This window comes from Crocodylus siamensis, chromosome 4 (genome assembly GCF_052110815.1).
Source record: "Crocodylus siamensis isolate JL-2025a chromosome 4, ASM5211081v1, whole genome shotgun sequence".
In the NCBI taxonomy this organism is placed as follows: Eukaryota; Metazoa; Chordata; order Crocodylia; family Crocodylidae; genus Crocodylus; species Crocodylus siamensis.
The window spans coordinates 203,889,161-204,465,876 of record NC_143398.1 but is presented as its reverse complement, the minus strand read 5'-3'; the positions used below and the strand labels follow the sequence as shown (position 1 = coordinate 204,465,876).

Here is a 576,716-nt window from a genome sequence, read left to right as displayed (position 1 = left end):
AAATGGAAACTTGACATTACTTGACATTACTTTGCAGACATAGGCCTAAATCATATAAATTCAATATAAAACAGTAAAAATCAATACAAGCATAATAGGAACATAATATAATACAATATAAAACAGTAAAAATCAATACAAACATAATAGAACAGTATTTACAATATAAAAGGGGCTTGTTACTATGTGAGAGTATAAGAACTTAGCTTACCTAGCATTACTTGTAATCACTTATAAGGGATAGAGAGAGCAGAGAGAAAGTCAGAAATGGTTGGGGAAGAGGGGAATGTATTTTTAAATAATAAAAAAAGAAAAACTGCAGGCTTTACTACAACTTCATCACATGCTGTGGAAGGACAGCATAGAGGTGAGTCTAAAGTAGACTAAGTGACTAGAAGCGATTAGATAGGTGGGCAGCCACAAGAGTTGACCCCACGTAGACTTATTGGCATACAAAACAAGACCAAAAATTTGTTCTTCCCACCAATTTATAACATTAAAAAAATAGTGGGAAATAAAATAAAATAAAAATGTGTCCTTTCCACTTCAGGGCAACCCTCCTTGTCTTCCACAGCCAGTTAATCCCCCACACTGTCCTCTGAACCCATTCAGTGTCTTGCCCATTTCAGGTATTCCTCTGCAGCTTCCTTTTTCCTTTCCTTTCCTTTCCTTTCCTTTCCTTTTCTTCCCTTTCCCCGTATTCCCAAAGTACTTGTTTCTTTCCAGTGTCCTCATGTTTGTTAGAGATTACTGATAGACAATAGAGGGAGGTAGCAGCTAAGTTTATTAAGAGCAGCTTCACTTTCTCATTCAAATAGACTATGGGGAAATGGTGCCCATTTTGCTGGATTTAGCCTCACTGAGAGTAATAGAAGCCAAGTAGCCATTTTTGCTAAGGGAAAGTTTGCTTGGGGAAGGAATCAGCCTGTAATCATGTTTTCATGAAATCAGTAAGAAATACCCTCAACTCTATAATCATGAGGCAAAAACTGGAAGAGTTGACAATACCAAGCTGTGACTGCCAGGCCTCAAACACTCGGTCCTGTGCAGCCTTGGCTCAAGCACTGAGTGCTGCAGGCCTTGTGAATTTCTGCAAATCGCACCTGGACAAGGGAGAAGAGATTGATGTCATATATCTTGACTTCAAAAAAGCCTTTGATCTGGTATCCCATGATCACCTCTTGGCGAAACTGGCCAATTGTGGCCTTGGGTCCACCATGATCCTCTGGCTGGGAAATTGGCTCCATGGTCGGACTGAGAGGGTAGTAATTGATGGCAGTTGCTCATCATGGTGTCCTGTGACCAGTGGGGTCCCCCAAGGCTCTGTCCTTGGTCCCATATTGTTCAACATCTTCATTAATGATGTGGACATTGGAGTCAGGAGCAGACTGGCCAAGTTTGCCGATGACACCAAACTTTGAGGCAAAGCATCCACATCAGAAGACAGGCGGGTGATCCAGGCCAGTTGACCTGGACAGTTTCAGCAAATGGGCGGATGAGAACCTGATGGTGTTTAACACCAAAAAATGCAAGGTTCTCCACCTTGGGAAGAAAAACCTGCAGCATCCTTATAGGCCCCACAATTCAAAAAGGATGTGGAGAAGCTTCAGAGAGTCCAGAGAAGAGTCACATGCATGATCAGAGGTCAGGAAAACAGATCTTACGATGACAGGCTGAGAGCCATGGGGCTCTTTAGCCTGGAAAAGCTCAGGCTCGGGGTGATCTGATGGCCACCTATAAGTTTATCAGGGGTGACCACCAGTATCTGGGGGAATGTTTGTTCACCAGAGCGCCCCAAGGGATGACGAGGTCAAACGGTCATAAACTCCTGCAAGACCATTTCAGGCTGGACATAAGGAAGAATTTCTTTACTGTCCGAGCCCCCAAGGTTTGGAATACCCTGCCATCGGAGGTGGTTCAAGCACCTACACTGAATACCTTCAAGAGCAAATTGGATGCTTATCTTGCTGGGATCCTATGACCCCAGCTGACTTCCTGCCCTTTGGGCAGGGGGCTGGACTTGATGATCTTCTGAGGTCCCTTCCAGCCCTAATGTCTATGAAATCTATGAAATTGCCGAATAGGTGTTCCCTCCATGGGTAGTCTTCCCTTATCTCACCTTCCACAACTTTGAATGTTCCTCAGTGGGGGGTTGGCTACCTGGGGATCCTCTGCAGCACACGGTCTACCCTGCTCTGCCACCCCTACACCCTGTCCTCACGCCACCTTGGTGGATTGCTCGATCTTCGTAACCATGTGCCTCTTCTTACACCCCTGAGGAGCCTCTTGAGTTCCTTGCTGTCCTGGATGTTAGTCCCTGAGGCCGACTTTCTTACTCTGCCACGGGCTGTCCATGTTTGGGGTCCCACTCGTGGAACCTGTACTTGCCTTGGGTGTAGTCTTGCCCACAGGCCTTAATCAGATGCGAAGCCCTATGGGCCTTACCCCATCTATTCTACCTCTATGAACCCCTCCTGACTATCAACCCCTTCACACTGGGGAAACACAAAAGAAAAACATGGAAAAAAACCCACACGAGAACTCATCTGATGTACCACTAGGACTCAGGGCAACTCCCTTCCTCGGTCCCTTACACCAGGGCACTGTGTGCAATGTTCCTTATGGTCTAGCTAAGCATTGACCTATGTGCAGGGTTGCATCCTCGTGGCTGCCTGCTCGGGTTGTCTCTTCCACCTTCTTTTGACTTCTTTGGTGAGCCTGGTGTTGCCCCACTCCTCCTTCCAGAGCGTCCCACCTTGGGTATCTCGCCGTTCCCTGGTGTGTGGCTGGCTATTTTTTCCATTTGGGATCAGTATCCCACCTCTCCATGGCCCTTCTTGCTGCTCCTGCCGGGACTCTCCCAGCAGGGAGAATTCCTCCTCCTCCCCACTGTTCCCAATACTCCCACCTGTTGTGCTGAATGTCTTTACATGCCCGTCGCTGCCTCCCCTAGTGCTGCCACTCTCACAGATTGCAGGGGCTGTTTCTAGTTTGCCTCTGGCATTGGCAGTTTGCTCCTTGCCGCTGTTGCCATTGCTGGAGTCTGGAGCCTCTTCTGGCTCTTCCTCTGCTGCTTCTTCCTCCCTGGGAGAATCCCGGTGTGGTTCCAGCGTCCCCACACTCTCCAGGTCCACTTTCTCCCTCCTCTTTCCTCCTCTGCCACCCATTTTTATCGCTGCTGGCCAGCGATTGCCAGTGATGTCATTGGCCGGCTGCAGCTGAATAAAGATGCGGCTAATGAGCTGCGCAGGTTTCTCTCCCTGCTTCCGTGGCGTTGCAGCTCCAGCTAAGGATAAATAGTTTTTCCTTGTTTTAGCTTCTATGTTTGTTTGTTTCTCTTTCCCCTGTCCCTTCTGCCTCCTGTAACTTTCTTTTCTTGTTTGGGGTCCTTCCCCCCATTCTCTCCCAGGACACAAGCAAATAAGAATAATTTATTTAAACCATTTGAATTATTAAAGATAATACTTAAGAAACACATTTCTGCTGCCAACATTTTACAGAATGTAGTTCACAACTGAGTTAGCAAAAGTCACTAGCTAAGCACTTGGGACCAGATACCTGTTTAAGTGAGAAAGCAGCTTTGGACATCTATAGCCAATTCCTCAGGTACAGAATATTTTAATCTTTTCTTGTTAATTCATTCACTAATATGTTCATTTAAGTTAGGTACAGATGTTTAGGGAGATTAGACTATATTAAAATGGCTCCTAATCTAACTTAGTTTGTCCAGCTGTGAACCTTACACTTAGATTGACCTAGAGATCTAAATGTGAACTCTACAGAAGTTCAGGAAATGTAGATTGCTCTAAAATGGCCAACTCAGTCTAAGTTACTGTACCTCTGAGGTAGTCTAACTTAGATTGAATCAGGTGAGACTGATCTAAATGAACTTCTATATAGTTTCCAGTGCAGCCCTGAGGTTAGAAAAGCCTAACTGCCAGCTCCAGCACCAGGGCTATGCCCTTCCTATCCTTCCCCTGGCACCAAGCTATTTTTGAGCTTCCTGGTCACTTGCCCCTTTCCCAGATGGACAAATACCCCTCCATGGACCAGCCAGTCCACACCCAAGGCCGCCAAACTCCCCATTGTATAAGCCGCTCTTGGTGCCAGGAGCTGAACAAAATAATTTGGGATGCGAGGAGGGGTGAGAAGGAGTTGGAGGGAGGTAGGTTCAGTAGGAGGACTGTTCATCTGGGGGTGAGGGGATTTGGGGGTTAGTTCTTCCATTTCTCAAACCCCCCATAGCCCGCTAGCTCCCTTGATCCTGCCAAATCCTCCTGGACCCCACCAACCCCTCTTGTGGACCCTGCAATCCCCCTCTATACATCCAAACTGCCTGCAGACCCTGCTTGCCCCCCTATCCCACTAAACTCTCCTGGTCCCCACCAATTCCCCCCACAGACCCCATAGTCCCATAGCCCCTGATCCCCTCACAAAATCTACTTGCTCCCCTGATCCTCTTGAACCCAATGAAGACCCCACTTGCCCCCCTGATACTCCCTATCTCCCCAGAAGACCCACTTGTCCCTCTAATTTTCCCATATGGGCCCTGCTAACCACCCCAGTACCCCCAAGGCCCCTGTGGACCCTGCTTGCCCCCTCCACCCGATCCCAACAAACTTCCTGGTTCCCACTAACCCACCCTGCAGAACCAACTAGCCCGCTGATCCCTTCTACCTCCACCATCCTGACTTAGCTTAGATTGGGTGTCCATATTTTATTCTATCTAACCTCCCCATAACTTCCCTGAATGTCTGTACGTACCCTTAAGGGGTCTGTTTTCCTCAAGGTGTCAAAAAGTGAAATATGCTAGTTCTAAAATCTTGAAAGACAGATTGACAAGGAACAAGCAGTCCAATTCATTATTTAGACACAATACCTCTTCTCTTTCATACATTGATTTTAAATAGACTTTTAAAATATTTTTTATGCAGCCAATACATTTATGGTAGTTTTATTTAAATAATGAAATAACTTTAAAATGCTCATTTTCTGCAATTTACTTTAATTCCAATTTCCTTCCAAAAGCAGCTTGAAATGAATCAGGAGTAAAAATTAATAACCTAAGAAAAAAATGTCACCTGCCATTATCTAACAATAATTTAAAAATCGGATTAAATGTAAGTAATATAATTATTTTAATATTTATCTTCTTGATAGAAAAACCAAATTTGGTCAAAAATCTGTATTTAACTGTACATCAGCATGGTTTAATTTTTATCAACCAGTGAGATAAACTTGTCTTTAGGAAATTAACTAGGAAATAGAAATGCAAAACAAGATTAAAATCGATCATTTAAATCAAGGTTTTGTGCTACTTCTTTAATCATGATTAGAATAGGTGATTTAAAACACTTTGATTTAAATCAGTCCACTCTGATGAACAGTTTGCCTTACAGTTAAGACACCATCTTAAGAACTGCTTTTGAATCAAAGTTTCTAAAGGATGAGTAATTGCTTTGTTAGGAAAGTCATGTGCCAATAACTAATCATAATTAATTCTCTCTGATTTTTGTGAGACTGCACAACATTTTCAGCTTATCTGCTCCTTTACTGCTGTGATCTCATTACTTCTCTTGAATCTAAGCACCCCTGTCAGATGTGGAAGAAGCTCAGTTCCTTTTCTTTGAAGCTCACTGCTGCAGTAGCTCCTTCCAGCTGCTTAAGAAAATATTTCTTCTAACTGAACAAAGTTCTTGGTGTTGAAACATCATTTTCTCAGATCTCAGTTATTTTGTTTTTTTTAACTGCCTCTGTATTAAAGCTACTATTTGTCTTATTTGGATTTTAGCAGTTATTCAAGGTTTTAACGAGCACATCAAGTATTTGGACATTATAACACAATTTGGTTTTTGTTTGTACATAATATTGCATAATTTTATGTTCATAACTGAAAAATATATCTTATGCTTGGGGTTAAATTCTGGCCCATTAAAGTCAATTGCAAAAATACCACTGACGTCAGGAGAAGCAAGATTTTCCCCTTGAGCCAATTTTACTTCTGTTTCTTTTTCCCCTTTCTTTTAACTTAGAAATGGGTCTGTCTCTCAAATCTGATGTAATTTATTATTGTAGACTTTGGCAAAACCTCTGTTTTTGCTAAGCAAGTAGAGTAGAATATTCTATTAATACTAAAATCTGAGGGCTTGACTTAATTGAAGTCATAGGAAATCATTTATTTTAATGACTCGTGGGCCTCAGTTTAAATTCTTTATTTTACTTAGTCCTAAGAATGTGACCAAACTAATTTCAGCCTGAAACATGTAGAACAAATTTCCTCTAGACCTGGGATGTTTGTTGATTATATAAATCTCAAAATAAGTCTAAAAAGTAAACAAAATATCAGAATTACAAACTTTCGCACCAGTTCTCATCAGAGAGGGGCCTGACTTAGAAAGAGTTGTATATACATTCAAACTTCAAAAAAATGTGAAATTATTTAGATTCCAGGTTTTGTTTCAGACCAATATCTAATTCTTCATAAACTATGGAATTCTTTCTTGAACTTCTAAGCAATTGCTTGGTTTTTCTGTTTTGTGTATAAAGTTTTTTTTTCAATTTATACCCTGTCCTTCTAGTTTTCTAACTTCATATTTTACTTCCTAACCGTGCACCGACAGAAGTTGGAATAGTGTAGCATGTTAGTGCCTGCCCTCATGTCAATGGTATAATTTTGGCTGAAGAAACACAGGATGAGTCACAAGGCTTTTTTCTTCTTGTAAATGGAGGAAACAAAACAAATGCTGGTAAACTGGGAAAATGGAGCTATCTCCTTTTGATCTTTGTGTTCCCAGCTGTGATTCATTCTTTTTAAAAGTATTTTATCACTGAATTGGAATAATTACAAGATGTCTACTGCTAAATGAATGAAACACCCCATGCAGCAGACTCAGAATAATTCAGTTTGTGTTTTGATCTGATTCTTGGAAGTTCAAAGATTAACTTAACACCTGCTTCAATCGCAAAGAAACAGCTCCACCTCTTTAAATAAATGGGTGGAGTAGCTTTCCTTTCAGATCTGGAGGAGGAAATTATTCTGCCCTTATCTGTTCCTTAACAAATACATTAGTTCAGCTGCGGCTGTCATCACATTCTTTTTCCATTAATATATATATTTTAAAGTACACTCTTCTCTTTCTGGTGGAATGTGAAACCTGATTTTTCTGTGGTCTTTTTACCCTCCTGATGCTTGTGTCCCATTCTGTGTGTGTAATAAAGAGCTTCTAGCAGTGAAGTTGCAGGAGGTTCCTCTGGGAGATGGACTAAGTTTATCTATGTTTTTTTGCATATGCCTTTTGCTTTCCTGATATAAGGTTACACCTGGAGTTTGAATTGACTCTTAGATTTTTGTCTGCTCTGTGTAAATGTAAAGGTCAAAACCATACTTTTCATAAATATGGAGACTTACCTGGTGTCCTTGACCAACATTTTCCCTTTGAATTTTCCTAGCATCAGACATCATATGGCATGCCATCTGGCTGCCACATTTTACTCAGGTGGCAGCTTCCAAGGGTCAGTTTCGGATTTGTCATATGTAAGCAGTTTGTAAAGTATTTTGGTAGTTAAAATGCAGGTGTGTGTTCTCATTAATAGCCATAGGTATGTTAGCTAGAGCGAGGTGAGAACTGGATAGTCAATTGCATGAGAAATTCTATGATTTTGAAATTCATTCAGAGCTGGAATGGAACAAATCCAAAAAAACTTTCAGAATTCCCAGTGCACTAAAATTTGTTTTGGGATAGTTGAAAAGATTCAATAAACACCAAAATATTATAACTTGAGTTTGTTTATTGTATCAAACAAGTGTATCAGAATGGAAAATAGGAACCATTGTTTTTCCAAAGGAAGTTTTGTTGAAACTGGCTTATGAAACATCCTGCTTTTGATGAAACAGATTTTCTGACAAAAATATTACATCAGAAAATGTCTGACCTGCTCTAATAGTCGTACCGGATATTAGGGCTGTGCAAAATGGCGCCATTCGGTTTCTACTTGAGTTTTGAGGCTTCGATGGAACAATGTTTTGTTTTGAATTTCATTTTGATTCGAAACAGCTGTTTTGTTTTGGTTCGTTGAACCAGTGAGGCTGTTTTGACGTTTCACCCATTAGATATAATGGGGAAGCTCAAAACAGCCTCTCTCACCTGGATAAAATAGGTGGAGCTGTGGGCCCCCAATCTGCCTGCCAGATGAGGGAGGGAAGCCGGTGCTGCTGCCTGAGACTGGGGAAGGGAACTGAGTCTGAATGCACAGTTCCCCTCTGTCGCAGGGCACTTAGGTACCTGCTGCTAAAAGAGCAGAAACTGCTTGGGAAGAGCCCAAAGAGCCAGACAGGAGCCCAGGCGCACATTGCTATGGCAACCAGCTAATGAGGAAATTAGCCCTCATCTGCACCTGGTCAGCTGGCCTGAAGGGGCAGAACCCTGGGCCCATATAAATCCCAGGACAGGGACTAGGAGGCAGTTTTCTGCTGGTGGCCAAGAGAGAAGGAGCCCTCCTAGAGCAAATGAAGGGAAGAGGCCTGACTAAGTTCTGCTCTGGGTAATGTAAAGGGGCCAAGCATGCCTTTTGTAGTTTGTGTTATGTTACAGCCCAGGGGCTTATATTTTGTTTGCTGTTTTATAAGACTGGTGGTTTGGCTGAGGCTATTTGGGGAAGGAAGAGGCCTCACTGGGGGCCCACTGCAGTGTGGAGACCCCAGCACCAGAGAGGGTGCAGCATTTGGGGGACACAGACCCTGGTGGCAGAGAGGGCGCAGCATTTGGGGGCACAGACCCTGGCGCCAAGGGGTGCAGAGACAGGGCTGCAGAGAGCCCAGTGAGGACAAGGGGCTGAATTATAACAAGGCCTAGGCAAGACAATGCCAGTACTATCTGCAAGGTGTGGTAAAGGGGTGGTTGGAGCCACATATCTAGCCCGTAAGGCTAGAGTACCCTGAAACACCCATTGGAACATGCCCTGAAACAACTCATGGGATTCAGGGAGTCCATCAAACCATGTCCAAGAAGACTTAAAGGCAGCTTGCCTATTTTTATATTTTCCATCAAAGATGTGGCGGGCGAGAACTGAGGATGTCCATTGGGCCAAATTGGCATGGTCGAAGGGCCTTAGGAGATCAAGGTCATCCTTGAGGACCCCATCCCATGACACCCTCCCCAGTGCTAGGTTGGGTTGGGGATGGGAAGTCAGCCCAGCTGGTCTGAGTTCCCATCCCCAGTATGATCTAGCTGGGTATGGGAACTGAGTAACTGGGCTCAGTTCCTTTTCCCAGCCTGATTCCCTTGGGAGGGGAACTGAGCCTGGGCTTTTGAAATGTTTTGACTAGCCTCATTTTGTTTTGAGGCTGTTCTGAAGCCATTAGTTTCAATTCAATTTTGCTGTTTTGAGCTTGAAATGAGTTGAAACAATGTCAAATTTAAACAGCCAGTGAAATTTTGCACAGCCCTACTAGATATTGTAGTAATTTACAAAATATGAAGTCATCAACAGTTGTTCATAAGCTGCAGCTCTGCAGAAAGGACCTGGGGGTTACAGCGGACAATAAGCTGTATATGAGCCAACAGTGTGCCCTAGTTGTGAAGAAGGCTAACAGCATACTGGGCTGAATTAGTAGGACAGCAGAGTGACAGAAGTGATTCTTCCCCTCTATTTGGCACTGGTGAGTCCACATCGAGTTCAGTGTCCAGTTTTGGCCCCCCCACTACCCACTACAGAAAGGATGTGGACAAATTGGAGAAGGTCAAACAGAGGGTAATGAAAATGGTTAGAGGGCTGGGACACATGACTTATGAGGAAAGGCTAAGGGAACTAACTGGTCTTATTAAGTCTGGAGAAGAGAAGACTAGGGCAGGATTTAATAGCAGCCTTCAACTACCTGAAGGGGATTGAAAAGAGGATGGAGCTAGACTGTTGTCAGTGGTGGCAGATGACAGAACAAGGAGCAATTGTCTCAAGTTGCAGCAAGGGAAGTTTTAAGTTAGATATTAGGAAGAATTTTCTCACTAGGAGGACAGTGAGGTACTGGAACAGGTTACTCAGTAAGGTCATGGAATCTTCATCCTTGGAGGTTTTTAAGACCCAGCTGGACAAAGCCTTGGTTGGGACGATCTAGTTGGAGATGGTCCTAGTTTGAGCAGGGGGTTGGACTAGATGAGCTCCTGAAGTCCCTTCCAACCCTAATTTTCTGTAATTCTCTGATTATATGGTTTGACAAAGAGAACATGAAATTGTTTTCCTCACCTCTGAAGCTCTGCTATTTTTGAAGCACAATGTCAGTCAGCCTATGCCCCTTCCTCCAACAGGTGATGAGCTTAACTCAAAAGGCTTAGCCTGAAATGAGAGAGAAATGATTAAGTGATATGCAGCTTTTATCCAGTTCCTCAAGATCATGGTCCCACAGGTTAGAAGTGTTAGTTAGGGGCCTACCTAACTGGATTTCTGCTCCATGAGGACACTTCAAGTTGTTGCATGTGCAGTTATACCAATACTTATTTACAGAAATAGTGAAAGCATAATCTGAAACTTGGCTTTCATTTGTAGGAACTTCAGGAATCTTATGCAGGAGTGATAGATGTATAAGCAAAGTCTGGAAAGGAGATGCATAGTTGCAGAAGGATATGCATCAAAATTACAGAGCCATTTATACCAATAACACATACTTTTAAAATAAAGAATTTCAATGTGAAAAGCAGAGTCACAAAAGCATTGTTTTTATAGTAATTCCTAATTATATTTATGGAAAATAGGCCTTGTTACACTTCTATCACATTTTTTTGGTAAAGCTTATAAATTTAGTGTGGCATTTGACTTATTACATCTGTATTAATAAACTAGAATGACAGAAAATTAATATAGTGTACATTATATGAATTACAAATGAGTACAGACATTACACACAAACCAGTACAAGTGACCAAAAACCAGTCTACATATACAACAGAATAGGGATGGAGACAAAAGTGCAGTTCTGAGTTACAACAATCCCCTGGAACAAACAGAAGTTCACTGTTGGTTCTGCTGCCTGCAGCCCATTTCCCCTAGCAATGGCCCTTCATCACTATAGGGCTGCAAAGCGTTCAGAAAGGGGTGGGGGGAAGGAGCAGAGGGAGCTCATTCTAAGGGCTTTCTATACAGGGATGGAGGGTGGGTGGGTGGGTGAATTGGAGCCCCCCCACCACACCTGCCTGACCTTCCAGAGGGGACTGAAATCCCACCCAGACTTACCTTCCTCTGTTCCCTTTCCCTCCTCCCATTCTGAAAACAGGAATAGGCTGGCAGGCAGCACAGACAATTACAGAAGATGCTCTGTTTTCAAACATCTTTACATGCAATGAGGGGGTCAGATTTTCATCCAATAGGCCATTTTGAAGCTCTCTGCAGCCGGCACTTGTGTTTGGTCACAGCTGTAGACTGCTTTCTGTGGCTAGATCAGGCAAAAAATGTCACTTCTGTCTGTGCCCTAGAAATCTGAGACACAGACTGCGTTCTGCTATTTTTAAACCAGTTTAAGGTAGACCTGGATCAATGAAGTAGCAGACTTAATCAGTTTAGGTTAGACCAGTTTATCAAACTTTTGTACCAGATCCCCTATTGATTCAAGTTAGGTTGCTGTCTGCTGGTATCCCAGATACCTTTGCATCCCCCCTTCCCACTAGCGGCCCCTTGCAGCGGGGTGCACTAGCACTTGCTGGGTTTTTGGCTACAGGAGGCAGCATAGATGCAGGAAGTCAGAGGGTACAGGGTATGGGAAATGAGGCTCATATGGGGCAGCAGGGTCAGGGGCACTTTGTAGAGGAAGGATTGGGTTTCTTGGAAGCTCAGCAACAGTAGCAGCTGAGGGGTCCAATCCTTCCTTTTATAGAATACCCCTGTCCCCACTGCCTGTTGCAAGCCTCCTGGGCTGCTGGGTGCATGCTGCTGCTGCTGCTACTGCTGCTGAACTCCAAGGGGCCCAATTCTTCCTTCTATGAAGTATACCTGTCTGTGCTGCCCAGAACAAGCCTCCTGGGCTACTGAGTGTGTCCTGCTGGCTGCTGCTGGTGCCAAGCTTCTGACAGGGTGCTCCCAGCAGCCCAGGAGGGTTGAGTCAGATAGTGGGAACAGGGGCACCCCATAGAAGGGAGGATAGGGCATCTTGGAGCTCAGCACCAATGATCCTTCCTTCTACAGAGCACCCGGGCCAACTCTGATTGACAGCCAGGCACATCCCCCCAGCCCCCTGCTGTCATCATGATCCCTCCCCTGTGTCCAGCCTAGGCTTCCATGAGAGCCCCAGAGCACGTCATCATCACACACCCAGTAGCCTGACTGGTCTTTTTGAATGTCTGTACCTAGCCTATCAATCTCAAAGGTGCCACCCTGGCCTGCCTTCTGCCTGGCTAAACAATAGGTCTCAAGTGACCAAAAACCAGTCTACATATACAGCACAGAGCCTGGGCCGCTTGCAGCCTCCTAGCAGCCTGCTGGGAGCAAAATGGCCTTGTGTGCCATGCAGCCAAAATACATACAAAATGTATACAATATAATTTTGCTAAACTGCACCAAAACTTGGTGTTGATTACAACTGCTCCCCTTGAATAAAGATTTTCTGATACATAATGTGGGTTCCACACTGAAAACCTGCCATTTTGAAAAATACAGGCAGTCCTCAACTTACGTTTCGAGTCATAATGTTTTGCACTTACAGCGTTTCTAAATTGACACCCTATTTTAACTTTTTGATGTCTGTTTCAACTTTACAACACTTGATTCAATGCAACGCCACGCCAGCGAACAAGTCGCTGTGTCGCCCATTTCTCTGGAGAACATGTGTCCAAAATTCCTTGGACAGTTTCTTTAAGAAAGCAGACAAAACTCCAAAAAAAAAACCCTGCAGCCAAGACTCCTGAGAAGACTCCAGCTGAGAGCCCTTCAAAAAGTCCAACCAAGAGCCCTTCAAAAAATCCAGCAAAGTCTCCTCAAAGAAGTCCTTCCAAATCAATATGATTGCTATTTACACTATAATTACATTAATGTAGCTCTATTACTCATCTATAGTTGATTAAGTACAAATTTCTGGGTTATTTTTGGTGAAAACCGGGTATTGGGCCTTGGTTTAGGAACCAATCCCCTATTTATAACATTGTTTTCTATGGGGAAAATCAGTTCTGAGTTACAATGTTTCGACTTAAGACACTGTTTTCAGGAACCAATTGTGTTGCAAGTCTTAGGACTGCCTGTATACAGCAGCAATTATTACATAACATTAAAACTAAACTACAGTGGTCAAAATTAATTAATAATGCTTGTACAATTTATAATCCTTACACTTCTTTAGATTTCTTCACTTCAAATCTTCTGACTAGGTAGGTTGTTTTATGTTTCTCTTTCATCTGTGATTACGAAGGTTTTACCGAATGTCTTCACAGTCACATCCAGAAAGATAAGGGTAAAGTATAACAATAAATGACAACTGCTCACAAATGGCTTTGTCCTGTTCAAAGTGCCCCAGGGTGGTCTCTTCTGTGAGGATCTTAAAGAGTAAAAACTTGAAGAGGGAAAAACTCAAGATGTGTTGAGTGGCAGGTATCTTCTAATCTTGCATATTTATTGCATATAGTACCATATTAAGATGTAGAAAGCACTTGGCATGGGTGAATGTTTATTTTCTGTATTATCAATGTGGAACAAATAATAAACATCCTGATGATACTAACATGCAGCAGGGAAAAATAGAAGAAACTTTACTATACACACAGGTAAGTGGAACAGTCTTCCAAAGGAACCTTGTAGAATTGTGATTGTTAGACATAGTCTAGCCTTGACAGGGATCACTTTATTGCAGGGGTCAGTAACATTTTTGGGCAGAGTGCCAAAAACACCTACAACCTTCACTTCTAAGATTTTGGCGTGCTGGGGCAGATGGTGCAGGAGCTGCAAGGGGCCCAATCCTTATTGTGGCAGCACAGCCCCTGCCCCTTCCCTCCCATCTGCCCCGAGGCATGTGCGCCAAGCAAAATGCCTTTGCATGCCATGCTCTGGCACCCATGCTGGGGGATGTCTAGGCTTGCTTTGTGGCATTGGATCAAGCATAATGAAACCAGCCTGACCTAAGTTCAGGGCAACAGATCTGATATGTCAAAGAGGTTTTTTGAATCCACACACATGACTAGTGAGTGTGTGTATTGTATGTTCTCCAACTATGAAAAATACCCTTTGTTATCCAGAATCTTGTTCTAAAAAAGCAAGGTGTCAGTGTAAAGAAATATGACTTTTATTAAAAAAAAAAAAGTTATTACGTTAAAAGAAATAGGGAAATGGTATAGGAATGGTGGGAACTACCTTTGAAAAGTATTTGAAGAACTTTCACTTTTGAAAACAATTAGCTACAGACCTGTTTGCATAGTTGAGCCCTGTCCAACAAGAATTCCTGTCAAGTGAAACATTAACCCTGATGCTAAAGGAATGCAGTTTTATCAGGGCAATGATATCTTTGCCACAAATGAAACTTTAACACAGGGCTAAAATGACTATTTAAGAAACATTTATTCACACGAGGGACCTGCTCATTGGGGTTTGGAAGTGGGTTATGATATCTTTCAGTTCCAGTTCACTGGTTTGTATTTGGCTTGGGTCAGTAATGATAAAAAACCACTACTCAATGATAGTTGTGTTGTGGCCTAATATATAACATTTTGATTCCATCACTGTGATGTTTAACATGCATCTTGCGCAAATCACCATCACAGCTGGCAACTTTATAGGCAAACTTATACATGGGTGACTGGTGCCTCCCAAGTCTGTTGGGGCACCAGTGGCTGACCACTGATTGGTGGTGGTGGGGTCCCACAGAGGCCAATTGCTAACCAGGGGGGAGGTTCCTCCCAGTGGCCAATCACCAACTGGGGGGTATCCCCCAGCAGCTGATTGCTGACCTCGGAAGCGATGGTGGCAAAACCAGAAGTGCTGCCAGTGCTTCTCTTGGCACCCCCACTCTCCGGCTGGCAAGGGCCAATCTTGGGGGGGGGGGGCTGGGGTTGGGATGTGCCCTCCTTATGTGTCACCTATGACCTTATCTTTTCAACAGAGGAAAGTACAAGGAGCATTTCCTTCAATGCTTGTGTTGCTGCTCAAGAGTTAGAGCTTGGTTGGGAAGCAGAACAATTGACCAACAAATTTTGTCCCTGGCAGTGATATTTTCTCCACAAGAACATAATGACATGGGGCTGTGATCTCAACAAGGCAGAATGAGAAGCTGCAAGCCTATTCCCAAAGGGTGAATATAGGCAGCCCAGTGCCATCCCCTCAGTAGCCTATCCCTCCAGTTCTGCTGATCAATAGGGGCTATCCCCCTTCAGTTTATGATGGAGCCTGAAGAAGAATTTTTCCTAAATTGTGAGAATTCCAGCAGAACAGATCTTCCTTCTTTCTACATATTAGCAAAGAGGTGAGCCACCAAAACTCAATGTAAGCTTTAATATTCACAGAAAATGGGCATGTGTTTCATTCTTTCATAGATTCAAAAACATATTTTCCCCATTCTTAAGAACTTCCATAACTAAACTTATCCTAGTCACTCTCTAGGCTTACATATGCACAAATATAGTAGCTGATGTTTACTGAGGGCTACATTCATTGAGTTCTTTGGAAACCAACCTTGATGGGTTCTTCCTGGGGTGGGCTGCAGCTTCGGAGAACCCTGCTTTCCCCAGAAGTCTGAGGAAATCCAAATATACTAGCACAGTTCAACTAAAGGACCCCCTCTCCTAGGGATTCCTGTATTGTCAGAGATTTGGCAGTTAAAACCAAATAGCCTTATAATAAAATCAGACAAACAAACCAATCCCTACCCAGGGCTACCTGCTGTGGTTCTAGACTCTCCCTAAGGAGCAGTAAATTAAAACCAAACAGGCAAGTAAAACTCTTAGTCTCTTGGAGAGGCTCTCTGCAGCCCTAACTTCTTCCCCCAGGCTTCTGTTGGTCTGAGGTGAGGGTTTTTTATATTCTGACCTTTTCCCCAGTCCTCACTGGTGAAGCCTACAAATCCCAGCATCCTGAGAATCCACTTCTCAAAGTTCCCTGTGACTGATTGAGAGAGAAGTAAGCCTTGTCCCATTTTTATTTCAATGCTCAGGGTCTGGTCCCAAGCTTCAGCAGATCGAGTCCTTTCCAAGCCACAAATTTCCTCTGTCTGAGGGGTTTTTTTTCTTCACGGGCTTGCTTTTTTTGTTTGTTTGTTTTTTAAGTGGGTATAAAGTGTCCACATGGAATCTGACCTTGTTGAATCTCACATTATTATAGGGCCACTATAACTTCTTGCAAGAAGTTAATTTGCAACAGTATTAATTATTATTTCTAGGCCTGGGAAGAACTTTGCTGTCTTTCTTAGAGTAGAGCAGTTTTTAGAAATCTTGTCATGTGGTACTTAATCCTCTAGTTGGAACAAAAATCCCATTTGTAGAATCCTATCTTTTAGTCTCCTTTGAACATATTACACGCAGAGGTCAGATCCATGGGTTGGGTGAGAAGGTGGTGCCACTCTTCCAAGACCTGCTCATAACATCAGCTCCACTCTTATGAATTGCTAAAATTAGGCACAGCTCACCACAGATTATGCTTTTTTTTTTTTTTTTTTAAATCTGCACAAGTTTTGCACTATGGCTTCACTAGCTTTCTGGGGCTTAGCTCCTTGACAGGTGAACAAAATTATCTGGTGGTATCTCCCAAATTCCACCCACTTATAGAAACATAATGAGCCACTGCTTATGGTAAACCTTTCTTTCTGGTCTAACATGAAGAATGAAATAGTTAACAGTGGAGGCATTAAAGTTATGATCATTAGGTATCTGATGTAACCCATCAGGTGACTAGGACATGTTCCACCTCTCAGATTTATTTTTGCTGGCTCATGTCTGTTTTGGGTATACTTGGTGAATATCTTTCAGACATTTTTGTGACTAAGTGCAAGCAATTATTTTAGATGAAAGCTGAAATTCTGAAGCACATGGCAGAACCTTCTGGGAAGAACCAATTCAGGAGTTCACTAGCAGTTCTGAGACTTAATTAAATGTAGTTTGCTAAATGATTGTAATTAACCAACCATAGACTTCATAGGTACTTCAGCTAGTTTTGTGCCTTTATTAATTGCACAAAAAGTTTAATAATGTGGATTCTGTATAGTTTTGTGGGGGAAAAAAAATCAGAAGCAGACAACGCTTTGTCCTACTGAACATATACTGCAAAATATGGAAGAGCCTGAATTGTAGCTGGTTTCTTTAGGAAGCTTCTCAGAGAATTAATTGTGAAGTACCCTCTTTGAAAAATAATATAAAAAGCAAAGCAAAAGAGGGATTTGTAAATGCTTCCTTAATATAAGGGTCTGCTGAGCTATATGCAATTTGTATAGGATTTGATCTTCTAAGTTATGCAGACTATAGAAGACCCAGACCGGCTTTCATTGGGGTTAATGGCTAAATTCCCAGTAGCTCAAAAAAAGATACCATGGAGCCCATGTTCAAGGTACCTGTTATTATTTGTCATCTCTGCAAATGCAGTTGCTCCAGAAGCCTCAAGGAGCTCATGTCCCTATTGTACTAATCATTACTGTCAGACACTGTCAGTTACCTGGGTTAGGGACAGAAATGACACACAAACCATTATAAGTGATCAGAAACCAGTTTAAATCTGTAACACAACAGAACATCAGTGCACATAAACTGCTTTCAAAATGCCTAAAACTGGTTTAAGATAAACCTGGATAGATGTAGTATCAGACTTAACTGATGTAGGTTAAACCAGTCTATCAAACTTTTGTCTCAGATCCCTTCCAGACGCAAGTTAAGTCAAGGTTAGAGACAGACATTCAAAAAGCCTGAGTCTGACTTGATTCAATCTTTGCAGGTTAGTCTAACCTGGCTAGGCTAAACTGGTTCGTAAATGTACAGATAACCCTTCTGGACTGAAGAAATGCAGGCATGTATGTGCAGTGGCCTAAGTTTGGGGGGGTGCTAGAGCAGCCCCCCCTTCCCTTCCATAGCACTGAGCTGAGAGGTGGGGTCTGTGGCCAGGCCCCAGCAGGATGCACTGATTAGGGAGGGGTTCCCCACCTCCTTGCTCCTAACAAGCCCAGCAGGCAGCTGATAACACAGTATTTATTACCTGTAACTCAGTGTTTATGAGCTCATCAAGAAAACAAAGCCTTTCTCCATTACTTCTTAAACAACTTTTTCCAAGGAAGAAATAGAGAGACATTACCAGCTACCTGTTGATTGGCCCCCCAAAGCCCTAAACTGACACTGTCCTGACTGCCTTTGTCCTGTCTCCCACAGCACGGACCATAGCCACCATGTGGTATGCTAGCTAATGCTGAGAGGTTTCTGTATAAGGCAGAGGGGAGGGGAGGGGAGGAATCCCTGTTTGACCAGAGAGTGTGTGTGTGTGTGGGTGGGGGACGGGAAGAAGCCAGGCAGTACCTGCAGTTTCTGCCAGATCTGCAGCCAGGGAGCAGAGGGGAGGGGCCAGCCCTGTTTGGCTGAAGCACAGAGCAGAGCCCAGCCCAGAGTTGCAAAGCATCTGAGATGCTGGAGGACTCGAATTTAACTTAAACCAGGAAGGAGTCTGGGACAGACCTCGCATAAACTGGTTTGAGCCAAATCAATTAAGCCTGATACTGCATTCAACCAAGTTTGCCAAACCATTTTCAGCCATTTTCAAACTGGTTTATGTGCACTGAACTTCTGTTCTGTTACAGGTTTAAACTAGTTTCTGATCACTTAAATCAGTTTATGTGTAATGTCTGTCCCTAGCCACAGTGCCCCAGCTTTCTAAAATGCTTTGCACCTCCCCTACAAACCCTCCCTCACAAAGCAGGCAGGCCAGCCTTGGACCAAGTGGTCTGTTCCAGCAGATCAGGGAGGTGTGGTCTAGTGCCTCCTGGCTTCTGGTCTGGTCCACTGCAGGCATGTGGCTGCATTTCCAGAATCAAAAGTGAATGTCTGTTCACCTGCTTATTGGTTCAGTTTATGCAACTTAAACTAACCTGTGATGATTGAACTGATTCAGCTGTGGGCTTTTTGACTGTCTGTACTTAGCCCTGATGTTTGTATAGCACGTTGTACAATAGGATACAACTGGTCTAAGCCTCTGGATGCTACCACAAAATCAATAATAACAATTATTGAAAATTATCAGCCCCTGTCTCAAGGGCTTCATATGCAGATTCTTCTAAATGGAAAAGATATTCTCATCAGCAACTAGTGAACATTGGTAGCATATTTTAAAGAAATGGATAGAGTAGGCTCTTAGTTTTGCTTCTTTCATGCCAACTTATTTTTCCCCAGTCTGTAGGTTTTTGAAGTAAAGAGAACAGTTATACATAATCTAAATAATTTCTTGTAAATTTGCTTAGGTGTCCCCTGAAATTTGTAAATTTATCTGGTACCCTTAGGGGGCACTGAATATATGCACAATAAGCAAACCCAAGGAAATTACATTTCAGGGAAGATATTTCCTTGAGAGTTATAGAAATTGCATATTATTGCATATTGGTCTGTTTTGTATTCTACTGTAGATGTTTGTAGTACAAACAAAAATGCATTCTGGAGTTTGTTGTATGCCAATGGTTGCTCTTGTTAAGAACACATTTATATTTTGTTATGTTGGGCTATCTGCCACTTTATGTAAGCTGCACCAGCTGCTCTTGCACAGCAGATTACCGTATGCTTCACTTTATATTTTTCCTAAAGCACATAGTGCTGTGGAAAATCCAGATTACTAAATCTCTAGGAAGTGATTTTAAGTTATATTAAAAATGTGACAACTGAAAACGGAAATGGCTTTGAAGAATGTTACCTTAGCACTCTTAAGTGGCTTGCGATTATGGGTAGTTTGGTTTATACATATGTCTACTAACCTAATTTCTTTTAAGTTTTGCTTCTCTATTCTAAACCTTGTTATTAATAAAGGTAGAAACAGTAAAACCATCAGTTTGTAACAAACTGTGGTAAAAACTAGTGTTACATTAGTACTCAGCAAATGTTTCATTTAATTTATATTGCTTGAACTATAAGCAGATGTTTAATAAAATAGAGCCCAGAATACCTATTTGTTGCATTTCTGTGACTAATTTCATGCTCTGTTTCCTTGGCAGCAAGGAAAACAGTACTCAAGTTCAGTATTAGTAGGGGGAAGGGGTGGGAAATAGGCAAAATAAAATGATTTATAACATGATTTTACCTGACACCATGTATGTGGGAAGCCTGTCCAAGTAATTACTGAATTTAAAGTATGTTTGGCCAAAATGAAAACTTTGTTTAGGCTAGAGTTCATTTTTTATCTTATTTCTGTTATGGTTTGGACTTGCTTACACTGACTGGCAGTGGCAGTGCTCAGACACTGCTTAATGCTTACCTGTGGCAATTAAACCCTACTATTTAACAAAGTGTCAGAGCTTGGGCTGCTCATCAGTTCAAGGGTTCTGCAGGCACCTCTGCCACTGCAGGAAGAGGAGACTAAAAGGGACTTGGGAAGATCAGCATAGCATGTTAGTAGAGATGGTAAAATCCCAGCAGCATTACAGATACCTGCCAAATCTCCATCCTCACCACAGGGAGCACCTGCTGCTGCCAGAGAGTAAGGAAAACAGATGGCTGTTCCTCTTGAAGTCACTTCCACATTTATCTCTCTGCTTCTTTCCTCTTCCCTTATGTTCTTTTTAAGTTTTCAGCCCTTACCGTGACCCCATAGGCATGCACATTGGAAGGCAAACAAAATGGGGTAAGTAGAAGGTAAGAGTTTCTCTTTCAAATTGCCTGCATACGTTGGCAAATAGATACTAGGACTAGAAGTAGTGAGATGTGTGGCCATGCCAAGGATTTAATAGAAGACGTGTGGGACAGAGCCACCAGGGATATGGAGGAGGGTGCTGGTAGAGAGTTGGAGGTAGGAGAACATAGCATTTCCTAGGACTGACAGGAAAATGACAGAAGTATGAGAGATTAATGTGTATGTTTCCTATAGACTCCACCTACTCTGAAGCTTCATTACATTTTTTAAAGTTTCCAGTCTTTATAATATATTTGTATGCTGTCTGGATGACAAAAGGAAAAATGATGCAAAGGAAGACAAATCTGTCTCTGTGTAGTTTTTGGTTATGTTTTTAATTCTGCAGTTACAATATGTTATGCTTTTTTTAATGTCTCAGTGGAAGCAGGAGATAAGGTATAGGCTTCCATGAGTTGGTAATTCAATTATTTCTGTACTTCAAAACTGTATATAATATATAATAATAATTACAGATGATTGAAGTAATACCTGTGTAAAGGGACAACTTATCTCATGTGCAGGTTTCTCACTGTTGATCTCAAACAGGCGCTTCATTGGCCTAAATCAGAAACATCTGTTGGAATCATGAACGCATACGGAAGCTTTTCCTTCTCTCTGAGAGATAAATGTCAGCTGAAATGAGCAAAGTTTTTACCTGATCAACTGCCCAGAATCTTCTTTAAAAATGACTCACACAACACAACAGGGAAGGAGATTTGAAGGCAGCATTTCTTCCAAGGAGGCTTGTAGATTTCCTTCTTGTAAATTTTCTAATGGTTGACTTTTAAGCTTGTTCTAGCAGGCAAAGTTCTGACTGACTTGGCCAGGAGAGAGAGTTTAGTTTTTGGCAGAGTCATCTGGCAGAGTCAGGCAGTTCCTCTTGCAAAATGCATGTGTTTCTTTATTCTGCGGTAGGCTAGAATATCTGATAATAAGAGACTTGAGGCTTTGTTACTTGTGCCACCTTCTGGTTTTAATCATTCATCCATGTTTTTAAAAGACAATTTTCCAAAGGAAGGGGCCTGGCTTGTTGGTGCAAAATTGGGTATGATTCTGAAAAATATGGTAGTTGAATATAAGTATACTTAGGCCATTTTAGCAACCAAAAACTAGTACTTATTTATGTACCTGATTTAGCTACCTGATTTATGTAAGTAACTGTAGTAAATGTTCATATAAATGTAGCCATAAAACCAACACATGCATCTTTCTGTTGGCTTATACCTTCCGCTCTGTTTTTAACCTATCTTTATCATCATTTGTGTACTGTAAAAGCTAAAAGGAAAACAAATCCTTACATCTCCTGAAACCAACTCCTGTTAAAGTCAGTGGAAGCATTTCCCTTTATTTCAGTGGATGCTACAATGGAACCTAAATGTCTAGCTTTAAAATCAGTTTTTATTTATTTTTAATAAAACGGTAGGTTCAGTTAACTTTTGTTAGTCACAGAGGTTTTGTAGTACTTCACCAATTGCATAGATTTCATAGACATTAGGGGCTGGAAGGGACCTCAAAACATCACTGAGTCCAGCTGCCCTGCCATAGGCAGAAAGTGTGCGGGGAATCAAATGATCCCAGCAAGATAAACAAACATCCAAATGCCTTTTGAATGAGTCCAGAGTAGGTGCTTGCTTCACCTCCAAGGGGAGTCTGTTTCAGACCCTGGACACTCAGACTGTGAAGAGGTTTTTCTGTATGTTCAATCTATTGATGCAAAAATTTGTGGTTCGTTTCTTTTGGAGGCTCGCGAATAATAATTCCTCAGGCACACATTATTAGCAACACAAAAGGTATATTTGCAAATAGGGTTGGAGTGAAGACAAAGGACCACTCCGCCGGCCCTATATACTCTCCCTCCTGGGCACGTGTGCAGAAACAGGAACTCTTACAACTTATTTCCAGTTCATACAAACATATATGTAAATACGTCACTTCATACGTCGCATGTCCATTATAATTAACTACTTAAGTATGCGGGGCGGATAGGCATATATGCATTAGCTAATTATGCATGCTCAGAAAAGCCCTTAGGTCACCAAAAGTTGAAATTTTTCTCTCTTTCAAGGACATAGTCAATTGAATTACAACTTCTGTAATCTGCATGAGAATGTCAGGGGAGTGTGTGATTTAGAGTAGGAAAAAGATAGTAAATTAGCCAAGAGAGAAAGGGAGTGATACTTTAGCACAGAGGGTCCTTGGTGGTGTTTCTTTTTATCAGGTACGAGATACAAACTGTGCAGTTCTAACAACACTCTATTCATTATGCATTCCTAATACTATTTTTAACAATATCCCCCCTCAAGATGCTTTCTGCTCCTTATTTCATTTAGGCCAATCAAGATAATTACGAGGAATTTTTCTGAGGACCATGACTTTTGCTGCAGTCTGTGCTTTAAGGGGGACTGCTGCAACTTGCATCCCTTCTACTGTGGTGGTTATCAATCTAGTGAAACAAGGAATAAGGCAAGGGATAAAAATCAAACCAGTCAGAGCACACAAAAGCACAAACCCTACTTTTCTCCACCAGGATCCTCCAAATAATTTAAACCACCAGTCTTTACCCCATGTGTTTTCCCACGTTTGTATTGGTACATGGGCTATTTTTCTGATCTCTTTGGCAATCTCTAAGACTGCTTTCCCGTTGTCGTCTATTTGGAGGCAACAGTTAGAAAGGTTGAGCTTTCCGCAGACTCCGCCATCCTCTGCGAGTAAATAGTCTAAGGCCATCCGATTTTGGTATATGGCTGCTCTCATCTGAGAACTCTGTCGGGCCAGTAACTCGAGAGCAGTGGCAGTCTGGTTAGTAATTATTTCCAAGACTGCCTGCAACCGGATGATTCTATTTAGCATATATATTGGTGTCCGATATCCCCAACTCCCATCATTAATCCATGTAGCTGGTCCATAATATTCAATAATCCTTTGAGGAGGCCACTCATCCTCCTTCTATTTTTGAGAGCCACCCTGTGTCAAACTTACATCAATACTTCTCTTGGCCCTTTTCCAATCATCATACAAAGAGACTCCCAACTCATTTCCAACCTCTGATGGTAGCAAAAAGAAAGCTGGTACAATCACTCCAATATAGCAAGTTCCTGTCCACCCTTGTGGTAGTATCATATAGGCCCGTCGTCTGCAAATCCAATAGTATCCTCTTAAGGCCCTATTTTCTCTATTAGTGGCATTTGGAGGGGCCCAACCATAGGGCATCTCGGGAAACCCCAAGCCTCCTTCTGGACCCAAAGGACCAGCGGCTGCGAGGCCTCCTTTCATGGAACATTCCCATAGCCCATCCTGATTCTTGTCTGTACAATCTGTCCGAACATTACTTTGATTTGTGGCACTCCAATACCTATTAAACCACGCAATTGTTCCATTAGGATGCTGCCACACTAGCCGATTATACCCTGGGCTGTTAGGATAATAAAGCTGTTCTAATTTTGTAGGGTTCATCCATCTTACTTTTAAAGTCCATATGCAACGGCTATGTCCCAAGCTTTTTCCTGTACCATTATTACTGATGCAATACTCTCCCAATGCCACTTGGGAAAGTTCCCAGCTGTGGTTCTCATCCCATTTTTGACTAGTACTCTTAACATCTGCCTTACTACTCACTAGCCACTTTGGGGCCAAAGGAAAAGCCCTCCAAGGCCACTGGCCTCCGGCCTCTTGGAGCCCCCCACAGGCCCAGCAGTTGGTAAGATTAAAAGTACCTGCAATTCTTTCCATCAGGTCAACATACAAATTTGTCCCTGGGGAAGCAGTTGGGGAAAGCGGGGGTATAGGCCAGCGGCTAAGGCTACTCAATCCTGCTTCTTTCACTATACAGATAACAACAAGGCACATTAAGATTCCCACCATATTTTCCCTTTCATGAGATCAAACACAGCCTAAATGTTTCCCTTTTTACTTTCTTGTCCAATTTTCTGAACTTTGATTAAGCCGTCTCAGGCGCACTTGGAGATCACCAATAGGTTCACAGCTCCACTTGCTGGCTTCTTGTTCCGAAGACGACGCAGCTTCCAGAGTGAGCTCGTCTTGGGAGTTGATGTCCTCTGACGCTCGTGGATGTCGTTTCACACGGGTATGGTGTATCCAACGGTCATGGCCAGCAATCTTTACAGCGGTGTAGGTTGTTAGAAGTACCTGGAAAGGGCCACTCCACCTCTCAGTCAAAGGTTCCTTTTTTCACCGCTGCACCAAGACCCAGTCTCCTGGGGAGAAGTCATGTACCGGTACGTCTAAAGGCAGACGTTGAAAGGAGGCTGCATACCTGTGAAGAAAAGACAAGACAGACTGCAAAGCAATAACATACATATGAAGCTCACTATTACCTAATTCAAAAGTTACATTTTCTCGCATCCCAGGGGGTAAGACTCGAGGTGGTTTGCCAAACATAATTTCATATGGGGTCAATTTGAGGCCCCGTCGGGGAGTGTTTCGAATGCAAGTAAGAGCTAGCGACAATGCTTGAGGCCACTTAAGGCGTGTTTCAATACAGATCTTGGTAAGCAAAGTCTTTAAAGTCCTATTCATGCGTTCCACTTGTCCTGAACTCTGTGGTCTCCATGGTGTGTGTAGTTTCCAAGTGATCTTGAGAGTTTGCGTGACTTCTTGAACCACTTTTCCCACAAAGTGTTGTCCTTGATCCGACTCAATGGACTCAGGCAGGGAATACCGGGGAATGATCTCCTGCAACAAATACTTCACTACTGTAGCTGCAGTGGCAGTCCTGGTGGGCCAGGCCTCGACCCAACCAGAGAGCTGGTCTACCATGACAAGTAAAAACCTGTGATGTCCAGACCGTGGGAGCTCGGCAAAATCAATCTGCCATGCCTGTCCAGGGTACGCTGCCCAGGGTCTACCTCTCATTGGCACAGGGGGTTTCCTTCGAGGGTTTACTTTCTGGCATGTGATGCACTTGGTAGCAATGCACTGAGCTTCTACATATAGCCCTGGGGCTACTGCTTGGCAGATCACTAGATCACCCATAGCCAAGCCTCCCATATGGGAGCAGCACCTCCCGAAGCAATGGCCTGGGTATCATGACCTTTCCTCCCGGTACTATCTACCACCCCTGGGAGTTCTTTTCTGCACAAGCTTTCTGTGCAAATTTATCTTCTTCAGGGGAATACTGTGGGACTAAATCCTGGACGTATGGCCATATGACATGGGACATGGCCTGCCTGGATACCTCCTCCGCTTCTCCCCCAATAAATGCGGCTTCCTTTGCTGCTGCATCAGCCTTTGCATTTCCAAGCTTATGCTTTTCCTCAGCAGCCTTCCCATGGGCCCGCACATGAATGACTGCTACCTCTTTAAGCTGATGGAGTGCCTCTAGTAGCTTGACAATCTGGGGGCCATTAGCAATTTTATTCCCAGAGGCCGTAATGAAACCCCTTTCTTTCCACAATAGTCCGTGCGCATGGACCGTAGAAAAAGCATAGCGAGAGTCAGTGTATATATTAACCCGCTGGTCTGTCCCCAGCTGTAATGCTCGGGTGAGCGCAGTGAGTTCCGCGGCTTGTGCCGACCATGAGCTCGGCAATGACTCTCCTCCATACTACCTTATCCAAGGTTACCACCGCACATCCTGTTCGTCTTTTTCCATCGATGACAGAGCTGGAGCCGTCTACGAAGTATTCAGCATCTGGGTCTTCAATTGGGTCCTCAGCAAGATCAGGCCGCACCTGTGTGGTTTGATTCAGGACCTCAAGGCAGTCATGCGTCGGTTTCCCTGGCTCCGGCAGCAAGGTTGCAGGGTTTAAGGCTGTAGTATGTTTGAAAGTAAGTCCTGGATTAGAGAGCAAGAATATCTCATACCGTGATTGTCTGGAGGGGTTAAGAAACTTTCCTCCCTCAGTCCCTAGAATCTGGGGAACTGCATGAGGGGTGAGTATTTCCATATCTGCACCCATGACTATCTTCTGGGCTTCTTCAACAACCACTGCTGTGGCTGCCACAGCCCAAAGACAGGCTGCCACCCGAGTGCAACTGGATCTAGAACCTTTGAGTAATATCCCACAGGTCTCCAGGTTGGGCCCGATGGCTGTGTCAGCACCCCTGATGCGACCCCTCGATTCTCATGAACATACAGTCGATATGGCTTTTTACTATTTGGGATGGCCAGGGCAGGGGGCTGGATTAATGCTGCCTTAAGCAGATCAAAGGCATGCTGCATTTCTTTATTCCATTTCCATTTAGTGAGACTCTCCTTAGTCAGTGAGTCATACAGTGGTCTAGCCTTCCCACCATAATCTGGTATCCATAGTCGACAGAACCCAGTTAGCCCTAGGAATGCCCGCAGCTTGGGTGACTTAGGTAGGGTTAGACCTTGGATTGCCTGTATGCGATCTGCACTCAGGGCTCTGACTCCTTTTGAGAGCTTATATCCCAAAAATGTGACTTGAGGCTGACATATTTGGGCTTTCTCTCTAGAGACTTTATATCCTTTTTTCCCCAGAGTGTTTAGCAGTGACCTGGTGGCTTCCTCGCAGAGCTGCAAGTTTGGGATTGCAACTAGCAGGTCATCCACATACTGGAGGAGAGTCACTGCGGGGTGCGATCCCTTCCACTCCTCCAAGTCCTTCTGAAGGGCAAGTCTGAAAATATGGGGGGCTGCTATGAATCCTTGTGGAAGAACTGTCCACATGACAGTTGGCCCACATGGGGGGCTTTATGGAAAGTATCTGGATCCTCCCATTCAAAAGCAAACAATTTTTGACTCTCTCGGTGAAGGGGAATGGAGAAGAAAGCATCTTTCAAATCTAGCACTGAAAATATTTCAGCTTCCCCCGGTACTTGTGTCAAAATCGTGTGAGGGTTTGGGACTACAGGATGGTCTGAAAGGACCTTCTTATTTACTGCTCATAGATTTTGGACCAGTCTGTATGAGAGCCCATCTGCCTTCGACACTCCAAGAATGGGGGTGTTATAGGGTGAGGACCCTTCCACTAGCCATCCACACCTCTTGTATTTCTCTATTAACGGCTTGAGTCCAGCTCTGGCTGCTCGGCTGAGTGGGTACTGTTTTACCCGAACGGGCCCCTCCCCATCCTTGAGTATGATCCTTACCGGGGAGACCGACTTAGCTCGTGCAGGGGTTCCATCAGCCCATACCGAAGGGTCTACTCCAGTCATGTGACCTTCCGAACTTACTGCAGGACGTCAGTCCTCCAGGAGAGCCATCTGATAATTCGAGCTCTGCTTGACAGGTAGCTGGACCACCATCTGATTGTCTCTGAAAAAGATCTCAGCTTGCAATTTTGTGAGTAAGTCCCGCCCAAGGAGTGCAACCGGGCAACTTGGAGAATATACAAAGGAATGCTCGAGCAAATGGTCCCCCACTTTGGTGAGGAGTGGTTTACAAACAGGGAGTCGGGATTGCGTTCCCTCAATCCCTTCCACAAGTACATGCTGTTCACTAGTTCCTGCACAGGGGGGGTTTTCTGGAATCATTGAAAATGTAGCCCCAGTATCCACCAAGGCTTCAAAGTTTTTGCCACCAACCCTAATGGTTACCATGGGATCTTCTCGGGCTCCAACCCAAAGGGTAGTGGTCTTAGATCCCCATCCCCTTCATTCTGTGTCCTCACCCTTTTCTTCTGCCCGCATGAGGTGACCTCTCGGTTCCCCCTCTCTCTTCTCCTTCAACTTTGGGCATTCCCTCTTCCAGTGTCCTTTCTCTTTGCAATAAGCACAAACGTCTGCTCCCACTCTTTCTCCTTTCCCCTTCTGTATCCCAGCCTTTCCAGGGTTACCTCTAGTTATAGCAGCTGCCAGTGCTGCCATCTGTCGCTGAGCCTTTTTATCCTCCTTGCGCTCCTGCACTTGCTCACGATTCCCATATACCTTATATGCAATTTCCACCAGCTCTGAAATCGGTTTCCCAGCACCTCCCTCAGTTTTCTGTAACTTCTTACGAATATCAGCAGCGGATTGACCAATAAACATAAGATTTACCATGCGTTGATTATCTGGGGCTTCTGGATCTAGGTCCGAAAACCTGTGAAACGCCTCATACAGCCTCCCGAGGAAAGCTGAGGGATCCTCCTCTCTTTCCTGTCTCACTTCATACAACTTAGACAGATTAGTAACCTGAGGCACTGCCTTCCCCATTGCTTCCACTATAATCCCCAGATACCGTGCACTCAGCTCTCTTCCTTCTGCAGTATGATTATCCCATCTCGGTTCCTCAACAGGACAGGTATCACGCAGGGTATGACCGGCAGCTCCCTCTGCCTCTACTCTGGCTACTGCAATACGTTCTGCTGTTCCCAACACTAATCTCCTTTCCTCCGGGGTCAGGAGGGTCTGGAGCGTCATCTGGACATCAGCCCAAGTGGGTCGATGAGTCTGCCCAATAGATCGAAACAAGTCCCTCATCTTTTCAGGGTCTTCACGAAAAGAGGGGCTCTGATTCTTCCAGTTAAATAAATCTGAAGTACTAAATAGGGTGTAGACAAAAGTTGCATTGCCCCCCTCTCTGATAACCTCTCGCATCGGGCAGTTCAGCACCGGCTGTGACTCTACAGGCTTGTGCAAATAATAACCCTTATTCCCTGATTCAGATGGGGCACTTGGCTGAGGCTCACGCTCTAAATCATTAGGTATGCTTTGATACGCCGGTGGTGGTCTCCCTGAGGGAGGGAGCGGTGGTGCAGAGGGACTGGATTCCGAGGAGGTGTCTGACAGGGGCAACCGGAGAGCGGGTCCGATACTCAGCCAATTCAGAATCCCCCCCCCTCATTAGACTCAGGGAGTACAGGCGGTCCTCCTCGAGTCTTTCCTTTAACAACCATCACATGAGACTTTACTAAGCATTTTTTAATCCAAGGTGGTTGATTTTGAACCACCCACAACCAACAATCAATATAAGGAAACTGATTCCAATACCCATTCTGCATAACTATTTCATGGATAGCTATCACTTCTTTTACTACAAAGGATCCTTTCGGGGTCCAGTGGACCCCAAATGTTGGCCACTCGAGTTGACAAAACTTAATTAAATCATTTTTTTTCATCTTCACTCCATAATCTGCCGGCTTTGCAAACTTATTAAAATGACATAACATGAATTTTAAGGGCGTATCCGGAATTTCTACACGGGAGCGACCCATACCCATTTGCCGACAAGAGTGCGCCCAAGGCATACCAAATACCAAAAGACCCTTAACAACAGATGGTTTACGATGAAAGCTGAGCCAAAAGTTCCTCAGCGGTCATTTACACCCTTTGTTTTGGATCCATTCACCAGATTGGGCAAAGGGAATTCGTATACTCACTCAGATACCCCAGAGATCTCTATCAGAATACCGGAATGTGTGCCTGGTGACTCCAAGAACTAAAAATTTGCACAGGAGCCTTTAACGTCCCGAATATCCTGACTCACGTCTCAGACCTTAGGGCGAGCCCAAAAAGTCGGCTCGGTGCGCACTCCCCGTCGTACCGGAGGCGATTTGTCGCTGGATTTCGGGGTCGTCCAAAAGATCTCTTGGCTGGCTCGCCAGAATCTGATGCAAAAATTTGCGGTTTGTTTCTTTTGGAGGCTCGCGAATAATAATTCCTCAGGCACACATTATTAGCAACACAAAAGGTATATTTGCAAATAGGGTTGGAGTGAAGACAAAAGGACCACTCCGCCCCTGAGGAAACCTCTCAGCCGGCTCTATATACTCTCCCTCCTGGGCACGTGTGCAGAAACAGGAACTCTTACAACTTATTTCCGGTTCATACAAACATATATGTAAATACGTCACTTCATACGTCGCATGTCCATTATAATTAACTACTTAAGTATGCGGGGTGGATAGGCATATATGCATTAGCTAATTACGCATGCTCAGAAAAGCCCTTAGGTCACCAAAAGTTGAAATTTTTCTCTCTTTCAAGGACATAGTCAATTGAATTACAACTTCTGTAATCTGCATGAGAATGTCAGGGGAGTGTGTGATTTAGAGTAGGAAAAAGATAGTAAGTTAGCCAAGAGAGAAAGGGAGTGATACTTTAGCACAGAGGGTCCTTGGTGGTGTTTCTTTTTATCAGGTATGAGATACAAACTGTGCAGTTCTAACAACACTCTATTCATTACGCATTCCTAATAATATTTCTAACAACTGCACTCCCCTCTGCACTCTCGCTGCCCCTCTGCACTCTCGGGGCTCCTCACCGCCCCTCTGCACTCTTGGGGCTCCTCTGCACTCTCGGGGCTCCTTGTCGCCCCTCTGCACTCTCGCCACCCCTCTGCACTCCCCTCTGCACTCTCGCTGCCCCTCTGCACTCTCGGGGCTCCTCACTGCTCCTCTGCACTCTCGGGGCTCCTCTGCACTCTCGGGGCTCCTTGCCACCCCTCTGCACTCTCCTTTGCACTCTTGGGGCTCCTCTGCATTCTCAGGCTAGGCCAATGCACCCCGCAACATACTGTGCCTTCTCCAGCCCCAGGAACCCCCCACCCCACTACTGGGGAGTCCCTATGAGGCCTTCTGCACCCCTAATAGCTTCACCTGGTCCTCCGGTTAAACAGTAAACACAAAACACAAAGCCCCCGGGCTATAACATAAAGCTAAACCGTCTGGTCAGACAACAGTTAATCCCTACCAGGCAAAAATACTCCAGCTCATGGCAGCAACCCGTGGATACTTGTGCAGCCAAACCTTGGCCTTCTCTCCACACTGGCTGAGCTCTTCACTCCTTGGCTGTCAGAGGAGGAACTGCCACCCTAGCCTGGGTTTAAGAAAGGCTAAACCCTGCCCTTCCCTATCAGGGGGTTTCTCTGGTTGCCCCGGCAACCAGCACCTGTATTGCCCTGGTGACTGGTGGCTGCACCTCCCCCTTCTCACTGCTAGGGAATTCTCTGGAGCCATCCCTGTTCTCAGGCACAGGGCACCTAAGTGCTCTGTGACACCCTCCTCTAGACTCTCTCAAGCTTTTTCCACATCCTTTCTAAAGTGTGTAGCCCAGAATTGGATGCAGTACTCAGCTGCAGCCTCACCCAGGCTAAGTAAAAGAGGAAGATGACTTCTTGGGTCTTGTTTGAGATGCATCGGTAGGTGCAAGCCAGGTATTTATTTGCTTTGCCAGCTGCGACATCACTCTGGTGGCTAATGTTTATCTTGTGGTCAATCATGATCCCCAAGCCTCTTTCAGTCATGGTGCAGTGAGCGTAGCACTGCTAATCTAATAAGTATGATGTGGGTTTTTTTCTCCTGAGGTGGAGCACCATGTATTTTCCTTCCCGGGGCTTGTCCGAGGCCTCCACCCAGACGGAGCCCTCGGGGGGGCTGCCGTCCTCCAACCCCCTGGCCTGCGGGAACTGCCCAGCAAGCTCTGGGGGGGCAGGGACTGGGGACTCCTGCACCTGTCCTGTAGGTATCCGCCTTAGGACCCTGGAGGAGCGGGTGCAGGAGCTCCTGGAGGAGGTTAGCAGGCTGAGGGGAATCCGTGAGGCAGAGGAGGAAATTGATAGGTATTTTCTTTCTCTGCAGGGTGGTACGACAGAGGAGAGGGCAGCCCGGGATGAGCCCTCCACTGCTGAGTGGCAGACGGTCTCCCACGCCAGGGCTATTAACCATGTTGCGGCACCAGTTCCTCCTGTCCATCTGGAGAACAGATATGAGGCCCTGGCAGCCCTGGAGGAGGAGGGAACAGTGGAAGATTCCAGGGAGGAGACTCTGCGCACACAATGTCCTGTGCAGGCGGCGGGAGTCAAGAGGCCTAAGAGGAGGAAGCGTCGCGTCATCGTGATTGGTGACTCCATCCTGAGAGGTACGGAGGGCCCCATCTGTCGCCAGGATCCCTCAGCACGTGAGGTCTACTGCCTGCCCGGAGCGAAGATTCAGGATGTGAAGGGGATGCTCCAGTCCATCATCCAGCCCACCGATTATTACCCCATGGTCCTCGTCCATGTGGGTACTAAGGATGCGGCCAGGAGAGCCCCTGATCGCCTGATGGAGGACTACCATGCTCTGGGAGGCGTGCTGAGGGAGATGGGCGCACAGGCGGTCTTCTCTTCCATCCTGCCAGTGAGCGGTCGAGGCAGACGTCACGAGATGTGCATAGCGGAGACCAACTGGAGGCTACAGGAATGGTGCTTTGAGGCGGGCTTTGGCTTCCTCAGCCATGACCGGCACATCGTGATGAGAGACATGCTGGGATGGGATGGGCTCCACCTTTCCCCTAAAGGTAAGTGTGTGTTCTCTTCCAGGTTGGTGAACCTCCTTCGGCGGGCTTTAAACTAGGCTCGTCGGGGGAGGGGGAAGATGAGGGCGGAGGAGATGATGAACTACCAGGCCCAGCAACAGCCAGCGAGCCCAGACCAATGGTCAAAAGGGAGAAACAGGTAAGTGATGGGGGACGGGGCATTGCTGAGACTAGGGGGTCAGTGGGCACAACCGTTGGAGGCCTCAAATGCCTCTACACGAATGCTCGAAGTATGGGGAAGAAGCAGGAGGAACTCGCCCTCCTCCTAGCTGTCACCAGCCCTGACATAGTAGGGATCACAGAAACGTGGTGGGACTCATCGCATGACTGGGCGGTGAGTGTCAAGGGCTATAGGCTGTACAGGAGGGACAGGATAGGAAGGAAAGGTGGAGGAGTAGCACTCTACATCAAGGAGGAATATACTTCCTCGTTAATTAGCAAGGGGGTAGAGGGGGGGCACTCTGAGGTGCTCTGGGTTAGAGTAAAAGGCAGTCCAGGGGAGAGAGACTTAACGGTGGGAGTCTACTATAGACCTCCCAACCAGGGAGAAGAGCTCGACCAGGAATTCTTAGGTCAGCTCACAGAGGCAGTGAGGGCTAAGGATGTGGTCATCATGGGGGACCTGAACTTCCCAGACATCTGCTGGGAGGAGCAGTCAGCCAAGTCTGATCGCTCACGTCGGTTCTTAGCCAGAATGCAGGACCTCCATCTAACCCAGGAGGTGCACAGTCCCACCAGGGGAGACGCCTTGTTGGACCTGGTGCTGGCCACGGGTGATGACCTGGTGAGGGGGCTGCGGGTGATGGGCCACCTGGGAGACAGTGATCATCGCTTGCTGGAATTCACCATCCAGCGTAAGGTGGCAAAGGGCTGCAGCAAGGCAACAGCCCTAGACTTTAGGAGGGCTGACTTCAACAAGCTAAGGAGGATCGTTGGGGAAGCGCTGAGGACCCAGAGGGGAAGGGAATCAGATGTCGAAGGTGAGTGGTTGCTCCTTAAGGAGACGATCCTCCATGCCCAAAGGGAGGTAATCCCAACAAGGGTCAAAGGGAGCAGGAGGGCACATAAACCCCCATGGCTCACTAAGAGCATCCGGGAATGTCTCCTTGCTAAAAGGGAGGCATATACCCAATGGAGAGATGGGGTCATCACCAAGAAGGACTATGTTACAGTCGCCCGAGGATGTAGGGGGGCAGTCAGGAGGGCCAAGGCAGAGATGGAGATAGGACTAGCTTCCCGGATTAAGGACAATAAGAAGTCCTTCTTCAAATACATAGGGGGTAAAAAGAGGGTCCCGGGTAATGTGGGGCCCCTGCAGGACACGATGGGCAACTTAGTCATCACGCCAGATGATAAAGCTAACATATTTAACGATTTCTTTGCCTCTGTCTTCCTAAGTAGGGACCAGTTCAGCCACCTCCCTGCTGGGCCCCCCTCGGGCCCCGGGAGAGACACGCCTGGGCCAGGGGTTAGCGAGGAGTTAGTTAGGGTACTTCTGGAGAGGCTGGACGTGTTCAAGTCCGCTGGTCCGGATGATCTTCACCCTAGGGTTCTACAGGAACTGGCCGAGGTCATTGCGGGACCCCTGGCGCGGCTCTATGAGCACTCGTGGTGCTCTGGCGAGGTGCCGGAGGACTGGAAGAGGGCCAATGTGGTCCCTATCTTCAAAAAGGGAAAAAAAGAGGACCCGGGAAATTACAGGCCAGTTAGTCTTACCTCAATCCCGGGTAAGCTCTTTGAAAAAATTATCCTGGCACACATCCAGGAGGGCCTTGCGGGGGAATGCATGCTCAGGGGCAACCAACATGGGTTCATCAGTGGCAGGTCTTGTCAGACCAACCTGGTGGCCTTTTACGATCAGGTCACCAAATCATTAGACGCAGGGGTTGCTGTGGATGTAGTCTTTCTGGACTTCCGGAAGGCTTTCGACACTGTCTCTCACCCTGTCCTCATCAAAAAGCTGGGAGACTGTGGTGTCGATGCCCACACGGTCAAATGGGTCGCCAACTGGTTGGAGGGCCGCACCCAGAGGGTGGTAGTGGATGGGTTCTTCTCGACCTGGAAGGACGTGGGCAGTGGGGTTCCGCAGGGCTCGGTCCTCGGGCCCGCACTGTTCAACATCTTCATCAGTGACTTGGATGAGGGGGTAGAAAGCACCCTGTTCAAGTTTGCTGATGACACTAAGATGTGGGGGGATGTGGGTGCACTAGAAGGGTGCAATAGGCTACAAGCTGACCTTGACAGGTTGCAACGGTGGGCGGATGAGAATAGGATGGGGTTTAACACTGATAAGTGCAAGGTGTTGCACATGGGGAGGAAGAACCGGCACCACACTTACAGGTTGGGGAACTCCCCTCTTGCCAGCACGGAGACGGAAAAGGATCTTGGAGTCGTCATTGACTCCACGATGAACATGGGCCGGCAGTGTGGGGAGGCAGTCAAGAAGGCCAACCGTACCCTGTCATGCATCCACAGATGCATCTCGAGCAGGTCCAGGGAGGTGATCCTCCCCCTCTATGCGGCACTGGTCAGGCCGCAGCTGGAGTACTGCGTCCAGTTCTGGGCGCCACACTTCAAGAGGGACGTGGACGATATGGAAAGAGTTCAGAGGAGGGCCACTCGTATGATTAAGGGTCAGCAGGGCAGGCCTTATGAGGAGAGGCTACGGGACCTGAACCTGTTTAGCCTCCACAAGAGAAGGTTAAGGGGGGACCTTGTGGCCTGCTACAAACTGGTCAGGGGGGATCAGCAGGTATTGGGGGAGTCCCTGTTCCCCCGTGCGCTGCCAGGAGTGACCAGGAATAACGGTCACAAGCTGGCGGAGGGTAAGTTTAGATTAGATATTAGGAGGCGCTACTTCACAGTCAGGGCGGCTAGGGCCTGGAACCAGCTTCCAGGGGAAGTGGTGCAGGCTCCTAGCCTGGGGATTTTTAAAAGGAAGTTAGATGAGCACCTTGCCGGGGTCATCTGACCCCGGTGCTCTTTCCTGCCAAGGCAGGGGGTCGGACTAGATGATCTACCTAGGTCCCTTCCGACTCTAGCTACTATGAAACTATGAAACTATGTTGAATGTCATCAGGTTTTGATAAAACCACCTTGTAAGCCTGTCCAGGTTGGCCTGAATTGCCAGCCCATCCTCTAGCGTGACTGTACTTCCCCATTATTTAGTGTTGTCTGTGAACTTAGCCATTTTGGTTCTGACATCCAAATCCACATGATTTATGACTGTATTAAAGAGTACTGTTCCAAATACTGAGCCCTGGGGGATGGCACTGGTCACCATGCGCCACGTTGACTCGGTTCCATCAACTATCACTCTCTGGGTCCGACCATGGAGCCAGTTCCCCAGCCACTGTAACATTGCTGAGGCCGCAGTTCCCCAGTTTTACCACGAGGACATCATGGGAGACCAAGTCAAAGGGTTTTTTTGAAATCTAAATATATGACATCAATCTCTTCTTCTTTGTCCAGGTGATGCATCATCTGGTCATAGAAGGAAATGAGCTTGGCCAAGTAATTGGAGTTGGAGGCACCACATGACCAGGACATCTGGTCCAAGCAACCTTTGTGTTACCTAATGGCTCTGAGGTAATGGCGGCAGCAGTAATACTTAAAGAGGGACCAAGCTTACTGGGACTTAATGTACTAAGACAGCAGTCTGCCCTTCAGTGAGAGAATTGGCAGTTTAGGTGCACAGTGCCTCACCAAGAACCAGATGAAACAGCTATAATAGCTGTAACTTGATGTAACATGCTCCCACTAACCCTGCCTCCCATGAAAGTACACAGACCCCAGTATCGAACTCACCCCGAGCCCACACAACCTATCCAGTGTATTATCAGCCAGCAGTTGGAGGACGGGACTATTATCCGACCCCACTCTCCATATAACAATCCAGTGTGGCCAGTACATAAGCCAAATGGAGGGTGTCGGCTTACTATTGACTTTTGAGTGCTAATACCGACCCCTTGACGGCTGCTGTCCCATTACTACCAGCCTTGACAGAAAGCATCTGGTGTTATGTACCTGCATGGATGGGATCCATTGATATCGAGGACATGTTTTTTGCTATTCCCATCCATGAGTCACTGGCCAGTATTTGCTTTCACATGGATAGGGCAGCAGCATCTCTACACTGTGTTGCCCCGGGGTGGATACACAACCCCACCCTGGCTCATGGGGTTCTAGCTACTGTAGTTCATGAAGTCCAAGAAAAGTACCCTGATGTATGCATGTGGCAATGTATAGATGATGTCATGGTAGGCAGTCAAGACAAAGAAGCTGCCACCAAGGCCTTTGAATCATTAAAAGAAAAAGTGCGTACCTTCGTGCTGTCTGATCAGAAAATCCAAGAAGTAGGGCCCCAGGGTGAATTTCTAGGAAAAGAATGGCAGAATGGGGGCCCACAATACCAAGTGAAGGGCTGTGGGGTACAGTGGAGACCCCAACTCCCACTGATGTGAAAGAACTGCAGGCCCAATTGGGAGCACTCAATTTTTTGTGTATACATGTTCCTGAGTTTAGTGTATTAGCTTGTCCCTTGTATAACCTGCATAAGAAGAGGACTAAATGAGAATGGGATCCTGAGCATGAATATGCCTTATGGGCCCTTAAAGAAGCAGTAACTGTTCATGCTTCCCTAGCAGCACGACATTCTGAAGGACAGCTTTGGCTAAGAAGGTGTCTCAGAAAGAGGACCATGCTGGAGCCTGTGGCAGAAGGAGTCCTCAGAAACAGAAGGAAAACCCCTTGGATTCTGGAGCCAAGGCTGGAGAGGGGCGGAAGCAAGGTATACTCTCTTAGAACAGATGTGTGCAGCAACAGTGGCCCTGAAGGCCACAGAAGCACTGAGGGGGGAATTACCTACAGTTATCACTACTCTGATACATATTCTTGGAATGGCTGTGTCAGACCACCAGCTGCCACCTGGGGGAAGAGCCCAAGACACCACAGTCCAAAGGTGAATTTATTACATCTTGAGCCAGGTCCAACAAGTAACCCCAAAGGGACACCCTGCATTAATTGAAAAAGTCACAGAAAGTACAATTAACGTTTATCCTGACCCAACAAGCTGTAGTGAACCTTCACCCATCAAAGAATCACCTCCTTTCTTGCCTGAAATGGAGACCTCAGCTGATGTTGAAGTCTGGTTTACAGATGGGTCTGCTCAAAGTCGTACCTGGAGAGTAGCTGCCTTGAGGATTTGAGATGGCAAGCAAGTAGTATTGCAAGGCCTTGGGAAAAGCGCACAGTATGCCAAGCTCAAAGCGTGCTCAGCATGACTGTGTGGGAATTAGTAGAAGGTCCACATCCTGTAAAACTCATTTATATTTATAGCAACTCTTAAATGGTGGTGGAAGGATGTACTAAATGGCTACCCCTATGGAACAAGGAAAACTTTAAAAGACAAGGACAAGACATTTGGCGCCATGAAGAATGGGAGCCCAAGATGAGCTCCCCCTACACATTTGACATGTGAGTGCAGCACATGGAAATAAGGCAGGAGAAGGCCCAGAGGCAAAGTGGAATAGGCGAGTTGATCAGCTAACAAGAGAAGAGGGTGCTGAAACCTTGTATGTTAAAGAAGAAAATAAAGCAGTTAGTCCATCATTGCCCAATTCCTCCTTCCACTGTACACCTGGGAACTGAGCCGTAGAATGGCTACATCGACAACACAGGCACCCCGGGCATGATGGAACTGGCTGCATCTTGGGGCATTCATGTAACTAAGAAAGAGGCACAAGAAATAGTTAATGCTTTCATCACCTGCCAAGATGTAACTAAAACCTTGCACAACAGTCCCATTGTCACTACATGAGGGAAAGGTAGCGTGGCAAGTATGGCAATGTGATTTCATAGGGCCCCTCCTTCGAACTTCCCAGAAGTGATAGTACGTGTTTGTAGCTGTAGAAGTTGTCACAGGAATAACGTTCACCTGCACCTCAGTGAGTGCTACAGCCCAGGACACTTGTGCAGCACTGGAAACCCTACTAGCCATGTACCCACCACCCACAGAACTACAGAGTGATAATGGCCCTCACTTCTGCAATCATCTTGTGTATAACTGGACTGTGAAACATGGCATGTTATGTACATATCATATCCCATACCATCCTCAGTCTAACGGATTGGTAGAGCGAGCCAATGGCATCCTCAAATGCAACTTGCAGTTGGCCGCTGGTCCAGCTCTTAAGGACTGGGACTCGCACCTGGATCGAGCCATCAATTGGGCCAATAACTGACCCCAACCTGGAGGTATCCCTATGCAACAGGCCTTTAGATTGGGTGGTCCCTGCGAGCCAGAAGTAGAGCGACCTAGGGGTGGTGACCCGGGAAAGCTGCAGACAGGAGATCAGGTAGTAGTGAAGCATCCTCAGGGAGGTAAATGAAAAGGGACACTGTTGGCAAAAGGTACACCTCCCACAGTGCTTATGCACCTGCTTTGATCCCTTCAATTGGAGAGGGGGTACCTCTTGGAGTACTGCCCGTGTTACATTTTGGGGGCTCGTCCGGGATTCCCACATAGCGGGTGCTAGAATATTATTCAAGCGCTGTGTACCCCTGGAGAGAGAGAGAGAGAGAGGGAGAGAGCCACCAGGAGACATGTCCAATGCTGACCAGTTTGCCGTACCCTCTGGGAGTGATGGGACTGTGCAGGGGGGAGCGGGGCAAACTGCTGGTACTGAAGGTACCCTGGAATGGGTGGGGGTTTTCCAGCAGATTCTGCGGAAGGTAACCCATTTCTCCAGTGACCAGGCAGCCTATAAGAGACTCCAGAGTTTCTCAGGAACTCTGCCAGTCCCTCCAGGGGAGGAAGGATTTTTCTCTTGGCTCTCCCATATTCAAGAGACTTTACTGACTTGGCAAATACCTGATGAGGATAAGCGACACTGTCTGCTGGAGGTCCTGAGGGAGCCTGCCTTTGGGGTTATAAGGACTGCCAAACTCCAGAACCCTGCTATGACCACCCAGCAATGCATGCAGGTCCTTCAGGATGCTTTTGGCCAACCCACAGGGAGTGGGAGGGGGCATACTACGAATTGCTGGGAACTTTTCAGTGCAAGGGTGAGATTCTTTCAGCATATGTCCTTCGCTTAGAGCCCATGCTACAATGCCTGGTGACCCAAGGAGCACTTAGTGTCACTGATGCCCATCAGATATGGCTCTGGCAAATTTGTATTGGGGCATAGTATAGCTCGGACTTACTCTGGAACCTCAACATAGCAGGGAGCAGGAGTAGCCTACCTGACTTCAGTCACCTCCTCCTAGAGATTTGTGAAAAGGAAGAGATATCCAGACTCCAAGAGACTATGTGGGTCCCAGAGGATCTTTCCCCCCAGAGAGGACCCATGAGTTGGGTGCTAACTGTGGCTCCCCATGAGGACACCTTGTTGGGAGTGGAGGAGCAGCCTGTGGCTCCAGCACTAGCATGCCATGTCCAGAACCCGCCCCCCCAGGGGTCAGCCCTTGCCCCATTCTCATGCCTCAGGAAGACCTCGGCCCCATATCCGCTCTAGGGCCCCAGGGTTTTGCTATAGATGTGGGGAGTCAGGGCACATGGCTCAGGAGTGCCAGGCCTCTGTGAAGTATGTAGGACATCTTGTATCTCAGGAAGGGGTCAGCACTGATTCGGAGAAAGTAAATGCCGTGACCACCTGGCCTTGACCCAAGAACTTCAGGGAATTGAAAAGATTCCTGGGATTTGTGGGTTTCTATCGGTGATTCATTAAAGTCTATGCTACAATAACTGGACCTTTAAATGCCCTAACTCGCAGACACCAAGTGGGAAGGTCGCCCCACAAGAAGGGGTGAAACAATGGCTTAAATGGGCTTCCTGTGACATGAAGCCGCACAGAGCCTTTTGGTCCCCAGTGGGACTCGCAGTGTGAAGATGCCTTCCAGGAGGTGATCCAGTGGTTGACTCAGGCACCTGTGCTGGCATATGTGCTGGAAACCACCCTTTTATTTTGCACACAGATGCTAGCCTGTCAGGACTGGGGGCTGTACTGTACCAGGAACATGAGGGATACCAGTGACCAGTGGCTTTTGCCAGTAGGGGATTGTCACCCAGTGAGATGCGCTACCCAGTACATAAGCTTGAATTCCTGGCCCTCAAGTGGGCCATCACTGAGAAATTCCGGGACTATCTGTATGGGACTACCTTCCAGGTGAACAGACAATAATCCCCTTACTTATGTGCTCATTAGCACTAAGTTGGAAGTGACCGGCCAACACTGGATTGCGGCACTAGCCAACTATACCTTCAGCCTGCACTATCGAGTGGGACAAAAGAATGTGGATGCTGATGCCCTGTCTCGACAACTCTCCAGCAACCCCGGGAATGTTTGGAACCCCGAGACAGTGAAGACCATTTGCGACCTGCAGATACAAGAACCTGTGGGGAGAGGGAAAGTGCTGTTTCCATGGCTGAGGTGTTGGGGTTTCCCCCTGAGGGGATCCCACAGGCCTGGGTTCAGTACACCATGCTGACTCCCTCTTCATTGCCCCAGGTCACGGCCACAGAATGGCGGACGGTGCAAGAACAAGACCCAGACGTGCGAGAGGTGCTGCGTGCCCGGAGATCAGGGAACACCTGCCCCGCGGCCCTTAATAATGCTACCCCAGCATCCCACCTCCTGTTGAGGGAGTGGGAAAGGCTTTGCTTGTTTGATGGAGTGCTACATTGGGAGGTGCAGGACCCAGAAGGATGGAAATATTGGCAGCTGGTCCTCCCTCGGAAGTATAAGGCCCTTGCGTTACGGGCCCTGAATGATGACTTTGGGCACATGGGGATGGAGTGCACCCTGGTGCTAGCCCATGAGCAGTTCTTTTGGCCCAAAATGGCTGAAAACGTAAGGACTAAATGCTCCAACTGAGATCGGTGTGTACGGAGGAAGACCCTGCCCACTCGAACTGCCTATCTACACACCGTCCAGAGCTCAAAACCCATGGAGCTTGTGTGCATGAATTTCCTAGCCATAGAAGGGGAGGGGCACCTAAAGGGGAATGTGCTGGTTGTGACAGACCACTTCACCATTCATGGTCAATATGCACAACAGCTTCGGGACCATCTCCGTCATGCGTATTGACTGGCAGCTGAAACTGCTGGAAGAAACCAGCAGCACCATAAGCAGCTTTATGATGCTCGCATGCATGAGCAAGGGTTACAAGGAGGAACCCGGATGCTGCTGCGAAACCTGGGGCTAACAGGCAGACACAAAATTGCTGATTGGTGGTGGGCTGAACCCTATACAGTGGTGTGACAACTGGGAGACCTCCCAGTATATCAAATCTCCCCTGAGTCTGGACCGGCTCGAAGTCGTGTGGTCCACCAGAATCTCCTGCTGCCTATCAGCGAATTGGTGGGGGCCCCCTCCACCTGAGATAGAGCCACGAGAAGAGAGGCCTCACGCCACCCAGCTGGCAGTTGTACCTGCAGCTCCCCGGGAGGACTCGGACTCTGACTGGTGGTACCCTGCTGACTTTCACCTGAGCTTAGGACCTGCCACTCCTCAGGGCAAAGGGGAAACGGGGACTGCTGCTTCTGGGGCCCTGCCTGGAGAGACTGAAGGAGAAAACAACCCCACGCCTTTACCTGCCAGTGGGGCAGACTCCTACAGTGAGAGGGAACCTGAGCCGCCGGGGCCGTCATGGAGTCCTGCCCCAGACTACACCCCACGACCAAGGTGGGAGCTTTGGCCAGTCCATTGCTTCACCTACGATGCCCTGGGGGTGCTGGGGGAGGTCCCCATTGCTGCCCCTTGGGTCCAGCAGTCCCCCAGGCTGAGGCCTTTGCTTCACCAGGGATGGTGAAGGGTTCCACGGTGGAGGATGTGATGGGCTAGCTGGCAGTGACTTGGCCCAGGGCTTTTGAAGAGGCAAAAGATGATTGGAGGACTTGGGATTCCCTTTCCGCATCAATCAGGCCCCAGAGACTCACCCCCCTCCCCCGTGTCCCGATTGGCTCCTTGGGTCACCTGGAGGGGGAAAAAAGGGGCAGCGTGGGCTGACTCAGGGAAGAGACCAGTGGGGGACAACAAGGAAGGAACTTCACAGAGCAGGCAAGAGCTTAGCCAGCAGGGCCAGAGCAGAGCCTGAAAGAGCAGGACCTGCAGGCAGCAGTGGGACCCTCAGCAGCGCAGCATGTGGCTGGCAGGAGAGGTTCCCCACTGGGCTCCAGGATCCCCTGGGAGAGGCTGCAGCCACCAGGAGAGGCTCTCTCTGCTCCACGAAGGATCTGAGCAGTGACCTGAGGGGTTGCCAGCTCTGTTTCCAGCTCCTCCAATCAGAGGCCAGGCAGCTCAACATGAAGCTGGAGCTCCGGGAAGGTCAAGACCCCTAGCAGGCTAGAGCAGTGCCATCAGTGGTGGCTGTGTGGCAGTGTTCCTTCTGACCACATGGGAGGTCTGGGTTCAAGTCCCAGCTGAGCTGACTTAGTGTGAGTGAGATAACAAGAAGCAAGTCTTCTTGCAGTGGAAAGGGGCCATTGTGTTCCCCCGCCCTTTCTCCTCCTCTAGGTACCAAGGCCCTATATTTCCTTGTCATTTTGCATTTTGTACCTTTTTTATATTTTACCAACCTGTATTGTTTGTTCTGCTGTTTGTGTTTTATATTTTGTTAATCCTGTTTTTTTTGTCAATGATTGTAAGTGTCTAACCTTTGTTGAATCCTGCCCCCTTGGGGCATTGTAGTGCCCACTATACAGTCTGATTTATACAGTTATGTTCCCAGTGTTAAAAGGTATATGGTTAAGTCCCCATTAATGGTCTGGCTCTGCTCTGTAGGGGGAGGAGAGTCTTTACACCTCCCACAGTGCTTATGTACCTGCTTTGATCCCTTCAATTGGAGAGGGGGTACCTCTTGGAGTACTGCCTGAGTTACACACTGAAGACCTGGCCAGGATTGCTCCGAGCCTTGTCATTCATGCCCACATGGATGAGGAACATGGGGTAGTGTTTCGAGGGCTGCATGACTTTAGGAATCCTCTCTGCCACATTCCAGATATGGGACCCTGGGAGGGAGCACACCTCATGGGCCAATCTTCTGTATCCTGGTCATTTTAAGCTGAATATGAGAGAGAGACAGATTTGTAAATCAGATTGACAAGCCCTGGACAGTTTTGAAAAAAGCTGTTGAGTGTAGACAAGATGTGTAAATAATCTTCAAACAGGAGTAGATACATTTTTCATTACAAGTATGTGGATCTATTTTATGTTCCTTTTCATTCATCTGTGACAGCATAGTTTATCATTCTGTTTTAGCCTATGAGCTGGTTTATCAACCTCCTGTGGGAAAGCTAAATTTAGCATAAAATAGTTATAGTACATTAAATCACTAAAGAAAAAAAGCTCATTAACAAATCCTATTGAAATAGGATTTATAACTCATTGCGTAGGTATTTACTACCATATATCACCATTTTTATTATTACTGTAGTTCATGAGCCATCAAACTATCTGTAAGTGTACCTATAGATACTTATAAAACCTATAAACACTTGTAAAAGTTATTTGGAATTGAAAGGACCATTTTGTAAAATTCGTAACTTTTCTGCAGAAGGTCATAATTCAATTTAGAGTTTCAGTCTACATATGGCATATAGTCACTGGTAGCTCTGGCTAACCACAACTTCCCAGCATTCTTTGAACCTGTAAGTCACTTGTATGAGTTCTGACATGGAGTTCAAAACCTTAATGACCTCCTGAAAACAAGTGGCTTAAGTACTGTTATTTCATAAATATTAAGACCACTGCAGAGAAATAGCATATTTTTGTTTTTTTTTGTTTCTGTAATTACCTGGATTGCATTGTATCCATCTCTTGTTCACTTTAGCAAAAATAGGAAAATTGTCTCTCTTTTTTCCATTGAAAATGTTATTGGTATTACACATAAGAAACCCATCTTTATCTGGAGAAAGGTACTATATGCCCTATAACTATGTATATTGTATTAAAAGCCAAAGATCAAAATAGTACTGAACCAAGCCAAACTTACCAACCAAACCAAAACTATCCAAACCCCGGACCAACCAATCAACCAAATACAATTTTTACTTGGGCCTTTCGTATTTGAAAGGACTTATTTTGTTACCTTCTAATTTTAATAGACTTTGGAAATCCCTGACATTGTACTCTTACTGGACTTATTTTTGAGTGGAAAACAGGCCTGCCCTGTTTCCTTAATTCCCTACCTTATGTCTTGAATTCACTTGTGTGTGTGATTAGCTAAGCTGTGTCCTGAAGAGAAAATATCAGACATCCAAAGCTCTCTATAGAAAAGCTGTTCCTTTACCTGTCCTGTTTTTGAAACTAAAGTCACGAGTTGTGTTCTCATTACTCTCTATGTGGTGTGGAATGTGGTATAGAGTCGCATCTTTGTCTTGGTGCATGCAGCATGCATTTTGTATCATTGGTACAAAATGGTATGGTTTGCCTCTAGAGAAGCTTCTGACTTGTCTAGAGCAATTTAAGTTCAGCTTCTTGTTTGTAAATGAATCAACACTTCATGAACAAAACCTCTAACAAGAAATGCAGTATGATGTACTAATATTCTGCTTAGGCAAAGTATTATTACTTGGATGAAAACTGTATGGCAGGAAGGCAATGAGAGGACAGTACGAATTCCCCTTATTTCCATGATCCCCCTCCTGGTAGAAGATGTCTTCTGTTGGGCCTGTGCCTATGAGCCCTATGCAACTCAGGTGATGTTTAATTTATCTAAAGCAGGGATGCTTAACCTTTTTGCCCCATGGGCCAGTTAGGTAGTACCCAGTCTGTCCGTGGACCAGATCTAGGTTGTGGCTGGATCCAATCCAGAGCATGGGGCAGGTACAGTGGGGCCCATCTGGCCATGTGGAGTGGTGCGGGACAGCCTAGCCCTGAACCGACCATGCAGGGGCAGGCAGTGTGGCCCAGCCCCAATCCAGCCATGCGGGGGGCTGGGGAGTGTGGCCTGGCCCTGATCTGGATGTGCAAGGCATGGGAATTTTGGCAGTGGGTGAGCAGTATTAATTGCCATTGCTCCTTTCCTGCCAAATTTCCCGACCAATGGGGATCCCCTTGGGCCAGATGCCATGGCTCTGCAGGCCACATTTGCATTGTGCGCCAGGGTTTGAGTAACCCTTATTTAATGGTTTAGAAAGAGGGTTGCAAGATGCAAAAAAGACATTAGAAGAGGTTGTTTTGGTGTTTTTTGTGGGGGAGGTTGAACTTCTAAAAATGTGGGACATAATATCTGACTGTGACGTAAACTCACTGACTTGAGTCTGGGATATGAGAATTTTCTCACAGCTGCAGGATTTAGTAATCCCTTGGCTGGAACATTTGAACTGAATATACACACACTGATAGATTCTGTAGGCTCTAATGATGTGGGATTATGAAGATAACTGTGTGCTCTAATAAAATGTAACTGGGATTTGAGCAGAGTGATCTATTTATAGTATGCCGGCACAAGGACTGGCCACAATAATTAAATATGCAGCTCCCAAGTACTACTGAGGAATGAACTGACCATCTGAATTTGCAAGAGGAGAGGAAGAAAAATAAGATTGTAACAGATGCTTAAAACCAATTTATAAAAACCCTGTGTACATTGCATAGGCCTTTAACATACTAGTTTGGTGCCTTGTGAAGAGAGCAAATACTTTTCTATTTTAACCTTTCCTGTTTGTAAAATGGGATATTCCTGGATTAGAATGGGGAGGGGAATATGGCATACTTGTATTTCCTCCAGTCTCCTGTAGCAGGCTTGTCTTTTGGAGCTTGGGTTGAGTCCCAGGCTTGAAATCTTGCTGTTTTGATTGGTGGAGCCCATCAACCAATCAGGAAGCAGCAAGAGGAGTTAATTCATGCCCCTTTCCTGACGGGAGGCGAGAGGAGTTCTCCCCTTCCCCCTCCCCCTCCCCCCGGACCTGATTGAAGACTGCAACACTGAGGTCTGGAAGATTTTGGGGCGGAGCCCTGGAGCATATAAAAGGAGCTGCATGCCCAGCATGAGGGGAACACATCCAGGACAGAGAAGATAGAAAAGTGGGGCTTAGAAGAGTTGAGGAGAGCTGCTCAGCAGGGCGAAGCAGTAGCCCAGAAGCACCCCTGAAGACTTCCATCAGAAGGGAATGGCGGACAGCTCCAGCAGCTAGGCTCTTGGTGTGCAGCATATTGTCCAGACCCTGGGAGCTGCGTCAGGTGGCTCGGGTCTGCAACTTCTGACATGTGGCCAGAGACACGCTGCACAAGCTGGTGCACAGAGTAGGACCTTTGGAGCACTTGGGCGGCTAAGGTCCTCAACCCCCAGAACAAGGCTGGGAACTTGATGGAGGAGGCACTGCACGGAGGGTCCAGGAGTGGACCGAGCTTTTTGCTGCACGAGGCAGCCCAGGCTTCCGACCCATAGTAGAAGGTTGAGTCCAGGGAACCAGATGGTGTTCTGGCTACTGAGCCAGCCAGCAGGCCTGAGCCAGAGGGCCCAGAAGCCCTGCACAGAGGAGTCCTGTTCCAGGGGACAGTGACCCTGAGGTCTGGAATAGCTTGAAAGGTCTGGAATAGCCTGCCACTGGAGGTGGTTCAAACACCTACATTGAACACCTTCAAGAGAAAATTGGATGCTTATCTTGCTGGGATCTTATCACCCCAGCTGACTTCCTGCCCTTTGAGCAGGGGGCTGGACTCTATGATCTGCCAAGGTCCCTTCCAGCCCTAAAGTCTATGAAATCTGTGAAATCTATGACTCCCCTGAAGCACACTGCAAGCAAGAGATCAGCTTGGCGCAAAGGACGAGGGTCACCCTCCAGGCCTGGGAGCTGTGAGTTGCAGGGAAAAGAGGATTCCCACAGGGTAGGGGGAGTCCCCTCTGGTTAGTTAAGGGCTCCTGAAAGTGGAGGTCCCACCGGGGGGGAGGGGGCTAAAGTTACCAGCTTCCTTGTAGGGCTTGGGAAAAGCCCAAGGGCATTGGGGTTTCCCCTTGGGATTATGTTTATTATGGGGTTTATCTGTTTCAGATCAGATACTGTGACTTACCTGTATCTGGAGCACTGATATAAGGTCTTATGGCATTTACCCAGAGGGTATTGTTTATGTTATTTGTTTATATATCTTCTAAACATATATTGTACATATGTTTACATCTGTGTTTCTTTTCCTTGTGACAAGTTAATGTAAATAAATGTGTATATCGTTAAGTCCCCTGACTGTCCTGGCCTGGTTCTATAGGGATGGAGGGAAAGTGAGCAGTCTGCAGTTCCCCCACAGCACACTTGCCAGCTAACAATCCCCTTCAATTGGAGAAGGGGAGTATATACCTGAGTTACGTGGCTACACTCCCATTTCATGCTCAGGAATATAAACTTATCTCTTCTTCCCCTCCCCTGGCTCTCTTTTTTTTTTTAAGAATGAAACATTCTTTTTCTTTTGCTCATGAAGAAAACCTTCAAAATGTGAACCAATGATAGGAGATACAGTGATGCCTGAAATGCTAAATCTGCCCTAGAGCAACACACTCATAGTTGTCTGAATTTCCATGGTTTGAACTTCCTCTTTGAACTACACTACAGCGTACTTCATTGCTCCAGTGACTTCCTGTCGGTTTGAATGACTGGTTATCTCAATTTTGCAAATAAGTTATCCAAACAAGTTCACTGTCCCTGTGGCAGTCCTACTGTACAGTACCTTATACAGGAGTGCCTTAGGAGTGCCAGTTTTTTCAATAAAGATCTAATGTTCATCATTCAGTGGCGAGGCCCTTTTTAAAACTGGGCTACTTGGTGCTTGGACTTGTACCTTTATTACTATCTTTAAATGTTGGCAAGTAGACACAGACCCAGGTATACACATACATTTGCTCCATTGCCACAGCAGGAGACTAGAAGAGGCCTGAACACATACTTCTTTATATAATTAGTTAAAATTATTAATTCATCTAAAGAGTCTTCCTTTTGACACCCTCTTCCAAAATCCTGGAGCTGGTCTTGCCTATACATAGTTTAATCAAAGTGCATAGGTTTTGGTTCTGGCTGGGTGTAACAGGGAGCCTTAACCCTGTTACTAAGAGACAGGGTCATCCCTTTAAGTCCAGAACCTTCCAGTCATGGCCGGTTGGTCAAGTAGGGGTTAAGGCTCAAGCCCTGCCAGCCGGTCAGGTGACAGGAAGAGGACCCTACAAATGGCAAGTGGAGAAGGCCAGAGGGACAGCAGGGAATTGGACTCCCAAAGACCATGGTGGTGTGGCTGCAGTCTCTCTTGGAAGACTACGCCATGCCCTGAGCCATCCTCATGATCATCTGAAGTAAGCAGGCACGTTGCCTTTTTGTTTCTATATTATCATTTTTCCATTATATGGCCTTAGAAACCTATGTTAAGTTATAGCCCAGGGGCTTATGTTTTGTTTGTAGTTTTATAAGATCAGTGGTTTGGGTGAGGCTATTTAGGGAAGGAGGAGGGTCCACTGCAGTGTGGGGACCCCAGCACCAGAGAGGGTGCAATATTTAGGGGTGAGCTGACCCTAGCATCAGAGAGGGCACAGTACTTGGGAGTGAGTTGACCATAGTGCTAGAGAGGGTGCAGTATTTGGGGGTGAGTTGACCACAGCATCACAGAGGGGCAGGAGCCTGAGTGAGGGGTTTTTTGAGAGCTAGAGCCTGGGAGTCAAACCCTGATTAGTGGGGGTTTTTTTTTGACTGACAGGCCTAGCTAGAGAGAAAAGGGGTAGGCCCACAGTGAACGAGACCCCCAACATAAAGAGGATTTACAAATACCACCTGCAAGTTTTGAGCTGCGGTGTAGGGGAGGAATGGAGCTGCAGATAGTGCCCCCTGGCATTGGGGCATACAATGGGCAGCCTCCTGCTTAATTAACAACAATTAATTAACAGCAAGGTGTGGCAGGAGGGCAGTTGGCCCATAACAGGTGAGCGGGGCCACCAGTAGACAGACTCCAAACAGGCCCCCCCGTTACACTGGGGTATATGTATATAAATGGACTGAAGCATAATTACATTTGATACCAAACAACCTATAGATGATGACCATTTTCAATCATTGATTTCCTGGACTTGAATTAAATAAGTGATTGACTAGATCTACATGCCATCCTTCCCAGATCATAGGGTTTAAAAGTTTTGTAGCTCTTAGTCACATTGTGTACTAGAAACTTGGAAAAGGTATATGGTACTAGCAAGGAGGTAAAAGACAAAATGTGAACCTTGTTGGTCTGTCCTAAGGTTTTAAAAGGAAAAAGTTGTACATCTCTGAACTACAAGGTTAAGTACAGACAGTCAAAAAGGCCGAGGCTGAATTGATTCAGTCTTTTAAGATTAGTCTAAGATGCAGAAATTAAATTGAAACAGAACTGAATAGACATTTACCTTTGATTCAGGAATTGCAGCCTCATGCCTGCAGTGGCTCAGGCCAGAAGCCTGGAGGTGCTTAGGGTTGCCAGCCTTTTAGGATTGCCCTGGAGTCTCCAGGAATTAGGTATAATCTGCAGGAGGCTGGTGAGAGTCATCTGGGAGATAAATGATAGGGTATTAATTAAAATATACTAAATATAACATACTAAATGTTGAATCCAATTTATACAGTAGTCCAGTGGGTTTTTAAAATGTCATAGTAATGTACATTTGCCTTCCTGAGCACAGTACAGTAGATCAGTCATTAATGTCATTGCATCATGTGACGAAACCTTCCGGAATAGATTCAAACAGAGTTGGCAACCCTAGGGGTGCTAGAGCATGGCTATCTGGCACATAGCCAGCATGGGCTGTATTCACTTCCTCTTTCTCCTACTCCTGAGGTCTCTGGGATTTGCAGTCCAAAATCACAACTACAGGACTCTGCAGGGTTGCTCATCACTTCCTGCTTCCAGGTGCCTCTTGGATTTGTAGGTTTGAGTAGGGGAAGGTGTATTTAACCCCCCTCTCTGGCCACAGACCCAAGCTGAGGTTTCCCTGGGGGGACAGTACCCCCACTGCAGACTGGGCTGCATCCCCATCTGGGCTTGCCCCTCTCCACCCTCTTGTCAGCCAGCCCTCACTGCTCCAGCTAGGAAGCAGAGGGGCAGGGCCAGCTCTACTCTCTGGAGCAGATAGCACAGCCCAGCCCAGGACTGCAAAACATGCCGGGGGGCTGATTTAACTTGAAACAGGATGGGGTCTGGGACAGAAGTTTCATAAACTGGTTTGACCCAAATCAGTTAAACTGGTTAAATGTAGTATCAGACTTATCTTAAACCAGTTTCAACCATTTTGAAACTGGTTTATGTGCACTGAGCTTCTGTTCTGTTACAGGTTTAAACTAGTTTCTGATCACTTGAACTGGTTTATGTGTAACTTCTGTCGCTAGCCCAAGAGTGATTTAAAACACATGATATTTTCTTATTCCTTTTCAAAGCACATGTTCATCTGAACATCACTTCTTGCAGAGAAAAATTACAAAGTGATCCAACCCCATCCTACCTAGGTGTGACACTCGACTACACCTTAACCTTTTGTAATCATCTCTGAAAAATAGCTACGAAAACCAAGAGTTGGGGGAACACAATGTGAAAACTTGCCTGAACAAGCTGAGGTGCCACTGTGAGAGTACTGAGCACCTCTGCTATGGGACTGGTCTTCTCAACAGCCAAGTAACTGCGCACCTGTCTGGGCTGCTAGCACTCATACCAAATATGTGGATGTCCAGTTAAATTCTGCAGTGTGTGCTATCACTGGAGCCCTGAAATCTACACTGATTCAATGGTTACTGGTGCTGGCTAATATTGCTCCTCCAGACATTTGCCATGATGATGCTACATACAGAGAGGTCGTTCACATGAATGACAACTCAGACCTCCCCATCCATAGAGATTTAAAGAACCTCCCAGCTCACTTGGTCTCCCAGAAACCTTTATAGTGACATGTACAAGCTCTTGTAGGACATGATAGTGCAGCAGCTTGAAGAAAAGCATAGGATGAAACCACCATTCAGAATAAACTTCTAATCTCTGACCCAACAATAAAACCTCCTGGTTTTGACCTTCTGTAAGAATGTGGAAGGTTCTAAATTGGATCTGAACCAGGCATGGCTGCTGCAGTCACTTAATGCACAAATGGTGTATTAAGAGTTCTGCAAAATGTGATTGTGGCAATCCTGATCAAACTGCGGACCACATAACAGCACTTTGCAGATTTGACAGTTTCATTGCAGAGAGACATTCCCTTTCTTCAAGAGCATTCGACTGGTTAACTAACCTTAAACCTTAAACTAGACTTATAATTGTTGCTTCAAGTCAGCCATATGAAAGAAGTTTTCTTTTCCTATACCTTTTAAACCGTGTATGCAAGGAATACCCTTCCAGATCCTGTCCATCAAGCCACTATCACCTTAAAAAATTGGTTATAACTCAGGGAATATCCTACTCTGTAAGCACAACAGGCCCTAATGTGTATCTGGTGGATCTGTCTTACTAAAAAATACAGAACGAGGCCTTGAGGCACAATAAAAAGATGAGAATCATTGATCTAGCTGGTGCCTCTTAAAGGCAGCAGAGGCAGAACTTCATCCTTCTGTGCCTTTGCTCTTTCCACTGTCTGCCCTCTCCTGATACCTGGTTTGTACCCTGTGGGGCAAGAGCAGCCCTCCCCCGAGGCTGTACCTGCAGGGTCTCACCACCCCTGTGGCCCTTCCTGCTGGTTTCAGGAGTGTGGGAGGAGTGAAGGGGAACAGTTGGGTTGCAAAGTGTGGCTCTGATTGTCTCCCTGCCTCCTTTTTGCATGAGAGTATACTGCTTGGGAGCTTGGTGGGTGGCCAACACATGGGCTGCTTGGGGGCAGGGAAGGGCAAGGGAAGGCGGCAGCAGCAGCAGCAGAGGAGCAGCTGCAGGTGCTGCTGGAATAGTTGGTGCAGGGTGGCAGACAAGGGAAAAGATCATTTATCTCCTCACACAAGGGGATCTTGCAGCACACTTCCATTGCTTTAACAGCACACCCTTTGGGAATCACTGCATTAAGGCTTTCCACATGTGTCACAGCATGTATCAGAGTGTGGGTGCTATTGTAATATAACCAGCAATAAGAAAAATATTTTTCCATGATATCCACAAACTAACTGGGCTTCCCAAGAGCATCATTTTATCTTGGGATACAGAATTTGGGGCAGGAAATCCCCATTTGTATCCTATATACATGGCAAGCAAGTTTTACAACATGTGATGGACAATAAAACATTGAATCATTCCACTCATTTTGCTTATATATCTTTCTGTGATCTTTATGTTTGTCATGTGCACACGCTCTTCTGTGTGGATATAAATACTGTTTTCTTCCCAGGTCAGGCTTCTGTTGCATAGGTTATTGTAATCATATTCTAATTCAGGGGCAGGCAATTATTTTGTGCAGAGTTCTGGCAAGCCATCAAGGGCCACATGACAGGCAGCCCAGGGCAGATTAATATTAATTTTCTAAATTTTTTTAGGGGCCCATGGGCTGGGTAGAATGGCCCAGCAGGCAGCATCTGGTCACTGGGCTGCATTTTGCCCACCCCTGTTCTAATTGGTCTTCCATGAGGTACATTATCCTATTTACATCTGGATTTGAATGGGATCATATGTATTATTTACAAGGAATACAGAAAAAAAAATCCTAAGCAATGGGCAAGCTTTCAGAAAAGGCTGTGTTTTGATTCTGTGTTTTGTATCTGGCTTAGCTCACTACTCATTTTTTGGATTGTTTACCATTATTTTCATTTCATTCACGGCTTGTGCAGGCAACTATTCTAGTGACTACACAGCTGCTGCTGACCCCTGCAGTAGAATCTGGAAAAGTGCTTGGAGGGATAGTATAGTATGAGAAAATCCAGCAATAGCAGATGTCTCCTAGTGCTAACAAATACACTTTTATACTACACGTTCACTGCATCCTGTCCATACCTAATGAAGAAATGTGTATTATACTGTTAAAGGAGTTCAGCATTATGTACTGCAGCTGTAAAATTCTTTGCAAAAGTAAGGGTAAGCATCTATCTTTGATTTACTCCATTTTTTTAAATTGAGAGTTTGGTTTTATTACCCAATCTTTTATGACACATGCACAAAAACTTAGGATTCTTAGTGGAAGAGAATCTCAGCATTTTAGAATGTAGGTTTTAGTTTACCACCTGGATATTAAGATATTTTTCTGAACTTTTAAGCTAAATACAAACAGTCAAAAAGCCCAAGGCTGAATCAGTTCAGTCTTCACAGGTTGCTAGAGCATGCCTCCCTGCTGGGCTGGACCAGACAGCTTGGGCCAATGCTAGCCTGCCCACACTGCAAGGCAGGGGGAGTTACAGGGGAGGTGGAAAGCTTCCTGGGATGCTGAGGGACTGTGAGTTAATTTGAATCTGGAGGGGATGTGGGACAGAAGTTGAATAAACTGATTTAACCTAGATCAGTTAAGTCTGATACTACATCCATCCAGGTTTATTTTAAAGAAGTTTTAGAAATTTTGAAAATGATTTATGTGAACTGAACTTCTGTTATGTTACAGATTTGACCCAGTTTCCCATCTCTTATACCAGTTAATGTGTAACTTCTGTCCTTAGTTCTATAGTGTTTACAACACTGGGCTGCAAGTTGTACACCAAGGGTGCCTGTAGACGCACTGCGGGGATGCTCCAATGAGCTGCAATTACAGCACATCAGAATAGACTTGATTAATCGAGACTGCTGGGGCATGTTAATTGCCATGGTTCAGCCAGCCTCCATGTCTCATGTATTAGAGTCCCCACGCTTTAAAATGGCAGTGGGGGCCCTTGAATTTAAGGTCGTTGAATTAGCAATTTTGAAGTGCAGGGACGCTAAACATGAGATGCTGCGGCACTTTAGTTAGAGAGGCTTCTGGAGAAACTTGGCATGTCTGGTTTTGGCCAGCTTTCAAATTTGTTTCTAAAGTTGGTGAAGATTTAATGGAAGATTTTTTTTTTTTTAATTTAAATTTTATTTTGATTTGCTATTTTTGTCTAAATTTATCTGGGCCTATGGTATTCTGATCTCCTGCAAAATATCTTTCTCCATTAATTCCCTGCTTGCATAGGCAATCAGCATAAGTCTGTGAGGCACTGAGTGTGTCCAACTTCTAGTAAAATTTTGTGCCTTATTGAGCTCTCAGTTGCTGGGTGATTTGTCTCATGGGTGGGCATGGTCAAAACCATTGTTTTTAAACTCATGAAAATTTCAAACATTTCATTTGGTTGCTTCTCTAAATCAACACTTTCTTTCCCTTTTAAAGATTGTGATTTTTTGAGAATGACTTGTCAATTTTTAAAAAATTGAATAATGAAATAATTTTAGACTCTTTTTTTTTTTACATAATTTTTTTTTCTGGCTTAAGCTATCTGCCATTGGTGTTAACCTAGTGGAGAAAAACTTGATAGAGGATTCCTTTTGTATACACTATTTTTTTCTTCCTGTAAAGTTACTTGTATACCCTAATTAAGGTACCTCTCAGTTTTTTTACTTTAAAAAGTAAACAGGTTGAGGTTTTAAAGTATTTCACTATACTCAATTGGAGTACTGAGTCCAGATCTGGGCACTGCACTTTAAGAAGGATGTGGCCTGCCTTGAGAGGGTTCAGAGGAGGGCCACCCGCTTGGTTGGAGGGCAACAGGGCAGGCCCTATGAACCTGTTCAGCCTCAGCAAGTGGAGGCTGAAGGAGGATTTGGTGTCTGCCTACGAACTCATTAGAGGAGATCAGAAGCAAATAGAAAGGGTCCTGTTCCCCGCAGCAGCACCTGGGATGATGAGGAACAAAGGCTGGAGATTAGGAGGCACTATTTCACTGTTAGGGTGGCTAGGATCCGGAACCAACTTCCTAGGGAAGTGGTCCTCACTTCTACCTTGGGTAAATTCAAAAAGAGGTTGGATGAACATCTGTCTGAGGTTGTGTGATCCCAGCGTATACTCCAGCCAGTGGCAGGGGGTTAGTCTACATGATCTATTTAGGTCCCTTCTGACCCCTAACTACTATGAAACTATAAAGTATTCAAATATTTCTACAGCCTTCAAATAATTTTTTTGTCTTTCTCAACTTTTCAAAATCTTTTAAAAATGCAAGTATCTATCCTGGACAAAGTGTTACAGTAATGGTACCAATATAGCACCAACGTTATATACAGAGATAAAATCACTCTTTTACTCATTGCTCATCTGCTCCCTTTTCATATATCCTAGTATCACATCAGTACTTTTGCCACAGCATTTCATTAGGACCTTATGTTGATTTGCTTTTATACTTATGTTGTATTACCTAAATCCTTTACATAGTCCTTGTTTTGCAGGATACAGCCCCCCGGCCCCATTCAGATAGTATCTTTGTAATCTTGATTTCTAGAATGTAACTTTGCATTTAGCTACATTAAAATGCATTTTGTACATGAAAGTTGCTTGTTAAGAGGTTTATAAGACAGCAGTGTGGGGATGCAGTCAGGAAGGCCAACTGTACCTTGTCATGCATCCACAGATGCATCTCAAGCAGGTCCAAGGAGGTGATCCTCCTCCTCTATGCGACACTGGTCAGGCAGCAGCTGGAGTACTGCGTCCAGTTCTGGGTGCCGCACTTCAAGAGGGATGTGGACAACATGGAGCGGATCCAGAGGAGGGTCACTCGCATGATCAGGGGGCAGCAGGGCAGGCCTTATGAGGACAGGCTACGGGACCTGAACCTGTTCAGCCTCCACAAGAAAAGGCTGAGGGGGGATCTAGTGGCCTGTTACCAACTAGTCAGAGGGGACCAGCAGGTATTGGGGGAGTCCTTGTTCCCCCGACCGTTACCAGGAGTGACTAGAAATAACAGTCACAAGCTGGCAGAGGGGAAATTCAGACTAGACATCAGGAGGCGCTACTTCACTGTCAGGGCGGCTAGGGTCTGGAATCAACTTCCAAGAGAAGTGGTGCAGGCTCCTACCCTGGGGGTCTTTAAGAGGAGGCTGGATGAATACTTTGCTGGGGTCGTTTGACCCCAGTACTCTTTCCTGCCATGGCAGGGGGTCAGACTAGATGATCTACTCAGGTCCCTTCCGACCCTAGAAACTATGAAAACATATTTTAGTTCCTTTTTCATTTTTCTCAGATAGGAAAATAAAAATATTATATAGTTTTATAATACTTTTTGCCAAGCATCTCATAACAATATTAATTGGTTACCATTTACAAAGGGTTAGGCCAGAGGTCTGTTTTTATTTTAGTAAGGTGCTCAGTTTCAAGGAAATTGAACAACTGTTATTTATGCCATTTACCTAGCATGTCCAGTCACAGTCTCAGCTGTTAGTCTGTGTGACTGAGTGCACACAAGCCATTGCAAAGCTCAGGGAAAGTTGTCTTTCCTGGAGTTACAACAAAACAACATATTTTTGCAAATTTGCACATTAAAAAGAGCTCTGCAGAGGTTTTGGGGAGAACAGGTGGTCAAAACTGAGAGGTAATTGCTCTTTTTGAGTAATAATAGTAATAATAATCTCTAATGAAATGTGTACATTCCAAAGCTCTTGGTAGGAGTACAAAGTTGCACCCAGAATGTAGTATATAAGATGGGCACGTAATAGAGAAGCCATGTTCTGACAGCATGTCTCTGCTTTCAGAATTACATCAGTCTACCAGACTGTTTAGAGCCAAGCCAGGCCTATATAACTACATGTGCAGTGGACAGCCACCTGCTGCTATATATATTTCAGCAGAATCAGATGCTTACAATCTAAAGTGGCCCTTGTGATTGCATTTTTATCTTTTTACACAGATTTAAGGGATATGTTGCCTGCCATTCCTCTACTATACACAATATACTGTGAAATAAATAGGCCTTTGCTGAATGTTTCTTCTGAAAAAGTGTAGACATAAACCATATAGAAAACAATTATGCATCCCTATATCCTCATCTCATCCCACAACTTAAAGTTTAAGTTTAACTCTGAAAAAATTGATTAGTGTGATTGAACAGCTTAGGGCACTAGAGTTACTTCACATGGTAGTGGTCATGGACAATTTTGCGAAATTTAGAATGATAGTCATTACGGCACCTGTTGTTGGTTGTGGTCTACTTTTATTTGTGTAAGAGAAGGATGGTGTGCATGTGTACACGCAAACATTTGTGAAGATTTTTTTCAGGAAGAATCCCCAGTTTCTTAGTTCAGGTTCTGTTCTTGACATTAAGTTCCTTATCACAGTTATTCTGTAATTTCAGGTAAGATTTTTCTCTTTGATCAGTTTAGCTGAGCTATTGAGGAGACAAGATTGACAAATAAATTTGTCATAAGCCTTCATGTAATTTACATGAACATCTCTGATATGGTTAATGCTTTATAGCCATTACTTGAGTTTGTAAGGTGAGCGTAGCCTCTCTATATCTTGGAATTCTTTACTTGATCCTTCATCAGGACAGAATAGTTCTAAGGATGTTTCCTTTATATACTTCTCTAAAATTTTCTACCCTTTCCTCTGCATGCTGACTTATCATTTAGTTGTTTATATGTATTATTATCTTTCTTGTGCTTTTATTCACTCACTATCTCAAGCACCCTTGCTCTCAGAAACACACAAAGCCAATGTTCTCGTGACAGGTGGGCAGCACTTCTTGTGCAAATGAATTCATTTGCATGTGAATGTGTTAATTTGCACACAAATACCTGTATTCAGATGAATAAAAGGCTTTAATCCAGTTGCGACACTTGGGGAAACAAAAACAGGGTTCATGAATGTATAGAGAAAATGGGGGAAAGGTTATGTCTTCCTGAGAACTGGAATTTTGTTAATATGTTCATGAGTAACTTTTACCTCCATTAACTATCTTAGAAAACTGCAAGTTGTAGACTTGTAATCTCTTTGGGATGGAATCTGTCTTTTCACTATTTGTATGTACTGTTCCTGGCAGAATAGGTCCCAAATCCCTAACTGAAGCCACTAGGAATAGGTGCAGTATGCATAGTTAGTATATTAAAATTTCACTTGACCAGAATGAAACAATTTCCATTTAGGCAAATACAAGAGGCCCAGAAACCTTTTAAATAATTATGAGAGATGTACTGAATCACTGTCGTGAAGCCTGTACAGCAGTGGGCTTATCTGTCAAAAATGTCCCATTTCATGGGCAGAGGCCTCATTTATAGAGCTTCTGTAGGTTGGATGATGACTATATAGTTGTCCACAAATAACTTCCATAAGTATCTTTGCTCTGATAATACTTTGTGCCATAGAGTTCTCATAGGGTCATCATTACCATATAAAATATTCTACCTCCCTACACAATAAGAGTTAAGTATGTGCGTTATTTTTCTACAAGGAACTGCTAGTTCAGTTGTTAACAGTTTAATGTATTATCACTCCAAATACTTCTAGTGTTCCCATCAATCAGCAAGGAATTAACAGGTGAAAAGAATCAGTTGCTGACTGATAAGATGCCTGGCACCTTTCCTTTCTTGTTCAGTTTACATATTTATGGATCTCTCTGAGGAAAAGAACAACACAGCAATGAGGTGTGCATTTCTTTATGTTTTGAAGCCTCCTTTGTTTAATTGGTGGAAGGCCAATGCAAAGAAATACATTCTTACTTTTTTTTTTAAAAGAATGTGACTCGAATCCTATTTTACCCCCAGGAATCTCTTACAGATAAAATATCTACCCTCACACCAGAAAGTACTGTCTCAGGCTCCAAGATCCATAGCAAAGGTCTGAAAGGATTCTGCAGTAGAACTGTACACAAAGAGAGGTTCATCCTTGAATTTAGGACTTTGCAGATTAAGAATAAGACTTTACTATTGTTCCAGTGTTGAACTGGGAAGCAATGCAGAGTAAGGATTACATTGTTGTATCAACATGTTCCTGCATGTTCCAAGACTTCATGTTGTAATGACTGAAGGATGTACTCCTTTTTATTCTGAAGTAGGAGGCCTTGCAGCAGCACTGGGGTTGCAGACCTAGAGTGTTTATCTATTATCTGGTTTCCTATAAACTGCAGTATGCTTATGTGTAACATCCATCCTTCAAACCTTGATTGGTTTAGGATTCAGAGTGAGTTTAGATTGGTTATCATGATTTAGTTTGTGATTATCATACCCAGAGTGTAGTTGGGATTATGACAGCATTCAGTAGAGATTCCATAGCTGAAATAAAAAGAAATGCTCTGGATATGGAAGCCTTGCAGCAAGAGACTGTCAAAACAGGAGACAAATTGTAGAACAAGTCATCAGAAATGGTTTGACTTTTCACCCTGTTGAGTTCGGTGAGAGAGGAAACAACTCATCAGGTACAAAGTAATGTTCTGAGGTGACCAAAACCCAGTGAATTAATAAGATTTCCAATATTTAAATGTTTGCAAAAGTTGCAGTGAGAGAAGGCCTAGTAAAATGAGTTTGTGTCCTTGCTTCGATGCGTCAAACCCTCTCATAGGCACCTAGCAGCAGCACAGAGGAGCTCTAACACTTTTATAAATCCAACACGTTGACTGGATAATTTATAGTCATTACAGTCAATATGTGTTTCAAAAAAGTGAGAAAAGAATAGGACAGGGGTTATTCCTGGCCAGTGTTTGGAAAGATGAAATAGAAATAACAGGAAGATGTTTCACAGGTTTTTCAGAACCACAACTCAAAGGAATCATTACAAAGTGAAGAAGTAAAGGCCAGTGTCGCCGCCTTGCACAGAAGGATCTAAAAACTTTTTGTATTTTCTATCTCTGATTTCATTACTCCTAATAACTCGTTTCCTGATGGAAGGTAAAGAGGTACCTGAAATACAGATTCGAGTCCTTTTAGTTAAACCTTTATCTCTTTGTCATAGCGGGTTTTTTTTCTTCTGTAGTTCCATTCATCTGCTCTACTGGAACTTTCAGTCGCGCTGTGTTAAAATATGGCTGTTCTAAGCTAATATGCATTAACTTTTTAGAAACTGTTTTATACATAACCTATTGTATTAATATAAAACGTTAAGGCCATTTTTTCGTTTCCTGGGAATGGCCCATTACATTGTGAGCAATCTACTCTTGCTTTTTTAAAAAAGACTTTGAACTCAATACAAAAGGAAAATATAATCATGTACAACTATAAAGACCGCTTTTTTCCCTTTTGTGCAGTGTAACAGAGGTGGATGAGTAGCATGGTAATGAAGAGATGGACCGTCTTTATTAGCACGCTCAGTGAAAAGGTTCTTTTCAGAACTTCAACTTTTCTTATCTTCTTAGTTTTCATGGTGTCTATTGGGACTCTTTCCTTTTCTTGACTTACTTTTAAATACGGCTAGCTGACTGGCAGAGCCAAGCCAGTTCATCCTTTTCCAACAAGGGATAGACACATAAGGTCTAGAGACTTGGATGCTTCCATAAAAGTTTTCTTATATTTAGATGTATAATGCCACTGGATTTGACTATGTACTGGTATTACATGTATTGTGTAGTAATTCTTTAATATCTATAACAACAAACCCAGTAATAGCTGCAGTAAGACACATTTATACGGTAGTTAATGATGGCTAATGATATAGGAAGTTTTTTTGAATACTAAAATAAGACTAGTAATGCTACTTAACCTTCTGCTCTAGAAATTGTTTAATATGGCAGATTTGCTAAGGACTGTTTGATCCCTAGTCCTCTTCTGCAGTTTTCTCCTACAACCCTTTTAATATTTCTCTGCTCCTCCTCCATGCTCCTTATTTTTTTCTGTGTTCCTCCCACCCTTTCTGCTTCTACATTCATTCTTTGTTGCACAGGGAATTCACTTTTAATCTTTCTCATTTTAAAAAACCCACAACTTAAAAGGAAGTGATCGTGTGATTTTTATGGGTCCCCTATAGGCAATTGAACAAAAGAAAAACATGCTTTCCAGTGCTTTCCACTTCCATTGTGATGCAGAGTAAAATATTCTACCATCACTACACTGAGCAGTAGGGTAGGCCTTGCAAACAGGATCACCAAGGGTTTAATTTTTGGTGGTGAAAGACTTGCAGCCTCACTTTGATTATGAGTGTGTAGTTACTATATTATTATACATTATTACATTTACATTATTTACATATATATACAACATTGTAGAATTGTGATGGGTTGTTTTGTAGGACTACTCTTGTTACATTACTGGGGCAAAGTGAAAAAGAAAAATTTCCAGTTGAGAAGTGCTGTTATTCCTGACACGTCTTTAAGACTTTAGATGTCTTAGTTGACTGGGACCTTCTTGGAAACGGTGTCCTTACGTTTATTAAAGCACAGAATAAAACTGCAAATAAAAAGCTATAGAGTGCTTTGAATGAAGACAGTGGTGTAGATCTGGATCATATATGGGCTTGAATTTAGAGCCAACTTTGATCAATCAGCTGTGTTTCTTAAAGTACTAAACACAATCAATTTTGTTTTAGGAATCCTGGACTTGAAAGAGGCTGTTTTCCTGACCTGTAAAATCCAACACAGTATTCATATAGAGTCAGTATAGCCACATATTGTACTTCTGCTTGTAAATAAAAGTTGACTGTCCTAACAGTGACACAAACTATTCAGAGAATTCTGCTCCGAAAGTCAAAATCCATTGCTCATTTATAAAATCAACTATTATGCCAGAAATGTAAGTTTTTCTTCATGAATATGGAAGATTTCCCATGCTTGTGAGCATTTGGTAAACCTTTTGAGTATTTAAGTGCTTTAGGATCTTCTGATGAAAACTTCTAACAGTATTATTACTGAAGACATCATTGGTTCCTTGTAGATTACAGCAGTACTACCTGGTGTTTTGCTGGCCAATATGTAAAGAATCAAACTGAACTAGATAAAGGACAGCTAATACTTTTTATTGTGCTTCATTATTATTTTGAACTCAAATTTGAGTATTTTGCTTGACTATTTTGTATATAAATAATTTTTTTAGTAGAAACAAATGCCTGAAAAAAAGAGAAGCACTAGAAGGAGACATGTTTGTCAAATCTCCTGATTTATTTTTATTTTTTGGTAATATGCATGATGTAGAATGTTACTGTTTTAGGAGAATGACATTTAGCTAATGAACCTCCAAATTCTGTATTGTAAATATGTTGCAAATTGATTCTGGGATATTTACATTCAGAACACATATAAAGAGATTGCTTCTTTTTTCCTTGGCACTTTCAGTTATTTCTAAGTCATCATAGTTGTAAAAGTTATTCTGTACCTAAGGCTGCTCAAATAGTAACTGGCAGTAACAGGATGTAACTTAAATACAAATGGAATATATGTGCATTGTAGCCTGACAGCCCCTGACAGGCTGTAGCATAACCTTGTTTGCAAGACTACCAAAATCATCTTTTCCTGGTTCCAATTTCCACTAATCATTCAAGTTATTTAAGAGCAAGTACATTTTTGTGATGGAGTAACTTTGATTTTCTGTGCAAGTGCATATTTTGTTTAAGGCATTATTAGCTATTACAAAAATCTGGAATCATTTTATTTTGCTGACACTTTCTAATATTATAAGATCTTCTATATGGCAGTTAGATGAATATATGTTTATGTGCATTGTGTTCTGGAATATCCATTTTTGTTAAGATGCAGGTGTGTTGAGGAACGGCTTTAAGGGATGCAGAGGAAAATTTGGAATTGCCTCAAGTTCATATGTTAGAAGATATAATTAAATAGGTATTATTTTTTGGTAGGAGAAGGGTATGGAAAAGAGTTCACCATCCCTTCCAAATGCTATTGGTAAACCACTCTTTGAAAATGTACTTGGATATATCAAGTCTTTCTTGATTTCACTGTATCAGTTATATCCTCTGAGGCTTGCATTTTTTGAATGCCTCTACAGGAATGACTGTTACCTTGTGCAGCCAGAACTGTTGTAACCATCAGAAAGTCAAAATACTGTGAAGTATAAGTACAGTAATCAAGTATATGAAGTTGGTTTAGTTATGCTCGTGTAAACTGGAGTAACACAGTGGTGAAACAGTTCTGTGCTACAAAAAGATGTAGTCTGTTTTGATAGACTTCTCATCATAGTCAACCCTGATATACTAGCTTGAGTTTAAAAGCAGTAACAGCATCTTTGCTAGGTTCTAAGTTGTGTTATTAATGGCCTTATCTAAGAATATTAAAAAACACTTTCTATTGTAAAAAACCAAGAAAAACCCTGAGACTTACAAGCTCCTGCAGGAGCCTTGGTGAATCGAGGGCCCCCCCACATGGCATGGGGCAGTGAGAGGCAGCGGGGATCACCCCCTGCTGGGCAGGAATGAGTCTGGGGGGGTGGGGGTTGTTTTTCTTAAAGGGCTGGAGCTGGGGTGGGCGGGGCAGCCATGGGGGGGGAACTGGGGGAGCAGGGGGGAGGTCAGGGGTCTTGTACAGAGCCCCCCACACATCATGGGCCAGCAGGGGGCAGCGGGGATTTCCCCTTGCCCTACAGTACCTGGTGAGTCAGGGCTTTTTTATTCAAAGAGCCAGGAGCTGGGGCGGGCAGGACAGCCATTGCTGGGGCTGGGAGAGCGCGCAGGGGATGGGCCTGGGTGATTCAGAGATTTGGTAGCAGCCAAATCTCCAAATCAGATTTGGCTGAATCAATTTGGGACAGTGATTTAAATCACTGAATCGAATCACTGTCCCCTGGATTGACTGAATCCGAATCTGAAGCGAAAATTTAACACAGGCCTGCTGGTTGCCAGTTGGAAAATTCTCTGAAAAGCTCTGAAATAAAAATATTACTGGAAATTTTATTATTCCATTACCTAAATCCATGATACTCTCTCCTCTGGAATATTTTATTTACTTCAGAGAAAGAATGTAACCGGAAGTAAAAAAATGTTACGACTGCCATATGAAAACTTTGGAAAGACCGAAACTAATTTTACAGAAGACTGGAGGAAAGTAATATAATAGAGGTCTACAAAATAATGAATGGTTTTGAGATGGTAAATCAGTTGCTCCTAATTACTTCTCACAGTAGAAAAATGAGGCATATGAGTGAAACTGTCAGGCACCACATTCAACCTTGATAAAAGAGAGTATTTTTCAGAGAGCATAATTAACCTGTATCCTTCATTAGTACAAGATATTATTAAGGCTGAGAGCTCAATAGGAATAAAAAGTATGATTTAATTTAACGGATAATGAGAAAGTCCACAATTACTCATGTGGAAAAAAATAAATAGAGGCACAAATCCTAACTGATGGGGCTAGGTTAAAGCTACTCTTTATGGACTGGCTATCTCTTGTTATTTTCCCTTTCCCTTTTAAAGCATCTGGTACCACCTGCTGTCCAAGGCTGGATACCAGACTAAAGGGGTCCCTGATCAGACTAACCATGGCAGCTCTTAAATTCTTGTTCTAAAGAGACCATCAAGTTGTTTATTCAACACATTTGGTATTAACATTTCCTGTTGAGACTGAAGACAAACACAGCCTTTCTCAGAAAATGTTTTAGTTTTAGAAATGGGTAACTCCACTACTTATTTCATGAGGCCACCAACTAACAGTTTTCATTATTACACAGATGAGCTGAATTTGGACCAGTCATACATTGGAATGTCATGTACCATGCTAAAACTCAAAGATAAATGGGGAAGTAAGGGCAGGGCATGTTTTACACTCCTTCTGAGGGGACTGGGCATGTCTACATGTATATTTAAGTGTGCCTAAACTTAATGCACCTTTGCTTAAGATTCATTAAGGTGCTTTAGGAATGTGTCTACACGTAGACATGCTAATGTGGATTAAGGCCCCCTTAATTAAGCCATGCATCTTTCTGTCTATATCATTTTGGGTAAATGTTGTATTACCCATTATCCTGGTTCTCTGGGTTTTTCTACAATTTCACTAACTGTTGGGTTGATAGAAAGATCTTTTAGTGCATGCAAAGAAAAAGACCCAGCCACTAAAACACTGGCAGTTAATGCATTACATTTTGACATTACATACTGCAGAAAGTAGTCCAGCAGACTCGGAAAAGGATTGGAGTGGCACTCAGGAAGGGTATGGGGCTAATTTGTGGCATGCCTACGGAAAAGGTTGGTCCCACTGAAGTAAAGTATGTCTCAGTGGGTGCCTCTACATGTTATGTTTACAGTGCAGTAGACTAACTGGCTGCACAGTAAACACTGCATGTCTACACATGTGCCCCTATTAAACTGGAATAAACTAATTTATTCTGCAGCAGGATAGTACTTGTAAATACTATCCTGCAGCGGATTAAAAAACTCCACAGCAGCACAGGTGCAGATGCTGCCCTGGCTGGCTGGGGCATGAGGGTGCATTAGTGCGGGGGTTGCCTGCTTGCTAGCCTGGGCACTAAAGCACCATTTTGCCCCAGCCAGCCCCTCTGCAGCACATTGAAGTTAGGTGCACTAAGCACTGGAGTTTATTGCAGTGCATTAATATGCATGTGTAGACATGCCCAATGTTTCCTTTTCTGACCTTGAGGTCATAGAGTATGGAAGGGGCTCAGCACTTCTGAAGCTCAGAACCTTGAAACTGATGTGTGTCATATTAGAAAGAACTTTCCAAACAATAGCTGCAAGTATTCCAACAAAAGCACATTCCACATCATGTCTCCTTTTGCTACTTAACTACCATCTTATTAGTCAAGCATCCTTTCTTGTTGCATTATAAAGCTTGCTGATAAAACTTTAACATATCCCTGCCCTTTCCTCAGGACCAGGTGGCTAGTGGCAAGGCATAGGGGGTGCGTGCCTGTGCATGTGCACCCCCTGAGTATGGCGGTGCATCCCCTATGGAAAGGCACTGTTGACAATATTGGTGGCACCTGCAAACTGTCACCACTTGCTGCCCCTGCTGCTGACACTGCCGGCGGTGTCTGTGTGTGGTCAGTGATCACCGCTGGCCACTGACAACGCTGCTGGTGATGTCTGCAGGTAGTCACTGACTCCTGGTCGGCACTCACCACCTCTCTTCCCCCTCCCCACCACTGCTGACAGTGCTGGCAATGTTGGTAGGAGCTCCCCAGCTTACCATTGCCGTGCTCCCGCCACTGTGCTCCCACCACCACCAGCACCACCATGCTCCGGCAGCCATAGGGGGCACACATTGTTCATGCAGGTGGCAGACTTCCCTTCCTTCTACTGAATGGTTTTTGACTAGTGCAGCATCCTTGTCTTTTTCCCTTTACGTGAAAATTAGAAGATTAAGAGGTAACTTGATTGAAATCTGTAAGAACCTTGATGAAGATTACTGACAGTAGAAGACTTCTTAATCTAGCATATGGAGGCATAACAATATCCAGAAGCTGGAGGCAGAACTAGGTAAATTCAGACTGGGACAGACATTCAAAAAACCTGAGCCTGAATTGATTCAATCTTTGCAGGTTAGTCTAACCTCGCTAGGCTGTACTGGTTTGAAAGTAGACAGACATTCTCTCTAGACTGAGAAAATTCAGGCACATGCCTTCAGTGGCTCAGACTAGAAGCTGGGTGGGGGGCATGGCCAGGCCCTGGCTGGACTCCCTCATTAAGGAGGTCTGCCCAGGCTTTTCCCCAGTGGCTGCTCAAGGGGCAGGAGTGTTGCCAGCCCCCATCCTTGGGCTAGTACTCTGAGGCAAGTGGGGGGAGGGGGTGCAGTGTATGCATCTGTTGATGATAGGCAGTAGAAACCAGCAGCACTCTTATAAAATGGGAAACGCCCTTCTTGAGAGCATGGAGGCAGAAAGGGATCTTGGCGTCATTATTGACTCCAAGATGAACATGGGCCAACAATGCGAGGTCACGGTTGGCAGGGCTAACCGGATCTTGTCATGCATCCACAGGTGCATCTCAGGTAGAGCCAGGGAGGTGATCCTCCCCCTCTGTGCAATGCTGGTCAGGCCACAGCTGGAGTACTGCGTCCAGTTCTGTGCGCCCCATTTCAGGAGGGATGTGGACAACATTGAAAGGGTCCAGAGAAGGGCCACACGCATGATCCGGGGTCTACAGGGCAGACCCTACATTGAAAGACTGCGGGACCTAAACCTGTTCAGCCTTGACAAGAGAAGGCTGAGGGGGGACCTGGTGACTGTCTATAAACTCACTAGGGGGGACCAGAAGGGTTTGGGGGAGATGCTGTTTCCCCTAGCGCCCCCTGGCATGACAAGGAACAACGGACACAAATTATTAGAGTAGGTTTAGATTAGACATCCACAAGAACTACTTCACAGTTAGGGTGGCTAGGAGCTGGAACCAACTTCCAAGGGAAGTGGTGCTGGCTCCTACCCTGGGGATCTTTAAGAAGAGGCTTGATGCCTACCTGGCTGGACTCATTTGAGTCCAGTTTTTTTTCTCCCACCCAGGTGGGGGGGTTGGACTTGAAGATGTACAAGGTCCTTTCTGAACTTATTTCTATGATTCTATGATATAGAACTTTTCAGTCCCCTTCCCTGCTTCATCATACTGCCTGCAGCAAACTGACAGGAAAGCAAGCCAGTGCTAGTGATAACAGTCTTTAGCACCTGAAGGCGTGTGCCTGAATTTTCTCAGTCTAGAGAGAATGTCTGTCTACTTTCAAACCAGTACAGCCTAGCGAGGTTAGACTAACCTGCAAAGATTGAATCAATTCAGGCTCAGGTTTTTTGAATGTCTGTCCCAGTCTGAATTTACCTAGTTCTGCCTCCAGCTTCTGGATATTGTTATGCCTCCATATGCTAGATTAAGAAGTCTTCTACTGTCAGTAATCTTCATCAAGGTTCTTACAGATTTCAATCAAGTTACAGTGCCAGGGCTGCTAGTGATAACAGTCTTTAGCACCTGATTAGCAAAAAGTGGCCTCTCTTCATTACTTCAAATGTCTTAAACAGTTTACCAGCTGACCTGTTGGTTAGCTCCAAATGGCCCTAAGCAATCACTGTTCTGCTGCCTTCCCCAGTGAAATTGAAGAGAAACACATACACAGACACCTCTTGGCATTAGCTAGCATACCACATGTCTAGGGTCCATGGGGCTGGGGTCCATGTTGTGGGAGATGGGATAGAGGGAGTGGGGGATTTCTTTCATGAGTGAGGAGGTGGTGGGGAGAGCAGGGGGAATCCAGGCAGACCCTGCTGTGTCTGCAGTCTCTGCTGGAGCCTTACACAGCACTACACATGCTGTGTCAGAGAGGAGGAAGGGATCCCTGCTTAAGTAGTGAGTGGTCAGGGCGCAGGAGGAGTGGGGCAGGGGAAGCCAGCAGACCATGCTATTATTGCAGTCTCTGCTGGAGCTCTGGCCAGGGAGCAGAGGGGTGGGGCCAGCTCTGCTGTGCAGCAGAGAGCTCCATCCAGCCCAGACAGCATGCCAGGATGCTGGGGGACTCTGGTTTAACTTAAACTAGGAAGGGGTCTGGGACAGATATTGCATAAACCAGTTTGAGCCAAATCAGTTAAGTCTGATACTACATTCAACCAGCTTTACCTCAAACTAGTTTCAGACATTTTCAAACTTGTTTATGTGCACTGAACATCTGTTCTGTTACAGGTTTAAACCAGTTTCTGATCACTTAAACCAGTTTATGTGTAGTGTCTGTCCCTAGCCCAAATGGAGTGCAGATGTGAACAATGAGGGCAGTTCACCATTGAATGAACTTATGGGATGTGGTGGATTCTCCATCACTGTGTCAAAGAGACGATTTAGCTCAGGACTGTCCAACTTCAAAGTAGCCAGGGGCCACATACATGAAGGCTGCACTGGTGTGAGCCATGAGCATTCTCTGCTGCACTGCACCGCACTGCACCACACCTCACAACACCATTTCCTGTCCCCACCCTGCATTATACAGGAGGTCAGAGTAGGTTGGCAAAGGTCCCTTCTGGCTTCAAAATCTATGAGTTTGTGAAATTTTCCCTTATAGATAGTGTATAGTTTTTTTATCTTTTCTGATTAAACTTGTGAGACAGGTGCTTTTATAGTTGTATTTGCCTTCTTGACCTGTTATATTTTCTCAGCTGAACTAACCTCTTGTGTACAGGACCTTGTAAAGGATAAGATAGCAGAATCCTACAGCATTTTACTTCTTAAGGATATCTAGTCAATATCCAGAGCAGGTATGTCTGGAGGTGTATTGAGCATGTTAATTTTTTGCTGAAGCTTTGGGAGGTGCCAACCCCAACTGGGAATGTACTAAGTACAGTGGTCAGAAGATTAGTTCATAGATTTCATACACATTAGGGCTGGACAGGACCTTGGAAATCATCGAGTCCAGCCCCCTGCCTAGGGCAGGAAGTCAGCAGGGATCATAGGATCACAGCAAGATAAACATCCAAATGTATTTTGAAGGTGTTCAGAGTAGGTGCTTGAACCACTTCCAGTGGCAATCTATTCCAAACCTTGGGGGCTCAGACAGTAAAGAAGTTCTTCCTTATGTCCAGCCTGAAACGGTCATGGAGGAGTTTGTGAACATTTGACCTTGTCATCCCTTGGGGTGCTCTGATGAACAGACATTTCCCCCAGATCCTGGTAAACACCCTGATGAACTTATATGTGGCCACCAGATCACCCCGAGATCCTTTTTGAACTGTGGAGCCTAAAACTAGACGCAGTACTCTAGCTGCGGCCTCACCAAGGGCTGATGACATCCTGGAATTTACTGTGGATGCAAGCAAGTGTTCTGATTGTTTTACTACCTGCAGTATCACATTGCAGACATTCATGTTCATCTTGTGGTCAATCATGACCCCCAAATCCCTTTCGTCCGTAGTGCTAGCCAGGAAGGAAATGAGATTGGTCAAGCAAGACCTACCCACAACAAACCTGGCTATCCCTCAGGATGTTGCCATCGGCCAGTCTGTTAAGAATGACTTCTTTGATAATCTTTTCTAAGACCTTCCCTGGGATAGAGGTCAGGCTGATGGGCCTATAGTTTGCTGGATCCACTTTCCTTCCTTTCTTGAAGATAAGCACCACATTGGCCTTCCAATCATCGGGCCCTTCACCAGAGCACCAGGAGCTCTCGAAGATCCGTGCCAGGGGCTGGGCTATGATGCTCACCAGCTCCTTGAGTACCCTGGGGTGTAGATTGTCAGGGCCGGCTGACTTGAAGGTGTCCAGCCTCTCAAGGTGTTCCTTCATGAGGTCAGCATTGATGGAGGGCAGGGGATCTCCTTCACCTGGGCCTCCCTGTCCCATAGTGGGCAAGGGTGTCCCCTGGGACTGATGAAAGACAGATGCAAATTACCCATTTAGCAAGTTGGCTTTTTCCTGGGCGTCAGTTGTCAGTTGTCCCATCTGGTTTAGCAGGGGTCCAATGTTGCCCTTGCTTTTCCTCCAGCTCCCCACATATCTAAAAAAGGACTTTTTATTGTCCTTGATATTTATAGCTAGCTGGAGTTCTGTTGCAGCCTTGGCTTTCCTGGTTTGCTCCCTGCAGGTCCGGACCAGTGCAGAGTATTCCTCCTTGGAGGTGGATCTAGTCCTCCATCCTTTGTAGGTCTGTCTATGTTAACCCAACTGATGTTGTAATTGTCTTACTCCCATCCCTCCCTCTTTAAATGAAATAGACATAGTAGAATATATTGAAAACCTGAGTAGCTGGAAACCTTTGCTCTCCAAACTATTCCTTTTGAATAATCATGAATCTCTGATATATCCACACATATTAGTAGCAAACTCATAATTAAATTAACTCAGCACCAGTTCTTGTTGATGATCTACTTAGAGACAGATAAAGCACCTATAACCTGACAGCTAAAACATTTGGGTCACAATAATGCTCTTTACAGTTTAGCTACACTGAATGACTGGGTTGCACTGGATATGAACAAGAGCAGGTTAAGAACAACTTTGTTTGTTCAAGACTTTAGAGGCAGTTGTGCTGTTTGTTTTGTTACAGTGAATTTGCCTCTATTATACACTGAAAAGTATACTTTCCCAGAACAAATTTCAGTTTGAAACTAAGATACTGTTTATTTTTAAAATAGAACCTCCCCCAACCCCCAAAAAACAACCCAACACATGCACACAAAAACAAAAACTCTAATTTTAACTCAAAGCATTGAGGAATGTGAGCAATACTGCACATAAACTGCCAAGAGATTTCAGCTGCCATTTTTTGCCCTAGTCAAAGCAATTAATCCAGAAGTTAAAATCATATATTAAAATGGCTGGAGTTGACAGTCAACACTTAGTTTGTAGAACAAAATATGATATGTTTGAGAAATTTAAATTGGCCTGCATATGATTTGAAAATTATTTATATAAGACATAAATCTTTAATTTACATTCCATTATATTAGAATAGATAATTTTGTAGATTACTGAACTACAAGAGAACTAGCACAAATCTAGATGTCCTGTAGGGCAATCCTACGAGCTACACTCATATTTCAGTGGGAATTAGATGCTTTGTTTTATGCTATATCTTGTCTAGGTTTTTGTGTGCTAACCGATCATCTTTGCGGTATCTGCTCAGCAGTTCAGTACACCTTATTTTAAATGAAGAAGTCTATAGTAGTTTTGTTAAATTGTAAATTAATCTAAATTTTAAAGACTCTGTGAACTCTAACACCTTTAACTGGATTTAAACAAAAATCTAGAATTGATGCCATTTATTTGTAGGTTTCCCTTTCCCCCCTTTATATAATATGATTTTTATTATATTTTTACATTACATACTCTTAAGTTACAATTGTATTAAATTCTTGGTTCAGAGCAAATTAGGACTGCACACAAATACTTTTTTCTTTTAAAAATATTGTAAAAATGATTACTGATTTTAAAAATAAACACAACAATTGTAGGTTTAAAGTAATCTGAGCATATTCCTTAGATGTGTGCATTTCGGGGGTGTTAGGATACAAAATGCATGTGGTTAGCTCAGAAGAATCTTCAGAGAGCTTATCAAAGGAACTGCAAAAGAAATATTTGTGATTTTGTTCCCTCCCTTTCTGAAATCAGTAAGAAAGTTTCCATTAGCTATGGAGGGAATTGCACTGGGCCCATAAAATTCCAGTCCTGCAAGCTGCTTTTCATAGGCAGAAATTGAAACCTGTGTGGGTCACAGATGAAATCCATGAGACTCCAAATTGGCACAAATACCCACCACCTCTCTGATTACAGTCAGGGCCAGAGTTTGAAAAGAGATTATCCTACTGTGATACCATCTGAAGGCCTTCTTCTTAAGATTTTTAAGAGCTTGCTTGCTTGCTAAATTTCAGACCGACAGCATCTGAATTCTGATCCACATTGACAATAAAACTTAACATTGCATTGCATTTAAAATGTTTGTTCTAAGGATGTTTGAGACATTCCCAAGCTATTACTAGAAGCACAGGAGAGAATATCAAAGTGCTTCTTGGTTTATTTTTTGCTTTTAGTTCTAGTATGTTACTAGCAAAACCAGACAAAAGGATGAATTATCCTCAAAATATCTAGATATCAACTTGAGAGAACATTTTTCCAAGCAGAGCAGACAAGGTGATTCTAGGGCACATACTTGAACCTTTTAGTATTCCCTGGTGCGACATTTGCCTGCCTATCAATTTTTCTTCTTTACAGTTCTGATTCCAAGCAGTTCAATCATTTTTAGGCATTTAGCAGCATTTTCCTGTGTATTTCTATTGCTTTCATGAAAATATACTTTTTATATAGTTTAAAGGGAATTTTAATGCCTGTGCACTTGCTGTTTGTAATAAATGTGATGCAGAGAGAGAATATTTCCTCAGTACTGAGGAATTCATAATACTTTCCTCACAAATCCTGATTGCTGACAGTGTGACATATTTGACATTTTATTCAGAATTTCTAATCAGTGAGTAAAATTTAACACAAGCATTGATTTGGCATTTCATAAGTCTCCCACACCCTTAGGCCAGCAGAAGTGATTTGAGAAGGACACAAGATATATTTATTATTGTTACCTCTTTTGGACACAAGTGGTCGTCCAAAGGTTGTTTCTGTTTTGGAGATGAAACTGATCACAGAGTCAGTATCTTTGTTGCAATCCTGTTTTATTTGTAAAAGGCTATATCAGGTCCTTGCACACAGGAAAAATCAAAGCAACAGGAGATAATTTTTACACACTTCTCCCATGATTATTTCAGTTGGTTCTTAGCTCCAAAAGTGTGCTCCTTATATTTTGGTCAGTCTGGGCCATGCCCCTGGTCCTTGGCCAAGATGTATCTTATGCTTCTGTCACTGCTTCTGTCTGCATCTCTGGTATTTCTGGCTTCTGGTACAAAGATCACAGAGATTCTTCCCAATGTGGCATTTCTGGCCATAAGCCCCATGCTCAAAGGGAGATTTCAGGGATTGGTCCTACCTCCTGAGATTAGTTTTCTGTCTCAGTATCACAAGTACTTCTCATTCAGACTTCAGGGCTTGTCCCTAGGACAGAAAAAATATTTTGATTCCTGATCTTAACCTGCTCTTTTCCTTCTTCCTCTTCTTTTTCCACCCTCCCCAATAAAGAAGTTGTCCCTCCTTTAGCACCATTGATGATTAACTCCAGGTTAATTCAGGACCTCATGAAGTGTTTTTTTAATGGAGAAGGCTGAAGAGTCAACACAAAGCTTGTAGACACTTTGCAATGATCTGTGACTAGCAAGTTCAACCCCTATGTGAGTAAGGCAATAATTGATCTAACCAGAATTGTATGGTGCTTGATAGCCCCCTCTGCCTGACTACAAATAGTTGGTAAGTGATATCTGGAGTCTCTGGCCCACCTGGAGGTAGGTCTTAGAGTTCTATATAAGTGGAGGACTGCTCTAATTGCCTCTACAGTGGCATAGTGTTTGGAGCTCCCAGATGGATGCTCTTCAAGGGCATGTCCAGATAACCATGCATGTACGTTCCCTGGGGACAAAAAGCAATGGCACATAGTTGTGCTGCTGCTGCTTGTCCCTGGGGAATACTTGTGCACATCCCCTCTGGCACATGGCAAGTCCCCTAGGTGGGATAGGGAAGGCTGGTGCCAGCATCTTGTTTAGCCCTAGCAGACTTACTTGAGCTCCTGGGTGGAGAGTGTGTGGTGGGGGTGCTTCCTGTGGCTCCAGCAGCAGTGTGGCTCTAGCCAGCCAGGCTCTGGTTTTGGGCGGCACATGCTGTTGACACATGCACAGCCTCGCTTTTTTCAGATGCTGTTTTTTTTTTGGCATTGGGATCTTGTGGTGTCAAAATCTCCCCACAATGCTGCAAATAAGCACTATGGTGAGTGCACATGCATGCTTGTTTGGACATGGACATGCCCCAGGTTTCTGGCACACTGACATTACAAAGAAAGGCCACCAAAGTTGCTTGGGCCCTAATCACTGCTGGTGGTTCCATTATTGTAATTTTGTGGACATATCTTCACAGCCCAAGATCTAATTAGACATCTACACAGAGATCGCTATGCTGTTTGGTTCTCAAGCTACAGAAATAAGAGCTGAGGAGGTCTCTGGATACACCTGGTGTAAGTAGTTGGCTTAGGCAGTTGGCTTCTGCAGAAGGGCTTTACTCCCTGAGGAGCTCCTCAGCCAGTCCTCCCAAATAAAACAATCTTTTAAACAAACATAACAAGCAAAACAAAATCCTGATGTTCTCTCCTGGACACTGGTGAAGAATTCCTTTGGCTCTGGCCCCAGCACAGTAGCCTGGTCCCTCTGGGCAGCAAGCTGTTCAGCCCCTAGCTTGCTTCCTTCTGCTTATCCAAGTGCTCTGCAGCTAGGCTCTCTCAACAGGTCTAACTTAGAGACAGACTACCCTTACACTTGGGTGGGCGTGTCCACACATGCAAGCATGTGCGCTTGCAGCAGCTCAGGTAGAAGCAGTGCAACTTTGAGCTGGGGATTTTTGTCTCAACAGCACATGCTTGGACATGCACTTTGTTGTAGAGCAAATTGTGCCACTTGGGACAAAATAATCCTGCCTGGGTTCTCCTGGATCTGCAGCCAGGGGGAGGTAGAACCCAAGGCCAGCACCTGTGCTGTCCCCATCCATACAAAAAGCTGCCCTGTCAAGTAGCTCAGGGCTACTCGTTCTCTGGAGCTTCTCAGGCCCAGCCAATTGGTACTGGGGGATGCTACCCTTTGTGCCAGCTGGACTGCTGAAGCAGCCCTGAGAGTTCCCTGCACTCTCTACCTACTGCAGCAGCCTGGCAGTGGGGACTGCTGCCTGGCTGTGACCTGCTGCCCACTTGCCAGACCTGAATGAGGCATCTGTCCCTCTGGGCCAGCTGCCAGTAGGCTGTGGGTGCAGAGTTGGCCTTTGTGCGGCACTACTGCTATGTATGCCCCCTGTCCAGCCATCTGGGCAGTTATTGCCTAGAAGGTTGGGGAACTCCCCTCTTATCAGCACGGAGGCAGAAAGGGATCTGGGGGTCATCATTGACTCCAAGATGAACATGGGCCAGCAGTGTGGAGAGGCAGTCAGGAAGGCCAACTTCACCTTGGCATGCATCCACAGATGCATCTTGAGCAGGTCCAAGGAGGTGATCCTCTCCCTCTATGCGGCACTGGTCAGGCCGCAGCTGGAGTGCTGCATCCAATTCTGGGCGCCGCACTTCAAGAGGGATGTCGACAGCATGGAGAGGGTCCAGAGGAGGGCCACTTGCATGATCAGGGGGCAGCAGGGCAGGCCCTATGAGGACAGGCTGCGGGACCTGAACCTGTTCAGCCTCCAAAAGAGAAGGTTGAGGGGGGATCTTGTGGCCTGTTATAAACTAGTCAGGGGGGATCAGCAGGCATTGGGGAAGTCACTGTTTCCTCGAGCACCGCCCGCCAGGAGTGACCAGGAATAACGGTCACAAGCTGGCAGAGGGTAGGTTTAGGTTAGATATCAGGAGGCGCTACTTCACGGTCAGGGCGGCTAGGGTCTGGAACCAGCTTCCAAGAGAAGTGGTGCAGGCTCCTACCCTGGGGGTGTTTAAGAGGAGGTTAGATGAACATCTTGCTGGGGTCATTTGACCCCAGTATGCTTTCCTGCCATGGCAGGGGGTCGGACTAGATGATCTGCTCAGGTCCCTTCTGACCCTACAAACTATGAAACTAAGATGTTCTGGGTGTGGTGGCATGCTTTGAATTGTCAAAGTATGTCCTCCTGGCCCCAACTGGGGACAGAAGGTCAGCCTTAGCCATCTGGGTCCAAGGGCCAGCTCTGAGCAGGCAGGGTCCTGCCACTGGCCCCCCTAACAGGAATTCTGGTGTTCCCTATTGGAAAACTGAAAAATCTCTAATAAAAGAATTCCAAAGTCACTCTGTGAAATACCCCCAAATCCATGTTCCTCCACAATTAAAACAAAAGACCGCTAGAGAGAGAGAGAAACAGAGACAGTGATCAGTTGGGCAATGTTTTATTGATATATCTACAGTGTTAAAGCAATTTGGAAGACTACCAGTGTCTCTATCATCATAATAAAGTGAATTCTAAATACATGTTTCATGGATTCATGAATACATGAATATGTTTTGCTGCCCCCCCACAGGGGCCACAGCCCCCCCAGGGCCATGGTCCCCCGCCAACAGGGGCCACATACCCCACCCCCACTTGCTCCCCCAGTCGCCTGGATTGTTGCCCTGCCTGGCCCCATCCCGTGCTGGCTCCTGCAGTCCCCCTCAAAGGCTTCCCCACCCAGCCCCAGCCCGCACTTGCACCCCCAGCCCTCCATTGCTGCCCCCCCACCCTAGCCTCCAGCACTGAAAAAAAAAAAAAGCCTCTACTCACTGAGCAGGGGCTCTGGGGCCTCCTGGCAGAGTCCCCCTGGGCAGCACAGGGAAGTGGGGGGCAGCAGGGCCTGGGCTGGGGCGTCTGGGGCTGTCACCCTGAGCCGCACTGTGTGGTGGTGGAGGGAAGGGCTAGTGATCCTGATGGCAGCTGGGACTGCTGGTAAGTGCTGAGGTTTTTTTGTTTGTTTGTTTGTTTGATCCCCCCCCAGGATGCTGGGGTGGGGGGCAGGGCTCAGGGGGCAGGCAGGGGGTGGGGCCAAGCAGGGCAGGGATCAGAGGGGCTGGGAGAAGCAGGGATTCAGGGGGGCTGGGGGACCAGGCAGGGCCAGCAGGGTTCCCCACCATGGTCCCCTCTCCCCTCCTCCGGCCCCTCCCAACCACTTACTTACCTGCAGTGGAGCCTGGGTCTAGCTCCCTGCAGCTGGCAGGCAACGTGCTTCAGCACCAGGGTGAGGGCTAACCATAGAGACACTCTGGCAGCCTCTGTGGACGACCCAGCCTCTGGTTGCCAGTCCTGCTTTTTTTCTCTGCGGGGTTTTTTGACCCCTGGATATCCAGGGGTCTAATTTTGCCCCTGTGCTGCAAATTTGCAGTGCAGGGAACATTTTCTCATTCCTGCACATGCCTCTTGCAATGTCTCAAAGGGGCTTGAGATGTGGCATTAAGCACATGAAGGCTCATCTGGATGCACCCTCCCACAGGAAGAATTGGAAAATTTGATTCTTTCCATAGTTTGCACATTATTTGCAGAGTGGTAAAAGGAAGATGCTATTGATGAAGGATGTTTCATTTTGGGAAATTATTGGCACTTCCTTCAGGTGTCTGTAGGGGAATATAACAGGGGAGCTTCCTCAGGGCCAGTCTACCAATGGCCTGCCCACCTGTTTCTAAGCTAACCACCCACTTTCTTGTCTGCCATGCCTTGATGATATATAATTATGATATTAATTAGGTGGGGGGCCGCCCATTTCTTGCCCCAATGCCAGGAGGCACTATCTGCAGCTCCATTCCTCCTCTACACTGCAGCCCAAGCCTCACGGATGGCATTCACAGGTCTTATCACCGGCCCCACACTGGGCCATAGAATCCTCCAATCCAGACCCAGCTGGATCCCTGCAATCAGACAGCCTACTTTGCCCTCATTTGGGGCTGCCTAGTTTCCTGAATTCTTTCTCCTCTCAGGCGTGGTCCTCCCAGGATCTTTGGCCACACAGGTCCTGGCCTCACCTCCAAGGCCAGTCGGAAACCTCAGGACCTCAGCTCTGGGTGTCCCTCACAGTGGGCTCCTGGCCCTTTTGACCCTTCTGGTCCTGGCCCCAGCATTGACCAGTCGAGGGTATTCTAAGTCAGGCTTCTGAGTCTATAGCCTACTCTGTAACCTGGGTCTGCCTTCTTGACCCTGCTGTGGGTTAACCCACCCAGTTGTGGGAGCTGGGGTTATTAAAGCACCCTGACTTGTCTTTCACCAGGGCGGTAACTGGCATGGAATTTCCTGGAGGCTTCCGCACTACTGAGAGCCCCACCAAGCCACCCACTCCCGGCAGGGTGCAGTTTTAGGTCATGCCGAGGACCAGGAGCCTCCAAACCATCCCCTTAAGCTCCTGCCCTTACTTCCAGGGATGTTGCATACAGCCTTGCAGCCAGACAGTGTTACTGCCTGGCCTGCCAGCAGCAAACTGTTCTGTTTATATAGGCTGCCAGAGATCTAAAATGAGCACTGCAATCAAGCAACTGCTGGCTGCGTGGCTCAGCCCTTAAAGTGGCAGGCACCAACAGTGCCCTGCCATAGGGAGTTTGTGAAGGGTTAAGAGGTGTTTCTGGTAGAGTTTGATTTCTGCTTCCACTTTTGTAGAAAATGAAGGGTGGCCCTGGAGCCTTTGGTAGATTGGGCTCTGTATTCAGTCTCCAAGCTGATTCTACTCTTTGCTGGAGGAGAAAAAAGTGAACGGCCTGTAATTGCACATCCCAACCTTCTTCCTTGGAATCTTCCTTGGAATCTCTTGCTGGGTGGAAACTGAGGAATGGGAAGAGTATACCACACTTTAGACCTTCAGCAGGAGAACAGGTAGGATGCACACATTATACTGCTATACAGTGGAATATAGACAATACATCTCAAAATCAAGTTATTAGTTGTAGCTTCCCTTTGTTGCTTTATTCTCTTCCTTGTATTACTAGTCCAGTGTCTCGATGTTTAGTTCTGTAGCTCCTGTTGAGGCAAATCTTGTCGACTTCAGTGGGCTTTTTGCCTGAGCAAGGACTTCAAGTTACTGTTGCAAAGCCACATCTGTAGCATAAAGTCCTGAATATTCTTCTTCTTTACTGCTGGGTAACTGTGTTACAGTGAAAAGCTTTTAACTAAAAAATCTTACTGAATTGCTCAATCCCCACAGGAGACATTCCTGAAACATGAATTCCGGTCTGGCATGCTGAATGTGCTGTTCCCACAGCTGGTGCGATTACTGACTGGATCATCTGTAGGAAGATGAGAGCACTTTTAAGACCATGGTGAATAGGCATGTTGGAAAGGGAGAGGGGGAGAAATACTGCTGCTAGAATGTTCAGCAGCTATGAATTGAAACAGGACCTTCAACTTTTTCTTATTAATGCAAGAAGTAGTGGAAGTATGTATCTTTTTATATACAAAATAATCTGTTGTATAGGCTTGCACACAGTTATGATTATGGTCCTCTTCAGTGTGTATAAATTCTACTTGCATTGCTGTTCAACTTGAGAATAAAAAGGGCTTTTTTCAATTTGCTTATTTCCAAAATAGAATTAGTTTCTACTACATACCATAACTACTGTTATTCTTACAATGGTGACTATTTGTATACTGAAAAACAGCTTTGTCTCACCACTATCTGATACATGAATTAAGCACTAGGAAATTACACTGGGCAAAGATGGATATTACAAAGTAATTTGAGCTCTGGACCCTGTTTTAATTTTATGTTTGCTTTTTAAATTAAAGTATAATGCATATTTTAATAATAAGCTTCTCCTGTATACATTAGATGAAAGAATAGGGAAAGAACAAAAGACATGGACAGAATGTAAGGCTATGTCTCCGTTACTAATTTACTATGCAAGATGGCACTATGCTGAAACTTTCCACGTTGATCTGCTTCCATTAGCTCACAAACTGGAAGTAGCATAATCACATTAATTTCTTTGCTTCTGATGCAAGTTAGCAGGGTTTCAGTTTTCAGTGTGTTTTCTCAATTTTGGCAGGTTTGGGGGTGTTGTTTTTTTGACATTATAGTTCCTTATTTAGTAGTAACAGTTGGCTCACATGTGATGTTTAAATGTTTTCCAGTTGTATTTTTTGTACTTTTTTGTACTTTTTGTACTTTCACCTTGTACTTTCCTTGCACTTTCCTCCTAAGTGTCTGGTTCCGGTCTCTGTCTAGATACAGGATTCTGGACAACATGTTTGTTCCAGTATAGGAATTGTTCTGTTTGTACCTTCTGTGTGCCAGCATGTTTGCGTGAGTCATCCTTTCTTCTGCTCAGGGGAAAGCTAATGTATAAATAATTAAAAAGCTGGGTGTGGAGAGATTTTCCCTTGTGGTAATATGACTAATCTGTGTCAGTCAGAGGATGAAGGTGAACAGCAGAAATGCTTTTGCAGCACAGTGCACTATAAAACGAATGCCTTCTTTCTGTAAGAGTCAAAGAGCAGAAAAGAAGAACAAACTCAAAAGTATTTGACAGTGTCCTTTGAACAACTAATGTCAAATGAGAGGGTGCTTAGTGATAGATGTTATTCTGTGCTCCGTAAGGTGATTTAGGCATAGGATTTCTGCAGTGGTGAGTTGGAATGTAAGGGAGAACAGCCAGTTTTAGCATATACTCACAAGGCATGTGGCTGCAGGGCATTAAGGCTTAATTGGTGCAAGCAGGGGCATAAGGAGCAGGGTTTGTGCCCTGGGTAAACCCTGCTGGAGAGTGTGTTGTGGGGGAAGGTGCTGCTGAATGCCAGATGGGAGGGGGCACCCAGAGCAGGGACCAGGGGAGTGATTGGAGTCTTACCTTCTCCTAGGGTTTACAAAACATCTCTGGCTGCTGCTGGTACAGCGTGCTCTGCCTGCCCCAGCTGTTGCTGCCATCTGCATGCACCTAGCTACTACTGCAATAGCAATGCCATAGCGGTGCTTCTGCAGAGTAACTGGGAAGCAGAGGAGGGGATGGAAGGGGCACCATTATGGTGCCCCCACTTGAGAGGTACCCATAGCTGGTGACTTCTCGCTCTCCTCCAAGTTATGCTACTGGGGCAGTTTCCAGTCAATGGAGCCTGCTTTGGTGGCCTGCCAGACTAACTGAAGAAATAGGCAAAAGCAATACTTTTCATATAGGCCATATTGGAAATACAGTAAAAGCTCTGTTATCTGGCATCTCCTGGGAATGGGGGATGGTGGATAACAAAATATGCTGGTTAACTGAGCGGCCCAGGCCGCTGTTTTGCTCACTGCCTGGAGCATCCTGCCACTCCTCCCATGGCATTGCCGCCCCTCCTGCTGCATCGCTGCTCCTCCCACGGACCCTGCCAGCTTCAAGAAATACAGCTTCCAGGTTGTAGCTGTATTGATCTAGAGGAAAAAGGCAATCAGGACTTGTCATAGAGATGATATCTTTTATTAGACCAACAAGATTTTTGCATGAACTTTTTCTGTCTATTGACTCCTCTGTGAAATCCTGTGAAATGTGAACTTTCATTTCTACGTAGGAGAACTTTTACTATCTTTTCTCGAATGCCTGATGAAGGGTACTTGTGCCCAAAAGCTTGCAATTAAAGTTTTTTTTTTCCAAAAGTTTTGTTGGTCTAATAAAAGATATCATCTCTACTATGAGTCCTGACTGCCTACCTTCAAGAAAGCTGTTCATCACTATATAGCACTGCTTACAAGCTCCCAAAGAAAGAGACCTGGGGCCCAGTCAGACCTATAAGGCAATTAGCTATTGGCATAGACTGGGTTTTGTGCCTTGATCCTACCCTAACCTGGGAATATTTTTCACAGGTGTGAAACTCTTCATTTGGTTAGATTTTTGAAAAAAAAAAGGAAGCTTCTGGAAGGATTAAAATCACTCATTGAATGTGCTGCCTTTGGGAAGAGCTGAAATATGCCTAGTTTGTTTTGTTTTTCCTTTTATTCAGTGGGTTGAGGATTTATTTACCAGGATATAAGCTGGCTCTTAGATTTCTTTGCATTTCTTTGGTTGTATCATTGTCTTGAGGGCTGACCTCTGTTCCTCTCTCCTCTATGCACTTTTCAGACTGTTGTAGTTTTCAGGGAAGCAAAGAATCTCCTGGCTGAGGGAGTTATTCCTCCCAGGAGCTCAAGGGCTTTCCTAGTGTACCTGTAGGTTTTGGTGAGCAGGAGAGGATGCTTGTTGGCCTGCATTCATCTTCAGAAAAGCTGCTCCCAATGGGGAGAGCAAAGGGTTTGGGAGAGCTTTATGCTTCCAATCTTTCTATTTTCTGTTTTCTTTTCTTTTATATGCAACATATACAACAACTCGGAAAGCTTCTGTTTTGTTGGCAGGTCTCTGTCTGAACTCAGCCAAGAAGAACCTTATTTATTGTCTGCTTTTGCTGAAACTCTCTGCCTATAATACTTTCTGTGGGATTTCAGAACTGACACTTCTCTTGGTTGCACGCAAACTGCATGTGCAGTAATGTAAATAAAAGGGCAGAAGAGGACAGGGTGTCTTGCTCAAATTCTAAGTCTCCTAACTGGGAAACCCTATAGTGATGTCATGTAATAACTTTTCAGTTATGACTAGGGCATACTAGTGTGTGTGTGGTCCCAGGTTAGGATTAATTATAAATTGAGGATACTTATAATATCCCTATCATGATTTTTACCTTAAAACATTGAGAGATACTTTTCATTCCTGTCTTAATAGTTTACAACTGGAAATCTTGCATTTTAGACATTAATACCTTTTATGTAAATTAGAAATATTTTGAGGGTTCAGAGGAGGGCCACCCGCTTGGTGAGAGGGCAGTAGGACAGGCCCTATGAGGAGAGACTGAGGGACCTGAACCTGAGGGGGGACCTGGTGGCTGCCTACAAACTCACCAGGGGAGATCAACAGCAAATAGGTAGAGCCCTTTTCTCCCCAGCACCACCTGGGGTGATGAGGAACAATGGTAATAAGCTGATGGAGAATAGGTTTAGGTTAGAGATCAGATGGCAATATTTTACAGTTAGGGTAGCTAATATCTGGAACCAACTTCCCAGGGAAGTGGTCCTCACCTTTACCTTGGGCAAATTCAAGAGGAGGTTGGATGATCACCTGTCTGGGGTCTTGTGAACCCAGCATTCATTCCTGCCTGTGGCAGGGGGGTCAAGCTAGATGATCTGTTCAGGTCCCTCCTGACCCTAGCTACTATGAAACTATGATTCCTTATCTTAACCTGCTCTTTTCCTTTTATGTAAATTAAGTCCCAAAATGTTATAACATGATATATCTAATGCATTTAAAATCATGCATTATTTTCATCGGATATCAATACTTTTATTGAGATGAAATTTTCAAAAGTGGATAAATCATTAGAAGTGAAATCCCACTGGGTTTTAACTTCCTAAGGTTCTAAGCCATTTAGCTATTTTGATAATTTTACTCAAACCTTTAAAGTGATATTCATTAATTTGCTAGGGGTACTTGATTGACTTGATTGACTAAATAAACTCATCAATGAGTTGAAACCCAAAAAGGAATCTTACAGAAAATAAAAACTTGGCCATGTTGTTGAGTATGCATGTAAGAAAACAGCATGGGCTTACAGAGTAAAAATCAGAATTGAGTATGGCTAGCAAGGGACATATAAGTCATGTATACTTCAAGAGGAAAGTGTAGATCCCTTACTGAATGGGGACAGCAATCTAAGAATGGATGATGTGGAGATATTTCATACCTTTTTCTCTTTTCTTTTCTTTTTTATGTCAGTCTTTACCTCAGATAAGGTCAGCTATCAGATGATAAGCATAGCTGGCACCAAGGATATGGGAGGAGATAATCAAACAAGCATAGGGAAAGAACAGGTTAGAAATTACATAGTGAAGCTGGATGTTTTTAAGTCTTCAGGGCCAGACAAAATTCATCCTAGAGTACTCCAGAAATTGGTTGAGGTAACTGCAGAACCATTGGCTAGTCTCTGATAATTTCATGGAGGTCAGTTGCCATTCTAGATAACTGGGAAATGGCAAATATAGTGTTCCTTTTTAGAAAGTAGAGGAGGAGGATCCAGGGATTGCAGGCCAGTAAGGCTGTCCCTGATACCTGGAAAAATTATAGAGTATCTAATCAAGGAATCTAAAGTACCTAAAGTATAATAAGGTTATCAAGGACAGCCATCATAGATTTGTCAACACTAAGTCATGCTTGGCCAACCTCATTTCTTTTTACAACAAGGTGGTGGGTTTTATGGATGGGGGATAGCAGTGGATGTTTCATAGTTTCATAGTTTCATAGTAGCTAGAGTCGGAAGGGACCTAGGTAGATCATCTAGTCCGACCCCCTGCCTTAGCAGGAAAGAGCACCGGGGTCAGATGACCCCGGCAAGGTGCTCATCTAACTTCCTTTTAAAAATCCCCAGGCTAGGAGCCTGCACCACTTCCCCTGGAAGCTGGTTCCAGGCCCTAGCCGCCCTGACTGTGAAGTAGCGCCTCCTGATATCTAATCTAAACTTACCCTCCGCCAGTTTGTGACCGTTATTCCTGGTCACTCCTGGCAGCGCACGGGGGAACAGGGACTCCCCCAATACCTGCTGATCCCCCCTGACCAGTTTGTAGCAGGCCACAAGGTCCCCCCTTAACCTTCTCTTGTGGAGGCTAAACAGGTTCAGGTCCCGTAGCCTATCCTCATAAGGCCTGCCCTGCTGACCCCTGATCAGACGAGTGGCCCTCCTCTGAACTCTTTCCATATTGTCCACGTCCCTCTTGAAGTGTGGCGCCCAGAACTGGACGCAGTACTCCAGCTGCGGCCTGACCAGTGCCGCATAGAGGGGGAGGATCACCTCCCTGGACCTGCTCGAGATGCATCTGTGGATGCATGACAGGGTACGATTGGCCTTCTTGACTGCCTCCCCACACTGCCGGCCCATGTTCATCGTGGAGTCAATGACGACTCCAAGATCCTTTTCCGTCTCCGTGCTGGCAAGAGGGGAGTTCCCCAACCTGTAAGTGTGGTGCCGGTTCTTCCTCCCCATGTGCAACACCTTGCACTTATCAGTGTTAAACCCCATCCTATTCTCATCCGCCCACCGTTGCAACCTGTCAAGGTCAGTTTGTAGCCTATTGCACCCTTCTAGTGCACCCACGTCCCCCCACATCTTAGTGTCATCAGCAAACTTGAACAGGGTGCTTTCTACCCCCTCATCCAAGTCACTGATGAAGATGTTGAACAGTGCGGGCCCGAGGACCGAGCCCTGCGGAACCCCACTGCCCACGTCCTTCCAGGTCGAGAAGAACCCATCCACTACCACCCTCTGGGTGCGGCCCTCCAACCAGTTGGCGACCCATTTGACCGTGTGGGCATCGACACCACAGTCTCCCAGCTTTTTGATGAGGACAGGGTGAGAGACAGTGTCGAAAGCCTTCCGGAAGTCCAGAAAGACTACATCCACAGCAACCCCTGCGTCTAATGATTTGGTGACCTGATCGTAAAAGGCCACCAGGTTGGTCTGACAAGACCTGCCACTGATGAACCCATGTTGGTTGCCCCTGAGCATGCATTCCCCCGCAAGGCCCTCCTGGATGTGTGCCAGGATAATTTTTTCAAAGAGCTTACCCGGGATTGAGGTCAGACTAACTGGCCTGTAATTTCCCGGGTCCTCTTTTTTTCCCTTTTTGAAGATAGGGACCACATTGGCCCTCTTCCAGTCCTCCGGCACCTCGCCAGAGCACCACGAGTGCTCATAGAGCTGTGCCAGGGGTCCCGCAATGACCTCAGCCAGTTCCTGTAGAACCCTAGGGTGAAGATCGTCCGGACCAGCGGACTTGAACACGTCCAGCCTCTCCAGAAGTACCCTAACTAACTCCTCGCTAACCCCTGGCCCAGGCGTGTCTCTCCCAGGGCCCGAGGGGGGCCCAGCAGGGAGGTGGCTGAACTGGTCCCTACTTAGGAAGACAGAGGCAAAGAAATCGTTAAATATGTTAGCTTTGTCATCTGGCGTGATGACTAAGTTGCCCATCGTGTCCTGCAGGGGCCCCACATTACCCGGGACCCTCTTTTTACCCCCTATGTATTTGAAGAAGGACTTCTTATTGTCCTTAATCCGGGAAGCTAGTCCTATCTCCAACTCTGCCTTGGCCCTCCTGACTGCCCCCCTACATCCTCGGGCGACTATAACATAGTCCTTCTTGGCGATGACCCCATCTCTCCATTGGGTATATGCCTCCCTTTTAGCAAGGAGACATTCCCGGATGCTCTTAGTGAGCCATGGGGGTTTATGTGCCCTCCTGCTCCCTTTGACCCTTGTTGGGATTACCTCCCTTTGGGCATGGAGGATCGTCTCCTTAAGGAGCAACCACTCACCTTCGACATCTGATTCCCTTCCCCTCTGGGTTGTGATAGATCTCAACTTTAGCAAGACTTTCAGCAGTCTTCCGTGACTGTTAGGAAACTAAGAAAATACAGTTTAGTTGAAACTACTAGCTGGATCATTGTGCTCAAAGAGTAGTTATTGCTTAATTTTAATTGGGAGGAGGTACAAAGTGGAGTTCCTCAGGGCTTTGTCATATGTCTGAGATCACCTGGTAGCATTGGCAATGCATAAGGGGTGCATGGGGGTGCATGTGCACCCTGTGAGATTGGCCGTGTCCCCCCGAGAGAAGCACTGGCAGCACTTCCACTGGCGGTGGGGATTGGTTGCTGGGAGCGGTGGTGGGGAGGGCTAATGAGGTTCAGCTCCCCTAAATGCCAGGGCAACCCGGCCACAGGCTGCTGTAGTGCGGGGGTGGAGGGACATGCACTAGACTCACAGCCAGCCCAGCACAACAGGCAGGTAGGTAAGTTTTCTTCTTCCTTTAGTTTCTGGGATGGGGGGGAGGAGATCAAGACCACCACAGTGCAGGAGGGAGCGGGACTCTGTCTGCTTTGCACCTTGCTGCAGCCTTTGAAAGTGGTGTGGCACAGTGCCATGTGCCTTGCAGCTGAGTCTGCCCAGTGGTGGGACATACCTGGTGGCATGCTGCTTTCAAAGTCTGCAGCAAGGTGCAGAGGCATAGAGCACACAGAGCCAAGCTCACTTTGCAGCTGCAGCCTGCCCTTGCCCCATGCAAAGATCAGCAGGGGGCATGTGGCCCTGGTGCCATGACTCTGCAGGAGCCACTGGGCTCTTCCTGGGGACAACTTAGATGGAGTGGGCATGGGGGTCCCGGGGGCTCCATTTCCTCTGGCACAGTGGCACAGCTGAGGCTGGGCCCACACCAGCTCTGGCTCCCCCAGGGCAGTGTGGGGCTGGGGCTGGACTGGGGCTGGTGAGGGGAGGCAGCTTGTGCCAGTGCAGGGCTGAGGAGTGGTGGATGTCAGCACTGGGCAATGACCCCTGGTATAGGGGAAGGGCAGGTGCATGGTTGTGGTGGACCCTAGTCCCAAGCCCGTTCCCTGCCCAGTGCCAGCCCCAGCCTTACTCCCTCCCCCTGCCCCTTCCCCTGCAGACTTTCATGTAGGGGGGTGGGCAAGTGCATGAGTGCATATGCTCAGTCCCCCCCACCCCCAATTTTTTCTCCCTCTGCCCCCATCCCCCAGTCAGTGATTGGCCACTGGGGATCCTCCCCCCCAGTTGGTGATTGGCTGTTTGTGCCCCCCCAGTATTAGGAGGCACCAGTTGTCCATGCTTGATGGCATTGACATGAGTATATGTCAGGCTGATAACCTATGGCCTGTAGGCTAAATATAGACTATGGAGCTATTTTATCTGGTCCGCAAAGTCAGAGGGATTCAGCAATGGGAAGCTTCAGCACTGAGAGACTTTGCTTGTGTGGTGACTGAGCAGCAGGTAAAAGTGGCAGCAGTGGCATTGCTTGGGTGAGAGGGGAAGATAGTGATGACTATGGTGTTAGTACAGGCCAAGATGGAAGTAGTCTGTGCCTGGAGCTAAACTCCATTAAAGCAGCATCCACTTTCCCCTGCCCCCCTCAAAAAAAAAACTTTGCTAAGCTTTACTCTAGGTTAGTGATGCTCAACCTATGACAGCCACGAGACAGATCCCATACACAGGGCCAGCCTGCAGATGTGATCTAGATCCAGCTGCAGAGCAATCCCATGTCCTGGCCTGACTTGGCCTGTAGAGCCATCTAACCAGCTTGTGGAGGTCCCCACAGGTCCAGAAATTTGGGGGCAGGGAACAATGGCAGTGTTAATTGCTAAGGCTCTAAGTACCATGGCAATTAATGTTGCCACCAATCCCCTGCTGCCAAATCTCCAGACCTGCAGGAAGCCCCATAGGCTGGATGCCACAGTAGATTGAGCTCTACTGGTACAGTTAAGTGAAAAAACGCCATCTAGACCTTAATTTCAGGCCTCTAGATAAACAATTGTATTCATTTTCCCAATGATTATATTTATTTTAATTTCCCCCACTTCTATTCCCTTCCCACTTTATCCTGTGAAGTGAGTATTAAGGACTGGGACAAAGGCAGCTATGAACTTGAAGGACAGGACATAATGGGGCCACTAAAGCAGAGGGAGCCAGGGAGAACCTGGCTGGTTTCAGCCCCCTGAAGGAACTGGTAGTGGCAGAGGACCAGCAGATGCTGTCAGTGATTGACAAGCTTGGCATGGAAGTAGTGGGTCAGGGAGGGAATTATAAAAGCCTTATTAAATCAGGACTGTGGCTGAGGCCTCAGGGGAGATGGGCCTTAACTGGCCAAGGAGGAAGAACTCCAGACTGTTGAGAGCTGCAAGGAAGCCCCTGCACCACCAGGAAGCAGAGCTAAGTATTTTGCCTTTGTGTTGTAGCTTGTTGCTACAGTGTGACATTGACCCAAGGTTGGGGGTACCTTTGGTTTGGGAGCAGATGCTTGTATTTTTGGTTGTGTTGAAGTTAAACTGGAGGAATGGGTTGTGGATGTAGGGAAGAAAGAGAAGGCTACCAAGAAGGGTGCCAGTCCCTAAATTCTTCAAAAGGGGGCAGGCAGCATAGTGAGCTAAGGCTGAGGGTGCCAAGGCCCAGGCACAAGTCCAAAGAAGCTTGGAGACTGCAAGCTCGGGGGTGGCTTGGTCTCTCCAAGGCCTGACCTACTACACAAGGCCAGGAGGCATTATCAGGTACCAAGTCAAAAAGTCCAGAGACAGAAGCTGGACTAACTTTAAAATAAGATGCTGAGGAGTGCAAGGCAGAATAACTGAGCCAGAGGCAGAGACCAGGGTGGTAGGCAACGCCAGAAGTCAGAGTTCAGCTGCCAGTGTCCAAAGGCCCAGGGGTCAAGAGCCAGCAGCAGAAACCAGGCTGCCAGGCAGGGAACTACGCAGAACCAGGCACTAGGACAGTAATAGGGTCAAGTAGACAAGGCTTAGGAGACAGTCAGAGACCAGGTACGATTTCAGGTTTATGAGTAGGGCCTGATTAAATTTTGGGACCAGATCATGGCACAGTAGCTTCTTTAATCTTGGAGTTTTTCCTGAGTGCCCCCTTGCTGCTGATTGGCGGCGGGGCCCTGTTGGCCCTGTCCCTTGCCACTTGCTTTTGATGGCCAGGAGGCAAAAACTGCCTTAATTTGTCTCTCTTCTTAATGCCACATATAAGGTCCTATGGATTAGCAAAATACAACTGGCCAAGTAAATCTAGACAATTTAGTTAAAAATACAGACATTAGATACAACATGTTTCAGAGTCATGAATAACCCAAGTGATATTTTCAAGCTGCTTAGCTAAGATGTAAAATAATTTATTTAAAAAATAGGGAACTTTATGTTAAAAATAAGTGGGAAGAGTTAGTCTAACAAACACCACTTATCTTGTTTTCAAGTGATGCCATTTGGATTTAAAAATAACCAGGCAATTTAAAATACATGTTGCATAAGAGACTGAGAAGTATTGCTAGTTACAGCTCCTATGAATTTTTCAATTACTTTAATATAACATGGGAGTGTACTTTTTAAGTAGGGGGTGAGGAGGAACCAAAATGGTCCTGTGAATGAGACAAAGTAATGTGACACCAAGCATTCTGATATTTTTTTGAAATATGTAATGTATTTTAATACACAGATAGTTTTGTGGACTTACTCCCTTTGTGTTTGTTATCCAATAGCATCCTTGAGGCTATGTTTATATATATATATATTTCTTATATGACCAAGTAAGATGACAGAAATATTTAATGTATTTTAGATTTATTTTAATTATGGTTAGTATCTTAAACTTATAATTAAGAGAGCATACATGAGGAAGGGGTGTCTCATGGTATCAATGGACATGACGAGCACATGCTTGGGATAGATCCTTTTTCAACATACATGATTGGCTAAGGCATGCAGAGATGCCAGAGACTAATCAGAAGATAAAAACCCTTATTAAAACTCATGGCTTTTCTTTTTGGGACTGAAGGTCCTTAACAATACAGTGTGGGAAAGCTCTGTAGACTGTGCCAAAGCTGTTTATGAAAAAATAAAGTATTTTAGCCTTCTAGTCTTTAGTCAACCCACACAGTGGTATAACTGGGGTAGAGGGAGCATTAGGGGCAACTGCTATGGGTGCGAACATGGTGGGGAGCCATAAAAAAAAAAAAAGGCAGTTGCTGCTGGCAGCTGTGCATTTGCATTCGTGATTTCATAGCAACCCTAAGTCACCACTTCTACTTTACCTTGGGTGCCCTGCCATGTCCCTACACTGCATAATGCAAGCCCTTTCACCAGCTTTTAATTCCCTAAAAAAATTAAAGAAGACTTTGAAAAAAACCATTCTGTTCCAACAAAATAGGGCATAGATCAATGGAATGGATCGCTTGTCCCAGAAACATCATTAGTTGCTTTTTAAACAGTCAAAAGTTACAATTTTGCTTTTTATGGAATGAGAGGGAAAGTTACACCACTCTTGAAAAGAGTTAATTATTCATGTTATCCTGCAGGTAGCATTACAGCAGAGACATCTGAATTAGCTTTAAACCACCTCAAGTATGAATAGTAGGGGTGTGTGAAATGGGCAATATCCAATTCGGATTCGCCCCGATTCAGGGGACAGTGATTTGATTTGCTGATTTGGATCATTGTCCCAATTCTGTTCGGCCGTATCTGAAGATTCAGTACGATTCGGAGAACTAGTGATTTGGCCATAAACACAGCTTTGTGTGTTTTTTCTACTTACCTTGAGGTACCAGGTACAGCTTGTGAATGCCGAGATGGTGCGGCGGATGAAGCGTCCCACAGGAGTGTTGGTGGCAGACCCAGAGCCGGACCAGAAGTACTTTCAGTCTACTTCCGGTCATCTGCCAACCATGTGGGGGACCCCCCTGACCTGGTGATCAGCCACGGGGGGACCCCAGGTGCTCCCCCAGACCCAGGAGGCACCAGTTTCTGAGCCAGGGTATGGGGGGTCCCCCATATGCTTGGCGGCAGAGCCTGAAGTGGACTGGAAGTAATTGTGGCAGACAAAGTACTTTTGGTCCACTTTTGGGTCTGCCACCAAGCACAGGGGACCCCCCCTACCCTCCTGTGGGATGCTCCATCTGTCTCACCATCTCTGCATTCACAAGCCATGCCTGGTACCTCAAGGTACATAGAAAAAACATATAAAGCTGTGTCTATGGCAGAATTGTTGAATTTCTCCAAATCGAATTGGAGGCTTCTGATTCAAATTAGAGAAATGAATGGGTCTCCTGATTCAATTCGGGTTTGGAGATTTGGCCGCTGAATCAGACTGAATCTCTCTGAATCGAATCAGCCTTAATGAATAGTTCTGTAGCTACAACAACATGGAGGTTAGATTCAAGCTGCCGTGACTAAGTTGCTACCAGTACACAAGCTGTCTTCTTTATAGTTACTTATCTTATGTGTCTCGGCTATTTTGTGTCTCGGATGTCAGATGCAGTGTGCAGTAGTGTTCCTTTGGGCCCCAGAAAACACCAGCATTAGTACATTGTTGTTCAATAGATTCCACTGAATTGCTATTAGTTTCCAAATCAAGTTCTGATTTCATAGTCCTAAATTTTAAGACTCTTTCCTATAAGGACTTTAATAGCATAGAAGTTTGTGGGCATAAAACAACTGTGATCAACAGGGACACTGACAGAGCCCAGAGTGAAACTTCTAGGACATGGTGGCAGAGTATTCTTGGTGGAGGGCTGCCAGCTGTGGAACTTCTTATCACAGAAGATCAGCAATACTACAGATTTTAGACAAATAGTTTTTTTTTAACATGATGCGAATTCCAGCTTTTTCTGAACAAGACTTCTTCGAGATGTGAAAATTTGAGAACATATCAACATCTTGTATTGATGATGATAGAAAAAATAAATAAGCAAACACCTCCTAAGTAACAAAGTACTTTTCCTAAGTAAAAATCAATGACTGGTACAAAATGGGTCTTTTATAGGCATATTTGGTGGCATAATGTTGTAGTTGGTGCTGTGTGCCACTGTGGTGTCTGCCACTACTAACTACAACAGGTGTCTCCTTGGAAAAGATGAACTTGTCAGAGGTATTGCTGCAGCTACATGCTCATCTTTACCTAGAAGTGTGCCAAGAAAATAATCTCACTTGCATTTGCAGCACTGAATCAGTATGTTGTTTCCCAACAATGAGTATCCTAAATATTCTGTCACTTGTTAAACAGAAAATTACTAATGGCATGTTTCCATGCTAGTATGTTGTATAGACTATTAATAAGAAATGGTAAGCTTAGCCTAGGTATGAACTGGTGATCATCAACATCAACATCATGTTCTGACAAACAATTAAGAAAAAGCAACCAGAATTTCACCAATGATATGTTATCAACTATGTTCTGCACTAGAAGACCTTGGGCAAGGACAGAGTAAGTCTGCCATGCATAGTACTGACTGAAAAAACTACTTGCGTGACTTGCTCAAAACTATCCCTATATGCCACCCCCAAATATTGAATAACAGCTGTTAGGCAACCACAGGAGTTAGACATGGAGAAACTAAACAGCAAAGACAATTGTAAGAAGCTGTGTGTGAAATTAACTGCTCTTCTGTCTGTTGCTGACACCCATTCTTATGAGGTCAGGATTTAGCAGGAACAGCAAACCTTCAGCAATATCTCATCCTTTGTCTGAGCAAACTGTTTGGTATCTAGATGACACCAAGACTGGTGGGAGGGATGACAATGATGCAGACATTCATCTTCCATTTGAATAAAAAACAATGCACACATCAAAATGTGCTGGCTCATTTGGATTCAACTGCTGACAGTCTGGCTTACAGAAAGGCTTGCCATTAAATGCAAATCCAGTTATATCAGAAAGATCTGTGATGGAACTGAAGGGCAGATTAATTGTAGGCATGTTTCAATAGGCAGCAGCAGCAGCTACAGGTGGTTTATGAACCCTTGTGGGATGTGATGATGGCAGTCTAGAGCAAGGATGAAAATGTGTTGATCAGCAATTGTAAAGACACAAAGCAGCACTGGGCTGAGCACTTCAATATCTGCTTAGTGTCAGACTTTCTGTCAATAGAAATGCATTGGACTACATCATACATGAGAAGCGCAGCATCACCTTGGACAAAGTTAACACTGCTTTCTGGACCAGCTGTTTTAACATCCTTGCTGAAATCGGCTAAATCCACTGCAAGCTCTTGATCCTAATCACTCCTAGATTTTTCACTGAATTTAGGATTGTCCTTTAGAACAATTATCAAGTTTGTGAAGGGCAAAGGGAAGAAATCTGAGTAGAATAATTACTACAGAGGGGCTTGTCTATCAGTTACTGCTGCCAGATTCTCCTCAACTAACTGTTGATCCTTGTAGAGAAGAAGCTTACAGAATCACACTGCAGGTGCCAGGCTAAATGTAGAGTGGTTAACATGGTTTGCTGTTGGCCTTATTCCTGTTGTCCTTGACAGGATGGTACATGTGACAGTAAAGGTCAAGGCTTGACCTTTTTGTTGTGACAGGTGATGTAAAACAAGGATTCACCTGAGGACCAATTCTCTTTGCAGTACAGTGGTGTTAGGTAAGGTAACTTGTAACCTTTAGACATCAGGTTTCATTTCTCAGCTGCAGGGGTATTGTTTAACCTTCCCAGACTGCTTGATAGGATTAGAGTTATCAAATGGTTTTTAAAAATTCTTGTCTGCTAATGTCTGTGCACAGGTGGCCTGGTGGGGAGAGGGGAAACCTGTAGACTGTTTTCTTGTCCACATCTGTGAACTAACTATCAATTTGAGGAGAACTGAGGTTATTCAACAATAATGCTGAAAGAAAGTATATTGCTTTTTCTATATTAATTGGTGGAACTGAACTTCCAGTTTTTTGTGAGTTCATTTACCTTAAAATCATTTAAAATGGTTCAACCAGTATGGTGAAGATATAGCTTTCTTTATGCAAAAGACTAGCATGGCTTGTGGCAGGTTCACAAAGTAAGCATGGATCAAGCTCCCTACCAAGTTTAAGGTGTACAGATCTGTTCTGTTTACTGCACTGTTGTATGGGAACAAGAATTGGGCATTATATAAAATATAGATCTGACAATTAGAGAAGTTCCACCAGAGACCCCATTGCATGTTACTCTGAGCAACAGAGAATACCAAAGTCGTGTAGTGTACCGATTCATGTTCAATGAGGCATTAACAATGAAAATTTAGCTATAATGGGTGGCGCAGATGAAAGATGGATGCCAAAGCAGCTTTTGCATAAAGAACTGGAGTGCAGGAAAAGGAAGCATGATTGCTGAAGGAAGACATCCTGAAGGTACACTTTATCAGATGCTACCTATATTTCTCCTCTTCTGAGCTCCTAACTGTAAATAGGCAGCAATAGAGTACCAAGGTAAGGCAAGGTCAAGTGTATAAGATGCATGATGTAGCAGCAAAAGCAATGGCCACAGGCCAGCTCACAGGTTGAATGGTTCTGAAAAATATGCAACAAAAGGTGGTTATTGTAGAGAGGCCTGCAGAATCATCTAGGTACTCCCTGCATGTGATTTAACCACTCTTACTGTGGCACTGACAACCCCGGCTACACAGAATTCACAATGAACACTAATATTTTGGTGCATTTTGCTGAGTTTTAACTACTGTTAAATTTGTATGCCCTTTGCTAAGTCTGCTGATTTCAAATTTATAATTGTCACACTGACTTCTGTGGGCATATATAGGCATTACATTTAGATCACCCAAACCAAAGTTAAGGTGATCTAAATGCCCATGTGTGCAAGACTTTGCAGGGCTTAGGATGCCCTAAAATGGGGTGCTTAGTCTAAAGTTTGTTCTCTTTAGATAGGCAGGGAATTAACTCAACATAGTGAGGGTTAACCTGGCCTAACAAACACTTGTGTGTGTCCACAGCATAGCCCTGGGGCTAGGAAAACCCAGCCTCTCTCCAGAGCCCTGGGGCTGTGCTGTTTTTAGCCCTCTAGTCACTGATCAGGTTATTTTGCCCCCTGTCTAGACTCCCCTTAGACCTTCAACTTACTTGCATCCAGCTGCCTGTGCCGCCTCCTGGCAAGTGGGGAATGCTTGCACTTGGTAACAGGTTTAAGTGGCTTAAATTAAGCCACCTAAACCTGACTTGGGTCCTATGAAAGCTTGTTCATATGTGAGACTACTTTCCTGCTCTACCTTACTGGAATCTTTGGGTGCCTATACATGAGCACAGAGGCTGCTCCAGAGGCTCTTGGAGCTGCTATAATTAAAGCTCCTCCCTCCCCACACATTCCCAGAGACCTTGTAAAAGTGCCCATAAGTGCTAAATAAAATCAAATGGTATTTGGGGGAAGAAGGGTCTGTATAGAAAATGAAATAGTTGTTTATTTCCATCAAACATGCGCCTTTCCCCCTCATTTTTTACCAAAATATTTGCAAAGTCTGTCTGCAAATAGACTTGCAGACCCTGTTTGGTCTGGCTATTGCCAATTTAATAATAATGGTAGAATTGGAAGGATCTATCTCTCTCCTCTTAGTAGTGTTCGGTTTGTAAATAATTATGCAGAGAAATCAAAATAAATTGGAAATAACATTATGAAAAGAATATGAATGAAGGCCTTAATCCTTGTGCAAAGACTTGAGCATATCTGTAATTTATTATAGCTGTATAACTAAGGCAGGGCAACAGCGGTAACCACCCCAGCCACTGATGGGGATGAAGAGTGGGGTGTGGGAGTTTGAAAAAGCTGGTATTGCTGCAGCTCTGCTGCAGTGACTGTGGTGGCAGCGACAATTGGAAATCGCTGCTGCCCTGGTGTGCGGCAGCTACCCCAGGTACATAGCCACATTGTTACAGTGCTGTTTACTACTTGATTTCACTGAAGTTCACAAGACATAAGTATGTGATGTTACTTGTGTATATGCAGAAGTGGAGCATAAGAATTCAATTACAGTCTAGCTATCTTCCTTGTCAAATAGTGCATCTTCACTGAGAGTATGTTTTAATCCAGCTAATATTTTTTGGTTCAAAATAATTCAGAATACATATTTTTATATAGTTTCATATATTCCTGGATGGTGTTTCTTCTAGGTTTAGATCCTTTAAACTGTTTCCCTTGCCTGTAGTCTGATTTCTAAAGCATCATATTTTTCTAACCATAGTCATTCTCTGGTGATTAGTGGATCCCATTTAATGCCATTAGATATTAGCCAGTTGCATCCATTATCTCAATAGACTCCTAATTCATTGGCTTTGGGGTCTTTCATATTGTTTCATTTTCAGTAAAGGCTGCTTTTTAGTTTTACTTTTTCTATTATCAGCTACTCAAAATCTAATTCTGTTAGTCTAATAGTATTTGCCATTTTGTATCAGACTACTAAGGCAAGAGAATAATTTTTGAATATTTTGTTTTTGAAGGGCATTTGTGTGATTTCCACGTGTTCCCTCACCCTTCAAGAACATTTCAACACATGCATTCAATCACTGACTGGGGATTTTAAATGGTCTTTTCATTTTAACTTTATAAATAGCTGTGCAATTCTCCTTTTAAAATATCTACTTCTACATCTACTCTTTCAGAGGCTGAATTTAATTATATTCATAGAATGGGAAATAAAAGCATGGAACATGGCATTTATTCACAGGTGACTCTGATTCACTTTATGCATTGTTTTTATGATAACTTGGTGAATAATGTAGGAAAGGTTTACTTTGCAATGGCCCAGACAGATGCTGGCTCAAATGAAGAATAGTTCTTTTTCTTCCATTGGAATATTAAACAGCCATAAACATAGTTGAGAAAAATAACTTACTAATCTTTCTACTAAGTGGTACTACGGACATAAGAGGTCATTTGGCTATTTTTCTGCAGAACAATTCATATTCACTTCATCTTTATGAGAAGCCATTTTTAGATCGTAGTGCACATAGGATTTTTATGCAAGGAGAAGAGTAGTTGCCTTTAAAATTGGAGTTGGGATGATCAGAAATATATAAAACAAAGAGGCAAGGATTTAAATATCTGAACTGAAGCATTTAAAGTTCTGGAGAAAGCAGAAGGGAAGTTTTAGCATAGATACAAATCTGGTCAACTTTTTACAAGTTAAGATAAATTTCAGAAACATGGTACCATTAGTATTTAATCCCTCTGATGTATTTTGTTATGACCGAGATGTCAGCTATGGCATAAAGTATTCTGCAGGAAAATGAACATTGTTTTTACAAATGGTTCTACTAAAATAATAGAATATGAATAACCACAAAGATGACAAATGAAATTGTGTTTTTAAATGTATCAAAACTCATGGAAGAGGTGATATCTTTTATTAGACCAATTAGATATTTGCAAACAAATTATCTAGTTGATCTAATAAAATATATCATCTCTTCTACGAGTTTTGATTCCTATTGCCTCTAGACCAATACAGCTACAACCTTGATACCTATTTTTAAATGTTGCATATCTGAAAGTTCCATTTAATTGTAGATTAATGAATTACTATGAAAGCTGCACAGCTATCTCCAAGTCTGGAATTCCTTAAACTTTGAGAGTTTGACTTCACGAATTAACAACATTATTCATATTAACATACCAAAAATACATTTTTAAATATACAAACGTGTACAGCACTAAAGTGGTTCTCAAAAGAGAAAATGCTTGAAAAGGCATGTAGTTTCTTTCCCTAGTAGCACAGATTCTCTTAACATTAGGAGTCTATTAGCCTGTTTTGCCAAATTCAGATTCTAAATAACCTATTTTAATTACATGTTTCCTTTGCGCTGTTGACACTTTTTGAAGAGTGTAAAATAAATCTTATAGGATTAATGGGTTGGGTCATAAAGATACAAATAGCACCTTCCTGAAACAGCATGGTCTTGTATGTCCTTGATTAGAATTATGCTAAAAACAGGAGTACTGCCCTGATGCTGCTATTGCCACTTTCTGGGTTTTCTGGGATAGACCTAGTCATTCCTGGGTGGGAATGACCAAATATTAATATAGGTCTTATTTAGATCTTGTAAGAATGTGAGTGCAAAGCTCTGGTTTGCATGGGCAAGATTCACCCTAATACAGAGAGCAACATTTCATTCTGGTGTTAAGGGCCAAGTCCTAGTCCTATAAAAGACAATGGGAGTTATTGCTATCTATTTCAGTGGAACATTTGTGAAGCTATCTATGTGCATAGTTTGAATCTTGTATGCTGAAACTAATGGGAAAACTATAGATGCACACATCAGTGGTACAGAAATACCCAGCATGCAGTTTGGAGGGGAAAATATATTTTGGCAAAACAAACTACTAGGTTCCTAAAGTTAAAACAAATCTGTGACACTGAGTAAAGAAACTACATGTCCTTTCAGCGTTTCCTCTTTTGAAAACGCCTCTAGCACTGTACATGTACATGTATTTATATTTAAACATATGTTTTGGTATGTTACTATAAAAGAATGCTTTTAAGTTATAAAGGCAAGAAAGCACTCAAAGTTAAGAAATGTCAGACTTGGAGATGTTGGTGAAACCTTAATTTTGTTATCTTCACATGTGCAGTATGACACAGCCAGTAATTCATTTTCACATCCTGTTTTTTCCACAGGCCTGTCTCATTCTATGCACAGATGAACAGTGCTTCATTAATGAGCACCCATTCATTATTTTTGGCTTCACTTTCTCGTTCAGGCCTTATGACTTATTTTTTGCACTGTATTCAAAGCCTTCTCTGATGACTTCATCACTGAAATCCTGATGAGATTTTTTTGTACTGGCCATTACTGTAGTTGCTGAGTGTTTCACAAATATTACTACCTTCATTTTCAAATTGTCCCTCGGAGATGAGAGAGTGTTACTATTACGTGGCAGATGGAGAATAGGTGTATGAAAATATGAGGTAAAAAGGTTCCTGCTAATTCTGGGAACTCAGTTAGAGAGACCTAGGACCTGATTTTCAGACCTCTTAGCTCTGTATACTACATTATAGGTTCATAGCACATCCCCTATTAACTTAATTTGCAGCTACAAGGGTGGCTTAGCATGTGTGCAAATCAGACCCCAGCATCTCAAGGCAAGCAATCAAAGACTGAAGACTACACAGCTAGTGACCATAACTCTGTGTCTCGTTCCTATGGCACCAGGGTTCAAACTGCACTTTGACTCTTGTGGGTTCTGCAAAAAAAATTGGCCGGGGTCCAGGCTGTGCACACAAGTCCCTATCAGTACTGTAGGCCTGGGGCCAGCAGCAGTGGCAGCCAAAGGGAGCCTCTGCTCCTGCTTGGGCTTCTTAGAAAGGTGTGGGGTCGTCTGGGGGCTTTGTGCGATGGCACATGGGCTGTTGTGGGGGCAGGGGAAGGGGTGCTGACTGGCCTGGGGGGGGCTCTCATTTCTTATGGGGGGGGTCCCTCCTCCCCAAGCTCCCCCCAAAATTCAAGTCCTGTACGGCACCTTTAATTGAATGTATGGCCAGGTGTGCCCCTGTGGCTGGGAGCCCAGATCAGCTGAGGGGGCTCCCAGCTATGGGATCCTAATACTTGCTGTGCATGTATAGCATGGCAGGAAGTGGGATTCTGTGGATTCTGCATTCAGATCCTATAATGCCTTTACCTGTACATCTGGAGGGGCCCATAGGAACATTCAGGCAAAGGCAGTGGTAACATCTGGTTCCACAGGCCAGCATTTAACTGCCTGAACTATGACACTATTGTATCTCCTCCTGAAATCTCTTGCCTTATAAGGCCAGCTCTTTATCCAGTCTTTCTCTCTCTTTCCAGGCTCCCCACGCTTGTCTTCCAATCACTCTCTTCTTTCCTCCTCCAGTCCTTATCCCAGATTCCTCCATCTTGGGCTTTTTGCTCCAGTATATTTACTGAACCAGTTTCAAGTTTTCTTTCTATGTCCTGTCTTGTCAGATCTGTATGGGAGAAACTGAATTCTTTCTCTTAGTTTCAGTATCCAGTCCAAAGAAGCAATTAGTTCCTGGGAAAGTGATTTTTTACCAATCTGGACAAATCTGGGTGGACTGTGAGTTATCATACATCTGGGTTTTCCTGGACATTTCCTGTTTTTGACTGTTCACATAGGTTCCTAGCTGAGATACAGGACCTCCATCTAACCCAGGAGGTGCACAGCCGCACCAAGTGAGACATCTTGTTGAATCTAGTCCTGGCCGCAGGCGATGACCTGATGAGGGGTCTGTGGGTGCTTGACCACTGAGGCGACAGTGACCATTGCCTGCTGAAATTCACCATCCAGTGCAAGGTGGCAAAGGCCTGCAGCAAGGCAGCAGCCCTAGACTTTAGGAGGGCGGATTTCAAAGAGGTAAGGAGAATAGCTGGGGAGGCACTGAGGTCCCAGAGGGGAGAGGAGTCAGATGTCCAAGAAGAGTAGTCATTCCTTAAGGAGATGATCCTCCAAGCCCAAAGGGAGGTAATCCCAACACGGATCAAAGGGGGCAAGAGGGCACAAAAAGCATATGGAAATGTCTCCTAGCTAAAAAAGAGGCATACACCCAATGGAAGGGAGGGGCCATCACCAGGGAGGACTATACCTTGGCTGCTCGGGGCTGTAGGGGGGCGGTCAGGAAGGCTAAGGCAGAGATGGAACTGGAACTAGTCACCTGGATCAAGGACAACAAGAAGTCCTTTTTTAAATGGGGGTAAAAAGAAGGTACTGGCTTACTTTGATCCTAGGCAAGCTGTTCAAGAAAATTATGCTGGCACACATCCAGGAGGGGCCAGCAGGGGACTGCATGCTTAGGGGCAACCAACACGGGTTCATCAGTGGCAGGTCCTGTCAGACCAACCTGGTGGCCTTCTATGATCAGATCACCAAATCATTAGATGCAGGGGTAGCAGTGGACATAGTCTTCCTGGACTTTTGGAAGGCCTTTGACACTGTCTTTCACCCTGCTCTTATTAAGAAACTGGGGGACTGTGGTGTTGACACCCACACAGTCTACTGGGTCGCCAACTGCCTGGAGGGCCGCACCTAGAGAGTGGTGGTGGATGGGTCATTTTCAACCTGGAGAGATGTGTGCAGTGGGGTCCTCCAGGGCTTGGTCCTCGGGCCTGCACTGTTCAACATCTTCATCAACGATTTGGACGAGGGGGTAAAAAGCACCGTGTTCAAATTTGCTGATGATACTAAGATGTGGGGGGATGTGGGCACACTAGAAGGGAGCAACAGCCTACAATCGGACCTAAACGGGTTACAAGGGTGGGTGGAGGAGAATAGGATGGGATTCAACACTGACAAGTGCAAAGTGATGCACCTCGGGAGGAACAACTGGCACCATACCTACAGGTTGGGGAACTCCCTTCTTGTCAGCACAGAGGCAGAAAAGGATCTTGGAGTCATCATTGACTCCAAGATGAACATGGGCCAGCAGTGTGGGGATGCAGTCAGGAAGGCCAACTGTATGCTGTCATGCATCCACAGATGCATCTCGAGCAGGTCCAAGAAGGTGATCCTTCCCTTCCATGCGGCACTGGTCAGGCAGCAGCTGGAGTACTGCATCCAGTTCTGGGTGCCGCACTTCAAGAGAGATATGGACAACATGGAGAGGGTTCAGAGGAGGGCCACTCACATGATCAGGGGGCAGCAGGGCAGGCCTTATGAGGACAGGCTACGGGACCTGAACCTGTTCAGCCTCCACAAGAGAAGGCTGAGGGGGGATATAGTGGCCTGTTACAAACTAGTCAGGGGGGATCAGCAGGCACTGGGGAAGTCCCTGTTCCCTCGAACCCTGCAAGGAGTGACCAGGAATAACGGTCACAAGCTGGTAGAGGGAAAATTTAGGCTAGACATCAGGAGGCGCTACTTCACAGTCAGGGCAGCTAAGATCTGGAACCAATTTCCAAGAGAAATGGTGCTGGCTCCTACCCTGGGGGTCTTTAAGAGGAGGTTAGATGAACATCTTGCTGGGGTCTTTTGACCCCAGTACTCTTTCCTGCCATGGAAGGGGGTCAGACTAGATGATCTACTCAGGTCCCTTCTGACCCTAGAAACTATGAAACTATGGCTAATGTGGGGCCTCTGCAAGACATGCTAGGAATTCTGGTCGTCACACCAAATGACAAAACTAACCTATTTAACAATTTCTTTGCCTCCATTTTTCTGAGCAGGGTCTGGGTCACCCCCCCCCCACCGGGACCCCTGTGGGCCCCAGGGGAGGCGCACCCAGGCCTAGGGTCAGAGAGGACCTAGTCAGGGAACTTCTGGAGGGACTGGACATATTTAAATCAGCTGGTTCTGACGATCTCCACCCCAGAGTGCTGAGGGAATTAGCAGAGGTCATTGCAGGGCCCCTGGCATGGCTTTACGAGCACTCATGGTGCTCTTGAGCGTTGCCAGAGGACTGGAAAAGGGCCAATATGGTTCCCATTTTCAAAAAAGGGAGGAAGGAGGACCCAGGAAACTATAGGCCAGTTAGTCTTACCTTAATCCCGAGCAAGCTTTTTGAGAGAATTATTCTGGCACATGTCCACGAGGGGCCAGCAGGGTAGATTATGCTTAGGGGCAACCAACATGGGTTCATTAGAGGCAGGTCTTGTCAGACCAACCTGGTGGCCTTCTATGACCAGGTCACAAAACCCTTAGATGCAGGGGTAGCAGTGGACATAGTCTTTCTGGACTTTAGGAAGGCCTTCGACACTGTCTCTTACCCCATTCTCATTAAAAAACTAGGGGACTGTGACATTGACACCTACACAGTCAAATGGGTCATAACTGGCTGGAGGGCCACACCCAGAGAGCGGTGGTGGATGGGTCATTTTCGACCTGGAGGGATGTGGGCAGTGGGGTCCCCCAGGGCTTGATCCTTGGGCCTACACTGTTCAACATCTTCATCAGCAACTTGGACAAGGGGGTAAAAAGCACCCTGTTCAAATTTGCAGATGACACTAAGATGTGGGGAGAAGTGGGCATGCTAGAAGGGAGGAATAGGCTGCAATTGGACCTAGATAGGTTACAGGGGTGGGCGGATGAGAACAGGATGAGTTTCAACACTAACAAGTACAAGGAGCTGCACATGGGAGGGCAAGAACCAGCAGCATACCTACAGGCTGGGGGACTTCCTTCTCATCAGTGCAGAGGTAGAAAAGGATCTTGGAGTCATTATTGATGCCAAAATGAACATAGGCTGACAGTGTGGGGGCGCGGTCAGGAAGGCCAACTGTATGTTGTCATGCATCCACAGATGCATCTCAAGCAGGTCCAAGGAGGTGATCCTCCCCCTCTATGCGGCACTGGTCAGGCTGCAGCTGGAGTACTGTGTCCAGTCCTGGGTGCTGCACTTCAGGAGGGATGTAGACAACATGGAGAGGGTCCAGAGGAGGCCACTCGCATGATCGGGGGCAGCAGGGCAGGCCCTACGAGGAGAGGCTAAGAACCTGTTCAGCCTCCACAAGAGAAGGCTGAGGGGGGAATCTAGTAGCTGTTTTCTCTACCTTATTACTACTCTCTATGGCATTAGCTGGCAGAGGGTAGATTCAGATTAGACATTCGGAGGCATTTCCTGCTGGCTGCCATATAGGCAGAACAGGAAACTGATGCCTTCTCTCACCAGGAGCTTGCGCTGCCTGCCTGAAGACATAGCTTTTCCACTATGATGTTCTTGTGTAAGCCACAGGCTGTGGGCTACTGAAGCCTATTCCAGTGAGTCCAGTTTCTGCTCTCTGCTGTTCTTCCTGCACTTCCAGTTTCAGGAGTGTTTCCCATCCTTCTCCAGGCCAGGAAGGGGCTCCACTGAGCCCCCCGCAAATAATCATTATCATTATGCAATAATGGGCCTGCCTGATCTAGGTCTTACAGGATGGGAGAAGATGGAGGAGTGGTAGTATCTGCACTGGCATTCTCCATCATCCATCCATGTGAGGCATGCTGGGTTATCAGAGCGAGGAGGGAGAGCTGCTGCCTCCTGAGTAGTAGGCTTACCATACACCTGGGTTTTCCCAGACATGTACTCTTTTTTGGGCCCCTTGTAGAAGCAGCTTGGATGCTTAGGGCTGGGAGCAGAGGGCAAGGTGATTGGCTGTTGGGGGTTACATGTTCTGCACGTGGGCCTGGCAACTGTGTGTGTGTGTGTATGCGTGCGTGTGTGCGTGTGCAGGAACTGTGTGGGCAGCAGGGCTGGAGGGACAGGGGTCTCTGGGTTGGTAGTGAAGGGCACTGGCCGTGCTGGGGGGTGGGTAGGGGGCTTTGGGTTGGGAGTGAGGGGCACTGGCAGGGCTGGGGGCCAGGGGCTTAGGAATGAGGGGCAGAGGTAGCACATAGGTGTATCACTGCCCTCCCCTCCCTCCAATCATGCCCTTCCCCCAGCTCTGTGCTACTCCCCCCCGCCCACAAGTGTCCTCTTTTTTGATCCTGGAAATATAGTAACCCTCGGAGTGTCACAGGAATGTCATAGGGCACTTCCCTGACACAGATGTTACTCTTCTTATGAATTTCAAGTCCTTATTTCAAAGCGAGGGCACTGCAGCTGTTCGAAGAACAGAGCAGCAGAATACTTTTAATTGACAAAACAACACATATCTTCCAAGCCTCATTCTTGGAGTGAGTGAACCTGTCCAACAAAATTCAACTTGAAAAAAGATTCCTGAATGGAATGGAAATTTTTAGGCTGAAAGTTTAAAGTTATGAAGTATATAAAGCTATACAGTTATAAAGTATCTGAAAATGGTCTTATCTTGAGAAATGTAAGGCAAACAATATTTATTGCTACTAGTCCAGCCTATACTTTTAAAGAGTAGTCAAGCTGCTGGAAAGTAGAGAATAAAAGCTGGCTCCTTATTTATACCCTTGGGTTTCATCATTTTCTCATCTTCCTGTTTTCTCTGGGTGTTCCAAATATTAAGTCACCATGTCCACGCTCTCTAGGAATAATAATATAAATGACCTAATCATAGTGCCCTCTTTTTTGGAAGAGTATAAAAAAAATGTTACTGAATTTTGCCACCACCTTGGAAAGGGAATTCTTCCCCCTTTAATTGTGGACTGTGCATTAAAAGGCTTTGTGTGAGATTCAGACTTGGAATAGTGTAAGCATTTAGTATTTCTTTTTAGTTTAAGGAAGTCATGTCAATTATCTAGACAATCCATTCCTGCTTTGGGCCTCTGAAGATAACCTGACTCTCTCTACCCTCTCTCTACTTTGAAAAGCAGGTTTCTGTTTCAATAAAATAATACAAATATCAAAATGACAGAAAATGGGAACAGGGAAAAATATCCTGTCAGAGCTGTATTATGATAGGATCGTACAGAATGCTGAGAATGATAAAATAATCTTCAGCAATACCACTGTCACTTATCAGTCTAGTCACTTTTCATAAATGCTTTCAACTACTACATAGGTAAGGACCAAAAGAGCAGTCAGAAGAGACTTTCATGATCAAACCTTTTCTTGGTACTACTTCTGAAAGTCAAACTTCTGCTTCTGTTAAAGCAATGTCTAAGAAATAAGATTAGCTTTGTTTTCCCCCCCGCCAAATATTGCTTTTTACCTTGATCTAACTAACATTTTGTTAAATTAGACAGTCACTTTCTTGTCCTTGAGTAATGTAGGTACTGAACACATTAGGCTTTAATGAATTTCTGCACAGTCTGATCCAGCCATTTCTTTTCTTTTCAGTGTAGTGCTCCATCTTTTTTTTTTACCTTCCCCTTTGGCCTGCCCCTCATGCCTTCTTTCCTACGATTTTTCAGTCTGCCCAGCCCACCTTACCCCCGTTTTCCTTCTTTGTCTATGAAAATATCCATTAGATAAATGGACATTTTTAGACAATTGAAAAGCTATTGTCAAGGATGACTCTTGTTAATTTCAGAGGACAAGGGAGAATTTGAAATGGAAAGAATCTAACATCAGGAAAATAAGAGAAGACTGAAGATAACAGAAGGCATCTGAAGAAATTGGTTTAACATGGTATTGTCTCATTTTGAAGCTTGTAGATTTATTCACATACCTTTCTCTATTGCTAATGGGAATTATGCATGGAAATCTCCATGCTGTATCATTTCTTTTGTAATGTGTTATCACCAGTTCATTCAGGACTCCTCCCATAGCTTTTGCAAGCAGGTAGCACCTGCTGGTTAGTTTGAGACAGGGCTGCTAGTGATGGGTTTGCTATCGCACAACAGCACTTTACGGTCTGTTTGCTACAAATAAATGCCATCTGTCTGCATCAGCCAGAACCAAGCCCAGAGCTATAGCTGTTTCTTTAGTATATATCAAGCAGATCACCTTTGTTCTTCTCAGCAAGAACATTTCCCCCCAGGGTTGCCTGTACTCTCTGCTGTTCACTGCTTAGTCATTCAGACTGACCATAAAATAAATGATTTGTATGTACAAAGCATGTTTGTAAGACAGTTTACTTTAAAGCATGTTTGTAAGACAGTTAAAAGAAGCTATACGTATTACATTTCAAAATTATTTTTAAGTCTAGTGTACACGGTGCGTTATTTTATTAGATAAAAGGTTTTGTTTGTTTCTTTAGTTTGTTTGCTAAGTTTCACTCAGTGTCTTTGCAAATGTGCGTTGGTGCCCCCAGCAGGCTCGGAGAGAAACAAAGCCACTGGTTTTGAAAACAACCTAGAACTGCAGAAAGAAATAACTTATGACATTGCACTGCGATGACAAGGGAGTTGCACTGTATTTGTATGAAATCACATGGTAAATTCAGTGTTATATGAAGGAAATATGGCTAGTGAAATGCCTACTCTTTACCTGTAATAAGGTTATATTACAATATGTAAGTGTAAATTTTTGTTTTCAGTACAGTAACTCAGTTCTGTGATTTATTATGAATTACAGCCCCGCTTTTCTTAATATATTGAAAAATAATAAATTAAAACATGTCTAGAAAATACTTATCTGATTTAAGATACAATCTGTCAGATGTTGAAGGCTTTTAATTCTTGTTGAGACAACATCTGAGATTCTTCAGTTTTTTAGTTGGTCCCTATTTGCAGAGGTGACCTGAGCAGGATGTGGGGCCTGGGGCAAATCAGCCCATGCAAGGCCCTGCCCTCACTCTGATCCCACAGGCCACAGACCCAAAGAAGCTGCACCACCATCAGCGAGTGGGCAGCAAGGGGCTGGATGCGGAGCCGCCGCTCTGCCAGGCTCTGTGCTGCTGCTGCTCCATGGGGCCCCCAAAGTGTGGGGCCCAGGGTGATCACCCCAATTTGCTCCCCCCTATGGACAGCCCTGCCTATTTGGGAAGAAATTGTATTAAAATCACTGTGCAGGTTTTGTCCTAATAGATACTGAACTTCAGAATCAGATTCAGCAGAAGTTAAAGATATTGTGTTTACTCAAATACAGAATGAGGTTTTTTTCCTCCAAACAGCATGAGGGAAAAAAACTCCTAATTTTATATTCTCATACAAGGAAATCTCATCAAATACAGTGATTATCATTAAACTACTGTCAAGAGCAGCATGTACTCAGTTATGGAAACCACCTCTGTAGTTGATTTAAATGCGGCCAACACTGAGCATGACTATAAAACATATGGCCTGTATGGGGCAAAAATGCTAATGGGGACCTTCTAAATAAAGTTTGTAAAAACAAACAAACAAAAAAACCCCTCCCTTACACACCCAAGAAACACACATCATTCTATATTTACAAAGCTTCACACATTAAGCATCCTTGATTTACCAAAATTTCATATTGCAAAAGTTACATATCCAAAAATATATAACTGCTAGGGCTGTGTGAAGCTTTGGGTGGTGATTTGATTCGGAGGAGATTCAGCCCAATTTGGTGACTGAATCTCTGAAAGTGAATCAAATCAGGGGACCAGTTAAAAGGTCCGAATTGATTCAAAGCTCTTGAAAAAGATTCTGAGAGCTCTGATTATTCGAGCTTTGATTATTTGGGCAGGGAGCTGCAGCCAACTCCGATCTGGTAAGCACTAGGGGCGGGGGAGGGAGGACTGGGGGAGGGGGGAGAGGACCATAGGGTGACCCCTGCCAGCCCCCGACCCCCCCCACTCCCTCAGCCCCCCCATCCCCCCACGGCTGCCCTGCCCACACCAGCTCCCAGCATTTACAAAAAAATCCCCAATGCTCACTGGGTGCTGCAGGGTGGGGGGAGGCAATCCCCGCTGCCCCCCACCTTTCCCCCATACTGCATGGGGGGCTCTCCATGAGCCCCCCAACCCTCCCTCACTCCCCCAGCCCCTCCACGGGTGCCCTGCCTGGGCCAGCTCTGACCCTTTAAGAAAAAAACCCCAAGAAAAGCCCCGGGACTCACCACTCCTTCAGCAGCCTCAGACTTTCGGAGGCTTGTGCAGAGCTCCCCATGTGGCGCAGGGCAGCGGGGGCAGTGGGGATCACCCCCTTCCAGCAGGAGCGGTGAGTCTGGGGTCTTCTTGGTTTTTTTTTCTTGAAGGGCTGGAGCTGGCCTGGGCGGGGCAGCCATGAGGGGGCTGGGGGAGAGAGGGGGGGTCAGGGGGCTCATGCAGAGCCCCCCATGCAGTGGGGGGCAGAGGGATCACCCCCCACCTGGCAATACCCGGTTAGCACTGGGGCTTTTTTTTCCCAAAGAGCTGACAGCTGGGGCGGGAGAACAGCCATTGCCAGGCTGGAGGGGGATGGGCCTGGGCGATTCGGAGATTCAGCAGGAGCCAAATCTCCAAATCAGATTCAGCTGAATTGATTCGGGACAGCGATTCAAATCACCAAATTGAATCACTGTCCCCTGAATCGGGCGAATCTGAATCCAAAGTGAATACTAGCTGCTTCACACAGGCCTAATAACGGCTTATATTAAACAACATAATTAACTTCCCACCAAAGAACCCCTTACTGAGCTCTTTCTTCATATAGAAACCCATGAAAAACTATTACCTCAGAAACCATCTGAAACTCTCTGCCCCACCAGCCAGGCCTCTCTGTTGGTTTAGTGAAACAAGTGTCCAGTCCTTTTTCTTCCAGTTCTTCTCTGCTTCTTCTCCGATCTCTTTCTTCCTTGTCACGATTGATATAGTGTTTCAGCTCATGAAGCCCCAGATTAAAGCTCTCTCTTTCAGTGAAAGCCAACCCCTTTAAAAAACAGAGGTTCCTTACTTTCTATAAATTAGATTTAAAGCATGATAGTAAAGTCCTTAAAAACATTTCCTCTGGTCTCTTTTGTATGAGTCCACATAGTACAATCTCCTGAGCTAACAACAGGTTTACTCAGAAAGTGGCAGACCCTCTCCCACACTCCTTTTGCATATATACACTCCCAAAACATGTCCCACTGTTTCTTCTTCCCCACACTTCTCCCTTGATGAGCTCATTAAGTCCCATCTGTGTTGTACTTCTCTCATCAGCAAGACATTTCTTACAACCATCAATGCTAACTCAGCATGTTCCTGTTTTAGCTGTTTCCTTGCCAGCACTCTTTATACCTTTACTTGTCCTCCTGTGAAGTTTTCCACCAACACCATCCTCTCTCTCCCTCACTACTGTCATCAGTTTCTTATGATTCTTCAAGACCTCCAGCCCTTATACCTCTGCAAGAAACCTTCCATCTTGATGTAATGAATTGGCAGTTGCCATGCCCATTGACTCTTCAAAGCGGTCTGATATACTGCCCACTTCCTCACAATTGCAGCTGCATGAAATTGAGTGATATGTGTTGCTTTCCTCATTCCCTCTGTGCCTTCCATACTGTGTTTACATATTTTGCATAGATGAACAATCCCAAGTCTGGTAGCCCCCATCCCCGCCAGCTTTCTCAGTTTGTACAGTTCAGGTCTGTCTAACTGTCTAACTTTTTTGGTGTATGTCTCTAGAATAACACACATTTCCCTTTGTACTTTTGCTAACTACTGCCATGTTGGTAGGAATACATTTCTTCTATATTAAATAATCAGCTATAGCACAGCCTTAACCACTGTCACTTTTCTGGCAAAGGACAGTGTCCTTCTGGACCATAACCAAAGTATAAGCCATATCCTTGCCATCATCTTTTCCCGTGCTGTACTACCTTTTTCCCACAGTGTCCATTGGGATCCCTAGCATGCTGATTTCACTATCTCTTATTTGAAGGCCCAACTTCAAGTCCCTCCAGTCCCGTTATGGTTCTTTTAGTTCTATTTAGTTTAGCCTTCATTGCTTCTCCATACTGTGAGGTATGCTTTAGCATCCTTTCCATCAAAAGTATATCTATAACTACTACATTTATATCATCCATGTATAGTACTTCTTTCACCTCTCCTCCTTCTGGTATCTTTACTCTGCTTTTGAACTTGTCTTTTATTCTTTGTGCTAACAGTTCCAAGCTGCACACAAATCATAGTGCTGACAGGGGGCACCCTTGCCTCACTCCTGTATGGATTTTAAAGGCCCTGCTTAGGTGCACATTAATTTGGACTTTACTCCCCACTTCTCTATAAAATAGCTTTATCCAACTTATACATTTTTCTGGGAAATGTATTTTCTCATTTTTGCTAACACTTTGAATATGTAATCATGATCTAGTCTATCACATGCTTCTTCTAAATTTAGGTTTGTTTTCCTGTCTTGGATGTGTTTGTAAGTTTGTCTTCCTGTGTTTGTTTTCCTATCTTGGATGTGGGAGAGTGTATCCTGGATGACTGTGAGTACATATTAAGAAGTATAACTGGTCTCCAGTTTGTCAGGAGTTCTTTCTCTCTTTTCTTGAAGAATAAGATCACAATGTTTGTAAAATCATCCCCTGCTTCCCCTGTTTCCACTATTTCCTTGAAAATTCCTTCCACCATATCCCTCCCTACCCATGCCCAAAACTTCCCATAAAATTCCCTAGGAGCAGTCTGTCTGCTCCTGGTGATTTCTTTCTTCTGAAGGTTTTTAAACATTCCTCGACTTTCTTTAAGCTTATCTTTTCTTCTGTCTTCTTTGCTTCCCTTTCCTTTACTTTCTCTTTAATCTCTTCCAGCAAATCCTTCATCTTCTTCCTATGTCCTTCCTCTGATACAGCTCTTCATAAAATCTTCTCATTGCCTCCAATACCTCCTGCTGTTCTTCAATCTATGTACCACCATATTCCCATACTGCTTTTAATTCTCCTTTCACTGTCTTGACTCCAGCTGAAAAGTAACAGGACCACACTTTGTTCACTCAGAAACCCTCTGTCACCCCCTCTTTCAGTCTGGCACATATAATTAGTGTGGCCTACCCTCCATGAAATGGAGCCAACCAGGTTGCCCTGCACCTTATCAGCATATAAATTTTTGGAGTGTCCCAGGACTTGTGACAACAACACCCAGTTGCAGTCATGAGTGGGGCCTAATTTAGCACATGGATCCTTTGTGGCGTACACATAAATACTGAGCAGTGCCCAGCTGTGGGGTCACCATGCCTTGAAACACTAATGACTCTGGTGGCGGCCCAGCCCAATGAACTATATGATAATTTGACTTCGGGCAAATATTATGCATAATTTGGTAAGTTGCAGCTTCAAGAATGTAATGTATATCAATTCTGGATGAACTACGTCTATCAGTCCAATATGCAAATTACTACAGGCATATTTATTACAAGGTCAGTATTTTCAGATTTGCACCTCACTTCCATGTGCTTAGAGAGAGCAAGGTTTGACAATAAAGAGAGGAGGAAGGGACTGCAGAGGGAAAAAAATTGGGGGGAGAGGAGAGAAAGAGGGTACCTGACCCCTAGATTTTTCCCCCTACTATAGTAATGGGTGAGGGACAAATTCAAGGCCAGCTTCCAGTAATTAGATTCTATACCTAGAAAATTATAACAAATTTATAAAATTTTGCATATATAGAATCAAATTGTTGCGGGGAGGGGCAGGGTGCATGTGTCTTATATTCAGGATCATCTTCTATTTGAGTAAATATGGTAATTAGCATATCACAGCACTGGCCCTAGTCACAGATTTTCATAATAGATCTTAAAATATTATTTGCTAAAAGTTATTGAAACTTTTTCTGTTTTTAAAAGTAGTGCAGGCCATCATGTCTAATGCTAATCAATTAAGTAGGACTTTTCAAAGTGCCTTAAAGCATTAATTATTACAGTTTCTGTGTGATGAATTCTTTAATGAGGTTGTATTGCAACATATAGGTGATTAGCTTAGAACACTAGTCTTGGGATGGGATGCACAATTCTATTGGCTCCCAGGTTCTTAAGCATAATAAAAATCTTCTCTCCACCATCTAATCATAGTTAATGGCTATAGTTCCTACTGCAGCCAGGTTAGGGCCAGATCCTACAATTGGCTCTGCATTGGTCTACCCATTTAATTGTAGTATTGGGCATTGGGTCTGTACTAGCAGCATAATTAAGGCAGGGTGACTGAGTCAGTAGCCACTTAGGTGCCAGTGGAAAAATAACATCTGTTGCCACAGCTGAGTATCCATTCTTGTGACACTGGCAGCTGGAAGTTTCTACTACCCCTACCTTACTGGTGCCCTGCTGCTCTTTTACATTGCTGGTATGCACAGTGAGGATGGATTTATGTAGAGCTCTGGAAGGCACAGAAAAAGAAATGGTTAGATCAATACTGTCCTGGAATCCATCAAATGATCAATGGATACACCCCAGCAGAAGAAATTTTATTTATCCAGTAAATTATATATATTGCTGCTAAAGCTAAGGACTTTTGTCCAGTTGAAAGCTGCAGTAACAGCAGCACAATCTGGCCTATCAATCTATTATGCTAAGACTGGTTTACAGACATTTGGTTCACAGATGTATGAATCTATTCATAGTTTCTAGGGTCGGAAGGGACCTGAACAGATCATCTAGTCCGACCCCCTGCCATGGCAGGAAAGAATACTGGGGTCAAATGACCCCAGCAAGATGTTCATCCAACCTCCTCTTAAACACCCCCAGGGTAGAAGCCTGCACCACTTCTCTTGGAAGCTGGTTCCAGACCCTAGCTGCCCTGACCGTGAAGTAGCGCCTATATTTAACCTAAACCTCTGCCAGCTTGTGACCGTTATTCCTTGTCACTCCTGGCGGTGCTCGGGGGAACAGGGACTCCCCCAATGCCCGTTGATCCTCCCTGACTAGTTTATAACAGGCCACTAGATCCCCCCTCAGCCTTCTCTTTTGGAGGCTGAACAGGTTCAGGTCCCGCAGCCTGTCCTCATAGGACCTGCCCTGTTGTCCCCTGATCATGCGAGTGGCCCTCCTCTGGACCCTCTCCATGCTGTCGACATCCTTCTTGAAGTCTGGCGCCCAGAACTGGACGCAGTACTCCAGCTGCGGCCTAACCGGTGCTGCATAGAGGGGGAGGATCACCTCTTTGGACCTGCTCGAGATGCGTCTGTGGATGCATGCCAAGGTGAAGTTGGCTTTCCTGACTGCATCCCCACACTGCCGGCCCATGTTCATCTTGGAGTCAATGATGACCCCCAGATCCTTTCCCGCCTCCGTGCTGACAGGAGGGGAGTTCCCTAACCTGTAGGTATGGTGCCGGTGTTCCTCCCGAGGTGCATCACCTTGCACTTGTCTGTGTTGAAACCCATCCTATTCTCATCCGCCCACCCTTGTAACCTGTCTAGGTCTGATTGTAGCCTGTTGCATCCTTCCAGTGTGTCCACGTCCCCCCACATCTTAGTGTCATCAGCAAATTTGAACACGGTGCTTTTTACCCCCTCGTCCAAATCGTTGATGAAGATGTTGAACAGCGCGGGCCCGAGGACCAAGCCCTGTGCAACCCCACTGCCCACGTCCTTCCAAGTTGAGAAGGACCCATCCACTACCACCCTCTGGGTGCGGCCCTCCAGCCAGTTGGCGACCCGTTTGACTGTGTGGGTGTCTACACCACAGCCCCCCAGTTTCTTAATGAGAATGGGGTGAGAGACAGTGTCGAAAGCCTTCCGGAAGTCCAGGAAGACTATGTCCCCTGCTACCCCTGTATCTAATGATCTGGTGATCTGATCGTAAAGGCCACCAGGTTGGTCTGACAGGACCTGCCACTGATGAACCCGTGTTGGTTGCCCCTAAGCATGCAGTCCCCTGCTGGCCCCTCCTGGATGTGTGCCAGCATAATTTTCTCGAACAGCTTGCCTAGGATCGAGGTAAGACTAACCGGCCTATAGTTTCCCGGGTCCTCCTTCCTGCCTTTTTTGAAGATGGGGACCACGTTGGCCCTCTTCCAGTCCTCCGGTACCTCACCAGAGCACCACGAGTGCTCGTAAAATTGTGCCAGGGGACTTGCAATGACCTCGGCCAGTTCCTTTAGAACTCTAGGGTGGAGATCATCCGGACCGGCTGACTTGAATACGTCCAACCCCTCCAGAAGCTCCCTAACTAAATCCTTGCTAACCCGTGGCCCAGGTGTGCCTCCCCCAGGGCCTGAGGGGGGCCCAGCAGGGAGGTGGCTGTTCTAGCCCCTACTTAGGAAGATGGAGGCAAAGAAATCATTAAAGAAATCGTATTGTCCTGCTTCAGGTGAAGTATGTGGAATAAAATGTGCTAACACTTCCAAATCTCCTTGCTTGTTTCCCAGGGTCTGTGCATTTGTGTACCTGAGGTAACTAGCCAATTGCCCTACTTTCTTAGGAAGAACAAGAAGGCCTCCCATATTTGTCCCTCCTGCTTGGGTTTCGTCCAGGTCACCTGCTTCCCACTTACCTCAGGGCTTTGGCTTCCATTCCCTGGAGAACCTAGTTTAAAGCCTCCCTTGCTAGGTAAGCAAGCCTGCCTACGAAGATGCTCTTCCTTCTCTTTGTCAGGTGGATCCCCTCTCTTCCTGGCAATCCTTCGTCTTGGAACAGCATCCCATGGTTGAAGAAGCCCTGTTGGTGACACTAACTGCGGAGCCATGCGTTGATCTGCAGGATATGTCTGCTCCTGTCTGTCCTTTTCCTTTGACCAGAAGGATCGAGAACATTAGCTGAGCCCCCATCCCCTTCACCATTGCACTCAGAGCCCTGTAGTCACTGTTGATCTGGTCAGGGACCCCTGGTCAGTAATACCCTGGCAGTATTACTGGTGCCCACATAGAGCTGGAAGAGTCAGAGATCGAGATGAGTCTTGGTAATCCTCCTGTGATATATTGGATCCAGGCAAGCAGCAGAACTCCTGAGACAACAGGTCAGGCCAGTAGATGGATAACTCTATCCCCCATGGAAGAAAGTCTCCAAACATCACCACCCATTGCTTCCTCTTGGCAGTAGTGATCTGGATCCTCCCAACCTTTGGGATGCTTGGCCTGACTTCTACCAGTGGAATATGGTCTTTCTCCTCTGTTGCTAGCGCTCCATATTTGTTCTCTGGGCAGGTGGAGGTGAAGAAATTGCTTGCTGCTGGAGGTCACAAGCTTCCAGCTTCCACCTTCCTGGGAGTCCATGTTCTTTTCTTTCTTTAGCACTGCCTCTGGCAGTTCTTCCTCCACAGTTCCAGAGGTCTCCTTTGGCATTAAATCAATGAAGTCCTCACGGCAGAGGATGTCTCAGAGCCTCCCCACCTCCTTCTGTAGTTCTCTTGCCTGCTCCCTGAGGAACATTACTAGGAGGCACCACTGACATCACAGCCACTCCTCCACTTGGCTGTTACTGGAAGGAACCTGAAAGCCACAGTCTCCACAGTGCCAAACCAGGGCCTCGGTAGAAACCTCAGTGGTGACCAGCCCTGCCTGGACAGACACCTCACAGCTGCAAGCAGAGAAAGAGCTGGCAGTGGCAGTGGCTTTGGCACCTTGGCATCCTCTAGCCATTTCTCTGGGTTTCTTTATCTGCTGCCTCTCTCTTCCTGCCCCTCTTTCCAAGCAGACTGTACCAAACTCCACTGGAAGCTGGCCTATTCACTGCTCCATGGTTCTGAAAGATTCTCTTTTCCCTGCTTCCTCTCACCAAGCTTACAGTAAAGGAAGAAGAGAGAGAGTTTCCATGCAAAATCTCTAGTGAACTTCTTTCACTCAGGACACTAGTTAAGCAATGGGCTTAAGTATTGGTCTAAGTCAGGGGTGGGCAATTATTTTGGGCGGAGGGCCGCTTACCCAGTTTTGGCAGGCTGTTGAGGGCCACATGGGTAGCCCCACCCCTTGACAGGTCACCACAGAGGCTGGTAGTGGGGCTGGGCTACAAGGTGGTGCTGAGTGCAGCAGGGGGAAAAGTGGCCCCTCACCTGCCCCATGGCTGGCACCCCATGCTGGTGTGGGAGGGCCACTTTCCTCTGCACTGGGAAGGAGCAGGGAAGGAGCCCGGGGAGAAACTGAATGTGGGGGGGGGGGGAAGCAGCTCCTCCCCTGCCCCATGGCCAGCACTCCCTGCTGCAGCCAATTGTAGCCTGCGCGGGGCTGTCCAGAGCAGGCAAAGGCAGCCCCATGAGGGCTGTGAACAGCTGTAGCGTGGGTTGCTGGCCACAGGACGGGCAAGGGGCAGCTTTTCCCCCCTGCCGCACTCAGCTTTCCCTGGTCCACTTTTCCCTGGGCTCCTTCCCTGCCCAGGGTCCTTCCTTTCTCTTCCCCCCCCACAACCTCTTCCCCCTTACTTGAGGTTCCGGCGTGGGGCAGCCGCATGGTCCCAGACCAGAAGCCCCAGCTGGGGCTTCCAGCTTCGGGGGCAGGTCCAGGTGGGTTCTGCTGTTGTGGGAGCCCACCGGGGCTTCCCTTGGGTCCTACTGCCCTTGGTTCCTAGGATTTTTGACAGAAAACAAGGGCAGAGAAATATTAATTTTCTAAATGTTTTAGGGGCCCCATGGGCTGGATAGAATGGCCTCATGGTCTGGACCCAGCCTGTGGGCGGTATGTTGCCCACCGCCGGTCTAAGTGCTTAGTTTTAGCTACTTATACATATATGTAGGCTATCTACTTTTAATTAAATAAACAGCTTACTTTAAAGGCTCCCCTTTAAAGAAGGGGGCAGCAAACTGATCTGTGAACTGGTTTGCAAACTGCCCTGTTTAGTGCCCCTGTTTGCTCACTCCCTGGTTGTTCAGGAAGAATTCTCCATTGATACCTTCCTGGGCCTGTTATTGGCTTTGTCCCCTTGTTAGACTTTTGACAGACACAGGCAGCAATCACCCAGCTAGCAGCACTCCCAGCTGCTCAGAGCACACTCAAATAAACAGCCCACCAAACAAACACTCAGCAAGCCAAACACGCAGGCAGCCCTAGCTCACTTACCTTCCTGGACCAGGATCTGGTGCCTGGTACCTGACTTCTCTTCCTTTTCCTCCTCTTGCTCCCAGTGAATTGCTGCAAACTGCCCTGTTTACTGCCCTGATTGCTTGCTTGGCCATAGCAACACACTTGGACCTCCTGTTTAGCTGGCTAGACCCTCAAGTCCCTTTCAGTCACCATTTCCAAGGATGTTGTCCTACTTATTGCCTATAATCTTTGTTCATTGTAATTATATACTACTCCAGTCATTGTGTCATTATGCTTGTCATTATACTTGTAAATTATTACCTATAACCTTATAAATAATGATTTTGTTTTCTTCTGGCTCATTACTTAAAATTTTATCAATCACCAAAAACCCAGTACCTGCAGAATCCTTAGAAAAACACCTGCTTGAAGAAGAGTCCATGGCTGCGCCCCCACAAGCAGGACTGTGCACTTTGCAGCACCTCAAAGGCTTTTGAGGCACTGCAAAACACGCACAGCACACATGAATTGGTTGGCTGTGCTGCATATTTGCAGTACAGTGGCAAAATTAGGTACTTGGAAAACCCGGTATCTAAAAAACTTAGAGAAAAAGGTGTGGTGCATATGGTAGCAGTGTGTACCACCCAAAACCAGCGCCTGGCTGGCCAGAGTCATGCTTCAGCTGCCAGCCAGGTTCTGTGCACCTAGATCACCACCACTGCAGCCCCAGGAGGTCTCCAGAACCCCAGGCAATGTTGCTGGGGCCAGTCCAGGTGCTGGCCCCAGCCTCCTCTATCCCTCCCCTCCCCTACCCACCAAAGCACACATGTGGTGGTGTGCAGGGGCAACACAAATATGTGCTGCTGTTAGTTGTCCCTGGGGAAATGCACGTGTGCTCATGAGGATGTGCCCCATGAGTACTATTAGAGTTTGAAACCTAACTGTAGGCAGGTTGTAAGCCATCTAATACAGTGGTTCTCAGCCTTTGGTACCTGCTGATCGATGTGGCAAAAGCAAAACCAGAAGTCCCACCTTGGCACTTCTGGTTTCGCTGATGCAAGGTGAGTCCCACTTTTTCCACCACAGCCCGGGGCAAAGCAGCCTGCATGGGTGGGGTCTCCCGCCCTATCCCACAGCACGCTGACACTGGGGAGTGAAAGCCCTAGTGCACTGGACACGGTGGGAGGGGCAGTGGCTGGAATTTCTGGCCCGAGCAGGCAAAGAACAAAATGCAGCACTCATGTACCCCCTGCCCATGTCTCCAGGTTGAGAAACACTGATCTAATATATGCCATGTTGATAATGTAATGGTGTGTAAAGGTAAATGTGCAACTCAGCTGGTATTCAAGCTGCTGTAAATTGTGCCTGGGTACCTAACTAGCACTCAGCTGTTATATGATTGGTGTATACAAAGATGACTTAATGTCTCCCTGGTACATTTTTCTCTTAGTCACTCTATATTACTGTCAGCTGTTCAGCTGTAAGTTTAGAATATGCACTTCAACATTTTTTCAGTACCTTTTGTTTGGTGCTTACTGGTTTGTTTTCATGAATTAGGTGCTCAGGTGGTGTCAGAATCTTTCTCATACTTTACTTTGTAATTTCCAGAGTTTATGATGTTTTCTCATTTTGGTTTTGATATTTTGTTCTTTTTATATCTACGTTCAAATTTCTTGCACTTATTTAGGAAACTTTACCGGAACTCTAAAATGATTTCCTTTATTTTGGAGCATATACTTAACGCGTGCCTTATTCTTTGGTTACAGTACATTGTTAAACAGTAAAAGACTGCATGTGTCTATTTGGTATGAATCTCTGCTCTTTCAGAATACAAATAAATGTTAAGATTTTGTTCTTACCTACTAATAATATGCTATAATATGTGCTTACCTGCCACATCCAAAGATCCTGATCTTGCAAACCTTACTTAAAAGGGAAGAGAAGACCCAGAATACAAACAATCACTCAATTTTTATGCAGCATTATATAGAGCTATACTGCTTACTAACAGTTGTGATGACTTAGGAACTATCTGTATTATTGTTTATGAGTATGGCACATACCTCTTAGTGATTGTTTATGATGGGTTGCTTATTATGGAGCTAAATTAAAAAGTGCAGTACGGCTTTCAATTAATCACAATTAATGTGTTTAATTTAATGTTTTAATTTTTTTAATGTGCCTGGGCTCCGCTTCACCAGTGTCACCACCAACTCTGAGCTGCCCAACAGGACAGCAGTGGCACTACAGAGGACCACAGGGCAGCCCGGGCATGGGCTCTGGGCTGCTGCATCAGGAAGTCAAGGAGGAGCATGCACACAGACCCACACATGAGTAGCCACAGAATGCTTGCAGCCAGGAGCACAGCCTGGTGGTGTGTAGAGCAGTGCCCACCAGGTAAGTCTGTGAAGAGGAAGGGGCAGGGGGAGAGGGAACAGGTGGGGAGGGGTAGAGATTGAGGCCTCCACAGTGAGGGAGGAAGTGGGGCAAGGGACTTCATTGGTAGTTGAGATTTCAGTGGGCTCTTGTATGTTTTTGCATTGTTAAATTATGTGATAAGCTGAAATGACTATGACATGCAACATGAGACAAGGGAATGGTTTAAGAGTATGTAGTCTTATAGGCTTTATACAATAGGATTATTACTATGGAATTCAATTGTGCTTTTGTATGTCACACATCATCAAGTATTTTGTGTTCCTTGCAGCAAGTATTCCTGTATTTATGCTGAGTCCTAATTCTCCCTCTGAAGTCAATGGGAGTTAAATGTGAGCAAATGATGAAAGAATTCAGTTGAAGAGGCTTTAGGGTAGAACCTTAGCCATGCTAAACCAAGCATGTGTGGTGCTAAACCTGCATCATAGTTTTGAGTCTGCTGATGTTGTTCAAAATTTTGCTTTAAGGAACATTTAAGTGATGTCCAAATACAAACCATTTTTTGAGTTGAAGGCTATTGGTCAGTACCAAGCTTACACAAGTTTACTTGGCTTCATTCATTCAGCACAAAGGAGTCTCTAAATAAGTGACCAGCTGTGGATTTCCCTATGGAAAGGTGAATGTTTAGTAAAGCCAACTCTTCCTGATTCCATCTCCCAGTGTAGGGAGCATAATGGAGCAAAAGGACAATGGCTAGAGACCCGCTGTACATTATTTATTCCCAGCTTCCACAACAGCACCTGGAGAAACCAGCATTGCTGGAATAAGTTAGAATACCCTGAAGCTAAACATTCCCTCAACAAACATAGGAATCAGAGAAATGCAGCAGTGGCTCATAGGCAACTTTGTTTTTCTTTGGAAACACAGTTAGGCTCCAGGAGTGGTGAGAAATGCATGGGTGCCAGCCAGTCACGCCCCCACACCCCAAAGCCCGCCAGCAACTCCCAGCGTCCACGGAGCACCCTGCCAACTCCCAGCACAGTTGGAGGTAAGTGGGGCCCATGGTGAGAGGGACATAGCCCAGCTGCGAGGCAGCTGAGTGGAGCTGAGGAGGGTCTCGCCCCACCCCGACTCCTACTTGGCCCAGCTCCCCAGGGAGTCAAGCAAACAGGATGCTCAAACAGGTGCGCTTCTGGGCCCAGCACATGAGTTAGCATGGGAGTTTGCACAGGAGGGTGAGTGGGAGGGCCCACGGCCCTGCCAGTGAGCCCCAGGGAAGGTAGTCCCTTTAGTAGCTGGACCACCAACAGCACAATGTGGATGGGCACACGCCACAGCCTGAGGGTCCCCTCAGAGTCTGCGGCCTCCCACTCTGGCACCTTAGAGGCTTCCACCAAGACGGAGCCCATGGTTCCATGCTCCATGTAGACGGAGCCTCTGGCTCTCGGCTGCGGGAGCTGCCTGGCATGTTCCCAGGCTCCTGGGACCAGGAGCAAGGCCACCTCTCCTTGCGAGGTTTTATCAACTTCAGAGTCTATGGGGTGCCAGATAGAGGAACTCAAAGCCACAGTCCAGAGACTGCATGCCATCAGGGATGGCGAGCAGGTGATAGACTCCTACTGCCAGACCCTTCACCCCCTGGAGATGAAGCATTGACCACAGTCACCCTCCAGGACAAGGGAGGACTCGGGGACCTCCCATACTGTCCAGCCAGAGGGTTGGACCAAGGTGGTCAAGGGCCCCAAGGCCCACTGCACTAAGGTCCCCTCCCCTCTGGGGCTTTGCAACAGGTATGAACCTCTTGCAGCCCCAGTTGAGCCTGCAGAGATGCCAGGTCCTGCAGGCAAGGGAGGATCACCCACCCCTACTCTCCCCAAGAAGAAACGCAGAGGGGTCATTGTGGGAGGCTCCTTCCTGAGGGGGACTGAGGGGGCAATCTGCTGCCCCGACCCTCTAGCCCAGGAGGTCTGCTACTTCCCAGGGGCCTGCATCCAGGACATAGCAGAGATGATCCCAAAGATTATCTAGCCATCTGACCACTACCTTCTGCTCCTTATCCATGTGGGCATGAATGACACAGCCCAGAACAATCCCAGCCAGGTCATGAGAGACTACAAGGCTCTGGGAGTGGGGCTAAGGGGGTTGGGGGTGCAGGTGGTCTTTTCCTCACTCCTCCCAGTTGTGGGTCGTGGGCTGAGGAGGGAGAGATGGGGCAAGGTAGTCAACCAAGCTTCAGCTTCCATGATCACAGTTCACTCTTTGGTGAGAGAGGCAGTGGCCTGCTGGGGAGACACGGCCTCCATCTCACTCCTCTAGGGAGGAGGCTCTTTTCAGCCACACTGGCTGGCCTGCTCAACCAGGTTTTAAACTAAGCCCGCTGGGGGTTGGTGGGATTACCACCACTACAAGCCCACTAGGCAACCTTTGTAAATCCAGCAGGCTAAGGCACTTCATGGAACCCACCCCTACCCTACCCTTGGAATAATTTCATAGTTTCATAGTTTCTAGGGTCAGAAGGGACCTGAGTAGATCATTTAGTCTGACCCCCTGACATGGCAGGAAAGAGTACTGGGGTCAAACAACCCCAGCAACGTGTTCATCTAACCTCCTCTTAAAGACCCCCAGGGTAGGAGCCTGCACCACTTCTCTTGGAAGTTGGTTCCAGATCCTAGCCACCCTGACAGTGAAGTAGCGCCTCCTGATATCTAACCTAAACCTACCCTCTGCCAGCTTGTGACCGTTATTCCTGGTCACTCCTGGCGGTGCTCGGGGGAACAGGGACTTCCCCAATGCCTGCTGATCCCCCCTGACTAGTTTGTTACAGGCCACTAGATCCCCCCTCAGCCTTCTCTTGTGGAGGCTGAACAGGTTCAGGTCCCGTAGCCTCTCCTCGTAGGGCCTGCCCTGCTGCCTCCTGATCATGCGAGTAATGATCTGTAGGGAAGGCAAGGGCCCCCAGTTGGACACTTACCTGCCTGTACACCAATGCCAGGAGTTTGAGGAATAAACAGGAGGAACTGGTCCTCCTGCTAAACAAGAATGACTATGACCTTATAGGGATAATGGAGACCTGGTGGGACTCCACCTATGACTGGGCCACAGGTTATACCCTGTATAGGAGCGATTGTACCAGTAAAAGGGGTGGGGGTGTAACTTTCTGTGTCAAAGACAGCTACACATCCCTGAAAATTGACACTGGCACCCAGGAAGGATGACTGGAGTTTCTCTGGGTTAAAATACATGGGGAACATGGCACAGGGGACATCATAGTGGGAGTCTACTACAGACTTCCTAACCAGAAACAAGAGCTGGACCAGGAATTCACCAGGGAACTGGCTGAGGCTGCAAGCTCTAAGTGTATGGTTGTCATGGGAGACTTTAACTACCCAGACATCTAATGGGAAGAGCACTCAGCCAAATCTAGTTGGTCACAAAGCTTTCTCACATGCATGGATGAGCGCTACCTGACTCAAGAAGTCTATGGGCCGACAAAAGGTAAAGCGTTGCTGGACCTGGTACTGGCCAAATGGGAATAATCTAGTCAGTGACCTAAGAACTGATGGAAAGCTGGGTGATAGTGAACATGAGCTGATCAACTTTACTATCGATCACAAAGCTGGCAAATCAGTCAGCAATACAGAAGTCCTCAACTTCAGGAAAGCTGACTTTGACAAGCTCAGGAGGCTCATTGTTGAAGCCCTAAGGGACCATGACTTGACAGGAAAAGGAGTTCAATAGGAGTGGTTGCTCTTCAAGGGAGCGATCCTGGCAGCACAAGGGGTGGCCATTTCATCTCAGAGGAAGGGTAGCAAAAGGACACAGCAACCCCCTTGGCTCAGCAGGGAACCTGAGGACCTCCTACACCTCAAAAGAGAGACTTATAAAGGATGGAAGGCTGGAATTACCACCAAGGAGGAGTACTCAGCACTGGTCCACAGCTTCAGGGAGCAGATCAGGAAAGTCAAGGCTGCAACCGAGCTCCATCTGGCTTCACATATCAAGGATAACAAAAAGTCCTTTTTCAGATATGTAGGGAGTTGGAAAAAAAGCAAGAGTAACTATCAGTTTACTCTTGAAGGTGTTCAATGTAGGTGCTTGAACCACCTCCACTGGCAGACTGTTCCAGACCTTGGGGGCTTGGACAGTAAAGAAAATCTTCTTTATGTCCAGCCTGAAACGGTCTTGCAGGAGTTTGTGACTGTTCGACCTCGTCATCCCTTGGGGCGCTCTGGTGAACAGACGTTCCCCCAGATCCTGGTGTTCACCCCTGATAAACTTATAGGTGGCCATCAGATCACCCCTGAGCCTGCGGTTTTCCAGGCTAAAGAGTCCCGTGGCTCTCAGCCTGTCATCATAAGATCTGTTTTCCTGACCTCTGATCATGCACGTGGCTCTCCTCTGGACTCTCTCAAGCTTCTCCACATCCTTTTTGAATTGTGGAGCCCAAAACTGGACGCAGTACTCCAGCTGTGGCCTCACCAAGGCCGAGTACAAGGGGAGAATGACGTCCCGGGATTTGCTCGAGAAGCATCTATGGATGCACGCCAGCATTTTGGTCGCTTTATTAGCCGCAGCATCGCATTGCAGGCTGATGTTCATCTTGTGGTCAATGATGACCCCCAAGTCTCTTTCTTCAGTAGTGCTATCCAACGTAGTACTGCCGAGCCTATACGGGTGCTGCAGGTTTTTCCTCCCAAGGTGGAGAACCTTGCATTTTTCGGTGTTAAACACCATGAGGTTCTCATCTGCCCATTTGCTGAGCTTGTCCAGGTCAGCCTGGATCACCCGCCTGTCTTCTGGCGTGGATGCTTTGCCCCAAAGTTTGGTGTCATCGGCGAACTTGGCCAGTCCACTCCTAACTCCAATGTCCACATCGTTAATGAAGATGTTGAACAGTATGGGTCCCAGGACAGAGCCTTGAGGGACCCCACTGGTCACAGGGCACCATGATGAGTGACTGCCATCAATCACAACCCTCTGGGTCCGACCACGAAGCCAATTTCCCAGCCAGCGGATCGTGGTGGAGCCAAGGCCACAACTGGGCAGTTTGGCCAAGAGGTGATCATGGGATACCAAATCAAAAGCTTTTTTGAAGTCAAGATATATGACATCAATCTCTTCTCCCCTGTCCAGGTGATAGGTCACCTGGTCATAGAAGGAAATGAGATTGGTCAAACAAGACCTACCCGCAACAAACCCATGCTGGCTGTCCCTTAGAATGTTAGCCTGGGCCAGTCCCTCAAGGATGGCCTCCTTAATAAACTTTTCTAAGATCTTCCCCAGGATAGAAGTCAGGCTAATGGGCCTGTAGTTAGCCGGATCCACTCTCCTCCCTTTCTTGAAGATCAGCACCACATTGGCCTTCTTCCAGTCTTCGGGCACTACACCAGAGCGCCAGGAGTTTTCAAAGATCCGTGCCAGGGGCTGGGCTATGACGCTCGCCAGCTCCTTGAGTACCCTGGGGTGCAGGTTGTCAGGGCCGGCTGACTTGAAGGTATCCAGCTTCTCAAGGTGTTCCTTCATGAGGTCAGCATTGATGGAGGGTAGGGGATCCCCCTCACCCAGATTTCCCTGTCCCATAGCAGGCATGGGCATCCCGTGTGACTGATGAAAGACCATCTTCAAGAAAGGGCGGAAAGTAGATCCCAGGAATTACAGGCCAATCAGCTTGATCTCAATCCCCAGTAAGATTCTGGGAGACCCTTCTGGATAAGCTGGTTGAGGGCAACATCCTGAGGGATAGCCAGAATGGGTTTGTCATAGCTAGGTCTTGCCTGACCAATCTCATCTCCTTCTATGACCAGGTGACATATCACTTGGACAAGGGAGAAGAGATTAATGTCATATATCTGGACTTTAAAAAAGATTTTGATCTGCTGTCCCATGACCTCATGGAAAAATTGGCCAACTGTGGCCTCGGCTACATCACAGTCTGATGGATGGGATATTGGCTCTGAGGTCAGACCCAGAGTGTAGTGGTCGAAGGTGGTGAATTATTTTGGTGCTCCGTGACCAGTGGCATCCAGCTCTGACCTTGGACTGGTTCTCTTTAACATCTTTATCAATGATGTGGACATTGGTGTCAGAAGTGCACTGGCTAACTTCACTGGTGACACTAAACTTTGGGGCATAGCGTGCACACCTGAGGACAGGCTAGTGATCCAGGCTGATTTGGATAAACTTAGTAAGTGGGCAGATACAACCCTAATGACATTCAAAATAGATAAATGTAAGGTACTCCACCTCGGGGGAAACCCCCCCCCGCAGCATGCTTATAGGCTCGGCAGTGCTGCGTTTGCTAGCACCACTGCTGAAAGAGACTTGGGGATCATGATTGACCACAAGATAAACATGAGCCACCAGTGTGACACTGCAGCTGGTAAAGCAAACAATACTCTGGCTTCCATCCGTAGGTGCTTCTCAAGTAAATTTCAAAATGCCATCTTCCAGCTGTACTCAGCCTCAGTGAGGCCGCAGCTGGAGTACTGCATCCAATTCTGGGCTCTGCAATTCAAGAAGGATGTCGAGAAGCTTGAGAGAGTCCAGAGGAGAGCCACATGCATGATCAGAGGGCAAGAGAGTAGGTCTTATGAAGAGAGGCTTAGAGCCATGGGACTCTTCAGTCTAGAAAAGCGCAGGCTCAGGGGGGACCTGGTGGCTGCTTATAAGTACATAAAGGGCGTACATCAGGATCTGGGAGACTGTCTGTTCACCAGAGCACCCCGAAACAAGGACTAACCACTCCAAGACCATTTTAGGCTGGACATAAGAAAAAATGTCTTTACTGTCCGAATCCCCAAGACCTGGAATCGACTCCCTCCAGAAGTGGTGCAGGCATTTACTCTGGACTCATTCAAGAAACAATTGAATGCTTATCCTGCTGGGATCCTTTGACCCTAGCTGACTTCCTGCCCCTGGGACAGGGGGCTGGACCTGATGATCTTCGAGGTCCCTTCCAGCCCTAATGTCTAGAAAATCTATGAAATCTATGAAACACTTATTTGGAAGTGCCTTCTAAAAATAATATTGTTAATACATTTCCACAGTAATGCTTTTTTATGTAAATTTAGTGTGATAACAGACAACCTATGTGTTTGTAACAGTTTTTTTTTAAGCTCTAGGAACTGTCAAACTCATTTTTTGGAATCAAAATTTTGTCTGGTGCCTAGTTAAAGGGTCTTTTTCTGGAACATTGCAGGAAAAGGGCATTTTAATTGCCCTAATTTAAATAGGCTAATCGCAAATGAATCCTTTGCAAACTGCAGCAGCTTAAAAGGCCATTTGACCTTTCATGAACTCAAGTTGGTAAATTTCCATTTCCCACCAGCTTTAGAAGCAACTACTATCCCATTTTTTTGGCTGTATAGCCAAATTTTATAATTCTGATTATCATAACTCCCATTGCTCTCCCTTTTTGGAGAGACACAAAATACAAAATAATATTAAGAATTTTCACCAGTGCTGAAAAGGAGGAATCTGCTTTTGAAATAACACATCAAGATCAGCAGCCATTTTAATAAAGTACAATCCTTCCGATTTTTTTGAAAGTTACCTTGTAAAAGCTCTAGTAGAAAGCGCATGTTGGTGCAAGGAAAGTTGAGCACTTAACATGGTCTCTTTCAGTAAATAGTAGGAAGCCTGAAGTATCCTTGTATATCTCTTATCTGCAAACATGCAGTGTAGAAGTGGTGAGAAATTAGCAGAATGGTCATAATGGGAATTCATGGGGAGATATGGCCTACTCATGGATTTCATAATTATCTATGTGTTAATTTCCAGCATACTCTTGTCAATAGGCAGAGGAAACCTGCAGCTGCTTGCATAAATGTGAGCCCAGGGCTGCTAAATATCATATTTTTCGTAGGCATGGTGTGGACAGAATTTTTAAGTGTCAAATTTTGGAGGACATTTTTTCATTTTATCTTATTATGACTCCTCATCCAGATATCCTGTAGACTAGGGGAAGATACTTTGAGGCAGAAGTCAGGAATTCTGGTCTCACTTCTGCTGATTGCTACTATTTGTGTGCTGTTACGAACACTTGAAAAAGACAGCAATGAAAGTTAAGACATGCAACAACCTCCTTATAAACTGGTTGGGTCATTGTGGGTTGCAAGAACCTCAACCCTAAGGATGTCAGTTCTTGCCATCTTGCACTCTGCAGCAGAGTACTGCACATCAGTCTGAAATTGGTCTTTACACACCAAACTCATTGATGTGCAGCTACATTTGAAGATGCGCATTATCTCGGGAACTCTTGGACTGACCCCTCTACCTCCCAGTCCTGAGCAATGTCTGACAGGAAGTTGCAACTAGCAAGCTGCTGGAGAGGATTTATGACTGCCACTGTACAATGATCTCTTAAATCCACCTGCTGCACATCTACCATCATGGACCACTGTGGTCCAAACTGCTGCACCAGGACCTCACAGCAGAGACCTTCTGGTGTGAGGAATAGAGACTGACATCACCACCAAACAAATTCCTTATCACAGATCCTACAGTCTGCCCATCTGGCTTCAACCTGCCATGCTGCCAGTGGGCCTCGCTGAATAGGTTCTGGACAGGGCAAGAACTGTGTGCAGTCATTCTCCATCATTGGGGTCTTTGTGACAACCCAGACTGTAGCTGTGGCAAAACACACACCATGTCACATACTGTCAATGAATGCCTACTAAGATCCAGCAACTGCACATGCCCATTGAGGCAATTATGCACACACTGGCTCAGCAATTACATACATGCTGACAGACCAGGCAATTTTATGTTACTATGATATGCTGAACAAGAATTAAGAGCAATGTTCTCAATTTGCAGCAGAGGAAATTTAGGTTGGAGGTTAGGAGGAACTTTCTGAGTCTGAGGGCGGTCAAGCATTGGAACAGGCTACCTGTTCCAAGTTGTGGAATCTCCATCCCTGGAAATTTTCTCTACATCACTCCTAACAGATGTGAACAAAATCTAGGTCTTTATTACAGCAAATCCAAGTCTTAACCAGTTACATTGTCTTTCTGAATCAAACACTGTATCTTTGTTTTGTCCTGTTTCTAATCAGTGTTGTAAACTTAGACCACATTCCCTTTGTACAACCTCATGCCTGGACTTCTGCTTTCTAACATATAGTTGTATAACCCACTGCAAACTGAATTTAAGTGCCACTATAGTGGCTGCTCCAGAACAAGTGTATCTTCACTGAAGAGTTATCCCAGGTCTGAATATGGTAACTTGTCCAGCATTCATACTTAAGTCCTGCTTTTTCCTGCATCCACAGGGTGATTGCATGAATCCAGCTGAGACATTAGGATAGGTACGGACATATCTCATGGTTTTTTGGGTGTTTTTTTTCATTAACACACTGGCTCAGGAAAATAACTTACTTCCAGGTTGGCATTTTCTCTACTTCTGTCCATAACTGGTGGTAGTAAGGCATGGATCTGACTCAGAATCATGACCTATTCCAACTTTTGTATTAGTGTAACTATTATTTCAGAAACAGTGACTTGATAAGGCTGCATATACGCATGGAAGAAGGGAGATCCCTGATGCAAGTTGTAATAATTGTGGGTCCCTCCTGTGCTGACTGGTGTTTCTGGAGCAAGACCACAAGTGTGAAGTGGTGGGACTGCATCACTAGGCAGATTTAAGATTACCAGCAATAGCTCCATAACATTTGCTGAAGAACTTTACATTCCAGGAGCCCTGGTGAGGAGCTTACTTTGGCTCTTGAATGCCAAAAAACACAAAGTTATCCTAACCCTTTAGATGATGGTGCCTAATCACTTGGTTGTTGGCAAGTTTGGGGGTCTGCAATGTACTCATTACTGTGGAGAGTTGAAGACCACTGTGTCCCTCATCAGTAATCTGGATATAAATGAGGTGACTATGCCCACATATTTTAGTGACCATAGTCTATTCACTGTGCTGGTTCAGGAAGTCGTACTCAAATATGAGAGGATCTGGCAAAAGGAAAGTCCTTGGACAGGTAATTGGACAGCGAGCAGTTGCAGGGTAGTGGTGAAATGTGCAGTTGGCTGACAGGAAGACAAGATGGTGTTGTTGAAAAAACTATTTGAGTGCTTATATATATAAAATGAGCAGAGAGAGATAGTCAGCCATATTAATCTAAGGTCAGGCAGAAGGCAGGGTAGTTTTGCACCGTATAGAATTAATCAGAAATAAATGCTATATATAAAATGTGTGTGTGTTTATTTCCCCTTTTCCTCACAGCACACCCCAACCATACAATGCGAGGGGAAAGGGAAACCTTTTGCTAGTGATTGGCTGATGTGTATGTTAGTTTATAGGCCTGAACCAGAAAGTGTACTTCTGATAACTGGGGTTGTGTCCAGGACAGTGAGGGCAGTAAGAGCTAAATCATTCCTTTGGAGGAAGAATTATAATAATGTGGAATAATGTAAATAAGGTAGCATAATGTGAGCACAAAACAAGTGTGGTGTATTCACTTATATTTATTTTGAACTTCCTGACTCTCTTCTGTTTTCCAGCCACTCACACCAAGAGACTGAAACACAAAATAAGTTTTAAAAAGCACAATCTTCTTTATATTAAAGAGAAGGTATCACCAAACCAAAACATAAAATTAAGAAGAATAATATTCCATGTAATGGAATTGTGCATTATAAGCATGCCTTTGCTCTAGCCATGTTTGCTGGGAACTAGACACATTTTCTGTTCACAGAGTGCATTGACTGGTTCATTCCCCAACCAGAATTGTCTATGGGTTATCACCCAGAGGAGAATATTGCAGCAGATGAGGGCAGGGGCTGTGGACTGTGTTGTCATGTTCTGCTACTAAGCTGCAGCCATTGGCACTGCTCCTTCATTGCATGGTCATGGTTCTTCAGCATCCTCTCAGCTTCAGCTTGGTTCTGTCTGTCCTGTCACTGAATTTGTATTCCAACCTGTCAGCAATGTCCTAAGGTGTCTCCTGAAGCAAATTGCTCCTGACCTTTCTTTACCCTGGGGGGTCTCAACACTCTCACTGAAAGCCACTGCCATCATGGCTAGGCACCTTTCCCTCACCTAGATAGCCCTGAAATGCAATGCCAGAGCATATTATTTTTCTGGTAAGAGGGCAAAAAGGAAAGTTGCTCCTCTTTAACTTTGGGACAGAGCAAGGGAAATGTTGCAACTTTTATCTCATTGGCATTCAGTGCTCCCCATTTCTCTGCTCATCAGCTGCTTATCAATGAGTTATCATCAGTTCAATTTATTTTGACAAGAGTAGGAAGTGCTTTAATTTATTTTTAATTGGCATTTGTGGGATTGCATTCGTGTGGGAGAAAGAGCAGAACTGTTACTAATTATGCTCTTCTGCTCTGGAGTCTTTCTGGCCCTAGTCCAATATAAGTACTACCTGGGTTAGCCCAAGAGAATCTGTATTTGCATCAGTGCTGAACACCTGGTCCACCTTTCCAACAGAACGGGCACATCCTTGAGGAATTGCCAGACTTGGAGTTGCAGCCCTTAGCCTTCCATTGTGTGCTTGTTAATGGTTTCTATTTCCTTCCCTACTGAGTTCTTGCCAGTGAATCCCTTTCTCTGTTACTTTTACAAAGACATTTGTAAAAAGCTGTACCTGAAATCTGCATTTTCACAGATTTTTGGGTCTTCCTGGCCTCACAGCCAAGGTCTACCAGGACTTTCATGCCAGCATTTGGCCAGCTGGCAGCTGAGCTCCTACATCCTTGTCAGTGCCTCGGTTTCAGTGACATTGAAACATTGAACTGGTGAGTATGAACAGATAATCTTTTCTAGGAGAAAAGATTAGAGAAGGGGGAACAAAAATGCACTCCAGGACCAATGATGGGAAAGCAGCGAGAACTACCAGCGAATTTAACTTGTGTCCTCGCTGCAGTGTGAGTGCGCTGTCCGCTGCCAAAAGCCTGCACCCCCCGCTCAGTCAGCTCGTCCAAACCTGGGGGTTTCTGGGTACGTCCCACGGCAGCACTCGGGTGGGAGCCCAGGTGCTCCCTGCTGTGGATCCACACCCACGTGAGACTGCCCTTGCCTCCCGTGGGGGCAGCGTGGCTGCCGCTGACTGACCCCGGGAGCCCGCACACTGGCACAGGCTAAAAGGTGTCTGCCGGCTCAGGACCCAGCTCCTGCCAGCTCCCAGCAGCTTCCTCCTCCCGCTTGGCTTAATGAGCTCTCCCTGCAGCAGGCAGCTCGTGCCAGTGGCGCAGGCTCCTGCCCCGGCGGCGGGCTGGGTTAGGACCCTGGAGAGTTACTCAGAGACGCAGGAACTTCTTTTTCGACTTGAGCCACCCCCCTCCCCCACACATGCCCCCAGCCGGCTCAAGGCGCCGGCCCTCAGGGCAGCTCCCCTCGGCCGGAGAGGCCAGTCGCAGCACCTGCCTAGGGCTCCGTGCGAGGAGCCCCGAGGGCGTGGGGCGCTCCCCGCCGCCCTGCCTCGGGCTCCCGCGCGGGCGGGGGCGGGGGCGGCAGGTGCGCGGGGCCGGGGAGGGGGAGCGCGGCCAGGTGGCCCTGCCCACGGCACGGGCGGAGGCGGCGGGGCCTGGACGAGCCCATTCGGTGCAGGGAGGCGGGGAGAGGAGCCGCCGCCGCCGCCGCCGCCCGGGCACGCAGCGAGCCGGCTGCAGGCAGACATGGTGGCTGCTCACGCGTCCCATCCGGCGTCCTCCGGCGAGTGGATCGCCTGCCTGGACAAGAGGTACCGGCCCCTGCAGCGCGGGGCGCGGGGCGCGGGACGGGGGCACCGCCGCTCGGCCCCTGCCTCCCGCAGCCGCGGGCGGGAGGGGTGGATGGAGGTGCCGGTGCCGGTGCCGCCGGGGGGGTCCCGGCCCCATCCTGCACGCGTCGGCTGGGGCAGGCGGGTCCCCGTGCCGGGGGCTGCCGTGCGCCGTGCGGAGGCACGGGGGGCTCCGGCTCTCCGCGGGCATCCGCAGGAGGAGCAACGGGCGGCACGTGACGACGGGACCGGCGGGGTGGGGGTTAGGATGCTCCCTTGGCGCAGAGAGCGGGGGGGAGGGGATGCCGGAACAGCCCCAGAGACGGGGCCTCCCCTCCCGTGCTGGGCTTGGGAGCGCTGCATGGCGCGCACCCGCCGGGCCCCCCGAGCCCTGCCTTGCTGCAGGCGGCATCTAGCCGCTGGCGGGGGCTGGTCTCCGTTGCTGCGTCCACAGGCCCAGTCTCCTCGGGAGATTTTGGATTTGCCTGAAGAAACCTCGTGGAAATCTTGAGCATGGGCCCCTTTCCCTCCCTCCCTCCCACAGCGGATGCTTGCCTGCCTTCATCCAAGTGTGGGGAGGGAGGAGAAGAGAGAATCACAGAAAGTTTGGGTTGGAAGAGACCTCAGGAGGTCACATCTAGTCCAACCCCCTGCTCAAAGCAGGACCAGCCCCAGCCAAGGCTTGGTCTAACTGGGTCTTAAACACCTTCAAAGATGGAGAGTCCACCACCTCTCTGGGTAACCTGTTCCAGCACTTGACTACCCTCTTTGTGGGAAAGCTTTTCCTAATATCTAACCTAAACTTCCCTTGCTGCAACTTGAGACCATTGCTCCTTGTCCTGTCATCTGCCACCACTGAGAACGGTCCAGCTCCATCCTCTTTTGAACCCCCCTTCAGGTACTTGAAGGCTGCTATTGAGTCTCCCCTCTCAGTCTCCTCTTTTATAGACTAAATAAGCCCAGTCCCCTCAGTCTTTCCTCATGCAGAAGTAATATCCCTCAGCCCCCTAACCATTGCTATTGCCATCTGCTGGACTATCTCCAATTTGTCCACATCCTTTCTGTAGTGGGGGCCCAAAACCAAACATAGTACTCCAGATGTGGCCTCACCAGTTCCAAATAGGAGGGAATAATCACTTCCTTCAATCTGTTGGCAATGCTTCTATTAATGCAGTCCAGTATGCCATTAGCCTCCTTGGCAACAAGGCCACACTGTTGGCTCATACTCAGTTTGCTGTCCACTGTAGCTCCCGTGTCCTTTTCTGCAGAGCTGCTCCCCAAACAGCCCTGAGCCTGTGCTCCAGTCTGTACCCAGATCCCCCATCCACTCATCCCAGCCACCAGGTTGGAAAAAAAATATGGTTCTTGCCACACTGTGCTTGCCTTACTCCCTCCCCCCACCAAAAAAAAAAAAAAAACCAAAATGCTGGTTACAAGTTTACTTTGCCAACTCTGAAGTGTGCGCTATGTGCATCAGGGATGGCAGTTGTTCCAAAACACTGACAGGAAAATTTTCTGTTGGATCAGATTGTAGGTTTAGCAGTAAACATTACACAGTGCTAGTAATTATAGCTTATTAACACTGATTAAAAGGTGATATGTTAACTTAAAATGCAGATAGTAAGGACGTGGTTGTTTAAAACAAGAAAACACTTTAGGATGTTTTATCCTGGGTGTTAGTGGGAAAAGAATAAAACCTATATCATTCTGTCAGCAGCAGCATGGTGTCTCTGGCTTCATGGTAGGTATGTAACATTGCATACATTATTTACTATTTATCATACTTAAAGAATACAATCATTGTAATTTTAATCTTAATACTGAATTCATAGGACATTTGTATTTCTAAAATAAAGATTCTTAACAAAGAACAAGGTCAGCAGTGCTTCAACTAGAGGCAGTTACACACGTGTCAGAAATGTAATTGCTTATGTGTGTGAGTCTTACAGAAGTGTGGCTCATAACTGGAAGCAACTAGAAACAGTTTAGGAACCACTGAATTAGACTGTAAATATCTGTATGCGTTGCATGCTTTAAACATTAAAGAGATCTGGGAGATAATGCACTTTACTTCAAGGTAAGACATCCTGGTAAATGTCATCAGTGTAAGTTTTTGACAGGTGGTGCCATGTTGAGGGTATTGTATTTGGCCTTTTGCGTAGACACAAAAGAGCTTCTTCTTGTCCCTTTTACCAATGCAGGTGCCAGCCAGTCTTTTGGGGACCAGTGTCGTAATGTAACTCCAACCTTGTCTTCTTCAGTAGTGTTGGCTGCAGGTGGTCAGTGGAGCACTCAATCCAGTATAGGCCTAGTACCCTACAGGGTTTCTGGTTGAAAACAGCTTCCCTGATTTCCCAGACGAATAAAAGGCAGACTGTGACTTCATAGCTAGTAGCTGTAAATACTAGAAATTATTACAAGAAAGAAATACAAACAAAACTGAAGTAGAAAGGTTACACACATTATATCATGAACTACTTAAATCATGTTAAGTGTCTTTTCTAGGTTTTATTAAAGCATAAAATACACAGCGGAATGTCTGTTTAATGAATATAGCACAATTCTATAACTTATATGTCCTATGTAAGGAGCTAAAGTAATTTAAACCAGATATAATTTAGCTTATCTTGTATAAGATAAAAAAGAGAGATTTGAATTTTAAATCAAGATAAGCAAAACATATAAAATAAAATAACTTTAAGATATGATTCTGAGATCTTCGGTTTCTTTCCCAAGGCATCTAGCAGCTAGAATCATTAGAAATCTAAAATGAGAGAATATTTACAAGAGAATACCAAAATTTTGTATTACTTTGTGTGGCTGTGTGTGCTAATGTTACAAACACACAGTCTTAATGAAGTTACTGACCACAGAAGCCAAAAATATGCACATAAAAATGAAACGTGGAATACAATTATATATCTAATGTAATAAAGACGGGACAAGCATGTGACACAGAAAGATAAAGGTCCTAAAATCCCACTGCGTCAAGAACTGTTCATCATTCTAGGAGAGAACAACAGGTCAACAACAGGTGAACAACATACGTCCTTGCTATGTCAGAAAACTAAGTCATTTTTCTATTGATCCCTCTCATCTCTCCTCACTGGTGAAATTAATGTGAGTAGAAGCAGGCCTAATCTCTTAATGTTTTTCTACCTTGTTTGCATAAGATAGTAGCAGAACTCTTACATTGGCTTGATACAGCTCAAGAACTGTGAGTTAGAGCTTTGTTCTGTGCTTGTGCCAAAGGTTGCCATCAGTAGACTCAGCCTTCAGGGGCTTATTCAGAAAGGGGAGTCAAAGGTGGCTGGATGACTCACTTGTGTGCCACTGGCCACAGAAACTGCTGTGCCATAAACATGCTAGTTCAATGAGCCACTAGGCTTAAGTGGTCTCTGAATTTACTAGCATATGCATGAGTGGAAGGTTGTTAGTTTGTTCAAGTGTGTGTATTCAGCCTAGGAATAATACCATAATCTTAATAATAAGAAATTCATAATCTTATTCCTTATGTTTTATTTTCAGCAATGTGTATCTATGGAAGAGATGTCTATATTTATAATTTTCAGGCCTTAGTGGTTTTGTTTTAATAAATATATGGTCAGGGCTTATGACAGGCTAAGCATCTTTTACAGAAATCTGTCATTTCCTAAAACCATAGTATAGCTTTATATTCAACTCAGGTTTTTAATTTGATTCACAGATCGGCTTTTTTAGATGGTGTGCAATGCTTACAATAATCAGATAAACCAAAGATTTCAACTCTATCCATTATATTTCTGTGCTTTCCTCTGTATTAAATATAACCTGGAGTGCCTTAGCTGACTAGAAGAGCAGATCACAGAGCAAAGCATGTAACTTTGCTATCCTGGTGTGCCAAGAATGTTATGATCTTTGCTAAGCTGTTTATGAATAATTTAAATATGAATGGGTATATTGAGGACATATTGTACATAGTTTTATGTTTTTATTTCCCTGCTAGACCATAGGTTTCCATTATCTAGGCCTAACAAGAATAACGTTATGCACATGGGACAGTGATCTTGCAATCCTTAATCAAAAAAAGTTTCCATTGATGTCAATGAGATTTTAGACCAGACTGCAGGTCACAACATTTTTTTTAGCTCATTGATATATTTAAGACTTAAACAGCAATTTATACTTCTGATGGTAGATACAAGCTGGAGTTTTTTCTGGTTGTGCAGGTAATTTTGGGTTAAAAAGTGGGATTTTGAAAGGTGGAACCATGATGATAGAAAGAAGGTAGTAAGTGAAGCATTATCTGTCTCCCAGATTTCCATCTTGTACAATATATCATTACTTCAAGGAAGAAATAATGTAATTAGCTCTTATTTAGGCAATGGTGTGGTTACCAGGCTTGTTGTGACATTCTATATTAGACTAAGGAAGTACCCACTGGTTTCTATATATTTTTAAATTTTTGGTTTTGTTTTATATTTACAATAAATCCGTTGAGGGAACATCAAAATATTTAACTTAGTATTCTTAGGCATGAAGAGGCCTACTCCTCTCCTAAATGTTTGGGTTTCCTTTTTACAGTTGACCTCCAAGGGGTGTGAGCTCAAGTCTTCATTGTCAGACTAGTCTGTCAAAAAGGAAAAAGTCTATCCATCAGGTTATCTACTCTCCCTTCCCAGCTTTGATTTACCTTGGGGTTATCTGATCCTTGAATGATCCAGTTGTTAGCTTCTCTGACTTTAATTCACCTCTTCAGGCTAATTAGCATCCAACCTAATAACTAACAACCAATCTCTATGGCTGTCTCATCACCATGGTTCTGGTTTTCTCTGATTTGAAAAAATCCCCAATTTTCAGTTTAAAAAAAGTAACCCAAAATGCACATTTTTCTGGGAGTAAAGTGAAACACCACTAATTAAAATGAAACCCGCCCTCCCACCTCCCCACACACACAATCCCCAATTTTTGGTTTAAAAAAAATAACCTGAAATGTCCACATTTTTCCATTATGTAGAAAACGTTATGTATGTAACAGAAAAATATGAACATTTTGGGTTATATTTTTAAACTGAAAATTAGGGATTTTTTAAAATCGGAGAAAACCAGGATCCCTGCTTATTGGTAGGTTAGGAGGGCTCGTGTCCTGATTGGAGAGTGGCCAGCCACTCGGCTAACTTTTCCTTTGGTGGTGGCAGTAAGGCTTGCATAGATATCATCACAGACTTCTCTTCTCTGAAAGGTAGGGAGCAGCACTTGCAAAAGCCATTTCTTCCCCCTACCATTGGAGAAGCCTGCATTCTTGTGCCATCTTTCTGTTCTGTGTTCAATTGAAAAGAAGTATGGCTGTAAACTGAGGACCAGCCCATGATTCAAATTTTTGTCTCCTGTTACCAGATCAAAGTGATTCCTGACTAGATAATACCAAAGAGCTTCTATTGCACACTTAACTGTAATAGTGTAGGGCTTTGATGTAGGAATATCTTTATGCTAAGGTATAATATCAACTTTTCCTTGCTTCCTCAGCTCTTGAAGAATGTTGCTCTAATGCATACTCCTGCAGAATAACCTGCTTCATGAAATCTACTGTTCCTTGCAATGGCTCTTTATACAGGGGACTTTTTTGATCTTCTGGAAAGCTGTTTGATTTTGACATGATTTGCATTTTGAAAGGCTGCTGTCCTTCTGCTGATTTCCATGAAGGATGCAACAAGTTCTGAAATATGGGAACAGATTTACAATACTACCCTGCAGGGCACAGGAAAGACCAGATCAGCTTCTTTGTTGTAGGGATAGAAAATTATCTCAAGACAAATTTTATCTACTATGAGGTAGACATATCTGGTAAAATCTATCTACCAAAGTTTCCTTCTTTCCAACAGCATATTTTGATAGTTCTGTTGTTAGATTAGCTTTTCTAAGGGTATCTAATATCTTTCTGATTATATGTGATCTGTCCAATTAGGGTGAAACATTGCTTTATTTTGAACAGTTAAAAGGTTGCTCCTTTCTGTGTGCGGCAGGGGACATGCCCCTGAACTTCCAGTCCACAGGGACTGAAGAAGGCAGTTTATGTCCTTAAGTGGTGGGGTGAATGTTATTTAGTAATGTCCCTTTCTTATACATATATATGGGTTTGTGCTTGACTTGATTCTGTTATTTGAGGAGTTCCAGCAGCCCTACATATAGGTAGATGATGCATCAAATTTAGAATATATCTTTTGCCTCTCAAGTCAGTGAAAAGCCTTATTGACTCTTCATAGCCTCAGTAATTCTCTCTGAAAGATGTTTGGCCCTAACTGTATATATTGCTCCTCAGGTCACCCAGCATAGAAGGTTTTTCTGAAGCTTCAGGGAGATAACTTTTTAAGTTCAGTTTGCTCACCCTGCTGTCCATGCTTACTAAGCTTCCCTTGTACATATTGTGCAAACACTCTTATGTTGTTTGTGAAGGTTGATATATGAGTAGTGAAATATCTTTAAACTTACTGGGCTTTTCTCCCTTGCTGCCATGCCAAGGGATTTTGGAAAGATCTGGGCAAATTCTAATCATAGATTGGGTTGCCAACCCAAGAATTTTTTTTACTGACAATCTGCACCCTTTTTACTGACAACCAAGCTTTTCTTCTGACATATATTTTTACTAACATATGTTTTACATAATTTAACTGTAACCCTTCTGCTAGGCGCTGGATGGCAGTAGCAAGAGTCATGTTCAAAAGTAGGGGTTTAGTACCAACTATAGTAAAAAAAAAGTTTAGTTGTCAGCCAAGTTTGCAGGTTGTCAGTAATTTTTTTTTTGAAGTTGGCAATCTTGCTTGACTGCAACAGTGGTTTTACACCATGCTGGCCCCATACCAGGGGTCCCCTACCTCCCCCCACCACATGCTGATACCCCTAACTTTACCCTGAACCATGCCGCATGCCCTCCCAGTCCAACCTTCAGCCTTATACCCAGTGGCCCCACTGTCCCATCCTGGCATGGACCCTCCCCCCCCCCCCACTCTTTGTCTCTCTTGACTCCTAGCCCTGCAGTTCCATCCAGGCTGCATCACCCCCTCCCCGTCCTGCCTGCTTGTTAGGTGAGAAGCGCTACAGGCAGGTGACAGGATGCAGCAGCAGCAACATATGGTTTGGTGGGAACTGTGGAGTACAGAGGGTCCCCAGCAGCCAGGGGCCAATGCCTCCATTTATGCCCCTTCCCCCAGGATGATCTGAGCAGGGTGTGGGGCTGACGAAAATCAGCCTGTGCAGGGCCCTGCCTCCCAGTCCACAGTACATTTGCAGCACATCAGGGCAGACCAGCCATGGGGGGAGGGGTGCTCATTGGAATTTCCAGCCAGAAGGGCAGAACAAAGCCACAACCCTCTGGGTGGGCAGGTGAACCACACAGCAAATGTGACAGGTTCTCCAGCCAGTGCCCCCCACTCCCCAGCTAGCACCCGGGGACCATGGCCCCCTACTCCTCCCCTGTTGGTATGCCACTGGGTGGAAAAGAGGGCTACAAGGCCCTGACAGAGCTCCCTACTCAGTGCTTCACTCCCACCCAGACACCAGGTAGTGCTGCTCTTCTCTGCTCTGTCAGTCCTTCAACATCCAGCCTTGTTTAAAGGAGGGATCTTCAGTCAGGCTTACAGCTGCTTAGTTCTGTATGGGCATCTCCATTTTTAACGGACTTGATGGACAGGGTTTTTAGCCTTTTTTTTAACATACTGTCCATAAATTTACAGACAGTTGGGACTCTTGATTGTAGCCTACTAAGCATTATGCCTTCTTGAATGGCTGGCACTATTGTCATTTGGTTTTGTGGCCTTGCATTATGCTACTGAAAGTTTATCATTTGAAAATGGGAAGATCATCCTTTAGAACCTTCTCTGGTGCACAGCTCTTCTAGTAATTAGATTTATCAGAATGCTATTCAAGAGTTATGTACTATATCCCTGTATAGACAGTTAAATGATCTTATCCTCACTACATGCCTATCCTCAGAGACTACAAGCACCTGAGGTAGAGACTCTTGTCTCCACAAGCAAGAGGGTGTTCTTCTGCCAACTTTGGGTCTGGACTCATAATTGCACTCCATTTGTAAGCAAATATGATCAAGCCACCTCCCTATGAAAACAAGCAAAGATTTCCAGATAGCACGTGCAAGGCACTCACCATTCATATAAGTTCCCAAGGCTGTGGGGCTTGAAGGCATATGGATGTACATCTGTGAAAGTAGGAGATTTTGTGGTAGTTTCTAACATCTCTTAAGAGAGGGAGGACTGGGAGGGGCAGGGTGGGTAGTGGCAGTGCTGGGAGCGGGGGGTTATGGGGTGGGCTGCAGCCACTGCAGATCCCCCCTCCCAGTGCCGCTGCTGCCCACTCCGCCCCTGCCGGCCCTGAGCACAGCCTGGGCCCAGTCCCCGCATTGGGAAGAGGCTGGTGTAGCCTCTGGCCCTGAGCACACAGCACCAGCATTTCTTCACCCTGTGCACAGATCTTGGGGGCACATGCCCCCCATGCCTCCCCTGGGGGTGTGCACAGTGGCAGGCGCTGCTCTCCCACCCCACCCCCCACACTCCCTGGATGAGTCATGGCTCTGTCTCTTGTCCCATCCCGCCCCGGCTGTGCAGTGCCTGCTCCTGTCCCTTTCTTTCCCCAGCTCCACTCCCTCCCTCACCATGGGGGCCTCAGGCTGTCCTTCCCATCCCCAATGCCCCTTTCTCTCACAGACTTGCTGGCCAAATGCTGCTCTTCAAGCTACTGGGCTGCATATTGGCAATCAGCTCTGTATTGACCAATTGGCCAGCAGTATCAGCCCAGAAAAATCTATTGGTGCACCCCTAGCTATTACTCCTTCAGCCTAGCTGACTTCAGTTTACCTCTCTGGCTATCCAACATTTAGGTTACCTGGCTTCCAGAATAATTACCTCTGCCTGCCTCCCTGGCTCTCTTTATTCTCACCATAGGATTTGTGCTCTGGGTTGGGCCAGCTGCCTAATTAACTCTTCCTTAGCTGGGGCTGAATGAGACTTAAGATCATTTACAGTTCTCCAGTTTCCCTTTTAACAATAGAATCCCCTGATAGTGAAGAAAGTCTTTTGACTTCTTAATGTTCCCTTAATCTGTTTTAAAATAATTATTATATCATAAGCTTGTAAACCTTTACATCTCATAGGGTTCACTACATGAGAACAGCTTACATCAAAAGCAAGAGTGCAAGGTATGCCAAGTATAGTATTTTAAGTAAATTTAAGCTGATTTGTTTTCTGTCATGAAAGGTTTAGGGCTTTCTGTTCCATCAACTTCCATTTTACACAGTGCTACAGTTCTGAACTTGGTCTTGTCTGTGTATGTGTATATAAAAAGGGAGAATATCCAGGTACTCAAAATGGTTGCACAAGCACAGATCTTGTCATTTCCCGCAAGAGGGCAATTGTCTTTACACATTTGTAGTAGGACATTACCAATACAAGTCTATTTGAGCTGGGCAGGTGTGTGATGTCCTCTTCTCCAGTATTAGAATTTCATTTTTTTTGGAGGCAGTTGGTCACCTGTAGTTGACACTTGTAGGTGCTTGCATTGTTTTTCCTATATTGGAGTTGGCCAGTGAAGTCTTAGATTCTAACTAGAAGTCTACATAGTTTTCTTATCAGAACAATGGGTAATTTTGGTTGTAAAATAAACTTTATTCTCCACTTTTTTGTCTATAGTGCAGGATGGCCAAACAGCCAAATATCCAAAACCTAAATAACATTTTGTTTTTCATTGAAAATCTAAATATTTTCCTCTAAAATTATTTTGATGAAAAATTATCAGTTTGGCCAAAATCCCAAAGGGCGCATCTCTGGAAGTGGCAAAAGGCCACTCTGCACTCTGATGCAGTCCTGGAGCTGGGGCCATCAGTCTTTGATTGTGGATGTGGAGTCAGGTGAGCAGCTGCTTGTCAGCCCCAGCACTGGGAATGCAATGCAATGGAGTGATTTGGCTTTTCCCACAGTCTCCAGGGCATGTATCTGAAAGTAGGGAAAGTTGAGGGTTCTTTGCTGGCAGAGATGTGCTCCTGGCATCTCTTAGAGACTGCCAGGGGCACATCTCTGGAAGTGGGGAACACATTGCCTGTTGTCCTGCAAGATCAATGGGAGGAACAGAAGGGACATGTGTTTTGCTCAGTAAAGTGGGTCAGATGTGCCAGGATATATCCCAGCACAGCTGATATGCTTCATTTGGCTATGTCTATTTCTAGCCAAAAGTAATCATAATTTTTGCTTCTGCATCTTAATATCTGTTGAACATTGTGACTCATCCTTATAGGACAGTCCTGTTATCCTCTGAATTGTATTTTGCATTATAACAATTCTTACTATTTGTGCTACTTTTTCAGTCATTTTAATACACTTTAATTTTGTCTTCACTGGAGGTTTGAATGCAGCAGCTGTCTAAATTTATATATGACAGTGTGATTTCCATGAAATTTACTTCATAGTTGCATTAAATTTAAAATATTTTTTGATATAACAATAGTGACTCTAAATTGAAAGTGTAATTACGATAGAATGGTATTGTATTCATGAATCACTATGGCTGGAATTTATTTAAAAATATTTCATCACATGTATATTATTCTGTTGCACATTTCAAACAAAGTTTATCTCAGAGGAAGTCTTCACTTTAAAATGTAGTCACTATCTAATATAAAACAGCAATGCCAGTTAATGTGATTTCATCTAGATATACTTGAATTGGAAAGAATATCAAGTGTTCTCCTGAACTCCAGTTCATTTTTAGGAGAGCTTATGTGTTTAATTCAATGAGATTTGATCTGTAGTTATATTGTAAATTATACATTGTATAGAAAGAATATTTCCGCTAAAGAAGCAGACAGATTGCCTTGTAACTTTAATCTTTACATAAGGGTATTTGCTTTTTTCAAAAAGATAATATTTTGAAAAAATAAAACAGATTTCTTTTTTTCTTAAAATTGGAATTATTTCATGTAACAGTTGAATTGTTCAGATAATGAATTTCTATGTGGTGATAAATCTGCAGGAATGTCATTACTCAACAAAGGTATTTTTCTCTTAAAAGCCTACAGTTTTTATAGATCTTAATGGCCATTGGGGTGGAATGGTTTGTTATTCAGCAACGTTGCTTGAATATATGTTGCACTTGTCTCCATGCTGAATGCTTTTCAAGGGAAACTGCCAAGAAGTTTAAAGGAAAATGTAGGCGTTTTAAAGCAAATTTGAAAAATCTAATGTACTTATTAGAATGCTATTATTATTTCTCTGTTCCTATGCACCGTTGCAAATGCCAACACTGTAGTCCTATTCAAAGCACCAATATTATGGTTCTATTTTGCTCAGTTTTTCCATTTGACTGATGCACAGTACATCTGTAAGTAATACTGTGCATGGTAAAAAGGTATTTTAGAAGGCATAATCACTAGTCCAACCATCTTGCACTTGTTTTTATTACAAGTGTCTGATAATTGGGTTTGGTTTTTTTGTTTTGTTATTAAAAAACCCCTGTAACTATGGAGTCATGTGATTATCTAAACATTTTAGTTTTTTATTTATTTATTTTTTAAGTTTCTATTCAGTTTTTCTGGGAAAACTTGAAATCATGAATACTAAGGTCTGCAAATAAAAATAATTATTATTGTCTAAAAAATATCTCATAATTTTGGCCTGGCTCATGGATTTTTAATATTTGGGATTGGATCAAGAACCCTCCATTCTTTTCTCTTGACACAATACAATATAACCTCATTAATCCAGTTTTCAAAATTCTGGAATTCTCAAAAATCTGGCTCTTTAAAAAAAATATACTACATCAGGGAGTAATGGCAGCTGGTCCCGGAGCAGCGGCCACATGCAGAGTAGCACTGCAGGGTGGTGGATGGCTGCAGCAGCCACTGTATGCAAGCTTCTCCCTCCGCATTGGGGTGGGTGGGGCAGTAGTGGCGGCTGGTCTCAGAGCAGTGGCTTCATGCTGTTTCAAAAATCCGGAATTTCCGGTAGGTGCTAGGTCCCAAGGATGCTGGATTTATGAGGTTATACTATATCAGATTTAAAAAGACTTCTCATATAATTTCTTTATATAGCTCCCTCTTTAAACATTTATATCGGTGGTTTCAACCTTTTTAGACTCAAAGCACCATTCCTTAGATTCAGGGCACCCCTTAGAAAATGCCAGCTTAGTTTTGACTCAGTTTTTTACTACAAAATATAATAAAGCAATTCTTCTGTTTCAAACAACTCAGCAGACCACAAGAAGTCAGAATAATTTAATACTATGCATTCCTATTTATAATCTCCAGGTTTTCCTTGTGAATCATGTTTGCACACCTTACAGTACTAAACTTGAACATCACCCCATGGTACCCTGGAAAAAATGTCACCGTATTTGAGAATCGCTGATTTATATTATATCTTGAACAGCCAAAACAAGAAATTGGCAGCCAGTCAATGACCCCAAGAGATGCTTCACTCTTCTCCTGCTACCACAGAACATTTTTCTGGTGCTGTGATCCTTTTGTTTTGTCCTCACTAGTCCCCCTTTCAGAAAGGTGCAGAGTGGCATGCTGAGGAATAATCTAGTGAATATGCTTCCTCCTCCCACTCTACTACCCTTTGCTGCTACTTCTAAGCAAAACATACCTCAAAATGCAATTAACTGGTATGTACCCCTTTCCTTCTATGTCCTTGAAATAGTTATTCTGGGTTAGCCTGTAGAAGGACTGATTGCATTTGTGAAATATGTACCATGTGGTGCTGTACTTTCTACTGCAGATGGCCTCTCTGAGGGGAAGCCTGATGTCATGTCTATTCCCCTTGTGTTGGCTTTTCACTGCTGTTTAAGGTGCATTATTGCTATTCAAGTGTTTAAAAGAACAAGAAAAGGAAACTGACCATAATCATTTTGTACTCATTTAGAGCAGAAATCATATGTGTAAACAGACTTTATACAAATACACTTTTTAAAAACCTGAATATTAGGAGTAGCTTGAAAAAGAATCTCAAACAAGACTTTTACTTTTCTTCTGGGGAATCAGTTGTCAGGAAAAAATGGAGGCAAGAAATGTTCTAAACTATGATGTCAGAGCAAATAATATTTTTTTCCAATGTTTTTGTACTTGGGGTCCACCACTGTATTTTATATTTCTTTTATCAGTTTAACAGATTGCAAACCATGGAGGACAGAAGATCTGACTTTTGTGTTATGTGGCATTAAGCAAAATTAAAATAACTAAAAATAACACCACATACAGAATATTAAAATCAAAGCAGCAATTCTCTCTTTTGTGTTTTTAAACCTTATATATGAATTTATTATTTTTAAATATATAAGATTGTCCTGAAACTGTGCTGTGTTAATGTCTTCTACTATATAAGCTTGTTTGTCAAAAGGAAAGTTGTCAGATAAATTGATTTTTAATTAAATAAATGGCTGGTAACCTGGAAACCAGTAAATCAAGGATAAAATATCCTTTAGAGGAGAGAGATTGACATACTTGAACAGGAATATGGTATTAGTAATTCTGCCATCACTTGTACATGCCTGCTGTGAAGTGGTAATGACATCTATATCTATATCTGTATAAATAAAACCAGGCAAGAAACTGTGGGGAGAGAAATAAGATGGAAGATGTATCTTATGTGAAAACATTACTGTTGGATAGGACTGTGCCATTCCTCTGAAGCATCAAATCAGCAATACAAATGTGTAGCTTAATTAAATGTTGAGTAGATAGACAGGGTAAGAGAGGCTGTATAAAAGTCATGGGGAAAAAACTGAATGCCGTTAATTCACAGTTTACTCCTTTCGACTTTCATTCTCTAGTAATTCAGGAATTTTATTTTTTTAACACTGTCCATATTGAGAGAAGGCAAAAGGCATGAATGATTTAGAGGTAGCATCTGACCTCCTCTGAAAATATATTTTCAGATTTTCTCCTTTTGCTTCTATCTTCAGGATCTTATTCATGAAAGAAGGACATCAAGGAAGTCTAGATAGAGATTTCTGTACAAGCCTGTAACATTGATTCAGAGAAGTATTGAAGGATGGCAGAAGGCACTTTGATTTCTTAGCCATCCAGGACCCAGAGCAAAAGAACCAAACCCAAATTTCGTATCCTAAATGGGGAACCATGCCCATGTTGGTGTATTACTGCATGATCAGTTGACTGATTTCAAGATATTCTTCTTGGTACAATCATACAATTCTGTCTTCTGGCATTGAACAATATCAGTCTCATTTGCCTATTTGGGGCTGTGAGGCCACTCATTGTCACATCGATACCATCTGTGCTGTGTTGCTGCAGAAGCTATAAAACTTTACTGCATTGTTACTAGGGCTGTGTGAAGCTTCAGTTGCTGATTCAATTTGGAGGAGATTTGGCCTGATTGTCTGGGAGCTGGGCCCAGTGGGGCTGACCACTGCCAGGCTCTAGATGACTGCTGGAGACTCCCCAGCTCCCAGACAGTGCACAGTGCCCTGTCTAGCCACGCTGCACCCATACCATGAAGCAGCTGCTGCACGGGTGCCAGGCAGGGGGTGATCCATGCTGACCCCCACTGCCCTGTGCATCGTGGGGGGGGCTCTGTCACAAGACTTCAGAGGCCCTGATCCCTGCTGCTGGAGCCAGTCAGTAAAGGGCTTTTTTTTTTTTTTTGATTCTCAGACTGCTGGGGATGAGTGGGGGGCCATTGGGGCAGGGCTGGGTGGTGGTGGGGGGATATGGGAGTGGGAGCTGTGCAGGGGTGTTGGGGGGGCTGTACCATATGGCCTCACAGCCCCTGCTGCAGCTGGTGAGTGTGGGGCTTTAAAAAAAAAAAAAGGTGTTGGGAGGTTGGGCCAAGCAGGGGGTGGGGCCGGGCAGGGCAGCCATGAGGGCTTCTCTCACAGCTCCCCCTGCCTGGGGAGAGGCAGATGCAGCCAGAGGAGCCATGGCAGAATCTGTAGCTACCTGGCTGTTCCTGTCTCTCCCCAGCCAATCTGAATCTGCAAATCAGCGCCAAATCTCCTATTCTGATTTGGCCGAATCAAATGGGGACAGTGATGCGAATTGCTGAATCAAATCACTGTCCTCTGAATTGAACGAATCCAAATCTGAATTGAATACTTCCCTATTTGCACGAGCCTAGTTGTTACCCACAAACTAGAGCAGTTTCTTCCACAGAAATGCTTCAGTTCAGAGAACAAAAGTGATTCTGGAAAGCCAACATGATGAAGACAAATTTTTCCATTTCTTCATTTATTTCTTTAAATGTTATTTATTTATTTATTTATTCAGAGTGGGGGAGCAGGTCAGTTGTCCTACTTACAGAATTGCCATTGCACCTATATTCTGCCAGAAGAATTTCTTGGAGACAGAATTAGAAGTGCTTACTAGCATCTTTAAAATGAAACATTAAGGCCCATGGTTTATTGTTTTTTTATTTTGCACAGACAATTGGGCAAAGGTATAAAGAAGTAGATGGTAATAATAGGCAAGCTACTAAGACCACTAAGGTTTAAAAAAATTAATTGCTGAAATGCCTGAGAAAGCTTCAACTAAATGTATCAGTTGAAGGTATGTCTGAATCAGCTATGGCTTAAAGTTTATTTTTAAGTGAAATCTTGTGTCAAAATCCTTTTATAGTATTTATGAGTAACCCAGGGTGAAATCAGAATTTAAAGGGTGAAAAAGTACTCCAATCAATACTTAAATTCAATTTTAAATGTCAAAGATAACCTCCCTGTTATGAATCTTAATTACTTGTACAAATTTACACATATCCCTTCCCTTCCAACAGACATGCCAAAAATTGGCTGAGAAATACTGTGTTTAAATATAATTTCTATTTGCAGTCTTTATCCTCACGCTATAAAACCAGGCTGCTGTTGGAAAATACTGTATGAAGAACAATACTTTTTCAGTTCCAATGTCTTTTCATAGAAATGCGTTGTGGTCATTACTAGCTTATGTTTATTGATACAAATTCTCTTTCATAGATTTAGCCAAGTTTTACTCTAGTTATATTTATTTTTTCGGGTAGTAATCTGCTATCTATACCATCCATTTATCTTCAAGCGGTGAGGCTTTTGATAACTTTAGTCCACTTCAGACCTCTTTTAAGGTTTCCAGAATTTTATTTGGCCAAATAATATAAGAAATGTTTTTCTGAATTTTGTGTGGTTGCTGTATTTCTTTTGTGATAAAAGTTCTTTGGTATAAACAGGGCTGACTTATCCTATCCTGTGGAACCTGTGGCCACAGAGGGCCCCATAGCCAAGGGGCCATGCGTTGCTTGTCCCCCTGCTGCATGTGTCATGTTTAAATGGCATGATGCAGGCAGGGAGCTCCTTCCCGGCCAAGTGGGGGAGGAGATCCTGGCTCCAGCCTTGGCTTTGGCCCCAGGGAGGGAACACAGGCATTCCCAGCTTGTGCTGTCCCCACCCCGTGCCCTCCACAGTGCTGCCCATGTGTGCGCAACCCAATGGTGACTATTTTATTTTAGTGAGTTTATATCGCAATTAACTGCAATTTTGATTTTTCAATGGATCAGGGAACCTCAAAACTATTTCTTGGGCAAATACAAACATAGCTGGCAGAGTTTCAAACATGGAGAAAATTACTGTCCAGTGCCAAGTGACATGTATAAATAAAAGCATTGGAGGTGTAAGTAATGAGTTATATTGAAAAATGTAAAGTTCAGCATCCTAGGGAAGGAAGGAAGCATCATGCAAAAAGGAGACTATACAACCAAGAGACTGAGACACTTAAATTTCATTGTGATAAGCGTGGTTTAAAATCTTAGGACAGCAATACTTTTTCCAATGCAGCAAGCTTATTTTCATAGTATTGCCATAATACCATTTTAATCTATATTTTAATATGATTAAGGGTCAAAGATCTCTCAGGGAAGGGATGAAATAGCAATGCATAGGGGGAGGACTATTTGAGAGGAAGACTTACTTGACTGAATATTTTAATTGATTTTATGATTTTATAATCTGCATTACAGAGACCCTCACCTAGTAATATCTGCATCAAAATGTGAGATCTGTTTAAGCTATTGTACATCTTCTGGAAAAGCATCTGTTCTCAATTTGAACACTTTAGAAGACGGAAAATCATTGTGTCCCTTGGAAGTTGTTCCCATGGCTAATTATCCACAGTTAAAAATTGGCCCCATTTTCTAGTCCAGATTTTTCTAGGAACTTCTAAATTGTATGCTTTTTTCAGTGAGATTAAGGAGTAATTTATTTTGTACTTTTCATATTGCTTCCATAATACCATCCTATTTACACCTTTGTGTAATTAGACTCCATAGTTACCTCAAGGAAGGCCTATATCATGTCTACTCTGTCTCCTAGATGAATGAAAGCTGAATTGTTGTTACTTAGCAGTTGTTTCATATAGGGATAAATTGTGAACAGACAAAACTGTTTGTGTGAATCACCTGAAGTGATGTAGGTTCCTCCCTCCTATTTTTAACTGTGTATGGTTGTTTCGTCTGTCTATATCCTGAGACAGTTTTTAGATTCAAATTAATTTTGGGCGTTTTACATCAATTGGGCTAGAAGTGACAAGAAAAATAATTAATTTATAAAGTTATAAAAATAGTATAATATACATTTATAAATAGGTGAAGAGTTTGTTACATATGTCTCTGTTTATAACTGTAGTAATATGGGACACCTGAACAACCTGGACTGTGGTCAGCTTGGTAGTGTATCTGTTGCTACCCTTGTGTCTTCCCCCACCCCCCGAGTTGGTGCCCCAGTCACACTCCTTTTCATTATATTAAGTACGACGCTGGTGATGTTTACTAAAATGCTGTTTATAGCTTCTGACATCAATATTATTTGCCTGTTAATGGCACTGTCTTCAATAGAGAAGGAAACACATTTCCTCTTCAGCAGTGAAAGAATGTCAGTGACACAGAACACAACTAAGTTGACAATGTTCTTGCTTAGCTTAATACCGGAGACCTGCACTCAAAACAAAATGCTATGCCTGATCACAGCTTTTCTAATTACAGGTTAAATTATTCACTTTTTGAAGACTTGTTTTAATGTAAGCTAGGCCCCAAATTTACAACACGCTTAATAATAAGATAGTCTCTGGATACATTTAGATATATTTATATGATAGCTGCATTAAGAAAAGAAGCCAGTTTATTATCTACTGTATTCATATTGATCCTTGCTAAGTAGATTGTACTTAGAAAATAGATTTGATATCACAAATAGATTGTTATATTAATTTGTCATTGATTGTCTTATTAAAAGATTGGTATTAGTGCAAGTGGCCAAACCTGAACTGCACAGGTGCTTGAAGAAATAATTAATTGATAATATGGTACTTAATTAGCTCTTTCTCTACTAAGTCAAACAACTCTTGTTTTGAAAACTAGAGTGGTTGTTGCAGTTTGTAAATGCTCAACACACATTTACTTCAGTTGCATTGCTATTGGACTAAAATCTGCACTTTTACCCAGGCAGAGCTCCATGTCCATATAGGCTAGGGACAAACATTACGTATAACACTGGTTTAAGTGCTCAGAAACTGGTTTAAACCTGTAACAGACCAGATGTTCAGTACACCTACACCAGTTTGAAAATGGCTGAAACTGGTTTGAGATGAACCTGATTGAATGTAGTATCACACTTAACTGATTTGGGTCAAACTGGATTATGCAATGTCTGTCCCAGACCTTTTGCTGGTTTAAGCTAAACCAGATGCCCCCAGCACCCCTGAATGCTCTCTGGGCTGGGCGGAGCTCCTGTTCCACAGCAGAGCTGGCCCTCCCCTCTGCTCTTCCCCATGTGCCCCCCCAATCACTCGCTGATTAAGCAGCTATCCCTTCCTCATCTCTCCAACAGCATGGACTGTAGCCAGCATGTGGTCTGCTAGCTAATGCTGTGTAAGGCAGATAGGGCAGTGTTTGCTTAGGGCTTGTTGGAAGTAATCAACAGCTGAACTGGTAATGTCCTTGCATTCTTTCCTTTGCAAAAAGCTGTTTAAGAAGAACTTGTAATGAGTGAGGCTTTGTTTTCTGATAGGATGCTAAATGCTGATAACAGAGCTGATAAATGCTCTGTTATCAAGGGGTGGGAGGAACCCCTTCCTAATCACAGTGTCCTGTTGGGGCCTGGCCATGCCCCCCTCAGCTCCCTGCAGAAGGGAAGGGAGGGCTGCTCTAGCACCATGTGGCATCTACCCTGTGCACTGCAGGCATGTGCTTGCATTTCTGGGATGTCTGTCTGGGTTGCAAATTGATTTAGCCTAGCTAGCAGGGCCCGCCTTGCGGGGAGGTGAATCCGGGCAACTGCCCTGGACCCTGCACTTTGGGGGGCCCCATGGAGCTCGGCTGGCTTCACGTCTGGCCACTTGGCATCCGCGCCTCCCCCCGCCTCTGCCACTGCTGCTGCATCTGGGCTCCACACCCTGCTATGGTTATCTCTGTTGCCTAGGTTAGACTAACCTGCAAAGATTGAATCAATTCAGGTTCAGGCTTTTTGAATGTCTGTCCCTAGCCATAAAGGGTAAAGGCAATACACAGAGAGGAACCTCTCCACCTAAAGTTGAACTTGGGTACAACTAGGGTACCTAAGTACCAAACTTATTTTGAAAACCTCCACTTTGCTGTCACTAAATCTTCAGGGCTCCTAAATTCTATGGGTACCTTAGTTTTTATGATTAAAGTCTCCAGGCACTTAAAGTTTTCCTCCTACTCCTACAAGAAACATGTTTGTCTTGAGAGAGCCAAGCAGCAGCATTTTCCTGACACCATAAACTTTCTCTGCTTATTTCCCCTAAGAATCAGTTGGTATTTTCAGAGTGTACATACCAAGATCAGGCTCTGTACAACACTATTGGCAGTTGCTGCTTTCTTTCCCTGATTTTCTCTGTCATTAGTATAGCCATCAAAGATGTAGGAGACTCTGGTTGAATTACTTTGTATGCCTGAGGGGATTCAATCACACATCTACCACGCTTTGCAAGAGTGCTTTAAGGGTGAAGTTTCACATGATATTTAGACTGTACTAAATCTTAGAATGTTAGCCAGTGTTAGAATGTGGTGCGAACACAGCTCTGACAGGGTTGTGGCTAGGAGTCAGGACACCTGGGGTCTATCCCTGCTCTGGGTGGGGGTGTGGCTGGGAACAGTGCATTCTGGGATGCTGGAGGACTGCAACTTCCTCATTGTATCTCCATGGAGCAGACTGAAGTGACCCTAACAAGAGAGACGTAGCACAGCCCAGAGTTAACCCTTGCCTGAAGTGGCATAATTTAAAGATGCTCAGAGTGCACTTAGTATGAGTTAGTGAACTTTAACCTGGAGCTTCTGGCATTTTAAGTCTCTTTAGTATGGTCCAAGTGTAACATGTAACTTTACCCTAGCCCTCAGGCTGTAGGCCTGAGAAAGGGCTGAGAACACTCATTTCCTTCTGTTAAAACTGCTCCACATTGTATAAAAGTATATAAAAGAGCTAAAAGGGTAGTGCTGTCTGCTATAGAGCACCAGACCAGTAGGATGAGGTGGATGAGGCATTCTTCAGCAAGCTAGTATAAGTTTCCTGATCACAGGCCCTGGTTCTCAAGGGGGACTTCAGTCACCCTGATATCTTCTGGGTGGGTAACACAGCAGTGCACAGGCAATGCAGGAAGTTTTTGAAGAGTGCTGGGGACACCTTCCTGGTGCAAGTGTTGGAGAGGCCAGCTAGGGTCTATGCTCTTCTTGACCTGCTGCTCACACACAGGGAAGAATTGGTGAGGAATGTAGTAGTGGATGGCAACTTGGGCAGCAGTGACCATGAGATGACTGAGTTCAGGATCCTGAGGGAAGGAAGGAAAGAAGGAAAGTAACAGAGTAAGGACCCTGGACTTCAAAAAAGCAGACTTTGACTCACAGAGGGAACTGATGGGCAGGATGCCCTGGGACACCAGTGTGAGGGGGGAAAGAGTCCAGAGGAGCTGGTTGGATTTTAAAGAAAATTTACTGAGGATGCAGGAATTAACTATCCCAATGCGCAGGAAGACCAGCAATTGTAACAGAAGACCACCTTGGCTTAACAGGAAGTTCTTCAGTGAGCTAAAACACAAAAAGGAAGCTTACACAAACTGTAAATTTGGACAAACAACTATGAAAGAGTATAAGAGTATTGCTTGGGTATGCAGAGATGAAATCAGAAATGGCTGAGGGAGTTGGCCAAAGTGATTTCAGAGCTGCTGGACATTATCTTTAAAAACTCATGGTGATCAGGAGAGGTCCCAGTTGATTGGAAAGGGGCAAATATAGTGCCCATCTTTTAGAAAGGGAAGAAGGAGGATCCAGGGAACTACAGATTGGTTATCCTCACCTCACTCTCTGGAAAAACAGTGGAGCAGGTCCTCAAGGAATCCATTTCTAAGCACTTGGAGAAGGTGATTAGGAACAGTCGGCATGGATTCACCAAGGGCAAGTCATGCCTGACCAACCTGATTGCTGACTCTGATGAGATAACTGGATGTGAGAAAAACAGTGGACTTGATGTACCTTGACTTTAGCAAGGCTTTTGATATAGTCTCCTGCAACATTCCTGCAACCAATCTAAGGAAGCGTGGGTTGGTTAAAGGGACTGTAAGGTGGATGAAAACTGGTTGGATGGTCAGGCTCAAAGGGTAGTAATCAATGGCCCAATGTCTGCTTGGCAGCCAGTATCAAGTGGAGTTCACTGGGGGTTGGTCCTGAGGCTGGTTTTGTTCAATATCTTCATCAATGACCTGGAAGATGTGATGTTATGCACCCTCAGCAAGTTTGCAGATAACACGAAACTGAGGGGAGGAGTAGATACACTGGAGGGCAGGGCTAGGATTCATAAAGACCTCAACAAATTGAAGTATTGGACCAAAAGAATTCTCATGAGCTTCAATAAGAAGAATTACAAAGTTCTGCACTTAGGACAAAACAATCCCATGGACAGGCTGGGGACCAATTGGCTAAGCAACAGCTCTGGAGAAAAAGACCTGGGGGTTACAGTGGACAATAAGTTGAATATGAGTAGGGACCTACTTAAATCACGGTTTCCATGAAAAACGGCATTTCCTGCAATTTTGTGCGGAATCTCCTGAAATAAAAAAAAAAGCTTATTGGAATACAAATAAAGCACAGCAACCAGAGAGCACATGGCTTGAAAGAGAACTACTGAAAGGCTGAGTTAGTGACATAGACTCAATGAAGGTACTGGTCAGGAAAGCGCCATCTTTTAAGAAGTCAGATGTAATGCTCCAGCAATGCTGCAGTCTGAAGATAATTAAAATGAAATCCAAAAAAACTAAATGCATTTTAGCTCAAGATTGTGCAAGTCCATTCCTTGTATGAATCTTACATGAAGATGGTTGTAAATTGTTTTATTCATTGTGCAATGTGATTCTGAATGTATCAAGGAAAAACAGCATTGATTGGCATTTAGAGACCAAATTGCATACAAGGGAAAAGACTGTTGTAGAGGCTGAAGGTCAGAGCAAGAAACAAGCAACTATATCCTTAATCTTTAAAAGAACCACTGAAAGCACTCTGACAAGACAAGAGGCTTTGTTCATACTAGTGGAGTCATTCATGGCCACCAAGATTCCTCTGAAGAAAATTGACAAACCTAAATTAAGGGACTACTTGAACAAACACGTGCCAAATGCTGGCAGTTTCCCATGTGTGAACAAGCTTCTCCAAGATTATTTACCAGTAATTGCTTCACATGTTCAGTCTGCAAAATCTGCAATGGTAGAATATGACTGAAGCAGACAAAGCCACATGTGCCCAAGATAACTATGTTCTGCACTTTTTAGTGCACTGATAAGAGATTTTTTTTGGCCAATACTGATAGCCAATTATTCACCAAGCATATTGGTTCCAGCCCTTGCCCCACTCCCTCCCTCACTGTGGGGACCTAGATCTGCCCCCACCCCACCTATTCCCTCCACCATGCCTCTTCCAATCCATAGACCTATCTGCAGGGCACTTCTCGCCACGCTGCACACATGCATGCGACATCCAGGAGACCCAGCCAGAAGGCATTTTATATTTATTGGTACATTATCAGCTACACCAGCCAAAAAAAGGTGATAGTCAATAATGTTAATTTTCCTTCTATCAGTGCCAATCTGATATGGCACTGATATGTCGGTGTACCTCTAGCACTTTTAATTTGTACCTAGGAGTTGGACAGAGCAGACTGTATCCTGCCTGTTTTTCAAACAGAGCTGGTTCACCCTGCATCGGTCAATTTTTCTACCATGGCACAAGGTGTAGTGAAAGCTGTTGTAAATACAGCTTAGAATTTAGGATCTCAGCATTTCTGTCTAATAACACAATGTATATGTACAAATCTTTTTCTGTTGTGTTCCATGGAATGATGCCCAACACAATTCATGTCAATTTCTTTAGTAAGAAAAATCTGGTGCACACGTTTTCATGATGTGGATAGTCTGGTTTCCTCTTTCAAAAAAGCATTCAAACATTTTCCAGGCCATACGCTTTGATACAGGTAGTACACTGCCAATAAAAGTGGGGGATCTACAGGAGACTGTCACTTCCACCAGAGCTAGCGCTTACAAGGTGAAATTTGTGGTTTTACGTAGTTTGTTACCACACAAAGAATGTGATAGTGCCACACAGTACTATCAGTACTTTGTTTGTGAGGAGCTTGAAATCACACCTAGCACACAGTGCATGCTTAAACTACTCAGTCTCTTAAGACAGAGCAACATTGAAGATCCAGTGAAGTTTGTGGCTGAATGTGGTCTGGTTCCTGGAGCTTCTAACCAGTTGGTTTGAAAATTGGCAGGCTTTGATTCACCAAGTACGCAACAAGCTGATGGATTTGATAAATTGGGTTGAAGACGTGGCAGCACAACTTCCAAACTGTCAGTGTGAAAACCAGTGGAGACAAGTCCTGTTCTAGGCAATAGCTGCAAAATTGAATCAGTACTACAAGTACAATTGGTCACTACACCATAGGTTAAACAACTGACTGTCTCCTCTTTTTAGTGCTGTTCGCATTTTACCCCAATCAGTTACCTTTTCTGAGTTTTGACCCTCAGTTACTGAAATCAACCCCTGAATGGCAGAAAGCATGACAAGGAATGTAAAGCTTACATGAACCTTGTCAAAGAGTGCCAGGTGCCTTTGTGACTGTGTTTTAGGAGTTTGTTTCTGATTGGTTTCCACATCTCTACAACTTGGCAAAACATTGCCTTACAATACCAACCAATTCAGTGGACACAGAACATGCGATCTCAGTGTATGGACAAGTGTTCACACCACAGAGACAAATAATGTCAGCTGCAACTGCCAGGGTGGCTAGGATCTGGAACCAACTTCCAAGAGAAGTGGTGCTAGCTCCTACCCTGGGGGTCTTTAAGACAAGACTAGGCAATCACCTTGATGGGGTTGTTTGACCCCAGTACTCTTTCCTGCCATGGCAGGTTGTTGGATTTGATGATCTGCTCAGGTCCCTTCCGACCCTACTAACTATGAAACTATGGAGCTGGACTGTTTTCAGTTTTGGCAGATGGCAGAAGAAGGAGCAAGTTGCAGCAAGGGAAGTTTAGGCTAGCTATTAGGAAAAACTTTTTCACAAGGAAGGTAGTAAAGCACTGGAACAGGCTGCCCAAAGTGGTTGAGGAATCTCCATCTTGGACATTTTTAAGACCCAGCTAGCTAAAGCCATGGCTGAGATGATATAAATTGGGGATGGCCCTGGTTTGATCAGGGGGTGGACTAGATGACCTCCTGAAGTCCCTTCCAACCCTAATTTTCTATGATTCTATGGAAAGAGTTCAAGAGTTGTTGATGGGGGGAGGGAAGAGAGCACACAAAAGTGAGCAATGACTTCCTAGCCTTTTGGTTAGGGCTCTTCTCTAAGAGAGGAGAGTCCTGAGTTCCTGTCCTGCTGATGTTCATAAGCAGTAGTTAGACGCACATCCCATCCCACAGCTGAATGCCTTAACTAAGTAAGACAGTCATACTCAATCTTCTCTTTATGACCTGGTGACTCTTGAATGCTTCTATGAGGAGTGAGATAGCTTCAACAAGAGGAATTGAAAGCATTTTCAATCCTGCCCTGCACCAGCTTTCAGTCTGGTTGTTAGGGTACTCTTTTAAGAGGGTGGAGGTATGAGTTTAAATGCCTCTGAGGCAGAGGAGGGAAGTCTTCCCCATTCTGCTTCAGTGTTGGGTAAATGGGAGTGACAGGCAACTTCTCCATACATCTTTTATAGTTTCATAGTTGGTAGGGTCGGAAGGGACCTGAGCAGATCATCAAGTCTAACCCCCTGCCATGGCAGGAAAAAGTACTGGGGTCAAATGACCCCAGCAAGGTGTTTGTCTAGCCTCCTCTTAAAGAGCCCCAGGGTAGAAGCCAGCACCACTTTGCTTGAAAGTTGGTTCCAGATCCTAGCTGCCCTGACAGTGCAGTAGCGCATCCTGATGTCTAGTCTGAATCTACCCTCTGCCAGCTTGTGACCGTTATTTCTAGTCACTCCTGGTAGTGCTCGGGGGAACAGGGACTCCCTCAATGCCTGCTGGTCCCTTCTGACTAGTTTGTAACAGGCCACTAGATCCCTCCTCAGCCTTCTCTTGTGGAGGCTGAATGGGTTCAGGTCCCGTAGCCTGTCCTCATAGGGTCTGCCCCGCTGCCCCCTGATCATGTGAGTGGCCCTCCTCTGGACCCTCTCCATGTTGTCCACATCCCTCCTGAAGTGTGGCGCCCAGAACTGGATGCAGTACTCCAGCTGCGGCCTGACCAGTGCTGCATAGAGAGGGAGGATCACCTCCTTGGACCTGCTTGAGATGCATCTGTGGATGCATGACAAGCTATGGTTGGCCTTCCTGACTGCATCCCCACACTGCCGGCCTGTGTTCATTTTGGCATCAATAATGACTCCAAGATCCTTTTCTGCCTCTGCACTGATGAGAAGGGAGTTCCCCAGCCTGTAGGTATGGTGCTGGTTCTTCCTCCCCAGGTGCATCACCTTGCACTTGTCAGTGTTGAAATCCATCCTGTTCTCATCTACCCACCCCTGTAACCTGTCTAGGTCCAATTGCAGCCTATTCCTCCTGTCTAGCGTTCCCACCTCCCCCCACATCTTAGTGTTGTCTGCGAATTTGAACAGGGTGTTTTTTACCCCCTCGTCCAAGTTGCTGATGAAGATGTTAAACAGCACGGGCCCAAGGACCAAGCCCTGGGGGACCCCACTGCCCACATCCCTCCATGTTGAAAATGACCCATCCACCACCACTTTCTGGATGTGGCCCTCCAGCCAGTTAGCGACCCATTTGACTGTGTAGGGGACTGTGGCATTGACACCTAGTTTTTTAATGAGAATGAGGTGAGACAGTGTCGAAGGCCTTCCTAAAGTACAGAAAGACTACGTCCACTGCTACACCTGCGTATAAGGATTTTGTGACCTGGTCATAGAAGGCCACTAAGTTGGTCTGACAGGACCTGCCTCTAATGAACCTGTGTTGGTTGCCTCTAAGCATAACCTCCCCTGCTGGCCCCTCGTGGACATGCGCCAGGATAATTCTCTCAAAAAGCTTACCCAGGATCGAGGTAAGACTAACTGGCCTATAGTTTCCTGGGTCCTCCTTCCTCCCTTTTTTGAAAATGGGAACCACATTGGCCCTTTTCCAGTCTTCTGACACCACACCAGAGCACCACGGGTCCTTGTAAAGCCATACCAGGGGTCCCGCAATGACCTCTGCTAATTCCCTCAGCACTCTGGGGTAGAGGTTGTCAGAATCAGGGCTGTCCAGCTTCTGAGTGACTCGGGGCTGCATGGGCCATGTAGAGTCCCTGATTCAGGGGTGGGGGATGGAAGCAGAAGCTGGAGGAGGGAGGGGGAGCTTGGAGACTGGCAGCAGAGGGAACAGTGGGGGGGAGTGGCAGCTGGGTGGGAGCTGCAAGTTGCAGGTAACACAGCTTGTTGACTATGAGTTGGACAGCCCCAGTTTAACGAAAGAGTGTTCCTTATTTGTTTTTTAAAGAAGGGGCATAGACACTTACCTTTAGGAGAGGGTATAACTTTGTGTGTCCTGGACAGAGGGAGGTGCCTCCTTGAAGCACAGAATAACATTTAGGTGGTTTCTTTCTTTGTTTGCTCTGTTTTGCCCCAAACATGGGACACCATTGTGAGGTGGCCCATGCTCCCCATGAGGGAACAGAAGCCTAATTCAGAGATCTGGATTACACTTTGGGGTTCAGGAACCTAAAAGTCCAGAGTAGAAGTGTTTAAGGCTACACTGTGTTTTCTGTACATTGAAGTAGGTAAAATAAAGCAGTGATGGAACAAATTAAGAGCCATAAAAAAGGTAGAATGTGCTTGGTCTGGCATGCTTCCTCTTGTCTCAGTACAAGAGGCACACTAGAAAAATGTGGGCAATGGAGTGATTTTTACCTGTGCATGGGTGAGCCTGATAGTGGAATACTGCATAGAATTCTAGTATCTGCTTACTGAAAAATTGGGGACACTGCAGAAAAGACCTACCAAATCATTTGAGGGTTGGAAAAAGAGAAACTTTCAGAACTCAGTCTGTATAGTTTATCAAAAAGAAGACTGACTGACTTGATTACAGTACATAAGTAACTTAACAGGACACTGAATGTCTTTCTGGAAGACGTGTTTTAGTCTAGCACAAGTTATGTAGCTGAAAAAGTGTAATTTGGGAAATGACCTGTCATATACAGGAACTCAAATGAGATGATCTGATGGTCCCAAGGCAGTTGTAATGGATATTTAGCCTTGTTTCTCAATAAGAAAAATAAAATTTAGAACCCCATATTTCTCCTCATCTCAAATTCCAGTACAAAAAACATTATATTCTGCAAACATTTATATCACTTTTTTTTCCTAATTTGAGCAGTAGCCAGTGGGTTAGGGTGAAGTTTATATCAGACACTGAATTAACTCTGTCCTTTTCTTAGTGGGGAATTTTTAAGTACCTGTGATAACAAAGCTGCCTTCAAAAAACCCTGTAAAATCTGAGATTGGTCATTAGAAATTTGATAGGATGTTTTGCTGTTTGGTTGATATTAAGAATGATAATTTCTTTTTCTTCCTTGGTGGTCCAAAGAAGCTAAAACTTTAAAGTCATTGTATAGTAATAAATATGAAGCAGTGTGTAAAATAAGTGAATTATGGTCAGATAGGTGTGTCCTTTTAAAATGGAACATAAGGAGCCAGTCTGTCAAGCGGGATGAGCTACTGGTAATCTTACCACTAGTCTAACGGTATTGTAAATGTATTAGATTCTCTTTTTATAAGTCTTATGCTCTGGTTCTGTGATATCTTTACAAACTGTCTGCTTGCAACGCATACGCTACATGCATATAAACAGATTTTTCATGCTTTTTATTGCAGCTAGTTGAAGGGATGGTAATTATGCCCGTTGAAGGGAGGGCATTATGCCCGGGAATCCTTAACAAAATAGTTGGGCAGACAAAAGAAAATAGTTCAAGTTTTGGCAAAATGAATTAAAAGCAATGAATTCCTATTTCAGAATCCCTCCAGTGATAGGCTTTGCTGATTCCAATATAGGTAAAGAATTAGTTACTTTACCAATATTGAATAGTTCTACATAGTCCACAACAATCTCTCCAATTCAGTGAATATTACATGAGCATTTTTTAATCAATTTTTCTGAGACTTTGTATGTAGTCAATCTTACACCGTTCCTTGAGAAATAGGGATCTTGGGTTTCACTGATAACCTGTGAAGTAATCTGTAACTCATTTGAAGTGCAATGCATGGATTTTCATAAGCAATGCTAGATACTGTATTTACTTGAATAGAAGATGCCCCTGATTATAAGACAACTCCCCATAATTAGATTCTATATATGGAAAATGTATAAATATGTTATAATTTTCCACGTATCAGCTATAATTATTAGAGGTTTGTTGAAGTTGTCTGCCTACCACTGCTACAGCAGGGAAGATAAGTCTGGGGCATGGGGTAGCTTTTTGCTCTGCTTGCCCCTAACTTTTTCCCCTGGCAGCAACTTCTCCCTCCCATAACTGTCAGACCGTGCTTTCCCTGCACATGTGGAAGTAAGAGCAAATCTGAAAACAATAACCTTGAAATTAAAGATGGTGGTTATAGCAATCTGCATATAGTACTCATATACTCAGTTCATGCAGAATTGATGCATATTGCCTTTTTAAAAAACTGCTGCAAGATTTAGCACAAGTGTTTCATAAACACTTTTGAGCAGCACTTTGGTACCTGCTGCTCAGTATGTGTGTATACCCTAGATGCCCCTCACAAAGGATCCATGTGCTAATTAACCCCCACTCATGAGTGGAACTGGGTATTCTTGTATGTCCTGCTCCAAAAAATTATGTGAAGATCAGGTGCAGGGCAACCTGGTCTGGCTTCACTTCATGGAGGGCAGGGCTGCATTAATCATGTGCATCAGGCTGAGAGAAGCCACAACGGATGGATTCTGGGTGAACTACAGGCAATATCATGGCTCAGCATGACTTGAAGAAGAGCTGGCAGTGAGGGGGCTTGTACTTAATGGGCACTACCATATATCGTATTCAGATAGATTGCACTAACCTATCTTTGTGGTAGGCTTCCATTAGTATGTTTGCCCAGTGTGGACCATGTGTTTTATAGCCATGCTCAGTGTTGGCCACGTTTGATTAAATTCATAGTTGGTTTCCATTGCTGAGCACATGCTGCTTTTGGTAGCAGTTTAATGATAGACAGTGTACTTAGTGAGATTTCCTTGTATGCAATTATAAGATGAGGGGGAAAACACCAGCTGGGGGCAAAAAATATTGTCTTGTAGTCAAGTAAATACAGCAGTTCACAAGAAACAAAAATGACGTAGTTTCTTTCTGAATTGGGTAGAAATGAAGATTTACTAAATATCTAGGGGACAAAATCTGCCCTCAGTGACATTCATGTAATTCCACCATCAGAGTGGAACTAATTAAACCTCAATTCCTAAATTAATTTATCAACTATATTGGGATAATGAGTAATAAGATTGCTTAAACATTGCTAACGAAAGGAGGCCAGATTTTTTTCAACTGATATCACTCAGCATGGTCCCTGTAGGATGTCAGAGTCCCGGGGTGGCCATGGCACCCCCTGGTGGCTCTACAACTGTGCCCTGCTCCTCCCCTAGGGTGCCTTCACTTCTAGCCTGCCACACCTTGAAGGAATACTAATACTAATAATAATAGGGAGGCTGCCCACAGGGCTTCACTTGGCCCCAATCTAACTGGCCCCTCACTGGGCAGCCCTTATTCCAGGTCTCTTGTTGGGCCACTCAGGCCAATTGTGCCCTGAAGAGCACCCAAAGCCTTAGGGGCTAGTTGCGTGGCTCCAGTCCTCCTCTATACCATGCCCCAAACCTCATATTGGTGTTATACTATTGGGGCTTTGGCCTTGTTGGCTTCCATCCCTTTATTCTCGGCTAGGCCTTCAAGCCTGGGCCCACTGTTCTGGACCTGGCTTTGAGGCACTAGCTCAGGTTCATCCCTTCCGGTCACCAGGTCCTTCACCCCTTTCTGCTGGGCCCTATGCCCCTGCCTGCTTGTGTGCCTTTCAGGTGATGGGCCCCTGGCCCCTGTCTGGCTCTGTGATCTTTCACTTTGCCCCTCTCTGGGCTCAACAGCTGCTTGTGACTTGAGCCTGCCCCTGGCAGGGCTCAAGGTGATCATGTGTAATGTGGGGCCCTTGCAGGACGCGATGGGAAACTTGGTCGTCACACCAGATGGCAAAGCTAACATGTTCAACGATTTCTTCGCCTCCATCTTCCTGAGTAGGGACCAGAACAGCCACCTCCCTGCTGGGCCCCCCTCAGGCCCCGGGGGAGGCACACCTGGGCCACGGGTTAGCAAGGATTTAGTTAGGGAGCTTCTGGAGGGGTTGGACGTATTCAAGTCAGCTGGTCCGGATGATCTCCACTCTAGAGTTCTAAAGGAACTGGCCGAGGTCATTGCAAGTCCCCTGGCACAACTTTACAAGCACTCGTGGTGCTCTGGTGAGGTACCAGAGGACTGGAAGAGGGCCAATGTGGTCCCCATCTTCAAAAAAGGCAGGAAGGAGGACCCGGGAAACTATAGGCCGGTTAATCTTACCTCGATCCTAGGCAAGCTGTTCGAGAAAAGTATGCTGGCACACATCCAGGAGGGGCCAGCAGGGGACTGCATGCTTAGGGGCAACCAACATGGGTTCATCAGTGGCAGGTCCTGTCAGACCAACCTGGTGGCCTTTTATGATCAGCTCACCGGATCATTAGATGCAGGGGTAGCAGTGGATATAGTCTTCCTGCACTTCCGGAAGGCTTTTGACACTGTCTCTCACCCCGTTCTCATTAAGAAACTGGGGGGCTGTGGTGTAGACACCCACATAGTCAAATGGGTCGCCAACTGGCTGGTGGGCCGCACCCAGAGGGTGGTAGTGGATGGGTCCTTCTCAACCTGGAAGGACGTGGGCAGCAGGGTTCCGCAGGGCTTGGTCCTCGGGCCCGCACTGTTCAACATCTTCATCAGTGATTTGGACGAGGGGGTAAAAAGCACCCTGTTCAAATTTGCTGATGACACTAAGATGTGGGGGGACGTGGGCACACTGGAAGGATGCAACAGGCTACAATCAGACCTAGACAGGTTACATGGGTGGGCGGACAAGAATAGGATGGTTTTCAACACAGACAAGCGCAAGTGGGGTCCCTCAAGGCTCTGTCCTGGGACCCATACTGTTCAACATATTCATTAACGATGTGGACATTGGAGTCAGGAGTGGACTGGCCAAGTTCGCCGATGACACCAAACTTTGGGGCAAAGCATCCACGCCAGAAGATAGGTGGGTGATCCAGGCTGACCTGGACAAGCTCAGCAAATGGGCAGACGAGAACCTCATGGTGTTTAACACCGAAAAATGCAAGGTTCTCCACCTTGGGAGGAAAAACCTGCAGCACCCTTATAGGCTCAGCAGTGCTACGTTGGTTAGCACTACAGAAGAAAAAGACTTGGGGGTCATCATTGACCACAAGATGAACATGAGCCTCCAATGCAATGCTGCGGCTAGTAAAGCAACCAAAATGCTGGCGTGCATCCATAGATGCTTCTCGAGCAAATCCCGGGACGTCATTCTCCCCTTGTACTCGGCCTTGGTGAGGCCGCAGCTGGAGTACTGCGTCCAGTTTTGGGCTCCACAATTCAAAAAGGATGTGGAGAAGCTTGAGAGAGTCCAGAGGAGAGCCACGCGCATGATCAGAGGTCAGGAAAACAGATCTTACGATGACAGGCTGAGAGCCATGGGACTCTTTAGCCTGGAAAAGCGCAGGCTCAGGGGTGATCTGATGGCCACCTACAAGTTTATCAGGGGTGACCACCAGGATCTGGGGGAACATCTGTTCACCAGAGCGCCCCAAGGGATGACGAGGTCGAACGGTCACAAACTCCTGCAAGACCGTTTCAGGCTGGACATAAGGAATAATTTCTTTACTGTCCGAGCCCCCAAGGTCTGGAACAGTCTGCCAGTGGAGGTGGTTCAAGCGCCTACATTGAACACCTTCAAGAGTAAATTGGATGCTTATCTTGCTGGGATCCTATGACCCCAGCTGACTTCCTGCCCTTTGGACAGGGGGCTGGACTCGATGATCTCCCGAGGTCCCTTCCAGCCCTAATGTCTATGAAATCTATGAAATCTATGAAAGGTGATGCACCTCGGGAGGAACACCGGCACCATACCTGCAGGTTAGGGAACCCCCATCTTGTCAGCACAGAGGCGGAAAAGGATCTGGGAGTCATCATTGACTCCAAGATGAACATGGGCCGGCAGTGTGGAGAGGCAGTTAGGAAGGCCAACTGCACCTTGGCATGCATCCACAGATGCATCTCGAGCAGGTCCAAAGAGGTGATCCTCCCCCTCTATGCGGCACTGGTCAGGCCGCAGCTGGAGTATTCCGTCCAGTTCTGGGCGCCACACTTCAAGAGGGATGTCGACAGCATGGAGAGGGTCCAGAGGAGGGCCACTCATATGATCAGGGGACAACAGGGCAGGCCCTATGAGGACAGGCTACGGGACCTGAACTTGTTCAGCCTTCAAAAAGAGAAGGCTGAGGGGAGATCCTGTGGCCTGTTATAAACTAGTCAGGGGGGATCAGCAGGCATTGGGGGAGTTCCTGTTCCCCCGAGCACCGCCAGGAGTGACCAGGAATAATGGTCACAAGATCAGGAGGCACTACTTCATGGTCAGGGCAACTAGGGTCTGGAACCAACTTCCAAGAGAAGTGGTGCAGGCTTCTACCCTGGGGGTGTTTAAGAGGAGGTTAGATGAACACCTTGCTGGGGTCGTTTGACCCCAATACTCTTTCCTGCCATGGCAGGGGGTCGGACTAGATGATCTGCTCAGGTCCCTTCCAACCCTAGAAACTATGAAACTATGTGCTACACAGGCACCAATGGGACCTGCATATACTGTCCCTATAATTCCAACCCAAACTGCTGGTATAACTGAAACATAACATAAACCCCTGGGCTATAACATAAACAACAACAGAGGAAGCAGCTCTCTGCCCCTTTAAGAGGGCAAACCTTCCCTCACCCATACTTCCCAGCCTGGGCTCCTTGTGATCTCCCTGAGCCTCACTGTTTCTGCAGGCAGCAGTGCAATCCATCTAGCATTCCTGGGTTGCTGAAGCTCCTAGGCAGGAGTTCCTAACTCTGCAGCTGACAGGGCTAGACTGGATTGCCAGTTCAAACCCCAGGCTTATATCCTCCCAGGGCCCTGCCCACTTGCAGTCAGCAGGCTGCCTTCAGGTGCCTGCTAATTGCCTCATTTGCCTTGTTGCCCTAGCAACCGGCAACTGGTGCACTCTATCTAGCTTTCTCTGCTCCCTGGCTGGGCTGCTTTCATCTTAAAGGAACAGAGAGCCCCAGGCTCTATGTTACAGTCCCACTGATGTCAGTGAAACTATGTGAGTTTACATCAGCAATGACTACAGTGATCACACATTTCTAGTTGGGGAGGACAGTTCTGAAATGTAAACATGAAGTCCTGGTCCTGGGCTCAATGACTTTGGCACAGCATTTGTCCTGGATTTCCCTCAACACAGTCAAACTATAGCAATTATCATCCCAGTGTCTTGTGCAGGGATCCGAGTTTTTTGTTTGCCACTTGCGTTTTGGGGGGCTTGCAGGAGCTGCTTGCAGCTGTGGGGAGACATGTGGCCAGCACTACAGCTAGGCAGTGGTGGAGAGCAGCTCCTTCAGCTGCCTGCATGTAAGTCTATGCAGGAGAGGGGGCATAGGTGATGTGGAGGAGGGGTGGAGATTGAAGCCCCCCAGGTGAGGGAGGGAGTGAGGCAGGGTTGGTGGCTGGGACTCGGGCTGGGGGTGGTGCCCAGCTGGGGTGGTGCATGGGCTCAGGGTCAGGGTGGAACGTGCAGCTGCAGTGCCCAGCTGAGGAGTGGGACGGAGCCATAGACAGCTCATTTTGGGGGTTATGGAGGGGCTGGCTCCCTGCCATTGTGTGCACTCCTGGAAACCAGGGGATTCTGGGGGGTGGGGGTATGCCCCCAGATTTTTCCACAGGGCGGGGGCACATGCAGGCTGCCTGCTGTGGGCTCAGAGTTCCCCACTCTGCTGCCCTCCCTCTGGGGCCCCCGGTTCCCAGTGGGTAGGACCCAGCACATGAGGGTGGAGTGAGGTGGGGAGACTCAGTGTTCTGCTTTTGCATTTTGAAAGGGTGGTCACCATAGCTATGACTGTGGTCCATGGGAACTACTCTGTATACTTACATCAGCGCATCACATTTGATAATCTGTGATATTGCTTGGGTATCTCTATTTTATTATCTTTGCTTACACAGCACACTATAGCAACTAACAACTTGCCTTTTTAAAGATGCTGTACTGCACGTTCAAGCAATATAAAATTCCAGTGTCTTTTGAAGACAGCCTCTTGAAATGTTAGTTAGCAATAAATGTATATTGAAATATTAATGAATGTTTTTCTATGAAAGTATCTCTTTCTATGTATTACTACAAATATTTCTATTAGATTTCATTTATTTGATGTTTTTAATATTTTAGTATATCTAGTTAGACAATTATAATACTTTTAAATATATAATAGTTTTCTTCAGTATTTAGACATGTTTTAATTTATCAGAATTCATTTGGTCAGACAATATGATCTATCTCTGCTTTTTAAAGTGTAGTCTGAAAAATGTTCCCATATAATTTTATAATCATAAAAATTATCTTACATGTTGTGTATAAACCTGTCGTATATCACTATATCAGTCAACCTACGTATCTGTTGATTTTGCATCTTACTTGTGCCTTTAAGGCTGGTTGATTTCCAAAATAAAATCAAGTGGATTTGGGAATTGGCTACAGCCTCCCTTAATGAATACTGGAAACATCATTTATTTTAAGAGTTGCATACAAGGTATTTCACAATCTGCTTGCACAGATTAGTCATCTGAGTTTCACAGATTCATAGATTGTTAGGGGCTGGAAGGGATCTTGCAAGATCATCGGGTCCAGCCCTCCTACACTAAGCAGGAAGACAACTGGGGTCAGGTGAACCCAGCGAGGTGATCGTCCAGTCTCCTCTTGAAGATTTCCAGGTTAGGTGATTGCACAACCTCTGGAGGGAGTTTATTCCAGTCTGGATACTCTGACTGTGAAGAAGTTTTTCCTAGTGTTGAGCCTGAAACAGTCTTCCAGGAGTTTGTGGCCATTACTCCTGGGTTTCCCCAAGGGTGCCCTGGTGAACAGCTGTTCACCAAGTCCTTGATGTTTTCCCCTGATATAGCAGTAAGCTGCTACCAAGTCCCCTCTCAGCCTTCTCTTTTTTAGGCTAAAGAGACTTAAGTCCTTCAGCTTCTCGTCGTATGGCTTGCCTTGCAAGTTTCTGATCATATGGATGGCTTTTCTCTGGACTCGCAAGCTTTTTCACATCCTTGTCAAAGTGTGGAGCCCAGAACTGCCACATACTTCAACCAACAGAGCCTGATTTGCTTCGCAGCATGGCTCTGAACTCTTCATCTAGCCTGTGAGGCCAGATAAATTCGATTCCCTTGACACAAACCAAATGATAGGAGAGACTTCATTTGGCCTTACTATTGCTGATTGACAAAAATAAAAAGATATAGCAGAAATAATGTTTGACAGATTAAGTAAGGGATCATTCTTGTTTAATGATTTAGTGTAGAGCAAAATCTTGTGCTATTGTCAGGGAATGGTCTAAGAAAAGTGTCATTATCCTAAGGCCTGTGGACTGGATTCAGCCCACAAAAATATGTGATCCAACCCTCAACTATTATATATTTTGATCAGGTCCACAGCAGCTTATGGGGAGATTGTCAGCATGTGGTGGCATTTTGTGGTGGGCAGGATTGGTGTCACATAGGCTAGGGACAGACATTACACATAAACCAGTTTAAACCTTCATTTTTCCGGTCCAGAGGGGATGTCTGTGGGGTTACAAACTGGTTTAGCCTAGCCAGGTTAGACTAACCTGCAAAGATTGAATCAATTCAGGCTCAGACTTTTTGAATGTCTGTCCCTAGCCACAGTGGCTAGAATCAGTGACTAATAGCATAGCAAGGAGTGGACAGACAAGTAGGGTGCCAGAATAGAGACCTTCCAAGGAGTCTGCCCTGCTCTACTGCAATTACTGCTTTTATCTCTGCCAAATCCACCATTGCCCATTGTTGTCAGTGTTTGGAGGCAATTGACAGTGGCTGCAGTAGGGACGTGCAAAATTACTCACCAGGTTTGGGGAATGCTGGCTCAGTGTGCAAGCCTTACTAGTTACACCTCTGTCAGAGACATTCATTGCAGCAGTAGTGGGACAGGAGAATAGAGGCATGGGGTCTGTCTTAGGGCTGAACCATTTTGCCCCAGCCTGCTGTTTGTAAAAGGTTGCTAATCCCTGATTTTAGTATATAGCCACGTTAAGATAAAAAAGTTAATGTTTTAATATATTGTGGCACATGTGATGGCAAACACCAGTTTGCAAATCCTAGTGTTAGCTGGACCAGGTTGTTTAAAATGAGTTAGCTGTCTGAAATGAAGCAGAAGTCAGGGCAGAAAGAAATTATTCAGTCAACATCAGAAAATCCTCACTGACCATGCCCCTCTGCTGGAGGAGAGAGAGAGAGATTTCTATTGTTTGCATTTCAACAAAAGGCAGAGATGATAAATTGATGGTAAGCTTTATAAACTCTTAAGTAGCTAGTTTGTTAACCCTGCCTCCTGGCATGCTGTTCCTTTGCACCAAACAACAAAAAAAGTGCTGAGGCCTTATGCCTGCAAGTCATTGCATGCAAACAATCTGCTAGGGTCCATGAGAGCCCAAATGGACCTCAGAGGGGTTCTTCTTGGATGCAGCAGTACACTTGTGTATTACAAATTACATCATCAGGGCTTTAAAGATTTTAATTTATGGTGCCTTTCCTAGCCTGCGCTGGTACCATCTGTGTGAGTATAGCACAGGAAGTTCAGAATACATTTATTTGATTTTTTTTTTTCAAGCACATTTACTTTGATACGGTGCATATTCTTTTGTAGTAGCATAATGTTCCAGCATTTCCAACATGGCTGTTTGCAGTTGAAGGAGAATGACAGTGAAAAGGAAAACAACTGAAGGCAACATGACACAGATTTATTTTAAAAACTTGAAGAATTAAGTTTGACATAACCAATGTAGGGCTTCTATCAGAAAAAAGGTTGGGCTGAGAACTATTACCATCCCCTTCTGTTTCTTTGTCAACCTTTGCTGTTAAGTTTAAGGGTACATGAAATAACTGAGTTAGTGTTCAAAGTGTCAGCATCATTTAGATAGGGATATAGTATAAATGGATTTTAATTTTGTTTTCAAGCTGCACCACCTAATCTTCTTAAAAGCATTTTGACAAGAGAATTAATACTTACTAATAACTGGCAGCTAGTGCACAGTTTAAAAAAAGAAATAGGGAGGATGAAAATCTTTGCTTGAAAGATTTCAAAAGGGAACAGTTGTAATTTGATTGTAGTTTGAAGTAGGTAAAGGATATCCCTAAGGTGCGAGGTAAGAGGATATGATGAAGAAACAACTGTATACACCAGAGAATTATTACTCTCATCTGTAGCTAATAAGCGTAAATTAGAGCGCAAATGAGGATAGAGATTTAATGCCTTCAGGGCGCAATTTACTTAGAAGTTGAGGACAAGAGGCTCAATGTGAGAGGGATATAGTGTTCCTCATTGGGCCAGAGATTATGATCCCAAAGTTTATGGATGACCAAAGAGAAATCACCAGAAATCTCTTGGCAGGAAAAGCACTCAAATGGAGAATATCATATATGGATGCAAATGATAAATAAGTGTAACATTAACTTAAACTTTGTCTACTTCCATGTACATCATTTTGAGGTTTTTTTTAAAGATAGTATCTACTGGATAAATTGCCATCTTGGTCAGTTAAATTAACTGAAATGTGGCAGCACTAGGTCCAGTGGGTACTCCTACAGTGCACTGATAATTATATAACTCCTCCTAGCCTCTTTTGTATATGAATAATTTCAGAACATGGATTTCTAGGGTAAAGTAGTAGGACATTAACACTGATTAGCAGAGGAAGCTAGTGGTCTTTCAGTTGCAGTGTCTCAAATCTACTGCTTGTCAACTCCATGCTTCAAAAGAAGGTACAGAAGCTCTATTTTAGACCATTATGGAAGATTCTTCCTAATGCTGTCAGTTAGAGGCTTGCTTATATGTTGGCTCACACAATTTTTTAACCACATTGTTTAAAGTCTCTCCCGCTTGGAACACCTCTACTCATTTTTATCAGTCTTCACATACCTCTTTATGTCTTTTTAGAGAAACTTAGATCTCTTTTCTTTTAAAGCTGTGGTTCATATCCAGCTTGCAACATTTCATTTTCCAAATGCAAAGAAAGGGAGAGAACCAGTGGGGAAAAAGAATAGATTGGTTGGAATTCTTTGTATTAATGCCTATGTGCAGAAAACAGAGCAGAGGATGCAGCCAAGTAAAATGCAGAAGACAGTGGTGGCTGCACTAGTTTGGAGCATGCTCATTAGCTTTTCTTAGTCAAATAGAAATCTTCCACTTTGGACAAATTCTAGTAGCCTCCTATATCTTCAGCCATAAAGCCTGGCTTTGAAACCTAAAAATCTATGTTTACTCTTTTTTCCTCACTTGTTTTTTAAAAACTGTAAGCTCTTTAAGGCAGAGATGATGTCTTTATATATGCTTATGCAGTGCTGGATACAATAGGACTTTAATGCCTAATGGGATCTTCAGCCAGTAACCTAAAAACAGATGACAATGATGACAACAACATTTCAAGTGGTGGTTAGGTGTTGCAATTATTTGGAATGGGTTTAGAGTTATTGTACACACTTATAGCCTATGTTTAGTTGGCTTACAAATGCTAACATTTTTAAACTGTGCCTTTTTATCTTTCCAGGCCACTGGAACGTTCCAGTGAAGATGTAGATATAATATTCACGCGACTGAAAGAAGTTAAAGCTTTTGAAAAATTTCATCCAAACCTTCTTCAGCAGATATGTCTCTGTGGTTATTATGAAAATCTGGAAAAGGGAATCACATGTAAGATACTTTTCATGATGAGATATATTTAGAGTACTTCAAGGACTAACCTAGGATTCTCTCCTAGGGACAGATAAGGAAATTTAATTTATGGGGTATCGTGCTTACATTCTAGAGTTACTTTAGGGGTGACTAAAGTGCTGTGGGAGATGCAATTCAGCTAATGGTGTTTTATCATAAGTCAGGGGAAGCCATGCTCCTACTGGATGCAATGCTGTGACCCTCCTGGACTCTGCCACTAGTATGCTAGGTGATCTTGACCAAGTAATTTTACCTCCCAGTGTTTCAATTTCCACATCTGTAAAATGATGATATCTATCTATTTTTAAAGTGCCTTAAGAAGTAAGGATTAAAAGGTGTTATGTAAGAGCTTGGTATTAGTAGTAGCACGTGATCTGCAGTCACCCTTGATACAAAAGCCCTCATTTTTGTGGTAAGTTTCCTTTGCAACCCTTGCATGTGCAGGCTTTGGGGCTTGGAAGAGTGATAAGAAGTCTGGTGCTGTATAATCATCAGGGATCTGGGTTTTCCATTTGCTGCAGAAAAATGCAGATTTTCTTCTTTAAAGTAGAAAACTGTGGGAAATGGTGGATTTCACCTTGCAAGGGGCTGCTTGGGGCTGAGGGGAGCAGGGAGAGGTTGGCTGGAGTGTCCTCACATGCATGTGACTGGCATACAGCCAGGCAGGATGGTGGGAGAAGCCTCAGCAGCTGGATACAGGTAAGTCTATGGGTGGGGGGGGGGAGTTGGAGGTCCAGGGGTTAGGGACTGTCCAGATCCGGGTGGGCGGATGCCTACCAACACTGGGGGAAGGAGTCCAGGTGCCCAGCTGAGCTGAGCTTCCCACCCCAGTGCTATGATCAGGTTGGGGAAGGCAGGCCTAGTCTCCATCCCACCCACAGTGGCTGGAGCAACACCCACTTGTGGGGGTGTTGACGGAGCCTGATCTCTCAGTTCCCCTCCCCAGTGCTTGAATTGGGTTGGCGAAGGGAAATGAGCCCAGCTGAGCTGAGTGCCCCTTCCTAGTGCTATGATTGGGCTGGGGAAGGCAGCCCTAGTCTCCATCCCACCCACAGTGGCTGGAGCAACTCCCACTTGTGTGGATGGTGACAGGGCAAATCTGGCCCAAGCATGGGCTGGAAGTAAGAGGAGGGATGCCTGTTTCACCCTTTGCCTCAGGCTGAGGCTCCCACACAATGCCAGGCAGCCTGGCCACAGCCCCCTCCGCCCTGGACAGCATCTTCTGGTTGCATGCAGCCACCCCTGTCCCTAAGAGCATTGGCACTTGTCTCTGGTGACCCATCTACCCAGCTTCCCACTGCTCCCAAAGGACCTGCCCACCTCCTTCCCCCACTGGAGACCTGTGAGTTGGCATGGGGCCAGGTGGGGTGGGAGGCAACTGGGGCCCCCCCTCTAGAAGGGCTGGGTGGGACAAAGGGCTGTGGCTCAGGAGTGAGGGGCACCAGCAAGGCCAGGGGCCTGCAGGTCAGGAGTGAGGGGCACCAGCAGGGACAGTTGATGGTGGATCAGAAATGAAGGTCACCAGTAGTAGGGCTGGGAGGTGTTGGGGGCTGTAGGTTGGGAGTGAGGGGCATTGGCAAAGCCAGGGGGCTGTGGGTGGGGAGTGAGGGGCACTGGCAGGGCCAGGGGATTGTGGGTCAGGAGTGAGGGGCACTGGGAATGAGTTGCTAAAACCTGGTCGGGGCAGGGCACTAGCATATCAGAGCTGCTCAGGACCACAAAGCAGCAGGGGAGGACAGCTGCAGCTGGACCCACATCCTGGTGAGTGAAGGAAGCAGGGAGAACTCTGATTTGTCATGATAAAAAAACAAAATCAAATGCCAAAATATTTAGGTATTTAGAATTTATTCTAATATAATAAAGGGCTTAGTCCATCTGTCTGTCTGTAATGCTCTTGGAGCACTCTGATTGGTTACTGAAACAATCAATCAGAGTGCTCCAAGAGCATTACGGACAGGAGGCAGCATTGGCATGCCCCATGATGGCAGGGACAAAGTGGCAGGGGGCAAGGCCAGTGGCACTGGTCTCGCATCCCGTCCCCCGCCTCCCCACAGCCCTTTTCCTTGGAGGCAGCAGCACATGGTGCTGGCACAGGAGGACACAAAGGATGGCAGGGAAAGCTTCCCCCCAACCCTACTCCTAGCAGGTGACAGTGGCATGAGGGGATTAGGGTTAGCAAGCTTCCCCACCCTCCGTCCCTGCTCCCCCCATCATTCTTGACAAGCAATTTACTAGTTTTAATATAATGACTGAGGCACTGGTAGCTTCCAAACTGCTTTAAAATTGTAAATATTTCAATAAAACATAGAAAACATAGTGTTCAACTGATACCTCTCTCTCTCTTTCTGTATATATTTTTCATAGATTTTCATAGACATTAGGGCTGGAAGGGACCTCGGGAGATCATCGAGTCCAGCCCCCTACCCAAAGGGCAGGAAGTCAGCTGGGGTCATAGGATCCCAGCAAGATAAGCATCCAATTTACTTTTGAAGGTGTTCAGTGTAGGTGCTTGAACCACCTCCACTGGCAGACTGTTCCAGACCTTGGGGGCTCGGACAGTAAAGAAATTCTTCCTTATGTCCAGCCTGAAATGGTCTTGCAGGAGTTCGTGACCATTCGACCTCGTCATCCCTCGGGGTGCTCTGGTGAACAGACGTTCCCCCAGATCCTGGTGGTCACCCCTGATAAACTTATAGGTGGCCATCAGATCACCCCTGAGCCTACGCTTTTCCAGGCTAAAGAGTCCCATGGCTCTCAGCCTGTCATCGTAAGATCTGTTTTCCTGACCTCTGATCATGCGCGTGGCTCTCCTCTGGACTCTCTCAAGCTTCTCCACATCCTTTTTGAATTGTGGAGCCCAAAACCGGACGCAGTACTCCAGCTGCGGCCTCACCAAGGCCGAGTACAAGGGGAGAACGACGTCCCGGGATTTGCTCGAGAAGCATCTATGGATGCACGCCAGCGTTTTGGTCACTTTACTAGCCGCAGCATCGCATTGCAGACTGATGTTCATCTTGTGGTCAATGATGACCCCCAAGTCTCTTTCTTCTGTAGTGCTATCCAACATAGGACTGCCGAGCCTATAAGGATGCTGCAGGTTTTTCCTCCCAAGGTGGAGAACCTTACATTTTTCGGTGTTAAGTGGCATTTCATTTTAATTGTGGAATAACACAGATATTGGGGATTTTTATTAGAGAATTTGTGATTTTTAAATGGAGAAAACCAGGATCCCTGGTAATCACACAAGTGCCAATGTTTTAATAGCCAAATGCTGCAGTTCTCGCACAGCCAAAACTGTGACTGACTGTAGTGGGCATTTTATTTGAGCTAGGACTGAAAGATTTGGCCCAGATGAAGTAAAAAAAAAAAAAAGATGATATGCAAAGCCAGCAAAAACATACAGTGATAATAAACTTTGTCTAAATAAGGTAGATATATAATGCATATATAACATGAACATAATTTTGATTTGATGTTATTGATGTTAATAAAAATGGGGGAGGGTGGGGGGGTAGCACAGAATTTTTCCACAGACATATTGGCCAATTTTTTTTAAAGATTTGTGTGCCTTCCCTTCTTTTTCCATTCATAAAGTGGATTTGATTTTTTTTGTATATGCATATCGAATATACTTATTCATTTTCTTATGTATATGTTGTAAATTATTGTAAGCCAGCTATAGAAACAATATCAGTCTCTTTAAGCAGCTGTAACAAGTGATTAGCCATTTAAGGTGTCTCTTAACCATTTATTAATAGAACCTTAACATAAAGTGTGACTGATCTTTCTGGAAAGGGAAATCAACAAGTGCTTTAAAGGTCTAAGGTACATAGAAATTAGGCCTGTGGGAAGTGGCTAGTATTCACTTCAGATTTGGATTTGGCCAATTCGGGGGATAGTGATTCGATTTGGTGATTCAAATCACTGTCACAAATTGGCAGAATCTCTGAATCAAACAGGCCCCATCCCCTCCCTGTCTGCTCTCCCAGGCCTGTCAATGGCTGCCTCTCCTGGCCCCAGTGTCCTGGCTCTTAAAAGGAAAAAAAAAAAGGTCCCACTACTAGCTCTTGCCAGGTGTGTGTGTGTGTGTGTGTGTGTGTGCGTGTGGGGTGGGGGTCGGGGGGGGCAATCCCTGCTGTCCCCAACTGCCCTGCACTGTGTGGGGGGCTCTGCCATGGGCCCCCAACCCCTGCCCGCTCTCCTGGCCCTGTCAATGTCTGCCCTGCCCTGGGATTAAAGCGCTGGGACACTAGAGTCAGGTGGGGGTTGGGGGCTTATGGAAGAGTGCCCCCACACAGCACAGGGCAGTGGGGTGCCATGGGGATTGCCTCCCCCCCAACCTGGGGGCAGTTCAGAATTGACTTGGAGGTGTCGAATTGATTCATACCTTTATTGGTCTCCCAATTCAATTCAGAGGTTTGGGCACCAAATCTCCTCCAAATTGAATCAGTACCCAAAGCTTCGCACAGCCCTAATAGAAATGCAAATTCAGAAGGTCTCTGCCATTATGTGACAGGATATTTGGTAAGATGGACTTATTGTCTGACCCAGTAGATGGCAGGTCTTATGTTCTTTAGTTCCACTTAATTAGAAGAGCAATAAAAAGGGAAACAAAGCAGAAGGATGGCTAAAACAATGTTTTTTACTACTTTTGTACCAATGTCCTGTGCATAGATATTCTGAAATCATATGCTGTAGTGTCATGAGTATTTTGTCTGTCTATAATATGATATAGTATAGCAAGTCCTGTGGTGCTAATTATCACTGCAGTAATACAGCAGTGTGGGCAGGGGGAGGGGAGGAACTTGTTGCTCTTGTTAGTTATTCTTACAGAACATTTTTTTACTTATATTTTGCTTTTCTAGTATTTCGTCAGGGTGATATTGGAACAAATTGGTATGCTGTTTTGACAGGATCGCTGGATGTTAAAGTTTCAGATACAAGCAACCACCAGGTAAAAATGTTTCTTTAAAACAAGCCAGTTGTAAGGTGACAAGAAATGTTTTGAATTCTTTAAAGACTTGGGTAATGATGGCTTAGTTTTCATTGGTACTTTTTTTTTCTCCATCGCAAGCGTGTTGATTGTGTTAATGTTTCTCTCTTTTGTTCCCTTTGTCCTTTAGCCTTGTTGGAAGGAACCATGTTACTGATTTCAGGAAACTTAAAATTACTACTATGAAAAGTGTTCCGATTCTGAATATCAAACATGAGTCACTATGTTCTTTCATATGGTGATTTTTCATGGTATACAGGAACTTCATTATCTGAATTCCCTAGAAATCTTTATTTCCCAGCTAAAAAGGTTTTAACTGTAGCCGCAGTCAGTAATCCTAATAGTATAACTGCAGCCCTCACTTCAGAATAAGAACTCTCTTGTAGTCGCATCAAAATGTTGGCATTGCTGGTGAGCTAGGCCTGAAACCGAGGAATAAAATATTTATAAGACAAGGAAGTAGGAGAGAAAGGAAAAAACTACTGCACTTAGTAAAATGTTAATAATTTGACATCCCTGGAAATTATTTTCAGTACATATACAAATGCGCTTGTTTTCCAGGAGGATGATTCACCAGAATGAGTTTTCTGCAGATTATGTCAAATGTTGTTGTAAAGGAGATGGTAGTCAGTTGGTCTGCATCTTCACTTGGAATAGAACAAGAAGAAATCAGCTAAATTTGCAAAAAGGAAGACTGAGGTTGGATATTGGGGAAAACTTTCTAATTATAGTGAAGCATTGGATCAATCTTTCTAAGAAGGCTGTAGAACCACTGTTAGGTATAGTCTAAGCATACACAATCCTGCCTCAGTGCAGAGGGGGCATGACTTTTCCATTTCCATTTCCATTTCCATTTTGGCCCTAAATTTTTATGGCCTTATACAGATACTCAGTTTCTCTTGGGGAAGTTATGAGTGTACAGACATTCAGGCTTTTTCTCCCAGAATAAAAATGGCCCATCCAGTAGAAAAATAACCTGGGAACAACCCATGTTAAGTCAATCTCAGGGGAGTTTATCCTGGGATAGTGAATGTCTGTACATGCCATATGATTCCAGGATCATAGCAGTTATGATTTGGTATTGATGTTGTTCTCATTTCTGTTATTATCTTTAAAGGTGAACTGGAAAGCTGGTTAAAAACAAGCCAGTTTTTATAATGGCAGATCATTAATAGCATATGCACGTTAATATCAGCTATCTTGCTTTAAAATGCGATAATCAGTTAAATTTTACTTGGGGGTTGTCTACATGGCGCAGATAGTGTGCAGTGATCTTGGGTTTTAATTTGCAGTACCCTAGCTACTTTCCATTAACTGTTCCTGGGCACTTTAAGTGTGCACTAAAAAGGCCTTTGGTGTAAGATAATTTATTCTACTTTTAAGTCGGTAAGTTACCTTGCACTTAGTGTACTCCACAAGTTTTTGTGTCAGAAAATAATGCTGACTAGCCAGTGGGCTGTAAATTCACACCCTAACTTACAGTTTACTGTCTTTCCATAGTGACAAGTCCTTAGCTGCTACCAACTGAGCAAGTTTTACTATTTCTGTAATAATGATTGACCAAATGAGCATGCCGCCCTCTCACACTGTTGAAATACATTGTTCTTTGCTATATTTATAATATCAAATATTCTCCAGGTTGACTTAGTTTTAGTGAAATCACTGTTACAAGAGAGACCAATTTAAGATTCGATAGGTAAAATTTCTTTTCCCTTGTCTTGTGTAAATTGCTGTTTTACTACTTGCAAAACTATAATCTGTCACAAGAGGGCAGTACAAGAATACATAAGAAAGAAGATGGCTAATTTGAAAAGCTCATTCAGGTATTTAATCTGTCAGTTTCTGGAGTTTTGATTGGAACAGATTCCTCTATTACTGGTAGTTCTGTTCCTGTGGGAGACAGACTTACACTAACTACTCTGAACCTCAGCAGCAATTTTACTTGCCATTAAAATGGGGTAAAAAATTACAATTCAGAGAAATTACAGTATTATGTCTCCAGTATATTTTGAGGGTGTATGGGCTGCTTTACACCAGTTGCTTAAGCACTATCTGTGTAAGTAAAGAAGGATAAACTGAAGAAGACATTGTTTGTGTTTCAATAGTAAATATAGCACCCTAGAAGGCACACAGGTGATCCTTTCTGTTCTCATTACTTACTTTTCTTTTTGGACGAAATAGTTGGAAATACCACATAGGTATTGTATGTGGGGTTTGAACATGGAGCTCAGTGAACGGTAAACAGAGACTTTCTTCGTTTGTGTCTAGTAGAATGAAAAAATTTAGATGACATTATGAAGCACACAAAAGGGAAGGGTTTCAAAGAGGAGAAAAATCCCAGGGTTGATTTTTTTCCTGGTGTTTCGGTAGCATTGACATGCTACATGTTTAAGAAAGAGCTACTATTTTGGAATGAAGAATGTGTTTACATTGCAAGCTGCCATATAGCACTGAGATACGCAATCTAGGCTAGTTTGGGTGACAGCGGTGGTCTATCTGTGACAGCTCCCAAGCTCAGCATAGGCTAGTTTACTATGTTGAGAAGCAGGGTAAATCAGCCCACGCTGAACAATTTGTTGCTGTGCTTTGACTGCTCCTGGTACCTCCTCTAGCACAGGTACACCACAGTCCGTAGTGTCAGAAGAACCTTGGAGAAAATATGGATGTAATTTCTGTTAAACATAGATTATTCTGTCATTTGTAGATGCTTACAGTTACGTGCATTGTCTTTTGAACTTAACGTGCTGTCATGGAGCGGGGTCCTAGGAGCAGCCATTATCTCCCCTACCACCCCGTACCATGCCAAGTTTCCTTCAAACACTCTCAAAATTTTGCCCACCATGTCTTAAATATTAAAGGGAGGCTGCTTTTCATCCTCTTGGACATGGTTTTCTCCTGCTGGCACTCATCTTGTTCTTACAATGGGTTTCGGTGCACCCCAGCCTTATGGGCAATGCATGGCTCCAACCACCCCTGTACCACATCGCAAGCCTTGCTGATGTACCAGACGTTGTTTGGTCTGTCTTGCTCTCTGCACCCTCTCTCTGGCACTCGGGCCCTCCCCATCCCTTGTCTCTCACCACACCCTCTGGCACTCTGGCTTTCCACAGCCTTGTCTCGCAACTGCACCCCACAGGCGCCCTTGTCTCGCTGCCCCCTTGACTCTGGGGCTTATCTCACTGTCCCTTGGCTCTGGGTCTTCTCACTCTCAGGTGGGCTCAGGTGGCCATAGCCATGCCTAGCCCCAACTCTCCTCCTCGGGGTCTCGAGCCCCCGCAGGGCTCAGGCAGCCTTGGCCACACCTGGCCTCCAACTTTTCACTCCTCTTCTCTGGGGGCCGGGGTCAGTGCACCCCAAAATGCTGTGCCCTCTCTGGTGCCAGGGTACCTGCGCTACCATAGGTCCCCAGTGAGGCCTCCTCCAACCCTTAATAGCCTCACCCAAACCACCAGGTGTAAACAGCAAACATAAACTCAAGCCTCTTGGCTACAACATAAATTCAAGCCGCTTGGCTATAATATTAGTCCCACCACATCAGGGGTGCTCTATCCTTCCCCCAGTCTCACAGCTATACCTGCAGTCTAGTCTCTCCTCTTTAGTCAGCCTGGCAGAGCTCCTTCCTCTACAGCTGCTAGCAGGAAACTCCCTGCTTGGCCTCAGCCTTGGGGTTTATATAGGGGCCAGGCCCTGCCCCTTCCTGTCAGCTGACTTTTACTGGTTGCGCTGGCAACCTGCAGCTGGGCTCCTTACTTGCTGTTCCACAAGTAGTAGGCATCTCAATGCCTTGCTAGACACCTCCCCTCTTTATAGGAGGAGAGCACCGAGGTGCTTTGCGACACATGCATGTGAATTTCATATGCTTAAGCAGTGTGAAATATCAAAAACTGTCTCTGTAAGCCATCTGAGATTGGAACAAATGATTATGTACTTTGATGTATATTTTGCATAGGCTCCTGTGGCATATATGGAAGTAACCTAATTGCTGGGATTTGTATATAATTTAATTAGAAGCTAGAAAAGAAATAGTGCTTCTAAGAAAGGTATCTTAAACCAGATTACCTAGTCTAATATAAAGAGGCTAATCTCGACTGTTATTCATAATGGCCATATAGTATCAAATTGTAATTCTAATGTGGAGAATTACTGCCACTGTAGGTTGCCTGGAGAGACCTTTTTCTGTAGAAGTTTACATTTATTCTTGTGTGGATGGTATTATAGAAAAACTGCTTCATAATGAGAATGCTTTTCCTTAACTTTTGTCCTTCGGTTTCTCTGATATTAAAGTCTTGGCAGCAGATAAACTGAACTACCTGAAATAGTCCGTAAGCCATTGTGTTTACAACATGTAACCTTTTCAAACACACACTTATTTATTTTTCAGAATGGATGTAAGAGTGATACACAGGCTGACCACATGGAAATCCTGGAAATCTGGGGCACCATCTGGGAAAACAGGGACACTGCCCCCACCCCTGCCCCCATTGCCTCCCCTTCCCTCCCCTCCCACTGTGCTCTTGCAAATCAGTGGGGGTAGGGCTGAATGCCTGCAAGGTGCTATGGACCTCTCCAGCTCCTGTCCAGACTGCATCCCATGCCCTTGCATTTCCAAGGTGCCCATTATAATTCTTAACAGCCGGCCAGGACTAGCTTCTGAAATCCAGAGCTGTCCAGGACATATAGTCACCTTAGTGATGTAGAGTATCCAGAAGGGGTAGATGTGGAATTAAGATACAAGGGGTAGAGAAATGATTTTTTTTTTTTTAACTCAAGGCATCCAAAATCACTTTTAGGTGCGAAAACGTTGAATAAATCCAACACATTAAGCAAAAATGCCCAGACCCTTAAAACTATTTCTGTTTTCTTTTTTTGTCTCATCTCCTCTATGTTTTTATCATTATCCTGAGTCCTCTGGGATTTTAAAAGATTCCATGGGATTGTTCACAAAGCAAAGGTGTACTCACAGGAATAAAGCAATGCATTAGTTTGGACCCCATAAGGGAATTAATAAAACACTTTTATCTTGTGTGACATTCCCACTAGGATGGGTACATGTTGACTGTACAAGTGCCCAGGAGACCTCCCTCGACTCACCTGCCATACCTTTTATCTTAAAAAAAAACAACTAAGGAGGGTTCAAAGATGATATGGGTGTCTCCATGAGCATACTCATGTAGTGGTGGGATCTTCCTGGGGCTCCTCCTCCCTTATATTCCGTCCACATGCCAACCTCTGGTATAAAGATGATGGCGATCTGGAACTCAGTTGAATACTGTCAGTTACCCAAAGATCCCAAACTGTTTGGATGATGTTGTATCATGACTCAAGCACCTCACCTGCACTGTCAGATCACTGCTGGCTACTGCTGGGATGCTGTTGCTCAAGAAGAGTAAATTAATGGCATTCCAATTCTGGAACAGAGTAGTCTTTTCAATATAATGCAGGAAAATAAAACACAGTCAATCAGTTCAGCGGAAAAAAAAAAAGAAATCGTTAGTGTTAAAAAATTCATTTCCCCTTTCAAGAAAGTATCTGGGCACTGTTAATACCCGATGTGGCAAGTCCAGTCCCCTGAACTGGGGTCACCTTCTGAGTTTTGGCCACAGTCCGTGCCACCAGTTAATTCCCTAGAAACATTACACTCTCAAGAGCAGGAAAAAAAAGAAAAAAAAAAACCTCAATAAAAGCAAACTACTCCTGAAAGTCCTTACTCCAGACCAAAGCCTTATGGTTCTGGCAGCCCTTCTTTTAGAACTTCTCCTTCCAGGGTATGAATGTTGGGTGACACAGGTCTTCCTTACCCTGGAAGATTTGCATTGATGTGAGGCTGAAGACCCTTCCGATTCTCCAAGGGTCTTTATACAGGCCACAAAATTGGCTTTTAAAGTGGCTTGAATACCCTTTTGCACTGCTTTAATGGTGCGACAGATTACACTGTTGGAAGCCCAGTGGCAACCCATGCAGGCAGGCTCCACTGAAAGAAAAAAAAAGTGGCGAACCTGATCTTTGTTTTTCTCTCTTTCTGGAGCCTGCCTGCCTGCCTGAGCTGCACAGGGGCTCGGTGCTTCCTTCCATGGCTGGGGAGGGGGGCGGTGCTTCCCTCTGTAGCTGCAGTGACCTCTGGGACTGCTGGGCTGGGTGCTTGTGGGCGGGTGCTGCCTGGGGGGCAGTGCCGCCACCTTAGAGGTAAGCACTGGGCCCTCCACAGCCCAGGGACCACTCGGCCCGCTGGTAGCTTGCCCTTCCCCTCCTCCCCCTGCCACCAGAGAGGCAGGTAAGGACCGGGCTTGACCCTTGTGTACATGCCACAGGGGTTTATGTTGACCTAAATTGAAGTGGTGATTTTAAAAACCCACCACTTTAATTTAGGGAGAATTAAACAAAAGTAAATCCCTGTGGTGTGTACAAGCAGCCCAGGATGGAGAAACAAACCTCTTGTGTGCTGGATCCAATGCTGTCTGGGCTACACTGCCTCTCTCCCTCTGGCCATCTCGACTTCTACTTTTATGATGCTGCTACATTGCAGCAGTGTGATGCCAGCTTCTGTGTGCCCCCAGCTCCGCAGGGAGCACAGTTTGATAAACTGCTGCAGCAGCACAGTGGGCTGCTCTGGTTCCCATGGCTCTCTGCCTGCAGGTGAGTTACTGGGGAAGAGACCAACCTTACTCTAGCTGCCCACTCTGATTCTGAGGGCTCTCCCCAGCTGGGATTGTCTTGGTCCTGTGCTACATCCTGTGTATATGAAACTGCCTCTCCTTGGTTACAAAAACTGTACAGCCATATTTTGAAAACGTAAAATTTCACAAGTGGGGGAGGAGCGTACATTGAGTATATCTGTTGTGAGATGGTTGAAGTTTGATCCTGAAGAGTTCTACAGAATGTTATTACAGCTCTCCAATAAACTTTTCCTTTAAACAGCAGCTATTCCATCTCATACATATTGAACCTGTAGTGAATCTAAATATGCAAGCAATTTATATCTGAACTCTCTACCATTTCACAATGATTGCAGAGAATGTACAACAATAGAAACAAATCTTTTCAAGTCCTTAATGCATTGCTTTAAATAACTGTGACCCTTAGCTGGTTCCCAGCAGCTAGGACCCCCGCTGCTTCAGGGATTCAGAGGGGAACAGCAGCTTGAACAGATAGACACCAGTAGTCCTCGTAAAGGTAGTCTGCATTGAACAGCAGGAGATCCTTGAATATAAGGTTAACACACCTAATAGGAAACACACACCTGATTCCCCAGATGGGAGATATATAAACAGGGAGCAGAAAGAAAATAGGACTATAAAGTCTTGAAGGAATAAAATGGGTTTGCCCCCTAACTGGCTGACAGAAACTGCACCTGGGGGAAAAGAAAGGATGGCTGGAAAAAAGTGTGAAAAAGCTTTCCCTGGATAGAAGCATGGACTTTTCTTTAATGAACCAAAGATCACTCAAGCTCCTTGACCTAAAAACCCATAGTGTTAATTTATTTCTGCAATTGAAAAGTCTCTTAGAAAGTGATTCCTTAACAAACACATTTCCCTTTTTAATCTTCATCTGTTCTCTTTTTAAAAATACTTTTTGTGTGTGTGTTAAAAAGCAAAAGTGAGGTGGGGAGTGGGGAAAGAAAGTAATAAATGTCAAATCTGCTCAATATTTGTCTCATTGGAAAATTTCAATTTCTTCCATAGTGTGAATTTATTTTTTTCAATCAGCATAGAACAGAGATCATGTATCTAATAAATCAGGATGAGAATAATGTATCATAAGCCTTGAGATCAAAATGTGGTTGATCAATGAGGGCATTTTTTTGTAGCCCATTTGAGTGCTTTCCATGGTAACAGTAGAATATTTACTGGTTTTAAGTACAGATTTGTCTAGACAACCTTGTCTCTGGGTATGTTGTTGCCGTGCATACACTCATATGCTTCTTTTGTTTCAAACTGTGCCTACCCACATTTGCCTCCCTGTAGAAATTTATTACTGCCAGTTGTTAAATTCTTCCTAGATCCTTAATTCTTTTCCAAGACATTATTGATTTTATTTTCCTGAACACATAATTTTATATGGTAATATCTGTGCTAAAGCAATTTGCCATGGTTCAGAGAACTATACTATTATGGACATTTGTCTTTGTAATGTGATTACAAAGCTACTAACTTGATCTTAATAACATTTGCCTATTATCACGTATTAGATGCATGAAAGGAAAACAATGCCATTCTAAGTACAGAAAATGATGCTGAAATATGCTGGTGCATCTCTGCTGGTTTATCAGCTGTGAGCAAATAGTAGAGGGGATGACAGAAATTGTTGCTTTTATGTTTGTGGCCATATTATGAATCTCAAATTTTAGAATGAAACCAAGTCATATTGCTAATGTTGTAGAAAGTTAAATGAGGTTATGTTTTCTGTGTCCTTATGAATTTTTCAGAGTAAATTACAATACATATATGTTTATTATCAGATTATTGCATTTCTGTCAAATTCCCTATACATATCACATAAAAATTCATTTGTGCTCTTACTGTTTTTAATGATTATTTTAAAAATGACTCCAGAACAAAGTCAGTAATTAAGGCCCCAATCAGGAAGATATTTAAGCATATGTTCAACTATAAGTGTTTGAGTAGTCATTGAATTAATTAGCTGTGCGCTCAAAGTTAGGCTGGTATTTAGGTACATAGCTGAATCAAAGTTTTAATATCTAGTAGTCTTCTTTTGTTTTCCTGCAGTAGAATATAACTTATTTCAGAACTGTCTTAGAGGAAATGATAGATAAGGGGATTAGATTATCAATGCCTTTCACCATAAGGCCCTGATGCTACAGTGAGATCCGTTTGAGTGGATCCTGATAGTTATGTGGAACCTACTGAAGTGGAACTTGCTGCAAGTGGGGATCATAATTATTATTCTCAATCCATTCCAAGTTGTTCTTAATTTAAGGGAGTTACCTCTAAAATGCCTGATCTGTGTGAAATGATTTTATGCTTTTAGTCCAGTTCTTCATGGACAAGCATTCATTAACAATTGACAGCTTTCCTAGCAGTCTTAATAGAAATACCAAGAATTGATTTGGATTAGAGAATGCAATGCATTCAGACCTTGAGTAGATGACATATATTAAAACCAAAAGGATACAAAACCTTTGTTATTGAAAAGTGACTTTATTCAGAAAAAATAGCTGGCAAATTTTCCTTCTGTTCACAGCAGCCTATAAATAGGGCAGAATTTATATTCTAAGATTGTCTTTCCTCCGCCAGTTATTATCTGATCATCCCTGTCATTTGTAAAGGATCTCAATGTTCAACACCTTTAAAAGATACATGGCCAGAGGTCAGGACTTCCTTCTAAAGGTGGCAGTGACTCCTGTTCTCTCTACTGTATAGCAAGGCTGACAAAAGAGAAAAACAGAAATTCTAACTCATTCCCATATTTATGATCTCTATGCTACTAGACTAGCAGTAATTGAAAAATCAGTACCAAAAAAAGAGTGAAAATCTTCATCTTAAAGTCTTAAGTGTCTTTAAGGCTGTGGCATGTTTAATGGTTATGTGCCACAAAATTACAGATCACTACAAAATCCAAATACTTAATATAATCTTTTTATTCTTTTATTCAAAGGATGCTGTGACGATATGTACATTGGGGATAGGAACTGCTTTTGGGGAGTCCATTCTTGATAACACACCTCGCCATGCTACTATTGTTACCAGGGAGTATAGTGAGCTCCTTCGAATTGAGCAGAAGGACTTCAAAACACTTTGGGAGGTAAAGTCAAAAGATTTATTAAACAATTAACATAATTAGATAAATGTATAAGTGAACTTGTAGTACAATGACACTATAATTGAGTGTGAACAAATTCAGTGTTAGCAGAGTTACAAAATGTCATTGTTTTTAATTATTCTGGAGAGTTAGTGCATTCTGGAGGGGTTTTTTTACTATTTTATTGTCCACAAGATTGTACAACATCGTTATTTTTCTTAAAAGGCCTTTTTTTATCTTGAGAACTTTGCATGAGAGCTTACTTCATAAAAGCATAATTCTGGAACAAATAACTTTCTGACATTTGTTTTGAAATTGACCTTATTTAGTTGTTTACTTGCTCACTTATTTACTAAAATAAAAACAATTCAGATTAAATTTATTTATTTGTGTCCAGATGTTGTTTTGTTAGCTTTTTACTAGCTTTTGATACCAGCTATTCAAGAAGAGCCTCATCTCACTGACCTTTTATATTTTCCATTACAGGTAATCCCTGCTTAATGCTGTTTCACTTAGTGCTATTTCTTTATAATGCTCATTTTAAATTGATACCTGATTCCACTTAGTGCACAACGATTTTTATTATAATGCTTGCGGTTGCCATCTTGAGTCATTAAAAACACTTGCAGTCGCTGTCTTGGATCATCAAAAACTTTTGGTTTTGCTTAATGCTTGTTTCACTTAACACTTGGTTTTTCAGGAACCAATTAAGAGTGCTAAGCAGGGTTGCCTGTATTTCATTCAGTGGGAAATAGAATTAAAATAATCTAAAAGTAACTTCATAATTTGGCATATTTATTACACGTGCCAAGTTCCCCAAAGCTTTCCTTCTGGTCGAATGTACTGTTAAGTTGGTTAAGGCAGTATTCTGCTGTGTCATTCATTTATTACTATTCATAGCTGGCAGGCTTTTACTAGAAGCAAGAAAGATTTGCACTTTACAGACCAACTAAATCAGAGATGTGTAGCATAATTTTTGTGAGCCCAAGCTTACCTCATCAGATGCTGTGAATCTTATCAGAGTTTTATCTATCATACCTGAATTTTTGTAAGATTTGAAAGTTGACTTGAAAAATATGGGCATTTGGAAAGTCCTATTTAGATTTTGTCCACACTGTAGCCTGTGGACAAGTGACCTATAAAAGTGATTCATATGAGGAACTCCTGTTGTGTTAACTGGGATCTATGTAGGATATCAGAATGAATCCTAAAGATCTACTAGTAATATTTTAGGCAATGGTTGCTGTTTGTAGTCTCCTTGACAGGGGAAGTGGGGAATGAGGAGTTGGGTTTTGGGGAGTTTCTTTTTCCCCCAAGATCCATGTTAACCAAGCACTTGTTGTCTTGCAGAGAGATGCCTGACATTATGTCTGATGGCATTTGTTATAAATAGGTTTTCAGAAAAATTCACCAATGAAATTGCAAACTATTAATCTTACATAAATACTGTGCCCTAAGCCCTAAGCAGGGTTTCTATTGTAGCAGCAGGGCCAAGGAGTATCCAGGGAACCTATTGAAATTTGTTGAATATGCTGATAGCGGTAGATTTTTTTTCATTAGTTGTCCTGCCATAACTCAGAGCAGGTTTTAGCCCAATGTGTATGGCTCAAATAGAGTCGAGGTAAAACTGTAAGCTTTGGCTATGCTGTAAGTTTCTTCTCCCCTACAGTTAAAATTTCATGCCTGAATATGATGGTGTCCCAGTCATGTCATAACTGCTGATTTAATCTGGCAAAAGCAAAAGGAAAATCTTGTGTAAAATGTAAATGGAACCTTAGATACTAATGAAGAAAGGGAACAGATCTAACCTTAGGTTTTGTCTGTTAAAAATCCTTTTATTTCACCTTTAACTAGGGGCAGAGGGGGTTGTCTCTAGTAATTTCCCTGCTATACTCGCACAGACATTTTTCTCTTTTTTCAGAACAATGAAAAAGAAATCTTTAGCATGTGTTTCCTTTTTGCTTCCTGAATGTTCCATAATTTTTAATGTATACTTTTGTATCTGAAGGTGCATACACCAGAAAATTATGAAGTTGCTTTTAACTATTTTCCCCTCCGTCTATACTTGCCTAAATGGTTACATTGTCTACAACCAAGTTGTTTGTAAAAAGAAAACTGTTTCAGTAACAGCCATTCAATAATGTGTGGTAACTACCATAAAGGAAGAAGTGTCTTGGGAGTTCCTGCACACACTTTTCAGTGTTTTTCTGTCTTTATGAAATTTTACATTGAAGCATATTGAACATACTGCAGGTGTCAGTAAGAGACTATAAGCTTGACTTTGAGGTATTTGCTTGCTGTGCACTTTGCAACCAGCTTCATCCTGAATCTTTCTGAAATCTCTCTTGGGGGAAAACATTTCTGAACTTTTAACAATGATGTTGAAAAAAACTTAGCAGTAGCTTTGATGGCTAATTCAGGTTGCATTAGCCAGGCTAGAATAGAGTATTTGGTTTCTGCAAGGCAGCTTCTGTTTTTTTGCACTTTGCACATATGTAACACCTAAAGCATAGAAATATTCTTTAGAAAAAGTTTAGAGTCAAAAGAGACAGCTTAATTATGAAAATTCTCAGGAAACCTATGGAGAGAAGTAATATTATATTACTATTATAGTGGACATACACATATCTTTAATAAGTTGCAGGATATATGTTGCTGGGACCTTTTTTTCCTTAAGATCAGTCAAGATTTGCTTGGTGAAAGCAGACTTAGGAAAATCTGTTTTGACAGAATATAAACCATACCATTCACTTAGTTTTCATCTCTGTTTTTATTAAATATAGCCAAGAATGGCCCACAGGGATTAATTTTCAGTGGTATCCTGGGGAAGAAAAGAAGAGATGACAATGTCCACATCATTACAACAAATGTATGCAGGAAATTAATATTAAAACCCATAACCTACAATTTTCAGCTCTCCAGATAATGAGAATTTAAATCCAGCATAACTCGTAGGTTTTCACACAAATAATTCCAAAACGATATAGCTCTGCAGGTTTAGGACAAAACTAAATCCAACTACACATTTAGGAATCTTAAAACTGTTACTGTTTGTTCTCAGCTTGATTATTTCTGATTAATAACAGCTGTAAAAATAGAATTTATATATGGCTACTGTTCAGTTAATGGGAAGATCACTCTTAACACCTGCTCTCAGCAGAGTTCCTATGAGACTTCCGAGATCCTGTGATTGATAATTTTTTAGCTTGGAATCTAGTGAAATCCTTGAGACTTAAAGTCCTCTTTGCTTTTATGGTCGTGGACCTTATTTTGATAAATGAACCAGTGCCATGTCAATATTTGGTGTCTAAAGTTAGTCTGAAGAGTAATGCTGAGAGCTGTAGACTGTAGGCTTTTTGCTTTCCAGTGGCTTGTTAAGTCTGAAACTTACAGTTTGAAAGTGTAAGTTTGGGAGCAAAATATGAAAAATCATTTTTCTTCAACATCAGAGACACAGGCAGTCTTGTTTCAAGTAAAGACTATTACATTTTCCATTAATACTTTTCATGAAATTTTCAGTATGAATAATAAAGCTAAATTGTAGGGATAGGATGAAAGAAGTTAGAACTACATACTCTTTTTAACAAGTTCAAGAAAGAATTGTAAAATCTTTATAAGGTCACTCTCTGGTGCCAGTTTTGAACTGCAATCAGGACTACCTTCTTAGACTTCTCTTTGCATATTGTTTAAATCATATTGTAAATTAGTTATAAACTCGTATAAAGTAGCATGACTGAAGGAAACAAAATTATTGATATTTTATAATCTGTGTTTGTATCCCAGAAGACGCATCATTTGGTAAAATATTTTATATATACTTGAGTCAATAAAACTTCTTAAGTTGTATACTGTAGACCCTGCAAATTTACCCCTGGGGGAAAAAAAGAAATTGCTACTTCTATGTAGCCTCTTTTCTTTTATTCTCTTTTTTCCTCCCTGAATTTTATAGATTTTGTGTATGTGATAACACTGTGGTTCAACTACCTATGCTTAGACAGAAGCAGGTTATTGCATTCCTTGTGAAAAATATTCTTTGAGAAAAATAAGATATTTGCTCTGCCATTTACATAGGGATAGGCTTTTCTGTGACCTCCATTTTTAACATTCAAGGAAAAAGCGAGTCAAAACAAATGATATTGTCCTGATAACAGCAATTACCAGTGAAAATGGTCTAGTCTTTTCCCTAATGACTATGTCTGTTGAAGCAGCACCCTGTTCATGAACATCTGCTCGGCCTCAGAGAGTGCTCATCCTTGGAGATATCTAGTTTTACCCCACCAGCTGCTGTAGCAGATTGCAGAAGATGAAATCTCTGTTTAAGTTCTTTGTCAGGGAATAATGCACAGTTCCCTGTGAGAAGCTCTATAACAAGACAGAAATCACTAGTGTATCTTGCCTTTATGCACTGAATTATCTTTGGCTTTACTCTCCAAAGTATATTAATGCAGTGTAAATTCTGCATTTGATAACATATTAGTCACTTCATAGCACCATAGACTTGTGTGGTGCTTTATAAACATATAGTAGGACATATTCCCTGTGTCAAAAAGAATTCGATTTTCTTTTTTTTTTTTGGCATCAGGAAGTTAAAACAGAGCTGACTGCATGACCCCGAAAACTGTTTTAAAGGACCAAGAAAACCACACTGAAAAATAACATAAAAACAGAGATTGTGTACTAGGAACTCTGGTCATGCACATCCTGTTGGTCACTAGCACACCTCCCCCTGCACTGTTCTGACTCTTTTAAACAGACTACGAGAGAAATAAATTCATTTGTTTAGTGTATCTGTCATATGAGCTCTCGCAATTTTATCCTTAATCTTTGTCTTTTCATGCGGTTGTAAACCCAGACAGGAAAAGAGTGAATCTGCAGGGAGGTGACTTATTTTTAGAGGTTTTCCTTTCTATGGTGGATTGCTCAAGCTTCCTTGGATAACATACAAACAACCAGTTTCCTCCTCTGTGGATAAGATAATGTTACTAGTCACTATACATGTCCTGAGAAGCATTTGATCATAACAAAATGAAGAGCAGATCTTACTTTGGTGTGCAGTGAGAGAGAGACCTGGCCTCAACAAGGTCAGGATGAATATTTGTTTTATATATAATGAACTAGTAAAAAATAGAACCTCTGTGAAAATATGGGAGTTTGCAAATACCTGCAGTGGTAGTTTGTTTAAGAAATATAAATACTAACTTGTTCAGTGACTTCAGTGTTGTATAGCAATAGATGTGAACTTCTTGAAAGTGTTGTTTAGATTCTTAATCAGATTAAATGCTGTTGCTCTCAGTGCATATGTACATAATTTCTGTCTGTCTTTCCTAAGGCATTTTAATGTGCTATACATCTTAGCATGTAGGTGTCAGTGCTTATAACAGAATACTTTTTTTTTACCACCTGATCAACAAGGCAATGGTCCTGACTGTTATCCATTTGATCATGTGTCTTAAATTAAATAGTTATCAAAGAAGCACTGTGCTATTAAATTGCCTGTATGCATTTTAGAATGAAATACAGTAGACAGCATTTCTGAGAGGTAGGATTTTGCTTTCCTCTGGATAAATGGACAGCATACATTACATATTAGTATAGAAGAAACTCCTTTTTTTTCTCTCTGAATACTGCTACTTGTATAAGGAGTATGAAGAATCTCATGTCAGTGTCAGCACTTTCTAGTTCACCTTTTCACCATTGAGTCTTGCATACTAGGAATGTCTTGCAGTTTATTTGAGCGAAAGATTAAACTTGATACAAGAAATGAAATGCTGAAATAAAAATTCAAGAGAAAAATCAGTTTCTAGTACAACCACCTATATTATATAATTGGTTTATGGTATACTGCTTTGTCCATTTATCACTCAGTAATCAATTGCAGAAATCTTTGCTATGATTTACTTAGTTTTCCCTGAAGAAGAACAGTGATGATATAAAACTGTATAGTTAATAAAGTGAAGAATATTTAGCTTTATGGGATGATCATATGATTTGACATACTATAGTGTTTTGAGACCCACAGAAGTAAAAAATATGGTTATGGAATATTCAGCTGTCTGTAATTACTTAATGTCATACTCTTCACTGACTCCTCAAACTGGACCTATGTAGATCTTATCTCTAATGTAGTTTTATTTGAGAAATATAAAGGGGAACTGGTTATAATAGCTTGCCTTTAGAACTGAAGCTGAAATACTCTACTTATATTAAGCTATCTGAATATAATCATGTTGTTAGACAGAAGAAGAAATGTTCACTATTACAACGCAGAAAGCATGGTACAGAAGAACAAAAAAACAGAAACACAGGTATGTGGAATCTATTGCCTCATGCAGTCTGGAAATACGCGCTTGGCAATGAGATGTGAGTGTGAAGGAACAGGGCTAGTGAGAGATGTTGAGAAATATAGCAGATAGGATACTTCTTGCTGAAGTAACATATGAAAGAAGAAATTCAGAGCATACACTAAGTATGTAAGTAAGTAAGTAAGTAAGATGACAGTAAACACAGATTTGGCAGAAAGTTGCAAAGCTTCTTAAGCAGCCAACATCCTACCTTCATATCCCATGCTTTACTCATTTTCATGCTTTACCAACATTTACAGGGAAAGCTTCTAAACTACTTATTTACTGTTAAATATGACAGGGTCTGCTCTTAATTATGCTGATGTAAATCCAACACAACTCCAGCAATTACACAGTATTTACAGAGGTGTATCTGTGATCAGAAACTTGTCTTTGGTGGGGGGTGACATTATACTGGTTTTGCCTGTCCTTGCAGTATGTTTTTAGTTATTTGTTTTTTCTTAGTTTCAAACAAAAGTTTTGCATATTGATAAATAATTCTGTGTCTGGTAAAACATATAAATTAATATAGAACATACTTCTAGTTCTCATAGGCAAACTAAAGATTCCAGCCAAAAAACAACCGCAACAAACTGCTCACCCCTGCCCCTGAGTTGCGCTTTTCCAACCCCTCACCATGGGCTATTTTTAGCTTCCCTGACCTCTCCTCCCACCCCCAGACAGATAATCCCCCCGCAGACCAATTGGCCCCTCCAAATTGGCCCCAAACCTCCACCCCTGAGCCCGCAAACCATCCCCAGTGCTGGTTTTACAGGTGTTCACTAGTGCTGGGAGTCTGATTGAAGTAAGTTGGGATGGGGGTTGGTCTGCAGGGGGATTTGTTCATCTGGGGGTAGGGTGGGGTTGGGGAGCTAAGAATAGCCCCTGGCTGGGGGGTAGAGAACCCCCTGATCCCACCAACAGCGCCCCCAGGCCCCACCAAACCCCCTGAGAAGCCACTAGCTCTGATCCTGTCAACCCCCCTGCAAACCCTGCTGGTCTGCCAATTCTGCCCTCCATGGTGCCACTAGCCCCCTGATTTCTTTTTTATCCTTCCCCTTCCTCTGACTTATCTTAGATGGGGCTCCTGGCACGTATTTAATTACTGGGTTAGATGGAACCACCATTTTTGACCTGATCTAACCTTCTGAACTTGTAAGTGTAATGTCTGTATGCACTGTAACAGGAAGCCTGGGGCTTCTGTTATTTTAAGAGGTAGAAGCAGTGATAGACAGTGCTTGGAGAGACAAACAAAGGCTAGCTGAAAAGAAATAAGCAGCTAGAGGCTAGAAGCTGAGAGTGCCCATTGATGTGCTGGTAGCACAACAATTGTACAATAGGGCAGAGTACAGCTGCAAGTTACCTGAATGAAGTAGGCAGAGTTGGAGCAGCATATAAGCCAAGGCTTGAGCCAGGGAAGCTAGACTGGCTTTGCAAGCCAGAGGGGGAAGAACTCTGCAGCAAGCCAGCTGTGACTGAACTACTGCCTAGGATCCTGCTATGCTTGGGAACAACACATATGAAGCTGAGAGCTTGCAGGGAATGGGACCCAGGATGAGTAGGGTTTTGTTAAATAACCAGTGTGTTGAGAGTCTTAGTTGTGACCAGAGTGTTTACACTTTTCATTCAGGTTATAGCCAGTGGGTTTGCTCTTTCATTATCATTAGAACTGGTGATGAGTGGGATAGGCTTAAGGCACAGAAACAGGGCTAGAGAGCCACAGCTGAGACAGGAGCAGAGCTTGGAGCCCGGGGCTTGGAACCCGGTGGGGCAGAGATAAGAGCCTAATATGATGGTAGAACAAGTCTGCAGCTGAAGAAGCCAGGCCCAGTGTAGTGGGCCTAGGCCTAAGGGACCAGCCAGAGCAGTGGGGAAGGGGCCAGAAAAGCTGAAGCCCCAACAAGGGAGTGGAGGCCTAAGGTGGTCTGGGGTGTGACAGCTCTCCCTGGTGCACTGGCCTGCTTCCAGCACCCATAGTTTTCTTAGAGTTCATAAAAACTGTGTGAAGGCTTGCCTCATGCACTACTATGAATATATTTACAGTTATTTTGCTTGAGAACTGGTCTGGCATTCTCTCTCACTGTCTTTTACTTTAGTTACATTTTACGTGTTTAGTTTTTGTTCACAGTCATGAACCTGCCATTTTGTCATATCTTATTAACAAACTGAAGTGAGGTCTGATGAGTTCTTGAATGGGAGACATTTCAGGAAATGCTACCATGCGTTCCAAAGTGGTTCAAGAATTTTCCCCTATGAGATGTTAGCAAGCTAGTAGTGTATTATAGTAAGGGGGCCCAAACCCAAACTACTGTCATTAAAACTCACTTGGGACTTTTGAAAGAATGGGCAAATAGTATTCAGTCCATCCTGCTATTTTCATTATGATGTATGCCTCACATGTAAGAAAACAGCTGTGTTTCACATAAAACACTTTTTTATGACACCGTACCTTCCTCTATGAGGACCTTTACTGATCATTAATGATAAGTGAGACCACTGATTTAGAATTTCTACTGCAGTGATTCAGTTGAAATTTTTTATTGGCTGATAGTGTAAGACTGTATTCTAAACTAGCTTTGTAGATGCTTCCAATATTTACCAAGATCCGTTAGTTTCCAGATAATGGCATTAAGTTCAATAAGGTCATAATCTGTAGTTTGCTCTGTTTCAGTTAATATGCTGTGTCCTTGTGTATGATATCCAATGTTGTTATGCAAATGCAATTTATTAAAAAAACAAGCTCCAGCTGCTTTAAATCCACTGAATTTCTCTTCCTTTATTCAGGGTTGCTTCATTTCTGGCAGTGGTGCTCAATAAGTCTGTGCAAAGCAGCAAGCATTCAATTCGGCTTCGGATACGGCTGATTCAGAGGGCTAGTGATTCGATTTGGTAATTCAAATCACTGTCCTGATCTGATTTGGCCAATTCAGATTCAGAGATTTGGCCACCGAATTGGGCTGAATCTCCTCTGAATTGAACAGGCTGCAGCAGCAGTGTCAGCGGTAGGGGCATGGCAGCAGCAAGTGGGGCCCCACTCCCTGCCTGCTCCCCCAGCCCCACCCCCATGGATGACCTGCCCAGCCCCAGCATCCCGGCACTTAAAAAAAAAAAAAAAAAGCCTTACACTCAACCGACTGGAGTAGCAGCAGTCAGGGCCTCTGAGGACTCATGGCAGAGCCCCCCTGCACAGCCATGCTGCATCTGTATGATGCGACAGCTGCCACGTGGGTGCCAGGCAGTGGGGAGATGTGATCCCTGCTGACCCATGCTGCGCGGGGGGTGCTCTGCCACATGCCCCTAGAGACCCCAATCACCACTGCTGCAGCCAGTGAGTGTGGGGCTATTTTTATTTTTTTTTAAGTGCTAGGATTATTGGGCCGAGTGGGGCAGCCATAGGGGTGGGTGGGGGAGTGAATGGAGGTGGGGCTGGGTGGGGGGAGCACTCAGAGGGGCTGGGGGAGCCAGCAGGGTATGGGGCTGGGCAGGGGTCCCCACATCGTTCCTTCCCCTCTCCTCCGGCCCCCCACTCCCTACTTACTGGAACAGAGTCTGGGTCCAGCTCCCTGTGGCAGTGAGCGGAGACCACCCAAATCTGCGAATTGATTTGGAGACTTCTAATTAGATTCGGACCTTTTAACGGGTCTCCCAATTAATGGGTCTTCTGATTTGATTCAGATTCAGAGATTTGGCCCCCAAATCAGGCCGAATCGCCTCTGAATCAAATCGGCTACTGAACATTAATACAGCTCTAGTGCTCAACCTTATGATTCTGGAACCTGGATATGTGGTGTGGGGCCAATCCAGAGGCTGGATCCTGTGGATTACCCTGACATCAACTGGGAGGAGCAGTCGGCCAGGTCTAGCCACTCACGAAGGTTCCTGACATCTGTACAGGACCTACACCTCATGCAGGAGGTACACGTCCCCACTAGAGAAAATGCCATACTGGATCTGGTGTTAGCCTATGGGGACGACCTGGTGGGGGAGTGTACCAGGATGCGGTTCAACGGGGCAAGAGCCCCAATTGTGGGAAGCCCCAGTGGGGTGTAGGACCCGGAAAGGGGGTCTGGGGGCCAGGTAAGGCCGAGGCCACCTGAGCCCCAATTGAGGAAAGCCCCAGTGGGGTATAGGACCCGGAAAGGGGTCTGGGGGCCAGGCACGGCTACAGCCACCTGAGCTCCGATTGCGGGAGTCATGAGGCAAGGCCTCAGTGAGGGTGTGAGCGTGAGTAAGAGGGCGAGCACTGAGAGAAGCCCCGGAGGGGGCGTCTAGGAATACAAAGGCCCAGGTAGGGTGAGCACATAGAGGGAAGCCCAGGAGAGGGCGAGGTTGCGGAGAAGGGCCCAGTGTGGGTCACTAGGCGAAGACAGGCCCGGAGAGTGTCTGTGAGGGCGCGGGCACTAATAACTGACTCAACAACGTCCGGTACCTCTGAGAGGCTTGGGGCGTGGTATAAGGGGAGGTAGGAGCCACGCATAGCCCATAAGGCTGAGTGCACCAAATCAATCTAGGGAAGCAAGGGCCAGGATAAATAAGAGCACCGTGTCCAAGGGGACAGAAGGCAGCCTCCCTTATAAAATATAATATCATCAAAGACGTGGTGGGCGAGAACGAGGGTGCTTGATTGCCAACTTGGCATGGTAGGGGGCTCCAGGAGAGATCACGGCCACTCCTGGGCCCCGCCCTGTGACGGGGAGGTACTAATACAGGGAGGCTGGGGGACAGTGATAATGAAATGATCCAGTTTGCTATTCAGAGAAAGGTGGGGAGGGTAACTAGCACAGCGCAAATGCTTGACTTTAGGAAAGCCAACTTTGATGTGCTCAGTGCAGTAGTCAGAGAGGCACTCGGAGCCCAGGGTGTAGCTAGTATGGGGGTCCAGGAAAGGTAGTCCTTCCTCAAGGACGCTATCCTTGGGATGCAGCAGGATGTAGTTCCTCTGCGCAGGAAGGCAGGAAAAGGGTCCAAGAAACCTTCATGGCTGAGCGCAGATATCCAGGCTGGCCTGAGGGCAAAGAAAAAAGCATACTGGCGGTGGAAGCAGGGGGCAGGGACCAAGGAGGAGTACACCTCCCTGACCCAAGCTTGTAGGGATTTGGTAAGGAGGGCTAATGCAGCACTGGAGCTTAGATTAGCCTTTAGGATTAAGGATAACAAAAAGTCCTTTTTCAAGTATATAGGTAGCAAGAGGTGATGTTGAGAGGTAACCACCATGGGTTCGTGCCAGGCCGATCCTGCCTGACCAACCTGGTCTCTTTCTATGACCAGGTAACAAAGAGCTTAGATGTGAAGGAGGAAGTCGATGTCATCTTCTTGGACTTCCAGAAGGCCTTTGACACAGTGTCCCACCCAATTCTGGTGGGCAAGCTGAGGGACTGATGAATGTACAGTCGCATGGGTGGCAAACTGGCTTCAGGGGTGCACCCAGAGGGTGGTGGTGGACGGGTCGATGTCGACCTGGGAGGGTATGGGCAGCAGAGTCCCCCAGGGCTCGGTCCTTGGGCTGGTGCTCTTCAATACCCTCATTAGTGACCTGGACGAGGGTGTGGAGTGCACCCTGTTCAAGTTTGCTGATGACACCAAGCTGTGGGTAACGTGAATACACTGGCAGGCAGGGACTGCATCCAGGCAGACCTGGATAAGTTAGAGAAATGGGGGGATCTGAACAGGATGTGGTTCAACGAGGCAAGTGCAGAGTGCTGCACCTGGGGAGAGGGAACCAGCATTATGGTTATAGGCTAGGGGCTGACCCTCTCAGCGGCAGAGAGGAATCTTGGAGTCATGATTGACTCCAAGATAAATATGAGTCGCCAATACGACGAAGCAATAGGCAGAGCCAACTGCATCCTGTCATGCATCAACAGGGGCATCACTAACATAGAATCATAGAAAATCAGGGTTGGAAGGGACCTCAGGTGGTCATCTAGTCCAATCCCCTGCTTAAAGCAGGACCATCCAACTAGAGCATTCCAGCTAGGGCTTTGTCAAGCCGGACCTTAAAAACCTTCAAGGATGGAGAGTCCACCTCCTTTCTAGGTGACCTGCTCCAGCCCTCACCACCTTCCTAGTGAAAAAGTTTTTCTGAATATTTAACCTAAACTTACCTTGCTGCAACATGAGACCATTGCTCCCTATTCTGTCATCTGCCACCACTGAGAACAGTCTAGCTCAGGGGCGGGCAATTATTTTGGGTGGAGAGCTGCTTACCAAGTTGTGGCAAGCCATCGAGGGCCACATGGATAGCCCTACCCCTTGACAGGTGCCCCACCCCCTGGTCACCACCTTGGGACCAGAAGTCCTGCCCTCTAACCCTTGCCACCAGAAGTCCCTCCCCTTTTCCCCTGGGAGTACTCTTTTCAGCAAGGGGGTTTGCCATCTCAGAACCAGAAAAATACCAAATTATATTTTCTAAAAATCAAACATACTACAACATTCATTATTTTCATTTAAAAAAATATTTTTGTCTCAATTTACATGTGTTTGTGTAGTCTACATAGAGGTTATAGTATAATAGCTCAAAATGAAGTCTTACTCTTGTATATTGTGGGAGGGTGTGGGTGGGTGGGATTTGTGGGAGTGTGGATAGGCATGGCGGTGTGAGGGGGTATGTGGTTTGTGGGGGCTGTGAGTGTATGAGGGTCCTGACAAGTCTTGCTCCCCCTCTATGCAGCACTGGTCAGGCCGCAGCTGGAGTACTGTGTCCAGTTCTGGGCGCCACACTTCAAGAAGGGACGTGGAAAACCTGGAGAGGGTCCAGAGGAGGGCCACTCACATGGTTGAGGGCCTCCGTGGCCAGCCCTATAAGGAGAGGCTGAGGGACCTGAATCTCTTCAGGCTCTGCAACAGGAGACTGAGGGGGGATCTTGTGGCTGCCTACAACCTTATCAGGGGCCAGCAGCAGGGTCTTGAGGAAAGTCTGGTCACCAGGGCCCCCCTTGGAGTTACCAGGAACAATGGCCACAAGCTGAGGGAGGATAGGTTTAGGTTAGATATTAGGAAGAACTACTTCACTGTAAGGGTGGCCAGAGCCTGGAATAGGCTTCCCAGAGAGGTGGTGCTCTCACCTTCCCTGGAGATCTTCTTCAAGAGGAGACTGGATAGGCACCTGGCTGGGGTCTTATGACCCCTCCCATCCCCAGTGCTCCTTCCTGCCCATGGTAGGGGGTCGGACTCAATGATCTGTCTAGGTCCCTTTCGACTCATTGATTCTATGATTCTATTCTATATGTGGTCAGTCTGTGGTCCAGATACAGTGTGTGGTCAGCATGTGGGGCTCATCTGCAGGTGCAATCCAGTGCACCAGCCCAGCCCCTGTGCAGAACTGGCTTGGCCCTGGGCACTTCCCCAAGTAGTGCACTGTAGCAGATCCAGGCATGGAGCAAGCCTGCATATCAGTGCAGTCTTCAGCATGTAGCCATGTCATGTGGCCTGTGGGGCTCCTCATGTCTCTGGAAATGTGATGGTGGGGGAAGTGCAGCAATTTATGCTGCTACTGTTCCCTTGCTCATAGGCAATGTGTAGGGGTGGGCATGGAGAGCCCTCCAAAATGGGCTCCATGACCAGCATGTCAGTGGCAGGAGTGCTGCATGAGGAAGTTCTGACACTTCTGCCACCACCAACTCAGGAGGTACCAGTCGCCCAAATTTCTATATCACTGGGGAGCCCCAGAGGCAGGATGACATGACCCCCATGGGCCAGATTCAGCCTGCCAACTGCTTATATTCAGAATTGCAGCTGCCCCCGCAACACTCTACATGGGGCTGAGCCCAGCCTGCTTCTTTCTGGTGTGGCCTGTGCCATGTTCCTGTCTGTACCCACCCTGGCCAGCATGAAAAGCTTCCTGGCAGGGTTACTCCTACTGCTGCTCCTGCAGCCACCTGGGTACTGCTCAGCTCTGCCCACCTCCAGCATCTCCTCCTCCTCCTCCACCTGCTGCACTGCTCCAGGCAGCAGGTGGCATGCGGACTAGCAGCCTAGCCAGGCGGAGGGAAGCTGCAACTGGGTGGCTCCTGTCCCTGCATTTGGGGCTCCAACTCCCAGCCTCCCAGCCACTTATCACCCATCCATTCAGTGTCTCAGCAGGGGCAGAAGGAGGAGGAGGAACCACTGGAAGTGGTGGGAGCGAAGCAGTACCCAGGCAGTTGCAGCAGCATCAAGAGCAGATCTACCAGGAAGCTGTGCACGCTGGCTGGGACCAAGGTGGTGGGTGGGTGTGGGTTGGAGTGTGGCTGTTCCAGGCAGGAGTGGGCAGGGTTTAGCAGAGCACTGCAGGGCCAGACACAGGCTGGATGGCGGGGGTGGACTGGACTGCACCTGTACCTGTACCTGCACCATACTGCAAAGCCCAAGCGATCTCTGCTGCACACGGCTCTACCCACCCTCTTCCCTGTCCCCCTCCCCACACCTGTGCCCAGCTCCTGGGAACTAGTGTGTGGTTATCCCCTTCCCAACACATGCATACACCCACACCCCTACTCTATGACCCCTAACATATAACCATCCTACCCCCCGACACTCTGTTACACATCCAGCCCCCTGTGGCCCCATACACACACCCAACCCCTCCAGACACAATATACAAGAGTAAGACTTTATTTTGAGCTATTATATAATCATCTCTGTGCAACTCCAAACATAAATCAGGACAAAAATATTTTTTGAAATAAAATTAATATACATCATAGTAGATGTTTGATATTTAGTATATAAATATTTTTTTGATCTATAATTTGCTAAAATGGCATCTTCTGAAAGATTTTGTGTGTGCAGCTCTTGACATCTCACCGAAGCTCATTAAATAGTCCACCAGCTGAAATAATTGCCTGCCACTGGGCTAGAGGTGGAGCATCACAGATTTAAGATGACAGACATAGAGCATTAGGAATCTCCTTAAGAATTTAAATGGGTGGCAAGTTTTCCTGAAACACAGTCATTCCTGAAGATTCTCTAAGACTTACAGGGTGCATCTACATATTCATTAATATGCTTTAGGTAGTGCACATTAAATTTTGTACCTCCAGGAGGTACTAGAAAAATATGCATTAGTCTATTTTAATGTGCATTAGTGAAAGATCACCATGTTTGTGACACTGTAATGCACATTAAAATAGGCCAATGCACATTAAAGCGCATGTGTAGACATGCCCACAGTGAATCACCCCATTCCTCCTCTCCCTGCCAAATTGACCAGTGCCTTTCAGGTACAATTTAGCCTAATATATGTTATATTAACAAAATCTTGTTCCTTACATTACTGATCACCACATAGGTGTAGCCTGAGACTTGGAGGGATGAGTTACCTTCTCCTGTCACAAAATCAGCATTGTGTTTCCTTTTTTTTTTTTTTGGACATAATTTTCTGTGTACAGTGTTACAGAGATGCCCACACCAGAACTGAGAACTTGGACCCCATTGTGCTAACCCATTGTCCTGTCCCAGAAGCTTACATTCCAATTACATATTTCTTTACATTTTTTGCTCTACTACATTTGAGATACCTTAGTATCTCAAAAGAAATGCAGTTCTTGTGGAAACCTGAAGAATTTTCTAAGACTGATACTTGGATAGTATTCATAGAAACACCCAGTAACCCTTTTGGAATCTCCTATATAAAAGAATACTTCTGTTTTTAACCACTATACCACATAACTAAAGACAAACATTGTGATATTCAGTAAAATAAGCAACCACCTAGTTTGCAATACAGTCAGTGACTTTGATTAATTATACAAAAGCATCAGATGATTTGAAATATATTTTAAAAACTGAAGGCTGCTATTTATCTTGTAAATTGTGCTATGAAACTTGCATTTTATCCAAATAACTTTTTTTGTTTTCTTTTTTAAAATAATGGTAAAAGTTTTGTCTTTCTCAGGTAGGTCTTATTTTTAAATGTGGCATCTCTTTCCTTTTATCATTTTTTTCTAATTAACAAATTCTGCAAAACACAACTGAAGTTCTACAAATGACACTTCAAGGAGCATGGGCTTGGACTTTCATTAAATGCTTTCTGCAAGACTTGCAAAAGACTTCTCAGCCTCACAAAACAGCCATTCTTTTTCATGCCAAACACACCTTTCATATAAAAATGTCTCTTTCTCTCTCTTACTCTTGTATATATTTTTGTTTCTTTAACAACTAATGCAATATCACTTAACAAAACATGTAGTATTAAATTATAATAAATCTTGTCCTGATTTTGTGTTAAATTGATAGGAGCTTTGGTTCTAGCTGGATTTATATTTGGCAGGGGATTTCATTGCCTTAGAATGGATTCCAAAGTAATCAACTGCATGAAGCTTTACTTACAACTCTGCACTTCACACAGTTTATCCGTTCTTCTCCTAAACCTGTGGTCATATACGCATGCGGTTATTTTGGAGATTGACCCTTTCTAATCTCCCGTCAATGTGGCTATCTCAGTTCTTGGTGTCTTTTCAAATGAATTTCTTTTTCATCCTCACACAAAAGCTTCATCTGTTATCCACCCCAGAGGCAGTTCAATTCCTCCAGGTTCTCAAGTAAAATACAGCCATCCCTTAGTTAGAGGCTTCCTTTTAGTAATGAGATATATTGTTGTTTTATATAACTTTATAGTGCTGAGTGTTACAGTGTGCTCCTCAAAAGTATTACTTAGAGTACATACTACATCTATATGTGTGCTCATTTTTCAAGCTGTATAATGGACAGGGCAAATAACATTTAATTTACTAGCTCAGTACGCATTTTAAAATCTGTCTCCTTAAAACCTTTTGGGATTGTTTGTTTTTAAATTTTAAAGAGACCCTTGATAATGAATTTTGAGGACTGGTGAGCAGGAAAGCAGAGATAGTACATTAGATTGAACCCAGGACATTTTGGACAAATGCAGTTTAGTTTTTGAAAGATTTTTATTCATTTTCTTAAATAACAAGTACAATATAACTTGCAGAACCCATTTATTATCACTCTGAAGTTTCCTCCTCCCTAGAGGTTTGAGGAGCCTACACCTAAACAAATCAAACTAGCTTCAGTGAAAATCTTCTTGAAGTGTACAATGTAAGAAATGGTCTAATAAAAATTTATTTTACCTTTGTATAATAGGATGTGTAATAGGGCATGTGTAGACTAAACGAGGGCCCTAAACTGAAGTGGTGAGTTTTTAAAAACACTACGTCAATTTAGGGCCCTTTAAACCCCTGTGTCATGCACACACCCTGCTGATTTACCTGCCTCCCCAGAGATGAGGAGGGGAGCGCAATCTGCCAGCAGGCAGAGCAGTCCCTAGGCTGTGGGGGGTGTTTCCCTTCAAAGCAGCGGCAGCCCTCCCCACAGGCAGCACCTGCCAGCAGGCATCCGGCTCAGGCAGTTGCAGGGGACACCGCAGCTGCAGAGGACAGCACCAGGCTCCCACGCAGCTCAGGCAGGCATACAGCCTCCAAGGGAAAAAAAAAGAAAAAGATCAAGCTCTCTGCTTTTCTTGAGTGAAGCTGCTTTCCCGGGCTACTGTTAGGCTGCCTGCAGACCTTCCTGCAGAGCCCCTGAGCTGCAATGAGCTCGGTGCTTTGCTCTGTGGCTATAGGGGGACAAACTAAGTCATTTAAGGTTCATTATGCTGCCAAATCTGCTACAATGGCTGTAATTAATGTGCGATACACTGCCAGCACACAAAAACACTGACACCATTAAAGTGGTACAAAAGCATTTAGCCCACTTTAAAGTGTCGTGTACACATGCCCCTTGTTTCATCTACACACGGGTATAGTTCTAATAATTTGCCTTTCCTTTTTTCAGGGTATTTTCGGCTTTTCAAAACAGAAGTTCTCTCCTTCTAGGAGCCATGTAAAAAGACAGCATTTGTCCTCCTTGAGTTTGGCCACTCCCCAATAAGGATGAAGTCCTTACCTTTTTAAAATAAGTGGGAATTTGCCATTGATTGTAATGTGGCCAGAATTTCAATGCAGGTTATCACTAATTATTTCTTCTTCCTTTTATGACCTGCAGCTCAGACCACTCACAGGTTACTGACACCTGGTCAATTCTATCCATCCTCCAAGCTCTCTTTGCTTCTAGACTTTTATACAACTCATATGAAATGAAAGGGTTGGGATTGGACTACTGCAACAGGTTTGAGACCCTGTGATTCACATGCAAATTAAGGTACTTTTTCCTGAAAGCTTGTCTAACATCTCTCACAATTATACAGTTGCTTCAAGAAAAGAAAAACAAATGGACAGAAGAAGCCCCTTGATGCTTGTTTCAAGCTAGCCCTGTATGTCAGCAGTACTGGGTCCCTGAATCGGCCAGAACTGGGGAACTCTTAAATTCTAGGCCTGCGCAAAGTGGCTAGTATTCGCTTTGGATTCGGCTGATTCAGGGGACAGTTATTCGATTTGGTGATTCAAATCGCTGTCCTGATGTTGCACAAACAGTGGTTCGTTCCCTGGAGGCGCGCAGAGATCACAGACACACAGACATCAGTCGGCACTTAAGGGTCTATTTGCTTGCAAGCAAGGCCAGAGCAGAGCTAGATGCTCAAATTAACTCTGACCCTTGATTGTGTTTGCATTTATCTTCTCAAATCTCCTGGGCGCGTGCGCAGGCACAGAAGTTCTTGCAGCTTACTTCCGTTTCATACAAACATACATGTAACTACATCATCACATACATCGCATGTATAGTATAATTAGTTATTTGAGTAGGGGGGGCAGAGAGGTAAATATGCAACAGCTAATTAAGCATGCTTAATACCACAAGAGTTCATCAACAGTTCATTCCCCAAGGCTATGCAGTTAAATTCCAGTTTCTGTAATCAGCATGTGAAAGAGTAAGGAGGAAAGGGAGAAACCTTGGGCAGCATTCTTTTCTTATCAAGAGCAAGATGCAAGCTGTGTAATTCTAACACCAAATTGATATGGCCAAATCTAATTCAGAGATTTGGCTCCTGCCGAATCTTTGAATCTCTGAATTAGCCAGGCCCATCTGCCCCCAGACTGGCAATGACTGCCCTGTCTGCCCCAGCTCCCGGCTCTTTGGGGGAAAAAAAGCTCCTGCTCACGGGGTGCTGCCAGGCAGGGGGTGGTGACCCCTGCTGCCCCCACTACCTCATGCTACATGGGTGGCTCGGCACAAGCCCCCCAACCCCTCCCCTTGCTCCCCCAGCTCCCTCACGGGTGCCCCACTGGGGCCAGCTCTGGCTGTTTAAGAAAAAAAAAACAAAATGAGAAAATCCCCACACTCACCGTTCCTGCTGGTGGCGGGGGGACGACCCCCTGCTGCCCTCCCGCTGCCCCATGCCATGCGGAGGACTCTGCATGAGCCTCCCGAAGCCTCAAGACTGCACCAGGAGCAAGTCCTAGGGCATTCCTGGTTTTTTTCCTTAAAGGGCTGGAGCTGGCCTGGGTGGGGCACCTGTGTGGGGACTGCAGGATTGAGGGTGGTGGGCTCATGGCAGAGACTTCCCCATGCAGCATGGGGCAGTGGGAGAGAGCAGGGATCGTCCCCCACCTGGCAGCACCCAGTGAGCACTGGGGCTTTTTTTCAAAATGCCGGGAGCTGTTATGGGTGTGGCAGCCATGGGTGGCGGGGCTGGGGGAGCTGGGGAGAGCAGGGGGCTGGCAGGGGTCCCCCCATGGTCCCCTCCTCCTTTCCCCAGCAGCCCCTCCCCCATCTCCAGTACTTACCAGCTCGGAGTCTGGCTGCTGCTTCCTGCTGCAGCCACCAGGGACTGTCCGAATCATTAAAGCTCTCCGAATCTTTTCTGAAGATTTGGAGAGCTTTGAATCAATTTGGACCTTTAAATTGGTCCCCTGATTCAATTCAGATTCCAAGATTTAGCCACCGAATCAGGCTGAATCTCCTCTGAATCGAATCACCACCCATAACTTCATACAGCCCTGTTAAATATGTATTTCCCACAGGTGATGGTAGGTGATGCACAATAGGGAATTCTGGAGAGGTATGTCATAGAAAAATTTCTTAATATTCTTTGCAGAGCCTATGATCCTATGCAGCCCTCTAGACACAAGTCTCAGAATTCCCCTGAAGTGGAAATGGGAGCTTGCCTTTAAAACTAACATGCCCTGTTAATCTCTGTAATGGAGAGTTATAGCATAGACTACTTAGAGGAAAGTTTCTAATACAAGGCTGAAGTGATTGCATATGCCATGAGCTGAGTATTTGTATTCCTAATTTTCATATCTTATCTAGTGTAAGTGAATGTTCACATTACCTATATAAATCATCTCTTGTCTCTGAATGCTCACTAAAATTGATAATAGTGTATATGCTAACAGGACACATGGATTCACTCAGTCCACTCTGACACTCAGCTGTGTTCTGATATATTTTCTTTGAGGCCTGCCTATCCCAACTTCTAAATCACTTAAAATGCAGATATTGGGGTCAAATAAGTCAAACCTACCCAGCCAATTTTTCATATGCTGAATAACTTCTGACTAAATCTTTCCAATCTCTGTACGTTTCCAACTTCTTCTGATAGAATCCCTGGTCTCTGGCGTTTAGCACCAACTCTGAATTAGTGTTACACATCATTTATTTGAAGGAGATATGTAAACTGTTTAAACTTTAAAAAATGTCATTCTACATTTAGTAGTTGATATAAATTCAGTCTCCTTATAATATCAACCTCAAATTCTTCCCTGAGTAATTTCTATTACATTTTGTATTCTATCCCTATGACCTTTAAAACTATTTTCTTAACTTGCAGTCAAAAAAATCTTCTTGGAATATTGATCATTCCATTTCCCCAGATATAGTGTTATAGATATATATAGATATAAATTACTTGATTTAGTTCATTTAAAAATCTATTCAAATATTGTCTAAAATTGACTAGACCATCCTTTTTTTTAATCATCAAAAAAGATACTTAGATCCCCTCTCATGTTACAGATATGGGTGCACCGATACAGATTTTGGAGGCGATACCGACAGCCAATATTTAAGGAGGCATATTAGCCAATACCTATCTGATATCCGATACAGCTGCCTCCAAGTCTGTTGTGGTGGAAGGGGAGGGGGGAGGAAAGAGCACGGGCAGGGCAGATCAATGCCCCCTGTGGTGAGAGAGCTGACAGGGCTCCTAGCCACAGGGGTGCAACCCCCGAGGAGATGCAGGGGGAGCCCAGGATTGGGCTCCTCTTAAACTGGCAGTAAGGTGCAATTGGTTCGAATGCATGATCCCAAAATTGTAATTCCTGCCCTGCTCATATGGCATGGAAGGAGGCATAGTTGTGTGGATCACACATTAGATCCAATCACACCTTTACCTGCAAGTGTAGAAAACATTTTTATAATATCTAGTTGGGGTTTTGGGGTATGTGTGTATATGTTTGTGTGAATAATACATATTTCAGTGATGTCTTTGGAAAATCCTCTGTATCAGTTGGAAGGACAGAAGAACAAATGCCAGAGTTCTGGCTCAAGCAAACGTCACAAATATTGAAACCATACGTATACATACAACTCTGAATAGGACATGCTCCCGAAACAGGTCCCAGCTCGCCAGTAGTGGCCATTCTAGAGGTGGGCAAAAGAAGAGATTCGAGGACCTCTTGAAGTCCAATCTGAAGAAACGTGATATTAGCATCAATACCTGGGAGTATCAAGCAGTGTATTGCGCATTAATTCCAGCTGCTGTTGGAAATTTGGTGGCGTAATGCACCTTAAATGACTTGGGGTGCAGCAAACTAAAATGCCTTCAAGGAGTTTTAGTTTGCTGCCCCATCAGCCATGGAGCAAAGCACCGGGCTCCGTGTCGCCCTATGGCTCTGCAGGAAGCCCTGTAGGCAGCTGGCAGCAGCCCAGGGAAAGTAGGCTCCGCTCAAGAGAAGCAGAGAGCCTGATCTCTGCCCCCCACTCCGGGAGCCTGCCTGCCTGCCTGGGCTGCGCAGGGGCTGATGCTTCCCTCTGCAGCAACGATGCCCGGGACTGCCCGACTGCATGACTCTGGGCAGGTGCCACCTGGGGGGAGAGCTGCTGCTGCTGCTGCAGGAAGCACCAGCCCTCCCCCACAGCCCAGGAACTGCTCCGCCCACCGGCAGCTCACCCTTCCTTCCCCTCTGGAAAGGCACATAAGTTAGCGGTGTATGTGCACAACATGGGGGTTTAATCAGACCTAAATTGAAGCTGTGTTTTTTAAAACCCACTGCTTCAATTTACAGCCGCTGTTTCATCTCCACACACCCCTTGATACCATTCTCATGAGAGACAGTCATTTACTTTTTTCTGTTCTGTGCTCATTCTTCTGTACACGTTTGCAGAGGCTTATTTTATACTATGCAATATGCCTTTTATCTCAACTAGCCTTTGAAAAACCAGAACCAAAAGATTTCGCTATTGTCCTTAAAAACTGAGTTTTGGAGACTTTGGTTGACTAACCTATGTGTTTTTGCTTAATTATCTCTGAAGGCAATTCATAGAATCATAGAAAATTAGGGTTGGAAGGGACCTCAGGCGGTCATCTAGTCCAAGCGCCTGCTCAAAACAGGACCATCCCCAGCTAGATCATCCCAGCCAAGGTTTTGTCTAGCTGGATCTTAAGAACCTCCAGAGATGGAGATTCCATAACCTCATGGTGTAACCTGTTTCAGTGCTTTACTACCTTTCTCGTGAGAAAATTTTTCTAATGTCTAACACTGTCTGTTTCCTTAATGTCTATGTCTATGAGAATAGACGTGTCTGAATATGTCTGAAGATTTTACTGGTGTATCTCTCTCCACCAAATGCAAGCTTTGATTTTTGACTTGACATTTGTCATTTTTTATCCTGCCAGATTTTTGCATCACCTTTAACAGGTCTCCGGTCACAGGCCCAGGCCCAGGCAGGGGATGGGTTAGCCCTCTTCTTGGGGGCTGTGCCTCATTACACCTGTCTCTCTGTGGCTCTAAGGACCTTTCTAGCAGGAAGAAAGCTTAGGAAATTAGTGCCACTGAGTTCCATGAGAACTGCTGTGACTTCAATGAGACCAGGGTTAATGCTTAAGCTTTCTTAGCTTTACTGGCTATGCAGGGGTAATAGGGGTAAAATGTAGTGAAAGCATAGTTAGTTAATTAAGTACATATGATGCTTAAGAAGGAGCAGATTTGATTATTTAGAAGGTACCATTTTATATAGTTATTTGTCAATGTAGAAACACAAGTTAAACTGGGCCATAATGTCTTTATTACCTATACACAGCTGAGTTCAGCGTTTACAAGTTTAATCTACCTCAAACGCAGCACCAAAACTATGTAATAAAACCAGATTTTATTCTATAAATCTGACTGAAGTTTACCAGTAAATGTTGACACCGTGTATATAACAGCTCCATTTTTTCTATATGGATGTGACCTCGTTCTAAAATATATTTCAGATGTATATCACTGAGTGTTATTTTTGAAGCAGTTAGTGCCTGAGGTATAGTTGTTTAAAAGATTAGATAGTATGAGATGATGGTAAGGAATTTGCACTGAAATGCTGATCTTAGCATGGTATTTCTGTCAGATGCGGTTATATTCATTTGCTATTTGGAGTTGCCTTATGGGTACCTAATTTAGAAGTTAAAAAATATTGTAGTTAGAATTATCCTATGCCAAGGCATGAGCTCTTTTATTGTTCTAAAAAAGATAAAGGGTTTTCTGCCTTTTAGTCTTTCTAGTGAATAATGCAATGAGGCTTTAGGAAGTGACACATGCTACCGTCAGGCATAAGTATGTGTATTCTGACTAAATTGTGTGCAGTGTTGTGTTCTCAAATCACATTTATTTCTGTGAAGATGAGGATGTAGGAAATCCTGATAATATTTCAGTACTTTTACTATCAGTGTTATTTTTAGATAATTATATAAGAAACTATGATATTTTGTTCATGAATGCACCTGTGGTACACCCATTCCATATGTAAGTGTCTGAGGGTTAAAAGAATTATTTTTGTTGGTGTCTATTAATTGGACTATGGCTTTAGGCAACATTGTCAGTTAATCTGCCTTGAGTAAGTTGTAAAATATAGTTGTGTTGCCCAGAAACTGACAAGGACCATATGGTCCCTCCTGCTTGCTCCAAGAGGGAATATAACATATTGCTGATAGTACCAGTAGCTGCACTGACTGGTGGATTGGACTGGTTGAGGATAGCAGACCAACATAAACTGTACTCCCTCCTTTGCACTGATACCAGCAATAGAAGGCATCTTCAGAGGGGAGCCTTCTCTGCATGGCATGTACGGCAGCTACAGCCTTCAGGACATCCTTGGGGTAATCCTTATCCTTCAGAATGTAATGTGTATATTCTGTGCACACAAAAATGAAATAGGTGACTGTGTACAATGTGGGTTGTGACAATGATTAGACGCTTAACATTTGTCAGCTGTCTCTCAAATAATGATTGTTTATGTCTAGGGTTACCATATGTCCGGGTTTTCCCAGACATGTCTTCTTTTTGGGTTCTCCCATCTCTGTCCAGGTGTTGTTGTTTTTTAAATATCAGAAAATGTCTGGGGTTTTGCTCTGCCCCTTCTTTCCCACCTTTGCCTTGTGTGCCAGCTGCAGGTGAGACACTTGCTTTTGCTACCTGGCTTGGACAGTGGCTGCTTGCCCCTCTTGACCCCAGCCCCTTCCCATGCCTCCCTCCCAGCTGCAGGGAGCGGGGCTCCTCCCACCCATTGCACTAGCCCCATGGTGGGGGAGACATGACAACCAGGCCCTGCGGTGACATAGGTATGGGTGGCAACCATCCACTGGGGCATCGTTGTGGTGACCTCTGCAGTTCCTCTGCCTTCTCCTCCTCCTCTTCTGCTTGGGATGGCTACTGACATGGTAGGGAAGGAAACGGCTGCCGTGGCTCTCACCTGGCACTATCGTTCTTGCGCTCAGCCAGGACCCTATGGACATTGGTACCCATGTGCCCACTGGGCTGGGCCATGGAGGGGAGAGGAGGAGACTGCACTGGGAAAGTTTGAGGCGGGTGCCCAGCAGTGCAGAGTGCCAGGCAGGGCAGGAGAACCCCAGGTGCCTGCTCCAGCAGTTTGCAGGAGTTGTGGGAGCCTCTGCACTGTCCTATCTGTGCCTCAGCTTTGCAGGGAGCTGGAGCTGCTCAGCAGCAGTGCTCAGACTGAGGCAGGGGCATAGGGGTAGATAAATATCAAATTATATTCTAAAACTCAAACATCTACAACATTCATTAATTTGATTTCAAAAAATATTTTTGTCCTGATTTTCATTTGTGTATGTAGTGTACATAGAGGTGATTGTATAATAGCTTAAAATGAAGTCTTATTCTTGTATATTGTGGGGGAGATGTAGGGGGTATGGGTGGTTGGGTATAGGTTTGTGGGGGCTGTGGGTGTGTGGGTATGTGGAGTGTGGGGGAGGGTGTGGGGGAGTTTGTGAGGACACAGATAGGTGTAGGGGTGTATGGGGTTGGTGGTGTGGGTGTGTAGGTGGGGTGAAGGATCATGTGGGTATATGTGTGTGCATATGTGGAGTGTGGGTGGTTATGTGGTTTGTGGGGGGTTGTGAGTGGGTGGGATGGAGGGTGGCTGGGGAGGGTTGTAGTGTGTGTGGAGGGTGAAGGTGACCCTCTCTCTCTCATTGACTGGAATTTTGGGGGGATGATATCTTTTATTGGACCAACTGCATGGTTGGAATAAAGTTAGACAAATTTTCAAATATAGCATGGATTATTTATGTCATTTTTAAATTTCCTTACTTTGTGGAATTTCACTGGAGTAGAAGTCAGAGCACCAGTCATAAGAAGTAAGCTTGAGCTGGTTTTGATTTTTTTTTTTCAGTGGAATAGCTTCTGCAAAAAATTTATTTTGAGAATTTCAACCTTTTTGTGGAGGGTGAAGCTAGCACCCGTAGTAGTGCTGGTCCTAGAATGAGGAGCAAAGGCCCAGTCATCATCTTTAAATATCAAGGGGTTGACATATAAACTTTAAACTTTCAAAAGGTCAAATTCTCAAATACACATGAGCAGGCTTCAGTTGTATTCAGTGAATCAAATATAATTGTACTTACATAAACCAGTGGTAGATTTGGCCCAGTGAGAGCAGTTCACTTTGTTCAAAGCAGCACTTAATCCAAAAGTCCATGGTGTGAGGCTGCTTTTTATAAATTCCTATGATTAATTTATTTGGAAAAAAGGCAGCATATTGTAGGGAAGCTAATTTATCCATTTCTATTTTGGATAAAATTTTACCAGTTGAGTGATTAAATAGATCCTTTTCATTTGTCTCTTAAAACTGTAGCACAATTCCATGGTTATACAACTCAAGTGTCTAGGTTAAAATGATCAGAAAATCCTGTAAGTTCAAGTATTTCTATCTAAATTGTTGCATACTTTATTCATGAAAAGGACAGGTGAGGCAACAAATGACTAATAAAGCTATTACTACATTGCATAAGTGGAGTGTAAAACATTTAGTGTCCGATCAGAAAAGATTTTACTATAAAGAAAATGTAAATCCTGTTTTGGAAACTGTTAAAGTAGTAATGAATGGTGTCTTTATTTAAAATATGGTCCTTTTAAGTAGTCACCTTTGAATAGTTTTCTTTGTATAAGAATAATTTACTGTAATAGGAAACTAAGCATGTGATACTCCCCAAATCAGGCTGTCTTTGCATGACAAAAATAAATATATAGAGAATCTTTTGATGTCATTCAGCAGAAAATGTCCTATTAGTGCTGGTTAGTTTAATTTTCATATTGAATGCAAGGATTCTGCTAGGTTACAAGGTTTTGAATCTAGTACATCTTGGCAGTTCTGCAGTGGGACCTAGCTTGTACTTTTCACTGCCATATTGGTGTTCCTTTTTTATACTTGGCATGAATCAAAGACTTCTCCAGGTGGGAAAGTGGGACAGAAATTCTTATATTTTAAGTTACTGTGAGTGGCAAGTTAAAGAACAGCAGCAACATTCATGAATCCCAGGTTTTGTTAGTTTAAACTGGCCTAAGTTTAGCAATTGGCATCAGTAATATATTTGTAAAAAAATAGGGTGACAATCTTAACATGCAGCCATACAATCTTATTGCTTTAATGGTGACTGGTGATGTCACTAAGGGTAGAATTGGAGTTGCAGAATTCACCATATCATCTCAACTCCATCTAATCCATGTCCTGTCTCCAGCTGTGAACAATACCAGACATTTCAGAAGAGGCTGTGTAAAAAAGCTTTTAATGAACTCAGCCCTGTGTGTGATGCTAAACATAGAGGAAAGCAACATGCTGAGAATCCTTGAATTAGATAAATAAAAAGCCTGGCATGTTTCCTCTCTTAGCCCTCAGGACTAGGATTGAATCCACCCCTTCTTTTAGAACTAGAATACATTTTTGTTTAATCAGGCTTTAATTAATTTCTAGGATCCTTGCACCAAAGAGAGGCACTTTCCATTTCTGTTAAATCATGTTCTCCATGTTGCTGTCAGAGCAGCACTGTTTCCCTTAGTAAACTTGCTAGTGTTTTATCTAGCCTAATTTGAAGTATCCTGTGTGTGGAGGGGTCTTCACTTGGGAGAATATTCTAGAGGCAAATCCATCTTACAGTACTAAGAAATGCACTTTGATGTTCCAGTTGAATTTTTCTCTTTTTAAAACTTCATCCCATTATTATTGTTATCTATATTGCGATCGGCCACTTATACTATTCTTCTCTGGTCTCAGTATTTGCATCCATCAGATATTTGTATATCATAATAGTATCTCTTACATCATCTTTCAGCCAAGTAGATGTAGTTCTCGTAAATTTTCCTTAAAGACCAATTACTCCAGCTACAGATAATTTTGTTGATACTGCAATTCATAGGCCAAAAAATTATTTGGGGCTGCTGAATGCATGCATGCACGCATGTGACCTCCAGGAGGTAAGTCTGTGGGGAAAGGGTGGGGAGAAGGCAAAGGGCCATGGGGGGCAGATTGAGGTCCCAGCAGTGAGGGAGGGATCGTGGCATAAACAGTGAGGCACGGGCTGGGCTGAATGGGGCCCTGTGCCTCCACTTGTCCCACCACCCAGCCCAGCCAGGGCTCCACTAACTCTAGCCCCTTCTCTTGTTTGTGTTCCACTCCCTCCCTCACTGCTTGGGCCTCAATCTTTCCCCCACCTCCACAGTGGTGAAGGAAGTTGTGGGACTGGAGCAGGAGCAGGCCCTGCACAGCCATGAGTGGCTTGTCTGGGCGGGGGTGCCCGGCGTGAGGAGTGAGTGGCAGCTCCAACAACTGCACAAACCCCAAGAGGACATGGAGGCCATGTGCCCGGGATCTGTTCATGGGCTGAGGGCAGGCTGGGCTTTTCCCAGCAGGAGTTGGTCTTCACTGTGCTCAGGGCAGGTGGTGGGAGAGGGGGTTGGGGGGCTACCGTCAATTTTGGGTGCTGCAGCCTCCCTGTGAGCCTCCCTGCTGCAGCCTGGCCTAGCCCCCATGCTGGGAAGAATCCAGCACAGCTCGGCCCCTGCCCCGCACAGATTTGAGGCACATGCCCAACCCCATGCCTCCCGGGGTGCATGTATCAGCAGGACTCATGCCCCCCAGATGAGCCACTCATGGCTCAGTCCCATGCCCCATCCCAGCTGTGCAGTGCCTGCCCCAGCCCCAGCCCCACTCTTTTTCACTGGTGTGCACGCACCCCTCCCCACCTGCTGCAGCTGCCAGAAGACTGTGGATGGGCTACCTTGTGGCCCTACTGCTGCCCTGCAGTTGGGTGGGAGGTTAAGGTCTGTTATCCCTTCCCTTCCACCACCTATGCTGCAATTTGTCATTGTCTTTCTGTTAATGTAGTACCTAGAAGTTGACACAACATTCTAGATGTGGTTCTAGAGACAGAGAATTTATTACCTTCCTCCTCTGCAAGATGGCGACTTTTTATATAGTAGAAAATGTTATTAGTTTTTTTGCAACTGAAACATATCTTATTTTCTGTCCACTGTTACTGCAAAAATGACTGCCATTAAAAAGTAATTATTTGTCAGTAGTTAGCATTCACTAATGTTTAATATAACAGCATTTTGCCCTTATTCCTTATAACTATGACACTATATGGTATCTGATAGCAAAAGCAGACATTTTAATGTTCATCAGTATACTTTAGGTCTTTTTCTGCCTTTCTGTTGCTCAAGTTTCTTCCTCCCTTTGAGAATCCTTTTTGCAGATTGTTTCCCTGGCGCTTAGGGTTTTTTCATGTTGAACCTCATGTTGTTGTTTTTCTGAGTTATTTAATCACCTCAGGTATCTTTGTATTTTTCCTTTTGTCCTGACAGATGCTCTTCCCAATTTAGTATCCTTGATGTATTTCATTAATATGTTGTTTACTATATTTAGATAACATTAATGAAATAGTTAACTAAGACAGAATCTGGAACCAATCCCAGTAGTGTTGTCTTAGACACCTCCCCTTCCTTTCTCCGGATATATAAGTTGCCATTTTTAATTCCATTTTGCTTATGATCAGTTATCCAGGTTTTAATCCATGTGACAGTGTTCTTATCCAAGTAATTTTCAGGTAATACTTAGATGCTATCTTATGACATTTAGTATTACTTACTTTAGTGATTTTTTATTGATTTATTTTGTTGGTTTATGAATTACTGTATTTAACTATAAGATGATCCTGATTATCATCTTATAGTTAAATACCAGCGAGCTGCTGGGAAGAGATGGCCTCCACCTCTCTTCCCTTGGGAGGAGGCTCTTCTCAGCCAGGCTGGCTGACCTGCTCCACCGGGCTTTAAACTAGATGGCTGAGCGGCCCTTGCAAAGCCAGCAGACCAAGGCACTTAAGGGAGCCCACCCCTGCCCCAGCCCTGGCACAATCTGTGGGCAAGGCAAGAGTCCCCAAGGGCACACTTGCCTGCCTGTACACTAATGCCAGGAGCCTGGGTAACAAGCAGGACGAGCTCGTCCTCCTGCTCAGTGCAAAGAATTATGATGTCGCTGGGATAACGGAGACCTGGTGGGACTCCACCCATGACTGGACCACAGGTATAGAGTGCTATACCCTGTACAGGAGGGATCGTGTTGACAAAAGGGGTGGGGATGTAGCTCTCTATGTGAAGGAAAGCTACATGTCCCTGCAAGCTGATGTTGGCGACCAGCATGGACAGCTAGAGACCCTCTGGGTAAAAATTCGTGGGGAATATGGCACAGAGGACACAACAGTGGGAGTCTACTACAGACCTCCCACTCAAAGTCCTGAGCTTGACCAGGAGTTTGCCCGGGAACTGACTGAGGCCGCTTGCTCCAGGACCTTGGTTGTCATGGGGGACTTCAATTACCCGGACATCTTGTGGGAAGATCACTCAGCAAAATCCGAGCGGTCGCAAAGCTTTCTCTCGTGCGTGGATGACCTCTACCTGACTCAAGAAGTCTATGGGCCAACGAGAGGCAAAGTGCTGCTCGACCTGGTACTGGCTACGGGGGATGACCTAATTGGCGACCTAGTGATCGATGGGAAGCTGGGTGACAGTGACCACGAGCTGATCACCTTCACCATCCACCGTAAAGCTGGCAAGTCAGTCAGCAACACAGAAGTCCTTGACTTCAGAAAAGCCGACTTTGACAAGCTCAAGAGGCTTGTTGGTCAGACCGTTAGGGACCATGACCCCAGGGAGATGGGAGTTCAAGAAGAGTGGTTGCTTCTCAAGGAAGCGATCCTCAATGCACAAGCTAAATCTATTCCAACAAGGAGGAAAGGCAGCAAGAAGGCACAGCAGCCCTCCTGGCTCTCCAGGGACCTAGCAGACCTCCTGCGGCTAAAAAGGAAAGCCTGCAAAGGATGGAGGATGGGATTCACCTCCAAGGAGGATTATTCTGCGCTGGTCCGGTCCTGCAGGGAGCAAACCAGGAAAGCCAAGGCTGCAACTGAACACCAACTAGCTTCAAGGATCAAGGACAACAAAAAGTCCTTTTTCAGATATGTGGGGAGCCAGAGGAAAAGCAAGGGCAATGTTGGACCCCTGCTAAACCAGATGGGGCAACTGACAACTGACGCCCAGGAAAAAGCCAACCTATTAAATAGGTACTTTGCATCAGTCTTTCATCAGTCCGAAGGGACGCCCATGCCTGCTATGGGACAGGGAGATCCGGGTGATGGGGATCCCCTACCCTCCATAAATGCTGACCTTGTGAAGGAACACCTTGAGAAGCTGGATACCTTCAAATCAGCCGGCCCTGACAGTCTGCACCCCAGTGTACTCAAGGAGCTGGTGAGTGTCATAGCCCAGCCCCTGGCACGGATCTTTGAAAACTCCTGGCACTCTGGTGTAGTGCCCAAAGACTGGAAGAAGGCCAATGTGGTGCCAATCTTCAAGAAAGGGAGGAGAGTGGATCCGGCTAACTACAGGCCCATTAGCCTGACTTCTATCCTGGGGAAGATCTTAGAAAAGTTTATTAAGGAGGCCATCCTTGAGGGACTGGCCCAGGCTAACATTCTAAGGGACAGCCAGCACGGGTTTGTGGCGGGTAGGTCTTGTTTGACCAATCTCATTTCCTTCTACGACCAGGTGACCTATCACCTGGACGAGGGAGAAGAGATTGATGTCATATATCTTGACTTCAAAAAAGCTTTTGATCTGGTATCCCATGATCACCTCTTGGCCAAACTGGCCAGTTGTGGCCTTGGCTCCACCATGATCCACTGGCTGGGAAATTGGCTTCGTGGTTGGACCCAGAGGGTTGTAATTGATGGCAGTCACTCATCGTGGTGCCCTGTGACCAGTGGGGTCCCTCAAGGCTCTGTCCTGGGACCCATACTGTTCAACATCTTCATTAATGATGTGGACATTAGAGTCAGGAGTGGACTGGCCAAGTTTGCCGATGACACCAAACTTTGGGGCAAAGCATCCACGCCAGAAGATAGGCGGGTGATCCAGGCTGACCTGGACAAGCTCAGCAAATGGGAAGATGAGAACCTGATGGTGTTTAACACCGAAAAATGCAAGGTTCTCCACCTTGGGAGGAAAAACCTGCATCTTCCTTATAGGCTCGGCAGTGCTACGTTGGGTAGCATTACAGAAGAGACTTGGGGGTCATCATTGACCACAAGATGAACATGAGCCTGCAATGCGATGCTGTGGCTAGTAAAGCGACCAAAACTCTGGCTTGCATCCATAGATGCTTCTCGAGCAAATCCCGGGACGTCATTCTCCCCTTGTACTCGGCCTTGGTGAGGCCGCAGCTGGAGTACTGCGTCCAGTTTTGGGCTCCACAATTCAAAAAGGATGTGGAGAAGCTTGAGAGAGTCCAGAGGAGAGCCACGTGCATGATCAGAGGTCAGGAAAACAGATCTTACGATGACAGGCTGAGAGCCATGGGACCCTTTAGCCTGGAAAAGCGCAGGCTCAGCGGTGATCTGATGGCCACCTGTAAGTTTATCAAGGGTGACCACCAGGATCTGGGGGAACGTCTGTTCACCAGAGTGCCCCGAGGGATGACGAGGTCGAACGGTCACAAACTCCTGCAAGACCGTTTCAGGCTGGACATAAGGAAGAATTTCTTTACTGTCCGAGCCCCCAAGGTCTGGAACAGTCTGCCAGCGGAGGTGGTTCAAGCACCTACATTGAACACCTTCAAGAGTTAATTGGATGCTTATCTTGCTGCGATCTTATGACCCCAGCTGACTTCCTGCCCTTTGGGCAGGGGGCTGGACTCGATGATCTCCCGAGGTTCCTTCCAGCCCTAATGTCTATGAAATCTATTATAAGATATCTCCTCCCAATAATTAGATTTTCTATGTAGAAAATGTATAAATTTGTTATAATTTTCTGGGTATAGAATCTACTTATTGGAGATTTTACCTGAATCTGTCCTCCTCCCACTGCTACAGTAAAGAAAATAAATTTGTGGGCTTAGGTAGCCTCTTACCCTCTGCTTCCCTGTACATCCCATTCCTCTCTTCTTACTATTAGACCCTACTTTCCCTGAACATATGGAAGTGAGGAACAAATTTGAAAACAACAATCTTGAAATTAAACATAACTATAGTAATTTGCATATGATACCTATAGATTTTAGTTCATCCAGAATCAGTGCACATTACCTGTTTTTTAAACTGCTGCAAATTTTGGCACAGGTACTCCATAAACATGCTTTTGAGAAGCACTTTGGTACCTACAAACTATGCATTATACTAGCCCAAAGCCAAAAAGTCATGATTTACTATATAGCTCATTGGACTGGGTCCCATCAAAGTCAACAGGATTTCAAGCCAGGGTGACCCCACAGCTAAGCATTGCTCAGTATGTGTGTGTACTCCTGATACCCTCCACAAAATATCTTGTGCTAATTAGCCCTCTACTCATAACTGGAACTGGGTGTTCTTGTCATGAGTCCTGCAATGCTCCAAAAAATGATATGCAGATGAGTTACAGGGCAGGCTAGTCCAGCTTCACCTCATGGAGGGTGGGACCACACTAATTGTATATGATAGGCTGAGGGGCCAACAGGGGGGCTCTGAGTGAACTGTTTGGGGCCCCATTTGGTGTTGTTTGTCACACATTGAAGGCTGGTAATAATTGGAAATGGGAGAGAAAAAGCACAGCTCAAGTTTGGGAGTGAGGAGGTAGTGAGAGTGTATTCAGCATAGTGGCTCACCATGACGTGAAAAAGTCAGCACTGAGGGACTGCGCTTAATGGGCAATATTATATATTGTTCAGACAGGCTGCATTAATCTGTCCTTGTAGTAAGTTCCCATCAGACTGTGGGCCATGTGCTTTAGTCATACATAGTGTTGGCTACATTTAATCAACTTCATATTTTGTTTCCATTATTGAGCACATACTGCTTTTGGTAGCAGTTTAATGATAGGCTAATGATAGTATTCAATGAGCTTTTCTTGTATGCAAATTTTAAGATGAGGAAAGGAAAAAACCCTCATCTTGTATTTGAGTAAATATGGCAGTTACCCCCAAGGGGAGTTGGATTTTTAGTCTTAAACAGTTGTATTTATTGCTTCACCTATTAGATAAGTATTTTCTTGTTCATTTTTATATTAATTGTGAGGTACCTAGTCACCTGAGTCCAAATGCAGTCCAGAATGAGTTGCTGAGTTTCCATGGAAATTTGGAAAACAAATGCTTTAGTAGCATAAATCCCATCATGCCTTGAAGATGCTGAATAAGTGGGTATCTGGTAAAAGAGTGGAATCAGCATTAACACTGCATTGGTACTCAAAAGCAAAGACCTGTAACATCATGCGTTTACTTTAGTGTGCGTCATTGTTACACTAATATACATGCAGAGTAGATAAATAAGGTATAGCCTTATATTTGTATAATTTACTGCAACCTGGTGTAGAATTATTCCAGAAAGAAGTGGGGTAAAACTTCTAATTTAAAATAGCTATTGGTTTAGTGCACTTTAGTCAAACTTAAAGCCTGCAGCTTGGATCTAGTCTGTAGAGCTAAGTCATGTGGCCTGTGGAGCCCGTAGAGGGGCCAGCAATTTGTGGGGCAGGGCAAACAGAGGTGGACCCCCTGATGAAAACCAGGGCATGAAACTGTTGGCAATGAGAGGGGCAAATGATGGCTGCGTTAATCCCTGCTGCTACTTACCCCATCCAGCCACGTCTAGATCTAGCACATGAGGACCCCCACAGTCTGTATCCAGTCCATGGGACAGAGTGAGTTCGACATCCTTGGTTTAGTGCAAACAAGCTCTTTTTGTGCAAACCAGCCACCTTGTGGCACGGTGCTGACAAATTGCAACTTCTAGAGAGCTCGCTGTCTGTCCACTTGAGGCACTAGTATAATTGTCATTGGTGATGGAAGTAACTGTGGTGTTTGTTAATGTGTTGTATGTTTAGACCCTAAGTGCCTCTTCAACAATCAGGAAGCATAAGAGGAAAAGTATAATAGAAACAGCTATTGATATAAAGCAGCCCCATTTGTCCCTTCCCCCTCCACCTTACTTTATTCTTATCTTTTCCCTGTGTTGCTCCCAAGGCCAGACTGATGCAACTTTCATTCCGTTCTTCTTTTGCACACCCACTGAGTTCTTAATTAAAGCAAGTTACATTCTTATGATGCTTTAACTCGTTTCTCTACAACTTTACATTATCATTGTTTCTCTGCTGAATTTAACCCTTTGATAGTAAGTGTGCCAGCAAGTTTTTGAATAAATCAACCAAATTAAATTTGCCAACTGATCTGCTGTGGCAGTGGATTCCATAGGATATGTGTGGGGTGCATAATGAAAACCTATTTTCTCTCTATACAGATGCATTGCCCTTCTATTTCATTGTCCTCTTCTACAGAAAAAGGTAAAAAGGAAGGAATGATCACTTTCCAGTATTATTCTTCTTTTGGCATGACCCCAAGTTCACCTCAAAGTTTCCCTTTTTGCTACTTTCCAGATTTTGTTCTGCTGTTGAAAATTTGTCTTACTGTGGCAAATAGGAAGCAATTTCAGGGCAGAAATACAGCAAGGGCAGAAATACAATAATTATAGCCTTTACATTGGAGAAGCTATGATTTTTCAATGCATACACAGTAAATTTGAGTGAATAGCTGAAATTATTTCTAAGAATATTCATTCACTAAAAACACATTAAATTCTATCCTCTTTTGTGTTGGATTTCTATGAATATTCAAGTAAAAATGTACTAAACAGGGCTGTTTGCTGAAACAAAGTGAAGTTTGAACTCACAAGCAGGAATATTCTCTCCAGAAGCCTGATTATCAATGTTATGCTTATTGGACTCAACTGTTGATGCAGCTGGAAGAAGCAAGTCCATCTAGTTTGTCCCAACTTGAGGGCTTTCCTCACGTTCATTGTTCCAGCCTGAGGAATTTCCAAGGGTGTAGTAAACTACTGCTTCAAAATGTCTTTGACTTCCTAAAAGCAAAAAATAAAAATAAAAAAAGGCACCATAAATCAGGAAACCCCTTAATTGTTTTCTAGTATCATTATGATATTGACAGCTCAAGCTGTAAGATGAGGAACAGAGTCAGACTAAAGAAGAACTGAAGGTCTGGAGCCATATAGTTTTAACAACCCTATAACAGGGTAGTCTATCCTTTTTTAAAGCCCTGTTGAGAGAGCCCAGCTGCAGGGAATTTGGATAATGGGGGTGTATCCCACTGAGAGTTTAAAAACCCAGGCAAAAGAACAGAAGGGTAAGCAAGCTGTAGGCTGAAATACTTACTGCAGGGAGGATCTAGGCTGCTGTACCCAGAGGGGCTCTATTATTAGTGTCTGGAACAGAATGGCAGGGTTTTGTTTTGCTTGTGTTATTTGTTTTAAAGGCTATGTTTTATCTGGGAGGACTAGCTGAAGTGCTTCTCAGGGAGCAAAGCTTGCAGAAGCCAGCAGGTGAGGCTACTCAGAAGCTGTTAGGTAGCATGAGGTATAAATATTAGGCCTGTGCAAGTAGGCAGGTATTCAGTCCGGCTCCGAAATCTGTCCGCTTCAGATGCAAGTGATCCAATCCAGAGCTCTGGATCGATTTGGTGCTTTGATCTGGCTGAAGTAGCTCTGAAGCTTTGGAGCCGCCTCGGAGATCCAGCCATAGGGTATAATGGGGGATCAATGAAATATCTATAACTTTGTTTTTTCTCCAATTTTGATGAAACTTGCAGGAGTGGTAGCTTCTGCTGAGAGCATGAAGCCTGCCAAGTGTCAAGAAGATAGGTGTAGGGGTTTGGGGAAAACTGCACCCCAAATTTATGAAAGCAAAACTCATGTCATATATGTTACACCACAAGGGAGTAAAAACTATGGGGTGGTGGCCCCTGCTGAGGCCACAAAGCATGCCAAGTTTCAAGAAGATAGGTGCAGGGGTTTGGGGGGAACTGCACCTCAAGCTGCTGACAGGCAAAACTCGTGACATGGATGATCGTGTGTGTGTGTGTGTGTGTGTGTGTGTGTGTGTTAAGGTGCAGCGGGCTGAAAACCGCAGGGGTGGTGGCCCCTGCTGAGGCCACAACACCTGCCAGCTGTGTGCATCTTACTGGGGGAGTCTGTCTTCTGGGGCCCTGCACCTAAAGCTGCTGATGGGCACAACTTGTGATGTGGGTAGGTGACACCATGTGTGTGTTAAGGTGCGCCCTTCCTTGCTCTGGGGCCTCTGCACAACACGGCTTCTGCGCAGCCCAACTCTGAAAAGTGGTTTGTACAGTCTAACAAGCACCTAACCTCATCACCAGAACTGAAGCCTACTTCCTACAGCTCAAAACACAAAACCTGCCAACTGTCTCCAGTACCCCCACAAACTGCACACCAGAATCTATCAAAGACAACAAAACACAACTACCTGTGGGGGCAAATTCCTCACCAAAAAAACACTCTGCATCCAGTTTCTCAGGCCTGATCCTGAGAGGGAACAAAATACAATGCAAACCACTTTTCAGAGCTGGGCCTATGAACTGCACTTCATCAGCCTCCTAGGTAGTAGGTGCAGAAACTCATGGACTCCATATACACGGTGGAATTCTGGCACACTGCGACCTGCCAGACATCTGACACCCCAGGCACCTCTGCACTTTTACATCCCCACTCAAAAATGGAAATTGTTGCAGATGGAGTGAGGAGGGTGGCACTCAGTCCATCTGCAGGTGGAGCTTGGGGAACCCCAGCTGCAGGAGGTTCATCTTTAGGAACACCAGCTGCTCCACCAATGTAGGATCCAAGCAGGTGCAGTGGGGTGTCACAACATCCCCAGCAATGCTGAACACCCTGTCACTTGGAACGCTGGTTGGTGGACAGGACAGGCGTTGCTGGGCAACCGTTGCCAGATCCTGCCACATCTGGCTGTGGTTTGTGCAGTAGGCCAAGGGGTTACAGTCCAGTGGCTCCACATTCTCAGCAACATAGGTAGCCACTGAAGCCTTGGCGCTACCTGCCTGAGACTGGCTTCTGGTGTGTTTGGATGCCAGCATTGAAGCCATGCCCATGGCCCACATTGGCAGTGGCTAGCATGGAGGAGACTGGCTGGCGCTGATACTGGTGCTGGGAGTGCTGTGGGAGTGGATCCTACTCTTCCACATCCCCTCACTTCTGCACTTCAGCCTCCCTGACTTTGTTGACCAGCACCTGCGTCCAGTGATTGAGGGTTTTGGTGCTGCCAGTACACATGCTCCCCTTCACCCTCGGGTGGCACGTGCCCACCATCATGTGGACTGTACTGGATCGCAAGGGATCCAGCCGTCTCCTGATGCCCTCCTTCAGCCACCGTACCAGTGCTTGCACATCTCGTGACAGTGGCCTGCCCCAGCCAGGAACATTGATCCCCTGGAACTTCTCCATTTGGTTTTCCAGTTCCCTCGCTAGGGGGAATCACCTGGCTGAGGAAGGCATCACCAGCACTAAAGGTCTTGGTGGCCTCGAGAAAGGGCTTGAGGACCACCAAGATCTGGGAGATGGTACCCCACTCAGCTCTGTTCAGGGGGCCACTGATCCCAATCTCATGGATGGCCTTCTGTTGCTCCATCAATTTTTCAAGCATCAGGTATGTGGAGTTCCACCAAGTCTCCATGTTAGCATGTGTGGAATACCTCCTCTATCCTTGTGTTTCCCGCCTTCCACGATTTAGATCTTAAAGAAATTAAATTGGGAGGAAGTGATTATTACCAAAGGAAGTATCTGCTGGAAGTACCATACTGAAATAACTTGGTTTTGTTTCATTCTGCTTTTAGTCAGTGGTTTGCTGGTTTACAGGGATATCCCCTCTCAGAGGAGAGGGGAATCACCGTCCTAAGGGTTAACCCCAGGGTCTCCGCTGGGTCACCCTTTGTATTTGGCAGAGGATCTCCATCCCCAGCCCTGCAAAAGGGAGTCTCTGGGCTTCTCAGTCATGCCTGAGTCTTAGCCTGCTCCCATTCCCCTAATTGACAGAGAGAAAAAAAAAGTTTCTGTTTGTTCTATTAAGCCACTAATTGGCTAATTAGTGGCTTGTTACCACTGCTGCCTGTTTCCTTTTATCGTGGGGCTTCAGCGAACAGGCTCCATGGCTCTCCCGCTGTTGGGGCTTGCTCTCTCAGCCCTTAGTGTCCCTTTTCCTGGAGTTCCTGAAGTCCCCCAGTGTCTTCAGGGATCGGGGCGAGGTCTTCCCACCCGCTGCCCCTCCAGCTCAACAGAGTGTCCCTGATTCTTAATGCCGAGTGCAGCTCCGCTTCTCCCGGCACTCACCGTCACTCCCGTGGACTCAAGGTAAGGTCCGATGAGATCTGGATCCCGAGATCCCTCCAATCCGGTGCCAGGGTCCCTCTCACAGCTCCTCTCTCTCTTTCCTCCTGTAGTACCCAAAGGTACCTTTCCTCATCTTCCTCTCTTTTTTATCCTCAGGGTTTAGCTGCCATTGGCACCTGAGGGCTGGGGCCCGCCCTCTTCATGGTCTCATTATTTTCAGCTGTCCCCTTTTCCTTAAGAACAGGGTCTCAAGAAGAACCCTGTTACATTCCACATCCTGCATGATTTTGTGCTGCAGCATGCTCAGCTTTGCCTGTTTCTCCCACAACATCTTGTCCCCCCTTGATGCTGCGGTGGAAGTAGCCCACCACCTTTCTTCATTTCAAAATCAGCTGGCTTGTAGCAGTAGTGGTGGCAGTGCTGTCACCGGTAGCCCTGTCCCCCTCCAAGGCATCCCTCACTATTAGGTGCAGCCTGTGTGCCACACAGTGGGTGCTAACAAAGTTGGCATCAAAGAGAGCCTTCACTCTATTGGCCCCGTTGTCGGTTACCATGAACCAGCGGGTGAGCTCAGCCTGCCCAACAAGCCAACCCTGTACCATGTGGTTCGTGGCCACCATGATCTCCCTTGCCGTGTGGGACTCATCCAGCACCTTGGCTTGTAGTAGAGCCTGCTGATGGCCTAATTGATCACACCACTGCCCTGTGAGGGAGAGGTAGGCGTGATCACCACCCTGGCTGCTCCAGATGTTGGAGGTGAAGTGCAAGGCTATCTGCAGCCCTGCCTTGCGCAGCTTCTCCTTCAAGAACTCTCTGTATGTGTCATACAGGGAGGGCACCACTGCCCTGCTAAAGGTGGTGCATGCAGGCACTTTGTAAAATGGGGCTAGAAGTGCTATGAACCACTTGAACCCTGGCCACTCAACTAGGGAGAAGGGCTGGCTATCCAGAGCAAGCATCTCCCCAGTGCTCTGGGTGATCTCACTCGCCTTGGGAATGCGCCCCCTTTTCTGTCCACCTTTCCCCCACTGGTCCAGGGTGGCCTGACTCTGCTTTGGGGGGAAGGGGCTTTGGAGCAAGTGCAGGACTTCCCTTTCAGCTCACACGCACTGGTGCTAGGCTGAGCAGGAAGAAGGGCAAGGGGTTGCTGCCTCCTCCAATGCAGCAGCATCACCATGGTGGAAAAGTGTCTCACATCCTTGCCATGGCTTGTGCCTTCGGCAGTGCTAGCAGATGGCAAACCTGGAATCATCTGCCAGCTCAAAATGCTCCCATACTACACTGCTCTCCTGCTTCTGGGTTGAAGCTGAGGATCCTGCCTTATCGCACCCCTCAGCAGGCTGAGGCTCAACAGCAGGAGGAGCTGCCTCAGCTGAGCCACTTCCCTCCACAACCTCAGCCTCCTCCGAGGTGTTGCTTTCCAGAGGAGACCTGGGTCTAGGGGAAATTTGAGGGCTGTGGAGCACAAACTCTGATTTCCCCGCAGTCCCCAGAATTGCTTGAGTCAGTGTGCTCAGCATCCCTGGTTCCAGCTCCAGCTCCTCCTCTGGCAGTGGGAGGCTCATGGTAAAAGATTACATTGGGGTGGAGGAGACAGTGATTCCACTGTTGATGCCTACTTCTGTGCTGAGGGGAGGTGGTGCAGGTGCAGAGACATCAGGTGCAGACACTGCTCCCACCTCCTTGCTTCCACAGGCAGCACTGATGTCATGGCTGCTTGGGAAGAGAATGTGTCTGTGTTTGGGGGTGGGAGGCGGGTGGGGGGGCTTGCAGCTCTAGCTCTCCCCTTACACCCTCTCCCCCCCTCCCCAGAAGACCTGGCACCTGCCTTTCCAGCACACTTCATATTAATCTTTCCTGTGCTGCAAAAGGTGTGTGTGTCACTCCTTTTGTGTTGCGTGTATTATTCCCTCTGTTGCGTGTGTGTACTGGACTCTTCTTTGATTGTTTGCTTCAGTGTTAAGAGCTATGTAAAAATTCTGTGCTATCTGTCTTCTCCTATGACTATCTGATTTTTCTTCTTTATATTGTGTGTGTGTGTGTGTATGTGTGTGCACATGTGTGCAATCTGTGTGCCTCCCTGCACAATGATGGATCATGCTGGCAGGGAAAACACAGCTTTCTTTTTTCAAAGTTTGCAACAAAAAAAAGAGCAAATATAAATTAAAAGAAATGAATTGAATAGTACTAAGAGGTGCTAAGATAAATCCTATCCAATTCTTTCTAACAACAAAAAGGAGCAGGCAAGTTCAACTACTGAGTAAAGTAACCAAGGTGAGATGCCTGAGTCTGCTACAGTACCTTTCTCACACAGTTCCTGAGAGAGAACAAGCTAGCAAAAGGCATAGCACACCTCCAAACAGAAGCTTTTATGCTGTTTTTAAGTCCCTCCTCCCAGACGCTGTCATTGGAAAGGCAGTCAGAGAGAAATCCTTCTCACTGGCCACCTACATATGTCAGTCTTCCCCTCCCCCTCTCTGCCTTGTTCTCCCTCTCTCTTCTAACTTTCACTTTCAGCATCTGAAGCATCCAAAGCTTCAGATGAAGCTTTTCCGAAGCACTTTGGAAGCTCTGAACTGCTTCAGTCAGCTTGAATGAGCCCGCACTTCGGATCCAGGGCTGCTTCCGAAGCCTTGCATAGCCCTAATAAACACCCTTATATTTGATTCACAACAGCATTTATAACTCTGGTGGGATTGTCCCTCATAACTGGTAGATGAAAGTGTTCAGTGAAGCCAGAATCCAACCCTCATTTGAGTTTCTTCCTTTCACCTGAAGAGTATCCCTTATCATGCCTTTTGCAACATACCTCCTTGATAGGGACCTACCAAATTTGCAATTATATGACTTTTTTTCAGACACCATGAATTTGGTAGGTTCCCCCATGAAAAAGTCTAGTCCTCACAAAAAAAGAAGTGGGGACTATAAAAAAGCTGGAACAGGCCAGCAAGTGGGGAAAGAAGAGGAAAAAAAGGAGTTAAAACAGAGGTGGGAAGTCCTGGTGTCCTGAAACACTAGGAGAAGGAAGTGGGAGGGAGGGGAGGGAGATTTTTGTGGTAGAGCATGGTGCCCCCCTGCCCCGCAATTGGCTGAGGGGCCCTGGAAGTCCCGCCTCTCCCTGGAGATTGACAGGTGGCCATCTGTCAATTTCTGGGGAGGGGTAGGACTTCTGGGGCCTCTTGGCCAACCAGAGGCATGGGGAGGGTCTGCCATGCTCCACCACCAAAATGGTGACTAGCACTGTGCTGGGACCATAAAATCAGGGGAAGTCCCTGTAAATTAGGTCAGTCCCTACTCCTTGAGAGAGAAGACTTTTATCCAGGCCTTCTGGAATACAGGTTTAGCAGCCAGAAATATTTTACCCTTCAGCATTTCTTTTTAAGAGGTGCTAAAAGGAGTTGCCTTTTCTAGTCACAGGTAGAGTGCCAATTCCACAGGCACCATTAGATCTCTCAGTAAAAACAAAATTTCTTTAAAATGGCAAGAAAAGCAGAAAGAACTGATTGCATAATTAGATTTAAATATACAATAAGCTAAACTGTATAGAAAGTCTTAGCATAGTTATAGAACAAAGGCAGCCTTATATATCCAGAGAGTAGTTCTTGGCAACCACCTGCCTATTAGAGTCCCAGTCCTACTATTCCATGTGGCGGGGGGGCGGGAATCCTTTGTGCTATGTCCAGAGATGTCTTCTGCTACACCCCTCTTTCCTACCTGGTTTAGTTGGCAGATCCTTCATCTAGGGCAGCACTCCCAATCTCCAAACTAGTTTTTTCCAGTAGTTTTAATCCCTTTGTTTTCTCTAAGACTTTGTTAGAAAAGGCCTAATTAAGGGACTTTTAATATGAAGTTTCACAGGTTTGATATGCTGTCTCACAGGCCGCATTTCAAATAGAAATCTGTTCTGATGTCTCATGGGCCAGGCTCTTCATCCACTGAGGTAAGTTGTTTCACTTACCTGGGGGAAAGTTAAACTCACCTCCTGCGGTGATTAAATATAAATGTAATGATAAACTACATTCCATCTGTCACAAAGTGTTTAAGGGAAATTTGGGGGGAAAGCCATTTAAATCGTGATACCCTGTGTTGTGATATATCGTAACAATTTGCAACAGTCATGTTGCTTTTATCTAATCTTCAACCTTTGACCTGCATTGGTGCAACCTTATTTGTAGGAGGTAAAAAAGGATATGTTCACAAAAGTGCCATTAAGTCATAAACAGAAGTATAGAACAATTTTTAGAAATGTGAGGCTATCAACATGGGTTATACTTCTGTTATTTTAAGAAAAAAAATTCAGGGTCCATGCTAGCTATCCAGAGAGGTAAAGCCAAGAATAAGAGCAGAATGAAGTCATCAAATATTATAGCTTCTGTAGTAGTTTTGTCTCATTCTTTTGCCACAGCTGGCTTATATAGTCCATATGGCAGCAACATATTAGCTTTCCTGTTTTGTTCTTGCTTGATCCTTGGTGCCTACAGAGCTACCTTTGTGGCTTGTGCCGTCTGCTGCTGCTAGACTTCCTTGATTTTCTGGGGAGCTCTGCATTTCAAGGCTAATCTCATCTTCCATTTAGAAAAAAGTTTCCTGCCATTTTCCATGCAGAGAAAGCCTTGAAATGTAAACTGGATCCCTGGGGTTGAAATGTTGTTACTGATTTATTTCCCTTAAACATCATTGATTATTCAATCTTCCCAGAGTCATTGAGGCAAGGTTTATACTTAAAAGTTTTTTGGCATGCCGTAAGAAAAAAATCACATTAACTGACTTAGCAGTGCTGGCAAAAAGCCTTATCATGAACACATTTAAACTGACAAAAAATCCTTTTGTTAGTATAGCTTCTGTTCTGAACACTGGTATAATCTACTTTTCCACTAGGGCTCAGGACAGAAGTTACACTAAACCAATTTAAGTGATCAGACACTGGTTTAAACCTGTAACAGAAAAGAAATCACTTTGAAAATGGACAAAACTGGTTTAAGATAAATCGGGTTGAATGTAGCATTTGACTTAATTGCTTTAGGTCAAACCAGTTTACGGAACTTCTGTCCTAAATCCCCTTGTGATTAAACTTAACACACAATCCTCCAGCATCCCCGGATGCTGTGCAGCCCTCAGCTATGCTCTCTGCTCCATAGATACATAGACATTAGGGCTGAAAGCGACTTTGCAAGATCATTGGATCCAGCCCCCTGCCCAAAAGGTAAGCAGTCAGCAGGGGTCAAATGATCCCAGCAAGATAGGCATCCAAGTGTTTCTTAACACTTCATTCAGAATAGGTGCCTGCACCACCTCTTGGGGAGTCTATTCCAGGCCCTGGGGACTTGGATGGTAAAGAAGTTTTTCCTTACGGCCAGCCTAAAACAGTCTTCCCACAGTTTGTGACTGTTGGACCTAGTCTTCCCATGGGGTGCTCTGGTGACCAGATGTTCTCCCAGTTCCTAGTGCGCACCCCTTATACTCCCTATATACTTATAGGCTGAAACTCACCCCTGAGTGCTCCCTATATACTTATAGGCTGAAACTCTGTGCTTTTCCAGGCTGAAGAGTCCGATGTCTCTCAGCCTCTCCTTATAAGGCCTGCTTTCTTGTCCTCTAATCATTCATGTGGCTCTCCTCCAGACTCTCTCAAGCTTCTCTACATCCTTTCTGAATTGTGGAGCACAGAACTGGACACGGTATTCCAGCTGTGGTCTCACCCAGGCCGAGTACAGTGGGAGGATGACTTCCTGGGTCTTGTTTGAGATGCATCAGAAGATGCAGGCTAGAGTTTTGTTTGCTTTGCTGGCTGCAGCATCACACTAGTGGCTCATGTTAATCTTGTGGTCAATCATGACCCCCAAGTCTCTTTCAGCTGTGGTGCTAGCTAAGTGTGGTGTGGGTTCTTTCTCCCAAGGTGGAGCACCTTGTATTTCTCAGTGTTGAATGCCATCAGGTTTTGATCCACCCACCTTGTAAGCCTGTCAGGATGGCCTGGATTTCCAGCCTATCCTCTAGGGTGACTGCACTTTCTCATAGTTTGGTGTCATCAGCAAACTTAGCTGTTAGTGATTATCTGCCCATCCCCCAGCAAACTTCATTTAAAGCCCAGTAAAGCAGGTCAGCCAATCTGGCTGAGAAGAACTTCTTTCCTGTGCGAGTGAGATGGAGGCTGTCCCTTCCCAATAACTCACTGGCTCTCCCTCTGAAATGTGGATTGTGGTCGTAGAAGCTGAAGCCTTCATAATGGCACCAGCGCTGCAGTCTCCTGTTTACTTCCTGAATTCTTCTCACCCTCCTGTACCAGTGGACATGTAATGGGAAGGATCGAGGAAAAACCCACCTGCGCCCCAAACCCTTTGAGCCCCACTCCTAGAGTCCTGTAGTCATTCATGACCTGGCTGGGATTGTTCTGAGCCATGTCATCTGTGCCCACATGGATAAGGAGCACAGGGTAGTGGTCAGAGGGCCAGGTAAGTTTTGGGATCCTCTCAGCTACATCCTGATTATGGGCCCCTGGGAGGCTGCAGACCTCACAGACGGAGCGGGGCAGCCCTGCCCCCAGCTGTAAGATCCCAGGCAGCCCAAAGCCGAGCAGATTCTCCCAGACCTCCACCTCCTTCACAGGGGGAATTGGCTTGGCTCCAGGCTGGGGTGGAAGTAAACCCCCCACTGCAGGCTTCCCTACAGCTGAGGGGTCCAGAGTTGGGGGGGGGGGGGGCATTCCCCCCATTCTCGCCAGCCTGCTGGCTCAGGAAGGGGTGTGGCTGGGTGATTGCCCTGGCTCCCAGCTTGGGTGGGGGCAGTAAAGACCCCACTGCAGGATCCACACACCGCTCTGCACTGGGCACAGCCTGGCTGGGGACCAGGCATAGCGGGAGGGGGAGGGGGAGAGCAGCTGTTTCCCCCCCTCCAGCTCCCTCCTAAGGCCACCCAGTGGACAGGGAGAGGCATGGTTAGCTCCCAGTGCTCAGCTCAGGTTGGGGGAGTAAAGCCCCCACTTCAGGCTTCCCCCACCCTGCACCAGGCACAGCCCACCTGGAGGTCCAGAGCCAAATAAGAGGGCCCTTTCCTCCCTTACTCCCCCCTCAGCTCATCTGCTGGCCAAGGAGGGAGCATGGCCAGGTGATCAACCCAGTTCCCCGCTGCAGGGAAGCCTGCAGTGGAGGCTTCACTTCCCCTGCCCAAGCTGGGAACTAGGGAGACCACCTGGCCATGCCCCCTCCTCAGCCAGCATACCAGCTGAAGAGGGAGTGGAGGAGGGAAAAGCAGCCTCTGCTGCAAGCTTCTCTCCCACCCTGCACTCAGCAGAGCTTGGCTAGGGGTCTGGAGCTGGGGAGGGGAGCGTTTTCCCTCCACTTCCACCTTAGCCAACCAAGGAGGGGGCATGGCTGGGTGACTGACCCAGATCAAGCTCTAGGTGAGAGGGTGTGGAGGGAGAGAAGGAGAAACCCTGTGTGCGGCTTCCCCTTTTCCCCCTTACCCTTGCACAGGGGAGACCCCAACTGGGAGTCAGTGCAGGATGGGGGGTTCCCCTCACACCCCGTCTTCAGCTGGCCCAGGCTGAGGAGGGGGCATGGCTAGGGGAACCAGCTCCAAGCATGGGGGAGAAAGGGAGAAACATCCCACTGGGGGTTCCCCCTCCCCTTTCCCCAGGCCAAGGAAACCCCAGCTGGGGGTCTGGTGGGGGTGTTTCCCCTGCACACCCTCTCCTCACCAGGCTGGAGGCTGAAGAGGGGCATGGCTGGGTGAATCGCCCATCTCCTGGCTTTCTGCTGTGGCTGTCAGGCTGGGAGATGTGCACAGCAGGGGTCTGGCTGCCTTTCAGGTTGGAAAAGTTAACATCAGTTCACTTTCTAATCGGTTCAATCTAGGCAGTTTACAGAAACCTGCAAAGATTGAATTAATTCAGTCTCAGAGTTTTTGACTGTCTGTATTTAGCCTAGGAGGATTTGCTGCTTTGTTGTATAGATAAAGGTCTAAGCTGGTCTGTGGACCAAGGGAAACCAATTATTATAGTCCCTTGAATTTTCAAGGTGGCCTGAACCAGTTTATGGCTGTGTTAGGTGGTGGTGCTTGGTCTGTCATTGTGGTAGGTTCCTGGTAAATCTGGTCACATTGTGATCCCTGGCCACAAGGATGGAGGTTGTCTAATCTGGCTATGATAATGGCCACCCTCTGTGACCTTTGATGAGATTAATTCACTTTCCTTCCTTACTTTCTCAATTTTTAAAAGGAAGACAATAATACGTATCTGTTTCCAAGAGGTGTTTTGATGATTTTTTAATATTTGCAAGCACTGCATAGGCATTTACATTCACCATATGCCATTGCACACCTTGTGAACAATATATAAACTCTCATCATAAATGGAAAGTTGTGTGGAACACTTTTTAAATGTTGGCCCCTTGATCCCATGCAAAAAAAGCATCAGGGTCCCTTTTCTGTGGTAGGAATCTGTGTGACCTATAGACTTGATTGTCATATTTAAAAAAACTAAATCTACATTTTGAAGAAAGAATTATGTTGCTTATCCCTGCACACCGAAACTCCTCCTTGTCTGTCTTAGTCTAATATTATGATATTTTTCAGAAGCCTATTACTTTGATAATGGAGCACCATACTATTTTAAAGTTTGCCTTAAGGCTCTACAGATTTTCCTCAATATGTTTTTTTGTTTCAAATCTTCGTGATAAACAAATCTGATTATAAAAGGTTTTATGAATAAAGTTGGACAACTTGGAAATAAGTTTGTGTGGAGCTTTTTACTTTCCTTTTTCATTCAATTCTTTTCTTTTTTAAAATATTGTCCATCTTCCTCTATTGCAAGTTTTAAATTTTTTCTTTTTCAGTAGAGGAGTCATGTTTAATTAAAACTTATTGCATGTTTTCAATTACAGATGATAATTTGTTTGACTTTACACTTTAAATTGCCTTGAGTAATTTCCTGTGGAAGTACATATAACGATTTGTATGTTTGAAGTATTAGTGTGTCATTAGCATAGTTTGTATGTAACACTTAAGCTAAGTACTGGGGCTTAGAAAGGGCCCATAGTACGTTCTGTGACAAATGGCAATACGATGGTCTTTCTGTTTCCTGTTAAATTTCTTTTGGGCCTGAATTTGTTTATCCAGCTGGAAGTGATACAGTCAAACCAAAAATTCATTGAAAAAAATCAAAGCCTTCAAAGGTCACTTCAATAAGTACATAGGAATTAGGAAAATAGGGGACTGGAAATATTATGCACATCTTGTCACTCATTCATCAGCCCATATGCAAGTTAATGTGACTCAGTTATTTCTATCTGATGTCTTATCCTTGACAATATCTGCAGAGGTAAAAAGGTAGGTATTTAAGATGTATTGATTAGTGTATACTGAAATGCTAATATAGACAAGGCAATTGTAAATGTTAGCTGGTTGAGATAAACTCTGTTGAGAAGCCTAGAATTACTTCCATAACTTTGCCTACTGGCTCCTGATGACACCTTCATGGAATACTGCATATACTTTTGTTTATGCATGTTTCCGACAGTGAACTTAGACTAGAAAAGGTATGGAGAAGAGCTTTAAAACACGCAGGTAGTCATGCAGCCTACGTTAGCTTGGGTAGAGTGTGTAGGAAGTTTCAGACCAACACTATAGAAAGAAGGGGAAGGCAAGTTCTTGTTTACAGTAATCGCATCAGTGAGAGCTGCCAGGTTGTAAGACATAGACAGTGGATTTTAGCACACATTATACAGTTGCTGGGTTGGTGAACATTTAACGGTATTAAACAGTCTATGATGATTGTGGGGGCATTTCAGTCTGTCCCCTTGGTCTTGCTTCTGGCAGGTGGTCTTGGCTGGCTTTCTGCATAAAGGTGATAGCCGGTAATATGCTCAAAGTAGATGTCCCTTGACTGTTGCACAGTTTTGGATACCATGAGGCATCTCATCAGTTTTGAGTAGTGGTGGGGTATTCTGCAGGTTTGCAAGATATTCTCATTGCTCAACCCCAGAGATCTGCAGAGGAAGATCTAACGGCCTGTACTTGAACAGCTTTTGCTTCCAGGCTTCAGCAAAAGTCTAGTACTGGTTCTGCACTAATGGAGCCCTCCCACCCCCCCCAACCAAAAAAAAAATTGACAAAACCCTAATTGCTTTTTAAGATTGACCTTTGTCAGTTTATGCAAAGAAATATATGATGTGATGTCTTGTTTGTGACTTAGAGGCTCCTTCCATTCTCACGTTCCTGCAATAATATTTCAATGTAGATTGGCCAACACATTTTTTTTTTCCTAGCGTGGACTTTACCTATATGAGATTAGGGTCCTTGTTACACATAAATTTTAGGAAGCTGCTGAAGCTCTTAGCTCCTGGATTGTTTGCACATTAATATCTGAAACTTGTTTTAAGCACACTTTAGGTGGCTTAAAGTTATACCGCTCCAGGAGAGGTTTATCTCTGATCCTTGTTACCCAGCTCATATTCCATTAATGTGTGGCTGCTCTCCAGTGATGAGCCACCCAAGTTGCAGTCCTTCAGCATCCCATGATGCAGTATCCCTTCCCCCACCCTCTTATTCTCTGCAGACAAACATCCCACTCCAGAAATGCTACTGCCCAGGGGCAGTTCTGGCATCAAGCCAACTCCCCTCCACCCCCAAGGGGTGCAGGCCCATGCAAACAGCCTGCATAGCACATGCTAACTTGTGAGGTTGCAGACCACAGACAGATCCAGGAGGGGACCTAGGAGCAAAAAGATAGGGGGCTAGATGGGTCCCCTTTAGCTGGGGCTTCCTTCTCAAGGCAGGGGAAATAGCTCCCCCAAAAGCACCTAAGGTTCAAATGCTTCAAACTTGAACTAGTACTAAGACCAGTCAACATATGAGCAGCAAAAAGTGCAATGCGTAACAAGGCTTTAGGTGGACTAAGTCTTATTCCAGTTTCTGGTGAAATGGTGTCCACATCATTAATGCTGTCATTGTAACTGGCAGCACTTAGCACTCTTGTTGACTGCATCATACTAAGGACATAATGCACCTTGTGACTGAATTATGTTATTCTCCAAAGTGGTAATTTCTTCAGGGCATATTGGGGCATGGGTTGTCATGAGGGAAGGCAGGAAAGATTTAAAGGCAAATCCAAGTGCATACTATTTCCTTTGTCTGGTCCTTGGCTAAATGTGCTGATTTTTGGATTCCATTATGGGCGCACCGCACCTAGAAGTTAGTTACTGCAGTATCTAAAATTTAGGGACTAAATCCTTTACTGGGTCTGGTCCTAACAGACTACATTTCTGTTAGGTAAAGGTGCACTTTTTATAAAACACCTTCATCCCAAAGGTTCTGCAAGAGCTTTATCATAGTTCTACAAGTAGAAACACTTCATGTACTCTTGCATTTGTGTGAGAGACATTGTACTGGTTTTGGGAATCCTTCTGAAACAACACTGGACCGTTGTCTCCAGTGGCTAAGAGTGCTTACCTGGAGAGTGCCATCTTTCAAGGGAAGGAGCTTCCATTTACTTGTGGCCATTAAAAATCCCATAGTATCTCTTTGTAAGAGCATTCTGGTATCCAGACTTTAAATGACTACATTGTTCTGATCTGAAATTCAGTTAGGTTTAGGGTTATTCATTATTTTCTGGACTAGTGTTTTATGTAAGTACTACTGTGTTCTTTTTAAATCATTTCCACACTTCCACATTTAAAAAAAATACTCATGTGTATATATAAAATCTAAAGCACTTTGTGATTAAAGCTGCTGAATTTTTAATTACTATGATTATTTATGGAATTTCAGGTATGAGAATAAAATAGCAGCTTGTTGTGTTCTGTTTTAGAGTGTATCATGAAACGGTAAATTAATACAACCCTTCCTTATTTGGCAATATCATGCTTAGCCTAAAAAAACTCCACATAACCTACTTAAAATTAATGCTAGTCATGATCAGGGAGTAGGACTCCATGAGTCTTGTCTGCTATTCAAATACTCCCAGTGTTCCAGTGACATAAGTGACTTGTTTATTTAATAATATTCAAGAATCATTTTCATTTCTTAAAGGCAGAGAAGAATACTAATCTTTTTGTGTAGTCAGAAAGGGATAAAAGGAATAGTGTGATATGATTGATTTAGACAGTAACCAAACTAATCTGGATGTTCAGAATTTTCCAAGAATAAATGTTGTCAGACATTCATTTTTCCCTAAATGTTTTAATGGTTCTTATAATTAAATATTATACCTCGTCATTTCTTGGGCAGAAAGTTTTATGAATTAAAAATAGGGTTTTACTGCTAAGATATTGCTTTTTTATTGGAAAGACAAAACAGTAACAAAAGTTTATTCAGTTTCTTCTTACTACATTTTATATCCAAGTACGCTGATTTGACCAGTTTCATAGTGTAAAATACTTCTGCTCTGCTGAAAAAGAGGCAGTTTGTTCTAGCACATAGGAAGCAATGTAGAGAAATATTGTTTAAGCAAATGGGTGCTAAGTTCTTTTACCTCCTAACTGCAAACATGCCTGATTTTTATTAATTTCTTAGTTAAATTTCATGTTGACCACTTATTTGCTATAAACTAGATTTCTCTGTGCATGTATAGTATCTTTGTCTTATAAATAGTGTATATCCCATGTTTCTCGCTGAAAAGTCAGCGTATTGCCTGCCTGGGGCTATCTGCACAAAAGTATAATCCTTTTAACAGAATAACTCATAAAAAGACCTTTGAACTATAGCAGTCTTTTGGACCCATTCTTCTGTATCTGACTAACATTCTCAGCGTGGATATTGAAAAAGAAGTTCAATAGATTAAATAGTGGTATTCTTGTTTGAGACCACGTAGCAATTGTTTTACAGGAAAAGAAATCTGTGCTACCTTGCTGGCTCTTTAATTTAGATTGCCAATGATATTGCAGAGCCTACTGTCAAAGAAGGTAGGATGCAGAAGCAGGAACATTAGTGCTAATCTGCTGCAAAAAGACTAGATAAATCAGCACAGCTCTCATACATCACTAAGAGAGAAGCTGATTGCAACTTGACCATGTGCCTGAATAGTCACATCAGCAGCAAGAACAGAGCACGGATAAAAAAACTAAAATGTACCCTTAGGGCTTCTTGCTCTGCTGGACCTATGATAACACATCATTGTAAGTTTAAGCTTTCTTTATTTTTGTTTCTGTGTTGTAATTACATCATTGGGGATGTTGTTTACAAGCCTGTGTTTTCAGTGTGCGCAAATTTAGGGTGAATGTAATGAAGTGTAATACTAAGTAGATAATAGTTTGATACAGTGTATGTTTGTGAATGATCTGTATTTTTGGGTTACTATCAGGTTCAGCATACTGCTATATTAGGGATAATTTAAATATTTTACATTTACAGCTTTATTTTTTCTTACAATAAAGCATTTAGGTGGGGGGGGTTATCTCATTTCACCACTATAGTCTCACATTTTAAAAACAACTCAATGTGTAAGCAAGATGCCTTATTCTACTTTTACTGTGTGAGTATTTGTATTGTTTTATTCTTGCTTTCAGGAAAAATGATCATAAAGGATGTTTTCTGTGGACCTTTTTATATACTAGAATTAAGTGAAGATGGTAATTTTCCTCTAGTTTTTAAAATTTGTGCAATTGTTTAATTTAACATCACTTGAGCATCTGCAGAGAAAGAAGATGGAGATGACATGGAAACTGAATAAGCATTGATTGCTAGTCTGAAAATTACATTTAAAAAGTTTTTATAGCAAATCTGATTTCAGTTCATTTTTTACAAAATTAGATTATCATATTTAAATACTGGGGCTAAAACATTACAAACAAGTGTGTGAAACCATCCTGGATAGCCTACATTTCCTGCTTTTCCAAATTATAAAGCTGTTGTTGATTGTTGGTCCAAGGAAAAGCCTAATGCTAGAATTCAGAGCAGCATGTTTAAATAATGCATGTAGAATTGAAAAGGGAAGATGGAATTTTACTGTTCAGATGCTGCGACTGTGTTTTTGTTTAAAGATAGAGGTATCAACTCTAAAATGTCCAGAAATATAAACTCAGTTTCCAATATGATTTTTGGGAAAGTTGGTATAAAGTACACAATTTTATGAGCCCTAAAAAGGGAAGGTTTGGACATGTTTTTATTTAAAAAAAAAGAAAAAGAAAAAAGTGATTTATTGTAATATTCCACTGGGGGCTTCAGGGAAACCAAGGCACAGAATAGAATAAATGGAACTGTGGGTACAATACTTCTGAGTCAGGATCCAGTTGAAATGAATTATCTTTTAAAAAGTGGATTATCTTTTATTAATATAAATTATTGTTTCTGTGACTTAAAAAATGATAAACCTCGATCAGTTACAGTGCACCCTGTACCTTTTGTCTTTGCATCTGTGCACTAATGAAAGCCTAATCTTTAGAACTGTTGATAAAATAGATATTAATTGGATATACAAAAGTATCTATTTGTTTTATAATTGATAAGACTACTGCTAAGTATAACACATGAGGAAATGCAGAAACAGAAAGAGTCTAACTCTGTTACCTAAGACTGGCTGGCTGCTTTTTGAAGCAAGTAAAAAGTTATGGATAGTTATGCAGCTGTTGTCCTCTTCACTTTCAGCACCTACACTATGGAATTTCATGTTGGCCCCCTATTACCCATACTAGGAAACAGAGTATTTTGTTTTGGCTAAGCACTAGGCCAAGTAAAGATGCTGCTTTTGTCAGTGCCTTTATCCAAACTAAAGACAAGAATAGACAAAAGGGAAGTGACATTCTGTAACGCAGTGGTAGCTCACTTGTCTTCCCAGAAGGATAAATGGCCAACAGGGCTAAATGTCAGATCAGGTATAGGTCAGTTTTTGGCAGTTTGTCTTTACATCCTTATATTACACACAGAGTTATCCTTGAGTCCTGAGGAGGATTGTGGGAGGACAGTAGCTTGAACAATAGGCGTGTGTAATTATAAATAAACAGTACAATAAAGTCTAACTCTGCACAAGGAAAAAAACAATGACAATAGGAAATGCAGCAGTTCATCAGTTGTTCTGACCCTTTGTTACTCTCATTCAGTTGCCTCAAGTGAGAAGTATTAAATTGTAAACTCTGTGAGTCATGGTACTATATTTTTCTTTGTTGTGTGAGCTAACATATAAACCTATGAAATGGTATAAGAAAGCATATTTTTATCACCAAGTAAGAAGAAAAATTAAGAGCTATTTGAAAATTTTGTAGCGAATATTCTGCAGTGCCAATTTGGCTTTTGATTAAATAAACTATTTTGTGAAGAATTTATTCTTTCTTGGAAAATAATTGTTTTGTTTTGGTTGATGTCTGCAAACCATCCCCATGAGCATGTAGTATGATTGACACAAGGTTAATAGGAGTTTGAGCCCCTCAGTGGCTTTACAATAGAAATAGAAATAGTTTGGTTTTTAGCTAAAATATTACAATTAAATATTGAATTTTGTTACTGAGTGTTGAATTTTTACATCAAAATGTCAGAATTTTATTTGAGAGTTGGAGGTAGGGGATACTTTCTAATCAGCTATGGGCAGCATTGCCCCAGAATCTTTTGCATTTAGTTCAGAACTGGGGTGAAACAAAGGACACATTTTACCTGTGTTTTAGAAATATGACTTTCTATCAGTTTTGACTTACGATATCAATATACAGTGTATAGAATATATAGCACTGCTGTTGAAAAAGGAGGAAGCCTTATTAGGAGGCATTTCAATACACCCCTTTCCCAAGCTAGTATAATCAGTCCTGATTTATATTAATGGAGCTGGACTTCTAGTGGTAAAATAAAGCGATCCTACTTCCTGTGACCTGTATTCACTTAAACTTCCAGAGATTATTTTGGATGCTAAAAAGACTGCAACAATTAGAAGCTTTCATCATTTTTTTTGTATAACCAGACAAAACTTGTTTAATTTCTATCAGAATTTATTTTGAATAGCAACACTGTATACTCCAACACAGTATACAGTTGTATTCACAATGAGGTTTTAAGACAAATATTTGCCACTGAATGTTTCTAGTAAGTCTTATAACACAAGAAGACTTAAATTAGAGTCACTAAATCTGCTGCTTTGAACAAAAATATGAATAGCTGATAGAACATTTCCTTTGCAGATTTCATGTGCTTCATTTTCTCATCCAAGAGATAGAAAGAGGTTCAGCATTATCAGGAACTTGTGTGTTAGCCAAATTTGACCCTGTAATGAGAGATGCAGCTCCCTTAATCAATGAGAGGTACATCTTTTTCCTTCAGAGCTACATCTGGTCTATGCCTTTTATTATGCTGAGTATTTGACTGTAAACATTAGGCTATCTCGCTAGATTTGCACATGCCTTCATTTCCACTTCCATTTTCAGTCAATACTTAAATGCTTACTCTAAATACAGTTTTGCATACTTTTTATAAAGGTGTGCTAATGGACATTATTTATTGCACTTTGAGTGACTCATCAGTGCCAGTTTTAGTGTATTAAATTTTCTTTTAATTTGGTATTCAGCCAAATGGTTTACAAGGCATTCCTGCTCCCATTAAGTTTAATGGAAAAACTCCCCTTGACTACTGAATCACTAGGCTTGGGTCCAGAACCTTAGAGGAACCTGTGCCCCACACAATATCTCATGTCAGCAAAAGACTTTAGAGAAAAATGTACATTAGTAAACCCTGGAATTTTGGAACCCATTTTGGTTACATAGCATTTCACATACATTTCTATGTATAAAAACGCAACAATTTTACTTTGAAATGCAAAAAAGTTCCAAATTGTTGCATCTAGGCCTTGTACTTTATAGGGACTGGTACAAAAAGGTCCCCTGGGGATCTGCCTCTTTGAGTTCCTGAGTCCTAACAGGAAGTGTGCACACTACGGTATTGCTTTGAGTGCATCATAATTCTTTTGATATCCAACCAGCCAACCAACTCTGCTAACTAGCAAGGTGGTTGGTAGCAACATGGCTTTGCCTAATTACGACCTCTTTTTTTTGGCACTAGACACTCCCAATGTACTCTTAGGCTAGGGACAGGCATTCAAAAAGCCTGAATTGATTCAATCTTTGCAGATGATAGTTTCATAGTTGGTTGGGTTGGAAGGGACCTGAGCAGATCATCAAGTCCATTAGTCTGACTTGCCTAGGCTGAATCAGTATGTAACCACACAGACATCACCTCTGGACTGAAAAAAATGCAGGTACAGGCTAGAAGCCAGGGGACGCTAGAGCAGCCTTCCCTTCCACAGTGCTGAGCTGAGAGGGGTGTGGTCAGGCCCCATCCAGAAACTCTGATTAGGGAGGGGTTATGTTCTCTCTACTGATAATAGAGCATTTATCTGCTCTGTTAACAGCATTTAGCACCCCATCAGAAAACAAAGCCTCACTCATTATTTCAAGCTTTTCTTAAACAGCTTTTTCCAAAGGAATAATGCAGGGGCATTACCAGCTAACCTGTTGATTAGCTCCAAAAAGCCCTAAAAAGCCACTGTCCTGTCTGCTATACACAGACAACTCTTAGCATTAGCTAGTGTACCACATGCTGGCTACAGTCTGTGCTGTGGGAGAGAGGAGGATCCCTGCTTAAGCAGCAACAGGAGGTGGAGAGGGAAATGGGGCACAGGGAAGCCAGACAGACCCAGCTGTGCCTGCAAGTCTCTGCTGGAGCTTCAGCCAGGGAGCAGAGTGGAGGGGTCCACCTAGCCCAGAGAGCATGCCAGGATGCTGGGGGAATCTGATTTACCTTAAACCAGGAAGGGGTCTGGAACAGACATTGCATAAACTGGTTTGACACAAATCAGCTAAGTCTGATACTACATTCAACCAGGTTTATCTCAAACTAGTTTCAGCCATTTTCAAACTGGTTTATGTGCACTGAATATCTATTCTGTTACAGGTTTAAACTGGTTTCTGATCACTTGAATTGGTTTATGTGTAACATCTGTCCCTAGCTTTATAGGAGAGAGAGAAAGACTACAAGTCTTCCCAGTCATTACAACTTGAAGTTGTGGGAAACCTCCTTACTGATTCCTCTTTCCTGTCCCTCTCCATGCATTTATATGTAAGAGGCCCAGTAGGGGTCAACATTTTTGGCAGGCATGCCACACATTAGCACCCCATTCTCAAGTGCTACTTTAATCCCCTTCCCCCTGCCCAGCCTGCTGCTCTGCTTTTTGTTCCTTGCCCCTGTGCTTCCTTCTTGAAATGCTGCTTTGCTTTCTGTTTCTTGCCATGTGCTTCTTGCCCAGTCTGCTGCTTTGCTTTCAGATCTCAGCCTTGCCTGAACCCTCCATGATCTGCAATATGCCACAAGCAGAGGCTTTCAATGCTACATGTGGCACATGTGCTGCAGGTTGGTCACCCCTGGTCTTGTTGTTGTCAGCAGTCCCTCATAGTTGAGGATGGTCACTACAACCAGTTAAGTAAAGGGTGTAAATGAAAAAGAGTCTATTGATGGCTAAGAAGGCTGATCCTAGAGCTGCAGATTCTTTGGCAAATGCCACAGATGGTGCTTAAAGGGAGGATCAGACCAAGGTTATGGATATTGGTGAATTGTGCTATATGCTGGAATCAGTGGGAGAAGATTTGTTTTATGTATGAGGCTATTGCACATCAGCAACCATACGGATCTTAGTGGAAGAGAAAACAGAAGATCCAAGATGACTGGGGTTACTCTTCCACTGCAGAGGATGAGGAGTCTCTTCTGCTATAGACCACGTCTATTTCCTATGTGTCTGTGCAGTGCTTGTCTCCACACTGTACAATGCTAAGATAAAATACCTGAGAAACTGGGAAAATTAATGCCCAGGCAGAGCTCCATGCAAACATGACTACACTATTTTTAGTACCTGAGGTAGGTCAGGCATTTCTGAATTGTAAGCTAAAATATAACAGGTAGATGAGAAAAAAGAAGGACAAGGAGACAATAAAGGAAGGTAGTTGTCATGCATTAAGGAGAAAACTTAACTCACTACCTGTCACAGTGATTTGAGTTTGTTAAACTTCAGGGCATGATGCAAGTCCATCAATTCTGGAGATATGTGTTGGATAAGGCTGATTAATGTTGCTGTGTCTAAGTACCGGTATTGGGGTTGCATTTTTTTTCCAGTGCTTTACATTGTGAGAGAATGCAGTGTGACTCGGAGTTGTAAATTTCAACACTAGCCCACTTAAGTACACAACTGAGGACTTTGGGAACAGTATAAGGTAAAACATCTTCACTGTACTACCATTGCACAGTTTAAAAAGCACCCACAGATAGCTGCATATATTGTATTGCTGACCATGATGAGTCTCTTAGGAAAAGAGAATAGACCCAAGATGAGGGCCCTTGATACAGAAGTTCAAGTTTGAAAGATTTCCCAGAAGTCAATATAAACGTTTCTTTTTTTAACTTCTTGCGATAACAAAGGCTAAGGAACAGTCTGGCAACATTGTCCCTGGGGAGAGCAATGAAGGAGGAGGAAGTTGGGCTTGTGGGGAGAGGAAGGAAAAGAGAAAGAGAGAAACTTTTTTTAAACTTTTGAATCCTTTATTATAAAAATAAGAAAAAAATAAAAGTGCAAAAGTGTGTGGTTCTCCCAGGGGCCAAGCATGAAACACTTATCAGTAATGAAAACACTCGTAAGACCAGAGATTGAAACCTACTTCCTGCAGCAACGTTTATGGAGTTATACATTTAGGACTAACTGTCCATCTTCCATCTTGCATAGTGCCTCCTCTGTGGCCAAGCAGGAAACAAATTGGTACACATTTTGTTGTAAGGCAAAGTTTCCAAATTCAAATGTGATTCACAGCTGGACCAAGAAGCAGGGCTTCATCAGTGTTGGTTCCTGCAAGGTTGTTTCTGTGGCTTTTCAGGGTTGCCATCTTGGCCTGGAAGGAAACTGGCGAGGCAGATCATACTCCCTTCTGCTGCTCGGTACAGTATAGAGAAATTGTACACAGTCTTAGGGAAGTCCAAATCCAGTGTGCCAGAAAGGATGCTGAGGCAGCAAAGAGTGGCCACAGTCAGGAACATGGAAGAACATCTTCTCTACCTCTTCCCCAAAGAAAGGGTAGATTGCTGATGCTGCCAGGTCTATGTGGTGGATAAAGATCCTGTGGCCAAGGCCTCATGCAACATCAGCCATTCAAGGTCACCTGTTTTCTTGGTGATGGGAAGTTTGTACGGAGAATGCTAAACAGGTTGGGATTCCTCTAGTGTCACTACTAGGCACTGTCTCCAGGTCATGTCAGGGTTGCATTTTGATTGTCTGTGTGTACACTGGCTTCCTAGACAGAATCTCAGAGCAGATCCCACCACTGTTCTCACAGGGCAGGGGAGAGAGAGAAAAAAGAAGTGTGATCAGGGAGAAGAACAAGGAAAATATAACCTCTGAGTAATGATGGAAAAATTGAGGGAGTGGTGAGTACTGCTGTTATGGACAATTCTCTTGCAATTTATGTTTGGTGCCAGTCTACTTCTTTGAGCAGCACATTAGCAATACATGAGAACAAGAGAGAGAGCCTTGTATAGCCAGTATTGGGCCATTTCGCACTTCTATATGAGATGCTAGAAGCGCAATAGACTAATTCTACTGCACACTAGTGCATCACAGCAAAAGCCATGCTAATGCCCTGATGTGCACTAGAATTAGTCTCCTGTGCATTAGCATCACCTAAAAGACATGCTCTGGCGCTACTACGCTGTAGTACCGATTACAATGCATTAAGTTAGTACCTGTTGTTATAGGTCCAGTACTCAATACACCATCATTATGGTGCATTAAGGCACATGTAGATGTGCTTACTGCGGCATTAATATATCATTGAAATAACTCAATAGAAATCTGGACAGTATGTTAAATCCTAAACCTTTTTTTCTTTTCTTATGAGCTATAAAGTACCTGTTTATTGAAACAAGAAAGAGTTAAATGTTTTTAGCAGAGGCATTTTTTATCTGCTACTGAAATTGGAGAAACACCTAGGTGGCAAACTTTTCCTCAGACTGGCTAGTTTACTATTTTATATTGGAGCTTAAAAAATCGACTAAATAGGAATGTGTGTCATTTGAGCTTTTGTTGTTTCTGATGGGAAGGAAGTTAGCCATTCCAGTAACATCCACTCCACATTAAAAAAACAAACAAACCCTACAGACAGTGCCCAGCTCAGGAAACTGATAATTGCACACAAATGCATAATTTCCCTGGGCCCCAATAAGCAGCAGTAGAATTGGTAAATTCATTTTACACTGGGATAATAGACCACTGCAGATCTATGTCTTTAATATTAAAGTAATCTGTGGACAGTTTATACGTATTTATATCTGTTACTGCTCTTTGGTGCAATACATGCATAACACTGATTATTATAGCCAATAAAAAAAGTATCATCTAATTGTTGAAACTGTGTCTTGAAAGAGTTGCCAAGTAAAATACCCTTTTCAGTATTTTTCAAGTGCACCTGAGTAACAGAATATTCAGCCACAGAAGGCCAAAATTATGTAGATATGTGTGCACAACTCTTGGGACTTCCAGGTATGTATCTGTGGCTAGGTACAGAAATTACACATAAACCAGTATAAATGATCAAAAACTGGTCTAAATCTGGAACAGAGCAGAAGTCCAGTGCACACAGATCAGTTTCAAAATGATGGAACCTGATTTAAGATAGACCTGGATGGATGTAGTATCAGACTTAACTACTCACGGGACTGGAGGACTGCTGCAGGAGAGATCCCACCACCAAGGGGGTGGAGGGGCTGTGGAGATCCTGACCAGTGTGGCGTCTCTCCTCAGCCCTACCCACTGACAGGTGGCCACTGGGGGGTGGGGCTTGGGAGAGGGTTGGGCTAGACAATTGCGGGTGGCCTGGCTGCTGGGAGGTGTCCTTTAGCACCCTCAGCCTTCTGGCCTCAGTCAGTGCAGTCACCCTGCTTCCCCACACCAGGGAAGGTCAAATTATCTGTTTTGTTTTCTCCCAAACTAACCTAGGACACTGAATAAAGCGTGAAACAGAGCGCTTCCCCTTTAGGTTTTGAACCTCTGTACTTGGCCTCGGTATAGAACTTGGTCCAATATGTTTTATGATTCAGCAAACAATCTGGAATTGTACACGCACATCATCACTGAGTCTGCTTTTTTAAATAGATTATGGAAGCAGCATTTTAAATTGCTTATACATGTGCTTTATTGAGGACTAGATGATGATAATGAGTATTTAAATACAAAAGTGCACTTCAGCTTTCTGTTGACTGCATGCAGTCTTTCCCTCTCATTTGTTGCTGGTCTTTGCAAGAATTACCAGATTGAGTCCTAATCAAATAGACTGTTTTTCAGGATAGTCACTTTCTTGGAAAGAGAATATCCAGGGGCTGGATCTGAAGGGTTGTTTTTTTTTGTAATATAAGTAAACAAACATGAGAATAACAGCCAAGAATTTAGGAAGAGCTAATTGCCAAAGTCAGTGAGGAATGATGTGCTGTCATATCCACAAGGCCACTGGTGAAAACTTGCAATATGAGTATAATAGGTGGAGAATAAGAAATCATACTGTGAAAATACCATGTCCAGGACCAAAAGAATTAACCAATATTTCTTTTAAAATTAAGCCCAGAAACTGTTAGTACATATACAGCAATTGTTACAATGCAGATTTTCTTTTGAATTAAACATTTATGGCTGCTTTTGAGCAGCCATCAGTGTAGCTGTGATGGTAGTGGTGGCAGCCGGAAATATTTTGAAACAATGAGATTGAGGTCAATGTGAACCATCCAGTTTCAAGAGTAGAAACACTGAAAGAATAGAAAGCTGTTAATGCAATATTTCTCCCATTTCAACTACTTAGAGCGAGTGATCAAAAGCATGGGTTTATTTGAGTTTGTTCCAAATCTAAGAGCATTTTTTCTCATTGACTGCATAATCCCTAGGGCACTGATACTGTCTTCTACCTAAATATTATGTTCCCAACTCACTGGGGTTTTATGCACATGTACACCATCACCCAATTAAAAAAAAGTCTCTGAAGAAAAGGTTATTATTTATTTATTTATTATTGATGCAAAGTAGATTAGGACATCTCCTAGGATTAACGAGCAGCTGGGAGGAGTTGACTGCCTAAGGCACAGCCAAGGGATATTAATTCAACCAGTCATTAATCCCAAGTGATGCTCCCATGCTATGCCTGTGCTAACATCATTGTTATTATAAGGCAATTGGAAAAACTAACAGGTTTATAGAATTTGATGAGTGATGTTGTTCTTATGATGATTACACACATTTCTAACTGCCCATCTCTATAGTGTTTAATACAGTTTCAGCTCATGTGCTTGGTGCATGTCTAGAGTGTTAAAAGCCCTATACATTACCCATTTAGAAGGTCTGAATGACATTTAATATTCCATTCCATTCTAGACTTTTAAGAAACCTTGCAGAATATTCCATCCTATCTGAAGGATGTCTGTTGTTGTCACTCCTGAGCAAACCCCCCCCCCCCCCCCCCCCCCCCCCCACCCCCCCCCCCCCCCCCAGTTTGATAGCAGTAGCCTGTAAAGGTAAATATACCACACCAGCGAATTGCCTGTCAAGAATGACCGGGGAAGCAGGTGGGAACTGAGGATCGTCCTCCATCATCCTGCACTGCCTTCACTTCCCAGGAGCACGAGGCAGAGAGCTTGCATGCAGTGGCCGCCAGTGCCCCGCCACCCCACGCTCCCGCTGCTCTGCGTTGGGCCGTGCACCACCACCCACTGCCCTGTGCTGCCACTGCTCTGTGTCCAGCCCTGCTTTATCCTCAGAGCGGCCACAGCATGGGGCAGAGGGGGGTGGCATTGGCCACCGTGTTCAAGTTTCCCTGGGAGCAGGGGAGGGAGAAAGTTTGTACATGATAGCGGCTGCCGCTGCCACCCACCACCCCACACTGCCACTGCTCCGCATCCAGATCTGCGCCACCCCCCATCCCTGCCATTGTTATATGGCTTTGCCCCCCCACTCTGTCCCCTCTGTCTCCCTTGTCTTACTCCCCGTGCCACTGCTGCCTCCAAGGAGTTTGGAGATTGGTTGGGAATCTACTGGAATTGGCATCAATCTCCTGGTGAACTATTGAAAACAATCAAGAAGAGTGATATTGTGAATGGGTTGAATAGTACAATTAATCACATTACATCTTGGTGGGGAAAAAAATCTCCCAGAATAGCCTTAGTCAGAGTTGCCAACCCTAGGCTCTGACTCTTAGCCCTAAGCCTGGATAAGGGCTAGAGCCAGACCCAAAGCAGCTGCCTGTCCCCTGCTTCACTTGCCCTTTGCAACTCTTGCTCCCTTACTGTCAGTACAGCTCAGTCGAGCTTGGGCTGAACTCTGTCTTGGGCCCAGAGCAAAGAGAAGCTCCATCCCTTGCCTGGCCATTCAGCAGTGCACTGCTGTATGGCTGGAGTGGCTGCTCTTCCACATGCTGTACTCTGGGATGAAACAGAGACTGAGCAGCATCTGACAGTAAGGGAGAAGGGATGGAAAGAGAAAGAGAATGTGAGGAGCGGAGGGAAGGAAGGAGCAAAGATTGTGGTGGGGGGGGAGGGGCAGAGGCTGTGGGAAGTTGGAGAGGAGGGGAAGAATCCAGATTCTATACCTGGAAAATGATATAAAAATAATCTTTTTTCCATATATAGAATCTAATTATGGGGGGGGAGTCTTAAATTTGGGGCTTACTTAGATTTGCGTAAATGCAAGGACCATTTAAGCGCAAAAGACAGATAACCCCTATGGGAGTTGTTTCCAGGGAGTCAAAAACACTTCCCCATGGCTTAAGTTGCTTCTCCAGAAAAGGCATAATAATTCTTCTGTCTTAGCATCTTTTATGGGCTCTGGCATATATACCTGAGATTCACAGTGGGAAGAGTGATTGATTGATTAATGTTTGAATATCATTTTGAAAATGCAGTGAGGCTAAGTATTATTAGTGCTTATGTTATCCACAACTGAAATGCAACCACCTCTGGGGTGAAATATGACATCTGTTTGAGACCACAAAACCACAGAACAGTACTGTACAATAATTCAGTGCAGGAAGTGTAATATACTATATTCAGCTGAGGATGTTGAGTTAACCAAGCTAGAATTAGTCTGGGACACACAGTAAACCATTCTGAAAAGAGAAAATTGAAGAGGGTAGCCACAGTTATAATATATAATCCCCATTGGTGGTCAGGACATAGTTTATATATCTGAGTTGAAAAATTCACCTTCAGCACTATGCTGACCACTAAAACCATGATTAGGTTGTTTCAGTGCTGATTTAGAAGAAAGGGTTTTACCCAGTCAACCACTTCCTACTATGCTCTGATGATTCATTGCTACCCAGTGGGACAGTGTTTAGCTTATGAGATCAAAGTGCATCAAAACAGAGGGTGTTACATCTGCAAGTTTAAGAACAAATCCTCAGGCAAGCATTTAGGTACAACAGTGATAGAAGAGATGTCATGATAGGCTGAGCTGGACACAAACATCGTCTAAAATATCTTTACAAGTGGATTGCTACTTAGAATTTGACAATTCTTGGGGTATGGATGGAAGTACATTTATGCTTCTTGTTGCTGCAGATGGAAATCCCATTTTCATTAGTGATGTCTCCCTATGCCTAAGCCTAAAACTAAGCATAGAGCTTGTCAACTAGGGCCAAGCTACAGAAAAATATTTTGAATGCTGTCTAGAAAGGTCAGTTTTAGAAAACTCTGCTCTTAATTTAGTATACCTTGCAAACATAAGGTTGTATCTTAGCATTACAGGTCTTTCTTTGGTAAAATTTAGAGTTTTCTAAAGTAGATTTATCTAGAATATATTAAAATATTTATTCCATATTTGGGGAATGCTTTACTACAGTTTCCATGTTTCAATAATGTTTAAATCCTAGGGAAGCTAATGAAGCATAAATCCAGTAAACTAATATCTACGACTAATCCATTAAACTATTTATGTGCAGAACCAGGACAGTATAGGGAGAGTTTTTTTATTTTTAGAGAATATTTGGGGTGAGATTTTGAGAAGAGCTCAGCATTAGCCTAACTGCTGTCACTGAAATCAGTTCAAGATTGTTCAGAATCATAATGTGGAAAATAGAAGATCAAGAATTTATTTAGCATTCCTGAAGTCATATTTTCCCCTCCATTCTTCCTTTTTCCAGTTCCTTTTCCATTCCAGAAAGGCCAGTACTATGTGTAAACCTGCTGTCTTCCATTCACTCATGCCTGCTTTGTACTTGGGCTGCTCCAGACTTGTCTCAAAGTTGGACATCAGATGAGAGTGTAAAAAAGTAAATGACACCTAGACAGGGATGTGTTGGGGCCTGGGTCAGGCTCATCATTGTAGAAGAGGTGGAGTTTAGTGTATTGGATTCACAAGCAGTTTGAAGTGCTAGTAACCAAAGTGTCACTGAACAACTGTTTTAGATCAACCTAAGGATGATAGTGACCCCGAGCTTCATGTTTTCTGTGTTCTACAGAGGCACTAGTACCTATATTTCCAAAACAACAGATCACTTCAGTTTTGAATGTTGATTTATTATTGTTTTAATATGCCTGGTTTGAGTTTCCTCTTTCTTTGAAAGGATTTTTTTTTCCAAATATTTTTTTTAAAACTTCCTTCCTGATGTTTGTCTTTTTTCCAGATTCCAAAATTAGAACAAGTCACATTTCCTCATGGGACTTCTGGTGCCAGGAGATACTGAGCTTTTGCAGCCCCTAGTCTGAAGGTGCCTGCGCCGGTGGATGACCTGCGCTGTCACACATGCCAGCTGTCCCTAAATTTGACAATGGCAAACTTTAAAAAGCTAATGCATGTCCTGCCTCTACCATCCCACCTCCCCCCCAAATTGCCATGTATACATTTTGAATCTTGCTAAATATTGATGAATCTTATTTGTTTAAGATTTGCTTAATCCATAACTTGCTTGCTGTTTATTTATTTAGCATGCTAACTGTTAAATCAAGCAAAGGCTTTCAAAGAATGGGTTTGTCAAAGTGAACATATCTTCCTCCAAGGGTTCTAAGGATCAGTGTTTGATTAAAAAGTGACAGCAGCATTAAAATGGGTGATCTGTGTCTGTCTTTTTGTAAAAGACAATCTGATGAACTTGTAGGTGTCCTAGGTTTTAACTGGTGAGTTGTTTTGTGGCTGTTGCAGGGGGTTCCTGGGAAGAACGGGGAATTATTTGATCATTTAATAAATTGGTTATTATTTCTCTAAAGATGATGTCAAGATTACAAAGACTCAAATATTTAAATTTGGGGGAAAGTACGTTTGACCCATGCACAGTTTGATTTAAAAATGTATCCCTATTCATGGCAAAAACCCAGACATTGGCTTAGAATCCCAGTTCCTAAGCAGGACAGGCCAACATCAAAAACAGGATGCTGGGTGAGTGCCGATTTTAGTTATGAATGTACACATGATATAAGCATACAGATATTGCATCATCCCTCTGCTCTGTTTGCCTGCTCTTTTCTTTATGAACTCCTGTGTACTGAAACTGATAAAATCTACTCTCAAAAGAGCTCAAAGACCAAAATTCCTGTCTGCTTTAATACTTTGATGGCTCACAAGGACAGAGCAGCCTTACAGAGAACCCTAACATAGATTGCACAGCCAAGGAAAATGGTAGGTTATATTGTTGGCTTCTATTTGCATGCTCTTCCAGCCTTCTAGAGAGACTGATGGTGGTATGGATTTAGATGCCAGGGCACTAAAACAAAAGTCTAATTAGAATCTATTCACCTCCATTTAACTTGTATATCCGATTAGTATTAATAGTTTGTGTGTGTGTGTGTGTGTGTGTGTGTGTGTGTGTATTATATTTATGCACACATAATATATATGGGCCCTGTTTTACTATTCTGGCTCATGCATGTAATCCTGGCTTAATGAAGTTAAAATTACTTGGAGGAGTAAATGTTAAGAAGTGAGCCCGACAGTTGTATTGTGTGATAGAGCCGGTCAGTTTGGGGCTCATCAGCCTTCCAAGTGTCTTTTGGGTCATTTTCTTTCCTGACTATATTCCTACTCTTGACTTGATAATTGATAGAAATCAAAGTGGATGATCTAAAGCTGAAGAACAGCTGCCATTTCTTCAATGGTCATGTTTCAAAACTGAAGTGCTTCATGGAAGTGACTTCTTTAATCTCTGGGAAGAAAGGAGACAATCTACATTCCTTATACATGCCCCACGAGGAGGCCAAGGAATGATGATACCAGCTGCAGTTTGAGACACTTATGTTTTCTGTGAGCTGGAGGATAGGACAATGGGACACAGATGACTAAGTTTGGGCATTCATGTGTATAAATTCAGTGAAAACGAGACATTTCATGCATATTCAAAGTGTACAGGAGAATCAACTATTTCCTTTGCTATTCTATCAGTGGCAAAATAGATTTTCTTCTAATAGAATGAAAGATCATTCAATCAGCAAATTATTGTTTAAATTGAGTAACAGTCACCAACTCCATCTTGCAGCCCTGGAATTACTTTTTCTTTTCCTGGCTTTTACTAATTAAATTGTTTCAATGAGATACTCTGCAATGCTACATGCTGCAGAAGAGACCTGCTTTTTAAGACCTGGGTAACAGAGAACTATTTAGCTTTCTGCAGCATTTTTGGCACTGAAAAAATGTTCGTGTGAATAGTAGTTTACATGTTGTAAAAAACAAAACAACCCTCCCACACACACGCACACATATAACACAAGAGCACTAAACTAGATTGTGTTACCATATACTATTTTTGAAAACATTATATGTTGCGTTTGTTAATTACCCAGCAGTGTACATACATACACAGTTCTACATGAAAGTAAGACAGTGGGCAAATTCAGAGGTAGTCTGTAAGGACACTGTAGGGAGATACAAGGGAGTTTTAGTTTGTACTTTCTATTGTTCTTTCTCTATATAAATCACCCCTGTTAAGACTCTAAGAGCAACTTACCAGTGTTGCACATCAGTACTGAATTTGTCCAACTTCCCCATTGCAAAGAGTTTTCAGGCTAAGTTAAGAAATGGTAAGTTAATGGGTGATAAGCTTTGAGGGGAGGGAGGACTGAATGCAAGTGTTAGTAATTGCATAGCTGGTCAGTTACTAACATTTGAAGGGTAAGCAAGGTTTGTTTTTCTCAAACTGTATCTGAAAGGAAACAAAGAGTTTGGAAGTTTTACTGGAGAAGCCCCCCTCTGTGGTGGGGATGGAGGTATTTTTGCAAATTAACTTATATTTTCTTTTCAGGTTTTGTTGCTAGGAGGTTCTAATTGTTAGACTTCTTAAATAATCTATTAACTATTGTAACGACCTTCTCTAGCTAACAGTCTGTATACAATGTCCAAGCATTTGTCCCAGAGCAGTCAGTCTCCTAGATGCACCCCCCCGAATCTAACCAGCAGCCCCTGATGCTCTTACACCTTGTAATGCACACCTACATAGAGCCAGTATGTTTTCTAGCAATGCTTTCAAGGTTTGCTTGAAACTTATCTAGAGGTTGGCAAAAAGTCTTTTAATCTGAGGTTACTTTAGTGTTAGTAACAAAATCCCAAACCAGGTAAGTTGAGTTTCCTTATTTCTGAAATAGATTTTGGTCCTCCTGGAAATTTCAAGGGTTGGCTTTTATGCTGTTGAATTAAAGCCAGATATACAACAGGGTGTCTAGTGATGTGAAGCACTGATCATTTTAGTTCATCCTTGCTAGCAGATGAGATGTACTTTTGTAATGTTGGAAAATATATAAACCCAGGTTTTGAAATACAGGTGGCTCGAAGGTAAGAAACACCCCTCCCCCCCCCATGAGGCAAGAGCCCCCAGCCCACCCTGCGCTTTTCTAAGCAGCTCAGGTGGCAGCTCCTTTTGGTTTCCACCACCGCAGACCCTGCCCCAAGAGTTGGAATGTAATTCAAACCCTGATTAACTCACTGACAAAACTCACTGAAAGTATATTTGGAATAAAATACACTGTAGAATAAAGTATAGCAGTGCAGTTGGGAAGGAACAAAATGGCCTGAAAGCACTGGCTTAGGAATCTGGATAGAGTTAGTTTTCCATCAGGATGGAGTCATCACATACGGTAAGATGTAGCACCTCCTTAATGTTCTTGGGCAGACTTGCCTCTGTGTGCAGAACTTTTGAACCTAGATTTGCAGCCAGTCATATCAGTTTTCTCTGACTTTACTGGGTAAACTGCAGTGATAGGAAAAGTCTCCCCGACTGAAAACCCTAGCTGTCTCCTGCTTTCAAGAGTTCCTGAGGTTTGCTTCCTACTTTTCTTCAGAGGGTCAGTTTGCCTTTAAATCATTCTCTTATTTCCCAAAGTGATAATTGTTTAGTAGATGAGAATCAGAATGAAGATACAGCTATCCTTTATGGTCCAGGTTGGGGTGGAGGGGTGGGTTTTGTTTGTTTGAATTCTCAGATTTGGGTCAGCTTTACTACTCCCTTTGGTTTCTGGATGTTGACCATTTTGCAAATTTCAAAATCACATCTAGTAAGATTTTCAAAAAAGGTCTAGGCCCGATTTTCAATGTCTAATGGTGCCTTATGAACGATGAAGCAGCTGGCAACAGTGACAGATTGCCCCCTGTTGGTTACTCACAAGATTACTAACAGAAGATCCAAGCAGTGAATCCCCAGGTGTTTTAAGCATCAGTAAATGAGTAACAGCCCAGCTTAGCCCTTTAAGTTCTAGGTCTCTGGGCACATTCCCAGAATAAAGAATGTCTGTGTTGCACTTCCTCTTGCGTGCTGGTACACACTGTGTCACTGTTTTCCCTAAGACTCCTCCACCTCTGACCCTTTCCCAGAATCCCTCTGAATCTCCTGCTCCAGTTTGCCTGATCAAGAGGCCAATGATAGTAATAAGCAAACAGATATACAGAGATACAGTGGACTTTACACACAGTTTCTGAAAGCAACATTGTTTTACTTATCAGACAAGGAAGTTATAGTTAACTGAAAAAAAATGGAAAAAAATCCACCCCCCACACACCCCTTTCTCTACCTTGCCTTGCTCATGGGAGTTTCTAGATTGGCAGTGGGATAGGAGGGGAACCTATGTTCTGGCTATCAGGGGCTGGGGGGTTACCTTTGCCTGACTGGGCTGCTTCAGCTCTGCAGGCAGTTTCACCTCTGCTTGAAGACTAAAAATGGCTGAAAGGTCTCACTTGATCAGCCCCATCAAGTGGTTACAGACTGCTGCAAGCTGGTACATGCTGTGCTTATACTCATCTGCCTGTTTAGGATATTTATATTTGGAGAGAGGACTATCTCTGTTTAACAGTCTTCTGAGATAAGTACAGGTAGTCAAAAACCCTGAGGCTTTGGCTGACAGTAAAAAACCCTGAGGCTTTGCAGGTTAGTCTAAGCTGCACAAATTAAATTGAAACAGAAGTGAACAGACATTTACCTTTGATTCAAGAAATGCAGCCACATCCATGCAGTGGCTCAGGCCAGAACCGGGGGATGCCAGAGCATGGCTTTCTTGCTGTGTGTTCACTTCCTCTTCCTGCTGCCCCCAAGGTCTCTGTGATTTGCAGTCCGTCTGGGCGCCACACTTCAAGAGGGATGTTGACAGCATGGAGAGGGTCCAGAGGAGGGCCACTCATATGATCAGGGGACAACAGGGCAGGCCCTATGAGGAGAAGCTACGGGACCTGAACCTGTTCAGCCTCCAAAAGAGAAGGCTGAGGGGGGATCTAGTGGCCTGTTATAAACTAGTCAGGGGGGATCAGTGGGCATTGGGGGAGTCACTGTTCCCCCGAGCACCACCAGGAGTGACCAGGAATAACGGTCACAAGCTGGCAGAGGGCAGGTTTAGGTTAGATATCAGGAGGCGCTACTTCACGGTCAGGGCGGCTAGGGTCTGGAACCAGCTTCCAAGAGAAGTGGTGCAGGCTCCTACCCCGGGGGTGTTTAAGAGGAGGTTAGATGCTCATCTTGCTGGGGTCGTTTGACCCCAGTACTCTTTCCTGCCATGGCAGGGGGTTGGACTAGATGATCTGCTCAGGTCCCTTCTGACCCTAGAAACTATGAAACTATAATTACAGCAACAGGACAGGGTTGCTCATCACTTCTTTCTGCTTCCACAAATGAAATCCTCCCAGGAATCCTCTGGGATTTGTAGTCCACAGTTGCAGCCAGCAGCAAGTTTGAGCAGGCGAAGGGGTGTGTAACCTCTTTCTCTGGCCTCAACCCCAGTCACGGTTTACCTGGGGGGGTGGGGGCAGTCCCTCCCTTGTAGACTGGACTGCATCCCTTGCCGGACTTGCCCACTGCCATCCCTTTGACAGCCAGCCCTCACTGCTCCAGCTAGAAAGCAGAGGGGCACGGCCAGCCCTGCTATCTGGAGCAGACAGCACAGCCCAGCCCAAGGCTAGAAAGCATGCTGGAATGCTGGGGGACTGTGATTTAACTTGAACAAGGAAGGGGTCTGGGAAGTTTCATAAACTGGTTTGACCCAAATCAGTTCAGTCTGATACTACATACAACCAGGTTTATCTTAAACCAGTTTCAGCCATTTTGAAACCAGTTTATGTGTAACTTCTGTCCCCAGGTCTATTGTTCAGTCTATGCTACCGCCTTTCAGAGTTTCAGGCCAAGGAGGAGATGAAAACAAGAAGCTAATAGATGAGGATTCTCAACCAGGGTGCCACAGTACCCTTGGGGGCTGTGAGATTCTTTGATGCATGCCACAGGAGGTGTGAAGAGATAAGCAGATAAGAGCAGGCTCAAGTTCTCCCTTCCTGGCTACTTTCCCAGTCCCCTGAAGGTAAGCACTGTAATAAAGAAATTAGTTTTTGAAATGGGGTGCTGCTCAGTTCACAGAAGTTGCGGAGCAGCACCTGGAGTCTAAAAATATTGAGAGCCACTGTAATATATTGAACACCCAAAATAGATCTGACAGCTCCCTCCCACAGAATTCATAAGTTACATAGACAGATTCCCCAGATTGTCACGAGTACTTTTTTTCCAGGCATTTTCAATAATGCTTGGGAAATAATAGTTTCTGCAAATGCCCAAGTACATTAGAAAAACTGATGCTAAATGAGTTAGGGTATATTTCTACCTCATTGCCAGGGAACAGATGCTTGCAAGTAAGCCATACCCACCTGCACCTCCTTGCATGTGTCAAACCCCAAAACACAGCTGTAAAGCTGCGCTGCAATTGGAGTTAGTGAGCTGGACAGTGGTCCCAGAGCATGTCCCTCAGCGGCTTCAGTGCCATTTTCTTAGAATTGGTGCATGCAAGTGGGAGAGGGTGGATGGGTGGAGGGTTGAGTATCAGACATGTAGATGTCTCCCAAGTACCTACATCAGTTTTGAAAATGGGCTTATGTTCCTAAATCATTCAAGTGCTTTGGGAGCCTTTACCTTTTGTGATTGTTAGTTAGTTACATGTGGAAGATTATTTTGTGGCAAATTATTTTTGTGTGGCCTGTTACTCAGAATATTTGCATTAGGATGCATGAACTCCTTCCAGATTTCTCGACATTTTGCATTTAATGCAGAGAAGCAGATTGAGGCTAATCATTCAGTGTTTGATGGAAAGCCCCATCACTCAGTGCCCTGTATCTATACAGCAATCAAATCCCACACACTGTATTATATTCTCTGCTAACCTTTCATCTAATATTTAAGGTTTTATAGCAGTGCTGCAGAGCCTTTTCCATATAGAAGGATTTTCAGCTATTTTTTCTGCTCCTCTGATAGGATTTAGTTTTCTCTACAGTGCCAGATGTTGTAGGTAAAACAGAAAATTATATAGTGTCATCTTGCTTATTTTGCAGGGAAAAAAGAATCCCACTTTTGAAACCTGGCTGGACAAGGGATAAATTTAAGGAGGCAGGTGAAGTATGTGAGATAGGAACAGTTAAAACAAAGCTTTCCTAAATATGGCAATGAATACAAATACAAATTGAATTAAAGTCAGTACATTGTATACATTAAAGTGAATGCACTGAATTTATAATCATATAGATAAATATGGTTTTTTTATTGTAAGATGACTACCTCTCTTTTACATACATCCACTGCCACTGATCTGTATCTTGGTGGAGTTCTAATGATGTATATTTAAAGAGATATCATTTCAGTTATGTATTAGAGTGTCTTCTTGTCTGTTCCTTAAGAAATGCAGTTTAGAATTAGCCCTTTACCCAAAGATTTTGGAGGACTTTACTTATAGAAGAATTAAGTCCAAGGTAACGATAAAGAGTCAGGCTTTCATCAAGCATTTGTTCCATTTGAAGTCCTCAGTGGAAGAACTTATGATGTGTTAAGGGAAATACAAGGAGGAGGAACGCTGTTCATTGTCTGTTTTGGGAAGGTTATTTTAATCAGACAACTTCATTGCAGTGTAAAACCATTTAAATCAGTGGCATTGTACTGGGATGTATTTAGCCTGATACATTTCTTAGTTTCAGCTTGTGTCGTGAACCCAGGTCACAGGCACAGAAAATCATAAATCCAATTAAACACTTAATTCACAGAGCTTTTATACACTGACTGTGGAACTAGAACCCAAGGGAGGCCTACCTCTCATCCATCCATTCTAACTAGGAAACACAATTCCCCTGTATCTGGCACAAGAGGAGAACCTAGATATTACGTGTCTGGTATGTGGATTACATTCTTACTAGTGAACAAAATATAGCAAGGATTATTGAGAATCTACTAAGTATAAAGCCTTATTAGCTCTGAGACTACCTGATGAACTACCTGATGAACCTGTAGGATGGGAGGTTTTTGGAGGACTTTAGCTATCTTTAACAATGAAACTGGGTTTTTTGTGTGTGTGTGTGTACATTAGTTTTGCTAAGATGTGTGCAGTTTAGGCTTATGTTAGCTACAATACTATGTGGCAAGCATTTCTGACATGATCAGTTTTTCTTTAAAGTAGAAGCTGAAGAAACATTCTAATAATTTATTTCTTCCTCAATTAAAAACTGCCTTCAGATGTGATACTCATAAAAAGTGCTTACAAGTATCTTAAATTAAGATAAGCTCCAGTTCATCCTCTTACATAAGTTTTCTTTTTCTTAAACATAGTCAAGGGAACACAGGAACACTTTACAGAGCTATGATATGTAAAAAGAGGGATAGATATATATATATATTCTAATATTATAAAAGCCTAAGTCTGTCTTTCTGTAATGCTTTATTCATGCTCTGATTGGCTGACAAACAAGAAGCGGTCTAACAGAAGGCAGCCTGCTGCCATGTTGGTGGGGACACAGGGGATGGAGTGGGGGGCTGCTCCCTGGAGGCGGCAGCGGCAACAGAGCAGACAGAAGTGTGGGGGGGGGGGCAAACAGCAGGCCCGGACCCAGGCCCAATATGGCGGGAGTGGGGGTGGAGTAGGCCTGAGCTCTGGCCTGCCGTAGCAGAGGGGAGAACAGAGAATCCAGCATGACATGGCCGCAGCAACAGCTGGGGGAGGGAAGGAGGAGGCCTTCTCCCCCCATCGGGTCTGGGCCCATTCTTCCCTTACCCCGCTTCCCTGCTTCAGCCCTGAGCCTGCTCCTCCCATCCCCAAGTGGGCCTGATGCGGGGAGGAACAGGCACATCTTAGCGTCAGCAGTGACAGTGAGGCCAAAGGAGGAGTGGGTCTGGGCCCGATGGGGTTGGGGGTGGGACGAGTCCGAGCCAGGGGAAAAGCTGGCCTGCCATGGCAGTGGGGGGAGCGGGCCCAGACCCCAAGGAGCAGGAGGGAGGGGGCAGTGGGATTCGACAGGGGGGCGGGGATCCATCCCCACCTGCTCCCCCTACCCGTCATTCTTGGTGGGCCATTGGCGTGTGTGTGTGTGTGTGTGTGTGTGTGTGTGTGTATCTATATATAATGTCAGGGCTCTTTTATTATCCATTGCTTAGTTCCATGGTTCCTAGGTCTTTTATTTAAATTTCTAAATAAAATAGTTCAATGAAATATAAGGATTAAGCATCCATTTAGTGTCACTAGAACTGCTGCTCCAACAAAGAAGCACGGATCTACATAATTCAGTCCAATGTCTTGATATTGATTCTATTTAGTTGCTTAGAACAGTTTCTCTACCCATCACCATGTCCCTCTCTTACCATTACACTCTTCAGAGGAACACCTTCCCTTCCAAACGGAAGGCTCATTTGCTATAATTGGGCTGACCTATCAATGGCTTCATTCACCTTTCTGTTATTCAAAGTGTATGTTACTGGCTCTGCTGACAAGAAGTAATGGTGATATAAACTACAGTAACACACCAGTAAGTCAGGCCCTTATTTTCTACCATCTGGTGAGCAGGCTTGTTCTGGTAATTTAGGTTGTACTGTTTGATTTATTTAATTTCCATCACTTTTCAGTGATCACTGCTTTGTTGAAGTAGCAGCAATTTCATTTTTTCATAAGACGACTTGTTTTTATCCTTGCTGCTGTTAACAAGTTGTTTGCAATACAACACCTGACTGCACCACCACCTTGTCAAAATGCCATCCTTACTCACTACCTATTTATCTTCATTTAAATGAACAGGCATAGCTAAGCTGATGTCCCTGGCACTCAGGTCAGTCAGTAACATCTTTCATAAATAAGTAAACCTCCCAATTTATTGTGGTCTTACATTCTTAATACCTACTGGGTTGTTTAAGCTTTGCTCACCTATTAATGATGCTAAAATCCTTGTGATTCAGCCACCAGGCCAGGGAGGGCATTCCAAGTGCCTTTGTGGGAGGCATACTGGAACACAGCTTTCTGCTCTATCCCAGTGCCTAGCTGGTTGGGCTGTATGAAACTTCAGTTCCTGATTTGATTTGGCAGAGATTCAGCTACCAAACTCAGCTGAATCTTTGAATCTGAATCAAATCAGAGGACCCTTGCTTCCGGGAAACCAAAGTCTTTGGGTTCCGGGGGGACTATGGTTGCAAAGCTGAAACTTAAAGGAATTGACAGAAGGGCACCACCAGGAGTGGAGCCTGCGGCTTAATTTGACTCAACACGGGAAACCTCACCCAGCCCAGACACGGAAAGGATTCCGAATCAAACCGGAACCCTCTGAATCAATTCGGAGAGATATGGAAAGGTTAAGCGATTTGGACATAGACATAACTTTAAATGTTTTTTCTACATACCTCTAGGTAGCAGTCAGCTGTGACTGCTGCGATGCGGGGGTGCATGGAGTGTCCCACAAAAGTGTAGGGGGCTCCCTAGCTCACTCGTCAGCAGACCCGGAAGTGGACCAGAAGCACTTCCAGTCCACTTCCAGGTCTGCCTGGGAGCGCACTGGGGGGTGCCCTGCACCTCTGCCCGGCTCAGTGACCGGTGCCTCCTGGATCGGGGGGAGCACCCAGGGTCCCTTCTCAGCTGATTGCCAAGCCCATGGGGCCCCGGGGGCCCCTGTGTGTGCTCCCCAGCAGACCTGGAAGTGGACTGGAAGTACTTCTGGTTTACTTCTGGGTTCACCACTGAGCATGTGGGGCCGCCTCCCCACACACACACACTCCTGTGGGACGCTCCATGCACTACAGCATTGCAGCGTTCACAAGCTGCACTGGTGTTTCAAGGTATGTAGAAAAAACATCTAAAACTGTGTCTATGTCTCAGTGATCTGAATTGAATCAGGGACAGCTATCCAAATCAAAGAATTGAATCACTGTCCCCATTTTAGGCTGAATCCGAATCAAATAGGGTCCACTTTGCATACCACTACTAATCAGTTTCATGATGCAGGTATCAAATTTATGCTCAATTCAGTGTAAGTTGCCATATTTACTGCACAGTACAGGCATGCACATGTAGACTCATGCCCATATGTAGCAGGACACTAAGGTGCCTGCTGCTCTCAGATCAGAGGCACAGGTGCGGGGTGCTAGAGCAACCACTGGGGAGTCAGCTTACTGGAAGGGGCAGGGCCTGGCACATATAAACCCCAGGGCTGAGGCCAGGAGGGCAGTTCTCCACTAGCAGTTGAGGGAGAAAGAACTCTGCCAGAGCAAGAGGAGTGGAGAAGCCTGACGGCACGAGTAACTCCTGTTTGCTGTTACGGGGTGGAGAATCCCTGGTAGGGATTGAATGATGTTTAGCCGGATGGCTTAGGTTTTATGTTATAGCCCAGGGGCTTGAGTCTTCTGTATACTGTTTATGACCGGTGGTTTGGGTGAGGCTGTTAGGGGTTGGAGGAGGCCTCATAGGGGATCTCCAGTGGCATGGGGACCCCAGTGCCAGAGAGAGCTCAGCATTTTGGGATGGACTGACCCCAGCCCCAGAGAGAGGGGGCAGCAAGAAGCCCAAAGGAAGGGGGCGGCGAGATGCCCCAGAGAGAGGGGGCAGTAAGAAACCACACAGAGAGGGGGAAGCAGAGCTCCAGGAAGGCGCAGAATGAGACAGAGTGAGACAGGGCTGTGGAAAGCCCAGGGAAGACAAGGGGAGGGCCAAATTACAACAAGGTCCAGATCAAACCATGTCAGTATCATCTGCGAGGCTTGGGCTGCAGTGGAGGGGAGGAAAAGGAGACACAGATAGTACCCCTGGCACCAGGGCAAATAAATGGGCAGCCTCCCGCTGATTAACATTCATTAATTAATTAAGATTAAGGTATGACAGGCGAGAAGTCAGGTGGTTGGCCCATAACAGGAGGGGTGGAGGCATTCCTGTCATACCATACTGTGCAGTAATTTTGGTTACTGTGCAGTAAATGTGCATGTATAGATGTGCTCACTGTGATCATTTAAATTACTGAAGAGTTCATAGAATCACGGAGAAGTAAGACTGAAAGAGACCTCCAGAGATCATCCAGTCCAACCCTCTGCCTGATTCAGGATCATCCCTATCCAAACCATCCTATACAATCCATAATCAAAACTTCTACATAAGACTACCATGAGTCCTAACACAACACAGACCTAACACTCAAACTTGCCACAGGTAAAGCAGGGGAACCACGGCAGCCAATTTTCTGCTTCTATGAAATGTTGTCAACATATGTTCAAGAGATCCCAGATAGAGGGTCATGCCCTCTGCTACACAGGAAAGGGAAAACCCACATAGTTCATACCAGTCTGACCAAGGGGTAAAATTTCTTCCTGACTCCAAATATAGTGATTGGTCTGACCCTGAGCACAGAGGCAAGACCCTCTAGTTAGGAACCTCTGGTCTTGGTCCCAGGAGGACCATTGGCACATCCCAGTCAAAAGTTCCCAGCCTTAGCTATGGCCAACACCCATTGCCTTTGAGGAAGGTTTAGATATATAGCAGAAAAAGGGGGGCAACCAGCAAAGCCTAGAAGCATGGGAAATAACCCATGGTAGAAAATAGGCATAGCTACACCTAGATCATCTCCAACCAGTGGCTATCCAATTTCTTGAACACCTCCAGTGATGGAGATTCCACAACTTCCGTAGGCAGTTTATTACACTGCCTCACTGTTCTAACAGTGAAAAAGTTTTTCCTGGATATCCAGTCTAAGCTTACTTTACTTCAACTTCAAGCCGCTGATCCATATCCTTCTCTCTGCAGTAAAAGAGAAAAGGTGCTTTCCCTCTTCTTTATGGCAACCCTTCAAGTATTTGAAGACTGCTGTCATGTCCCCTGTTAAGTACCTTTTCTGCAAGCTGAACATGCTGAGCTCCTTCAGCCTCTCTTCATATAATTTGCCTCCCAAGCCCTTGATCATCTTTGTTGCCCGCATCTGGACTTCCTCTAACTTCTCCGTGTTGTTTTTAAATGTGGAGTCCAGAATTGCGCACAGTACTATGGATGAGGCCAAACCAGTGTGAAGTAGAGAGGCACTATCACCTCCGGGACTATTACCTCCTATGTCTTCCATCTAATGCTTCTATTGATGCATCCCAAAACCACATTCATGTTTGTGCAGCTGCATCATATTGCAGACTCGTATTAAGTCTGTGAACTAGCAGGACTCCAAAGTCCTTTTTAATAGTTCTGCCATCCAGCTAGGTGTCACTCATTTATATTTTTGTTTTTTAATTATTCCTTCCAAGTTTATCACCTTGCATTTGTCTGCATTGAATATCATCCCGTTAGCTCTAGTCCAGCTTTCCAATCTATTGAGATACTTCTGAATTGTACTTATGTCTATCAATGTGTTCATAATAATTCCCAGTTTCATGTTGTTTGCAAACTTACTCAAGAAGCTTTCTATGTCAGCATCCAAATTGTTAATAAACAGGCCCTGGACAGACCCCAGTAGGACTTCCCTTGAAGCCTCCTGCCATTCTGACATGGACCTGTTAATAATTACCCTTTGTTTGCTGCTATTGAGCCAGTTATCTATCCGCCTTGTAGAATTTTTATCTAGCCCACATGTCTCTCATTTATTGATAAGAAGGTCATGCAGGACCTTGTCAAAAACCTTGCTGAAGTCTAGATACAGAATTAGCAGAGATGACAATAATTTCTGACATTTTTATGTAGTGCCTTTCTTCTAGAACAGAGGACTGTGCAGTACTGAAATAAAAAGCTCTTTCCACAGAAGTGAATGAAAAAAAAGAAATAACTGGCCAGGGAAAAGAAGGATTAGGCTACTAAAACAGGATTTAGGTGGACTGTAATCAAAACTGTGCATCTAATCCCTCTGCTCAGTGGCCGCCTATACCTAGTGGTGCCTAATTCACTAGAGAGCTTTCTCTTTGACCTGAAAAGTTCTCCATGTATGTCCAGTTCTGTCTATAGAACTGGTGTGGGTTAAGCAACTAAGTGCCTAACTCCTGCCATTGATGGGTGCATGTGCACCCTCTGAGATTGGTCATGCAACCCCTGGAAGTGCCAGCCGTGAAACTGGAAGTCCCAGCGGAAGTGCACTTTCAGTTTCACTGGTTTTGCTGCTGGTGGTTCCTGGCTTGGCGATTGGCTGCTGCCCCCCCCACCCCCGGTGGCAATCTGGTGCCCCCCCGACTCAGGAGGCACCAGTCACCCATGGCTTCTGCCTATGTCACACTAGGATCCAGAAACTAAGTTAAAGTAGCAATAAGTTCTCTGATGAGCCCAGTGCAGAGGCATTGGCAGTCTAGTGGTAATCTGCTGTTCTGAAATTTTTGAGGTGATCTCAAATTTTGGCATTGCCCCCCTTCCCCCAAATCCCTGAAATGGAGTTATATGTCTTCAGTAAGAGGAGTGAAGATTATCTCCTCAGACAAATCAAGCCTAAGGCTGGGAAATTAGGCAGTCTCCTGGGAGGTGGGAGATTTAGATTAGCCATGGGGCTCTTTAGCCTGGAAAAGCATGATCGGGGTGATCTGATGGCCACCTATAAGTTTATCGGGGTGACCACCAGTTTCTGGGAGAACGTTTGTTCACCAGAGCGCCCCAAGGGATGACGTGGTCGAACCGTTATAAACTACTGCAAGACTGTTTCAGGCTGGACATAAGGAAGAATTTCTTTACTGTCCGAGCCCCCAAGATCTGGAACAGCCTGCCATTGGAGGTGGTTCAAGCACCTACATTGAACACCTTCAAGAGTAAATTGGATGCTTATCTTGCTGGGATCCTATGACCCCTCCTGACTTCCTGCCCTTCAGGCAGGGTGCTGGACTCAATGATCTTCTGAGGTCCCTTTCAGCCCTAATGTCTATGAAATCTAGATTTGACTCCCCTTCAGGGTGAGGAGAGCAGTGAATGTGCCTACTCTAACCACTAGGTTAATATATACAGGCTGACGACACTGTTTTTGCCCAGTCTGGTAGCATTTTAAAGATAAAAGTGAGACTTGCTCGATTTTTTCCAAGAATGGTCATAGATACCCAGGAACAGATCCAGGTGGTTAAGCAGTGCAGTTGCATCCTCGCCCCCCCCCCCCCCCCACCCTTTGATTCCTGCTCCGCACAAACTTTACCCAACTGTCTGGAAAGGGCAGTGGCATTTCTGTTTGGGCAACAAACAGTAAGAGAGTCAATTGGCTTCATGACTCATTGTAATCAACCAGTTTCCTGATGAGCTCGCTGCACTCCACAGGTGTTAACCACCCTCTCTCATTTTTAATGGTCTTGATTACTCCACTATTCAGATTATCCTCTCTTCTGCAATTTTGTTCCCTGTTAGCCATTCCTGGTAATATATCTCTTCTATTTCACAGCCCTGCATCTGTTTTTTGCTTTAGCTAAAAACCTAAACTCAGGCGTGGTAATATTAACTCAGATGTTGAAATGACTGACAGTGAAGAATTGGAGGCCATGTCACGATGCTTGAGAAGACCAGATATTGTTTTACAAACCTGTATAAGGGATATACATTTAACTGCAACAACTACAAGACTAATAAAATCACATCTTTTGACTGCTGGTTTTCTTTTGGGGGGGAGGGGTGCCTAATCTGTTGTGTTTATTAAATTTAATATATAATCTATCATTTAGTACTAGATAATATTATAGTTGTTTTTGCTTTGATCTGAAACTAAATAATATAGTGCTAGGCCCTAGCGTATTAATAAATAAGAGCATATAGAACTTCTAGCTTTTCTTTAAGTGGAGAAAAGTATATGCTGCTTTATACGTGGTGATGCACCACACCATCTGCACCTCCCCTTTCCAAAATCTTAGGTCTGCCTATGTAGGTGCCTAAGTTCAAGCGTGGATACAGAGCTCTGGTCCAGGTGGACAGAGGAACCTGCTGGCACCTTTGATTCAGACATGTTGAAGGGCTCAATCCTCAATTGCTATAAATGGAGTTTGTTCTATTGATTGGATGTTAAGGCAGAAAAATTATGTATTGGATCAGATTGAAACCAACTTTCTGTTGTACCTAAAACTATCATGCCAACTGTTTTCAGGAAACCCTGAAAGTCATTGCTGCAAAATGCTAAAGAAGTGAAGAGATTGTGCTGTAATAAAATTGTATTTTACATTAAAGTTCAATGATCAAACAGCTAAAACTATGGCAAAAAAGCCCAACAGTGAGTATATTCTAAATGGAATCTCTAATTAAATATGATCTAATTAAATATATGTATATTCTTAAAGCTTTTTTTAAACATGACATTGCACTCCCATCAAAAGAGATGCACTTCAGCTGAAAAGCAGTTACCATGAATGTATACCTCCAAAAAGCACCTTTCAAATTTATGACAATCCAAATGTTTCTTACCTGATTTTCACTGGTAGGTTTAACTATAATACATATTATAAAATTTGTTCCTAATACAGATTAAAATGATGAGTTTTACTGGGAAAGCAATTATGCCAGAGAGTTTTAAAAATTAAGGGGGGATTTTGGCTCTGTTTATGAAACTTTCTCTGAGGCCATTTTATAATTACACTTGTGTCTTGGTGAAGAATGTCACTTTCTCACATGGAAGTCATTTGACTCCTCTTATGCCTTATAACACAAAAATCATGGATGCTTGTGATGTGACTCATGCTGTAGTTTATTTTACTGCATATTCTATATAAAGACTTTCTTTGAACAGTGAGTGGATCCTCTATTTCAAAATCTCTTAGCTTTCTCTGCCTGTCCTAGTTCACTACAGAGAAGAAAGAAAACAAAGAAATAGATTGGCATTTAGCTTATTTGAAATTGAACCAGTATTTCTATCAAGAAGTATTCTCAAGTATCAAGTAGTGTATTGTCATTGGGTTCATTTTGTCTTTTAGTTGGAAGAAAATTCTTATCTCATTTGTACCAATGCATTTGTTGGAAGAATTAAAGAAAATAGTAATTTCTTTTTTCCTATTTTTTATCTTGGAAAAAGAGTAAATTACATTTGATTACCTCACTGATGGACAATATGGGCATGGACAGGTGAATGCTCATCCTGGTATAATTTACATCAGTGTATGCTGCTATAAATCTCACTGGGATCAGGAATGTAGTTTACCTAGTAAGTGGCTACTAATATGCTTTGCCTCTAGTCAACAGATGTGGACAAAGATATATAATAGCCTGCAGTACCTTTAGCAAATGGTTAGAAATTGAAGAAATGACACCTATAGTACAGTATCTGAAACTGGTAAGGTTTTATGTTTGATCCTTTCATAAGTAATTCTCCACTGGATTGGGTAAAGTTATCTATGGAATTATTGCCTTGGTTCAACTCAGCTGCATTCTGTATAAAACCAAAAGAGGTAAGGGGTAACAATGGTGACTGTACACCATCCTTAAACCCAACTCAACTTTCAACTGACTGTGAGCCAGCTGAGTACCTAATGCAAGAACAGCTCCAGGGCTGCTTTAAGTTATCTGTAGTTGCAACTGCTTCAATGGTAGCAGTGTTATTGTTGTTTCATCTTTCCCCAACTAATCTGCTTATGCTAGAGGTTTGACAGGTCTAATATAGGGCTGACCATCCTACAGCTCTGTCAGTGAATGATTTATCTTTTTGAAGGGAATGATGGCAAGTCACTTAAGTTCGCTTTAGCTCTTCCTTACAATATTGAACCATTGCAGATATAATGGACCTAGATCTGGCCATATATTTTTAGCTGTGTTGAAACATTACTTTTGTTCCCTGAAATGCATTATTTTTTTAAATCTCTTTATTAACCAGAACAAAATTAGTTATTAGGGCTATACAAAATTTCACAGAGTGTTTCATTTTGAAGCTGTTTCAACAAAATCAAAGCAAAACAAAAAGCTTCAAAACAGCTTAGAAACGAAATGAGGGCACTTGAAATGTTTCAAAAGTTTTGAAGCAGCCCAGTGGTGGGAGGCAGTGGAGAGCCAGGGCTTCACTGACCGGCTCCACAGCCCCATGAAACTCAGCTCGGCAATGGGAAGCAGAGCACAGCCCTGGCTCTCTCCACCTCCCATCACTGGGCCGAGCTCCATGGGGCTGTGGAGGTAGTTGGAGCGAAGCCCTGGCTTTCCCCACCTCTGACTACTGGCCTGCACTTTGAGTAGCTCCGCAGTCCCGTGGAGCTCAGCCCAGTGGCTGAGGCAGAACGCAGCCCTGGCTCTCCCCGCCTCCTGCCACCAGGCTGCGCTCTGACTTGCTCCACAGCCCCGTGGACCTCAGCCCAGTGGCAGGAGGCAGAACACAGCCCTGGTTCTGCCCGCTTCCTCCTGCTGAAGCCCCATGTAGCTCAGCCCAGTGGAGGGAGGTAGAGCACAGCCCTGGCTCTACCCACCTCCCACTACCAGGCTGAGCTCCATGAGGCTGGTGGAGCCGATTGGAGTGCAGCCCTCATTCTGCCTGCCGCTGGAGGTGAGGGTACTGAGCAGTATTCAGGTGGATGCAGCCACCCCAGGAGCAGCCCTGCGGAGAAGCTGTGTACAGGTGGGAGCATGGTACAGGCTACCCCAGGTGGGAGTGGTTGAGGGTCAACCCCATGTGGAGTAGACCTGTGTGAATAGGGAACTATTTGATTCAGGTTGAGATTCAGCCGATTCAGATGCCAGCAATTTGATTTGGAGCTCTGAATTGGTTTCCCGCTTCGATTCGGCCAAATTGGCTCCAAAGCTTCAGAGCTGATTTGGAGATTTGGCCATAGGGTATAATGGGGAATCAATGAAATAGCTATAACTTTGTTGTTTTTTGTCCAATTTGGATGAATCTTGCAGGGTTGGTAGCCTCTGATGAGAGCATAAAGCTTACCAATTGTCAAGGAGATAGGTGCAGGGGTTCAGGGAAAACTGCACCCCAAATTTTTGAAAGCAAAACTCATGTCACGTGTATGTGTTACACCATGGTGGGGTGAGGCATGAAAACTGCAGGGGTAGTAGCCCCTGCTGAGGCCACAGAGTTTCAAGGAGATAGGTGCAGGGGTTTGGGGAAAACTGTACCTCAAGCTGCAGACAAGCAAAACTCGTGACATGCGTGACATTGTGTGTGTTAAGGCGCAGTAGGGTGAAAGCTGCAGGCCTGCTAGCCCCTGCTGAGGCCATAAAGCCTGCCAGCTATCAAGGAGATAGGTGTAGGGCTTCTGGATTCTGGGGCCCTGCACCCCTAGCTGCTGACAGACATAACTTGTGGCATGGGTGCTTGTGCAACTGTGTCTGTCTTGGGGCACAGGGGTGGGGGGAAACTACTGCAGGCTTGGCTGCTAAGCCCTGCTGAGGCCCCTAAGCCTGCCAGCTGTTAAGAAAATAGGTGCAGGCTCTTAGGCCTTAAACGCCTAAAGCTTCAATTCGGATTTGTAGATTCATCATCCAAATCAGCTCCGAATCTGAATCATGATCTGAAGCTTTGTACAGCACTAATGTGGAGTGCCTTGGGGGCAGCTGCAGGCTAGATCTAATCAATTGGTGGGTGCCAGCCTGGAGGTCAGATCCAATCAGTTGGCAGGCTGGATTTGGCTTGCAGGCCATATTTTACCCACCCCTGCTCTAGACCATGTTATGTATCTATAATATTAAATACAAAGAGGATTTTTTAGTTAAGATACTGCACTGCATCTCTTGCTATCAGGGTTTGGTTCCAGGTTCTGTTAATGGTGTTCTGTGTTCTCTTAGGCAAATCAGTGAGCCAGATTTGCATAGGTCTGTACGTACCTAAAGAAGTAGACAGATTTTTCTAAAGCTCCTACATATGAAACTTGCATTCGAATCAGTGGTATTGGTGTCTAGATGCTTTTGAAACATTCAACTAAGTGCTGCCGATCTTCTTAGGCACCTTTAAAAATATGGAATAACATTTGCAAAAGCAGCCAGTGATTCCTCATTATCCACAGCTTCAGTATAAATCTGTATGACCCCTGGGTTCTCTGACAATCAGGTCCCAGGTATTCCAGATAAAAATTGAATCAGTATTTGAGATGCACCAAATCGATGGTCAGCTTTAAAAATGGTACGTCTACAGTGCTGTGCCTCAGTTCCTAATTAGTTAAGCAAAGATTACAATACAGTTCTACCGCAGAGATATTGTGAGGATACATTTATTAAGTTTCTTTTAAAATAGGTTTTTCTACCATGAATCTAATTAACCTTCAATTTACAAAACCCCTCTTTTTTGTTTCTTTTACTTCAACCTGTGTCTTCCAGCCTCTGAGTTTTCTTTATTGAACATTTTTTTTATTGAATATCTAGAAGGTCTGGAGGATGTTATGGCTATGATCATACAATAAATGATAATTAGCATTTGGTTAGCTCCAATGGTAATAAGGTCATGGAATCATAGAAAAATAGGGCTGGCAGGGATCTCAGGACAAGACAGGATCTAGGCAAATATCTGTCTAATCTTTTCTTAAAAACTTTCAAGAATGGAAATTCCATAACTTTTCTAGTTTTTCTGTTCCAGTGCTTAGCTATCCTTGCATTTAGAAATCTCTTCCTTATTTCAAACCTACATATCCCTTTTTGCAATTTAAAATAGTTATTTCATATAATCATAGAATAAAATAATAGAAAAGTAGGGTTGGAAGAGACCTCAGGAGGTCATCTAGTCCAGTCCCTTGCTCATCCTAGCCAATGCTTTGTCTAGCCAGGTCTTAAAAAACTCCAAGGATGGTGCATCTCTCTGAGCAGTCTGTTCCAGTGCTTTACTACCCTCGTTGTGAGAGCTTTTCTAATATCTAACTTAAATTTCCCATTCTGCAACTTGAGACCATTGTTCCTTGTTCTGTTATCTGCCACCACTGAGAACAGTCCAGCTCCATCCTTTCTGGAACCACCCTTCAGGTAGTTGAAGGCTGCTGTTAAACCCTTCCTCAGTCTTCGCTTCTGTAGCACCACGGCAGGCACAGCAGTGGCCCATCCAGTTGTGTGGATGGAAATGGGAGGTAAGGGGCAGCCCAACTCCAATCTAGCCATTCCACAGGCCACAGGTTGAGCACCCCAGCTCTAGATGGTTGGGGTGTGCAAAGTAGGCCCTATTTGAGTCAGATTCATCCTGAATCAGGGACAGTGATTCAGTTCACTGTCCCTGATTCAATTCATCCAAATCCAAATCTGAAGATTTGATGCTGGTTTGGAGAATCCGCAATTTTGGACATAGACACAGCTTTAAATGTTTTTTCTACATACCTCAAGGTACGAGCATGGCTCATGAATGCTGCAGAAGTGCTTCTGGTCCACTTCCAGGTCTGTTGCCGAGCATGCTGGGGACTACCCCCCCCATACTTCTGGGGATACTCCATGCACCCCAGCATTGCAGCACTCATGAGCCCCTGCTACCTAGAGGCATGTAGAAAAAACATTTAAAGCTGTGTCTGTGTCTATGAATCTCTAAATCTTTCTGATTCAATTTGTAGGGTTCTAATTTGATTTGGAGAGATTAAAGGGTCCTCAGCTTCGATTCAGATTTGGAGATTTGGCCACCGAATTAGGACAAAGCTCTGCCGAACTGAATCAGGGACTGAAGCTTCGCACAACCCTACTAGATGGGTGAACACATGGCAAAAGCCCAAAATAATATTTTCTAATCCTAGCCCACTCTTCTCTAGTCTAGCAGTTACCAACACTTTTTCAAAATCCAGTGCACCCTTTGCATGTGTACTTCCACATGCTCTTAGAATATCAAACATAAGAACACAGAAAACCAAACTCAGTAATGCAATTGTAATGTCTCCATGGCACATCAACCAGCTACCTAATAATAGTCTCCCTTCTGATAGGCCAGTACTTGAGCAGCCGTCTAAATTGCTTCTTACATTGTTGATTTCAGGTCTGCCTCTTACACAAACTGATTTGCAAAGCTATTTTGTTGTCACACACACAATACACTACTGAATGAAAATGGTCAGTCTTGTGGTCTAAATGGACAGTTACACATCCATATTTTCTCTCTGTATCTCCCTTTCCCTGTCTCTGGCTGTAGTCCCTCTTTTCTGCCTTTAGTGCCCTCCTTGGTGCACCAGATATATATTTCTCCAAGATTTTGCAGGTTTTTCTGTCCTGTTCTGGGCAGCTAAGTGGAGCATAATCTACTGGACCAATTTCTGCTGAGCCAGGCCAAGATGGTGATCCTGAAGAGCTGCTGGAACCAACTCATGGGGGCTGCCTCTGACAGTGCACTCCCCTTCTTTCAGTTCCTGGTCTGGGCATGTCTCTTCTTTGATTTTGGGTGCTGTACCCTGCAACAGAATATAAATGAACTTGTATCAGTCTGGGCCACTAAGGGGGCCCTCTGTATGGTGGAAGATGGCTGACTAGCCCAAAAAGTGTGACCTCATGAATGGCAAGGAGGTTTCAATCTCTAGTTATAATGTAACTTTGATGGATGCTTTCATACCTACCCCCCACCCCACAGGGCCATGTATATTTTTAGCCTTTGTTTTTAATGCTTTTATAATAAAGGTGTAAAATGTCAATGTCTGCCTGTCATTTTAGAGAGTTATTCTTTTTCCCATCACTGTTGCATCTGAACTTCTGCCATGTAAAATCAATAGAAACGTTCTGAATGAACTTCAGTGAGTTGCTGGCACTTCTTCCTTTTCAGAGTCAAAACTGTGGTTTGGGGTAGGGTTTTTAAAATGTTATTTTCTTTATTTCTTTTATTAAAATGTGTTATTAAAACTTTTATTATGCATTGTATATAGTGTAAGACGATAATAATACTGTTATTTTATGTCACATTATATTGTTTATTATTAATTATTTATTATTAAAACTTTTTTTCCTTATTTCTACACTTTAGCAGTTAGCGGAGGTGTAGGAAGGGGGTCAGTGTTATAAACATCAATTTTGATGTTGGAAAGGCTTTTTCAGTGTTTTCTAAAAGTGATCAAACTCTGGATTCATTTGATTTCCTCTGAGCATTTGTTCCAGAGCTTGTTGCATTTGACCAAGAATACTTTGTTCCTGGGTTTCATATACTTCACCCTGAGATTTCTGTTTAAAACAAAAATAATAAAGAACTATGATGCTTTCAGATTTCTTACTTAGCTGATTTATGGCAGGTGTATTCTTATTGCTGCCCTTTCTGCCTGCCCCCACCCTCTAGACTAGGGACAGACATTCAAAAAGCCTGAGCCTGAACTGATTCAATCTTTGCAGGTTAGTTTAACCAGTTTGGAGGTGGATAGACATTCCCTTTTCATCCTAGAAATGCAGGCACATACCTGCAGTGGCTCAGGCTAGAAGCCAGGGAGGGGACGGGGGGGGGCGATACAGCAGCCCTCCCTTGCTTCACAGTGCTGAGCTGAGGGGGATGTGGCCAGGCCCTGGGAGGATGCTCTGATTATTTCCCCCCTCTCCTGAGTAGCCCAGCAGGGAATGTTTATCAGTCCAAACTCAGTGTTTATCAACCCATTAATAAAACAAATCCTCTCTCCAAGCTCCTCTTAAACGGCTTTTCCAAGGAAGGACATTGAGCTACCTGTTGATTAGCTCCAAAAAGCCTGCCTGCTTTTGTTGTCTCCCATAGCATGGACTGTAGCCAGCATGTGGCCTGCTGAGGTATCTGCATAAGGCAGAGGGGTGGGAATAATCCCTGCTTAGCAGGGAGAAGCCAGGCAGATGCTCTATGCCTGCAAGTCTCTGCCGAAGCTCCAGCTCAGGAACAGAGGGGAGGGGCCAGCCCTGCTGTGGAGCAGAGAGCTCTGCCCAGCCCAGACAGCATGCTGGGATGGTAAGGGAGTCTGGTATATCTTAAACCAGCAATGGGTATGGGACAGACATTGCATCAACTGGTTCAACCCAAATCAGTTAAGTCTGATACTACATTCAACCAGGTTTATCTCAAACTTGTTGCAGACATTTTCAAACCGGTTTATGTGAACTGAACATCTATTCTGTTACAGGTTTAAACCAGTTTCTGATCACTTAAACCGGTTTATGTGTAATGTCTGTCCCTAGCCCTACAGTTTGTGTTCCACACCTTATTCCTATATACAGTAAAAGCTCTTTGGAGTACGACATGCCTTTTATTCTTTGTGTGGAGGTTGGTACAATGGGGGCTTGGTCCTGACTGTGGCTCCTAAGTGCCACTGCTGGTTGGAAGTATGTCATATGCTTCCCCTTCATCCCTCACATCACTTTCTCCATTAGTTATCTCTTCTTATTAAATTTAGTTTATTTTGTGCCATTTTAAGATGTGTTTGGACATGTATTACAAATTAAAAACAAATGAGTTTTTTTCTCCTTTATTACTAATTGTCTTGTAAATTGTTTTCTTTTTGTCTATTTTAGGCTACATTTAGATTCAGCTTTAATTTCCTTTTTCCCTCTTTTTTCTCTCTTAAGAAATCTGCAGTGTGTTCTCATTATTGTGACCATCTGCTTATCCCATAGCAGATCATAGTGAGAATGAAGGCTGATAACAACAAGTGAAAAATGGAGCAACCTTTTCTAATTATATAATGTAGTGTGATAGGAAACACTCATTATAGGAAAAGCAGAGAACATCTTAATTCAGAATTCCTGCCGAGGCTGAAGTATCACCCCTAGCTACATGGTCAACAAGTATTGTCAATTACAGTCAGGGTAGGTGACGTTTTCACTGAGATAGCCAGCAAGGTTTGGCATTCTCAGCTGAAATTAAACTTTGAGAAACAATGGTTTTAGAATGTCTGTGAGTGTCAGACATTTCAGACGGCTATGCTTAACAGTCCTGGGTTCTGCATATTTGTTCTCTAGTTGCCAACTGCCTGTTTTCCCTGCCTCATCTTGTGCAGAAGGAGCACCTGTATGTTTGCTTCCCACAGTAGCAGCATCAGGGACAGATGACAGACCTATTCCTCTGCTCCACATTTTGTAAGATATCCCATACTACTTTTTTTTCTCCCCTCCATAATGTCCCTAAATTCCATTCACCCTTCACAGTAACCATTTTTTTACACAACTAATAGGGTCCCTTTACACAGACACTCCTTCCATTTCAGCTGTTAATCCTAGAGACTTCCATAGTGTCCCTAGCTAGCCTGGTTAAAGTTTTTAAAATAAATTAGGTTTGCATAGTGACACTTCCAGTTGACTATTTTCTATTTATCTTCTTTCCCAAGTAGAGAAGATTTTGTTTGGGGTATATATTCCTCTACACCTCACTGAGACATTTCCACTTGTTTTCTATACCCGTCTCCAAGCCCTTCTCTACAAACTTTGCATCAATGAGATCTCCCTCTTCATAGAATCATAGAAAATTAGGCTAGGAGGTCATCTAGTCCAAACTTCTGCTCAAAGCATGACCAGCCTCAGTCATACTATCCCAGCCAAGGCTTTGTCTAGTCAGGTCTTAACCTCCAAGGATGGAGATTCCACATACTGTTCCAAAAGCCTGTCTTCCTTTTTGCACCTTCTCATGATGAGAATAAAGATTTGCGTCTGGGGTGGGTGGAGAAATGAATGACGAAACAACAAACCCCTTAAATTAGGCTAAGAAGGCCTCAGCAAGACAGATGTTTCTGAAGTGTTGCACTGAGTGCAACAGCTTTTGGAGCTGTAATGGGGAATTGAAGGATAAATAAAATGGTGACAGTCTGAAGAATTTACCAGGGTGGCCTTGGAACAGAAGTATAAAACTTGGTACTCTCCCATCCAAATTGGTATTTGTTAGTTACCTTGTAGGTTATAATACAATTTGCCCTGTCCACACATTACAACTTTGTTGAGCTATAACTGCAAAATGTAGTCATCCTTGTTAATCTTAGTTGCTTTGTAGTCAAAATAATGTCTAGCATTTATACACAACTTTATATTTGTAAATAGGGCATAGTTGCAAACAACTGTGTTAGCAGAAACTGTGCTTCGGAATTCTCTCATCAAAGCTTTAAAGCAGAGCTCTAACAAGGCTCCTAACGGCATATAGATACAAGCCATAGTACAACTTCTGGCTTATATGTGGTAAAAAATAGTTTTAAATATGGAGATCTGTGAGTGCTATTATGAAAACTTATTGAATGGCCCTAATTACCCTAGATCAGTGGTTCTCAATCCTTTCTGTACCAGGTCCCATTTGTAAACATTGATGGCCAGTCCTGACTTGGTGCCCCTCATTCCCAACCCACTGCTCCCCGTGCATAAGCCCCTGGCACCTCCCCAGTGTGTGGGGCAGGGGAGAGGGGATGAAACATTGGAGGGGTCCAAGCAGCCCCTTGCACACTACAGCTCTGCCAGCCTGTGAAGGAAACCCATGGTTTCCCCACATTTTTCTTCTTTAAAGGTGAATTAATTTTTAAATTTGTTTGATCCAGTTATAAAGTTTATTCAGGACCCTTTCATATATTCTTGCGACCCACTTTTGGGTCACAACCCAGAGGTTGAGAAGTGCTGCCCTAGAATCTATAAAACCTATAAAAGAAGTGATTCTGAACCACTCTGTTAGCTAACTTTAATGGTACTCTAACAATGACTCTGTATTTTTGGTTTTGGACACAAACATTTTAAGGTCATCTGAAATACGTAGGGCTTGGCCTGCAGGCCCTTAACCATACGAGTGGCCCTTCTCTGTACCCTCTCCAGGTTATCCGCATCCTTCTTGAAGTGCGGCGCCCAGAATTGCACGCAGTACTCCAGCTGCGGTCTGACCAGCGCCCGATAGAGGGGAAGTATCACCTCCTTGGACCTATTTGTCATGCATCTGCTGATGCACGATAAAGTGCCATTGGCTTTTCTGATGGTTTCGTCACACTGCCGACTCATGTTCATCTTGGAGTCCACTAGGACTCCAAGATCCCTTTCCACTTCCGTGCCACCCAGCAGGTCATTTCCTAGGCTGTAGGTGTGCTGGACATTTTTCCTCCCTAGATGCAGCACTTTGCATTTCTCCTTGTTGAACTGCATTCTGTTGTTTTCTGCCCACTTGTCTAACCTGTCCAGGTCTGCTTGCAGCTGTTCCCTGCCCTCCGGCGTGTCCACTTCGCCCCATAGCTTAGTGTCATCTGCAAACTTGGACAGAGTACATTTCACCCCCTCGTCCAAGTCGCTGATGAAGACATTAAAGAGTATCGGTCCAAGCACCGAGCCCTGCGGGACCCCACTGCCCACACTCTTCCAGGTTGAAACCGACCCATCCACCACAACTCTCTGGGTTCGACCCTCCAGCCAATTCTCCACCCACCGGACTGTGCAGTAATCCAAGTCACAGCCCCTTAACTTGTTCACCAGTATGGGGTGGGATACCGTATCAAAGGCCTTCCTGAAGTCCAAGTATACGACATCCACCCCTCCTCCTGCGTCGAGGCGTTTTGTGACCTGGTCATAAAAAGAGACTAGATTGGTCAGGCACGATCTACCTGCCACGAACCCGTGCTGGTTTCCCCTCAGCATAATTTGTCCTGCCGGGCTCTCACAAATGTGAGCCTTGATGATTTTCTCAAAGATTTTGCCAAGGATGGAGGTGAGACTGACTGGCCTATAGTTACCCGGGTCCTCCTTCCTCCCCTTCTTGAAAATGGGAACCACATTGGCCCTTTTCCAGTCCTCCGGGACTTGACCCGTGCGCCACGAGCATTCAAATATTCCCGCCAGTGGCTCTGCAATGATGTCGGCCAGTGCCTTCAGTACCCTCGGATGGAGCTCATCCGGGCCTGCCGACTTAAAGGCATCCAGTTCCTCCAAGTGACCCTGCACCACCTCAGGGTCCACGCATGGAAGTCTGGTGCCTTGCTGCTGCCTCCCTACACTCCCAGTGAGAGACTTGTCATGCCTCTCACTTAGGAACACTGAGGCGAAGAACTCGTTGAGGAGTTCAGCCTTGTCCCCTCTGTCCGTCACCAATTGTTTCTGCCCATTTAGCAGGGGTCCTATTCCTCCCTGGGCCTTCCTTTTACTCCCTATATATCTAAAAAACAATTTCTTATTGTCTTTTACTTGGGTTGCCATCCTCAGCTCCATGGTAGCTTTGGCCTGTCTAACTGCCTCCCTACAAGCACGAGCAGAAGAGGTATATTCCTCTTTGGTGATCTCTCCCTGTTTCCACTTTTTATGTGCTCCCCTTTTGGCCCTTAGTCTGCCCTGGATTTCTCTGGTCAGCCAGGGAAGCCTCCTGGCCCCTTTCCCTCTTTTACCTCGCACGGGGATCGTCTCGCTTTGTGCGAGAAGGATAGCTTCCTTAAGGCACAGCCACCCTTCTTGGGCTCCCATCATTTCAAAACTACTACTCTGCAGTGCATCCTTCACTAATCGCCTGAGTTCGCTGAAATCAGCTTTCCTAAAGTCCAGCACGTTCACCCTACTGGTTACCTTACCCACTCGACGCCTTATGTTGAATTGTACTTTTAGGTGATCACTGTCCCCCAGATGGCTACCGATCTGTAGGTCCCCTACTATGTCATCCCCCGTTGCCAATACCAGATCCAGTAAGGCATTCCCCCTAGTGGGACCATGTACCTCCTGCGTCAGGTGGAGGTCCTGTACACAGGTTAGAAACCTGCGTGAGCGGTGGGACTTTGCTGTCTGTGTCTCCCAGCAGATGTCCGGGTAGTTTAGGTCCCCCATGACCACCGCCTCTTTAGCTTTTATGGTCTCTGAGAGTTGCCTCAGGAGCCCCAAATCTATTTCTTCCCCTTGATGTGGGGGTCTGTAGCAGACCCCTACCACCAAATCCTTTTCTCCTTGCCCTCCATGTAGCCTAACCCACAGTCCTTCTACTTCCTCATCCTTTGATTCTGTCTTGATGAGGGTTGATGTATATTGCTCCTTAACATAGAGCGCAACCCCTCCCCCCCTTTTCCCCACTCTGTCCTTTCTGTACAATCTATAGCCCTCAATATGTACCGCCCAGTCGTGGGATGGATCCCACCAGGTTTCCGTCAGCCCCACTATATTAATAAGAATTATTTCTGGTGCTACATCAAAACACACTATTTTTCATACATTGTACCAATCAGGGTATGCACAGTTCCAATCCAGAAATTAGAATATTATTGTACAATTTGTGCTTTTTTGCTTTCATTTTATATTGTATTTGCTATTTTCTTGCATACAGTAATGCTAAGGTGTCTGTACAAGCTTATATTAAATTTGCTAGCACTGTAATCAAAATAATACTTTTAATATATTACTTTGGGAGGAAAGGCCTTCTGTTATATAGATTTACTTGCACTTACCAGAAAACCTTATTTTTGTTGGCTATAATTATCATAGAAACATTTTCTTTTTGTGGGGATTACCCATAAAAAGAGCTGATTTAATGTTATAAATGTTTCAGGAGCTTTTTGGCACATAGGGTTATTAGAAGTAAAGGCACAAAGCCAAAGCTGGAGCTGTTGAATTCATCAAGGAGTCTTTGATTTTTGTGTTTAGCATTTAACCCATAGCTTCTTTCCCTTTGAAAACAAACTTGTAGAAGAACACACTTTCCTGCTTGCTAGCTGTAAATATAAACACTAGAATTTATTAGAATTTATGATCAGCTCATCATACTGGGTTTTTTAATAGTTATAATCTCCCTTTTTAAAGAACCTGAGTAAGTGGAAGGCAAAGTAGTTCTGTTTCTGCATAAAGGATGAAATTGGTCACCATACAGAATACTGTGCACAAGGCATATGCACCATTTAAATCTTACTTAAGTTCTATTTTTAGGACTTAAGTGCTGCATGGACCTTGTGGTGACCTTATAAAATTTCATCATATAAAGGCAACACAACTCACACCTACTGCTTCAGCATGGTTTATACCAGATGCTCTGCGGCTCTGTATCAATAACTTGAGTCTAATTACTTCACATTTTTGTTCAAACTCTGCATGTTCATGATAGTCAGGTAAAGCCATATTAAGTATGTATATCTCACCTAACACAATTAGAAAAGAGCATTGTCTTGGTGGAACAAAAGCTTTTTCAGAGAACGCTGTCATCTTCACCAATTCAAACACTATACCTTTTTCACTTGCTATGTGTGAGGATCTGATGTTTGTGCAGTAGTAATACTTAGCATGTATCCTGAGCACTTTACAAAGCATGGGCTTCAGTGGCCTGTGCCTACTTACCTGGGTTGAGAATCTGCTCTAGCAGCTACTAAAGATCAGTTCAGAGAAGGGCTCCATGATATATGGTAAACATAATGTCCCTGGCAGCAGTACTCCTAGGCATGCTGCCTGTATATGGTGCTTAGGGTAGGCAATGCCACCCATTCATGACATTGTAACCCATTCATGCTATTTTAGATGCAATTATACTTCTTCTGGTTTAGAAAGCAGCTCACCCAAAACAATGCTGCATGCTTGAGGTTTTGTTGCCAGGGACAGTAAAGTTCAACATACAGCCTATGTGTAAGAGGTGGTGTAGAAGAAGATGTGTTGGTATATATTCTAATATTGTAAAAGCCTAAGTCTGCCTAAGTCTGTCTGTCTGTCTGCCCACGACGCTTTATTTGCACTCCGATTGGTGACAAACAGCCAATCAGAGTGCAAAGAAGCAGTCTGACAGAAGGCAGCCTGCTGCCATGATGGTGGGGACACGGGATGGAGTGGGCAGGCCTCGACCCCTCCTTCACCCCGCTCCCTGCAGGTAACGGGGGGTGGGGGGGAAGAAGATGGGGAGTGGGCCCGGACCCAATGCTGGGTGGGGGGGAACAGGCCCGGGCCCAACGCGGGGTTGGGGGGAGTGGGCCTGGACCCCAAGCAGCAGGAGGGAAGGGGGAGTGGGCCCGGATGGGGGAGGGCAGGGGCTGGGGCTCCATCCCTACCCACTCCCTTCTGCTGTCATTCTTGACGGGCAATTGGCTAGCCAATCACAGTGCTCCAAGCGTGGGGGCACGCTGCCATGATTCCAAAGCTGCACTGAGGACCGGACAGAGGGTGGGGGACCCCACTCCCTGCAAGCAGTGCCGAGGACCAGACGGGGTGGGGGAGCCGGAGCCTGCAGCGCTGGCCCCGGCTCTCTCACCTCACTCCCTACAAGAGGCAGAACAGTGGCAGCATGGGGCATTAGGTGGTGGCACTCTATCCCATTCTTGACAGGCAATTGGCGTGTGTGTGTGTATGCACAGAACACCCATACAAAAGTAGCCTGTACTCTGTCTGATCATCACTAAAGAACAGTAGTTGGGGTAGAAATAGAAGGCAAGCCTGGCTGAAGTTGAAGAAAACTCTTTTGTACCCAATACACTGAGAAACTTGTTGTAGAAAAAATACCCCTAAAAAACTCATGACTGTTGTAATGTGAGATTCAGCAAGATATCAAGTGTTCTCCTAAGTACCATCAATATAACTGACCTGGTTGTCACAGTCAGAAAGACGTAATTGTTTTGCTGAATTTAGATGTTATATCTGTTGACATCATCATTAAAAATGTGTGGTTACAATTTTTAGCCCTGAAAAAAGCATGAGGAAGGAGACAGATGCACTCTGCTATGTACATTACCCTAAAAAATGAGACTCTTTGCTACAAGTGATAATGGGAGAAGCAGAAAGAAAACAGCTTGATTTTCAGATTCCGGGTTGAGTTTGCAAGATTGGCACTTAAGAGAAATTATCTGATTTGTAAAGAAACCAAGTCCAGTACAGTGATCACTGAGAACAAATAAACATGGAATCCCATCATGCTATTTTTATATAGTAATATTTTTGCCTGAATAATAGTATAAAATATTTGAATAGTTGTACCTTATCTGGTATAATTGACACATGCCACAATTTCAGAGATTTTACAAAGGAGAACATATAGGCCATTTGTTTTCCTTTATGTATTTTTCTCTGCTGTCTCTTCAAGTTTTTACAAACCCTCCTCGATATATTTCCTGAGTAGATTACTTTAGGAGACAGAATCAGAAAGCTGCATGATGTCATTTCTATATTTAAATGAGAGAGAACAGAATTGGCCTGAGTAATTTGTTTAATCATTGTTCATATATTAATTTCCTCAGATCTGATTTTCTTTTTCTTTTTTACAATGCAGTCTTATCATTGGATAAACCATGCCAACTATCTGGCATGGTTTCAATAAACTGGGCACATTTTTCTTCTTAACTGAAACCTAAGGAGATTCTGTGATCAAGCAGACTTTGTGCCTGAAGTTTTTTAAGAACAGTAAATTAATTCAAACAGTAGGAATGTGACAGCAAATAAATCTGCCTCCAAAACCAGGAAATGAAATAAAATCTAAAGCAAATTTGATTAAAACCACGCTGAAAACATTTTGGAAATTTGTAAATAGGCAACCAAATTGTATACAAATTGCACTGGATATACCTAGTACAGTATTACAGTATACCAAACTTGTACTGGTTGTTTTCTTACCATATCTGCTCCAATATAATCATGTAAGTAGAGTGGAACTCCAGTATTAGAGTTTCCAGCCTTGTCTACCTCATTTTAATCATAAGACTGATTAGCACTGATGTGTATTTAGAGTATTTTTTAAACAGCCAGTGTCTGCTTTGTAACAGTGTAATAATATTGTAGCATCTCTTTTTATTTGTTCTCTTACAACATTTCACAAAAAATGTCTAAGATTTTATGTTATGTTCAAAGGTGTAACAGGGTAGCTCCACATCTTGGACAGCCATGGCACATGGGGCTGAGCTGGCTACCATGGTGCTCATGACAGCAGCAAGGTCAGTTGCTGCTGCAATAGCTATATTTGCACTTCTCCCTTCCCCCACAACTGAGTTATATTATTCACATTATATTTATTATCCTTCCTTCACCTTTTTTAAAGAAGTTAACACTTGGATAAAGTTGTTTTGCTTAACACAATGGAACAAGTGCTAAATAGATAGAAATACATAGAATATTTAAAAACAATGTACAGTGGGTGTATCAGCATGTGCCCCTGATTGCCCATTGGTACTATGCAGTCATTTAGTACTTGCTTTAGTACTTAAGCAAGTACTAAATACTGTACAATACCCACTGGTACTGCGCAGTACCAGAGGCACATGGTTATTTTTAGATGCTATGTCACTAGCGACGAGCTACAGTGTCATAGCATCTCATGTAGATGCATCTAGAATGTATGTATGTAGTTTATGCATGGGGCTTCTTTTAGTACTGGGAAGAGAATACACCTGAGTATCCCTGTATGCTTCATGATTTAAGATTAAAAATAAGATGTATTGGTATGCAGTATGGTGAAACAAGTATAGTACACTAATATTTGTCTTTATCTTGTTACCTTCTAGTAGCTGGTTTGTATTTGTGAACAAAGTTCAAACCATTTTCCTGTGATTCTCAATACAGCAAGGCACATGAATATTGGCCAGTATAACCAGAGATGAAATTCTCATTACTCAGTTGACTTTCTTCCATGGCACTTGCCATTTAATACATCACTGAAAGTTAATGGCATAAAATCATGGAAAATTAGGGCTGAAAGGAGCTTCAGGAGGTCATCTAGTCCAATCCTTGCTCCAAGCAGTACTGTACCCAACTAGATCATCTCAGCCAAGATTTTATCTAGCCAGGTCTAAAAACCTCCAAGGATGAGATTCCACAACCTGGCTGGGTAACCTGTTTCAGTGCTTTACTACCCTCCTTGTGGGAAAGTTTTTTCCTTTTAGCTAACCTAAACTTTACTTGCCTCAATGCGAGACAGTTGCTTTTTATTCTGTTATCTGCCACCACTAAGAACATTCCAGCTCCATCCTCTTTGTAACCACCCTTCAGGTAACTGAAGGCTGCTATTAAATGCCCCCTCAGTCTTCTCTTCTCCAGACTAAATAAGCCCAGTTCCCTTAGCCTCTCCTCAAAAATCATGTACCCCAGCCCCCTAACCATTATTGTTGCTCTCCACAGGACTCTCTCCAATTTTTCTACATCCTTTTTGTATTGGAGGGCCCAAGACTGGACATAGTACTCTAGATGAGGTTGCCTCACCAGTGCTGAATAGAGCGTAAGAATCACTTCCTCAGTCTTCTGACAAGGCTCCTACTAATGCAGCCCAATATGCTGTTAGCCTTCTTCACAACAAGAGTACACTGTTGACTTATATCCAGCTTATTGTCCACTGTAACCCCCAGGTCCTTCTCTGCAAAGCTGCTGCTTAGCTAGTCAGCCCTCAACCTATACCAGTGTATAGGATTGTTCCATCCTAAGGGCAGGACTTTTCATTCCCCTTATTGAACCTCATGAGTTTTCTTTTGGTACAATCCTTCAATTTGTTGAGGTCTTTCTGAATTCTAGCCCTAACCTCCAGTGTATCTATTCTCTCCACCTTGGTGTCATCTTCAAACTTGCTGAAAATGTATTTCATCCCATCTTCCAAGATATTGAATAAAACTGGCCCCAGGACTGACCCCTGGAGCTCTCCATTTGATACCAGCTGCCAACCAAACACTGAGCCATTGATTAATACTCTCTAAGTCCAACCTTCGAGCCAGTGTTCTACCCACCTTACTGACCATTCATCCAACTCAGACTTCCTTAGCTTGCTTGTGAGAATGTTGTGGAAGACTACATGAAAGCCTTGCTAAAATCAAGGTATATCATGTCCACTGCTTTTCCTGTATCCAGGTTGGTCAGGCATGACTTGCCCTTGGTGAATTCATGCTGACTGTTCCTAATCACTTTCTTCTCCTCCAGGTGATTAGAAATGGATCTTCACCATGATTTTTTCAGGGACTGAGGTGAAGCTGACCAGTCTGTAGTTGCCTGGATCCTCCTTCTTCCCTTTCTAAAAGATGGGCACTATATTTGCCCTTTTCTAATTATCTAGGACCTCTCCCAATTGCCATGGGTTTTCAAAGATAATGTCCAGTGTCTCTGCAATCATGTTGGCCAACCCTCTCAGCATGCTTGTGTGCATCACGTCTGGCCCCAGGGCCATGGGCTTATACACATCCAGCTTTTCTAAATAGTTCCTAACCTGTTCTTTTGCCACTGTTGGCTGCTCATCTCCTCCCCAAACTGTGCTGACAGCTTCAGTAGTCTGGGAACTGACCTTTCCTTTGAAGACTGAAGGAAAGAAGGCATTGAGAACTTCAGCCTTTTCTGTCTCATCTGTCACTAGGTTGCCTCCCCCATTTAGTAAAGGACCCACACTTTCCTCAATCTTTCTGTTGTTGCTGACGTACTTGTAGAAACCCTTTTTACCTTTCACATCCCTTGCTAGCTGCAATTCCAGTTGTGGTTTGGTCTTCCTGATTTCATCCTTGCATGCCTGAGCAACACTTTTATACTCCTCCCTAGTCATTTGTCCAAGTTTCCACTTCTTTTAAGCTTCCTTTTGTGTTTTAGCTCATTGATGAGTTCCCTGCTAAGCCAAAGTGGTCTCCTGCCACAATTGCTAGTATTCCTGTGCATTGGAATAGTTTTTTTTTTTTTAAATACAACCAGCTCTCCTGGACTCCTTTTCCCCTCAGACTGGTCTTCCAGGGGATCCTGCCCATCAGTTCCCTGAATGAGTCAGAGTCATCTTTTTTTTTTTTTTTTTTTAAGTCCAGGGCCCTCACTCTGCTGCTCTTCTTCATTCCTTCCCTCAAGATCATGAACTCAATCATCTCATGGTCACTGTTACCCAAGTTGTGATCCACTACTGTATTCCCCGTCAAATTTTCCCTGTTTGTGAGCAGCAGGTCAAGAACAGCATGGCCTGTAGTTGGCCTAGTTGATGCTGGAGCAGCACTTGAACCAGGAAGTTGTCCCTAACACTCTCCAAAAACTTCCTGGATTGCCTGTACATTACTGTGTTGTATGACTGTGCCTGCCTTGGTAAAGACTCCTGCGGGGAGGAATCATACTGGCACCCCATCTAAGCTGGTGCCCAAGGCTGGTGCCCCAATCACCCTCTCTAGTTATACTACAGGATTGACACACAAGGTTCTCCAAACATTTCTCCCTATTACTTACATGCCCGTGTTCAGGGACATTCAAGTGCCGTGGTAAAGAACTGTGGAATCTGTGGGGTAGATAAGTAAATCATTTATTCAGGAGGTTAAGTTTGAAGAGTTGATGCTGAACAACTGGATATACTGCACTTTCTGGAAGTTTGCTTGTTTCTGAATATTTTTTCTGTTGCTTATCAGTACTCTAACTTAGAGTTAACGTGTGATTTGATTATAGCAGTAAGTAGTCATGCTGGTATTGCAACCTCCAACAAGGATTTGCTATCCAATAACAAATAGCCCTAAGGCAGGTCCTTTCTATGACCTTCAGTTAAGTGGCATTGACCTGCAATGTGTGAGGTTTTTCTATTTGACCTTGCCTAGGAGCAGTAGACTTCTTAATTATCCTGCTGAGCTGGCAATATCCTAAATTAGAAACATGGCAGCAAGTTTTCTGCAAGTCTCAGAACATAATGCTGTATATGTAAGGATTATCATATAAGTTTTTTCTTTGGTAATATAAGCATGGTGTCAATCTGTAATAACCAGCAGATTTTTGAAAAAGCTATGCAAAAATATTAGGCAGTGTGATTTCACAAGATGCAGAAATGTTGAGCAGTCAAGTTTTAGGACTGCTGATAGTGGCCTTTGCAACGTGAAGGATGGTAATCATGTGGTAACAAGTCTGGAGTTCAGAAGAATAATTTCTGCTTGGTGTTGTGACAGCAAGAGGGACTTGATACATCTCCTTTGACACTCACTTGATATGATGTTTTAAGAGGACAGACAAAGCAGGACGTACAAACACTCAGAAGATCAGGCATTTTATTTCGTTGAAGTGGTATGACAAGTAGGACTGTCACTGGGCCAATATCACCACATGTGGTAAATCCCACTGTGCAGATTATTCCTAGCCTTTGATTGGGTGACCTGGCTCATTCCCTCCTTCAGGGCAGGCTATTCCTGTCCTCACTGAGTTTCACCTGCCATGACTTTGATGGAGAAATTACTGGAAGAATGTTCTGACTGAGAATAGCCAATCCCTGAGTGGGAAAGAGTATCAGGAAAATACCACCAGTCCTGCTCAACACTGTATCTTGCAGGACCAATTTAGGGGCCAAATTTTGGAGCTCCTCCAACCTCTACATTCCCACCTCATTCCTCTGCTGTTATAATTACTCGCAGCTTTGTTTGCACCCAGCCTCATAGCTGGAAGCACCTGGTTTGACTCCCGGTATACCCCCGAGTCTGTTCCTTATAAGTATAATTAAAGGTGAGCAGCTTGGACATCTGGTGATTGGCATGCTCTGTCTCTTGCCTGCTGCTGCGCCTCAGTTCCTGAGGCTTTTTGCTTCCTGCTGGTTTTTGGCTCCAATCAGCTGTTGCTTCACTGTGCAGTGGGGGCTTGCATTTCCTGCTGAGAGAAGGACCAGCTCTTGATTAATTGGCTCTCTGCTCAACAGTAGAGCCAGCATGGGGCTCTGGTTCTGCCCCCAACCAGGAAGCCTGCTCGTGCCAGCATATGCCTCTGGCATCAATCTCTGGCCCCATGAGTCATCCCCATGCAGTTGGGGATGATTAAGGAACTTGCCCTGGCTCTCCTCACTTTGTTCTGGTTTCAGCATCCAGTTACATCCCAGGCACTCAGGCAGTTGTGACAGGGGTGCAAGTGGGGCTTTTCTCTCCTTTGCCCCTCCGGTTTTGCCACTAGGACCAACTCTCAGAAAAAAAACTGTTAACAATAGAAATATTGTTAATATTGATTAAATATTTAACATCTTGAGAAATAGAAAGCTTGAGCCAGAATTTTAAGTAGGTTCTAAGTCAACAGTTCTCAAACTTTTTAGACTCAAGGCAGCCCTAGGGAAAATGCCAGCTCCCAGATTTTACTTGTTTTTTACTACAGAAAAACATAGAGCAATTCTTCTGTTGCAAAGGACTCCAAAGACCACAACAAGTCTGAGTGTTTTTGACACTGGAATCCCATCTGGGCTTATTTTGTGATAATAGTGCTAATATTTTGTGACATCCCCTGCCATCTTTAAAAGGATCTCGTGGCACTCCAGGGTTTGAGAACCACTCCCTGGTTTGAAATTCTAGGTGTTCTATATTGTTTAAGTGTACTATTTAACCAGATTCTAACTGCAAGTATCCAGGATGGAATTCCCTTTATGAAGGGGACATAAAACTGCCAGAGCCTGTTCCTTCACCAATCAGTTCATATATGTAGATGTTTCATAGATATTAGGGCTGGAAGGGACCTTGAAGATCATCAAGTCCATCCCCCTGCCAAGGGGCAGGAAGTCAGCTAGGGTCAAAGGATACCAGCAAGATAAGCATCCAAATGTTTCTTGAACAAGTCCAGAGTAGGTGCCTGCACTACTTCTGGAGGGGGTCGATTCCAAGTCTTGGAGGCTTGGACAGTAAAGAAATTTTTCCTTATGTCCAGCCAAAAATGGTCTTGGAGGAGTTTATAACCATTGGTCCTTGCTTTTCCTTGGGGCAGTCTGGTGAACAGACATTCTCCCAGATCCTCATGTACACCCATTATGTATTTATAAGCAGCTACCAGGTCCCCCCTGAGCCTGTGCTTTTCCAGGCTGAAGAGTCCCATGGCTCTCAGCCTATCTTCATAAGGCCTATTCTCTTGCCCTCTGATCATGCGCGTGTCTCTCCTCTGGACTCTCTCAAGCTTCTCAACATCCTTCTTGAATTGTGGAGCCCAGAATTGGATGCAGTACTCCAGCTGCGGCCTCACCAAGGCCCAGTACAGCAGGAGGATAACATCCTGAGATTTACTTGAGAAGCATCTATGGATGCAAGCCAGAGTTTGGTTTGCTTTACCAGCTGTGACATCGCATTGCTGGCTCATGTTCATTTTGTGGTCAATCATGACCCCTGAGTCTCTTTCAGCAGTGGTGCTAGCAAGCATAGCACTGCCAAGCCTATAAGTATGCTGTGTGTTTTTTTCCCCCAAGGTGGAGTACCTTACATTTACTGGTATTGAACATCATCAGGTTTGTATCTGCTCACTTACTAAGGTTATCCGAGTCAGCCTGGATCACTAGCCTGTCCTCGGGTGTGGATGCTCCCTTGTCCAGGTGGTATGTCACTTGGTCATAGAAGGAGATGAGATTGGTCAGGCAAGACCTACCTGTGACAAACCCGTGCTGGCTATCCGTCAGGATGTTGCCCTCAGCCATCTTATCAAGAAGAGTCTCCTTGATAATTTTCTCCAGAATCTTACCAGGGATTGAGGTCGAGCTGATTGGGCTGTAATTTCCGGGATCTGCTTTCCGCCCTTTCTTGAAGATGGGTACCACATTGGCCTTCTTCCATTCTTTAGGTACTTTACCTGAGCACCGTAAGTATTTGGATATTTTTGTCAATGGTTGGGCTATGACATCTGCCAGCTCCTTGAGTACTCTAGGGTGTATACCAATGCTGGGTATAAATACACCCCCACCCTGACTGTCCCGCATCATGCTAGGTAGGGCAGTCCCATTGGGTAATGAAAGACGGATGTGAAGTACCCATTAAGCAGATTGGCCTTTTCCTGGGTGTCAGTTATCAGTTGTCCTGCTTGGTTCAGCAGGGGTCCAATATGACCCTTTCTTTTTTTCTGACTCCCTACATATCTGAAAAAGGACTTCTTTTGTTATGTGATGCCAGATGGAGCTCAGTTACACCCTTGGCTTTCCTGATCTGCTCCCTGCAGGTACGGACCAGTGCTGAGTGCTCCTCCTTAGTGGTAACTCCAGCCTTCCACCCTTTATAACTCTCTTTTTTAGGCATAGGAGGTCCTCATGTTCCTTGCTGAGCCAAGGTGGTTTCTGTGCCCTTTTGCTACCCTTTCTTCAAGATGGGATGGCTATCCCTTGTGCTGTCAGGATCGTCCCCTTGAAGAGCAACCACTCCTCTTGGACTCCTCTTCCTGTCGAATTGTGGTCCCTTAGGGCCTCAATAGTGAGCTTCCTGAGTTTGTCAAAGTCAGCTTTCCTGAAGTCAAGGACTTTTGTATTGCTGACTGATTTGCTAGCTTTGCAATGGATAGTAAAGGTGATCAGCTCGTGGTCACTATCACCCAGCTTTCCAACGATTCTTAGGTCACTGACTAGGTCATCCCCTTTGCCCAGTACCAGGTCCAACAGTGACCTCTTGTCAGCCCATAGACTTCTTGAGTCAGATAGAGGTCGTCCATGCAGGTGAGGAAGCTTTGCGACCAATTGGATTTGGCCGAGTGCTCTTCTCATGAGATGTCTGGGTAGTTAAAGTCTTCCATGGCAACCATGCACCAAGAGTGTGCAGCCTCAGCCAGTTCCCTGGTTAATTCCTGGTCCAGCTCTTGTTTCTGGTTAGGAGGTTTGTAGCAGACTCCTACCATGATGTCCCTTCTGCCATGTTCCCCATGTGCTTTAACCCAGAGGGACTCCAGTCATCTTTCCTGAGTGCCAATGTCAATTTGCAGGGATGTGTTGCTGTTCTTGAAATAGAGAGCTACACTCTACCCCTTTTATCTGCATGATCTCTCCTGTAGAGGGTATAGCCATCTATACCTGTGGCCCAGTCATAGATGGAGTTCACCAAATGCTGGTACAGAGTTCCATGAATCTCTCATTGGCTAAGACTAATTGCTTGGCTGCTTCAACTGGACTAGGGAGAGGAGCACTAGCACAGTTTGATCTTAAAGATCCAGGAGCTGTAACCAACTTTTGATGCTTGTCTGCATACATCTGAGGGGTGTAAAGCAAAGGTGAAAATGTCATAGACTAACAGAGATTTTGTTGAGGATTTGGTCTTTTGTTCCTCAACCTATATGATGAAACTTTGACTATTAATGGGTGACTCTCTGTCTCCGTCTCTCTCTCCCTCTCGTGTACACTTGCATGCAATTCCAGGGAAGTATTCCACTACTAGTGCCATATATGAATAGCTTCATTTCTGTTGTATCCTTTTCTGTCCACCAGAGAAGGTGGTGCAGGGTCTGAAAAACTTAATTAACGATGATGACTTGATTATGATTAATGAGAAATACCTCACCTAAACTCCATAGATACTGACCGTGTGCAGAAAAGCACTGTATCTATGATCATCGCAAGGACTACTATAGCTGTCTCAGTAGCTGTCAGCTTCTGTTTGATAACTGAACTCTGTTATTCTCCCCATCTATTGAAGTACAGTAAGAGTAATGTTTCTTCATTTTGGTGAGTAAGCCTGTACTGGTATATAGAACTTGCCAAGCAGACTTGCTGATCCCCAGTTCCATTTCTTCCCCTATAATTAGGGACCTACTTAAATCATAGTTTTGCAATTTTTGTGGAAACCATGAAAAACAGCAGTTTTCACAATCACCACAAAAATGGCGTTTTCCACAATTTTGCATGGAATCCCTCCTCCCCGCCACCCCCCCAAAAAAGAAGCTCACCAGAATACAAAGAAAGCAAAGCAATCCCTGCAGCTATAGAGCATGTGGTTTGAGAGAAAGCTACTGAGAGGCTGTGCTAGTAAGGTAGCCTCGAGAAGGCACCAGTCAGGAAAGCTAAAGGGTTTTGACACCATCTTTTAAAGAAGCCAGATGCAATGCTGCAGCAATGCTGCAGTATGAAGATGAGTGATTGGCCCTTCAGCCAATCAGTGGTGAGGGAGGGCCCACTGTGCAAAGACTGTGATATCAACTGTGCACTGCAAGCAGCCTATGACAACCTTTTATTTCGCTGCAATGTAGATAGGCCCCTACCTATAATGCCCGTCTTGGTTAGAGTTGAGCTGCTTCATTGCTCTGTGGGTGTAACAGTGAAGTTTACATACAGTAGAATTTAGCATTAATGTGACTTCTTTCCACTGAATTGTGGTGGTTTTGCTCTCTTTTATATAATAAAAAAAAGGCATCTAAATAGGCACATTTTTTACAGTAGATGCTTTCCATTTCCTGACGCTGTATATTTTAGGTTTTAAAATATTTGCCACAGTGTATTTTATACTGTAGATAGGCTGAAAAAAATCAGGATGGGCTTGTAAGTAGTTATTGTAATCAAAATAAGGAAGCCTCCTTTTTGAAGCTGTTATGTAAGACTGTTTGCAAATTATGTTAATGTTGTGAAAGAAAATCTACTTGCAATTCTAGTTATGGATGAGACCAGCAGCCAAGTTACAATAAGCACAATCTGCATAGAAGTGTGTGTCTTTAAAAATTGCACATTTCTGAAAATTTTCCAGCAATGCATCGCTGTTCTGGGGGACTTGTCCTTTGTATGTGTCTTGCCTGCTGTTGGCACTTAAAACTCCCATTTGCTTTAGGCTATAGAAACAAGTGAAAATGTCATGTTAATTCTCACAACTGCATAGATCCTATAGGAATGCTGTTGTTACAAACAGGAAGAAATGGCATTTCTATTATCGATGCTGACCAGCGGGGCTCTGAATTGGTAGATCTGATGCAAGGTGAGTGTAATCTTTAGGGTACTGCATCTTGGAGCTTGTATATTGGTAGATTTAAAAGGCTTTGTGCAGATACAAAGAATAGGGCACTGTGTTTAGGTTCAACATGGATTGGCAGTTTAATGGTTCCTAGTACTCATTAAGCTTTTGATGATTTGAGCTATTGTTGCTGTTTGTAAGGAGCTTCTTTAGAGGACCTATACCACAATAGGATATATGCTAACATTGTTATAACTATATTTCCTTTTATCTGTAGGATTGCTTGAAATGTCACCTACCAGAACAATTTTGTTTGTTGCATTTTATTTACAGACATTACAGTAACAAGCTTGGAACTTCATGACCCTTCTGTGGTCTTTTAGCGCACATACTCTCCCCACATGAGATAATCTGTCCCCTACTGGCTGCCTCTGACATTAATCTATCTAAAGAAACACAATTTTAGCTATTTGAGCCATATTCAACCAAGCCAGCAGAATGAGGTACAAATTGCACCTGTGTTTGCCAACCTGCAACTCATAGGAAATTATCCTCACAGAATAGCATGTGATGGCTCTAATGTATGCTTTTCACCAAGATTTCTACTCATGGATAGAAGTTTTCATTTCTACTGAGGTCTCCATAGGTGACCCAACAACAAACTGATTGCTAAGGGCAGAGGCGGGCAATTTTCTCAGGCAAAGAGCTGCTTCCCAAGTTTTGGCAAGCTGTCGAGGGTCGCATGGGTAGCCCCACCCCTTGATAGGTGCCCCCCCCGGTCACCACCTTGTGACTGGAAGTCCCACCCTCTAACTCCTGACCTTTGCCACCAGAGGTCCCACCCCTTGCCCCCAGAAGTACTCCTTTCAGCAAGGGGTATTGCTATCTCAGAACGAAAAAAGTACCAAATTATATTCTAAAGAGGGAACATCTAAAACATGCATTAATTTGATTTAAAAAAACATGTTGGCCCTGGTTTACCTGTGTTTGTGTAGTGTATGTAGAGGTGATTGTATATAATAGCTTAAAATGAAGCCTTATTCTTATATATTGGGGGTGGGAATAGGTTTGTGGGAAGCTGTGGATGTGTGGGTATATAGGGTGTGGGTGTGTCTGTGGAGGGGATAGCTGTGGGGGGTGTGGGTGTGGGGTGAGAGAGCATGTGGGTGTAGATATGTGGGTGGGTAATGTGGTTTATGGGGGGACTGTGTGTGTGGGGGAGGGTGGCTGGGGTGTGTGTGAGGGTGTGGATGTCTGTGTGTATGGCAGTGCAAGGCAGGGTGTGGGTGCATGTGTATGGTGGGGTGGGTGCATGTGTATGGTGGGGTGTGCATGTGGGACTCACCCTACGAACACACACACACACACACACACACACAAACACACACACACACACTCTCTCTCTCTCTCTCTCTCTCTCTCTCTCTCTCTCTCTCTCTCTCTCCTGGGTACCGGCACAGCCCTGTGCTTCCTGATCCAGCAATTCAGCCAGGAGCCACATGGTGTGCTGGAGCAGTGCACAGCAGGAAGGCAGGGAAATGGCTGGAGGTGGGGCAGAGCTGGACTGCTGCATCCTGCTGCTGGCTCTCCCGGGTCCTACTGCCTCTGGTGCCTGCTATCTTTGACAGGCACCCAGGAGCACATATGTATTAATTTTCTAATTTTTTTAGGGGGCCCTGCAGGCCAGCTAGAATGGCCTGGCAGGCTGAATCTGACCCGCAGGCCATATTTTGCCCACCCCTTGCTAAGGGGGTGTGCTGAATCCTAGTTGTCCTGGTAGCACTGTTACACTGTAACATTCCTAGTAACATCATCGAGCAATGTCCTTTAGTCATGATGAGGTTTCCTAGATTGCACTCATCCTATAGGAACAGTAGGAGTTTTCAGGGGAAGAACTTCTGTGTTAGGTCCCTGTGCCAACATTTTAACTGATTTCCACTGGTGTAACCCTTGGCTGAGTATCGTCACATAGAAAGATAAGATCCATTTCCAACCTTAACATAGTTGGACATGACTCTTGAAGTTTGGGGGAAATTGAAATCTTTATCCTTAGTTTGGGGGACTTAAAGCTGAGATTATTTACTTTTTAAACAATGGCAGGATTCTACAATATTGCATAGGAAGCCCTAACATATCAACTTTCCATTGTGTTATCACTGTGGCATGTGCTGTGCCACTTTTTTTGTAGCATTTTTTCCCTTTGCTACCAGGGTTTCCTGATAACAAATTTTGCACCTGTGCTACAAATTTGCAGCATGGGGCGCATTTTAAAGTGCCAAGCATGCAGTTTGTGATGCCACAAAGAGGTTTGTGGAACCACAAACTGCACTTGCCTGCACGTCTGGATCCAGCCTTTGTGGCTAATTCTAGATCTTGAGGTCTAGTTACATATCATAGCAAGAAGAGTTCTTCTTTAGAAGTGTGGGAATTTGCACTCTTGGGGCATGCCCCCATGAGCAGGAAAGCGCATTCCCCAGGAACAACTACCAGCGGTACATATTTGTACTGCTGATAGTTGTCCCTGGGGAATGCCCCTGCACATGTGCTCTGGCATGTGGCAAATTGCTCTGGGTTGTGTAGGAGAGGCTGGGGCCAGCAGCCTTACCTGAGACCCTCCCAGGGCTCCAGTAGCAGCAAACTGGGCATGCAGAGCCTGGCCAGCAGCTGGAGCATGGCTCTGGCCGGTCAGGCTTTGGTTTCAAGCAGCACACACTGCCACTCGTGCCACCCTGCTTTTTTCTGGTGCAGGTTTCTCTGACATCGGCATCCCCGGATGTGAAAATAACTTGCCATGTTATAAATTAGCAGCACAGCAAGTGCCTGCATATGTGGTGTGTGCAGTTTGCAACGCCGCAGATAGGTCTGCAGTGCCACAAATTGCATGTGTGTGCTCACCGGAACATGCCTTTGATGTTGTCGGTTCTGGGTTCATGTTCTGCTGCTGTTGTTTATGCCCTTTTCATTACACTTTTAAGACTTCTGTTTTTATTTTTCACTGAGTTACTCCTCAAACCATCTTAGAAATGATGTTGTATCTGTTTCCTTTTATGAGAAGAGTATTCAGCAATCTTGTTAAGCATTAACTAGAGAATAAACTGCAGTGCTGTATGACAGTGATGAACATGGCGTGATAATGTTCATTTTTAAAACTTAGGAGAAATTCTCTCACATTAATCATTTATTCACAGAAAAAAATCCAATTTTAGGGCACCTAAAACTATTTGACAAATTCAACTGGAGTGAGAAAATAAAAAAATTCAAAAAAGTAAAAACGTACGCTTTTTACATTTCCTAGAATAAAGTGTTTCAATAGTTTATTTCTGCACCATGTTTCAAAGCCAAATTTAGCTAAATTTCATTTTAAATGTGTCACGGGTAGGGCCTGAGGGCGGCCGTGAACCCACTAGCGCCCCTCCTGCCGTGCCAATTAGGTAATTCCAGCACCCTCTTATCCTCGCCCGCCACGTCTTTGATGGTAATTGGTTCAATTAGGGAGACTGCCTTTATCTCCTAATACACAGCGTAAGTTGACCTACCCCTAATCCGTATGGGGTGCCTCGGTGCACCCCCACCTTAAGGGCTAATGTGTGCCTCCAAACCTCCCCTTTAGCACGCCCCAAGCCTTGCAGCTGTACCGGCCGTTCTCTTGTCATATATTCACCCTTCCTGGGCTCTGTCGAGCTCTGTCGATCTAGCCCCTACCTGGATGTCAGCCCCTCTCTGGGCTTATGCCGCGTGCCTGCCCCTCTCCGGGATGTATACCGCGTGCCCGCCCTTCTCCAGGGCTTCGTGCTGGTCAGAGACTAATTGCTCACTCTGGAGCCTCTTGTTCTGATCGGCCCTCTCTGGGGTCTGTGCTGCGCTGCTCGCGCTTCCCTTGCCCTCTCTGGGGCCTGTGCCGCGCTGCTCGTGCGACGCTCGCCCTTTTTGGGGCTCCCGCCCTCTCTGGGGCCTATGCTGTGCTTCCTGCGCTTCTCGCCCTTACTCGGGCTTCTCAAAGTTGGGCTCAGGTGGCCCTTTCCCCGCCTGGCCCCAGACCCACCTTCTCGGGCCTAGCTCGCGCGCCTCTCGTGTTTGATGCCCCCTCTGGGGCCTATGCCACGCCTCTCGCACCTTGGGGCTCAGGTGGCGCATAGCCATGCCTGGCCCCCTGCCCTTCTTCGGGTCACTTGCCCCACTGGGCAAAATACCGCCCTCACGGGCTGGGGTCCGAAACCCCGCACACCGTGCCTCTCCGGCGCTCACTCGCCGTGCCGACTCTGGCACTAACCACTGTGCCCTTACTGGGCACCAGGAACCCCCTGGATTATTGGGGAGCCCCGCTGAGGCCTCCTCACACCCCTACAGCCTTACTCGGTCCTCCGGTGTAACACTAATCAAACTAAACCATAAGCCTGCTGGCCGTAACATAACAATAAGCCTCCTGGCTAAAGCATCTATTCTAGGCCCACTAGGCCCTCTCACAAGGCCTTTTAATCAGGGTCCCCTCGCCATGGTGCAGCCCCTTGGTGGTCAGGGTGCACCACTCGCCTTTGCTCCACTGGACTCTCCTGCAGAGCTCCTGCACCTCAAGCTGTCGGACAGGAACTGCTAGCTAGGCTTTGGCGTAGCTGTTTATAAAGGCCTGGCCCTGCCCCTTTTTGGTCATGTGACCAGCCTGGTTGCCCCAGCAACCCACATCTGTGCTGTTTCAGGGAGCTTCAGCAGCCCTATTCCTACTGCTAGTAGCAGGCACCCTGGTGTCCTGCTACAAAATGCATTTAAAATTAAAACCAAAATTTAATTTTTCCTTAGACCTAAAACAAGGTTTTCTTTAACTTTTATTTTTGTACTGGCATCAGCCCAAATAATGCTTTTTAGTTTTATATATTCATTTATTTGGCAACCCCACTGTGAGAGAAGTTATTTGTCAACAACACTTAGAAAAGTCAGTGAACTTTTCTTGCACAGAACAAAAGTGGAACATGGGATGCAGAAGAATGCACAGTAAGGGAATGGGAGAAGAGATTTTTGCTGTGAAACTGAAAAGTATGTAGAGTTCATTATAATATACTTTTTTATATTTGCAAACATTTTGCTCCAAAGAGTTTACATCTGGATTATGGCTTAAATAACATATTACTAAGCTTTTAGCATCTAATGTTTGTCTTAAAAAACATGGTTGGATTATTAAGATTAATATACAGTATGTAGCTTTTGTTGGTGTTTAGATTATAAAGCATTCATTCTTCAGGGTCAGAGTTAATGACATTTTTATATCCATTTCCACAGAGGATAGCTGTTGAAGAAGAAATTCAAGCTTCTGCTAAAATCCAGCAGACAGCATATTTAAAGTGAATGCATTAAACCAGTCCCACAGGGCAAAGGATAAACCTTTTTAATTAAAATTGTATTATAAGAGAAATTTTGCAGTTCAATTATTTGTATACTTAGTTGTCACCTACATGAATTCAAACCAGTTATTTGTTCAAGCTCAGCTACTACAGTGCTAGACTAAAATCTAAAAGATGAATCTTCCCTTATTGATTAGTATTCCCTCTTGTACAAGCTTGTTGCCTGCCAGCTCAAAGGAGTTTTATACCTGTTTATCCTGAAGTATGTCAGAAGTATGATAGTATTAAAACCAAAAAATGTCACATTTATTTGCTATGTGTTTTTTATTAGGTAAGATGTATTGAGTGTATTTTCAGTAGTGTTATTTCCTAGGTAGTTGAAAAGTTACTTAGACCCTAGACAGAGAGAGATATGAACTTTGAGCTTCATTGATCATGTTTCCATTTTGCTACTATTTACTGAACAACAATGTCAATTACTGTACACCAGCCACAGATATATAGTTTACAGTGATATGAAGACATTATTTTATCAATACAAGGTTCAGCCTGATAGTACCATTTAAATATGTATGTGAAATTGTGTATTAATATGGTTAGTATGTTTATTTGTGGGGTTTGGAAATATCTGCTTGTTTAATGTGATAGAATAAATAGTTCAGAATTTTGATCCTAAATTCACATTTTCTAGAACATATATTTCACTTTGTCTAGCCCAGAAATTATAGACAAGATGATAATATCTAATGTTACATCCATTCATGCAGGAATTCAAGATTATACATTCTGGATACACCAGGAACCAAGATATATGGAGAACCATTAGACCTTTTTAGAGTCAGTACAGTGTATACAGATCAACAAGCAAGGAATTGTTTAAAATGGTATTGTGTTTATTATAGCATTAAAGTTTGAAAGGGCACATCTTACTAGCTTGATAATGCAAAGTTTAGGTGTATTTGAAGTAAAAAACCTTATGCATGTAACCATGACATCATCCAGTTAATGGAGCATGTATTTGTATCTTAGTGAATTTGTCACTGTCTTTCAGAAATATCGACAATATATGTCAGGACTTCTGGCTCCTCCTTATGGTGTTATGGAAACTGGCTCCAACAATGACAGTAAGTAAAAGTTATTAGTAATAAGTAAATAAATCAGTAAATAGGTTCCTCCTCCTCAGATTCTGAAGTTTTGTTTTTTTTTTAAGGGAAGTGGATTCTTTACACAGAAAACATTTTCCCACACAGTAATAAAGGAAAAGTGATGGGTATGCAGTAGGGTTGTCAATTAATGACAGTTAACTTATGTGATTAACGCAAAAACAACTAAACACGTTAATTTTTTTAATTGAATTAATCATGCACATCATTTGACCAGCGGAGTGGACCAGGTCCAGACCAGCCAGAACCTGTGCACATAGCCCCCAACCCCAGCCTGCCCCAGGCCTGCTCCAGATACACCTGACCACACTGAGAAGCAGCAGCAGTGGCAGCAGCTGGGCAGAAGCTGCAACTTGGCACAGGGGAAAAGTGGCCATTCCCCTCACCACTGCCAGGCCCTTCTTGCTGCAGCCACCCAAAGCCTGTGCCCAGGCTGCTCTGTGGCTCCTCTCTGCTGCTGTCAGTGCCACCTCTGGGCCACCCTGGGGGGGCAGCAGTGGCAGTGCAGGGGAGCCTCAGGGCAACCTGGGTACAGGCTCCAAGTGGCTGCAGCAAGGGGGAGGGGCCGCTTTTCCTCCATCCTGAGCAGCAGTTTCTGCCTTGCCATTGCTGCTGCTCAGTGTGGGCAGGTAAGTCTGGTGCAGGCACAGGGTTGGGGGGGTTGGGCTGTGCATGTAGGTTCCAGGTGGTCCACTCCTGCTGGGGCATGTCCAGAGCAGGTACAGTGTGTGCTGGGGCTGTACACTGTTGGTGGTGGCAGGGAGGAGCCACAGGGTGCATAAGCTCTGGATTGTTGAGTGGGGGCATGCTGACTATTGTTTAACTGTATGTTTAAAATGCAACTCCTTTTTTTTAATCTCACAATTAATTGTGATTAATTTTTTTAATGGTTTATGAGCCCTAGTATGCAGCAAGAAGTGGAGGAATAGAATGAATTGGTCATCATGTATCTACTGTTCAATTCACGAACTGCATTCAGCAGTTATATGAAGTTCCTTTAAAACTCATATGACTAGTAAATTACATATGGGCAACTATAAACTTACCATGCCAGACAGTAGTTCCCTATAACACATTGTGCTGTTAGCCCACTCAGTACCACACAAAGCCACCTTGCTTCTGGTTCAGGATTAACTTAAGTGGAGCAGCACTGCTTAACATAGTTTGTGGTGACATGCCCAAAGTTACACTTGGCATATATCTACACTGCATTCCATATGTTTCCTCGAAAATATAAGATATTAGATGATATCAGATGTCTCATTAAGACTAAGACATTTTGAGCTCAGATGTCGGGTGAATTTAATGGAATGCAGCAATGAGCACTGCAGATAAAATATATGCAACAAAAACATGGAATTAAATTGATAAAACTTTCCCAATTCAACATCACTGAATGAGTCCTTTGGTATTTAGAGAATGCAGTATGCTGTATTGATGTAATCTCTATTTTCTTTTAGGGATGCCTGACAAGGAAAATATGTCTAGCAATGCTCTTTGTCCAGTATCCAAAAACTGTAATAAGGTAAAATCACAACTCATTCTAACTTACTTTGTGCAAACATTTTTTTTAAATAAATGGGAAGGATTTGGAAAAAAAGAGAAAAATAGTAAAAGCAGAAAGATATGCCAATCCTTAAATGTAAAATTATTGGTGAGTTTATTTACAAGATAAAGTGACAAATTACACGTGTAATTTAGTGGTTTCAGGATCAGAAACAACATAAACAGTAGCTGAAGTATCATCCAGTATCAGCATGTAAGAGTGTTCCAAAGATACTCAGTTACTGTTGAATTTGGCAGAAGTATATGTAAAAATCTGAATTTCACATAACAAAGCTACTGAGATGAAAGTGTATGACTGAAATGATTCCCTGTGAGAGGTCCAGCACATAGCCAATGTACCATTTAACTCCTAAGTAAGCTCTATTGTTATGGCTTAAGTGGGTCTTAAATGATGCATAAGTACTGTACTGGACCTTTGGATGGTGGGGAGGGGGGAAGAATTTTCCCCTGTCTTCATAGAATAGACAATGCCAATTCCCATTTAGAAAATGCTTCTGTGCCTTCAATCTAACCACATCAGAATGTACATAAAATAATCTGTGAGTAATGCTGTTCTGGGTTTAAAATAACCACAATACTAGGAAGAAATAACATTAGTATCAGTCAGTTAAGGGCCACTGCTGCCATGGTTGGCAGCAGTGGGGAATTTACAGTAATCCATAGTGTTGCTTGGATGCTTTTCTTTCTGGACATAGTAATTTAATATGTTGCATTTATTTTCTGTCTTTGGGAGGCTAAAGAAGTGTTTGCGTTGACATGGAAACATCATTTGACTGCAGATACAGAAAATGAATATGAAAATAACTTCTGCTTCTCCCTGTCTGTCTGTCCTGCTTCCTTCAGGATACTGACCTCTCTTAATCGTCGGGTTTAGCCTTTATTAAGTTTATGGACATTACTGTCTTCAGTTCCTTTTCCCTCAGTTTTATTCACTAACAGAATGACACTTCCTGACCCACCCTTATCCTGCAGGAAAATAGACGCTTTTCCGTTAACTTAGTAATAACAGTACTAAGCCCAGCAATACCGCTTTCCACTTGTCACTGTTCTACAAACATTGCTGATCAAGTCTTACCACCTGAGGCATAACCCTATGCAGCCAAAAATTAAGAAACTGAAGCACAGAGAGGATTATTGATTTGCTTGGAATTGATGGTGTGTGCCAGATGGGGGTAATGAGCAGGGTATAGATCACTACATATACACCTGGTTCAATGTTTTCCCTCTAAAGCCTCCCTTTCTGCCACACAGAATACTGGGCTAGATGGGCCATTGGTCTGACCCAGTATTGCATTTCTTATGTTCTTATGTAAACTATGCAGGAAGTCAGTAGAAGAACTAGGAATAGAATCCTTGGAATAAAATACTCTTGCCTTGCTTGAAAGAGGGAGCAGGTGTTGAGGGTACTGTACGAAAATGGTCCAAGTATTTCCTGGAGGGAGTATGGGTGCTTCCTGCATGCAGTTTCCAAGGGTCAGTTCTCTCCCATTCAACTAGCAGATGTGCTAGTCATCTGACATGGACTTAAATGCTAGCAATATGCTGCAACAACCAGCTATCCTTCAGCACATGTTTGCATGAGATCAGCTTCTGGATAAAGAACAGGTGGCTGATGCTGAACCTGAGCAAGACAGATGTTAGACTGGTGGACAGGAAAAAATTGAAGCATATGTTGCAGGGGTGCAGTCACCTTGTGGTGAAGATATGTGCTTGGTGCCTTCAGTGCATAACTTTCTATTACTCTTGGATTCCTCACTAGCATCAACATCTCATGTAACACAGCTGCTTCAAGTTATGTTCTCTATCACATCTAGTTGATAAGGAGACTCCATTCACTCTGTTAAATTGCATCCTGGCCTCAGTTATTCACACATTTGCCTCCTCCTGGCTGTATAAGAAGAATACAACCTATCTGTCCATGAAGATTTTGGCACTTAGAAACTCCATATGGTACAGAAAGCTGAAGTGAACTTGCTCAACGAAAGAAGCTATCATTAAATATATTAAACCTGCCCTCTCTACACTGCTGTCTCATAGAGTATCAAATCCATAGCTCAGTCTTCATCTTCACTGCAGTCAATGAACTGGGTACCTAAAAATTAACTAGAGCTCTGGGGGGGGAAGACTAAGAGCCTCACTCTTGTACAATGAAACTATTTGCAATGAGCATAAAACTCACTAATGCAGAAGAGAGAGTGTTTTCAGGCCCAGGTAGAAAGAACTCTGACAGAAATTAAGGACCATCAGAAACCTCACTGTGTTATTATGTGTACTATATATACTATTATATACGTGTTCAAAACCAAAACACGGTACTGCAAACACTGGTCCTGCTGGGGAGAGGATGAGAGACCAAGCATATGACAGACTGTCATACTTTTTGAATGGTCTATTCATTTTTTTTCAAAGACTAGAGTGATGAAAATGGTATAAGAATCTAAAACAAATTCAGCACAAGACTCTCAGTCGTATGCTTTCTGCACAAAAGAGTACTTCTCTTTAGTTGGCTTGAGTGTAAACGCACCAAGGAGTAGTTTAAGATTTAGTTTATGATGCTGTATTTATTTATGCATTTATAAATTGTACTAAATTCCCTAATACTTGAGCAACTTGAACTATCCTCCTACCTGTTGTCAATTATAGATGGATTTAATGGGGAGAATACTGTATTATACTTGCAGGACCAGATTCTTATATATGTGGACTAGCTTTGTGTTGATCTGGGGCAGAAAGTTGTCCAAAAGGCCATACAGACAACCAGTGGAGGATTTCCTTTGTGTATGTATAGGACCAGAAATGAGCTGAGTGCTGAATTGTTGAGGTATATAGAGAAAGTCCTTGAAGTCACTGAATGTATGTAGTAAAGACAATGTCTAGCTTATAGAGGAATTAAATGAGCAATATAATGCCATCATTTTATTTAATTCTAATTATACTGATTTATTTACTAATGAATATATTTGTGTTACTGCTTGCAAAGAACTTGATTGTTTTAATTTTGCATTTAAATGATTCCCCCACATGTTCAACTGGCTCCCAATAAGCTTGCTTCTAAAAAGAACATACATCCTATTCTTAAAATATGATCTGCATTAATTTCTTTCTTAGTTTGTTTTGATTCTTTTACAAGTTCTAGATATGATTATTTTCCATATTTTGGTGGGGTTTTTTGTTTGATGTTCGTAGTTTATTTTTTTCTCCTGCCACCTTTTTGTCTTGTGATGAGTAACATAAGATTTTTTTCCTCTAATATCTGTCTTGCATGTTTCTTGCCATATGGTAGTGTTTGGTACTGCTAGTTCATTAATAGCCATCAAAATAGTGTTTCTATGTGAAGAAAGCTGCAAAGAGATTTCAATTTACCAAACTTGAATTCATTTGCATTCAGGATTAATTTAGTGCATATTATAAAATAACTGAAAGAAAATATGAAATGATTGTGTTCATATCTTCAGTTGCGTTTTAGAGAAGAGATACAAACTTGGTTTTAGGCATCTTAACAATCATCTGTAATATCATTTGGAAAATGTTGCTGAAGAGTATTAAGGACTCGGGGACTCCTAGCTTTGTATGTGCATGTTCAGAATGTATGGAATATAAGTTACAGATATAGCTGGAAGCAATACACATATATAAGGTTGCCTGATATTTCCCATTGTAAGGACCTGTTTTCATTTATTTATTACTTTAACAGCCTTTGTGACAGTTTCCATGGCAACTAATTTTTTTTTAGGGGAGGAAGGTTTGATCTAAAATGATTCAGCCATTTCAGAGAATGAGATCAAGGACAAATAAAGAATTTGTTCAAAAAATTCTCACAACTTTTTCTCATCTAGAAAAAGTGGAGCATTTCTGAGCTTTACAAGCAGGAATTTGAAATTTGGGCAGAGGATTTTCCTGGTATTTCCTGGATGTGACTTTTTCCACACCCCCCACCTTTAACAATACCCAGATTTTAAATTCTTGATGAATCTCAGTGTGCACATGCTTAGCCAAGACTTGTTAGAGTTAGAAAGCCAAATTCCAGGGATTTTCTGCACTCAGCATAGGGGTTGACTTAAGAACAGAAGTGTAAGGGACCAGGACTAACGGAGCACATCTACACATTCATTAATATGCTTTTGCTAATGCACATTAAATTTAGTACCTCCATTGTGAGGTACTAGAAAATGGTGCTTCAGCCTATTTTAATGTGCATTAGTGAAAGCACACTTTTCAAGCTTTAATGTGCATTAAAATAGGCTAATGCATGTTAAAGTGCACATGTAGATGTGCCCGGGTTGAACAGGAGCAGAAGACAGACCCAGGCTAAAACACAGGTTCTATAATGACTCCTCAACCAAAAGTAGAACTGTACCTGAGTCTTCAGTCTCTATATTTTAATCCTGCCAGAAAATATATGTGCAGAACACTGGTAACATATGCTCTGATTGATCCACATAAAAGATAGCCACCTACGAGTAATTACATTTATTGAGGTGTTGGTTGAAGGTCTGTGGTGCAGCTCTGAAAGTCCTCATCTGCTTATGACCCAGTTAGGGGTGCAGTCTGGTTTTCTATTTGGGCACATCCAGGAGAGGAGTGAGGGTGTGGCCATATCCCTTCTGCTTGTACTATGCATACACATGAGCAATTTGATGTCTGAGTTCCCTGCTGTCTGTGCAGGCTCTTGTGGGAGCTCTGCCTGTGTAGGGAGCTATTTGAGCTCATTGGTTGGTTGGTACATGTGTAGACAGGGATGTGACTGCACCACTGCACCCTTTTGGATCCACCCCTGATTTCTTACAATAAAATTTCTTAATTTCTGGGACAGAAGTTTTTTCATTTTTAAAAAATGAAAATTACCAAAAAACATGTGTTGATAGAAAGTCAAGAATTCAAAAGTTGAGAAAGGTCAAAATGAAGCTTGCCTCGGCAACCATGACATACCCCTTTGTTTTATGAGGGTCTTTAGTTATATGTGTATATGCCATATTTTCCAAGAGTACCCAGATCATGATAATGACATATGGTTTATGTTTTGCCCTAATCCCTCTACCTTTCATAGAAAAATCATTCAATTATGTATCCCTTGCATGAAAAAAATATAAACACTAAATGCATGAACGTTATTCTTCTTTTTCTTTCTCCTTGTATGCTGAGGGAATCTTATACATAGTATTATTGTCATGATTTTTTGCAAGAAAATACAGCGCATCTTGATAGGAGGTGCAGAATACACTCTGTTTGAAATTTCTAATTTTTATATTCTGTTTTTATTTTCCCATCCATTCTATTTCTATTATGAGAAAAGAGTAGCTTGAGCTCCCTCTGGTGATCGCATTAATACTTCAGCTATCCATTATTTTCAGGCAATGTCTGTCCTGCACAGTGTTTGAAGTGCCAGATTTGTGTTTTAGAGGTAATGAGTTCAAATCCTGCTAAACTGTAAATTAGCTAGATTTTTTAGTTTTATTTTAGGATTTTTTTCTTAGCAAAACCTTTACTAGATTTGCTGGTATGCCTTTTGGGGAGTTATTTCTTTGTTTTTTCTCTTTTCTAATTACTTTGATTTAATGGTGTTGATATAAAGTTCCATGAAACTTCTCACATAGTTAAAGTTAGGCATATACTTAAGTGTCATGTTGAATTTGGACCCTAAATTAGTGTAACTGAGAACAGAATTTAGCCTATTCATATAACTGATGTAACAAAGGATACAAAAGCCATATTTGGTATTTTGTTATACATTTAATAAAAATATCAAAAATATCTTTCAGTTAAAAGAAGAAAAACTCAAAATGTTAATCTATAGCTTGCTGGCATTTTCAATATTACAAGCCAAATAAATATTCATTTATTTTGATTTTCAAGCACTTACTGTAGAAACTTTAAAATATACTGTTTAAAAAAGCTTACCTTAAAATTCAAAAGAAGCAGTATGTAACAGCTTTCACAGCATTGCAAGGATAATCATACTGGTCTACTATATTAGCCACAGTGATAAATTTACCTCTGGCCACATTACATTACAATTTATTCCTGGACTCCTCATCTTTTATCTGATCCACTAGATTAAGAAATCTGGGTTTGACAGATCAATTCTAATATTATAAAGATCTAAGTCTGTCTGTCTGTCCATAATGCTATATTCACACTGATTGGCTGACAGAAACAGCCAATCAGAGTGCTTCAAGCATGAGGGAGCACCACCATGATTCCAAAGCCATGCTGAGGACCAGACAGAGGGCGTGGGACTGGACAGGGGGTGGGGGAGGTGAGGTGGCCTCAGCTCCCCCACCCTGTTCCCTGCAAGAGGCAGAACAGCGGCAACATGGGCCATTAGGTGGCGGCACTCCATCTCAGCCCCCTCCCGCCCCACCTCCCATCATTCTTGACAGGCAATTGGCTAGTGGTGAAATATTTACTAAAAAATTTAACATTGCTAAGAAATGCCTGGCCCTGACGTAAGAAGGAGATAGTATGAGGGATTGTAGGAAGATTATAGATAAGATGACAAAGTGTTCTTTTGGAAAGTGGTCACTTTGCTGTGGCACTTAAAGGAAAATGTGTATTGCAGTTCATTTTCTATGTGAGAGTTTTGTCTATGTGCCTGTCAAGTGTGTATGCACTGGTATAAGTCCCAATCCTTTTTGGGCTGTGTGCCAGTCTGTTTTCCTAATCTTAGCATAGGATAGTAATAGTAATAATTTTCCTTTTTCTGTTAAATGCACTTTATAGAAAGACTTCTTAACAACATTATGTAGCTTTAACTATACTAGCACCAGTTGGTGACTGCTATAATATTTTGGCACTGATTATCAACTATATTATAGCATAATATGATTTGCTTAAATATCTGTTCAAGCTTCTTATGTTGCAGTGTGAAGAAATGCTCTGCCTTAGCAGATCCTTTAGCAGTTTGGCTGGTCTGGAGGCTGTGCGTGTGTGTGAGTATTGTCACTGGCAGTGAGTCACACTGGTGGCAGAATGTGGTGGGAGAGATAGTAGATACTGCAGTGTGAGATGTGGAGGAGTTTATTACATCAGTAATAAACTTAGACTTCAAAAACACACGGGTCTTTATATGTCACCAGTACTCTTTTAAAGTAAGTGGAATTGTTAGAAAGACTGCAGTTTTATGTAAGCTTGTTTTACATAAGCTAAATTGTTAGAAGTCACTTCAAGAGATTCTGAGATCAGGATGGAAATGCCAGTAGTATATCCATGGTAATTTGTATAAGAAAATGATTTTAAAGCCTAATGCAAAACAATACTTCTGCCTTTGAATGAAAACAGATGGAAACACCAGGAAATGAATCAATCATTTCTTGTATGTCCTCAGAAACCACAGCAGAAGACTAATATAATCATACAAAACAAGGATCCCAAGCTTCTTAATAGGGCTGACCACTAACATAGTGTTTTGTGGCCACCTCCCTGACCATTCATATATGCATGTGAAACTTCCCTGTGGCTGCTTCAGCAAATGGAAAAGTAACTTTGGGAAAGCATTACCAGAGTTTAAGCTGTCTTCAATGCATTGACCTTTTGAAAGCAAGGGCTGTCAGTGAATACTAGAATTGGACAGTCAGTGGGAAACTGCCTGGTGCCTCTGTGCTAGGCTAAGCCCATGCAGCCTGGTTGGAACAGGGAAAGAGCAACTCTGGAATAATCCCTACTAGGCCTGTGTGCAGCAGTGAGTATTCCCTTTAGATCTGGATTCAGCCAATTTGGAGGGACAGTGACTTGATTCTGTGATTCAAATCACTGTCCCAATTCAATTCAGCGCTGATTCAGAGATTCGGCTGTAGACTATAATGGGGAATCACTAAAATACCTATAACTTCGTCATTTTTTTGCAGATTCAGATGAAATCAGCAGGGATGGTAGCCCCTTCTAAGGGCATGAAGCCTGCCAAGTTTCAAGGAGATAGGTGTACGGGTTTCTGTGAAAATGTACCTCAAACTGTTGGAAGCAAAATTGTATCACTCGAGTGTGTTAAGGCAGAGTGGGATAAAAACAGCAGAGATGGCCCCTGCTGATGGTAGAGAACTCAGAGAAAGATCACAGTCACTGGCCTATTACAGGTGTCAACACCAGAGCAATCAATTCAGATCTTTTAATGGGTCTCCCAATTCGATTTGGAGATTTGGCCACTGAATCAGGCCAAACCTCCTCCGAATTGAATTGGCTGCCAAAGATTTTTTTGCACAGCCCTATTCCCTACCCCCAGTTCAGGCAGGGATAGCTGTAGCAGCAGGTAGGGGAGAGGGAAAATGGGACAGAAGGGGAGGGGACATGCTGCTGAGCATGGGGGGAAAGGAAGGGGGAACGAATTCTTACCTGATCTGGAGTCTTAAAAAAGTACCTGGTTGCTGCTCCTGCAGCATGGCCTGAAAGGGTGGTGGAACTATATGCACCCCCTTGTTTAGCACTAGATTGTAAACTCTTTGGAATTGTCTCTTTACTGTGTGTTTGTATAATGCTTGTCACAATAAAGCCCTGATTTCATACAAATCCTCTGGTAAAGAGGTTCTACAATTACAAGCCTGTGAGAGCTCAAAAAATCAGCAAACAGAACAAAAAACCTTTCATGATTGATTTTCTGTTTTAACTATCATGGTTACTGGGTTCTGACTTAAAATATTTGAACTTTTGGCACTGGTACTACTGAGTATAATGCACACTGAAAATGCTCAACTGTTGTGTATGCATGCATGTGCACGTGCAAGCGCGTGCATGCACACACACACGCGCACGCACACACACACACCGTCTATCAATCTATCTGTGTGGTAGATGTGACTTTGCCCTGTAGAAGTTATGGTGTGGTAGCACTGGGGAGTTCCTTAAATCTAAAAATAATTTACTATCACTCTCTTTTCAAGCTGAATAAGAAAAGACAGCGTGCTGCCATTACTTGCCATTGCTATTGAGGGGTAAATCTGATAAGATGTACTTTAGAATTGCATTTGATAACTCTTGATCCTTTATCATGTATTGCATGCAGTTCCTTCACAACCCATAAAGACACGCACATCCATTTATCACTTGCATTTGAAAGGCAGGAAAAGAGAGTGGGTAATTACACTGAGAAAGGGGTAGTTCTTTTCAAGGTTCAAGGTTCACTTCTTCAGACAAGTCAAGTGTACACAAGTAACACATTTGGCACTTATATTTGAAACAGCAAAGTGAATTTCTTGAATCTTGTAATTATTTTCTCATATGGCAGAAAAATTGAATCAGGGATCTTAAAATCAGATTTCTCATTGTCAGTCATATCATCTTTACCTGAGTATTTTGAGTCTGTCCTACATGTAATATACTTGCATTCTGGAAACTGGTATTCCATAAAGTCAAATAGAGTCCTAAGCCAGTGTGAAACGATCAGTGCGATGTAATAACTATTGAGACTCTCTTGTATCTATGCAGTGCACCAAGGACAAAAACCTGGGTGGGTACTAAATAACAGGATATATTATTGGCACTATTTATTTTTGTCTATAATTTGTGTATATTATTTACTTATACTGTCAAGGAACAGGATGCTGGCCTGCTGTACAAAAGCACGACAGCAGAAAAAGAATGATTTCTCTGTGACTTTTTTTTTTTTAAATTGTGTATTAGAAGCTCCAAATTTTGAGACAGAAGCAGCAGATATAGTTAAATACATGGTTGGCCCATTTAGTCTAGTGATGGCAAAATGCAATGCTGTACAAGTATTTAAAGATTTATGATTTGTGGCTTTTTCATTATTGATTCTTTTTGTAATTTTCCTTCTAGAATAAAGTTTGGAGTGAGAGCCTTAATGTGTTTGATCTCCGAGTCACTGCATCTTAATCATTGATGCAGATGTATTAAATATGTGTTAGTGAGGAAACACAAATACATCTCCATAAGTTTACAAGTATAAAAGTGAAAGGAATACATTGTTTCAGTTCTAGAACAAAAGGAAAAAAGGAAGAAGTCATGTTTCCAACTCCCAAGACTATTTTCCTACCTGGCTGTCACTATATTTTCATATTAGATTTTCAGCTCAGAGAAGTATTGTGTTTAAAAAACTGCAATACAGTTCTGCAAGAGGAACTTGGACCTCTGGAAGTTCAGGCCCTACTTAAAGTTGTATCATGACCATAAACTACACATCGGGAAAGGGAGAGCAACTTAGAGGGATGGCCAAGGACTAAACCTGAAATAATACTTAAGATTTTGCCTTAGTTTTTGAAGCTGCTAATAAGAAGGGTACAGGTTTCCCTCGCTTTATGCAGGTTCTGTATGTGCAAATTCTCTCTTATGCAATGACCCTTTTTAAACCAAAAATTCATTATATGCAAGGTAAATCCACTCTTATGCAATCAGTGTGGTGGAAGCCCACAGTCCGCTGCTTTGTGTGGTGCACTGTGGGAGTGATGCACACCAAAATATAGTCTCCTGTGTGGATCTGTGCTCCTTGCTCATTGTCTCCGATACATGTTTCTGTAGTTGCCATCCCCCTTATGGTACCATTCACCACCACCTTGTGCTTGTGTGTACTGTCTGCTGTTGCTGAGTACTAAATTGTCTTGTAAAAGGGGGTAGGGGGTTAACCCCTTAGTGAGTGGGAGGAGGCAGCTGAGTGGAGCTGGGCCAGGTCTCGCCCTGCCCAAGCCCCTACTTGGCCCAGCCCCCCAGGGAGAGATGGGGGGTACTCACCAGTCCCCCTCCAGTAGGGCAGGGCCCCCCAAATCCTGGGCAGGGCCCCCCCTTGCCCAAGATCAGCTTCCCTGATGGCAGGCCCACTGCGCATGCATGCAATTTAAAGGGGCCCGCCAACAGCAAAAAAGCCCTAGTGAGGCTCCGGAGTGGCAAGAGACACACGAGTGAAAGCCCGCCATGCCCCCACTCCCCCAAAGCCCCCCAGAGACCCCCCCCAGCAGCTGCAGAGCCCCCCGCAGACCCCCAGCACAGCTGGAGGTAAGCGGGGCCCATGGTGGGAGGGGGTTAACCCCTTAGTGAGTGGGAGGAGGTGGCTGAGTGCAGCTGGGCTGGGCCCTGCCCCGCCCAGGCCCCCACTTCGCCCAGCCCCCTAGGGAGCCATGCGACCAGAGCCACGCGAACAGCTGCAGAAACAGGCATGCTTGTCTGCCACCGTGTGAGTTAGCACAGAGTTCATGCAGGAGGGTGCACGGGAGGGCCTTAGACAGATGCAGGCTCAGCCTGCCTACCAGCAGCATACTGCAGATGGGCATGCGCCGCACCCCGAGGGTCCCCTCGGGCTTTGCGGCCCGCCCTGGCACCTCAAAGACGGCCACCCAGACAGACCCCATGGTTCCAGGCTCCATGCAGACGGAGCCTCTGGCTCTCGGCTGTGGGGGCTGCCTGTCCCTTTTTCAGGCTCTGGGGCCTGGGAGCATGGCTACCTCCCCTTGTGGGGTCTTCTCCCTTTTGGGGTCTCTGGTGTGCCAGCTGGAGGAACTCCAGGCCACAGTCCAGAGACTGCATACCATCAGGGACTGTGAGCAGGAGATAGATTCCTACTGCCAGGCCCTTCTCCCCCGGGAGCTGGAGGGTAGACCACAGTCTCCCTCCAGGACAAAGGAGGACTCCGGGACCTCCCACTCTGTCCAGTCAGGGACATGGACCAAGGTGGTCAAGGGCCCTAAGGCCCGCCGCACCAAGGCGCACATCTTGCTGCTCCAGCAGAGCCTGCTGAGTTGCCAGCACACAGCAACACAGCAACACAGGCTCAATTGCAGCTACCGCCCCGCTCTCCCCAAGACAAAATGTAAGGTGTTTGTTGTTGGAGATTCCATCCTGAGGGGGACTGAGGGGGTAATTTGCCTCCCCAACCCCTTAGCCCGGGAAGTCTCCTGCTTCCTGGGGGTCCCGCATCCGGGACATTGCGGAGAGGATCCCTAAGCTCCTCCAGCCCACAAACCACTATCCCATGCTCCTTATTCATGTGGGCACCAATGACATGGCTCAGAGTGCTCCCAGCTGGGTCATGAGGTGCTACAGGGATTTGGGAGCGGGGCTAAAGGTCTGGGGCCACAGGTGGTGTTTTCGTCGATCCTCCCAGTCTTGGGCTATGGGCTGAGGAAGGAGAGGAGGATTCACATAGTTAACCAAAGACTGCACTACTGGTGTCATCAGGAAGACTTTGGCTTCCATGACCACAGCCTGCTCTTTGGTGAGAGAGGCAGCGAGCTGCTGGGAAGAGATGGCCTCCACCTTTCTCCCCTGGGGAGGAGGCTCTTCTCCGCCAGACTGGCTGACCTGCTCCACTGGGCTTTAAACTGAGCCTGCTGGGGGACAAGGGGGACTACCACCACTGCTGGCCCACTGAGCAACCCTTGCAAAGCCAGCAGGCCAAGGCACTTAAAGGGAGCCCACCCCTGCCCCAGCCCTGGTACAATCTGTGGGCAACTTGTACACAAATGCCAGGAGCTTGGGGAATAAGCAGAAGGAGCTCGTCCTCCTGCTTAATGCAAATAATTATGACTTCATAGGGATAACAGAGACCTGGTGGGACTCCAGCCATAACTGGACCACGGGTATAGATGGCTATACCCTGTATAGGAGGGATTGTGTAAGTAAAAGGGGCGGGGGTGTAGCTCTCTATGTTAAGGAAAGCTACATGTCCCTGCAAGCTGATATTGGTGACCAGGGTGGATGACTGGAGACCCTCTGGGTTAAAATCAGTGGGGAACACGGCACAGGGGACACAACAGTGGGAGTCTACTACAGACCTCCCACCCAAAGTTAAGATTTTGACCAGGAGTTCTCCCAGGAACTGGCTGAGGCCACATGCTCCAGGACCATGGTTGTCATGGGTGACTTCAATTACCCGGACATCTCATGGGAGGATCACTCAGAAAATCTGAGCAGTCGCAAAGCTTCCTCACATGCGTGGATGACCTCTACCTGACTCAAGACATCTATGGGCCTATGAGAGGTAAAGCACTGCTCAACCTGGTACTGGCTACTGGGGATGACCTAATCAGTGACCTAGTGATTGATGTGAAGCTGGGTGACAGTGACCATGAGCTGATCACCTTCACCATCCCCCGTAAAGCTCGTAAATCAGTCAGCAACATGGAAGTCCTTGACTTCAGGAAAGCTGACTTTGACAAGCTCAGGAGGCTTGTCAGTGAGGCCCTAAGGGACCACAACCCCAGGAAGAGGGGAGTTCAAGAAGAGTGGCTGCTCCTCAAGGGAGCGATCCTCAATGCATAAGCTAATTCAATTCCATCTCGGAAGAAAGACAGCAAGAGGGCACAGGAGCCTCCCTGGCTCTCCAGGGATCTAGCAGACCTCCTGAGGCTAAAAAGAAAGGCCTACAAAGGATGGAGGATGAGATTACCTCCAAGAAGGATTATTCTACACTGGTCTGGTCCTGCAGGGAGCAAACCAGGAAAGCCAAGGCTGCAACTGAACTCCAACTAGCTTTGAGCATCGAGGACAATAAAAAGTCCTTTTTCAGATATGTGGGGAGCTGGAGGAAAAGCAAGGACAACATTGGACCCCTGCTGAACCAGATGGGGCAACTGACATCAAGGAAAAAGCCAACCTATTAATTGGGTACTTTGCATTGGTCTTTCATCAGTCTCATGGCATACCCATGCCCGCTACAGGACAGGGAAGTCCGGGTGAGGGAGATCCCCTGCCCTCCATTAATACTGACCTCGTGAAGGGACACCTTGAGAAGCTGGATACCTTCAAGTCAGCTGGCCCTGACAATCTACATCCCAGGGTACTCAAGGAGCTGGCAAGCATTATAGCTCAGCCTCTGGCACGGATCTTTGAAAACTCCTGGCCTCTGGTGTAGTGCCCGAAGGCTGGAAGAAGGCCAATGTGGTGCTTATCTTCAAGAAAGGGAGGAAAGTGGATCTGGCTAACTATAGGCCCATCAGCCTGACTTCTATCCTGGGGAAGATCTTAGAAAAGTTTATTAAAGAGGCCATCCTTAATGGACTGGCCGACGCCAACATCCTAAGGGATAGCCAGCATGGGTTTATTGCAGGTAGGTCTTGCTTGACCAATCTCACTTCCTTCTACGACCAGGTGTCAACTTATTACCTGGACAAGAGTCAAGAGATTGATGTCTTATATCTTGACTTCAAAAAAGCCTTCAATCTGGTATCCCATGATCACCACTTGGTGAAACTGGCCAATTGCGACCTTGGGTCCACCACGATCCGCTGGCTGGGAAATTGGCTCTGTGGTCAGACCCAGAGGGTAGTAATTGATGGAAATCAATCATCGTGGTGCCCTGTGGACAGTGGGGTCCCCCAAGGCTCTGTCCTTGGACCCGTGTTGTTCAACATCTTCATTAATGATGTGGACATTGGAATCAGGAGCGGACTGGGCAAGTTTGCTGATGACACCAAACTTTGGGGTGATCCAGGCTGACCTGGACAGGCTCAGCGAATGGTCGGACGAGAACCTGATGGTGTTTAACACTGAAAAATGCAAGGTTCTCCACCTTGGGAAGAAAAACCTGCAGCATCCTTATAGGCCCAGCAGTGCTATGCTGGTTAGCACTACGGAAGAAAGAGACTTGGGGGTCATCATTGATCACAGAATATGAGCCTGCAATGCGATGCTGCAGCTGTGGGACTACAGGCAAAGTTTAGAGAGCTGCATACTGCATCATAGTGGAGTTTAGGTTGGAGTTAGGTACCAAGGTGATTGAGTTGAATCATTTCTTACCATTCTCAGAAGCCTATTGTAGGCGCCTAGGCTAGGGACATTACACACACACTGGTTAAAGTGATCAGAAACTGGTTTAAACCTGTAATAGAACAGATGCTCAGTGCACATAAACCAGTTTGAAAATGACTAAAACCAGTTTGGGATAAATCTGGTTGAATGCAGTATATCAAACTTAACTGATTTGGCTCAAACCAGTTTATGCAATATCTGTCCCAGACCCCTTGCTGGTTTAAGATAAACCAGACCCCCCAGCATCCCAGCATGCTCCCTCCACAGCAGAGCTGGCGTCTCCCCTCTGCTTCCTGGCTGGAGCTCTGGCACAGACTTGTAGGCACAGCGAGCACAGCTGGCTTCCCCGTGGCCCTCCCTTGCTGCTTGCTGATTAGGCAGGAATCCCCGTCTCCCTTCCATCTCCCACAGCATGGACCCCAGCCCCATGGCCCCAAGGTACATGGTATGCCAGCTAATGCTGAGGTGTCTGTGTGTGTGTCTCTCTACAATTTCACTGGGGCAGGCAAACAGAACATTGACTGCTTAGGACTATTTGGAAATAATCAACAGGTCAGGGGGTAAGCTGTTTAAGAAGGGTTTGAAGTAATGGAGAAAGCCTATTGTTTTGCTGATGAGGTGATAATCACTGTTATCAGCCCCCTGCTGGCTTACTTGCCTGTCAGTTTTCTGCAGCTATCAAGAAGTAAGGAGGGGGATTGAAAAGCTCCATATCATCAGCAGTTGTATGCACTGTACACCCCCCCTTGCCTCAGAGTGCAGGGGGATGAGGGCTGGCAACACTTCTACCCCTTGAGCAGCGAGCAGGGAAAAGCCTGGGATTGTGCAGACAGATCTCCCTAATCAGAGGTCCTGCAGGGGCCTGGCCATGCACCCCATCAGCTCAGTACTGTGCAAGGGAAGGGAGGGCTGCTCTAGTGCCCCTTGGCTTCTAGGCTGAGACACTGCAGGCATGTGCCTGAATTTCCTCAGTCCAGAATGAATGTCTGTCCAGTTACAAACTGGTTCAGCCTAGCCAGGTTAGACTAACCTGCAAAGATTGAATCAATGCAGGCTCAGGCTTTTTGTATGTCTGTCCCTAGCCCTGGGGAACTTTGCAGGCCAAATGGAGGTGCCAAATTAATTTAAGCATGTATTCTGTTGGTGTCTGCTACAGCGTGGCCCGTATGGATTCCGCCTGGGGACTTAGGCACCTAAGTTCAAGTAGCCCTGTTTAACTTTATATAGAACCAATCTTCCCCTTTATACAATCAGTGCAAGGTGCTATACATCATCTTCATATCTCATATCTCCTACCAGTATGTATTGTTAGATCTTACCCATTGGTGTATGCATGACCACATAAACTTTGGGCAAAAAAAAAATGATGACATTGAAGAAAAGTTGCACAGAAGATGCACATTAGCTGTATTTTGTAGCCAACTGTCCTCTCTTTGCATCAGATCTGACCATTCATAAAATAGTATTTAATGGTTTGCTGTGCTCTGACCATCAGATTATTTTTCATTATATTTATCATAATAATATACTATAATAATATAATAATAGCAACAATGATGCTGCTGATAATTATTATAATAAGTATTATAGTAGTGCATAGAAGAAGCCCCTTTATGCTAAGCTTCATACAGACACAAAAGATAAATTTGGTCCTCGCCCCACAAATCATTCAATATAAGTATAAGAGAAGAGGCAATGGATACATGTAGACAAATGAAAAACTACAAGGAAATGGTGAGACAATATTCATCGGTATGAGAGCCAGTGGTCTCACAACAGCCTAAACCTTATCAGGTATTTTGTCGGCATCATTGAAAAGGTGAGGTGTAAGGAAGTGTCTGAAGAAGAATAGTGAGCTAGTTTTGTGGATGTTCATCAGGAGCAAAAGAGTTGTTTTTATCAGTGACATCTAGAAAAAATATGTAAATTAAGTGGAAAATGTTTGAATGGCCTTAGATTTATGATGCAAGAATTGAAGCCATTGTACTAGAAGAAAAGTACTTTTCTAATGAAAAATCAGACCTGGCTAAAAGGAGAAAGTATTTGTGTTTCCTCCAAAATGGGGTCAAGTCAGGTCATTGGTAAAATATTGATTTAATCTGTTTACACCAGCATTCCATGCTAATAATTTTCCTGCTTATGGAAACATTTTCTATATCTATGGAAAATTCCTACATTCTACCAAAAGGTATAATATAAGGTCTCTGAGTATATATTATTAGACCTAGATTCCTTTTAGGGTTAATTTTCAAGAGGATTGTTTTCTATTAAGAAAATTTACTTGCAAGAGAGATGAAAAGTTTGCCTTTGACAGAGGAGAAGAATGAAGAGTAAATAGGATGGCTGGAATATGAAGCAGATGTGTTAACAACACCCAAATTATACTGTCTCTCTTTTTAATACTCTTTATGTTATACATCTGGGCAAAGGGACACTTGGCAAAATGCTTTGGGGATCAGGAGTTTGGATTCACTGAAAGTGGTGCAAGGTGATTCAAATTAAGTTTGTTGCACTACTGTTGCCTTGCTTGGTAAGGGAGACATTTATTGTGAAGATGGCAGACACTGTTGCTAGTACTGCCAGGGGATTGGTAGGATGTCTTTCTAACCCAGGGGTCTGCTTCACTTTGATGCTTAGTGATAAATCCTGGCCCCACTGAAATAAACTTTAATCATTTCACTTTGAGTAGTTAACAATGATTCCCATCCCTACATCTCAGCACTTTAAAAATGGGTATCATGATCTACATTTTACAGGTGGAGAGGTTGAGGAACACAATGGTAAAGTGACTTGCCAAGTTCACATAGCATGGTGGTGGCAGTATTCAGGAAACAAACATGGTTTTGCATTACCTTTATGAAATCCTGGTTCCACTGAAATTAATGTAAGTTTTGCTATTGATTTCAATTATGCCAGAATTTCACACCATGACCCCACCGCTCCCCAGCCTTGGCATAAAACTGCTCTAACTCTTGATCAAATGCTTGTGTCTCAAGGGGCAGGTCTGGCACAGGTACATGCCAAGGTATAATGGTATTCTACCTAGAGGTGTGCAAAGTGGGCCCTATTTGATTAGGATTTGACCCAAATCTGGGACAATGATTTGATTTGTTGATTTGGATCACTGTCCCTGATTCATTTCAGCCAAGTCCGAATCTGAAGATTTGATGCTGATTCAGAGAATCAGCGATTCAGCCATAGACACAGCTTTAAATGTTTTTTCTTGAGTGGTTCATGAATGCTACGATGGTGGGACAGATGGAGCATCCCACAGGAAATACTTCCAATCCATTTCCAGGTCCGAAACTGAGTACACAGCGCCCCCCCTCCATACCCCCTCCATTTGGCGATCAGCCATGGAGGAACCCCCAGATGCCCCCCCCCGACCCAGGAGACACCAATCGCCCAGCCAGGGGAGGGGCACGGGGGAAGGGCCCTCAGCACACTCCCTGGTGGACCCAGAAGTGGACTGGAAGTGCTTCTGGCCCAATTCTGGGCCTGCTGCTGAGTGTGCTGAGGAGCCCCCTGCACTCCTGTGGGATACTCCATGTGCCCCGGCATTGCAGCGTTCACAAGCCACCTGCTACCTGGAGGCATGTAGAAAAAACATTTAAAGCTGTGTCTGAATCACTGAATTGATTCAGAAGGCTCTGATTGGATTCGGAGAGATTCAAGGGTCCCTTGATTCGATTTGGATTTGGAGTTTCAGCCACCAAAGTGGGCTGAATCTCCACCAAATCAAATCAGGGACCCTAGTTCTTTCTATGTACTCTTACCCTATAGACCTGAGGTCTATAAAATCATGAAGAATGTGGACGAAGTGAACGGGGAACTGTTATTCATCAAGTCCCAGAATCCTAAATCTAGAGGTCACTCACTGAAATTAGGAGATCGGTTTAAAACCAACAAGAGGAAGGACTGTTTTACACAGCATGTAGTTAACTGGTGGACCTCATTACCATGGTAATGACGATAAAGCAAGTTTTGCCACACTCGTATGTTGGAAGCATGAGGCCAGAAAGCCAACAACGGGTAGAATGGTCAATGTCAATAATACCGTAGGCCCCTGAAGGAGGGCATTCATAGATGATGTGGTTGGCCATGAGTTTGAACACCACAGCTACAGTCAGCATTGTTGGAGATGCCCCAAGAGTACATGCTCATAAGCAGTTATAAAGCTAGATAGTATAGCTAGTCCAAAAAAGGAACTAGGCATATTCACAAATGATACATCCCCGGCTGTTATATTTAATAACTATTCATAGATCTATCTCCTGACATCTCTAGTCAAATGATGGTGGATGCCAGCAAGGGTGTGATGGGATATATTACTGCAGTTGTACTGTGCTCATATGCTCTCCCTCTGAAGCAGGCTGTCCAACTGGCAGCTCATATGCAACCCATGCTGTCTCAGGCCCCTGCAGCCACCTCTCCCACTGTCTCTGGTACAGGGCTGTCTAAAGAATGCCTTCCAGCAGCTGGTTAAAACCCAGTATATTAATTTAACTGGGAAAATCTTTATAATATTTGCTATGAAATACCAAAGCATGTTTGGGCAGTAGTTCTGTAAAAAAAAACCTCACAGCTTTATTTATGACTAACCTTTCATCTTCAGCATCATATATTGCTTTTGGAGATGTAAATTATGTCAGGTAAACCAATCTACCATTACTAATACTACAGAGGTCAAGAAAACATAGCAATTGTAGTGTGATACAATAGAAAAAAGTTTCATTATTCTTTCTGAGGCTAAGAGAATGCTTTGGCACACAAACCAATCACATCCACTAGCTGAGATTGCCTATGACAACTATACTCATACCTCTATCAGAGTATGGAGCATTCTTAGTGGAGTTAGCATTTAGGGACATTTTATTCAGTGCATTCAGTGTAGTTATAGCAGCTGTTTCATTGTGGCAGGGAAGTAGAAAAATGACAGGAAAATAAGACATCATTAGCCATGTACTAGGGTTTTTTGTGAGCTGGTCATAGTCTGCTTCAATATTCTTTTTCCCTCTGACATTTGCAGTGAAGTATCATTTTTGGTAATGGCTGAATCATTTTGTGTTAAAAGGAAGGATGTTTACACTTTGTTGAAGAGACATTGTACAAATGGCTAAATAATTCAGGTCTGATTTAACATTCTAATATGTTTGCCACACTGATTGCACTTTGAAGATTTAAAAGGACAAATGTTCCTATGCAAACTATTAATAAACTTAGATTATTAGGTTAGAAACAATAGTTAACATTCACTTCTCACTATTTATACTGTTTACCTTTTGCATTTTATTAAGATTAAACAATAAAAATCACAATAGTTGTCAACTCTGTAAAATGTATTAGAAATGATGGATGAACAAGGTGTTACATAAATACTAAGGACAACTGTTCTTACTTTAAGATCTGAGTTGACAAATATTGTGATCCCTCTATGAAAACCATAGAAACTGAGGCACAGAGAGGTTAAGTGATTTGTATATAGCAGCAGAATGAATTAACGTCAGAGATGAGAAATAAATTCAGGTTTCCTGATTCCAAGTTATTACAATTTCATTTAGTCAATTTCATTTTGTTCAGCTGGCATCTGGATGGTTATCCCTTCTGGGTGTTATGCGCTGCTCTATTTGGATTACAAACACAGCAGGAAATGTGTATGTGAAATAACTTATGGTCCAGAAGGCTTCTGTGAGGTGTAATTTTGCTATCTCAGTGCCACTGCCTTAGGCGTGTAGAAATAATGTGTGTGAAGTTATATCAGAACTTGTATCAGAATGTGTTTCCTACCAATATTCCAGTCTTCTTCTGTCCCACTTTTGCTGTTACAGGTCACTTTCTGAGAGCATGGGCAGGCTATGTGGGCCTGATCTACATGAAAAGGTGCCTTCACAGGTGTCTATAGCTATACAGAATGGCTGAAGGTGTCCATGAAGTCTTTTTTTTCCCCTTGGACTTTTAGTCATATAATAGGTTGTCTTTACACACACTGCAGGGTGGGGGTGCTTTAATTGGAGCAGCTCCAAAAGCCACTCTAAGTAGAGTCCCTACTGTGTCTCGTGTATCCAATGTCCCGTGGTTCAAAATGGTAGCAGGAGTGCTTTAACTAAAGATCATTGGATGAGCTTTAGTTAAAACATCCGTGCCGCCATTTTGAAGCATGGGGATGCTGAATACATGAGACACAGAGGTTGCTGGAATGCACTAATTACCATGTTCCAGCAAACTCATTTAATTGAGTCTGCTCCGATGCACTGTAATTACATTGAATTGGAGCAGTGTCCCTGCACATCTACAGATGCCATCATTCTCAGTTACTTAGTTTCGGGTTTTGGCAGGGTCCAAAATTTTTGAGGGCAGATGGATAGAGATCAAGTGTTGATATTACATCAGGAGTATATATTCAACCTTTTTTAATAAGTGTACCCCCAGCGACTGGACACGGGGGGATGGGGGGACACATGGCCATACCTGGGGGGGGGGGGGAGGGGGGGGGAGAGGGGAGAATGGCGTGCGGCCAGAGGCAAAGTTGGAGGAGGGGGAGATGGTGCATGGCTGGATGTGGAGCGATGGCAGCACAGGGTGGTGGGTAGCAGCAGCAGCCGCTACATGCGAGCTTCCTCCTCCTGCATCCAGCCAGCCAGGTGGCACCTGTGTAGCCTGCAGAAGAGCAGTGCTGCCCTTGCCCTTCCCTGGCCCTGCTCCTGGGAAGCGGTGGTACGGGGTGGTAACAGCGGTCTGTCCCTGCCCACCTGCACATACCCCCTAGGATCTTCTCAAGTACCCACAGGGGTATATGTACCCCTGGTTGACTACCCCTGATCTAGGTGATGCATATAAATCATTCTGTTCATTTCTTGCTGAGAAAACATAGCAAGCAGTGTTGTTCTTTAACTCCACGGGTTCTCTCAAGTAGGTAATGTCATGTCATCTGTCTTATTTAATATGCTTGTATAGCCATTAAGAGAGTTAGTGGGAAGAAGCTGGTGGATGTGATTTATTCATGCTGATGATGCACAGCTGTTTTGTCTCATCAGGAAAAATGAAGTTTTGAGTCTCTGAATGTGTAGATAGAATTGAGGAACTGGTTGCAGTTGGATGAGACTTGGTTCTGATATATACTGTAATAAACTCAGGCATGAGAAAAGCAGTCAAAAGTCTTTTTCAGTATAGTATAGTTCTAATATTTATTAATGAGTCCATCATAACCTGATTAGAGACCCAGGCTTTTTTTGATGACAGAATTTCAACAGTTAACAGAGAAGCTTTTTTCCACTTGCATTTGGCAAAAAGCTTCAGACTTCTTTGTGCTTCAATTGACAAAAAATTAACAAAAATAGTATTAATGTTTCCTGAAAGGTAAATATATTTGATTTAATTTTTTTCTAGTCCAGCTCTATTTGTCAAGTGAGGTATTTTACCAGGAACATGCTACTAGTATTACATCACCAGGTGCTTGTACTGGAGAACCCTTAGTTTCTATCAGGGGGAGCTATGAGGCAAAGCAGCCCTCACTATAAACTCTCAATTTTGGCATTCCTTTGGTCTGAAATACCCTGGCAGCCCTCAGGCTGGGTCCTGACAAGTGCGGACGTTTGGTTCCCTGGGGACAACTAACAGCAGGACACCAAATTACATTGCTGCTTGTTCCCAGGGAATGCCCATGCCATGCACCCTCTAGCACACCGCAGGTTACCCTGGGTGAGGTAGGGGAGGCTAGGGTCACAACTGTGCTGGCCCCAGCAGCCTTACGTTGAGCCCTAGGGGGTGGGGAACCTGCAGCCACATCATGCCTGCAGCAGGGAACCTGGCCCACAATTCTCTGGCTGGCCAGACTCCTGTTTGGGGCAGTGTGCACTCCCCACTGTTTTTCTGCATGTTTTTTTTGACTCCTGGGATTTCCTGGAGTCAAAGTCTCTCTCTCCCACACTACAAGGTAGCAGCACAGGAAGCACCTGAATGTGCATATTGTCTGGATGCAGCCCCAGAATGCATTGTAAAAGGCATCAGTTTTGAAGGAATTTGAAAAAGGTTAAGGAAAGAGTTCTTGGAGTACTGAGAAATGGAGATTTCTGTTTTTTTGCAGGTTTTCAGGTCTGTTGCTGTTTTTCTGTTGTTTTTGGTTGCATCCCATGGGCCTGGTTATGTTTATCGTGGTTTGATGTGGAGCCTGGCACAGCAGGTTGTTGTATACCTGAAATTAAAATTAAAAATGAATAGAATTTTGAGAGGCTGGTATTGGCTTTTCATTGTCTCTGCTGTTGTCTCCGTATACAGGTGGAACACTGATAGGCTTTGAAAATGCTTATTGAATGGTTTAAAGGCTCAGTTCTGCAAAGTGCTTGGCATCCTCAAGTCCCACTGGAATCAGTGAGAGGTGAGCACGCTCAGTAACACTTAACATCTTGAAGAACTGAACAAGGAGCCTGAACTAAAGCCTATTGAAATCAACAGCAGACTTTTTATGGACCTCTGTGGGATTTGAATTAGGCCGTAATTCATCATCAGTAGTAAGGATTCAGGGTGTAAAACAAGTCTCCTGTTGTAGCAGCTACTGCCGCCACCATGACTGCCACCACAATTCAATATGTGTGGTTTTTGGCTTTTGTTTCCCTGCAATCCACTGTTAGCCAGCAGGGAAACAGATGCCAATTGCAATTCTTTTCAATGTCCTGTGGGGAAGCAAGGACCAGCAGTGGCTCATGGGTTTGTGTGTCCCCTTGGTAACCTCACATGCCATGCTTAACTGATAAATACAACAAGTTGTTTTCTTTTAAAAATGAACTATATGAGGTCATGGGAAAATCATGATTCAGTGACTTTTATTTTATTTCTTCCTAGTCCTTTGGAATATGTGTTGCTGACCTTGACAACTGAGAGTATAAGTTATAGTTCCTGTGCCATTCCTTCATTTGTTTTGGCCTTGTACTGCTGAAGTTCCAAAATCTTAATTCCCTCAAAATGACTCAGAAAAGTTCTCCTTTCCAGTTCTTTAGAAAGAGAAAATGGGAGGAAAAGGGTTTTGTTTAATATATCAAAACAATTTGACACCACAGAGCATGTGTCACATCTCCAATTATTAACACTGATATTATTGGTTTAGTGCATACGGTGTACTTAGTGATGCAATAAGCACAGAAAAAAAGAGAATCCTATCCCAAAGAGCTCAAGTTTATGGAGATTTAAATATGTTCACTATATTACGTACATTGAAATCTGTGGTGCTGCTCATATGCGTATATGTTTGAATTGTTATCAGACTGGAGTCTAGAATTGTAACTTCTCATGTTTAATAAGGACAGGCACCTTGTCAAGCTTGCCCAATAACTTCCTGCCCATGGCAGGGGACCAGACTTGTTGATCTTACAGGTCCCATCCAGTCCTATGGTTCTATGATTCTAATATTTTTTATTAGTTAACTGTTGGATAGATGGAGGATGGAGAGTTTCTTCAGGTGGCCTTAGTACTGTATCTGTAGACTAGATCACATTTATGGTTATTAAGCTGATTAAATTTAAACACAGAAAGCCTACTATGACAACTGGATGGAGGCTGGCAACTCAGAGGAGTTTGTTATGACCCCTTTCTGTTCTCTCCATCTAACTCAGGGATGTCTAGCTGGTGATCTGCAGACTGCATCAGGCCCACAAGGAGTTGATGTGTGGCCTCTGGGCTCCCACCAGGCCACCACTGCCCCTATTACTCTGGCTGCTGTGGCAGTGGCAGCTGCAGGTTCTGGGGTAGGGCAGCATGGAAGGAGACTTGCTATGACAGCAGCAGTGGGAGGTTCATGGTGGGGGTGGGATATAGTTCACCTGTGTAGTGGTGGTGGTGAGGGGGCTCACATGGTGGGAGGAGGCTCATGCTGCTTGCATACCATAGGTGGGGGAACAAGGAGACTCACCCATGCAATGGTGGTGGCAGGGGGCCTCAGGAGGAGGCTTGCTCTGCTCATGCAGTTGTGGCAGGAGTAGGGGGGGGCGGGGAAGGGAGGAGGAAGGGACTTGTACTCTGTGTGGCAGGAGTTGATGAAGGGGGAACCCAGGGAGGCTAACCACAACAGACCTGTGACAGAACTGTTAGCAGGCCTGCAGCCTGCTGCCCCAGGTGGAACTAACTAGGGCAGCTGCTCTCCCCAGCAGCTGGTCAAGAAGCTCTAAAAGTAGCCATTTGATTTTTATCAGCTAGTGTTGGGCTGCCAGCTATAGGCTAAGGAAGGTTTGGCCACCTAAGTAATTAGTCCTGACTAGGCTAACTGTTAGGGCCCTTGATAGTATCCCCCTCCTCCCATATGGGGCCATGTTCCAGGCAGCCCATATCCTTCCCATACTCCAACCAGGGGCAGAGCTAGGGTGGGGGCTGGTGCAGTAGTGCAGTCACACCCCCACTTTGATTCCTACACCACTCAGAGTTTAAAACCAACTGCCTGTCAGTGGCAGCCACACTTCTATTCAGGCAGCAGCAAGGGAGTCAATTGATGTCATATTCCATTATAACCTACTTGATTCCTTCTAAACTCTTCATTCTACAGGTGTTAACAACCTTCTTTCTTTCTTAAAGATTTTTAATGGTTCCAAGCTACTACTCAAACTAGCCTTTCTTCTGCAATTCTGCTGTATGTTAGCTATTCCTGGTAGCATAGTTCCCATTTCACAGACCTGTAGACTATTTTTTAGCTCTAGCTAGAAACATGAGTTCAGGTCTGGAAATGTTAACTCAGATGAACAGTAGCTCAAGTGTTGAAATACCTTTCAGTGAAACATTTGATGCACTGCTAGATTTTGTTTTATGATTCTGAACAAGTAATTATAATAACTACAGGACTAATGAAACAACATCTTTTGATTATTTTTGCCTAGTTTGTTATGTTTTTATATATGATATAGCAGATTATTAATATATCAATAATATATTAATATATATTAATAATATTAATATATAAATACATTCCAGTTACTTTTTTCCGTGTTTTTTTTAATAAAATCCCATGAAACAATCATAAGTTATTAAGAGGAATACAGGCTGCATCTACACAAGTGACAGACTGCACAGTTGTTTCTGCTCAGTCATTTAGTACTTGCTTATACCACTAAGAGCCTGAAGCAGGTTTGGCTCTTGCTTATGCATGTACTAGATGACTGTGCAGTAACCAGCATTACTGCACAGTATCTTCCCCACATGTTGTTTTCCTGACACGACTGCACAGTAGTGTTGCGTCGTGGCTAGTGCCTGGCAACACTACCGCGTGGTAGCAGCAAGCTACAGTGCAGTAGCATCTCATGTAGATGTGCTTACAGAATATGAAGAGGCATACCTGATCCTTTATTCCCAGAATAATGGAGGCAGCTTTTCTCTTGGTATGATCCAAAAGAGAAAGGATTAAGAAATCATGTTCTGTACTTTACTTATTTTGTCAGTGACTATTTCCTTATGATATCCTTTCTAAGGGAACCCAGATTTTTCTTAGAAATCTAGCTGTTATAGGAACAGTACTTTGTAATTCAAATCAGTAGTAGTATCTAATACTAGTCTAATCACTACTAGTAGTATCTAACTTGTTAAATGTTCCTTTGAAACTTGAATGTCTTTTTCTAGCCAACTTAATCTGAGCTTTTTGGTAACATTTATTACATTCAGTTCTGCTACCAAAACAGTGATAGGATACATCCGGATGAGCAGGGGCATGCGCTTGCAGCAGCACAAATAATAGCAACACAAATTAGTGCTGCTATTTTGTGCCGCAGTGCACACCCCTGCACATGCATTTTGTTCAGGGACAGACTGTCCTGCTTTGGACAAAGTGCCTGTGCCCAGCTCCTCCCGGCTCCCAGCTAGACTTCATGTGCTGCAGGGAGGGCTGGCTGGGGCACAGGGTGCAAGACTAGCCATCAGGCAGCTGCCCCACTGAGGCATTCTGCACCCCAGCCAGCAAGGGAATGGCATGTGCTCTCGACTGTCTGCTCCTGCATCTCCATGTTTGTCTGGGCACACGCTACTTTCGCATGCTTTAGCCCACTTTTTTTTGGGGACTTTTTTTCCTACAGTAAAATCCTGGTGGCCAATTTTGCCACTGCACTACAAATTAGCAGTGTGGTGCATGGTTTAACATGCAACGCATGTCCTTTGGGGCACCACAAGGTGGTTTGTCACACCACAAACTGCACATGCCTGCATGTGTGGATGTGGCCATAGAATTAACTGAGGCATCTTTGAATGACCAATTCTTTCCTGGAGACCTGGTTTTTGGAATATGTCTTCTTGGCAGCAGCACAGTGTCTTGATAGTTTCTTGTGATATGAAGCTTTTTCCTTCCTCTGAAGTACATGAAGGAAGTTCATGAGTAGCTGCTTTGCTTCCCGAGACCCAGCTCCACTCTGCTTCTGAGTGATGTTCTGGGGCTTTGAGTACTGGTCCTGAGTGACTTTCTCTATATGTGGGTTCTTTTGGTTGTATTAGTACAAATTAGAGCTTTAAAGACCGCATAATATCCTGGTGCTGGGAGTGGACTTTTCTCCTAGGATTTCTAATGGCTGAGTCAATTTCTTTTATTGAGAATCATCCTCTGTGTTTACTTTGAAGAGAAATGCCACAGGGAAATTCTTAAAAAATTATTTTAATGGTCTTGAATGTTAAGAATTTTTGTGCTTTTTTTGTTGTAACTTTATGAGAATTCTTTCTGAACGCTGTAAACACTCATTAATTTTTTACCATGCTTTTCCTGTAGAAATCCTTTAGATGTATTCATCTCATGATATCTCCTTCATTATGTGTCTTTAAAATTAGAATTAAAATCCAGAATGAAGCTGAATATGCTATGTCGTGTAGACACACAACTTCTATGAATTTTACATTGAGAAAGACCTTTCAGAGATATTATTTTAGTAAATCATTTAAACATCTTCACTGTGAGCATCCATGTAGATACCATTGAATCCAATGAGATGAAGGCTTAGGCTCGCTGTAAACTGCCATAAATTCCTTTCTGAGTTCTTTGCTGAGTTATATTCTTTGTTGAATATTAATATAATGTACATGAAATACCAAATGAGATCTATAAAATAGAAATTGATGTATGTAAAGTCTTGTAGTAGCCTTAATGTGATTACCAAAAAAAATAAACAAAATCAATTTAGTTTTTGAATCTTTTTCAAATTTCTTGGGAAGAGGGGGGTATTAACACAGTCTAACTCAGGGGTGGGCAAAATGCGGCCCCAGGGCCAGATGTGGCCCGCCAGGCCATTTAATCCAGCCTGCAGGGCCCCTAAAAATGTAGAAAATTAATATTTATCTGCCCTGGGCTGCCTGTCATGCAGCTTGCCAAAATTCACTAAGCGGCCCTCTGCCCAAAATAATTGCCCACCCCTGTTCTAACTCTTTCAGTAGTCTAAACACCTGTTTAAAGCATTCAGTCAATGGACTAGTCTAGGGTAGAAATGTTTTCTTACCAGTACTGACAGCTGAATGTGCTTCATGGAAAGTGTACACCAGGACTAAAGCAAGCTCAGCATTGTTTCAGAAACTAACATTCATTCCATAGATATGTCTTTACCGGGGAAATTTACCAAAAGTTCAAACTGGTTTTAAAAATGGTTGGCGTCAAGGTAGTTTACACAAACCTCCCGGATTAGAACCAGCTGGCCATTCAAAGATGCCGCAGTCTGCGCTATGGTTGCTTTGGTAAGCAGAACTGAATGTAATAAATGCTGCCAAAGGGTTTGGGTTAAGTTTAAAAAACAGCTTGAATTCCCAGGAAAATTTCTCCAAGAGTAGATAGACAACGCCATCATTTTCAATGTGAACCATCATGTGGTGTGATCCAGTCTATAAAGGCAGGTAAACCATTTGTAACATTAGTTAAATTTTACTTGCCAGCAGTAACAATTAAATTCTTACTATAGATACAGTATTATCATGGCCCAACTTCTTTGACATAGGGCAGGGGTGTCCAAATGGCAGCCTGTAGGACAAAGGGTTAAACTGTAGCCCATATGACTGCACAACACAGGGGGTGAACACTGCTGCTGCTCTTCTCTTCCCCGGTCCCCCATCCCCTTGAGTTTACCAGTCACTGCTGATGACTTAAATTAGCAGCAGGAGAAAAGAGGGGAAATTGGCAGCAGTGTTTACTACTTGGGTTCTATAAATTCTGAGTTTCCACACATTTTGGCTCTTTGTAATGCTACCAAGATGGCAAATCCACCAGAAAAATTACTCATACAGAAACTGCTTTGTAGTGATGTGTTCTGTAATGCTACATGTAACGTGCATAGTTAAATATGGCACTACAGGAGACATTGTGGCCCCCTCAGGATCCCAGACTGTTTTGCTGTTCTTTGAGAGAGGAAGAACGACTGATTCCCTGCCAGGCGGTGGTGAGTTGTTCTGCCAACTAGCTGAGCTGCTTCTGATCAGCTGCTGAAAGGAGTGACTTTGTCACAGTGTAGCAGGTCCAGTGCTGGGGCAGCCAAGTCACCTCCTAGCTGTCACCTGGGTCCTGCCTTGCTTGCCCCCTCTGGCCTCTTCGGACTCCAACCTGTTGCCTCACCTGCCATGCTATGATGTTATTGTTGCAAAAAGCGGTTCGTTTCTCTGGAGGCTCGCAAAAATCACAGACACACAGTCATCAGTCGGCACAAAAGGTTGTATTTGTTTGCAAACAAGGTCAGAGTGGGGCATTGATGCCCAAATCAGCTTCTGACCAACTAATTGTGTTTGCAAGCGGAATTTATCTTCTCTCTCCTGAGCACGTGTGCAGACACCGGAACTCTTACAGCTACTTCTGTTTCATATAAGCATACATGTAGTTACATCATTACATACATCGCATATATAGTATAATTAGCTACTTAAGTATGCGGGGCGGAGGGGTAAATATGCATCAGCTCATTAAGCATGCCCAGAAACTACAACAGTTCGCCAAAAGTTCATACCCCAAGGCCACAGTCAATTGAATTCCAGCTTCTGTATCAGCATGAAAAAGGCTAAGGCGGGTGAGGGGGAGAAATGAGCCTTGGGAAGTATTTCTTTCTTATCAGGTCCAAGATGCAAGCTGCGCATTTCTAACAATATTCCATTTCTAACATTATGAATGGACAGGGAAGCAGCCCCTGGGGAGGAGGGGTTCCTTTGGGCTTTATGCTCTTTTCTGGGCTGAAGCCCCCTGACCTTGGCCCACTTTACTCTAGCTTGGTCCCTTTCCCTGCGGTCCATTGTACTAGGACCCTAGGCTCTCAGCCCCTGGACTTGCCCTCTGCAGGCTTGCTTTGGGCCCCAGTCTTTGCTGTTTGATACCAGAGTCCTTGTGCCAACAGCACTCCCCAGCTGTTGAAACTGGGGTGCCCTTGGCACCCTTCTCAGTGACCTCCTCCACCCCTACAGCCACAATCTGATCCTCCAGTCTTTAAATGCAAATGACAAAATATAAGCATCTGCTCTCAAACAAAAGGTCCCCCAAACTTGCGTCAACATCACCCCATGGCAGTGTGCAACACAGGCTCAGAACACTTATCTGCTGCTGCCTGGTGGTACAGGGGTTTCCTTTCAGTTCCCGGACAGTCTGGAGCCCTTCCTTCTTGGTCAGCCCAGCCCTGCTCCTCCCCAAAGCTCCACCTTCCACAGCATGTAGGGCCAGACTGCCTCCTTGCCTCAGGCCCTGGGGCACTAGTTCTGCCCCAGGCCTGTCAAACAGGCTGCACTGTGCTGACTGCACCTGGGACACACTGCCTTTTTATTAAAGGGCCCTCTGCCCCTATCAATTCCACCAGGGGCTGGAGCCAGCCAGTGACTCCCTGGCTTCCTCTTGGCTCCAGTAGTGGTTGATTTGCTGATTGGCAAAGGGGCTCAGTCACAGCTGCCATGGCCAGCTACAGTGTCTGTGTTATTTCCCTTCTCTGCCATAGAGGGATAGGAGCCAAAAAGCAGCTATCACCCCTTGCTAGAGATGGTCCCTTTAGGGTGACTTTGTTTTGCTTCAGCCAGTGGATTGTGCACATAGCACTGAGGCACTTTGTAGTGCTGCAGAAATAACATGCGTCTAAGGCCTGGGTGTGACAGGGTGAAAGAAATGCTGTTGAGGTATGAAACAACTAAGAAAGAATTTACTCTAAATTTTAATTTGAAAAATTTCCATGAAGCTTAATCAGATTAAACGGAAATGAGGCTATAGCAAATATCTTTGATTTTATATATATTAGGGAAGCTTTATAACTTGATGTAGCAAATATTTTTGTTTTTATTAAGAAAAAAATATGCAAGCTCAGTTTAATTTTTTAATATACTTTGGCAGCGGCGTGTTATAAGATCTAACCGTAATGAAAGTGAACTTCCAATATCTTTCACATACTACGTGGGCCTGCATGGCAAGATCATCTCATTTCTGTTAGCTTCCAGTCATATTTTCTAGACCATGGCAGACTTGCTTTCTCCTCCAGTGGTCCTCCAGCTCCTACTACTCCCCAATCGCTAACATGACTTAACCTCCTACGTAGGTGACAAGATTCCTGCTTGTTGGGACTTAACAAATGCAACACACAAGCAAAACAGATAGAGAATGTCTACATCATGTGATATGGTGCTGTGCAATGATATCCGAATGGGCTAGTGTGAGTAGTACTGAAGTAAGCTAGGGCAGTGCTTCTACCAGGCAAATAATTGTCTTTATCATATATCAATTTAGGGCTAATGCAGTCATGTTGATGTCAAATTACCCTATTCAGAGCTAATTTGGATCTCTTCATTGTATTGCATGGTGCTGTATAGATATATCCACTCTGTCCCCAGTTTTCTCCCCAGTGGAGCTGAGCTGGCACAGGAAGATTACTAATTTGGTGACAGTATAAATCAATATCAAATTATCACCCTTTGTGGAGCAAAGGGGAAGCAGGATGTGACCCTGGAATGGCACTGAGCTACTCTTCCTGTGTGCTGTGGTCTAGGAGTAAAATCCAGCCCTCAAACTTATACAGAATGTTGGCCAAGCAGATTTCCAATATGACTTCAGACAATTTAAACAAGAGTTAGTTTGCTTGTGCCATGTAACTATCTATCCTTGCAAAACAATTTTTTCTATCACTTTGAGGAGACTGCTGGTCTCTTTCTCTTTTTTTAATCTCTCCTCTTTCACATTTTCTTGACCAGGTAGCTTTCTCCTTTTTTTCTGCAGTGTTTCATTTTTCATTCTTATCTATCTTTCTCCCTTCTTGGCAATTCTTTTCAGGCCTTTCTCTTATTTTTCTCCTTCCCTTCTCTGTTTCTCCTAATACTTACTTCTTCTCTTTTTTCCAGAGCTACTTCTGTCTTGCTTTTTTCTTTCTTCTTTTCCTTTTGCATCTCTGAACCTTTACTTAAATTCTTACCAGAAGAAACTATTTATTGGTGTGAGCTCCCTTTGCGTACCTGGGAAGCTGAAAACCCTTGTGGAAAGTTGAAAAAGGTGTGCTTGTTGAGCAATCTGTTCTCTGAATGTCCTTCTACACGGAGGATGTATCATTTTTGCTATTTCCACTTCTCATTCCATCTTACAGGAGTTAATCAGAGAAATGGACTGATTGAAAATTCAGAATTTTGGAATCGGAATGTGGCTTTATTTGTTTCTACACAGCCAGGGCTGTGAGCTGAGGGCTGAGATGTAGAGGTAGCAGCATGGAGTAGTCTTGCACCTTCTGGGGAACACCAAATGCAGGCCTAGATTCATTATAGTAGTTTGGATTGGTGCCTAGTTTATCTGTTAAGCTTTTAGTAAGTCTACTGTGATGTTGAATATTGAGTTCTTTATTACCATTTTTAAAACCTTAAATGCCCAGTAATGGTTTACACATCTTCATATTTCATTTTATTCTAAGAACTAAATACCAAGTGTTGGGATGCTATATGTGGTTGCCTATCCAAGGGCACAATTTGGTCTTGTATAATTCTTTAATTTATTCAATTTTTTTGTTTAAGCATATACATTCCTTTTTTTAAATCAAAATTATGTTTAATTTATTTTAATGCATCTTTTAAAATACATTTCATTTACATTTTATTTTTCAGACACCTCTCATTGAACCTCACATCCCTCTTCGTCCTCGTAAAACCATTACACAGGTAATGGGACATAAATATGTTGTAGAGTTTGGCCACTGTATAAACTGAAACAATTTATTAGTTGTTTTCCAGTATGGACACTATCTCATACAGTATTTATGCTTTGGTTTAGATCTTTAATGGGCATTTCTACATGTGCAAATACTGTGGGGTGGATATACTGTAGAGTAATTTACCCACCCCAGGCAGGCGTCTACAAGTGTGGAGATGCAGAAGCAGATCTGTTACAGGCAGCTGTCTGCTATCACCCCCTCCAACCCTGGACCAGCTTCCTGCAGGAACCAAGGGGAGTTCTAGGCTCCCCCTGGGTGCTAGCCCAGTGCCTGGCAGGGAGCCAGGAGACAGCTGTCTCCTTGTAGGGGCTGGGAAATTGCTCCTTGCCCCTGGGAGCTGCCTGCTGTCAAGGCAGGCTCTACCACTGGAGCCTGGGCGAGGACAGTGTCCCCCTGACCTGTCAGCAGGGAGATCCTGGCCCCAGCTCCCCAGCTGGGGGCTTGCTGCTAGCTGCCCCATGAGCAAATCTAGGCAGGGGCCTGAGACCTGCCCCTTCCCTGCAGCTCTTTCCAAGCCCCATGACTTGATTGCCCAATCAGGCGTGGGGCTGGGACCTGCCCCTGATAGGGACAGTTCCCAGGCCATGCAGGGAAGTCTGCACGTGCAGCCCAGAGCTGGCTGGGGACTACCCAAAATGGATAGTCTGGAGCCACCTCCAAGCTGCTCATTCAGATTTCCCCATGCAGCTCAGAGCTCGCCAGGAACTGTTCCAGTCAGGGCAGGTCCCAGTCAGCTCCAGGCTGCGTGGGGAACTCTCACTGGTAGCTTGTTCCCAATCACAGAGCAGGGGCTGGGAGATGATTGTTCCCAGCCCCCACTCTGTGATAATGGAGCTGGGGCTTGGAACAGTCATCTCCCAGGTCCCACTCCACGATTGTGGGAGCTCCCTGCTGCTGCGACAGGGGGACACTGTCCCTACTCAGGGTCTGGTGGTGGACCCCTCCCCAGCAGCAGGCAGTTCCTGGGGTTAAGAAACAATCTCCTGCCCCCTGCTGCCTGCTAACCAGGAACAAATTTGGTCCCAGTCAGCTTTCTGAACATGCCATGCTTCACAGTAACTACTCCCAAGTAAATTTGCTACTTGTATTTACAGGTAGCAAATTTACTCGTGATTAGAAGAAATTCCTGTGTATTAAGTGTCTGCATATGTAGACAATGACACTTATTGTGCAGTAATTTGCTCTAATCTTAAGTAAAGCATCTCATGTAGACATGCCCAATAAATACCTTGGACTTACAATAAGCCAAACTTGAAGTCTACAATATGTTATGATACTTTGCACAGGTGAGCATCTGTTCAAGAGATTATATATTATAGATGGGAGAGTTTATTGTGTTTTGTCTTTCAGAATATGCTACAGTTACAGATTAAAGGAAGTTTGAAATCTGTTCATTTTTTTCTCTTATTTCTCTTCATCACCAAGGTTCCATCTGAAAAGATCCTTAGAGCTGGAAAGATTTTACGGAATGCAATTCTCTCCAGAGCACCTCACATGATAAGAGATCGTAAATATCATCTGAAGACTTACAGGTGCTGTGAATTGATTGTACAGACGTTTTTGAATTTTGATACATACCATTCTGTGACTTGTGATTTATGCCTTGCCATGCCTACAGGTCTCAAAAGGTCGGAAGTTATTCTGTGATGCTATTTGTGTCTGGACGTTATGCAGTCTTTAATGTGCCTAGTAAATTCTTTCTGAAGTTATTTGACTAGAGATTGAGTCCATGATTGTATATAAAGTATACATATGAAAAACTCTCAAAAGTTAAAATCACAGTTACTACTGCAATACTTTATACAATATCAAGTTAAACATATGAGAGGAGGCTCATTAATACATTATGCTAGCATATCAGTCTTTTAAAGAGAGTTGCAACCATGTTGTTTAATGCAGAGATCTGGAAGTTCACACTTTGTGCACTTTAGTGAAAAGCACTTCTCATGTTGTACAAGCCTCCTCTACATGTTTCATAGATTTCATAGACATTAGGGCTGGAAGGGACCTCGGGAGATCATCGAGTCCAGCCCCCTGCCCAAAGGGCAGGAAGTCAGCTGGGGTCATAGGATCCCAGCAAGATAAGCATCCAATTTACTCTGTATCCATGTTACAAGTATCACACAATTAACTGGTTAATTGCACAATTACCTTAAGACCAGCTACATGTGCAAAGTCATTCTCATATGAGAAAAAGCTCCAACCAGCTACAAAGTTAGACTTTGAAAATGTGTACTAACTTTATAGCTGGTTGCTATCAAGCTTTAATTTTCATGTGCAGCAGGATCCTCCTTGCGGCTGGGAGCCCCATCAATGGACAGGGCTCCCAGCAACAGAGGTACAACATCTGAGTTCTAAGGATTGCACTGCCATGATCCCCAAGGCTCAGGAGTACATGAAACCCCAGGACCCACACAGGGTTCTTAGTCCTGTCTGCACCTCACCCACAGCTGGGACTGAGAGACCCCACAGCTGATAGGGCTTTGGATCCCCGCTACGTATGAGGTGCAGCTGGTACCCAGGGCCCCATCAGTTGCAGGATTTTAGCTGCATGTGGCCCCTGTGGCTGGGAGCCCCCAGAGCAAATGAGGCTCCCAGCTGTAAGTGCCTGCTTTTTGTCAAACCAAGGGGAGCCCATGATTCCCCCCCCTCCCCCTTCTCTTACACATCCAATAAGATGTGATTGGATCTAATATGCAATCCCACAATCATGCCTCCTGGCATGCACATGTGGTATGGCAGGAGGCACGATTGTGTGGATCATGCATTAGATCCAGTTATACCTTTGGAACTTTGAAAACTCCTGGCACTCTGGTGTAGTGCCCGAAGACTAGAAGAAGGCCAATGTGGTGCCTATCTTCAAGAAAGGGTGGAAAGTGGATCCAGCTAACTATAGGCCCATCAGTCTGACTTCTATCCCGGGGAAGATCTTAGAAAAGTTTATTAAAGAAGCCATCCTTAATGGACTGGCCGATGCCAACATCCTAAGGGATAGCCAGCATGGGTTTATTGCGGGTAGGTCTTGCTTGACCAATCTTACTTCCTTCTATGACCAGGTGACCTATCACCTGGACAAGGGAGAAGAGATTGATGTCATATATCTTTACTTCAAAAAAAACTTTGATCTGGTATCCCATGATCACCTCTTGGCAAAACTGGCCAATTGTGGCCTTGGGTCCACCATGATCCGCTGGCTGGGAAATTGGCTCCATGGTAGGACCCAGAGGGTAGTAATTGATGGCAGTCACTCATTATGGTGTCCTGTGACCAGTGGGGTCCCCCAAGGCTCTGTCTTTGGACCCATATTGTTCAACATCTTCATTAATGATGTGGACATTGGAGTCAGGAGCGGACTGGCCAAGTTTTCCGATCCTATGACCCCAGCTGACTTCCTGCCCTTTGGGCGGGGGGCTAGACTCTGATCTTCCAAGGTCCCTTCCAGCCGAAATCTATGAAATCTTTACCTACACATGTAGAGGGGGCCATCAATTCTCAGTTCTGTTTGTGAACTGTAATTTCAGTCAGCCTTTCTGATCTCCTTGCTGGTGGTAATGGGACATTGTGATGAATGATGAAATGGGACATTGTGGCACAGGCAAAAGAGGTGTTTAATATCAGAGACTCTATAACAAGGGTGTCAAACTCATCCAGACCCACAGATTGGCCATAAATTCCAGTGCATGGTCTGGAGTGGCCAGAGTACCTTGTGCATCCTGGTCTTGCTCTGGCTGTTCCAGGAGTATGCTGTGCAGCTACAGACCTACTGCTGCAACTACAGCTGCCCCCATTGCTGGGCTCCTTCTGGAGCCTTGCAGCTGCTGTCAGGCTGTATTCCATGGTACCAGAGCTGCAGCTGCATGCAGCATAGCTCTGGAGTGGTATGTGGTCACATAAGGACCGTACTGCACGTGGCAACTGCTCCACTGCTTCTGCATGCGAGCTGGAGCAGATGCACTGGACCCATCAAGTGCTCCTCACATGTTACCTGTGGGTCACTCTGAGACCTATAGGCAGCAGTGGGGACCAGATATTGATATTGACACTTCTGCTCTATGCAACTCTGCATCTTACTAAATCGTGTTGGTTTAAGAAATAATAAAGTAGTTATGTTGTTTAATATTTGAATCAAATGATTAATGTATGATTCTGAGTATACAAAAACTGGCTTACACTCTCCAAATATTTACACCCTTGCTAGTAAATCAGAGTATTGCTGATCCACTTTCAAAAGAGACATAGCGCAGCCTCTTTATAACAAATGCTACAGGACCAGGAGAAAAGTTTATTAAAGGAAAGGGTCTACTATAATAGACAATTTGCTGCATTGTAATAATGAAAAACTTAGTTCATGTTATTAGGATTGTTAAAAGTTGGGGTTGTTATAACCAGGGTTTATTATAATGAAATTATACTGTATATTCTGTAACTTAAACAGTATAAGCCAGGAAAAACTTTGGAACATTTGTATTTCTATCAGTGTTCGGCTCAATATACACTGATGAGGTTATTTTTCTTCTTTTTTCCCCCTAGATTATTTAGAAAAAAGTAGGAGTGATACTCTGGAGGCACATGTAGTACATGCATGCCAGTGCTGTGCCAATCTACCTTAAAGATGACCTGCAAAAGCTGTTCTGTTCTTTGGGTTCAGCTCTTGAATAAATGAAGCCAGTGCTATGCAGCTATGCAAAACTGTGTGTCACTGGTCCTGAAGGGAAATCTCTGGAGTAGACCAAGTGGTAGAGAAATTCTGTTATGTGATTAAAGTGAGGCTTTAAGCAGGTCTCTAAAAGTGAGACTTTGTCTAACTTAAAAATTAGTATTTCAACAGCACCTGCCAAGTTAGTATCTAAAAACTATGCATGAATTGTAGAATAGGGAGAAGTCTGGTCTGGATGAACCAGGCACTTCTGCATTATATCTGCTATGTATAGACTTTCCTGTCTCTTCAGACTGCTGGATTTTCTTCTGTTCTAATGGTTAATGAAATGTTAGACAAAGACAAAGAGAAAGGTCCTTACAGTGTGACCTAAAGACAGCAAATATCAGGCTCTTTTTGATCTCCTTAGGGAGGTTATTCCAGAGCCTTGGGTCTGCTATTGAGAAGGGTTTACCTCTGACACAAGAGATTGTGCATGGAATGTGTCAGTCATGATCTGTCAAATAATTGCAGCTAGCATGGAAGAGTCCTAGAAGATTGTAAGCTGAAATTCCCTTAAGGGCTTTGTAAATTAATACCAGGAAATCCGGTAATGGTTAGAGAATTAAAGCAGGTTGTGGGCCTCCACTGTAGGATCTGTTACTTAGCATAGTGCTTGAGGCATAATGTGTCTGTCTTTACTGGGGCTCTTGCAAAATGCAGCACAGGCACCATACGACAAAGGTAGGATAATGCTGACAAAATTATTTTATCTTTTACCTACCCAGCAATAAGCTGGCTATGTTTGAGATCTGCTGCGGTCAGCAATGTTTTCCCTACTGGTAGTTGTAGCAAGCTTTCTTGGAGTTTGTACACATGGAATTTAGGACCAATTCTACTTAGGCCTTGAAATGTAAAGCTGATATTAAGTTTGTTAAAACAAATAAGATTATCTACCATAGCAGTTGGCAACCTTTTTTGACTGCTGGCTAGAATGACCTAGTTCAGGACAAAGGTGGGTAGATATTAGGACTCAGCCACTGCCACTGCTTCTGCATGCAGCAGCACAGGGAAATCTGCTACCACGTCTTCTCTCCATAGTGACACAGGGATAGCTCCCAGCTCCCACTTCTCTCCACAGCAAAGTGACAGGAAGGGTAAGTCCCCTGCCATCAAATGCTGCCAAAGCCCCATGTCCCTAGGCCAAATCTGGCCCACTTAGGAGGCTAGCCCCTGTCCTATTGTGTACGTTTAATCTGTGTAACTTCCTCACAAGAAACATTCAAGTGAGCATAAAAATGGTTTCCAAGGATCTTTGGGTGAATCTGATATATCTTTTATTAGACCAACTTAAATAGTTGGGGAAAAAAAATTCTTATCATGCTTTCATAAGGCTGAGGAAGCCTCTGCAGTTGGTGTGTGCTCTTTCTGGATGGAATGAATAGTAAAGAAGCCAGAGGCTGGTATGCACACAACACAGGTAGTCAGTGAAGATGTAAATTGAGGAGTCAGTGGGTGAGAGACAGGCTGGGTGGTTGGGGAGAGAGAAGGGGGATGACTGTAGCAGGTAAATAGTGGCAAGGTACCTGGGGAGTCAGATGTCAGGCAGGTTGTAATGTGTCATAAATCCAATGTCTATATTTAGTCCATGAATTTTTGTATCCAGGAGGTTGATTACGTGAAGTTCATAGGCTCCTCTGTGAAAACATTTTGTAAATTCCCTTTGAGTATTAGAACTGAGAGATTGAAGAGAGAGTGGTTTTCTCGTGAGAAATGTGCCCCCACTGGTACCCTTGTCTTTGATAGATTTCTGGTGCGCATTCATTCTGGTACGTAGTTGTTGTTTGGTTTCTCCGTATTTTCCATCAGGGCATTTGGTGCACTGGATGAGATATATTACATCTCTGGAGGTGCAGTTGTAAGATGCTGGGATACTGATGGCTCTGTTGTGGGGTATAGTAATTGTGGGGGTGATGGAGATGTGTTGGCAGGTTTTGCATTTCTTGTCATGGCATGGTCTGGATACATTCGATGTGTTTTAGGCCTTACGAAGTTTGCTTCCGGTGATGAGGTTAGCGAGGTTCGGTGCTTGTTTGAAGGCTAGGATGGGTGGTTCTGGGAAGATCTCGTTAAAAGAATAGGGGCTCCTTCTAGTATGGGTTGCAATTGTTGGAGGATTTTCCATATAGATTCGAGGGAGGGGTGATATGTCATAACCAACTGTGTACGATTCTTGGGTTAAAAAAGGTTTCTACATTTAAAGATACATGAACTAAGGTAAAAAGTACTATAGTTCATAGTTCTTTCCAGCAACAAAAAAGATACTGTCTTTTACCAGTCCAATATAAAAATTATTACTTCTCAGCATTGTTGCAAACTCCAATCACCAACTGAAGCCACCATTTGATTACTAGATCATTTAAGGTTCCCTTGAAATGTGGAGCGGAGGATTATGCGGCCCAGTTTGTCACAGGGTAGCTCTTATGTTCCATTTTCCACTAGGCTTGATTGTTTTTTGCTTAAATAGTTCCCTCAAAAATGAATATTTTGACAGGTCTTTCAAATATATTTAAAAAGCTGAGAGTGAATGCTTCAATTTGTTTGTTCTATAATGGAGCCTGACTGCAGAGTTCATCGATACTGTTCCTCATAACAAGTCCTTTAAGCACTTTCTCTATCTACTGACCTGGTTTAATTTGATTTTGGTTCCTCAGACAATGCTGTGTAGGAACAGAACTGGTAGACTGGATGATGCAACAGAGTCCATGTGTTCATTCACGTACCCAAGCAGTTGGCATGTGGCAGGTACTTCTGGAAGAAGGAGTTCTTAACCATGGTAAGATAAATTTAATCAGATGCTGACTAAACCCAGGGAAATGCATCATATCAAAGTCTCTACAGATCCCCTCCATGAAAAAAGAGGATTATGGTCACAGGAAGAATACAGGAGAAAATCCTCTTCAGCCATCAGCATAGTATTGATTGCCACATTCTAATACTATTATACTTTTATAACTCAAAGAATGTTGAAAAATAAATGAAATTGCAGTATAATGGTGACATTTCTAACTATATCTATTAGTCTGTGTTCATGGTTCATTGATACTATCTATGATTATACTGCTACCACTATATAGCAATTGGGAAAAAAAACCAAGAGATGTGTTGCCACAATGTCTTCATTACGCTTACAGATTTTGAATAGAAGTTGGCTTGGGCTGCAGCATTTGGAATGGTGTCGGGGGGAATGTTATAAAGATTAGTCGTAGAATTCAGGTATGGATCTCAGATATCGCAGTGTCCATTTGTATTCAGGTCTGAGATTTTTATTTGGGTTCCTATTTGATTTTGACATTGCTTTTATGTTTACACTCAGTGAACCTTCTGGGAAAATAGATATTATAGCCTCCAAATGGGTCTTCTTTAATGTCACATACTGTTTAAAACAGTTTCTGTGTAAAAGTTTGGTTTCCTTGCATCACACCCTGCCCTGCTCTGAGAGGAAGGAACAGTTTTATTTCTAATAAGATCTCTGCAGAGCACCTAGGGTGGAGGCTGCTGTACAGATGCATTGGATCAGCACACATGTAACCACCATGGGTAGGCCCCACATTAAGCCAGTATTGTTGCCATTTCAGGCAGCCCCACCTCCTTGCTTGGAGAGAATCTCATGGTTGTTTTGTCTTGCCATAACTTGGTCTTGGCAAGTTTTCTGCTCCTGGAGGTCTTCTACTACGGCCCTACTGTTAGACACAGTTGCCTCAGGAGTTTTTTTTATAGCTTCAAGAGTCTCTCAGGAGGAGTTTAGATACTTCTCAAGGTAAAGGGATCAGGTGAGAGAGTCTTGCTGGGAACAAACATGTTTATATGTAGTTGTTTGCTAGCACAGTTACTAACCCAGTATTGACAGCCCCATTTTAAAAAGTAAAAAACATTGTGTGTGGGAAAACTACTAAGTATAGAAATCTTTTAAAGAGCATTTGTACTGTAAAATTAGAAGGAAAAACTCCATTATGTAGCTTTGTGCAGACAAATAGCATGCATGAGAAATTACAAGGATGTTTCACACTCTTGATATTTCTCTACCATTTTACCTCACTTGTTAAACAATTATGTATGAGCCACATATTGTATATGTGTGTGTGTGTGTGTGTGTATACACATACACCCTTCCATTTCTAAGAAGCTAAAGTTTCTTTGAGCTGAATTTAATATTGATATCTTATATCAATAATGTTGTTTTCAGTGGATCAAGAACACCATTTCCAAGACAAATACTTGTTTTATCGATTTTTGGATGATGAACAGGAAGATGCCCCAATGCCAACGGAGGAAGAGAAGAAGGAGTGTGATGAAGAGCTGCAGGATACTCTGCTTTTGCTGTCCCAGATTGGCCCAGATGCCCATATGAGGATGATTCTCAGAAAACCGTACGCAAATTAATATTATGCATGGGACTGGCTACTGCTAACTTTTGCAGGGGGGAGGGAGAGGTCAAAATTGTGGCCTAAATATATTTCAAATATATTTGTGCTTCATGTTTCTGGCTTCTGAAAAAAAAGTTTACATTCTGCAAGCTTTTTGCTCTATCTAATAAGGGCAACCCTGGTGCTCAGCCTCCAGCCCATGGGCCAGATCAGGCTCACAGAGCTATGTCATCTGGTCCATGGAATTTCCTAGGGATCTAGAAATTTTGTGGCAGGGGAGTAGCAGGATTATTAATTACTCCCAGAGCTGTGACAATTAATGCTGCCACTCTTACCCTGCTACCAAATGTCTAGACTTGGTGGGAGGAGCCCCTTGGTCTAGATCATATAGTTCCACATGCCAGATCACACTGGCACGTGGTCACACCGCAGCCAAATCTGGTGTATGGGGTTGCACCGTAGATAGACCCGCTATGCAAGGTTGTGCTGACGCACTGGATCCAACCCACAGACTGACCCCACACAGTATCCGGCCTGCAGACCAAGCCCATGCCACTCATCCAGAGAGGTGGAGCATCACTGCTCTAAGGGATCTGTCACATGTTGATAGACTTCTTTCTGGCTGATCGTTCCTTTTCAATGTCAGATGAGTTATGCCACAGCCCCAGGAGTGTTGGCAGAGTGCTCAGCAGGTGGGGAGCTGCTCTGGGACCAGGATCCTGCAGCAGTGACAGTGTGGTCTGGATCTGGGGCAGAGCTGTGATCCACTGACAGCACGCTCTGGGTAAGGGTGTGCAGGCAGCAGATCACAGCTCTGCCCCAGCTCTGGACCATGCTATCACCACTGCAAGATCTCAGGCCAAGCCCCACAGCAGCTCCCCACCAAGGGTTGCCAACTCTGACTGAAGCTATTCCAGGAGATTTCTTCCCCCCCCCGCAACATAATGTAATATCATTAATTAGGGGTGAACTAATAGAGATTTTTTGGGCCAATGCTAACGAGCAATTTTTAACAACTCATATTGGCCGATACCTGTCCGATTGCTGATATGCAGCCAGGCAGCTTGGAGGGCAGCATCTGGCTGGTAAGTCTGTTGTGGGGGAAGCGGGAGGGAAGGGGTATGGGAGGGGCAGAACAAGGCCCCAGTGGTGAGAGAGGGAGTTGGGCTGTGGCAGGAGCAGGAGCTGCACGGCTGGGATGGAGTGTAGGACGGAGCTGTGAGCAGCTTGTCTGGGGGCATGGGGTGGGGGGAGGGACGGGACTCCCACCACTATACACACGGAGGGCATGGGGGGCATGTGCCCCCAGATCTGTGCACAGGGCAAGGGTAGGCTGCCAATCTGGGCTGGGGTCGGGGCAGTGCCAGCTCTTCCTGGTGGGGGGCTGGGCAGAGCTGGGCTGCATTTAGGACAGGTGGCAGCAGTGCTAGGAGGGGGACTGTGGGGGGGCTGTAGCCACCCCAAAAATCACTGTAGCCCCACTCCCAGCAGTGGCACTGCCTGCTTTGAGTGCAGCCCTGAACCAACCACACCACCAGAAAGAACCCAGCACCACCCCCGGCCCCAACCCACAGCAGTAGCCCACCCTTGCTCCATGTGCAGGTATGGGGGCACATCCACCATCCCCTCCCAGGGTGCGTGCAGCAGCGGTGGGAGGTACCCCCTCCCTGTACCCCCCAGATGAGCTACTTGCAGCTCCATCCCACACCCTGCCCTGGCTCTGCAGCATCAGCCCCACTCCCTCCCTCACCACCTGATCTACCCCACCCGCCCCCCGTGCCCCTTCCCTCACAGCAGACTTACCAACTGGACCCTGCTACTCTCCATGCTGTGGGGCTGTGCTCCTTGCCTCCTGAGTGCTGCTTTGCACGGGGCATTTATCAGTTACATTATCAGCCACATAAGCCAAAAAAACCCATTTGCCTATACTGTCAATTTTCCTTATATCAGTGCTGATCTGATATGGGACTAATGTATTGATGCACCTCTAGTCATTAATTATACTATTCAACCCATTCACAGTATCAAACTCCCAGATTGCTTTCAGTAGTTGCTGAGAGACTGATGCTAATTCTGGTAGATGCCTGGCCAATCCAGGAGGGTTGACAACCTTCTCCCTCCCTAGACACAAGCCCTGCCAGTGCTGCTAGGGCTGGTCTCCATGAAAACCCTGGCCCCACACTGTTATGGCTCCACTGCTCCTGGAGTCTCCATGGAATCCAGTAGCAGCGACATGGGCAAGGGCTGCTGGGACCAGCAGCCAGATCCTCCATTTTGCCTACTCCTGATCTACAGTCAATAAGTTCATGTCTTAAGTGACCATTTCATAGTGGCTGCAAAGATACTAGGTTTGTTTAACCCTAAATTAGAGACCCCCCTCTTTATTTGGCAAATAATTTCTTTGGTTGGCACTTAAGGCACATTTCATTGGGATTTACATGGTAAATGGAATTTAACAAATTATTTCAATGAATTTTACTAATTGTGGAAAGGTCATAAGGATCAGTTCAAGAAACATATGTATACAGGACCAATCACACTTCTTTGAGGTCATTAGCAAAATTCCTTTTTTAGTTTGTTGTGAGAACAGGATTAAACCGCAAAGTGAAATGAAAGATTTCCCACTACAAAGGTGCACTAGACTGCAGTAGAACAGGGGTTCAGACATAAGGTCTGTGGGCCATTCTGGCCCATGGTGCTGCTTTATCTGGCCTGGCGGGCTACCAGTAGGCTGTGGAATTTGGGGGCAGGGCTAGTGGGGGATGGGGTCTACTGTAGAATTCAGGGTTAAACATGGCCCTCAGCAGCAGGAGGGGAGGGAGGACTGTGCCAACACAGCCTGGCTCACCCTGAAGCTGCTTGTCCCGTAGCCACCTCTGCCACAGTAATCAGATGCCTAACCTGTGGCTGCTTGCCCTATTGCCATTGCCATGGTTGCTGCCACTGCATGGATGTCACCACTCCCTCTGCTGTTGCTGCTGCACTTACTACCACAGTGGTTTTCACCACTGCTTTCTTCAGTACTACTGCCATGGTTTCCGCCATCATACTTCCTGTCACCACCATGTCACCAGCCCTGTGGATCCAGCTCACCCAAGAGCCCTGCAGTCTGGATCTGACCCAGGGCACAAAGTGAGTTTGACACCCCTGCAGCAGAACAGGAGATCTCTTGAACTTTCCCTTTCTTCTTTTGGCATTTCCTGAGCAACACCATGGTCAGAGGGGCACCACATACACACACACACACACACACACACACACACATGCACACACACATGTGCACCCCCCCCCCCCAAGAAGTCAGTGCCACTGCTGGAAGCAGAAGCAGGCAGGCAGGAGCATAGGGCACAGTCTGGCAAGGAGGTGGAGCCACCTGCACTGCCCAGCTCCCCTCCCCACTCTCCCTCCCCCCACCTCTAGCCACTGCTCTGGAGGAGCCAAGCTAAGCAGTGTGGGTGGCTCCACCTCCTCGCTGGTCCCCTGCCTGCTTGCTACTGCCTGCACCACTGACCTGGGGGAAGGGCACTACGGAGGGGGCACCAAAATACAGGTTCACCCAGGGCACTATTTCCCTAAGGCCAGCTCTGCATTTCCTTTATGTGAAGCACTTGACAATGTAAAATAATAAAAATAATGATTATGGTGATGCTGAACCCAAGAGAAATGGGTTACCTGAGAGATGTGGCATCCAGAGCTGTCTGTTTAGCAGACCTGTGCTTTTGCAGACCTGTGATGTCCTTGCCCTTCACCACTAAATGGCAGCATGCTTCCTGTTGGTTCCATGGTTTATGGTTCGTGGTTCCTGCTCTCATCAGCAATAATCTCAGCACTGTTCACTTAACCTTTCTTCACATGGTGGCTTTCAGTGCAGGACATCTAATATAAATGAATGCTGACCTGATCAATGTGGATTATCATCCAGATTCTTTGCAGAGAGTTACAAGGGGAAGGGAACAATGCTGTGAAAGGAGCCTGTTGAAATATTCGTGGGGGATTTTTCATGAGATATGGGCAACCTCTGAAGATTACCATAGTACTGGAACATCTTCTGTATCCTTCTCTTCTGGACATGCTGCTTTTTACTGTCCAGTGCTCATGAAAGCAAATTCATAGAATGTGATACCATATTAACAAGTGTTATGATCCTTACTTTATAGTATATGACTGTAAGTGCTGAGCCTTTTCAAGATCACTGGATCCTCTAAGGCCTGGCAATTTTGAGTAGACACCATTCTGGCTGATAAGTTCAAGGAGGTGGCTCTCATTGACCGAAGCAGGATCCACAATTTTCAAACCAGCACAGCTGCATTTTATAATAGTCACTATTTTCTGAGAGGTTGAAGAACTCATATAATTACCCTGAAAGAAATAAGACAATATTCTTTGATGAGAAGATTACTTTGAGAATTTGATTGTATAATGAAGCTGTTGCTTTGAAAGGTACTTTCTATTGTTCGAAATCTGAAACTGGCTAGCAAAAAGTGTCACTTGTTTTGACAGCCGACTTAAAAAAATTCTCTGTTTATTACATTAACTGCAGCATTTTAACTGTCAAACTATGAAAGAATGTTCTATAGTTTAAAAAACAGAATAGAGCTTCAGGGAATTTTTTGGCAGGCTCTTGTTGCTATTGGTATCTAAAAAACACACATACATTGTGAATGTGAAATTAGCTTTTCGTGAAGCAGCAAACACAGCCCCCTGTGTCTGCTATTGCAGGTGCAGACCTGTAGTATGTTCTTGGAAAAATATTCTAGAACTAAAACAGCTCTAACTTGTTGGCCTTTCAGTCCTCCAGCATAGGAGTGACAACTGGAAAATTAATTTTTATTTTTTAATTTGTATTTAATGTACTTAGCTGTAACATGAATGAGAGTGGGCCATAATTCAATGTTATGGCATAATATAAAGCCAAACACCATAATGACAAAAGTCGACCTAAAAGAGAAAAATCTGCATGACACACGCTGTTTAATCTTGAAGGTGCTACTGTAATATATTCTCTTTTGACAGTTTTGTACTGCACTCTGCACTAAGTCAACAGTATGATTCTTAAAGCCAGGGGTGTCAGACTCACTTGGCACCCTGGGCTGGATCTGGACTGTAGGACTCATGGCAGGTCAAATACTGCCTAAAGCAGGTGCCCTTCACTGGAGCCAGCCTTCTGCTCTATGCCACATGCTTCACAGCAGTTCTAGCTCTGGCGTGGGACGTGCAGCATGTCCAGCATGGGTAAAGTGTCTAAAGGGCAACCAAGGCTGTATCAGCTTTTGCATACCCTCATGCCACCAATTGCCATGTCTACTGGGGCCCAAAGGCAGTGGATTCTCTGGCAGGCCATGCTCACCCAGTCACACCCCACTCAACTTCCAGTAGGCCACCAGTAACCCAGCAGGCCAGATAAAGTGGTACATTTGACACCCTTGCTTAAAGCAATAATTAAAGCTACAAATTTATAGTGATGTTACGATATGTCTACATTGTCTCCCTGGTGTTTCTGGGGAGGGGAACACCTGAGCCCACCGTACCCACCCACTCCTGCTCCTACTTGCCATCCCCTGTGGCTTTTCTCAAGCACACCAGAGACTGAGGTCTCAAGAGCAACCTTGGGGATCCCTGGAGTGGCTTTACATCTGCATTTCTGGGTTTGGCACATAAAAGTGGGAGTGTGGTGCACTGGGGAGCATCTCTTCCTGAACACAGCAAGGACATGTAGCCTGGTGAAAATTGTCACTTCCGTCTGCACCCCAAGTTACCGCGAATTTGTAGCCTAAAGACCTTGTTGCATGGTAATTTTGGGCAGTTCCTGGAGCTCTTAACACCTGGATTGTCCACAAATTAACACCTGAAACTAGTTTTAAGTACTCATTGGGCGTGTTTACATGGGGTGCTTTACTGTGAAGTAGAGTAGTTATGGAACAATAAGCATGTGCATCTACACGGGTATATGCTTACTGCACAGTAAACCTCACTAATTGTAACTAAATTTGCTACCTGCAAATGCAAGTAGCAAATCTTCTCACAATTAGTAATGGTGCAGCAGCACTTGTGTAGATCCCTGACAGGGAGCAAATCTATTCCCAGTCAGCCGGCCACCAGGGGGCAGGAGATTGCTTATGGAGCTGAGTGGGGAACAAGCTCCCAGCCTGTTTCCCACACAACTCCATGCTCACGGATCAGAGCAAGGAACATGTTCCCTGGCCTGCACCCCACAATCGTGGAGCAGGGTTTGGGAACTGTTCTGGCCAGGGGCAGGTCCCAGCCCTGTGCCCCAATCAGGTGATTGAGGCATGGGGCTTGGAAAAAGCTGCAGGGATGGGTAGGTCCTAGCCCCCTGCACTGATCTGCCACTGGGGTAGCTAGCAGCAAGCTAGTTGCTAGTTGCCTCACTGGCAGATCAGGGCTGGGGGCTGGGATCTGCCCCCCCCCCCCCCCCAGCAGCTCTTTTCAAACCCCCTGCCCCTGACTGGGGAGACAGGGCCAGGAGCTCCCTGCTGCCAGTGTAGGGGGATATTGTCACCAGCGGCAGGGTGTAATGTCCCAGCCCCAGCCAGGAGACAGTTGTCTCCTGGCCCAGTGTGACCTAGCACCCAAGGGGAACCTAGAGCTTCCCCTGGTGTTGGCAGAGGCCTATTGCAGGGCCCCAGGAAGTGAAAGCAGTTTGCTGCGAATAGCAACAATTCTTCTCCCACTTCCCTGCATGTGTAGACACCTGCCCAGGAGTGTTTACTTGTGAGTAGTTTACAAATGCATCAAATGCATGTGTAGACGTGCCAATTATGCAGCTCAAACTAGAATTATCTCAAGGGTAGGATTATCTCTAGTGCATGCTAACAAGCTTGTGTTACGCTATGGTGTAGCCACTGTATAACACCTTAGTGTGAATACTCCATACTCTCTCTCCCCTGCTGGCCTGGATCAGGGCCATGGTCCCACCCTCCCCAGCACCCCAGGTCCCCGCTCACTGCCTCTCCCCTTGCTTGTGGTGGCTGCCTGCACTATCTATTCTAGGGGAGCAGGCAGAGAAGGGTTAATCTGCCTGCCCAGCTCCTGTGCCAGGTGGAGATTAACTCTTTCCTGCCTGTTCCCCTAGGCCAGACAGCCAGGCAGCTGGGGTGGAGGGGTAGGAGAGAACCCTGAGAGGCACGGGGCGAGCCCCAAGGGTGGGGAGGGGAACCAAGGGGACATGGGGGATTCTGGGGGAAGGGGGAAAGCCCAGAAAGGAGGGTGGGGAGAGTGGATTCTTACCTTTTAATCCTCCAGGCCCCTGTTGGCCTGAAGTGTGACTGCTCCAAACTCCAGCTAGCAGTAACATAGATCAACATTTGTGTGCCTCACAGTATAAGGTGTAATTCTTTTCTCAGTATTCATAAATACATTGTTATACCTGTGCTGACTATCAAATATCATTGTTACTGGGACTTTACCTTGGGTGGTGTATATCAATTCATGAAAAGGAAAATACAAGCAAAATATATTAAACATAGGAAGATAGTACAGTATGTAATATATACTGAAATAAGTGCCGCTGTTGCCAGCACCCACTTTATGTAGCACCATGAGTATACATAAAAACCCCAAGTAAAGACTCTTCACTCCTGAAAATTTTCAGTTCTAATGCCAAATTTGACCCCTTGTAAATGAGGACAGTTACACTGAATTGTTCCCTAAAAACCATATTCTGGTTTTCTACATGCATCTGTGAGGGTTTTCACTGCTACATTCTAAGAAATCAAGGGTTACTGGTAACACATGAAGTAAAGAATGCACTTCAGAATGTACTGTTTCTCCATTTCTTGGTGTTGATGTCTGCTTAATATTACATGTGGTATATGGACTTTAAGAAATTTGTCTAAAAGCCCTGAAACAAGGAGACAGATTTGGATTGTTTGCTTCAATACCAGGAATATAACAAGCAATTTCTGTGCCCCTTCTTATCCGCTGTTAGTTATACTACCATTCAGTGCTAAGTCAGAAAACACACACATGCACACAGGCAGAAAAGGAAAGGCATGCACACACACACACAAACAATACACAAACAATGTAGTGACAGCTAAATCGATTCTTTTTCCTGCTTTCCTTTCATAGCACTGGTAAATAGGGTTTTTACAAACTTTGGTGGAAAGATATGAACCTTTGTGATAAATGCACTTATTTTAGCTGTCACTGCAATGTATACAATATTATCAGGCCTTTGGGTGCTCTCACAGCTTTTATTGTCCTAAAGTTTTGTGGTCAGCAGTATAATAAAGATAGTCAGTGATATGGCAGCAGGTATGTGGTTCCTTGATAGTTAAGTAAATTCTGTATTTTGTCCACATTCTAGTAACAAAGAAGTTCAGTGTCTCTGACCTTGATAAATTCCCCAAGCAGTGAACAGTATTTATCGATCACTTAATATCACTTGAGTTCTCCCATCTATTAATGTGTATCATGATTCTCTATCTATCCCCATTTATTATCCTGTATATAACCAGACATTGCAGTGAGAATGTCCCCTGCAGAAACTAGGTCTTTACACAGCAGGATCCTACAAATCTACATCAGTGGGGCACCATATAAGTTTTACAGAAGCAGTGATGCCTGATGTCTCTCCATGTGACATCTGGAGAAGCAGAAGTGAAAACTAGGTACATCCATTACAAACACCAATGTGGTGTGCTGTGCCATTACTAACACTAATGGGAGACCCATGAGCACATTGACAGAAGAATATATCTGTTTGTTTCTCAAAAAAAAAACACTACCAAAGAAAAATTAATGCAATCAGATGGTATCCCTTTATACTTTAAATTTTATGTAAGAGGGTTTTTATGTTAATGTCAGTGTATTTTTCTACTTAACCTATACAGGCTGCTTTGCAAACATCATTGATGCTCTTGCTTATGAAAATAATATGTCAAGTTTAACTGTTAAAGCTTTACTGCCTGTTGTCTTATTGCAGCAAAAGGTAATATAGTGAAAGGTATAATGGGTTGGTATGGATAGGGAGGTTGTTTTATTGAGCAGGGTACAGTGGACCGAATTCTGCACCTCCCTCCCCAACTGAGATCACTGGGGTCTTCAGCCTTATAATGGACAACAGAATTTTAAAACCATTTCTTTGAGCAATAGCAAAATGAGTGAACATTTTTAGTCACTAGAGGGCATAGCAGTACCAAAGCAATTTCTGTTTTTCCTTGTACAAATTATTTCATTCTCTGTAAGCAAAGCATAATTCCAACCATGTTACTTTTATCCTAAGTTGGCCTTTCATCTGTGCAATAATAAGTACATGCCATTGGTAATAGCAGAACAGAAGAAAAAATTAGCTCACTTGGCAGACATGAGAGGTCAGTATACCTTATATTTAACATGACCTCTCTACTCTGACTTTTATCCAAAAGAAGTCTCCATCCAACTCCTTTTTGGAAAAGATGAAATACTGTAACTCCAGAGTAAAAAAATTGCTAGGCACTACAGCAAATCTCTCCCTTCTTTCTCTTTTGTGATTTATGCAGTCTGTGGAACTGACAGGTGATTAGACAGAGAACCTGTAGAGCAATATATTCATTTCTAATATGACTCTCCTGACCCTCTAGATACTGGCATCTCCTGTTGTATGATTTATTTATTTTAGTAGGTTTTTAGTTTTTACCAAAAAGGACCATTGTTACATATCTTTGAGGACTGTCAAAATATTCAACTACATTATTAATGCTTTGGACTTCATACACAGCAGAAAGTAAGAGTTTAGAAATCTGAACTAAACTTTTTTAAAAATAGGTGTGTGAGCCTCTTCCACTGCAGTTCCTGCTTTCTTTTGGTGTCTCTCTGCCTGATTCCCCTGCCTCCATTTTCCAAGCCTTACCTTGAAATGTTCTTTTCTCCCTTATGTCTCTGAATTACAGTCCCCTCTCTTTTTAGCCTTCCTGTTGAACCTCATCTAGAATCTATGCTGCGACACCTAAATAAGCGCAAACATTACACATTCCAAAAATAATGGAGTTAGTCTCTCAAAATATGAATAGAAAAGCATAGATCTTTGTATATCAGCTTTAAATACAATGGAAATCACTTAAATGGGAAATTTGTTTAAATAGGTCCTCTGTCAAGGAACTGGTTCAAAATTATTACAGTGTCTGCTGTTTAATTTCTTTCTGGTGATTTAGTAGTGGTTCAGTCTTTGTGCTTCAATCTCAAGCCAAAATCATTGTTCTGTCCATGAGCTGATATACAGACATATAGGTATATCACTGTGTGTGGTGTAATAGTACAGCAATGTAAGGCACAAGGCAACTAGGAGTAGTTGCGCAAGTTTTGAATTGGAAGAAGTGTAGCCACATTCATGTAGTGCTGCACACAGTCTGCTGCAGAGCTAACTGATCTGCATGCGGCCTTACACAAATGTAGCTGTACAGTTTCTTGCTCAGGAGCTGATCGGGACAACATAGTAAAGTGTGGCACTACCTTGAGCCCTATGTTTATACATCTTATGGGAATGCCAAGGCTGCAAAAATCACACTGTAAAGCTCTGAAGATGCATAAAGAAGGTGTGCAAAGTAAAAACATTTAAGAGCTTTATTATTTTCTTTGACCATTGCCCTACCAGACTTCTCGCAGCTACCTCTACCAGCACAGTTGAGCAGGTGGCAGTCCATCATTGATGTGCCACATTCGAAAAGTAGGATAGTTTTCAGCTAGCTTAGGATCCACTATGATCCTAGCTGTTGGTTCAGCTGTCATGTATGTATCCAGGGCCCTGGGCAGGCTGGTACCACCTACAGTGCAGCTGCTGCTACAAGCTCATTACTATAAAGCTAATTCAGGTTATCTCTGTGCAAACTGTAGTCACACCTCTGGATTATAGACATGCCCAGTGTTACTTCCAGTCCAGATGTAGTGATATGGGAACCTGATCGGTAATAGGATGAGTTCAGAGTAGCTCTGTAAGGGTATTGTTAAACTCAACAAGTGTCTTTATTTATATGGAACTTTCACATAATTGGGTAAAAACCTTTGGTATGAAGAACTTTGGACCTAGAGGATGTACATGAACAGCAGCTGCCACTGCTGCTCGCCCAGCTGCTGCAGCTATTGCTGTCAGCCCATTACTTGCCACCGCCCCTGCCACTGCCCCTGTCGCTGCCACTGTTGCCTAGGCTGTTGTGCTTCTGATAAAAAATGTTCACTCAGAATCCCTATCAAGTAGATTCTACTGTACTGTAAAGTAGATTCTGCTGGGGGGGGTTTCAGCTATAACTGCCGTGTGCTTATTTTTGGTATCTATTAACAGACTTTTCAAATCTTTTATTGTATCAAAAATATGCAAGACACATCTTTCACATCCTGGCCTAATTTTGTTTCTGCATTCTAGTCATCCTATATATAAACCTTACTGTATATCCAACTTTGAACGCAACACCCTATTTCTAGGATTCCTTTTTGGAAAAAGAATCAGTTCTGCTTTTCTAGCACTTGTACCTAGTACAGATGAAGTAGCTATTAATATATGACGCCTGTGCAGTTTTTCTTGCACTGAATGTCTAGGGAGTGGTCACTAGGCATTGACTGACATTGCTCTGATATTTCAGACTTTGAATAGTGAAGGAATTGAGTTAAACTTATAACTGTGTATCCCAGGGCAGATCCAAAGGGTTGCAGTGGCACATGACAGGAGCCACAACCAGGGATTTTTTAAAGTCCCTGAATCAGGTAAGAATTCTCCCTCCCCCACACCTCTGTGCTGAGCAGCACATCCCCTCTCCTCTCCTTGCATTCCCCCCTCCCCTGTCTGCTATCACTACTGTCCTCATTGCCTCAGGCTGCCCTGGGGGTGTGGAGAGCCCCAGAGCCACTCCACCCCTACTCCAGCTATGCTGTGTGGGCAATGGGGCTCAGCTTGGGAAAGCAACAGCAGCAGTGGGCAGGTTCTTCCTCTGCCCAGTTCCCTGGAGTGTTCTTAATTCTTCTTAGTAATTTTTAACAGCAAATAATTGAGACAATAATTGAGTCAGCAAAGTGAAGCCGCTTTCCCTTGGTTGTTCTTAAATTCTCTGAGAGCAATATAGAATTTTGTTGAATGAATTCATTGATCAAATAATTTGGCATCTATTTCTTAATCTGTAAAACATTTATGAAATGCTTGTTGTAGGCTTTTACGTTTCAAAACTCAAAAAGTCTCCATTGGTTCTGACTGGACACTCAGATCATGTGATAATTTTGGTTCCTTGGTAGAAGATCATAACACACAGAATCAGGTTTCTAGTGTAAATAGTCATGTTTACTCATTCAAATTTCACTAAATTCCAAGTACATGCTTCCTACAAATTAGTACACTGGAATGTCCATACAGGTACAAAGCCAGCCAAATAAATTACATTTCTTATTCAAGTCAACATTCACAGGTTATTGTTGTGGTTCTCTTCTATCTCTAATCAGCAACACTATTGGGAGGATGACTTTCAGATCTGAAGCATATTCAATATTCCTCTTCTTTTTATTCATTTTGTTTTCCTTTAATAAGAGAAATTTTATTTTCAGTATTTACTTTAGAGTTTATGGTATAAAGTTTACCAAGGGACCATTTATTTTAATAGTTCACAAATTTCTAGCCACTTAGTTGGACCTCAGTCTCATTCTGAAGACAGTCGGCACAATTTTGCACTGCCTTACACTTTCATTTGGTTTTTATTTGGTTGTTTGGTTTGGTTTTTATTTCTCTGTTTTTTGGATTGTCCTTTTATCTTTTCTTTGTAGACCTGGCCAGAGAACTGTAGATGATCTAGAAATTATATATGAAGAACTTATTCACATTAAGGCCCTATCTCATCTTTCTACCACAGTAAGTACTTTTTAATATGACTCAATACCAAAAAAAGAAGTTGAAGTATTGCAGGCTCTTGCTGGCTGCAAAAGAGATGGAAGTTGAGAGCCCATAGAGCCTTCTCATCTAGCTCCACCCAAGCAAAGAAGCCATCCATGCTTGAGACACAGGGCCGCAGAACTATTATGATGGTGGTGCCTCTAGGCAGGTTGGCTGGAGGCTTTTGGCTTATAAAATTCTTGTAAGGATTCCAAATTGTGCACAGTGCTTTCTCACCTCTGTCTATTGTAACTGATGACTTAAAGCCATTATCTGGGTGCATAAATAAACATATGTGGAGCCTTAACCTGTTCCCCTTGGAAGCTCTTTCTTTGTCCTCAGTAGTATGGAAAGTGTACATTCAAGAGACTCTAGTATGAGCTAGTTGCATCTGCATCTGCAGAGGTTCATGTTACACGGCTTTGGTCACCTCAAACTCAACGGAGAATGAAGCAGACTTTTATCAGAATTGTTAGCTGCAGGTGATTATGGAACAACAATTTATGCCAGAAAGAAGACTAATGAAAAACACTCAGAATGAAGGAATGGAGCAACCAAAAGCCAGGCCAAAGCTCAAACTCTCTGAATCTGTGCCCTTTAGAAAGTTATGATGGAGAGTTTAAAGACATTAATTATTCTGATCATTACAGAACAACATACATGGGAGCAGAAAGGTGCCCACTGCTATATTACATCATACGAAATTAACTGTAAAAATCAATTACATAAAAAAACTATCATTCTTTTCTCTTTGTTTTAAGGTAAAACGAGAATTAGCGGGTGTTCTGATCTTTGAGTCGCATCCCAAAGCAGGAACTGTCTGTAAGTAAAAGGGATCATGTCATATTTTAATCCCCCTTTCATTGCATATAACAGGTTAGTATTGAAAGTATAACTGCAACACCTGGATATGTACTTTGAACTATGCAAAGCTAAATGTTTTGAGCCTGGGTGTTGGCTATTGATTTGGCTTTTTATTTAATTCAGGAGCCTGTTGCAAACATAGTTCTTAATATCTGTTTGAATGTCTACTCCCCTTTAGTATTTGGGTGTTCTTAATGTTGGGTTTAGCTTTTGACCTATCTCTGACTACAGTTAATTGTGATTATTTTCTATTTTGCATTCAGAAGCCCAGATTTCTATGTAAAATAGTATTTAAAATATAATGATTGTAGTGACCTTTGTAGGTGGAAAAACAGTAGCTAATGTAGTGTTTTATCACATACGGTGCATCCAGGAGTAAGATACACACTTTGGTTTTGAAAGGCAGGCTGAATAAAAAATGATCTTCCCTTGTAGTAAGTAACCAAGTAGTAGCAGCTAGGGAGCCAAGTATGCTCACTGTTCTGTAGGAATGGGCAAAACAGGCCATATTCGATTCAGATTCACCCCAATCCAAGACAGTGAGTCAACTGGTTGATTCAGATCGGTGTCCCCGATTTGATTCGGCCGAATCCGAATCTGAAGATTTGATGCTGATTCAGAGAATCAGAGATTCAGCCATTGACACAGCTTTAAATGTTTTTTCTATATACCAGACGTGGCTTGTGAATGCTGCAATGGTGGGGTGGATGGAGCTTCCCACAGAAGCACAGAAGTACTTCTGGTCCACTTCCAGGTCCACTGCTGAACGCGCAGGGGACCCACCCACACCCCTCTGGCTCAGTGATTAGCTGGGAGGGGGACCTGGGAGGCACCAGTTGCTGAGCTGGAGGGGTGCAGGGTCCTGTGCACTCCCCAGAGGACCCAGAATTGGATCGGAAGTGCTTTAGGCTTTATTCCAGGTCTGCTGCCAAGTGCACTGGGAGCCGTCCGCACTCCTGTGGGACACTCTATCTACGCCAGCATCTCAGCATTCACAAGCCACCTGGTACCTTGAGATATGTAGAAAAAACATTTAAAGCTTCATCTATTTCCAGATCGTCAAATCTTTCTGAATCGATTCAGAAGGTTCCAATGCAATTTGGAGATATTAGAGGGTATCCTGATTTGTTTCGGAGATTTGGCCACTGATTCGGGCTGAATCTCTGCCAAACTGAATCAGGGACTGAAGCTTTGCACTACTGTTCTGCATCCTGTATATTCTGTGCAGACTTCACTTTTTACTTTTGCCTGGCTAGTAGTAGAAACTGCTTTAACTATATATTCTCAAGTATAATGCACACTGCAGTTTCTAGGAGCTGTTTTTTGGGGAAAAGTTGTGTGTTATATGGGAGAAACTATGGTAAAAGTTAGGTTCTCTGCACATGAAAGATTAGGTTAGAATGTTCATCACCTTTCAGAGTCCAAATGAATGCTGCTGGTGTTATAAAATCCATGCCAATATTATAAAAGGGTTAGCATTCCTTTTCCAAATCAAAAGGAAATTAATCATTATATAACTTTTTCAAGTTAATAAGACTTACTTAAATGACTACAGTAGTTTTTCTGGAATTATACTGTGGGCAAAATCTGGCCTACTTATGCTATTAATAACGGTATTCTCCCCATACTTTTTTCTCTCTCTTTTTTTCTAGTATTTAATCAGGGAGAAGAAGGTACTTCTTGGTACATTATCCTAAAGGGATCAGTAAATGTAGTCATTTATGGAAAGGTATGTTTTTATGAAGACTTTTTAATGTTCCTTTTATTAGTAGAATTGCTGTCTTAAACTTTAGAAGAAAAGACATTAATTAACAGCAAGTCAGAATCGGCTGGGGAAATAAGGTAAATATTATTTCTCATTTCTATGTTTGCAGTTGATTTATACATAATTGCAAGATACACCACAGACTATTCTTATATAATAAAGGGCTTAGTCAATCTGTGTGTCTATCCGTAACACTCTTGGAGCACTCTGATTTTTTAGTGAAACAACCAATCAGAATGCGGAGGGCCACCATGATGGTGGGGATGGAGTGGGGGTGTGAGGCCAGTGCCACTATCTCCCCCTCCACTACGGCTGTGCTCCTCGGAGGCAATGGAGTGTCACCATGACAGAGGAGATAGAGAGGGAGGGCTGAGGCCAGCACTGCTGGCCTTGCCCCCAGCTCCCTCCCCTCTGTCATGGTGGCATTGCATCATCTCCGAGGAGCTGAGCTGGGGAGGGGGAGGGGGCGAGGCCAGTGGTGGTAGAGGTAGCATGGGGTGCTGTCAAAGGGGGATGGAGGGGACAATGGGACAAGCTGTCCACCCCCGCTCCTGGGAGGCAGCAGCAGCATGGGGTGATGGGTGGTGATACTTCATCCCTGCCCACCCCACCGTCATTCTTAATGAGCAGTTGGCTAGTCTGTTTATATATTGGTGTAATTATATCCATAGTTGTAGTACAGAGTAGGCCTGTGTGAAGCAGCTAGTATTTGCTTTGGATACAGATGCAGCCTATTCAGGGGACAGTGATTCAATTTGGTGATTCAAATCACTTCGGCTAAATCTGATTCGGCAAGGGGCAATCCCTGCTGCCATCCACTGCCCCACACTGTGCGGGGGGGCTCTGTCACAATCCCCCAGAAGCCCCAAGGCTGCTGCAGGACCTGGTGAGTCCAGGGGTGATTTTTTTTTAAGGGTCAGGAGCTGGGGCGGGCAGGGCAGCCACAGGGGGGGCTGGAAGAGGAGGCAGGGTTCAGGGGGTTCATGACAGAGTCCCCCACATGGCATGGGGCAGTGGGGGCCATCAGGGATCACCTCCCCACCCAGCAGCAGGCAGTGACTGTGGGCTTTTTTTTTTTCCAAAGAGCTGGGAGCTGGGGCAGACAGGACTGAAAGAGTGGGTGGGGAATGGGGCCTATATGATTTGGAGATTTGGCTGATTCAGCCAAATGGATTGAAGACAGTGATTTGAATTACCGAATCAAATCACTGTCCCCCAAATTAGCTGAATCCAAAATGAATACTAGTTGCTTCGCACAGGCCTACTCTGTACTACCACTGGCAGCAGCCCTTGAGTAGGGGCTTTTTTTTAAACAACCTGGAGCTGAGGTGGGCAGGGCAGCCAAGGGTGGGTCTGGGAGAATGGGTGGGGGGGTGCTCAGGGGGCTGGGGGATCATGCAGGGGATGGGGGATCCATCCATGGTCCTCTCCCTTCTCCTCCAGCCTTCCCTCCCCCACCCCCTACTTACCAGCACGGAGTCCGGGTCCAGCTCCCTGCTGCAGCCAGTGGGGAACTGCCCAAGTCATTGAAGCTCTCCGAATCTATTCAGAGAGTTTTGAATAGATTCAGACCTTTTCATTGGTCTCCTGATTCAATTCGTATTTGGAGATTCAGCCACCGAATCAGGTTGAATCTCCTCTGAATCGAATCAGCACCCAAAGCTTCACATAGCCCTAGTATAGAGTAATTTAAAATTAAAAAATAGGCATATTGCCATAATCTACCTTCTGCAGGACATTCAGTGACTCCTCAACTAAATAGATCCCACATATACATTTAATATAAGGAATAGTTGCAAGTTTATTTACAGCAGTACTTGGCACACTAGAATGAAAGTTTCTTAATATAACTTTGTTTTTTATTCACTGATAACCAACTAAAAAATTGGTCCAGGATACAAAAGCATAACACCTGTACAGATACTTTCAACACATCAAACCACCACCCAAATTTTACACATAGTCCTTTTGAATTTGCTAGCTATAGCTAAGTACTGTTACCCTAGGCCAAGGTGGAATGTTCCTGTCAGATGCATGCCCTTCTGGATCTTTTTCTAATGTTATACCTGGGCTCATTTCCCCATGATTTATAGCTTAAACTTTATGCTTGACTGCTTGGCTGACAATGGTTCCAACTTTTATAGTCAGGCACTCTGGTGCCTCTAACTCTGACGGTGAAGTGACTCGTTTTTATTCTAATTAGAACACAGAGCAGACTTGATAGAACACAAATGAGCACATCTATAGGCAGCAATGCATGAGTATCTATTGTATGGAAGAAGGGGAGAATAAGTTACACAGACGTCCATTTCTGATGAAAAGAATGTTGCTCTGAATACAGCCTTCAGCAAACTTGAACTTCATTTTTCATGGTTTCTCTCCATCTCTCTTTTTTTTTTTAAATCAACAACTTGCTGTCATCAGCAGGGCCAGAAGAACCCTTCACTCTGAATCTAATTTCAGAGAGCAAGCCAATTCTGTTCTAATCTTTCCTTTCTCTAGTAATAGTAATAACCAGCTATCAAGTATTGTTTCGTAGTCATTATTTTGGCTGTTGATTTCCTGCCAAATACATTTGTTTTACTATTTGATTTTGAAGTCCAGTATTTGCACATGGATTTTCAATGGAATGGACTATAATGATGGTTTCTGTGTATAAATGTTTTGCTGTTTGCAGGGTGTGGTATGTACCCTACATGAAGGAGACGATTTTGGCAAGTTAGCACTAGTGAACGATGCTCCAAGAGCAGCATCTATTGTTCTACGAGAAGACAACTGCCACTTCCTGAGAGTAGACAAGGAGGACTTTAACAGAATACTTCGAGTAGGTATTCGTTCAGATAGGTCACTAACCCTAAGTCATTCCATCTAGCCTACTGACAAAACTTGCAAGTGTTTTCATACCCTGTCATCTGACTATTAATATTAAAAAATCAAATGAGTATGATAACTGAAATACCTGTAATGAAAGAAAATACATTTGACAACCCAGAAAAATTAAAGAAAAAATTAAAGAAAAAATTAAGTAGCAACTTAAATGCATTATAACTTGCATTGTCCCCCCAGGATGTGGAAAAATGGCCCACTCATATTTTTACAGGAATTAAAGTAATGGAAATTGTAGCTCCAAGCCAACTGTAAAGTTGATGACTGGAACATTCACTCTGATTCTGATTAATCAGAAACATCCCATAATATATAAGACCAAACATCTTACTGCACTTTACTAAAAGGTCTATCTACGTACCTTTTGAATATCAACAAAATGAGTTCAGACTGAGTTCTGTACTTGAACGATTATGTGATGTTGTCTAATCTACTTAATTAATCTGAACAAGTGGGAAGTAGGATGCTATAGGTATCCACACCTGGATTCTGTCCTGGATTCTTGCTGTCCAATTTCCCCAAGATTTCAAAGATTCCACTGCGGTGCTGAAATTTAGGTGCTAGGTAGATTTTCATTTGAATTTTTTGAACTTACATTATATGTAGCTTTGGGTTGTTTCTGTAGCTATCCCTGGACTCTGAGTAGATCTAATACTTTATTGCAGCATTTCCCAACTGGTGTGCCACAGCACAGTGGTGTGCTGCCAAACATAAACAAGCGTGCTGCAAAATTTTGGAAAAGTTACACAAATAAATGAGTAAATGAAACAGTGCCAGTGCCATGCACCTCCCTCCCCCTGCCCCTCTGCCTGCTCCCTCATGCTCCAGGGAGCAGCGGCAGCACATGGTGGCAGACATATTATCTGTTGAGGGCAGAGGCGGGGTGGGGCAGTGTGCTGCAATTTTTTTTTAGTTATGTAAGTGTGCCATAGGATGGAAAAGGTTGGGAAACACTGCTTTATGGCATTAAGATTCATAAGCCATTTAAACATTCTTCCAAAGAATAAGATTTTAAACAGCAAATGACCAATAATAATGACTGTGGAAGGAAGTAGTTGTGTTGACTTTATATTTCAGTGGTAGGAAGAAGGGCTGAATCTGGAAATCTCTTTTCTCCCCACTCCATAACCAAAATTGCTTTCTCAGGGCCCTTGCTTCAGACTTTCCCACGATTCCATATCCTTCCCAAGGCCTCCTCAGTGAGTCCAGCTTCACTGTCCCTGTAGGAAAGAAGGACACATAATGGGAAAAGGGAAGGACCAGCCATAAAGTGGTGGCCTCTGAGCCTGAGTTTCAGTTATTTGAAATTAATTTGTTTTCAAAAAGTAGTTAAGCAGTCAAGTCAGGTACAGTTATTGTATTAAAAATTTTAAACTTGTCTTGTAGGATGTGGAAGCAAATACAGTAAGACTCAAAGAACATGACCAAGATGTCTTAGTATTGGAGAAGATCCCAGCAGGAAACAGAGCTTCTAATCAAGGAAACTCACAGCCTCAGCACAAGTATGTTTTTATTCAATAGTGCAAATGTCAGACTATGATTAACCTTTTCATATGGTATTATTATTTAAACAATGGCATATTCTCCTGTTCTGTGGAAGAATGTAGTACATGTAAGGTTTTTTTTTTACCTTCAGCTAATCACTTGCCCTGTAGTGCCTAATATATCAATTTCCAACACTACACTAGTTCTATGCCTTTACACAGTAATTCTCTAAAGCACTCACTATAAATACTCATCTCATGCAATAGCTTTTAAATAGACTGCACATGGAGTATACTGAAGCCCTCTTAGGCAAAACAGCTGTGTAAAAGACATGGAAAAAGTGCATTGCTTATTATTAAGTATGTATATATTTTTATATTGGTTGTCAAATTCAGGATTTTAATATAAGTTTCCCAGGTACACGTTATGCTTAATATGAAGAGTTCAAGCAGAGAAGCCTCCTAATGCAGCACAAGACCATCTGACAAAATACCTTTGCATCTCAATAATAATACACTATATTCTGTGAACAGTTCTGAAATGATGGGGCAGTTTGAAGGATGGAGTAAGATTATCATAATTCTGCCCAAGAGAAATAAATCCCTAAGGGCCCTGGAAGTTATTGTTTATATATATAAACAGATTTTGCACATGTGCATACACACACACTCATCTTTTAAAAAGTGTAGGAACACTGGACTGGAAGGGGCCTCATGGGCCATTGAGTCCAGTCACCTGTGTTCTCAGGCTACAATGGAAATAATCCCCAGAACAGTCACAGTATAGGTTGGTAGCCATTTTCTTTTGAAGGGCCAGCATTTTCCTGAAACATTGGGTTATATGGAGGTTCACTGAATGGTAGTGTATATGTGCTTTGTTAACATGTATCTGATATATCCGGCAACAAAAATGTAGCTAATATTAGACATTTATAAGACCTGAATCCTTTTTGTGAATCTCACCTTTCCCCAAAAGAGGAATTAATTTTCTTTCCATTTTGATAGGTTTTTATTAGGCAAAATGAAACACAAGGCAAGTGTTTTCTACCCACCATTTTACTCTGATGCATAATTATCACGTATCAGATACAGCTATATTTGTAATTGCATATTTTTTCTAGAAAGATTCAAATCCATATTCTTTATATTTTAATATTTTTACATCCATGTTTCATCTGGTGTATAATTTGTCATCAAACCCTCCAATATCAGTATTGAACTGTCATAAATTTAGTTTGAAAGCCAAATACTCTAGTGGGGTAAATACACGAAACTTAACTGAAGTGCATAGAGCTATGCCAGTTTTTGGTCATTTTAGATTTTAGGACATTTTCTGTTTGTGACTTAACTCTGATTTTTTTACTATATTTCAAATATTGTTCAATCAGTATTTTTATATCAAAATGTTTCAAACAGCGTCTTCTTTTGCAAACATGGAGTATTACTAATACGTTTAATGGCTCAAAATCTGGCTGTTTTGATTGGACAAATAAATTATATGACATGGCTCTTCTCTAGTTGGATGAGGGTATATTTTAAAATGTAGGAGATGAATGAGAATTCAAAGTTTGCTTTCCACAAATATTTCATAAACGTGGTTAAATTCATTGGTCTTATGAACATTCCTGCCTTTGGATTATTGAAAAAAGCAAATATAAGAGAAGCTTAAGTGGCCTGAAAACGATATGCCTTAAAATGCCTTTTAGGACTCGGTTTGTTTTTCAGTTTCATAATGTTCTTTATATTTACATTAAATCTTCTAAAGTGCTTACAAATAGGATGTCTCCATATGCTGCTGTGGGATGCTGAGTTGGATGAGAGGCTAGCATTTGGCTACAAAAAACCATGTTTAAATAAGATCTCAGTAAATGACCTGATTTCCAGAGTTCTGAATCATCTGAAATAGGCTGCTTGTTTAGATGCCTCTAGGGGCATAGCTATAATCTCTCACCTTTGAATAGCTTGGTTAAACTATTCTGATTTGGCCAAACTCAGCTCTGATATTGAGTGTTCACCTCTGATTGTGAAACTGGCTTCCTTCTCCAAATGAAATTTGGCCTCTGTGCTAAGGTTAATGTGACAAGGGTGGCTTCCAGGCCCAGTACTAGTATGGGCCCACCCCTGTCTCTGGGCAAACCTCCCACCATGTTTACCTGCCACGCCTTGTTGGTAAATGATTGAGATGTTAAATATGTGGGAGGCTGCCCTTCATGTACCGAAATGTGCATGGGCAATATATACACGCTCCTACTATCCCTATTCATGTCCCATGCCTCACAGGTGTCACATTGTGTGATGATACTCCAGCTGAAGGCAGGGCCAAACTGGGCACACACTTGGACCTTTATCGTACTGGCCGCTTTGAGTCTACTCCCTGCCTCACCAGGGCTTCTTGCACTCCACCAGCTCTCACCCGGTCTCTTGCATACTGCCTATCCAGGCCACATTCACTTCACCCTACTCAAAGAGATCCTCGGGCTTTCCTCTCCACCCCTGGGTCAGCCCTGGCACAGGTTTTTGGGCCTATCCCGTGGCCCTCACCTGAATCAGACTGAGAAATTGCTCAGCTAGGGGCCTACTTCATCCCTGGCTCCTCACTGGACAACTATGCCCCTCTCTCGGGCTTGGGGTCTTCCACACCAACAGGTTCAGGTGCTGCTCTCCCTTAAGCGTGCCTGATCTTCACTCCACCCTCCCCCAGAGTGGGGGTCTTAATCCCCTAGGACTCAGGTGCTGCTTGTTCAGTGTGTCTGGCCCTTGCTCCAGGGCTCAACACCTCATAGGGCTCAGGTTGAGGTACTCTGCATGCCTGGCCCCCCTTATCCCTCCTAGTAACCCACCCAAAGGTGGAGGCAGGGGTTTAGGAGCTCGGACCTACCTTACACTAGGGAGGTGATTGGTCCTGGTATTTAAGTGGGGCTGCCACGCCACTGGCAGTACCACCAGTCCTCCCTCTCCTGACAGGGTGCAGTTTTAGGTCATGCCCAGGACCAATGAGGCCTCCTCCACCCCCATAGCCTCACCCGTTCCTCTGAGCTGTTCCTGGAGCTGTGCAGGGAGATGCTTCTTCCCTGCTGGTTGATCTCAAACTTCTCTCTACTCTCCCAGAGCTGAGCCTTAAAATGGCCTCCCTCATCAGCCACATGACAGCTCCCTGCTCCAGCCCTTAAAGTGACAAACACCCAAAAAGGGTTTTCTGTCACAGTTATCACCAAAACTCCAATTTTAATGTGGGAAATTTCTCCTTAGGAAATAAACGGCAAATGTAAGTGACTTAGAGCAGGTCTACACATCACCCTACATCATTGTAGCGACATGCTGTGTCACTGTACAATGTGCTATGGCAACATAGGGATCACATGAGTCTAAATGTGACTGGCAGCTACTTCGCTGAAGTGGTGCGCTCCCCCATTTTAGTCAAGTTGTGGCTAAAACTAACTGTTTGCCACACACAGTATGGGCAGTTACTGAGCTTTGCTTTAGTACTTCCAAAAGGAAGTACTAAAGTACGGCCCAGTAACAACATCACTGTAGGGCAATGTGTAGATGTGCCCATCCTGTAGGACATTAAACTAGGTTCAGACTTGATTTTTAATTCCTGGTAAATTATGCAGAGCTTGAACTGATGAAACAGAGGTGAAATGCCCTTCATCCATCCCATTGTCATTCCTGTAACCACCCAATCATTTAAAAGCATCCTATGTTCCTTTCTCTGAATCTCAGGAAAGGCTTCACTTGCCCCGAACTGTAGTTTGGATCCTTCCCATCCTTTTACTCCCTCTCCTGCTCGAGCCACAGTTTCAAAGAATGACAGGTTTGCACCAAAAGGCTAACTCTGAAGTTCTGTCTCCCAAGCTCTAACTTCTGTTTTCATGGGTGATCACACACCTGCAATATTTCTGACACCTCACAGAGTGTTGCTACATTCTGCAGTCACTTCAAGCCGCTTCACTGGTTCGTGTTCACTTTCATATTCAAAGTACAGCAAACTGAGTTTTTTTCTGCTTCACTCACTAAGGTACTTGGTTAGTATCTCTGCCAGGATGTGCACTGGTTTAACAAGTGTTAGTGTTCTTGGGACATCAATACAGTTCTTCCAAAGGGGCTGGCGGGTAAAAGAGCTGTGACGGTCAGTGCTCAAAGTAAGGAGGAGCTCCCAGGAGCTCAGCTCCACCACTTATTTCTCAGCAGGAGCAGATCCCTTCACTTCTCTGGGGGTTTTTTTTAAGTTTTGTACTTTATAACTTTAATGCAGAAAAATGATGCAATGATTGAAAGAATAAAATGAAAGATAAAAAGAATTCCCATTCACAAGGAGAAGAGGAGAGAGGGCAGGTATCAGAGGGGCCCTTTTCTGCAATATCCTATAATATCCTAAAAATTTGCCAGGATTCCATGCAATAGATATGGTAACCATACTAGTTGCAATGTTCCCTTGCACCTCTTTAGAAATGTGGACACCCTCCATATTTATACCATTTACACTATGCCTTTACACAAGAGTAAATGTGGAGCAGACATGATATCACTCTACTCCAAAATAAAGGTACCCCATAAGCAACTATAGTGCTTATACATAGATGTAAGTTACATGTGTCATGTGCCTAGGTAGCCTTTTGGTCAAACTTTCACCTTTTTTCCTGCCACCTAATGATGAGGGACCATAATAGCTACAACCTCCTACTCCTGAATAATTTGGTTATCTGTCTGATCTGGTGCCTGGTATCATTAGTCTATAATATCAAAGTAAATTAATCTGTTGTAAATATGTTGTGTCCCCCAACCCTACATTTAATACTAGGAGTGGTACAAATACTGAGGTTATATAGTTGGATATACTAATTTACTGCACTTATCTAACACTATTGCCACGTTCTACCACTGCGCATTACTGTCTTTCCTAATGTCCTCTGTCCAGTTTAGACCTGCAACATTATAGGCATTCTTTAATTTCTTTATTCTTATTTTGATAGGATTGATCATACTAAATACTAATTCGCTTCTCACCTTCACGGTAATTCTGTTTAAACTCACCTAAATCCTATATTACAACTATTTTTATTGTTGCTGAGGCTTCTGTTCTTATGAACAGTGCTAATAGCGCTTTATGGGAGGGTCTGATTCACCCAGGTTTACATCAGTGCAGTTTCATTAATGGAGAATGGGATCCTTCATCATCTTAGTCCTTACAGAAGTCATGGTGGGAAGGTAAGTATTATTGTTCACATTTTGCAGATGGGAAACCTGAAGCAAAGAGGTTGAATGATTTTCCCCTGGGCCACATTGAGAGTCCATGTCAGAGCAGGTATTTGAACTCTATAGTGTTGTATTTGACTCCCATTTCCATGCTCAGAAGTCTTAGATCTTCCCTTTGATACCAACTGCCAATTGATATTTTTATTTTCCCTTTGGAAAACTAACCACTTCTTTTCCCTTCCCAGGTATATTGTGATGTCAGGAACTCCAGAGAAAATTCTAGAGCACTTCCTAGAAACGATGCGCCTTGAATCAACTGTAAATGAAGCAACAGGTAGAATTATTTGACAAAATAATTTTTATTAATAAATTGGATAGATTCCCAAGATATAAAGTACAGTGTAATGCTTTGGAAAACAGCCTTTAGAAGTTTCCAGAAGTAGAGTTAATCAATGCTCAAACACAAGCTGAAGAAATTAAAGATGATGTAACTTGTGTGGAGCTTAGATCATTTATCTAAAGATCAAAATTTTAACATAAGAAGCATAATAAGCATAAGTAATTTAATTGTGGGTCCATCTGCACATGACAATAATGAAACTAAATAAACTCTAAAGCGGTGCTCTTCGTGCTGGAGACAACTGCTCTTGGGTGCAGCATCTACACGTGCACCTGGGACAGCAGCAATTTGAGCCAGGGTGGAGCAAGCCCCCACCTGGCTGGACTGACCTGGCATGAATTACCGCCCCCCAGTCACTGTCTACATCCGTGTTTCAGCACAATAAGGTACTCCGCTGTAAGGCAGTACTGTCCCCAGTAGTACTATCCTATGTTGGAGATACTTAGTTTACTGCACCCTAATGCCAGCATGTATCTGTGACTGTATCACTTTACTGCAGAGCTAATTAGTCAACGCTGCAGTAAAGTGCACATGTAGATGGACCCACTGATACTTCTCCACTGTATTCAAAGGATTCAGCATTCAGTCAAAGGATTCAGTGCACCAGAGGGTCAAGTCCTCTGGTGCAAAAAGTGATTCAGCCCTACTATTAGGTACAGGAATATGGCCTCTTCTAACTAGTTATGAATAAGTATTTTAATAAAAGAAGAGAGTCAGGAGAAAATAATAGTATTTACCAATATAGGGACTTTTATTATAAATTATTGCAATATAAAGTAGGCTATTGTTTTAGTATGCATGTTTTTGATGTTACAGATGGCTGAAAAGCATGTTAAATGTTTATTTTAATAGTTTGTAGTTTCTGAGTCATTGGAGTGATAACATTGGTGTAATCAGTGCAAGCCATGTGATGAAAGAGTTGATAAATACTTTTTGCCTGTGTTTTAGCCACATTTGTGAATAAAAATAAATCTTACTATAATAGTTACCTAGTCATCTAAGATCAGATGCTGAACACAAAACCATTAAGTCTGTAAATAATTAATGATAAATTTACCACCCCTGTCATACATATATTATTTAGGTCTTTGAATTGTATTAACTTTAAAATTATTTCAAAATATTTTCCATCAAAGTCCCTAATTGCAAGATTCCGCATTTTATCTTGCTGGCCTGCAAAATGTCACAACAAAGCTATTTTTACTGGTGTGAGGACAGACATCTGAAACTGCTGATTTTTAGTTTATGCATTCCCTTAAATTGAAAACAGCTAAACCAGTCTGTTTTGCATACTATGCAAAGACAAGATATTCCCTGGCTGAGGCCCTAGGGGCATTGCATAGCTTCAGCCGAGAGACATTTCCAAATGCTGGATTATAGTGAAAGCAATGAGACAATATGGATGGGCACAGTTGCCACACCACATTTTCCTTGACATCCCTCCATTACAAGATTTTAAAATGTTGTTCCACTTTGAAAAGAGGCTTTACAAAAGTGGTCTCCAGGGGTATTCTGTTCATTGTCTCTCACTTATTCATTATAAGCATTGCCTAGTTTACAAGTAAAATGATGGTTTTTTCAAACTGCCAACCCTGCAGACTTATGCTGGGCTTGACAGCCAGGCCAGTTAAATCCTCCTCACTCATCCTTACAAGTACAAAGGGTAACTAATGCCCTTACTTCTACCTGTACCATCCCACTATCAGCTCATTTGGAGGCAAAAGATAGTGGACCTGTTGCCAAGATGTTGTGAATGCTTTAGCTAGACTTTCAGTTCTTCCCAGTCTAAAAATGCTTCAGTTGTATGACTAACCTAATTTCTAAGCTAAATTTTCTATACTGAATTTAAATGCAACTGTGAATCAATAACTGTGAATCAATTTTAATTAAAATAGATAATAGATTTTTGACTAGCAGTCCAGCCATTTTAGGTTTTACTGCATGCTGGAGTCAACAGGCATGCCATTTGGTATAATAACACTGGTATACAACACTGACAGACATTTTTAGGTCCCTAGGTATAAAAGGCATGATTCACAGTATACTTAGGTATCTGTCTATGTAAATGACGAGCCTTCCCAAATAATTCAAGTGTCACATAGGTGTTTATTGTTGTGCTGAACTTCCTCCTTTTGAAGTATCTAGTACAAAACCAAATATTAGAGATACTTGCAAATACTGAAAGTGAAGTACATGCTCCCTTTGCTGAATCAGGACCTTAATGTGGTATTTAAGAGCCAGTATTTATTTGATGCAGGCTGAGCACATCTACTAAAGCAAGGTTCTTATTATGTCTAGAATCCTGACTGATGTTGAATCCATTTAAAGAAGGCTAAAAACTTTAAATTCAATGCTGAATACATTTTCAAATTTAATACTATGCACAAAATAGTACAGACTGTTTACAAACTGACCCCTTCTCTGTCTTCAGGGAATTAATGAGATTTTTAACTGAAACAAGCATAATGGTTGTGAATCCTGAGCTGTTTGCAAAAGCTTAACTTTTTCCTTTATTTGTTTTCTTCACAGATTCTGTTTTAAATGATTTTGTTTTGATGCACTGTGTTTTTATGCCAAATAGTCAGCTATGCCCAGCCTTGATGGCACAATATCCTTTTGTAATGAGAACATTACATTCCTTTTAAGACCACCCATAACAGAAAATACACAGACATATTTTGAAATGCTTCTAGATCTCCAAAGGTAAATGATCTGTAATGGAGGTTTGTTTTTAGTGTACAACTAACAAATACCCATAGGTGACAGTTCTCAATGGTTAAATCTCCAGCAGATGAACCATTTACATACTATGATGAGATACAGTTCTGAACCTAAACACTCCATTTTCCCTTTCCCAAAATTGCTAAGCAATGAAAATGAAGGCTACCACCCTGACTGAATTAGTTGAGAATTACATACAAATCTGAATTATTAGAGATTATTGCTAACAGGCATTTTACTATACCTACAGATTTTGCTCATTGTCAAGCTGTTCAAATTATGTTTGCATTACCATTCCTTTGTCCTCTTTCCCTTCACCTCTATTGGTTTTTACCTACCTGTTGCATCTTGATTTTACCTAAGACTTAGCTTTGAGGGTAGGGACTGTCTTTTATTGTACGTCTGGAGAGAGCCTCTAGATGCTAGCATAATACAAACACAAGTAAATAATAATCTACAGCAAATTTTAACATGCATTATGTGGAAGCCTAAATTATATGTAATAAATGCAATAGAAACTAAAACTCACAGGTACTGCATTATATTGGAGCAAATTCCACTTCCATTATCTACATTATTTATTAATGTACCTCTGAAATACACATTTATCAATACCTCAACCTTCACATAGTTTTGACAGAGTCTTAGATAATGAAGGATTTTGAGTTGGCTGTAGGAAAATATCAGCTGATTGGGAGCATAAAATAAGCATATTTTGCTTTCAATTTTACAGAGTACTGACAAGGCTGTAATAACTTAAATTTATGTTTTTTAATATTGTATTGAAAAGAGAGTGTTTTCCTTGAAGCTCTGTAAGGTGAGTGACATCTGGGAAAACACATCCTGAAGCCATAAAATAAAGCATCATGTCTTTGTCTGGGAAGTTTGAGAATCCATTTCTGCTGCTCTTAGCAAGGATAGTAATTGTTTTGAAAACCTTTGGACCCACACAGCCGGTTTAGAGAAAATTGTTCGTACACTGACAATAAACACATTTTCCAAAAACATATAGTTTTGGGTATCAAAATTTTATGAAATGCTGCTGCTGACAGCTTCCACAAAGAAAAATAAAAACAGACAGTTTTTGCCTTTCTTTGGATTAATCTTGTAGCTGCTGGCTTATATTATCACATAAGTACATTAAAGATTTAGGCTATCCTGCTCTTGCTTACATCAGTACAGTTTACATATACAATTAATGGAAAAGTCAGGTGCAGCAGCAGAATTTAGAAAAGCTTTTTCCCCTATCAAATAAAGGGCTAAGTAACAGTATATATTGGTGTTGCTTAGCTATCTGCTCATATTTAATAAAACTTACTCCTGTTCAAAAAACTTAGCTCTATACACAATTTACAGGGGTTATGACAGGCTTTATGCTAACAGTTTACATGAAGGATAATAGGGGTTTAAGAGAAATGGCTTCCCACTGCTTTAGGTTTGGCCTACTTTCATCTGACTTGTTTGTTTGGTCAGTTCTGAATGTGAAAAATCAAAATATGCCCCCTTGATTATCCCATTGTTAGAGCTGAAAGGTTGCTAACTAAGCTTATATCTTCAAGCAAAATCACATTAGAGAAATGCTTGCCCATACTGTGAGAGGTAAAAAGAACACAGTTATATTCGGTGATCAAATTGCAATGGGAAAAGAGGAAAGGTATTTGTGTCAGAGCCATTGTTTTTGCTTAAGTTCCTAAGCTGAAATCCATATAATAGCCTTTATTTTTTCATATCTGCTTAGGAGATAATTTTGTCTGGCAGCAGGCAGGTATTGGGAATATATCAAAGTGCTTAATGCCTTCAAGCGTCATACTCAGTGGATGTATCTACATGTTCATTTATGTGTTTTAGGTAACTATAACAGGGAACCCTAGCCCTGTTACCAGAAGGCAGGTCAGCCCCTTTAAAACCAGAACTTTCTGGGCACAGCATACTGATAAGGGGGGAGTTAAAAACAGACTGGGCAGCTAGTCAGCTGACCAGAAGGGGGCAGGCCAGGACTATAAAAACCCTGGGCTGAGCAGCAGGAGAGGCCAGCAGTCAAAGGGGAAGGAATGCATCCCAGAGCTCCCCAGAGAGGCTTGGAGAGTGGTCCAGTGGCTGCAAGAGGGGAACTACCAAGGACTGGAGAAGTGACAGCAACCCTAGAAGAAGGACTGTAGCAGACGGTGGGGGAGCAGAAGCATGAACCCCTGAGAAACTGTAAGCTGGCATGCTGCCTTCTTTAATCATATTTTCTTGGTGATGGTTATAGCACTTAGACAGGACTGTTCATAGTTTCTTTTTTTTGTTATTGAACAACACTGGTGGTTTGGGTGAGGCTATTGGGGAAGGAGGAGGCCTCATTGGAGCCCCACTATAGCGTGGGAACTCCTGCGCCTGCATAGGTGCAGTGTTCAAGGTGCACAGGCACAGCAACAGACAGCACAGTATTCAGGGGCACAAGCCCAGTGCCAGAGAGGGCAAGCCTAAAAGGCCAGGGTGGCCTGGTGCAACTGTGTGCCTAGGGGTTTTTTTTGTTTCTTTCTTTCTTGAACTGGGATGTTGGAGGTCTGGGGCCTTTGCCAGGCTTTGAACTTGCAGCCCTCTGGCAGTGGGGGGGCTGGTGGACGGACCACTGGGCCAGGGAGGCTGTGCTCCAGATTGGAGCAAAAAGGAGGGCCATGAGCCCCATGACTCAAGAGCTAGAACCTCGGAGTCAAACCCTATTTGGTGGGTTTAGACGGGGAGGCCTAGCTAAAGAAAGACTGGGGTCAAGGCCAGTGTTGGCAGAGGACCCCAACATACAAAAACAATAGGCAGTATCCCACTTACAATATTTCCATCAAGACATGGCAGGAAAGTAGAGAGCAGGAAACCTTAAGGGGACTCCAAGGGTACCCCCACATAGGGCACAGATAATGCAAAATATGGCGCTGGGGAGGCCGACCTGTTAAATCTAACGTACATTAAATCTAGTACCTCTGGGCACCTATATACAAATGCGGAGATTGCTCCGATCTGCTGGAATTCCAGTACATCAGAGCAGGCTCAATTGAGTCCGCTGGAGCATGACAATTGCTGCACTCTAGCAGCCTCCTACATCTCGTGTATCAGCATCCCCATGCTTAAAAATGGTAGCCATTATTAAGCATGGCACCATTTTCAAGTGAGGGAATGCTGATACAAGAGACACAGCAGCACTTTAATTAGAGTGGCTCTCGAAGTTGCTCTAATTAAACTCCAGCCCCACCCCCACCCCCAAGAACACATGTAAAAGTGTCCACCATTGTAAGGTACTAGAAAAAGGTGCATTCATCTATTTTACTGTGCATTAGCTAAAGAGCATGGGGTTTTTGTTAAAATCAACTAATGCGCATTAAAGCACAAGTGTAGATGTGCCCAGTGTAAATTACTTAGCTTGTCTCTTGTTTACAAATGTTTGGTCTTTTATAAAGTCACTAAATGTAGGAATAAAAGGAAAGGATGTTGCACTGTTTTGGTTATATGTTAGAGTTTGCTTGGAATTTAGGGCTTATGCCAATTTCTGTTGTCTGTCAAAGCCGTCTGAGAAAGGTACCCTAATATGCTGGAATGTGGTGTAAGGTTATGAAGCTGCCAACACTATTTTGACTTAGCTTTTTTCAGTATCTTATTTAGGACCAGTGAGGGTTTGGTTGATGTACTAGAGTCTATGGGTGAGTGTGTGCGTGTATTTGAATGTACACGTTAAAAGAGGATTGTCAAAATAGTCCTAAATTTTTCCTTATTGTTGATGCTAATTTTTTGGATGTTTAAAACACAAATGATTCCTTAAAATAATTATATTATTCCATTGTGTAAGAGATATTGGAAATATTGTTCCAGAGAGTTGGGTACGTATCTAAAAATATATATTGGAAATATTGTTCCAGAGAGTTGGGTACGTGTCTAAAAATATATATCAATATGCTCACGCACAATGGCTAGGAACAGACATTCAAAAAGCCTAATCATGAATTGATTCAATCTTTGCAGCTTAGTTTAACCAGGCTAGGCAGAACTGGTTTGAAACTGGAAAACATACTCTCTGGACTGAGGAAATTCAGGCACATCCCTGCAGTGGCTCAGGCTAGAGGCTGAGAAGTGCTAGAGCAGCCCTCCCTTCCCTTTTGCAGGGAGTTGAGCTAAGGGGGCATGGCCAGGCCCCCGCAGGACTGTCTCATTAGGGATTTCTGCCTGCACAGTCCCAAGCTTTTCCCTTGTGGCTGCTCAAGGGGAGGGAGTGTTGCCAGCCCCCAGCCCCGGGCTAGCACTCTGAGGCAAGGGTGGGAGGGGTGCTGTGCTGTGCGCATCTGTTGATGATGCAGAGCTTTTCAGTCTCCCTCCCTGTTTCATCATACTGTCTGCAGCAAACTAATGGGAGCCAAGGGGAGGGGCCAGCTCTGCTGTGGAGCAGAGAGCTCCACCCAGCCCAGAGAGTATGCTGGGATATTGGGGGATTTAACTTAAACCAGCAAGGGGTCTGAGACAGATATTGCATAAATTGTTTTGACCCAAATCAGTTAAGTCTGGTACTACATTCAACTAGGATTATCTCAAACCAGTTTCAACCATTTTCAAACTGGTTTATATGCACTGAACATCTGTTCTGCTACAGGTTTATAGCAGTTTCTGATCACTTAAACCAGTTTATGTGTAATGTCTGTCCCTAACCAATGGCTTTCATATAGCTATTGTTGCCCTGAGGGGTCAAGCCAACACTCAGGATCTCAATATTGCGCTGTTAAACAGGAGGGCATGGTGTACAATTGCACATATACAAACACACAAATCAATTAGGTGCATACCCACGCACACTACCAGCTCAGGCACATACACATCCAAACCAGCCTATCACTAATTCAAGCATGCCTATCACCAGTACATGCATGCCTATCCCCAATTCAAGCACATACACTATACACCCCAAAAGTTAGATACAGATCACTAATTCATATATCAGGCACACAGTGCCATATATATATATACACACACTCACACTAGCAACTCAGATACACACATGTTCAAAATAACTAGTCTAGGTTCATGCACACCTATCACCAGTTTAAGCCCATATATGCTACACACACCACATTTAGACAGAATCAGTTACCAGTTACCAACACCTGCACATTCAATACAGATACGTGGATTACTAATTTATATACCCCCCCACACACACACAATGATATCTATATATGTATGTGTATTCACTAATTTAAACACATACCACCCACCTACACATACACACAGGTGGGTTCCTAAGTGGGTGTTGTGATGTGTATGTATTTATGTATGTATGTGCTTGATGTACTTGGGATACCTGGGGAAAGGTTAAGGTAAGAAAGTAGAAGTGTAGGGAGTTAAAATTACCAGGACTGGGATTAGAACCGGTAGACTACAGGGGCCTGGGCTGAAGAACTGAGGCTGGGGGTAACTTTACATTAATTGATCTTAATCAATTAAAAGACAACGCCCAAAGCCTGCAGAACAGGGGAGCATGCCGGCACAGAGGCTGTGGCTGGAGCCAGAGCTACAGGGGAGCTGAAAATGTAGGTGGGGAGAGGCAAAAATGGAACTAAGGGAAAGTGTGGGTGTTAAAGGGGGGCTCTGGATGTGGGGAGCCAGAAGATGGCTCCGGGGCAGCTAGAGAAGTTGCAGGGAGTGGCAGTAGGTGCTGGGAGCTGGAGAATGGCTCCAGCTGCTAGAGAACACTGCAGGACAGCCAAGAAGAGCTAGAAGCTGCAAGGGGGGTGGGGAAGAGGACTACAGAAGGCACAGGGGAAGCCTGAAAACAGAGAGACAGGCAGCAGAAAATTATAGGAAAAGCAGCAGGAGAGACTGAAAGGCGGCAGGGGCAGAGGGAAAGCAGAGAAAGGCAGCAGAAAGTCACAGGGAAAAGGCAGTAGGAATTGAGAGGAGATCAGGAAACTAGTGGAGAGGAGTAGAGGCTAGAGCTGAGAGAGAGAGAGGGAAAGAGAGAGTGAGGCTGGAATTTAAGATAAGGAAGGGACTGGGATTTAGTAAAACATGACCCAACTCAGGGTTGCAAATGACAGTAGTTTTATTGAACAGGGGAGATGGTAACACAGTGTCTTATTGGTAACCTTGCACCCACACACACACAACGGCAGCAGAGGTTAGAGAAGCTTGGTGCAGGGGCTGAAGTCCGCTGAAGTCCAGGAGGAGAGAGAGAGAGAGAGTCCAAATTGTAGGAGGAGGTATGCCGGTAATAGCTACCTATCCAAGCTGGAAAGGGATCCTTGTCCAGTAGGTGTTGTCCTGAGGGGGGTCGCCGGCAGGGCCTCTGGGTGGATAGGTGGTGTGGCGTGGTGCTGGTCCAGATGAAGGGGGTGTCCCACTGAGTCTGTTTTCACTGCCCCTTTTTATAGGGGTGGACTTGTGTGAACCTAGTGACAGGAGGCATGCCGAGGCAATGTGTGCTCCATGCAGGGATGTGCAGTTTCGGGTATCTGTAATGGTGAAAGTTGCTGGTTCTGCAGGGTCTTTTGTCTTTCAGATGCTGGGTTCTTGTCTCTGTTCCTGGTTGAGGTCCGTGGTTCTGGATGAGTCAGTGTGAGGTGATGGCCCAGTCATTACAGGACATTCAGTAGAGGCTTGCTACCAGTGTATTTCAATCATTCCCAATCACACTCATTCATCCAGGAACCCATTTACATGGGAGGGGTACATGCCTCATACAGTTGCAACATGGGATGCCCAGGCAGAGGACACAAGATGAAGTCTTGACATATAAAATGGAAACTTGACATTACTTTGGTTCACTTACAAACACAGGCCTACAGCATACAATATCCATATGAAACAATAAAAATCAATATGAAAATGATAATAATACAATATACAACAGTAAGAATCAATACAAACCTAATAATTATACAATATAAAACAGTGGGTATCCAAAACCAAAAACTTGCTACCAAAATAAAAATGTTAAAGCTTATCCTACATCTTATACTTATCTATAGGGAATAGGAAGGGAGAGAAAAAGTCATAAATGGTTGGGGAAGGGGAGGGAATGCATTTTAAAATAAATGAAGGGAAAAAAAAAGAAACGGGGGGTTTTGCTACACTATTAATAGCTTAGTGTCTAGTTAGGAGGAGGTATCTAATGGGGTTTCCCATGGGTCTGTCCTGGGCCTGGTATTGTTTAATATCTCCATTACTGATTTAGAAGATAGGATTGAGTGAAGGCTTAGCAAATTTTCAGAGTTGGGTGGAGTTGTAGACACTCTGGAGGGCAGGGCTAGGATTCAGAATGACCTGGATAGAATGGAAAAATGTTCTGCAGTTAATCAGATGAGATTCAACAAGGACAAGTGCAAAGTCCTACACTTGAGATGTAGTAATTTCAAATACAGAATGGGAAATGAGTACGTAGGCTGCAGTGCTGGAAGACCTGGGGGTTACAGTAGACCATAAGCTGAGCCAACAGTGTGCTATTATAGCTGGGGGGAAAAGCAAACAGCATACTGGGTTTTATAAACAGGAGTGTCACTTGCAAATGAAAGGAAATGATTCTTCCATTCTGTTCGGCATTGGTGACATGTTTTCTGAAATATTGTGTTCAGTTTTGAGCCCCACGCTTTAAGAAGAATGTAGATGGATTGGAGAGAGTTCAGTGCAAAGCAACAGAAATGATTAGGGACTTAGGAAGCAAGAACTTATGAGGAAAATGTAAAACAGCTGGAGATGGGCAGCAGAAAATTATTTAGTCTGGAAAAGGAGACTGAGGCGGGATTTGATAACAGTCTTCAAACACCTCAAGGGCAATTATAGAAAGGATGGAAATAGTCTTTTCTCTGTGGCTATAGGGGATAGGGCTAGGAGCAATGGCCTCAAGCTGCAGCAGAAGAAATTTAGGTTGGAGTTTAGGAGGAACTTTCTGACTATGGGGGTGATCAAGCATTGAAACAGCTGAAGAAGCCATTGAGCCTCCATCCCTAGAAATTTTGAAGAGCAGGTTGAACAGGCCCTTAGCTGGGATGGTTTAGCCTGGGACAATCCTGCCTTGAGCAGGAAGCTGGACTAGATGATCTCATGAGGTCCCTCCCAGCCCTCCTTTCCTATCATCCTATGATCCTGTAAGTGAAACCAACTGTTTTATCCATATGCAGAAAATTGGCTCAAGGCAGAAGTTGTTTCAGAACTAGTCATCCTGGAGTCTGGTTTGTCCAGAATTGCAGTTTTGGTTTGGCCCCTCTTTAGCACAAAATGAATATGAATTCTTGGGGGAAACAAAGGCTTTTAAAGGGCCACATTTGTTTTGCAGTCTTAGTTTCTTCTGTTTCTTTTCATAATCACACACAAAATATTCCATCTAGAATGTGCCTGTGACACAGTGCTTCTATTTGGAATATTGCCTCAGTGTCAACAGCTTTATTGGCTTCCATACATAAAGATTTACCTTTACTAACAATTCAATGACACAGTTTTCCACAGATTGTTTTGAGCTGTCTATTCAATACAGGTTTAACAGGTGAATTGCACTGAATTTGCATGCCTGAAAGGGCTCCTTTTGAATCCACCTAATTTTGAACCTCCAGTGAACAGCGTAATGTAGGTATAATTATCTGATCAAAAATACTTCTGATGTAGAACAAAACCAACAGTTTGGCTTCCAGTGGGCCAGCTACAGAAAACCTCAATTATATGTTTTGTAACCTTAGTGTGCTATCATACCAACAAAAGAAGTTATACTTCATCACAGTGATGCATATTGGTTTTATACATTTAATATAGTTCAGTTTTGACTGCATAAATGAAAGAACAGACTTCAAAACCCACTTCTGTTTCCTAGAAAAGATATTATACTCCAAATAGAATTAAAATATAAATGCTGAACCGCAACCATGTTGGTGTTGATTTATGTTTTGCAATCAACTGCATATCTGAGACTTATTGCAAAAATGCATGATATTGTATTTGTGACTGCAAACTGTAATGAATCTGCCACATGTAGATCCTAGGAGGCTTTCACTGACTTTCACCATGATAATGTTAATAAAGGAGCAATTAATAGCTGAATTAAAAATAAGTAAATGAGCAGTAAAAATACAGAAAAATTACTGATGCCTGTGGTGCGTCACTTAATAAGTAGGTAAAAATATATGAAATAATTATAGTGTTTGGAAGGTAGAAACTGCATGAGGAAAATGATTCAGTGGAATATTAAGCTTGTTGCCTGAAATGTTAGAGTGAATAGCATTCAATATGTTATTTACTTTCTATAATCCTGGGTTTATATGTTCTCATAAATATGCTGACATGCTGTAGTTTCCCTGATCACATTAAATACTTTCTGAACTAAATTAGAATGCAGATCTCTATTCATACTCAATAGCTTGGCAGTCATATGATTATACCTGTAATCTTGGTGGAGTGTCTAATTTCTGTGCAGGTTTTTAGTCAGGGGGATCATTAGGAAAATGTGTATTAATAAGCTTGCTTTATCAATTAAAACTTTATTAGCGTAGAATATGTTACCATGTGCTGCAGAAAAATAGCATGCTGTTGGTGTAATTTTAAATGAGAAGAGTTAAGTATAGATATTACAAGTTATTTTGTTTTCTAATTAGTAGCTTGAAGTCTTTTGTGCCCCAAAACCTGGAACTGCAGGCTGAAGGAACTTGAGACTTTGCTTAGATTGAAACAATTGAAATTAATTAATTCTTAAAAGTCAATGGTTTTGAACACCTACCACAGCTATCACATGTAAGAGTCCAATGACAAAAATGCTTCTGAGGAAGCAAACACAAAGCTGCTACCCCAGTCATCCTCTTGGAATTTATACCAGAGCACCAATTTATTGTGAAACAAGGGAGACTACTTTTTGTACCATTTATATTATTAATTGCAAAACAGTTGGAGCACACTGTGGGCACATCTACATGAGATACTTATTGTGGAGCTGCCTTGGTAGCTTCACACTGAAGTCTCAGCTTCAGGCAGCCCATGGTGATGATGATGGATCCAATCTGTTTGTCTGTCTCTGACAACCAGAAAATCAAGGCAGGCTTAAAAATGTCATCTCTAGTGCAGCCATGATAGTTGTCCCAGTAGTGAGGCAAGTACTATTGGGGAATAAGGAGTCTAGATAAAACACATGTAGCCACAAATGAGAAACCAGGGTAAATGTTAGCTGTGCTTGTCTCATTTGGAAATTACTGGCAAGTAAACCCTTTTTAGTTCTTCTGTGTGAATTTTGGTTTGCTTTTGATATAGACTCTTCTGATAAACTTCACAAGACTAGCAGACAGCCACACTGATATTTTTTTTTCTTTTGCAAATTAAAATAAACCTTTCCCTAGCCAACTGGTTTTTTTCAGTTTCTATAGCTAGGTCTTTATTTCTTTATTTTGTTTGGAAGGCCATGAGGTCTTATTGTATGTCTACGCAGCTTGATCGTCAGCTGAAGCTGTCACTAAAGCTAACAAGTAGTATGAAGCCTTTGTATAATGCACAAGCCAGTGGCTGAACACAAATGCAATAGAACAACTTGCTTGATTTTACATTGAGCTCTTCTGTGTGAAGCTGCAAAATTTTCATTAAACTATTTAATAAAAATCATTTTGTAATTCTTGTTTCAGTGATCCAAATTTGCCCATAATATATAGCCACTGATTTCTCTGGCGTTCCATCACAGGTGCGTTGACCCCAGTGCTACCAACATAAAATAGTGATTCATTAAATGTCTTGAACCTTCCTTTTTCTGGCTGGCAAAAGAATCCAGAGGCCAAATCTCAGCTCTCCTATCTACTCCGCCTGATCTAATAGAAGAATCAGTGAAGATCTTTAAAATATAAAACCCGTTATCTAAGTGACAAGTATATAGAGAAGTGAGCACTTCACAGAGGTCTGCTCTTCTCTCTGATACTTACAGTAGGTGCATATGTGCTTTCAGGAACTGTTTTGTTACAGTTTATATTAATGTAACATTTCTTTTTCTTTTTTCCTTTAATAAAAATACTATACTTTTGCACCTAATGTTTATATATTTGTAATATTAAATTTGTACATATAAAATAAAAAAGGCCAGCAAATGCAAACATCAAGGTTTCCACAGCAACACCATCCTTCTTAAATATCAGTTATACTTTTGGTGCCACATGCATATCCCAAAGTGCTGTGAATAGAATATGAATACACAGCAGAATTAAGAGCCATGTGACAAGAGTTGAAATTTCCTTTGTGACCTTGCCCAGGTCTGTGAATCTCTGCCTTGTCCCTTCTCCTGCTCTGTTAGAAAGCTATAGCATTTAGTTTGATTGTAGTTAATCATACATTCTTTTAAAAGACCCCTTTATTGTTTCATGAACAGTGTTATGGAGAGACTTCCCTGTACATGTGCATTGTGGTGAGAAACCAAATACCCTAACAGCAGCCAAAAGCCTCATCGATTATGAAATTCCTATTGGAAAATGATGTTTCAGTGCTCCTGAAAGGAAGATATACCTGAGTTTTTACTGTATTAGATATTTTCATTTTCTCTGATCATTTTCCTTGACACTTTAGTACTTATCATGCCCAACCTTCTCAGGGTTCAGAGCAGGAGAAATTGGATTATGCCATCAATAATAAAAAGCGAGTCATCCGACTGGTTCTACAGTGGGCTGCTTTATATGGAGACCTACTACAAGAGGATGAAGCAGCATTGGCCTTTCTGGAGGTACAGAAGAATTATATGTATACTAGTTGACTGAAAAGTAGCTACAAAGGAAATTTGCTTAAGACCTTTTCACGGCCTTTGGAATTCTGTTAGCAAATAAGGAGCTGCAGTACATATCTTTAAAAAAGAGCAAAGTTATGTTTGTGTTTTCTCAGTTTTAACTGCAGGTTGCATACAAGTGCAGAGCCAGATGGTGCAAAGTGTTGGATCCTGTTTCATGGAAATTTACAGGGAAACTGGGTGTCAGAGTTGGCAGGATTCTGAAAATAACCAAACTAGCACAGTTCTGCTGTACAGCATTGGAGAGGGTAGGCTTTTATCTAGAATGAAGGGATCCTGTGTATATCAAATACTTTGACAGGAACTTTTTTTAGAAGGTTGGTGTGGATATTCCAGGAAGAGACTGGAGGATATGTCACTATGCCAGTCCAAAATTTAATCCATTCCTAGTTGCAGCCAAGAAACTTTCCTTCAGAACCACAGTCCTTCTAATGCACAGTTCAGCCACTGGGTTTTACCCATTGTTATGTCAGGTGTCACTAAGAGTGTAAATACTTTGGGGCAGGTGCTATGTCATTGTTGAGTAAGGCACTATACATTTTCCCACATGCATAATAATTAGCTTCACTTACTATTTGCATTATCCTAGTACAGTGGTTCTCAACCTTTTTAGACTAAAGGCACCTCTCCTTAGGCTCAAGGCACCCCTTATTAGACTCAAGACATCTTTTAGAAAGTGCCAGCTCTTAGCTTTCCCTCATATTTTGACACTGGAAAAATAATGGAGCAATTCTTCTGTTGCAGAGAACTCAGAAAGACCACAACAGGTCAGAATGTTTTTGACACTATGGATTTCTATGCAAAATCTCTGGAATTTTCTTGTGAATCATGTATAGGTGTTTCCATATGTAACGCTACCAATATCATCCTTCCACTTTACGCGGCCCTGGTGAGACCGCAGCTCTACTGCATCCAGTATTGGGTCCCCCACTTCAGGAAGGATGTGGAGAACCTTGAGAGAGTCCAGAGGAGAGCCACTCATATGATCCAAGGCCTGGAGGGAAGGCTGTACGAGGAGAGGCTGAGGGACTTGGAACTCTTCAGTCTGGAGAAGAGAAGGCTCAGGGGGGACTTAGTGGCAGCCTACAACTTCATAAGAGGGGTACATCAGGACCTAGGAGAGAAGCTGTTCACCAGAGTTCCCCAAGGGATAACAAGGTCTAACAGCCATAAACTCCAGGAAGGCCGATTTACACTAGATACACGAAAAAAGTTCTTTACAGTGCGCGTGTCCGGGGTCTGGGACAAACTCCCCCCAGAGGTGGTGCAAACACCTACTCTGGACTCCTTCAAAAAACAGCTGGATTTATTTCTTGCTAGGGTCATGTGATACCAACTGACTTCCTGCCTATGGTGGGGAGGACTGGACCCAATGATCTCATGAGGTCCCTTTCAGCCCCTAATATCTATGAAAAATCTATGAAATATTAAATGATACCCACATCACCGTTTAAAAAAAAATCCCATAGCGCTCTGGTTGACAATCACTGTCCTAGTGCTTAGGAGTCCTAATCATGGGTTAGGATCCCATTTTGCAGCATGCATAGATCCAAAACAAAAAAACAGTCTGTGCCCCAAAAAGCTGATTATTTATGTATGAAACAAGAAACAGTGGATGTAGGCAGACAAATGTAGGTGTTCAAGAAAACAATGAGATAGTATTAGTCTGTATGACAGATCACCAGCAGCCTAAACATTGGCAGGTATTTTAGGGATTGTGAAAAAGGAGTTTTGAGGAGATTTTTGAAGGTCAGCGAGTTAGTTTTGTGATTGTTTGCAGCTTTGCAGATAAGGAGTAAGTGAGCTTCCCCTACATCTGAGGGCAGCAGGGGGGAAAAATTATCAAAAATCAGAAAAAGAAACAAATTTAACAAGCAGGCAATGGAAGTTGGTCTCATGGGCCAAGCAGAGATGAGAGTTTCAATGACAAGTGAGAAATTGCAAATGGTGTCGAGAGGCTATAAAGGGCCATCAAACTGAAGACCAGTAGCTTATAACTGAAGTGACAGAAAAGATGGAACTAGGGAAGGAAGCAGAGAAAGGGGCAAAAACAGTTGGCTAGAAAAATGAAAGCACTCTGAAGGATATGATAGGGTTAAGGCTGCATTTTCAAGGACCAAGACAAGGATGTTGCAGTAAGTGAGCCACAAGATGATAAGAGACTGGCAAGAGCTTCAGATATGCACATGGATTGGAACGGTTTCATCTTAGATATGTTAAACAGAAAGAATCTGCAAGACTTGCACATAGTCTGGATATGAAAACCTGACGAGAAGTTCATGTTGAAGATGAGAACCAGATTACAGACAGGATTGGTGGGCAAGAAGGTGACTGAGAAAGGCAGCAGATAGGATTTAAGGGAAATGGGGTGCATTGAGCAGTGCTTTAGGTGCGTTGAGCTTTAACTGACATATGAACAATTGAGGAGGTCAGAGATCTTAATTTTCACAAAAGACAGGTCTGGAGTAGAGCGGTGTGTAATCAGCATAGACATGATAATTTTTTGTTTTTCTGGAGGAGATTACTTGGAGATAAGGAGTAAGAAGAGAAGACAGAGCCTTTACAGAAAGCTGGAGGGGAAGAGGATCCTCTGATGGACCTGTTGAAGGAGTGTTTAGAAAGTTAAGAGAAGAACCAGGACAGAGAAAGTAACAGATGCTAAGGAAGGAGATTTCTAGGAGAAGAGCATAGTTGAATGAGCCACAGGCAGCTGACAGGTCAAGGAGGATGAGGAGGGAGCATTGGTTCTGAGATTTGGCCGGGATCAGGTCATTAGAAATCTTGATGAGAGCAATTGTCATGGACAGCAAGGGCCAGAAGCAGGACTGGAGGGGTGTCTAGGGTGGAACTGAAGAGAAGAGGCTCCAAGACGATGATTACCAACAGTATATTCAATGAATTAGGTAGGGGGGGAAGGGAGATGGGCAGGGAAGCTCTGTGAGGTAAAAGGTGAATTTTTATAAAGTGAGGGGAACTAAAGCAATAGTAATAACAGTAACAACCATAGCTAATTGTAAAAGAAATGACCCAACTGTGTTACAGCATTTCTTTGTATTGCATATATAATAACTTCGGTTACCAAACTGAAAAACACATAAATTGCAAAATTTTCTCCACTGTAATCTTTTAAAAAAAAAGGAGAATATAGTTAGGACAATGACAGAGTGCTTAGATAACAAACTAGAAAAATGAGTCTATCTTAAATGTGTACCATCCTCTTTCCTTTCTACATGTGTAACTCTTATTTTAAATCAGTTGGACTTAAACAGAAGTGATGGAGAATTGCTTCAGCATTTTTTTTCTGTATTCACTGAACTGTTACTGATTCCTGGCAACCATAAACTGTCATATGTAAAACAAAAATTAATCTTTCTCCTTCTATGCAGAGCGCATTTATTTATGTTCTTATTCAAAAATTATTTTGTATTATTTACAGGAATTTTATGTATCTGTATCAGATGATACAAGAATGATTGCAGCACTGAAAGAGCAACTTCCAGAGCTGGAGAAGGTTGTAAAACAAATGTAAGGATAGTGTTGTTGTCCCCTTTTCCTTTGTTTCTTTTGACTCTCCCTTCAGTAAAATAGCTAGGAAAATCTCTCTTTTATATCGGGTCAGAAAAATGACTTCTATGTCCATAGAGAGCTTTCAAAATGGCAGCTCAAAAACTGCTGAACAAAATTGCTTGTATGCATGCTTATTCAAACAAACATATGTGACACTTCTATTTTGTATGAACGTTCTTGCAAACCCCAAATTTACTCACGTAAGGATTCACAGAAAGCAGGCAAAAGGAATATGTATTCCTTTGGAAACAAAGTTGCAAATTTGTTTAACATTTATGTGCCTTTTGGCAGCATTTGCCCAGTCCTACTTAGAACTAACTGTCACTTCTATTCTTAGCATAAGCATTCATAAATCCCTTGATGTGATAGTTTGGAGATTTATCAGTATTCTTAATACTGACACACTATAGGTGAAATCTTCAAGAGATGCCTAATATCTTTTTTCTGCTTTCTCTAGTTCAGAAGAAGGTAAAACACCACAAAAGAAGGTAAATTAATTTTGGCGTTTTTCTAAAGCAGGGGTGCTAAACTACTGCACATAGAGCCAGGTCACTCGGCCCACAGGGCTCCACAGTGGCCCAGAAATTTGGCAGCAGAGGACAAGTAGCACCATTAATTGCCATGGCTTCCAGAGCTGTGGAAATTAATGTTGCCACCTCCCCCCGCTGCCAAATTCCCTTGGGAAGTCCTGCAGGCTGGATAACACAGTCCCATGCACCAAGTCACAGTGGCGCACGAGGCTGGGCTGGCATACAGGGCTGGATCTGATATGCATGAGGTGCTCCATGGTCAAGTTCAGCACACAGAGCATTGCTGTATGGCCAGATGTGGTGAGCATGGGCTAGCTGTAAGCTGGATCCAGGTGTGTGGGTTCAGGCCCATAGACTGACTTCATGCACCAAATGTGTGGGATCCAGCCTGTGGGCAGGCTCCACTGTTTTAAGAGATTTTCCTTTTCAGTAACATCGAATTATTACAACACATATGGAAATAGTTTAAAAATGAATCTGCAAACTGTGTTTTGTTGCTTTCTCTCTTGCTTTTGATGCAGCATGTCTGTTTAAATTCAGGTCTACTCCATAATGTTTCTTCTTTGACTTTCGATGATGCTTATCATGATTATTATTTTTGCAGCACAAAGTTCTTCTGCAGCTGTTTAACACAACTGATGATAGAGCACAAAAACGCCAGCCCATCAGGGGAAGTGATGAAAGTAAGTACCTACACGCTGTGGTTTGCAACATTGTTTCCTGGACTGCTGAGGTTTACAATAAATTTATTGCCCCTGGGGCAGAAATCAGAATAAACAGAAGTGTCTGATTTTCAGATATGGGGCAGAGTCTGTTTCTTGTCATTCAGCACAGTCCTCAGTCCTTACTTTGAGTAGACTTAAGTGAATGGGGGAAGTAATATTGAGCTCTTGAGATGTCCATTTCTTCTTGCTTTAATTATTTGTAGTAGAGGTGGGGAATATGTATAATGAAGTGCCTTTCAAATAATGAACGAACAAAACAGTTTTAAAACAGCACCAGCAATGCCTACATGGGTAATATGTGGATATTGGCATTTGGTCCCCAATTTCATTGATACTAGTTTTAAGCCTGAGCTGCAAGTCCAGTCTTGCTCTGACAATCAACTTATGGAATGGGGGACTATCATAGAAAGCACTGATTTGAAAAGGACTTGGGGACATTGTTAATAAGCAGCTGAACATTTCCAGTATGAAGCTGTGGCAAAATGGAGTACTGTGATCATTTATTATATAAGCAGGTGAATAGTGTCATGTTTACCTTTTGCATTCCTTCACCTATTATTTCCCCCTCTCCCCTCCCTTGTCTACCCATTGTTTTCCAAACTTCCACCTATTTATATTTTCACTGACCTCCTGTCACACTTTTAGCTCCTTTCCCACCTTGGAGATCTCAGAACAACAGCGGAGTCTCCTAGTGCCTAAAGACGGGTGCTTGTGCCTGAAAGCTTGCAAAAAACTTTTTCCAACTACTCAGTTGGTCCAGTAAAAGATATCACATCTACCCAAAGAACCTTGCCTATCTCCTTATATGGCACTGATGAGATCCTGACTAATATTGTACCCAGTTTTGGTGCCCATGCTTTAGCAGGGATGCATGATCTGAGATTTTAAATGCTCCCTTTATGGAATTTATGAAAGATAAGTTTAATTGACTTGAGCATGGCCTATTAATAGACCTGCACAAAGACTTCTGTAGGGATGCTAATAGTTGCTTAATCTCACAGACAAAGGCCTGGTAGGACCTAATGGATGGTACTTGAAGCCAGCTAAATTGAAACTGGAAATGAAGTGCACAGTTAAGGATTAAAAGAGATGACCAGAGGCTATGGTCATTTCTCCATTACCTGTAGTCTTTAAATGTAGCCACAATGTATTAAATTGTGTCTGGGAATTAGCAGGCAGCAGTGTTTTCTGTCACATAAGATCATTCTCCATGAATATACAAATAATGGCAGTTACCATTATGATTGCTAAGGTAAAACCAGTCAGGTCTCACTGGCGAAGCAGTCTCCTGATCATCACAGAGAGAAGGAAGGGATCCACCTTACCATGTTTAGCCCTCCCATTTTCTTGGTAGAAGAAGGTTGCTTTCCTATGAAGTAGGAACTGAGGAAACAGGGCTGTATCCTTGATGGATCAACATTCCAGTCTGATATGCCAGTATACTATCCCCTTGATGTACCCCAGCTGAGGATACAGCCTCTCTTTTCTTTCCTTTTTTGGCTTCTGTACTATAGTACATGTTCACCCTAACCTAGTTTGAACTTGTCCAGAGCTCTCATTTGGATCATGGCTGATTTTATTAGACACACAACTGAAATGAGTACATTTTCCAAGTATATTCAGAAGTATACACAGACCATCTCCCTGAATTCAGGAGTGTGTTCAGTAATGAAAGCCTCAAGTCGGCAAAGCACTGAGTAAGTGCTAAGTCCCATTGACTAAAGTGCATTTTCTGTGAATGGTGTGAGACAGAATGCTGATCTGTGAACCATACATCCAGCTACACACTGATGTAAAGGATTTTGCACATCATAGAGCAGTTAATTTAAATCATAGGATAATTCCTCTTGCACAATCCAGCATAAGCACTCTGCAAGCTAAATAGGCATATTTCTGGCATAGGTTCCTAGTTTGTGGCTGAGACAAACTCAGTACAGCTCAGGAAAAGTGGGTATAAAGCTGAATTTCCATTTGAGACTCTCTGGCTGCCTATACACATGCTTTAAGGTGAGAGGGGGTGCATTTTAATTAGAACAGTTCCCCAGCAGCCGCTGTAACTAAAACACCACAGCATCACATGTATGAAGCCCCTGCACATTTAAAAATAGCCACAGGATGATTTATCTAAATCTCATTCAATGAGGCTTAGTTAAAGCACTCCAGGGCCATTTTTAAATGCTCAGGGTCATAGGCACTGACTTTTATGTTCGCTAGGGAAGGCCTAAGATGATGGACATGTGGAAAGTTTTATACATTTCAGGCGATAGCCCTCTTCCTGAGGGGGACCAGAGCCCTTGGACCCCCACATACTCAGCACCTCTGCTAGGGGGCTTAATACATGTGATGCTGCTGCAGTGCTGCAGCATTCTAATTAGAATGTGGAACAGACTCAGTTAATCAAGTCTGCTCTGATGCATTCTAATTAGAATGCCACTGAGCAGATGTACAGGCAGCTTCTGAGTATAAAAGGCAGTAGGGAAGTTCTGTGTCTCCTGAGAGCCATTATTGTCTGACAGCTGAAGCTGCCTTGGAACACTTCACCCTGAGTGGCACACAATGCCTCCTGAACTCAAGGTTTCTGGCTCTTCACTTCTTCCATCTTGCCTGGTGTTAGAACCCACCCACCTGAGAAAGCTGGCAGCATAAAATGAAATAGGGCAAGAATCCTTTCATATCTGAGCTGTAGATGTTTTAAAGGCAGATTTCCAGGATACCTCTTATAATTACATTCATCCCCACATTTTTGTGTTTGGGGTCCTATTTGCCAGCAGGGGGTGAGGTGCTTTAAAATGGCCTATGAAGAGCAAATTTACATTGGGATATGGAAAGGCAGATTACGTAGTAGATATTTTTCATTTCTGATGCTTAGATATCAGGAACCCACTCCCCACCTCAGAACTACCTGAAACCAAAGCACATTGGAATCAATGAGCATAGTCACAGTCCGTGGGCTCTGGATCATGTTCTGGGTTATTTTCAGTTTTCAACTTACCTTGAATTTTCAACTTCCCTCTACTTCAGCTGACAGCCAACATTATATTTTTTCACACCTTCCATTTTTCCATGGGTGTTTCCATCTGTCCCCCAACTACACACGCTCACGCGCACAAATACACACGCAATTCTTTTACAAGCTTGCTGGGATACCTACTTTCATTTTTTAATGCTTTGGTTTTTTCGTGTCCATTGTTCCTTCTTTTCTACTTTACCTTTGCACATCACTTTTTGTAGCATTTCACTGTATGCAACTCTGCATTATCTTTCTGTTCTTCCTTTTATTGTTAAGTGTTTTGTGAGACTTGGTATGAAAGGCACTAAATATAAAATGCATTGTATTTCAGTAATGCCAATGCTCCAGGAACATCCTACTGATAGAACAAGCATCATGTTTTGACAAAAACAGATATTTCTAGATAATTCATTTCTATTGTATTAAAAAACCTTATAACAATAAATTTCCACCAACTCTTGTCTCTTGCGTTCTATTCCTTAGATATGTGACTCCACTTGAAGCAGCTTTGCCCTCATCAGCCCTAGGGGTTGAGGTGGTAGCCCTGTGACTAAAACACAGCAATAGAGTATTAACTTATTCTGGAAATCTGTACCAGACTGGAAGGAGGACAATGTCTGTCCCTCTGGTTCTGCCCAGTCTAGCCTCCCCTCCACAGTTCCCTGGATGGGGCTGCTCCCCTACACACCACTTCTATGTGAATGGGGAAAGAGCTGTCTATAGAAGGAGCCCTCCACATATGGATCTAAGAATAGGAACAATCAGACTACCGTAGTTATATTATACTGATAGATATATCACACTGGAGAAGTGTTGATCCTATGTATGTATTTTCTGTATCCACAAGCCTACAGGTATCTACAGGTATCCTCCATGAATACAGCTGGTGCACACAGGCTGTCATATGGGTCTCTCTCCTATGGATTTACATAGGGCCATGCACTTGTTCCCTTAATGGAGGTATCTCATCTTATGTCTGCAGGGTTATTCTGTAATTGAGTCCATGATTGTACATTTCCCATTTATAGGACAGGCTGCAAAGTAAGCATAGAGGGCTCCAACACAATCTACAGGCTCTGTGGCTGGGTTTGACAATTGGAAGTTTTTTGATTTCTTCTTCTGGCTTTAATTCATTCCACTTCTGACCTGCCCTGCTCTTTACAGAATAGATTCTATCCTCCCAATTTCTATGCAATCAAAATTGTCTGGTATTTCCTATAATTCAGGAGACAACTCTTGCTGTACCTCCAATTGTATCTTGCTTATTAGAGCAAGGTATCTGAATGTCTGGAAAGGACTACAAGAGATACACCACAGCCTAAATCAGTGGTTCTCAACCTTTTTAGACTCAAGGCATCTTTTGTTAGACTCAAGGCACTATTCCATAGCCTCCGTGAATAGAGCAGCATCCCATTTCAAAAACAGTTTATTTCACTGTTTACCTCCTTGCAGAGGGGCTACCTAATGAGGGAGGTGAGCTGCCAGGCAGGGAAAACCTAAGCCTGCCCTTACCTGCTCATCTCTTCATACCCTGAGATGCCACATCACCCTGAGGTGAGGTGTCTGAGTTACCATATCACCCTGATTGAGAATCACTGGTTTAAATTAAACTTTGTGGTCATGAGCCACCTATTGGATCTGGTTCTGCAAATATGCAAATTTGTGATTAGGGAGTTTCATAATTAATTTTTTTTAACCCTTGCAAAAGTAAAATTATTTATTTGAGAATGTTCAGCTGGCTGGATCATGCAGAAATATCAATGATGTTGATGAATGTGTCTATGAATAATGATGTCTATGAATAATAGAGTAATATTGGAATTTCAGGAATCTTATCATTTACTAAAACTTAATGCAGATATGGCATTAAAATTACTAAACTTGTTGAAAAACTAGAAATCTGGGACCTATAATACCAAATAGAGTTTTAGAAACTTAATACTGTGTTTGTTAAGTATGTGAGCAATCATTTATTGATATGAGAATTATTTGCAATAAAGTGTATCTCATTGTTATATACAGCATTCACCATCGTTATCTTTGTCTATAGTTCTGTTTAAAGTGTACTGTATAGACCACACCTACACTACTATTCGTGTGCCAGTGCTGTCTTCTGTTAAGGAAGTGATCAGTGCCGTAACAGATAAACTGGGCTCTGGAGAAGGCTTGATCATAGTAAAGATGAGTTCAGGAGGAGGTAAGGTATTTACATTATCTTTGATCTATCTCATTTGAAAAAAAATAGAACACTCTGACAGAACATAAAATAATACTGATTTACACAAGGCTGTTCCTATTCCTGTTCATCTCACCAGAAAGTTCTCTTAGGAGCACAACCTGTCCTTCACTAGTGATGTACGTGACCCTGAACACAGTGGATCTTGCTATTGGAGAGGCAGCTCTCTCAGGAGGCAAAGGTGCTGTCCACCATAAAGCAGTGTTTTAGCAGGGATCTTTTCTGTGTGGCATGTATTTTGGACAGAGGTACAGAAAAGAAGACATGGATGATTTCATATTTACACCATTCAGATCTTGTAAAGGGCAAGGTGGATGCTCCAGTAACAGCAGAGAATATGCAGTTTGGAGGCTGCAGAGGAGGCCAGAGATTTAATGTGCTCCCCTTCCCTTTCAACCAGCCTCCCTCTGCCAGCCCCTTTTACTTGGGCCTCACAAAAGTTCAGGACTTGCAACTTAGGAAGCTAAACCAAGCACACTAGAAACAAGTACGTGGTGGATTCTGCTGAAGAAACCATGCTGGTGAGAGTGATTGAATATGACAGTGACAATGACAGAGCTGCACTGCTGCAGAGGGCAGTGCTGGAATGCATTTCATTCCAATAAGCAAAGATGCCTACCAGAAAACTGGCACCAGGGGTCTCTCTCTTTTCAGTTGCAGTAATTTTCTGTTGCAAAAATGGATGACAGCAGCCTAACTTGCATATGCTGAAAAAATTCATCGTGAGTCAGTTTATAAATTCTTCTTTACCTTCAGGCTGTGATCCACAGTTTTTTATGACTGTTGTCATGAGGCCAGTATACAATTACATCCAACTGCCTCATCAGGCACTTGCTGGCTTTCCAGTCAGTTTTTGAACAGCTAGTTAACCTCTTACTTCTCAGAGTGTGTGTCTACACGTTCATTGATGAGTCATAGTTACTGCACAGTAAATTTAGTACTTGGATAACCATGTACTACTATATCAGTACACAGTAACTCATGCTACTGTGCCATAGTGCACAGGTTTTTTTTCAGACTCTAACTATACTACTAAGCCTACTACTACTACTCTAACTAAGCCTACTACTACTGTGTACTAGCCATGGTTTTGCCTGGCACACTACTGCACAGTATTATTAGGCTACTGCACTGTGTCTAGCATCTTGTGTAGAAACACTCAGAGAGGAAGGAATTGAGTCATTCACGTTGAGTGGTCTTAGCATTTGCAGTGCAGATTCCCTGAGTTTCTTTCAGTTTGGGTGTTGTGATTTCAAGCCCCAGTTTTCTGGGGATTTCATGTGGGTTGAGCCTGCCCTTTCATGTACTGATGCCACATTTTTTCAGTAAGATCTTGTTATCTACCATCCAAGGCATCTTGCTGTATCTTTTAATAATGCACATAGCTACTAATTTGATTTCACTGTGGTTAAGTCTGCTGTAAGGACATTTAATGTTGTGTATTTAATAGAGAATCTTACACTTCCATGTTTACAGAAAAAGTAGTACTCAAACCCAATGATGTTTCGGTGTTTACGACTCTCACTGTTAATGGACGTCTTTTTGCTTGCCCACGGGACCAGTTTGATTCCCTGGTATGTATGTATTTAATTCTCAGAAAACCACTGAAAGTCTGAGAGCAGTGACATGGAAATACTAATAGCTCAAAAAAGGTTTCTCAGCCTATTTTATCATATGAGCATTTTAGCTGGAAGTTATCCGAGAGATCCAAAACAAAAGGTTTGTTAGGGTGAAACCAAAAGAACACACACCCTTGTAAAAAAGCGATATTATCATTTTTAGAACAGAGGAAAAAACATTCTGTCTGATCTATGCAGCAGATCTCAAATCCAATACCTGGAATTGAACCTACAAGGAGAGTTAAATGTTGTAAGAGATAACTGTGGCATGAATCTGATTACAGAACTGTCCCCTCTGTGTTCACAGACATTTAAATAGAGTAAGATGTTATCAGTTAAAATATTATAGAGGCTTGATTAATGCAGTACACTCTTTAAAATCTTTTTTCCTGACCTCCAAAATACTGTGTAAAAACTACAGATGCTTCTAACTAGAATCACAGAAAACATTCCTACTAGAAAATCTGTTTTTTCTTAAGTAAAATTGTTCATAAGTACTTGCAGTTCATACAGTAATTCTAACAATCTCCATGAGGTCTGCTTTTATAGTTTGATTTGACTGTACTTCTTGTTCCTTTTACTTCATTAAAAACAACTGTCATTGCCAAGTCATGCCAGCATGAACTCTATTACTTTAAGCCTTGTTTCAGCCTCCTTTATGCTTTTAACAAGCCACTTAGTATGTATGCCTGATTTCTTTTATAGATATTTTTAAGTCAAAGCTTCACTGTGGCTTTAGATATAGACACTTAGTGGTAAATTTTTGGTATTTTGGGAATTTTTACAACCATTTCTACCTTCATTTAGCATGGACTGAATATGCCAAATATAGATGATTTCCATGTACTGCTTAAGACTGACTAGAGCTCAGTGCTATGACAAGCCAACTGTCCTCAATTGTTACTGATTTCAGAAATTCAAGGAACTCAGTTCCTTGGAGGATGGGCTGAGCAGTGTGCAATAGAAGTTCACTACATTAACCATTTCTACAATATTCTGTTACTGAAATCTAGCAGAATTCTTCTAGTTTGAGTACCTTTTGCTATTTCAGAATCCATGTTCCTGTTGCTAAGTGCAAATATAAATTTGTTCATACTATGCTTGGCAAGCCTCTTGTGAAAAATTTTGTTCTGGGACAAATTAACTTGCAAACAAGCAGTGAGTCTAAATCTAAATGTTTCTTCTCTAGCATTAGAAAATATTTTGGGGCCATTTGCTTGTTATGGTAACCCAGTTCTTTTGTCATTGTCTCTGAAGAGAAAGAAAAATATATTTTACTTTGTGGAAAAGTCTCTTTCTTTAAATGATGAATATTCCTGAATAAATCTGTATGTAGAGTCACTTTTCAAGAATAAGGAAGCTATCAAACTTTAAACACAGAGGAACTATGGACCTGGTATAATGCTGATGCTTGTTCTGAAGAACAAGCATTTCCTGGTAAGAAAGTCTCTTTCCAAATCAAGACTTTCCCAAAGCAAGTCTCATAAGGCCATATCGCCTATAATGTATTGCAAATTATTTTAGACTGGTTTGACACAATCATGTTATGAGCATGTTTGATATGCTAGTTAGTTCTAGAGAGCAAAAAGTAGCAAAGCAAGCTACTGAAGTGCAGGTCCTTTCTATTTTTTTTTAATGCAGTCTGTTGGTCTTGTAAACATCAGTTTGAGTTCAGGATAGGATATGTTGACAACACTTTTCTATAATAATTAGCAATATAAAATACTTATTTAAAATTAAAAACAGTAGGAGAAATTTGAAAAGAAAATTGTAAGTGAACCCTCTCCTGCCCTCTCCTGGAAACAAAAGCAATTAAAATGTGGATACATATGAAGCAGTATTTAAGATATTTCAAGATGTATTCAAAAGATGCACTTGAACTAGACAGGGGGGTTTTGCTGGTAACTGAATAATTCTTGCATGACTGGTTCAGTGTGTATGACTAATATAGAGCTGATGATCCCAAACACAGTTTAACATGGACCCACATTTTGCATTTCTTTTTAGTCCAAGAAGTAGCAGTGTGCAAAACTGCAGTTCACATCTCTTTTTTTTTTTGGTCTTATTGGTGATAAGGAAATGCATTTTAAAAATGCTATAATACTTGAATTATTTAAAGGATATTTTTTCCTGTTTTGAATGTGCATGCACAATTCCCTTTAACTTAACTGGGAGTTATGCTATCGCAAAGGTTTGTGCATCCAGCTATTAGAATATACCCAATATATACTGATCCAGGGAATGTACGAGGTACACATATGATCTTGTACTTAATGCAGATAAAGCACAGTAAATCAAATAATTATCATTGTTAACATCTGTTGGTTTCAAAAACATTTGGCTTTTATTTTGTGGTCTAGATCTTTGTGTTTGTAAAAATGGGAACTGATAAGAAAAGGTTTACTTTTACCCTTGGTTGAAAACAGATTTCAATTATGTTATTTGAAACATCTTAGAAGCTGGTGACATCCAAAAAAGATCTGTAGCAGACTAACCACTGATGGTGTAATTTAGCAGTTCTTGACATCTTGTATCATTATTCCTATTCACAGACACCACTGCCAGAACAAGAAGGCCCGTCTACTGGAACTGTGGGGACTTTTGAACTCATGAGCTCCAAAGACTTAGCATACCAGATGACAATTTATGATTGGGAACTCTTCAACTGTGTGCATGAGGTATTATTAAATAGTTCCCTATTATTGTAAGTACCAGTACTATTGCCAGATCTGCTGAGCTTAACCTGCAGAAGCAATATCACCAGTAGGCTTTGAATGTATTAAATACAGTTACAGTAGTAGCTAAAATATAAAGTACACAAAAGAAACATCTCCCAACAGTGCACATTATATTGAATTATTTAATAGGCCCTATTCAAATGGCTAAATCATTAATACATAGTCTATCTTTATGCTTTTATTATGCCTCAGTGGTTGTCTACTGAACTTGCAATGCAGCCAGAATCCTTTTCATCTATATTTTAAACACGTATACTGTGGAACAATATTCTGACTAGAATATGTTAGAAACCCCCCCACTCCTCTTTACCCCAAAAGGACCCCCCCCCCACTTATCCTCCCAAATAAAAAAACAAACTTCAAAAAACAGACCTATTTTATCTTTTCTAGCTGGAACTGATATATCACACATTTGGAAGGCATCATTTTAAAAAGACAACAGCAAATTTGGACCTATTTTTGAGAAGATTTAATGAAATCCAGTTCTGGGTAGTCACAGAGATTTCTCTTTGCTCCCAACTCAGCAAGCGTGTTCAGCTGTTGAAGAAATATATTAAGATAGCAGCCCAGTGAGTATTGAAGTATTTGCATTAAAATATAAACAGCAATTGTTTGACGTGTGCCAAATTTGTATTTATTATTTGTCCTTTTTCAGAGATAAAGTTAAAGATAACAAATACACCACTGTTCATGAGGGATTTTTCCCCACTAATATACACCCTCCCTTTCTCTATTTTCTCCATTTACTCTTGATCTCTGCCCACTGGCGGCAGATACTAAATCCACATATGTGAGTGGTCTCATTGAATTCAATAGGACGCTCATTTCCCTACCATTATTGTGTTAATGTTTTCAAAGGGATCTCTTAACATCCCTCTGTGGTCTCTACGATTGCCCAGAGTGCCACTAGGAGAGGAGCAGGGTGACAGTATAAGGAAGCTTACACTGGCTTCACTTTATATTATTTCTTTCCAACTACCAGGTATAAAGGTGGATAGAAAAATAATTTTCCTTCACAACTGAAGCTTATTTAAACAATCTTTAATACTACAGTTGAGTGATAGCTTTTGCAATGAAATTCACTCAAAATGTAGGCATTTGCCCATTTTCCTGGAAAACAAAAAGTGAATCCTGCATGTTTGCAAAATGTGTGCATCACTGAAAATTGTTAAGTTTATGTGCAAAAATAGGCAGCAAAGACACTAATGTGGACAATATGTTTGTTCACAAGATGAATTTGACAATATAGCTGGCTGGTCAGCACTGCTGCTCTCACTTATTTGTTTATTCACATTTAAGTGCCTTCGGGCTGCCTTATTAGGGCTTAATCCCCAACCTCTGATGTCCATAAGAAGTTTGCTATTGACTTCAAAGGAAGCAAGGACAGGGCTAAAACTATTCTGTCACATTCCTATCACTGTTACCCTCTTCCTTCCTCCTGCAGTCCTTGCTATTGTTTGCTACTCCCACCTGTTCTCATTGTCTCTGATTAGACAGAAACTCTTCAAAGCACAGCCCAGTTGTCTTGCATGTTTGTATATAGCACCCTAGACAGCGGGACTGTCATCTTGTGTAGGGTCTTTGGGCACTGTTTAAATACAGCTAACAATTTTCCATTAAAACATGACAATATTTTTTTGTATTTTATAATATAAAACCATGACTGAGTCAGGTGGTAGGGAAGAATGGACAGAAAAGAGACAATGACAGTCATAATTTCACAGCCCAAATCTATTCCCCAACATTGCAAGGTGCTGAATCCCTCCTGGAAACTGCTGAATGCTCACAGCTCCCACTGAAGTCAGTGAAAGTCAAAGGCCCCCAACGTTTTGTAAGATGCATTCAGGATCAGTCTCATATTCAGGAGAGAGCATAGAATTCACCTCCTTAGTTCCTAAAAAATATAGGTAGCGTAAAGCAGCCATTTCTTTATTTCATTCTGTAAGGGGAAACTAAAACCAGAAAGCAAGTCTGAACTATTTTGTCCAGTAGAGGGCAGTAGCACACATGCACACAAAGAAGTAGGGTTAATTTCTCAAATCAATAGCATGAAATGGGTAAAAACTTAAAAGCAAGTCAATTAAGATATGAAGGCAATTTACATAAACACTTAAAAGCAAGCATCTTAAAAATAATGGTTAAACGTCTCCTTAATAAGAAAAGGCAGGGAAAATAATAAATCATATAGTGTCCCAGCCAGTAAGATCCCTCAATGTCATGGGTTTAATCTGCTATTTACTTCAGCTTGACAACCTCCTGTTTACTTCCATGTTTCTGGTGTCACTGCAATGCTAAAAATACATTGCTAAAAGTGATCTTCTCTTCTGAGACCTCTTTGCCTCCTAAATGCAGGGAATTCTGGATCACAGGGTTCTCCTAAATGAACACTAAGCTGGCAGGTTTATTTCCAGCGGCTGGAAAAGAACTTTTAAGTTTTGTCAGGCTTTTCCCCACTGTATAAAGTGCTGCTATGGCAACAGGTGCTATAAAACCTCCAAAAACAAATATAAAGTAAGCCAGAATTAGAACAAAATAACCAAGTAACTGGGTCACAAGAGGTGAGCCCAGGCCTTCAAATAATTTTGCTTGCAAAGGGTGATGATAAAGCAGTGACCCAGCAAAAGACGAGCATACTTGAAAGTAGAGCAGGGTGTTCAGAACAATAAGGTGAGGGGCATGCAGCACTTCTCATCTTTGCAGGAACTACTAAAGTCATGTGGCACAACTGCACTTGGGTAGTACTGATTATCTGAGATAACAGTTGTTGAGAATCTTACTGCCCTGGCATAACTGAGGGCTCCATACCACTGCAGAAGGCACTCTGGCAATATGCCCCTTTTCTGGCTGCTCCACACCCAGGTGGGAAAGTGCTTGACCAGGTGGCATCTAATTCAGGTGAGCACAGCGTGCTTTGAGCTCACTGTGCAGTGGTTTTCATTGCACCTACTGAGAGAGATTGTGCAGTTCACCAAGTTCATGTCTTTCCTCCACCCACTGCAGGATCAAGCTCTGAGTTTTAGAAATAAAGGCAGATGCTAACTGTATCTCCTGTGGTGTAATCCCCCAAGACTGATAGTATTAGAAAAGCTTTCTATTGTATGCTTGCACATAAATGTAAGCGCATACTCAACCACACTCTAAATACATTCTTTCTCTACTTACTCACCACATACACTAAGAATTCTCTGCCTATACAAAATCATAATCACACACACACACACAAGAATGTCTTCCCAGTGCAATCAATTGTGGGAAATTATAGGACTTTTAGTCCAAACTCACTTTGATGCTTTGGAAAATTTTACCTTCTGGATTTTTTTTAAAACTCAGCGGATCAAAGCACACACTATTTTCTTAGTAAAATTGTGCATCATTATTTTCTTTAGTTATATTTTTCAATCTGCAGGAAGATTTGTATTTTAAGAATGTTAGGTTGAATCACTTGATTCAAGTGTTGAATTGCTTGCCAAAATTACACCATTTATTTTAGAACATAACTAAAGATCATCCATCTATACTAGACTTAATAGGGTTTCAGTTAAACTGGATGAGTGCACTGCACTGAAAGAATGTTTAGTCATATTGTAAAGATCCCTTATCTCAGACAAAGAATAGCTGCAAGTTACAAATTGCAGCTTCCTTAAATAAGCCTGTCTACTGTACTTGAGTAGCATTACAGCATTGTTATTTAATATTTTACAGTGCCCAAATATATCCTTGGTGACATATCAAACAAGGAGGGGTACCTACTCCAGAGAGTTCACCTTCTAACTGTGACATGATACAAAGGGTTAGTTAAATAGGGCAATGGGAGGGAGAGGATAACAGTAACAAAACCATGTTGTTTTGCAGTAAGACAGGTACATGTCTTCAGGGTTCTGTTAATTTTGGTTTCCCTTTCTTCACTACTTCTTAGCAAGTTGTCAATAGTGAGTATTTAGGAGAGAGCTGAAGGTGATGGAAGTGGCTAGGTGAATAGACCAAGGTGGCACATTCCGTTTATAGGGGTAGCTGTTTAATTTAAGGAGGTCAAGGGTGTATCAAAGCTGGTAAAACAGGAAGAACACTAACAAGGTTATGTTTTCACTGAAAAGTTAACCTGGGCTCTTAATTAGGTGTAGTCCATTAAAAGGCTATAAGGTAAAACCCAAATGAGTCATTCACTTGGGCTGATAACCCATCCAATTTATAATACAGACAGAGTGCTGATATAGACTCCAGTGCCTTTCTGTAACTTTCTTATGTGCTCAGAAGAGCAGACAACTGCTTCTGCACTTACTGGAAAAAATATCACAGGGCAACCCGCATAAGATATGTCTCCAGAGCCATTCACACAGGGGCGTGCAGCTCTTGTGCTAACACAGTCATTCTTTCTAGGACTTTGTGGTGTGGCTTCTCACACACAGACTGCTCATAGGCAGACCTGGGTGCCAATCATCTGGGTTAACTCTACAGTGAAAAGATAGCCTAACGGTCAGGGCTGTATGATATAGAGCTTTGAATGCAGGAAGTCTGTATTTGATGCCCACACACAATAAGAAACCACTGAAGCATTTCAAAAGAAAGGAGAAAAAAAGGGAAATGTGATCAAAGTGACATGTGAGAGAAATGATTCTGGAGGGTAGCAAAGTTGGTATAAAATGTACTAGAGAAGACACCTGAAAAGAAGGAAAAGACCTGAGACTAAAGGGCAAGAGGTGATAGTAGTCAGTGTGAGAATATGGACAAGAGATTTGCTCATTGAGAAAGAAAAGGAAAGGGTAAATATTTTAAATATCTTGAAGGGAAAAAATAACAGGATTTGGCCATAACTCAGACATATGGAAAAAGAGAGAGAGTCAAGAAGACCCCCAGGTTATAAGTTTGGGTGACATACAGGGTTTGGAATCAAAATTCATTGCTGCAGAGAAGAGAACCAGAGAAAAAGGCTTTGGGAATGGAAATTATGTATTGTTTCTTGGCTAAGGTGAATTTATGCTGGAGACCAGCAATACAAAATACAGCATATGAGAGAGGGTAACTGTAGTTAAGCTGGAGCAACTACATGTATTTAAGAGTCTTTTCCATTAGTTACCTTATTAGCCTGCCACCCACATTTGCAAGACAAATAGGAAAGAAGCATAGGCCTACAGATTTGCTACTTTGGCCAATTATATTAACAAATATAGCAAATCATTTGCAGATGTTCTGAAACAACAGTTAAATCCTATAGTTTTTTCCTCAGCACAAATTAAGAAACTCTCTTATGTTGGGGATAAGAGCAGATTTAGAGCTTTTGGTATGTAGGTTCTTAAATACTGAGCATATTTAAAGGATTACTTAAACAGTGATAGTGGCATACAGGATTTATTTAATTCAGGAATCCCAGAAAGCTGAGAAACTACATATATATATGGGAACTGAAACACAACCACCTCTTTAAACTGGTAAAAATCTTTGGTGCTATTAGACAGCCTACCATCCCACAAGGGTCTGCAACAACTAGGTTGCATCCCATTTCTCCCATTGTTCCTGTTGTTCCTTTGGCCTTAAATTTTGTTTGGTGTCAAGAGATGTCCCATACTGCACTGCTGAGGGGAACGAAGATTAAAAGGCCACTGAACCTCCATGAAGAAGCTGGTGTCAGGTAAAATGGATGATGAAGGCTGCTTGAGTGAAGAAAAACAAGCTTCCAGATGAGTTTGATCAGGCTAGAAAAATATTCTTCTGGGTTCATAAAGCTTTTCATTTTATTTTGAGCCTGGGGCTTCATACAAAACTTGGGGGTTTGCAAATTGTGTGTTCCAAGGCTGCTGGCATAATTTACCAGGTTATAATCAAACCTAAGCCAGACAACTCTGAGATCTCTTCAAAACCACAGTTTTACTTCTCCTTTGATAGATGCATGACATTAAAAGTCTGGACTTCTTGTATTTCAGCTGTAAGGAATACAAAAATCTTAATTCCTTTTTTGCTATTATCATGGGACTGAGTAATGTTGCTGTGAGCCGTCTTACACTGACATGGGAGGTAAGTGTTAGCTAAAATCTGATTCCAAAAAGTCTAGTTGTTATTTCTGCTTTTAGTAAGTAACCGTATTACTCAATCCATATTATTTCTAGAATTATATCCAACAATTAAGGCTTGATAAGGGAAGCACACAGACAGCAACTCAGCTCCTGAGAAGACAACCTGCAAACCTAAAGGCTTGGAGACATCCCACATAATTATTGACCATTTGTGCAGCATAATGCTGAGCTGCTTTATTAAAAACAAATGGATGGAGAGGGAAGCAGAATCATAGGAAAACACAATATAAGATTACATGCAATAGGTCACATTTTCCTGTGTAGAGTTGTCCCAAAAATCCTAAAAGTTTTTGTCAAAATTTGAAAACAAATTTTCTTGTTAAAATCCCAGTAATTTAAAAAACTGACTGGCACTATATGCTTGCCAAAAACTGGAAAACTTATTTTTTGTGTGTGCATATTTTTCATCAGAAATATTTCTTAAAAATAGTTAGCTCGCTTCAAGTCATGGATATATTGCTAGTGTACCTGAGAACAAAATTTCACCTCTTATGTTTAATGCTTTCCTAAAATCTGGCTTGAAAATGGGGTTTCCAGGTAATATATCTTAAGGTAGCTTCTCAAGGGATATTAAGTAACTTGATCTCTCTGCTTGCAGACATGAAAAAAACAAACCAAAAACACGCTTTACTTTAAATTCGGCACATTCCCGCATCAAGCCCAGCACCGACCCAGATGAGGCTGCACATTACTTCGACCTGCTCTGCAGTCTCTGTATAGATTTGGTGCTTTAGTGGGACTTTTTTGACACCTTAATCTAATAGGTAATTGAATCAGCTTTAGGTAAAAGTGCCAAAGACCCCACTGAAGTGTCCTGCAGAGCCAGGTCGAACTAATGTGCTGGTTTTTCTGGTTAAGCATGGATTTGGTTTTTTTCACAACTGCAAGCAGCCTGAAAGTACACTGGCAATTATTGCATGCAGAAAAGACTAAACTGAATTTCTAATGACCTCAGTGAACCTTTGCAAGATCCACGTGGAAGGTGTAGATTTGGAGATCAGCTTCTAAAAGCCAGACCCATTATTTCTAACTACTGAGAGATATTTTGAGTGATTGTAAAAAAGCACAGAGTATTTAAGGGAAAAAGGGGACATTTTAAATTATTTATGACATACAATATAACAAGCTAAATTTTACAGTATATATGGAGAATGAGCTGGAAGGAAAGATATACTTTTTAAGTGGTATACACTGTTCAGAAAAATGTTGTCATGGAGTTCTGTTTAGCAGAGCAGTCAGGTTGCCAAGGAATAATCTAATAATATTTCTATTGATCTTTTTTCCAGGGTATACTGACTAAACATGATTAAAAATAAATATTTAGGTTCTGATTTTTACTAAAATTTTCATGCAGGTACACTGGTTGCACATAAAACCAAGTACATCTTGACAGCCAATTATGCAATTTCATTCACAAATACCTTATTTGCATACATATGCAAAACTATTTTTCAGATAAATCATTCAAATGAGGCCTTTGCTATGGTACATTGAAAATATTTTTTCTGATATTTTTCTTTACTTTATTTACAGCCAGTACTGCAGCAAAGTCCATTCTGCAATAAAGTACTTATTTTTAAAGTTCCCAGTAAATGTAGTAATTTGTATTTTGATGATAAAATACTAGAAATTTGACATGTTTTGATTTGATATGTGAAAGTTACTGTTTTCCTTGGAACTGACCTGTTAACATACTAATAGCCACTATCCAGTTAATTTGCTCGATATATCTAGTATAATATGAGAAGAAAAGCAGCCATTTAATAATATATCACTGTATCCTTTATTGGTTGTGAATTTAGCCAACATTTCATTTTCTATTGCAAACAGAAAAAAAGTAGTTGATTAACTAAGGAAAAGTGACCCTTGGATGCTAGGGAAGTCAAGAATTTATACAGTAGTTGATGATGCAATTGTATGAACATGGTACTTCCTAGAAAATCCCAGATACAGTTTGACTACAATCTGTGAATATTACAAAGGAACGTGATCATTCATAGCTAGGGACCTACTGAAATCACAATTTCACAGATTTTGCAGAAATCACAAAATCTGGCATTGCCCGCAAAAGCAGGCAACGTCCACGAAATACACAAAAAAGGAGCAACTTACTGAAAAGAAAATGCTGCCTCCCCTGAGGGAGTGAGCAGTCTTCATGGTGCTGTGGCTTGGCTGCACAGTCTGCCAGGAGGGAAGGGGGGCGAGGAGCCTGCCTGCCCAAAGAGCACCCCAAAATGGCAGCTGCCTCTTGCTACTAATTGGCTGAGGGGCTGCCTTTCATGTGGCTGTGCCCATCTCTACCAATCGGTGCTGAAGGGTGGGGCTGCATGACAGACAGCCTTCTCACCCAATCAGTAGGAAGGGGCAGGGTCACTGGGGGCCCTCGGCCAATCAGAGGCATGGGGGGGCCATGATCAGCCTGTGAATTTGATGGCTGGCCCCATGATCTCCCCATGAAATCAGCTGACCGCCTCCTTATCTAAGGTAGACCCCTATTTATAGGCAAGTTTAGCTGAGAATAAGAATAATCTGGTAAAGCCTGAGATATCTATGAGTCATTTTGGTTAAAATAAACTATAATTAGGGATGGGTCCAAAATGCAATGTTACCTTGCATTTTGGATCCAGTTCTGAATATAAATTTCTTGACAGCAGCTTATCCCTGTAATGGCTCAAACCAAAATCTGAATCTGAATATCTCTAAGTGGGTAAGTTTAGGTTTGGGTCTAAATTGGGATCCAGGTTTCATAGTTGGTCCCATCTCTATTTATAATCTGGTTGCTAGGAGAAGTGCTGTATTTTAGATTAGCACATTGTTGAAAATATCTGCCAAAAGAACAGTCTTTCCTGAAATAGGGTTGTTCAAAAGAATCTAGCATTTATAGAAAAATTATTATACTGGATGCAAATTGAATAACACTGGTTTGTTTTTTGTTTTATCAACAGAAACTTCCAAGCAAGTTCAAGAAGATCTATGCAGAGTTTGAAAGCTTAATGGTGATTAGCAATAAATCTTCTTTTCTGTGCACAATCTGAACTAATTAAAGTTTCCAAAGGCGCTTGTACACATGCTGAAAATTTCCCTTTGTGTGGCTTAATGGTGTCACACATTACACATACACAAGTTTTGGGGGTTTTAAATGAGTTCACATCATTGCAAACTAAACTCCATCCCAATGTAGTCTAGTTTGCATTGTTGCAACTTGGAAAATTGCAGCCGTTAGTCAGCTCACCCCCTGGCCGTGGGAGAGGTGGGCACGCTTCACAAAAAAAAAGTATCATCACTTCTGGCTTAAACAGGCTCCTGCAGCCAGCAGGATGCTTCAGACCACCCAGCCTTGGTGGCTGGCTTGCCCCTGCGGCAGTACAGGGAGGTGGCAGGAGGGTGGCTGCGTGTGCTGCGCCAGGGGGATGGTGCACAGGGCCACCAGGGTGCAGATTGCTAGCTTCCCTGAGCCCACCTGGACTTCCAGCACCCCGTGCACCATCCCTGCTGCCTTCTCCGGCTGCCAGCACACTCAGCCTCCCTCCTGCAACCTCCGCACACTGCTTCAGGGGCAAACTAGTCCATTCCTGGGCAGCCCCAGGTATTCTGCCAGCCACAGGGGCCTGTTGATGTGGTGAGGGGCCCGATTCTTTTTTTCTGTGGAGTCTCCCACAGCCAGGGGGCAAGATGACAGATTATTGGCACAGATTAATAGCCTCCCCCCCCTGCAGAAGAGATGGGCAGGCTCCACCCAAAAAGTATCAGGCCCCTTGCTGCTTCTGCCTTTAGCAGACATCTGTGGCTGCCAGGACAATAACATATATACAGTGATGCAAAAATAAAGCCCACTGTTTCAATTAACAACTCACTGTTTCAGTTTAGGGGGCATAAAATGCAACCCTAAGGAATAAAACCCCATCACATGTACAAGAGCCCCAATTAACTGATTTGAATTCCTTGATTCAGAACATTTTATATGTCCTTGTTTGACTTCAAGACATTTATGATCCCATTTTAGTTCTGCTAAAACAAGCATGTATGACTAATAAATTATACTCTTAGGAACCTACTTGGAACGAACTTATGTACCTTGTAAAGTTAATCTGGGAAATTTAGAAAAGCTTTACAATGTGTTTTTCCACAGTACATAGAGGAAACTATATATTCCAGCCAGGATTTTTTAAAAGCACTACCCAACTGTTCTTCACTATTCGGGAGGGGGCACATTCAGGTTAATATAAAGGAGGAAAAATAAGAAGTTCCTTTACAAACAAGTTGTTTTGTAAACATATCTATACCCTTGCCATTTGAAAGGGAAACTGCTCATGTTTAGAGGCTGAACTTATTCAAGCAACAGGAGACAATAATTATCTTTAACAAAACCCATATCAAATTGCTGATATACATTTAATTCAGGTTTGGGTCGGTGTTTATAACTGTGATTTTTTTTCCCTTAAGGATCCATCAAGAAACCATAGGGCCTACAGACTTACTGTAGCAAAACTGGACCCTCCGATAATTCCCTTCATGCCCTTACTTATCAAAGGTAAGATAGGACGCTACCAGATATATAAACTTGAAATATATTTGACAAAAATTTTAAGAGTAAGTGTAAAAAAGAGCAAGACAAAGTATAATTCAATCTTAATATGATCTGCTTTTCCTTTAAAAATCATGAAACAAGGTTGGTTGCTTTTACTAAACATGGATGTTACGCTCCAATGTCACTCGGTTCAATAAGAAATATTTCATACTTTCCCATTAATAAAAGTTTTATTTTTTGTAAATGAGTTTTGTATGTGTTGTAACTGAAGAGACAGAGATACAGTATTATTCTGTTTTTTAGTATTATGTTATTTGATATGCCATGATATAATTAGTTATAGGACTGTGGCTTTTATTTCTATACAGATATGACATTCACTAATGAGGGAAACAAGACATTCATTGACAGTCTAGTAAACTTTGAAAAAATGGTATGTACGGTATATTTGGAATGTGATTTGTATGATTAGACATCATGGCAAATGGAATGGGCTCCACAAATACCTGCTCAAAAAGCCCCATATAAAAGGGGTTTTGGTACAAAATAGATCCATTAATTTTCTTTTTGCAATTGTCTTTGTTGTTCCCCATTGAACAAATGAAAGCAGACTTCTAGGCCTTAGGTTATTTTCCTATTGGAAAAAAAATTAGTGACACAAGGTCAGGTTATATTCCAGTGTAATTTATTTGAAAAATGCATGTATGTGTGGCTTACTTCTAACAGAAGTTTTCGAAAAAGGAGACAAGTTCACGTCCTTATGCAGAAATCTCTGTTAAGGTACTGATTTTCTACAGTAAAGAAGCTCTCGCAGTCACTGTCCCTCCTGGTTCACTTCAGAGTTAGCTTGGGGGAATAACTCCCAGATCTGAACATCAAGTTTATCCCAGGTGTGTGCAACCACTGCAGTCATATCTGAGTTACCATGCCCTCATGGAAGCTGCAATTAGCCATGAGGAGTGTTAGGATTTCATGGACATATTCTGTGGTCCGTTGTGTTTCAATAAGATGAACTATTCTGTGATTATTTCCCAGAATTCTGAGTGAACTTGTCTGTTTTCGTAGTAAAGTGTGTGGAGGGGGAGGGGAATAGGGGGAAGCTACCTAATCCAAGTAAATATCCCACTAATAAGGTTTTAGCTGCCAGCTTTCTGACAAGCAACTAACTTTGGCTGTAAACATAATTAAACTCAAATGATGGGGGAGAGTCTCTATACCAGTTGGAGGGACATTAAGGTCAACACTCAAGAGAGACAGCATGTCCCTGCATGGATGGCCCCCAAGCACATCCTGGCCATCTGCTTGCACATTCCAAGCTTCCAAGCACCCCAGTGAGGCCAGTCTGGGGTCATTCCAGCAGCTGCTTTTATACTCCCTGGAAACCAAGGGGCCAAAGAGGAATATCCCAGAGTGGCCTCATTGGTACATTCTGGATCTGGAAGGTGCAGGCAGGTGGAGGTAGTAACAACAATATGCCAGTGGATACATGTTGTTGCTGCAGTTTAGATGCACCACTAAAATATCTGATTTGACTCTGCAGTAGTAACATAACATAACTGTATAAACACACTCTGTTCCCTGCTCCAGCTTAAGCTGCTGAAACTTCTGCCTGGGGAAAGGCCCTGACTGCCTATTCTGATTACGTAGACATAGTGTTAACTTTCCTCTCATATGGTTGTTCTGCCATACAGAGGAACCTCAGACAAGTTTAGCCACAACTAGCTTCTTTTCAGTCCCCAGCCAGATAGAAGAAAGAGACTGGGTCCCCTCATTCTTTTAATCATTTTTTCAGTGTAATTACTGTATGGTATCCCTGGGGTCAAGCCCTGTAACACATTCTTTCTATGAAAATTAACATAATTGAGTGCTTATATATTACTGACTCATAACATGCACGGCATTCACCCCTCTTGCTGTAATAATATATCTTTGGAGTTAGTAACTGTAACGATAAATACAAAGAATGGCCAAATTTTGTATGCATGTGTGTATCTGTGTGTGTTTACTTTAGCTGTTCATTTCTGTACTGTACAACAGCTAATTCCAAGCAACCTGATGTCACACAATCATTGCTACCAGTCATGAAGGTTTGTAGAGCTTCTAGAGCTACTGGGAAAAAAAACTGCTAAAATATATATATTCAGAGCTCAGGTTTTACTATTGGTTGCAGGAGACTTTAACTGTAGTATTTTTACTGCGTAAATAGAGATACTCTCTGACCTGAGCAGCCAGCCAGTATTTAGGCTCCTGAAAATTTTCTCCAAAGGGAGGAAGAAATGATAATGGATCCAGGTATTTCTTAGATCCAATCTGTTTCTACATGTGCTGGATGGGTTTACTCCAGAGTAATTTACTTGGGAGTAAACCTACCCTGTGCAGGCATCTACATGTGCACCTATTTGGGAGAAGATTTGCTGCACCAGATAAAGGTGTTTCGTCTTGAAAATTTGGAAGTGTACTTGATTGGTTTTCAGTAGCAGCAGCATTTAAGAAGAGTATATCTATTATGAATGAGGAATGGGAATGTAGCAACAAGATTGAAAGCATCTCTTAAATCAATTCCAGTCCAATTTTCAAAGTAAACAGGGACAGATCCAAAGGGAGGGGCGGGGTGCTGTGGCACAGTCATACCCCTTTTTCAGATGACACCATACAAGCAGCATCCAGGGACTTTTTAAAGTCCCTGAAGCAGGTAAGATTCCCTTCTAATTCTCCCCTCCCCCCCAGGGCCACATCTCCTCTACTCCCATTTATCCCAACACCCTCCATCCTGCCACTGACTACCACTGTCCCCAGCTAACCTGGGGGTAGAGGGAGCTCTGAAGCTGCTCCAGATGACCTGAATTGGAAGCTGGGTTCACCAGCTGTTGGGGAAGAGTGGAATGGGTAGAGAGGGGATGTACTACTGAACATGGAAGAGAAAGGCAGGGAGGAAGTCTTATCTACTTCAGAGACTTAGAAAAATTCCATGGCTGCTGCTTCCATTGCATAGTCTTCTCATCCTGGTTGGGTTAGGAAGCAAAAGTACAGCCACCTCTACAATGACAGTCACTGGTCCTGGACCTCCCCCCTACCCTTTCTTCCTCTACAAAATCTTGGATCCAGCCCTGAAAGCAACTCAGATAATCCTATTCAAATTTAGCAATTCAGATCCTTCTAACTGATGCAACTCCCATTTTAAAACTAGTTTGGATTTTTGCTCCTCTGACTCCTGTGGGGGAACTGCTCCAGAACCTTATTGCTCTGATGGTTAGATACTTTCTTCTAATATTCCACCTAAATTTATTTGTGGCCAGTATATTCATAGTTTCATAGTTAGCAGGGTCGGAAGGGACCTGAGCAGATCATCAAGTCAGACACCCTGCCATGGCAGGAAAGAGTACTGGGGTCAAATGACCCCAACAAGGTGTCATCCAGCCTCCTTTTAAAGACCCCCCTGGGTAGGAGCAAGCACCACTTTGCTTGGAAGTTGGTTCCAGATCCTACCTGCCCTGACAGTGAAGTAGCACCTCCTGATATCTAGTCTGAATCTACCCTCTTGTGGCCATTATTTCTTGTCACTCCTGGTAGTACTTGAAGGAACAGGGACTCTCCCAATGCCTGCTGATCCCCCCTGACTAGTTTGTAAATGGCCACTAGATCCCCCCTCAGCCTTCTCTTCTGGAGGTTGAACAGGTTCAGGTCCCTTAGCCTTTCCTCGTAGGGCCTGCTCTGCTGACCCCTGATCATGCGAGTGGCCCTCCTCTGGACCCTCTCCATGTTGTCCTCATCCCTCCTGAAGTGTGGCGCCCAGAACTGGATGCAGTATTCCAACTATGGCCTGACCATCGTCACATAGAAGGGGAGGATCACCTCCTTGAACCTGCTTGAGACGCATCTGTGGATGCATGACAAGGTACGGTTGGTCTTCCTGGCCGCATCTCTACACTGTCGGCCCATGTTCATTTTGGCATCAATGATGACTCCAAGATCCTTTTCTGCCTCTGCACTGACAAGAAGGGAGTTCCCCAGCCTGTAGGTATGCTGCTGGTTCTTCCTCCCCAGGTGCAGTACCTTGCACTTGTCCATGTTGAAACCCCTTCTATTCACATCCACCCACCCCTGTAACCTGTCTAGGTCTGATTGTAACCTATTCCTTGCTTCTAGCATGCCCATTTCTCCCCACATTTTAGTGTCATCTGTGCATTTGAACAGGGTGCTTTTTACCTCCTCGTCCAAGTCACTGATGAAGATGTGCGGGCCCAAGGACCTAGCCCTGCGGAACCCCACTGCCTACATTCCTCCAGGTCAAATAAGACCCGCCCACCACCACTCTCTGGGTGTGGCCCTCCAGCCAATTAGTGACCCATCTGACTGTGTAGGTATCGACGTTACAATCTCCTAGTTTTTTAATGAGAATGGGGTGAGAGACAGTGTCAAAGGCTATGTCCACTGCAACACTTGAGTCCAGGGATTTTTTGACCTGGTCATAGAATGCCACCAGGTTGATCTGACAGGACCTATCTCTAGTGAACCTATGTTGGTTGCCCCTAAGCATAATCTTCCCTGCTGGCCCCTCACGGACATGCAGCAGGATAATTCTCTCAAAAAGCTTACCCAGGACCAAGGTAGGACTAACTGGCCTCCTTCCTCCCTTTTTTGAAAATGGGAACCACATTGGCCCTTTCCAGTCCTCTGGCACGATGCCAGAGCACCACAAGTGCTCGTAAAGCCGTGCCAGGGTCCCACAATGACCTCTGCTAATTCCCTCAGCACTCTGGGGTGGAGATCGTCAGGACTTGCTGATTTAAATATGTCCAGTCCCTCCAGAAATTCCCTGACTAGGTCCTCTCTGACCCTAGGCCTGGGTGTGCCTCCCCTGGGACCTATGGGGGTCCCAGTGGGTGGGGATGACCCCATCCCTGCTCAGAAAAATGGAGGCAAAGAAATTGTTAAATAGGTTAGCTTTGCTGTCTGGTGTGACCAGATTTCCTAGCATGTCCTACAGAGGCCCCATGTTACCCGGTACCTTCTTTTTACCCCCTATGTATTTAAAAAAGGACTTCTTGTTGTCCTTGATCCAGGTAGCTAGTCCCAGTTCCATCTCTGCTTTGGCCTTCCTGACCGCCCCCCTACAGCCCCAAGCAACAGAGGTATAGTCCTCCCTGGTGATGGCCCCTTCCTTCCATTCAGTGTACGCCTCCTTTTTAACTAGGAGATGTTCCTGGATGCTTTTGGTGAGCCATGGGAGCTTTTGCTCCGTCTTGCCCCCTTTAATCCATGTTGGGAATACCTCCCTTTGGGCTTGGAGGATTGTCTTCTTAAGGAACGACCACTCTTCTTGGACACCCAACTCTGGGACCTCAGTGTCTCCCCGACTAGTCTCTTTACCTCATTGAAATCTGCCCTCCCAAAGTCCAGGGCTGTTGCCTTGCTGCAGCCCTTGGCCACCTTACGCTGGATGGTAAATTTCAGCAGGCAAGGATCACTGTTGCCCAGGTGGTCAAGAAGCACCCACAGCCCCCTCACCAGGTCGTCACCCATGGCCAGCACCAGGTCCAACAAGGCGTCTCCCCTGGTGGGGCTGTGCATCTCCTGGGTTAGATGGAGGTCCTGTATCTCCTGTATCTAGGAACCTATGTGAGTGGTCAGATCTGGCTGACGGCTGTTCCCAGCAGATGTCTGGAAAGTTTAGGTCACCCATGATGACCACATCTCTTGACCTAACTGCCTCTGTGAGCTGACTTAAGAATTCCTGGTCTAACTATTCCCCTTAGTTGGGTGGTCTGTAGTAGACCCCCCACCATTAAGTCCCTTTCCCCTCGACCTCCTAGTATTCTAACACAGAGCACTTCAGTGTGCCCCTCCTCTAACCCATATTTGTTCTTGTGCTGCCATTGTCTGTCTTCTAGACTAGTTTTTTCCCCTTCCTTTGGTGTTTATCCTCTGGTGTATTTGTAAAAACAATCTTACCCCTCTAAGACTTAATTTTGCTGTGCAAAAAAAAAATGGCCAAGCCTTTTAAATCTACTTTCACATAGTAGACTTTCTTTTCTCTTGGTCACCTATTCAGTCCTTCCCTGAACCTGTTCCAGTTTCAGTGTTCCTGGTTTGAACATGAGCTATATGCAGTATTTCAAAAAAATTTGATGCGAGTGTCTTTAATGGCATTAATACATACCTTCTTTACTGAATATACCTTGCTTGAAATCTCCCAGGATCACCTTAGCCCAAGGGTGGGCAAAATATGGCCCATGGGCCAGATCCAGCCTGCCAGACACTTTCATCTGGCACATACCACCGACCAGCAAAATGTGCCCCACCCAGCCCTTCTGCCCACAGAGGTGGAAGAGAGATGCCCATGGGTACGCACCCCCCAACATACCTAATTGGGGGGGGGCAAGGAGTGAGGAGCCTGGCTGCCTCCATCATGGGGGCTCCATGCCACATTCCAACCCATGCTCACACTGGGGGAAGCTACATGCTCCCTGCCACACAGGTCCCTGGAATCCTCCAAGAGTGGAGAGAGCCTTGCCTCCTGCTTCTCTGCAGAGTCCAGTGCAGGACTGCCCTGGGTGTGAGTGTGGGAGCTACAGGTGCGTGGCATGGAGCCCCCACAATAAAGGCAGCCAGGCAGGCTGTGCTCCTCACCCCCCTGTGCACGGCACTGGCCAGAGCCACACCAGAGACTGCACCAGACACAAGTGCACTGAGCCTCCTACTGTTGCTGCTGCTGGCAGCAGGGGCTGCATGCCATTTTGGGGAGTGTGTGGGAGGTCCCTACAACTCCCACTGACATATATACATCCCAACATACCCTATGCCTCCCACACACGCAGCCACACCACCTCACAACCCCCCCCACACTGCCATACCCCACCATACACACTTCCCCACCTCACCATACACACACCCCACCACACACACACTCCCAACCACACCCATCACCCCCCCACACAATATACAAGAGTAAGACTTTAATCACCTTTATATAGACTACAGAAACACAAATTATGACACAAATAGTTTTTGTAATAAAATTAAAATATGTTATAGTAGGTGTTTGACTTTTAGTGTATGACTCAATTTTTTTCTGGTTTTAAGATGGCAACCCCCCTCCCAAAAGGTGTATGGTGGGGAAGGAGGGGCACAAAGAGGGACTTCCAGTAGCAAAAGTCAGGGGTTAGGGGCAGGACTTCTGTTCCCAATATGGCGACCAGGAGGTGGGGCAATTGTCAGGGGATGGGGCTACCCACGTGGCCCTCAACAGCTCACCAAACTCGTTAAGTGGCCCTCCAGCCAAAATAATTGCTCACCCCTGCATTAGTCTTTTTCATGGCTGTGTGACATAAGATAGTTATAGTCATCCAATGTTTGACTAATACATCCAACTTTCACCTTCTCTGTCATTTCCATTGGGTAAATCCACAGTTTACAGCAGAAATTCTTGTTACTACTCGTATTACTAGCAATATGGCCTTGTACTTCATACTATTGAATTGAATCCTCTTTCTAATGCTGTAGCTCTCAGGGTCATTCATTTCTCTCTGTATCATATGCTGATCTTCCTCTATATTGACAATGATTCAGAACTTTATGTTTCAGCATATTTCATTAATATACTCCTAGTTTTTGTGCCACATTCATTAATGAATTATTAAATCAAACTACCCCTTGAAAAACTCTGCTAGTAATTCCTTCCACCCTGGAAGCTCCCTTTTCAGAACAACTTTTTGCAGTCTTTCCCTTCCCCATTTCCTTACCTTGCAGTTCTTGTGCTACTCCCCATTTTCTGTAGCTGAAATAATACTGGATTCCTTTTTCCACTCAGACTTGCCTTCCGTGGGACCTGCCCAACTATTACTTGAGTGTCTTTGTTTTTTGAAGTCCAATGTCTTTATTCTGCTTCTCTACTCCCTTCCTTTTGTTAGGATCATGAGCTGTATTTTATCATGGTCATTGTCATCTAAGTTGCTTTCTACCTTTACATTCTGGACCAACTCTTCCCCGTTAGTGAGAAAAGTTATCTCTGACACAGTCCAAGAACTTGATGGACTTGCCTGTGCACTGCTGTGTTATCCTCCCAGCAGATGTCACAGTAATTAAACTCTCTGTGGCAGGGCATCTTTGGTGCCTGCCACTTTAAGAGGCTTAAGCAGGCTGTAGAGCAGTGGGCAGGTGTGATGCAGCCTAACAAGGCTATCGCATGACGATGGGAGGGCTCCTGGATTGGAAGATGGGGCTGAGCAGCCTCAGTATAAACCCAGGCTGTCAGAGCTGAGGTGGCAGTTGCTGCAGGGAACTGGAGGAATAATGTCACCAGCCAGAGCTGCTGCTCCTAGAACACCTGGTGGTTAAGGGTAGAAACCATGGGGATGGAGAAGGTTCCTGGTCCTGGTGAATGACCTAAACCTACACCCTGTTATGATTGGATGGTGTGGTGGGGCTGCCACACCAATGCTTCCCTAGTGAAAGGTGAGTATGCCTCAGCCCCCACAACCTGGTGGGTTACCCCATAAAGGGGACAGGTGAAGGGTGCAGGCATGTCATCAGGCCTGAGACCCAGGGGGCATAAGGTTGAGAGCCCCAGCGAGGGGATAGAGTAATGGGCCCAATGAGAGGGCATGTAAGAAGGCTGCATAGAGTAAGGTCCACATGTGTGGGCCTGAAGGACTACGTGTAGGCCAGCCTTAGAGATTGAGTGAGCTAGGATTGGAGGGGCCCAAGGGGCTCATATGTGAGAGAGAGGGTGAGTGGCTCAGTAACCTTGCCAGAGAAACCCTTGACTGGTCAATGCCTGGGCCAGGATGAGAATGGGTGAAGGATCAGAGCACCCACCACAAGGGACACCCAGAGCCAGGGGGCCTGTGGTTCTGACTGGCCTAGAGGCGAGGCCAGGGCCTGTGTGGCCAAAGGTCCCCAAGGGATCCACTGCCAAGAGGGAGAAGGGCTCAGGGAGCTTGGCAGCCAGAATTATGCCCTTGGCATCAGGCAGTAAATGGGCAGTCTCCCACCTTGCTAACATCTATTAGATGTATCCAATGTGTAGTAGGCAAGGCAGGTGGGCAGACCAGTGATTAGACCATCTACGAGATGGCCCCTTGTCACATTCCCCCATGAAGACCAAGTTCTATGATTTCAAAACTTTGGTTAGTTGTTTAAAGAAAAGCCTCATCCACCTCTTGCCCTGGTCTGGTGGCCAAACACTCAACATAACTTCACTCTTGTTGTTCTGCCCTCTGACCATGACCCAGAGATTTTTCAACAAGCCTACCTCCATTCATGCTCCATCTCAGAAGTGCATGTCTCTCCTTCATAAAGGACAACACCACCTCCTTTTCCCTTTCTTGTCTTTCCTGATCATATTATACCCATCCAGAACAGTATTCTAGTCATGTAAACTATTCCAACAAGTCTCCATTGTTTCAATTGCATCTTAATTCCATAATAAATACTGGTATCAATTCAGAGTAACACCTTGACACTATTCTACTATTTTTTTTAGAAGCACAAACCAGGACTCTGAGTTTTCATTTTTATCTTTATGTTGCACTGCCTGATGTACTAAATGCTAGCAGATATAGTGACATTTAATGTTTTCTTGTGAGGCAGATATTGATCTGTCTAGAATTTCTTCATGCTTTAGAAAACAGTTTCTTTAGATCCATCCTGATTATGAGAATTTAAGCATATGGTTCTTAAATAAAAATCTCTTGGTAATTCTTACTGTAATTTGAAAGGAGGTGTGTTCCTCTGCCTCCAGCATAACTGCTGCGATGTAACTGAGAATTGTATTTGGCCCATTGTCTGCATTCTCACCAAAGCATTTCACTCCAAACATCTGATGTGCTACTGACAACTACATTCTTGTAACTGGCAGCCAAAAGTGGAAGTATAGCTTAGTGGCATCCCTTCAACTGACACAGGTTTTTTTAGTCTCTTTCATGTTTTCTGATGTTTCAATTATATCTTTAAACCTCTGATATTTTTTTAAACTTGTGAGAACTTTCATACTTTTTCTTCAAATATGAGTGTTTGAATTATATTCTGTAATCCCATTGCATGAAGCTCAGGCAGTGGCCTTCATAAATGACAGCACAATTAATATTTTTGTAACTAATTAGATGATGGAATAAGTAGCGTACCAGTGCAGTACCATTACTATTATAAGTGTTCTGGTGCTGTCCTCACTGCCAAAAAAGGTGCGGTTTGTGAGTGATAATTAAAGCATGTGAGTCTCACTCTAAGTATCCTAGTGGAGACAATGTATGGGCAATGTTTCTTTTACCATGGTGTAACTAGGAAGGAATATTGTACTGATCCTACCTAGCTACATTGTGGTAAAAGATACTCATGCCCTTCTCTACTAAGATTTTTGCAGTGAGATAGAGAATACATGTTAGTCATGCTTGCTTAAAAGACCCATATTTTGGGGAATGGAGACTGAGCCAAAAGCATTAGAGGGAAACTAGTATTTTTAAACTTGGAAGGTCTTTGAAGTACAGGTTTGACAGGTTAGAATATATGTATTAGCAGCTGGTAAAGGAATTGTGAAGGGAAATGTAATAGACAGCAAGCACACTTTTTGTGTACAATATGCATTTGTCTTTCAATTCAATAAACAGGCCTTTGTTGTCCAAGGTAAAGGAGATCCCAGCAGCTGTAGTTGTAGTAATCTATATAAGCCAACTACTCCAGGGCCAGATGTCTCTTACAAAGCTTCTGTACTTATGCATTTCTGTACAATTTCAATTTGGGGGAGAAAAAAAGATTGGCCTTTTCTAGGACTGGGGTTGGTCTCTATACATACATGCTATATTTCTGTCCCCCAACAAAACACATCTTTTTATTTGTTTCTGTGCCTCAAACTTTTTTTCCTTCCCCATTTATTAAAAAACATTATTTACTGCTCTGTCCTCACATCCTCTCTCTCCAGCTGTCATTAGAAAATCATGTCTTCATGAGGAAAAGGATAGATGCATTTTATTTGGACCTTATATCAATACCATTTCTGAAATCATACAGCATTATGAGCAGAGATCAGTTTACCTTGATTCTGAATGTGTCCCAGAAGAGGCACCTGTAGAAGTAATACAAGTCAAAAAGTAGCTCTGAAACCCATGACCCTTGTTGGCAGCCCTAGATAGCACCATCAAGCCATGATGCTGGTCACTGATTCTTCTTTTTACTGAGCCTCTTCACCCTTGAGGTGTGAAATGAGGATTAGAGAATTTGTGCATATTGGTTTTCAGGTTTTGTGGGTATGAACAAAAGGGAATTCACATTCTGATCTTTATGCAAAAAAAGGGCAAACATTCTTTCATTTTTGGAACATAAGGATTATGCAAAAAGTGTGCGACTAAAGCCCCTGGTAGTTTTCTATGGCTTATATGAATATTTATAACATTTAAAAGCCTAGGCTAGGAATGGATTAGCAGATAATGTGCTGGCTTGCTGCCACTATTCTAGACTGCATAAAACTTGAAAGGATATTGTTGTGTATATATCATATGGTGATAGTAGCAATTGCTGGTGTATTATGTTGTTGATTCTGTTTCAGATGGATCCATATTTAGGTTTGTTTGGCTTTTCAATAATGGCTTGTCTTAGCACAAAGAGTAGACAGAGGCTGATTTTTTGAAGTTATCAACCTGAGGCAATCCTGGTTTGAAAATGTTAAGGTGCAAGCAATTACACTTCTAGTTTAATTTTCTGTCATTGGTGCAACCTTCATCTGCATGTAGTAAAACTCCAGTATTCATGAATCAGAAGAAGAGAATTTAGTTTATTTTGCAAAACAGAGGTAAAAATAAGTATGTAGTTTTCTTTATGAGTTAATTATGCATCCATCTCTCACCTTTCAAAGACAGATCTTTCTTACATGGGGAGAGGACATGAATAGTTACACACAAATGGAGATGTTTATAGGATGTATAATATACATCCTGGAGTACTCCTGAATCATCCCATTTTGTTGAAGCAATAAAGTCTACTGAAACAAATACTTTTGTTCATCCACAGTTTTAATTTATTCCAAACAAATCTGTATTTTCTGACTCTTTATCTTGTATCACAGCCAGTATCCTTCTGAATAAACAGGGTTGGATGAAACTACCTCCAGTCAATAACACCCCTTAAAATGAAATGGAATCTTTCAGCTGCAAAAAATGCAGAGTGAGGCAAGCTCAACAGGCAGCTAAATGAATACGTTATCTCTTGCATTTTCCTTATCTTAGATGGCTCATAAAGTGAGAAAGTCAGAATTGTGGAAATCCTTAGTACTAGTATCATTCATCAATCAGAACTGTTGCATACAATAAGTTTATCCTGAATGTTACTCTAAGTTACAGAACATTGCCAAAATAAGGAAAATACCAAGTAGAACAGCTTTAAAGATATTTTTTCTCTCATCTCTCAAAATTAGATGCAAAAGTAATTGAATTGTGGAGAACTCTGGATGTAATTCTAGATTAAAAGCTAATGTAAGGGATTACCCTCTACCAAACACTTATGAAAAGGTGAGGTTTCAGACACTAAAGGTTTACAAGCATAAATAAATAAGCCTGCATATTTTTAACAAACATCCCACTTACAGGGCACAATGAGCAATACTATACATCATTTTGAAAGATAGTTCCTTAAGAAGACCCTTTCTTAAAACCAGTAATTCTGGAAACTGCAGCTACTCATTGATCAGTTGGCCCTGGTCAAAACTAACTCTATTGGAAGTAGTTGTTGTAGTAGAGCGCTTCTGGAAAGAGTATGATTCAAAATAGCAACACTGCTAGTAAGTGCATGACATTTCAATAGACTTACAAAGCATGCCAGTTTTCAGCAAATGCTTGGTATTTTTTACAGTTTGATTGAGTTAGACTAGCTAGACAGGCTGCTGCTGTCCAAATCAGCACTTAACCTTCGGCTTATCTTTAAGCTGTATGCTTTAAACAATCTTAGAGTAGTCCTGTTGGAGGCAATAGGACTCTAATTTAATATATTGCAGATTACATTTTTGTGTAGGTAACAATTTATCATACCAATGGACAATCATGTCAGATTTGTATGGTTTATAGAATACATTAAAATGTCTGAGAGGGCTCAATTCCGGCATAAGTTCTGTATTAGCACTCACCATTTTCCTTTGATCTGTAAACCACGCTGAGGTATTAGGATATATTTAACAATGTAGTTTCATATAAAAACTTAATTTGTGAATGGTTTTGAGGAGCATATAGATTAATTCATACTGCTTACTAGTTGGAAATATGCTAGTACACAGTATAGGTTTATAGTTTTCTTATTAACCTTATAAATGGTTTGAGGTATATGTGAAACAGCCTGCTAAGAATATATTTGGAAAACATGTTAAAATATGTTAGTATTAAAGAGTGGGTTAGATCATGTGGGAACAGAGTCTTTGGCACTTTCCCCATTCCCTCACTGACTTAATCTTTAGAAAAGGAAATTAAAACAGAAGCTTACTTGTATAATGCCTAAATCAGATTCAGCATCTAGAGAAATTCAGATTTACTTTTGAAGTTTATCAGTATCAGTTTACTTCACAGCTACTAATGAAATTAATAGTACACTAATGCATTACCTATCAGGTGCTGATTGAGGTAGCAAGTGGCTAGGGGTTATATAACTGGATCTATATTTCATTGCTTTCTAGTTTATTTGGCTTCAATCCTATGAAAAGCTATAAAATGGCTCCTTCTAATTAATCAAATATGCTCCCCATATGTATTGACTTAATTTAGTGCATAAAATATTTTTGCTATTTAACTTGTTCATACCACTGTGCAGATACAGATAAGACAATGTTGGAATGATCAGTTCCAATCACAGATTAAATTATACACAACAGTGCAGACCAAGGGGGTTAAACAGTTGCCACTGTGAGCACAAATTGATTTTAAACAACAAGTTGGATCCCAGGTGATTTTGCAGAATTTAACTACTAAGTTAAAAATATTGTGAGATTCTGTACTTACTGAAGTCAATTGCAAATTCATGCTGCCTTCAACTGGATAGGATTTTACTTGTCAACTTCTAAATTATAAACTGAGTATAGTTCATGAAGGAATCAATAAACATGGAACCCCACAATACCATTTTTATAGTTACTTTTTACCAGAGCTGCATTTTAAACTCAAACCCATAATAAAATTTGAGAGCTCTTTAAGTGCCAAGTAATTTAATGGAACATGTGTTCTAGAAATGTCCTTGCTATTAGGAACTAGTGACCTTAAAATTAAATTTGAAGAAATATTAATGGGCAAAGTATTTGGGGTAATATATTTTTAAAGGTGGGAAAATGGGAACAAAGTTAAATTACTCCTGTATTCATGTTAGGGCCCATGAGAATGTGAGTCAAACCTGATATTATGGAATCTGTATTAAAATTCTAAATCTTTAAAATTACTTGAATGTGTTTATTAGTTGGTGCCTCCAGACAGATGGACAACTAAATGCATAGACCAAATGATGTTGAAATACGATTGTTTTCTGTTTGCACCATAAATCAAGAAGCATGTTTAAAATATATTTTCTTTTTCAGCGCATGATTGCCAATACTATCAGGACAGTGAAATTCTGCCGAAGCCAATCTTTCAGTAAGCATGTTATGATATGTGCAATGTTGGCACCCTCATGTTTAATTAGAATATTAAAATTCAGCTTTTTGTGGATGACACAGACATTCTGGGTCATGTGAGGCTGTTTTTTAGTATTTTCATTGTACCTCCTTTGAGGTCATATACCATGAGAGATGAATGATTGCAGAGACTGGCTAAATTGGGCCCGTTTAGAAGCACCATCAGTCATTTGAATCCCTCCACATTCCTTTATAGTACTACCTTTCCTACATAGCTCACCACACAGGCCTCACAAAACCCTTCCATACTCCTCCTCTCAGTAGAAATAATATAAAAAAGAAAACTTAGATAAGTGAGAGGTTCATCTTATTTTCAGTATTTTCAGCTGATTCAGATCCTAATTCCAGAATCTCGTGTTGATAGTGCTTTTTCTTTTTTTCCAGACAGCATCCATGTTTTTGTTATGAGATTCCTATTTTAATTTTGGTTTACTAAGCATCTATAGATCTTTATGTTTAAGTGACTCAGAAATTAGTGGGGTTTGTTAACCTGAATTTTGATACACACTTATTACTGGTATATATAAATCCAGCTAGCATCAACTGACACATGCACTACATCCATAAACCTCTGAGTATATATAACGATTAGCTTTTTCAGAAATATTCTCTGAGAGAAGACTGAAAAGTTTAAGTACTTACCACATACGTCTTGAAATTATTTTGCTGGGAAACAGAAGGTGCTGCGTTCTGAAATTGGGAATCTATAAATGATAATACAGTAATAATGTCATAAACCCTGTGGAAATGTGTGATACAAATATACCATATTTATTTGAATAGAAGATGACCCTGATTATAAGATGAACCCCTCCCGGATAATTAGATTTTATTTATGGAAAATTTATAAATTTGTTATACTTTTCCAGGTACAGAATCTAATTATTAGAGGTTTACTTAAATTTGTCCCTTTTCCATTGCTACACCAGGAAAATTAAATCTGGGAGGTCATGTAGCCACTTTCTCTTTGCCCCACCAACTTCCTCCCCTTGCAGTCCCTTTCTCCCACTCTATTGGCAGACCTTGCTTTTCCTGAGCACATGGGAGTGAGAAACAACTTCAAAAACACTGATCTTGGAAAAAGAACATGCCTGTAGTAATTTACACTTAGTACCCACAGACTTAGTTCATCCAGAATTGATGCATTTAACTTTTTTTGAAACTGCTGCAAGGTTTAGCACAAGTACTCCATAAACACACTTTTAAGTAGCACTTTTGTACTTACTTATATAGTACAAACTATTCATGATATTAGTTCAGAGCCAAAAGGCTATAGTTCATTGGGCTGGGCCCCTGCAGAGTCAACAGCATTTAAAGCCACAGGGACTCCACAGCTCAGGATTACTTAATACGTGTGTGTACTCCAGATATCCTCCCACAAAGGATCCATGTGCTTAATAGTTCCCCACTTGTAACTGGAATTAGATGTTCTTGTCATGAGTCTTGGGATCCTCCAAAAATGTATATGCAGATGAAGCACAGGGCAACCTGGTCCAGCTCCACCTCATGGAGGGTGAGGCCATGCTAATAATCACATGCACCACACTGAGAGAGGGGGAGACAGTGGGATTCTGGCAAGTGTTTGGGGCCCTGTTTGGTAATATTTGACAGGCATTTAAGGCTGGTGAAGAAACAAGAATCATTGTAAATAGGAAAGAAAGGCGCAGCTCAGCTGTGAGAGTGAAAAGGAAGTAGAATAGTAAGAGGTATAATGGCTCATCATGATTTGAGAAAGCGTTAGCGCTGAGGGGGACTGAGCGCAAAGGGCAGTACCGTATTTAGATGGGCTACAGTAACCTACCTTTGTGATGGTTCCCATCATCATGTTTAGTCCAGATCTGGGGAGTACCTGAAGCCCCAGACTGATATGTCTTGGAAAGAGAATACTTGGCTGGTGGTAGACCCACACAAACTTTGACAATTGAGCTCTGCTGTGTCAAAATTTGTGCCTTGATTATTGGGTGTTGCCCAATAGAATTCAGACCTGATTTGGCCCTTGAAATGAAATTTAAAAATAATGTTTGGTCCATATGGGCAATGTGTTTTGTAATCATGCTCAGTGTTGGCTGCATTTAATCAACTTCACTAGTGGTTTCCATTGCTGAGCATATGCTGCTTTTGGCAGCATTTAAATGATAGACAATGTATTTCATGAGGTTTCCTGGTTTGCAAATATAAGATGAGGGGCTTATCCCCCATGCTGACTGGGGGAAAAAGCCTCACCTTGTATTTGAGTAAATATGGTACACACCTTTTTGAAGTCATTTAGTACATGTAGATTTCAAATCAAAATAGCTAACATGATTTTAAATGATCTTTAATTACAGTTAACCCTTTTACCATAGTGTTATTCAGTCATAGTGTAATCAAAACTCCCTCTAAATTACAAATGGGCTGGATTTTTAAGTGCCTATGATAGTGATATTTTCCAAAGCACCTTGTGGCTAGTCTTGCAGTTGGCTTAAGTTGGCATTAGACATCAAAGTCCAAAATATAGATCTTCAGTATGAAGGGACCTAAAATTGTGGGCATTTCTGATATTTAAATTTCATTGGGGCCAAAAGTTTGCTTCTGAGCATGTCCACAAATGTCTCGGCTAAACAGCTCAGTCCATAGTTCATGCCCAAGCCTCAATAGAATTCACAAAATATTTATTTCTCTTCCTACCTTTTCTGTAGGGCCTGATACAGTAGTCATTCACAAAGCATACCCAGTGGATCAGGGTCTACACAAAAGATGGCTGGAAGTGATAGTGGCTATGGTACTTAACTGGCAGAGGGGAGACCCCTACTCCAGTTCTAACTCCAGTGACTATTTAACATTAAATTCTTAAGCATCATTCATTACAAATATTAACTAATGAATTAGAGACTGGAGTCTTTTGTTTCACTAAAGGAAGTCTAAATCAGTTTTATGGTTATGAGTCAGTGAGAGCTTTGCTGGCTCAAAAGCAGATATTAAAGTATTATAGCTATATAATTTATAACTATTGACTGTTAACATAATATATAAAACTTCACACAAGAGCCATCAATTGTAGACAAGGACATTTGAAAGCAAAGTTAATTTGGGGGGAAAGTGACAAGGAAGAACATGAAATATTCAAGGGAGGGTTAAATCAAATGTATAAAAGTAGTGGAACATAGATTTCTGCATTGGTATCTGGAGTTTTCTTATGATGGATTTGTGGGGAGAGAGAGATATTCTGCTCAGTCATTTGTTTGACCAAGTTTATCAGCTCTACACCATTTCTCTTCCATCAGATCCTGACGCAGTTCTAACTAATAAGAACCATCAGGATGTACGGAGTTATGTACGCCAATTAAATGTGATTGACAACCAGAGAACTTTATCACAGATGTCTCACCGGCTAGAACCACGTCGAGCATAAGCATTTAAGGAGATGACAAGAAATTATCTTTTTTTTTTTTTTTTTTCCAGCTAAGGTCATCTAAGAACCTCACTTGTTCTGCTACTACACTGCCACTACAAAAATAAGCAAAAACATATTATACAATCTTACGCAATGTACAATGTACCAGCCATCAGAGAAATCTGGCTGATGAAAAATTTGTACAATGTAGCTATAAAGGTGCCCACATTGTGTATGGTTAATTTATTTAGAGCGTACTAAAATCCTTTTACATGGTGAGAATAAAAGTGAGATGTAAAATTGTATAGTTTGGGAAATGTTCACAAAAGAAAAAACTATGAATTAAGGAAATTAGGGAATTTCTTTTCTCTAACTAAAAATGCAATATTTTTGGATTTATTACCTAGTTTGGGGCCAAAATCTGCCATCACTTTTGCATGTTATCATTCTTTTCAGTAGAAAATGCATGTAAGCAACTGATGGAAGAATTTGGGCTAGGAGAGGTTGAATGGTATATTTTCATGGTTTGATATTCAGAGAACAGTTGAAAAAAATGTTTTTCTTTAAAACCCAAAAGCTATTAATAAGAATTTCAAGTTTTAACCACATTTGCCTATGACTGAAAAGCACTGTGGCCATTTAAGAAACTTATCAAGACTAATCTGTAATATTCCAAAAGATAAATAAATTAACATTTGTTCACATTAATTTTTTTCATTACCAGAATTTTTTTTCATTTATCAGGATTTTAAAAAGTTCCATTATGAGTTAATATGGTTCTTCAAACCAATAGCATAAAAGTAGCAAAGAACTGGTTCAAAAAGAGCACAAGATGTACAAACATAATTCAAGATAATATTTTCCTGGACATTAAAACCTTAAACATCAGTTACAGTTTATTGTGGCTGATTAAAACATATTTTCTGGACTTAAACATTTGCAAATATCATAATTTTCAGCAATTATTTTTCACTTTCAAGTAGACTGTATATAAATGGTAATTCATCATGTTCTAGAATATTTATGTAATAGCTATCGTGCCAAAATAATTATGTTTTATTTAATTTAGCATGTAATTGAAGTACAGTTTTTTTGTCTTTATATTTAGTCTGCATTGTATGATGTATGTATCATGTAAATAACACATTGTATCTTAATTAAATGTAATCTGGAAAAAGTAATTTAACTGTCCTTAGCATCTATTATGTGTACTTCAGTCTCTATTCCTGCCTAAATACAGATGTTCTCATATGGCTGATATAGTAAAATTGAATTGTTGAACTGTAGTGATGGGCTTCCACTTCTACACAAAATTGGTAAATTCTGTCCTTTTTGAAACCCATTAAGCCCAACACTGGTTGAGAGATTGAACATCTTACTAGCTGCTATGTTTTGGATTCCAAATAAGATCTTTAAGTTTAATTGTTCAAATGTAAAATATTCCAGAAATAAAGTACTAGATTAGAGAACAATTAGTATCTTATTTCAGATTAAATGCTTGCAATATAAATGGCCTTGTCTTCACTGGGGGGCATATTAACTCAGCTAATTCTAAATTGATTTGATAACTTATGTAAATACTATAATCTTCCCTCAGTTGAGAATATGGCAGGCAAGGAGGAGGAGAGGGTTCCTAGTGAAGATAAGCTCAAGGAGGCAATCAAGAGGGTGATAACTTAGGATCATAGTAAAGTAGGGGTTCGAAGGGACTCAGCAAAGTCATCTAATTCAGCCCCTCCTACTCCAGGCAGGATCTTCCCTGATGAGTCTATTTATTTTTAAATCTACCATGTATGGAGTTACTCAGCAAAAGAACTTACGGGTGACAAGAGTGAGGTCTGTGTTTTAGTGTGCACTCTCTCCCACTGGGGTCATTATTTAAGAATATGAATAATCCCTGTGCTAGTATTTGTGGACAACCAAAAAAAAAGGTGAAAAAATAATGCAGACTTTTTACATGGTGATAGTCTTCATTCTATTTTAGTGTTCAGAGTAGTGCATGTCTGTGATAAATTGATCAGGTAGGCTTTAAATCTTCCACTCTTGTATCATCTTTATTGAGCTTCAAAGTAAATATCCATAGAAGTGAATAGAGACATTCAACCACTTTCAAAGCTGTTTTTACTATGCTTTTTCAGCAGTAGTATAAGCAGGGAGGGCAATCAGGATAGCAGTCTCAGGCACTGCTTTTGCGGAAGGGGGAGGTGGGGACAAAAATAGCTGCCGCTATTCACCGCAGCTGGAGCTGCCTGATGCATCACAACTGCCCCAGGTACAGAGCTGCTCTACTATCCCTCTGTGTTCCAATAGGGTAGCACGATATACAATTTGAAAGCTATCTTTCCCTCCGTAAAGGCAACTTGACTCCTTTAGTCAAAGCTTAAATTCTACAAAAACTTATGAGGACTACTGTAAAAGTGCTGGTAAGTTTATCACTAAATACAAAGGCTAAGTAGAGACAGTCAAAAAACTTGAGGCTGAATTGAGTCAGTCTTTTCAGGTTAGTCTAAGCTGCAGAGATTAAACTGAAAAGCAAGTGAACAGACATTCACTTTTGATTCAGGAAATAAAGCTACATGCCTGCAGTGGCCCAGAGCAGAAGCCAGAGTGTACTAGAGCATGCCTCCCACCCTGCCAGCCAATGCCAAAGGGAAGGGACTGAAGCTCCAAGGCTTTTTCCCCCTCCCTGGTCAAGTGGAGGAGAGGTTGGGGAGAGGGGGAGTTTTAAACCCTCTACCATGGCCTGCATGAGACCCCAGCCCATGTCTGCCTGGTCAAGGGGCCAGTGTTTGCAAGGCTTGTGTCCCACCGCTGCTCCCCACTCAAGGGAGCAGAAGGGCATCCCCTACCAGGCTAAGAAGGGGCTGGGTGGGGAAAAAGGCATTGAATTCATAAAAGCTTGAACAAGAACAGTCCTTTCTCTGAAGCAAGCATGTATTGAACACAGCAATTTGCAACCTCAGGCACACAACAAAAAACAACCAAAAATCTTCACTCATTAAAATACAGTGAGAGCACACACAATTTAGTCTAACTTAAAATGGAATGTAATAGACCAAAAAGACAAGAGAAAGCCTTGTATAAGTCTTAGATAATCCTTAGGGCAGAGTGTCTCCTTACAGCTAGGTATTCAGAAAGTCCTTCTTGGGGAATTAGCAGATGGTCTCAGAGAGCTTCCTTCCCAGAAGACATGCCCCCCCAGCAGACCCAGGCAGGGTTCCTCTGTGGGCCAGGGAGGGGGTTTAAACCTTCCTTCCCCTGCTTAGTGCACTGGCCCCAGGCAGGGGTGTGGCCACATCCCTGCCTCTCTGCTCAAATGGGGAGCGGGACATGGGGGGGAAGGGACACAGATGCCTGGGTGGGACTTCCCTCCACCCCAACTGGGCTGGGGTCCAAAGTCATGGGTGCAAGGGGGGGGAAGCCTGAAAGGGACTGCCCTCCCAGGCACCTGACTCCCCGCTTGAATGGAAAGCCAGGAACATGGTCATGCTCTGGGTTGGGGCCAGCACACTGAACTAGGGAAGAGGGTTTAAACCCTCTTCCTGGTCCCAGACCCCAGCCAGGGTATGCTGCTTCCTCCCCCACCTCGCCCTGTGCCCTACCCCATGCTCCCACCCCTCTACTCCAGCAGCAAGTGGGGAATAGCCTGGCAGGGGCTGCTGCGCCCCTGCCAAGCTGACCCCAGCTGAGGTCCCATGCTGGAGGGAGAGAGTGGTGAAAAGTCTGGCAGGGGCTGCCTCCCCACACCAGCAGATGCAGCTGCATCTGGGTTTCCTACTGCAGCCCCTTGTCATCCAGTCCTCACTGCTCCAGCTAGGGAGCAGAGGGGTGGGGCCAACCCTGCTCTCTGGAACAGGCAGCACAGCACAGAGCTGTGCAAAGCATCCTGGGATGCTGGGGGACTGTGATTTAACTTGAACCAGGAACTGGTCTACGACAGAAGTTCTTTAAACCAGTTTGACCTACATCAGCTAAGTCTGATACTACATTCAACCAAATTTATCTTAAACCAATTTCAGCCATTTTGAAACTGGTTTATATGCACCGAACTTGTGTTCTGTTACAGGTTTAAATCAATTTCTGTTCACTTAAATCGGTCTATGTGTAACTTCAGTCCTCAGCCTATGTGTGTAGGTCCTGAATATAACACCTAAGAAATAGTCTACCATTTTTTACAATTATCATTTGATCTATATTTAAAAGCTGCTTTAATATTGCCATTTTCCTTGATGTTCAAAAGAAAATTCAGCCAGTAGTAAGCAGCAGAAATTATTTTTAAGAAATGTCTGTCTTTACCAAGAGAAACCTATTTCCTATTTTATGTATATGAGTATAATTAACACAGTTTTTGGGATATAGGATTTTGTAGAAGCAAGCCATTCAACACACTGAACTAAAATGCATGCCAAAATAATTCAACAATCAGAATTTTCATTAAAATCAAGTTGTAAGATTTGTCAGTTAAGCATTTTCTTTATTCTTTTGTTAAAGACTTTTTAAAGTCTGGATTCCCATTTATTGTTTATATAAAGTGGATTGTAAAACTGCCAATTTGACTTTGGTCCACACAAAGGTCATTTCCTCATTTGTTCAGTTTCAGTATGGTTTTCCCTGATTATATTACTGGTTGAAAACTTCTGCTTTTCTAATGCTTTGTATATAATTTTTCTAGTGCATTTGTGTCTCAAGGGAACTTCAATAAAGATCACATGGCATCTTTATGTCAATACATGAAGGCAGACTGCATACTTCAATCAAAGAGGTATAGAGCATTTCAAAGTCATCTACTGGAAGTTGCTATATAAATAACAAAAATTATTATCAGAGGGTCTCACTTACTCCAGGAGCTCAGATATTATAATGGTGCTGATCACAATATAAATACCTAGAGATTAGATAAATAAAACTTCAGTCTGGTGTTCATTTCTCTGGCTGCATTTGTGGAATTTGCAGATGAAAACCACACTGAAAGGATGTGCTTTTTATGGTTTTGCTGTGTGGAGTATATTTCATGGAATTGTGGAAAGAATTAAAAGAACCTTTGCGATAGCCTGTATATGCTGAAATAGGCAGTTCTTGCCCCTCTGAACCTGTAACTATGAGGTTGAAACAACATTCTTTGGTCACTAGTCACCTTTAAAAGGACCCAATATACTAAAGAGTACTATTTTAGAGCTGCCCTTGTCCCAAAAATATTTTACTGGGTTTTTTTAGGATTTGTTATGGCTTTTTTCTGTCAGCCATTGTGGGATAGGATGATGAAACAATAGTTTGGTTCATTATGGCATATCCAACATTCACATCCTGTCACTTTGTGTGGTAAGTCATTATCCAAAAGATTTTCCACAGACATTTTGCTCATAACGGTGTGATCATTTCAGACAAAATACTTCCAATGGATTTTAATGAATACTAGCTTATTGCAGCAGTTTTCTTCTAAAGAGGTGCAATCAGAAAACACTGACAGCCTCTAAAGACCGAGAGAGACAAAAAAAAAAATTCTCCCTTCTCAAAAAGACAGTAACCAAACAACCTCTTGAAGTACGAGAATTTTAAATACAATTTAGAAATCTTAAAAACCAAGTTAGAAAGAAATCAAAAGGTTTAACCTGCAGAGGTACCCAGAGAGATAACAAAATGAAACTGCAGAAAATTATAAGTCTACATTGTTAACATAGCTTCTTAGCAAGGTCAACTGCATAATATACAGTACCATAACCTCTTCTGGCAATTTTTAAACACCATGCAGCTTAAATAGACTACTTCTGAATTCAGTGATATTTCTTCTGGGAGACCTGAATGCAAATCAAGAGGTAATAGTGGAAGAAAATTAAAAGATGTGCTATTCTCATTTCATTTTTTGTACTGATAATAAGAAAAGCAGCATAGAGTGTGATCTGGCAAAGTGAACCTCTGCCTTGAATAGCTTTTCTTTCACTGTTAATCTGAAATGCATTACACCCTGCTTTTTCAAATAATCATAATGTTCTTTACTGTATTCTGCATTAAAGTTTAGCAAGCACAAGAAGCAGCTGTCACCAAAGGTCAATGTATTAGCAATCAAAAAAATAATGACCAGATTAAAAAGTTATCATTCAAATTACTAAGTCAGAAATTTCTATAGCAGCCAGTTTTCACCTGGAGCATAAACACCTAGAGTAGGTGCCTTACACTTATCATGAAGTTAAATTAAACCCATGTGAAAAGGAAACAAGAGTCTATTAAAACTTGGTTTGCTTCACAAAAATCAACCAATAAGAACTTCAATTTTCTCTGTTTTGGAAACAGAAACATTTATAAGACATCTAAACAGCATAAAGTATAGGGCCTGTTATGATGAGTTACTCTCACAGGCACATGTTCGTCCATTGGTTGTGGACTAAATTTGTTGTCAGTTTCATTAACACATCCAAGGTAAGCCTTGGCTCACTGACTTACAGACCATGTGCAAAGCACTTTCATTTTAACTCACTGATGTCAAAGGAAGCAGGATCAATCACTTATTCCTATGGAGTCAATTGTAGAGTTACAAGGAGCTCTTAGCAGTACATGCTGGTTTGTGACATGGAGCAAGGAACAGTGTGCATGGTAAACTAGGCTGTTGATTTTTGGCATACTAGCTACTCAGCACTAGCAACCTCTGTGGACACTGTTGGCGTGCCCTCACAGTATCTTTGCTTGATGTAGTTCCCCTCACTTTTAACCAGAATCTACACAGCAGCTGGTAGAGGAGATACCATGATCAACCAGGTGGCCTGCACATAGGATGGCCAATGGATCTGGGAGAATTTGAAGTCCCAGGGTAAGAGCTTGGGACAGGGGATGCTCGCTGGTTGTAGTACCATACATGGTGTTGAAAATGACTGAGTTCTGCCCGCTCAATAAATATGGTATTTGGAACAATTGAGTTCTGCTCAGTCAATCTGATTTGAGACTGATTTGGCTGATTTGACCTGGAACAATGAAATATATTAATCATAAGGGGAAAAAAAGTAAGCTAGGATAGGGTGTACCTAGCTCAGTGTAGATTTACACCCTGGTTTGCTAACTAATCTCCGTTCACAGAAAAGCCCCAGAAAGTTGTGATTTCATACTGTTTCCTCTTGCTTCAGAGAGGAAGTTAGCTGCATATCCCTCATACCTTACTTCCCTCTCAATGCCAGCTCAGCTCTGCTGTCCTGCCACTCTGCTTCTCACTGACCGCCTATGTGAAAAGGGGAACAGCAGTTGCTTCTGTATCAACATCAGAGTCATAGCTTTCTCTGCCATCCACATGAAATGTATCTCCAAAAGGTCAGGGCCTTCTTAATCTCTGTTTGGCCCATAAGAGAGTTCACAAATAAGTTTATAATGAATTTCCACAGAATGAGACAGGACTATGCATTTGCCTTTATGTAAATTCTTACTGTCTGTTTTTTACTATTGCAGAATAGTGTAATAATCTTGACAATGTGAGCAGTTGATTCATATACATATATACTTACCCTATTGTAATTCAGTTGTTAGAAGGACTAGTTCTTGCATAAAATATTTTATCCAGTAATCACAAACAGCAATTATGGATAACATGGCCTTTGTTGGTTATAGAAATTAAACTGACTTTGAGTGAAAATGTGATTAAAATAGAGACTATTGATCTTAGCACTTGATCAAATGATATAGGGGTGTTAATTATAAATACTTTCTGTGAATAAAAGTGCAAGGGAAGAGCATGTGTATCTGCAAAACCAAACTCTCATTTACATTCAGACTGTCAAAGGATACTTCAGAAAGATATGTTTGTTTACAGATTCAGCATTCAAATTTCACTTGCAATTTAAAATAAACCCAGAAAACTGCATGAAAATGCATGAGGAATGCATTATCACTGACACAAATTGGAACAATTTTCTTGGAAAATCCAAGTATGACATGTATGGATCCTGGCAAGAGACTGACTTATTTCCTGGCCCAAATCCATAAAGGACAAAGTTACAAAAAGCTATACCGTCACATGGGAGAGGTCAGGGATTAGCATCTCTTCTTTTAGCTAAAAATCCACAAACCGCATAAAACATTGCCAGTTGAAAATAACTCAGTATAGCCAATTCAAGTAGACTCGCATGGAAATGTCTAGAATAAAGGTGATGAAAGATGTCTGAACAACCCGACAGACAATAGTTTCTCTCTTACTAGACATTTGTCAATATCCATATCTTTCTACCTCTGAATGCTGTTCTTGTCACGGCGCCACTTCCTGTAAAACAATTATTTTTGAAGATGCTGGTTCAGACACTGAAGTGGGTCTGCTACCTATATTTCCTGCTTTTGGTGATTTTCCTGGTCAATGATGGGCAAAAGTATGCGTTGCTTCTGTTTACAATACTGTCACTAGAATTTTGGATGTCCAGAAGAATCAGAAAGCTGATGTCCTTTTTATTTAGATGCTTTCTGCTTTGGTAGAGCTCACTCTGAAGTGCTCTTATTTTAGCAGGTAAGTTTCCCTCCTATGTGGAATGTCATTCCTATTCTAGTGTTTCTTTTATTCTAATTGCATGGCATAAGGCTCTTTGCAACTGTTATGGATCCATCAGCTTGGATTCCAGAAGCTTGCTAGAAGACGGCACTAATAAGTTTAGTACTTTTCCTCCTTATGTCTGAAAGCATTCTATCAACTAACATGGATATAATGGTTTTATTAATTTGGTTCTTTACTATTTGTACTGATTTTTCTACTCATCTTTTAGAAAGCACAGACTGAAGAGTTAAAATTATATATTTGAAGAGATATATCAAAAAGAATTGCTGGATTGAGCCAGTAATGAATTGTGGCCCGTTTTCTGTTGGTAATGCCTCAGGAAACCAAACATGAACAAAATGGGATATACAAGGTGTTATAACAATGTTACTCAATGTTCTGTGCATTAAAGAAACAGCAAAAAGGCAGAAGTATTAGTTCATTAATTTCCATTTAATTCAAGAAGAGTCTGTACCAACCTTAGGTCATGGTTACATAATACAATGGTTTCTGTCAGCTCACCAGAAAAAAGATGAATAGATCAAATAATGAGTGAAAATATAGTAAGTGGTATATGATGTTTTAAAATATCAGATGCTAAATGTTGTGTGTTCTTGGTAGTTGATTAAACCTTGTATTTATCCAATGGGCCTATGCTTGCTTACACCAGGGTTCTTTTTGGCCAAGCAACTGGTTGAAAAAAAACAAAAGGAGAAATCAATGGATTGCGGCTTTAATGGAGCTTGCGCTAGTGCAAATGAAAACAGAAATGGGTGAAGTAATGATAAATTCAGTATAGATTTAAAACAAAGAAAACAGTGTTAAATATGTATTACATCTTGGAGAAAAACTGCTCTGAAATTAGAACAGCAAATTAAAGTCTATTGGACCACAAAATTTAATATAAGAAATAGCATGAGGGCTACATATACAATTAAAAATATATAATGAAATGGTAACTGAGCAGAGGACTTGCTGCCAGATTATAGTTCAGTAAAATAATCTGCTAAAAACATTGATGCCAGCAAAAAGATATTACAGGCAAAATAGCTATAATTTTCTCAGAGTTTTCACATAAAATCAAGAAACAGAACATTTTCTTGTTATCTTTGTGTTATTGATATAGAATTTTTGTAAGGTTTGTATTTCTTTATGGTGTATGTGCCAAGAGCAAAAGGCAAGCACATTTTACAAAATGAAAAATAAATTTAGAAAGCAATTATGCACAAAGCTTACCCTTAATGTACATATAGAATATACAATTATAAAAATAGGCCAATGTGCATAAAATCAATTGAGTACAACATGGCTTTGTATGCCTTCATGCATTTGTACCTACAGCTTTAGTAGGTAAATGCCTTTTAAATACTTACATGTTTATTCTTTAATAACTCAGATAAATAGCTTAAAAGAGTTACTTATTTTTCTATGTAATATTCAAAACATTGTTGAATGATATTAAACCGGTGAGATAATCTGAAAATAAATATGGGAGTTGAGTCCCAGAGTTGTACGACTTGTTCTCCTTTACCACACAATTGTATCTTCCTTCTACCATCATCCCTTTGCCCCACTCTCCCCTCCCCACTAAAGATTAAGAAAAAAAGATGCAATTCTGGCCCTATTGTCAAAGTTATTTTTGATATTCATCGGCACAAGAATTTCATCTGTTAGCATAAACTCTTCTGGAGCACATAAACTTCATGCCATGGCCACTACTCTTACCAATCAGTACAGTATAATCCTTACTTTAATGGGGATTCTTTAATGTGGCCACTGAATGCACTGGATGACTCTAGGACAAATGTTGGCAACCCCCAGTACAGGTTGTTAGAGTGTACTTTGCTTGGCATGTGCACCTCAGGGCAAACAGCAAGGAAGGGGCTGGGGCTGTGCTGCCACAAAAAGGTTTGGGCCCTTTGCGGCTCTCCTGCCATCCACCCCTACTGTCAACAACTTACAAATTTAGGTTATGGGTGTTTTGGGCACTATGCCCAAAAACATTGCTGACCCCTGCTCTAGGACATAGCCAAATACAGTGTATGCTGCCTAGGAGAGCTGTGTGAAGCTTCAGTCCCTGATTTGATTCTGAGGAGATTCGGTGACTGAATCTCTGAATCCAAATTGAATCAAGAGACCTTTTAATCTCTCTGAATTGAATCAGAATCCTCTGAGTGGATTCAGAGAGATTCGGAAAGATTCGGCAATTTGGATATAGACACAGCTTTAAATGTTTTTTCTACCTACCTCAAGATACCAGGCAGCTCATGAATGCTGCAGTGCTGAGACAGATGGAGCATCCCACAGGAGTGCGGGAAGCTCCCCAGTGAGTTCGGCAGCAGACCCAGAAGTGGACCAGAAGCACTTCTGATCCATTTCTGGGTCCGCTGAGGAGCATGCAGGGCCCGTTCCCCATGCCTCCCCCAGCTCAGTGACTGGTGCCTCTTGGGTCTGGGGGAGCACCCCCAGTGTGCTTTGCAGCAGACCTGGGAGTGGACCAGAAGTACTTCCAGTCCGGGTTTGCTGCTGAACATGCAGGTGCCCCCCCACTGCACTCCTGTAGGATGCTCCATCTGCCCCAGCATTGCAGCATTCATGAGCTGTGCTGCGCCTGGTACCTCGAGGTATGTAGAAAAAACATTTAAAGTAGTGTCTATGGCTGAATCGCTGATTCTCCAAATCAGCATCGAATCTTCAGATTCAGATTTGACTGAATAAAATCAGGGACAGTGATCTGAATCAACGAATCAAATCACTGTCCCTAATTCGGGCCAAATCTGAATCTGAATTGAATACAGCTCATTTTGCACACCCCTATGAATTGCATTTTGGGTGATTGTAGCACATTAGCTGTAATCTAGCTAGCACTGGTAACGATAGCAGTGAAGACAGACTTGCAGGGCCTTCAGCATAGGCAAGCAAACTGAATTCATGTGCAGGGTCCCTGGACAGCTTCTATAAACTGCACAAAACTGGCACAATTGCATCTTCTCCATTACTGTTACTCAAACTAACTAGAGTGAGGCTTGCACAGGAGTGCATACTCATGCTGCTATCATACCTTCTAGTACTGTGCAGACATCCTTACATCATCCCAGAAAGAAAACTTCCATGTTTCTTGTAAAGGGTTACAAGATGAAGATAATATAGGCAATGCATAGACTTGGGCCCAGGATCCCATCTTCAGCTCCAAGACAATCTTAATGCTGATCTCCTGAAAAATGTTGAGCAGAACTCCTCTTCTAGCCTGCCTAGACAGGTAGCTAGGGCAGGTAGCAAAGCTTTACTGTGTTCAGTCTACCAAGGGACTTTAATAAGACAAGTTAAATGGATGCTTCAACTTCAAACAGTTATTGTTTAAAAAAATTACTATACCTGCTTTAAACCCCTGTCAGTTTTTTGTAGTTCTACAATTCCATTTTCTTGTTTTTAAAATACAGTATAACTTCATAAATCCAAATATCAGAAATCCAGAATTCTCGAAAATCCAGCACTTTTAAAAAATACATTAGATTGGGGAGTAGCGGTTGCTGGTCCTGGAGCAGCAGAGGGGGAAGCTTACACACAGCGGCTGCCACTGCCATTCACCACCCCATGTTGCCGCTTCATGTGTGGCTGCTGCTCCAGGACCAGCTCCCACTACACTCCCCTCCTCCCACCGCTCTGCAACTGGCCACTGCCCTGGTTTAACAAATCCAGAGTTTTCAAATTTCTGGCAGGTGCTTGGTGCTGGATTTATGAGGTTGTACTGTATTTTCTCTCCTCTAGGCTATTACATTGGGGCTCTCTACAAATGGAAGAATCTGCACTAACAAATCATAGATAAGTCAGGTTCTGGCTCCATTAATGGGTCTGATTTGCCTCTCCAATCCTGGTATAAACCAGGGTTCACTCCACAGACATCACTGAGGTACTAACAGTGTTAAACCAGAATAAACGAAAAGAGCAGCAGTGCAGACTAGCTAATCCCTTTCATTTTATCCAGTATTGGCAACTATTGTGATTTTATTTTGACACCAATAATTTGCTGTTTACTTAAAATCCTAGCTTCTGCAGCCATGAGATTCCAAGAGAATCTCAGCTTTCCTTTTTTAAAATACATTTGAAGTCATTTTGGTTATAGACAAAAGCTTGGAAAGATTCAGACTCAAAAATCAAAGGACAAATGAAAAGAACTCCACCAAAATATATTCGAGCTAATGTTAGAGGTGATATGTTTTATTAGACGAACTAGATTTTTTTAATTGCATTTTTTTTTTGCAAAAATCTAGTTTGTCTAATAAAAGACTGCTACAACAAGTTCTGATTCCTTTTGCCTCTAGACCAATATGGCTACAACCTAGATACTACCAAAATATATAAATTTAAATTCCATAAGCCAGTTTCATTACCTGGGGGAGGCTTAATTCATGATATTTTAGGTCTTGTGTTGGGCATAGCATATTCATAATGTCCAAAGGCTGACTTCTCTTTTACTCAGTGTGACACATGGCCACTAATGCAGTAGGTGCAGCTTAACACTGTATCTACCATTGCATTAATAAAATTCCTGATGAAGATTGTCATGCTTGTGCACTGTAGGAAATGCTGTCCCCTCCCCATGACTTTTTCTTTTGTGCATTACTGGAGTATATATCCCTTCCTATTATCAGGACTTAGAAATTATAAATGCAAATTCTTGTGTTGTATAGGTTAGTGGGGATAAAATAAAAAAGAGGTTTCTGAAAGGAACGATGTGCGTTGCTGTCTGAAGCAGTTGCCAGTGAGTCAAACAATTTCATATTTAAATATATTTCAGAATCATTTGAATAACTGGCAGTTGCCTCAGATGGGGAATAAACATGTTAGTCACAACATTAAGAGACTAAATATACAGCACCTGTCCTCCTCCAGAGAACAAGTTTTGTGTCATCTGCATATGACATTAGCTCTATCTTTTTCTCCCCAAAACAGCACAAGGTAGATTTTTATATTTATTTCTGGTGCCTTCCCCAAACCTACTGTGAATATCTCATTTTTATTGATATAAAGGCTATGGCAAGTAGGCTCTATCCTGACAAGATAGACTGTAACTGAGCTGGATACTAGCAACACAGTGAAGAAACGCTGTCTTCTTCCTTCCTTTCCTAACAGGAAATAATATGCATATTAAATTCAAGAGCTTAGGATATTGATGAGATGCTGCCCTGAAACGCAAGAGTATTTTTTATTCCATTCCCATATACACAAGATTGCATATCACTGTTTTTAATTTAAGATTGACCCTAGAAAACAAAATATTTCAGGCAAAGCATTCTCCAAATGGTTAAATGATTGTGAGTGATTCACCATTTTCAGATTCTATACATTTATTTGATTCACTCTGATACTATGTACATTTTTGTGAATCATGATGTTGTATGATGAATGCATATGATTCACTATGATGTTCATCTTTTATGATGCAATAGGCCATACTGTTTTTTGTCTTTTACATTTCTGATGGTATTTTACACATAAATAATGACTTTCAGGCAACAGATTCAGGAAATATTAAAAAAATTATATACAGATTCATAGATGTTAACATTTATAGTGTTTTACTAATAGGATTTTAATACTAATAGGATTTTAATACTAATATTGTGATAATCTAGTTTGATTTCATGCATAAGACAAGCAGAGAACTTATAGTTATTTCCCCTGGAAACCTGTATATGCAAAATACCTTTGAAATACAGCTATCTCTGGGATGCAAGGCTTTCTCCAGGAACATAGAAGTCACTGAGAACAGCACAAAAAAGAAGAGGCTAAGGAAGCCCCAGCATGTGCCATGTCTTTTTAATGCTGAGGCAGAGCAGGCAAAGGCTAGAACTTCGTCTGTTACAAAAGTCATGCAACTATGTATGTCATACAGAGCAATAAGACTTGGTGCAGGGAACATTATTTACCTGTTTCCAGAAAGCAAATAGGTTTTATAATTTACACGTAACTAGTATTTCAGCTCCCTCCATGTAAAAACAATAGAAAAGTAAAGTCCCTGGTGGAGTTTAAGGAGTTTCTAGCCTTTCTCTCTTCCAACCCTATGGTTCTAATATTTCAGGGGAAAAAAGACTGTGGTCAGATGTGACACTGACATGTCCAGGAGAATGAAGATGGAGTTCTGCTTATGAACACTGGCTAGAATGCTGTTTTCTTTATAAGTTCCCTTTTGTCTGTAGGGGAAAACAGACACACTGGCTGTGTTCACATGAGCGTGGACGTTTGTTTCCCTGGGGACAAGAAGTGGTGGCACAACTTGTGCCACTGCTACTTGTCCCCAGGGAATGCCTGTGTCATGTGCCCTCTGGTACGTGGCAGGTTACCCCAGGTGGGGTAGGGGAGGCTGCGGCCAGCAACTGTGTTGGCCCCAATAGCCTTACATGAGGTCCTGAGGGCTTCCTTGGGCTGCAACTGTAGCGATCCTGCTCCTCAGAGCCTGGCTGGCAGCTGGAGTGTGGCTCTGGCTGGCCAGGCTCCAGTTTTGGGCAGTGCATGCTGCCCCACATTTTTTGTGTGTGTGTTTTTTTTTTTTTATCCTGGGATCTCATGGGGTCAAAAATACTCCTGCACTGCTACCTTCCAGTATGGAGTGGACTCAAATGTGCGCTGTGTGGCACCACATACCGCTGTCTGCGGTGCCACATACCACACGGCTGCACTTGTCTGGATGTTGCCACTGGGTGAATCTACATGCACAATTAATGCGAAGCAATGAACTCCAAAGTAGTCTGTGCCAAAGTTAACTGCTCCTGAGTGAAGCATCTACACGTGTGCCTGGGACAGCAGCTTTTTGAGCCAGGACAGCTGAACTGACTGGGTGTAATTTATGCCCCAATCAATATCTACACATTCGTTTCAGCGCAGTACAGTAATATCTTACAGTAGAGTTAATTAGTGTACTGTATCCTGATACTGGTGCATGTGTAGATAGTGATGCTTTACTGCAGAGCCAATTAATTTACCACACAGCAAAGCACGTGTAGATGCACCTACTCTGCATGTTTCAAGGTCTTTGCTATACTACCTTGATAAGACAAATACTTTTAGACAAACTCCTGTCTTTATCATAACCATTACTTCTTAAAGGCAGGTTACTTGTTTACGGGGGATATCTAAATAGATCACCCACTATATATAAGTCTGTTATCACATGGGTCTAATGCACGTCTTTTTCCAAGCCTCATAGCACAGTCCAGTAGAGCTGCATTTCCCAAACCTTATGAGTCTGGGCTGCTGCTGCTACTTCCCTTGCCACTGATTGCTGTCAGTTGCCCTTCTATGTGCCAGTCAGTGGTGGGGTATTGGCCAAGAGGGGAATTAGCAGTGAGCCAACTGGTGGTCATGGAGACAGGTGCCACTGATTGCTACTGACTTTTAACGTGACATGAATAGCTCAGGTGCTCTCCAATGCACATTGTTGTTTTAAAGATTTGAATGTTGTGCTCAAAGTACTTTTGTACCAGGAGTGGGGGCCACATTAACACTTTGAAGAATCATGGTTACAATTAGGTGAGACACTTTTCTATATTTGAGGGCTAGACTTAGTGGGGCTGGAGACTCCTTTTAGTTCAAGAACACCTTTTTTGGTTTAAGGCAGACAAGGTTCTTTGGGTGAATCTGATATCTTTTATTAGACCAACTTAAGTAGTTGAAGAACAATTTTTAAGCAAGCTTTTGGGTTCAAAAACCCTTCATTGGGCTAAGGAAGTTTGAGTAGTTGATGTGCGCTCTTCCTGGATGGAATGAAAAGTAAAGAAGCCAGAGGCTGGGCTGGTATGCATATAAGATAGGCAGTCAGTGAAAATGTAGATTGAGGAGTCAATGGGTGAGAAAGAGGCTGGGCGGGGGGAAGAGAAGGGGGATGAATAGTGGAGAAGTACCAGTGTTTTCTGGTTTAGAACACTCTTGGACAGTGTTTTGGAGAGAGAGTTTGTTTGGAGATAGCAGGTTAGAAGCAGTTAGGAACTGAATATTCAGATTGAAGGCACCAGTTACGGTGAGAAAGCTTTTTCAAAGAAACCAGTTTTTCAATGTTTCATAAAGATGGCAAGCCTGGATTCACCTGATCACCTCAGTCAGCATTTCTTGACAGAGACTCCTTGGCCACTGCTCTCAGAAGCTTTGGCCTACCGTTCTGTAGTTCTACAGGTTACTTTGAGTGTGATACTTTATTAATGTATTCATATCTATTCTCTAGAATAACACTGAGAAAAAAAATGTTTGGATTGTTCCTTAAAGGCTGTGTATCAGCTATAAGCATAACAATACATTCCTCCAGTGGCTCTAACGAGTGAGAAGGAGTAAAATAAAAGATACAAGATGAAACTAAGGTTTTATTTCAATTCATGTCTTTTCTCTGCCTTCATTGTCACAGAACATGAAGCAAACACAACTGTGCATGTTTTCTTAGGTACACAATAGAGAGAGAGGCTGGCACTTCTTACAAGTCCTTATTTTAGATCCCACTCTGATTTTTCAGCGCCTTACGGATTTTAATACAATGAATCTGGTAAGCACTCTCAGTTCTCATTAACTCTTGCAGGGACTTCTGGAGCTGTGAGAAGCCAGCACCCCTAAAATGGCTTTGGAACAGGCCTTTCCAAGGTTATGTAAGACGTCTGTACCAGAGTTGGGAATGGGAAGCAGCACAGGATCCTCATCACGTGCCAGAACATCTCCATGTGCCTTTCCCTCTGGTACAGCCACGCACACGCGGTGCTCTCAGGCAGGTTCCTGTGCCCCAAACTCTTTCCTGTCACCTCCCTCAGACGGCAAGGAGAATTCCCATCCCAACCTCTCTGCTGCTGCTGCTGCTCTGGGGTTCAGAAAACAGGGAGAATATCTGACCTGTGCTGTTAGGCTGCCTGCGAAAGGCAAGATGAGGAAGTCCACATCAGCCTAAAGCAATTGTTTCCCAAAGCTTTTCTTTTCCACTGCCTCCTCTGTGTGTGTGTTGAGGGGCAGCTGCTGGACAAGAAAGCGAAAGCGGAAATTTCTAAACGCAACCCCTGAAAGGACGGTTGATTGAGCGCCTTCAGCTTGGCTTGCTCTTCTTCAACATTCACGTTCATGTCAAGCGGGGGACGAATCCTGGCCAAAGGGCTGGGCATTGGGGATGCCCATGTCCAGCGCACGTTAGTCAGGACAAGCTCAAGCGCCGAGGCAGCTCCCGGCCCGGCGCGCACGGAGGGGCCCGCGGCGGGCGCCGTGCGCGGGGCGGTGCTGTTGCAAGCGGGATCCGCGGGGGCGGCATGCTGGAGTCCCGCCGCGGACCGGAAGCGGGGAGCCAGGCGGAGGAGCGGCCGCGCCGGTGCCAGCCTCGCCCACGAGCGTCTGCGGGCGGGCGTGCAGCGCGAAGCGGGCGCAGGTGAGGCGGGGCGCGCGGCGCTGTAGCCGGGGGGCCGGCCCTGGCCGCCCCGCTCCCCCGGGGCGCGGGACTGGCGGCAACTCGGAGCGCGGGAGGCAGCTGCCTCCTGCGGGGCCTGGTCCCGCGCTGCGGCCGCGGTATGTCACGTGTGCGCTTCTCTCCCGTCTCCTCGTCCGGACATTTCCCAGCCGCGGCAGCTGGCGAAGGGCTAGGAGCCTCCCCCAGCCCTGACCTTTCCTTCTCCTCGGAGAGGCGTCCCGGGCGGAGCAGGCCAACTTCTCGTGGGAAAACAGCCTCCCCGCCGCACTCCGCTTTCGCTGGGGAGCGGCCCGTGCGCGGTTCCCTCCGCCCGGGGGAGCTGCTGGCTCACGGCCGAGCCCGGCGTGGGACACGCTCCTGTCTGCTGAGCGACACACACCTGCCTTACCTGCCCCGGCCGGGCCGTGCTTGCCCAGGCCTACCTGCCCGGCCTCAGGACTTCAACATTTGGCAGGGCTGAGAATCCTCTGCTCTCTCCCCCCCCCCCACTTATCTTCTTGAAACAAACTCCAAGTGTGTTCATTTTATATGCAGGTTGAAGCGTAGGCACCAAACACATGCTGCCTTTTTATATCTTTTTGCGGGCAGTCCCTCAGCAGGAGCCGTTTCTTTTCCCTTTTCTTCATAGCAAAAAGAAGCAATATTTACCTCTTCCTTCTTTCATCTTTGCTGTTTTGCTAAACCCATTTCTTTCTTTCATTCTTTTCCCCCTGTGTTTCAACTGTCATCTCTCTAGCTCAGTTCAGCAATTACCAGTCAATAAAAAGTGGCTTACTAAAACAGCTAATTTGAAAGCACTGGATTATCTGTGGCAGATGTGGCTGGGGTGCATAGTTTGGAAACATCTTTAAAGACCAAACTTACATTGCTGTATTAAATGGAAATAGCAGCTGGCTTTCTGATGCTAAGGGAGCAAAACAGTTCAAAACATGCAAAATGTTGAAGCCTGCATCCTGCAGTCTGACATGCACCTCTGGGGAGGCTAATTGGCCTTAACAGACCTGACTGCAGAATACTGTACACCTTATAGTGTACACTCTTTAAGTATGTCTTGTCCATACATAAATAAAGGTATAGCTGAAATTGGGAGAGTGGCCCACTACCTGTCAGACAGTATGTTTTTTTTCATTTAAAATGCGGCACACACATTGTTTGGTTTCTACCAGCAGTGCAATTCATATCTAAAAAACAAAACAGCGCATTGCTGAATTTCTCAGAATTATTTAAGCTGAGTTTTATTTAAGTTTTGATTCTCTAAACTAGCAGCTATTTAAACTTCAGCTATTTGCACAAGACTGAAAATAAAATTAACAGGAGTCCTATATTTTTTCAGTTTTCAAGTAAAAGATAGCAGATCCTTAGTACTTGTATGACTACAGTGTGCAAAACCCACCTTTAAATCTGAGGAACTGTATGTAGTACTTTACACCAGTTAGTGAAACTTATTTAGGAAGTCTGGGGAAACTTGACAGTGTTGATTTTTATTTTAATTTATTACAAAGATTGGAAGAAGATCAGAAAAATAATTATTTTGGAGGAATGCATGGAATCTACCTATGCTTTATCCTTTAAATTTTATTATAAGCTATGTGACAGTAATGGCTTTATTTTATTTGTAAAAACCTTCTTCAGACTTAATTTCTTTATGTAATCCCTAGGTTAACATATTAGTGTAGAGATTCCTTGCGTCCCTTCCAGTTAGAAAAATAAATAGTCAATCAATGTATTTTCATTTTGCTATTGCAAGTACAATATTTGAACATTTTGAGTACTGAAGGCAAAATATAAAAGCATGAAGATCTGAATCTAAAAATGGATGGTCAAAGATTTTGAAAGCAGAGGAATTGTTTTGCCAAATAAGGAGACTTGGAACATTCTGCTTTGTATTTTAAGATAGCACAAGTGTAGTACTACTTTATTGGCAATACTTTGGCAGCATGCCTTACCAAAATAAATACTGAAAACTACTTTGGCTATTTTACAGAATCATAAATGAGGCCAGAGGAATGAATAATTTAGTTGTTTCCTTTAATAAATTGTCATGAGATTGCTAAAATTAAGCCAAATAATTGCATATTTAAATAGCTCTAGATATATGTGCAATTGTGGCAGATCAGTACTCTGTTTTATAAATCCACAAACCTAGCATAGGTATTTTGGAATGGAGACAAACTCAGATTGTATTAGCTATCTTACTTTGTTGTGTCTCTCATTTCTAAAACGTTTGATGGCAACTCATTTTACCTTTATGATAAGTAAATGAGAAGAGTAGGTAGTGCTTACCAAGGCACTATAAAGCAGCAAGTTCTGCTTCACTAGTTTACTTGCTGTCATGACATACAAGCCCTTTAAAAGAGTTGGAGTGAACTGGCTGGATTCTCTCAGATTCCAAAATGCAGCGCAGCACAACCTGAGGTAGGATTAATTAATTTATGCTATTCTCCCTCTCGCCCCATGATGTGGGAATTCCTTCTCATCACAGGCTGGGTCCCAGGAACCATGTCTCTTTGCAGGTGCTAGCAAGGTCACGTGACAAGAGTAAAGGTCAAAAAAGCTGATGGCAGGTGCCTCTTGTCTCCTATGGTTCCCACAATATCCATATTTGAAGAAAGGCTGGAGAGATCAAACACCCTTCTTGCCTCATTCCCAGTAAAGGAATTAGGAAGAAATTCTGCTTCATCTTCCCTGTATTGATTACTTACACTGATGAGTGAATGGGGCCCATGGTTAAATATGGACAGTAGCAGCTAGTTGGCAGATGTTAATAAAAGTTCAGCATGTTCAAGGCCATACTGAATCTTAATATGGTCTGCTAAAGTTTGGATACACAGCAATATACAGTAATAGATTCCTGGTAAGGGAATCAAAATAGAAATTTAACATACAATAAAATGGTTTTTTGAACCTTTTCTCTTTGGTGTTAAGGTCAATAATTTCTGAGATCCTTACAACAGTAATGTATTATAAAGAGAAAAGGAACACAAAGGAGATTACTTTGTTTCCCAGTTGCGTGACTTCCAACTCATGTTAACTGTTAGAAATCAAAACTGGAATTCAAGAAAGGAAACTTTTTTTTACTAGGTGATTGGTGACTTTAAAATACTTGAGACAAGTAAAGACTTCAGATGCTTATCATTCAGTTTTACTGAGCTGCTCCATCTTCATTTAATAAACAACAAAGCCTGTCAACATTGCCTACCCCACTGCTATAGCACAGTAACAGCAGTTAGAGTTTCTGTATTGTGTTTCTGAAAAAATGACAGGGCTATGGGATGTATGAATATTCAAGAAACTGTTTTCCTTCTTTCAAAGAGAACTACCATGGAAAACTATTTCAGTGGAAGAATACTTTTACTAGAAAGATTTAAATCTGAAAATGCATTGCTCAAGACTGGAGGAATGGTGTATTTTGGAGGCCAAAACTATAAAAATTCAGCCTCAGGCCTAATGAAACATAGGAATTTTCTTTTGACCCACTATGTAAGAGTAGATATGCCACACAATTGTAAAATATCTCTTAAAACATGATGACAGTTTAATTAATAACTGTATGTATAATCGTCTCATAAGTAGTGACTCCAAACATTTTAATTCCTTTGTTCTGAGGGAGAAATCTTTCTACTTGAGGATTAACTGTCTTGTATCCATAGATATGAAGTAACATTCAAAAATGTCTATTTTTTAATCCAGAAGAGGATGTGTTTATGCATTACAGTGCTATTAATTTCAGTTACCTGTATTCATGGTTACCTGCAAATATCTTCATTGTGTTCTTTGGAAGATAGATTTTGAAGAATGCAGTATGAACCAGTGAATCATCCTTAAAATATATTAATGGTATGTTATGCCAGTGACTTAGATATGTCAAAACTTGTAGATAAACTTCATATTGGAAAGGAGGGGATAAATATAATTTCCATCACTTTTCATGGACTGACGGATGTATTGTGATTCACTGAAATTTAGGATTTGGCGTATGAACAAAGACAAAAAAGTAGTGTATCAAAAGATGCTTGATATTAATAAAACTGAATTATGCTTTCTGGCGTACTCTAGTGTACTAGCAAGTGGTAAGTGGCATATTTCCAATTAAATCTTACTTGGTTGATCTTGTTTCTGCACTAATAAATCTTTGTAAATACAAGTGAAAATATGGGTTATTAGCTCTGCAGGTTCTAGATTAATTTAAAATAGTTAAGTCATCTTACTACAACTATTGAATAAAATTGTAAATACAATACAAGAAATAAGTGATGTGTTTTCTGAGCAGCTTCTTCCTTTTCCTCTAGTTTTCTGTTCCTTCTAGTGTCTCCATTCTAATAATGTTATCAGTTCTTCGCAATTCTGTCTGGTTTGGAGTCCAGTCTTCTAAGTGGAATAAGAGAAGTAACTTTACTCCTGTGAATAATTCCAATGCCCCCTGAAGCCCTGGAGATTTTTTGGTAAACAAAATTAAATAGATGGAGAAAGGCAGTAGATTGTAAGATGCTTATAGCAGGAAGCTTCCTGCATACTTGTACTGCTTAGAGAAGCAGCAAAACTTACTTGTATGAACAATAGATGTGGCCAAAGAGGACACAGGTTAGGGGAATAGGCCTTAATATGTATGAGAAAAATAAAACTTACCACAAGTCATAAAAGTATATTTTTGGCATTGAAGAATTGTTGAGTAAAGGAACCCATTAACTCACAGATAAACTGTATTTATGCTATATTTAGCCTCTCTCTCTTGGGCTGTTTCAGATTTGCCTTCTGAAAAAGCAATTCAGTAGAAGTTTATAATATAAGTTACATTGTGGTCTAGTCAGCCAGTATCTTTAACCTCTTGGAGTTTGTTAGTAGATAATAAAGATTTTTAAAACTAACCAAGCAAAGTGAGAAAAGGCAGCGTGCTGTTTCTAGGCAATAATTAGAAAGCCATTGTTGCTTTGCGTCTCATCATCTTCAAAAACCAAACAGTGATTGAAATTCAGTCTAAAGTTTGTAGCAGATTTCACGTAGTTTCATTGCAGAGCTAGGGACAAAAGCCCCTCTTACTTTTTTACAGTAAACCCAGGAGCCCTGTTCAAGGCATCTTTTTGTTAGGTACTGCACAGACATCAAACAAAGATTGTCCTTGACCCTGCACTCCAAACAATACAATGCTTGGGATACTAAACTGATAAACATTGTAGAAAACAATGGTCTGGTTTATCCAGACCAGGCGTGGCCAACTTACAGCACACATGCCACTGGAGTTTGGGGAGGAAGCAGGGAGCACAGCAGCAGGTCCACCAGGAAGCAGAATATAGAGTAGAAGCTTGGGCTGGGAACACAGGCCAGGGAGCAGAAAGCATAGAAGCAGGTCAGGCAGGGCTAAGGGATCAGAGTGGCACTTGGGGAGCATGGGGGGGTTTAATTTATGGCACACCTGCCAAGAAGGCATCATTTTAACTCGCGTCATTTTAACCTATGCAAAGTCTCTAATTGCTTATATTTCAGTTTTAATTGGTTCTGTTTTGGCTTAGCTTGTGTTGATTACAAAAAAAGTTTAAATGGAGGTTAAAAGTAAGCTATAGCTGAAATATGGTTACCTATATAGTGCACTGCTTTAGCCAAACCAAGTTAATTATACTGCTACAAATTAGTATGTAAACAAGTCTGATTTCTAGCTTGGTAGAAAACTTACATGAACTGTAGGATCTTCTCTGTTTTGTAATATAATTAATTGAGAATTAAAAGCTTTTTAGTTCTTACCACTATTAAAAATACCCTTAAAAATAATCCACATATCTATCTAATCAGCCTCAGTGAGTGTCCACTCACTTAGGTGATAACTTTTTTAAAATGTTGCTGCAGACACAGGATTTTTCACATTGTAATCCATGGGAAGGACATTCTGTTCCTCTGGCCTGATCTTTTAAAACCGTAAAATCCATTCTTGGCAGGATGAACAGGATTGTGCATATTCTAACCAAGATAAATTATCCTACACTTACGCTTTGTTACAGCATGAAAGCAAAAGAGAGTAATTTCTGAAGGAGACCAGCTTTTCTGGCTTGACTTTTTTTGCAAGTACTTCTACCTCTGAGCATAGGAAGGCTGTTTAGTCTGTAGATGTAAGCTGAACTTCTGCCTGAATATTCAGTTGCTTAGGTTATGTATATTTTGTGTGAAGTGATCACAACATGGAGAGATCACATGCTTCAGATTCCAGAACTCCTATGCAAGTTCATAGTTGAAAGCACATTTCCCATTTGTCAGAGTGCTTCATGTTAGGAGACCTGGTGATACACTTGCTTTTTGCAGAGCTACTTCACCATGTACAGGAAACACCAGTATATATCTGAGGAGCATTTTTAGCTATTTCTCTTCATGCAACTGGTTTTCAGTCTGCACCAAATATATGAATGCTTGAATAGGCTGCTGGAGCGTGAGTTTCTGGATTATTTTCCTTTGATGTGTTCAGTGGATTTGCTATAGAACTTTTATTCCAGTAGGTTCCTTCTTTGGAGTAGTTAGGAATATGATTGTTCCATGGAATAGATGTATTAATTAGCTTTTCCTTACAGATTTTGTTGTGGAACATTTTGTCATTATGAGATGTCGTCTACCAGTGCTTCATTTGTGCAAATTAAATTCGATGACTTGCAGTTCTTTGAAAACTGCGGCGGAGGGAGTTTTGGGAGTGTTTATCGAGCCCGATGGATATCACAGGAAAAAGAGGTGGCTGTGAAGAAGTTGCTGAAAATAGAGAAAGAGGTGAGAATTCATTTCTGTTTTATTAATATGAATAATGTATCATTTTCAGAGTAACATAAATTAGATTTTAATGTCTTCCTCTGTTGCTAATCAAGGAAGAACTTGTTGGTTTTTTGTTTGTTTTTAATTATGAAAACCAATAACTGGCTGTTGTTACAATTGAATCATGCTGAATTATAGGACTGTTTATAGTATTATTTCTTTCATGCTTTTACTACCTTTCTCTATGTGTCCATGGTGAGACTCAGGAGCAGGAGAATTTAAGTTTAACCGTGTTGATCTAGTCATTTCACTGGATATCATTGTCCAAAGGGATTGCTATGTAGAAATGAAGCAAATGTACTCTTGTTGTGCTCTTCCCTTGTGCCTTATTTACATCAGACTTCTGATTAATGCAGTGGTTCTTAACTTTTTCAGGCTCAAGGCCCCCCCCTCTGTAACTTTTATGTATTTCATGACACTTCACTTGAGAACCAGTAGCCTAAAAACAGCAAACATTTGACCAGAATACAGTGTGCTGGGGACTTTATCCTGCATCCAATTTTTGTCACAGATGTAGCTACAATAAAAGGAGGGAGAAACTAAAAGCTGTTGGCAGGGCTGATACTACTTCAAAAGAAGTATCCCTAATACCAAACCAAGGAATAACCCAACATCCCAGAGGTGTCGACAGTTATTTCTGTGCCATGGGCAGGAGAGGGGGAGTAGATGAGGGAGAGAGAGGGGGACTGTGCTGAATTTAGGAGAATGGGGCTAGGGGAATCTTACCTGCAGTGGCATGGGCCCACCCAGGAGTTGCAAGCTCTCCCTGAACTCATCCTCTACTTCATTAATCTGCTTTTAGCTGCCACTAATCTACATAGATCAGGGCTGTTAAAGCCTTAATTTGGCTGTGAAAGCATCAACAGAGTAGCTGCTTCTCGTTGGGGGGGGGAAGGGGGAGAGAGGCTGCAAGGGGAATCCTACCTCTGGTCTGCAGTCAAAAGGCTGCAGCTGGTGACTGAAGCATGTGCTTTTGCAATGGCCTTTCCTGATCTGACCCTATGTGCTCCTCTTGGAAACTGTGGGGTGTGGGATAGTCCCACCCCTGCCTGGTGCATTTCTGTTTTTTGGAGGAGTGTGTGAGGTTGGAGTGGGAAGTGCTGTGGCAAGAACGTGCTCTGGCTGCAACTGTTTCCAATCTTCTACCCCAGGAGGTGTGCATGACATTTAAACTTGGCTGCCATAACACCTATGTTGCAGCACCCCTGGAAAGGGCTCAGTGGGTGCTTCGCTTCACTGCAGATTTAGCTTGGGCATTTATGTGGATGTTGTCTCTGTTTTTCCCCTCTACAAACTCAAAGCCCTTGTCTAAATAGTGCTTTCACCTCAGGTTAACTGACACAGCTTGGGGTTTGGGTTAGAGCCCAGGCTCACTTTGCAGGAAGGATACAGGCTAAAACACTCATCTACTGATAGAGAATCAAAAAAAAATTAAGAACTGGAAGGTCACCTGCTCCAGCTCCTTGTTCATGAGAGGTTATTTTCTGTCTAAACCATCCAAAACGTGAATGTCTAACCTGCATTAAGAACTCCTACTGATGGAGATTCCACAACCTTTTCACAACACACATAGTCCATTTTTGTTGATCTCCTCTAGATACTTCCCAATTTGTCAAAATCTTTCTTGAAACTTGGAGCCCAAACTGGACACAGAATTTCATATGAGGCCTTACTGGTCCTGAGTCGATAAAAAGGAACACTTCTGACTTGTGTGCAGCATTCCTGTTGATTCATCCCACATCCTTTTAGGCTTGGAATTTCTTTTTCTTTGCAACTGGGTGACATAGTTGGCTCATGTGCCCATTCTGATTTAAAAAAAAATAGCACTACATAATATCAATAAGGAATAAGAACTGCTTAATGGACACATCTCAAAAAGTATCTGTTAGTTGGAAATCGTTGTTGCATTTCAGTCATTCCTAGTGTAGTTCCACAGTCACCAACGCTAGTGTTGTTTCTGTTCAGCATTTTCATTGATGATTCAGAAGTAAATTTAAAATCGCTGGAAGTAAATATAAATTGGTAAATGACAGCTATTGGTGGATGGCGAATAACAAGGAGGATGGGCACTAGGGGTGTGTGAAGCTTCAGTCACTGATTCCATTTGGCAGAGATTCAGCTCGATTTGGTGGCTGAATTTCTGAATCCAAATTGAAAAGTCTAAGGTTCTTGAATATACAAAAAAAGAGAGTAGTCTGTAGGAATAGGGAGGCGATTGTATTTCTATGTTGTATTTGTGAGATTTAACATTGGAACATTGGAACATGAGGTACAGGTGAGGTGTTTAAATTTTAAAAGGAAATTTGAAAAATTAAAGGGTATAGGAAATTACTGCAGAAATGATTCGAGGTTCAAAGAAGACACCTTGTCCCTTAATGATGAAAAAATATGGGTTACTAAAGAGCTCATTAATTTAGAGGAGGATGACATAGCAAGAACCAGTATGTGGAAGCCAGACAAATTCAAATGGGAAATAAGGCATGATATTTTTAATAGTGAAGGTGATTAATCTTTGGAACCAGCTACCAAGGGAGATAATAGATTCTCCATTGTTTGATGCCTTCAAATCAAGGCTTTTCTGAAATACTGTAGTCTAGTGGTTCTCAATCAGTAGCCTGCTGTCCATCAGTGGTCTCTGGAGATACTGTGGGTGGGATGCCAGGACTATGGGGCTGTGCATGAGATTGAGGGGGAGGTCAGTTATGGGGTGGAAAGTGGGGTTGGATAAAGATGGACCATTGGATCAAAAAGGTTGAGAACCGCTGCTTTTGTCTAGTGCAGGATATAGTGTTAAATATTGGGATAATTGAGTGAAATTAAATGGGTCCTGTTATGGTAGGGGTCATGATAAGGTACCTTTTATCAAGCTTACCAAGATTTACGACTGAAAAGCATAATGCATGACTAAATGTGATCATCCTGGCGACTACCTTTCTGACTAAAGCAGAACAGTTACTTGTTAGAGATGTATATAGTTTTGTTGTTTAGTAGATATTTGGATAGTTAATATTTAAGCTGAGAAAACAATTGCCCTTGCCACCTTAGAAAGGAAACTTCCTTTTGGGAAATACCCATTCTTTTATACTCCCCGACTGATTATCTTTTGTTTTTATTAACTACTACCAGTGAGCCATAACAGTTGATTAAAGAGAAAACAATAGAGCTTTGAGGGACCTCGCTCTCAGGAATGGAGTGTCATTGGGAGCTCCAGTTCCAATGGCAGAAGCCTAGCCAAGAAAGCCACTGTATTTTTTTTCTTAAATTACTTAGGGTTTTCAACAGTACTTAAAAACAACACAAATAAACTAGAAGTCAGAGAGAAAAATTAGAGTTTTTAAATGGTGATAGGGTGGGGTAGCCAAGTGGGATGAGTTCTAGCACATAAAATGAGTGTCTAACTACATACCCGACTGAAATACATATTCAAAGAAGCATATAAACATACCACTGGGCATTGCTCAGTGTTGCCTTATACAGCTTTATTGGAAGACATCATAAAATAATTGTGAGAAATGGAAAGAACTTTGTAAGACACCAACTTTTTATCAGCAAAACAATAAATTGTGACTGGATATGAAAAGGGAGTGCACATTTTGTAGAACTGCAGATAAATAGAAAAAATACTCTGCAAGACTTTCTTTTAAATATCAAAACCAAAACTCAGTATAAGACTTCCGTTAATTTTGAAAACCACAAGTGTACACACCATGTGATTATTAAAATTGCAGCTTCACTTATCCCGTCCAGACCAATTGGTGATTTGTGGGTTACTTTACAGAAAGCAGCATTTCCTGAATCAAAATACTGTAGTAGTATGATGATTAAAATTTGTGTCAGAGAATATTGCTACGTGACAGGAATGCTGGTTTGTTCCCTTGGACACGTGCCCCAACTATAATTTTTGGCCATTTTTTCAAGGGATAATATGTCCTGCTACACCCATGAATTTTACTTGGTTCTTTTTGTCTGGGGTCTGAATGAATTCAGGTTGGGGACTCTGATTTGACAGATCAGTCAGAGTTGGCTTGGGCTCAGAGGTCTTATTCTGCATATTACAGCACATCTCCAGGACTCCCTAACACTCACCTGCATAGATTTCCTTTGGAGGGGACTGATGAAATGTAATGTTTTATGTAGTGACACTGTATATTTTGGCTGAACAACATCTGCTGGCCTAAATCCTTTCAGTTGTAATGTAACAAATAAAGAATAAATTTGAAAGGTACACAAGTCATGGATTCTGTCATGACTTTTGAGTGACCATTGCTTATAAGTGAGGCATGCAACTGGAAATATATTTATTCTTTATTTTTAAAGAAGAATTTAAAGAATCTGAGATTCTTATGGTGCTGCAATTTATTTCCGTAGGTATCTTTTGTAGCAGATTTTCTTGATATAGATTGTAAATGAGATTTATAACAACAAGTAACCTATGAGTAAATAAAAATAATTGTGCCAAGAATTGTACTAATTCTTAGGTGCAAATTTTGGTGCATAACTCAGATTTTATTAGTGTAATTTTGCCTGAAATATTAGAATTAAATTTTAATATTGCTATTCCTTAGAAGTACTCTAATAGTTTGCCAAGGTCTCCTTAAATTGTTAATGGTCCATGATAATATGCTAATTTATTACTGTTATCTGGGGCTTTTATTTATTTTTTCTTTTATAACGCATACACTTTCATACATAAAGGGTCATTCAGTTACATGTAGGGTGACCATATGCCCTGTATTGGCTGGGACAGTCCCAGATTTTGAGGGGGTGTGTGTTCGGGAGCACAGTGCCTTTCTCACTGGAGCTGGGGCTGCTATGTGGGCTCTGTCTGTCCCACTCTGATTCACAGCTCCAGCCCCATCCTGGTACCTTCAGCTGCATCCTGGCTGTGAGTCCTTGGGCTGGGCTAGGCGAAGCTAGCCACATTGCAGCCCAGCGCAGAAAGTCTGAGCGTGCCCTGCCCTAACCGGAGAGGGAGGTGCAGGACCAGGGCTGGTTGTGCCCACTTGGCTCAGGGTGCGCGGCCAGGTTGCGGCTGCAGGTGCCAGGATGGGGCCACAGCTGTGAGTCGTACAGAGCCCACACAGCGCCCCCAAACCAGCCAGTGCCCCGCCCCAAGCCCTGACTCTAGCCTGTAGCCCTGGTCAGAAAGGCACCGCACTTCCCGGTACATCCTGGCCCAGCCTGCAGCCCTAGCCTCAGTTAGAAAGGCATTGTTGTCCCAACAGCTGCTCCGGCCCTGCCCACTGCTGCACGTGCACTCCGCCCTCTGGCCCTGCACACGTGCTGCTCTGGCACACGTGTGTGTACATGAATGCACATGTCCCTTGGTGACCCTCAGAATGTGTGTGTGTGTGTGTATGCATGTACATGCCCCACGGTGCCCCCCTGTCTTGAATTTCCTTAAAATAATTATGGTCATCCTAGTTACATGTATCATACTAGCAGTAAGAAAATGCATCTCTTACAGTATATATAGAAAGTGCTGATAGCGACTTGTACAAACTGCAGTACAAGCTCTGAGGAACAAGATTGAGAATCATGGTTTAGTTTTTTTCATTTACCTTTGTTTTAATTACATTTTGGTGAAGAACCAGCAGTTCATTAGTGCTTTTGAAAAATGCTGTTAATGTTTTATGGACTGTTTGGTCATGCAAATACAGTGTAGTTAGATTTTTTTTGATAATCAAGTGTAAAAATATGTTTTCATTAGTCTCGTTGCTGTGTTCTTTGAAATCTGACAACTGCCAGTGCTAATTAGTTTAATATTGTCAGTATTTCCTGTGTAAATGATGTCAAGAATTTTATTAATTTTTTCAAACTGCTGCATGAAGTACACTTGGACCATGATAAACTAAGACAGCTTCTTTGCATTTTCACATCATGATGCATCTCTGAGATGGGTCTCTCCAGTAAAGGGTGCACACATTTGTAGCTTCCAAATATGAGGAGCGTAATCACATGCATGTCATTTGACTACCTCATAAATGTTTGCAGTCTTAAAAGAGAGTATGTGGTAATGTGAAATCTGGGTCATAAAAGTAGGTACTGCCAATGACTCTCATAAGCAACAAGAGTAAAGCAACAGAGTAAAACAGAATAACAAACCAAATTGAAATTGATACTTAATATAGACAGAACTAAAAATAGGAATGTTCTTTTTGCTTGTAGTTTGTAGACTCCTGATGCCAAACCTTGAATAGCTATCAGTTCTGGGAGGTATACACTATGAAAGGCATTTTTAATAGTGTTTTACTAACTTGAGATGTATGTATATATATTCAGCCTGGTATTAGTAAGCCTTTTAAGAATAGGCTAGATATATCTTTGCAGGGGGTGGTCTAGTCATAGGTTCCCCTGCCTTGAGGCTGATTAAGAGTTAGATGATCTTCTGAGATCCTTCAGGTACTACAAATCTATAATGTGTATCAGTCAGATTTTATAGAATGTTTTTGTTAGCAATTATAAAAATCTCACGTTAACTTGCAGAGTACATAGAAGAAGAAGAAAGCTTTGTAAGAACCTGCTCAATATATATGAAAAAGTGTCTGCGGCTGTCCTTGCTTTTGGCTTCACTTTGTCCTTTTTTAACATGTATTATTATTATTGTTATTATTGTTATTTTTTGGTAAAAATAATTCAGAATACTTGACTCTAAGGAAGGCTCTGTAGTCATCTGCAGCAATTCTGCAGCACTCATGAAACATACTGTTCTGTGTATGTGTAGAGTAATGTGAGTAGTCTACTGTTCTCGTCAACAAATAGCTGTGGACAGGGCCGAGACATCTAGTAAGAACATCTCCGCTGCAGTTTACTCTTCTGCTCTTTTTCCTGTAGAGCATTTCTTCCATTTTCCCATGCCAGTCTCTTACACATGTGTAAAAATGTACCACTTCAGACACATAATCTAAGCACATAATTCCCTGGGGTGTAGGTAATTATTAAAGGAAGCTGTTATGGCATAAGGCATCAAGAAGTTAAGACAATTTTGTAAATACTACGAAGTTGAGATACTGGTCATTGAGAAGGCTATTTATAACAAGCATTAAGGTTTCTATTAGTTGGCAGAATAATTAAACAACTAATGCAAAAAGTGGGGGGAAGGGGCAGCTTTCTTAGTTAAGGAAGGATGAGAACACAAAATAACTGTCTGAAAAGCCACATTATTGATTGAATTTTAAGATTCAGTAGCTATATATATAAGCTTACTCTGACATAATGCAGACACAAATTACAGTCACATGTTTTATGATAGTATCAGTGATAAAAGAAGATTTTTATGCTGCTTTACCTTTAGACAAATTGAAGACCAAAAGTCCTCCCTAGGTTTAAACTAGACAGAGGAGAAAATTATTCTCTACTCTCCCTTTACTTGGGCCTTCCATCCCTCTTCAATCTCTTCTTCCTTAACCTCTTGTTCTGCTTCTCTTCTTACTGACCATTCCTAATACAGTAAAAGCTGTGTTAACAGGAATACTCTACTATCCAGTATGCGTATGAAATACTTCTTGAGCAGGGCCAGGGAGTGGGGGCGAGGGCAGTGGCTCCCCTCTGTGGGCTACACAGATGCTGCTCATGGGTCAAACTTCAAGGAGGGCAGGGGGAAGAGGGATCTGGTAGTAGGGGTTTACTACAGGCCACCACATCAGGAGGAAGAGCTGAATCTGGAATTCTCCAGGCAGCTGGAGGAGTCCGTGCGTGCAAAGGATGTTGTGGTCATGGGTGATATGAGTTATCCTGACGTCAACCGGGAGGAGCAGTCGGCCAGGTCTAGCCACTCACGAAGGTTCCTCATATGCATACAGGACATGCAGGAGGTACATGTCCCCACTAGAGGAAACGCCATACTGGATCTGGTGTTAGCCTCTGGGGATGACCTGGTGGGAGAGGTGCCTGTACAAGGGAGGCTAGGGGACAGTGATCATGAAATGATCCAGTTGCAATTCAGAGAAAGGTGGGGAGGGTAACTAGCACAGCGCAAAAGCTTGACTTTAGGAAAGCCAACTTCAATGTGCTCAGGGCAGTAGTCAGGGAGGCACTCGGAGCCCAGGGGGTAGCTAGTATGGGGGTCCAGGAAGGGTGGTCCCTCCTCAAGGAGGCTATCCTTGGGGCGCAGCAGGACGGAATTCCTCTGTGCAGGAAGGCGGGAAAAGGGTCCAAGAAACCTTCATGGCTGAGCGCGGATATCCAGGTTGGCTTGAGGGCAAAGAAAAAAGCATACTGGCAGTGGAAGCGGGGACAGGGACAAAGGACCCTCCCTGACCCGAGCTTGTAGGGATTTGGTGAGGAAGGCGAAAGCAGCACTAGAGCTTAGATTAGCTTCTGGGATTAAGGATAACAAAAAGTCCTTCTTCAAGTATATAGGTAGCAAGAAGAGGTCTCGGGGTAACATTGGACCCCTACGGGGCAGGGCAGGGCAGTTGGTGGCGGACGCGGGAGAGAAGGCAGAACACTTCAACAAGTTCTTTGCCTCCGTGTTCCTGTCTGCTGACAATGGGGTGCTCTCGGGTGATAGCGTAAAGAGACCCAGGAAGGCTGTGAGTCCCTTGACTGTTAGTTCAGACGCAGTTAAGGATTTCCTGGAGGGCTTAGCTATGTCCAAGTTGGTGGGCCCGGATGACCTTCATCCGCAGATGCTGAGAGAATTGGCTGGTGTCACTGTGGAGCCATTGGCACGGCTGTTCGAGGACTCCTGGTGCTTTGGCCAAGTCCCTGAGGACTGGAAAAGGGCCAGTGTGGCCCCTATTTTCAAGAAGGGGAGGAAGGAAGAGCCTGGTAACTACAGGCCAGTCAGCCTCACTTCTATCCTGGGGAAGGTCTTTGAAAAAATTTTTAGGGGCTGCATTTGTGAGAGCCCTGCAGGGGAAGTGATGTTGAGGAGTAACCAGCATGGGTTCTTGCAAGGCCGATCCTGCCTGACTAACCTGGTCTCTTTCTATGACCAAGTAACAAAGAGCTTAGATGGGAAGGAGGAAGTCGATGTCATTGTCTTGGACTTCCAGAAGGCCTTCGACACAGTGTCCCACCCAATTCTGGTGGGCAAGCTGAGGGACTGTGGCATCGACGAATGCACAGTCACATGGGTGGCAAACTGGCTTCAGGGGCGAACCCAGAGGATGGTGGTGAACGGGTCGATGTTGACCTGGGAGGGTGTGGGCAGTGGAGTCCCCCAGGGCTCAGTCCTTGGGCCGGTGCTGTTCAGCATCTTCATTAGCAACCTGTTCAAGTTTGCTGATGACACCAACCTGTGGGGCGCTGGTCAGGCCACAGCTGGAGTACTGTGTCCAGGTTCTCCATGTCCTTCTTGAAGTGTGGTGCCCAGAACTGGAGAGGGTTCAGAGGAGGGCCACTTATATGGTTGAGGGCCTCCGTGGCCAGCCCTATGAGGAGAGGCGAGGGACGTGAATCTCTTTAGTCTCCGCAAATGGAGACTGAGGGGGGGATCTTGTGGCTGCCTACAACCTTATCAGGGGCCAGCAGCAGGGACTTGGGGAAAGTCTGTTCACCAGGGCTCACCTTGGAGTCACCAGGAACAATGGCCACAAGCTGAGGGAGGATAGGTTTAGGTTAGATATTAAGAAGAACTACTTCACTGTAAGGGTGGCCAGAGCCTGGAATAGGCTTCCCAGAGAGCTGGTGCTCTCACCTTCCCTGGAAATCTTCAAGAGGAGACTGGGTAGGCACCTGGCACCCTCAGCACTCCTTCCTGCCCATGGCAGGGGGTTAGACTAGATGATCTGTCTAGGTCCCTTCTGATTCTATGATTCACATAGGCTAGGTACAGACATTCAAAAAACCTGAGGCAGGATAAATTTAAGTTGCACAGTTTTGTAAGTGGCATAATTTGATCTGTAACAAACAGACCACACATTAGCCCTTTGGTTGAGGGTGGGCAAATATTACCTGGTTCCTCAATTTTTAAACCAATCTATGTGTGCTGAACTTTTGTTCTGTTACAAGTATAGACCAGTTTTGTGTGCCAAGCTTCTGTTCTACTATAGGTAGAGATTAGTTTCCTATTGCTTATACCAGTAAAAGTGTAATGTCTGAATCTGGCCATAATCTGTTAGAGTTTACTTTGCCACAGTTGCTGATGATGCTGATGATTTTTTTGGATCACCTACTTGCTTAAAATAAGTCTTTCCTTGGATGAGTAGAATTTTATAAGATACAGATGCAAATCTATAAAGTACAAATTTACCTGACATTCTAGTGAATGTAGACATTATTACATATTTCTCTAAAGCCAGACTTATTTTTGGTTATCTAAAATTCATTTAGGATTTGACTTAAGCTAAACTGAAATAAACCTCTTTAAAACAAATTCATGTACACAAGGGTTTGAATTGGTTTCAACTAAATCATCTTGAAACTTGGTTTATCTAAATTGGCTACATAGTTTGAACATAAGCAAGACTTACCATCAGCTTTTTACAACTGTGGAATAGAAATTATCAGGTAGACGGAGGGAATCTTGTTCTTGCTTATTAAGTTGTTAAAAAATTTAATATGTAAACTAGATTTGATTTTTGCCTACGCATCTCTCCCAAATACCTTGATTAGATTGTGGAAAGAGCAGATGCTGACAACTGTCCAGTGTGTCCTGTTCATCAAGATGATATTCTTACTGTTCTTTATTTTAGTAGCGTGGTTTATGTTATTTCAAAATTTAAAATTTTCAGTATGCTGTAAATTGTTGTTTTGTTACTGATTTGCAGAATTTGTCATTGGAAGTTTCAGTATTTAGCAGCGGTACATAGGATAATTGTGGTTTTTAACTCCAGAGAGGTTCAGGGAGTGGCTTAAATATTTGTTGTCCTAGAAGCTGTTGAAGCTTTAAGCCTCAGAAAATGCCTGCATCTCACCTTCCTCTTCCTTTTCAAGAGATGAAAAAAAATCTTAAATTTGGAGGGAAGGCTGTATTGCTCATTAATCTATGCTCATTTATCCTTTGACATCAAACAGCTGCCCTAGTGTGTCACCTCCTCTGACCTCCTCAGTGACCCAAAGTTTCTGCTGAAATGATCTACTGCAAAACTCTTATTGTGGGCATCTTAACTGTCTTCAGACCTGATTGTTAATGGCTCTTTGATATTAATGTGTCCAAGTTGCATTTTTCTCACATCTGTTGTTTCAGATGTTCACATGTTTGCAGACTCAGGCACACATCCTTGCATCAGTTAATAATCAATTCACAGTTTGGACATTATTTCTGCAACTGTTTATAGATTTTTTTTAATGAAAGTTTTGAGTATCGCATTTATGCAGTTATTTTAAAATAGTTTGGAATGTAATAATACAGGTTTGCTTTGAAATGGGTCACGTAAGGGGTTGGGTGGTAGAAGGCATTTATTTTGTCATCCTTGTTTAAATTTGGTAAACACTGGGTGCGTTTACACAGATGCTTATTGCCCATTAGCCTAATAACATTGCGCAGTAGCACATCACAGCACAAACTGTGTTAACAGCCCACTGCGCAGTGTTATTAGGCTAATGCACAGTAAGCGTCACTAAATAACCATACATCAGTGCTACTGCACAGTAACTCCAGGTACTGCATATTTAGTTGGTACTTTATTAAGCAAGTACTAATCTAAATGCGCAGTATCTAAGTCACAGTAATGAATGTGTAGACGCGTCCACTGTGGTAAAATGATTCCCCTCTATTGGACTGTGAGACACCAAGCAGGGAGCTTGAATTAGAAATCAGTTTCGTGCAGCAAATTTTTTTTCTTATATAGGCTTTGGAGAAGTTTACATAAATATTGCTAGTATTTACTGATTAAGCCAATAAGCTTTGGCTCAGTAATTTAGACTAGTAGGCCTTGTACAGGCATACAGTTTCTCCTGGGACAGTCACTGCTCTCCCAGGAGAAACCACAAATGTAAAAATGTTTACGCTTTTTCTCCCAGAAAAAAATGGCTTCCCTGGGAGAAAAATAACTTGGGAGCAACCAGATTTAAATCCTTCCCAGGATAGTTTCTCCTGGGACAGCTGTTTTGAAAGAGGCCACAGTCCTCCAGTATCACCTCTCCCCAGGGATATAGTGTGTTGCTTGCTGGACTCTGCTGCTGCAGCAGGAGGCAAAACACACCTCCTTCACAATCACCATCTGTTGCCAGGCAGACTAAGAACCTGCAGAGGATATGGAGATATTGGTATATGCACAGCCTTCCCCTGCCTCCCCCGTCATCCTCCCCTAGCTACATAGCGTCAGTACTGCAGGATGTCCACTCTTCAGGGCCTCTCTGTTTGAATGTCTGGACATGCAACTGGATATTTTTTTCTATCAGGAAAACAAACAGGAGAATTCTCCCAGATTATTTGAATGTGTGTATGCATACAGTGTGCGTTTGCTTTCTGTATTGGCAAATGGCAACATAAAGTGGTGAATGAAGGAACAGTTTTTCATTATATGTATGTCTGGTACCTAGACCTAGCCTGGAATCTCAGTGTTTTATAATACAAATAATAAAGAGCTCTTCAGTAACTACTTATTTCCCCTGAGAATAACAGTAAAGCATATGGCAGGTGTACAAATGCTTTCCTTTTTGTGATCTGTGTTCATTGCTTGCTAAGCTTATTTTCTTTATATTGCATGTTCATGAAGTAGCTGGATGATATATTAGAATATATTTTTTGTTGAAAATATATTCTATTTTGATGCCACTGTCAAGGTTAGAATGTAAATTCTCTTAATTTTTAAGTAAAAAGGATACAACAAACTTGTAAAGGTTCTTTCATGTTTACCTACCTCCACTGACTAAGGTGCTGATGAAGAAAGTTTCATTTTAAGAGGGTTATATAAACAGTTATAAAGAAACATTTAGTTCCTGTTTATCATAGCTGTGCAGTGCACAAAAAATGTAGAAAGCAGCTTCTTAGTTAACTCTTGTATTTAAATACGTTAAGAGAAGGCAGTTTCCATTATTGCACTGCTGTAATGGTGCCAAGGAAGACAAATAACAAAAATGTCACAGTGCTCCTTTTTCTAAATGTGCTGAAACCAACCCCACCTGCTGGATTCTGTGGTTACGAATTATTTGTATAATTTGCTATTTTAAAAGAAAAATCACATTGAACTTAAATATTTTTTTAATTTAAAAACTATTTTTGAAACCCCTGCTATTGGCTAAATATTATTAGTGCTACCTTTCCTATTATATCATCAGTGTTCTGGGTTGAATTGCTGGCTGATCTGGAGAGTTGGGCGCTAGGCCGTCTCTCTACCCTATGGCAGCACTAACCTGGAGCTTCCTGCTAGGTTTGTGCTTGGCCCTTCCAGAAGAAAAGAGGGGAGAATAAGATCCTTTTGTCTTTTTTCCTCTTTCACTGTGTAAAATTACACAAACAAGGCTGCAGATGATTGAGTGCTTATGAGAAAAACAGTCTGATTATTATTGTAAAATGTATAGCAGTGTCACTGTCAACACCGAAAAGCATTATTATGATATGGTGAACATAGGGGAGAGGTAAAATTTTATAGTGCTGTTTAGATAAGTAAATAATCTACTTTTTGCAATTGAGATATGGGGCTTTCAGTAGCAGCAGTGAAAACAAACAAGACTATTAAAGATCTACTAAGCAATCAGTAGCTGCACCTGAAGTAAGGTGAGCTGTAGTCAAAGGTAGGAAGAGAGTGCTGAACTGATCTGCTTTAGTTCACATCTGCCAGGTTAGCTTTGCAAGCATTCAGTCAAGGAACCTCACTTCTAAATGACAGCTCAGTCTCCACGCAGGGTCCTGTGTTCACTGAAGTTAGTTATATTCTGTTTCTAGGTGGGTGCAGCTTAGTGGAGTTTCTGACTTGAAAACTTACTCTTAAAAATAGTTTTAAAAAGTTATTTCAGATGCAAAATTATCAAATTCTTCCTGTCCCTTTGGGGGGGGGTTTGGAAATATATTGTCTAATTACATGCTTTCTCCTTTGTTTGTGACTGACTGTCAAAAACAAGGAAAACTAGTAGCAATGAAACACATGAATGACTACAGCGTGCTATCAACTTGAAAAAAAATCATTTGTACTAAGACCAATAAGAGACTCTGCAGAGATGACCTTTTTGTAATGAGTTTACATATGAAGGTGAAGGCTGTGCTTAGAGGCAGAAGCGTAAAAATCAGAGCTGTAAAGTCAGCTCTCCTTCTAAATCTTGGTAATATCCTTCACAGGCATTTGTAATAGACCTTATACTGTGTACTGGTCCAAAACTTAGCTGGCTTTTCACATCTGGTTTCTTTTATTATATATGTTTAGGTATTTGCATCAAACTTATCATTGTGTCCCTATCCCTTAGTAAGGGAATTCTCTAATTGGGAACATTATGAATTAATCCTTCTCTTAATTAGCAAACCCACCATTCATATTTAATATTTTTCTAAATTGCACTATGAGATCGTATGCTACTTTAAAAAAATAACCCCAAACAAAAAACTATCCTTTAGAAATAGAGTCATTGCTTTTTTTCCTCCCCCCACAAGACTTTACTGAGATGAGTGTTCAGTAACAACACTAACAGGAATGTTTGGCTGGAGAAATTCTTTCAGAATAAGTGACACTTGATACAGAAATAGTATTGGCATTGGCTGTTAGTACCAGTGACAAGTTCTTTTCCTTGAAATGGTGACCTGACTTCATTTTTGGGAAAGAAAGAAGCCCACAGATACCTTCAAATATCAGGGCAGTAGCTTCCTTTACCTTTCAAACTGTCTATGTTTTTTTCATTTTACTTGGTCAGTGTTTAGAACAGTAAAAAAAAAATTAACATGATACGGTGACCAAGGTCTTGCAAATACAGCTTCTTTTATAATTACATATTCAGCCAAAATAGAACAAAGAAAAACTACAACCCTCTTCTTTGTGTACCATATTCCAGTTTTCTCTTAGCCTTAAATTGGCATTTTGGACTATGTTCACTAGAGCCACTGAAGAGCCTAGCAGAAAAAGAAGGAAACAGGGGGAGGGAAAAAAAGATAGATTTCCAAATGACAGCCTTTTGAATAGTCTAAGTTCAATCCCTAAAACAAAAAGTGGAATCTTTTTTTCCCTAAATAATGTGCTCTACAGTCTCACCTCTTATCTTGAGAAACATGAAAGAGCAAGTACAAGAGATGACCCAAATCACAGAGTTCCTTTGACAGAAGAAATTCAGCTGTTTTGAACACTTACAATCAAAGGAAGTGGTTTCCCTAATTACATGAACTATGTGAAAGCTCTCAGAATAGCTCTTCCACCCCAGGATTCCTTGCACTTTAGAAGTTTGCATAAAAGCTCACATGGAGAATCAGATGCAAAGTGTTTGATTCAAATTTTATTAGGCAGAAGTGTGCATACATTCATATTGCTAGATTTGACAGCTGGTTGGGTTTGGATCACAATTCTGATTTTGATAGGTGCATTTCAGTTCCACACTTTAAATCTTTCACTCTTCAGGTTCTCTTGTGAGATACCTCTTTTAAGAGAACTGTGCAATGGAAAAATTGAGAAGGGATGGAGGGGTCCCTTTGTCATGCTTCAGCTGAGGATTTTTCACCTTTATTAGGCTATACATAATTTTACAGTTAAAATCCAGTCCTATCCACAGTGGTTAAAAGAGGAATGAATAATGACATTTATATATATTTTAAGAACACTGTTTAATTTAAAATATGTATTTGAAGAATTAGGATCTGAACTTTACAACTCCAGTATAATTCGAGCTATGCCATTTTGTACAAACTATCAAAAATTTGAATTCAATGAACCCTTTGAACAAAAAAGGAATCCTTTCAGAAGACTGCTACCAACCTTTTTTGTACATGCACAATAATAAAGGTACATTTTTCTAAACTAAACAATGTGTATATAAGAAAGCAGGAGGTTTCTGTAGCCTTAAGATCTTTGTGCCTCAAAAATGCCTGTCAAAAAAGACATTAATTTTTTGAAGGTGAGAAGAGATAGAGAGCAAACTTTCTCAACAATGCAGAATCTAAAGCAACATTAAGATCATTATTTTCATATGTGGGTTGCTAAAGTTGGATACCTAATTGAGTTGGTTGAACTTTTCACTGTCATTGAAAATGTAGTGTTTTGGCAAAGCACAGACTCTTTCTACCAGCTAAAACCAAAATTAGACTTCTGTGGGGGTGCTGCACAAATCAGGCTATAAAGGTAAACCCCTGCATCTTTAGCAGAATGATTAATGTATGAACAATTACTGACTGCGGAAGGCAGCTAGTATCTTTCTACAGCTGAAATCTCTGAAAGGTCTGCAGACAAACTACGAACTAGAACATACTGCAGTAAACTAATCTGGAGGCAGTCAAGACATAGATAACTGTTAGTGTCTAATATAAAACTTACAGCCTTCAAAATGTCAATTTTTATAAAGACAGAAGCTCTCTTAGAGGGAATTGTGAATCATGATAACAAAAGACAGCACCACATCCACACTCAAGGAAGGGAACCTCTTGCACTTCCCATTGTCTTTTCCAACCTACCCAACATCTTGTAGCTTTCATTCAAGCTCCAGCTTTTGCCAGGCAGATGGAAAATAATGTCTGTCCTCTCTGGGAGTAGGGTCAGAAATTACACACAAACCACTATAAGTGATTGAAAACCAGTTCTAATCTGTAACACAACAGAAGTTCAGTGCACATAAATTGCTTTCAAATGGGCTGAAACTGGTTTAAGAGAAACCTGGATGTCAGACTTGACTGATTTAGGTTAAAATGGTTTATTGAACTTCTGTTCCAGATCCCCTCCAGATTCATGTTAACTCACAGCCCCCCAGCATCTCTGGATACCAGGTACCTCCCCTGCCAATCCCCCCTCATAAGGTCAGAAAGCTAGCCTTGGCCCAAGCTGTCTGCTCCAGCTCAGCAGGGAGGCATGCTCTCGTGCCCCAGGGTTTCTGGCCTGGGCCACTGAAGGCATGTAGCTGAATTTCCAGAAACAAGAGTAGAAGTCTGTTTACTTGCTCATCAGTTTAATCTATGCATCTTAGACCTGTGAATCTATTCAGCCTTGGGCTTTTTGACTGTCTGTACTTACCCTGGGTGGGTAAAACTGACACCTTGAGCTAAGTGCTATTTATATACTGATGGCATTGCAACTGAAGCTTCTTGCAGTATATCCAGGCAGCCTGAATTTTAATACAGTCCTTGTTGAGTGAGAAGGGAAATGGAATAGAATCCTGTGACCATGTGCTGGGAGGATGAACATTTTAGAAAGGAAGGAATACAGCATGGCTACTTCTTTCAGAGTTTGTGCATGCATGTCAGCAGTGCTTAACAGTCAGGTTTACTGAAGGCTGATTTAAATCAAATGCAGAAGAATCATTATGGACTTCTGAATTCTTTAGTTCAGTCAAGCTGCCTTTAGCTCAAACTTGGATGAGAAAGGGCAAGGTGGCGGAGGTGAGTTTCAGTTACCTTTGCACCTATCTGATCTTGAAGCAGCCTAAGGGTTGATCAGGTCCTCAGTGTGACTTCAAACAGCCTTCAGGAATTAATTGCTACATCCCTTGCTCTGGAGAATGGGACAGCGTATGATGATAAGAAGGTTCTACATCTCCAGCACAGTGCACTTAGGAGCACTAAGTGGTTTAAGAGTGTCCAGGATTGGACCTCTGATTTTAGTTCATTGCCAATGTAGGTTTTTTGACCAAAGTGAACAGGGGTGTATCTCTGCCATAATCAGGCCAAAAATTGAAGCAAAAAGTTGTGGACACTTGATATGTATTGCTCTTTTTGGAGAGATTTTGGTAAATTGAGCCCTGGGCCTTCCACAGTGTTAGGAGAGAAACATGATCCTATATCAGAGGTCCTCAGGCACCTCAAGGAACTCGTAGAGGAACACAGATACAAACCAAGCAGAGTCGATATTGCAGTCATTGTGCTAATCGATACAGAGCTATTCTTTTCGTTTTGATTAGAATTCTCTTGTTCACAAAATAGTGCAGCGGGGAGTGACATTTCCTTACAATGAGAAAAACTGTGGGATTTAAATAGAGGCAACCTGATTCACTGATTAACCACTTCAGTACTTCAATATTTTGCTTGTTGAGTTCAGATTGAACAGAATTGTCATTAGAGCTGCTTATTGTGTCTTCTGTGTGGCTTTAGATTGTAAGGGCTTGGGAAAGGGACTCAGTTCTTGTGTATATGGCATCTAGCACAAAGGAGCCCAATCTCTTAGGTTCTCGTGTGCTATTATAATATAGTGTTCCAGTCTTCTTTTTCTTGTGTCATGTTGAAGGTATATAAAGGTCCCCTACAAGGGAATGGTAGAAAGAAATGTTGAATCCCAAAACTGGAATAATATACTTGCATAAGTGTTCTTTCTATATATAAATATATGTTATATATATATATAACATTTCTAATGTGCTAATATATATGTATATGGATCCTGGGTTTTTTATGTCTAACATTTGTTCAGGTTTATTTTTCTGTCTAATAAAATCTTTAAAAGAGAGATTAAATTAAGTATAAAGATGTGGATTGTTGAAATCTGGTTCAGTTGAACTGGCAGAGATACACAAGTAAAAAAAAATACAAGTAAAATAGGGTTGCATGGTGTTACGATCTTTCTGGGTCTTAATAGATGTGTTCATCCTTCTAGGTGTTGTGAAATATATTCTGGACTTCTTTTCCAATATGCGCCCAGAATATGCATTAGTATCCGGCCATCCTTCTTATATACTTCTTTGAATTATTTTTGGGAGATTTGGTGGTAGTGAAAATGTTCTGTTTATCTACCACTCCAAAACATCTGCAGTTAACTTCCCTAGGAGCAGGATAACTCCTTGAAATAGTAGAGCCGAAAGCACTTGCCAGTTCCTAGAGGGTCTGGAAATATTTCTATTTAAATGACTGTCTTAAAAAAATCATTTGCAGTAGTTCTTGGCGTAGACATTTTATTTTAATTAAGATGGTTCTAAACTTAAATAACTAAAGCATTCTACGGTTCTTTGAGGTTCAAAAGGGAATACAACCAAGTCCTCAATAAATAACATTATCAAATAATAAGCATTTATATCTCTCTGTTGTGGGAACTTTAGATAGAGGGGGTGTGTGTACACATATTTGTATGTATGTGTGTTCACGTATGTATGTACACTTATGTATGTATATATGTAACATATATGAATGCAGACCCTACTACTGTGTTTGTAACAAATACACGTTATAAACACAGTGGTAGAGTTTGCATTCAGATATTTTTGCATGAAGCTTTTTCATTGAAAGGTCCTTTTTTTTAAAGGTGAGCTTCAATATTTTCATTGTCATTATATTTTTGCCACAAGCACTATTATCATAGAAATATCAATTTTAATTTAAATATGTTCACAGTCATTAAAAAACTCATACAGTTTCCAGTAAGAACTATTAAAAAATCCTTCAAAACCAGAAAATTAATCTATTTTACAAAATGAAAGCAATTTTGACATAGCCAGTCTTTTCATTAAGACTTTTTTGACCATCTCTTCAAATAGGCAGTAGTATAACTAGGGTGGGGTGACCAGGGCAGCTGTCCGGGGTGCCAACTTGGTGGGTTGCATAGGTGACAGCTGAGAGGAAAAAATATCAGCTGCTGCTACCGCTATATAGTCATGCCATGGGCATAGTGGCAGCTGGAAGTTGCTGCTGCCTCCATGTGTTCTGCTGCCACGGATGCCCAACTGCTTTGTAATAGCTCTGCCTGTAGGTGTTGCATTTTATGCAAAAATATGGCTGTCATGTTTTTTTCCACCTAAACAGTGAAAAGAAACCTTTCTCAGTTCAGGTCAATAAAAACTTGAAAGTTGAATTCTTGCTGTTTTTGTGAAGGATTGTAACCACTGAGACCTAGCCTAGAGCATTGCTCCCAAACATCTCACAAGCATACAGATGTGGATAAAAGGGTATGATATAAGCCAGGGGTTGGCAGCCTTTTGCAAATGCAGGCCACATCTTGGAACCCAGCCAGTACCATGGGCTGCTGTACTGCTCCCACTGCTCCAGCAACAGTGAGAAGAGGCTGCAGTGAGGAAGAACAGCCCTGATCCTCCCTAGGTGGCCTGTAGCAGCTGGCTGGAGTGTGAAGGCAGTTGGGGTGCCATTAGCAAAATGTGGACTGGGTCAAATTGCTTGGGAATTGGCATGTCCTTAATATAATGCGGAACAGATCAGACCTTTGCATGATGCATTCATCCTTCTGGGCTGTAGGTTGCCAACTGCCAATATAGGCTGTTAGTCTAGCAGTAACTTTGTTTGAGAGGGTATAGGGTTAAAAAAAGATTTGTATGCAAGGCTGGGTTGTGTTATATGTTGGATTCATATATTCCAGGAGTTTAGCCCTTGCTGGAAGATGCCCCAGTCAAAATAGTAACCTTTGGGTGAGCAAGAACTGGAGATAGACCAGGTTCAACTGGAGGCCAAGCAAAATGGCCTCACTCTGGCATGCGTGGCAGGGGTTGCCAACCCCTGATCTATTTCCAGTTCTTGGCTGGATCTCTTGTTCATGCAAAAGTTACTATTTTGAGTAGGGCATCTTCTGCTGTCTGCATCTGCCACACCCAGTTGAGATGTGGGTTGAGGTTGGGGTGTTTTTGGCACTGCCCAAAAATGTGGCTGACTGCTGAGATTAGACCATGGGGGGTGCATGGTGAGAAAGTGGAAAGAAAGGTTGTAGGGAGAACCTCCCTCCTACAGGGTGAGGAAAGAGAGAATTCCTGAAGACTCTGGAGAGATGAGAGGAAAATATAGTCTTGACTTTTGTACTTGCAGTATTTTGATGTATTCACTAAATCCCAAGTAAAAAAAATGTTTTCATTGTAGTTTTTATTCTAGTATTGTTAGTGTATTTAACCATTTGACTCCTTTCCTTGGTTATTTGATTCCTATATGCACAAAGCTAGCCAAACGCAGGGCAGAGTGGAGGAGGGTTGTTACAGTGTTTATGGTGGTCCAGTGGTTACAGCAGCCTTGCAACAGACCTGACCTGATCTGATGTGATTTTGTGAGGGGATACTTTATTTGTAGTTACCATTTTATGTTGAGGGAAAAGGCTGTTTCCCCTCCAGTTGAACCTGAAAATATTAGTTGATGTATAATCTGAACAAAGCCATAAGTGTTCTTTGGCTGGATTGTTATTCATGGTTCTTGTCTAGCATCGCAGGGCTGAGTCCATATGGGGGCATGGAGTACAGAAATGAAGCTTCTGCAGGAATGGTGCTAGCTTATTTAGAAAGTACAAATATAAACAATCCCCCAGTAACAAGGAGATAGCACATCTTGCAGTGTTCTCTTTCAGGTAGATTGGGCTCAATCCGTCTGGTGAAGGAAGATTTATGTGCAATTTTAACAATCTTGTGGTCCCAAATACTGGGTTCCACCTAAAGAACTGTCTTGCTCATTAGTTGTGATAGGTGGGGTTCATAACTCTGACAGAGGCTTAAGGTGAGCACTCATTGGGAGCCTGACAATTTAGCTAGAGCAGTTTACAATTTTCATTAGTGAATTTGAAAAAAAAATACTTCACCAGAAAAATGATAATCTCTTTAGAACAGAGGAACAGCGTCTATGCCGGAGTAGTCACTGCCATTTCTGCAGAAGGCTTTGCTAATTTTTCAATAAAATCTCTAGTTCATGAGCTCTAAAAAAATTTCTGAATCTCCAAAAGATTAGAAACTGTTCTTGTTTAGAGATTTTTTTATTGAATTGCGAAACAATATGATTCTTTTTCTTTTTGTCTTCTTTTTCTTTTTAAATACATGCTGTGAGTATTCTTTCTATAGATAAGCAGTAGGGATCCCCAGCCGCCTATCTTGTCCATAGTACTTGATTGTTGCATTGAAATTTCCACTTCAGTTCCCAGTCTTTTTTCCCTTTTCTGGAAAGATTTTTAATCATTTTCTCTTCTCAAGCTCCAAAGTTCTGGGACCCCTGAAGGGAGAGTTTGTTATGTGTGTTGTATTTTACTGTTATTGAATTTTCTAGTGTCTGTAAAATGATTTCTTCACAAATTCTTGCATTTGCCCAGTCAGATAGATCCTGGGCAACATCACTGTGATATGATTTCAGAAGACTTTTGGAAAGCTTTGATATTTCATCACTTCTGCTATTTTCTGGAATAGCAGCGTTCAGTCAATATCTGATCACCTCTGATATTGGCAAAAGTTTTTTCTTACAACACACTATAGAATAACTACAGTCCCTAAGACTACCAAAATACCATAGGATGACTGCTGGAAAATGAGGCTGTTTTCTAGCAGCTGAGGTATTTTAAACTTGAAGCATGGATCACTAATTTACTCCATTAATAATTGAATATTACTTTATTGCAATATTGAGATGGCTTTCTTTTTAAACCTGTCCCAAATAATGTTTTATAATTTCAAACATAATTAAAAAAATGTTCTGAATGTTTCAAACCTTACTTCTGTTTCCCTCCAAACTTACATAATCACCGTTTTGGAATGGTGTTGTTGTTGCAAACCGGACAGTAGTAACCAGAACAAAAATCAGAGTTGGTAACTATAACAAAAAACAATCTAGTCTGTACATTTCTGTTAGATCTTGCTGTAATGGGTACATGAATGCAAAGTTTTGATAAGGGTCAAGATATACACTGCTTCATGCCACATTTTAGCAGATTTAAAAGACTGTTTATAGTGATGACTTTTTTCATCAACCTCTTCCCCCCTCATTAAGTTGGTTGATTGTACAATCGCAGTCAATGTGGGTAGGGCCTAACTTTGTCACTGGGGCTTTGCACACTTGCTGAGGTCTGCTAATGTGCCATTAGTTAGCCACTGGCTCCTGTCACCTCAGTTGTAGGATCTGTTGTCAGATATTAAAGGTATATTCACAGGGAAAATATCTTGGAGTTTCTGAGTTACTAGTCTCTACTTTCTAGAATTTTTAACTGTGATCATTTAAAAAAATGTAGAACAGGGAAGCCTTGAAGCTCATTGTATTCTATTTATAATAGCTTTTAAATTGTCCCTAAAACTTCAGCAGTTATATGCAAATTATAGATTATTAAATCCAATTTTGATCTAAAGAATCTATTTTAGAATTTTAATGCTAGTATGTTTTACTGTATTAGGGACTTACGAAAGCATAACGTGCTTGTAGCTACAGGATACAATTGATAGAAAATGTAAAATTGTGGATCTACATACACAACGTAAGCTTGCAACAACAAATTTATAATAGCAGAAGATGAACATATGCCTTCCCCCCTTCAGTAACACATTACAGTATTTACAGAATTTGGGATTTGGGATAAAAAAAATTGAGATGCCTTGCCTAGATTTCTTTCTAGTTCATTACCACACAAATAATTACATCCAGCAGTATAATTCCATTATTAGGGAGGGGAAAAATACAGACGAGGAGTGTTAAGGCTGGTGAAGTGGAATATAAAACAGGTAGGCATACAGTGTGTGTTGGAGGATTATGCAGCAGTGAGAATTAGTTGGATCCCTTAATTTTCCTATTTGAAACTACTGGACCTATTTAAAAAGTGTAGGATTAATGACAAAAATATGGTATCTTGGGATATGAGTTAGATGTTAATGGAATGCTCTTGCAATTCTAACTTTTTTAAATGTATGAACCATTTTTAAGAGTTGTTATTTTTTAAAATTTTGCAGTGTCAGTTTGAGTATGTAGCTTTTCTTTTTGTGAGGCTAGTTAATACTGCATCAGCATAATAGTCACTATCTGACTGTCCTTATCAACATCAGATAATTTCATTATATTTTAATTATTCTTAAATTTTACTTTTTTTTAAATGGATCATGAAAAACTGAGTTAAATTAGGACAAGTAATCTCCTATGTGTATTATTTAAAAATTCAAAAACAAAACCCACACAATTTTTAGTCTGTGTGCAACCCTGATGTTCAAAATGTGACTGCATTTTCGAATCAACCATGAAATATTTGTACTTGGAGAAAACAGAGTTTTCATCAAAGCAGATGTTAACATTGCTTGCGTGTAGTTAACAATGTGACGAAGTCCTGTGGTTTGTATCCTGCTTTGCTAATATCAAAGAAGATTTAATGGCTTTAACAAACATGTCCTTAACTGGATAATCATTGGCTTCTGCTAAATAACAACTCTTCAGGTTCTCCTTGGGTGGCCAGACTCAACCCCACCCCTTCCCGCCCCGGCCCCTTACCTGTAAAACTTCATGAGGAAATACTCTAAAAACAATTAACTGGGGAGTCTGAATAAGGAGGGTTTTCTTACTTGTTTGGTTTTTCAGATCAATGTTCAAACATCTTAACGTTTCTCTAAAGTCAGTCATATGATTACCTTTAGGAGTAATTATGGAATCCTTTAAAATTACTTAAGTTAATTGTATATGAAAGGGCAGTTCACATCATCAGTTACAGTATATAGATTCAGGCATAGCAGGACAATAATCCCTAAAGTACTAAATTAAAAAAAATAAACTTATTTAGCATCCTATTCAAGTTAACTTTAGAAATAATAGTAATAAAAATAGTAAAATTGATATATTTGCTATGGATAATTTCCGGCTTCTACCAAAATCACTGGAAGCTCTAGAATAGACTAAAAAGGGCCTGAGGGGTCGTTTTTGTTAATACATACATACATACATATATAAAACTGCAAAATCATGGTTAGACTTCTTTTGATTTAGTAATTCATCAAATAGAAGTGTTACATCAATTGAAAAATTCAGCACCCTGCAGCCTTTAATGATTCTTTTTCTCATATTGTCTGGTACGTTGTGTGACTGAATGCTAATTTTATATATTACAGTCTTTAATGCTTTATTCTTAAGAATGTGTTTGAAAAGCCAAACATTATTTTATCATGCAATGGATAAAGATTTGGTATTAAAAATAGTTACTGTTAGAATTGTGTACTCTTTTTTAGTTCTGATAATTACTCCAACTGGCCATTTTTCACAAATTGGAGAACTTTGTGGGAATAGTTAAGATTTCAGCTCTTCCATACTGGAGTTGAAAACCCTGAAAATGCTGCAAGAATTTGTAACTAAATCTTTTCAGGACTGCCTTAAATTCTTCTAAATGCTATTGAAGATTTCCTTAATAAATACAGCAAATATTTCTTAACAGAAAAGTAAACAATCAACCTCTATTGCACAATATATTAATAAATATTAGAAGGTACTTAGGATGTTCTGCTAATCAGATTGCTGGAGAAGCTAAATATTTCTAACCCTGTAATTTTGCATAGAGCGAAAGTGTCATGCTGTGCAATTAAATGATTTATTAACAGTAAAGTTGGTTGGCTTCTGTTTGGCCTAATGGTCTAAAAATGATCTGCATTTTAATCTTGAGATGGAATGCTAAGCCTTAGGGAAGTGGAGGAAGTAGCACTATAGTTTCCAGTTAAACTAACCAACCAGTTAGGCCTCCCTCTACAAGTTACAGATATTGCACAGTTAACTGGTTAATTGTACAGTTACCTGGAGACCACCTACACTTGCAAAGTAGCAATAAAAAACTCCAGCTATAAAGTTAGACCTTGAAAATGTGTGTTACATTTTAGTTGGTTGCTATTCCGCTTTAATTTGCATATGTAGCAGGTGCCATGCCCAGTAGAAAACCCTCGAGAGATTCTGGTAGCTGCAGCACCCAGGCTTCAGGGGTTTCCTGCACTTCTGGGCCCTGAGAATCATGGGAGCTGTGATCCCCAGGGCTTGGGGGGTGGGTGACCCTTAGACCCTGGGGATCACAGCTGCAGTATCCGAAACCCCTGGGGCTAGAGATCATGTGATCCTCTGGCCCCAGGGGTTCCCCACACACCTGGAATAGGTGGGGGGGAGCACCCTGCAATAATCATCTGCCCCAGGGGTTTTCCTGCACCCTTGGGGTTGGGAGATCGCCACAGCAGCTATCCTCTAGACCCAGGGGTGCATGGGACACCCCCACAGTGGGAGTCCTTTAGCTAGGATGCATGGGGCTCCAAGTTGTGGAAGTTTTGCGATTGTATTTGTAAATATAGACATTGAACCCACCTAACATTTGACTCCCCATGTGCATCTCCACTATTTACCAACTACTTTAATTCCCTCCCCTCCCCACCCCATCTTGTCTCTCACCCACTGACACCTCAATTTACATCTTCACTGACTGCCTGTTTTGCCTGTCAGACTGCCTCTGACTTCTTTACTATTCATTCCATCCAGGAACAGCACACACTAACTGCAAATGCTTCCTGAGCCTGATGTATTTATACCTGAAAGCTTGCTAAGAAGAATTTTTCCAACTATTTGAGTCGGTCTAATAAAAGATACCAGATTTATCCAAAGAACCTTGTCTGCCTATATCCTTAGACCAACACGGCTACAACCTACACCCCAGTAATTTCCTCTGAAGTCATTTGAGTTATTCATAATTAATAGTAATTTTGAAAAAAAATAATATTCCTCTCTTTTCATGAAAAAAAAGAAATAGGATGAAAGAATCCATGCAGAGCTTCTTGCATACATATCACCTAGGTATTTTGCTAACTCTCATGCAAGTTGAATAAAATAAGTAAACTGGCTTTCCAGTGAGAAACTGGGCTGGGCTGGATTTACAATTGTCTTTTAGGCTTCTAAAGATAGATAGGCAACCAGTGGGATCTCCCAAAGCATCTAGATATCCTACTCTTAGTGATTTAAACGAGGGTTAAGAATATAAATGTTTTTGAAAATCCTGCTAGGTTTCTATATGCATCCTTAGGCAGCTAAATAGCTTTGAAAGTCTGTCCTTTAGTGATCAATTGCTGTATTCGCTACATAAATTTCACCAGCTTTCACTTATGTGTAGCATATCCAATTCAAAATGGGAGAAGAAATTTTGGATAAGGTGGATGGGTAAGAATGACGACCATTTGCTTGGTTCCCGCTACAGGGAATGAGTATTGCTAAATTGTCTAATGTGATCTACTATTGCTTGGCAGCCATGAAAAATTGCAAAATATGAAAGAAACTACGTAGATTCTCCAACTCTAAGAATAGCAGAGTGATTTAAAAGATGTTCAGAAAAGATTTTCTTTAGACATCATTTTCCTTAGGGGGATTTTTTTATCAGCTCTCGATTTGAGACATTTTATGGACAATTAATAGCTGCTTTTTCCATTTTTATATACCAGCTTACTCTGGCGTCTGTTAAATCTTCATTAAGAGATATGAACATCTGTGTAAGATCAAAAATAAAATGTTTGAAATGTAACTGGTACATTAATGCCTTATACTGACTAAATGTGACAAAGGCAAATGTCACTAAACTGAAAATAAAGTAGTAGTGTAGAACTGCAGTAGGGAACCTGTTCTGGTGAGCCAGATGGGGACTAGGACTCTTCTGCAGCTAGTGCATCTCCCCTTGGCAGCATGGGAAGGCACCCACAGCTGAAGCCCCCCTGCCACCAGATGCCAGCAAAACCCCTTGTATGTGGACTGGATGTGGTCTGTGGGTTGGAAGTTAGTCACCTCTGGTGTAGAATAATTATTTTTGGTACCTGATGCAAAGAATATAATCTTGTAGCTGATGATCTGTAATAGCAGTGAACTTCACTTTATGATAACTGCCAACTCTATGTTCCTGTTGTCCATTATGGCACTTTAAGATGCACATTTAAGCCTTGATCCTGCGACTGGTATTGCAGTAGTAATAATGCTACCATTCATGCAGTGTGAGCAGTCCTCTTGCCTGTTGGTAGTTCCAGGAATTGAACCCAAAAGTACAAAGCACCTGCTTCTTTTTCTATTTGGGACCTCAAACAAAATGACCCAGGACAAACGGTGCATGAGACTTTTGACAGGTGCTGAATACTGGTATCCCAACCATGAAAATGAAGCACACATAGTGGTCTTTTAGTTATAGCTCCACTGTATGTCTCAGGATGTAAATTTGCATCTGGCCACACAAGAAAGCACTTACTTTTATTTCTATACCATGCTATTGGAATAACCACTATTTTTTATGATACTCAATTAACTTAGGTAGCTCTATTGGGCTTGGATGTGAATTGAGAAACTTGCATTTATGAACGGATATACCCCTCTGTCTGTCTCTGTCTTTTCTAGTTAAGTTTCAGACACAGACTTGATTTCCTGATAGGCAGCCTTTAAGTATTAGTTTCTTAGATAGGTAAAAATTAAATTCCCTTTCACATATATAGATGAATCCAGTCCCTAAGACTGGTTGTGGTGGTAGGGGGGAAGTTTGGGTTGGTCAAGCAGCTTGCCCCAGCACCACATGTTCCTTTCTTACTTGTGCTCCTCCAGAGCTACAGGAGCTGCTTCCCTGCACGTCATACTTGAATCAAAGACAAGGGGCCTTCCCCCCATGTTAAAAGGGGAAAATTTTCAATTTTCATTTTGTATGCAAATAACAATGTATCTATATAGTGTGTGTGTGTGTGTGTGTGTGTGTGTGTACGTGTGTACGTACAATGATTAGGGCAGCCAGTAAAAATTTAGCCATTGGGTTAGCTTGTCTTTGGCTTATGTGTGTTCTGTACAGTGATTGTATCTGCTGTATCAATGTTTGACAAGTTAAAAGGATCATGATCCTACATTTTTTTTTTAAATGTATTTCTTTTAAATGGAGTTGACTGCTTTATTGATTGTGACTTTTTTTCCAAACACTTATGACTGATCAAATTAGCACAAAACCAGAAGTTAATCTGATATTTCACAGAAGGCATGATTTTATGAAATCATTTATAATGGTATATGTCTGTGCTCGCATGCTGTAAACTTACATTTTCAGCTCCATATGTATGTGGAAATCAATAACACACTTAAAATCTTTTCATGTTTATTAAACTATTCTGTTACTAAATTTACTAATGTTTAGTACAATGAAACACCCTACGCCCCTACACTCTACAGAATTTTGCAACCAGTTGGTTTCCTAGGGAGAATACTCCATGTTCACATTTCCTTCTAGATTGATTGATACCATATTTACCTGAACCCAAGACGACTCTGAATTTAAAATAATTCCTTCCACACCCCCCAATAATTAGATTCTTTCCATGGAAAATTATAAATATGTTATAATTTTCCATAGATATAATCTGATTAGTGGAAGATAACCTTAATTTGTTCCTCCGCTGCTGTGGTGAGGAAAGCAGTGGTAGGGGGCAAGGGATCGGACCCCTGTCCCTTGCCCCCTGCCCCTTGTCCTCCTATGCCTGTGCTTGTCACCCAAGTCCCTATTTGCCATGCTTTGTTGCCCCCTTGTCACCTGTCCCCCCTCCCCCTTCGCTGCCTACCCCATGCTCCTCACATCCCTTGCTCCCCTGTGCCCCCCCGACTGCCTGTCCCCTATTCCCTGCACCCCCTGCTTGCTTCCCTACTCTCTGCTCCCCTGTGCTGCATGTCCCTTTCTCCTTGCCCCACAATGCCTGTGCCTGCCCCTACATTGTGTGCCACTCCAACCCCCGTCCTTGTGCCTGGCCCTTCAGCTTTTGCTCCCCCCTGCCATTTGCCACGTCCCCTAGCCTCCCCTTGTGCCTGTGTCTAATCCCTGCTGCCTGCCAGCTACTTATGCCTGCCCCCTCATCCAGCTGTATGCACCCTTGCCCCACCACTTATCTTTTGCTGCTCTTTTTGTTCCGATTCTAAGACAATCAGCAGCAGTGGTGGCCTCAGCCTGGCTCCACTCTGCCCAGCCAGGAAGAAGCAGAGGCAACAGCTCCAAGCCAGGCTGAGGTGCAGGGGTTAAGGCCGAAGCAAAGGGAGGGTGCAGGCTGGCAGGGGGTGGGTGGCACAGACTCTCCAATGCTTCCCCCCTCCATTGTGCACCCCTTTCCCTGTTGCACAGACAACCTGAGCTTGGGGCCAAAACAGGAACAGAACCACTACCTGCCCTAGGCTGTTATTCAAATCTAAGATGAGGCTTTTTTCCCCATGATGTTGGGGTGGGGTTGGAGGGGTGGGAGGTGCAGGGGACAGGGGACATTACCTTGAATTTCAATATGGACATAATGTGGTTTTATGAAGGGTCTTATGTTATTAAAATAAATATGCTTATCTGTGACTTTCTAACCTTTTTCCTTGGTTTTTAAACAGGCAGAAATACTCAGTGTGCTCAGTCACAAAAACATCATTCAGTTTTATGGAGCCATTCTTGAACCTCCTAATTATGGCATTGTTACAGGTGAGAACTCTTCTATTAACTCTTTTCTTGATAGTATAAAACATCTAATGTAGTTGGATATTAACGTTAATGCTGAACTGTATGTTTTGCTATTTTAATTTTATGGCCCTTTTGACTTTTAATATCTAAATAAAACAAATTATAATGATGTAAGTAGGATTGTGTTTCTGTTTCTCCCTGTATCAATTATATCACTAAAATGCTATATAGATGTATTTCTGGCTGGAAAATTTTATTGCTTGAACCTGCATGGAATGAGTTATGGGACAGGGAACTCTTCCTAATGTATGAACTTAGAACTTCCCAAATGGAATTTTTTTAAAACTTCTGTTGTTGTTTTGCATAAATGCATTTCATAGTGTGTACTCAGTTTGAATTCAATTTTTCTGTCATGCAGACCTTATGCAATAGCCTTATTTCCCAAATCTTGGACATTCCTTGCTTTTGTTTGTATATCTTTAATTTACATCACCTGCCCTAACATATTTACATTATTTGTAGGCAGCTTTCATCACCACTGAATTTGTAATAGGTTTAATATTTCAAAGGTAGTATGGAAAAGAGAAGAAAAACACTTATTTTTACAAACTATGAGCTATATGTCTTGACAGCCTTATAGATGTAGTGTGGGTATCTGCCCATCTTGTTATAGCTCTGAAAGCTTTGTTGTGAGCTTATTTTATTTTTGTTGCCCATCTTCTCCCATAGTGGAGATGTCTGTCTCATTCTCTTTCTGTCTTCAATTCTGGAGGCAGGTTGGAGTAGTAGTGCAGCCTGCTTTGTAGCGAGAATTGTGCCTCCCTCATTCTATCTGACTTTTTAATGTATATAGAAGCTTCCTAGGGACATAGTCCTCAGCAGTGTCCAGTAGGGGTCTTTTAGAGCAAAGAGGGGTGAAGCTCTCCATTTGAAGATTCCAAAGGAACCTGAGTGATAACTGTTTCATAGTCCAGTAGGGCAACGTGTGGTATCCTATTGGCATACCAAAGGAGAACGGGCAGCTCAGTCTTTACTTGAAAGTATTTGAAATAATGGAATGGGCAGAAGAAGAATCTGGCTCCTTCCAAAAGAGAAAAGAGAACTAACCTGTAAGGTCAACAAGATAAGCAAACATGCAGTCAGCAATACATAGTGATATCTGAATCATGAAGTCTTCAACCAGCTTTCACAGATGGTCAGTATTCCAGCAGCTGATCGATCTGCCAGTCTGATGAAGAGAGAGCTGCTCTCAGAGACTCAGACTTTGTCATGGAGAACAAATGGTCATGTATGCAGGTTGTAGAAGAGATTCCCGTACACGTTCCCACTGCTTCCACTTCTCAGGAAGATACAGAAGATAAGCACAAGCAGTGGGGACAAGTTCCGCACTGGTCAATGACATCTGATTTTTGGAACTGGGAAAGTTAGTGTTGGAATCCCACTGCATAAATAGTGAGACCATACTTGCTTCACAAGGGTCCAGTTCTCCATGCAGAGACAGACAGAGTAATTTGTACTGTCCTATACTTCAAATGATTTTTAACCTTAAAGGCCTGTTCTTCCATTGGATCACAGTTTAGCTTATGGTGCCAAGGAAACAAGAAATATCAAGGACCTGGATGGTAGAGCTATACTGGGCTTTCTGCAGGAGTGCTGACAAGGGATTTCAGCCAAGCACTATAACATGTCAGATGTCAGGCATAAATAGTGCCTTACAAACAGAATTCTTGGCATGGAGTTTCAGGATGGCCCAGAACAGTTTGTCGGGAGCTGCAGTTAGAACTCTTTTTCCAGGACTTTACCACTAGTATTAAAGGGTGAAATCGCCCATGCCTTTCATGGATTCATAGACTGTAAGACTGGAGGGGACATCAGAAGATCATCGGGTCCAGTCAAGTAACTCCAGCAACGTGACTGTCCAGTCTCCTCTTGAAGACTTCCAGAGTAGGTCATTGCACCACCTCTGGAGGGAGCTTATTCCACAGTGTGGACACCCTGACTGAAGAAGTTTTTCCAAATGTTGAGTCTGAAACAGTCTTCCCAGAGTTTATGGCCATTAGTCCTGGTTTTCCCCAAGGGTGCCCTGTGGAACAGGTGTTCACCAAGCCCTTGATGTACGCCCCGAAGCAGCAGTAAGCTGCTACCAAGTTGCCTCTCAGCCTTCTCTTTTTCAGGCTGAAGAGTCCCAGGTCCCACAGCCTTTCCTCATATGGCTTGGCTTGCAAGTCTCTGATCATACAGGTGACTCTTCTCTGGCCTCTCTCAAGTTTGTCCATGTCCTTGTTAAAGTGTGGTGCACAGAACTGGACGCAGTACTCCAACTGCAGTCTCACCAGTGCTGAGTAGAGAAGAAGAATAACTTCCTTGGTTTTGCTGGAGATGCATTGATTGATGCATGCCAATTTATTATTTGCTCTGCTGGCTATAGATTTACACTGCTGGCTCATATTTATACTGTGATCTATTATAACCCCCAGGACCATTTCATTCGTGGTGCTAGTCAGTTTGGCAACACCAAGCCTGTAGGTGTGCAGGGGGTTGTTCGTCCCCAGGTAGAGCACTTTATATTTCTCAACACTGAACTTCATCTGGTTCCAATCTACCCAACTTGCTAGCCTGTCTGGGTCCACCTGTATCTGTAGCCTGTCTTCAGGCGTAATCACGTTCCCCCAAAACTTGATGTTGTCTGCAAGCTTGGACAGTAAACTCTTCACCCCCCGATCCAAATAATTGATAAAGGTGCTGAAAAGTACGGGCAGTCCTCGGACTTATGGTGGGTTACGTTCCTGGAAAAGGCACTGTATGTCAAAATGATGCAAGTCAAATCTGATTTTCCCATAAAAACAGTGCTATAATAAGGGGTTATGTTCCTGGTTAAGGGCCTGATGCCCAACTTTTCATAGAAATTACCATAAACACCATATTGAAATCAATGATTTAATCAACTATAAATGATATACACTGTACAGTACAAAGTTTTCCAAAGTGTACTGTATATAAATTGATTAAACAGGGTAATACAGTAACTAATTACATAACATTTCATTTAATCAGAAAGTGAAGGAACACCTTCATCAGGGTCATGGAATTCAGAAGGGCTTCTTTGGGGAGATTTTGGGGAGACTTAGGGCCACTCGATGACTTTTTGAGAAACTGATCCAGGGATGTTTGTTTTGCTGCCCTCTTTTTCTTATTGTAAATTTCCCTGTAGTGCATAAGTGCAAGGATCCAGCGCCATAAGTAATAACGTGGATATAAATGGCAAATCACCGTAAATCAAAATGCCATAATTCAAGGACTGCCTGTACTAAACCAACCACCAACCCCCGTGGGACACTACTGTCCACTTCCTGTCAAGATGACACAGATCCGTTCATTAAAACTCACCCCGCAGTCAGTTTCTCACCCATCTGGCTGTCTTGGAGTCAAGCCCACAATCCTCCAGTTTTCTCGTGAGGACATTGTGGGATGCCAGATGAAAGGCTTTTTGGAAGTCAAGGTATACAGTGTTGACCTCTCTCTTACCCAGGTGGTGAGTTACCTGGTCTTAAAAGGAGATGAGGTTGGTAAGGCAAGACTTGCCCATGATGAAGCCATGCTTGCTGTTGTTCAGAATCCTACCTTCTGCAAGCTTATTGCAAGTAGACTCCTTGATGAAAATTTCCAGGATTTTCCCTGGCGTAGAAGCTAGGCTAATTGGCCTATACTCACCCGGGTCCTCCCTCCTGCCCTTCTTGTGGATGGGCACAACAGTGGCCCTTGTCCAGTCCTCAGAGACCTCTCCAGAGTACCATGAGTTTTGGAAGAGTTTCGCCAGGTGTTCCATAGTGACTTCGGCCAGCTCCTTCAGCACTCTCGAATGAAGTTCATCCAGTCCTGCTGACTTATATATGTCTAATTTTTTTTAATTGATCACACACCAGTTCTACAGCAATAGTAGGAAGGCAGTCATTCCTACCCTACTCATTTTGCACCCTACCTGGCATGATTTTCCCTGTGGCCTGGTGAAATACCAAGGTAAAGTAGTCATTCAGTTTTCTCCTAAGTGCTGTCCTGAGCTGCTGAGCAATGGTCCCACACTCCCATGTGTTTTCCTCCTGTTTCCACTGTACCTAAAGATGGACTTCTTGTTGTCCTTGATTCCCATTTGCTAATTTGAGTTCAGTCACCGCTTTAGCCTTTCTGATCTGTTCCTTACAAGTGCAGGCTGACATTGTGTAGTCTTCCTTGGGGCCTGCCCTGAGCTTCCATTGTTTATTAGCCTCTTTCGTAAGAGGAATGTGATTTCCCTGTTTAGCCAAGAGAGCTTCCCAGCCCTTCTGTTACCTTTTCTCCACATGGGAATGGACTTCCTTTGTGCTTCAAGGATCGTGTCCTTAAGGAACAACCTTTCTTCATGCATATTTCATGTTCGGTTTCTGGTCCTGCAGCACTTCCCCTACCAGTGACCTGAGCTTGTTGAAATTTGCGTTTTCAAAGTTCAAGACTTCAATCCTGCTATCAGATTTGGTTGCCTTGAGACAGACAGTGAGCATGGTGGTTTCATGGTTGTTGTTGCTATATTTAAGTTGTTCACCAAGTCATCTCTCTTTCTTAGACTTGTGAGAGATGCTGGACTGCATTATGGGAAATTTCTTACCTGATGATTTATTTTATATTAGCAGGGTCTCCCACAACATACACTTCTGGGTACAGCTTCAGTAAATAGGATATCATTTAATTTTGGCATGTCTACAGTTAGCTACAAAACTCTTAGAATTAAATAATAAGTTATGTAGCTTTGAATTACTCAGTTAAAACAGAGAGCTGCCAGAGACTTTCTACTAAAATTTCGATGAGATAGATAGATTCTTGTCTGAAACATGTGCTGTGTACAGAACAAGCCAAGTTTGGGGAGGAGAGGAACTTACGTATATGAATGTGTAGATATAAAAGTGGCTATAATAACTAAGTTAGATGAAGGCTGCTGGTCCTCTTTAAACAAGACAGTATTATCAGTAAATTGTCTTTATTTACTCCTCTTTCTACATTAACTTTTCCAGTCTCATACTATTGAAAACTGAATTATAGTAATTTGCTGCTCTGTTCGCTAAGGAAAATATAAAACATACTGCTTAGTTTTTGACCAACCTACTCTTAAATTGTAAAGATGAAGTATTTATTTTTTATTTCAGCTGGTCTTGAAATGATCTAAAATACAAAGGTGATAAGCACCTCATAAATGGATACATTGGTAGATATACTGGGCCAATTTCTGCTGACCACCTGACAGCATGCAATGAATGTTTGGAGGGGATGATGCAAGAGTGGCTCTAAGCCAATATTTGCATCTTCCTAGTCTTTGGGGTATCAGCCTGTCCCTGCCAGAATAAACATCAAAACTGTTCCAGTTAATGCCAATAGCCTGTAACCTCTCTCTAGGGATCAACCAAGTGAAGAATGTAACAGCTACAGGCAACCCTTGCCATTCATTCACGGGGGATACGTTCCCGTGATCCCTGTGAATGGTGACATCCACGAATAGGGCACTGCAATAAATGTTATTGTGGTGTGAAAGGTTGTTGGGTTTAAGCGTGTTGATCCATCATTGCCTGACCAGACTCTATACCACTAAGACTCAACGTTCTCTCATACTTTTCATATGTGCAATTTGTTTTCTAATATTAGTCTACTGATGATGATAGCAGGCTGCCAGATATTTGATATTGTATTTTAGAAATAAAAGTAAGGACCACTAAAAAAGCAACAGTGTTCATCTGCGTGCAGCATAACTATAATCTATATAATATTAGATTGATTATGCCAAAATATAAAGAAAGTGAAAATATAAGTTTAACTACTTTGATATATACCTCAAATTATAAAAAAGGAATTAGTGCATTTTCTTTCCTTTGTATATCTGATTGCCTGAGGACCAGTCCATTCGTAATTGCCACTTTGGATATGCTGACATGACCATAGACATGGCTCTTTATTTTATTTTTATTTTGTAAGGGGTGCAGCTAGACTTCAGAGAATAAAATCTTGCTAATCTGTGTACAGTGAGGGCTAGGCTACCATGCAGTGTCTTAAACTGGTTGTGCCTGCTACTGCTTCTAAAACTTATTCCTCAACAAAGTTCTTTTCCATCATGCATGCATATATGGCATTCTAAGATCGCTGTAGAAAATGGACCAGAGAGAACTTCTATTTTAAGTACATATTGCATGGCTTAGCATTGCTGACTGATTTCATATTCCCTCAGACTTGTATTTATAAGCCTGGGTTCTGACTACCTTATGCTGTTGGTATTGCTCGAATTTAATTTACCATCTGATAATTCCCTGATGCAGATGAACCCTTAGCTGGTAAAACTGGGGTAGGGTAGAATGTCTGTGAAATACCAGTTCACAGCTGGTTATAGTCCCAGAGAGGTAATAGCCATTGGGTATAAATTGGAGCAGTTTAGGGGACATTATGCTAATTGGCAAGAACAGGCACAATTACACCAGTATCGGGGAGGCAGAACTTGGTCCCTGACATTTCAGCCTCCCTTTCGCACACTGATTGTATTTCTTAGTGGGTAAAAATATAGGATATGGTACTTCAGGGTTGGACCAGAAGGTTGAGGGGGGTTTTAATTATTTTTCCATTAAAAAATCCAATTTGTACTGTCTTCTTATTTCTAATTTACAAGGAAGAGCAGAGCAACAAATTGATCCATTTGATCCTCCTCTTTCTCCTCAAAATCCCCAGAGTTTCAGATTAGATTCTGATGTCTTGCACTAATTTATTTTAAGGTGATAATTAAAGTAGATCATATTCTAAAATGGAATGATTTTTGGTCCACTATGTGCAGTGTAGCATTGTAAAAGGAAATGTGAACTTTTCACTGTAGTATTGGACACTATCAAAGCCCCTTTGATAATTCCTACTTTCATTAAGAACAAAAAATCTCCTCCTCTGTATAACTTCGTTATAATTTAATATAGTGAAAAACTACTGTGAAAATGGTACTCTAATATTCAAAGTTTGTCTTCATCATTAAAATCAAATATTCACTGTTGACAAGAGAGAAATTTGAGTTTCTAACTTTTAGCCCTGTAGCTTCAATGAGGGCTCTAGGGCCATGTCCAGACAAGAGCGACTGTGTGCTATCTGGTGCCATGGGCATGTTTACTACATACAGCACATTCAGCTGGTCTCCATGTGTTACTGACCCCAGGAGATCCTGGGGTAAAAAAACCTGCACCAAAAATATAGTGGAGCGGTGCATGAAGGGCATGGGTGCATTCTACCCAAAACTGCAGCCTGGCTGGCTGGAGCCATGCTCTGACTGCCAGCCAGGCTCAGAGCGGCAGGATTGCTGCTGCTGAAGCCCCAGGAAGCCCCCATGACCCCAAATAAAGCTACTGGCTCGAGGTTCATGTGGATGTGGTCTAGGGTTGCAAACAGATGTCGCCCTTATGTCACCATAAAAATGTTAATGGGGTGCAGGTTGTGAGGGAACAGACATCCTTGCCCCTTGTCATACTCCAAGTGCCCAAAAATGTTTGCACAGTGATTCCTGGTAACAGTTTGTCATGTCTTATCAGGAAGGATGTCTGATTGCTTATGGTGCTTCTCCCACAGCCTGGGGCTGCCCACTCTCTAGCCAACTTGGGCAGGAGATTCTGGAGTGTATATTTCACGCTACAGAGCAAGGGAACCCCATGGAGTTCCATGGATTGGAGTCAGGCATCTGATGAACCCCAGGCCCTGAGCTGTAGACAGGCAGGATGGGCCCTTGAAACTTTGGGAACAGCAGCGACCCGTTCTTGTGGAATAATGGCCTTGGGCAACATTTGTCCCTGCCAATCAGTTGGATCAGCTGTCCTGGGACACATCCTGGCACAGCTGATCCTGTAACACAAATGGTATCTGTTTGTAGCCTAAGAAACCACCTAGATTTCTTCCTTTACATGTACAGTCACCAACCACAAAGGATCTGCAGGATCCTTTCGCAATCCTTGTGCAGCCCTTCCCTGGTTTTGCACAAATGTGGCAGATCTTACTTCAGTAAACAATTCTGTTGACACTGAACAGGAAATAATATAATCTGCCTTGCTTTCTTAGTTGTGTTGGCTTCTCAGGAATAAGAGGACCTCAGAACAGTAAACTTTATTTTAGTTACTAGTCAATGGGTACACAAATGGAATAGATCTTTTGAGTAGGAAGTTGCTTACCTGGACTCTTGTCTGTTATTTTTAAGTCTATTGTTGTATATGAATTTACTTTCATTTCCTTATGATGGGTATTTGTGTGCCTCAGGATAATTCAGAATAAATTACCTATCTTCAGTAACTCATGTTTAACAACTCCTGTTAACTATTGAACCCACACTGTCTAGTGGAAAATCTAGTAAGAGGAAAGATTGATTCTGTTCATCTGGAAATAGTGAATTGAGGGAAATGGTGGTATATTATAGCTTTTGATTTAGAAGCAGTGTTTTAAAATTTATTATGTATATTTTTTTAATAGAATATGCTTCTGCTGGCTCATTGTTTGATTACATTAATAGCAACAAAAGCGAAGAGATGGATATGGATCAGATCATGACCTGGGCAACTGACATAGCTAAAGGTAAGAGAGAGATGGCTAACAGTAATTCTGCACAATCTTTAAAGTATCGTGTTGAAACCCTTCTTTTGAAATGAAGAAAGCCATCATGGATGTCAGCACTGAAGGCACTATTAGAAAATATGTTTTAGAGGAAGGAAGGGATAATGGTCATTTTCCTAATTATTCTCTTTTGATGGTATATTTTCAAAATGGAAGTGAAGGTCTCCTCTCTATCAGTTTTGTATGTATTTTGGCTCTGAGTCACAAGCAAATTTTTTTCACAGAACAGGCATATTGTACATAGGTACAATGCTTACAAATGTCAATATCCAGCACCAGTCTTATCTGCATGGGGCACTCTGCAAAGTTAAGGGTTTGCCCTCACAGAGAAGTTACTGTTAACTACTACTCTTTGACTCCACACGCTGACGCACACCTACATCCACACAGTGAGGGCATGGCATATATATTTGGAGCTGTTTCAAAACAGGACCATTTGAAAAGGGCAGCAGCTTTTACATCCTCATTGTTACGTATAGACAAGGTGAGAATGATGCAGGTGAATCAAAACCACTCCAGCTATAACACTGCCTCATGTAGTGCAATGGTTTGCAGTCTTTTTACAAATTACAATCAAGGCACCCCCAATAACTTTTCTGAATTTCATGGTGCCCCAGTGCAGAATTACTGAACTAGGAGCTGAACTGAGGAATGATATGGACTAGAGACAGACATTCAAAAAGCCTGAGCCTGAATTGATTTAATCTTTGCCCTTTAGTGTGACCTGGCTAGGCTAAATCACTTTGTAACTGTGCAGACATCCCAGACATGCAGACATATGCCTGCAGTGACTCAGGCTAGAAGCTGGGGGTGCTAGAGCAGCACTCCTTTCTCTTGCAAAGGGCTTAACTAAGCAGGGTGTGGCCAGGCCCAGGAAGGAAGCTTTGATTAGGGAGAGGTTGCACCCCTTCTGACCACTATGGTATCAATTCCAGCAGGAAATTAATAATAGTGTTTATCACCCCAGCTCAGTGTTTATCACCTCATTAAGAAAACAACAGAGGGACTTTACCAGCTACCTGTTGATTCTTCCTTTGTCCTGTCTGCCACAGCCCCGATGTAGCCAGCATGTGGTCTGCTAGGTAATACTGAGAGGTGTCTGTAAGGCAGAAGGGACAGGGAGGGAAGCCGGTTTATGTGCACTGAACATCTGTTCTGTTTCAGGTTTAAACCAGTTTCTGATCACTTAAACTGGTTTCTGTGTAATGTGTGTCCCTAGCAATGGACGGCTGCAGTGAGGCTAAAAGGGTTAAGAAGCCCCGTTCTAGCAGGAGCTAGGGAAGAGTGATGGGGCAGAACCTAACCCTGCCATACCCTGCTCTTCCCACCGTCTGCCCTTTCCCACCTCCAGTCTGTATCTGAGGGATTAAGGATGGCCCCTGCCACTGAGGCTGCTCCTGCAGCGTCTCACACACTGGCAGCCACCCCCAGAGTCCCTCTTAGGAGTGTAGGAGGAGTGAAAGGGATGAGTTGAGCTGGAAAGCGTGGCTCCAGCTCCATGTCCCCCTGCCTGCAGCAGAATCTGCTGCTAGGAGTGTGGGCACAGAGGCCACTGGGGGATAAAGGCGGGCAACAGTAACAACAGTCTTTTGAAGCAGGCACTGCTGGAGTAGCTGGGGCAGGTGCAGGGTACCAGTCACTAAGATGGGGGAGGGAGCATATACCTTCCCACAGAAGGGCTGGGGCAGTCTAGCACCTTAAAAAAATCTCACAAAAATCTTGTTAAACCACCCTAATTTAAGAATTTTCTTTCATTTTTGTGTAGGAATGCACTATTTACATATGGAAGCTCCCGTCAAAGTAATACACAGAGATCTGAAGTCCAGGAATGGTAAAGTAGTCTTGAACTGAAGTGTCCTATGTATTCTGTTTTCAGATAGTGAAATGGTGAACCTTGATTTTAGTCTTCTGCAGGTATAGGACTAAATCCTCACCTCTTAACTGTTGTATTAGGTCCAGGTGGGGCAGAGAAAGAGGCACCTCCCTGCAGGTTCTGGGGTTGTCTGTGTATTATTTTTCCCACTGGCATAATTTGGAACTGTGTGTAGGGGCTGTTCTAAGGCATGACTTAGAAGCAAGACTTGGTCAGCTCTATCTTTTATTGGATCAACTTTGTAGCTGAGAGAGGTGTTAGGCAAGCTTGTGGGACAAAATGCCCTTCTTCAGCCTGGAAAGATGCAGACACTGCCTAACATTAATACTGTTAGAGCAAGTACTTTTGTTTAACTCCATTATGTGAAAGAAAGTGACCACTTTAAAAAGGAAATTATAAAGTTGGTTCAATAAAAAATATTTCCAAACAAATCTTGTTTTTCTCTAGGATTGCCTGAGTACTTTCCCCTGTTCCTGGAAACATCCAATATGCTGTGGGCCACGAAGGGGTGGCTTAATGCAATTCGGATGTGACAAAATAGACCTAATATCTTTGCCAAAACCTTTAGTCATTGCAGTGGTGATTGAAGAAGTATTACGGATTTTAGTGCTTATAAATAATGTAAATAGCCTCGGATGTGTGAATGAATCGGATCCGTTTGATAGTCAAGACTAGTTATGACATAAGCTGCAAGTGACTTTAATTGAAATAGTAACTACTAATAATGGATTACAAATTATATAGATTTGCCAAATGCAGTGCAAGAATGTCATAGTGGAGAAATGACTTCATGCAGTTTCATTTTTAGATTTTTTTTAAAGGTATTTTTAAAGTGGGTCTCTAGGAAGGATTATTGTTAGATGAGTACAGTAGCAGGAAAAAAGGGACAGTTCTACTTTTTTTTATTTTGAATGTATGTAATTAATTCAGTCAGAGGAGAAGAGGGTAGTTGTGCAGTATCTTACGTAATAACTGATCTATTCCAACCGATACTAGTACAGTGGAAACCATTTTGAAGGCGATAGACAAGATTAAAAATGCTCGTGTCCCTTTTTTACTTCATGATATACATAAGGGTCCCAGAAGATTTTTTTTTCAGTTAAAATTTGGATCAAAACATAACTAAGAAACCCACTTCTATCCCAACTTATATTTTATATTTAGAATTCAAATCTGCCCTGCAAGCATCTCTACTGACTAGAAACATGGTGAAATGATGATGTTGCAGTAGTCAAGAGTTTGAAGGATGACTTTGGTATAGATGAAAGGAGAGATTTTTAATCAAACAGTGGGGGCTTTTTTCTGTTTTTGACAGCATCTGTTCCATTTCAGTTAACATTTTTGGTAATGGAAATCTTGGTTGGTTGAAGACAATGGTTCCCAAACTCTGACAGACTGAGTACCACCAATTTAAAATGGTACAGCCTTAAGTACCACCAGCAAATTTTTCATACACATAGATAACAGACTATGTATTAAAACAACATCAAAATATTTAGTAATCATAGAACATTGTTTTATCAGTTACAATAGTCATATAAAACAATTGTATATTGGAAAAAAAATAGTGCAAACCAGGGATAGGCAACATTTTTGGCTGGAGTACCCAAAAAACCTCAGTGCATACCCTGTGAGATGCCAGAGTGCGGGCATGGAGGGTACATGACAGGATAATTAATAATCATAACCGTTGGGTGTTTTTTGGGGTTTTTTTTACAGCAAATACCAAGTTTTCTAAAAATTCTAAACCTGGTGATAAATAAAACTTCATATACTACCTTTGTTCTTGTATATTCTTTTTTGTTAAGCATGTTGTGATGGGGGGGAGAGAGAAGAGGTGCGAGGAGGAGCAGATGTGGGAGAGGTGCTGTGGGCTTCCTTGGGAAGGTAGCAGCTGGAAGGGTGGGGGACAGCGGGAGCTGCCCCAGGGCTTCACAGACTCAGCTGCAGTGGGGGTGCTCAGCAGCACCAGTGGGGCCAGGCCTGAGCTGTGCAAATCTGCAAGAGTGGGGTGCAGCCCCTGTGCCCACAGGGGAACACTGCCTGGTCAGGGCAGGACGCTGGGCTCACGGGCCTGCTTGGCCCGTGTGTGCTGGGTGCAGAGCAAGTAGGGACTCCCTGGGCTCTGGGAATAGCTGCTGCAGGCAGCGCTCAGAACCGAGCCGGCCAGGAGCCCATAGCACAGTGACCCTATGCAGTGCCTGCCCCAGCCCCTTGAGGGGGACTGTGGGTGGGCAAGGCCGGGGCTCAGGCAGGCTGAGGCCGCTGTGGCAGCCCAGCTCACATGGCCAGGCCCTGGGAGTGGGGTCGGCTCTTGGGAACTCCCTGGGACGGTAACCAAGAGCTTCTGCAGCCAGTCCCGTGCACCGGGGACAACTCTGCCCCACTCGTGCTGTGCCTGGCACACAGGGAGGCCGAGCCTGGAGCAAAAAGCTCCTCCCGAGCCCAGCATCCTGCTTCAGCCAGGTGGCATCCCCTTGCAGAGCTGCACAGGTCCAGCCAATCTGCATCTTGTGGGCTGCTGGGCCCACCCACTACAGCTCTTCCCGGGATGACCTGGGCCTTTCCAGGGGCTCAGTGGGCCCCACCACTGTGCGCACACCAGGGTAGGCTCAGGGGCTACCTGCCCCCTCTCAGATTTATTTGCAGGGAGGAGGTGCTACCACTGGGCTCTGTGCGTCAGGAGCTGCACGCAACGCCATGTGCCTTCTGCCACTGGGCAGTCAGCGCACAGAAGGCACATGGCATCGCCCACAGCCACAAGGCAGTGGCAGCCTGCCTCTACCTCACACAAACCTGCGGGGCAGATGCCCCACCCTGTGCCTACCCCGAGGTGCACACAGGGGCAGAAGCCCCCGTGCCCCTGGACAAGCCACTAGGGACTCCCACCATCCCCTCCTGCCCCATTTACTCTTGCCCTGCTCCCTCCCTCATAGTGGGAGTCTCAGTCTGCTCCCCCATTCCCCTTCTCTCCAACACACTTACTTGCTGGGCACTGCTGCACATGTGGCCAGGCTGCATTCCTGGCCCCTGCAGCAGGCTCGTCGGGGGTGTTTGTGTGTGGTATGCATACCACAGTTTGGGAACCCCTGGTTGAAGGTTGCTCAAGGTATAAGAGATCGCAATGATCTTGCTACAGGGATCCAAAACAAAACTTGTAAAGACTGAAGTTTCTGTTCCTGATATTTCTAAAGTAAAAATTGTTGCAGGGAAAACTCTTTCAGGCTGACATTACGTATTTCCTATTGAAAATATTGAACCAGTCCAATATTTAAAAATGATTTCAGAACACTTAGAATAGTAACTTCACTATGAGCAGGGTGACACTTCATTGTAAAATGACTTGAAAGTCCTTTGAAATATTCTGGACTTTTCTGCAAGCAGAGTTTAATTTTAAAAGTATTGCCTAAAAGTAGGTTCTACTGTATGTGATAATTTCCTGTAAAAGTTAAGGAGAGTAATTTCAAAGTTCATCTGCTAAATAGAATCATCGTGGAATTTAAAAATAGCCCTAACATTTACTATTTTCCTACTATTTGAGATTAATATTTATACATGGATACCTCCAGTGGTTAAATCGTGGTTATAGTTACATGCATGCAAAGTCGTTTAGGGCGGGTTTAAGGGAGGGATGTATTAGCACCATTAATTATAATGAAAAAATATGTATGTGCTGTGTTGTTTTTATTATTACAAATAAGCAAAACTTCAAATTTCTAATGACTAATAGACCTCTTTTGTAATTTTATTTTTAAATTTGATCCTTGAATATATTCTTAAACTTTCAAACATTCTCCAAACCCTTTCCAAAAACCAATATGTGGCTGGTTGCATGTTCAAGACTTAGATCAGAGCAGGATCATTTTCCTTTATAAAATGCTTTGCCACCAAAATAGTGATAAACTAGAGGTAGCATTCTTATTTCTGACATGATTTCATTTTGTATTTTGTCTCTTGATTTCCAGTTGTTATAGCTGCTGATGGAGTATTAAAGGTAGGAGTGCTTTAATTATTTATATAGTTTTGCACCTGCTCTGCCCAGTCGCTTTGATTATCAAATAAATGAGAAGTTGATATTTAATTGTTTATCTTTGCCAGATCTGTGATTTCGGTGCCTCAAGGTTTCACTCCCATACAACGCACATGTCCTTGGTGGGCACCTTTCCTTGGATGGCCCCAGAAGTTATCCAGAGCCTTCCAGTATCTGAAACATGCGATACATATTCATATGGTGTGGTGAGTTTCATTTCAGTAATCAGACACTAATATAACAGAGTTAATGGACTGTAAAATATAACAAACCTATGTCCCTAAACAAGGACAGTAGAAAAATGTCCCATTTCAAAAAAGGCCCGCATATTTTTAAATGATACGTTGGAAAACATTTTTCTGAGCAAAGTCTTGCATACTTAGGAAGACAAGCATTTGATTTCATTAACAATACAGCACGATCTGAAATTTACACTGTATTTGAAATATTCCACCTATGTTGAGATACTGGCAAGAGCAGTTTATATTTGGAATCTGTGTTTGTATTTTTGATAACATGGATAATATTCAGTCCAGCCAGGAGTAAGAGGTTATTTTAGTAAATTTATTGCAGGGAAGATTGATTAGAATTTTTCCATAAAGTTGTGCGCCATTGAGTCTGATTGTAAAAAAAAGAGTCTGATTCTACTTCTGCACATCAGACAGCTCTTATGGTGTCTGGTAATAGTAAGAAAGGATCCCAAAGAAGAACAAGACAACAGTAGAAAAAGTTTGGAAAGAGACATAAAGGGACTTTTTGGAATGCACAAAGGAATTGGTTTATTCAAATAAATATTGTATCATAAAGGTCAGTTTGGGGTTATAGTAACTGAGGAATATTTTTTTAAATCCTGTTTCTAGTTTGGGTTCCTACAGTCAATCCTCTGTAGGTCTTCAGTGTAAACTAAGTGCAGGAGATTGAGGGTAGCATGAACAGAATAAACAGCACATACAGGGAGGAGTACGGTCCTAGTGCTTACACGGGAATGTGTTTGAAAGAAGGGATGGAATAAACAAATCCTTCTGAGCAAATACCCACCATTGCCTTGCCAGATTTTTCTCACTACTACTCTAGACCAAGAGTCATAGCCATACATAGTTAAATTGGTGACATAATGGAAGATTATATTTGCCTGTTGTTAAATATTTTTTGAGTGAAAAATTGTGTGAGAGATCATGTAAATTGTCTTACAGGCAAAAAGTTCAAGCTGCTCTTGCAGATCCAAAACTCGTGTGTCTCATAACTGAGCCAGGTCACATACAGACCAAGAATATAAGCTAGCCTGCCATTGTAAATGTTAATGTAAACTGTTACTGGAAGCAATCAAGTATTAGCCACTGAAGGATGCTTTTCAGTTCCAAATAAGAAAAAGGCAGAAAAGAAATTCCAAAAATAGACTTACAGTTCAAAACTTACTATATATTGGTTCTTATGTGAGTAAGCTACAAATAAAGTTATAGTAGTGAGAAAATTTAAGGAATTGTGTAATATATTATTATGTCGAGTCCTATATAAATCATAAGAACAGTTTACTTGTCAAGTCAGATTTTATTTTCTTCGCATATAAACTGTAAAGACATTTGTTAATTCTGTGATTGGAAGTAAAACTCAAACAACTTGCAATATAGCCACATGTTCAGTATTAGTGAAATATTTTAATGCCATTGTTTGCTCACAAAATGATTTTTGGCTTAAGTATATAATTATATTAACCAATACCTTACGTATTATCAGTGCTACTTCAGCCTGTGTAATAGTATGCAACCCATATGGTTGTTTAATCATTTGTATGCAATTTTGTTAGGTGTCACATGTTTGTATATATGTTATTAAACATTGAAGAGCTGAGTCACCTGTGTTGTTCCAGTTTTCTCACTTTTGTTGCTCCTGTGATTTCAGTGGAGATCCTCAGGTGTAACCTGGGGTAGTACAGTGGCGAATTAGTCTTGCAAAACTACAGAGGAACAAATTCACTGCTGATTGCTAGTATTGACAATAGCATTATGCTAGAAAAAAAAATTGTCCTATTATATCTTTGAAAGTTGGAATTGTCCAAAAATAAACTTTAGGCTAGTGGTAAGTAAGGTAAAATGATAAGAATAAAAACCTTAGAAAGAGTAAGATCCCTTGGTCTTACAATGGTTTATTTATAAAATGAAATCTTTAACAGTCCACTTTGAAAGTTTAACACTTGCTAGTGCCCTTTATGTTAGACAGACAAATCTGCTTTTCTTCAGTTGAAGTGTTGATAACAAAGAACAGAATCCTTTTCAAATGTAAACTAAGGAGAGGTTAAGAAAGAGAATTTTGTTTGCAGTGTCTCTGGTCTTCCCTACATTTTCTTTTCTTCCTGTTTTTTAACCCTGAATTCGTTTTCTTTCTGTAAACTATTATGTGGTTGTAAATGTTCTGTTTAGAAGAGCAGCTTCTGTCAAATGACAAAGTATCTCTATCACCATACTGACCCAAGTATTTCATCAGTAGAGTTGAACTTTCCTCTTTACAAATGGGTCATATCTAAATTAGGTAGGCTGTCCATATATATTGTTGTTCAGTGTTCCTGGTAATTTATCATCATCCTCATGACTGGCTACATGGCTTCCATGTATGTTCTTCTTCTGAAATTTTTAGAAGATCATTCTGTAAGGAAGTCTAACAAAGTTAGATATTACAGGATATTTATTTCTAACTTAAATACAGATCTTGAGATTTCTGTTAACTAGCCAGCCAGTGACTTGGTTTCTAAACCCTTTCCAAATACATAGTTTAAACAAATGCTGTATATATCTGAAACTTTCAACCTAGAAATTTAGTCATGTAGATCAAGCTTCTTTTCAGTGTCATTAGGTGCATCTACACAAAGGCTGTACAGTACCTTTGTTACTGCCCCGTATTTTAGTACTTCATTTTGAAAGTACTAAAAGACAGTGCAGTACCAGCCTATACTGTGCCATGCTGACCACACACAGTTATTTTTGGCCGCTATGTTACCGTAGCAACGTGCTATAACGAGGGAGTGCATTGCTATGGTGACATAGCAGTGGCGACCCAGTTTTTCCCAACGTGTGCTATGGCACCCTAGCACATCACTACGGGTCATATCTAAATTACATAGGCTGTCCTTATATATAATGTTGTTAGCACACCATAGCACATCACTACGGTGGCATAGTGTCTTGTGTAGCTCTGCCCATTGTGTGTTGTACAGAAAATGATTTCTTATTTGCCTAGTTGAAAATGTTTGTGGAAGCTATTTTGACATTATAGACATGCAGTATAGAACTAAAGTTGTTTAACTTAGCAGAATTCTGTGTGTTGCATGTTGTACATGATTTTAGGGAAGTTATGCAGCACTTTTCATAGTTGAGGTATCTCAACACTTATAAAAGCAGTTTATTGAATATTGGTAGTGAAGAGACTAGAATTAAATGTAGTGGCCATTATGCAGTTAGCAGCAACATATTCTTCTTTTTTTCAAAACAGGACAACTGCAGTCTGGCCCTTTGTTTCATGTCCTCCCTCAGTTTCTCTGTCTGTACACAGAAGGAGACTTAGGAGACTATACGGGACCACAGTTTAAAAACTCTTTAATCTTTTGGTCTTGTTCTTCATGACTGTATTTAGACTAGGGTATTTCTGTGTCAACTCTTGGCTGCTTGTTGTCACAAGAACAGGAAAGGAGATGATTCTTATGGCAAATAGAAGGGGAAGTGGACCATGAGAAAAATTCCCAATTAAAATGGGATTCGAGATACGGAAAAGTTTGCAAACCCAATTTAAGAACTGATTGATCATTTTTCTTTGTACAGTGAGATGGAGAAGTGGTTCTGAAAATTAACAGGCTATGCAGAACATATTTGATGGTGAGGTACCAGGTGATAAAAGTGTCTCTGATACTCGATGACCAGGGAAATAAAAATAGATTACTGAGAAGATTTGAAGAATTCAACCTACTGTCTTGTAGCAAACTAACAAAACAGTAATCTTTCTGCTGTAGCTTTGGTTCTACTGCAGTGATAGTCCAGTATAATCAACTCCTGTAAAAATAAGAATGTCACCAGTGATGGGTAAGTCTTTATCTAGCTTGTTGATCCAAATATGGAATTAGCATAATTGAAAGGGCAGTTCTAAGGCCTTTTGAATCATTACAGAGTTTATGGGACCTAAGTTCCACATATTTTGCCTTTCAGTGTAAATAAGGACAGCAAGGCAGGTTCTTCCTATTCTTGTCAGACTTTACTGTCCTCTTGCATTAAATGTAGTCTGGAATATTTTGAGCTTGTGTAGTTAGCATAGAAAAGCAATGAGCCCCACAGGCAATAGAAATAACTTCTTTTGGATGCCAGTGTTAGTTTTTAGTGTAAAATGTACTGCAGTAACGTATGTGCATTAATGGAAACACAGAAGTGGGCAACTGTTGATCCCCTGGACACATAAGGGGTCTAATCAGATGCCTGATGGATCTGTTTGTGGCTGACAAGCTCAAATTCAGATTGAGAAAACACACAATCATTACGCTTAGTGCTGTTTGAGTGAGAAAAGCAAAATTGTCCTGTTTCTCAGCTATAGACTCTTGGAGTGCTACAGCACCTAGATAATTCAGTAATGAATATTATTCATTTGGAGAATTTAAAATACTATTTTATTTTTCAAACAATGTTATTCATATGATGTATGAACTTGAATGAAGTGATTCATTGTGATTATCTGTTAGGTTTTGTAGTGTGTAAGGCATTGCAGACTTACCAGTTATAGAGATGAGGGGGCTCAGATGAACATTTTGGTGGTCCAAGGCTTTCGTTTTATAGTGACTGCTTATTGTGTGTCTGAACTTTATGGGAATGCTAAATTAGTTAATTCTTTTTTAGTTAAATTCTGTTCCTTTCCTTAGCTTCACCAGCAGATGTGTGGTAATTGGAATTACAAATTGAAGTGCTTTTTTCTTCATCAACTAAAGGGAACAAATCAAGTTATACTGAAGAATTGCATACCTGCATTCCCTGGAAAAAATTTAGTGCAGTTTTGTTGCTTTACTAATCACTGTTCTTCAGTGGGGTTTTTAACCCCTTTGCTTCAGTAGCATCTGCCAATATTCTTGCATTTTTCTCCTGATTACCATCATAGTTAGCCAGAATCCATTCAAAATGCTGTGGCCTAGCTAAGCCCAAGTATCAGCCCAAGCAGCAGGGTCATAGAGACGCATACAAGGGATTTGGAATGTTTGACCAGGTGGTAAATAAATATCATCTGTTGTTTCGTTGTGTTCTGCAATGAAGATGTTTTTATATCTGAATCAACAGAAACTTCTATGGGGAATAAGTGTATTAGTAGATACACATATGAACGGAGACACGGAGTAACTTTTAACTTAGTTTGTCTCCAATGTTGTTTCTGTGGCAGAAAAATTACTTGGATGCATCAAGTCTTGAGCCCTTCTGGTGATTCTGGACTCATTTTTATGAAGTAGCTGATATTCTTAGGTATGAATTGATTTAGTAAGTTGGATGAGTACTTGTAAAAATGTTATAAGCACAAGCAGTTGGAAGTGGTCTTCCTGTATATGTGGTTGTAGGGAGATTGAAGAGAAAGCATGAATTTCCTGTTATCTGCAATAATACTTAGTTTAAAAAAAATCATATTTAAGAGACAATAACAGTTGTATTATTTTCAAAGGATATTTTGGGGTGGATTTTTAGGGTTGTATGATCTAGAAAGGTTTTGGATCATATACTGATTATTAGGAAGCAGACTTGTAGTCATACAGAAATATTTTAAATTGCTGAATAACTAGTAGAAAGGTTTGTCTAGTTGGGATTGGAGATAAGGGGTCCGCTATCTCACAAGTTTGAACCATGAAACATGAACATTTTAGGATGTAAAGACAGAAGAAAGTGTTTCCTATGGGTTTCACAAAATTGTAGTTACTAGAGCCCACACAACCCATTTTTTAATCTATTTTTTTCTTTAGAAGAAAAGACAGAAATATTCAGATTAATTTAGTGAGAGGATCCGGCACACAAACATTCATCCAAGTTCCTGTAAGTGAGATCTGGTTGTCTGATAATTGGATACAGATAGTGCTGTATCAAGATTTAATAATGTATTTAAAATACAAAGTACAGAAATAAAAATTCTTTTCTTTTTTTCTGTTCCAGGTTCTCTGGGAGATGCTAACAAGGGAGGTCCCCTTTAAAGGCTTGGAAGGATTACAAGTAGCTTGGCTTGTAGTGGAAAAAAACGAGGTAAGACTACGTTTCTACATTCAGGTACATAGATCAGAAAACAGTATTGGGGTTTTGCAAAAGACTTTTTCATCTTCTTCAAATTGAAAGTAAGTTCACGCGTATGGAAAGATTAGCAGTAGGAGCTAACACAAAGGGTCAAAGTGATGTTATTCCTCATGAATGGACCCTTTACATCTAATTGTTGCAGCTTCACGTCGTGATGCTGTAGATCAAAAATTGTACAAGTACTGTACTAGTTTCTCAGTCTCAATTGTAAAACCTAGGGGTTTGTTCTTAGTGATGAAAGAAGCCATTGCGTCCAAGGTAGGGGAACAGTTTAACTCCATCTCCTGCGTTTAGGACATCTTTTTACTGGCCGGGAGTTGATATATCTGTAAGAGACCTTCAGCTACTTCAACTTAACTCTCCCAGCAGGAGTCACTATAGTACAAGAAACTGTCGCTTAGATGAAAATTTCAAAAATAAAAGAAGAAAAAATAGTTAAAAAAAGAGAGAAATTACAGTTTTGCCACCTACGTTCAACACTACATTGAAGATGAGCTCCTCACTGGTATCGGCAAGGCTGTGGCATAGCTGCAAGCTTCCTCATGCAGAGTCTTTCCATTTCAAAAGAACTTCAGTGGTGTAAACACCATTTGTACAGTGTCCCCAGCCTCGCTTTTCTTCTTGCCACAAATTGAGGCTTTCAGTTAGTTGGATATGTGAATGTATATCTGAACACACAGTTCCTTGATATCAAAGACAGCAACTACATTTAAAAACATTTAAAGTTAAGTTGGGCCACACACAGACAAGCATGGAAATCCTCAGTTAAGATGAAACTTTCAGTAGCTAGTCACAGTAGAAGTTTGAGTAACATTACAGTGGTAACTCAGAACTATACAACACAGTCGTATATTCTTTATACAAACTGCTTACAAAAATGCTTTAGAGTTAGATATTTCATAGCAGAAGGTGAAGATATTTGTGGGAGAAATCCTTTGTTTTGTATGTCCTCTTTTTCTTTTACTTTCTTTTTTTTGGTTTTTATGTGGGGTTTTTTAATAATTGTACTGGTTCCATTTCTTGATGTGGGATGTCCAAATTAGATAAAAAATCTTCATGAGTAAAGAGCAACCTTATGACATCAGCCTTCCACAATGTACTATTTCAGAACAGCAGACATAATGGGACTCCTTCTCTCATTTTAGGGAAAGTTTCATACATCTAATGCCAAGTTATTTGGGTAAAAATGAGACCAGAGAGTCTTCCATACACAGTATATACCATTCTTGCGTATGCCAAACCCAGAGTTTTATGAAGGCTTTACCCTGTAAAACTTAGACCATTTCAAATGAGTAAGGTGAATAAATTCAGAATATGCTTGAAAGATATTGAAGAAGATGCTTATAAATCTGTTATTACTTCCAAAGCAAGGCACTATATGCAATACAGTATAAACAAAATATGATGATGGCAGTTGCCTTACTTCAAATGGAAAAAATAGAAGGAAAAAATAAGTGCATGAGTGGAGTTTGAATTGCATATATAACTAGTACCATCAGTCTGTTGCTGTTATTTTCCTTCATGAGTAAAGAATCACCCTTCTTAAATGGGGTGCTTTAGAGGTTAAATGATCCTTAATTAGTGTATGTGGGCCTTGTTTGGGACCTGTGCACATTTTCATAGGATGGAATTCACTTTGCTAGAATATTTTCCGTTTTCTTCATACTTGGATCTTTTTTTTTTAACTCTAGAAAACCCTAAATATGAAAGTCCAGATTATGGTTGGCATTAGCTAATGATAAATTACTGCTGATAAATATCATCTTTATTATAGTATGTCATTCTTGGAACCAGCTACCTATGCGTTACCTGACAAATAGCATTCTGCACAAGTAAGACGAGTACTAACTCATTTTCCATCCCCTGGAACAGTGACAGTTACAGACAAATGCCACAGCAGCACTATCAGACGTATTTTTAGGCAAACGATTCAACCAGGTATCAAGTGTCAGTGCAGTTTGTTTATGCATTGCAGAACTTTCTCTATTTCTTTCACAGAACATTTTTCACATGGATGTAATCTGTTATTTTAATAATCACTTGCCTGTAACACTATTATTGTGTATCTCACATTTCCAGGTTTTATCTTGCTTAAATACATGTGTAGTAGAGTTTGTTATACTTTTTTTTGGCATACTGTGGCTCATAAGGCTTTGCAGGTCACATTGCAGTAATATAATGATACAATTTGATACAGCTTGCTCTGCTTTACTTGCAAAGTGCCAAGATTAGTGCATGTCAAGTTCCTCAGTTGGCAAGTTTGTTTGAACAGAACTGTTATCTCTTGGTTCAGATCCTAGTTGTCTGGCTCTGCTCTGTTTATGACACATAGGAAAATGGTTCCTTCTTAGCTTGGCCCGGCTTATTTTTGTGTTCTCCCCAGTTCTCAAGTGAAGAGAAGTTTTGTATTTACATGTTAATGTAATTGCGTATCACACATCTGTGGTCAAACAGATCTAGGCTCCCTGTAATAGTTGTCTTGCTATAAGTGTAATGTTGTGGGGATGCTTCATTAAATAATGGCATTTATTTTGTGCATGGGCATGTGTATAGATGACACTCAGATCATGGCATTCTGAGCCTTTTCACACCAGACAAAGAGTTTGCAAATTAAAAGTTTCCTTCATGGTAGCCTTAAGATCTCTTGAATCTTTTCAATCTGTTGCAATGGAGATGAAACTGCTTTTAAACAGGTTCTAGTTGTTACTTGCAGCTTTTTTTTCATAGCTTATCTGAAAATATTTGCAGTAACAAAGATTTCTTTCATCCTTGAGCTCTTTTTTAAAAAATTAATGTCATGATTAATCAATCTGATCATAACCTTGTGAAACTTACTGGCAAATCTTAATTTCTCATACCACACAAACTTTTTTAACATCATTAACCTTCCCTAGTTGATATACTCTATCTTCATATCCCATTGATTTGCAGTATCAGCAATAGTTTTAGTACTACCCAATTGAATTACTCATGTGAGAGAAGGGTATTAAGTCTTTTACCCCATTCAGTCCATTTTGAGAGGCATGATATTCTACTAGAACAGTTAATTGGGAACCAATATTTAATTTATCCATGCCTTGTTTTACCTATTTTGCTGTTAGTGGGGGGTTTTTGTTTTATTTTTTAGTTGTTTAACTACCCTGCTGGAATATTTGCTCCACTACCCTGTTCTTCCCTTACATTTGGGATCTGTACCTGACAGGGGTACCTACCTAACTGTACCTCACTGTTATTCTTGGGCTTTTGTATGTTGAACCTTAGTTTTAGTTTTTCATGTACACATTTATTCTGTTAAAAGACAAGTTAGAAAACTTTAAAAGACAAATTTTATAGAAAGCATATCATTAAATCATAAAAAAAAAAAAAATAAAACACGTTGCTTTCTTTTAATTGATTACTTCTATCTTCACTGCAGAGATTAACCATTCCAAGCAGTTGTCCCAGAAGTTTTGCAGAACTGATGCGTCAGTGTTGGGATGCTGATTCAAAGGTAGTTAACTTTATTGTGTTTGTTTACTGCATTGCTTTTCTTTTTACTTTTTTAATAATTTTATTACATGTTAGTCTTATTTTGGACCTGGACCATTATTGCTATTATAAACTATTTCACAGTTTCCCTATCAAAATTAGGCTTTTCATTACCATGATCTAGAACATGTTTGCTTTGACTTTTTATCAGACCTGTTTTTTCGATTAGGATCATACAGTCATAGAAAGTTACTGTTGGAAGGGACCTCAGGAGGTCATCTAGTCCCACCCCCTGCTCAAAGCAGAACCATCGCCAAATATATAATACCAGCCAAGGCTTTGACTAGCTTGGTCTTAAAAATCTCCAAGGATGAAGATTCCACAACCTCTCTGGGTAAACTGTTCACGTTCTTCACTACCCTTCTCATGAGCAAGTTTTTCCTAATATGTAACCTAAACTTCCCTGGCTTCAACTTGAGACCATTGCTTTTTGTTGTGTCTAAATATCTATGTACTAAATGGAATTCATGTCAATAGAACAGGAAAATAAGAATTTGTACATTTGTCTTTGATTTAAGAAAAGTAGTTCTTAGCAACAGAAGTTTTTTCCCCTAAAATTATTTGTTCACAGATACCTGAAAGCAGTGACCATAAATTGTAATGGCTGAAAATGGAGTTTTGAGATTTGTAATTATGCTGAGAGTGCTTGTAACATCCACTATTTCACAGTGTGGTAGAATCAAGTCTTAAATTAACAGGAAAAGTTGTTCGGTGTTTATATTTGAAAGCATTAATGACTAGCCTGATTTAAAATATATTACTAAAATGTGAAAATGAAATTAAAAAATGTCAAACAAGAAATACCACATTAAGCTACTAAAGAACTAAACCTGTTTAACTGCCCTGAAGAAAATAAAAAAGAGTACTTAAAGGGAGTATTTACTCATGCCAGTGATGGGAAATGTCCATCTCAAGTTAACTGCATTCCCTATCTTATCGTACAAGAAATTGTTTGGAAGGGATATAATTGGAAAAAAGAAATTGGAATAATTTCAGATGTGTTATTAAATATAAGCATTTCCTTTCCCTGTGTTAGTAGTTAAAGGCAGGAAATAATATTCCTGCACCCAGTTGCATAGGGGCTGAATTTTTGTCCTACTGAAGTCAAAAGGGCTTCAGCCATTATTTGTGGAACTAGGTTTCATCCAGGGATAAAGCCAGATCATCTTGTCACTTGGGAGGAATTATGAGAAGGAAATAGGAAGGAGCTACTTTACTACAACTTATAAATCCACCAGCACATTCACTAGCAGCATGTTTTCCAGATGGAAACTCAAAGCCTCTTCACCACATGCAGGGTCTCAGTTCCCCTACCGCTTCAAATGAAGAGAGTTCCTTAGTTCATAAATGGCTCTGAAGAAAAGCTACTGCAACTTTAGTCTGAATTACCTTTTTCTTCAAATTGCTAGTGGGCTGGGGCATAATGATCATTCTCCCAAAACACTCCCTTCAAATCCATAGATGCAAAAATGTAGAATATAAGCACCTCATCTGGAAACAAGGAGAGGTTTGTACGTGGAGGTTTGCATGAGTCTCTGGCTCTTGGATAATGGATTTTCCTGAGATATTTCAGACCAGTTTGTTCATTGTTAGAAGTATTGCTTCTGAGAATGTATATAATGCAGTTTCTGCTGTAGTATACTGCGGTGTGCCACTTTCCCTTTGCCCATAATTTCGCTTTCCAAATTACAACATTTCTGTTTGAAAAAATTGTTCTATATCATTACATTTGAATACCTATGAATGAAGCATGGAAAGAGCGCACACAGTTTATGTAGTAAGCTCTGTGCAAGTTAAATTAACTTCATTAAGAGGTTTGAATGCGTTTAAATGCTAGGTTTTCATGAATATTAACAAACACTTCTAGTAGACAGCTACCTATCTTAAACAACCATTTTCAACTGTCTCTTTTTCTACCAGGCATCCCTTTTTTTGGCCTGGATACTAGATGATTGCTTTAAAAAGCTTTCTCTTTATGATCTTTTTCATCACCAGGCAGAATGTAGAGCAGGGTGACACCTGCTCCTGCTCTAGGGTGTTTATACATATGCTCCAGGAGTAGGGGTGGGCCACTTTAATTAGAGCAGCTCCAAGAGCCAGTTCCATTAAGGTACCCACAGAGTATCTCGTGTCAGTGTCCCCATGCTTAAAAATGGTGGCAGGGTCACTTTAACTTAAGCTCATTTGATTAATCGAGCCTGCTCTGGCATGCTGTAATTACAGCATGTTGGAGCAGCCTCACTTCTGGTGTATAGGCACTCTTAGAGATTAACTGGTTCACGGAGGTACCACCTTACTTTGTCAGATGCTATGAATGGACTACCTTCTGCCTGACTTAAGACAAAAGGCCTTATTACATGTTGTACTTTGAGCAGCTCAAACGTTAATCAGCTTAGTGCTAGCTTGGAGTTTGGAGCAGTTTAGAAACCTCTGACTGTCCCCAACCTGCACAGCTGTGACTTGCTGCTAGCGCCTGGTGAGCAGGGAGGTCCCTTCCAGCCCTACTTCTCTGTGATTCTCTAAACTTCACCTGTTCCTGGCCTGCCGCAGCACCAGCGTTCTAGACTGAAGGGAGGGGAGGGAAGCAGTGGGGTCCCTCGAGAGCAAGCCCAAGGGGCTCGGTGGGAGTTGTGTAGGGAGGCCTCTGCCTGCCCAGCTTCCGGCACATGTACTCTAGGCTTGCTGTTGTACACATCTGTGTGCATCTCCTAGCCACATACATCCCATAGGCTTTTCCCAGTGCTTGGGTAACTTCAGCCTAGGGGGGCTTAGCTGCTCCTCTGTTTCTTCCCCCCCATCCCTCCTTGGTGCCCCCAGGCCCAGCGGAGGCAACCCAACAGCCCATGGAATGAGCAGACAGCCCCAGGGCCCAGGCTGAGGGAGGCCCAAGTAGCAGCCCCAGGAAGCTGGTGGTGGCAGAGGCAGTGGACATAGGACTGGGGGCTACAGCAGCAGTGCCTAGTGTAGCCAGTTCCCTCCCAGGTTGGCTTCATTCTGCATCTGGGAGTGGAGTCCACGTGCAGCCAGCTTCCATGTCCATACAGGCAGCAGCAAACCCCCACAGCCTAGATCCACATCCAGCTGCCGCACCCTGAAGCAGTGCCTTCCCTGGCAGCAGGCTGCCCCCTATGTTGCAGCAGCCACTGCCAGTGCTTGCCGGGCTGTGTGTGGATTGGATGCATGGAGCAGGGTGCTGCTGGAGTTGCAGGGCTGGAGCTCAGGCCTTGCCAGAGCCCAGCTAGGTCTGGTGGTGCTCTGGGGCTGGCCACACTTTCCTCTGCCCCCCAGGGCTTGGCAGGGGAAGCTGGGCGACACAGGGCCCAGCAGTGGCTGCCTGTCTAGACAGGCTCAGTCTTGAGGGAGGAAGTTCGCTGGGTTTCCGTTCTTGGACTAGGGGGCTGGAGGCTGGGGGAAATAGAAAATCTGTGGCTCCAGTTCCTGGGCCTCTCCACTAAGCAGCTGAGGGTGTGAGAGCCCATGTAACAGGAGCGTACGGGAGAGACCGCTGCATCCTGGGATGTTGGAAAACTTCAGTTTGAGGGGCACATCTGTGGGGAGTGGCGACACATTAATGGAACAGGAGCTGGGTTGTGTGGCTCAGAGATAATGCTACCCTGGAGTGCCATAACTTTGAGCCTCATAATGAGTGCTTTAAGCCACTTAATGGTGTTAACATGGAGACAGTCCAGGGTTTAAGAGTTCCAGGAGCCATCCAAAATTAACATGCAACAGTGCCCTAGTACAGCTAACCACCTCTCTTCTCATCATTACAGATACCTCTGTTACGACAGAATCTTCTTTTGTTTTGGTATCATCAGTTCCCATGGCTCATCTTCATCTGTTTTCTGACAAAATGATAACAAATGATCACAAATAATATTATGGTAAAAAAATTAGGAATGGATAAGCAGCAGGAGTGAAAGTCACAAGAGTTATGGTTTTACATAAAATATGCCCAGTCACAATTTTTGAGCAAAGAGAAGCTGTGAAAATACTAATTCTAATAGGAATATTTTATACACGCTTTCCACGCAACATTGAGATCTAAGAGCAAAGATTTTTCAAAGTGAATGGTGATTTTTGGATACCTCAATTTATAGGGGTCCAACCTGGCACATCTTTAAAGAGCCTGTTTTTCAAAAAGGCTTGGGGATTTGTGGCATGGTCCCACTGCAGGGGTGGCTGTGAAGCCCCTGAAGTCCCCGCAGCCCTCACTTCATCACTCGCCATGCCTTGATTTTACGTTTTATAAGGAAGGCTGGCCCAGGGCTTCCCAAATTGCTCTCAAAATGACCACCAGGTACACATGGGAGTTTCATCCCAGAATGAAAGCCTTCATCCGTTCCTCCCCTCCACCATGCCTCACAGATGGCATCCTCATTGATGTTTTCTTGCACTTAGCCCCTCCTCTCGGGCTCTGGACCCCTCCTTGGGTCCCTAGGACCCTCCTTGTCCCCTTAGTTCCTACCCATACTTCCAGACTGCTTCTTGATGTACTCTTCGAGCTGAGCTTCTGGAGCTGCAGCCATCCTGCCTAGGTGGTGTTCTCTCGGCAGGGTCTAAGATATTACTGCCCGCTTCTCTCAGGGCCTGAGCTTATACCTGTTTTAAGCCCAGCCCCCTCCTGAATTAGATGACTTCCAGGAGGGGACTCCCTCTTTCAGGCTTAGCCTCACCTGCCAGGTCCCTGAGTCAGCTGATACCAAGTTAGCTCTGGCCCACACTTGCCAGTAGCTTCCCAGGCTGCCTGGCCTCTTAAAGGGGCAGGCACCTCAAGTGCCCTGCCACAGCAGCCATCTAGTGATAATAAGGCCCCTTATGTACTCATGTTCAGCACTTAAGATCTGCAGTCACTTTTGCAAACCTCAGCCAAGTCCTCAATCTACGTGTACAGTATTTTTTATTAAATTGAAACTTGTTATTTGGTTAAAAAATCAGGTAAATCTTACCTCCTTTTGATTCAAGACAGAATCTCTTTTAGCTTAGAGAGAAAAAAGCTCTTGCTACAACTGATTCAGGTGCCTGTTGTGCTGGTAATTTGAAGGCTACATTTCCAATGCTACCAGCACATTTTCATATGAACACTAGCTCTTCTAGTTTTCTCAATTCCTCTTCCTGAATTGATTCACTGTGTTCCAGTTAGGTGTTAGTGTGTCCAGGAACCACAGGACTTACACTAAGCACTGTATTGCTGTTTCTCTTAACTCGTTCATTTTGTTATTTGAACATCCAGCAATAATTCTGCTTTCTATTAATACTGTTGTCTCTTCTATGGTTCTAGGCAGGCCTGAGAGCAGCTTAGAAATTGCTCTGTTTGTATCAACCCTGCCCAGAACTTTTTAGTGCTTCTCCAGTAAGAAATGCCAAGCAAGACTCTCAGAAACATTCTATAAATGTTTCTTGCCTTCATTACAATATTTTATTGCTTATGAAGGGTTTGTTTGCTTTTGATCTGCTCCTGAAAATGGAAAATAGAATTAGTTTAGGAAATGCATATTGCACACCTGTTAGTTAATTGCATGGCATTTAATAATAGCATTCCACCAATACCTTCTTGAGGACTGACTGATGCTTGCATCATTCTGAGAGGTTTCTGATTTGTATTTCCTGGGCTCCAGGCAAACAGAAGGGAAATGTAATGAAAAAACAATTGAAATTACAGAAATGCATTTACTTTACAAGGCTACCCATAAACCCAAATAAACTGGGACTTTTTCAATCAACTCGCAGCACTTCTGCCTTTAGTAGCATCTCCCAAATGTTCTCATTGGACATACCTTCAGGTGACCACTACCAAAAATCTACCTGTAGCAATAGGCTGAGCACAGAGGATAATCTGCCTGAGTCAGAGGGATTCCCCAAAAGGAATATTTTTCCTCAAAATCCTAATCCAGATCAGTACCATCTCTGGAGTTTAGGAGACGACAAAAAAGAGGGAGAAAAGATCATTTACAAATTAGAGCAATAGGCTTCAATCTGGAGCCTGGGGGAGGCCATAAGTTAAAATTTGAACTCACAATAAGTAAATATGTAACAACATAAAAATAAAGATTAAAACCCAATTTTATCACTTTCTAGAGCAGCACCACTTACCATAAGCACTATTATGGGACTCAAACTACAGAGACTATGTAGCAGTGAGTGCAAAGAAACATCTTGCTGAGCTTTGCCAAAGTATTATCCACACACAGTTGTGTGAGGGTATAGGCCCCCCTACTTTATAAATACAACTGGGGATACACTGGCAGGAGAGAACAAGCCACTGGGAGTGTGTGCTAGAAACAAGTTACAGAATTCTGTCAACAGGTGCAAATCATGTACTGCCAAGTAGGCACCTGCTGCCATACTGTGCCTGTCGCCTAGGTTCAAAAAATATTGGATGAATGCCAAACTGTTGGGGCACAGCGGTAGTTGGGGCAAATTCTGTATGTCGCAGAGAAAATCTGCCTAGCGACACCAATTGCCCATTTGCCTGAAATTGTATAGATGGACCAAAAAATGACAGGCAAAAAAAGCCTCCAGTTAGCATTGAATAGTGTAGCACTACTGTATAAAAGCTTGTCTTTTTTATATTATACATTTGACACTTTTTTAATGTTGTTTGACATTTGAAATAAAGAAATTGTCTTTCTTTTATAATGTGGAAATCACTTGGATCTTCCTGGGAGAGACACCTCAGCATTGTTCTTAATTGTTTTTGTGCTCCCAAATTAAAATGCACGTTTTAATTGCTGCATCTGTAATTTTAGCAGAAATGGTATAATTACAGGAGAGATACAGAGAGAATGTGCATCATCCCTTTATTATCTATCTACATTTTGTTTCAACCTTTTGTCTCAACCTTGTCTGGGGTTTGTCAAACAGACTAACGGAGTCGCTGCTCTTCAAGAAATGCATTTAACTGTGGCTTTTTTGGTTTTCAATAATTATCCTACTTACTTTATAGCTTCCTTTCTTCTTACAAAAAGTAGAAAATGTGGAGAAGTTATGACTGCTTTGTATGATGAGTGAATTTAGTTTTCACAAAGGGTGCTAGCTTGACAGCTTTGAAGAGTAAAGTTCTTTAGATATGCACAGAACCAGAACAGCAGAGACATTAGTGATGTGAGATTTTTCTGCTGCATTGCCAATGTGCTGAACTTTGACCTGGAGGGATCAACACAAAGGTTCAATGTTTATTCAATCCTTGGCCTTTTCCATGATGACTAACCAGGGTGCCAGTTATAGATGTGTGGTGGAACTGAATTTGCATCTTTAAACTTATTTCTTGTGGGCCACAGAATTGCTTGTTCAGGTATTAAAGAATTAGCATTAGTACCTGGGACCTACACATGAAAGGTGTACCAATGCTTGATAGTTCCAACCTCCTGAATTAGGATTGTTTTATGCATGATTTTTCTCTTTACCATTTAATGCCTATTAATATTTTATACAACATCATCACATAGTGATAGCATGCAAAGGGCCCAAGGCTGGGGCCCTATTCTGTTGGTGGTTACCGGTTTCCAGGCTCACATCTTTAAAGAAAATATAAAAATATGCAGTTACATTTATGTCTTTAGAAATTATATTTTCTCTGAGTTGAACACCTGATAATTATGTAGGCAGAAATCCAGTCTCTGTGCTGTTCACAGCCATGTTTTTGCAGTTTCACCAAAAGAAACTGTTAATATTTTTACTTAGTCAAGTATGAAAACAAAACCTTAATCTGTTGTCTTTGTCCTCAGAAAAGGCTATCTTTCAAGCAGATCATTTCAATTCTGGAATCCATGTCAAACGACAGAAACCTTCCAGACCAATGTAACTCATTCCTGCATAACAAGGCTGAATGGAGGTATGTTTTAATGTTTTGGAAAGGACATGCTATACTGTTCATTTGAAATATGATGTAAGCAAGTTAAAACTCTTTACAAAAGATTAAGTGCTAAAACTGTGTGGCTGATATCTGGGTTACCAAACAGAAATTAGGCTCGAAATGTCAAGATGGTACCCTCCTTCTGAGTATAAATTATTGGTCTTCAAATACTTTTAGAACATATTTCACCTTGCTATTTTTTCAAGAATGCCTAGAATGTTGTGGAATATTATGAACCAATAGAATCAAACTATTCTACTTGTTTGGTAGCAAAAATGCTTATGGCTTTTGTCATTCATATCCTAAAATAAGAGTATGTGCTTTTTGTTTCTAATGTGAAGGTGGTTCATCTCCATCTTATTAAAAAGCTCTCTGTGTTCATGTGTGTGCAAGATAGGTTTTACTGAAGGAGAGGGCACAAAAGATCATTCTTTTGAAACAATTCTCTATTTGGTTCTGTAACTTTGTGCACGCAGCAGTTTAAGTGTGCACTGTGCATCTTTGTTGTGTGTCCATATGATCAAATGCACTAATCTAACTTCATTACTTACAGCAGTGTACACACATTGCAAGTAATTCTATCAGCTTATGATTGCATGCTTACAAAATGGAGACCAAGTTAAGAGCCTCAGAAATTGTTTCTCAGTTTTATTATTAAAGTTTCAGTCTATTTTATGTGTTTATAAAGAAATAGCATAAATGTTCCAAAAGCCTGTTTCTCAGTAAAAAGGCTTTATGCTTCATAATATTACTTAGTATTTGGAAAAGAGTATTGAAAACAGATCTGGGCTGGCAGAAAGGATTGTTACCAGATGATTCTGCTGCTGTCTATATTAAGAAACGTTGGCTACAGTCCAGGTAAGCTGGAAGCACACACATCAAAGTATTCTGTGCCTGCATATCTTGATACAAGCAAAAAAAACATTCAAGAAAACTTAAATGGGGGGGGAAGGGGCACAGGAACATTGAAATGAGCTTTAAACAAAACCAAAATCTCAAAGATTTTTTTAGTGAATTATAAAAGAGAATCGATCACTAGAAAATCTTATTGCACAAGTGGAAAAAGTGACCACAAGATGGGACGTTTGAGCCAGGTCACATGATGACAGTATAAATAGCGTGTTTTAGAGCTGACATTATTCCTCCACTGACTCAGCAGAGAATCTGATAACTGCAGCACAGCTCTCAATACAGCACGCTAATGCTTTGCGCCATCTGCTGATATAAAATGCAAACTACAGATATAGATATACCTTGGCTTATTAATAGGTTAAAATTTATTTCTGTACAAGGTTCCTTGTTATCAACTCTCAAACTCTAATATCTCTATATTAGTTATATCTATATATAAGACTCTGAGAGTTGCTATTGAGGTACCTTGTACAGAAATAAAATTTAACCTACTGGTGAGCCGAATCCATAAAATATTATTTGGTTATTGAATGTTAATCTAGACTGTTGAAAGAATCTGTTGTGCTTACAGTTAATTTTTCCCTTTGTGTGTGAAGTACATTCAACTATATTCTATTTTTTTCTAATTTTGTTTTTTTTTAGAAGAATCCAAGATACCTGTTTATTTCTCATATCCCTTCCTCTTCCCCTGTTGGGAAGAGTTAGGAGTAAATTTTGTTTGTTACAGTATCCAAAATAGGGATCTACTAAATTATTTTGGGATAAGTATATGTTTTCAGGACACCATGATTCTTGTAGATTTATGGGCTGGTATTTTATCTATCCTGTATTTTTTTAAAACAGAGTTATGCAAATAATGTTGGAAGAATAAATCCCACCCATAGTGGGAATTTATTGTGTGACCATGGCATGCCAGAATTTTTATGTTATTTTACCACTTTGGAAAAATCAGTCTGACTTCTGTATTGGTATTTGTTCCCTTTTATCATTTTGATTTATCTTGTTTGCATTACTGAATATGAAGATCCATATAAGAAGGTAGATGGATCAAATTTGTTACAGTGGATCTGCTAATAGTCCAGAAGTGGATAGGTACTCAGGTTCTTGCGAGAGCGAAACAAATATTTAGTTTCACCTGGTCCATTTAGCAGAACAGAAGTGTGTTTAATTCACATTCAGTACAATTAAACTTTTTTTTAGGACATTTATTCTCTTTTCAGAAATTTTCTTCAAGCAGCTCAGCTATTTTATGACTATTTAATATTGTTGTGAAGAAACTTGCATCTTGAGGAACAGTGAATGTATTTTTAAATAAAAGGCACTAAAGTAAAAAGTGTTGCTGCTTTTATTAAGCCATGAAAGGGGATTAAAACAAAGGTAGTGAGTGGTGGTAAAACTAAATTTAATAATTTTTCAGCAGAGGTTTTAAAAAGGAAAATAAACCTTTTTATGATTTGAGAATGACTTGCCTATAATTTGGATTAAGTAGAGTTGTAGAAATAGGTCCAAAATAGGGAACATGGTTGATACCATTTCATAAGATAAGGGGGAAATGAATTGTCCTACCCCTTATGTGACAACATGGACTCTGATGCATGCCTGTGCATAGGAGGATGCTTGTATGGTGACTTTCTGGAAAATGATGCCAGATTAACTAAAGATATGAATTTAATATCTGCTTCCACATGAAAGTTCAGTGTGCTTCAACAAAATGCAGTTAAAACTCACCCTTTTGACTAGTTCAGCTTAATTTTCATGTGTTCTCACATAAATACACCCTGAAAAACTTCCAGGTAGAAGGTTAAACCAGCTGCAGCTGAAAGGGGAGCTGTCAAAACTTAGAGAGCATGGTTGTTAATTGGCTACAGGATTCATAGGAAAGTTTGGTAACAAAAGGAGAAGTGAGGGATGTCTCTTTCTCCTTGAAACCCTAGGGCAGAGGTGGGGAATTATTTTGGCTGGAGGGCTACTTAACGAATTTTGGTAAGCTGTCGAGGGCTGCATGGGTAGCCTTGCCCCTTAACAGTTGCCCCTTTTCCAGTCACATCTTGTGGCTGGAAGTCCCGCTCCCTAACCCCTACTCTTTGCCCCTGGAAGTCCCTCCCTTTCCCCTGGAAATACTCCTTTTGGGAGGGGATAGTACGGCCTTGGAACTGAAAGTTACACTCTGTCACATGGTCTGTGTCGGGGTAGGCAAAGTTTTTTTGGCCAGAGTACCGAAAAAACCGTGTCTACCTTGTAAGGCGGTGGAGTGCCGGCATGCCAAAAAAACAAAACTGAGGTGGGGGTATATGGCAGGATGCACTGCATATTAATATAATTAATAATCATAAACTTAAACCTGTAACAGAATAGACATTCAGTATACATAAACCAGTTTCAAAATGGCCAAAGCTAGCTTGAGATAAACTTGATTGAATGTAGTATCAGATTTAACTGATTTGGCTCAAACTGGTTTATGCAATGTCTGTCCCAGCCCCCTTCCTGGTTTAAGTTAAACCAGAGTCCCCAGCATCCCGGCATGCTCTCTGGGCTGGGCGGGGCTGTCTGCTTCATCCGCAGGACTGACCCTGCCCCTCTGCTGTCCAGCCGAAGCAGGGACCATTTCCTAGCAGAGACAATGAAAAGACATAGCTCCGTTACGGTGAAGTAAGCAGGGAGGAAGTTAATTTTTCCCTTCTTCTGCTCTTCCCCCACAACAGCCGGGGTCAGTCTGTTTGCTGGGAAGCAGAGGGGAGGGGGCTGCAGCGGTTGCCCCTGGAGCTGGTAAACCCCGGCTGCAGAGAAGGGATGGAGGGAAAAATTAACTCTTCTCCCTGCCCCCTTCACCTTAATGGGGCCATGCTGAGTTGGTTGTCCCGCAGGGTGCAGAGAGGGGCTCTGTTCTGTGCTGGGTGGGACTGTTCCCCCTCTTCCTCCTCCCAGTGTGGAGAGGGAAACAGTGAGGTGCTGGATGGGCATTCTGCACCGCATGCCTGTAGCTCCACACTTGCAAAGGGGAAGCCCTGTGCTGGACTCTGCACAAAAGCAGGGGGCAGGACTCGCTCCATTCCCAGCAGAGTGTGGGGACCTGTGAAGCAGGGAATGGGGGAAGCATGAACACCCTGAACTCCCCACCTGCTGCTGCTGCTAGTCAGTGGGGGCTGCATGCCATGGGGGGAGCTTGTGGGGGTCCCTACCCCCCCCACCCTGCCCAGCTGAGCTCTGTGCTCCCACTGCCCCTCTTGGGGGAGGAGGAGGAGGGAGAACAGAGCCTCCCCTTGCCCTGGGGAGTGGGGAGAAGTGGTGGGAAGAGTCCCTGTCTGGGGCTGCACAGCATCCCATAGGACCCTCCCTCCCTACCCTGCAATGATGGGGGAGAATCAGGGGGAAAAGCTTTTCCTCTGGGTCCAGACAGCCTCAAACAGCCCACTCTCAAAACCATGGCAGCAGGGGAGGGGAGGCTTCCCTGCGGAATGGAGGGCTTTTATAGCGCCCCCAGGCTTCTGGCTAGAGCCACTGCAGGCATGTGCCTGCATTTCCTCAATACAAAGGGAATGTTTATCCATCTGGAAACTGATTCACTCTCTGCAAGTTAGACTAACATGCAAAGATTGAATCAATTCAGGCTTGGGCTTTTTGAAATAATATGTAAGCAAGTTAAAACGTCTTTCCCTGGCTAAAGTTGAACATCTTTCCCTAGCTCAAAGGAGCAGGGCACCCTTTTTAGTTTTGTACAGTGTTCTGCCATATCAAAAGGTGTCTGTGCTATAACATGGAGTATATACACACTTCTTCATTAGGACTTAGCAGGGCTCTGACTGGTATGGGAGAAAGGGAAAGAGTTAATTTTGTACAGAGCTGACAAAGATACATTTTTGTTCCCCTTTAATATGTCTCTTTTATTATTATCTAAACATAATGCATGTCTCATTATGCTAAGAATTGTCACAATCTCATATTGTCTTGAAGAACATTTGTTTCTTATTAAGTATCCCTGGACTAGCAGCATACACTTATCATTAGGAGATTATTTGACTTTCCCCAAAATGAAGTTTTTTCTCAAGTTTCTTTTATTTTGGTAGGGAAAGTTTTTACTATCCGTGCACTGATAGTTTATACTGTGCATAATTAAACTGAAAAAAAAGGTACATTTCTTCATGTATACTATTTAACCGTTCTTCCCTTTTTTTTTAGCCACTATTCTGGTACTGTTGTAATGTTACCTATTATGAAACATCAGTGACAATACAAAAGTAAAAAAACCAAATACCAGTCATAGTTGTTGCTTGTATCATTTATAAATAAGATAGTGTATGTTATTTGAGAGTGTATAATGAGATGGTTCAAGAAAATCAAGAAAGCAAGATCAAACTGCAGAACTACAGGAACAAGTACACATGTCCTATAATGTATGTTTCAAACTGCTATATTTATGAACTAAGACTCATTAACTGGGCAATGTATGGTAGCTTTCTTTTTAATTACACTGTTTTATTATACAGTGGAATTATTTTTCAGAATGCAGCTGTTTTCACAGACTGACCTTTTATTATAAGAGAAGATTCTGTCTAATGAAGAGAGATAATTACAGTACACAGTAGGCTTTTGACATATGGAAAGCTATTGTTACTGGGACTTTCCTGTTGTAGAATTTTATTTAAGAGAAAACCATAATTTACATATTTTAAAATGTGTAAAGCTACAGATAAGTAGTAATAAAGTTGAGACATAAACTAACAAAAGCAGTGCTAACAAGTGTCCTCAAATTATCCTATGGTGAACAGAGCAGATAAAACAGTATACATGACATGATATGTGAGACTAATAATGTCATTCATACATTTTTTTAAAAAATTTCCTGTCACTTCCTGACCTCCTATATTCGTCTAAAGAGGTTGTAAGACTTAGTAAATAAACCAACCCTTACAGCTTTACAGAACTAGCTGTAAAGATTTGCAAGATTTACAGGATCTGAGATCGTCCTACAATTCAGGAGACCAATAACTTTGGTTTTTCTAAGCCTTCCAAGGCCAACAGTGAATGACTGGGAAAGGATTATAATTTATAAATAAGCAATGATACTTCCATTTGTCAAATAATTTCCCATCTTCCTACAAAAGTAGAAAATGCAGAGAAGTCATGACTGCATTTTCTGAGTCTTGCTAACATTTTTGAACTTGTAAGTGTGCATTATTTAAAAACTGAAGGAGTGCCCCATGGGTACAAATTGGATTTAAAAATCAAAGCTGGCTTAAAAGAGGGTATCCAAACCAGTCTTTGTATCCAGTATACCAACAGGGAAAGTTCAGATGTGAAATAAACCTTTCTCCTGAAAATTAGTTATTGAAAATTGGAATGTGTAGACTGATTTCTGAACAGTTTGGTTAAAAGTACATGTATTAGTAGGTGTCAACACTTCACATAGGCCTCCTGTAATTTCCGGTTGTGTAGTTATGCTATATCACCATGCTTGCTGAATCAGTTTTGTAGCATGTGTGAACATGTGCCATCCTGAACAGAACAAAATGGTTTGTTGCATTTCATCACTTATATTAAATTATTTGTTTTCAAAGAAAGATCTTTTTTCCTTTATTCTGCCTTCCCAAAGAAAGGTGCATTTCTTATTTGGGACCCTGTGGTTTGTGAATAAATGTACTATTAGATAGCAGGTTTAAACCAGAAGGAAATTCTTTTTCACCCAGCATGCAATTAACTTGTGGGACTCATTAGCACAAGATGTTGTAGAAGCTGAGAGCTGAATCTGTTTCAAAAGAGGATTAGATAAATTCATGTAGGATAGGTCCGTCATTGGGTATTAAACATGATAGTGTGGGCTGCAACCTACAGATTTCCTAATTTCCTAGTTCTCTAAATGCTGAAAGCTGAAAAGGAACAGGGTCAGGGAGAAGATCAGTCTTGGTATGCCCTGCATAAATACTTTCCCTCTAGTATCTATCCTTTGCCACTGGGAGATAAAGGATACTGGGCTAGATGGACCTGTGGTCTAACCCAGTAGGATATCTCTTATGTTCTTAATCCAAAGTATGCAGCGCAAACCATATCTTATTTTAAATAGGGTAGAATTAAATCATTGTTACATAACAACCTTGAGAAATGGTAGTAAGGAAGGTGGAAGGAAAATGCTGTGGTACTAAAGCAGTCTATGACAACCATGAGCCCAAATAATGTTTATAGCCAAGGTATAGACTTAAAGCAAATGGGGTTATTAACCTACACACACAGAAATTCTTTTGGTTGCCCCATTATAATTTCTTAACCCAATTTCCTTCAGCGATGGCATCATATTTCATTATGTTCAAAGGAAAAGGGATTTTACTCTCTTATTTTTTTATTTAGTAAGGCATCCTGGTTTATTTTTAAATGTAAACATTACCTGTTATTCTTAAGGCTCTGAAAGATTTTGTATTTTGGTAATTAAATGTATTGCTTGAGTTAGTATTGTACTTTTCAGCCTTTCACATTTAATTAATGTTCATGTGGAAATTGTGAACAATTTATATCTGTCAGGAAAGGACGAGACTTAATAAATTGTTTCTGTGCAGATGTGAAATTGAGGCAACTTTAGAGAGACTAAAGAAATTGGAGCGTGATCTGAGCTTTAAAGAGCAGGAACTAAAGGAACGGGAGAAACGTTTAAGGATGTGGGAGCAGAAGTTAACAGAACAGTCCAATACTCCTGTAAGTATGAAGTAATTCACCTTTTCCTCTGATTCCAAAAACAAGCTTTGTGTGTCATCTGAATGACTCTAGGGCTAGGGATGTTCTATGAAAAGATTACCACCGTGTCCTCCATTTGTTTCTATAGTCCTATTGTATTAAGCTCAAATGGTAGTCTTTTGCCCAATGCATTGCACATAATTTATTGTGCTATCAATGTTTTTTTAGCTCTTCTAGTTTATTTAATGATAGTTTTCAGCTTAAATATTTGTGGCTTAAACACAAGAATGATACTATTTGAGCTATGTTCGATATTACACTTGATGACAATATGATACATTTGTGTTGTTAACCTCAGTTACTAGAATTTATAAGATTTTTGATTTTTATATTCAAACCAACCTATTCAATAAAGTCATGATTCAAGGACTGCAACTGAATGAATGTGGAGTTGAGCCCCCAAAGTAATAATTTATGTTGATTGGAGAAAAAGCTTTAGAATGCTCACTAATTCATTTTCGTAAGAGCAAAACCAAAATGTATTGTATTATATGGACTAGAAGGCCAGAAATACTAGATGATTTTAGATTTCATTTTATGAGTCCTGCTAACATATTTGTACTTGTAAATGTGAATTATTTCAAAACTGAAGGTGTGTCTGATTTTTTATGAATAAATAAGGCGAGCATTTTCACTATTATCCCATATTTTTTATAGAGGCTAAGACTCTGTAATTTCTGTTGGAGTTCTGTGAGAGAGAGCACTACAATATGGCCTGAGTATGCATGTTAGAACAGAAAAATATGTTTCTACTTGTATTTACAGTATTAGGGAAAACGGACAGAATCATAGAAAATTAGGGTTGGAAAGGACCTCAGGAGGGCATCTAGTCCAACCCCCTGCTCAAAGCAGGACTATACCAGGTTGAGATTGCAGGACTTTGATTCCCTTATGCCCAATTTAATCTTTTTTTTTGCATAGAAATATTCTAGACAACCCAGCTTGCTTACAACTTAGTTTTGAGGCACAGCTTATTAACATAGTATGAAAGAAGTTGCATACATTTTCCAGTGATGAATGTGTAGTAATGTAATGAAGAATGAATGTTTTCCTATACCTAGATACTGTTTGTCCTATACCCAGTATCTGCATGCTTGCTTTAACACTAGCAAACTTTCAGCAACTGAGCTGTGGGCTGTCATCTACACAGACACTGTACGTCCTATACCCAGTATCTACATGCTTGGTTTAACACCAGCAAACTTCCAGCAAGTGAGCTGTGGGCTGTCATCTATGCAGAGCAAAGCATGAGACACAGCCTTAATGAGAGAAACTCTTCATGAGCAACATGCTTAGGATCTTTTATTATTAATTTTTAACTGCTGCAGTTACTCATCACTTCCGTTTTCACTTGTGGCTAGTGTTCTGAAAGAATGAAGGATTGTGCTAAGGTATATTCTACTTGGCATGGACTTTATTTCTGCATAACATTAATCTGACTCTCCTAGTGCATTAATGCAGCTTCTTTTTGTAAGAGGAGTTTGAGAACAATGTGAAATGTATGGGCTTATATTTCAGATACCTTTAATGATCTTTTGTATTGCTGTAGTGGAGAAGCTAAAAAAAACTGTTTTCAAATTTTTGCATAGGCATAAATACTTGCCCTGGTCTATTAGGTGTGTTTACTTAATGGCAAGTTACCTTCTCCTCAGTGCTAATTTATATACTTTTACTAAAAGCGCATCTTGCTGATGTACATTAGGAGACTTAAAAGAAAATGAATATGATTAAAATGGTGTTCAAAAGGGAAAGCCTAAAACAAATGGAAAGAGAAAGAATAGACCCGTATCACTACAAAAGGTGCCCTGCTTTTCAGAGCTGTTGGGATCTGCATTGTGACAGTTCCACGTGGCAGAGACTTCAAGACTTAGGGTGAGAGGAGTCCAGGATATATACTGAGTTGGATATTCTGACCTCACAAGTCTCTGAGGTCCATTAGTTTTGAAGTGTGTGATCTTACACCCATCTGGAAGGCCACAAACCACTGACTGCAGTGACTCCTTGACATGGCCACAGGATTCTTCTCCTCCTCTATCCAACAGAGTGTTTCAGAGGGTCCGTCCCTCAGTTTTTCAGTGTGTAAAATGAAAATTTGTGTAAAATGTGCGCTCAACTCATGGGAGAGATCTGGTCTTTGAGACAGGATCTGGTCTGCAGGGCTCCCTGTGGGCCCCAGAATTTTGCAGCAGCGGAGCAGGGGCAGCTAACTGTTACTACCCTGTTGTCCAATTTCCAAAGCCGGGGGAGCCCTGTGGAGGAATCCGCCATGCTAGATTGAGTAAACAGGGCCAACTTGGGCAGCGTAAGGCTGGGCAGGGCCAATTGGGGCAGCAGGGAGCGGGTGGCAGGGAGGGCTAAAAATAGACAGCCAGTTTGGTGCGAGACATACTGGCTCAGTCTGTAACAAAACAGGTGCAGTCCAGGTTAAATGGCCATTAGATCAAATTAGCCATGGTTGTTCTGAAGCAAAGTGTTAATTTGAATAACTCGCAGGTACTTAATGCAGGACATTGAGCTTGGTGTCTGTAAGGTCTGGATTTGGTGTGGCCCAAATCAGATTTGTTGCAATTGGCCCCTGCATGGCCAAAAGACTGAGCACCACCTATATAAAGTCTGTTAATTAAGTTTGCTTGAAGGCAGAAAACCCCAAACTCAACTTCAGTTTGATATCTTTATCTGCATAGCCCTCATCTACTCTAAGTGAAGCAAGATTATGCGTTTGAGACTAAGAACATGTTATAAGGTACAGGAACGAATGCAAAAAAATTGTTCCGGGGGTCAAGGACAGTTTTAGGCATAGACTGGATAAACTGTCACATTTTAGGCAGCCTCTCCTGAGCACTCTTCTGACAGATTAATGCCCCCCCCGACCCTGCTTCTGCTCTGTTTTATGCAGCAGGTACCTTTGAATCTAATATTCTGCAGAGTCCTTTGTGCTGGCAGCCACAATGTCTCTTGTAAAGCACTGCAGCACAAAGGAATCTCGGCCCTGTTTGGAGAATACAATATTCCTGCTGCACAAATCCGTTCAGAAACAGGGACATCCTTTTCAAGGAGAAAAGGAAACTGTGAAGGAAATGGGTGGGTTGCTGAGCTGGTTTTGGTAGCGGGAGGAATCTTGGAGCAGTTGATGAGGGGCAGAAACAAACACTATGTTTATCCATAGTGTGATTCACTTACAAGTGCACCTGGCTTTTAAAAATATTATCATTAGTTTATATAATGGAAGTAAATGAAAGCCCTAGCTGTAGATCAGACCTTGTTGTGCTAGGCACTGTACATGCACAAGTTAAAGATGGGCTCTGCCCCAGAGAGCTCTTTATCTTTGTATATGACAAAAGATAGCTGTGGATACAATAAATAATGGAGGAATGCAAGGTAACAGTGAGATGATTATGATTAGCATAATGAGCCACAGCTACAGTACATCAGCTGCCCATCCGTTGTCAAGTGTTACTTAAGTATCACCACAGAAACTAGAGAGAGGCATGTAAAGGAAGGGAGTGTAGTAGCTCTTGTAAATTTGAATTCTTCCCATGAATAAAGAATGTGAATAAAATCCTAATATTGCTGTCAAGATGTATATTGCTATACACCATGTAAGACCCAGGGGTATAACTTTTAATACATGCTGGGCAGTTATAGTATATGCAGTAGGTTTGATCTTTCGCTGATAAATAGAAGCCATTGGTTCTCTTGTGTTGAGTAAGGATTAAGTGTTAGAAGATGAGTCATGTGATCTTTTTTTCAACAATATATTCTACAACATAGAACTGAAGTATAAATAGGAAGCATCCTGTCATTCGTAGACAGAAAGCATAATGTAAGATGTATTATTAGCTTCATTATCCTTCCACCTCCCTAACTTTTCATTTTTTAAGTCTTTATTATGGCATTAATTTTAATTAAGGTACAGGAGAATGTATTTATGTGTGGGGGAAATCTGAACTGAGAAGACAAGCATATATTCTTTTAAAATGAAGATTCACCAGTGACATGGCACTGATGAGAAACTATGATCTTTTGCTCCATTTTTCTCTTTCTTCTGAAGAGTCTGACAAACTAGCATGCATATGATTACAATAATTCCCCTAGTAGCAAACAGATTGAGTAGAAACGATCAGATTAAGAAAGGCGTGGACAACTATGAATTTCAGGCAGAAAACAGCTTTAAAGGCCGCTTCAGCAGTCCAGGAGCAGAAGCTGCTCCTTTGCTGCTCCTTTAGTAGGTGGCTTAATTTGGGACTAGATGCCAGCACTCTGACTCCCTGTGGACAGCAAGTATGTCAGAGGTTACTACTGCTAATGTGGCCTTCTTGAAGGGGCATTAATCATTATTTATCTGAAAATGACATGTTTCATTTTTGTGGAAACAAATGGTAACAAACTGGGTCAGGGAAATGCCATGTGCTCAGGGTATACAGACAAACACCAAGTACAGGTTGATATCAGTGAATAAAAAAATATGTAAGTGGTTTATAGAAGCAATTTACTAGCAGCCCAAACAAATCTACTCACCCTTCTCCTACCAAAGTGGGAGAGAGATTTGTCTCTGATTATAAGTATCTAACATAATCTGACACAGACAAAAACATTTCACTCTGCGCCAGACTTTGGGACTCATTTGGGTTCTTTTAACTATAAGCTGACTTACCCTTTAGTTCGGAGAGTTAAAACCAAGCAGGTCACTCAAGACTCCTCTCTGTATCTGTGCTCCTATGCTCTCCCTGAGTAAAAAATGTTGTAAACCATTTTATTTCTTGCAAAATGAGGGATTCAAAAGCTGGAATCTTTTTGCAACATGAAAGCTGTACTGCCTGTGGTTCTTTGCGCACACTGGTGATTTTTGTGCTCTCATTTTAAAAGAATTAAGACAATTCTATTTTAATGAACTCTTACTTGAGCTTTGGGTTTTTTTTTTAATTTACTAATAATTATACTTTCTGTTTATTGCCAACTAATATGGTGTTTTCTTTTTCCTTGATTTAAATTGGTTCTAACTTTCCTTTTTTACTCTGTCCTTTCCTCCTTTAAATAGTTTTTCTTACCTATTGCTGCAAGAATGTCTGAGGAGTCTTACTTTGAATCTAAAACAGAGGAGTCAAACAGTGCAGAGATGTCATGTCAGATCACAGCAACAAGTAACGGGGAGGTTGCTGGCATGAACCAAAGTCTGAAGGCCTTGATGATGACGGGCTTTGGGGATATCTTCTCTATGAACCAAGCAGGATCTGTCCTGCATTCTGGAATGCAGATAAACATGCAAGCCAAAAAGAATTCTTCTAAAAGCACCTCTCTGAGAAGGGGGAAGAAAATCAACATGGCTGTGGGTTTCAGTGAATTCGACTGGTCAGATGATGATGATCATGACGACGATGATGATTATTTTGATGATTCAGATGATAGTAGTGAGTGAAATCAGAAACCTAATTGAATCTAAAATTTGTTTCTAGCAAAGCAAAACAATCATGTTTTAGAAAGCTATCCTGTCATTTTGGTCCGTTTAAACCCTGTAAAAGAAACAAAGGCAATAGCACTCTGTTTTCTAGGCCAGTCATATTTGTATGTAAAAATACATGTTATTTTTGTGTTTGCCTGTTTCTGCTTTGCTGAAATTTGGAACTAAACTTTCAAAACAAGTTGAGATATAGTGTTTTTACCTAATTTTCATAGTGTTAGCTGCAATCCTGGGTGCCTGATTACAGAAACTATAGCTCAATATATTTAAGATTAGAAAACACTGGGGGAAACTTTTAACACATATCATTTTTAAAAAGACATCCATTGCTTTTCTTTGTGTTGCTATAGTTTTACTCACTAATTTTATTGTTGAACATATTAATATATTTGTACTTCCATACAGGTTTTACGTATAAAATCCACTCTTTCTCATTCATGCAGTAACATTGCTTTTCCTGTATTTGTGATTTCTCAGTCATTCTCAAGGCTGTATTCTGTGATATAATAAATATATTGCTAAGGTGGCAAAGCTTGATTGAGCGAAATAAAGTTGTAATTTAAACACACAGTGTAAGAACAATAACTGTATCCAGAAAATCACTGGTAATAGATCATTTGTAACAGTGTTTTGCGGGGGGGGTTAAGTGTGTGAAATTCACTCTTTAGCGCGGTCAATTACAGTCAGATCTCAGCATCTAAGAGCAGATATTATAATCTACATGTGCATTTTTTGTTACACTGGAGGCCTCATTAACTTTGGCCTTGCTCCGTCTGGATGTATTGCATTGTAGCTAAGCAAAATTTGGTCTCAGGTTACTTACAGCAATGTTTGATTATACTGTATTTGTTAGACCACTTATCATTGTCTTTTGTACAAAAGGAGAGAACGAGCGAGCAGGAGAGACTTTACAAAGGATGCTGTAAACTTGTTTTGGCTCTCCTACTGTGGGTTGAGTTAAAGCTTGGAGGATGATATAAGGAATGTTTGCTAGATTTCCAATAGCTTTTTTTCTGCAGTAAAATCATTTTTAAGTTATTGTCACTGTTATGCATCATTCTAAAACTCAGAATGTAAGTATCTGTTGCAATAAATACTTGACACTCACTGTATTCAGAGCAGTATTTATATTTTCCTAATGACCTCTTTTGTGATAATGCAGAAAGAGAGAGGGAAACCAAGGCAGTTGTGCACTGGTGCAGGAGAAAGTGACCCTTTAAAATGGTTGTCCAAAGAAGGGGAAAATTACCTTTTAGCTTAGGTGTAGTAGAGTGAATAATCAAAAATTCGATTTACAATGTTATTGGTATCTCTGTTATGAAAACTAGTTTGAAAGGCTATTTTTAATTATAGAGCCGATTATTCCATCCTCAAACTAATACAATGACAGTTACTTTTATCTAAATATCTTAGAAATCGATACATAAATGACAGCAGATTTGAAAAGAGATCTCTTAATTGTGTGGAACGTTGTGTGCTATGTTTGGAAATACAAGAAAAAACTCTTGGGGAATTAAAAAAAAAGAAGCCTTATAGATTGACAGGACTAATTTTTGAGTTGTGAGAGGTAACTAGCTTCAGCCTTTGAGGTCCAGCACCATTTTGATAACCTGTGAAGCACCAGGTGCATTGAATTGCCCTTGAATTCAGTTATAGCTAAAGGTGCACAGCACCTCACAGAACTAGGCCTTCAAAATGTGTAAAATCTGTAGAATCTGACCCTGATTCTGCCCTCTTCCTACCTGATGCAAATGTTTTGGGTTGATGTCAGTCCTCTGATATCCAGGACATTTTTTTCATACTGGCAAGAACTTGTAATTTAAATGTTGAACAGTACAGTAATTTTTTACTGGAAAAATTTACTGTGTCTAGTTGAAGTGAAGTTTGCTCCTACAGTGTCAGTGGTAGAAACTTAGACATTTAGAAACTTAACAGAAAGTAACTTAGCAAGATGGGAGGGGCTGAAAACCACAAAGGATAGAATTACAAGGAAATACTAGTAAACTGGCTACTTCTAATGCAGATGGTATATGCTTTTGTCCATCCACACATGCAAACAGCTACTGCAGCAATATTTTTTTTGTAATATCCACATGTGCATGCAGGAAAAATAGAAAGATTTGTGTACTGTGTGATTTAGAGTTGCACCGATTTAACTGAAATCAAAATTTGCCCCTGTGTACTGAGCAATTAAATGCAGAAATATCTCTTCTAAATACTGATACTGATATTTTTCATTTTCTTTGCACCTGGTAATCCAAAGCAGTTTATATACCCTAATACATATAGATATTAATGAGACTGGCAGATCCACTCTTTCGTTTAGTCTTAGCCTAATAAAATTTTTCTTCCATTAATATGTTATGGAGGTATTTTTTTCTTTAATAAAGCAAGCAAAATCAGCTCTGTCCTCTAATTATAGGATCATAAGAAAGTAGGGCTGGAAGGGACCTTATGAGGTCATTGAGTCCAACACCCTGCTCAAGGTAGAAAATATTCTCATACCTCTCCCATTGAAGTGGAACTGAGTTGCTTGGGTATAATAAATTTTAGATGATACACAGAGATCAGAGCTAGTTAAAAAATTCAGAATTAGGATTTATTTTTTTTTAATGAAACAGGGATAGATTTGGCTAATTGCTTCCACTTTGAAAGCAGGTAATGATCAGAATTGTAGTGAAATAAAGACCCACTAAGATAAAGTCTGTTATTGGCCTTTCCTGTGTATAGGCTTTTTATTTAGAATATTCACTGTGCTTAACGAGTCAATTTTTTATTCTTCTTGAACGACTGTTCAGTTCAACTAAAAAATGAGATTGGATTATCAAGCTATGCTTTGTCTTCATCTAACAGCCTTGCTAGATAACAGATTCTAAAAACAGTATTTGGTTAACGGTTCTGTTGATATGGAGGCAGATCAGAATCCGGTTAGATCTTCCATAGTTATTTTTTGCTCTACAGTGAGCGCATGTTATTTTTTTCCTCCTCTATCAAGATGTCTAGCCATCATAGTGTCTGGATGCTAGTAACAATCAGTAGTTGACATGTTTTCAGAACAATAACCAAAATTTTAATAAGGAGTCTTCTGAGAGCCTAGTGAGGTAGGTAAAATAAAATAAATTGTTATTACCCTACTTGAAGACAGGGAAACTGATACAGAGAAGGGCCAAATTGAAACTACTTAGTTCTTAGACCTTATGCTTAAACTAACATGAAACAGGCAGATTACCTGAATAAGGCACTCAGAGTTTAGTCCTTTGACTTGCCCAAAGTTATGGAGTGAGTTAGGGCTGGAGCTTAGTATTTCCTGACTCGTAACACCATTCTCATGTCTTCAGAAGTAGAAAAGGTTCAGGAAATAGGTTGAGCTTGACTGTTTGAATCTAATCACTTTCATAACTGTAACACTGCAAGTGCTTTAGCATTGAAACTGCTTTGAGGTATAATGCTTATTAGATGCTGAGGACTTTGTTTTAATCCATTTTATGTAGTTTGTGGGGTGTTTGGGATATGCTTAATCAGTAGGCCAGATTTGTTTACTGCAACTGAAGTACTTGGAGTTAATCTCACTAGAGGCAGAGTTTTTCTGATATGAACTTTGACAGCTCCTTGGCACATGATTGTGTTCTTGAGTTTTTTGTCCTTCATTTATCATTTGAAGTTTTTGTTAGATACTGAGTTTGTTCATTGTTGCTCTTAAAACAGTTATTCTCAAATAAATACTGAAACATTAATGATTTATATAGTAAGCAGCAGCAGTAGATTCACACCATGCATATCATGCAAATGAATAGCAAAGTTACTGTACTTTTTAGTACTGTAGTTCCTTCCTTTCTGTAATCAGGCAGCTTTTACAGGTTTTTAACTAGACCTCTAACTTGACAGAGGTTTAATTACTATTCAGGATAGAATCTGCTTTCTTCTTCCAAATTTCATGTAGCAAATCAAGCTCATAGGACATGCAATCATTTTTATAGTCCTTTGAATCTACCAGCAGAAATTTGGAGATAGATGCATTTTCTTTTTTCCCCAGATTTCATCTAAGTGTATACTATGAAGTTACATAGAGCTTTCTGATGTATGAAAATTAATTTCAGAACTGTAGTACCAGTAACATACCTTAATTAAACCTTTTGTATTGCGTGCAGAATATTTTATTGCCTTTTAAGGTCTGATGTAGTTCACTGCATTTTTTTGCTTTTGCACAACTGAAAATGTTTTGTACTAAGTAATAGGAAATGATGCTATTTGTGTAACAAGTGTGATAGATGAAACATGAATAGAAATTATTTTCACAGAATTAGCAAATGTCATCCTCCCTTCTGAAAAATAATGCTGAGCAAAGCCTGTGTCCAAATACTTATGGCATAAACTGAATATATAATGTGTATGGAACATGCAGTTTTACAACCTTGTGTGGAAAGGTCTTTTAGAGTCACTTATTTTCTTTACGGCACTTGACATATGATGTCCTCTTTATTCACAATATGAATTTGAGTTTCCAGATTAAAAAAAAAAAGAATATGCAATGTTCTCTGTTTTCAATTGGTGTCAGAAATTTTATTTTGATGTGAACTTTTTCTTTTGCTTCTTTTTGTTCCAAACTTCCATTTTGCAATAAACATTTTGACAGTAATTTTTTATGCATCCTTGTTCCTGTGTGAAATACCAATGTCCTTATTGCAGTCTACCAAGTGTGCAATGATGAACCAGGGTGCGGAGTCCTTTATTCTGATTTTCTCTTTGCTAGTTTTTAAAAAAGATTTAACATTACGTTACTTTATTTTTCTTCCCATAAAAATGGAAATCCTCTGGAAAGTTACTTTGCCTAGTCATGAATGCAATTTTGAGCTTGTGCAGTAGACAGTTCAATAATATAAATATTATATCAAGCTTATTAGGCAAACACAGGCACTAACATATTTGGAATTCAAGTGCAGTAATTATACTGATTATTGCAAGCAATGTGGCCCCCCCTTTCACACTGGACATCATGGTTTGCCAGGTGTGTGTTGCTTTCCTATATCAGTTTCCTATCCTACATATAACTGACACAAGACAGTTTTCCTGTATTTTTCTGACTTAGGTAGGTTGGGAAGACTGGCTCAGCAGTGAAGTGTCCTTCTTGCAGTCAAATCTATCTATCCCATCTGCTGTTTAGCCCAGACATCAATGGGTCTCTCCATCTAAGGAGACCATTTTTGTCCCAGAAAATTCTAGCAGGAAGGGTAGCAGAGCAAATGTGAGGACATGCCAGTTGACCCAACTGGTTTGGTCAATGGGGTGTGCTCAGCAAGGTATTTCCTCTGAAAGCAGTTGTGCAGAGCCACTGGAGACTTGACTTTCCTCTCTCCATCTTGGAGTACATCTAAGGTTAAGGAACAGCAGGAATTCTAACTGAGGACGTAGGCCACAAGTGGAGGCCAGTCATGATTCTTTCAGCAAGAGTCTTGTGCAGGAAGGCTTTTCACATATCTGGATGGAAGAAGTTGCTTTGAAAGGATGACAGGCATCCTGGCCTGTTTCCCCAGAGTTGGCCAAATCATGGAAAGAAGTAGCATGATAGGTAAAGAATAATTTGCACATGTGGGCAGCATTCTACTGTCATGCCCAGGCATATGTGGAGGATGTCTGGGGAGAAGAGTCTGTGGTTCTTAAGAGGTTGGATAATTTGGGTTAAAAAGGCCTACAAAGCTTATCTCACAATGGAAAGAGAACGCAAAAGCCAAGGGCCACTGGGCAATCCTATTTGTTAAATCTGAGTTAATACATTATTTAAATAATTCAATAAACTTGTAGCCAGCTAATAATGATCAAAGTTTGGGAGGAATTGATATTTCAAATACACATAAAATAACTTTATTCCTTAACAGGATACCAGAGAGTTGAGAAAGCTTAAGAGCCCATACTCTTGCTGGTTAGAAAACATCACTATCTTAGTGCAATCTTCTACTGTTTCATTTTTTTAAACAATCCAGTTCTTCATTAACATATCCCATGATCCCCTCATACTTTCATAGCCCAAGCCGTGGGATTTTGCTTATAACATAGGATGCTGTGCATGGACTATAGCACTTAGCTAAATTGGGAAGTACTTCCTCCAAACATTCCTCAGAGGTATGACCTTGAAGGCCTAAGCACAAACTAAAATATAAGAAGGGAGCAAACAGCCTTATACATTTAATTAATAAGGAAGATTACCTGCAGTGGCCCAGTTCCCAGTCGGGTATGCTCTCTTCAGAACACCACTGAAACCTGCTCTGACAGGTGATGCTCTGGAAGATCAAGACACTCCTTTCAGTACTGAAGTTAAATTGTAGCAAAAATCCACAGTAACACCAAACTCTTTCTAATAGTCAACAAAAGGGGAGAGTGGCTCACAGTGAGTCCTGCTGTGAGGGAACTGGGTGGTTGATATTCTAAGATTACTTTGCTTTTCACTTGGGAATGTTCTGAATAATTTTGGCTCCTGAAGGTAAAGGCATTAATCTGTCACTACCACTACATCACTGAAGCCAATCTGTATCAAATTAATAAGATTTAATCTAGGAATATGATGTATATTAGACTCCGGGAACAGCTTTACCCAATCCATGATATAATGAACAAAGTCCTCCTTATGCCAGAAGATGCATTGTCTTCGCAGAATAAAAAGTACCACATAAAATTAGCCACCAAAATAAAGTCAGGGAGGGTAAAAAATCAGACAAGAACAATTTTGCTCTTTCTAATTCATGTCTCTCACAGTTGCTGCCTTCCTTTGATATATGCGCATGGACTGAAGAAGATGTGGTAAGCATTTTTTTATTATTTCAATCAACATTGTATTGATGTAGCTATAAAGTAAAAATATTGCAAATCATTGTAAATGGCATCTAGATTGCAGTGACTTGACAACTCTGATAAGATTATAGCACTGCATATGTATAAAATTCCTGTTCCAAAGAGGTTTCAAAACAACTTGGGCCTGACAGATTAAGGATTTCATCAGCCTTGGTTAAATGGTCACATGTTGAAATGTCTGCAGAAACATTTAGCTTGAGAGGTTATCACCTTTGAATTTATGTTGACATAGGCGTGAACCAGGCAATGCTGTAGTACCCTAAGAATGCATATCTAACCAGTGCCAAGAGAGGGGGATTTCAAACATTGCAGCCTCTTTGCTCATGCCATCAGGGAATTTGCTTTAAAGTAAGATTCTGAAAGGTATGGAAAACCATTTCCATGTACAGTAAAATATGAAATGTGATTGTTTTTAGCTACTGTGCCTACTTCATATCCTACTTCGAACACTTGTTTAATTTAAATGACAAGCAGGAAAGTTCAGATATTTCCCTCCAACATGTTTTTATTTCACAGTATTCTTAATGTCCTTTTTATCACTCATTTGAAATACATACATAATATGGTAATTTAAGTCAGAAGTAGCCAACCTGCAGCATGAGCAGCCTCTGCATGTGGCACATGATGCATCAGGGAGGAGACAGATAGCACATCAGCCGAGAGGGCAAGAAGCACAAAGTTGAGCATCGGATTGGGATAGGAGTTGGCAGTCTTGTAGGTGCAGGGCTAATTTGTGGCAAGGTTGGCCCTCGCTGATTTAAGTAAAGTTAACATAGAACTAACTGAAAAGGCAATGCAATTATAGTAATAGTCTTATCTGCTCATCACCATCTTCCATTACATGAGAGGTTGCTAAAACTTATATTAGGATAACATCAATTTCCAAATGAATGTAAAAATAGAGAAAATGCCTGAAAAATACAAGGCAGATCAGGTTCTTTGGGTAACTGTGATATTTTTTACTAGCCCAACTAAATAGTTGGAAAAATCGTAATTTGCAAGCTTTCAGGCACAAACACCCTTCATCAGGCATAAAGAGAGTTTGTTGGTGTCAAGGAACAATTTTTCCAACTATGTAGTTGGGCTAATAAAAGGTATCACATCTACCCAAAGAACCTTGTCTGTCTATGTCCTTAGATGGCTACAACCAACAACCCTGAAAAAGACAAGAACATTTAAGTAAGAAAAATAATAACCCAGCAACTTGCCGCAGGAAGTTAATATAAAAGAGATGTTTGCTTTCCTTGTTCCACAGCTGAAAAGTCCTGTATATTTTGTGTTAAAATTAAATTATTCAGATTAAATTTTGAAGTGTTTTGAATTGCTGCAAAATGCAAAGTTTTAATTATGTAACCAAACTGTTCCCTTTTTTTCACAGTGTTTTTGGGTTCACCAGCTTGTTAGGAAAGGTAAAATCTATTCATACGTATACTGCATTCATATTTGGCTCAAACCATCAATTTTGTTCCTGCTAAATAGCAGTATGGATTTCTGAAATACCTTTCATATCATCAGGTGATACTTCTGGCGACATGAGCATTTATGCCCACTTTTTTAAGGAACATCATATTACTGGGAAACGATTGCTTCTTCTAGAAGAAGATGATTTAAAGGATATGGGAATTGTTTCTAAAGGACACATCATTCACTTAAAGGTATCTTAATGGCATGTTGATTATTGCAATTGTATGTAGTGTAAAAGTTGACTGGAATTATCACTTTTATCCAGTAAAAAAACAAAACAAAACCAAAAAACCCCTAAAACTATTTGAATTCAAGAACTCACAGAATTTATCCCCAATAAGCAAACCTGAATATTTTCTGATCTGACAAAAATTTCTATCATCTTTTTTTTCATTCTGTCTCTAAAAAGAGAGAGACATCATGATCCTCTTCTTCGTGACATGGTTTTGTATAGAGCATGAATTGGACTAATAGATCCCAACTGAAACCTTTGTAAATATTATGACATCGTGTCCTCCAAGATTTCAAGCTTGATCAAAGTATTTTGAACAAGTACCAAATGTTGGTTGAACTGAAATCTCTTGACTTCTTCCTGAGCTTTAGTTATTATCCATACAAATCTCTGCCTGCCCCCCTTAAGCAATTTTAAAGTTAGGGCACAAAGGGATGAATGCGCAAGGCAGTGTAATTTATGTTTTCTTGTACATAATGTAAATTACAGCAGGATCAGGAAAGCACAGACATGAAGCTATCCCAGAGTGACTACAAACAGTAGTATGTCGTTTCTGTGTGTCTCTGCGATGGACATGGAAATACAAAATGGTGAAGGTTATACCACTAGAGTTTTATCCTTAGTTCTTTCAGGAGTAATTCTGCTCCAAATTGGTTGAAATTACCCTGATTTAGGGATTTGCATCATCTTTCTGCTACCTTTTTGCACCAGTGTAATGCCAATTACACTGATGTAAATGTTCCATCTGTCTATGCCTCTAAATGATTGACAGAGTAGGGCTGCTTTGCAGTTTGAGCTTTATTTCATCTACAAAAGATTACGCTGTTCTAATTGTTTAATAGTTATGCTGAATCCAGCAAAATCGTGGGCTGGAAAATATTAGTTGTGAAGCAGTGGTATTAATAATACTTATTGTCACAGAAGAGGGTGTAGATACCTGTGGTTCTACTCTGAAAAATGGCTCTTTAAAAATGGCATTGTGGGGTTCCATTGTGTTTCAATGATTTCGTATCAAGTGTGCTCAATTTACTAGAAAAAGGACACTTTTTTTTTCTAACTGCCAACCCTGTAAATTTAACCTGAGCTCCAAGAGTCAAGCTGGGTTATTTTCTGTCTTGCGCATCACCACAACAAAAAGGGTTCCACAGTCCTATTGTTTCCATTTCCTACCGTTAATGGCATGTGCAACCCCCATTGCCTTCGGTGAAACTTACTGAAACTTAGTAAATAAATTGCTGATGCACAAAATTAAAAAGACAGTGCAGCTCACTGATGGTTACCTGAGTTGCCTGACCTGAGTGAGCAGGAGTGAAAACAGGAAAAGAGCATTTTTGGGGAATTAAATTAAGCAGATCTGATTCTGAATACTCACAGCAGATAGATCTGCCAAGTAGTATTGGGAAGTTTCACAGCCATTTATTGAAAGAAGTCTATATTTTAAGGTGTTCTGCAAAGAATTTTATGCATCACAATTAACTTATGCATGCACACACTACACTGCATGTTCAGACCTATGTTGATGCTATTAGATGGTAAATAACTTGTCTGATTTTGCTTGTTTTTTACAGACTGCTATTGAGAAGTTAACTCACGATTACCTAAACATGTTTCACTTTCCACCGTTAACTAAGGCAAGCGTTTCTTTATTTAAAATGTGGTTCCTGTCTTGACACAAATATTTACTCCTTCCTGTGATGAAGTGGTGCTAGCAGGAGTTATAGTTAGCAGAGCACACACCCATGTGTGCCACTGTCTGTAACAGAGTCCTACAATCAGACTAACAATATGTATATTTGCATCAGAACAAAGTGCCAAGTTTTCTTACATATAACATGCATCTTTTCCCCAAAAATGAGCCCCTCATAATAAGGGTGCACGCATTAAGCTGGGAAGCTGATTTTCTGCCTGGGATATAAGCACTCTGCTTCACAGTGGGTATTCCTGCTTCACAGTAGCTATTTAAGGCAGCTGAGGGAGTCAGTTGACTTAATGGCTCATTGTTCTTCACTTCAGAGGTGTTAACAATCAACTCTACTTTTTGATGATTTTGATGTTCCACGAATCAAGCTAAACTTTCTTGGAGCAATACTGCTGTTTTTTAGCAGTTCCTGGTCTGTCTTCTTGCTTCAGAGCCCTGGAGACTCTTTAGGTCTTTTCAGAATCATAAATCCACTCATGGAGAGCAGTCTTCAGCAGTAGTTAGGGTTTTTGCTTTTAGTTAAGCAGGAAATGGAGAGCGAGTCAGCTGAAGATTAGGTTATGTCTATGGAACTAACTCTGGGGGGGAGGGAAAAATTTTCATTCTGCCTTTCAAAAACAGCCTGTGTTATTTTCTGCAGTGTGGTATATGTGAGAGAACCTGGTAAAATGACAGTAAGACTCTTGATGAATTTCAAAAAAATTATGATGGAAAAGATGTTTATTTACTATAGGTGGTAACATTGAGATAATATGAGAGGGCTGGATAGTGCCTCTTGTGTGTCAGTGGGGATACTTGTATAAGTAACTACTTACTTTTAAGCAAAAGGCAGCCTTGATCCAGCCCATAATGTACCCATCCTTCCTGATTCTATTATAGTAAATAAGGAAATACTATACTTGGTGCCCCCATACTTTAGTCTGTTAAAAGCCACCTGAAAACAGTTTATGAAACAGGTGCTTTACATGGTGTGTTAGGCACTTAATACCTCCCAGGAATTGGCCCTGACAGAAGCCACTACTGTAGATAATGTCACAGAATCTAAGGTGTGAGATCTGGTACATGTTTTAATGGGTTGCATCACTGAGGGCAGAAATGTATTTTACTGTATGCACCCAAGTGTCAGTTTTCCAGCCATGTAAATGACACTTTTGGCACTTACACACCAGTTGTAATTCTATTACCTATGCAGGGTGGACACATAAGTGTCTATGTGGCTACTGACAATGTTCAGTAAGCTACATATTGGCCAGGCAAGTATGTGCTCCTTTTGAAATTGAGCCATTGCACCTTGCTTCTAATAGGTATTAGATAGGGATAGAGAGCTGTAGGGAATGGTCTGCCCTCTTGAGAGCAGGAGTCTATGCTAACACACAGGGCCTACTCTCAAAATAGCATCCTTCTCTCTACCTTGGCTACTCTCAGAATAGCCACATACACTCTACCATGTTCTCTTTCCCCACACTGCCCAAGTGATTGAATCACAAACTGTGCTTCAGTGCCAAAAATGACACGTGTAGAGCTGAAATGCTTCCCTTCAGTGAAGTAGAATAAAGTGAAATAGAATTTGGCCCTGTGAGAGGATATTCCCATTGGCAGGTTTATGACATAGAAGGGTTAGACTCTTAACTCTCAAACTTAGCTCTGCTTCTGTCTGAGAATGATTCAAGGTAGAAACTTCTTCTTACATTGCACTTCTGTGGTAGGATTCTGCAAGTGGAAGTGAAGAAAACATGGAGAAAACAGTGAACCTTGAACTTGTTTTTGGCTATCACTTGAAACCAGGAAATGGTCCACAGGTAAATGAATGTTGTGACAATTGTATTTCTTGATTTTGGGGTGGTTGTTTTATTTGTTGTCCAAAGGGTCCAGTATCCATTACAATATTTTACTTTAGCAATGTGAATCCTGCTGCTCAGGAAACTACTGAAAAAATTTCACATTAGCAGACAAATGTTGAATCAACATTGACAAGCTTGGTTTAAGAAAGTGATACAAGAAAAATAGCAGTATAGAAAGCTTTGCATGAAATTAAGTGATTTCCTCATAAACATTTTCTCTACTCTCACCTTTGTAAGGTTTATAATAGTGACTATGAAAAATCAGTGGGCTTTTTGAAAAAGAAATAAACTGGGTTCCAGATGAAAGCAGATAGTGTTTTGCCACTAGACGAAGTTTTGAAAATAAATTGTCTGCTAGTTTCTTGGCCAGTGAAGATGGAACATATCACAATGGTGACTATATTATCATATTTACCTTAATCCCAGAAAACTTTGACTGTTAAGATGTACCCCCCACCCCTTTTCTATACAAAGAAAATGTATAACTTTGCTATAATTTTTCCGTATAGAGAATCTTATTATTGGAATTGTTCAGGAAAGCAGTGGCAGGGGGCAGGCAATGTAGCAGAAAAGAGGCAGGGGACCCCAGCATATTGTTTCCACCTGCACCTTGCCCCTTGCTGTCTGTGCCTCCCTGACATTTGTCCCATCCTGTGCTCCCTGCACCCCCCACACCACTTGCTCCTCCTGCCTGCTTCCTGCCCCTTGCCCTGCCTTGTACTCTCAGTCAGCTTTGGCCCAGGGCACAGAGTACATGGTGGCTATGGCCCCCACCCGGTCAAGCAGTAATGACAGCAGCAATAGCATCCCCAGCCCTGGGCCCCAGACTGGGTCAGAGCGGGAGCCAGAGTCAGGGCTGGAGCTGCCACTGCCACTATTGCCACTGTTACTGCCTGGCCAGTTCAAGCCACCATGTGCTCTGTGCCTTGGGCCAGAGTGGGGCCAAAGCTGGAGCTGGAGATATGAGTGAAGGTAAACAGTTGGGCAGGGGCGGGGAGAGGGAGGCAAGGATGCTGTACTTGAATTCAAGATGAGAGGCTTTTTTTTCCCCATATGTTGAATATGGGGGTGGGAAACAGTGTCATTAAAGTAAATCCACAAGGAGTGGAGAATGTCAGTCCCAGACAACAAGCCATGATGGGAATTGTAAAAGGAAGAACTGAGCATGCCACATTCTTGCTACTCACCCGTTTGCATTATGTTTAGCGGTTTCAAAGATACCTAGTTACATTCTGTGTAACTTGTATTTTTGCGCTATTAACCTTGGCCCAGTCAAGCCCATCCATCATGTAATTTTTCCCAAGATGTAGGTTGACCCAAAGTTTTTCTAATTCTTCACCTAGTTTGCCGGGGCTGAAGAATAAAATCTTTCCAAAACTAGCCAGCTTTGTGGAAAGAGTGAATGAATGAAGCATGCCTTAGCTTGTGACAGAAATATGATTTTTTTCTTCTACATCCGGGTTGCCCAGTTTATTTGGCACAGTGGGCCACGTCTGGGCTGCAGAGATAAATGGTCCACCTCCAATGGCAGAATGGTATCTTGTCAGGCCAGCTTCTAGAGCTACTTTGTTGGCACAGCTCCAAAACCTAGGGGGTTCTGCTGCCTCTCACCACCTTCCTTTCCTCTGATGTTGATTTGAGTTACCAGCAGCAACTGAAGACCCTGATTTCAGTGGTGGGCAAGGCAGTGGAGTGGTGAGCAACAGCATCCTTCACCTCCAGGTTCTGGAGCCATGCCAACAAGCCCTACCGATTACAGTTTTACCCCTTGTGGGCTGCCACTTGGGCAGCCCTGTTCTAAATCATACATACACCCTTTTTATGCTATTTGGCTGTGGTGTGCCAAAGTGGCTGTTCATGTAGACTCTGGTACAAAATGTTGCCTGTATTCAGAGACCTGGACTTAATGAACTGAGAGGTCCCTTCTGTTCCTACATTCCTACGACCTTCATCTCCTGATACCTGACTGCTTTGCTTTTGAGGTTTATAGTGATTAGATGTCTCTTGATTTCACTACTTGATACCGCATTCAATCTGCAGAAAGGAATAAGTAGGCTTATCCTTGGTAGGGATTTGGAGTGGTATTTAAATTGTTTTACCTAGTTCCAAAACTCCTTGGGTTGCTTCCTGGAGATTTCTGTCTTTCATTTACATTTTCTTTTCAGTTTCTTTTTTCAGATGTAGACTGCTACAATATTATGTGCATTATTTTTTATTTCTTAGACTTCTCAGGCAAACATGCTTAACTTCTGGTGCTTAAAGCACATATTATCCCCTTCCTTGTGCATTTGTACAAAGGAGAAAGAGGTCTTAAGGCACCAGATTATTCCCTTGTGTTTCATAGTTTCATAGTTTCTAGGGTTGGAAGGGACCCCCTGCCATGGCAGGAAAGAATACTGGGGTCAAATGACCCCAGCAAGGTATTCATCCAGCCTCCTCTTAAAGACCCCCAGGGTAGGAGCCTGCACCACTTCTCTTGGAAGTTGGTTCCAGACCCTAGCCACCCTGACCGTGAAGTAGCGCCTCCTGATATCTAACCTAAACCTACCCTCTGCCAGCTTGTGACCGTTATTCCTGGTCACTCCTGGCAGTGCTCGGGGGAACAGGGACTCCCCCAATGCCCGCTGATCCCCCCCTGACTAGTTTATAACAGGCCACAGGATCCCCCCTCAGCCTTCTCTTGTGGAGGCTGAACAGGTTCAGGTCCCGTAGCCTCTCCTCATAGGGCCTGCCCTGTTGTTCCCTGATCATACGAGTGGCCCTCGTCCGGACCCTCTCCATGCTGTCGACATCCCTCTTGAAGTGTGGTGCCCAGAACTGGACGCAGTACTCCAACTGCGGCCTGACCGGTGCCGCATAGATGGGGAGGATCACCTCTTTGGACCTGCTCGAGATGCATCTGTGGATGCATGACAAGGTGCGGTTGGCCTTCCTAACTGCCTCCCCACACTGCCGGCCCATGTTCATCTTGGAGTCAATGATGACCCCAAGATCCTTTTCCGCCTCCGTGCTGACAGGAGGGGAGTTCCCTAACCTGTAGGTATGGTGCCGGTTGTTCCTCCCGAGGTGCATCACCTTGCTCTTGTCTGTGTTGAAACCCATCCTATTCTCGTCCGCCCACCCTTGTAACCTGTCTAGGTCTGATTGTAGCCTGTTGCATCCTTCCAGTGTGCCCACGTCCCCCCACATCTTAGTGTCATCAGCAAATTTGAACAGGGTGCTTTTTACCCCCTCGTCCAAATCACTGATGAAGATGTTGAACAGTGCGGGCCCGAGGACCGAGCCCTGGGGGACCCCACTGCCCACGTCCTTCCAGGTTGAGAAGGACCCATCCACTACCACCCTCTGGGTGCAGCCCTCCAGCCAGTTGGCGACCCATTTGACTGTGTGGGTGTCTACACCACAGCCCCCCAGTTTCTTAATGAGAACGGGGTGAGAGACAGTGTCAAAAGCCTTCTGGAAGTGCAGGAAGACTATATCCACTGCTACCCCTGCATCTAATGATCTGGTGATCTGATCGTGAAAGTCCACCAGGTCGGTCTGACAAGAGCTGCCAGTGATGAACCCGTGTTGGTTGCCCCTAAGCATGCAGTCCCCTGCTGGCCCCTCCTGGATGTGTGCCAGCATAATTTTCTCGAACAACTTGCCTAAGATTGAGGTAAGACTAACCAGCCTATAGTTTCCCGGGTCCTCCTTCCTGCCTTTTTTGAAAATGGGAACCACATTGGCCCTCTTCCAGTCCTCTGGTACCTCACCAGAGCACCACGAGTGCTCGTAAAGCCGTGCCAGGGGACTTGCAATGACCTCGGCCAGTTCCTTTAGAACTCTAGGGTAGAGATCATCCGGACCGGCTGACTTGAATACATTCAACCCCTCCAGAAGCTCCCTAACTAAATCCTCGCTAACCTGTGGCCCAGGTGTGCCTCCCCCGGGGCCCAAGGGGGGCCCAGCAGGGAGGTGGCTGTTCTGGTCCCTACTTAGGAAGACGGAGGTAAAGAAATCATTAAACATGTTAGCTTTGCCGTCTGGTGTGACGACCAAATTTCCCAACGCATCCTGCAAGGGCCCCACATTACCCAGGAACTTCTTTTTACCCCCTATGTATTTAAAAAAGGACTTCTTATTGTCCTTAATCTGAGAAGCTAGTCCCAGTTCCTTCTCTACCTTGGCCTTCCTAACTACCCCCCTACATCTCTGAGCAACTACAGAATAGTCTTCCCTGGTGATGACCCCTTCTTTCCATTGGGTATAAGCCTTCTTTTTAGCAAGGAGACATTCCTGGATGCTTTTAGTGAGCCGTGGAGGCTTGTGTGCTCTCCTGCTCCCTTTGATCCTCATTGGGATTACCTTGCTTTGGGCTTGGAGGATCGTCTCCTTAAGGAGCGACCACTCTCCTTGGACACCTGGCTCCCCTCCCCTCCCCTCCGGGACCTCAGCGCTTCTCCAACTATCCTCCTTAGCTCGTTGATGTCTGCCCTCCTAAAATCTAGGGCCGCTGCCTTACTGCATGCCTTTGCCACCTTGCGCTGGATGGTGAATTCCAGCAGGCGATGATTGCTGTCGCCCTGGTGGTCGAGCACCCGCAGCCCCCTCACCAGGTCATCACCCGTGGCCAGCACTAGGTCCAACAAGACGTCTCCCCTGGTGGGGCTGTTCACCTACTGGGTTAGATGGAGGTCCTGCACTTTGGCCAAGAACCTACGTGAGCGTTCAGACCTGACTGACTGTTCTTCCCAGCAGATGTCTGGGAAGTTCAGGTCCCCCATGACTACCACATTCTTGGCCTTCACTACCTCTGTGAGCTGACCCAAGAATTCCTGGTCAAGCTCCTCTCCCTGGTTGGGAGGTCTGTAGTAGACTCCCACCATTAAGTCTCTCTCCCCTAGACTGCCTTGTACTCTAACCCAAAGCACTTCAGAGTGCCCTTCCCCTGACTCCTTGCTAATTGATGAGGATGTGTATTCCTCCTTAATATAGGGTGCCACGCCCCCACCTCTCTTTCCTATCCTGTCCCTCCTGTACAGCATATAGCCCTTGACATTCACCACCCAATCATGCGTTGAGTCCCATCACGTTTCCATGATCTCCACTATGTCCGGGCTGGTGTCAGCCAGCAGGAGGGTGAGTTCCTCCTGCTTGTTACCCATACTACGAGTGTTTGATACATGGATAATGGGAAAATGAGCAACTTCCACAGAACTCATGTTTATTCCAGTAGCTGCAGGACAAGGAGAGGGCAAATTTGAAAATGGGGAGAAGTACAGTAGACGAGTTACTTCGCAGTTTGGCATGGGCAGCAGTCTAGCCACAGCCCAGTGCATCCTGCAAAACCTGCCCAAGACATAAGGTAAATTAGCTTACACTGCCATTAGCTGACATTCCATTTTACCATGACTATATGGCTACCACTACCTAAGCCTGCTGGTTTAGGTTCTGCTATATGGTAGACAATACCTTCAGTGGATAAAGTACATTTTGACTTCTGAGGTCTGTGCCATAGTAAGAGTTCCTTCCCTGAGACGCCTCATTTGTTGTCATGCATACAGACTTCTGAGAACATATAAACCCTAATCCCTAAGCACTGGAACACATAAGACATTAAGTCAATTTGGGCTGTTAAGACTTTCTCCGGAATTCTATCTAGTTTGGAAAATGGTTTAACCAAATCAATTTAAACCTCGTTGGAGCTGTTGTGTAGATTAAGCTTATAGGTATTGCAAGAGGCTTTTCCTTTCAGATATGAGAAAAGACATTTTATAGAACCACACTAAAAATGTGTTGCAGGCTATCTAGATCAGTGGGGGACAGCCTTTTTGGGCAAGTGTACCACAAATTAAGACCCATCCCCTCCTGAGTGTCACTGTAATTGCTTTCTCCTGCCCCTGCTCTCTGCTCTGTGTTCCCTACCTAATATGCTGCTCTGCTTTCTACTCCCTACCCTATCTGCAACTGTGCTGTTCCCTGTTTTGTCTGCTGCTGTACTGCCTGCTCCTTTCCCAGTCTGCCACATGCCACACACACAGGGTGCCTGTGCCACTTGTCCTGGAGGCTAGCTACCCCGATCTAGAAAATTTCATTCATAACCTGGCTCTGTAAGCAGTTCCTAGCCTTGCTATTAAAGAAAACCATGCTGGATCTCCTTAAAACTAGTTGCAGATATTACAGGTCTGATCTTGAAATTATACTGGGTGAATCTACAAGAGACACTAGCTGTGCACTAGCACAGTAATGTGTAGGGCAAAACCCATGCTAATACACTACTGCTCAGCTAACATCACTAAAAAGCTGTTTGCTGGCACAATTGCGCAGTGACACCAGTTACTGCGCTTTGATGTAGTACTTGGTTATCCAAGTACTAAACTTAGGCACAGTAATTTTAGTGCATTTATGAGCATGTAGATGAACAACTGTGGTCTAAATTTGAATGTCCTGCTTGTTTTAAAGACCAAAGTGTGCGTGTGTGTGTAAGTATGTGTAAAACCCGATGAGTAAAAAGAGTTAGGGTCATTTTGGCACAGGCCTACAGTGTGACTTAGTGGTCCAACTGGTTTTACAACTAAAAGACTTGATCACCCCAAAGGAATCCTTTGTCTGAAATATACTAACCAACATGCATAACGAGTTGGTAGGTGGTTAAGTGCTATCCCCATTTTAGAGATGGAGAAACAGGCAAAGAATGTCAGAATTAATATTACAATTCAGGAACTTCTGGCTCCCAGTTCTGTTTGTAGTCTGCTAGACCAGCACATATAAGGATGACTTTATGAGCCTCTCCAATAAGCAGAGGTCAGCACAGCAGAAAACTAAGGGCTTTGAGAGTGCCTGTTCTTTTTAATAAATACTCTGATTAGGATAGTTCTTCACAGTACCTTCTGAACGTTCAGTCTTGCAGTACTTCTTAGTGAAACTTGGCTTTCCAAGGAATGTCACCATAAAACATGCCTCAAATTTCTGTTTTCTTACACTATAATGGCATAGAGTGGTGTTGTGCATACTTTTGAGGTCTCAGTCTTAGTTGTGCTTCTTGGCTTGAACTCATCACTACACTTAGGCTCCCACTTTGCCTTATTTCTGGGATTCAATGCCCATGGAGCAGGAGTGAGTGGGTGGAGGCAGTATAGACATACCTTTCATTCTGTTTTTTCTTGCCCTTTTTTAGCTGAATTTGTTTCTAGGCAGGCAGTGGAAGCAAAATTGACCTTTGTTTTCATAATGCATCAGGAATGAGTATAAAGATAAGCCTGTTTGTGGATTACCTTTTCAATGATTGCAGTTCAAATTGGGAGGTCATTCCATTTCCTATTTTAATATGAATATATAATTTGCAATGAGCAGAAGGTTGACCTATAACATTGAACTCTATGAAATAAAAACATTGAGTAATTAAATTCTTACATCCCAAAGCAAAAGATGTCATGTTATGATTGGAGATGACTCAGGAGTCTACAAAGTAACTTTTTAATTTAGCCTTTTTATCCAAATTTTCCCATTAAAAGATCCCAAGTGGGAAAAAGGATTTGAGTTGTATTACAGTTGTAGAGATGGAAGAACACAAAAACTAAAATTTAGGGTTACCATTTGCCTTTGTACTTTGGTCATGTGTGCTTTTTTGGTACATGAAAGACCAAACTTTCACCATACCTTGAACTTTTTTTCCTGGAAGTTTCAGGGTCCCAACTTAATTGAGAAACAAAGTTGGTAAGTTGGTTAACCAATTTACCCAATTCTTGCTTTGGTGGCTTTCTATATAATTGTCAAAATATCCCTCCATTACAGAGGATTGGAAGAATCAATTTCTCCAGCCTTTCTTGGTTGTGTTCTGTGAGCCAAATTCTGTCCTTGGATACACTAATCATGGAATAATTTGGGGCATGGGTGCCACCTTACTCAGGGGGAGTATGTGTCGCCCCACCCAGGACCAAGTGTCTGTGGCACTCCCAGAAGTGGCCGCAGCACTTCATCTGGTGCTCCCACTCCCTAGCTGGCAGTCACAGGGTGGGGCACCAGCGCTCCCGCCTGCCCCCCCACCCATCAACTAAGTGGGGAGCATGGCCTGTCAGGGGTGCATCCCCGTGTACCCCTTATACGTCGTCACTGATTTGGAAGGAAAATGCTATGCAGAATTTATTTTTTCTGCTTTCCCTTTTTTCTTCCTATGGGATTTGTGTGTAATAATTATCTTCTCAGATGTCTCCAGGATTGTAATTGCCACAGTAGGGAATTTGTATACATTTATAGGTATATTCCATTGAATAACATTTCTATAACATTGGAAATTACATCAATGAAGCATTTTAATCAATTTCAGGAATCATAAAACTGCTGTAGAAGAAACTATTGGACCATCTGATTACTCTTGCTCCCCCCACTCCGCCAAAAATATTGTGGACCTTAGTAAAGATTCAAAAAAAACTTGATGGTCTAGACACAAATCTGTTACTGTTTGCTCACATGAAAGACCTGTCTTTTGGTGAAAATGTCTTATTTTTATATTAATATTTATTTATATGATGTCAAAGTAAATGTAGTGGAACTATTCCAAAGAAGCATTGTGCCAAGTTCTCCCTAATGCAATAAGTCTAGAAGTTCAGACAGAAATGTTAACACCAATTGAAGTTGCTATTTGGGATCAGATTATAATCATTCCAAAAAGCATAGAGTTATGTTTTATATCTAAAACAAAAAAGTTCCTCCTTTTCAGTTTTTCTCTTGTACCGCAAAAACACTTTATGCAAGCATGTTAACAACCACCATCTTACAACTCTTTCTCATGGTATGTTATACCACTTTAAATATACTTGCGCACTTTTTCTCTCTTGCTCGTAACTTTTTTTGTCTAATATTTTTTAATTTAGTCACAAAAATCTCCTAGTAGTGTTTAGAATTTAATTAATAGATGGATAGAAGGGAATATATTTTTGTAGATTGTGTAACGTCAAAAAAATGGCCCATGCAATAAAATACAACTTAATAAAGGTGGTTTATTTATTTGAGCAATCTGATATATCAGTAATAGTGTACTTGTTCACTGAAACTTGGTAGAGGTATTTTGAAGTTACCATGTTTTACTTCAAGAAGGAAACTCCTGGATGTTATTTTAGTCTTATGTAAGTTTAAAAATAAAAAAACTCTCTTAATCCAAATAGTGTTACTTTTAATGTAGTCTCAGGGTATGCAACATCAGAATCAGATCTGTCCTCCTAAAAAGCTGTGCATATATGAAGCTGTGCCTAGATTCCCTTGCGAAATGTGCATTCTTACTGAACTGTGAAGAGGCATACAATGATGCATAGACTCACCCTGTTCACTTGACTCTCAATAGAACTTTTTTCATGATATGTCTATATTTTTATAGATACCTCCTATGAAATTGCCCTCTTTCACTCCCTGCTGTCACAGACTAACAAAACCCCATTATTCATTGTATCTGGAGCTATAGCCAGTATCTGTTGCCTTGACCTCACTGCTCCAGAACAAAGCCTAGGGGCATTTTGGATCCTAAGGCATTGATTGGTCCAGCCTACCCTATGCCTCCTAACGTGTGTTTCTCTCTTGGGCTGATAGGGAGAATCTGAGCAGCTGCACCACCTAGAATTTATCCATACCCTGCCCTACTGCAAACCAAATACTGAGTGAAAATAAAGCTCAAAGCTTGACATAGGCCATACTCTCTGGCCATACCTTTTTAGAGTAAGGAAGGTATATTTGACTTGCTGCTTGACCCATGTTTGGAGCCAAAGTATCACTAGCGTTACCTAAGAGCTGTCTACAAAAAATGCTGAGCATTGTTTAGTCATGTATGAAGGGATATACAGTGACTGGAAAGGGAAATGGTATCTTTCAAGTTTCTACCTTTAAAATATCACATTCACAAATAGGTGAACTAGCAATTTATTTTATAATGATAATCAGGAACTTAAAAATCTTTATTTGCTTGTAACCACATAGTGTAGAGAGACCTTTGTAAATATGGCAGCAAACCTCAGAACCATTTTTATTGCAGAACTCTGTCTGTCTCAGCTGCTGAAACCTGCTGTTTTAAGGGCATTAGAGCTGAACATCTCGTGACAGCACCTGGGTTATTTATCATTATGTATAACCCTGCCACACTATATTTTGTCATGCTGGATTTTAAAAAAAGATAATGCCAAAGGAAAGAGATTTGTATTAATGATAGATTGGAGATTTAGGTACTTCAAGTTCCCAGCCTTGCACTCCTTACTCGAGCAAAATTCCAAATAATCAGGGACTCTTCTCTGAGTGAGAGGTCTTCAAAGTAGCCAGATAGTTGATCAGTTATATAAATATATTTCTCCTCTGCTTTGTTTTGTTATGTTTTTAAGATTACCTCTCCCTAAAGCCCTTTTTTCATACACAAATGAAACAAAAAAATGCAATGAAGCAACCTTCCCTTGTACCGGTGTCTAGTTGGCAACAATCTGCCCTGACCTGAGACACAAGGCATTGTTAAGGGTATAACACATTTACATATTTTGCAATAAAACATCAGTTATTTGCATTACTGTGTCAAGTTTTATTTGATTCTTTCACCTAAAAATGACTCATTTTCCTTTCTTGTATTTTAAAAACCAACTACTCTAAGCTTGTTTGAGAATAATCAAAAATTGCCCATTTAGCTAGAAGTCATTTTCTTTTCAAAAGGCAAATGTTATTTAATCTTTCAGCTGTTCATTGTGCCATCATAAATACTTTCTTTTCAGCACAGTTGTGGGGACTGAAATGAGCCCACTAATTGCCTCCCATTTCGACTGACATGTGGTGGTTTAGTGGAAAGAGAACACAGCAGGGAGAAGGAAATAGGAGGCTGAGAAAATGAGAGCTAATTATTTTCACTGCCTCATGTCAGGCTCTGTGTCAGCCTTGTTTTTACAAACTGGAAGGTTTAGCACTAAATAAAACAAACTGGCGTCATGTTTTTATATACTGGCAGTGTCATGGAAGCAGCTGCACATCTCAAAGACAATATAATGCCTGCATTCGCATGGACACCATCTGACAGCCACTGTGAGCCACTACTAATGAGGATATCACAGTGGTGCCAAGTGAAAGGTGCTGAATTATGTATGATTCTTCATCAGTGCAGCAATAGTCCTGTACATCATTATGAGACATTGTTTTGCTGAAGAGATTAAAACATTCTTAGTTCCAGACCCTGCAACCTATACACGCTACAAGAGGTTATTAATGGAATTTTTAGGGAGAGTTTCTTGTGGATTTCTTTTTGGTTAAAAATATCTCATGGGACAAAGCAGTGGTGGGTCATGACACTATATATATAAAGAAGAGAAGCAAATTAGCCATAATTGTGTTATCTTCCTTTAAATCCAGCATAATAAAATATAGTGTAGCAGGGTTATACATAATGATAAATAACCCAAGTGCTATTACTAGATGTTCAACTCTCATGACTTTAAAACAGCAGGTTTCAGCAGCTGAGATAGATAATAGCTAAGAATGTAAAGGAGCTACTGGGGGCCTAGATCATCAACATGCTACTACTTTTAATACCAGCATGACCAGCATTTTTTCCCTATTTGTTTCATCTTGCATTACATCTGACGTTTTTCAATATCCAGTTGCCTGCTAGGATGCTGGTTCCATTTTTCCTTGAATTTTATTTAAAAAATAAATAAATAAAAAAGTTTATTGCAACCATTTATTTAAAAGTGAAGCCTAAATTCAGGCCTCCTTGAAGAATGAGAGTGTTTTAACTTGTTATTTTGTGAGGTGTGTTTTGTTACTTAAAGCATAGTGCTGATGGTCTCCTTTTATTTCCTTTTCTTTTCACTGTTTGTTACTGATATTAAGATTTGTAGGTTTTCTGGGAATATAATGACCAAAATAAACAGAAGCTCTAATTTTTGAAGTATTCTAATTTAGTAGCCTGAATCTGAGTAACTCTGGGTTGGAATATTCTTATTATGTGCTATTCTCTTCTAGTCCTACAACCATTTTCAGGGATTGCTGATTTACTGGCTTGTTCTGAATCCAATTCAGAGCTTATTTGCACTCAAAGTTGTAGTATTTATGCCTCATAGATAAGCAACTGGCTGTTTCTGCATAATCCAAAACTTAAATTTGCTTTATTTATTGCAATCAAAACAGGAAGGTCAATTTTTTGGTTATGTGTATTTTTGAAAAACTCCTTTATGGAGGACATTGCATAAATATATTTAAGCTGAATATTTTTAATAAAACATTTTTTACAACGTAAGTGAATTTTCCATTTTATCCTGACAGTGAATGTCACGTTCATCTAAGAAATCCTATGCCTCCAATTTACCAAAGAACTTTTGCGCGTGGTGTAGCTCCACTGAATAAAATAAACCTATACCTAAGCATTTGGTCACAGAGTTGAACAGAACAGAGTTGGATTAAGTGCATCTTTATATTCTTTGCTGCATCAAAACCAATTTGTTAATAAGGAAAAGTATAGCAGTGGTGTTGTCTAACTTCTTTAAATATCAAAAGCAGGTGTTATTACCATCGGTCTAAACAAAATGGTTAGCACGCATTTAAATAAAATACCTGTCCAGCTAAGTCATCTCACTATATCCTGCAAGTATACTGTTCACAAAGCCAACCTATTTTAGGAGTATTTTAAAAGATGAAATAGGAATAATTCTTGGATAGAATAAGATGGTTATTTTCCAGAGACCCTAGAGCGGAGATTTAGTGCCTTAACTCACTCTTTTAGCATCTCTGGCCTGTAGCACACAGTCCACATGTGGCAAAATAGTTCTTTCCAGACCAAATCAAAGAGCTTGTTTCAGTGGGCCTGATCCAGTATAGTGCTGAAGATACTGGGAGTTGACAGATTTATATTCTTACAAAATGATGGTAGATTTTTCTTTGGAACCAAGAGACAGGACACCTTCCATAATAATTCACATAATTTCTTAAAACAACTTGGTTTGTCTGATTTTGGTCTGGCTTCACTGATCCAGCACGAAATACTGATTTCCAAAGCAGAGCTATTCTGAAAGAAGTTTATTTAGTGCGAAGTAGAAAATAAAGTTATTTAAAGTGCTTTTGCAAAGAACTCTTCTTGCTAAAAGACAATATTAAGTTGATATTATGTGAATGTATTATTTTACTTTCTAATTAAATGTTATTGGACATAAATAAATGACAGCAGCATGAATGCTACAACCGGGAAACCATGCTACCTGATCGGCTGGGTAGGAAGCATTTCTTGTATTTATGAAGTTCTGTGAAAACTCTACTCACCATAAAACCATGGAGGATTTTATAGGTACAGTCTGAAATGCATGGAATAAGAACAATATTGCAGGGAGTAAAAATCATATTAAATAGATGACTCATTCTGCTATTGCATACTCAGATTGCAATAACATCTGAGTTCAGGGCCATGTTATGCTAAGCACTGTTAATTCATATTGTTTCCAATTGTTGGGGACTGAGTCAGGTGGTCCCTTCCAGTCCTATGTTCTTACCCAGTAACAATCTAAAGAGACAAAGCACAGAGACAGGATGCTTGTGATCCAAAACCACATTTTATGTTACCTGCTCTTAGGGAAGTATCCAAAAGGATATTTAAGTGTCCATCATCTATATAAATGCCTAAATCAGTGGGAGGTTAGGTGCCTAATAACATTTTTTTGGATCTGGCCCTGAATTACTTACCTAGGGCATATATATGAAGCTTGTTGCAGAGATGGCAATTGGATTCAAATCTCCTATGTCTAAGTCCATTATCACAACCATAAAAAATATATATTTCCCCCTGCTCTACTAGTCATTGTGGTGTTGCTTAAATTAACACTCACGTCAACATGTTTGTAAAATAGAGAAACAGATGGACATTTAGGGCCATGTGCTTGCATAAGCAGCTTTTGCTGCTACTGTGCTGAGGTTCCAAAACTATTTAAGTCTGGATTTCTTTTAAGTTACAATTTCTCATTCAGTGTGCGAGTGAAAGTTTTGAGACTTTTGAGGGCTCAGCACCTACTCTGCATATGAGTAATGTATGTGCACTCAGAAGCAGGTATCTGCATCTGTAGACATCTGTATCTGCACAAATAGATGCATTTTATGTACTTATCCATCTGTTTGTGCACATGAATGCTTGTGCAAGAATTTGCTCTACATGCCCATCTGTCTCCATTCAAGTTTCTGCATGCCTTGAACACGATGGACATGAGAATTATTTCAAGCCAGTAATAACACTAATGAAAGAGCATTTTCCAGCCAAGGATCTGAAAGTACTTGGCAAACAATAGACTAGATCCTCCCAAAGTCATGTGCAACACTCCTGGTTCTAAGTGCTGCCACCCGATGATGAACACGGAGATTTGAGGCATAGATGCTTGCCAAAGGTCATGTGGCAGTTTAGCATCAGAGCCGCATGGCCAGATAAGGGACTGGGTTTTAAAAAGATCTCAAAGTTGTAAATGAAGAGGCCAGTTTTTAGCTGTGATCAGTATTCAGCAAGTCCCACTGAAATCAATAGAATCTGTTGGGCACTCAGATGTCCCTTGTCTCCTGATGCCCAGTCTCTCTGCTGTGTCCACTTATCAGTAAAAAAACTCAAACTATGCTTTCTGTCAATTAGAAGTCCCCTAGATGAGGTCAGTGGGTGTAATGAAATCACGGGCTTAACTCTATAAGTGTTCTGCTGGATCAGACTCAGAGTAGTCTGTGCTTTGTAGGAGGCGAAAGACTCGGTCCTACTATTGACTTCAATTTAACCCAAAGGAGTGTTTAAGCATGCACTTAAGTACTTTGCAAGATGAGAGCTGTTATTTGATAATAAATGCTGAAATTTATCTTGAGCAACTCCAAGTGAAAATAACAGGAATTGAGGGTACTCAGTATTTTGGGTATGTCGGGTATAATACTCTTTCTGTGGCGTCTTTATTTGAGTAGTAGTCTTACCAGCATTTTTCAGACCCTATGATCATTTATTCTCGGATTCACTAGGAAGAAATCCTTGGGGTTTGCCGGCCTTATCAGCTTTATTCCCAGTTAATTTAGTTTCTTACTGCTGCCCAGTTATTCTGCCTCTACTTGCTTTTGGAAATCACGCAAGTCTGCTTCTGAAACAGTATTTACCTGTGAAAGAATGTATACTTACACTGTCTTCCTTCGTACTTTAGAATAAATCATACCATTTCAGAAAACAGAGCATGGTATCAACATAACAACTGTTTCTTGGATGAAAGCTAATAGGAGTGCTGCTAAGTGAATCAAAGGTTTTCCTTTTGGATACTTTTCTCCTAAAAAGGAATGTAGTAAGAATTTATTCCAAACCTCTGATAGTTTTAATACATATAGGACTTTGCTGATTTGGGGGGTTTTCCCCCCTTTGCATTCCCCCTATCCTCTTTTATGACTAGGACTGCAAGTGGAAAATGTACATGGAGATGGATGGGGATGAAATTGCAATAACCTACATAAAAGATGTGACATTCAACACTAACTTACCAGATGCAGAGATTTTAAAAATGACAAAGGTAGGTTTACAGGTTTACAGCTTTCATGAGTTCATAGAACTCAAACAAAGACATTAAAATACCACAGCGGTAGACTTGTGCTTGTGGAAGTTCAGTCTCTTGATGGCTTTTTAAAAAAATGCATATTTTAAAGCAGATTTGTATAATAAAAGAGAATTGTAAAAAAAGCTATTAAGCTAAGGATCATGTTAATGGTAATGTGATGTGAAAAGAAAATGTTTTTTAAATATTTTCTTCTGTCTCAATTTTATTTTTTCTGTTTTTATATATTTTAAAGAAAGAAAAAATACAGGTGATGAAATTGTTGCAGTTAATGAAGTTGTATTTTTCCAAAACTTAGACTTGGTTAGAAATGTTGGCTCTCTTGTAATAGTAGCTTAAAGAACAATGTTACTACCAACATCAGAGTTCAATGCAAAATAAGGAACTTTGATTCCAAAAAGACATCACTACTGAATTCAGCAGACAATGCACAGAAAAGTCACAGTAAGGATCAATAACGGCCTTTAACTTCAGTGTTCTTCCTCAACACCTATTAGGACTGTACAAAGACAAAGTTTTATTATGAAGATGGGGGAGAGTGGCAAAAAAATGGAGTTGATAGTGAGATGCATTCCACATTAGAACTCAACAAGGTGTTGAGCAGTGGCAATAAATTATTGAACTTTTTCAACTTGATGCCATTGGGCAGTTTTACCTGCTCTCAGAATCTGCCCCTGAGTACTATACTGGACAGTATCTTGGCAGGAGATGGGAGTTTTGTTAATAGGCAGGATGTTCTGTCTCTTGCTAATATCATTGTTTTAATTAATGCTCCCTACCATGGGTACTTTGCCAGGGGCAACAATACACACTTCTAAATAAAGAAATGTACAACCATCTGATTGCCAGACTGCCCCTCTAATGTGTCCTGATGGAAAAACTCTCATGAACGGCTTTAACTACACATTCCTTCCAAACTCTGCCTTCACTGATATTACATATAAGGAACAACTGCCTGATTCAGGCCCTTAGAGGGGAAAATAAAAGCAAATAATGTAACAAAATGTGGTGTTACTATGAAGGGCTTACTACACAGAATTCTCCATTCCAGTTCATACTTATTTTGTTGTTCTCATCACGTAGCCCCGGAGCCCTGGAACTTTTAGTGTTACGATTTGTTTCTTTTGCATTTTCTGTCTTAAGACACATTTTTGCATTTAATTTCTCGGGGCTTTGATCTTTGCATAATTTTTTGTTAAAATGTTATCAGTAGTAAAATTAAATTAAAAGATAATCAGGTACAGTCAGCTTAAGAGTTGACACACTTTCACATCTGGAAGAGAATGTCTTCAGGTATCTTAAGTATTTTTTCTTGTTCTTGTTGGTTTTTAAAACTTTGCCACCAAAAACATTTTTAATAAACTCAATGTTCTTATGTCCTTTTTTGCTCCCCTTTGAAAGCAAATACCTAAGGATACCATTTTCAGCATACGTATATTACTGCTGATTGCCACAATGAAGGTGCTGTGCAAACAGGGGAACAGACAATTCTGAATTCTATTGATTTAATTCCCATAAAATATAAGGAAAAAATTACTTTGTCACATGGACACATCGAAAAAAGAAAAAAATCTGTAAGGAAAGAATTTTTTTTTTTAAGTTTTAGCAGTGTATTTCAAGGAATAATAAAGAATAAAACAGACAAATTAATAAACTCTAATACTATATTGTTGTTTTTTTCCAGCCACCGTTTGTAATGGAAAAATGGATTGTGGGAATAGAAAAAAAACAAACTATAGAATATATCATTACATATGAGGTAACTTATCCAAGTTAAAACTTACAGTAGATTTTCCATAGAGCTACCAGTAGCATGGATGGACTGTACCATGTACTGCCATCAAGGCCCAACATTGTAATTCATTAAAAAATCTCAAGTTCTGATGAAAATGTGAATAATATTTGCAGAGTTTGTGTGCTGAGACTCCTGACTGGGACAACAATCTTCCTAAAGTAAGAAAATTCCTTTTACTTGAAGGAATGGTCAGTTTTGCACTTGTTAGTTGAAGAAACCATGTTTCTTACCTTTTTTCTGGTACAGCGCTAATTAGCAGAGCTGAGAAATAACAGGAGGAGGAAGAGATGATACAAGAAATGAAAAGAAACATAAAATACAATCTGGAGACAATTTAGCAATGTTTAATGTGACAGAAATTAGCCTTTATATAAAAAGGTTTTGGTTACTTACAAAAGTGCTTTATAAAAACCAGCTTCACACTGAGGCCAATAATTGAAATTCAGCTCTGTCCTGAGGTATGGATTCAAGCAGTGAATAGGAAAATTCTGGACCTTGTTTGCTTGCCTCAGAAGTGAAGAACAGTGGTTTTCTCTTGCAGGAAGAATAACCCCAGGTTCCTTTCAGCCTGTAGTTCCTCACAGGAGTCACAGGGACTGACTGTAGGATTAAAGAACTTGCTATGGCAGAAAAGTTACTATGAGGGGAACCCCTGCAAAAATATCTGCCTAGCGCTTAGCTCTTTCAGCAAGAAAGGCTATTTACTTGATGTACAACTTGATTTGGCCATTAGTAAAAAATGTATGTTGTAAAATCCTTGCCCTTGTGCAGTACAGGAACTGAAAGAGCAACGATTCATAACTTTTTGGACAGAGTCAGAATGCTGTTATTCCAAATCCTCGGAATTCTAAAACTGTGAGAGATCCCATTGGATAGTTATGGTAAACAAATCCCTTATACAAATTGGCAGGGCCATCAGGGCATATATTAACCTCAAAACATTTTTGTCAATGTTTTGTCAGTACTCTTGGCTTCCTTCCTTTTACCTGTGGCACAATCTAGGTGCTTTTGGTTTTGTTTTCCTGAAGTGCTTTTGAGCTCTGGTGTGTGAAAAGGCTAGAGTGGACAGTTTTTAAGACTCTGGATAAGTGGCTCTACTAGTTTATATTCCTTTGTTTCAAATTACTTTGGGAAATTCCTCAACTTGACATGTTATTTGGATAGAGTCCCACACAGTCACCATGTTCTGTTGTTTCTTGATCAGAGTGATGTTAGAACCCCCAAAATCACAAGACACATCCAAGCAATTCAATGGAGCAAAATCAAAGCACAGGATGAAGTGAAGTCAATACAGCTTGTGATACAGACTTCTCTCCCAAACTTGGAGGGCAAGCCACGAAGCAGGTCCAACTCAAGTAAGTCAGTATGGTTGAACTATGTTATTTTTACCACTGAAATGAATAGCAAAAACTAAATTAAATTCTCTCTATCTTGGCAAGATGTGCCCATCCCAGGGATCTGGGGTAGCTGAATATGCTGCTAAGGCCTGGGGCAGCCTAGGAGAACTCTTGCATGCCAATATAATATGGGAGGTAAAAAGTTAAAATGCCAGGTAGCAAAGTGATAAATAGCCTAGCCTGTGTACAGGGGTTACTGCTGCAGTAGATGGAATTTGATTCTATAAATCATGGTTTTCAATCCTTATTCATTTGTGGACCCCTACAAATTTTGAATGGAGGTGTGGACCCCTTTGAATTGTAAGCGTGGTAATTCACATACTTTTGATTGATCATTGTCATTTTTCATGGACCCCCTTAGACATCATCATGGACCCCCCCCCAGGGGACATTTATCCAGACCCTCCAGGGTCTGCAGACCACAGGTTGAAAACCACTGCTAAAGATAATTTTTAGCCAGTGAAATACAACTGTGCTGTATACTGTACCCATTTGGAACTTAACAGCACAAGTAGTGATAAAACTGAGATTCTCCTGCTCCAGAATCACAGCTGCCTCCCATCTGTGTTAAAGGAGACTTTCCACTTAACTATCAGCATTGAAGGACCCCAAAAAACAGCTGAGCACTTGTGATGGATGCAGGAAAGGATGCTAGTATGTGTATATACATGCTCACTTTCACTCTCTTTTCATCTTCCACATTCGTAGTAAGATTTTATTTGCAGTTTACCTTTAAACTAAACCACCAGTGGTGAAGTTCAGTGGTAGTCGAGGGTAGACAGGCTATTAATACTCCTGAAGATGTTTTCTTCCATCTGCCTAGTTGTCTTCTTTTGGTTGTCTGAGCTACTTTCTCACACACATTTGCTTTTTTTTTTTTTCTTCCTAGTAAGACTTTCCCAGCTGGAACTCGTATCTCAAGGCACATTAGTGGAGTCTGCACCTATGCATCTGCACCTCTTGACCTTCAAGAGTAAATTGGATGCTTATCTTGCTGGGATCCTGTGACCCCAGCTGACTTCCTGCCCTTCAGTCAGGGGGTTGGACTCGATGATCTTCCAAGGTCCCTTCCAGCCCTAATGTCTATGAAATCTATGAAATCACTGGGCAGATCAAGCTCCCTCCTCTGGGTTCCCAGATTGTGTAGCCAACCTTGTTTCCATAGCACAGGGGAGGAAAGCCACACATACAAATCCCTGGCACAGCTCAGGTTGGCAGGGACTGCTACAGAACCCATGTAGATGGTAGATGGGCAGGGTCAGAGGAACCAATGGTGCCGAGATCTGCCAGTTCTTGCTCAAAGCTTACTTCAGTTACAAGGTTGAAAAAAACTATATCAAATGGCTTAGAGGAGGCCATTTACCCTGTCTTCCCCCTCTATCTTTCCAGTGCTTAGCCCAGTAATCAATATGCGATGAGCATGCATTTCTCTTGCCTCCATATGCTGATAAACTGCCTTTCAGCCAGTAAGAAGGTGGGGAGCCAGCTGTGAAAGGATCTTCCCATTTCTTCCCTCTACTCCAGCTGTTGTAAGGGAAGGAAAGCTCAATCTTCACGTGGCTTCTAGAAGCCATTGCTCTCAGTAGCTTTTATCCAGGCTTCCTCTCTTTGCACTGCACAAGGGGGCAGGAGTGCTCTAGTTAGCTGGTTCCTTTTGCCTCATGCCCCTACCATTCTTCACCTCTCTCCCTTTGGGTCTAGAGGCAGAGGCAGGTCCCCACATCAGAAACATTGTTCTGCATTCATTTCTGTACCTGTTTATTGTGGATCTCAAAGGTGGGGGGAGCAGAGAAGGGGGTGATAAGTATGCATCAGGGCCATGAGCACTGAGCTGCTTGCTGAGCCTTGAAGAGGCCTAATATGTGCATCCTTGCATTGGTAGATAATTGCTTCACTTTGTAAACCGAGCAGCCTAGCAAGTCCATAGGTGTGACTAAATACCAGCAGTGCTGTAGGGAAGAATGCAAATTTGCATTAACCTTCCAATACACCCTAACTTGTACTCTCAGGGCCAGCCTGTACTTGCAATAACCAGCATCAAAATTATTTTGTGCAATGTTTGTTAGGGTTCTTGAGGTTCAGCTTAGTGAACATGACAAATTCAACAGGCTCTGAACTGAAATTACTAGTATTACATTGGTAAGACTTCCTCCATCCTTGATCTAACTGCACTGATGAACCGATGGTCAAAATCAGTATCGTTATAACAGAACTTTGCCTGAAAACCTGCCCTTCACCCAAACTAACATTTTTACACAGATCTACACAGTTGTCAAATATAATGAGTTTAAGTAAAAGGGGCCCCTTTAGTACAGATTTTGCTCAATGTTTGCATTTGGTGAACTATGTTTTTGGATGCCAATTCTATTGTGGGCTCATGAGTTTAAAAGTATTTTTCAATCAGACTGATAGACAGCAGATACCTGTATACCAGAAAGACTGGCTTACTAGTATAACACTATAATGTCTGGCCTCTTTAATTTCATAAACAAACTCCACTGTCTGTATTGTGTACTGTACTGTATAATAATTCAAGCTTTTCCTTTCCTGCTGTGACCTTTGCCTCCTTTTCTTCCCTTTCCCTTTCTTCTATATCCTGTCGCATCTTGTCATTTGCAACACTGTAAGATATCGTGTTTGTCCCAGGATCCTGCAGATGTACAGTTCCACTATGCTGCTTCAAGTCCCTTCACATATGCAGGATAAAATTTGCTGATGATTTTTCCCAGGACATGGCTATGTGCATCTGTAAAGTTGCACTTTCTCTAGGACAAGCAGGCCAAGATATGTGCTTTTGCTGGCAGAGAGCAGCAAAGCAGCTAGGGGGGGCATCATATACAAATGCCTGTGCAATATTTGTTTTGATTCAGGTCAAGTCTTGGGACAAAAAGCCCTGCATCAAATGAGAAATCTAGGGCACAGACAGAAATGACAATTTTTGCTGGATCTGGCCACAGAAAGCAGTCTATAGCGATAACCAAACATGTGCACAGCTACAGACCACTTAAAAATGGCCAATCGGGTGAAAATCTGAACCCTCATCAGATGAAGATGTTTCCAAACAGCATCTTCTGTAATTTCTGCCTGCCTGCCTGCCAGCCTCCAAGCTGATTTCAGAATGGGAGGTGGGAAAGGGAGTGGAGGAAGTTCATTTTTTTCAGCCCCTGAGGTCGGGGGTGGGCTTTAATTCACCCTCTAGCACTGGCTGGGGAGCCCCTAGAATGAGCTCCCTCTGCTCCCTTTCCCTGTCTCATTCTGAAAACAGCACATTTGGCAGGGAGCTGGCAGGGAGGAGGGGCCATTGCTAGGAGAAATTGGCTGCAGGCTCCCAGCCAGCAGCTGGATTCCTCTCCCCACTAGAACCAGCAATGAACTTCTGTTTGGTCTGGGAGATTGTTATAACACAGACTGCTTCCTGTAAAGTGTTCTCAGTTACTGTCTGCACTCCTATACACAGCCTACGGTTCTTCAGGACAGAGGCCTTTTTTATATCCCTGGAACTGCCTTCCTGATTGGGCCCTTTAAGCACTAAATATATTAAATATGTTTTATTTATAGTATAAATAAAACATAGTAGGAACACCAGTAGTAATATAATGATTGGTCATATTGCATACAAACGTACTGTATCATGTCATGCCCGTTGATCCACAGCAATAGATTTGTCCTGCTCTGCTGAGAGATGGGATGTTTGAAGGCTGTTTCGGAGGAAGTCCAATACAGTATCTCATCCCCACAGACACTTCCCCAGAAGTTCTTGCCTCCATAAAAGGATGATCTAGACTGCAGTCACAGCTCAGGCAAGGGAGCTAGAGCTCTATTAAAATCAGTGCGTGTTTAGATGCCTGAATAGGAATTATGTGCCTAAATATCTTTGTAGATGAGGTCCCTAATTACTAGATGATGATCCCCACACTCAGTTGCCATGCAGCTCTCTTTAGAAATGCAAGTGAGACCTTAAACCTGATCTTTAAAAGCCTGTCTTCACCGTGGAGTTAACATGGATGATCTTGAGAGCAACCAGGTTAGTATTGGTGAGCAATGTACACCCACAGTGCAAGATATTGCATGAGTTGCTGTATCCTAGCCAGTGTTGTACTCGCTCATGTCCAGGGATCCTGTTTAAAAATTGCAAATTCTCTGATTAAAAACCCCCCAAATCTGCCTTTTTCTGTGATTAAAATTAAATGCTACTATATATATAGGTATCTGCTGAACACACAGTTTTATTGATATATTTACAAATTTAAAGCAATTTGGAAACCTACCAGTGTCTCAATCACTATAATAAAATAAATTCTAAATACCTGTAAATTTTGACATTGATTTTGGATATTTTATCATGGAAAATCAGCGCATCCCCTGCCCCCTTCATTCACCAGGATGCGGGTCCAGCTGCAGCTGCCTCCCCCCGTTCCCTCCCCCTTCTGCTTTGTGGTCCTGAGCAGCCCTGATATGCTGGTGCCTTGCCCATGCCATTGCCCCTCACTCCTGACCCACAGCCCCCTGGCTCTGCTAGTGCCCCTCACTTAAGACCCACAGCACCCCAGTCTGACCTGTGCCCCTCATTCTTGACTCTCAGCCCCTGGCCCTGCCAGTGCCCCTTACTCCCGACTCACAGCCCCCTGGCCTGGCTGGTGCCCCTCACTTCCCACCCACTGCCCTCTACCCCCTCAGCCCTGCCGGAGGCAGCCTCCAGCTGCCAGCGCGCCCCCCTCCCCACCCCGTTTCCAAGCCCCAGCTGCCAACCATGGAAAGTGGCAGCTGCTACAGCCTGAGCAGAGCAGGAGCCCAACTCCCCCTGACCCCCGCAGGCAGCATGGCTTGAGCAGAGCACATGGCGGGCGCGGCTGTGAGCTGGTGGCTGCAGGCTCAGGGCTCCCCACCTTCTGCCTTCCCCCTGGGGCCTCAATGGCCCAGCAGGTGGGACCCAGCACAGCAGGACAGAGCCAGGCGGGGAGGCTTGGTGCTACCTGCAGAAGCCCTGTGTTGCCATGGCAAAGTGCCGCCTACCCACCTAACAGCAGTGGGTGCACAACTCCATGCCACCATTCCTGCTACTGCCAGGCAGGCAGGAGGCACCTTGCCATGGTGGGGCAGGGCTCCCAGCAATAGCACTGAGCCTTCCTGCCCCTCTCCCTGCTGCACCAGGTCCTGCCCACTGGGCCATGGAGGCCCCGGGGGAGGGTAGAAGGTGGGAGCCTGAGCCTGCAATCGGCAGCTGGCATCTGCTCCTGCCCCACGTACAAATCTGGGGGGCACGTACCCTCCATGCCTCCCCCCACCCCTCCCTGGAGTGCATGCAGTGACAGGGAGCCAACCCCCCTCCCCAAATAAGCCACCTATGACTCTCTCCCACTCCCCAGCCAGGCCCCACAGCTGCACATTCCTGCCTCAGGCCCCACACACCACCCCAGCTGGGCAGCACCCCCAGCCCTGCCCAGCTCCCTCCCTCCCTCCCAATGGGGGCCTCAATCTCCCTCGCCCCCCCAGACTTATCTGAGCAGAGCCGAGGGAGCTACTCTCCATGCTACCTGGCTGCCACTGCATGATTGCTTTCATCTGGCTCCCTTGGCAGGCTGGAACTCTGCCAGCCTGCCAAGGGAAACCCAGTTTTCTGCTTACGTGTATTGCCAGGATTTCTGGGGACCCAATCAATAGTTCTTTGTGCTGCAGTCAGCTGACTCACTCTGATATGCTCTCCCAATGAATTGGAAGGAATTGTCTGTACTTCTGGGCATATGAAGGGAAACTGGAACGCAATGGAAGGCTGTGTGTACTCAAGTAATTTAGCCGTGTCCTCTCTGTAAGAGGAGCAAGTTACCAGCCTAAGTGAAAACAACACCCAGGAGCTAACCCACTCTCCTGCTTCCCTGGCTAGGCCAAAAAACCTGGGTTGGAAGTAGCGCTGTTAATTAAACACAGTTTATGTGCGCGATTAATGCATTAATTGTTGTTTGCATTAATTTTTTAAATGAGTTAATTGTTCATGTGATTTTGGAGCCCACGCCTGGTTACCACTGCCTCTGGGCTGCCCCGCAGGGCAGCAGGCACAGCACAGAGGACTGCAGGGCAGTCCAAGTGCAGGCTCTGGGTGGCTGCAGCAGGGTGGAGAGGGGTGAATACAGACAGACACGCAGCTGCAGCCTGCAAGCAGCCAGGAACACAGCCCAGCGGCATGTGGAGCAGTGCCCAACAGGCAAGTCTGTGAAGGGGAAGGGGTGTGGGGCATGGGAAGGCAGATCAAGGCCCCCGTGGTGAGGAAGGAAGTGGGGCAGAGGCAGGGACTGTGGTGAATGGAGCCCCAGAGCCAGGGTGGGTTGTGGGACAGAGCTGCGGGCAGCTCCATCCAGGGGCACAGGGGGGGCTCCTGCTGCTGCGCACACCCCAGGCATGGCAGGCATGTGCCTCCCAGATTTGTGGCTAGAGCTCTGCATTCAGCTGCCTTTGCCCCGGGAGCTGTATACTGGCTGCACTACATCCTCTGCCTGCCTGGTGGTGGGAGGCACAGCATGGCATCATGTGGCTCCTGGGGCAATGGTAGCAGTGCACAGAGCCTAACATGCAGCAGCAGCCCACCTCTACCCCACACACAAATCCAGGAGGCATGTGTCCCCGTGCCTGCCCCAGACGTTTGCACAGCAGTGGAAGCAGCCTCCCACCCCCACCTCCCCCCACCCCCCAGTATCCCTGAACAAGCCACCTGCAGCTCTGTCCCACCTGCAGCTCTGCCCCATTTGCCCCTGCCTCTGCCCCACTCCCCACCTCACCCTGGGGGCCTCCATCTGCCCCCCATACACCTTCCCCACGCACACCCCTACTGGGCAGTGTGTGTGTGTGTCTGCCCCAAACTCTCAAGCCACAGCCCCCCCGCCCAGCTCTGCTGCTGCCCTAAACTCCGAATCCACAGTAACCCCACATCTTACAAGTGTATGTGGGAACCCCCCTCCCTCAGCTCCAAACCCTACACACACCACCCACAGCCCCCCACACCTTCACAAATTCCCCACACCCACCCCGACCCATACATAGTACCTGCATAATTTTGCATTACTTTGAGTTTTTCTGTGTATAACTTTGAGTTTTTAGCCATATGATTAAAATTGTGATTAATTGTGACTAATATTTTTAATAGTGCGACTAATCACAATCAGTTTTATCAAGTTGTTTGACAGTCCTAGTTTAAAGCACTACCCGACTCAAGTGGTGGGAAGTTTTTGCGTGTCTATGGAAGGAATGTTAAGGGCAATAACAGCCTGAGTTATCTGGGTGGTGGGGACACATCTTAACTGGGCTACAAATGTGGAAATTTAATGCCGTATACAGAGCATGTCAGGTAAGGATTTCTGATTCAGAATCCAGCCAGTGGGAAAGGTAAGATGTGCTTCAGCCCCAAAGAGATTTTCAAGGCAGAGAAGTAGCTTCACTGGAACACACAGGTGAGGTTCCCTGCAAGGCAGTTGACAGCCCCTGTGGAAAGAGCAACAAAGAACTACCATTAAAAACAGTACGTGTGAAACTTCAAGAGCATCAAAGAGAGCATCTCATTCAGGAGATCAGTTAGTGGTGGTTCCCCTGAGGTTATGAGATGGCTGCTTGCCACATGAGGCAAGGACGCAGGTGTGCTTCCTGCAAAATAGTTTATAGTAGATAGAGCCCCAAATTCAAGTCATGAGGCTATTCTGCTTAGATGTATGAGGTCTGTTTCACATCCAAAAATTAGTGAGAACATAGGAAACCAAATATAGTATAGTATCAAGAAACTACAAATAAACATACTTTCAAATTATGATTTGACAAAGGAAGGCTAAAAATAAGCAGAAAGCTGTTCACATCCCCTTTCTATAGGAAGGTTCATCTCTAACTGCAGACAGAGAGTTGTCTGCCATGGCAGTTTCAGTCAGACTTCTTATATTTGACATAAAGTTGAAGTAATTTAAATCCCTTAGGATTCAATGAAAGCCTTGGGAAGGATACGATTGCTAGAGGGAACGGGGAAAACTAGCCATCATACCCCAAGGAGGGAAAGTATCTACTTTATGGAGAGGGGACCGCAGTAGATGAGACCTTTGCAGACTTCCCATAGTAGAAGTTTAGTTAACATTTCTAGTAAAAGGCACAGGATTTGTGACACAGGACTTCTTCCCTCAGGAAGCCAGCAATAAGAAGAGACAGGAAGCTGAAGCCCTCTGCTATGGCTATTCACATTTCAATTGAGTTTACTCAGCCTGTCAGCCTTGTGACATCTTTGTGAAGCAGTTTCTGAGCACATATCATTTAAATCTCTTCTGAACAAAGCTACTTAAGCTTCACTCTGTATGCCAGTGTGGATTTTCAGCCAAAGCTGGGGCCTTTAATAAAGGAAATGCATTGCTGTACCCTACAGCAAAAGATCAGGCATCCCTCAACTCACAGAGTTTTTAGTTAAAGCAACATAATAAAAGCTTTATTACATGTGATACCTCTTACACTAGCAGACTTGATTTTCAGAAGTGCTTCAGTTTTCAGTGCTGAGACCCAGTTTCTATCAGTTTTTCCATCTTTGCAAGAAAAAAATCCAGTCCTTCCCCACTAAAATAGGTCTGTGTAGCTTGATATGCACTGCAGCTCATGAAGTTGTAAGCTCTTGAATATATAGGAAGATTGCTTGTGTAAAATATATGCAAAATCATATTTAAAATACATTTCCTCCTGCTTTTACCTGCTTTCTCTCATTTGACTTCATTATAATTATTGTATTTTCCTATATTAACACATTTATACTTTGATTATTAAGGCTATGGCAGGAAGGCTTTCTGAAGTTTTTTTGTAACATGATGCAAAGGTGGCTAGATTCCAAATTAGTGTGTTCTTGTTATACCATTGTATCCCCACTCAGCAACAATATATCTAACTCTTTTCTACTTCTAGTGGGCCTCATCAAATGTATGTCCATAGAAGGACAGCTGTCTTGATGGAGTATATTGTCTCTGATATAGCTGGGTCTTGGCCTGAAGATCAGAACCACCACTTTCTGTTGGCAACACAAATTCCTCAGATACAGGGAAATACAGTAATTCATTTGAGAAGTAATGAATGCTTGAATAAAAAAGGTGAGATTCTCATCCAAGAGGAACAAGCAGGTTCCTAATCAGATGAGACTGAAGGCAGTATTTTCCCCACCTGATGCTATTGGATCATTTAGGTTTAATGATCCCACTTTTAATGCGGTGGAGCAAATAACATAAGGGAGGACAGTGTCCTATTTTTTTTACAAAGTTTCTCTGTTCTATCCAGCATCCTTCCAGTATTGTTGAAATTGAACTCAAGACAGCTGCTTTTTATCCAGGAGGTGATCTTTGCAGGCATCCGGGTATAATTGTTTGTTGTGTAGAAAAATGTGATCTATAGCTGGGTGTCATTGGTGCATTCTTGGCAATGAATATCGTGCCATATTTAAGCAGTTGAAGAGATGGGGAGACAGATTTGATTACTGTCAGATCCTGAAGGTGAGGAACTTCGGGGGCAATGAAAAATTGTCCACCTCCCCTCTTTGGGTCCTGCTGGAGCTATTGTGGCATTTCCCTATCTGCTTCAGCTATGGCATACACATGGGTTGGCAGCATCATATGGTCAAGCAGAACTATAGAAATATAATCTGTTTCTAGGAAAAGCCTGCCATAGGGACTGATAGTCATCATCTTGTGCCCTGAACTAGAACCAGATTGTTAAGCATACAGGACATTGGCAAATGTCAATAGTGTAACTAAGGCAGCTGCCCTAGGTGTTGACTTGGGAGGAGGTGAAAGACAGCAGCTGTAGCTGTAGCTGTAGCTGCATGCTACGATCATGAAGCATGGCAGCAACTGGAAGCTTCCCCATGTGCATTGGCTGCCCTGGGTGCTTGGTCGCATTGTTATGCCTCTGGCAGATGCCACCTATGCTGGAACCTGGTTGCCCTTGATGTTGCTAGAAATAATAGTTTATATTCTAATAATAGGTAAGAGCTGAAGAAAAATGTCTTTATCTACTTTTCAGAGGATGTAGTGAACAACAGGAAAACTGACAGGTTTTTTTTCTCCACAGAAAAAGATTATTTCACTTAGCAGAGACTTTCACTGTGAACAAGGATTGTGTACTTGTTTTGCAGCAAGTATCTTGAATATTTTTTACAGACTTCTCCAGCCATATCGTATATGATGGGATCAAACCATCAGGAGTCACTTCTGGTCTTCTTTTGAGTTTACTCCTCACATCTGCTCTGTAAAACAGGATGTGGACTACTCAAGTTAACAGCTACTGCTTAGGTCCAATGTTTGGATTATGCAAGCTAGATTAATTATCCAATGTACTATTTAAACAACTAAACCATTTCAAAAAGCTGTGCCAGCTGTGATCTGATGGGCAGACTGCAAAGGGACAGCATGTAGTGCACGGGTGGGCAATTATTTTGGGCAGAGGGCTGCTTACTGAGTTTCAGCAAGCCATCGAGAGCCGCATGACAGGCAGTCTGGGCTGCATTTTGCCCACCCCGATGTAATGTGTATGTGGTAGTGGTGGTGGGGAGGTTCTGTTACTGCAGTGATATAATTCTCTAGGAAGGTTTAGAACTTTTGGGGTGCATCTACATGTTGCTGTATGGTGACGTTGCTACGGTGCTGTGCTTTACTACTTCCTTTTGGAAGTACTAAAAACCAGTGCAGTGTGGATGGTTACTGCATTGTGCACATGGAGCACAGTTAGATTTCGCCACTATGTTGCTATAGCAGCACATTATACCAGGAGAGTGCACTGCTACAGCAACATAGCAGCCAATCACGTAGACCCACGTGATCCCTACATCGCTATAGCATGCCATATGGCAGCAAAGCGTATCACTTTCCAGAGAGGTGTTTCTCCCTCTCTACTCGGCATTAGTGAGGCCGCAACTGGAGTACTATGTCCAGTTTTGGGCACTGCACTTCAAGAAGGATGCAGACAAGCTCGAGAAAGTGCAGAGAAGGGCCAACCGCATGATCAGAGGGACAGGCCCTCTGAGGAGAGGTTCTGGGAACTGGGCTTGTTCAGTCTGAGCAAAAGGAAGCTGAGAGGTGACTTTATAGCCACCTACAAGTATGTCAGAGGGGAGCACCAAGATCTGGGGGAGCAATTCTTCAGGAAGGTACCCCTTGAAAAGACAAGGACCAATGGTCACAAACTAACAGAGGGAAGATTTAGACTGGACATGAGGGAGAATTTCTTCTCTGTGAGGGTAACCAGAACCTGGAACACACTCCCAGCAGAGGTGGTGCAGTTGCCATCCTTGGAGGTGTTCAAGAGGAGGCTGAATAAGCACCTCATTGAGCTAATTTGAGCTCATCAACCTCCTGCCTATGGCAGGGGACCAGAATTGATCTTCCATGTCCCTTCCGGTACACGGGAAGAAGTTACCTATAGTACTGCATGTGAGGTCACTATAAAGTTCTAATAGATTGTTAACACCCTAGCTTTTCAGTAGATGGTTTGCTCTCGTAAAGCAGGCTGAAAAAAACAGAGCTTTCTGTATGCACAGGTCATTTTGATAACTTCCTATGTCTCATTTTTTTCATAACTGCAGGCCACATAGCACAGGTGGTTCATGTGGACAGTTACCTTATTATATGAACTTGGCTCACCTTGTTCCTGACTTCTGTAGCAGGTCTCTAGATTTCTTTACAATGAGCACTATGAAATAAACTCTCAAGGCTAACAGAAATAGGAATCAAATAACAGAATTAGACGGGATGAAAAAACACTGGAAAACAGGGAGCAAAACTACTTTGGTGGGCAGATAGACTGCTTGTTTTAATGGGTATTTTCCATTTCTAATCTCCATGATTCACACTACCAAATAATTGATACATTAAATAATATTATTCTGAATATTGTACAGCCTATAGTTACTTTATGGTGCACGGGAGTGGAGAATGATGTGACTGGTATGTTGGATTTATTTCATATGTGGATGTAATATACCATATTCACTTGAATCCAAGATGAAGGAAGTTTTTTTATCCCATTTAACATGTGGGGAAGCCCCTCATCTTGGATTCAAGTACAAATAGAGGGGTAAGCATCTGCTGTGGCTCTGATTCCAGCCCAGACCCAAGCTTAGTGCCACAGCTTCTGCCCCCTGCCTCTGCCTCCACCTCCCCCATGTCTGCCCCCACTCACTGCTGCCACTTACCTTCCATTGTGGCTTCAGGCCCACTGCTGCCCAGGGCATGGAGCACATGGTTGCTCTGGCCCCTGCCACCACTACTGCCACTGTTGCATGGCTGGATGGGAGTGGGACCTGTGCTCTGTGCTCCAGTCTAGAGCCATGATAGAGGATAAGTAGCTGGGGATGGAGGGGGGCAAAGGCTGTGGGGGACAGAGGCAATGGCAGGAGGAAGGTATGGCTGGTGGGGGGGGAGGCACCAAGGGAGGGGAGGCAAGTGGTGGAGATGCAGGTATTGGGGGGCAGGTGTCAAGGAGTGCTGGTGGGGGGGGGGAGTGGTGGTGGTAAGGACAGGGAGCAAGAAGCAGAGGTCAAACCACTTCTCACTCATGTCCTGCCCTTCTACTACCTGCCCCTACTACTTTTTGCCCAACTGCAACAGTGATAAGGATGAATTTAAGATGACCCTCTAATAATTAAATTCTAGATGGGGAAAATTATATCAAATTTATAAATGTTCCCGGTCTAGAATCTAATTCTAAGTGAGTCATCTTAAATTCAAAGTAATTTGGATTTGCGTAAATATGGTAATACAATATCTATTATATATTATATAATAGATACGTACATAATATGTACGTACAGCAATTATTCCTTAAATAGAGTCCTTACCTCAGATCTTCATTAAGCAGGAATGCAGTGTCTCATCAGTTCAAACCACATGATTCTCATCTCTGTTTCTATTTCAGGTGTTGACAGTCAGTGGATGCAGACTCTGAGAATGCATCATATAGCCAAAAGCACTTCACTTCAGCACTCAAGACCCCACAGTCCCACTACAGTAACCCATTTTCTACCATACCTTCAGAACCAAGATTCCTATGCTGCTGCTGTAAGACGGACACGAACTCTCATCAACTATCAGTTTACACCTATAAATCATTCTAGAAATTCATCTCCAGTCTCATGTGGATTGACAAGAAACCTGTCATCTCTACATATTAATTCAAAGAGTAGTAGTACATCTAGTACAGCTTCCGATACCCCTTCAGACAAATCTGCAGGCAAAAACAGGAATAGTTACCATGGCAGTGACTCTCAGAGTTCACCCATAAATGGAAGATACAGTGGACAAACTCCTCCTGTAGCATCTAAAAACTCTGGAAAAGTAAACAGGACTCCCCAGCCAACACTGAATCCATCAAGGTCATACAGCCGCAAAAATAACACATACAATCCCCGTAAGTCCATACCAGGTATGCCTTTGAAAACTGAAAGTGACCCTAAAGCAAAAGAAGAAGAGAGTAAAGTCAGTGAAGGTGGATGGATAAAAGTACAACATTCCAAGAAATCTCACAGACAGAGTACTGGCAAAACAAATAAGGAGAGATCCAAGGGAACCTGGCGAGGACGGAGAACATTCTGAGGAAGCAGTTTTCTGATATTTCCTTAGTAGCGTAATTAAAAGCGGGCAGCTGAGGAGCACTGGCACTGATTATGTGGGGAGCGGTGGAATGGAGGCAGGGAGCACTGGACAAGGTAGGGGGCCGTGCTTGGCATGGGCTCACTCACAAGCTCTAGGTTCTGGGAAGGCAGGTGTCCCCATGTCAGCCTTATTTTCCCTTCCCTTGCTGTGTGGCCAACAGCTACTGCATTAACCTTGTTCAGCTGCCACCAAATTAAGACTTTTACATACAAATCAGTGGCAGCTATAAAAGGGTTAAATTTACAGCTGTTGTAACAGTAGCATCTCCTATGGGGAGACAAAGTGAGACTGATGAAGGGACTCCCCACACCTCTCCCCACAGCAGGAACCTCCAGCCCCTGGATAAGCCTGTACCATGGCGGGTAAGATTTTGCCCACTTACCCCACCTTTGTTCTCCAGTACTCAGCAGATGCTCCCCCCTGCCTCCCAGCACTTTGTTCAAGGCACAAAAATAGGTAGCTCTACCTCTGTATTTGTAGAGGGTTTTTCCTGCTTTGTATTTAACAGAATATTTTGTTCAAAGAGTACGAAGATCCACTTTTATTGAAATATACTCACCATTTGTACATAGCCTTTAATTAAAGATACTACCTTGCACTGAGACCACAGCCATGCCCAGAACTGGCATTAGTCGCGAAGAACACCAGCCAATGACAGCACTAGGTGGCAATAAATTGTTTTTGTTCAAATTTCAGTGAATTGTGGCTGAATTTTCCTTCTGTCCCTTGTCTGCTCATGTCCTTGGTTGGGGTGGGTGCCCATTACATTTGCTTACTGTGTCAGTAGAAATTAAGACACAGCTGGATATCATGACAAAAAGTTATTCAGTTCGTTCATGCTATGTTCTGCTGCTATAACTGCCATTGGACTCAGTTAATTCTCTGTATGCCAAGAATGGCCTTGATTTTCAAAAAGGGAAATGCTTCTTTTATTTCTCCTTTTGGTCTGCTCCCAATCTGCCATCTATAAATAGAAATGTTTCACCTCTCCATTTAAAGCACAGTTACCATGAAATAGCATTTTGTAACAAATGCATTTGTCATAAACCGATGCAAAAAATGTGACAGTTTTTAGGAAAGAGAGACGATGCTTTATTAAGTTAGATCTAATCCTGTTGAGGGCTATGATAATGTTTATCCCTGTGCAGCAGGCATTTTTAATTGCATTTTAAATGTAGCCAAACTGCTGGGGTTTGTCTTTCAGTCTTCAGGTGGTAAATGAAGGTCAGCAAACTTTGCGATTAATATAGTCTGTAATTCCATCGAGAACGAAGACACAACTGCAAACCGGCTTCTCTTCACAAAGTTTCTTGTTGACCTTTTAACTCAACTTTGATTTCATGCACTCAAAGTTCAGGTTTCCCAAGATGCAAAAAAATGAAAGGAGCACAGCCCAAACAGTGACAGTGCAAGAGACAAGCTGAGGAGTTCTAAATTAGTGTTGATTGAGTAAAACCCTTGGCAGACAATAAAAGGATCCTGTGATTGGGATCTGAGGAATTGTGTGCCTGCTCTCAAAAAGTGCATGTTGTGCTGTCCCAAACATGCATGGCAGGATATGTGATTTTTTAGAAGATAAAATACCTCGGATCCCAATTGCAATGACTGCCAACACGGGAAGCTTGGCAGAGGGAATTCCACACTCCTATACACCAGCACTGGTCCCCTGATATTTAGTACACTGTTCAACAGGCAGGGAGCAGCCCCAGGTGCTGGACCCAGGACCTGAGGCTGTCTCAAAGAACTGGGAACAGAGCAGCCCCAGGTCCCAGAGCCAGGGGTCTGTTCAGCTATGCATTGGAGAGCTCTTGGGTCTCTAGATACCCACACCAATCAGCACTGAGCTGTACAGCACAGCTTAAATATCCCAGTGCAGAGCCCACACCGTACAGCATGGGAATATTTAAAGCCACACCATACAGCTCAATGCATGCCACACATTCAGATTGAAGTACCACACAAACCTGACACACTGTTTTATGTTATATCTGGAACATTTTTCTGGCTGTTTTGTTATTTTTAGAGCCACAAGTTAGCGGAATATGAGACATTTTGCAATTTATGAGGTGATTAACATGTTAATTAGACGACACTTTATAAGTCTTTTGGCAACCAGCTGGGGATGATGGGAGCAGGATTGTGATAGTCTGGAAGCTCATAGTCATGAACTGATGCGAAAGTGGCAATTACAAGACGCTTGTCCAGCACTTGGATGAAACAGAAGTGTGACTTGACAGTGGTAACTATGACTGAGCAGCCCCCATTCAGGATCTGCTCTGCATACCCCACATGGAGAGGGAGCTAGAAAAGGCGCCCTAAACATAGCCTGTCTACCTTTTTCCTGACTGGATAACTGTGGCCAGTAGGATCACCTTTTCTGCAGTCAAAATCAGATGACACAACCAAATTTGGGACCTGGAACATCAGGACCGTCATGGATACTCCTAATAGTGAACAACCAGAGCGCCACACTGCAATCATGGCTCAAGTCAGTATTGACATATTGCATCAGATGACGATATCACTGCAGTGAGTGAAACTCAGTGAGTGGGAGATGGGCAGCTCAAAGGAGGAGGTAGCTATACCGTCTTCTGGAAAGGTAAACAGGAAGGAGAATGCTGACGAATGCTGCCTTAGCCATTAAGAATGAACTCATAAACCAAATCAATGAGCTTCCTTTTGAAATTAATGAGTGCCTTGTGACTCGCTGTCTTAAATTGGCAGGGAACCAATACGCCACTGTCATCACGTATACCCTGACTCTTGACACTGCCAATGCAACCAAGGAGGAATTCTACACCAACCTTAACCAAGTCCTTTTTGATGTTCAGGAGGGAGACAGACTTATTCTGCTCAATGATTTCAATGCCAGTCAAAAGGGACTCAAACCTTTGGTACAGAGCCATTGGCAAGGAAGGAGCAGGAAAGATCAACTTTACTGGTATCCTCCTCTTGGCCAAATGCCTGGAACATGGACTCACCATCACTAGCACCCTGTTCTGCCAGAAAAACAAGACATCATGGTAACACTGGCAATCTAAGCACTGGCACTTGATTGACTATGTCATTGTTTGTGTTTGGGATCGCAAAGATATCTGCATCACCCAAGCTATGCTAGGAGCTGATGATTGCTGGACCAACCAACTTGTCTGCTAAGTTGTGTCACTCAAACTGGCTTCCCAAATGACAGCTTCAGCAGAAACAATGTTAACAAAACATCAACATCAAAGGACTTAAGGACCCAATCAAGCAAGACCTCTTTCATCAGTGCCTCAATGAAAAACTGGCAAATTCCAAGCAACAACAAACAGAGAATGTCGGCAGTGCTTGGGGTCCCTTCAAGGTCCACCATCATCAGATCCTGTAAAGAGATATTTGGACTCTCTACCAGGAAACATCAAGACTG

General features: G+C 42.8%; 2 protein-coding genes across 6 annotated transcripts; both read left to right on the top strand.

Moving 5' to 3' along the window:
* The first annotated feature begins 133,061 nt into the window (after positions 1-133,061).
* RAPGEF4 (Rap guanine nucleotide exchange factor 4) lies at positions 133,062-429,920 on the top strand. 2 transcript variants are annotated; one of them, XM_090045461.1, is made up of 31 exons: positions 133,062-133,184; positions 172,647-172,789; positions 177,676-177,764; positions 187,416-187,562; positions 302,249-302,321; positions 303,821-303,885; positions 336,639-336,692; positions 338,171-338,277; positions 344,096-344,217; positions 345,628-345,811; positions 358,550-358,634; positions 359,417-359,477; positions 361,172-361,248; positions 363,962-364,108; positions 365,557-365,672; positions 371,096-371,184; positions 373,780-373,858; positions 385,507-385,657; positions 389,154-389,242; positions 389,742-389,772; positions 390,419-390,497; positions 395,600-395,746; positions 397,262-397,359; positions 399,957-400,082; positions 400,533-400,711; positions 406,061-406,151; positions 409,156-409,206; positions 410,654-410,741; positions 411,107-411,171; positions 425,275-425,329; positions 428,634-429,920. In XM_090045461.1, the coding sequence occupies exons 1-31, from the start codon at positions 133,120-133,122 to the stop codon at positions 428,759-428,761; spliced, it is 3,081 nt and encodes a 1,026-aa protein (XP_089901587.1). In that variant the 5' UTR covers positions 133,062-133,119; the 3' UTR covers positions 428,762-429,920. The 2 variants fall into 2 exon arrangements, with proteins under 2 accessions (XP_089901587.1, XP_089901588.1); XM_090045462.1 differs by lacking the exon at positions 336,639-336,692.
* Positions 429,921-445,977: 16,057 nt separating this feature from the next.
* Positions 445,978-574,005, top strand: MAP3K20 (mitogen-activated protein kinase kinase kinase 20). Of its 4 annotated transcripts, XM_090045459.1 has the most exons (20): positions 445,978-446,628; positions 453,219-453,408; positions 483,485-483,572; positions 492,051-492,152; positions 493,957-494,022; positions 498,030-498,058; positions 498,163-498,300; positions 504,250-504,336; positions 507,800-507,874; positions 515,640-515,746; positions 523,225-523,360; positions 535,605-535,649; positions 537,079-537,109; positions 537,216-537,355; positions 538,965-539,027; positions 540,802-540,894; positions 556,317-556,433; positions 558,160-558,234; positions 559,475-559,625; positions 572,574-574,005. In XM_090045459.1, the coding sequence occupies exons 1-20, from the start codon at positions 446,513-446,515 to the stop codon at positions 573,248-573,250; spliced, it is 2,526 nt and encodes an 841-aa protein (XP_089901585.1). In that variant the 5' UTR covers positions 445,978-446,512; the 3' UTR covers positions 573,251-574,005. The 4 variants fall into 4 exon arrangements, with proteins under 4 accessions (XP_089901585.1, XP_089901582.1, XP_089901583.1 ...); XM_090045456.1 differs by lacking the exons at positions 535,605-535,649; positions 537,079-537,109; positions 537,216-537,355; ... (4 more) ...; positions 559,475-559,625; positions 572,574-574,005 and adding an exon at positions 528,438-533,493 and having other exon boundaries at positions 446,417-446,628; XM_090045457.1 differs by lacking the exons at positions 445,978-446,628; positions 535,605-535,649; positions 537,079-537,109; ... (5 more) ...; positions 559,475-559,625; positions 572,574-574,005 and adding exons at positions 452,890-453,079; positions 528,438-533,493.
* The last annotated feature ends 2,711 nt before the right edge of the window (positions 574,006-576,716 follow it).

Coding starts and splice junctions, on each gene's coding strand:
- RAPGEF4 (XM_090045461.1), top strand. CDS start 133,120: ATGGTGGCTGCTCACGCGTCCCATCCGGCGTCCTCCGGCGAGTGGATC. Junction 397,360..399,956: donor GGGACCAGTTTGATTCCCTG/GTATGTATGTAT, acceptor TCCTATTCACAG/ACACCACTGCCAGAACAAGA. Junction 411,172..425,274: donor TAGTAAACTTTGAAAAAATG/GTATGTACGGTA, acceptor TTTCTTTTTCAG/CGCATGATTGCCAATACTAT.
- MAP3K20 (XM_090045459.1), top strand. CDS start 446,513: ATGCTGGAGTCCCGCCGCGGACCGGAAGCGGGGAGCCAGGCGGAGGAG. Junction 507,875..515,639: donor GTTGGGATGCTGATTCAAAG/GTAGTTAACTTT, acceptor CTTTGTCCTCAG/AAAAGGCTATCTTTCAAGCA. Junction 558,235..559,474: donor AATATATCATTACATATGAG/GTAACTTATCCA, acceptor TTTCTTGATCAG/AGTGATGTTAGAACCCCCAA.